General features: G+C 37.9%; 5 protein-coding genes across 10 annotated transcripts; 3 read left to right on the top strand and 2 right to left on the bottom strand.

Annotated features, from left to right (window-relative positions):
• Positions 1 to 72,281: 72,281 nt before the first annotated feature.
• LMBRD1 (LMBR1 domain containing 1) lies at positions 72,282 to 143,122 on the bottom strand. Of its 2 annotated transcripts, XM_018078240.2 has the most exons (16): positions 142,995 to 143,122; positions 142,334 to 142,510; positions 134,611 to 134,671; positions 127,607 to 127,704; positions 126,549 to 126,616; positions 121,242 to 121,330; positions 117,203 to 117,276; positions 101,483 to 101,608; positions 99,181 to 99,333; positions 93,239 to 93,303; positions 92,365 to 92,467; positions 91,129 to 91,233; positions 88,880 to 89,029; positions 83,492 to 83,567; positions 74,367 to 74,458; positions 72,282 to 74,209 (listed from the first exon to the last, which is right to left on the bottom strand). In XM_018078240.2, exons 1-16 carry the CDS (start codon positions 143,052 to 143,054, stop codon positions 74,090 to 74,092), a joined length of 1,617 nt encoding a protein of 538 aa, XP_017933729.1. In that variant the 5' UTR covers positions 143,055 to 143,122; the 3' UTR covers positions 72,282 to 74,089. The 2 variants fall into 2 exon arrangements, with proteins under 2 accessions (XP_017933729.1, XP_017933731.1); XM_018078242.3 differs by lacking the exons at positions 72,282 to 74,209; positions 74,367 to 74,458 and adding an exon at positions 78,364 to 78,510.
• A 25,271-nt stretch (positions 143,123 to 168,393) lies between these two features.
• On the top strand, positions 168,394 to 353,316 carry COL19A1 (collagen type XIX alpha 1 chain). Its single transcript, XM_018078330.3, has 50 exons — positions 168,394 to 168,481; positions 170,614 to 170,743; positions 179,172 to 179,246; positions 179,731 to 179,830; positions 201,072 to 201,195; positions 201,573 to 201,848; positions 203,583 to 203,663; positions 206,180 to 206,305; positions 206,767 to 206,829; positions 216,014 to 216,067; positions 239,197 to 239,241; positions 260,172 to 260,225; positions 268,111 to 268,164; positions 268,837 to 268,872; positions 279,689 to 279,736; positions 293,150 to 293,203; positions 299,953 to 300,006; positions 304,418 to 304,480; positions 305,264 to 305,308; positions 306,265 to 306,300; positions 307,186 to 307,221; positions 307,330 to 307,383; positions 309,382 to 309,435; positions 312,723 to 312,776; positions 314,012 to 314,101; positions 314,699 to 314,743; positions 314,858 to 314,935; positions 315,800 to 315,835; positions 315,938 to 315,991; positions 316,080 to 316,133; positions 318,367 to 318,408; positions 319,057 to 319,110; positions 319,950 to 320,003; positions 322,786 to 322,839; positions 323,795 to 323,848; positions 325,948 to 325,992; positions 326,606 to 326,656; positions 326,739 to 326,783; positions 327,703 to 327,729; positions 330,648 to 330,701; positions 333,317 to 333,361; positions 335,439 to 335,483; positions 335,590 to 335,652; positions 338,044 to 338,079; positions 338,227 to 338,271; positions 340,698 to 340,868; positions 341,802 to 341,868; positions 343,681 to 343,836; positions 350,433 to 350,510; positions 350,747 to 353,316. Exons 2-50 carry the CDS (start codon positions 170,650 to 170,652, stop codon positions 350,881 to 350,883), a joined length of 3,360 nt encoding a protein of 1,119 aa, XP_017933819.1. The 5' UTR covers positions 168,394 to 168,481; positions 170,614 to 170,649; the 3' UTR covers positions 350,884 to 353,316.
• Positions 353,317 to 358,177: 4,861 nt separating this feature from the next.
• Positions 358,178 to 424,480, bottom strand: COL9A1 (collagen type IX alpha 1 chain). The gene is made up of 38 exons (XM_018077821.2): positions 424,296 to 424,480; positions 423,887 to 423,960; positions 422,447 to 422,524; positions 422,173 to 422,305; positions 414,336 to 414,732; positions 406,872 to 406,949; positions 406,212 to 406,232; positions 405,129 to 405,203; positions 404,562 to 404,597; positions 404,390 to 404,452; positions 402,276 to 402,329; positions 401,648 to 401,683; positions 396,460 to 396,483; positions 396,102 to 396,155; positions 394,386 to 394,439; positions 392,715 to 392,747; positions 392,570 to 392,626; positions 391,788 to 391,841; positions 390,327 to 390,380; positions 388,105 to 388,158; positions 386,667 to 386,720; positions 385,887 to 385,940; positions 385,659 to 385,712; positions 385,490 to 385,543; positions 385,223 to 385,276; positions 384,060 to 384,104; positions 383,192 to 383,245; positions 383,027 to 383,080; positions 374,059 to 374,112; positions 373,229 to 373,300; positions 370,108 to 370,143; positions 369,957 to 370,001; positions 368,179 to 368,211; positions 365,803 to 365,949; positions 364,492 to 364,546; positions 363,084 to 363,272; positions 360,599 to 360,676; positions 358,178 to 359,384 (listed from the first exon to the last, which is right to left on the bottom strand). Exons 1-38 carry the CDS (start codon positions 424,307 to 424,309, stop codon positions 359,200 to 359,202), a joined length of 2,760 nt encoding a protein of 919 aa, XP_017933310.1. The 5' UTR covers positions 424,310 to 424,480; the 3' UTR covers positions 358,178 to 359,199.
• A 56,926-nt stretch (positions 424,481 to 481,406) lies between these two features.
• On the top strand, positions 481,407 to 563,601 carry FAM135A (family with sequence similarity 135 member A). Of its 5 annotated transcripts, none has more exons than XM_029962877.1 (22): positions 481,407 to 481,456; positions 495,620 to 495,705; positions 499,288 to 499,408; positions 521,890 to 521,969; positions 526,045 to 526,184; positions 526,300 to 526,370; positions 526,687 to 526,860; positions 529,472 to 529,598; positions 529,980 to 530,133; positions 532,745 to 532,822; positions 535,018 to 535,067; positions 536,771 to 536,926; positions 541,642 to 541,715; positions 542,005 to 542,159; positions 542,418 to 544,722; positions 546,742 to 546,902; positions 549,000 to 549,091; positions 551,090 to 551,187; positions 556,438 to 556,589; positions 558,689 to 558,799; positions 560,690 to 560,803; positions 561,546 to 563,601. In XM_029962877.1, the coding sequence occupies exons 3-22, from the start codon at positions 499,332 to 499,334 to the stop codon at positions 561,749 to 561,751; spliced, it is 4,575 nt and encodes a 1,524-aa protein (XP_029818737.1). In that variant the 5' UTR covers positions 481,407 to 481,456; positions 495,620 to 495,705; positions 499,288 to 499,331; the 3' UTR covers positions 561,752 to 563,601. The 5 variants fall into 5 exon arrangements, 4 of the variants coding, with proteins under 4 accessions (XP_029818737.1, XP_029818738.1, XP_017933437.1 ...); XM_018077948.3 differs by lacking the exon at positions 481,407 to 481,456 and adding an exon at positions 484,739 to 484,757; XM_018077949.3 differs by lacking the exon at positions 481,407 to 481,456 and adding an exon at positions 487,837 to 487,855.
• Positions 563,602 to 566,498: 2,897 nt separating this feature from the next.
• On the top strand, positions 566,499 to 574,678 carry SDHAF4 (succinate dehydrogenase complex assembly factor 4; the record flags this gene model as incomplete). Its single annotated transcript, XM_018077802.2, has 3 exons — positions 566,499 to 566,613; positions 568,957 to 569,109; positions 574,379 to 574,678. Coding segments are annotated over 3 exons (378 nt in total), but the record flags the coding sequence as incomplete, so codon positions are not given.
• Positions 574,679 to 576,716: the final 2,038 nt, after the last annotated feature.

Here is a 576,716-nt window from a genome sequence, read left to right as displayed (position 1 = left end):
GGTATTCAAATTTGTCTTTTAAGTATATAATTGAATTTTATGCTAGCCACATTTCCAATGGCTTATTGAGTTATTCTGTCAAAATGAGAAGACCAACTTGATCTCTTTTACAAAAAGAACAGTCTCATAGAAGAGGAGATTTATTGTTTATTTATCTTTAGTTGGGAAAACAGGGGTGCATATTCCCATTAGTAGACCCTGAACTAATACAGTAATAATAGAAATACCAATTTCAGTTGTAACTTCTTCCATGTCAGATACCATGATGTGGTCAGATACCTTTGAAATGTTAACTTGCCATCTAATCTTGAGTCTATTAAAATAAGTTCAATTTGTTTGCTGCTTAATGAGAATGCAGCTCTTTTATGCATCCTAGACCTTTTCAGGATCTCTAGAAAGATTTTCAGGGACATTGTAATGGAACAAATGCTATGCTAAACTGTTCTTTAAACCCACACAGCAGAAGAAACTGGTACCTAAGCCCACTTCTTAAAAGCAGCAATTAAATGAGCTCAAACAATACTGGTTTTCAAATAGTATGACAATAACATCAGTTGCTATGGGCTCAGAAAAATATTAATAGATATGTATGGTCACAATGTAGTTTATTTTGCAGCTATTTTCCATACTATAATGTTACAACAAGATTATTTAATTGCAAAATGGTTTAATCTCAGCATGTATTTTGTGATCAAATTTAAGTAAGTATTGGGAAATGGGTGAATATCTCATCCACTTTACTAAAGTGCAAGTCAGTTGTGAACTATTAGCCTGATAATTACTTTTTTGGAATTTTTATGTAAACTAGCACACTTTTAAATTGTTTCTGGATGAAGAATGAGTAGCATTCCCTACTATTGAATGATAGAGGAAGTTTGGGAAACTAGCTATGAGTACCTGTCAATGCTAGGCAAGACTGACTGGCAGTTAAGCCTCACTTAAATGACTGTCTGGAGGAGCTAATGGTCTGAGACAATGTTCATTGCTCACACAGTCATTAAGTATAAGAATCTACCTGACCTGGAGGTCATTACTGCTTACATTAATTACTGCAATGACGAATACTCCATGCGACACTATCACATCTCTCTAAAGTCATTTCTGCATCAAAACCTCCCTCAGATTTCAGATCTATGGTGACATCTGGCAGCCAAGGAACAGCATGTATAAAACATTATTTGACTGAGGACAAAACACCAAATGTTTGAACTGACCAGAACCACCAATTCAGATTAATGATTCAAATCAACAGGTAAATTCAGCCTGTAATTTTGTCATGACCCTAAACATTCCTTCCCACACAGTAAGTTATGATTAGCTACAGATCTTCCATACTTAGATGTTCAAGAATTATTGTGTGTGTCTAAGCCTTTGTACTTGCCCAACCCAAACAGTTTTTTAATCAGATATAGATCTGCTCAGAGCTACATTAAATAAATTAAGGTAAAAAGGCTTGGTGCTTACTTGAAATGAAGTACATCATGAATAACCTGAATTACTATTGTTTGGTCTGACAGTCGAAGCTGCAATTCATCTACCTGCAATAACTGCATCTCATAAGAGGTCTCTGCTCTGAAAAGATTTGAGTTCTCATAGGTATACAAGCAAAGGATAGCAATAAAAAAAAGGTCAGTATTTAAATGCATTTAAGAAATTCGACCTAAAGAGACATGCTCAATATTAATTCTCAGGTAAGAAAGACCTGATACCCATGTAACCTCCAGGGACTTAACTCCTCACACTGCTGTGGCAGTCATAGCAGAGTAAAACCACTCACAAACTTTTTATGAAATACCACAGTAATGGTCAGGAGACTTTCTTTACCACTAGGATTCTTACTAACTGGCCTTTATTAGTAAGTTTGGACTGTATTTTGAATTGTTTACATTGTTATTCCTCAGATGAACTGAAAGATCATGTCCTTAGTTCTAAGTCCTCATGTCCTTAAACACTTGTGGGCACCAGTTATTCACTAAGTACCACTGGTTGAAGTCAGAGTCTACTCTAGAGAGCATTTAGTCCCCAATACACAGAAGGGTTGACAGTCTGGCACTGGCTGGTAGGCACCTGAGCCCTTTGGAACAACTAACTTCTGTTTTACAGTGCATTGCAGAACTACCACATAAAACAAAAATAAGATCTGCTTTCCTTCATATTAGTTAAAACCATTTGTATGTTTGGAGTATGGAACACCAGAACTGAAAGAAGAGTGTAAAGATAACCATTATCAATACATTAATTTTGATAGTTTCCATTTACTTATTTCCAAGACTGTAGATGTCAATGCAAACAAGGTCTCTTTATTGAATATAATAGATCAAGTGGACAGTTTCTGTAAGAAAATATATGGAAGAATGTAAAAACCTCTCTAAGGATCATTAATAAAAGGCTGAACATTCTTTCAATAGATCCATGTTTTTATAGTAGTCTCATGCACTGCTTGCTGCACATACCCTAATGCAAAAATTGTAATGCCAGGTCTCTCTGTTCCTGACATGTTGTATTATAAATTATTATAAACATCTCCAGTGCTGTTGGTAACCATGTGAGCTGCTTTCTTGAGGTATTTACTATAGACTTTCAAAAAGTGCTACATGACTTACGAGTTTGACTTCTTTTTATGGCCATGGTGGCTTTTACAGGAATATAACAGTGTTTTATTAGTGTACTTTTCAAATGTTTAGCAATTCAACAACAGCAGTTTGCACTGACTTGCTGTACAGCCCTAGCAAACTACTGAGGTTTTAAAAGCCACAAAAGGGAACCAAAGCCTAAAGAGAATAGTCTCTCTGCATCAGTAGTAATAGTATCAAATACTTTGCAGGTAAGAGGGCCTAACTGGACCATTAATTATAACTTTTCTCTGGTTCCATGCAAACAAATAAAAAATGCAACACCTTATAGTCTGTCCGCTTTCTCATGCTTTGCCCAAAACCAACAAGTTTAACCAAGAGCAACTTCAAATCTTGGAAAATGTTCAGACTTGTCATTCACAGACAAGATGGGAAGATGAAGACTTTTATCTTGACCTTTCTGCTTTAAAATATGAATGTAAATGACAATGTGCCTTTACATTTTAAATGAAGGAGAAGGTAGGATCCACTTAAGAAATATATGCTCCTGAATCTAAATACTTGGGCACTACTTAAGTGATTTGTTTTTTGATATAAGAAACTCAGCTGTCAGGAAAAAAATGTGTAGCTTCAGTACACATTGCTTTTTTTTATAGGTATAAAGTTAAGGTATGCTAGTATAAACCTCTAGCAGGTAAATCAAAGTGTAAAAATAGAGGCTTCAGGCAGAGAAAGAAGTAATTAGATAAAGTAAGGTGAAAATGAAATGACAGAGCAAGTTATCTAAAACTGCACATTGTTTTTAGAGACTTGAAAGAATGTCATGTCTGATAGCATCAGAAGCCAGACAAAATGCCTGGAGGATGAGAATAAAGGAATCAGGGTCAGACAAGGAAAGATTATCCTTATCAAATTATGTACAAGCCGTAGGTGAACCTAAGCCTGGCTAGAAACTAAAGGGTGAGCTGGAGCAGGGATTATGTGGGTTAACCTGACACTTCTTAAGGATTTGAGTTAGATGCCTGGGTGAGATTACATTGAAGGGAAAAACAAAAGACTGTCTAGAAAGGAATTCCTGAAAGACAGACTGTAGAAAAAAAATTTAAGATCTTCATGGACAGGGCAGAAAAATAAAGCAAGAAGAGTGTTTCAGAGCTTTGACACATAGTTCTACCTCAAACTCAACAACACAATTGAAATAAATCCAACAAGAGGTCCTTTTCTTTTGCTCCACAGAGGTATTTGAAATGGTCACATTTGAAATGTTATTTCACAGTTATGCCGAGTAGTACAGAAATAGTATCTTTTTCTCCATTTTTGTAATGTGGTTCCATGGCATGCTTTTGCACAGAAAAGAGTATTGGGTTTAATGGTACTGCTTACTGGACCACAGGTCAGGCAAAATGCTCTGAGAAGACAGGAAGATTTAGCCTTACTTGTGAGCATCTGAGCAAGAACATCAGGAACACCTTCCGTAACTCAGGAAAAGTGTGAAATCTTGGCAAACAAGGAGCTCGCAAAAGGAGTCAAAACCAGTAGGCTGGTAAGAAAAGCAAAGGGCAAATATACAAACAAATCTCAGAGGAGACTGACATTCAGGATATCATAGAAAGACTCTTGGCCTCAGAGAATGCCCAAAGAAAAAGACCTGACCCTGTCTTCCTGTGGGTAGAGGTCTTCTGACTAAACTCCTTTAATTCTGTTCTTTCATTTTCTCTGGTGTTCACATTTTGAGAAAACTTAGTTTCAGAGATTCAAGTCCTACTGGTGTTCCCAGAGGAAACACATTAAGAAATAAATCTCCCTCGGTACAGTTAGCTAGTTTAGGGTCCATGCTCACAGGTGTGGTTAAAATCCTCTAGTTATATCTGAAGCTCTACAGGAATTATTTTCAAATATAGGTTACCGAGATAAGAAAGACATATTTAATTTCTAGGTACATCTCACATTTCAGAAGAACATTTAGAATCTGAAATAAAATCCTTTTTATCTCATCTGTACATTTCTAAGTTTATCATGTTAGATAAATCCACATGCTTCCATTGTCTCACAGTGGTTCAAGCAACAGACACTTTATATAGGCAAAACCAGGACCAACTCCTGTACCTGACTCCCTGTTATTTGATATTAAAAGAAATTATTATTTTGCAATAAGCATGTCTGAGAGAGGAATTAATCATTATGGATAACTCTTATTCTCTCACATATCCATCACTCTCCCAGTAGACCTTTTTTCTAGTTGCCCACATCCTTCCCTTTACCAGGATGCTACCTAACTCTTACCATAACTGCTCATGCAATTCATTATACATTAAGTGCATCTCTGTTTTTTCTACATTTCATGCTTAACATACCCCACCTCTCAATTCTTAATAAAGTTTTTGGTAAGGTTAATGTGAGCAGTGAGAGCAGAGCTTTCTGGTGAGTCAGGAAGGTATGGCAGATGGTGCACTGATGTGTTAATTAAATGGCTGCTTTGCCTGTGATCTTCCTATTGCTCACCTCCTGATGCTAAGAGCTGAGAAATAATGGAAGGGGTTAATGAGACAGAAATTTATCCAGGTGGTCAAAACTTCACTCCAGCTCCTTAACTCTAAGTACCATCTCAACAGTCCTTCAGCAGAAGGGACAAAAGTGACTGCCACCATTGCATGCCCCCTGACTACAGAACACTGCAGCCTGTTGCAGGAGTCAAGTTTCCTTGCAAATTTTATACAACAGAGGTAACTCAAAATGGCATAGTGTCAGGGAATGAGGAAAAGGCTGAGGTACTTAATGCTCACTTTGCCTCAGTCTTTAACACCAAAACCAGTTATCCTCAGGGTATTCAGCTTCCAGAGTTGGAAGTTAGTGACAGGGAGCTGAGTGAACCCCCATAGTCCAGGAGGAAATGGTTAGTTACCTCGTATGCCAGTTGGACACCCACAGGTCTACAGGCCCAGAATGGATTCATCCGAGAGTAACGAGGAAACTGGTAAAAGAGCTTACCAAGCCACTTCAAGTATTTAGCAGCAGTCCTGGTTAACCAGAGAAGTCCCAACTGACTGGAAATTGGCAAATGTAACACTCATCTACAAGAGGATTAGAAGGAGAATCCAGGGAACTACAGACCTGTCAGTCCCACCTTGGTACCAGGGAAAGTTATGAAGCAGATCATCTTGAGTGCCATCACAGCATTTGCAGGGTAACCAGGGGATCAGGCCCAGCCACCACAGGTTTACGAAAGAAAGGTCCAGCTTAACCAGCCTGATCTCATCTTATGGTAAAGTGATATACTTAGTAGATGAGTCTGTGGATGTTGTCTATCTTGACTTGAGTAAAACATTTGACACTGTCTCCCACAGCATTCTCCTGGAGCAGCTGGCAGCCCATGTCTTGGACAGGTGCACTGTTTGCTGGGTGAAAAACTGGCTGGATGGCCAGGCCCAGAGAGTGGTGGTGAATGGAATTAAATCCTGTTGGCAGCCAGTCGTTAGTGGGGTTCTCCAAGGCTCAGTATTGGGGCCAGTCCAGTTTAATATCTTTATTGATTATTTGGACAAGGGGATTGAACTCACCAAGTTCTCAGACAACACCAGTTGAGCGGGAGTGTTGATCTGCTGGAGAGCAGGAAGACTCTGCAGAGGGATCTCGACAGGCTGAATCAGTGGGCAGAGGCCAACAGTATGAGGTTCAACAAGGCTAAGTGCTGGGTCCTGCACTTGAGTCACAACAGCCCATAAAGTGCGACAGACTGGGAGAAGAAAGGCTGAAATCTGCTCAACAGAAAGAGACCTGAGGGTGCTGTTGACAGCCTGTTGAACATGAGCCAGCAGTGTGCCCAGGTGGCCAAGAAGGCCAGTGACATCCTGGCCTGTACTGAGAACAGTGTGGCCAGCAGGACTAGGAAAGAGATTGCCCCGCTGTACTTGTAAATACAGAGACTGCACTGGGAGTACTATGCTCAGTTTTGGGTCCCTCACTTCAGAAAGGTCACTGAGTTGCTGAAGTGAGTCCAGAGAAAGGCAACAAAGCTGTTGAAGGATCTGGAGCATAATAGGATTGGCTGAGGGAGCTGGGGTTGTTTAACCTGGAGAAGGGGAGGCTCAGGAGGGACTTCATTGCTTTCTGCAACTACCTGAAAGGAGGTTGTAGGGAAGTGGGGTTGTAGGGAAGTGAAAGGACAAGAGGAAATGACCTTAAGCTGTACCAGGGGAGGTTCAGATTAGATATCAGAAAAAAAAATCACTGAAAGAGTGATTAGACATTAGAATAAGTTGTTCAGGGAGGTGGTGGAGTCATCATCTCCAGAAGTGTTCAAGAGGTGTCTGGATGTGGCACTTGGAGATATGCTTTAGGAGTGATAATGGCTGTGCTGTGTTGATGGTTGCACTGGATGATCTTGAAAGTCTCTTCCAACCTTGATGATTCTGTGATTCTGTGGTTCTGTTATGTTGAAGGAGAAACATTGTCAAGTTGATATTGCCAAATACACCAAAGGGGAGAAATTATAGCAATAGCACAGCTGAAAGGACAGGGACAAAACCAGTATTCTACAAAGTAGTTGCTTCATACCCTTTCCTGGGGTACAAAAAAAACTGTCTCAAATTTATTGCTCACACACCTAGTTCTTTCCTATCTACCACAGTTTTAATACATTTACTTTTTCAGAGACAGCAATTATATACAGGTAGCCTGAACTTCCACAGAAGTCCTTGCACCTCCAGCAGCTCTTTAGTCCAGCCAACAGAGAAACTTAAGAGGTAATTTTATGTCCTTTACTGTGTCCTCACTAAAACCCCGCACTGTCACATGGGAGTCCTGTCATCAGTTTATGTTTAACATACGTGATGCAAAGCTATTATTCCTTCTTCTCAGACTGTACTTCAGTCCCATTTTTCTTCCTCAAAGGAGAACCACATTCCTTTTACAATACTGTGATGCCTACAAAAACTCATAGTATCCTTTGGTATCCTGACAGTCCTGCTTATCCTTCTGACCATTGTCATTTTACTTCTTTTGTGCTTATACCCATCTGCTTTCCTCATACTTACACTGAACACTCACTGCAGGAGGGATTATTTCTTTGTCCTGCATTTCTATAGTTTGTGGAGTTGAAGTAGGTCCTCTAGTTAATGATTACAGCTCCCAGATGCAATGGAAATATAAATACATTAAAAAATGTTAATAAACTTAGTCACTTCATTCTAGAAGTTGAATGATATCCAAAGACCATACGCTACCTCTGTGTTATTTCTGGGGACATTTATAGGGATAAAGATCCAAAAATTTAACAACCTGTGTGCAAACCAACAAATATCCAGGCTGAAACAATACTTTTAAGAACAGTAGAAAAAAAATCTCTGGTCGATTCATTAATGATAATACTTGGCAGGTCATCAATCGTTACACACCTTTCCAAACAAACCTTTATAGGTATCCTTGCTTCACACACAACTCCCTAAGCATGATTTTAATCTATATCCACTGACTTTTTGTTTCATAAGCTGTTACAATGGGGCCAAAGCTACATGTTTCACTCTACGATACAAGGGAAAGTCTGCCTGGGAGTCAGTAGGAAGTACGCCAAGATTATACTAGATACTTAGAAAACCTGATAGCTGTTTGGGTAATTTTGAAAATCACTATAATCTCCTATCTATCTCTTTTGGCTTCTAAATTCCTTAGAAAATATTACTAATAATTTTCTTCATTGTCTTTGAGCAGATTACTCAATCTTTGTATTTGGAAAGGAATTTTAAAGATATTAAGGTACAAAAGGGCAGAATAAAGAGGGAGAATCCAATACTGAGAAACTGGAGAGGGTCCAGTATAGGGCTGCTGAGATAGTCAAAGGCTAAGAGCACATGGGCTACAATGACAGGTGGGAGGAGTTGGACTGGTTTAATCTGACAGAAAAGTAGGTAAAAGGTGAGTTAATTACCTTCCTACTACTCTTTAAAACAATTATAGAGCTAAAGTGATATAAAGATTGGCAACCACCACAAATTATGGTTTAGGAAGTTAAATAATAGAGGAAGAAAAAATCATGAGAAGGTCAATTCAGTGTTGACACAGGTTGTCTAGAGAAGTTATGGACTCTCAATGCTTCCAGGTTTTCAGGACTTGGATCTTGTACGAGTCCTGTTTCTGGCAGGGATACGGACTCAAGGCTTTCAGAGGTCCCTTCCAGACAACATTTCTATGGTTCTGCAATACTATGATGTAATTTTTTAAAGAATTGAGACAGTGAACATTTTAGAAATGTCAATGTCTTTAAAAAGCATCCCTTTGTACCTTAGTTGATCATCTGTAAAATGAGTACCATACTTCTCTACATCCTAGTTAGGGGATAGTTCCCAAGGGGACTATCTGCATGAATCAATTAATTATGTGAAGCTGACATCTACTACATTTATGAATGCCAGAGTAAATGAAAAATAAAATCTAAATAAAAATATGTGACAAAAGCCTCAACTGGTCTAAACTGCTGTAACACTAGTGACTGAAACGATATTACAGTAATTTATTCCAGCTGAGCTACTACCCCATGTTGTTTATTCATCCAAATGAGCAATTGTTAAGTTGAATGCTGCTCAGTATGAATTATTAAAGTGAGGAACTTTTGAACTTTAAATATTGGCTCTCTAAAAAGTGATGTTTGCCTCAATTTAGTATCACCATTGGGGAAACTTTAGAGTTGTGAAGGACTCCATAAAGAGCTATGTTTAAAGCACTATACTTACTGAAGGCTAGTTATAGTGATGGACTGCTAAGGACTAAATCGCGGAAGGAGAGACCATTTCTCACATTCTGTTAGAAGTATAGCAAAAATTTATACCTGAAAACTCTAAGCTTTTATATTCCTTAAAATCTATTTCTATTTCAAAACTGCAATTTCTTATGCAAATCTGAAGGACCAAGAAAGGACCCTTACCACACTTAATTGGCCTCTGTGCCTGAAAAAAACTTGCACAGTCCAGCAACGCACCATAAATTGAAACAGTTTTCAAACACACCTCCCAGAAGACGGAAGAAAAGTTCATGAAAAGGTCAAGACTGCAGTCATCAAAGCAGTGGAATCAGTGCTTAAGAAGAGAACCACCATTCGCAGGGAATGGAAGCGTGCCAGATAAAGACACTGGTGCCCAGACTTCTTCTACTCTTCTGTAAGAAGAGGGCTAATTTCTTAAGGAGCTGTTAGAGAATTATGCTGTCTCCTTGAAAATGGGTCAGCACTCAAGAAATCACTTCCAAGGAAAGACGAAATCCTTTCCGAGAAGCCAGGTCAACTTCACAGATAGTCTGGTAAAGAGATTGAATGTGATAAACATTGTAAAAGGGCTTAGATTAAATTAAGTAATTCCTTATTGCTATAGAAAGCCAGCTGAGCTTTGAAGAAAGAGTAGGCGATTAATTTAATAGGGTAAAAGATACTGCTAGGACTGGTCAGTAATTAATTAAATTGGAGACTAGTGCTCAGGTAAAAGAGTGAGCAAAATCCAGTAGACTTGGGAGCATGTACCAGTGAATTAGCCACTGGCAGTTTGAACAAACTTCCATACTGTCATTTATAAACCCCATTTACTAGATGGTCGTTGCATGCTGGTACAGCCCAAGAAACAGGAGGTGACAGTGCTTCTATCCATAAGTACCTGTCATTTGAAATCCCCTGATGAAAAATACTAGAAATAGAGCCTTTTCTTTATTAGTAATAAAATATATTCATAGCGAAAGAAATACAGAGTAATAGTAACATTAACAAAGAAAAAAGAATGCACCTATAACTCTTCTTCATAGCAGACTGTCTAAGGCATGACAGCCTCATTCTTTGCAGGCCACACAACTCTGTACTCTTAGCACCGCAGCAACAAGAAGGGGAAAGCAGAGGGGAGCACAAGGAGAGCACGGCTGTGCTGCTGAACTGACAAGCTCACACTGACAAGACCACACTGACAGCTTCCCTCAGAGCACTGTGAACGTTTCTACAGGGACAGCTACAGCTACAGCTGGCCTCACATTCACATTGCCCTTTTAAGTCAGTGCTGAGCCCAAGTCACAGCTATACTTAGAGTTTACTGTCTAGTGAACACTCTTGCATCCAGGTGGGCTTGCAGCTTCCAGCCCCAACAACTGGCCCAGCTGGTGAACAACTAACTGACTACACTGGTGTCTACCACATGCATATGAATATATTCAGTATAATTCTGGTTGCTCTTTGTTCCCTTAATATAGAATCTCTTCCTCTGTTTGAGTTTTCGTAATTTTGCCTACACAAACCTAACAAAATAATATCCTCAGATGATTTCCAGTACGGTCAGCAAAACCAATTGCTGTGCTTGGACTGTAATAGAAATTATTTACTAGCAGACACTATGATTGAAAAACCAAGGCTATCTACTACATGCATTCAGTGAGGCAAATGTCCTTGGAAAAACAGCATGCAATTATGTGGTTGAAGGTTGTCTTAATGTATATCCATCAGAAGTACGCTGGTATTTCCAAATTTTTTGAAAGCTTGATTTTGCAGTCTTGAAAATACTCCTCTAACATAATTTTTTATCTTTCCTCATGAAGTCTCTTCCGTCATATGAGCCAAGAGAAAAACTATAATGTAGTGGAAAAAACACATGCAATCTGAACTGGACAACTGATTGCAGTAGCAGGTTAGCATAATTTCAGATTTTGTCCATACTAACAAATAGAAGTGTTTCAGGACATAGGCAAAAGTTCTTCATCTGTAATTAGTACTAATAAATTGTTAGATCTGCATCTGACATGTTTTCATTTGGGCCAGCTAGTCTTCTCCCAGATCTCCCATTGAAAAGGGCCACGAGCAACCAGAGATACACAACAATCAAATTGGGTGCAGCCTTTCTGCTCTGGAGCATGAAAGCATGAAATAGCTTAGATGTGGCCAGACAGTATTAGCCATCTTCACAGCCAGAGCTTGGTACTACCTTGTTCAACAGCATAGGAATAGCTTATTAGCTCTTCCTTCACAAGTTGCTTCCACCTGAAGTGACATTTTTCATCACCTTTTTCTTCTTTACTCCAGTTCCCTTAGGTTTCCCAATCCAGTCTCTCAGTTCAGCCTCAATTTCCCCTATCACCCACTCTTACCTCTAAGCTCACCACCAGTTTTCTCTGCAGTGTCAATGTCCCAGTCAGTAACAGCTGACGTGATGTAAGGCTAGTGAGAGTGCTGAATGTATCGAGCACTGCAAGTGCAGGGTCAAAACCTCCAGGAGCCCAGTAAAGAATGCTGCCAATGGCTGATGACACAGTCTGTATCATACACCAGCCCACAGTATTTTCATATACCAGATACCAGCACTAAAAGCAGCTCCTTTGGCAACTGTAGCAGCTGCTGTAGTAAGCATTATCTGCTGCAGAAAACTAGGAATAACTGAACATTTACAAACCTGACTCTTCAGTTCTTGACATTATTAGTTTCCCACAAAGTGGGAAAAATCACAGACTACATAGCAAAAGTTTTCATTGAGGTCTGCTGTAATATTGGGAATATCCTCCTCATTTGTGTTTTCATTAGAAACAGTTAGAGGCATGAAAGGTGCACAGAGCTGTACTTGCTCTGCTGTGGAAGGCATGTTCATATGTGCTCCTGTGCATTACAGTTCTGGCATTAGTAAGTATTTTGTACTAAGTGGTTTGATGAATTTGTACAAAGACTGATGAAAATGTTGTGCATGATAATCTAAAAGTAATGTAAAAATACAAGATCATTTAATTGTGTCTCTCAGTTTTTTACCCAGAATTGAAAAGAGAGATGTGTCCCTACCTATCTGTTTTACAGTGTATTAAACATCTCTTGCCAGGTCTTTTGGGTAAATGTCACTTAATTTATGAATGTTTAGAAAGCTTAGAAAATAGATGAACAGTAAAATAAGAGTTATATTTAATGGCAAAAACAAAAAAAAATTCAGTACAACCATTTCAAGATACTGGGGTATCACTGTCATTTCTTTGGATGAAAGAATTCCTTTCATTTCTGCTTTTGGGTTATCAGATAGATATAACATGTCTCTAAGTACAGAAGGCAGCAGACAAATATCTCAGTCTTCTTCTAGAGGAGTCTGATATGACAAGGAGAGGCTGATGTGTCACAGTGGGGACATAAAACTGTGTATCTATAAATGTAATTTCCAATAAAGACTATACGGAGTACTGTCTTCATCTCAGAAAGATTCATAGGAATAAGTAAGATACCAGCATTCTAAATGCCTCTTTTGGCAACTGCAATAGCTGCTGTAGCTCTGGCAGTAACTTGCAGGAAGTTTTTGACTTTAAAGTCACTTCTGTTGGCAGATGGAGCATAGGCCAGAAAAGCTGTATTTTCTTTCTCTCTCTTCAGAAAGCACTGAGAGATCTTTAAATTTTCACTTAAATAATCACCAGAAATGGATACAAGTTTAGTTTTGGCTTTTTTCTCATGCTTTTTTAAAGTAGGTTATTTTCTCATATAGCTTTTGGAAACTGTTATCTGAAGCATATCCTGATAACACAGTTCATGCCAATTATGCGCTCTCTGCCCTCTCCTAGGCAATTCTGTTCATTTAATAATTTGTTCTGAAGTGGCTAATACATTATGCCCTTAACACCTGAGAGATGCAGCAGTGGTCTGTATTCTGCTGAGTATTATATTCCACTCTATTCAAGATCCCCTTCTTCAGCTGAGGCACCATCTGGGCCACCCACCATATCTGGGTTTGAGAGCTCCCTCAAGACCAAGAATGGAACATTTCTAACAAGGGGGTGACTGCTGGGTAAAAAAACCCAACTACTAAAAAAAAAAAAACAAAAACAAAAACAAACAATGAAACACCTACACAAATCCTTTCATTTCTTTACCTTAAAGATATGTGAGGAACAAACATGGTGCATGCAACAGGCAAAGATGACAGTTCTTGGCACTGACACATCCTAAATAGCTGGAGAGTGTCAGACCGGCACACACAGCAACCCTAGGCTGCAGCAGATTTACACTGTGGCATTCAAAGTGAAGGGCACTGTATTTGGCACTTAAATTAGCGTAGCAAGGGGGAAAGAAGACAGAGAACCAGGAAAGGGAAGGACATACTATTCCCTCATCTCTTCAAAACTGACCAGAAATGCAATAAACTCTGAAATAAAACATTTTAGCTAGCATGAGATGACAGCTGCTATCCTTTAAAAACTGGTAACTGCTAGGTAAAATGACCATAGACATTATGTCACACAAGCTGTTTTTAAGTTAGAGAACAGAAGTTATCCCACAGTACATCATCAATCTCAATGATATGAGCAGTGAAACCAATGCCAGAAGTAGCATACACAAGTAGGAACCAGCCAGGCTTGACACAGCTGAGCTGCCTGCAAGCAGCAGTTGTTGGTTCCACAGAACTGCCCGTCCTGTTCCTGTCATCCCAGCATTTAGTACCAGCCACCAGTGGTGACACAAGTAATGCTGGTCAAGTGTGAAGCTTTTACTTCCTTGACTTCTCTGAAGAGGGAGCCAGGGAACATAGTTTCCCAGACTAAGGGATTTTGGAAGTTGTTTTGTTGAGAAAAATATACATGCCATGTACTTTCTTCAGAAAACCGAGGGCATTAAACTGGTAGGTATAAAAGTGGTTCTCTGTTTCTAATAGATCTTGTTCAAAACAATCTCCAAGAAACCTTCATCTACCAAACAGATGAGATGAACAGATGGGTTACTGAGTTCACTTGTGCCTGAGGAAGGGTACTAATAAGTTGGTTTTCACAGACTCATAGGAGATCTTTTAGACTATGCCCACTTGGAGCAAAGGAGTGAGGTCTCTCCCTGCAGGAGCTGATGTGCATCCATGCCAGTGTATGCACCTATGCTGCTGTCCTGAAATCTGTCATCTTAGACATACTGTCATAATACCACATCTATTTTCCATCCCTCTGCTAGCTTCTTTGGTGCAAGCAGTGGAAACACAGCACTGAGTTCTGCTATGCAATGCTGACACACCCTTAGATCCTCTGTGCTCCCACAAGAAGGGCGGGTAAGTGTAGCACTAAACCTGCATTATATGGGAAAACTGTTGTTTAAACATGTCTTAAAATGGCTTTTTGTGGTCTCTTTGCAAACACATGCTTCTTCATCCCAACACCCCCCACGACAAGTATTATCCCACGCAGGAATGTCCTGAGAAGATATCCTGAGGTGTTCTCATTGGCCCCTTTTAACCCCTTCCTATTGGTTGTTAACCCCTCCCTGCAACCTGTAATTGGTTACTCTGTGAATCTTCCTAACCCTATAAATGTAAACCCCCAACAATAAACTCTCTCTTGCCTCCTCTCCGCACCAGTGTGCTGTCACTGTTACTGCCATGAGACCACATGGGTGGAAGGAGGGGAGAGCACCTCTCCCCTCCAGGCTCAGGACCTGAAGAAACCCCTGGTGCTGGAGTTCCCTTTCCCTATCCACCTCAAGCCGTCGGAAATGGTTCCTCAGATGGAAATGGAACTAGAACTGGGCTGCCCCACGCCATGGGGGGAAAGGGATCCAGAGGTAAGGATCAGCATACTGAACTTGTATTAGAAGTCTCTAGGTCCAACATGGGTTACTGAATACACACACCACGATGTTCTGTGAACACGAGAAGTTCCTAAACACTGGTGTCACATACCTTGTATTACCATAGGTCGCATTCAGTAAATACCAAAAGCATGGTTTCAGAAGGCCTGCTGACTGCAACCCAGGTGGCTCAAGCCACCCAGGCACAGCTGAAAGCATTAATCACAGACGAAAACATCAAGACCAAAGTCTATCAGGAGTGAACACTCAAAGGAAGAAACAAGTGGGCTGTGACATTCAAGTATTATACTCAACACATGATAGAAGAGAAGGAAAACTCAGTGAGGGATCCACTGTTTAACAGTGTCTGTTTAACAGATCTAAGTGTGATTAACTGGCATAGCAATCAAGACCATTTTCTCTCCCTGTTTCTTGAGTCTGGTACTATATGCATTTTCACTTCCTTCACTGTGGATAGTATTCAATAATATCTGTTCATATTTCAAAAAATTGTTAAGAAAGCATCTCTACATCCCATGTACACTAAGATAACTAATGGAACATGGCATTGACCTAGAGGTATTTAGTGATTTTGAATGGAAAATACCTTTTTTTCCACTTTTCACATATTTATGCAGTAGCTAATAACACATGAATGTAAGGAGACCTGGTATTTTCTCTCAAATAGAAAGAAACATATAAATTTATATCAGTACCTAAATAATGAATCATGTCAAAATACTAAATAAATTTCAGTTTTTAAAAGGGATAAAAGATGTTATTTAAAATGTCTCTCCCTTGAACTACTAAAGGTATTGCTATAATTCATCATCTGAAATCAAATACATAATTTGTAAACTTCTTGAATTCACACAACCCAAGCAGTTTTTCTGATTGTCTTCCAAAGGATCATTAGCCTATTTTGAATAGCCACAACGTTTTTGTTAAAGACTTGACACATTTGACTCCAGAGATGATAATCTTCCAGGGGAGAAAGTGAAGCTATTGCTATGTGTTGTGTTCTTTGTTCTTGCACATTAAAAGTTACCAGTGCAGGCAGAGCCACTTACATTCTGCATTCAGACACAGTGGTGTAAATCTGGCACCACCATTAAAATCCACGCAGTTGTTATGAATCGACATTAGGGTAAGCAGAATTGGACACAGTGCATATTCCTTTTCATTAAAACTCTAAAGCATTTTGAAAGGTAAGAAGCACTGAAAGAAATGTATAGCATATTAACAGTTATTGACGTGCACACTTTCACACATAGCAAGTCTGAGTATAAACTCCAAAGGTCTATGGAAAGTGTCATGTACCAATTTAAAGCATGTGATGACTGACTTTTGATCTCAGAGGTGTGCAAATTGACAGCTACTGATTTGGGTTGTTTTCATGTTTATTCAAATGTTAAGAATATTCAAGCATATCAAATGTACAGAGCACAGAGGAACACTTCATACGTTGTTTTACCCCTCCTGTGCTCTTCCCATCTTAAAGCAGTGGACCTGGGATACAGATCACTAAAGCATGTCCAGCTAATGGTTGGAAGTCTGCTCTGCATAGACAGCTCTCACCTCCCTCTCAAGTTCACACAAGTGTGTGAATGAACAAGTCCAGGGATCACTGCTCTTCGAGTTGTGCAAATACACATACCCAAATTTTCCTATTCATGTCACTTTACATTTACCATGCACAATTGTTTCTTGTAATTGCTTAGGGATGAACATTAATCAAATTTTCAGGCCAGAGTAACTGTTTCAATGGAGTGCTAATTATCCTTTTTTTACTCTGCCTTGCTTTCCCCTTCACTTTTGTTTCTTCCATTTTGCTATTTCTTTTCTCTTGTGGCATTCCACCATCCTTCTCATCATGAAGGTCATTCCACCCTCTCTATCTGTATTTTTTGGGGGGTTGTAATCCCTTTTTTACAGCTGCTTACCAGAGCTACCAGCTAGGGTGGCTCCATCACTCATCTGCAGATCCCTTGTCAATTGGAACGGACTCCAACAGTCTCTCCAGTTCTATGCGTCATGTTGCTTAGCAACATGCTTATTGGAAGACTTTTTAGTAGTAGTAGTAGCAGGGTTATTTGAAAAGGTAAAGTTTTTGTTCCATTGTGACCATTTTAAACACACTTTCATGACATAATTTCCTTCAGTTCAAAATAAAGGAAAATGTTGCTCAGGGGAGTGAAGGAGTAAAGCAAATGAATCCTGCTGTGGTACAGAGATAATGTGACATTTGTTTGCATGGGTATCACTATACAGGAAAAAAAATTGACAGGTATAACAACATTGCCTTATGTTTTGTGATTCGGAAAGCCCTGCATACAGAACCTCATCCTGATACTAAGTCTTTACAGTCTCTGCCAAGTGACTGAAGGGAGAAGAATTAAAATTAGTCTTAGAAGCTAAGGAAACAGTGGGAATATTAATGTTCTAATTAAAAGAAAGGAATCTTGTATGCCCAGTGAAGTCTCTCTGTAGACCAAGTCCTTGAAAGTAGAAACAAAGAAAGTTGCAAGAGATGGATACTAAATAGATTTCTTTATTATTATTATTGATTATTTTTCTAATGTTATTAGATCAAAGCAGTTAACTGCATTTTAAAGAAGGTAATTTTACTATAAGCAGTTATTTGTATTGGGGAAGGCTAGCAAGACAAAGGCTTGTGAGTCAGGAGCCTGGTTTTTAATCCTGGTCCTTCAGAGTCTTTCTGTGTAACCTTAGGTAAGTAATTTATCCTCTGTACTTGATTCTCCTGATCTAAATTTTAGGTGTTTCCTTCCTAGCTCATTGGATTCACCATAGCAGAGCCAATTAGCATTTAAAAAAAATATGGAGATCTTTCAGTGGAAGGTGCTACATAAGTATAAATTAATATTTTAAAGGAATAGAAGTTCATACAGAAATATTCTTTGACTCATACAAGGCACTTTTACTCTCCACTTGAGACATTAGTTTTGGTACTATTTCAGACCTCCCCAGGTGTATGACTGAAATATTCAAAATATGTACATGGATTTTATGTTTATGAGAGATGCCAGTTTGAAAGGTACAAAGATGGAAACAATCTAACCACAGAAGAGATCCAAAGTTACTGTTAAAAAGACACAAAGTCAGTGATTATGCCTAACAGAAAATGCCTCTCCTAATCTTGACACAGTAGTTTTTTTCCCAATGTTTGTATAGTTATCTCTCCTAATCCAGACATTTCAACACTTTCCCCATTCAAAAGTAAAGTCTTCTGCATCTCTAAGGGACTGTTTCTCTGTTTAGATTTAGGCATGTAAGAAGGAGAAAGGATGAAGAAGATTACAGTCTGTCAAATAGGATTTATTTCTTCTATGAGTAAAATACACTTCAACAAATACTAAAGGAAGTTCCTTGCTCTAAAAAAGTTAGGGCACCAGGAAAAAAGAGCAATAACAAGGGATGCAGAAAATTTGTTTATATTCTGGGCTTCACTCCTCCCAAAATTAGTTTGCTGAGGCTTAACAAAATGAAATTTAACAATCAGCAGGAAAGTAAGCCAAAAAAAGAGGTTCAATATTTACTAAATCAATGTATTCAATTCAGCAGGGTCTTACGACTTTCACTGCATGCACTACGGAAAAGGAAATAGGACAAACAATTTTCATCCCTTTGGGCTTAAGAACATTGTCAGAAATCTACCAGGTTTCAACCACAGAAGTCCCAAAGGACTAGAAAAGGGAATCTTTCAAAAGGGGAGAGTGGGGGGTGTGGGCAGAGAGGGTAGGGGAAGGATCCAGACAATTACAGAGCACAGTTGACTTCAATTCCCAGAAAGATTCTGGAACAAACTCTTAAACAATCAATTCAAAAGCAGCAGAAGACAGTAAGATGATAAAAGGCAGCCCACTTGAGTGTGTTAAGAACTGATGATGTCAAATCAATCTAATGTCCTTGTCTGCCAATATAATTGGCATAATGGATTAATGGATTAAAAGGAAAGCAGTAGATACAATGCATCTTGCTTTAGCAAGGAATCGGAAACGGTCTTGAGACACATTCTTCTAAAAAGGCTGAAGAAATATGACCTAGATCAATTGTTCCTACACCGTAAATACAAATAGCAGTGCTACATGAACCACTTCAGAGTGATATACAGCAGCTGCTCCTGTGCCAAAAGCAGTAGTTGTGAGATGTGGCACTTCAGACTTAGCTGTGAGAGCAGAGTGAGATAGAAGATGTGGCTGCAGAGGTCAGAGGGGTTTAAGTGAGTGAAAGAAAGGGAAATGGGAAGTATGATGAAAGGAAATGGGCAGTGAAAAATATGAGTAGGATCCCAATTTAAGTACTTAAAGCTCACTTAGATGAGCAGGACAGGTAGGAAACACCAGGCTGGAGAGGCAGAGATGGCAGGTTAGAAATCTGGACTGGTACATTAGAGTGTACCTGAATGCATTTTTCTTTGGGCAACAGACTCATCTTAGTGGACTGTGCATCTATTGTAACATTGATCTGCACCTACATTTTCAAGAGGTTTAGAATTTGGCAGCTGATCTATACTGGAGCTAGTGCACTATTGCTCTGTCACTGCTTGCAGTCCAGAAAATCTGGACAAGTGTATAAAAACCTAAAGTTCAAATGCAAAAAATAGCCCGACTATAAAGATAAACTCTTTAATAGACACAGAAAATGAAATACCACCCAGGAAATTTGTAGAAATGCTTTCTTTCAAGGCTTCTAATGTCTCTGATATTCATCTGTGAATGATTCTTCATGCAGCTTCAGAAGAGAGGATTATGCTGGATAATCCTGTGAGGTCTTCTCCAGTGCTGCATTTCTTGGGGTGGCCTTTTATTGGCAATTAAAGAAGTAGCACTGCACTCTCTGGACAAGGTCCAGTGAAACAAAGCACAATCCTGCCACCAAAGCTCATGCTTGCAGGAGACAAGCAAGCTGAAAAGGCTGACCTCTGTTCCTCAGAGCCTCACCTGAAAAATATGTTAGCAGGAAGTCTGCCTATTATCTGCTCTCCTTTATTATTCTCAAAAATTTTAAGAGCAAAACAAAAAAAGCTATATATGATGAGTTGAGAATTTAGTGCTAAGTTGGGGAGTGCTTTAAGAGTCAAATGAAAATATAACAATTTCAGGAACTTCAATATTCAAGACAAACCTACAAGTCCTAAGAAAAAGAAACAGGGTTCAGGAGACATTGTGGGCTATGAATTCGACACTGAGATAGGAAAAGGGTCCCCTGTGTGGGTCCCCTGAGCCTTCTCTGAACATAGAAATTAAATGGTTCCGAGGCAAAATGGTATAGGATTTCAGCTCTGAAGGACTGATGGCTGAAAGTGAGGTTAAGGGTGATTAGGAGTGACAGAGAAAAGTTCCTTTAGTAACTTGGGATTTATATTTTTAGAAGGGTTTTTTTGAGACATCGCAGTTTTACAGTGAACACTGTGAATTCTTTCTTCAAATATTTCATATATTTGGCATGATAACTTTAATTAGTCAGTCCCTATAGACTGACCAGTACAACCACTTGAAACTGGCACAGCATAGCTTATTTTTTAAAAAAAAATATCTGCTACTAATGCCCATGTACGTTCCTTAAAAGAAGATTAATCCTTCAGAATAGCAATAGTCTATATAATTAGGAGCAATGAAATCCAATTAGGAGGGGAAAAAATCAAGGAATCAGCAAATATCCTTCTCGCTGACATCTATTTGGGTGGGGAATGGCATCTCAAGGTAAATGGTGTGCACTCCATCTTTTGTTCAGTTTGCATTTTAATGCCCAGAACATCAATGACTATTCAGTATAAAGCAACCCTGCACATAGTGTGAATTATAGCCTTACTTCATCTAACTTCTGTTTGTATATCGTATTTCTTGAATTAAAAAAAAGTGAGATTTTCACATAAAGCATACAAGCCATTATTTATTTTCTCAATATAGATTAGACTATAGTCAGAAAGAAATTGTTATAGATATCTACAGCAATTTAGGGCCTTTTTGTGTTGATTTATTGATGTCTACTCAAGATTTCAGCTGCACTAAAAGATGCAAATTTTCACCCGAGGTTGCAGTCATTGCTTTCAAATCACCGGGTATGTTCCATCAATATTTATGGATATTGCCTCCATAAGAATAAAAAAACACAATGTAGGTATTGAATCCAAAGCTGCACTAGAGTATACCTTCCTCTTGGCATACACTGAAATAATCATTCGTTTTTATAAATTAAAGCTGTGTCAGTTAACCAGTTTCTTAAGTGACTGCCTCCAGCTGCTGGCAATTCTTCAGAAAAGGGTGGCTTCAGTCACTCACAAGGGGCAATCTGTGCTCAGTATCTCACCACTTTATTCTCACCCACAGCCAATGAGGCAAATGATTTTTCTGCTGGGTTAATGACCTCTGATTGTACTGTTCCTATAGTTTCACTAGTCTGGCCTCACAACATGGATTAGTCTGATGCAGATGCTGTCAAGTTAAGGAATCCAGGTTAGAGTCAGCAGTTGTTTTGAAAAAATAAACAAGGATATTTAAAGTTGAATAATAGGAACAAACAAACCACTTATAAACTGTTGTTGAAGAACAGAGGGTAATTTTTAAATTATTTTAATAGACAAGATAGTCTTCAGGGGTCAATTCCTTCTGTGCTAACAGAAGCAGACTGGAGTACAGCATTATAGAACACAGTCTATTGTCTCTGCAGGTTAGTGGTGGCTTCCCTCTCCTTGACCCTGCTTTGCTTCTGTTCAGACCTATATATTCTGTTCCCCTTTGTAGGGACAAAGGGAAGACAAAGCAAAGAAAGGTAAGGGAGGGCAAGGGAAGGCAAGGGAAGGGATCTCTATCAACAATCAATTAGTCTGATAAAATTAAATACTGAACTTCAGATTTTATAGCTATTTCACATTTCCCATAGCCTCATCTGAGCAAAGGAAAGCCATTTTGGTTCAAAGCTCATGGAAGAAAACAAAGTCACCTGAAAGTCATTGATTGATCAGCAGTCAAATCCCTTCTTAAGTCTGAAAATGAGGATTTATTTCCAATAAGAATACCCTTAATTTTATGAAGAGATCATTGTGCAGAATCTGGAGCAAATGCAACATGATTCTGCAAGAAAGACCTTGAAATCTAAAGGTACATGTATAAGTCAACAGGCTTCAGTTAGAAATCTGTTATAATTAAGAGCTGGTTGAGGAAGACAGCTCATGTTTATAGGCTGAGGTTTATCTTGAAACACCTTGGAAAATACACCATATGCATCAAATGGCAGTAGAAATAATGGTATGTTTACTTGCAAAAAAGTCCCTGGTTCTCAGGGACTTATTGGGCACTTCAGAAAAACAGAAGAGAACATTTCTATATAACCACAGTAAATTATCATCTTTATTGTTCCACCAGCATTTTTTCCCCACTACCTGGTCTTAATCCAGAGTGTGTATTAATTAATCACCATTATATAAATCTTAAATCACATTGCAGAGTACTTAGGATTCAGCCCATTGGTTAGTAATTAACCTACCTTGCCTTTAGCCATAAACTTTCACATCACAGCCCTGCTTTTGATATATGAATCAACAAGTCTGAAAGTCTTAAACTCTGTTCAGATTAATAGCTGACCAAATATAAGAGATTTTTCCATTTAAAGACACCTCCTACTCTTTGAAACTTACTACTTTCTCAAAGCTAGGTTAACATGACACATAACTGTGACTTAAGGCACCATGGAATTTAAGATTTCACACACAGACGACAGTGATAAAATTCCTATTGATTTGCCATCTCTTGCAAGTTGGTATGTTCTGCATATTCCTGCCAGGAAAGCTCTGCAGGTTTCTGCTGATCTGTAAGGGTAGCTCAAGGCAACCATCTGCATCTCCTTTTTGCTTCTAAAGCTACGACCTGTCAGTTTAAGAAAGAATGGGGTTCTGAGCCTGCGTATCCTTTCAGGTTGTTTACCTGACGTGTCTCAGCCATCCCTCTGGACTCTGAGCACGTTTGGGAACATCTCTGGGCCTGCAGGGGAGAGGTACTAGAGAACTATGCTAAGTAAGGTTCAGATTGGATCATTTTGATTCTACTTTGATATATATCTAGTAACTGCATTTGCACTGTTCCTCCTCCAACTACGGCAGAGCTGGCTGGATGCTCCTACCAGGCTATGGCTTCTTATTTCCTTTCCAGAATCCTCTCACTTATGGTAACACAAGAAGTATTCCTTACTTCCTTCCTTTTCAACGTGATGCTGACCTTCCCCAAAGAGAGGTTGAGCCATTTGTCTTTCATTTATACTCACTCTGTGGACTGGACAGCGAGCAAGCAGCACTTGACTGATTTTTGTAAGGCAGTGATGACAGGAGAAGACAGAGCTGCATATGGAACTACTAGCTACTGATGTCAGGAAGAATCAGACCCATTTATGCAGTAGAGGGGTCAGAACTGAAATGGAATCAATATTTTCTCTAGGCCACATCTTTTTGTTTCCTCCCTTTGCTGCAAAATAGGATTCTAGTTCTGGGAAGCTTTGATTAAACAAAAGAGGGGCAGGACGTAAAGATCCATGGAAAACAGAAGGAGAGAAGGAGGGGGAGAGGGGATTTAGGAAAAGAAATGGAGCTTTAGCTCAAGCCATTTGATAGATGTCACAGTAGCAAGCCTCAAACAAGGCAAAATCAAAGTATAATAACCAGTCTTCTAATTATATTTCTGAAACCAGAAATTTTGGGAACCTAACGATCTGGATGAAATACTCCTCTCTTTCTTTATTAGTCAAATCTCAGAAAGAGATCTGTGGCCCACTTAAATTACTAGTATTTGAATTACATTTAATTCCCAGTTGACTACAAGCAGTTGATTTGGTTTCATGGCAATAAAATTACTAAGATTACTTGGGGAAAAAAAAAAAAAAGATGTATGGAAAGATTTCTTGGCTCCTGCATAGACATTAGGGGGAAATTAAGGGTGTAACAGCATATAAGCACTTACTTTCTTATAAAATCTCTCCTGAAGTGAAATATTTTAAGAACAAAATATCTTCTTGCAGAAGCTATGCATTTCAACAAAATTAGAATTACCTTAAAACAAGATCATGTCTGAGATTGTTTGACTATGTCACTTTAAAAGAAAAAAGTGTAATGCTGTGAAATAGGAGCTCATGAGATCATTGCTTATATCAGCTTTTTTGCACTCTTTATTGATATTTTTCACCTCCCACGGCCTCATTATCAGACTGGCAAGGTTCTTACTTATTTTTCTCATTCCTTGTGGAATACATGGATTTCAGATCATTTTAATCCTGTACTTAACTTACTTTCCATGATGGAATTAATCATTCTTTTCACATATTTCAAAAGCTGGAAAAATGTACCACCTCAGATTTACCCATTTAAAGTAATTACCTTCAGTATGATTAATTAAAGAGTACATTACTGACATGTGGAGGTGGTTTTATTTATTTGATATTCTTTGTCTGACCAGCAGTAGCATAATAGCAAGAATATTAAAAAGGAAGAGGGAACTGGCATCACCCTACTTTTACAGGAAAAAGAGGAAAAAGAGGAAACTTTCACTGGAGGCAAAGCATGTTTTTGGCAAGGCCTTGAGCTGTGACTCAGGGTAGCAAAAGTCATTTCCCTGTTCTACCACAGATTTCCTCTGTTACCCTGTACAAGACTGCTTAAGCTGTGTGCCTGAGCAAAAGTTAAAAATATCTTCCTTCCTTTGACTGCTGTCATGACTATTTATCACATGCTCTTCAAGGGAAAAAATATTTCATCTCTTTGCACATGTCTCTACAGGGTCTCTACTAAGCTGCCAGGCAGGCAGACAGAACCTACAGTTCTCCCCCTGCTTATCACAAGAGGAACACAATGTCCAGAATTCACTGCTCAGCTAAGTCACACTCAGTGAGCACTAGCCACTCTCCCAGGCTTTTGGAACAGACATGTTGGATGCCCACAGTGTACTCACTGCAGAGAGTTATGGTAGATTTTGGAGCTGAGTTCGTACAGATTTCTGCCATTTGGAATACTTAACCAACAAAATGATGAGCCTCATATAGAAGTTATTTTTCTTTATATTGTCACAATTAAGCCTAGTATATTTTTCTAAAATACCACAGGGAAAAATAACAATGATTAATTATTAGGAAACCCTGTATTTTACTATATCTAATTACAAATAGATAAAAATTACTTAGAGATATATGCTTCTCAAATGCAGGCTTATTGTTATTAATTTCACAAGTTGAAATTAATGCTTACTTGCTCTAATAGTTAAGCTTAAATTTAGAATTTTCCAATTTAAGTTACAGTTAAGTTAAAGAACACACACACACACATAAACTTTAAAAATTAGTCAGAAATAGTACTTTGGCTTTGTCTTCTTATGGTGCCCACTAAGAGAGGTGTCTTTACAGATCATATGGAATTTCACAGGACATGGGATATTCTAAACCTGGAACTGAAAAATAAGCTTAGAAAAGTTGTTCTAGCTGAAAAGCCTTTCTTGTTTTTGAAGAGGTCAACCTCTGCTGACTCTATCAACGTCAGAATATGATCCAGAAAGGCAAAGTGTGATCAGACTTCAGACTAAAACACTTACCTTTAGATGTGTACATGAGAGCGTCTAGAAGTATACAAGCTTCCAAGTTCCTACTATGATCGAGGAAGATCTTCCCAGTACAGTCAGTTGTGACTCAGGATTAGTTCAAGTCACTTAGACATCTGAATTTGGTTAGCTAAACTGCATTTTAAACCTTGCTAGGTGTGCTAATTAGGTTTCCAATAATCTGGGCTGAATCCTGCCTTTTTTATCTCTAGACTACTCCCACACAGTTTTTATTCTGTTAGTGAAAACTGATGTCTTGTAATCATCTGGAAACCACCAAACACTTTGGGTAGCCTTGTAATAAGCAGCCCTGCAAGGTTCTACTTCTTGTGTGGGCTGCACCTGTCATCGTTGTTTCTGTTTTGAACAAGTTATACTTGTAGTTACACTGCCAGGGCTAATGAAGCCTTGAAATGGTTGATTCACAGCTCATGGGGGAAGGTCTACACACAGAAAACACTTACAATACTGCCCAGAAAATCCTGCCCAGAATACTGCAAAATGATTATCTAAGAGAAAATAAGGATTCAGTATCACAGCCAGACACAACATCAAATCAAAAGCCTTGATCAGAAGGTGTCAGAAATGTCATCTTAGCCTCTCCTCCCTGACTGATGCTTTCTCCAACTCATTAGCATCAGCACAGTATGGTCCCTGCCTGGCATTTTGTCACATGTACCTTGATTATCCCTGGACGATGGCCTGAGTCTCTTCAGTTGACGTGGTGATAGAAAGCTGTGTGTCGGCTGAACAGCAAAATCATTGCAATCCTTTCCACATTGTTACCCATTCTTGGGGCCCAGTAGAGAAAGGGGATGTTCAGCACACAGTTTAATAGAAGTGGGCAAAGTAAAAATGAAACTGCTGGTGACATTGATAAACTCTACTGTGAGTAAAGTATCGCTAACCATGTAAAATGGTTAATACTGTCAATAATGGTCCATACAATTTGCAACTTCCACATGAAACATCTTCAGCCAATCTACAAATGAGACAACATAAAGTTGACATTATTAAAGGCTATGTAGAAAATTGAGAGCTACTTCTCATTCTGGGATGAGTTTTGCCACTGCTTTTAATAAGGAAAGATCCTGAAGACCCAGTAATCAGGTGGACAGGGGAGAGTGTATCAAACAAAGTTTAAGGACTGAAGAGCCTAGAAGACTACAAGACTAATTATTTTTTACAACTTGATGTTTTCTTTGGCATGCTTACAGAATTACTGTGGTCTCCTACTGAATGTTCAAAGCTTGAGAAGTCCCCATCTGTGGCTGATAGCTGGGGTCCAAACTGTTCGCATTTTCAGGAGTGTGCCAAAGCATTGAGTCACTCATTTATTATCTACAGCATACTGTTTTCAGAAGTGTTTAGGGAGCTCAGTCTCACAAAATCATTGCTGAGGCAAATCCTTTATACTGGTGAAATCTTTAAAAGGGGAGTTTAGATATTCTTTGTGGTTATTTATCTTGGTAGGAGGAGATGGAGCTAAATGTAAGTCAGGTTCACAAAAGTTATGTTTCCATTCTTTGTAATTAATTTATTTAATCTTGCCAAGCAACTAATCAGGACTTTTTCTCATTTTATTCACTTATCCTCAACAAATATTCTTTTAGGACTATCATGGAATATTATTAATTGTAATTTATGCTATTATATGTTTATGATACTGCCAACAGACACAAAGTATAAGACAATGTGGAAATAAATATAAAATGCAATACCAAAGGGTTGCAAACTGAAAAGATCACTAAGTTGCTGTTTATTCTTCAGTATGTTACTCAATCTCTTACAGCATTTTTGCGTCTGTTTATTATAATTCTCCTTAGAGTCTATCTTCTTTAAAACTGGCACTTAGTAACAGATCTCTGACCTAAAGTGTACCTGTCCAAGGTCCAATATCCAATATAGAGATGTATAATCCAAGGAAACACATAAACATATGTTTTTAGTATTAAAATTTAGCCAGTATCCATACATCAAAAATAATTTGAATGAAAGTTACATGTATATGACAGGATAAAACTAGAAGCATCTTTTAGGAATATTTCTTCATTTTAGAAGAGATCAGAATCTATTTCCTTCTAATCCAGGTCAGGCTAACACTACTCAATGCATAGACATTTCACTTGCTTTCATCTGTGAAAGGTGATGCAAAGATCCCTGCACCAAGAAAGAATAAGGCTGTCAGCCTACACAGTACCATTCAGATATAATATGGACATCCAACCAAGGTCTGAAGGCAGAATATGCCATCTGACACTTTATCCAAATGTAAAGGTTGTCTCATCTTGGATGTGCATAGAGATATAGGGTTTCTAGATCCCAGCTGATTTTTTCAGGGCCAATCTGATTTACCTCAACTGCACATCAGAACATTACTGTATACACATAACCTTGAACAGTGCGGTGAGAATACCTGATTTTAAGAATATTTATGTCTCATTACCATATTATGTACAAACTTCAATCTTAATTAAGCTAATACTTTTGTACTTTTCTGTAACTGAAGAACTAAGACACTGAGTGGATCTGTGACGTAGGTACAGAAGGTCTGAAGTTAGTGAGTAATTTCAGCTACAGGCCTATCATATGATACTTCTCCTCCCCTTTACAAGAAAAATTCAAATTTACATGTAGCATTGGCAGCCTGGCAAATGCTATCAAGTACGATTTCATTTACTTATGACTCTTTTCCAATCATTAGAGTCAAAGGAAGTGTTTCATCAATGTAACATGGTCCTCAGACATTGAAGTACTTGCAAATCTACTTATTATTTTACATGAGAATAACAGCATTGTAGCCAAGGAGGTTATCAGAAATACACCAATATGCACATCTGCAGGATTTGTCACAAACTCTACAAGCAATCTTACTCTTCTCCAAAATAATCTATTAGCAATCACAATTGGTGCCCATAGCTTCATATCACAGTCCTTCCTTCCTCCCTTGCCGCAGACACTGTGCCACATGTCCTTGTTTGACATGGTATCTGTCTAAAATTTCATGATTACAGCCTCCCAATTGCATCAAGATACATCTAGCCCATATGATCCATGAGAACACATGCAAGAGAAAAAAAATAATAAACAACAAACCAACAGTCAAAACATTCAGGACTAGAACAGTAAAGCCCAGACAATGTGGTAAGTGTGAAAACAATGGGCATGTACTGTCACAGCATGAAGTGAACAGCATGTGGAACATGCAAAGATTTGGATAAAATTAACACCTATCCCTTAGTGTGGGACTTGGAACTCAAAGGCTGTTTCCACATGTTTCAGGCAAAAGAATAATTTGATTTAGCATCTTGACATTGCCATATTTCTTTCACATCTCTACCCCATCAGCCAAAGTTGAGTGAAAATAACTGATAAAACTACACAAATTAAGCATTAGACTGAATAACATCATAATTTTTGTGCTGTCTGTCATTGCGCAAAGAAAAAAATCAAAAGCCAAAAAAAGTCTGATCAATGTCACCTTAGTTACTTCTGTTACCTTAGTTCCCTATAAAAAATAATAAAGAATATCCCTCTGCAGATTCTTCTCTGCTTCTAGGTAGAGCATATTTCTGTGCATGATTCAAAATTACATGGCAGGAATTTTGCACTACAGTGCCGTGGTCTTTACTCTTTAGTCAAATAGTGACACAGTGTAAATCTTCAGGGTGAGATGCCTTCTTGAGCAAAGAGTGGGAACGGGGCAATGAGGAAACAGGAAAGTCTACCATCCAGCAGTGAGGGATAAAGACTCCCAACCAATAGGACTGTCCATTCCATACCACAGAGGAGTTGTTACCCTGCATATTAGGTAATCAGATACTTTCATTTGCTCATAATCCATCAAGATTTTCAGCTAGTGTGTGAACATAGCACAGCTGGATTCAGAGACAATTTACCCAGTTAAGGATCTAGATTAAATTCAACTAAAGGGGGTTTTAAACATGTTCTCTGATGATATAACTGGATAGTACATGACTAGAATAGTCAAATCCTTTGCTCAAAATTGAAACTGTTCTTCTGTAAAGCGGAGTGAGAACACTGCCTTTGTTTCAGGAAAAATGCAGACCTGGATGCAGAAGATCCCATAAAAGGGCTTGTATTTTCTAGCATTCTAATTCTAACTCGTTTCTAACAAGTTTCTGGGTTTAGAGGTCACAGCTAATTGCCAGCCTCAAGTGTATCTAAGGGAGAGATACTTTAATTATAATTAGCATAAATAATTACAGGTACATAAAAAGGGAAACCCCAACAATATCTCATAAGAAAGCATTCTTTGTGCCATGTGTTCCTGTGCACCAAATTGATTTTCTATTCACACAGCCTCTTTCATTTCTCCAATTATGAACCTCAGCCTAATTTTGAGGAAACATACACAGCAGGTGAAGATGTGAAAAGGGTAGTTGCTTCTGACAAATGTTGTGAATCTCCCTTTTATTTTTAATACTGAACCATAATCTGCACAGATGATAAGGTAATTAAAGCATAATGAATGTAGGGTAAATTATAATGACTGGTATGGCTTAGGAAAAAGATGCTTCAGAGCAGCATATTAATGCCTGAGAACAGGAGACAGTCATTATGTCTTACCAGGCCACTGACAGATGGCTACAAACTATAAACGGGTAAGGAATTTTCAAACCACACTGGGCATAGTGATCTTCATAAAAGAAAGACTAAGAAAATTCTTTATCATAATTAAAAAAAGGACAGACTTGTCCTTAAACTGCAAGATACAACTGTCTGGGCATGGGGAAACATGTATTCATCTTGTCTCAAAACACTGAATCCCTTCCTAAATATGAACCTCTGTATACTCAAGAATATACTCGTTGCTTTAGTTTAATCCCTACCATGGTGGCCATTAAATTTCACATCACTTTTAAACAGTCATCCATTTCCTAAACTCTACAATGATTCAGAGCAAATAGCCTGTGACAAACCAACAGTGCACAAAACAAAACAAGGACAGCCCACATGTGTATGTTGGCACTGCTGTTGCTCTCTCAAGCTCTTGTGCAGACTGAGAGGTAACCATATCCAACTTCGAATCCATCCTCTGAGAGGAGGCTGCAGGATAAGCACAGAAGACTTCAGTTTAGCAACCTTAATGGTGGAATAAAGACTTGGGAAGTGGGCAAGGGAGTTAATGCATCTGTTTGTTCTTACTCATTTAAGAACTATGGCTAAATGAAGAGCTCTAAAAAACGGTTTCAGATATGCATAATTGAGCCTACTAAATGTTTTAGTGTTTTATTAGTAATTCTTAGAGTAGGACTTCACTGTAATGTAATAGTACAGTCTTCATTATATAATCTCTCCTAGTGAAATTTAGCTGACAATCCTATTTCGTTGTCTTCCTTTGGCATCTTGTTTAGATTTCCATTTTAAGTAGGACTTTAAGATACACTTTGGCAGAAAGCTTCCCTGCACAGAACATTCAATTTAAAAATTAATACCTTGCTGGCTCTGCTAATCAAAGCTGGAAGAGTTTACATTAGTGTTTTAAAATCAGAGTGCATAGTTCATTAAAATCCAGCTTCACTGAGCTTAAAAGAGAGGTGAATGCAAATGGGTGCACGGGAGACTGAGCTACTCTTACTTTTATTCCTTTTCTACTCCCACAGTCTGATTCATTTACACTGCAACTTTTAAACGTGACCTTTTTAATTTGGCCACTACACGTAAGAACAAAGTTATCTCTACTGTTATATATTTTATATGTTCCCATGCTAAAGAAGAATACAAGAAATTCAAGGACCATTCTTTTAATTTACTACCATTCTGCTAGACTCTGAACAAGTAAATTCTTAAACCCTAGAGTAAGCAGTGATCCAATTGAAAAACCAGTATAAAACAAGGTTGTAATGCACACAGCCTAAGAGATACAGATTTTATACTACAGAATGTTATGAAGATATGAAATTTGCCTACTTATATTTCAACAGGTCATCCCTAAATTTGGCTTGTGAATCCAGAAGTATCACTCATAATTATAGATTTATGATACTACTTTCATCACTGTAGATTATCATGATGTTTCTTCCACGTATTTCTAATTCACAATGTGAAACTCCAGTCTACATATGCTAAAGTTGAAATAATTATTCTTCGCAAGCATGCTGTTGGCACCAACAAAGGGCTCAGTTAAACTACCTAGAGACATCCTCCGAAAACAAAATCAGCACAAACCATGACTATTTGGACTCTAATTTACCTATGTGAATGGAGTTATTTACTATACAGTCCTCGTCCATCCTGCAAGTATTCCACCCCTCTATTTCCTAAACAAGGATCTTGATTGGATTGAGTTACCTGTACATTGCTCAGCACCTCAGAGCAGCCTCCACATCCAATCTGTCGTCATGCTGTAGCCTCCAGAATAGGAGGAGGCTCCTTCAAGAGTGAGGAGACTCTTTCTCTGCTGTCTTCCAAGTAGAATGAGATTAGACAGGGCTCACGCAACATCAGTTACACCAGAGATATTTGTCACTGACCAGGCAGAATAAACTTACTGCAAACACTGCAGGAATGAAGTACTGAATTTACTGCTCAGTGTCTAGATCTGGCTTCCCAGTTTACCTTGACATACCCTAGCAGAAAGAATTCATGATGTCCAGGAGTACTAGTGAGAGAAAAACTTAAAGATACCTTTTTTTGCATAAGTTTCATTTTAATTTGTCTACTGAACATGTTAATTTAAGAATTTCATGATCAATTATGGAAATTGTCTTCACCAAGCTGGTGTCAACACATAAACTTGTTGCCTTGTCAATATTCCCTTTGCAATTTTTCATATGCAAATAACTCTTACAAAATCAAACACAAATATACTGGTTTTATTTGCCTTTAACTAAAGTTGCCAGCTTATTCAAGAAGACAAGGTGACTTCTGTTTCAGCGTACTTAGTATGCAACTCACACCAGGTGTGTTTCTTAGCTCTACATTTTTCCTGGCTGCATTTCTGTAAAGTTAAGAGTTGACTTTCTCATTTAAGCTCCCTGACTCAATTGGGCAAATTGTTATATAGACTCTTTGCCAGATGAATATTTTCTCTTTTGGTAGCCAACATGAACAGAAACGACTTTATTACTCCAAAGGCAAAACAAATTCTTACCTAAAACTTTCTAAACCTTATATAACTGAAGCTCGAGTGGGATCTATGCCATCCATCTGTGGCTAGTGGAGAGTTCTCTCTCCAGGGAAACCTGCGCACTTTGAATGCTCCAGTAGCTTTGATAAAAGAAGCACCAAAGGTTTGTGCTGCCATCCAGAGCTCAACAGGCTGGAGAAATGGGATGACAGAGCTCACCTCATGAAGAACAAAGGGAAGTACAAGATCCTGCAGCTGGGGAGGCACAACACCAGGTACCTGCTGGAAACCACCAGCAGGAAAGTAATCTTGCAGGAAAGGATCTAGGGGATATGGTGAACACCACATTGAACACAAGCCAGCAATGCAGCAAAGAAGGCTGATGGTATTCTGAGCTACAGAGTGCTACCAGCAGGTTCTTGGAGACGGTCCTTCCCCTCCACTCATTGTTGAGGGCACACCCGAGGTACTGTGTCCGGTTGTGAGCTGCCCAGTACATGAGAGATGTGGACATAATGGAAAGTCCAGTAAAGTGTTGAAAAGATAATGAAGGGACTGTGAGCTCTTCCTCTTCTCTGAGGAAAAGCTGACAAGAGCTGTGCTTGTTCAGCCTGGAGAAGAGAAGCCTCAGGGGGGAATTTCATCAATGTATATAAATGCCCAAAGGGACGGTGTACAGAAGATGGAGCCAGGCTCTTTTCAGTGATGTCCAGTGACATGACCAGAGGCAACAGGCACCAACTGGATCATGGGAGGTACTGTCTGAACATAAGGAAACAATTCTTCTGTGAGAGTGACCAAGCACTGGCACAGGTTCCCCAGTGAGGTTGTGGCATCTCCACATAGTTGGAGATATGGAAAAGCCATCTAGATATAGTCCTGGGCAAGCAGCTCTAGGGCACCCTGCTTGAGCAGAGATGTCAGACCAGATGACCTCCAGAGGTGCCTTCCAACCTTAACCATCCTATGATTCTATGAAAAAAGTCTTGGCAACAGCTTCCCTTGCTCTCAGAATTCAAACTTGATTTCTGTATTCCGTCATGACAAACTGATGTAGAGGTAAGATTAACAAGGCTTTTCCAGAACATCAAGTTCTGACTCTAGCTACTAAAGGTACGAAAGTATTATTAAGGGAATCTATGAGATTAGTCTATGTGGTGGATTAGCCTTGGCTAATAGCCAAACCTCCACACAGCTTCTCACCTTTCCCCTCCTCCTTCCAGTCAGCAGGTTGTGGGGGGGGAGTTGGGAATAATAGGACATTAAAACAACACCCTTCCCCTAGCCTCCACCTCATGTATCTGTCATGCTACCATCTTAAGCTAGGATATACTGTCAGTGTGTAAGCCCAGAGGATCAGCACTGCGAATAGAACAGAACAGAATGCTTTGTGTTGGAAGGGTCCTTAAAGATCATCTCATTCCAACCCCCTGCCATGGGCAGGGACACCTTTCACTAGACCAGGTTGCTCAAAGCTCCATCCAAACTGGCCTTGAACACTTCCAGCAATGGGGCATCCACAACTTCTCTGAGCAACCTGTTTCAGTTCAAATTTGTGATTTCTGATGGTTATCACATATTTCAAATAAGCATACTAAAAATAAAGATCTCTTTACCTGTCCAGAGGTCTCTCTATTAATTTCAAGTGATGAGTGTTTTATAAATGCATTACCCATTCAGGTGCAGAAATCAAAATTAGGCTTTCTCCCACATACAGGGAGCTGTGAAAGCCATGTAGGATACACAATCATGCCACACTGAGAAGCCAAGTAGTCAAGTACTTCATGTCAGCGACAGAACTGCTAGAGCAGAGAAATGAACTCTTTTCTAACCCCCTAACAGTCCAGTGACATTCTCCAAGAAGATGGGACCAAGAAGAGATGGAATTGAAAACGTTTTGGTTGAGAAAGGGGAACTGAGTCTTCTACATCCTGGATAAGTACCTTATATGGAACACTGAACAATATAAAGGAGGAAACCTAGCTAGGTCTTCTGGTGCCATGAAGCAAACAAATTTTTAAATTATCTTATTTTCATTATTTGTAAGAAACTAATTAAGCACCTATCTTCAGGACACAATTTCCAAGTCAGTGAAGTTTCCAGAATAGTCAGTTCAAGATGCATACTGTTGCATCCTGAGGATAGAAGAAAACACACCCTGTGTATGGAACTAAGGATTTCTTCTTAGGCCAGAAAGGGCAAACAAGGAGATAATTTTGAATGTGGTATAAAGGGCTGTGTCAATCCTATTGTAGAAAACAGGTAAAAGGGTGAGGTCAGATGACCATATTTGTTGGTAGGAATGCCTTTGGGCCATCTGATGGTGTCCCTGGAGTTGGACCCTCAGGGCAGCATTGGACAATGCTTCTCATCAGGCCCAGTGCTCTTAGCAGCATCTTAGTATCTCACCTTCCTGCACAGTGACAGTGAAATTCAAAGATAACCAGGGCTTTTCCCCTGTGTGTGACCTGCTGCAAGCACAGGTGAGGCTTCCAGGCTCAACAGGTGTTTCAGTGACCTCCTGTCCAGCCTGACTCCTCATAATGCATCCAGCTGTCAAATGAAAGCTTCCTGAAAGGTTTTGGATTCCACCAAATTTTTCCCTAGAGGAAGGACATCATCATTACCTGTAAGCAACTTTTATTTTGGGAGTGGCAGGAAATAAACTGTTCATGTTTTATGTTATGGATATCACTTGTCATATATTGTGAACACAATAAGCAGTGCTTGTGCTTCCTGAGCAAGTCTCAACAGTATTTAAATCAGATAATGAAATAAACATTGCTGCTGACAAAAAAGAGACTGGCCAGAAGTATAAGCCTAAATCAGCAAAACTTGAATTAATCACAAATCTGTGGCTCAGTACCAACTCTACTAGTGAAAAACTAACTACAGAATAACATAAAATAGAGAGAAAGGAAGAAGGAGAACCTGAGCTGGGTGTCACTGTTCTAAGACCTGTGCTAGTGCCAGTGGTTGCTGCCCCCCTGCTCCAGCTCCAGCCTTAGGGGTGGCCCTGATGGGGAGAGGGTGACACACACACAGGCCCCTGTCCCCCAGTCATTGCCTGACAAACCATAGCCCTTTGTGTATGGCTGGGGGCCACTGCCAGGCTGCAGCTGGCAGCCCAGGAGAAGGAAAACACTGAGAAGAAGGCCCCACCATGAGCATCACTCTTCTCCTGCTGAGGACAGCAGGATGCTGATGCTTCACTGTAACACATTTCTGCCCCTATGCTCCAGGAGGCAGGAAGCTGTCAGCCTGCATTGTCCAAGCTATGTTGTAAGGACAAGCACGATTACCCAATGAAAGGGATCCATATTTGTAGGCTTTTTCATGTAAGGGTATTAAAGAGGCATTTTTTTCCTTTTTTAAATCAGTTGTTATTACCGCAATTGGACTAACAATAAATGCTCGATGTATTTTCCTTAGACTTTTAAAGTATTCACTGCCCTAACAATAAATTCTTAGTTCCATATACATTTATATGCATATATTATGTCTTCCCTCTTTGGCCATAAAAAAGAATTTTTGAGTGCATCATCTGCTGCTTTTTTGCCTAGGGGAGCTTTCTGTTAGCTTTTCGGCCATAAGGGTTCTTATTTCATCTTACTGACTGTTTCTGTGAAGAATACCTTCATGAGAGTAGCAGCCTATTACAGGGACCAGAGGCAAAGAACCTGAGTCTAAATAAATTACCTGTAACTACTTGGGAAGGGTCCAAAATAAGCAGGAATTGAACTGAAATCATGTCTGTGCTCAACATAAATTCACCCTAACTGTCGGAGTAGTACTTCTCCATGGTACTTTTCATCCCTGGGGCTTCCAAGGCACTTTATCTATGAAATCTGTGTGTTAATTATTCATTAAATTCTAGTTTCATCTTCCTGATCTTTGATACATAGTAGTTATTCTACAGGACACTGCAACAGAGAACATGGGTAGAGAAGTAAACTGTTAACTATATTAAAAGTGAATCATAAGGCAGAACATACTTACACAGCTAAATGTATTTTTCAGCTTAAAAAATAGCACCTTCAGCAACATAATGCCTGTGAAATTGTCCCGTATATCAATTTGTTAATAAAAAATGTGTCCTATTGAATCACTGACACTTTCTACAGAACATTATATTTGATGGCCATAAAGCTCTTAAGGGCCATGACCTACCAATAAAACCCTTCAACGAAAATAATCTTTCCCTCAGATTAATTCATAATGAAACTTTTCTGTTTTGATATCTTGAAGTAATTTTGATACCTGGAATTGGGAACTAACTGAAACTTTCTCAGAGGCCACAAATTTCCATTCTAGAGACAAATTTTCAAGAACAGTAATGAGTTCTTGGCATTCAGTACAACAGCATTTTAGTATGATTGGACATGCTCTGGGAGAAGGAAAATATAATTTTCCCCTCCTCAGTTGGAATAAAAATGACAAAGGAGAAAGGTGCAAAAGAAGCCCACAATACCAGCTTTGTCAGAGAAAATTTACATCTCTACAGTTTTAAAGCAAAAGGCTTTCTGCATTCCTCCATTTCAGATTTTGTGTCTGAGCTGGCAATTTGCCTGAAGGACTGATCCTTTGACAGAATTATTGTCAGGGAGGTCAGCTGTAAATTTCAATCAGTTAGTGCAGGGCACAAGGAAAACATTTTCAGGAACATTTTCCTGCAGCTTGGCATCAGATACAAACATTGAATATATGGCTCTAAGCATAAATCTTCAAATCCTAATTCACCCTGGAACTGGATAATTTTTAATTCTCACTACAGTCTGCTACTTAGGTACAAAATCTCCACTAATAGAGCTACTTTTTTGTGCTATGGAGAGAACTTTGGCCAAACTTACTGGAGCCAATGAACTTCTTGGAAAAGAGAAAGCAAACATTATTTTATAACAGATATTAACACCCAGGAATTACTGCGATAATCACTTGCTAAGCACTCAATTAAGAGGAACCATGATTATAGACATAAAGATTATAATGGACATCCATATAAATTATATCTAAAATAAGACTAAATTACAACATTTTAATCCAATTTTTGGTGTTGCCAGCTCATAGATTTTAATCATGGGGCTTTATCTTAAAAACTTTAGATTTGATATTGTCTGAAGACACCAGGACATTACTACAAATTCAAATTAAGGTTAAAAAACAAAGCCAGGAAAAAAGTCAGGGAAAAACCCAAACAAACACACTTTATATTCTTAACCCTTCTGGTTACAGGGAGAAGCTTGAAAATAGGCCATTAAGGCAGAAGGGTCAAAAGGGTATTGACAGAAAGCATGTATCTGAAAGTGTTCTAACACGTCTAAACATATCATGATAAGTAACTCCTATTACCAAACTCATGTCATGATTTTCTAAGTCCTTACTCACATCTTTTAAAGCTTTGAAGCAGCTGTTTGGGAATTTCAGTCCCTACAAGGCTTAGCATTATTCAGCCCTAAAATATTCTTTCAGGCCCATCCTTTCATATCAGCATCCAAATTCCAACCATAGTCAAACTGATATATGTAGGTAAACTAAGAGATGACAGCATTGCCTTTAAGATCCTGCCTTGTTGAAAACATTTTCCCAGAGATCCCACTTTGCTTTGGAGTTGGGGAAGCAGCTTTCAAAATGCAAAAGTGAGATAGTGGCGTGGGAAGTGTGAAATGGAAGAGTGAAGGCCATTGCAAGGGCAGGGGTAGCTGCTGCCATCTCACTGAGCAACACTGAGCAACTGTTGGTGCATCCCAAGACTCATTTTGACAGCAATTCAAGACAAAGCAAGCACTGCTGAACTGATTCCAGTTTATTGATGTCTTTCTTGTACTGGGGTGCTCAAAACTGCCGACAGTATTTCAGATGTGATAAAATAAGGGCTAAATAGAGGGAGACAATCCATTGCTCTGCCTACTGGCTGTGCTTCTACTAATGCAGACCCATAATCTGTTTGCCCTCACTGCTGGCTCACGCTCAGCCCACTGCCCACCAGCACCCCCAGGGCCTTTCCCACACAGCTGCTCTCCAGTCTGGCATCCCCAGTCTGTGCACAGCAAGGACCCCTTCTCAGCACTTGGCATTTGTCCTTACTAAATTTCATTATGTCACTATTTTCCCATTCCTCCAACTATCTACATACCTCTGGATAGCAGCAATGCCTTTGAGCATATCAACTGGTGCCACTCAAGTTTGGTGTCAACTACAAATTTTACGAGCAAGCACTCATAAGCAATCATAGATTCCTCCTCTAGGGTGATAAATAGGGTATTAAACAGGTGAGTCCCATCCTGCCTTCTGCAAGTTTTCAGACACCTTCAGTGCAAAACACTGTGTGTGCTGGCTGAGCTGGGACTTTGGTTCGCCCATATAGGTCATCTGCATGTCCCTTTGGGAAGACACAATCTAAAACAGGGGAAGTGGAATCAAGAACTCTGTGTCAAGTTGGGATAGAATTTGTAACAAAAGTTTCCATGTTGTTCTCTTACGATAGTTACATAAACTAATTAACTGAATTATAATGTTGAGTGAGGAACAAGCCCCTACTACAGGCAGCAGTATATCCCTCTGACCTCTGTAACGTGGAGGGTTCAGCCACCATCTTTTAGCTACTTATGTACATTCTCACTCAAAAACTGAAAGGGCAAGCATTTCAGGCAGAAAGATAAAGGCAGTGTACAGAAGTCCTCACAGGTTCAAACAGCCCTTCCAGTGCAAGGGAGTTCAGAATGAGATTCACACAAGGTCTGGATGTCAGTGTTTGAAAGAAGTTCTCATAGTTCTCACATGGGTTCTCATAGTACTGTACAGTTAACTTCAGTCCTGCTCTGCTGACACAAACCCAAGTCTTATGTTAGCAGGATAAGCAAACTGTTTTCACTTCTACTTACCACTTAAGACAAAAATAACTTATGTGGTTCATTCTGTCCTCTACAGAAACAAAAGTCTTATCTTGCTTGGTGGTTTGAGGATTCAGAAAACACAAACTTAAAGGAAAGGCTGTTGGTATTGAAATGAAGGCTTTTTTACATCCTCTACTGCTCTCTAAAAAATAATCAGCTATTATTGGATATATACAAGAGCTAGGACAAAAGCTCAAGACCCAAGTTTCCCTACACCAACAAAGGATAGGCAGACAGGATGGAAGAAAGGAGAAATGTTTTTTAAAGATCATCTTCCTCCTTCAGGGTTGGGGACACAGGGAGGACTTTGCAGTACTGGGACAGGATCCTCAACTGGCCAAAGCTTTGAAGTGAAATTTGGCCCTTTCTTCCACTGTGTACCTGCTATAAGCGAAAAAAATCTTATTAGGATACAATAAACGTATATAACTATTAATAGTAAAAATTCATCTAGAGAGGAAAAAAGATTTTATTAAGACTGTTAACAAGTACATTCCCTGCTGACAACATATTTCCATGAAGAGCATAAACTGCAGGGTCCTCACATGGGTTGTCACAACATCCTGCCCTACACTCCAGCCTGTTGCGTGGGATCCCGTGGCCCAAGCTGTTCTGGAGAAAGGCACAGTTATCTCTCCCCTTTTTCACCGCATTAATGTCTTTTATTGAATAACTTATTTTGTCACTTTTTTTAAAGATATATATTGCCTAGATCAACATCTTAAAAGGAGGCTACTTACAAATATGAAGAAAGGGTACATCTGCAAATATTTCTTCTCAACCGCACTGATACAGTATTTCATTTGGAATTTGTGAACATCTTATAATCAAATTTTTGTTCATATGAAAGCTTAAGAAAAGTCTTGAAGCATACATTTGCTCATTAAAAGAATAAAAGGAGAAAAGAACAAAGCTATATTAAAAAATCTTATTGTCATGGTAACCAAACACAGGCTAATTTTGTAACCAAATTGTACTGGGAGGACAGAATAGATCATTATCTCTATATCACCTATTCAAAGATTAAGAAACCTCTCAATTAACGATGATTTCTCAATAAATATTGATGACCTGAATACGGGTTATACAAGTAATGAAAAGCCATAATTTCAAACATGTTTATATGATATCATCAAACACTTTCAGACAAGCATCTTTGTTTTAAACATTTCAGAGGCTATTTGCAAAGAAGAAAAAATGTGAAGTTAATGATTACATTACTTTCAAATAACGGTGTAATATCTAAAGGCTAACTACCTGTGCTAGGGAAAACATTCCCCCCAAATTGCTTATAGAGGATCAAAACTGTACACAGTGTTTTGCACTGAAAAAAAAGTAGCAGATGTGTTTGATTGGCAGAACTGTATAATGAGTTATGAGCCACTCACCTTACCTACACATCACCTACCAGTGCTCCAAACATATGAGAACTTACACGGGATGTGAATTTTTTAAAATACCACAGAGTGCAAATGCCTCAGATTAGTAAAGGGGGTAAAAAGATCCATCGGACTAATTACTATCACCAGGCATGAAAGAGACACTAGATTGATTTCTTTGTCCATTTAGGATTTGACCTTTTACCTGAAGTTACCAACAAAGGCTTCCATCTAATGGCAATTTTGGTAGCAGTGTCTGTGACATGCTCATCCATCTATGGCCTTCTACCACTTGCATCTCCCTAGTAACTGAATACCCACTTCATTATTAGGATCTGGATTGCAATGAGCAGCACATTTGCATGAGTTACCACCTATTCAGTCCTCACAGAAAGCCCAGACTTCTCTACTTCAGTATAATATATTGCCTGCTGTCCTGTACTTTATGGAGCAAAATATTAATGTAGAGTATAACAAATTCCCCCCCCAAATAAATTAGTTAAGTGATCATCACTTCATGGCACACTGAAAATGTCATTATTTCTTTTAGAAAAGGTAACAAGGAGGTGTTATTTAATATTAAGAGTCTCTTTTTTTAGTTCTGGTACTGACCAACCTGTTCTGAATGAAAATACACATCTCTCTTTTTTTTTTTAATAATTTTTTGTATGGTCCCATCAGGTCTAATAGAATAGAAATAAGTTATATATCTTACTTCATAACAAACATGCATTATTTCAAATTCCTGATAAAATCCCAGAAAAACTTTTCTCAGTAGCACTGCTGGCAAGTTTTCTTTCAATACTTCCTAACAACCATCTAATTATACATGATGTCAGATGTTGGACCTTTTTTTTTTGCTCAGGCTCTTTATAGGATTGCCTTCATTTTATCTTCAGGCAAGCTAAGATGCTGCTTCTTATGTGGTCAGATACCATTTCCCCTTATCAATGAATATTTCAGTATTTCATATTAAGTATTCATTGGTGCAGGAAATAAAACAACGCTGTTTTGCTTCCCTACCGGGTGCCCTAACTACTAGCCTGTACAGCCCCAGTCTGTTCTGCATTTTGTTTTTCATTTAATGAATATTTAAGTAGTGTGTACAAAGTGGATTTATTACAAGACAATAAAACTTAAGGACTGGTGGAAAAACATTGTACACCCTGATTCTTAAGTCAATGGTCTCTAAAAGAGGAAGGGGAGGGAAGATATACACTTAATCATGTTAATCATCTAAATATGTATTGGAACCTCTGTCCTCTAAAAGTAAATGTGTTTTGTCAATGATGCCAGTACTTTCATATGATAGAAACTAAGTGATCTGAAGCTACCAGAATTTAGGAAATGATGAGTAAAATTTAGTTGCAAAGTCAGCTTCAGTGACTGCAAGTCTAATGGATATTCTGTGAACATTAGCAAGAGCTAAATGCTACACTGAGGCACTTGGAGGAGCATATGAGTACATCTTCTTTTTGATGTATCCACAACAGGGTGTCCAGACTCAACAGGATTTATCTGATTGCTACAGAGACAGCAAATAGTTTTCTGTTTCCTAAAGAACTTCACTATGAAGGTCATCCTTAGGAGCTCTGTGGAATTAATTTTCCACATTTCGCTCATTCTTTTACGGGTGATTTTCAACTGATGATGTAAGTGCAAGTGAATGAGGACTAAGGAAATACTCTGAAAAAGAATCTTCTCTGGTTTAATTATTTCTAATTTTGATGACAAAAATGACGTCAAATGAAGCTTGTTAAGAATTAAAAATCATTTACTGAGAATGTACTATCATAATTCAAATCCATGCTATCCATGAAACAATGCCAGCATCATTTCACACTATAGAAGGAAGTTATTTTAGCACAGCGTTTTGGAGGCTCTATTATAATCTCCAAGAAACAGTAAACATCTTTAAACAAATTGCATGAAGATTTTGTTTTGAAAAAGTGCAAAATGAAATCAAGCTTTGAGAAGACAGGCTCACTGAGGCATCTATAACATCAAGACAAGGATGACATGAATTTGTTCTCTCACCGTCCTCACCTCACTGAATAAGGGTAAAGCCACACAGTCAGAGTAGGAAACACTCCAACTCTCCTTAGTGTACATAGGGCTGTGAGAGAGACTGTCCAGAATCTAACCTACTCTGCATATTGTAAGGGACTGTGTGATAAGGAGACAGTGAGTTGAGTAAAGAAACTTCATTCTACAAACAAAAAAAAAAAGAGGAAACGCCTATGGATTCACCACACAAATCTACTGAAACCTAACACAGGATTGAGTAACTGATAATTATGCCAAAAGCCTACTCAGCTGCCTAACTACCATAAAGAATAACAACAATTGAGAGCTAAAACTTGATGGACAGAGGATCATGGAAAAGCCTTCACATATTTGAAACAACATATCTGTAAGAAGTCAGTCCTGCTCCGTACCAGCTTTACAGTGGGAAATATCTCTATTTATCACCAAGAGGCAGGCCTCTTAAAAAGTGGAAGACAACGAACAACTTATTCTCTACCTCTGCATAAAACCACTCACATGGGAATTGTCTACTCATTACCAGAAAATATGGCACTAGTAATAAAATGGACAAAAGACAGCCTCCAATAGAGTGCACTGAGTAAACAACTTCAATTAAAAATTGACTTTTCCTAATTGAACAACATAGAAAACAACAATATGCATTCCAAATGCAGATATTTGGCATTTAATGTCATTGGTTTTTAAGAGGAAAAGGAAGAAAAGACAACCTGAAGCACATTTTCTCCCCAGGCATCAAAAAGAACTGGGTCTGTAAAGGAAGTTGCAGGCCTAAGCAAGTGTCACAGAAGCAAAAAAAAGATGGCCATCGGGCAGGTTCAGTTCTCAGCTGCTGTGAAGTGGATTAAATGGTGTCTCATAAACTCAGAGTAGCCATGCCTGGAATGCCTGATTCATCATCATCATGGCTAGGTTTCATGAACGAAGACTTGGGAAAGGCACTACGCACGTTTGTTGCAAGCACATTGGTGGCTAAAAAGGCCAATATGAGATAGACACGTCCATTTGCAAAAGGCACAGCAGAAAGGCTCCTTAGGAGGTACATTCTGCAAAGCACGATTCTTTCTGCATTGTCTTTTCTCCTCAAGAGTGATCCTCTGTGCTTTCTCAAAGGCATCAGCAGTGTTACAGATGATGTGTCTCCAGACCTCCTGATTGGAGGCCAGAGTAGACCAGTTATGGTGATCAATATGGCCAAGGCTGAGATGTTGTTTCAGGGAGTCCTTGTATCTTCTCTTTGGGGCTCCTTTCTTGCGGCAGCTGGTGGTAAGTTCACCATAAAGCAAGATCTTAGGGAGGTGGTGGTCCTTTGTCTTTGAGATGTGCCCTGCCCATCGCAGCTGTGTTCTCAGCAACATGGCCTCAATACTTGTGACTGCTGCTTGTTCTAGAACAGATGTATTGGTCACATAATCTGACCAGTGGATGTTTAGGATTGTGCGGAAACAGCGTTGATGGAAGCGTTCCAGTAGACGCAGGTGGTGGCAGCAGATGACCCATGATTCAGATCCGTACAAGAGAGTAGACAGCACAATGGCTCTGTAAACACTGATCTTTGTACTTTTTTTTCAGGTGTTTATTTCGCCAAACTCTTTTATGAAGCTTTCCAAAAGCACTATATGCCTTTGCTAACCTGTTGTCTATCTCTCTGTCAATCTTACCATCCGAGGAGATGAGGCTACCTAGGTAATTAAACTGCTGGACTGATTTGAGCTCTGATTGGCCAATGGTGATATGGGGATGATGGAAGACTTCCTGAGGAACCGGTTGATAGAGAACTTCTGTCTTCTTTAAGCTGACTTCCAGCCCAAAGAGCTCAGCAGTGTCTGCAAAGCAGGATGTTAAACGCTGCAGAGCTGCTTCTGTGTGGGCGACAAGGGCGGCGTCATCAGCATAAAGCAGCTCTTGGACAAGATGGTTAAGGTCTTAGTGTGGGCCTTCAGTCGCCTTAGGTTGAAAAGTACCATCAGTACGGTATTGAATGTAGATACCGTCCTGATCATCCAGGTCTGCAGTGGCCCTTTGGAGCATCATGCTGAAAAAGACTGTGAATAGGGTTGGAGCAAGAACACAGTCTTGTTTCACGCCATTCTTTATTAGAAAGGGCTCAGAAAGTGCATTGCCATATCTGACTTGGCCGTGCTGATCCTCGTGGAGCGAGATGACCATTTTAAGGAACTTGGGGGACAGCCTAAACGTTCCAAGATCTGCCATAGACCTTTTCTGCTCAAAGTATCGAAAGCCTTGGTGAGGTCAACAAAGGTTACATAGAGACCTTTGTTCTGTTCCCTACACTTCTCTTTGTCTGAGAACAAATACCATGTCTGTGGTACTCCTGTTGGCTCTGAAACCACATTCAGGTAGAATTCCTTCTGCTATAGCGGGTCTTAGTCTGTTCAAGAGTATTCTTGCCAGGATTTTTCCAGCAATGGAGAGCAGAGTAATACCACGGTAATTTGAGCAATCAGATTTAATTCCTTTCTTCTTATACAAAGTGATGATGACTGCATCTCGAAGGTCTGATGGTAGTTCACTGAGTTCCCAACAGAGCACCACAAACTCGTGAAATTTAGCATGGAGTGCAAGGCCCCCATGTTTCCAGACTTCGGGTGGAATTCCATCAACCCCAGCTGCCTTGCCAATTTTCACCTGCTGAATGGCCTTGAGGGTTTCTCCTAAAGTGGGGGCAATATCCAATTCGTACTTCACTGGTTGTTGTGTGATGGACTGAATTACTGAGTCTTGGACTACACAGTTGGTACTGAAAAGAGTCTGAAAGTGTTCAGACCATCGATTCAGAATGGAGGTTTTATCTGTTAGAAGTGTTTGACCATCAGCACTGAGTAGGGGGCTTTGGACTTGGTATGTAGGCCTGTGTGCTGTTTTCAGGGCCTCATAGAACCCTCTGTGATCACCCGTATCTGCGCATAACTTAGTTTTTTCAGCTATATCAATCCACCACTTGTTCTGGATGTCACGGAGTTTCTGTTGGAGCTTGCTGCATGCAAGACGAAAGGCTGTTTTCCTTGCGCAACAGGAGGCAGTGCAAGGTGTGCTTGGTGGGCGGTTCTCTTCTTCCTCAACAATTCCTGGATCTCTTGATTGTTTTCATCTAACCAGTCCTTGATCTTCTTGAAGGAGAACCCTAAGGATTCTTCAGAGGATTGCAGGATGCTGTTCTTAATATGGTGTCAAATTGTTTCAGGAGAGGAATCTGTAGAATCTATGGAATGGTTTTCGAGCCTAGTTTGAAGGTTTGCCTGGAATCTGTCTCTCACTGTGGCTGATTGGAGACTGTTAACTTGGAGTCTTCTCCTTGGGATACTGCCCCTTTTAGGTTTGGATTTAAGATTGAAGTTGAGTTTACAGCGCACAAGCCAATGGTCTGTTTGGCATTCTGCGCTGGGTATCACGCGGGTATGGTGGACATCGCAGGCATCTCTCCATTGCACCAAGACATAATCAATGAGGTGTCAATGCTTAGATCTGGGGTGCATCCAGGTTGTCTTCAGACTATTTTTCTGCTGAAAGATAGTGTTAGTGATGGTGAGCTGTTGCTCCGCACAGAATTCTATCAGAAGTCGACCATTATCGTTGCAGTTTCAAACACCATGCTTGCCTAATATACCTTTCCATGCTTCAAAATTCTTACCTACTCTGGTATTGAAATCACCAAGGATAATGATCTTATCATCTGCAGGCACCTTTTGGGTAAGGCAGTGCAGGTCAGTGTAAAATTTATCTTTTTCAGCAGGGTCAGCTTGGAGAGTTGGGGCATATATACTAAAGAGGACAACATGTTGCTTGTTGTGTAGTGGGAGGCGTAGGGAGATAATTCGGTCAGAGTGACCGGTCAACGGATTTTCGAGTTCAGGAACAATAGAATTTTTGATCATGAAGCTGACTCCTGAGAGATGCTTTTCGGTTCTGGGCTTACCTGACCAAAAGAGTGTGTAACCGGCACCATGTTCTCTGAGGCTGCCTTCCTCGTGAAGGCAAACTTTGCTGAGAGCAGCAATGTCGATGTTGAGACGAGCCAGTTCATGGGCAATTAGGGCAGAACGGCGCTCAGGACATCTGCTATTCACAGAATCGAGCATGGTTCTGATGTTCCAGCATGCTAGAGTTAATTTAGGTACACCTTTGGAGGCAGGTGTATATGCCTTTGTCTTTTGATCTTTGTGTGACCGCATTGGAAGAAGATGCCCGTTGGCCTGCGGTTAACCAACCAGGTGAAGGTGGAGATGAGCTTTGTTTAGGCCACCTTTTCTAGGCCCCTCTCCGAGTGGAGCAAGCAGTGCTGTCCTTGGAAAGGCTGCTTGGTCGTTCAGGGAGCTGCCCCAAGAGACTGTCATCTCTGGTCAGTCTCAAATGACCAATATCCTGAACCGCCTGCATGCAGGGTTGGGTCTGAGGCTTCCAGTGCACCTTTCACCTACCATTTCAACCCTCACTCGTCGCTACAGGGTTTTGTGAATGTGGGTAAAGTTTTCAAGCCTGCGCAGTGGATTTTTTAGCTGAGATGCAGTATGTAAGGAACTGAACCCACCCTTTAATCCTAAGGTTCATCTGCCAGGGCCGAGTGAGCTTGGACGGTGGCAGTGAGGTCCTCAGGACATATGTTTAATTAGAATGACCTTCTCTGAGATGGATGGCCTTACAGGGCTAAGCGAGCTCCATCTGCCCCGATTTGGGATTAGAGTTGTCCTTCTCCTAGGATGACTGCCAGAAGGCTAACGAGCTCATCCTGCCCAAGAATGTAGTGTATCTGACCCTACGGATTTGACCTGTCTGGCATGGGTGACCCTACCGAAGGCATGTACCATCACCAGCATAGCTCGCAACCACATAGGGGTACACAGGCTTCATTCCCATTAGAACGATTCAGGCTTTCATTTCCTACTTTACTAACACCTATCTATATACAATTACAAGGAAATACCCAGGAACAACCCTTTGTCCTGACCACCCTTTCAGGATGTAACAAAGCAAAGTAAATATATCTAGAACATGCCAAACCTGGGCAGTAGCCGCAGATGAGCCAAAAACAAACAAACAAACAAACAAACAGTTCTAGCCCCCATACCCATCTAAGGCTGAGGTGCCTTTCAAGGTCCCAGCCTGGCCAGGACCCCCATCACTCTAAAAGAACTCACTATCCACCCTGACCTTATCCGTCCTCCACTGCGTTACCACATATCTTCAGGTGCACTGTTCACCTGCAACATTTCACACAGGATTGCCCCGCTCGCCTTCCTGTGAGTCCAAGGTCCCCCATGGCCCGCTCGACACCCTCCCCCTCCCCCAAACCTGGAACGGCAAACCTCTGTGTGTTCTGAAGCTCTCCTCTACTCTTCCACGGGGGTGCAGTACCCACTGGTGAGGCTCCCCCTCTCTCTCCTTTCTCCCATCGGGGCCAGGGCGGGGGCCACCCATGGCCGCACCCGGGGGCCGGGCTCCCCGGAGCTCCACGGCCGTGGCGCAGGGGTTTCTGGGGTCCCCAGAGCTCCACAGCACATGGGCTTCCGGGGTCCCTCCGTGGCACACGGCATGGGGGCTTCCAGGGTCCCCGGAGCTCCACAGCACATGGCCAATGTCTGATTAACCTGGCTGGAACAAACAGCATCCAGAAAGAAAAGTGATGAAGAAGAAGTTTTGCAGAAAAGAACTAGACACTGTATGCTCTGTTCTTTTTTTTCTTGGACACAGAGGTGAATTTTCCCTGTGAGAAACTAGTCGAAATATAAAGGGCAGTGTCTCAGTTTGAAGAGATTGGAATGTTTGCTAAAGAGAATGAGTTATGAGACAAACCAAAGTCCTCTCTCTCAGTAATTGTAAATTCAAAATTAAGGGGCTTTAATGGAGGAAGTGTGGAAAAAACAGAAGAAATAACAACCCTTTATTAAAAGATATATGTATGTTGGCAAGAACAGTAACAGAACACACAAAAAACTAGACAATAGTCCTGTACCTAAAAGTCCCCTTCAAACAAAACAAAAGGTCTGAATACTTCTCTGGATCGCTGGAGGTGCAGAGCCTGCACCTCTCTGTTGACCTGCAGGGGGCGTTGTCGGGCTCTGGCGGTCACCGCGTGGGAAGGGGGTCTGGGGAGTGGTCTCGGGTCACAGGAGAAGCTGAAAAAAAAATGGGGACCCTTCCCCCAATGGAAGAAGGGGGAAAGGAAAGCAGTCCGCCCCCACAGAACTCACTGTTGTCCTCAGATGACGGTGTCTCGCACAAAAACTCTCCGATGAAAACGCAGCAGGTCCGAGCTGGAGACAAAGACAGCTACCCCGTCTCTGTCCCAGAGAGAGAACCCAGCAAACTGACTTCTCCTTTCTGAGGAGAGCCAGCAACCCCCCCTAAAAACTCCTCCCCTCTCCCTCCAGCCTCTGATGGTCCATCAGTTAGGAATGCAGCTCAGCTGGCTAGACCTTTTGTAAAGCTAATCGCCCCCTTTTCCATTTGGACTCTGTCTTTCTTATAGTAAGAGGCAAGGGAAGGAAAATTTCCCTCCTGGGATTTATAGCCTATAACAGGCAGTCTCTCCATGCTCAGGTAAAAGAAGAAAAAGGTTTAGTGTGACATCGGTTCCTCTACTTCTGGCAGTCAAGATCTATACCAGGCTTCTATTGCCCATTTTGACTAGCTGTAAGAATATGGCCATTCTTTCAGAACACTATACATTTTCATTTTAAAACCTCCACTTATGGATTATTCCTGCTGTATTAGACTGAAGACATTAGTTGAATCATAAAATTTAACACCGCAGTTAATCTATTCCTACAAGTTATTTAAAAAAAGGTGTAGTCATCTTCTAAAATGTTCATCCAAGTAGGGTCCACTACTTACTGCTGTTGGTTTAATTCTACAGTTGGCATTCATAATTAAATTATTCCTTTGTCTAATTTACAGCCTAAAAGCCACTTTAAGTCACATAAAACCTGAAACCTAGGTAAGAATATTAAAAACCTTTCTTATTCCCTTTGCCATTCAGGTATATGCTCTAATTGAGCATTCAAAATGTAATCAAACAACTCTCACAGAAAAAAGTATATAACACAGCTTTCCTTAGATTTCTGTACAGATAGGAAAAACTTATATTTTACTTTTCAAGAATATACTTAATTGAAAGGAACTTTCTTTCTGCTACCTTCCTTATCTGAATTATCCAAGTATTCCCAAAAGTGTTGTGCTGGTTTAAAGGTGAACCAGCAGGAGAAATGAACCCAACTCAAAAGAGACCACAAGTCAGAGTTACAATTTAATAAAAAACAATACAATAATACAGTTATATGGACAAGTAATTGGTTTTAACCAATTAAAAATTTTAACCACAAAACCCAGACATATAACCCAGCACCCTGGGCCATGAACAGAATGGTGTTCATGTTTGTTGGCCCCCGTGCTGACCCCCACATGGTCCCCCTGAGTCCAAAGTAAAAGGGGGGGGAAAACCTGTTGGTGAGAGTGCTGGTCGCAGTCTGGTTGAGAGTGGTGGTTGCAGTCCAGTCAAGGTTCTGGTCCTCCTCTGGATCCAATGAATGGTACCAGAAGTCCCAAAACCTCGAGAGTATACACCCTCAGGTTCAGGCAGGAATGCCCAGTACCTCCCCCAGAGTGAGGAGTTCCACAATGGGTGATTGTGAGTTGTAGGTCTGAGGACAGGAGCATCCTCCTATCTCACAGGCCTCTTAACACTCAGCTTATAGCCTGCGGGGCCAGGTGTGCTCTGGGCAGCAGTTGCAAATGGTCTGTTGTTAACAGTTTCTGGGAAATGTGTATGTAGAATGCACAGTTTGGGTTACACCCACACAGTAATGAACTCGTCCCAGCTGTTCTAACTAGGACAAGTATACACACATAAAGACAAGCAAAGAATTTTTTCTTTTGTATGTCAGTAAATGAAACAGAAGACAGAAAAGGGAGATGAAGGAAGACTTACGATGTTGGATAACAGGATGTGCGAACTCTTCAGATCTTTCTGGTTTTGTACTTGTGAATAGAAATGATTCCTACAAGTGTTGCAGTTAATGCAAGACTTTGTGTAGATGAGATTGGGGGGCAAAGAGAAAACATTTGAAGGTTGATAGAGCTTATAGTGGTGGCAGTACCTATCTCCCTCAGGATAGCTTGGGTTGTGTGCCAGGGTTTGAATCTTCCCTTTAATTACTTACTGACCCAGTGAACAAAACACATTGGTCACACATCCAAGTCTCACACGCTGTGATTTACTCTGCTTTGCAGCACTATGCTGGGCCATTAGACAAATCATCCATAGCACTTTCTAAGACCATGACTCAGTGAAGTTGGATTACTGCCAATTCAGAAAAGTCCTGCTAAAACTAGCTGTTAAAAGTTATTCAGTGGAGCTTCTGAATTTCTAAAATTATCAGGACCACAATTTAAAGGTTCCACATCATTTACAATGGCCTCTGGTATCTTTTTTGAAAGCAACAAAAAAAAATCTCACTTTTTAAGTAACTGATTGCAAAAACACTTATAAGAAATGTTGGCTACATATAAGGTATCTCCCTTTTCATGGACCCTTGTCAGAGACCAGATTTGTATCTTACTGGGTAGTTTGATTGACAGGTCGAATAAACCATGTTGTCTACAACTTCCTCAAGAGGGGAAGAGGAGGGGCAGACACTGATCTCATCTCTGTGGTGAGGAGTGACATGACTTGAGGGAACAGCATGAAGCTGTGTCAGGGGAGGTTTAGGTTGGATATTAGGAAAAGATTTTTCACCCAGAAGGTGGTTCGGCACCAGAACTGGCTCCCCAGGGAAGCAGTCAAGCACCAATCCTGTCAGAGTTCAAGAACTCTTTGGACAACGCTCTCAGGTTGATGGTGTGATTCTCAGGGTTGTCCTGTGCAGGGTCAGGAGTTGGATTTTGATGATCCTTGTGGGTCACTTCCAACTCAGGATATTCTATGATTCTATGATTCATGACCAAAGGTAGCATTTTTACTTGCAAACAAGACCATCTTCAACTCTGGACATTAAGACCAGCCAAAAAATCATAGTTTAGCTCTTTGGAGATGTTACCTTAAAATTTCTTTATATTTTATTTATTTTAATGAGTTTAACTTTTTGTATGTACCCAAATTACAAATCTGATTTCTCAAAGAATATCTTATTGTTCCCACAGGAGCTGGAGGAGCTGATTGGTTTTGCGTACAAATATATGATAGGGATCCCTCACTGTCAGCCAGTCAATTTAAAAATAATCAATCATCAGAAAATGGTAAAATAAAGATACTGAACTGTACTAATGTGTGTCTTAGATGCCACCATGACCCTTTCAGCTGTGACCTCATGCACTGTTAAGATGAACTTTCTAGGTTGTGTTAACCTCATGTATAGGTGGGGTGAGTACACACAGTAGTTGCATTCAGGACACACAAGACTTGCAAAAACTGGTACCTTTAAACAAAACAGAGATTTCTCCAGTATTAAAAATACAAAGAAGATATATATTGTAGAAGAGAATATTACAGAGATTCTTCTTCAGAAAAAATATTTTCCTCAGGGCTCCTAAAAAAAGTGTTACTCAGATTATATTTTGAGAAGGGAACCAAAATGGAAGACTTCTTTTTTTTTTTTTCTGAACAAGTAAACACTTCACCCTACACATTAAACAATAACTTTTAACGTCAAATCTAAGCCAGACAACTGAGTATCAAATAGAGTTAACAAGCATCTTGTGTCCAGAATTGGAACAGATGAACATTAAGCAATTGTCTTTCAAAATTCATAGCTAATTAAATATACAATTTCCAAGTGCAAAAATAGCCAAGTAACTGCTAGAATTGTGAAGAAAAAACATAAACATATTTTCCTGTTTAATCTTCACTTTTTTTGGCCTGTTTCATTGCTATTGGAGCAGGGAAGGAGACATGCCTACATAAACTAGTAAGGTTATAACAGGAAATCTTGGTTCATTTAATGTGGTTTGATCCTTGCAAGTGCTCAAATAGTCTTTTGAAAAGAAAACTGAATCATTTATTGTATACGTATCACTTTTTTCAATTAAAAAAAACCCAAATCCAGAACTCCTGAAGTCTCAAGTGGTATTCACTAAAAAGAAGGATTAATTCCCCAAAGCCAGTACTGTTCTTAACATTCAGAAGTTCTGGTGCAATAATGGAGATATGAAATATGGTTGAAAGCACAAATAGACAAACCTGTGATAGAAAAGCAATTTATTGTTTTTGGTTTTTTGTATAAGTGATGGTTTAGACTGAAACTACACTCTCAATAGAAAAGGAAGTGCTGGGGAGAATTCTTAAATCAGTATTCAGGTAGAGTTTCTCAGCATGACAATAGTCCTCTTACACATGGCTTCTAAGGAGCTGCTACAAATAGATTTTTGCAAAGTACCACATTTTCATATCACTTCTGCTGGAGACCTTAAAAACCCACCTGTATCATTAATACCTTAATCTAAAGCCTATAATAATCCATAACAATGAAAGATGTGAACAAGGTAGGAAAAAAACCATTTAAATAACAAGGATGTCATTTACTCAGTAGTGAGCAAATATATGTGAGCTTCCGCTTAATTTCTACTTAAAAAGAGAAGTCCCTGCACTGTGGGACTCAGCAATATAGGAGCAGAAGCCATTTGTCTGTGCTATAGGAATCCGGAGAGATGTAGATCATGATTGGATTTCATTATTGCTGACATTTCAAAAAGCCATTAAAGGAGTGCACTCTCATTCCCAGCACTTACAGTCAACCATCAAGTAAATCTAGTTATAGGTAGAGATGAGGACAGGAAGGCTGTACAGGCATTTAGGCCAACATGTAAGCATTTATAATGGCTAACATATACAGGAATATATATATATATAAATGTATATACAGGCACACACAAGCATAAAGGCACTTGTCATGAGCACTTGACAGCTAGTCATGGGTTCCTCACATATTTCACCAAGGTCACTAAGGAAAGATTGACATTGAGCATGAAGATATTAGCACCGAAGGAGACCATTTATCTCAAGTAGAGGATAAAACATGAGACTGAACAGATGATGAATCAAGTCCAAAGTGAGAACTGACAGAGAATGCGAGAAGACAAAAGGAGTTTTCAAGAGCCAGTGGGACATGTTAAAAAAAAAAATAGTAACTTTCAGTTTGTACCCATTGCTTTTGGTCTTGTGACTGGGTACTACTGAAAAGAGCCTGGTTCTGTCCTCTTTGCACCCTCTGTTCAGGTATTCCTATACATTGATGTATCCTCCTGAGCCCTCTCTTCTCAATCCTTTCTCACATGAAAGTTGTCTCAGTCCCTTACTCATGTTTGTCGCCCTTCAACCATGTGGGCATTTCAAACATTAGTGTTTGCTTCTAAATTTTCCTGTACTCTTTTGGAAATACTGGGATGTTTTTCTCTCTCCTTTTGAAGACTGAAGCTTTTTGGCCAGTGAAATTGCTATGTTATTTTCCAGTTAGAAGATCAAGGAAAATTATCTTCAATTATAGACATTCTGATCACTTCTTGCTTTGTGATATACAACATCCCTTCTCAAACTGATTTGAAATTGACTACAGAATACAATTATTCCACAGTCTTCTTACTTCAGTGCCTTGTCCAAAACCCAGTGTATACATATGAGGTCAAGTACACTTGATTTCCAAATCCTGTGAGGAGGTGCTGAGGTTTACTTTTGCATCTAAAAACTAGAGCAGAAACAGTTGATGGGAGTTGCATTTAACTTGCAGTAGATTCCTGCATGAGATCTGTGTAGAATAATGCTGCATGACATTTTAAGATCACTGTGAATCTTAGAATCAGAGCCGAGCCTTCAGAAAAAGAACTGATGCTCAGGAGACATAAAAACCAGGCTTATTCTCTCTTTCCATGTGAAAATTTTCTATTGTCATTACACTTTTTAAGAAAAATGAAGCTGGTCTGTTGTCCTTACCCTTCAGATAATATTTTCTGGAATCAAAACATTATCTTGTTTTCTCTTTCAATAAAATGGGATTCCAAGAAGAAATGAAAGGGGTTTAGAATTATAGTCTTCTGCTTTTCATTAATTCCTACAGTAACAGGAACTGAGCACAGTTGACAGTTTTTCAGTATAATGAAAAATCAGTTTGCTCTCTTCACTTAAAAGAGCAAAAATTTTAGCTGTAACACCCATTCAAACAAAGCAAACTAATACTAGCCTTCAGACTAAGTCTTCATAGAGCAATAAGGAAAATGTAATGAGAATGTTATTAGTCATCCTGCACAAATACTTTAAAAGGCTCAAGGAACAGAACTTATAAAGAAAGAGCTGTGTATATGGCATGGCTTTGAAATGAACATTTGGATCTTAATTTGCAGTGGTGAAGTTCCATACAAATAGAAGAAAGTATGTCAACTACTGTTTTTTATCCCTTCTCACTTCAGCAACTCAGAATATACAGTTAAATTGCTCTGAGGCATCCAGCAGCACATGAGACATGGGAATGGCCAGGCTGCCATGGCAAAACAGGCTGTATTTAATTTCTGCATTGTTGGTCCTGATCCTTCAGTAAATGATACTCTGAAATTATTGTGCTGGCAGCTGCAACAAAAGGATGTGGCCACTCATCTGTTTCTTCACAAACTAGTAAAATCCTTAATGGTGCCATCCAGAGATTTAAGTTATTGTATTCAAGCATTCCAGCACCAAGTACAAGGTGTGGATTTACACTGCCTTGAATTACATACTTTAGATCCTTGCAAAGTCAATAGGGATAGTAACTTAAGAACGGAACACACAGCTGCCTGCTTTCCCATTAGGATCAAAACAGGCATCCATAAGAAGTGCCAAACTCAGTCATATACAACGTATCATTTTTTCCTGAAAACTTAGGGTGCCCATGGGAAACAGTTTGAGAACCTGACACACTTTAAGACACATAAAAAGATTTTAGCCATAACAACCTAAGGCAAAAGAGAAAGTATTTGTGTCAGCATCAGAAGGCAATAAATTAATTCAGGCAGGATACAGAGGACAAGGTGTCAGTACTTGCCTCAGACTGAGGGTTTTTCCCACTTCCTCAGCAGTTCTCCAAGCACAGTACAACTGCATATCTGTGGAAGGCTGAAAGGACAAGAATTTTTTGTCCATCCTTTTGACAGGAAGACACCATGCAGCAAAATGTTACATACAGAAAGCTAAAAAAAAAACAGCTAAAGGGTTCTTGTAAGCCTATGGATACATGGAGCCTGATCCCAGAGAGGTTCTGAACAGGTCAAACACAAACTGTTTCACCCTGCGGGTGAAAAGGCCAAGGGATGCTTTAATACCAGCACAAGTTTTATCACACAGTCATTGCACAGTATGTTCTATTGGCAGCCAGGTCAATATGCTTGCACCAACACCAGCCCCTTTAGGTCCTCCATGTGTATCAGACCCCTCAGAAATTAACAACTCATTTTTACCATCAACTGCAAAGATAAATGATGCAAATAAATTACTTTTCCAATTTGGATCTGAAGTACATGATCATTTGGATTTGTAACTAAAAGAGCATTGATTGCACCCCAGTATGTTTGCTATGCTCTGCTACACTTGCACAGCACCAAGGCTATCTCTGCTTCTCATGCTGCTCCTCGGCGAGAGGCTGTAGGTGGGCAGAAATTTGGAGGGGACAGACAGGACAGCTGACTCCAACTGAGCAAAGCGATATCCCATACCATATGACAGTAATGAAAGAGGAGGAGGCAGGACACTCCCAATTATGGCTTTTGTCTTCCCAAATAATGGTTACACATGATGAAGCTCTGCTGACCAGGAAGCAGCTGAACATCTGCCTACTGATAGGAACTAATAAATAAATTCATTATTTTGCTTTGGTGCACAGATATTTTTCACTTATTAAACTATCTTTATCTCAAGCCACAGTTTTCCTGGCTTTGCTTTTCTGATTCTCTCTCCCATCCTGCTACAGAGGGCTGAGGGAAGAAAGTGGGCAACTGGCTGGATGCTGATGCTGGCCATGGTTGGCCCACTGCAGCTAGGCTGGTAAGACAGATATTTACCGCAAGGGGCCACGGACACTACTGAAAGAGGTAACAACTATTTATTCTAATACAGTAGAATAACTTCTACTCAGGTAGCAGAGGCTGAAACTCTGGCTAAGAATGCCACCAGTCCAAAAGACAGAACACAGAAGTGGGATATCTGAGGACAAGGCTATGGTTAAAGTAAAACCAAAGGGAAAGCCAAATCCAAATCTTCCAGGCAAGGACTTCACCTACAGTCATACCCAATCCACATCCCCCTGCATCACTTTCTCTAATTACTATTACTCATGTCTAAACAGAAGATGAGGTTATAACAACACTCCATTTATGCTGTAAACCAACCAAATACCATAGAGGTACATTGGACTGGCATTGTATCCAAGCCAATAAAAATAAGGGACATGAAGGGAAGGGAAGGAAAAGAAAAATCAAAAACCCATGCCCTTCATCATGATGGGGACTTCATCATGAAGGGACCACTTTAGAGCACCATATCAGGAAGATGACACAAGTGTGGGTAATTTGGGTTTTTTTAGGACCTATCGAAAAATTCTGAAGTGCTTGACCTAGTAAAAATTTAGTACCGAGATCTTCATTGTGGAAACAAGTGCAATACAATAAAGAGTCTTCATCAATGTCTTAGAGTAAAAAATACTGGACTACCTCTTCCAAAATGGAGAAAAGAAAAAGGTTTGCATAGCGTTCATTCACATAAATTGGGAAAAAAAAGGTTAATTGAGGATGACGGTAAGAGGTAAACTTGTATGCAAATGGTTATGGAATGATACTACTCATGCATGTTTAGTTAGGCAGTAAAGGAAGAGCACAGATTTTAAGAATGTAGCTTCAAAACAAATTTGCGGGTAAGGATAGTTAGGAGACAAGGATAAGATTTTGGTGGGGCAGGGTGAGATTTTTCCAATTCCTAAAGAATGATAGTAAAACCACCGGGGAAAAAAGAATCCTTTAGCAGATAAAGGACAAGAATTCATGATCTGCTCAGCAGCTTGAAACTTGAAAAAATCAGCACATGGAATAAAAATGGGTTCAAGTTACTAACTGTAGGAGACTCAAATGAGAAAGTCCATCCAGGATAAAGTAAGACAGATGTTGTTCCTTGCTAATAATCACCAAGAACTTTCAATACAGGAAAGTCATAAGAGGAAGAGCAAAGAAAGTGAAGAGACAAAGAAGGCAAGAATTCTGGCTGGAAAAGCAGAGAAAAGGCAAGACCAAATGAACCACTGGATGTTAAGAAGATGTTTCAGAAAACTATACTACACATACACCCCATTTTTATCTCTATCCCTGAGCTTTCAGAATCCTGGATTAGACAAAATGCAACTGATTTGATGACTTACTCTTGCACAGACAGCAAAGATGAATGTTAAACCTGTCAAGAGTAAGTCATCAAATCAGTTGCATTTTCATCTACAGCATTTTTCTATATTTTTCTTCTACACTTGGTTATATGGGTAACATTTTCTTGCTATCTTTAACTGAATAGCTCTTACTATCAATGTTCCAATGTGAAAACTGGAACATGAGTGCTATTAAACAGGGGGATGGGGAGGGAGAGGGAAGGTACATCACTTAAGTGCAGCACATTGTCACATTTTGATTTGGTCTAAATTATTTGCTTAACTTTCAGAAATTCTGCCCCAAACTAGCCTGTTTCCATTAGTGACTTTATGTCACTGAAATTGATTTACAGCTTTTCAAAGATCTATTTTTCGACCCAATTTATCTTCATTGTCTGGCAGTCGCCAGCAGTGGATATTCAGCCCTGTTCTTCCCTCTTAAAGAGATATCAACAGAAGTTAGAGTTGCAATCTTTTTTTCCATCTGCTCCTTGACAATACTTGAAAAAATGTGATTTACTTGTTGTACAAACCACTATAATGGGGAATTAATGTCAAATGGGCCACTTCCTTCTGTAGTGTGAATTCAGCCTCCAAAACACTTATGATCCAGTTATTAAAATTATTAGAGATGCCTCTGCCTGAATTAAGGTGCAAAAAAGACCATATGCCAAAGTCAATAGTATGGATTTTATTTAACAGTAAATGTGAGGCAGAAAGAAATAGAAAAAAGGGAGTGGGGGGAGGGAAGAAAGAGAGGGACAGAGAGAGATTAGATAGAAAATGTATCACCACTCTGTGGAGCCCGGCAGCATCCTGCAGGTCAGTGTCTTCTGGTCTTCTTGGGAGTGAGTGTCACCCAAAACACAGAGTCCAATACTTTCAGGAGATGACCAGGCACCTCCCCTGGTGGGGGTGGGGGAGGAAAGCTTTGCAGTCTCTTGCAACAGGCTCTGGATTTGTTGCCTCACTTGGATCACCTGCAGTCCTCTGGTGGTGGAAGGCCTCAGGAATGAGCCAGGGGGCCCTCTGGGGGTCTTTGATGGTTTATGACCCCTTCTCAGTTGCCTCTCAGCTGAGGGGGGGGGGTAGTTTACTTGGTTTTTGTGTGGAGATTTCACCATCACACATCCAAACTCCTTCTTCTCCTCTACCTGCTGAGCCTTGTTTACTTCTCCCTAGACCTGAGATAATTGGACAATAGTTTTATCTCAAGTTCCCATAACAAATTCCAGTTAGAAGGCACTGGGGAAGGGGGCTGTGCTTCGGTGGCCCCTGACAGGCAGTTGCTTCTTTGCAGTTTGACAAAAGGTTTTTCCATGATTTTGACAATGTTTAAGACATGAACAACATTTCACTCTATCAGAAATACCCATAGTGTGGAACACTTGTAACTACTTTAAACCAACATGGAAATACTACTATGCTACAAAATATAGTCCAACAGTCCTGCCTCTAAACTCCTTCACACTCTCACCTGCAGGAAGCGACAGAGAGACTACCAGAAAATCTTGAACAGCAGGTTAGAAGTATTGCCCATGAACAAGAGACTTTCACATGACACATATTAATTAGAGGCTCTAATGTGTGTTGGTTAGCATGCCTGCAAGACTTTAACAGCTTAAGCATTTGGAAGCATAATGCAGGATCTTGCAGCTCCTTGACACAGACACCTTTCCTTCTAACAAAATGCATAAGAACAAGCTTGACAATGCTAGAAAAAGATCTTCCTTGACAGACTCCATAACTTTCCTAAACAAGTTCCAGAAGTTCACTGTTCTTGCTATTAGAAAGTTATTCCAGAAGTTCAACCAGCCTGTCCCTCTAAGTCACATTTTGACACCTAATCATTCCTGTTACTCTCACAAGAATTTTCTCTGATTTGCTCATGTGCTTCTGAAATGCAGTACCCAGTGCAGCAGGAAGAATTCCAGGTCAAGCCTTAGGATTGTTAAGTGGAACAATGATTTTACAGTTCTTGCAGGTCAGCTACCCATTTATGTGTTTCCATCAATTTGCTGAGGAGTGAAAAAGAAACTGTTCTTGTTTAGCTTGCAATGCACAATAATTTTCAGAGACATTTCTAAGGTAGAAACGGTAGCCACTTATTCTTCATTTGGCTGTCTGATCACATCACCCACTCCCGTCATTTGTCAGAACTTTTTACAATTTATTCTTTTATTCTACAGTGCTTGCACTCCTCCCCAGACTTAAACTATTTGCAAGTTTATTAAATCTACATGCCATTTCATCATCCAATTGTAATGCTATTGTTGCATAACACTGGATCCAGAACAGAGGGAAATACCCAACCCAACACATTTTTCTGAGTTTATTAATGATCTGTTAATCTTCTGAATGCAGTTGTCCAATCACTGCTGCATTCATCCACTAGTAGGTTTCCTGAGAACACTTATCAGAATGCCATCAGGACTGTAAAAATGCATTTCCCTCTCCATAATGCCCATACCTTTCTCAGGGTAGAAAACTGATTTCAGTAAATCTCTATCAATTATTATGTATCTGCTGGCTGTGGGGTGAAGTCACAGCACCACAACTGAAGTTTGAGGAGTTGGGAGTATTGCGGGGTATTGGGTCATTTTCCATGGGAGCAGTGGAGCCGGTTAGATAGTTCCCATGGACACAGCCTTGAGCTGTGTGGCTGAAGTGCAGGTGCGCATTCCTCAGTGTTTTTGTGGAAATATGTTTGTGTTGTGTGTGTGGGAAAGTAGAAGTAGGAGAACCTAATAAAAGGTTGCCTGCTGCGCTGAGCAGGCAGACATCTCTTTGTCTCACCATCCTTGTGTGTGTCGTCTGTCTTTCTTCCCCCTTCAAGCCGAGGCCCTTCGACAGATACCCAGCGACAGCTGGCAAGCTTCCAGGTACTTACCAATTAATTACTCCACTATTTTTTCTTGGAAGCTGACTGGGCTGGCCTTTTCTGACTACTACTTTCAGCTCTACAAGTGAAATAAACACTAGACTTGCTCTTTTTTTCCAGTGTTCTGACACATCATCACTGACTTTTCCAAACTAAATTTTACCACTTCCTCACTGGATTCAGTCACAAGCCCACCAGAGTCCCTCGTGACCCTTTCAGTGAAGACTGGTACAAGAAAAACGTAGTAAATCCTCTGATGGCCTGAACAATGCATGGATGAGACCCCTGAGTCACAGATGAGTCCTTCCTTGTTTTCTGATGTTTACAGGATTACCTTTTACTGTAATTTAGCCCTTCTCTTTCACCTTTGTCTCAAAGATGATTCTGGGCTCCCCCTTAAGGCATGAAATTGAGCCTGACTTACTCCATAGTGAGCTGTGAGCCTCCCTGCTCAAACAGTGCAAATGCACTTATGTTTTAAGAAACAGGCAGGTGATGACAAGTCAGCCAGCTCAACTCTGCCTGATCAGTTCCTTGTGGACCCTCAAGGAGCAAGCGTCCACTCCAATGCTTCAGCACAGTCCAAGAACTGTTTTGTGGTGACCTGTCAAAAAAACCTGGCTTCTTTTCCTGCAGGTGACAACTGTTCCCTAGTCCATGCAAGTCTGTTGCTCTCTGGATACCTGAATCACATGGAAGGGAACTGGGCACTGCCAAGACATTCCAGAGATCTGCTGCATCTTTGTGTGAAAAATGTAGTGTTATCAGCTTGCCACTTAGACTACTTTTATTTCAAGTCATGGTACGGCAAGACACCCCAAAAAGATTTATGGATTCAAAAGAAAAAAGAAGGAAAGAAAAAAAGAGGAAAAAAGGCACTAAATACTACCAGTACAGAAATAAAGATTATGTAAGATTAGGGCATTATGAGAGCCAGAGGTAGAAAAAGAGAAGGTACAAGAAAAAAAGTCTCCAGTGACCAGACTTCCCCCAGACCTAGGTCTCCCTTAGCTAGACAAATGACCTCCAGAGTAGATAAGACAGCATTACACCCACCTTACTATCCAAGTCTGCAGCCTTGATATGGACCTCCCTCTTTCGTGCTAGAGCACCTTAGTTTTTACAGCTGTCTTTCTGGAGTCTTACAAGGATGGACAACCTTTCTTACAGAGACTTCTGATGTGATTGTTTGCTGGCTGTCCTAGGTCAGTCACTATCACTTCCTTGCCTCCAACCACGCAGTATTTCTCCCTCCTTTCCACATCTTAGTTGCTGTTTATTTTGTGCTAATACAGTAGCAAACTGAGTCAGCTCACAAACAGATTAGGCAAGTACTAGATGCTGCAGGAATATGCAGAGAGTATCCCTTTTGGCAGCAAGCTACTAAAGCGTAGTGGGTTGACCCTGGCCAGATGCCAGGTACCCACTAAAGCCACTCTCTCACTCTCCCACTGCAACTCAACAGATGAGAGAGGGGAAAAAACAGCAAAGGATTCATGGGTTGAGATAACAGCTGGGAGACATCACTTACTGATTACCTTCAGAGGCAAAACAGACTCAAAGTGGGGATAGTACTTAAATTTATTACTAACAGGGTAAGAGCCAAAGAGTGAGAAATAAAACAGTCTTAAAAACACCTTCCCCCACCCCTCCTTCCTTCCATGTTCTCCCTCCTCCCCCCCAGTGGTGCAGGGGGACAGGGAATGGGGGTTATGGTCACTTGTTGTTTCTGCTGCTGCTCAGAGAAAGGAGTCCTTGCCCTGCTCCCGTGGGGTCCCTCCCATAGGAGACAGTCCTTGATGGACCTCTCCAGCATGAGTCCATCCCTCAGGCAACAGTTCTTTCCGGACTGCTGTCCCGTGGGTCACTCCTCCATGGGGTGCAGTCCTTCACAGATGAGCTGTACCAGCGTGGGTCCCCCACAGGGGTCACAAGTCCTACCCGGAAAAACCTGCTCCAGTGTGGGCTTCCCTCTCCATGGACTGCAGGTCTCTGGCAGGACCCCGTTCCATCCTGGGCCTCCCACAGGATCACAGCCTCCTTCATGCATCCACCTGCTCCAGCACGGGCTCCTCCATGGGCTGCAGGTGGGTCTCTGCACCCCGATGGTCCTCCATGGGCTGCAGGGGCACAGCTGCTCCACCATGGTCTGCACCACGGGCTGCAGGGCCTCAGCTCTGGCGCCTGGAGCACCTCCTGCCCCTCCTTCTGCACTGACCTTAATGTCTACCTTGTTATTCCCATGTTCTCGCTTCGCTCTTCCCTGGCTGGAATTCTTTCTGTGCAATAACCTTCTGTTCTTAAAAATGTTATCACAGAGGTGTTACTATCACTCCTGATTGGCTTGGCCTTGGCCAGTGGCAAGAAGCCTGTCCTGGAGCCGGCTGGCATTGGCTCCACCAGGTAGAGGAAGCTTCTTGCAGCTTCTAACAGAAGCCACCTCTGTAGCCCCCTCCGCTACCAAAACCCAGCCACAGAAACCCACTACATTAAGCAGTTCAGCATGACTCAGTTTCATCCTCATCCTATTCCTTCCTCACCCAAGGGACAGTGTGCAATTGCTTGTAATTCAAATGGGCACTGCTTCCCTTTTGTAGGTATATGTTTCTGTATTTCACTAGTAAAAAAATAAACTGATACAAGAGTGAGAAGAACTCCCTCTCTGGTTTGATAACTGTCACTTCTGAGAATTCAAAATATATTTAAACGCAAAATAATTTACACTAAACTTTAATAAAATGTATATTGAACTTTCTGAAATCAAACATCATTGCTGTGGAACAGCATTTTTCATAACTAAGAACCAACCACATGAACATATAAGATGCAACCAATATGGCTCATTACTTGCTTTTGGAAGAGACTAACCCTACAGCAGAAAAGCAACTAGAAGTGCTTTAAGGATAGTTAAAAACTGGCTTTGGCTTGCTGGGACTGGACAACTTCAGAGATTTTCTGACAAACTCCTGACTGGAGCACATTGGAGAGTTTTTATTTTTTCCTGCATGTTGATGACTGCCACTGTAGGTGACTACAGAGCAGGGTCCTCTTCAGAACAGCAGGAACAAGAGCAGCCAGCTGAATCCATTCCAGTACGGAGAACAGCTCTCACCCAGAATACAATTTAACCGTCAAGTCCAACATGTAAATTTTATAATTGCAAATGCTCACACAGGAGCATTACAGATTTGGAAGTATTGGCATATTCCAAAAAATAATGATGCTGCAATAATAATGAGCTGTGATAAAATGTAAAGGCAATCAAAAAAAGTACATCTGTCAACTAGCAGCATAATCTCTGCAGTTAGAGTTGAGGATTTGCCAAAGAATCACTGAGAATGGCTTTGGAAAGAGTTCAAACAATACAGCCATGTCAGAGAGCAACCACGGGGCACTAGGTACAGCAAACACATGTAGTTTCTTTTATCCATCAGAGGACCACAACTTAGGAGAATGCAGCTACACAACCAGATTACTTAAATGCAATTCCAACACTACTTGAGAATAGATTTTGCCAGATTGGATTATTATATAACCCAAGTGGATTCCTCAAAGCACTGGGAGATCATTCACCCAAAAGAATGGATGACAGTCTTGAAAAAGCATTTAAAAAAAAACAGGTTGAAAAACAAATGCAAAACCACAAAGCATAAACAATTGTTATTGGAGAAGAGTAAGTTAAGTTCTGTGTTTAACTTAAAATGAGTAGGTGAATCTAAATAAGGCCCTTCAGAAACAGATGGAGTGAGATTAGAAGTAACACTATCAGAAGTGATATGCTAGGTGTTTTATGAGATGAGCTCTTCAATTCAAAACATCCCATCATATCGGACAACTCAGAGTTGCCACTGCAAAGGGTTGTTCAGGCACTAGCCTAAAACAGGACACTAATACGGAAACATTTCTATTTGGAGTACATTCCTTGAGACAGAAATTCACGTACGTGAAGAGCAGCCCTTCTCCACATTATTCATCCAGCCCAACGATAGATTTGCCAAGTCTGAATGACGTACTTATCACTGTGTCTTTGGCAGGGGACCTGGGAGCCTTACTGGGAACTGTGAAGACACATCCAGCAAGCCTGTCAAAACAGGGCCTGTTCACACATCGCTGAGAGAATGGGACAGAACCATCCTCACATGATTTCTGCAGTGGCACCGGAAATCTGTGGAAACAGCTGAAAGGCATTAAAACAGTTCCACTGTAGGAGGATGCCAGCTTGTCAGGAAGCTGATCTTGAGCTTTTTCTAAAACAAAAAGTAGACGTGCTTCATCGCAGCAGGACTCCTGTTGATAGGATGTGGATTTCTACTGTTACCCCTTGGAACTGGCACCATTTGTCTGCTCAGAAAGCCTTGCACATCAGTGCTGGTTCCACACACGTCACATGGTAGCACTGCTTCCACAGCGTGAAAAATCCTTTGTTCAGCAGGACAACATAGCAGGATGAGGGATGAATGAGTACATTTTTGTCAGACTATGCTTCAACACAGCTTTTTTCAAGCCTGTAGGACCAATCTAGCTACTCTTGGAATACCTCCAAGACCAGAAAAATTATAATTTGCTGCCAGCCAGGCACACCACCCTCTGGTCAGAACACCACCACCACCACTCTTGCCTTATGGACACACCACAGAGCAATTTGCTATAGAAGAAGCTGCTGCTTCTGCTTTTCTCTTTGATGTCAGCAGATTTTAGAAGTCTGCATTACATCAAATTCAACAGTAGGGACAGATCTCAAGAGTACGGTTGTAAGGATTCTTTTCCAGGTGTGAAAACAAAAGTTTGTTCCAGTCAAATTCAGGACAGTGTCATGTTCTAGCAGTATTGGGTAGGTAATCACCAGCTGGCAGTCTGCATGAAGAGGGTAGTACGATCTGTATTTCAAACAACAGAAGTCAGATATTATATATATTCTCTGCACATCTGCAGAGAAGGACATCTCTAAACATACAAGGGACCCTAGTTACAGGTATCTAGAAAGTCCAGTAACCCAAACCATGCAATAATAGCTTTAAAAAACCCCTGGAATTAGTCTGATTCAAATTACATGGCTCAGATTCCAGATAGGACTTGCTCAGACTAAATTCTACCCACATCTTTTAATCCACCTTTGCTATGAATACAAAAGAACTTAAGTGCCAGGTCTAATCATCTAGAATAAGAACCCACTCAGCTTCACCATATGTTCCTCTTTGCCACATTCCAAAATAGGCGACAGAGCTCTTGAGACCTAACTCATCAAGAGAATGAATCTATGATTCCATGAAGAGAATCATAGAATGGTTTGGGTTAGAAGGGACACTCAAAGATCATCTAGTCCAATCTTCTCTGCAATGAGCAGGGACAACTTCCATTAGATAAGCTGTCCAGTTATGTAGTAGAAAAATCTGATTCTCTGTCAGCAATGAGTCTCTTTATAGATCAAAACTTAGGAACCTACACACCAGATATAGGTCCTGCACACCTGTAACTGGCAAGCTCCTTTCTCAGCACTCAGCTTTGCATAAACAATCCTGCAGCATAAACTCTCCCCACAATAAGAATTAGCCTAGAGTGAAGCAGCATCTAGCTTTTACAGATCAGATTGTCTGAAATTCAGGTAGCGTTGTCCTCTATGGTGCAAGCTCTAAGTTATTCTGTGGATCTAACACATGTAAGAGTCTTTTCTCTCAACCTTTGTCTTTCCTATGAAAAAGAGCTTCTTCAAACACACGTTTTTCCTAGAGCTGTCAGCATCTTGCAGCATATTGTCAGGTACCATTTGGACAGACTTTGAACAGGCCAGAGCTATGAGTCACAGATTAAAAACAGCTGCTACCAAAAAAACCCATTCTCTATCATTAAGTCTCAACACTATGCTCAAAGCTAGTCAAGAAAGATTACAGGCCATCTTCTGACAGTACCCTTCTGCTCCCTCTCAGAACCAGAGTCATGACTAGGTAAGTCTGAAACCTATTCTATAATAATTGCATTAGTCAAGCATTAATTTTTTAGTAATGTATTTTCAAATACCTAAAACCTGATGGCATGTTCCACTCCACTCATTAAAAGGATGGGCTTTATATATTTAATTCCTTCATAAACTGAAAGGAAAAGAGTTTTATATTTTCCCTAAGCACTTCAAGCATGAAAAACATTCCAAATAACCTAGGATCTGAACTCCCAGAGGTTTTTGGAGGAGCTGCAATCCTCATTCTTAAAAATCTAACCCTAAAATAATCCTGGTATCAGTCTCTGCACAACTTAAAAGGTGTATCTTTCTAGTCAAGGATATTAATAAAAATATTATTTATTTGGGATCAATTTCTGAAAAAATAAAGTACCTGCTTCATAGCCAGGAGAACAAGGATTCTTCAGGAGTTAATATTTTCCAATTATGATTTTTTTTTTCCTCCATGCACTAGAAAGATATGTCCATTGTTAAGAACTTAACTTTCATGTTCAAATAAGAACTGTTCTACGTTCAGGACTTTGCACCTCAAAACACAACAAAACGCTTTTCTTTGCAATAAACTTAACTTTTCTTTATTGGCCCATTCCAAAAGAACATTCTATGCAAATCAGACAAACCTGCCATCAGCATCTTGATCATTTTTATTTGGAAACTATTTAAAGTCAGCAGGCAATAAGGACACAGAGTTGCACTTTTCTAACTTAAATGTTTAGAGAAGAGTTAAGTACAACTCAGAGAAATCAAAGACATGAAGATGTGGTGTTTAGGGACATGGTTTACTGGTGGACTTGGTACAGTTAGGTTTAACACTGGACTCAATCTTAAAAGTCTTTTCCAAGTTTTCTAAACAATTCTATGATTCTAAACTTGAGATGCAAATGGTACCTTTAAATTATATATTAAGTGTCACAATCAAACATTTCTGTCCCAGAGCACTCCTTCAAGTGCTTAATGCAGTAGAAAGCCCATAGGCTGTAAGTCTGGGGAGGGGCATGTGTGTGCATGAGAAATATCATAGACATTCACATTTTAAGTCCTTGCTGTCCTGACTCTGAAGTACTCTCAGGTGAAGTGATACGCTTACTACACGTGGGAGAATTTTCAAACTCTATATAGGATACAGTAACAATGATTAATGTTTAGGCAGCTTAGCAGCAGCAGAAGTACTATTAACTCAATCTATATTTTACTTCCTTGCAGGAGGTTCCATATATTCTGGTGAAAATCACCATATCCAGACTTGAATTTCAGTAGGAACTACACACATATTCAGCTTCACGTTTGCTTTGAGTGTTCTCACAATCTCCACTGTTATGCAAGACACTTGGATTCTCATAGTAAGGATTTTGACATCCCCCTGCAAAAATGCTCAAAACATTTTAAACTTGTTTTGTTTTACAGGCAACCTGCATATTTTCCCTGTGGAAAAACACAGATATAACACACAAAATAAGGACTCAGCATTAATCAGCTGTTATACGGGATGGTCTTACATGTCCTTCTAGGTGATGAACACAAAACTTACCACATCTGTAGCTGACCTCTGTTATCAGCCCTCCAGAACCCAAAATTCTTCTGTCTGACCCTCTATATACATCATACTTCCAGAGGTGAATCTGGAAGCAAGCTACAAATAGGGGTTATTAAGTGTGCTTAAACTGTCTATTTATTTCAAAGAAATAATACTCTTTATAGCTATAAATTTGATTGAAGTGGTATCCCTCATGCAATCTCTCTGAACAAGAGAAAGTTAAAAATAGTCCAACTTCCAGTAATTTCTGTAACAGACTCATCTCACTAAAAGTGATCAAGAACACTAGAATTTATGATTAATGTCATTATCCAGAATTGGCAACTGACTTAATTTGGAAACAGAATTTGTTTTAGAGTATTAACAGAAAATGATATCTTACCACAACCAAAACTTTTGAGAAGTACAGTCAAAATACACATTTGCAGGAAAAGAGAATAATTCTTAGTTTCATTTCTTTGCTTTATCTGCCAGATAAATGACCTTGCAGGTTACAAGAAACAGATCTACACTAATGTAAGAGGATGTATTATCAATATGAACCATAATCCTTAACCTGAGAGGCTGAAAAATGTTACAGTTTGAATATTTCAAATTATTTTTGACAATTTTAGAAAGGGATGAATTTTTTTCCTTTGCTTAGTCTCAGAAGCAGTGCTTTATTTCCCTATCCATACTCAGAACTGTATCAGTGCTGTCATAATAGGTTGAATTTCTACTTACTTACAGGAGAAAAGTTACCTTCCACACTTTATCAGCTACTTAAACACTTCAACGTTACCCCTGCTATGCACACCAGCAATTACCAGTATTTTACACTAAAGCACATAATCGTTTCTACAAGGGGGTAATGCTTTTCAGAATGCTGGGCCACTCTTCAATTCAGAAATTTGTGTTGACAAAGTCAAGTAACAGCTGGAAACCCAAGAAACACAGTTTCTAAGGAGTAGAAGACATGTCAAAGAATCTGCAGAGTTATGTCTACACTGATTATTCAGAAGCAAAACATAAGCATTGAAAAGGTTCATTAGTTTTCAGCTTAGTTAGTCACATTATCTGAGCATGTGATTACCATTCTATGCAGCATGACTCGTACAAGTACATTGTACATAGCAGATTGCAATTTTCAGCGCAAAATCTCAAGTCCACACTGCAATCACTTTTCTGAAGTTCAAGCAGAAAATACAAAGATGTTGCAGATATATCTCTGCACCTTTACTGGGAAAGGCTTTTCACTTGTTTCTGACAATCAGCAGGAAAGCTGCAGGACACTCAGTTTCGGCTAAGGAACAAAACAGACTATTACAGGCTTTACTGGATTTATGACCTGTAACTCTGGATAAACTACCAATCACTGTAGTCCAAGCAGCAAATTGAGGACCAATCTGGCACATGTTGTTGCTGAATTCTATTAAACATTCCTGGTGATCACAGTTTATTTGACATGTCAGTGAGATTTAAGGCTCTCTAGTTTCTAAATGTTCATGAACCTCCAACATGGTAGAAGCTGACTGGAAAAGTACAACAGCAAAGGTAACTGAAGTCAAATCTGGCAATAGCACTACACTTATTCAGAAGTTTTGAAAGCTCACACTATAGAGATGGAATTGAAATATCATTCATTTAAGCAAAGTAGCGAAACAATTCTGATGCCTTTAAGTGACTTCATTCCAGAAAACCGAGATCTTTGAAGACTCAATTGAAGATGTTAGACTTTTGTTTACAAGGTAGAACACTATTGTAACATGACTGTAAAGTTCAAATTTGTTTCAAAACCTGCAGAAAACTGGACTATCATTTCACAGCTAACAGCTAAATGAGAGAGAAGTGTTGCCACAGCATGGATAACTTTGTGGACAGAAAGTAATTAATTGTTTTACTTGCAAGTATTTTATTTAAGACAGCACAAGGGACAACTAGGAAATAATATACTGGAAGTTCTGTTTCTTAAAAGTTCCTGCAAGTATTGATCAAAGCCAATTAAGTCAGGGCTATCTTATATTTCACTGCTAGTTTTCTTCACCGGGTGCTAATGGATGTACAAATCCAGTTGGTGAGTTCACATAGTAAATTTCAAAACCATCTCCAGTTCATTTTAAAGGCGCAGTATAGTTAAAAATGTCAAGTTTCCATCACATGAAGTGCTTAGAGATGAATTCTTGAGTGTATATTCATTACAATTACATTAGTGCATACAAAATCTTTTAAAACCTTGTCAGTCAAATGGTTCATTGAACTCCTGAGAAATTTTAGCAAGGATGTGGCAGGTGAAGAATAATTCCAATTATGAATGCTGACAGTTATTTACTGCTTGTATGACAGAGGGTGACAGCAGATGTCTGAAACAACTTCTGAACTCTCCCATAGAAGCCTGCTTCTTGATAGCTGCAGCTTGCCATGGGCTGCTGTGGTGGGTTGACCTTGGCTGGACACGAGGTGCCCACCCTGCCGCTCTATCACTCCCCTTCCCAGCAGGACAGGGGAGAGAGTAAGGTGGAAAAAAACAACTCATGGGTTGGGATAAGACAGTTTATTTAAAGCAAAAAGTAAAGCAAAGCTTGCATGCGCAGAAGCAAAAGATATAGCAGGGTTTATTCTCTACTTCCCATGAACAGTGCAGGTCGGCCACTCCCAAGAAGCGGGGCTTCGGTACGCCTGTTGGTTTCTCAGCAGGCAGCCTCTAGACAATGAATGCCCCCCTTCCTGCTCCTTGCCTTAGCTTTTATATCATACGGTCTGGAATATCCCTTTGGTCAGTTTGTGTCAGTTGGCCTACTTGGGTCCCCTCCCAGGATCTTGCCCTTGATTGGGGAAGGAATGTTACAGTGTTGGTGCTGTGCTCAGCAGTAGCCAAAACACTGGTCTGTTATCAACACCCTTCTAGCTGCCAATGCAAAGCACAGCACTGTGAGGGCTACTGTGGGGAAATGAACTCAAGCTCAGCCAGACCCAATACAGCTGCTTATTAATCTGATTAACACTCGGATTCAAAAAAGTGGTGAATCCAACCTACTGAATCCAATTAAAGAGACAGTCACCAATTCAAAGGTAGATCATTGTATTTCTGCATATAGACTATTTCAACAGGAAACAGAACTGGATTGGGAAGAACCTGGAAATTACTGAAATCCTAGAAAGAGGAGACACTTACAGCAACATATGCCAGGGCAATGACCAGGTGTCTTGACCAGTGACCCTCTAAGGCCGTGTACAACATGAAGCAGCTACACGGTACAAAACCAACACCTTCCTGCCAATCTTGTCCAGATGAGCAGCTATCTCCCAGTGAGAAGTCAAGGTAGAATGGATATAACTCTGCAAAACTGAGTGTTACAAACAAATCTGTACATGATACAGGCAAAGAAGGAAGTGATAATTACCACAGGTTAAAGCTGAAGATGAAAAATTAACAAAACCCACAAAGAAAGGAGGACATCTGAACAGCTACCTTTATTTAAATTAGCTCATGTAAGTTTTCCATCAGGGCATCCACAAATAAGTATGCTCCAACTTCCTGCTACCCTTTGGATGCAGCTTCCAGACAGCCAAAATCAGGTTCCACCTTTTGTTTGAGTTACTTGAACTTCTTTTAAATAATTCCCTGAAAGTTTCACCAATGGTCATGTTTAAATAGTATTCCACTAATTCTAGTCAAAGGGAGCTCAGACTGACTAGTCAAATTCCAGTACCTACTGTCACTGTTTGAATACATTTGTGTCCTTTTAAATGTCTCATTGGCAGCAAATGGATTGATTGGTATTAGTTGAACAGACCTGACTGCATATTTGTAGCTCATGATAACCTACAACAGACATTCTTCCAGGTTGCCACAAACATTTATGCTACTGGAGTAGCTGGCACAGAAGGCTTGTTAAAAGACTTCAGTTTTGTTTCTTCCTATAAGAGTCCACACATCAGTTCCCTGTGTTCATGCATTAACTAAGCAACTCACCTAAGACTTCCTCAAATACTGAAGCTAAATTAAAATTCAGAAGTTCCCGAGACCCTGCTGTTCTGAAATACTGCAGGAAGAGGCAGACTGTTCTTGAAATAACTTTAGAGTTTGCAAACATGCAAACAGGACATAATTCCCCCACATTTTAATAGCTATTTAACAATTAGTCTTGTAAAAAGACTACGTAAGTTACATTTCCATGGGCTTGCATGGACTATAGTGTCCCTCAGGCAGCACTAGAAGCTTAAACCCTGTATTTGTAATCATTGTCTCTTTCTGAGTCTGTGAAAGGATATCTGAAGATTTTTTCCAGCCTTAGAAATATAGCTCAGTAACTATATAGCTAAAATAGGATTACTTTACAAAGACAACATGAATGACAAAAATATTTATGAACTGTGTTTATATAAACATATTGGCTTGTAAACAAGTTGACAACATTTACATTAAATACTGAGAGAAAACTTCAAACTAGACAATTTGCATTAAAGAGAAAAATATGTTAAAAATTAATTGCATCTCAATTATTCCATTAGTTATGACTAAATCAGGCACCTGGCAGTTTCAGAACTGAACTGTGCTAAAACACTGCAACAGTGCTGAATATTGTAATTTACACTAATGATTTCCTCTGATAGAGTAAAAGCCACCTCATAGTTACCCGAGGATTCCCATGGTAACTCAGTGGGGATAATAGTATGAAAATTACTTATTTTTCATGGACTGGGAACTCACTACCTAAGTGAATGTTTTTGGCATACTTTAGAGGACAGTCTCTTATTAGCTATAGTTTTGTAAGGATATCCCAGAAATGCCAGCAAAACTAATGCAAAAGTCAAACCCTTCTGAAAGTATAAATCTCATCCAAATATTTCCAGCAATATTTGCACTGTTTTGCAAGATTTTAGCTAGTTTATTTATGAATAAAAAAGTCCTACATGTTGAGCATGAAAGTATTTAAGAAAACTTAAGTTAACAGAGAAGCATAATGAATTATGAAATAGTTACAACAGTTCATCAAATTATACATCAGAAATTTACATATATGTTTAATCATAAAACAATATTTTCTATATATTATTCAAACTCAGCTTCAATATTCGTTCTCATTTAACAGTGATACTCAAAAAGTGATATTCAGGTTTTTTACCCCTTTAACTGAGTACAGTTATTTCTTCTATCTTTACAGGTGCAAGGATGCTTATTTGGATACAAATTCCACATGGGTATGACTTTCAACATAACTTTAAATTACACTTTTTTCATCTGGAAGGCAAAAGGATATCAATGGTAATAAACAGACAGTTCATCGTCACTCATGTCTGAATCATCATCATCCACTTCACCTTCAATGACTGATTTCTTGCCTTTGCAGCATGAAACAATTAATCCAATTAAAAAGACCTGCAAATTTTAAGTAGTAAAAGTTACTGTTAATTCAATTAAGGGGAACAGAAGGGCAATATACGTAAAACAAAGCAGCATGGTGGTGATGCAAATGATGCAATGACAACTACTGTAAATTATCCAACTTGATTTAGTGATCTCTAAAAGTACTTACTGCAATGAATGCCCAGTTCCCAAAGTAATAGGCAGCACTGAAGAACCAAAACTTATGAAGAAAGAGGTACGTTCGAGTGACAATACACTGATCTAAAATGAAAGGAAATAGTACTGATTAACATAGAACAAAAAAAAAAAAATCAGCTAACCCAAATATAATAGGATAATAATTTAGCAGTTTTAGAGAATATTCAGATCTGCAGAACAATTACACTCATTAAATCTCATTGACTCTCCTCTCCCACGAAGGTATACAAGACCAACATTTGTTGTTACAAAGAGTGACTGTGACAGGTAACACTAAGTTACAAGTTACACAGGTAACCCCCTTACCACTGGGTACAATTTCTCCTGCAGATGTGTCAATTATTAACTAGAATCTGTCCAAATGGAACTCACTTCCCATTTTAAATAAACCATAGCCATAAAGAGATACAAAGCAGATTTTGGATTAAACATACATTCCAGGACTCTGAAAAAAAGGTGTCTCTACTAGGATTGCATAAGTTTTGTAAATCAATGTCAACTACAATGTTGAGTGACGTAGGCCAAAAAACCCCAATATGTACTGAGACTTTTGTAATCCAGATAGCAGAGGACTTATTTGTAGCTAAGACCTAAAAACATGGTTAAACCTTACTCCTCTAACATGTATTTTTTGATGTGGTTGCATTTTTCCTTTTTAAGAGGTAGATTCTAACAAAATTAAGAATCAAATTGCCAAGGCATTTTCAACACTGCAGACAGGGAGTATAAAGGTTTGCATGGGACACTGAACCTGTGACATTTGAGAGATCAGGTCAGGGTGGCCAGCAGGACACACGAGCCAGTTGAACCTCTCCAGTACAAGGAGTGCACTGAGTTTATGCTAAGGTATAACATGATTTTTTTCTTTATTTACTATGCTTCAAACCCCACCTAAAGCCCATTTCAGAGCAGGAATTCGTGTCTAAACAACTTGAACACTAGTGAAAGTAAGTCACACAAATTGCCTGTTCTTCCCTCAGTTTGGACCATAGGTTTGGAAATATTCCCCAGGTACAGTTGAAGTACAGAACTTCCTGTCTTCTAAACTTCCGAGTGAAAGGCTGCTTATACAGTTATACAGTTTACCTTTCAGCAGCCATCTAAGTAAGAAATGCAGGCAAAGTGGAGATGCTTCATAACTGCAGATAGTATTGTCAATACCATCTGCAGCTCTCCAGCTGGTTACCTGAATTAAAAACAGCTAAAAGACTTTCAGATAACTCTTCACCATAATTGGATTAAGTAGATGACGGTAAATATTTTAGAATAGTTTGACCTTGAGAAAACATTTCTATGCAATATGTCACAAGAGAAGCTAACTAATTTTTACCTATTATTTCTGAACTAATATATTACTAAATTGGTTGACATAACACAACATTCTTAATCAATTTATTCCTCCGTATGACCCAATTTAGCATAAGTTATAATGAACAACCTGAATTAGGATAACTACTTGTTATCCAGAATGATCAGCGAGAATATTACTGGCACATCTTGATCACGTGGAACAGAAATATACATGGAAAGTTACTAAGCCTCCAACAGATTACCTGCCATCACTTTAAAAATACAGCATATTATGTAGTGCTGACCAAGGCACAAAGCCAAGATTCAAGATAAAACAATGTTTTAAACAAAGAATGACAAGTACTAACAGTCATTACTACCTGAAGAGTCAACTGTTTTTGTTTTCAGTCCATTGATGACTCAGTTTATCAACTAGACAATGAAAGAGATAATACCCTCTGTAAATCCACAGATCAAACTGGGAGGAGAACAGAGAACCAACACACTAGATGACCATATTTAGGAGAGACCTATTTTTCAAGTCCTTTGAAACAATCCTCAAAGTTTAACAGAGACAGAAGCCCTGTACTTGGAACAAAGAGACACCATGCAACACTGCAGGCTGGGGGTTGACCAGATACAACTACATAATAGGAGAAGGTTCACCATTGGCATGGGTAAACATTGAAGCTGCTGTCTGTGGAAACATTCGCAGCTGGATGGACCTGAGCAAACTGCTCTCCTTGACCCTGCTGGGGTGTTGGACCAGACTGTCTCTAAAGGTCCTGTGTGTGCCTGGAATCATTACACAAACGTAGATGTAGAGACAACACAGATCTAACTGACAATGGCATTTTGGATGGAAAACCCACAGTGGGAATGTCATCCACAGATAGATGAAGTTTATATACCCAAATTCAAGCAGAAACTAGTTCTGCCTAAAATACACTCAAAACTACTGCCAAAAGAAAACCTGCATCTTTACTGCAGGTAAAACCTGCTAAAACATAAAAGCACTGCATATTCCAAATCCTAAACATATTGAAGACATGGTTTCAGGTATCCAAGAACACTTATTTCATACAGCTCTTGCTGTGAATTACTTAAAAGCTGTGTTGCAAAAAGCAGCTGCCTCTTACAGTTTCTAGGAATGGCTTTGGTCACAGACCAAATTGTTGAGATGGACCAGACAAAGCAAGCTTCAGCAGCCTTCAGATACTAGCAAGTATATAAAAAGTTTTGTAATTTCAAGTTTCCCTTTTTGTCTTGTACCTATGATCTCAACCTATCTTTATCAATATTTCAGTGTTATGGTCACTTAAGGACTTACAGTGTCCACAGAAGTTTATCTTAATGATTCTACTTCACTTATTATTTCCACAGCTTTCTCTGGAAACAGATTCATGGAATAGCAGCAACAGCTGCCTCAGCCACAAATACAGTATTTCTTTGTCTTCTTGTTGACTAAACAGGGAAAAATGACTTTGTTTTTTAGTATCTCTTACTCAGCAGTTTCTACAACAGTGGTTTCTTGCATATTCTATTTGAGCACATCCCCACTTACTCCACATTCTTCTCTGCTGTGAGATATATACATACACACAAAAGTAACAGTAACCTCATTCATCTGTTGAGCCTGCTTCTGCACTTCACAGTCCTGCTCCTCTGCTGCTGCTACTTCACTGGTTTCACAAGTTAAAATTATTCTCCCATACAAAGCTTTTACAATTTTTGGGTTGTGGCATCCTATACCAGTGATCTTTCCCTTAGCTAACTTCTCCCAGAAATTGCTTAAATCTTCAGTTCATCACTCAGCTTTCACAATAATGCAAGTCTTAAAGAGTTCACCATCACTTGCTTCAAGGTTAATTTTGCAAAAAATTTACATCTTTGATCTCTTTTCAGACTGGAAAGTATATGGGAAAACACACTACTCACATATAGCAAGATCTGAAAATATCTCCCAACTGGTTGTATGTAGCTACAATAGCTGTCCACTTAAAGAGATGTGAATCACTAAGCTTCCAACATTTCAAGCTGACAGCACTTTGAAGCACTACAGTACACTAGAAGCATGAGTATCAAACCACTCAGATGTTAAACAACAGTTCATAGTTCTTAAAAGACTGTAGATAGCTATGTCTAACATACATGCACAAAAAAACTGCCTGCTGTTAATTCCCAATTGTTTGGTTTTGGTGTGGGGTTTCTTTGCTCAGTTGGAAGTGGTAGTGAGACGGCACCTAAAACAGACCTGTAGAGACCAAAAGTCTAGGTGGATAAAGCCTAGTCCAGAAAGCTACCTCATTCAACAAAAGCTGCTCAGTAGGTTTGGAATCTAATCCTGACAAAGGAAAAGATTTAGCAGGCTAAGGAGAAGCCAGGAACTTGGAAGACAGGAGTAATGAGGAGCCTGGAAAAGCTATTTGGGACAAGCTATTATTTAGAAGGCAAACTGCTTTTTTCAGCGCTTCAAGCTGCAGGTAATTTGTGTATGAGACTTCACATGGTGTATTTGCAAATCAAGCACAACCTGATATAAAACTAGACAGACAGAAAAGTGATGTAATCAATGTAAATAATCTGGTTTTATAACAAAGAGTCAGATCTGATTTTGTAACAAAGGTTACAAGCCTAGATAACCAGCAGCTATTTGCACTTACTTTACACTACATGAACAATTGCAGCAGCCACACAACTTCTTGATGATAACTACACATTATGAATGTTTACAATAAATGGCTCGAGAATTCGCAAGTCCCATCAGGGCTAGCAGGGCTTTATAGCATAAGGAGGCTTCCAGTAAGATTCTCCAAGATTTTGTGCTGAAAAAAGAAAAAAGTTTCTGAATGCTAAATAACAAGAACCATGTCCTACTGAGAAATCTGGGTCACATAACTATTTTTTCCAACAGTCAGATTTAAACAAAGTGACTTGTACGAACAGGATTTGCATTCTTGTATGAATGCAAGATTTAGTTATAGAAAGAGGGTTCTGGATCTTAGAACCAACAAAGCACAAACAAGCTTTACCTAAATGTAACAAGAGTTTTCACCACTTCCCTCTATACACTCAGAGAGCCCATCAGTCCTCTTTTGGCCATTTTAAATTTGATGTTCATCTTCACACAGTTATGGCATTATAATGCAAAACTGCACCCAGCTATAAGGTTTCTATTTCAGTTTCTTTACAGAGATTCTGTGAGGGTGCCAAGATTTGCATGTATTAACAGACTAGGTGAAAACCATTTAATGAGATTTGAAGAGCTAAACCTGTTAATCTCATTTTTCATAATTTTAAAGGATAAATTGACTTTAATGTTTATTAAATAACTCCAAGTGAAGAAAATACTAATTCTACAAGGCCATGTGTATAGTGCAAAGGTACAGCATTAGCCAATAACTAAGATCTGAAGTCATGTTAATTCCAATGAGATTATACCCATTTTCTACAGAGAAGTAATAAACCCCTAGATCAGCCCGGTGAAGAAAAGTGTTCTCAGTGTTTTTGTTGAAACTAGACACCTTTTGAAACACTGTGTACAATTTAGGTTAATTACAAGTGGCCAGATGTGTTTAAACACAAGCCATAATTGCTACTTCTTGCCTATAAAGTGCTAACTTAAATTTGAACTTCTGCAAGATGCATTTCCTGAGTCTCCTTTCAGTAACTAAAGGCAAATTAGTCTTGTTTTAAAGACCTAGCTAGTGACAAGCATCAAAGTCAATACCCTAGGGATGAACATGGATGCAAAATTCCAGAAAACAAGCAGTGGACAGCATAATCTATCATTTCGATACTAATCAAAACCTTTTCCATTAGCCACCTATAACATTTTGGAGTATCAACTTGGCACAAGCTTAAACTTCCACTAGTTCAGACTTGAAACTACAGTACACCACTTGACCTTCAAGGTTAACTAATTTTGTCATGTCGTTTCTACTTGTCTCATACTGTCTTTATCTGATTACTTAAAGAAGGATGTGTCCTGTGGAAAGAAGGATTCCTTGTTTTTCCCATCCTGAGAGAATACTACACGAAAAAAACTTGGAACATGCTCCTGTTTTGGCACTTGTCTTTGGGGCTCCTTTTCAGCTTGACTAATGTCTACATCTAATCTTTATTCTCACTAAAATAAAGCCTGAGATTCTGAACTTCTTGACTTCTAGTTAACAAAAGTGTCTTGGAAGAAGGCACAGATCTAGTTAACTCAGTAAGACCTTCTCAGTTCAAAGCCTCAGAAACTGAGATAATCTTTCTTCTTTCCCACTTGACATTTAGCTCCAAGTCAGTGCAGGTCTGTGAAAAAGGCCCAGCAGACAGACTGTATCACGCATTTAGCAGGCCTTGGGTAAGGTTCATTTCCCCAGTGAAACAAGTGAGAGAATCCAAGGGGGATTCATAGCATGTTGTGCATTTAAAGTGCATGATGCTTAAAAAAATAATTTAGGGGGTTGTTTTTGTCTAGAAAGCGGTAGAGAGTGTTTATCAGATATCATAACTAAGGTTGGGAAAAGGCTTTTATATAGCCTTGCAGCTGAGTCATTGCTCACTTACATTAATCTCATTAACCTGTTTAGCTAAATCTATACCAAGCTTTCAGTGCATTAGTCCAGGTGAAAGAGTCTTAATCAAATAACAGAACTGTGGGCCCAACAGTTCAGCTGGCATTAGACCTTGAAAACAACAATCAAAGGAGATATTTGCCCAACTGTATCAAACACTGAAAATTAATGTCTTGCCTATAACAAATTTATTAAATTTGCTGCTCCAAAAGACTACTTAAAAAGTTTTTAAAAAGTCTAATTTAACCAGAACACAAAACTTGTGCAAGATGTTTAAATATAACTTAAAACAAGATACTTTGAGTTGTAATATGCACCCTACCCTATTATTTTTTAGCTTCTGTTCTGTTTTATGCAGTTATGCTACTACAGACTTTGGCATTGAGTATAAAACAGATTCACCTCCTGTATATCAGGAGTAGAGACGAGTTTTGCTGCATGAAAGCAGATAATATAATGCTAAAACAGTACAAATTATGTATCTAGCTATAAATACTTGAGAGTACATTTTTATAAGATGGCATTTTAACTGCCTAATTTTCCCTAGGACATGTAATTGTCCTTTTGACCAAGCCAGACACTAGTCTGAAACAAATCTGTAGGAAACACTGCCCATTAAAGACTAAAGTTTTAATGACATCAAAATTTTTGAGAGCATTAACTGTTACAAGAAGATCAGGTCTATTCTACCACCTCAGACAGAAAAAAAAAATCTACTTAGTAACAGCAAGTAGAGATCATATCTACAGCATTTGAGTATTCGATAACACAGCAGATTGCTATAAGCTTATCTATCAGCACAGACAATAAAAGTTTGTTTCATGTTTAAGGAAAAACACCTGTTAGAATTAACTCAGTTTAAATGGAAAAAAATAAAGGGCAGAGAAAAGAAATCAATATTTGTATTTAGTTCCAGTTGGATGGTTTACATAAACCAGAAGTCAATTCAAACTGCAAGTGCTTGCCCAACACCTTTATCTTAACTTAAAGTTATTTGCATCTATTTTTGCCCATGTCTAATATCCTTAAAAACAAGGAAAATTGTATTAAGAGTCTAGTTTCTACTTCTGAAATAAGTTTCACTTGCCAGGATACTGTCTGATCACAGAAAAGAGTAGCATCTAAAACATATCAACACCTTCTCCACCTCTTTCCTATAAAGAAGGGGGAATTTGACTCAAAGATTCCCACTGCAACAGCACATTAACGATGACAAACCAAAGCCATCATTTACACAGACCAAGTCTTGTATTCAGCACAACAGGAGACTAGTTTTAAGCATCAGCTATATTGTCTCCCTTAGTTAAAGTAAATTAGGAAAGAAAATCAAAGTATTAAAAGTATTCAAAAAATCAAGTATGGGTGCAATTTCATATGTTTATAAGGAACTGGGGTTGGACTGAAATAATTAAGCAGCAAAATCTGAGGAAATCAGACTATTTTAATTTCTCTCACAAAAGTCAAGACCAATGAGCTTTATCAATGCCACTGAGTATATTCTCCCAGCAAATAGTAGCCAAGTCAAGAAGTTGTTCACAAGAAATAAAAACCTATACAACTTGGTCAAAGTGATCTCATTTTGAAAGACAACAGATGTTCTTCTAAATTCTGCCAAAAATAGAAGTTTCTATTTTAATCACAAAGATACAGCAGCCTAAATGTGAGTTGAACAACTATATTTGTCAAAATAGAAAAACACTTGAAACTGCATTAAGTCTAAAGATAGCAATCAAAAAAAATGGATGAATGATTTAAGTATGAGGGAAGACAGGAGACAAATTCATTCCCCTTGGGAAATGCTATGAACCACCAGGAATAAGACTAACACATACATACTCAATTTGAAGATATTGTAAATACAAGGGAACCACCTTGCAAAGGAGACCATGGCCTAACAGATTACAAACAAAGAACTAATGGTCCACTAGTACATAATCTTGTCCAATAACAAGTAGGAAAAAAACTGAGGAGCTGTTAAGATCTTCTAGAAGCAGTCAAAACTCAGGACTTACAGAATACTGATAATAAGAGGAGAATATAGGACAACTATTTACCTTTTCTATCAATTAACAAACATTATCAAACATTTTGTAAGTATGTAAATGCACACATAATACAACTGCTCTTCATACAGAGAAGTTGAAAGTTTGCCAGAGTAAGAACAATTGAAAGCTTGGGTCTGAAAAGATCTGGACCATTCTGAAGGTCATAAATCTTTTGCTGAGATCAATTGATTGTGACCTTAAAGAACAGTATCAGTATTGCAATGGCTGGTGCAATTCAAGCTGTTTCAAATTGTGAAAAAACTGTCCATATGCAGAGGGAAAAGAAGGTGAAACATAACACTGCAAAAAACAAATCCAGTATGATTTCAATTAGTTTGTATTTTTTTAAATGAAACCAGGCTAGAATTCATTCACATCTTTACTCAAGTTTCAAAAACAAATAAATACCAAATAAAATGTTACTAGTCTCTCTAAAAACAAATAAATACCAACATTAAGACCTGCGTAGATGTAAAGTCAAGGAACACTTCAGAATTACCTATCTGCTTGATAGTCACTACTCACAGCTCTAGAATATCCATAATATATCTTCTGCCCAAAGGTCAAAAAGGGATGGTTAATAACACAAATGAGCAAGAATTATACTTGATATTATAAGGAACAATAATTAAGAGGATTACACAAAAATAATTTAAGAGGTCTAGTTCCACTGGTAGTGTTGCTCATGGAAGAGCCCATGTTTACCTATTTATCAAAATTTCATAACTCTTATCTGTAAAGTTCCACTAAGAATTTCCAGTTCCACTAATTTCAGATCTTAGTTTTCCTGAGTACATTGAGAAATTTAATAGAATACTTGTCTGGACATTTCTATGGTAAACATATACACTGAAGTGACACTTCCCATGCTAAGCTATTCACCAGCTGGGATTTATTTTCAACATCTTGTACATACACATTAAAGCAAATGAGACATTTTAAAGCAAAGTGGAATGCTTTGTTGGCCAAAGGTTCTACTAAAAATGGTCATTTCTTCAAATGAATCAAGTAAGCTTTAAGGAAGCTATTTTTTGGTCTTAGCTACATATCATAGCTTATTATTATATTTTATTATATATTATTATATATTAGACCAAAGCAAATAAAAGCCATGAAGAGAGCGATTGAGTTGCTTATTACAAACAACCACGCACCTATCACATTAGAAATATAAGAAATAAATATATTAAACTCACCTTCAGGTGCATCTGCATCACAGTCTTTAGATACAAATGTTACATTCCTTGGCTGGCCATCAATTGTCTGATTACTCTGCATTATAAATATGGAAAATTAGTCTATCAGCAATGTTCGTCCAATGATAGTCCCCAGTCCAAATACATTTCCAAAAAAGTTTTTAATTTTATCAAAACTGCGTTGACAAAACTCTCACAATATTTAAACAGATTGATTTTTGAACAGTATACGCAGAGTAAGCTGTAAATGGTAAAACAAACATTTTTAAGTACCCTTTCATTTTAAAAAAATATAGCTTGTGTTCTTTTTGAAGACACAAAAATCAAATTTCACCTCTGAAATTAAACCTTTTAACTGTCCATAAAAGGAATCTGAAACTCAACTTTGGTGCTAAAAACACTATGAAAATATTAGGCTTCCATAATGATACTGAATGCAATTCTCTTCTGGTCTAAAGGCCAGATGGTAATATCCAACACACTTAGACAGCCAAAATGGAAAAAGACAAATTACGCCAAAGTTAACAATTTAAAACCCAAATGTGCCTGCTTAAGTGGCCCAAATCTTTGGAAACCCAATCCTTTCAGAGACTGACATGAACTCTTCATGTACCACATTTTTGAACGGGTGAATAATTTTAGCAGAGTCCTTTGCACTCCATTGATTTCTTCATACATTAATTCACTTTAAAGGGTCTCATACCTACTTTCACCTTCATGATTTCCTAAACAGAAAACCCTCTAAAGAAATCAGTAATGGTCAACACCTTTTCTCCTTCAGACTGAAGAAAATATTCCTTAAAACATACCAGCAATCAGTACAAGTTGGTACAGAAAACTGTCTCTCTGACAGCTTAACTGAGAAAGTTTATCAATATTAAGCAAATACAGCCTTCACTGTGAACATTCAAGAGAAACAACCAAGTGTCTGTCCTAAAGGATCCTTTAGGATAGCAACAGTTTATATGTCCAGTTAATTTTGATTCATGCAAAGACAAGGAAGCGTGGAGACCACTACTGCCTCAAAAAATATGGATCCAAAAGGAATATGATTAGTCACAGGAATCAGTGGAATCAAAAGTAGGAGGACAATAGATAGAAACAATAGGAAAAGAACAGAAGACATGAAACTTCAGTTATTCAGTGTACATTTAGTAGTGGCCCATCTCTGGGATGTATTCCAGCTGGCTGTCACCATTACAGCTTACACTGCTCAGAGAGTGCTTCTTTCAAAGGACAGCATTGTACCTCATACAATTACACAGGGCATACAAAACCCATAGATCAATCAATCACAACATGGTCATTTCAAAAATTTCACCTTCCTTATCTTTATTCACTTTAGTATTTTAATAGTAGGGTTTCTCAAATACAACCTATGGGCTTTCTTTGATAACATCTATGCTTTTTTCTAGGTCTTATATCAGTGTTGTTCTCCATGAACACTCCTGCAATTTAAGATGTTTTTAATACAAGTATTGCTGGAGGAGCAAGGTTGAAAACTGGAAGCATCAAGGACAAGCAAGAGACAAAACCAAGTACAGCACTCAAGCATGTGTGCTGTAAGAGGTGACACATTTTGAATACTTAAGAAAATAGCAAGCTATCATATAACAGGTTAGGTTACAGCCTGTAACACCAACAAAATTTGCTCCTGCTTTATATTCAGGATCAAGAAATTGAAAAGACCTGTTTGCACACTTGGCCATCTAAGGGATACTTCCGGATTCCTACTGCTGACAGAGACACTCAGGGTCCTGCAGTTTAGGTCCACTCCTACAAATTACCTATGTGATGGCTGAGGAAGGAAAGTGATTGTTCCCTGGTTAAGGACCAGAGCAGCAAAGGTATCAGTGTCACTCATGGTATATGCTGGCCTTTTAATTCCTCTCTGTGTCAGTCAAATACTAAAGGTCCACTAGGTACAAACATCAGCAAGCAATGGTCTTTCTTTCAGACAAATGCAAAATAACCTTTGACCTAGCTGAATGGAAAAGCAATTATACTTGAGTATGGGCAAAATTATGATTTCACTAGAAAGTTGAGAAGGTGGCCTGGATGTGGATAGAACTCTGTGAAAGGTTATGAAGAGACTCATGGCTGATTAGCAGATGTTACAAATTGCCTTAAGAGGTGAACCCAAGCTATCCTGGGTGTTTGAAGAGCTATGAAAGTTGACCAAAGCTCTACACAGGGACTCGGTAAGGCCACTATATCCAAAGGAAACTTTCAGAAGTTTCCTACAGACAGCATAGCTGAAAACACTTTTGATGAACTGGGGTCACATGCTTTGAACACACCGGTGGTCAGAATATTAATAAAGCTAGCAGCCCAGGTCTCGCTAATGTTAATTGGCTTATAAGAGCTCCATTTTTCTTTACATACTCAGTTAAAAGGAAAAACCACCAGCACTTCCAAATTAAAAGTTCTTGTCAAGAGTAAAAGTCTCCAAAGGAAACAGTTCAAAATTTAAACAGGAATTTAACCTGTCTAATGCATTACTATAGATTTTGGTTACAAATTAGTTTAACAGGTTAACAGATTGGGAATTACTGTAGAGCAAAGCAAAGGGAGAAGTACTCTTACACAGTCTTTCTGTGAGCCACCAGATTGTAATACACATGTTTATCAGCCCACCCATCCACTAAGCTGACTTGGAATAATCCTCACTTTTTGCTTGTTTTTTTACACAGTGCTGGTTACCAGTGGTGTTACTTTAAATGATCAAATTGACAGTGGTGTGTGAGCACAATGAAAACCTAGACTGTCCAAGTGAACTGGTGCATACAGCTCATCATCAGGAAGCCTGCTATGTATAGTTCACTTGCCCTGCTCCTGTGTATGTTCCTGGCTACTCCTACATCCATAATCATCAATTTATAACTGTTAAGAACCTCTTCATTGCTAACATCCACAGAAAAATCTGTTGCTCCTCTTCATTCCCAGACACCATCTCTCCTCGTTTCTAAATATAAAAATCTGACATGTAGTTGTCAGGGTAGTCAGACAGAAAATGTGTCTGGTACATTCTGAAAGACTCTTTGATAGGATGTTGTCTGAAGACGTAACGAGGAGATAATCTGGTATGCCAGGGAAGTCCAGATGTAGTTTACCAGCATATTCTTTATGCCTCATATTATTTTAACTATAAAAGCAATTTCTACTCAAGTTGTAATATGTACTTTAAGCACAGCTCTTTGAAATGAAACATAAGAAGCTGAAGGCCCAGAATGGCTATCTTGCCCACAACAATTTTAATCCTTTAAATGGAAAGTTATAGCTCTACTCAACCATTTCAACTAATCCTTCTTGCATTGCTGACCAGGATTGTATGTCAATAGCTGTAAGAATGACACAATAGCCTTCCTACTGCTGTGCTCTATTCTCTTGACCCTTCTTGGTTACAAACTATGTATTTATGTTTGGATACTACTTGTCATAAACAGGTAACATGCAAGTGTGTGTTTAGTGTCAATCTTTCTGCCTCCCTCAATATAGGCACATTTTATTTTATTCATAAAGTAAAACAAACTGCTAGCTATAGCTTTTATTATTTGTTTTTCTCTTCAATGTTCCATGTTATCTGCCAGCTTTATCACAAAAGATTCCTTTCTCAGGTCATTGTAAGGCCTAAAGACTAGTTTGGTAGGACCTTTAATGAAATTTTCCGTCCTACCCTTATACCCACAATGGCTCTGCACTGTAATTGGAGATATACAATCATTCTACAACATAAAAAACTGAACTGCCTTTTGCAGGCACTTGAGCTCGTAACTGATACCGATACAGCTATATGATGTTCTAAGTTACATACATAGCACATAATCAGGCCAGGAGTTCTATGTAAACTCACCACATAAGCAAAATGCTTTCCCAAACTTACTTTCAGATTAGCAGTTTTTTGCTGCTACTACTCTAATTCTGACAAGTTCAGCCAATTTACAGATGCCTACGCATGTTTATTTTGTATTAGTTATATCTAGCATAAAATCTAATAAAATGCATTACACTTCTTAAATACCAGATACTCAAATCCCCTACAGTGAATGTATTACTGTGCTTGGATTGACATGAGATGACCAATTGCCCCTTACCAGACAATTGAGATGTAAAGACAGTAGGAAAGTAGCATTTATTGAATCCTCCATTTCCTGCAGTGACAATTCTACCACATCAATTCAACACATTTAAGTTGATCAGATTCCTCATCTCTAGCATGTTTAACACTACTCCAATTTCAATTTCTCCTTGTAATCCTTTTGTACCAAATATTCTGTATCCACCATGTAAACTGAAAGAATTGATAGTGATAAATCACAGAATTTACTAAATAGTCACAGCTAAAGGAGGTCAGTGTGTGTTTTGTTTGGTTTTTTTTTATTTTTAAAGTAGTGTGCTCCCCCAGAGGTACATCCTCCTGAAAAACTAACTGAAGTATTCCAAATGCTCCAAGCAGCATACAGTTACTTCAATTTCATTTAAATCCCTTCTTTTAACTACTCTGGCTCAACTATTTTGTCTGTGAAACTCAAACACCAAACAGCACACCAGGAGATCTTGACTTCATTGTGCCTGAATAAGCAACCAGTTCACAACCTGGTCAGTTGAAGACCAGATCTAACAAAGTCTACACCTATAGGATATCAGACCTCAATAGACAGATGTCCATGAAACCTCTCAAGATTCTTATGATATGTAACACTGAACTTCCCCATAAATATGCAGCCAGCCACTCAAACTAAGATGAAATACAATAATTCAAGTCTTCAGGTACAGAAGATGAAAGACTTAAACCAAAACCTTGAAGTGCATAAAAGTGCAATAACAAAAGCAGAGACTAAATTTTAACTTGTTAATTCTGTAGATTTTAGAGAGCAAGAACTGCATGGAGTTTCATCAAGTTGGACAGTCCAAAGTGTCTTAAGTGTGATTAATCAGCACATACTTTGCTCCAATCTGATGAATTTCTACTGTAATAAGTTATCTTTGTCATTCCTCACAAATATGCACATAAAAACTATCATCTGTGGATAACATTGATTTTATTCTCTACGTAGCCTTACACATTAAAAATAATCCTCACTGCAGTCACTTAGCATACCAGTACAAAATCTAGTGGAAGCTGGCAACTCTTATCAGAAAGAGTAAAGCAAAACTCAGGAGTTTCACACTGTCTGAAGATAATCTAGAAATTAAGTTGTGTAATATGTAGTACAATTGTTTTCTGGCTTGTGTATTACCAACAGACCTACTAGTATTTAAAAAAAAAAACTGGCTACAAAATTCTCTTCAAAATCTGAGAATACGCCTGACTTTAAGAGTTTCTGTAAACAATACATTTTTGGATGAAGAAAATTTAAACATAAAATAAAAAAAATTACATCTCACCTGCACCAGGTATTTCTGGCTTCCATACATTACATATTGTGGAGCAAGACTGTAAATCATGTAACTTGTATGAAGAACTATCAACAGAAGTATCATACAGAGAAATAAGAGTGCTTGAGGTCGAGTTTTTCCTCGTCTGATTTTATAAAGCTGAAACCAGAAAACAAATATTAACATAATAAAATTATTTTTTTTCCTGAAGACATCTAAAAACCTCTTTAATTCAAATAATAGTTTTAATTCTACTGCCAGAAGTGGGAGGTTGCTAAAATGATCCTCTGGCAACTTAATTCCAGTGACTCAAAGCAGGTTTTCAGGGGTATTTACCTAAATTTCAGGGCACAGCTGTTTAAACAAATTAAGTACTGGTTACAAATTAAGTAATGGCCCAAAATATCTACACACCAGTAGCTAGTAGGGAAGATTAAAATGGTGTTGCCTATCACAAACTGTGTATACTTATAACAAACTGAGCCTCGGTTTGTCAAACAATGTTATGCCCTTCAGTCAAGGTGGGGTGTCATCTATCACTACAGCCCCAATCAGATCTAGAAACAGAGGAAGGAGTTATGAGAGAGCATTCCCAGGCTCTGAGGAAACTTGCCCACCATCTGGTGGCTTCTAGTTCATTTAACATTGCAGAGAACAATACAATCCCTCATTGTTATTCTGTAGGTACCACTGTACTCTCTAATCCCTAAGGGCTCAACCTGAAGAAGCTGGCACATGAGGGGTAAATGACAGAAGACCAAAACCAATACTAATCTCACAACTCGTTGCAAAGATTGATGGGTCATTGTTCCAAATCTGGGGTGTCACCACACGAAAAGGTGACAATTTTAAAAGGAGAGTAGGCACATAAGCATGGAAATATTTAACCAAGTATCACAGGCATGATTGTCACACTATGGGACACAAAGTTGCTTTTTCAAATACTTTTTTTTCAAATACATTATTTGCTTAATATTTAGATATGCCATATTACCACTGTACTCTTTTACTTCTTATGAAGCTAAACTTGCTTGTCACACCTGTGAGATACTGGATCCAAACCTCACTGAATTACTGATATAGGTCAAAACCAACTCACAGTGAGTGTGTGTGGGGAAGGGCTGGGCCTAGATCTGCAGGTACATGGTAAGGCTGCCGTATCACATAAGGCTTGCTCAGAGCACACAGCCTGCAGCTAAGAGGGCTGGGTCCCTGAGAGCATATGGCAGAGCTGAAGGCTTTGTAGCCGAGCTGTCAGTCAAGGGAGACCTGCCTGGTAGCCCACCCACAGCACACCCCTGCAGCCTGTGACTGCTACAGCACAACTCACTCTGGCCTGAAGGCACTGACTGGATATCCTGCCCGGGAGAGAAAACTGAACCATATAAATACATGAGACTCCATCTGAGCTCCCTCTCTCTTTTCTCCTGCTGCCTGCACCATGTGAATCACTGAATCTTGTTGGTAACCATTTTTCCTTTCCTTTCTCTCCGTCTCTCTTTCTTCTTTCTTTACTCTTTTAATCTGTTTTCTTCTTTTACTCTTTTTCCTTCTCTTGTGGGTAACTTAAAACCAATGAATTGTGTTGTACTAAAGCTAGTATATTGATTGTTTGTGCTGGTTTTTATTTTTCCTGTAGAATGGGTTTTTGGCTGGATGTTTTAGTGAAATATTCTTGATTGTATTTTACTCCTGTAAACTCTTTTGTCAAAATATCTTATTTTTCTCACTAAATTAAAAGAATTTCTCTTAGAGAAGAGCATGTGACTCTTTCTCTGGATAAAAATTCGAGGTTATAACAAACCAAAAGGCTTTTAAAAAGTCTTAAATAAAATGTAACCACTCTGGGCAGCTTATGGCTTAAAATCTAGAGCGTAACAACATCGATGGCAAATCAAGCCCTTCTGACTGCATGCACATTTCAGATTTTGACCATAAAATTGTCTTAATACTTCCAGTACATCAGAATCATATGTTTTTAACTTAGAAAAGTCAGAAGCCAAAGTGACACTGATTAAATACTTGAAAAAGAGTCAGATGACTGTACTGCTCAAACTGAAACATCAGTTTTGGTCTGATAACTAAGCAAAATGAAGCACCTTCCAAAAGCAGTGCAAATCGTACACTAGGCTTCCACTCACTACACATACAGACAACAGCAACATCCCGTATTTATGATGCAGTACATAAACATATTCAATAGCACATATTTGTTAAATATCTGCATATTAGAAACTACACTCTTAAGTAATATTTACCCTTATCCAGAAGAACCATATACCCATATTTCGAATCCCTGCCATTGAAGTGAAGATAAAGTACATAACAATAGTTGTAATAAGAATATAATCAAGTGGAAAAACCTAGAACAAAAACACAAGCAGTTAAAAACACAAGGAAACAAGCTCTTCTCCCACTTATATCTAAATAAGTAGTTTCTACTTATAGCGTCTGTGGTAGCAAGAGTCCTATTTAAAAGTTTTACATAGCTGGCTCCAAATATAGCTAACATAGCTGGGTGCTAATAGAGCTTAGACAATTAACTTGCCAACTGAGCATTTTTCTTAATTTAAAACTTGCACTAATTTTGAAGCATTATACATTTTTAGGCCAAGAAACACTTAATTCTTTTAAATAGAAAGTCTCAGAATGGAAAGTCCACAGTGACAACAATCATTTTAGGACTACATAGGCATTCTATTTGTGACATTTTTCTGATCATATTTGCATACAAAATTTGATTTTTATATTTACATTAATAACAGCTTGAGAATACTGCTGCTGAACACTACTTTGCACAGTAAGCTGCAAGCTTAGGTGTTCCCCAATTTAAAAACCCTGGGGAAGAATGCATTGTGCTGGCCCACTGTACCAAGAATAAGGAAATAGCTCAAATAGGGGAGAATAAAGCACTAGCTTATATTAAGGTTTTTCTTTTTCTTAGTTTACCCATGAAAAACTAAATTTGTACATGGACTTGTTGCCTTTCAACTCTATGGAAGTTAACAGTTTGTTGGGTTTGTTTCAAAAACTAATGCCTTACTCTAACATACATAACTGCATAGAGGAATATCTCTTTCAATGTGCAACAAATACATTAAAAAGTGGAAAAGTGCATTTACTTCACTGAAGAGGGCTAAACTATCCAGTACACCAAAAACTAGAATGTAGGTAGAGCATGGGAAAAAGTTGCTTTTATTCTGTGCATAGTAAACACAAATGCAGTCATTCTCCATTGCCACTGTGTTCTGATCACATCGAAGTTAAGTTTCAAGCACCACCTTCCTTCCCCTAACTAGCTTCCACCCAAAAAAATTTTCATATCAGTAACTTAAAACTAAAAGTTAGTAAGGAATTTGCCTCGCTTTTACTGAACACACATGTAGACAGTGTTGTTTTAATTAATTACTTGGGGAGAAGTTTGCCTTTTGACAGTTTACCAGAAAACAGAGGAGCATCCTTACATATATATATATCACCAATTTTTTACTTACTCTTTGAAGAACTGGTAATAGCATATTCAATGGATTGGTCAGATTAGTTCCTAAAATTATAAATCCTGAGTCGAAACCAGCCGAATGCAGAGCTTTGTCCAAACTGCAATAATCAGAAAAGCTGGGTAAGTACAACAGTTCTCCCAGACCTTCATCTTCACTTTAATCTAAAAGGGCAACTCAAAAAAAAAAAAAGGCCGAACTAAGCCCAGAGACTGAAAACTTTCTAATATCTATATAGATACACACTTTGCTTTGCCACACTCATTGCACTTGTTCTGTGAAAGTTACATTGACTTCTGCATCTCCTCAGCATTTTAGCTTTTCCCTAGTTTGGGTCATATTTGCCCAGTTTGAAAAATTAAACGTGCCAACATTTGAGACCTCTGGTTAGTATCACTCTTTGTTGAAATCCACCAGATCTGCAGCTGGCCATATTTTTTTCAATGTCATCAAACAATTACTATGAAATGGACATCATAATAAATTAAAATATATCACTTACTGAAAGAATTTAAGCACGTGTTACCCAGCCAAGAAGTACCTATGTGCATCAAGATTCATTCAAGCAAATCATAATACTTTTGCAGTCTGAATTAAACTTTCTTAACATATATGCTCAATTTCTCTGCTGAATCAAAACGGTTTTCAGCAACATACAGTCAAGACAAGCTGACCCATGTTCTTCCTTCAATCTGTTTTAGCACATTCTGCTCAGTTTCACTACATACTATTATAATGAGAAATGCAGCTCTAGGGACAGAAATGTAAGGTAGAAAGCAAACCCCCTCTTGAAGCAAACCACCCCAATTCTGGTGTTAGAGCAGAAACTAGGTAGTTTAAGTGGCTAAGGAAAATGCTGAAATGTACTTACTTTGACAAGAACAGAGAGACAGTGAAGAGCAGTGCCACAATGATGAAGAATACTCCCCACACAATCTAGAGGTAAAAATTAAAAGCAATGTAACTGAAAGTACTTTCAATTGATGCAAGAAGTGAAGAGTTGTCTAGGTTTCAGTAAAGGATGAATGAGCTTGGACACTTCAGAGCTTAAACACATTTGAAACAGTAACTGTTTGGTAAACAATTGAGAGAAGTGCGAACAAAACTTTTACTATGTTAAACACAGTTTATGTCAAGTACATCACATTCTCCAGTGCAATACACAAGTCTACCCCTCAAGTCAAAAGTGTCATTAAGAAAAGAGATGACTCATTACATCAAATGAATGCAGTATTTAGTAGAATGCACAACCTGTACTTACTATATTACCATGGAAAACCTTAACTATATACATGCATATAGCCTTATTTAAGGAAGTTAGAGATTGGTGCCTTGACCACTACACCTGTGTGCTCACCTTCCAACAGGAGGCAACCTGTGCACACCTTACAAGGAACACCTCACCTTTCCCAAGTAAAAGCTCCCTTCTGTAGTGCTACTCCAAAACACAGTGACCAAATCACTGGGAGCTGATTTTTCATAAAACTCAAGTAAACAAGCCCAAATGGCAGGTCTTGATTAAAAACAAAAGGAGAGTGGTTTTATTATGCCTACCAAATATAGCACTTAAGCCAGGGATTCATTCTCTAAGCTGTCCTCAACTAGAGTACCTCCCATTGTTTTTCCTGGGCTACAAGCTAGTTCAGGAAACCATTCTCCACTCTGACAAGTTTTCTCCCTCACAATCTTTTCTTTGGGGAGGTTAGGGGATGGCACACAGAAGTGAGCCTAGACAGTAAACCCATTCAGTTACAGTTCCTAGAAACCCAAGTCATGGAATATGATCAAGTAAGCATGTTGAACTTCCTGAAACAATCATGTTTTCAGACAGTTAGACCTGAGACCTAGACAGACGTATTTCCAAACTGTATATGCAGGAACACAGTGCATGGTCTTCCACATGAATGGGAGAGTTTCACCATTTAAATTATTTTATTAGCCCCAAAACTTGACACACAGCCATCATGAAGAGGTTAAGAACTTTATTACAGCTGCTCATTACAGATACTCAGAGTTACAATGCTATTATTGTTCATTTAATTCTGAAGATAAACTTCAAACAATATTAGAACATCACTTATAAAACCACTCCAACTATGTAGGCCTTATTAGGTATAGATTTAGAAACTAATACCAAGGTAAGCATTAACTTGTGCATTTCCACATAATTAAGTGTACTAAGATTTTACTTCTGCACAGCAAACTCTCACTAGGTATTAGCTGTACAGGGAATAGATGTTTAAACCAACTGAGGCCAAGAGTCTTAATCTTGCTTTACTTCATTACCTTCTGCCAGCTACGGCTACTAAACTGGTATCCATATCCCCTCTGGAATATGCTTGTCTTTTGAAGTGATGTCTAGCACTTAGATAAACCATTGCCAAAAAAAAAATATATCACTCCTTTCCCCATTTTACCCTCTGCTGCAGTCCCATTAAATACAAGATTGAGAGGCTAATACTAAAAAAAAAAAAAAAACCAAAAAACCAACTTCATTCTACTTTAGTTCATCCTGTATGTCCACAGTACTATTAAGACTACTGAACCATAAATTATTTACAGTTTACATCAATCTATACTTACATAACTTCAAAGCATCAGCTGACTTAGGCCTGTCACAGAAGAGATCCTTGTGTTCTTGTCTAGATTTTCCTCATACTTAACTGACTACAGACAAAACGACACCTCATTCCCAGCATATTAACCAACACTCAGACTAACATACTCATGTCAGTTGAGTATCATTTTGTTCTGGTTAAGGGAAAGAGTAAGTATTGCCTTTTCCTTGCCCACCACATAAAGCCTAAGATGGGCTATAAAGAACACTACAGCAGGAGCTATATACTCAGTGTTGCCTTTTACTTGTCACCTATAGCAAAAGACACACAATCTTATCGGGACAATATGGCACTGCTATTTACTAGCTTTAAACCAACTACAGTATCTTCAAATATTCTAGATACACTTCACCATGAAAATTTGCAAAATAATTTTGCTTTGTGTCACAGCATAAATGAGAAGGAGTTCAAGCTCTTGAGAACATGATTACATGTTCAACTTCAAAGAAGAGGACAGCAGTAAATCAAAACCTCTTGCTCTCGCAACAGGACTATTTATCAACTGATGCTGAAAAGCTTTTAGTACTAGAAGATGTGAAAACAAAAGCCTGGCTTTCAGCCAAACACACAGAGGAATTTAGTAAGGTCATTATTTTTTTAAAAAGGAACCTTCAATGTATATTAAGAGAAGTCTAACTTCCAATGCAAGACAAACTTTTTTCCTACTCCCTAGTCCTTTTGAAAGCAGAACCTCAATGCAACCATACATCAAGCTGTGTTACCTCCACCACTACAAGCAGTTTGAACTGCTCCATTGCCAGGTCATTTCTTGATATCCATCAGCTACAAGACCCAGGCCCCATACCCACTAGTACTCAATCATTTGCGCTGTCATTGGACAGCGTTCAGAGCTGCTGCTTGCACTTACATCACTGATCACCTCTAAGTGTCTGCTTGGGTCTTCTAATCTACAATCTGTTGTGCAAGCTAATATGCATACTGCTAACTGCCAACAAAAGAGTGAACTATGCTTTTATGCAATACTGCAAATATTGCAAAAATAATGAGTTGAAGCAGTACTTACTAGGATGACTTACACTGCTGTCTGAAATGAGCTCCTTGAGCATCTTAATAGAAAGCCTCTGCTCAAGCAAGTAATGACACAGCTAAAGCAGAACACAGTAGGAACTGGTTTACTTAAAGCTCTGTCTTACATATGAACCCATGGGATTAAAAGACATGGCTAAGCAAAAGACAAGACAAAAATGTCAATATAGGCATTTCTCAACATTAAAAATGGAAGCACACTTCTCCTAGGTCACAATGGAAAGTTGAATCACATTCCAGTTTAATATGACAGGTCAAATAATTGAGGAATAACTTAGAAATATCAGAAATAATTTAGAACTATCAACTGATTAGTGTATTTTTCCACTGCTACTGCACATAAATAAGCCACAAACTAAGAAGTCTTTTATGACATTTTTCATGCTCTGTTTATATCATTTTCCCTGGTACTCCCTCTGCAAGCTTTTAAACATTCTAACCCTGCATCACTCTTGTTTGAGTTATTCAGAGAACTCTTTGCCTCCTATTGCTGCTCCCAAATCTCAGTCAAGGTAGGCTATTTCAACTATGGATAATTCCAAAGTGTTAAGAAGGAAGTTGCAGCCTACAGAGATCCCACATGCTAGGTGCTTCTGATAGGAACTACAGCCAATGGAACAGACCCACACTGGAACAGAAACAAAGCGTGAAGAGGACACAGCAGCAGAGTAGAAGTATTATGGATTCATGGCAACTCCCTACTGCCCATCACCTCTGTGCCACAGAGTCAGGACAAAAGGAGAGAAGTGGAATCTTGGAAAGAGCGAGTGCAGATCTCTTCACACAGATCTCAAAACAGAGCACTTGATTTACTTATATTACTCAACTAAGGCATCTCTTCAGTTTGTTCACAACTGTTGTGATGTACCCCATGAAAATAATGATGCAATACTCGCAATTTACCATTGTTGAATAGACTTCCATGTTTCACATCCTATAGTCTTGTTCACACACTGAACAAACATAGCTATGTGCTCTGGAGTTTGCTTTCCTAAAAAATTTTTATACTTATCCCTAGAGCAATACCACATTTCTCCTGCTGCTGAGAGTATCAAATAAAAGCATGAGAAACCACGGTAAAGAAAGGAGAAGCAGGAAACAGTACATTTTGTAGAAAGAAATTAGACTAATTCAACGTGACTTGACAACCCCATGCTGGCCAATACTCATTTCCTTGGGATCTTCCAGATCTGCTTCTTTTGACTAAATTGAAAAACTAACTTCATCTTTGTGTAAAACAATCAATCATTCTCAAAACTTAGTTTACGTCAAATAAAGCTTACTCTTCAAAGAAAAAGTTTCGCCTTTGTTTAACAACAAATCACATATATACTTAGATAGATACTTAGCATTAATAAAACAATTAAAGCAAGAACATTAGAGGACACTATGCAAAGACAATCCGATTACAGAAGTCTGAATGGAGACACTAAGTTAAGACTGTAAAAGACCTTGATGACTAAGTACATCTCCTGAACATGTTATTCTGTTCTGTCAGTCCCAGTAAGAGTCTGTAACTCCCATAAACGTGACCATCCCAAACACAAAGCAGAAATAGGGTTCTCTTGCTCCACAAGAAATGGAATTTCTCTTGAAGTCTGAGAAGCAGTCACATTCTTGATCAGTGATATACACGTGGCACTGAAGGTAAAAGTGTTGTAAAACAGTAAACAAAGCCCCAAGATACCTTCTGCACTTCTCCACTGAACAGAAGTATTATCTATGGATATTGAAAAGATTTTTGTCTTTTCTTTAAAGCCACTAACTGAATGATTGATAAGTTAAAACATTTGCAAAGACATCCCAAATGCTCTTAAAGCAACAGTAAAACAGTTCTCCAAGAGTTAAGATGTAATTCAGTGATAGACATTAATCACCTTCACAGGACAGCTCTAGTCAAAGTAAACAAGTTCGCTAACATGCTTCATAGCACAACCCTAGTCTAAGTGAAAAGCTGTCAGGAAAAATTATCCACCTGCAACTCTCCAACTCTCCTTTAGTCTGCGATTCATGAGTCAACAATTCACAGTGACTGTCACAGTTACTGGGAGAATAAAAAGCATTCAAACCACAAAAACAAGGAGGCACATGAATACCATCTTTACTGTAGGTGATAAGCTGTAACTAATGATATTATATACTATCCTACAAGAACACAATGAACAGTTAAAATCTTACAGACAAAAAAGATATGGCAAATACACTTGTCAAATTTTAGCTTAATATGAAAAGTTATAGAAACTACATAACCTATACTGAATATTTTTTGAATCAAAAGGACGCATCCAAACTGTTAAAGTGAATAGTTATGGATATTTGCACTTTCAATTACAGGGCTAAGTCTATGCTTCTAACGTATCACAGCAAGATAACTCTAAGAATTTCACAATGAAAGCTTTTGGTCAACTGCAATTTCAGCCCATTTCCATTGGTACTTAGCATTAACAGTAGCAGTGACAGAGGAAATTGTTTATAGCCTGCTCCCCTCTATTCAGTTTTCCCAAAAGCAGCCTACTGCTAAAGTTTCTTCCTACATCTAGTTGGCAAGAAATATTTTATCTAGCAATACTGTTCATAAAAGTATGAGTTTTTAAAAACCAAGTATCTACTAAAAGTCAAAGTCCTAAGATCAAAGGGAGATCAAGATAAAAGCTTTGCCTAGATAACCATCTCATTTGCACTGGTTAAGTATTACTACATAAATTTCTATGTAGCTAGCTTACTATTGATCAAGTAATTCCTTGGCAAGTCGCTTATTCCAAATGCATATATTCTCAAAGCATCTTTGACTTCTGATGGATACATGTAATTGAAATTAACCTGACAGCTATAGAATTCTTCCTTCTCCCCATTTTCACATTTGATAGAAAAAATAAGATATTCCAATTTTCTATGGCAGTAGCACTACAGTAGACAAGCTAGGATTTGTTCATTTTCAATCTTAATCATAGTTGAGACAAATTAAAAGGTTTTCCAAGAGCTCAAACAGTTTTTGCTATAGGGCTGTCATTGTGTAGTGTAATAGTAAATAAAAAAAAGCTGTTGATATTCAGGGTGGTAATTGATAAACTTGACCTATGATGTATACGGGAAGAAGAAAGCTGGAAGTTATTCAAATTAAGTATCAAAAACTGAGAAAAAGTTTTACCTTTAAAGGTCGGATAGCTTCACAGAACTTTGTCCACCAGCTTTTCTCAATAGATTCCAAATGCCTCTCTCTCCTTCGAAGTGTCCTTAACCTTTCTTCTAGTTGTTTTAGAGTCCGTCTATCCCTCGATGACAGAGGGCGGCCATCTCTGCACTGGTTACCAAAAAACAGTGCAAGAGATCAAGAGTCACCAAATCAAGAAAACAAACTTGATACCTACTTTAACTATTTATAACTCTCAAGAATTTGTAGTATATAATTCATGCATATATAATTTCTATGCATATCAAGAGGATGAAGTGCAAAAAAGTCATAAGCTGCAACCAGAAGAATTCCTATTAGGTGGTAGAAACCATTTTTCACAATGAAGAATTAGTTGAGTGTACCAGACAGTTTGTTAGATAATTATGTTTAAGAATGTACTTTAATTGTGAGCCTTTAAACACTGAGTGGGAACCACTGCATCTTGTAAACTGAGTAGCAAATCCTTAGATCTGTTACATGTTAATAAGCAAAAGCAACAAAACAGGTATTAGACAGCTAAACCAAAACTGTTTGTAACACTGATGCTAGTATATTACAACCTGATACTTAGACAAAGAGATTCTTATATAGTAGGAAATGTACTAAAACTGTATTTTAAAATTTTGAAATTCCTTATTAATTTTCCCCTTATTTTAAAACAGCCTCCCTGCAGACAGTGTAACACTTTACACTCAATGAAGTTAAAAAATATTTTAAATAAATTACTCAAAAAGTTTACAAGACTAAGATGACATTCTAGGCATGCGAACACTTAAATTGGAGACCATAATGCACTTTTAACAGGAATACATTCACCATACCCTGTATAGCACCTCAGTGACAAACTTTTTGACAACAGTCAAGCTCCCAGTCTGCAAGTTCAAGCTTCAATTATTTAAGACTAAGGAAATAAAGATGTCAGATGTACTAGTAGGAGAAGATCATACTACATACTGAATTTTTTCATTAGATTAAATAGCATACTTACATACTTCTAGTTTTTAGTGTATACTACTCTCAGTAACACTCACTTCCTTCACAACTTAATGCAAATGTAACTGAACAATTAAGATTTCAATTACAGAATGAGGTAGAATCCTGACCACAGTGCAAACTAATTTTACTTGTTTTATGGATTAAAGGCCATATTAAAATATAGACATAACTTAGTGACTTTCTACTTTTTAATCCTATGTTAGCTAGACTGATCAACAAGACCAATTGCATGCAAATTCTTGTAGTCCAACAAGATCTTCTATAACAAGTAATGATCCATTTGTCACATGTTTCTAATTTTTCTCATATTAATTTCAGTAATGGATGCCTTTGTTGTTGTACTAGTCTGTACAAACCCAAAACTTCATAATTTAAACTGGGGGAGACTACTTTTTAGATTTCATTATTCAACAAGGTGTCTAGAACACTGGAGGTGCCCACATTGTGTACAGCGGTAAGACAAGTATCAAGGGAAGACTGTTGGAACAGTTTCAACATTGCTGAGGTCTACTATCACAGAGCACAACAACAGCACAGATGGACTGCCAGGATGGAAGTGAGGCATCTTAATATCCCTTCCTCCCAGTCAAGGCTGTGAAAACACTGGTCAACTCACTACCTGAAATGGGTTGAATAAAGGGTGGAAGATTTTCCTTATCTTGTTCGTAAAGCAGAAATCCTACCCTTCTTTGGTTTGCATTGGAGGTTGTTAAAAGTGTCTTGCTTACATTAGGCACAGAATTCCCATTAGCAAAGTCATCAGGGGTTTACATGGGGATGTTTAGGATTTAGAACAGATTTCCATATGTATGCTTTTCATACAGAAATTATTTATAACAGGAAGGTACATTAACTGAGAAGCAAGAATATCTGGGGCTGTTATTTATTCACACAGATGATTCATAGTTTGATGAATCTAGCTCATGACAGCTCTATGTGGCAAGTATCCAGTGTTAACTACACTACATTGAGTAAGTATCAACAAATTGGATGCCATTTCTAGCAGTAAAGTGAGGTTACTATCTACAAAGCATCTCTTCCATCTAAGCAGGACTGGAGAAATTTTACTTGTTAACACTATTATTAGCTAGACAAAAATAACTGCTACTGACAGAGAACCTAATCACCACTACATGTGACCATATTTGTTTCCAAATAAATAACTGCAAGCTATTAACTTCTTACTTGTTAGTCTTTCTGAGACAAACTCTCTACAGCATGAACCATAAGCTAATAAGCAAGCAAAAAATCATTAAGAAAGTGAGAACAGTGAAGACCGTACCTTTGATTTAATCCTTAATAAGTGTTGCTCCACTTCTTCAATACCTTCAGTGTTCTCTAAACGTTCATAAGCTGCACTGGTAGTTCCCTTAATCAAGTTTAGAGGCAAAGCTGACATACCATAAGCCTAAAATGAAAAGGAAACAGACACATTCAAATGTTCTGCCATATATTTCCATCTGATAAGGCTGCTGTGTGTCATAGCTATAAGCTATCAGTACTGGTGTTTTTTTCACCCCTTCTGCATGCTCTAAGAAAATCAACTATTTCCCTTTTTTTTGAGCAAAACATAACAGATATACTATGCAAATTCCAGTATCCCACATTGTTCCAATGGTACTTAAGTGTTTCCTGATTACTTAGGAAACAGCATGTGTTAAGACTTTGTATAAGCATGGTACACTGAAGATTTATCAGACTAGTTCTTGTGTTTTGTCATTTCACATAGCTTCCCAAAACGTTAACTTTCCCACTTCAGATCAAAATCAAAACTTTGTGCAATACAGGAATTCCTAGATATTGAATTTAAGTAGTTTTAGAAGCACAGTATACACCATTTCCTTGCAGAACACGACTACCAGTAGTCTTCAGCCTACTTTAAAAATAAAATTGGGTAGAAAGTACATGATTTACTAAAAAAAAAATAAATAATTTGGAAGCAAAAAGATAGCAGAAGCTAGGTGAACACCTGAACTCTGTTACATTCCAAGACTGTTTAGATACCCATTCGCATTCATAAATTTTGTTGGCATTTACTCCTCATTATAAATTCTAAATCATTCCAAGTGTTTGGCCAGCTTCTACATCAACAGTACACCCATGCAAGGTCTGTAAGATTTGCACTAACATAAGAAGAAACAGATACTTGAGGCAAGATAAAGAAGAAAAAAACCTCTATTTCCTCCCTGCTACCCTATGATTCTTAAAGATCAAGGCCAAGGTCAGAAGTTTCTCCAAGCAGTTTAGAGACATTAGCCATAAGCCTGTCATTTGTTTACAGTGAATGATAGGTTATTCTTGGGGAAGACCTCAGCAGGAAGGTTCTTTTCTCTCTCAATCACAATTAACATATGCAATTTACTAGAGTGCCTGATACATGAACACTTGCCAACTTCTGAAAACAGAATTGTTTATGTTGGAAAAGACCTCTAAGATCATCGAGTCTAACCTAACACTGCCAGGTCCACCACTAAAGTATGTCCCAAAGTGCCACATCTTCAAGTCTGTTAAATACCTCCAGAAATGGTGAAGAGCAGTTTCCTAGATTTTCACAGGAATACCACTCCCTCCTTCAAGCTTTACACTTCATACTGAGAACAAATTTAACACAAATGCTGGTGTGTTAAAAATGCCACCTTACATGCTGTCAGATCACATGAGCTTTGTTTTCACAAGGCATGATTTGACCTGCTTAGAAACCTACTTAGGCATAATGAAGTCTTCACACATGGCACCCAAAGCAAGACCCTGTCCATTTTTTTGTTTTATTTTTGAATGTCATATACCCCACTACCAACACCCATTTCTAGGCCCATTTAATCAAGAGGTCTTATTTATTATTACTGTAGCTCAAACCCACATTAACTCTTTAAATTGGCAACCATTTAAGATCTGACGGAGCCCACAAACTTCAGTTTGACTCTGCAAGCAATAATTTTCCAGAATATCAATAGAAATTCCTCTAAGTATTAGGTTAGAAAAGCATGAAACAGAACTTTAGCAGGTCTGACAGCCTTGCTGATTTACTATGGAATTAGGTTTCTTATTTCTGGAGTAACAATTACCAGTAAATTGTTGGAACAATGTCAGTTAAGTTGAACAGACAGCATGTGTCTCAACAAGCTGCAAACCCAAGGAAAAAACGGTCAATGATAAATCACTTTAAAAAGTTAAATAAGGATGTAAGAGAAAAATATTTTCCTTCAAACATTTCTTGCAGTATACATCAGTAAAGAACTCGTTCAGCTGGAGCTTTGATAACTTGCTCTACTTGACTTTTTTCATAGCTATACAGCATTAGAATTTGGTGGCTCTTAGAGCAAAAAGTAGGCTATTAGCTATCTGCTCAGTGTTTCAGGACTTCACAGCTGATAGTCTCATTTGTAACCGAAAAACGCAGATAAAAAAGGTGCTTGCAGCACTGTTTACAGACCTCCAAATAAAGTTAAACTCCCTTTTTTAAATCTACAAAAGGTAACTGACAATTTCAGTTCTTATGTTAAAGCTTTGTTCTGTAGAAGTGTTATATAGAAAAGACACCTCTTATCACAGGCCAGTGATGAAAACAATTTCATGCTTTCCAAGACTTTCTAGAGATTCTGGTTTGAACACAGCAAGTCAGCCATAGGAAGGCCTACTTACAAGACTGAGTATTTTCAGTAAGGAAAATAACTTCGCTTATGATGGACTTCACAACTCTTCATAAAGGTGTTTCAGTTCTCCCTTTAGAGTATCTTCTTTGAGAGCGTTAAGCTCTTTGCCACCTACATGAGCTAAAAAGCACTCTCCCAATTCTTTTCTCTGGGCCAAAGAAAGAAGTCCTTCAACCTTTATTTATCAGTTGCTCTCTGCAACTCCGTAATCACTCGGACAAGCCTCCCCAGGAGCCTCTACAGTTTTCAACAACTGGGGGACCAAAACAAGACAGTATTCCCATGTTGGCTTTGGAAGAATCAAGTACAATGAAATAATGGCTATGTTCTTCCTGATGCAAGCTCAAGACACTGATTGTCTTTCTGCTGCAAGGAACGCTGCTGGATCATGCTCAGCTTACTGTCACTTCCAGGTCCTTTTCAGCCAAGCCATCCCCCAGCTGTTAGACTCAAGCTGCTCAGAATTAACCCATTCCAAGAGAAGGCCTTAACATCTCCTAAACCTGATGTCATTCTTGTTGGGCCGATCTTCCCTGTCAAGGTCTCTATGGTGGTTTTTCATTCTGTTTTATCTACTTCTCCGAGTTGGAAATCATTCTTGAACTATATGTCTACTCAACGCCATCATCCAGGTAATTTCTAAAGACTGACTAGTACTGGGCCTATATTGAACCTGAAAAGCTCACTCAGATAGTGGATAGAATCTGGGGGAAAGTATAAACACCATCCAATATCATAACTAGAATGCAGGCTACAATTTAACTGAAGTCCCTCTGTGGAACCCAAAACATTTCCAGCCGCAGACAAAAACATTCAGTATGTAGAAATGCATAAGAGATTAATATAACAAGAGGCCTAAAAAAAAATTTTACAAACCTAAGCTTAGAGGCTATTAGATTTCACCACTCAGCAAAGGCTTCCACCTGTTCTTCAAACAGTTACCATCAACTAACAAACACATCAAGTATAGACTCAACAGAAATAGTTAAGAATTAAAATTCAGAGCTTTAAATCTTCTAAGTTTCTACCAAGCAAAATACAACTCTCAAAGAGATGCATTGTGTTGCTGTTTTTGCAGATGTGAATTATATACTTGAACATCAAGCTTGCTCTAGTGATAAAGGCAGTCTAAGTTCCTTCCTTGAATACAAAACATGATAATAGTGAGATGATTATGCAAGTAAGCCTCCCATCATCAGTGTGGGAAAAAGATACATTGGTCCTTCAAGACAACAATATATATATATTGGATGAAGGACAGAGAAATGAGTCATCTCATGTGATGTGTCACAGGTCTGAACAGAAGCTATATTAGCTCATTTTCAGAGCTGCATTTCCCTTCAGGCTGATACAGAAGTTCAATGCTACCTCGGACAAAGTTTTAATCCCCTGGGTTAGTACAAGTCTTAAATTATTCATAGACTATTATTTTGGGCATCTGCAACTTAACAAGGCAAGCAATGTATTGAAGATAGCACAGGAAAACCAAAGCTATAAACACTAAAACCAAGAGAGGGCTAAGTCCTGAAACAAACTGTGGATTGAAAGTTTTGAATATGAATAAAAACAGACCAAAAGAGTCTTTAAAGTAGTTAAGGCAATTTATATACATGAATTTAGATAAAGCATGTAATTAATTCTTAACACACACTACTGAAAGAACAGTTTCCAACTTATTTTTAGACATCCTTTGCCTAGAAGTGTTAAGTTAGGTAAGAAACACTGCACCAAAGAGTAAAAACAGACATGTAAGTGTCTGTACAGGTAATTGCAGTATACACGTTTGTGGGTTTGTTTTTTTTCACTACACAGGTTCTTTAAAATGAAAAAAAGTACTAAATACTAACTGTTCAGGCTGGGTGCTGCAAGCCTCAGGCTGCTTTCTGCTGTTACTGGATGTCTGATCAGCTTCATTGAAACCACATTTTACAATAGAAAAATCTAAATTTATAGCTAAACCAACTTATTTGAGAGAAAATTCCCCTCTCTTGAATCACTACAAGTGATCCACGTAAGAGATCACCCCCTATCAGTTAGCTTAAGGGTTGGAATGCCAAATTCTAAGAGCTTGCTCCCCAGTAAGTACAAGTTAGAGCCATCATCCATAAGCAGCTGTCTCGTTCTCAAATTTGAGTTTCTACCCATGGGCAATACAGTTAATATCTCTAGATGGACAAAGTTCATATTCATACTTCACAGACTTCTTGAAGTAGGTGGCTGCCTACTCTGAAGGAGCAGAGAAAAAAAACAGAACTACTCACAGCAACAGAAACCCCTGCTTTACCAACCCTATCAAAAGAACATTCTAAACAAAACTCTTGAGACTTCTGCCTTATTTGTTATTCACAGAAGTGGTAGCTGGGTTTAAGACAGCAATCAGTCTGTAAAGCAGGAGCCAGTAACTCACATGAACACAACTAGTTCAGCACCATTATGCAGTTTTCAGTAGGCACTGAAGAGGAGCCAGAAGCACTCTCCAGCAGTTCTCTGAACACACCACTGAACCCAAATATACTCCAGGCAGAGCATTAAAATACCTTATGAGAAATTACATGAATACTGCTTATAATTTGCCAAGTCTTCACTTCTCCCATGTACCTTTCCTTCCTGTCCATCTGCAGCAGATTCACCTATTCTGTCATTCCACAGTTAAGATGTAGAAGGAAGAGTGGCTGTTCTGATCCTTAGTCTCTTGCAGACTCAGCATGTTACAACATTTTAGACTTGCCAAACTCACATAACCCATGGCCAGAGAAGGGAATAGTCTTTCCTATTAGCTGCCTGTTATGTTAATAGTCACTCATAAAGAGGAGGCAGAACACAAATGAAGTTGCAACAAGTTGTAGAATCATATGTTACTGAAGTTGCACCAAACAACTACATCAGGGATTAACCCTTTTGTACTTAAAAGATCCAGAAAGCTTTTTCACTGGAAACCATAACCTCTAGTTTAAGATTTCTAAATTGCAGGAGTTATGAAAGACTTTCACCTAAAAGAAAAACATTATTAAGGTGGGAATAACTAATCATCAACCATATCGGCCATAAGCCCAGAAATCAATTATGAGGAACACAGCAAAAACACACTGAAATTAATATAGCAGATTACTTAAGAAAGGAGTTAAATGAATTAAAGCTAATTTTGAACACCTACTGCAAAAAGCCTGAAACCATCAGGCATTATACTTTATGTTAATTATGTTTCATTTTCTATATCTGCTAAGTTCAGCTGATAAGATATGTTCAAATGATTAACTTGTGGCTCAAACAGGATACTTTCTCCTTGTTAGGGATCAAACAGAACAGGTAAGTTGTTTCTGATCAACTTGGTACACAGCTGGAACTGTAAGTGAAGATAGCTTAACAAGTGAAGATAGCTTTTCTGGTTAAATATATTTAAGAATTAAACTTGTGATTTCAATACATTATCAAAAAGTACTTGCATAGCATAACAGAAAGACTTCCCATTCAATTTCTTTTTAGAGGTCTATATGTCATGCATGTGGCTTTAAAGTGGCTATCACTGAGGTGTTTTAAAAGATGTATATCTAATCTTGGGCAAGAAGTGTAGAAATCAATATTGACAAACATTTCTTGCACAGCACTGCCCTCTAGTGAAGTCACATGAAAAAGCCAAATAAAGAATTCTTTTATCACTGTATAAAAGGCATCGAAAGTGTTCACAATTTTAAAGATGCAAATATTCAATGTCCTATTTTCTTACAACAGCTTGTTTCAATACTTCACCTGAAAATGTGACCATGAAAGACAAAACGTTCAGTTCTATCAATTGGACTGTGATAAAAATGTACCTATTCAAGTTAAAAACAGCTAAACAAGTTTAGTGTATGCAGTATTTAAGAAATACAGTCAAGTATGAGTTAATTCGTTTCAATACAAGTGTTCCAGAAAAAAACCCTCTATTTAAAGAATATTTTGGTAGAGAAGAGATTTTTCTATATTTGTAGCCTAATTAGCTTCTTGTTTGCATAATGTTAACCATGAAGGAAGTCACATGACACCTTTTATCCCTCACTGCAATTGACACAGTTCAGCTGATTACACTGAATGCTTTTATATGGATACAATGCACTGTTAGCAGCATTGCTTCTGACAGAGCAGGTAAGTCAGACCAATTAAGTACTCTCAAGTGAGGTGCACTGTCGGGTGTCATACCAATACAGGCAACACTGAGCTTGTGTAAGAGGAACTGGGACTCCACCTTTATTGAAACTGTCCCTTCTCTGGGCAGCTAGACTGGTCAGTTCTCCTGAAAAGTAATCTAACTCCACAAGTAATTGTCGTCTGCTTTCTCACATTAAAGCCACCTGTCTCCGTCTCTGGCTATCTATTCATACTGCCAATCAAAGACAACAATCGGAATCCAAGAATCTTATTTCCAGAACATCATTAAGCATAGCAAATAGGGACAGCAGTTCACATATCCTCAACCTGTGAGGAGTTAAGGAGAAAGTCTCCTGAATGCATCTGAAGATGGCAGACCATCTCATGGACAGTTGCGTATTGGTTTATTTTTAAAAGCTCATGCCATACAGCTTGGAAAATCACTCAATATGTTATCTAGTAAAGTCTCAATTATTTCATGTGAAGTTTTAGCATTCAATCTTCAGCTGCTATGAGATGACAATTTTTTGAATTGCCATCAAATCATTGATTTGAACATCTCGAATCATGAACAGAGTGGGAAACAAAATAGGTATGTTCTGTACGGCACTTCTTGCACAGTCTGTTGTACGCAACATGAACCTTGCATTAACCACTTGTTTATCCATTTCTCTACTATTCATCCCTACGGTCTCTTACTACACACCTTCATTTTACATAATAATCTTTTCTCTCTAACATGCACACTGCGAGACTGTCTCACTTATTTGTCAATGCCTCTACACTACAACTGTTCTACTACACACAGTGCACTTATGCTTGCTGGACAAAACTTCTGCAAAAAAGTTAACCCTGCTTCAGTTGTAATACTAACCATAACTTTTGCCTAGCTGCCACCTTCTATATTGCTCCATTAGGCTTGGAAAAGCATTAACAATCAAAGATTAATCTCCTTTCAAGCTGCAATTCTAAAATCTCAAAGTACAAAACTATCAGCTATCCACCAGTTTAATATCTACAGTTCTCCAAGAGAGTAATAGAAATAAGGCCGTTAAAACAACAGTCAAATTGGTTTGCTCTTATTTACTACTTCATAGAGAAGTGAACATAATGAAACAATTACATTTCTTTTGTATTTCAGAATTGATATTGTAGTGACTAAATGGTAATGACAATGAATGCTACTAACTTATGAATTTCTGAATAGCTGTTTGATGTCTACTTAAAAGAACACCACTAATGAACAAATGCTTCTGGGGTGAGACAGATTATAAAAGCTTTTAAGCTCTTTGGCTGTTAAGTCAACTGCAGAAAAGTAAATCATGCTCTGGACAAAAATTAGGTGTGAAAAGGTCATTACATTTGTGAGTAGACAAACTAAGCTTTCCAACGTTTCCTCTTTCAAGACAGAAGAAAATAAGGATCACTTTATAATTCCATAAAAAAAACCCAAAACCAAATAATACTTACTAAATGTCTGGAGAAATTACAAAGCCAATTATAATCATCCTTCAAGGTCATGCTAAATGAGATGCACAAGATCATTCAAAAATCAATCTGCCTATCATTGTATGAGTAATAGGTTATTCTGCCTTGAATTCAAATAGCAATCTGGAGCCGACAACAACTATTGTATTAACACCTAAGGCAATACAGAACCATTTCAATGCAAAACACATTAATGAAAGAATAGATGCAAACTACATCATCTGCAAAACTGTTACAAACTCTCCCCCGGCCAAAACCAGTACAGCACTGCAGGCCTAATTTATCATTTTCTTGTTGCTATTGTATGTTCATAGACATAAAAAGCTGTCAGTATAAATCATCAAGGTCACAGATTTGCAGGGCGCCCCCCCCCCCCGAAGATCATTTGTTCACATTTGTGTACTTCAATAATACACATTACTTAATACCAAAAAAAACCAGTAAACTTTGTGTTATTAAAGCTTGAAAACAGAAAAGCAAGTACCAATTCAGTATTATGCCAAGAATTGAGACATACCAAAAAAAACCCCCCAAACATAACAGTCTAAGTAATGTTACTCATTTAAACATTGCATATACTTGAGAAAAATTACGTCTCTTTACGCTTGTCAGTAACATTAATATATCATGTGAACATTTGTAGACTTCATCTTATTATTTCCCCCTTGAAAGTTAAAAAAATTTAGAATACACATCTTCCCCAGTTGCATCTTTCTTGTCTCTTCCTGGTCTTCCAAAGTGTCAATTAACATCAAGAAAAGATCATTCTTCAGTGTATTCAGCAAGAAAATGCAACATGAAGTGTGAGTTCTAGTATTATATTCTAGAAGACCACGCTAATAAGGATCAGCTCAAAGTTAGCCAAAAGAAACGTAACTGCAGCTTTTATATTTTTACATCTATTCACAGAAGCAAGTAAGTTTGCTTCTTGTACAACTAAGTTGTAAAGTTACAAAACTATGGAAAAAATAATTTGTATTTCTTAGATTGAGAGTAAGTTTTCGATGTTTGCTCCCCCACCTTGAACAGGCAATCTCCCCACCACTAGCACAATGAGCGTCTAAAAATTGCCACCTATCAAAGTATTTGGAAGTTATTACTATCTTCTGACACACAACAGTCTTGGAAGAGTTACCAGTTATTGAAACATAGAACTAACTTCAGATATCACTGTATACTGTTTTTGAAAGTGCCCACTGCACTTTTCTGAACATTGTACTGAGGTGAATAAATCATAGTAAGAATCTTTAATAAATCTTTTTTTTCCAAAAATTAACAGCTATGATGGAACAAAAAGTTATCCAACATGAATTAAATAAGATTATAACAGTAAAACCAGTATTGTTGAAATAAATTATTCTAATAAAGAACCAATCTTACTGTCAATCCCTGTCTCCTCAAGATTTTCATAAGCTAGAGCCAAGCTTAAACAGAGGACACCTCACACCACGATAAGTGTCACCCATTGGTACCACTGCTAAAACCTGTAGGTCCACACAGAAAGACTGCAGAACCCTTGAGGCTGGGAAAGACCTCCAGAGGCCATCTGGTCCAACACCAGGGTCACCTGAGCTGCTTGCCCAGGACTATGCACATATGGCTTCTAAGTATCTCCAAGGAGGGAGACTTCACAATCTCTCTAAGCAACTTGTGCCAGTGATCAATCACCTTCAGTGTTTCAGCTTGTGCCTTCTGCCTCTCATCCCATTCCTGGGCATCTCTGAAAAGAGCCTGGCTCCATACTCTGCACTCTCCCTTCAGATATTTGTACACATTGACAAGACTTCCTAAGTCTTCCTTTTCTCTTGGTTAAGAGTTCTAGCTCCAAGACTTTACTTGTAACAGGAAGAGCCCAGAACTGCACATGTGGCCTTACCAGGGCTGAGTAAAGGCAAAGAATCACCAACAACCTGCTGGCAATACTCCTCCTAATGCAGCTCAGGATACTACCAGCCTTCTTCACAGCAAGAGTACACTCCTGGCTCGTGGTTCACTTGGTGCCTACCAGAACTCCCAGGTCCTTCTCCTTAAAGCTGCTTTCCTGCTGGGTGATCCCCAGCATATATTTGTGTGAGTTCATTCTGCAGAGCTTAGCACTTTCCATTGCTGAATTTGATAGTGTTCCTGTCAGCCAACTGTCCAATCTAGCAAGGTCTCTCAGGATGGCAGCACAACCCTCTGGGGTATTAGCTCCAGAGGGCATCATCCCAGTTTTGTGCCACCTACAAGCTTGCTGAGGGTACACCCTGCCACATCATCCTGATCATTAATGAACACACTGAACAGAACTGGAACCAGTAGTGATCCCTGGCATATCCCACTAACGACTGGCCTCCAACTAGACTTCATGTCATTGATCACCATCCACTAGGCCCAAACATTCAGCCAATTTTTAATCCACTCCCTGTCTGCTCATCCAACCCATATTTTGTAAGCTTCTCTGTGGGGATCTTATGGGAGATGCTCAGTGTGGGTTAGGTGTGGCTTCTCAATGTTTGGAAAATGCACATCAACAAGAGATGTTGGCATGTTATAACAGCACAGGAGTTGTGAAGAGCTGGAGGCTGACATGAGAAGCATTGTTCTAAGAACAGTTCAGCTCAAAAGTCAAACCTTTTGAAATTTCAAGAGTTAAGTTTGTATATCTGTCCATAAACAGATATAGATATCTGTCCATAAAATTGTTTAAGAAAATTTTGAATTATGTTTTAAAAATGGTACTGTAGCAATATGACTATGGTCTAGAAAGAGTACTCAAACTGTTAGATATGATTTGAAAAAAGTCATGTTGCTAAAAAAACAGTATTCTGCTTGACCACACAATTTCTTTGGGGTTTTTTTGTTTGGTTTTGTTTTGGGGTTTTTTTTTGTCCTAACCTGTATGTTTGCTACACTTTAAGTTTTTGGAAAATTAAGACAACTCAGTTCTCTGCCCACCTCTTAGTAAAATAAGTACCTTAGGAAGAAAAACTGCTAATTGGAATGGCTAGTCAAAAAAACAGAAACAAAGCTAACAAAAGAAAAGATAAGGTAAATGTAAGGAAATAATTTGAGAGTTTACTGTTATGGACTTCTTATAAGGTGAGAAACTTGTCAAATACAGCCAAGATGTCTGCTGTAGCTTATCCTTATACACTACTGTCAAAGTGTTTAGCCTCACGCTAGACACCTGTCATCTTACTTTGCCATCAAGTGTTAGAGAAGCTCTGTTTTTCCTATGGAAGTCCAACACTACTGGAAAAAGGTTCTGACTCCAAAACCACACAGCTCACAGCCGGACACTGTTATAGGCCCAGGGAAGCCGCAGTTGTCACACTCTGCAGGACTGTCCCAAATGTCATCACATAGAAAGCCAAACAGAACAAACCAATTTATTTTCCAATTTATTTTCCATTTAAAGTGTGGAGTTAAAAATACTCTCTAAACACTCCTTTTTTCCCCCTCAATCACCCTCCTTGCATCTCATTTATATTCTCATTTGAATGACATGGTGTTAAGAAATACCATAAAATATTTCATTTGCTCCTTTATTCAAATATTAGCTGTTGACTTCTGAAGATACTTCATAGCAAGCATGAAACTTGAATTAAAATCTAATTATTACAATAATTCTTGCTTTTAACTAAGAGCATCTGCAAAACATACACAATCTTCTGTATCAAGTTATCACTGAAAGCTGTTTTGAGTTTTCTCCCTGACCTCCCCAGGGAGAAGCAGCTTTTACATTAACTCCTTAAGCTGGTAATTTCCATGTTAGTACCCTCCCAGTGATTTACCTTCAGGGATGAGATACTGTCAGGATCCTAATTTATTACTAATCCTCTCCAAATTCTTAACTAGCATTTCACAGAAACTAAGGAGCTCAGGAACTTTTCACACTAAATAAATTTTATTTCTTCAGCAACTTCAGTTTTAACAGTCTATTTCATGCTACGCCATTCAGACGCTGGGGAAAAACTCAAACAAAAAAAGCAAACGCTGCATTTTCCCCCTCAAACTATGACAAAAGTTCCTCTGTATCTATCACTAGATCAAATTTACTGTGATTTTGATGTTTGAAGCCATAATAAAATGGAACACAGAAAGCTAATATAATGACAACCACATCAAACTGCAATGTTATCTACCTTTCTATCACATTCAGTAACACAAGTCCTCAATTGTCAGCAACTTTTGTCCACCACAGAGCTTCAATATGTTGTCTCCCCATCTGTCACCTTCCCCCCCAAAATCCCAACACATCAAATGCTACAATACAGCATGGTCTGATAAGCAGTCTGTTCCTTGTTACATTAATAGCTCACCATGTATTTCAGAGTAATACATTAAATCAACCTGGACCTTCAGAGAGGCCCAGAACACTCAATCGATCCTTAAAAACCAGATTTTTAACTGGATTAGTCATTGGGGCAAGTTTGCTAGTTCCATACTTTAAACTGCAGCCATTTACTATCTAAAGAACACCACCCCACTGCATCCCTCCTCCTGTGCAAGCAGGAGAATATGCTTTCAGAAAGAAAGCCTAAAAGCACACACATGCTGAAGTGAGCTTTTTGTCTCAGTTTCTACTCAAATTCAAGGCTACCTGCTGACAGTGCCAAAGCCTTTTTTTACCCCTCAACTTTTCACAGTATTGTATATTACCACAATGCAGAAATTCAATTTCAGAGCAGCTATAATCTAATTCCTCACACTGAAGGCCACACAAAGCAGTACTGTTAACACACATTTTAACTAATTGTAGAATGGATAAATGGCACTGCCACGGACTTAAATAGAAGCACTTGATTCATCTGTTTCATGGTACGATTAAATCGGTCAACTGCAGTCACTACAGGCACGGTATTCCTACTTATTTTTAGTATTTTGTGTTATAGTAGGCATTCAATGTAAAGCCATGTTTAATTAGGTATGAAAGGATTTGCTAACATATCACTTATTACAATACTACCTTTATTAGACTCTAGTTTAGATTTTTTTCCTTCACTATGAATATGACTATACAGAGGACCAGATACACCTTGCCTTAACCTTCCTTTAACATACAGTTGCAACACTGGCATTGAAAGAGGCTGAAGACATGCACAAGAGATTTTAGTTACGTCTGTACCACAAATCCTCAACTCTTCACTGATATAAACCAAAGATCTGAGATCACCTCTATCCAGAGACGCAGGAACTGAGATACACATTGTGTCCCCATCTATTCTTTTTCCATCATCTGCTAAACATTTGTGGAAAACTTTGAAATAGTTGCTTTTGTTCTTGTGTTCACCTCCATATAATAGTGTTCTCTTCCTATGCTTAAAAAAAAAATAAACCTATGACCGATGATCAAACAGTGGTTTGATGACTAAGCACAAAGACCTCCCACTTTTGGAAACTGGGACAAACAATTTGATAGGCATGCAGAATGCTATCTGAAAAACACAAGAGCCTAACTACTTACTTGTCAGATGTTTAGAGCCAGAGACAAGCATTACAGACAATGCCACACAGGCTTGCCTGTGCACTAATGCCTTTATCTCATCTAGAGGTGAGTTTTATATCAGGTTAACACAGAAAAAAAAAAACCCGTAACACCAAGAAGTGCGAAGCTACCAAGATAACGACAGTTACTCCCTTCCAGAATCATGCATCTCTTCCTCTGAAGTGGAACAATCCAAACTGGTAAAGAAAGACTACACGCTCTGCCAACCTCTCCCTTAGACTTATGTGCCACAGCCTACTAACTTTTCACTACTGAACTAACTTTTGCATTTTGTCATACCACTGGAAAAAGTCCTGCCAGCAATAAAAATTGGAATGCAGGTATATGGCATCCACATGCTGTCAAGGTCACGCTCTATTCACTCTTCAGACCATAATAACAGCATTGCTCATGCTGTTAAGAGGTGGAAATCACTTACATATGGAAGCCCGACCATCACTGATAGTGGGCAAAGTGCTATGAAAGCACTAGAGCATTAAAAAACCTACTCCTGATCCAACTTTGAAAACAGACCTTGTAATAGGTGGTTTTCATTGTCTGCCACATTTGTACAGTCCACCCACATATCAAAATCAACTCACTGTTTAAGCATAAGACTCTACAGTTCCCTGAACGAAAAAACCTCACCGAGGTTGATAACAGCCCCCTCCTGTGTGAGCTCATCCCTAAAACTTCTGTAAAATGGCTTATCCATTTCTCCCGCTTTGCCTTAATGCTTACCTACTCTAAAACAGAAGGGATAGTTTCAGGACAAAATTTCATGCTCCAAGCATTTGCATGGACAGCTCAGTTGAAGTTTCCAAAGGAACAAATAAGCCTGAAATCTTAGTAAACAAGGTATTCAGACAAGACTTGCTCATGCTTGATGTTTACTTCATTTATCACTCAGTATCTGTATAAGTCCTAAATACATTAAGACTAAGTCATCAACATTGAAGACAAAGGTATTGTCTTCATCTGAGAAAACACAGACAACACAGAACACTGAAGTTACTGAACGCTGATGGAAGCCACATATTTCCAAGTTCAGCTAGTGTTGAGGACAAAAGTATATTGTAATACTCAGCTGAATGGTGCCTACAGCCAATCTGTGTTCAAAAATAACAGTGGAAGTAGAAAATATCAGCAATAAATTGAAAAACTTCCAAGAATCATAGAATCATTAAAGTTGTAAAAGACCAATATCATCAAGTCCAACCTTTGGCTGCATACCACCATGCCCACTAAACCATAGCACAAAATGCCACATCCATCCACACCTAGGGTTTTTCTTATAACCCAAATTCACTGCTGACTGAAATGTAAACAATCTCACATTTTAGATCTTTATAGATGTTTGCTAACAGTTATAAAAACAATACTTGGTTGTTTGAACAAAATGCTGATGTTGTCCTTCCAGCTAATGAGTTTGGCCTTAATGTTAGTCTCATGGAGGTTAAAATAACACTACATGTGCTCTTCAGTAATGTAATGCAGTTGAACAATAGATGAATCTTTCCTTCTATACTTCAGGAAAACAAATTTAAAAGCTGACATTATTACAGGCTAAGTGAAGGTCTGGATCTTTTTTGACCATCACATGACATAGATGTCGGCAAGATAGCCTGAATAATTTGATGACCCATGTCATTTTAAAAAAGGCTTAAAGTAATAAAATTTATGGTCTGGGTCAAGTTAAAGTACCTAGTCAATGGGCCTGAGAGCAATTCAGCTCACCTAAGATACCCACTAGCTGATCCACCCAATTGTTCCCCTACCTACTGCACAGACCCTGATGACCACCGAGCTGTCAAGGTTGACACATCTCAAGAACCTGTACTGAATTGCCTCACATAATTCTGCTACAACTTACACCAGCCAGAGAGACAGAAAATCATTAACTATGCTTGTTCCTCAATTAAGAGTTTAAAGATAATATTTAGCTTATCCCTTATCCCCTTACCCAGTTAAGACAAACCCTCTTTCTTATATACTTGTTCTAGGACAATTTCATACACTTATAGCCTGAAACAAAACACCTCCTTGGGTAGCAATGCTTCAAAATAATTTTTCTCATGACCTCTTGCTACAGAGGCATTTCAGAGTTCACAGCAAAGCTACATGGGAACAACTTCACTATGCTAAAGCCAGGATACAATGGAAGATAGTTATATTAGCAAGGACATGAACTTAAAGATTAAAACTTACCAGGAAAATAGAAGATACATCTAAATATCATGAATGAAAAATCTGTATAACAACTTACTGTGTAAGTGATAGCCGCCAGCATTCCAATCACAGTCAAAGAACTAATGGAAAATGAAAGTGCAGTCAAGCCATCTGCAAAAAAAAAAAAAGAAAAAAGCCTTCTGAAAATACTTACAGTAGATGTATAAGAACCCTTCTTCCTGAATTGGTTTATGGATGAGATTTAAGTTCATGAGAATAAAGAAAAAAATTGAGACACAGTTACCAGCCATAACTCAGATGAAATATTTACCTAGCATAGCTTTTTATCCACAATAGATCTTCCTCGCACATTGCGGGAAGTGGGACATACTCACAGAAGTTGCATTCAGTCAAATGGCTGAAGAGCCACTAATGAACTTGGTCCCATAGCTATCTAATGATTCTTCAAGACCTACTGCTGGCTTCCCTAGGGTGCTGTGGTATGCTTGCACAATTTTTACATGCATTCTGGATGGTTAATCTTAATTTTCTTTATTACCTAATTTCTCTTACTAAAGTATTATACAGAATCAGTCAAGTATGGATTCTTCAACCAACCAAAAAAGGCCAGGCTGCAGGACTCAGCTTCACCCAGTGGACAGGCAGACCTACAAACTGAAAGAAGTTCAGGGGACTAAAGAGTTACTGTAGCCTTATTATCATTCTAGAAATTAAAAGGGATAGTGAAAGAGTTACCAAACAAAAAGGTAATAAACTCCCTGAAACCTCTTACATAATGCTTCACAACAGGCCTGTCCCTAACCTCACTGTGCAGGACACATCACAAGTGGTTTTGGTTAAATAGTAACACGGAAACTTATAGTAGATATTACAGAAATTAACCTTCAGCAATCAAATTCATATTTCTGCCTGGTCATAACCAAGCCAGTATTTAGAGTTCTTCCCCATGTTCTCCCCTCTAGTTAATTCAAGAATTTAGAGTACAGTGACCTTTATTCTTACTCACATAGAATTACTAGCCAGTTTCCATTCTTATTTTCTGAACACAGCACCAAGCAGTCATAAACTGAGATCCTCCATGAGAAGCTCCATCTTTCTTCTGACCAACCCTACAGGCCTCCTTCCTAAACTAATAGAAGAGCACAACCAAATCCAACTTCACAGCTCAAATCTCTCTTTTGCTGTTTTTGCCACATAATAGCAAACAACTTTCCCAGAGCTAAAAGCAATATCTCCCTAGATTTCAAATGCTAAAGCTATGTTTAAAACTTATAACCTCCCCCCCCAAAAAAACCCCACAAAACCAAACCCTAGCCTAGCACTATTCTCCCTTCAGTACTTGTGAAAATTTGACTTAGTTTCTGAAGCTCAGGGGAAAAAAAAAAAAAAACAACCAAAGGAGTGACCTCTACTTGCAACATATCACACAATGTACTTACCATATTTGATGTTCCTTCTGTACAAGTATTTGAAACCAACATTTAATATCCATCTTAAAAGTTTGAACTATGCTCAATGGAACATTAAGAAACTAACTAGCTGAAAAACTTATAATTGTATACTAGAAGTATATTATCAGGCTCTGCCTCAGTGGATGAGTTTGTATTCCTTTTATTATGCCACTACCAACTGATGATGTTGGATACTTGTTCTCTGTCTCGAGATCTTTATATTTCTTTGGTCCACTGCAGACAGGCAAAGGAAAAGGGTAAATTAAGATAAAAACAGGACAACAGGCAAGCATTTTGACCTTATTTCTCCAGGAACTGGAACATGAAAGAACCTTCTCCAGGCATTTGCTGAGGCTTCTCGCTGGGGAGCTGCCTCTGGCTCTCCAGTCCGAACGAACACCTGTTTGGTCTCCCACAATTTGCTGTCTGTGGAGTAGCTCTACAAAGCCCATGGTCATCTTGGGAGACAGCAATCTGAAGATAAACCAGCAGTGTGCCCTACCAGTATGGAAGTCCAATGGCATCCTGGGCTGTATCAACTGGAATATGCCCCTCTGTTAAAGGATGGGACCATATAAGGAATGCTGCAGCCACCTTTGAGGCCCCTGCTACAGGTAAGATTGAAAAATCTGAGCAAGTTAAGAGGAGAACTAAATTGGTCAGAAATTGGAGTACATGCTGTGCATCAAAGCTGAGGAGCCAGGCTTGTCCAGCCTGCGGAGACAGCTTTGGAGACACTTAATGCAGTCTGTCTGCTTATCAAAGAGGTGGGGTCCAGGGTCTTCAGTGGTGCATAGTTATCCAGTGTGAGTCAATGGGTGACGGCATTAAACCCACACTGGATAAGAGGAGAGATTCTTTCACAATGAGATAAATGAGTTTCCAAACACAGGGGGTTTTCAAGAGCTAGCTGATAAAGCCCTGAGCAATCTAGTCTGACCTAACAGCTTCCTTCTTGGTGCAGGAGATTTGACTAGATGATCTGAGGTCTCTTCAGCCTGAATTATCCTATGAAATTTCAAGTCATAAGAAAATGCTGATGGAGTCAGAACACAAAACCAGACTTTCACATCCCAACCCAGCATCTTAATCATTATACCTTCCTCAAAATAATTATAAACTATACTATATTTTCACAGCAAAAACAGATACAGAGAGAAATATTTCATTACAGTCATATCAAGGTAGCCTGGAAAAATCATCTTACATCTCAGCTCAACCACTGTCAGTATCTGTATAAACAATCTGAGAAGCATTTATTCCTACACTGTTATAATCTTTGTGAAGCAAGATTAACACAAACAAGCAGACAGCTAAAATGTTCAATAAGCTATGGACTTGTCCTCCCCATCTCCTATGCTTACAAGCACAGTTTATAGCACAGAGTATATTATGATTAAAGAGTCTGCAAGGATGTAAAAGCAAACAAGAAAGGTTGATTATTTAAGTGGCAAGAGGAAGATGAGGCAATATAGGGGCCTGTTGTTGAGTGGGGCAGGGGCCCTGGTGATACAGAACTTCTCCATGAAAAGTCCAAGTTACTCAACACCTTCTTTGCCTCAGTCTTATACTAGCAAGACCAGACTTCAGGAAACTCAGACCTGGGAGCTCAGGGAAAAAGGTTGCAAGAAATACGTACTCTTAGTGGAAGAGGATCAGGTTACAGAATACTTCAGCCAGCTGTACATACAAAGTTGATGGGCCCTGAAGCACTGACAGAGCTGGCTAATGTCATTGCAGGGAACTTACAGTCAGTACAAAATTCCTAGAATAACGCAGAATGTGACTTGACAAAGGCTTGTATCATTATATTCTAAAACATTCACACAGAAGCCAATACTCTGATACATAGAGAATGAGGCTCAAATATTGGAGTACCTATGCATTGGGATTAATGTTTGCTAGACAACTTTTAGTTATCTTCCTTTGGAAAGCAATACGAAATCTGTCTTATCTCACCTACAAAACACTTCCTTCACACTTTTTCCCTGAAAATGGAACACATGAATTGCACTGGCTAAAAACATGAACTGCACAAGCTAAAGGTTAAATATTACTTCATGGAGTTTGGCCTTCACACTAGTTCTTTACAACCCTAGTATAACAAATGCAAACACAAAAATTTTAGAAAAGGTCAGTACTAGGAGAAAAAAGAGAAAAAGTCATAACACCCTTAGGATTTTCCCATCTAAACAGACAAAGCCACTTACTAGTTTCATTCTTCCAGTGAACAGCAGTATTACTTTTCATTAGGTACGATTAAAGACTGTTACACAAGATACACACTCACCATACCCTAAAAGTCAAACTTCAGCGTGCAAATAGCATTTAAGAGTTGCATTAAGTAAAAACTATAGAAGAAAGTACCTTCCCCTCCCCACCACTAATATCGGAGGACACAACATTGGAACCCATGCTGTCAAAGGGGGACTGTACTGAAAGCAGACACTGCCAGTGTCTCCCCTCTGTACTTTAAAGATAGTTCTAAATTTTCTCTGAAGAGGAGGAACAATCTTATTGGAAAGACTTAGTGTAGGTGAGCAGTTAAAGTCAAGTTAGAAAACTGTCACAAAGGAAGTTAATCATCTTGTTCAGTCAATGACAAGTGTGCCAAAACAAGTTAGTAGCAATTTATGCAAAGCTCACAACAAATCTCAAACTTACGACTACTTCCAAATTCCTCAAACAGGAGCTTCACTTTCTCCCACTCTGTGGAATTCTTCTTGTTGGGAATATCCAAAGGAACAAAAGCACTGTAATACAGAAAAAAAAATAATCTTTCTTACCCTAATTACTCAAATATAAAAAAAATTCTACTTCCCAATTAAGAAAATGGAAATCCATTCATTCCTGAAGAATCAAAGTTTTGTGACATTAGGCTTCAAGAATTCTGAAGGCAGTCTTTCATTTTATTTACATTCCCCTAAAAAGCTTTATTTAGACCAACAGAGTACATGTATGAGTGTGCAGAGTCAGGCCTGAGGTCGATGAACAAGTGATTTTCTATTTACCAGTCCTAAAAAAGGTAAGGACCCTACACTCAAGTATCATTAAGATGTATTAATCTGATTTACTATTCTGATTTGATTCATATGCAATGCAGAGGAGCAAATAAACTTTAAGCATCAATTGAGACAAATTCTCCTATAAATACACACTTCTGAAAGCCAAGATAAAACAATTAATGATTTCCAAAACAAGCATTAAAATTTAAAGGGACATGTTTATCTTCCATTATTACAACTAAACTAACACATCTGCTGCATTCCATTCTTTGTTCTGTAGTTGGCCCAGAGAAGTTCATTCAAGGTTTTTGATTTTCCAATAAGCAGAGACTAGCAAAGAACGCTCAGAGAACGATGTCAGGTAGAAGAGTCCTCTAACTGAAAGCTTCATCTTGTCAGTCACACCATCTGAAGTCAAATTATAAGAGTAACTCTTCAGCACCTCTATAGACAAAACAGCTGGTTTTGTAACAGCTGGAAAACCAGTATCTCCATACCAAAAAAACACTGAAATCATCTCTTCGAGATATGAAACAGGATGCCTACAAGTCACAAGGAAGTCAGATTTGAAAGGAAACATTTTAGACAAAGAATGGGAGAACCCAACCCTAAGTCCAACAAGAATGCTCACAAGTATCTTTCACACTTGTGTAAGAAAGAGTACATTAATTAGATCCCCACTTCAAGTCCCAAACAAATACACATATCCAGGAATACGTCTCAAACGTCCAAATACAAAAAAGATGCTTATTTATCAAAAGTTCGGGCTAAACCAACAGTGTGCTCTTATTATCACACTAAAACTAAACTGGTAGTCTGCAAAAAAAAGCTGACATTTTAAAAATTAAAATCTTAATTTCTAAAAAATTCTTGATTTGCAGCTTCTTGACTGCACTAGAGGCAGATAAAGGGCTAGCATTTACTTAATTTGACGCATGCTTGTTGACTTTAGATTTTCTTCTTGTATCTGCCTCTAGTAGTGATTCTTTCTGTAAAACAGTATCCAAGCAACATGAAGACATGGGTATTAAAACCAAGTTAGGCAATATTTCTACTTACAAGAGAGATAGAAACACAAATAACTGCAGGTTTATTTGCTAAAAAGGGTTAAAATAGGAGACAGAACATAAGTAAGCTCAAGTCCTTTTTATTTTAGCATCAGTATGGATCTGGTATCTGCAGACCACAGCAGGGAACAAATGAGATGGAAGAACATCTTAGGATACTTAAAACTTGCTTGCCTTTTTTTCCCCCAAGAGCAATAGGATTCCTTTTTTTTTTTTTTTTCCTGAGACTACCTACAACCAGCATGTCAAAGGACACTAATCAGAACAGGAGTCACTGTATATGTTATACACACTCTTCAATTATTACTCAGATAAATCTCAACTGAAGGAGATGGACATCTGATTCTGCTCCTGCTCAAGTTCCATGCACAAGACAGAGTTAGCACACCCAGCCATCTACAGACCTGCATCCAGTCCACGCTCCCAAAGGATCTCCAAAACACAGCCTATCTATTGCATCAGCACATCACACAGCAGTTTAGGCCTATTCTCCATGCACACTAAGCAAGAAATTTGACAAAAGCCTTGGCTATTTTGCTGGGTCGACTATATGGTCAACGCAGCCTAAGGGCCATAGTAGCCATCAACAGAATGAGAAGTTTCCATGCCAAATAACTCCATTTACCTGTCATCACTGTGATCAATACAGTGCCTGAATAGAGTACAAGGTAATGCAAGCAAACAAAGCAGCTCAGCTGCGATGTGTGACACTTGGAGTTCTGGGCATAAATGAAAGTATTAACCGCAGTAATTTTAAGAGTAGAAGAAAACTGCTATGCTGTTCAAAACACATTCTGGGTATATTATGCTTATGATCTGGATCAATATCTAGGCTACACAACAAGGAAAGTAAATGCAAGATGAGCAGTTTAAAACTATTAACTTTTGGCAGGGCTAATAACACACAGGTGTAGATGGGTAAAGTTTGATCCTTAAATCAAAGAGTGTCACGAACTGTCATCCTGAGGAAATTATTTTCCAACACATTACATTTCAACTCATATCACAGAACTCGCTTTAAGAAAATAATTTGCATAACTATTTATAGGTTAATTAGACATATATTCAAGCTTTTGAAAAACTAATGGTTCCAGAAAATTTAAGGTGATCAGTTTGATTCCAAACACTGACAGTCATGGAAGCATTTCTTTTAGGACCAAACACTGATTAGCTTTAAAAGAAAGCATTTTATTTCACACCAGACTGATGTGCAAATGTGCCTTAATGTAGATTGTAGTATCTCAAGCCCCTTGACAAGCACATGACATTTAGAGAAAAGTTATCTACTTTCCTTGTATTACGAGAAGGGAAAGGTATTACAAGTAAAAACTACTTCTGAGTATGCCAATATAAATTTGTCCTATACTTTGCTCTTAATGGTACTCCACATCAAGTTATTTGTGTGCAGAGGATTTAAGCATTACAGACACGCACATCTTTGCCACAGCAATAGACTAACAGACAACTGAAGTAAGAGGTATAAACACTACTCCTGATAAGAATTCAGACAGTAACATCCTGATAATTGAGTTGTGTTACCAATTTAGAAAAAACCTCCAAGGTCATAGCTGTTTTGTGCCATGTTTCCCACAACAGTCCAAAAGATCTCCAGTGGAGCAAGGTCAACATCACAGTAAGAATGCGAGACTCTTTAACTTTGAACTTAATATAAGTTCCACGATTTCTTTGAGGAATGCTGACCAGGGAAGAGGCAGGAACTTCTTATGCAGACCTTTAAAGCTATTTATTGACCTGGTTTAATTATACAGATGACTAGCTAAATCAATCAGAACAGAGGCTGTCTGGCTATGAGATGCTAGTCATGTAAGCACAGGAAGGTAGACTACTTGCTAAGCACTTAACTGGAAATATTCCAACCCCTCTTGCTCTTGTAAACTGTATGCATGAGTATTCTAGTCCATTAAGCCTAGCCACCTAGAATTATGTCCAGTACATAAAGTCTGTTTTAATGTGGCTTTGATCATGACTGCCAAAGAGAAAATCCCCTCCTACTACCAGTAGGCAGTACTGCAAGACTGGTCTTCACTACCACATTCAGTTGAACCCCTCACATAGAAGCTTCACATAGAACTTATCTCTTTCTTATCACACTGGGACTTCTGAGGGCACTCTTTGCCCTTGCTATGAAAACAGCTGACTAACTCTAAGCCAGAAAACTTCTCCAGAAAAAGCATGTAAATAAACACCAAGACACATGCTATTTAAATACACACACATATATATAACTATACTAGAACTAGAGAGTTCACGTTTTTCTGTACCACAGTCACCTCAGTTGCTTCCAAAAACTGAGCCTTTTTCCCTTCAAGGGAGCCTTACAGGCTCCCTTAAAGGGGAAATACAGGAATTACATTGTTCTGTAGCAGCATCTTAGGTAGCAAGGGTGCTTTATTCTGAGGGCATTCGGATGATGCTACTATTTTATCATTACCACCTTAAGAGTGTGCAGGTAACCTACTATGTATAATAGTAGTAAAACTGTTCCTGTTAGAATGAGAAATACCAAAATCCCTATTGGTACCTAAAGGAGTCCTCCCTCTCTGCAGCAGATACTCCTGCTGTTTATCAGTGTTTATGCTGCTGTCTATGCACCTCTGGAGAAGCAATGTTCAGTAACCTAGTCCAAGACCAAGTACTACAGCTCTGTGGTTTGCAAATCAATCTCACTGTCATATGGCACAGTATCAGAGGGGATGATGTAAGCTGCTGTAATCTACAAGTTTTGTAGACCTTAAAGAATAAGCCTAACTGGACAAAGGACAATTAAGAAGTCAAGAACCAAGTTCTATCTTACTAGGAGAGAAGAGCAAACATGCTTACAACTACTGAGGATTCAGCTGACACCAACTAGAGATAATACTAAATTTTCTAAACTGGATATGTTATACAGTACATATATGTATGTCCACGATGTGAGCCAACAGTCAGAAACAGCTTTTTTCAAAAATTTTAGTAATATTTCTAGACCATGATTAAGCTGACAACTCCTTCAGTCTCTTATAACAGCAAATATGCTGTTATAAGATAATAAGGACAATAGACTTGTTAGAAACATACTTTTAATATTTATCAAAACTAAAACATTATGTCAATAAGATGGCATACAAATAGAAGCATTAATTTCACTCTAGTTTCCACTTCACGCTCCGGTACTTTGACATGGATCATTTTAGCATATATTTTGTAATCTTTACCAACTTTATTGCTGCAGTCAAAATGCTAAAAAGCTTATCACACAGCAGACATTAGAAACATTCCATATTGGTGTCCATGTCATACTTAGTGGTGATCTGAAACTGAATTTGTAATACTGCTTGGAGTTTCAGAATAATGGTACTTGCTGCAAATAAGTTATTCACTTCAGTAACATTTGCCTTTCACATAAATGCCAGCAAATTCTTTATCATACAAGGCAAAATTACATCAAGTATAACTCCACACTATACTTACATTCCTTCAGAGAACACTTCCATTTAAGAAAGTATAAGCACATAACTCCTAATCATATCCTAAAAAACTGTTTTGCCATGAAGCATTTGATAGAGGCAGAAAACAGAACAAGCACAGATTTTTCACTCCCTGTTGTACACCGAGGTAACAATGTAGTGTCATACCCATCACATCCTTGATATACATTTACAGTGCACATACAGTCAACTTGGAAACACAAGTATCTCCACAATTAGTAAACCATTTTAGCTTCCACTTAAACTCTTTCTTTTCAGGTCCCAGTTCTCAGGATATTTAAACACTATTAGTGATTAAGCTACATGGTTCATTATACAGACTGAGTGCATCACAATCTTCCTCTTAGAAGCACACAACAGAACTTTGCTAAATAAATCTTGCATAGAACAGTGTTCAATACAAATACTTACCCAATTAAGAGAAGAACTGCACAAACTGTGATGAATCCCAGAGTGTATTTGAGTGCAGTTTTAACCTGCTGTGTATTAAAGAGAAAGTTAATATATTGACATAAAATAAATCCAAAGGGATTTGTCCAAACTATGAAAAAAAGTATACTTAGCATAACAGGTATTCAAGGAAAAAAAAATCTCCATAAAAACCATGAGTAATTTTAGATATAAGTGAAAAGTACACATTCTTGAAGAGTCTCATAACTTGAGAACTATGAACAATGACATGGAATTATGCTTCCATCATAACCTATGCACTTAAGCAACTGTGGCCAGAAGCCAGACTACATTTGTTCAGTACAGTCTAAAAGAAAATACTTGATACTTTATATTATGGCTATGATTAGAAGTCTTCTCATGTTAAGGTTACAACTGAGTGGAAGGGAAAACAATCACGATCAGTGACTGAAAGGTTCTTCAGAAAAGTATTTTCATTTGAGAAGTTGGCACTTTACTGGCATGCATTTACTGTATACCCTGGAAAGTCAAGCATTTCAAAAACCTTCAGTGCATTACAAATATAACCAAGTGGTTATAGCTTCAGTTAAATTACTACTGCCTACTTCAAGAAAAAATGCAAACACTTTGGTAGAAAGACACTAAATTTGAGTACTTATCTCGCAATCAGTATAATTTTCCTGTCCTCTTCTTTAAAACCTGTCCATATATGTTTCCTATCCTAAAGAAGGGCTCACATAAGAAGCTTTAACTTCCTGTATATGAAATTTGGCTCAAGAGATTTTCTAGAAAGTTTAAAGAATTCATGCAAATACAGATGTTAATTACTTATCTCACTAAAGTTTCATTTCATGCAAGACTACACTGCTTAGAGTAGACAATGCCAAACTAAGTCTTACTAAGAGCTGCTCCAGTATTTTTAAGAAACTGTTACAACAGACTTAGAAATGGTATTAACACTGTAGTACATAAGTTAGACAATCATTCTTGCTTTCATTTTTTTTGGTTGTATTCACTTGTCTTTCCACTGCTCGGTGCATTTGCTAGAGTAAACTTACCAAGCATGTGTTGCCATCATCATCTTCCTTCTCCTCATAATAGAAATAGACAAAGGGAATCCACAGAAAGACGCAGAACAGTATGATCGAGTACAAAGCTAGAAAATAAAATTTAATTAAGTGAAGAGACAAAGTTACATTGGCACTTCATTTACTGCATAGTAATTCAAAGAAAGAATAAAATATTAGTTTCCTCTCATTCTGTTATTAATTTCAAGCACTGAAAAGTTAATGAAATTCACTGGCCAGCATATGAACTATTACTGTTTTGTGAACTCCTAAGGACTTGATAGAGTTAACCCTTTCAGACTAAAGATTTCAGATCCATCTTCAACAGTAATAAACAGACTAAAAGTAATAAACTCCTAGAATCACAGAACATGCCGAGTTCCAAGGGACTCATCAGGATCATTGAGTTCAACTCCTGGCCCTCTGCAGGACACCCGAAAATCACACCACATACGGAGGTGATATGCAGTACTAGCACACTGAGGAAGAGCTAGTGTAGAGGATAGTGAATGAAAGCTATGTACACAGAAAAGATAGATTAAAAAAAACACATTTAAAGCTATTTTGATTACTGGGCTCAATTTCAGGTGATGTTCTACTATTAATGTAAGTACATTATAGATGGAAGATGTGGTTCTGTCACTGATGACCTCAATTCCCAAAACAAAACAAGTTGTAGCAATATAGTATCATCACTTCACATTCCTTTTTTAGGAATGACTTTTTAGAGGAAGGACTAATTGGAAGTTGCAACAGACATTTATCTGAGTAGCCACTAAACCAAAACAGTCCTACTGTCATATTACTTTGATGCACAGATGATCATAAAAGAAAGTTTAAACCAGCTAATTTAACAGACATGAAGACTTTCTCATATGTCTTCACAAATACTAACTGGCAAGTTTTGAAGATATTAGGACAGCTGGTCAAAATCAAATGGCTGATTAGAGAGTGATATGAAAAGGAAAGACCAATTTCAGATACAGAATTTCAAGTTTAAATCTGCAGCTCTCTGTATTATACATTACATATGTTTTAGTACATCATTATTTAGCAAAACCTTTCAATACTTTTAAGTATCTCACATTATAAACACTACAGAAGTCCTTTAAGAAACTAAAAACCATCAAGCAGTATGTTACAGTCTTTGCACCCCACAAGAAAGGTATTCTGGAATAGTTTACCAAGCCTTCAAAATGTTGCAAGTATCACACAACAAAGGCTGCTTGTGCAAGCACAAAAATCACACCATTGAAGGGCTAAGTAAAAATACCCAAGATCTGTGATCTTCGGCTATTTTTCATCTTTGCCATATTTTGCACAACTAATTGGCACCTCCCCACCACTAACTAATATATTCATCCCCAACCTAAGTTTGTGACCTCTTATCTTGGCTAGTGCACTCCTTATCATACTCATGTACGTCAAAGAAATCTACCTCAGCACTTTTACTTAAGGTGGTGTAGGAGGCAAATCAAGTATTGCCACCTAGAACCTAAATATGAATCAGGATTTTCTTTCTAAAATTCATTACTTCAAAAAATATTTCAAAGTGTTAAAGGTACCTACTGTTTAGAGTGCTGATTTAGTATGGCATTGTCAGAAGAGGAACAAGTTCCCTACTTCATAAATTCTCATATTAGCCAAGAGTATAACATTCTGGGCCCCTCAGTTCAGGAAGGACATTGAGGTACTGGAGCAGGTCCAGAGAAGAGCAACAAGACTGGTGAAGGGACTCGAGCACAAGTCCTGTGAGGAGAGGCTGAGGGAGCTGGGGTTGTTCAGCCTGGAGAAGAGGAGGCTCAGGGGAGACCTCCTCACTCTCTACAACTCCCTGAAAGGAGGTTGCAGTCAGGTGGGGGTTGGTCTCCCAGGCAACCAGCAGTAGGACAAGAGGGCACGGTCTTAAGCTCTGCCAGGGGAAGTTTAGGTTGGATATTAGGAAGAAATTCTTTAGAGAGAGGGTAATCAGACATTGGAATGGGCTGCCCAGGGAGGTAATGGATTCACCGTCCCTGGAGGTTTTTAAGATGAGACTGGATGTGGCACTTAGTGTCATGGTCTAGTAACCACAGTGATGTTAGATCAAGGGTTGGACTTAATGATCTCAGAGGTCTTTTCTAACCCAGATGATTCTATGATTCAGGGTTCTAGAACACCTTAAAAATTCAGTCTCTGAAATGTAGCCTTAGCACATTGTAGAGTAGTAGTCATACTCCTTCAATATTGTGAATGCTTTCAGAAATCAAGCCTCTAAAATCTAATATTTTTAGACTAGGCTTAGACCACAATGCATCAGTAAATTAGGCAAGTTAAGTTACATGCACCATTAATGGGGAGAGTGGGTTGAATCAGTTGGATAGAGCACGGTGCTAATAATGTCGAGCTTGTGGGTTCAATCCCCATAAGGGCCATTCACTCAAGATCTGGACTTGATCTTTGTGGGTTCCTTCCAACTCTGAATATTCTGTGAATCAAAGATCAGAATAATCAGCCCACAGAGGTCACCACAAGCACAGAGACATCCTCACTTCCAAGTTATATTGCGTTGAATTCAGCATTCCTTACTCATAAGGTACACACATCCATGTTTCTTCCAAGAGGACAAAGGAGGGAACATAAATTCAAGTGACTATAAACTGTGTGGGTAACTTTATTTACAGAGAATCATTAAGGTAACTCTGTTACCATAGTAATTTTATAGGACTGTAACAGAAAAAAGGCAACTTTGCATTTGCTTTTCCCAAGTAGAATAATTCCAAGACAGACCTTCTTGTTCATACATCATGTGAAATCATAGAACTGCCTGTGAGAATCTTTTAGTTAGAACTGAAAATTAAATTTGTAACTCCCGTAGTTAAAGAAGCAAAATATTGCTCTTGCTATTATACTACAAAGGTAACTTTAAAAAATGTGGCCAAGTTCCTGTCAACAAGACAGGAGACCGATCATCTGGGGTTTTAATTTTAATTTTCAGAATTCATGAAAAAGAAAAAGCAGCATCTTTCATCAGCTCATACAAGTTAGTTACCCAAGGGCAAGCCTTCAATTGCCTGTTGTTCTGCCCAGTAAAAGCACTGTTTATTCCCCGAAAGGCTAACCTTCAAACACCAAGGTCTTGCAGCAGCAAACAGCCAATCAACTGACAAAGTCAGTCAAGTGACAAAGATATTCCCTTCCCCCTAATTCCTCTGTGCCCTGACACACACTCTTGGCTTTCATTATCACATTTCTACGAACTTCAGCTTTAAATCAGGTACTGCTCTTTGCTCTAGTTCAGAGGTTCAGTTTCTTTTACAAAACATTTTTCTGGGTTCTATCAGAAGCTTGAAGCACTACCACTTGCAGGATGCTTTACTGCATAGCCAGTACAACAACAGGTCCTGCCACTCAGTCAAGTAACGTTCCACAAGAATTCCTTGGTAAGGTTTGTCTGTTGTAAAGGTATTCCTCAGACACAATTCTTATCTCAAGTAAAAATTATTCACTGTGCTGATCTGAACCATATCAATACAAAGACATCTGAACTATGAGAAAGTTAGACTCCATAGTAGTCTTCAAGTAATTATAGCAATGTTATTGAGTGTTTTGACTGAGTTTCCTTTTTTCTCCTAGCAGTATGAAGGGCAATTAAGAACACATGGAACAACAAAGAATAGTGAAATATAGTAGGTGAAAGGAACCAAAATATCAAGAACTGGGAAGGTTTCAAGCAGACTATCCAAGACCAATATTCCCTCGAATCCCCTTGAGAGACTCCAGGAGCTTCAAGAATATTATGTGATCAGAAGTATCTTACATCAGACAAAACTTGGTTTTCCAGATATCATATATTAGTGCATTGCATAACATCAAAACTACTAAGTTGCTTAAAACAATTTGTTATATACTCTCTCACTTTTTCTTCTGAGAAGTCACAAGCTGCTTCAGAAAACAGAATCAATCTTTCTTCCCAAATCTATTATTTTTTCATCTCATAAAAAATTCTTCAAACAAGTTTTCATCCAAAGTGGAAGCAGAGATAGCTTGTTTTCTCAAGTGAAAGTTAAGAAACACAAAAAAGTAGTGAAATTAAAATCAGACACTTGTTTGAAGCAGGACAGTTAAAGCAGTTCACCAGTGTTTCAATGCTACGATAGACTTCCATTTTATGTTCTGGCACACTGCTTGTAGAAAGATCACACTTATTAGAAGAATGTTTCTATAGATGTAACTCCACAATATTTGCCAAGTACACCTATGGGGATCTCTCACAGTACTTAGAATGGCTTCTCCTAGGACCAGACCATGAAAACAGTCACATTTGATTTGCACCTATGAACTCCTAGAAGCCCAAGACCTTGTGTCAATGGCTCAGTATCAAATGTTTGCAATAAGCAGACAAAATTCCATCCGAAAAATACCAAGAACCCTTTTGGATAAATTCTAACTTAAACTCAAGAACTTAAACCTAGGAACCACCATACACTAACTATTGCTGATTAGAGACAAAAAGAAATGGAAAATCTCAAGTCTAGCATAGACTTTGAAGCACATGGCAAGAGATCCCATGGAATTTAGCACCCAGTCCTTGCCACGCTATAGTCAGGAGACACTTAACACATGCAGGCCAAGAGATCTCAGTTTATCTCCCAGGAACCAATGGCATCCTTTCACCACTCACAAAACTTGACCAAAGGACACGGAATGCCAACATGACTCCAACAGAAGGATTTACTCACTCAAGAACATGGCTCCAGGTTACTGTCAATTGTTTCAACCCCATTCCTTGTGATACAAAGCAAACAGTGTTGGACTGTTTCCAATTATAACACTTTCTGAAAAGAGTTCTCCTTCCAAACAAATTAACATGCTTTTTTTAGAGCATCTGACAACCATGGATCATTCCTCAATCACTTAAGTACTGTCAGACATGTTCTGTTACAGTTGAGTTTAGGACAATTAACACACTAAGCCACTACGGCTTCAAAGCAATCAGTAGACTGGTTTCTTACGAAAAGCTTTTAGGCTACTGAAATCCCACCTCAAAGTATCGTTATTTCAAGCTTCACTCTGAAAATACCTTCTTTATCATTCTACCACTACAAACTCATTCTACTTTTGTACCAGTCTAGCCAAGAAACCAGGTGGGTATGAAAGACAGAACTTTTTTTGTGGGGGCTAACAACTAAGGAAAAAGTAGAAAGCTCTTCTGCATTTAGTTACAGCTTTATCAGTAAAATGCAATACAAGTAGCAAAGTAATCCTTAATATTCTAAAACATCAGTTAAACCACAGCCTCCAAATTCTTGTAAAAATCAGAAGTGACTTGAATTGAAGGGCAGTGACCGAAGTGCACCAATTATTGATACTATATGTTGCCAATATATAACTGCAGGAGTCAAGTGGTATAGTAACATAGTTATCACTGCATTTTCATGAGACAAAACAAAACACTGGAATTCATGTCCTTAAGTACAAAAGGATACTTCAGTTTTACTCATCCTGTTTGTTAAAAAGAGAAAAAAAACAAAACCAAATACTTTTACAAGAAGATACAAGTAGAAAAAATTGAATAGTACTGCAAGACTGGAAAAATTGTTTAACTTAATCCTTCTCAGTTCTCCTTCTCACTATGCTGTGCAACAGCAGCAGGGAACTAGATTATGTAGGAGAGGTATTAAGTTGTGGTTTATATATTACTAATAGAGACTTCTGAAAATAAGTTACCTATTACTACTCACTTCAGTGTAGCTCTAGTTATAAAAATGTCTATCAACTCCTCAAATTAAGATAACAACAGAAAAATGTTTTTAAAAACATCTTTAAATCTCTACCACCATCTGGAGGATGCTATGAAATAAAACATTCCTCCTACAGTATTTCAAGTAGACCTGTCCAGACAAATCAAAAACAAAAGCAGTTTTCCCAACTGAAGTTCTAATCTATTCCAAAGATTAGTTTGGTCTCACTAATCCACTAATCTATAGAAAATTGTCCACAGAAGAGTTTCTGCTCCACATAAGAAGTTGTGAAATACTTGGGCTGTTAAATAACACCTAAAAAGAGTAGAAAGCAAATACAAAGCAATACCACTATTATATACTAAAGAATCTTTGTGGAAGATAACTAGTTTTTAGAAGTTCCTTTTTGAAAACAGAAGTGTCTTACTACTTTTGACTTTAGGTTTCACTCACCGTGAAACTGCACATTTTAGTTTCAGTCAGTATCACTGGGAGGCAATAAACATTGTGTAACTTAACAAAAAGTCCAGTATTTAGAACCATTTCCTGATCTAAAAGAATATATTCAAAAGAGCCAACCTATAGTCTTCCAAGACTTCCAAACATCAAGTCTTAGGAAATGTTACCAAAAGCAGGCAACTACCTGCTTTGTATCATTGACTAAGGCAGGTATTTCACTCAAACAGTGATATGCACTCTTCTACAGCTGCCCCTTACTACTCATTAATTCCATAAGGACAACTAAAAAACTGATCTACGACTATGCAGAGGTTTGGTGAACAATAAATTTTATTATTACATTTCATTTCAGTCCTTTTTTTTTTAACTTCAGTTCTGTTCAGGGATTATCACTCTTGAATCCACTCCTTTATGCTCCTTCACAGTAGCTGTTACTTTGAACACAGCAGTTGCTGAACCTGAACACTTAAAAGTGTCACACTCATGGTTGCCTGAACTTTATACATGGCAGGCAAGTTTCACACTGCTGCATATATTAAGCATCATGAAAGTTACAGCAAAACCATGTTTCCCTTAAGGGACCACTGAATATACACACAGGAAATATGTTAACCATAGATTATATAACAGAAGCCTTTTCATGGACTGGCCTTCAGTATATTTGCATTTTCAGGGGGCTCTTGAAGGTAAAAACATTCCCTGAAGGGCAGCGAGTACAAGACTAATGTTTAAGGGACAATCCAGTATGATCTCTAAAAACTTCATGCTTTCACTTAAAGGTCCTATTAACTGGAAAAAAATTAAAATACTTACTGTAATATCCATAAAGTACAGTGTCTTCAATTTGTCTTGAAACATTAGCATCAGCCCAGATCTAGCAATAAAGGATAGAAGCATTTATCATCAAATGAAACAAAATAACACTACAAGACAATAACTCATTAAAGAACACATATACATAGATAGATATAAAAAAGCTATGTCTAAAAAAAAAATAGATGCTAGACTGCCAGCAACAGTGAAAATCACTGGGCAAACAGGAATGCAAACAGGAATAAGCATATGACAGCTTCATAAAGGGCAGATTTTAGACCTGAAAGAACACTGAGTAGTTTTGGCAGCTCCCATGTATGTTCTGCTAATTCCCACAGTATCTTTATAAGAGTCTCTTAAGACCATTGCAGAATGGTTTGGGTTGAAAGGGACCTTCAAAGATGATCTAGTCCACCCCTCCTGCCCACGGGCAAGAACACCTTTCACCAGGTCAAGTTGCTCAAAGCCCCATTCAACCCGATCTTGAACACTTCCAGTGATGGGGCATCCACAATCCCTCTGGGCAACCTGTTCTAGAGTCCCACCACTCTCACCACCAAAAATTTCTTCTTCATGTCCAATTTAAACCCACACTCCTTCAGTCTAAAACTGTTGGCTTTTGTTCTGTCTCTACAGGCTTTGGTCAAAAGTGTTTCTCCATCATTTTTATAACCTCTTTGTATATTGAAAGGCTGTAATAACATTTCTCCAGAGTCTCCTCTTCTCTAGGCTGAACAACCCCAACTCTTTCAAACTGTCTTCATAGGGAAGGTGTTCCAGACCATTTCTGTAGCCCTGTTCTAACAGCTTTCGTGTGCTGTGGGTCAAAGAGGTGGACACAGTACACACAATATTTCTATCACAGAATATCTTTGATTAAAACTTACATTTACAGATTAAACAGTACTTAGACATAAGAATAACAAATTACTTTTTATTATGCTCAGTTACAGCTCAGCAACTTCTGTTTTTCTAGTTATTCACCCAGTTTCATCTATCATCTCCCTTTTGAGAAGTATGAGACTTCACTTCTTTGTTTGAGCAAGACTTGAATTACATGAATATTGAATTTAGCAACTTAGTTACTTTTGCTCTTGTTCATATAAGGGCTATCAGTGCTGCTGGGTTTGGAGTTGTAGGATCTATGTTACTCAGTCCTGGGGAATGGTTCAGTGTGGAAGCAATGAAAGTGAAAATACAAATCTATGTTGGAAACAGCAGTCAGCCAGATGGCTGACGTCAAGCTCTTGCACCCATTCCCTTTTTCTCCTCCTAGAGAGGAACTATTGGTTTAAGGAAGCTAAATGTCTTATAACAATGGCTGGCAGCCAAACTCAGGGATTGAATACAAGGTCCAAAGGTCCAAACCTGCCAGTACAGCTTAAACATATCCAGAATTGTTTTAGTCTTGTGGGATTCAATCTATGTGTGGTCAATATCAAGACAGTAGTTACCCAGAAGCAAAACTCTTTAAAAGCAAGAGAACACACGGAAATAACTGAATTGGTGAAGAAAAACAAAAACATCCAGCCCTGCCAAAGCTCCTTTCAATTTCCACGCCCAGGCTTTTTCTAAACTGGTAAGAGCAAGCCCTTTCACTTGTAAAGATGCATGACTAGGACAGAGAGATATGAAAGTGCAATTGAGTATACTCCTTAATGACTGCTACCACAAGACTTAAAGATGTTTGGCACTTGCTTTATTAGTTCTCTCAGTACTCATAAACTCCTATAGAATATGGGCTTGATAATATATCACGAATACTTGATTTTTCTATTATCTCAGAAAGTCAGCACCACCTTCCTTTTTGTTACTGTATTAAGACTTCCAGTAGGTCACTTTACATTAAGCTTTTAAAATTTACTGTCTGAACTAAATTAGATTATCATCCAACTGGAATTTGAGTAGAAAAGTACACATGCATTTTGACATGTAATCAGCAAAAAGGAAGGATGAAAAATATTTTCACAGAAGGGGACAGAAGCAACACCTGAAGTGTCTGCCAGGTGCACAATAAGCTAAATCTTTGAAGACTGTCAGGCTCACGCCCGACAGCATTTCAACTAAGAAATTTCTAGGCATTTGCATTAAAATACACCACAAAAGAATCTGATTGTAATAAGTTAATACTATGTAACACTAAAGCATTTAAATTGCCTAATGTTAAAAATTAAGAGACTGCATTGCTTTAATTATGCCTAAGGGAAAAATCAAGCCTGAACTGGACAGTTTGCATTATTTGCTTCCAAGTAAGTATTGGAACAAGGTCTCTCCTCTAAATGATGGAGACATTCAAATGCACACCAACCAAGGTTAAGCAAGAAAAACAGCATTAAGACCTGATGTTTAAGTGGCACAGTCATTGTACAGGAAGAAGTAGCTAGTAATGGAAATACCAACAGAGCTTAGCTGCCAAAGAGTTGCTTCTCCCTCAACTACAGAAAAGCATTAACAACATTTATAACACAATACAGATGTAGAACTTGAAAACATTGTAACTGCTCTTCATTTTATTTCTCAAATTAAGTTGCATACAGGACCAGATTAATGTTCTAGGAAACATACACTACACTACACTAAAATAGTGAGATGTTATCTTAAATAAACATGTCAAGATGCAAAGATGTGTGCATTTCACCATCATTTCGATCTGCCCCAATATAGAAACTTCACACTACTCTGCACAGAAAGAAACTGTAATGCAAGCCAATTTAATATTTATTACGTCAGCTTTCAGTCTGCTGAAGTCCCACATTTACATAAAGAGGCAAAAAACCTTATTCTGACAAATGCACACACCATCAGTAACTCAAAAGCAGTAAGCAGTTCATCTGAGCTGTTTCAAAAGCTAGTGACAGCAGCACTGTCTTGTCAGAAGCAAGAAACAGTGCTACCTAGTGAGTGTCAAGAGCTCTGACATTCTCAGCATCACCGGTGACATATCAAGCAGCTAGGTATATGAATTTACTGAACTAGCACACCCACAACTCAGCTGAGAACTCATCTGGACAGCCTGTAGATCTAGTCTGTTTTTCTTCTCCATCCATTACAATCTAAGCTTCCAATATATACAGCAAATACCTTAGAAGTACAATAGATTAGGAAGGTTAGAATTCAGTACCGCCTTCAGTTTAAGGTTGAAAATGTGACCACAAATTCTCTTAAGATCTGCAAAATTCAGGCACTCTGCACTGTTCTGCTGTATTTCATTCTGTTCCATGTAGTTTGGCAAGCATATAACACACCACCTTTAAAATACCCATAACAATGCATTGCATTGATAGATAAGGGAAGTCACAAATTGCAAGGGTATGCTAAATGAGTATGATTACCCATATTAAGCTATTATGCTTAAGTATTCCTTAATATAGGTCATGTTAAATGCACTTACAAGTGTAAAAAGTAAATATATTAGTAAAATGTTGCTGTGTAAGTAAGGATATAAAAGAGGCAGTTTAAGACACTTCCAGTTTACCTAAATGCTAAAACCAAAGCAAAGCTCCCTCAGAAGATTCATTTAGCAATTATATTCATATAAAATTAGTTATGAAGAACATTTGCTCCCCCAGTAATCATTGAGCTGAGTCTTTTCCAGAAACTGTGTCCAGTTAGTAACTCATGTTATGGATTTCAACAGAACACTACTATTCCAACCATACAGATAACTTCCCCAAATGAAAGCAGTACAAGTTAATCTGACAGTTTTGACCTTCCCCACTTTTTAATGGGGGAGCAGCCATGAATTTCATTCCTTTGTCCCCATTAAATGTGCTATTTCTACTGTCACTGCTGGACCCTGCAAGAGTTTCATGAGTACCACATTACAGGTTACAGTATTTGTGATGTTTCATCAAATGTAGATGAAGCAGTCATTCTGCTGATTAGCCTCTCCAAACCTCAGTCAATAAAAGGAAGATACAGTATGAAAGACTGGAGAGTGGGTCATAGCATGGTTACATAATCAAGAAGTTTCATATCCAGGTCTCAGATCTTCCAGCCTGTTACCTCCAAAATAGGACAGGGCCAGAATTTTGACTGCCAGATGGAGAGTAACACACAGAAACATGCATATCTCAGGCACATCTGGCTACTGTGAATGTTTTGGCCAAGTATTATTACTTCAAAAGTAGTAATTCTTACTCAGGACAAGAAGCATGGTCTCAGACAATAATGATTTCTCAACTAGCACCTTTCTAAAAATAAAATCCCCTGACATTTCTAGTGGTTTGTATTCTGAACATCTACATAATGAGTTGCTCCCCCACCACCACCCTTGCAAGATGCAAAAAAAAACCTTTTTACAGACCATTCTATTAAGTATCTCCCACTAAACAGATGCTACTTCTTGAACCATTCAGAAGACAACTGGCTTTTAACAGCTCAGGCTGTTGTGATACATTCTGTCTAATCAGACAAAGAACATGCCACCAGCTTTTAACTTCATACAGCAGCAAGAATCCATACATTTCAAAGTGAAAACAACAGTGTGGTGATGGGAGTATCCTTGTTTCCTGCTGCAAGAATGCATCAGTTACATTTTAAATATTTGAAACCTGTAGGTCAGACCCAGAGGGCTTGGGTTCCAGCACCAATTTTAAGTCTTTAAGCTATGGTGAGGTTTTCTGTTCCTAAGTGCTTGTTAAAAATCAAACAAGCTTTCAGATCAAACAGATCAGATAAAAGTGGATGTATTTGAAGCCCATTGAAACAAACTATAGCATTGTAAACGCAAACAGACAAAACCTTGAGCTCAAAGTGGTGCTGGTGAATATTACCATAACATCACTTACAAGGTAATACTCCGTTCTTTTACTAGTACTAAAACCAAAAGCCTTCTTTCCTACTTAATCAGCACTATGAATCAAAGCAATCCCAGCCTCCAGGAAAGGTGTTGCAGTGACTTCTACTACACAGCGTGCAAAACTTTCTAATAACAAACCCGCTCAGTTCACTCACTAAAAAACCTTTAAGATAATATCTGGTAAGTCTCTCAAAATATGATGGGAGACACCATTATGTAACAAATGCTTCAAGCCACTTGTTCACAGTAAAGAATAGTTTGTCTTAATTAAAAGATGTATAAATAGTACCTTAACAGTCCTGTTGAAATGGACAAAACCTCAAGGTAAACAACCAAGGCAGACCAAGGTACAGCACATAGCCCTTGTCAAGGAAGTCACCACAGAACACATGATGGAAAAAGGCTACACAACACCTCAAAGTGAATTCCTCCAGAAAGCAGCATAATTTTCATAGCCTTCAGAAGGGTGCTCTGCTTGTGTAATGCAGTTCAGACCATCAAGCCAAGACATATACCCTCTCCATTTGTCACCGATCCCACACACAATGAGAACTTTGAACCATCAGACCATGCGTTCAATTTAACCTGTGCTATCGACATAATGTGCTTCTCCCTAAGTTTGCTACAAGCCTGTTCAAAGCAAAGCCTCAAGAATATCCACAAGTTGGTAGAAGGGCAAGATTCATTAAAAATTAACAGAAAGTCCACATATAGTACCTCTTCCTCCTAAGTTGAGGATCTTTGTCTTTCTCATCACTCTAACACTGACAGCAGAAATTACACTTGGGAGGCACAGAAAAAGACTACATAATGAAAAGAATTGTTGACCTAGAATCTTGGTAACTGCCACTACTCTTGCGGCATGAGCCCTGAAATCATCCAGTTGGAAGGTCTTTTGATGAAATAACTAATTTATCTACAGAGAATATTATTCATATTTGCTACTTGGATCTACCTCAAAAAGTCACTGAGAAGACTATAGTAAAGACTTAACTCCCTCTGGCCATCCACAGCAACAGAGGGCTCTTGCCAGAGTCATAAAGAGAGGGTCTTGAAGTGTTGGATTTGAAAGAATAGTCCAGAGAAAGTCCAGTCTCCTGGAAATATTCTGAACCCCATCAAGTCTGTCCTACTTGTGAAGCAGTAGCAGGAAAGAAGCATGTGTTACCCTAGACAGTGTTAAAAGCTTTAACAATTAATAAAGATCTAACAGTAAGATGTTGTCAGCCTCCTACCTCAAAGTTAATTCTAAACTGAAATTACCAAATCAGTAAAGTTGTGTTTACCTACAGGTTTGTATGTTCTGACTGATTTATTTCAACACCTGTGTTGGAAAAAATGCATTTATATCAAAAGATCTCATGTTACTGCTGCAAAGCTAGAAACTCAATTCAACTGAGACTTAAGACACAGAAGAATTCTTCTGCAAAGCACTATGGAGCAATTTTATTTCAACAGGCCATCAGAAGTATCTACAAACGTTAGGAATTAAGCAGGACCAAGAAGCTTCAGAAGCACAGGCAAAAAGATACATTACAGAAGAATGCATACATTAGCAAAATAGGCCTCCTTCGCAACAGAACATTCTGCTTAGTCCCCATCAGATGTGCACTTTTCAGCTGGACCTAGTTACATCATGGTTATTACTCTAGATTGTCAGGCTCAATTTATTTCTTAATACTGAGTATCATTGAATTGCTGGAATCCTGACACGTGAAAGATCTCTTCTGTCTTCTATATCCACTTTAATTCTGAACAAAAAAAGTCTGAAGACACAAACTTTTAACAGTAACACTGAGTAATGCCTTCATTTATTCTATAATACCATTAAGCAATAGAGATGACAACATTCCCATCATGACTCAATTCTAAAGGCTTCTTATGACTTGCATTCATATAATCACCAGCAAGCTAGTTTTGAAGCATTATCACAGATCCAGAAAGACCTACATTTTCCTTTGTGAGTAGGGTTGAAAGGGAACAGTTTTTCAGCTGCAAGCATTTACCATGTTCCCACTCTATCATTTGTTTCAGGATCATAACCTTTACTATAGATCCAGGTAGGCTCCAAACCAAACTAAGTAGTTATTCAAGTTACCAATATGTTCCAGTCCAACTTCTTATTATAGTGTCCTCACAAAGACACTGTGTCTCTACCTTCAAGAACTCCCCTTGAAAATTAAAAATGCCTATACTTGAAGCATTGGGAAGAACCCCTACTTACAGCAATGCTTAGAGCAGATGACAACAATTACTCATCTCATTAAGAACTCATTTTGCACAGCAACCTCCTACAGTTTATAAATACAGTAGGTTCAGCTACGGCTCTATCAGCCAAGAGGAGATATTACTGTATTTCCCTCCCTAAAGGGTTTTCGCAGCTTTCCCTCTTTCAAAAGGGTGCTTATTAATTCAGGTTTTAAATTATAGGTAGATTAACACAGTAAATCTTTATAAAGTCTTTATGTTTCCATACCAAACTTTTTGCTGGCAAATAAGACAAAAAATAACCTAAATTACAAATAGGCAATACAGTTTGGTTTTGATCAAAGGTGCAACAAATTTTATTCCACTATGTTCTGTTATAATGTACTAAAAATCCAACACTTAAGCAACTTGTTGATCTTTTCCAGATGGTACACTCACTCTTGCACAGCAGAAGGAATGAGCATTTGGAAAGGAGTAGAATATTTAAGATAAATAAAAAAATCTGAAAAAACTGAAATCTAGTTTAAATAACAGATCTCAGTGTTGTATGCACAGCACTAATACCCAGCTTCAAAAAAAACTCACCACTAAACAGTTTAGTGTTACTATGCAGGTATTAGTATTGATTTTAAACACTCTGACAACCTAAGAACATCCTGTTGCAACACAAGTGCTTCTTCTGAAGAGGCAATTAACATTTTTACAAGTCCATACCTTAAATGTACCATTTTGGTTTTTCATATACGAAACCAAAAAGATGTCCACTGGCAGTAGTGCTGATGTGATAAGAGCAACGGCCAATGCAAATATTGCTGTTATGGTAGAAATCACTTCACTTTCCCGCCGACTCTGGTACTTGCGCACGTAAACCCAGCAGAAAATTAAAATGGCCTGAAATACACAGCAGAAAAGGCTTACGAGTTGTATAATAAGAATGTCAGCAAATAGGTACTGATGTTAGACCCTGTACTGACAACTAGCAGAGCATCAACACGCGTTTTACTCGAACACTGAACATCAGCGTCACATTCACCACACACAAAGTCACCCTTTTCCTTATCAACAGCGTGAGCAACATCAGCGCTCACGCACGGAACGGGCGAAAACACAAACAAGCAGCGCGGACTGCGCAGGCAGGAGGGCAAGGCACCCCCGCCCGCAGCCCCGGGCTCTGCGGTGCCCGCCGGCACCCCGGCCGAGGCACCCGCGGGAGCGCAGGGCAGCACCCGCTGCCGGGGCAAGCTGGGGGGCACTGCCGAGAGGATCCGGCGGGGAGTCCAGCTCTGGAACAGCGAGGGGCCGAGCGAAGAGGGGCGGCCGGCCCAGGAAGGGACGTACAGAGGGGCCGCCGCAGGGCAGGGGAGCCGCCTCTCACCAGCAGAGCCAGGCCGAAGAGGCACCATCCCGTCAGCAGGTCGGAGGCGGCCGCCGCCATCTTCGCTCCCGTCAGCAGCGGGGCGGCCGCCCGCAGGGCGGTGCTTATGGAGGGGCGGGAATGGCGTCACCGCGGGACGCCCGACACCGGCCGTGACGTCAGGGGCTGCGGGCGTGACGTCACGTGCCCGCTCTCGCTGTGGTCAGGGAGGGCAGAGAGGCGGTATGGGGAAAGATGAAAAGTGCGCTGAGAGGTTTCGGGCACTTTTCAATCCCTTTGTTGTTGCTTCTCTCCGTAAAAGTACCTAAACCATCTCCGTACGCCGCCTGCAGCCGCCCACAGGCGCCGCGCAGCTGTGGGGGCGGTGCCGCCGTGTCGGACCCGCGGATGTGGGAGATTCCACGGGAAAGTGTGCCGGCAGCCCCGCACCCCGGTGCCTTTGCCTCGGGCTCACTTCACCACGATGGGGCGCCATCGTGGTCTGGCGGGAAGCCCCAGCTCGGGACGGCGTTCCCGATTTGAGGGTGGCCGTGGGTGTGGGGTTAGGAGGTGCTCTGGGGAGCTCGCGTCCCTGAGAGTGCATTTGCTGGCTCGGCGAGTGGGAGAGGCTCACCTGAAAGGTGCTGGCGCCTTAGTTTCTTAGTTTCTTAGTATCATCGAGGTTGGAAGAGACCTTTAAGGTCATCAAGTCCAACCATCCATCCACTGTAACCCCTAAACCACTAAAGCACATCACCCAGCGCCAGATCCAGATGCCTCTTTAACACCTACAGGAATGGTGACTCTGACACCTCCCTGGGCAACGTATTCCAATGCCTGACCACACTAATTGTGAAAAAAAATTTTCGACTATCCAATCTGAAACTCCCCAGTCTCAGCTTACGGCCATGAGGTTGGGTGCAAAGGGGTCTGTCTGCAGGAGTGCCCGGGGGTAGCCTGGGGCCCTGTCCAGAGCACAAGCTACTGTTCCAGGGGTCTACAGGAGGCTCAGGGGTGAAAATGTACACGAGCCTTGCTGGTTCCTCAGCTTCGGGAGAAGGGGCTCCCAGACCTGCCAGCATGCAGGGGTGGCCTGTTCTCATCCTGAAGCAGTTGATACCTTTGCTGTTTCCATTTGTTGTGAGAGCAGAGGTACTCATGATCCAAGTTAGAGGAGGCTGAAATTCAGACTCTTGTTTGTAGCCTTGGGAGAGGAGACTGTTTGAGGCAGGGGGAGCTTGGCCCTGAAGGGTTGAGCTTCCAGGTGCTCTGAGGCCAGTGGGAGTGGTGGGAGCTTGTGGTATCAACAGTGCTCATGAGCTAAGTTTGAGGTCAGATGAGTGGCAGGACTTCTTGTGGGCTCATAGCCTTGAGAGAAGGCATCTGTTAGTGAAGGGGTTGTGAGAGCTTCACCTCAGGCTGTTTTCTGCCTCTGCTGAGCCTTAATTTATTACAAGACCTATACATGAGACAGCAGTGTGTCATGGTGCTCATGAGCTATATCCAGGGCATCAGAGGTGTGTGCTCAGGTGAACTAGTTCTATCTGGAAATCATATTGGGTGATGTGTGTGGTGGAATAGCTTTGCCAGACAGTGGCTGATATCTTTGCTGGGCTTCAGTTTTCTGTGAAAGTGTTGTGACAGCACTCACAAGCTGTGCCAGGGGTGGCTGGGAGCAGCAGGAGTTCAGATGAGTTTGCAGCTTTGCAAGAAGGGACCTCTGTTTGGGGGGACAGGAGCTTACCCTCAGATTGGAACCTTACCCTCAGAGCATGCTGTACTTCTCTGTGTGTTGTCAGGGTACTATAAAGGACACTGGTGTGTGGCACCATTCATGAACTAAGTGATAATGGAGCTGAGGAGGGTTCTGGAGAGCTTGTAAACCTTGCATGAAGGTACCTGCAGGGGCTTTGTTGACTCGTGGAGGGAAATGTTGCTTGCAGGGGCAAATACATGTGCCACGTGTTAAGTTACTGTAAGAACAGTGAAGGTGAAAGCAAAATGTAGTGAATATTCACAAGATACTTGAATGGTTGGCCATGGGTGCAGTTTTTAGGTGAGCTTGTAGCATTTCAAGAAAGGCCCTGCTGGTGGAGAAGTGGTGTTGTTTGGGAGGCTGATTCTGGAGGGGCAGATGATTGTGCTGGGTTTCCATTTGATGTGAGAGCATGGGCAGCAGGCAGGTGATATTGCAGTGACTGTGGTGTTCATGAGCTGAGTTCATGACAATCCAGGGGGGTTCATAGTCTGATGAGAAAAGCAGCAGATACTATATGACTATAATTAGTTTTATGACAGGAAGCAGACTGCGTATGTCCTCTTAGTTTTTTTTTGTTGTTGTTGTTGTTGCTGTTGTATATTTTACTATTAATGTGTATGTATTATATTCACCATAGAAAATATTTCCCTGGATGTGATTACTATTAAATATGTATGTAATTCAAAATTGCCCTAGAACCCATGAAGAATTAAAAACCTTAAAGAACTGCATTAAAAATAAACTATTCCCAAGAGGGAAAGGAAGTAATTTGCCCTTAGAGTATATAAAGTTTTTATGTTTTGTACAGCACACCTTTATCAATAAAATATTGATATACCAAACATTAGGGACCTGTAACTGGGTAAGGATTAACCCTGCTGTTAAAATAATAAAAAAACCCCTGTAACTATAGCTACCACAATTCTTTTTGGTTTGACTCAAATGGTAGTATAAATATTTAACTTGTTATAGTAAATAAGCCTTAAGTCTAACTTCAGCATGATCAAAAAATCTTTTCTATTCTAAACAGTTGAGTTCATGTAGTTTAACAAACATGAAAAAATATCCAATCAAAACCCCCAAACTGTATATTTTTCTCTAACAGAAAAATCCAATCTCTGAGTATTTTGTTAAAATCTTCCTGTATTTTTGCAGTAATTGCCATTTCTCTATCAGATCCATTCTTGTTTGGTAAATATGGTTGATAACCTAGTTTTAATTGGGTAACAGACAAGGTTTTCAACATTTCAGTAAAAAATATCATATCCTTGCATGTAAAATGATTACTGTAATTCATAGTTTAAAGGAAGAACTTCAGGTTTTGTTGGAATGGAAGTAATGGTTTTATGTACAGTGCAGGCAAAATAGAAGGGTTTTTTATGTTACCATTACACTATGTGAATATGGTTTTTTAGTGCCATGTTACCACTAGCTTTCTGAGTCTTTTTTCTTTATTCCCTAAAATTCAGAGTTTATAAATTCAAAGCATTTTCTCTCTTACTTTAGTAAAATCTTTATCTGAGGAATTATCTACAAGCAGACTTCAGAGAATCAATTTAATTTTTTTTATTTACCATTTCGTAGGACACTGCACATGTCAAGTACACATAAAAATGTAAAATACAGTTTAATAGCAAAGCTAGTATTTTTTTAGATATTCAAATAGTGACCTTTGTCTATACCTTGTGCCAACAAAAGTCCTATAAACATAAGTCTTAAAAATGGTATTCAATTCATGTGTTGAGTTTTGTGATGCAGAGAGAAATATCATTCCTTGTTTACAATTCTGGGGAACCTAAGACTAACATTTTTCATGACTGTATTCACAGCTCTGTCTGTAAGAGGGGTCTCATGGGTAAATTTGAGGTCATACTTCTGTGTATTCACAATGTCTATTGACAGCGTATCTTGAGGATACGTTGGTGTCATGGTTTAGGAATGGTATTCTCTAATTTAGTTCTCCCAGTAAAACATGCCACTCCTCCTGCCCCCTCCAATCAGAGGCACAAAAGCCAAAGATCTCAGTTGGAGATTAGAAAAATTTACTGGAAACCACAATGAGATAAGAAAATGAACAGTAACAGCAACAATATTAATAACAAAAGTGTATAAAGGAGAGAGTAATTCACATGCCAGAATGCTCACCACGGAGCTCACAACCCAACTGCAGTCCCACCGCCCTGACACGAGAGAGCCCTTCCATCCTTCTGTCCAGAAAGACTCCCTTCCCCACCCTCAGCAATGATGTGAGGTGGTACAGAATAACCTTTGGGTCCTGGCCATGCCCCCTCCTGGCTACTGCAAGAAATCAAGCCTATCCTGGCCAGAACAGGACAGCTGGTTAGATGTTTCTTCACATACCAGGGCTATGTTTGTGTTTCTCAATCACTGTAGACAGCTTCTGGGATGGCTGCTGTTTGTAGTGCCCCAAGCCTACCTGTGCTTTACTCAAGTGTAGTGTTATCGGGTGAAGATGAGCAACCACAGAACAAAACTATGTCAGGCACGTGGGTCATTAAGATTAATCAATGAGAGATCATAGGTCAAAAAATAAGAGATGAGGCAACTGGTCACCACCACAGAAGAAACATTTCCACTCTGCAGAAATAGGACAGGAAGCGAGAGGAACAAATGTACTTTTTTTTGCAGAGCGTTATTGCTTGAGAGAAGGTAGAGGGCTGTGCTATGAGCCAGCCAGTGAAGTGCTATCATTCATACCAAAGTTGTTGATCACCTCCAAGCTGAAAGACAGTGTGGTGCCACACTGAGCGCTTGTGATCCTCATGATCAGTAGTTCTAGTCTTGGCTGCAGTGGTGTACAGCAGTGCTATGTTTCCAACAGCCAGGTTAAGCTAGCATGGCTTACAGGATGAGGTCAGTAGTTGTCCCTGTGGTGCTGGTCTCTCCAACACTCCAGTAACAAATGTGGCTCTTTTTTTGCCTAGACACAGAGATTTGTCTTGTCCTCTTTCATGCTTCTTTGCTCTTGCTAGTAAAAGCTTGTCATTGAGATGTCAAAACGTGCAGCAAGATCAGTGAATGCACTTAAGAGTGGTAGTGGATAGAAGTACTTGTGTAGGGCATCGTGTATGGGGTCACGGGTGAGAAGAGTACAAAAGTTGATATGATTCCTTTAAAGGTTTTGTTGGGCATGTTTGTAGCTAGGGTTGATAACTGCAAGCTAATAATTAACTATCTCTTTAAAAATTCTCATTGCACATACAAAAAAAAATGGGGGGGATTTTTGCAAGTCACTGAGATAATGTGTGAATGAAAATACGAGTGAGTCTGAAGAGAGTGCTGTTACAGTAATCCTCAATAAAACCTGATAGGCATTGTGGCAGTAGCAGCCACAGTGTAAAAAATAAAAAATTATATTGGTGGACTTCCCTAAATGTCATGCTCTTTTGCCAGGCAAGACAGCTGCACAATGCCAAAAAAAGACTACAAAAACTTTGTGTTATACAGAAAATAAATTATTTTAAAATAAGCGTTTTATTTGTATTGCTTACAAAATAAAACCTTTTTCTAAAAAGAACCATTATAGTAATTCTTATGTATAGTGAGAAATAAGTCCAAACAATGCAAAATGTCTTAGATGCCACTTAATAACAAACTTGGGGAATTTACTTTTCTTGAAGTATTCATGTGGTAAAAAGATAGAAAAAGAGGAGTGATATTATAGAAATTAAAGTATATGAAACAAGATACAGTCTTCATTTTGACCAGGACGAGGGATTAGAATTGTACTTGAACTAGATAGTGTACATACCAAAGGGGAGCAGGTGTTCCTTCTCACTTGACTGAGCTGCTCTTGTCACCACTTGATAATCCGCCCAGTTTCAAGGGGGCTGAAAGCCTGTGGGCTAATGGCAATGCCGTATTTTAAAGTTTTCTGATCAACTCTGCTTGTTCTATATTTTTTTCTCATGTTAGAAGAGAAGGTGTTGAAACCGAGTTTAGCATTATTTGACAAAACACGTCATGATCTTATACTTGAAGGTGTAATTATTCTTTGTGTTATGTGGCTTAGAATCCACTTAAACCTGTAAACCCAATGGCACAGAATATATTGGACCTGGTACTCTGCAAGTACACACAATTAACCATTGGCTCTGATAACTTTTTTTTTAAAGTCCCTAAACTTGTGTAAAGAAAATTGACTGTAACTTCTTGAAATGCCTTTTGTTTGATTTGATGCTCTAGTTCATTTACCACTGCTGCAGACCAAGCTAGATTTCTGAGTTTGGTGTGTCATACTCTACTATGTCAATACTTGCATCTTCCTTCTGTCACCGTACTTCGTACTTATTTCATCTTATTTAACCAGTAGCATAGCTTTGGGTTTCTTCTTAAACTCTATTTGTAGTTAATTTTCATTCTGTGAATTAGATTTTCTGCTGTATCCACAAACTTTACTTGGATGTCATTTATCACTAGGTTAATATCAACAGAGCATCATGATGTGTCCTTTCCATCTTTGCTCTTTGTATTGTTTCCTTATCCTAAAACATTACCTTGTTTTAAGATCTTCAGTCATGATGATCTCTTCAGAGAGCTTGGATTTAGGGCATTCTATCATTCCTTTTTACTGAGATTTCCCCTTTAAGCCTTATTCAATATCAGTAGTTTGTACTGTTGTATCAGTGGCTCAACATTTATATGAAAAATACGGACAAGGCATAGTTTCATGAACCTCATGAAAATTTCAGTTTTACCTTAAATTGGTTTAAATCAGCTCAATTTTCATTTTGGGTAAATGTAGGGAAGAGAACAGTTTTCAGAAGTAGTGGTGTCATACTGAGAAGAAAGAAGTTGTCCCATTGGATTGGGAAAAAGGCTTTTCTCTATATTAATTGCCAGGTAATCATATAGCGGTGTTCCTTGCAGCATACCCATCAGCAGTGGCACACTGTTCCTCAGGTAGCCCAAACTGAAGACTGAATCATCATTTTTGGAGGCTACAGATATCTGTGCCATCAATTCACTTTTTGTGTCTATTTATCATCATTTATTATCTTAACAAGATTTTTATAATAAATTCCACAAAATAGTTTATATAAATAAATTTGTATAATTGATATACATAATAATTGATGTATTTAAATTGGCTCATTGTCCTAGGGAAAGCATAGTCCCTTGAGCACAGGAGTTTCTAACATGCAAAGAAAAACCTAGCATAGTTTGGGACTAGTAAACTCTGTGAAAGCATAGAACTGTCACAAGGTGAAGAGAAATAGCTAATCTGTGCATTAAGATGTGTGTGTCTTCTCCTGCTGTGGTAGTATTGAAGTAGGGGAAAAGTGGAGGTTGAGAGTTTGGTGTTTTTTTAATTTTGGAGCAGAGATAATATTCTAAATGCTTGTGACTTGCAAATAAAAATAAGTAGTTGAGTTAGAAATGTAGAAGTAATCTATAGAATAATTTAGAGTGGTTATTCTTTTCATAAATTACTAACAAGTGCATAGTAATGTTTATGGAGGTTCTTTACTATTCTGTTCCTTGGTTTGTTTACTTGAATAAAACTGGAATATTAAAAAAGGAGTCTGAGGGCAGAAGAGGTAATTAATTTCTCCAGGAGAGAGTGAGTGTAGATCAGTAACATTTTCTTGAAGGAGGGCTGTAAAAACAATTAGAGCCTTCAAGATCAATTTATTTCTAATTTTATTCTTAAAAAAAAAATAATGAAATGCTTTTTTGTATGTAAATTATAGTTCTGTATGAGCCGATAAGAAAGAAAGCAACGTGAACTTCGACAACAGAGATGTGTGAACATTCCCACAACAAAAATGAGTGTTAATGATGTATTACCATAAAACTCCCTGCCTGATATTTTCAGTCAGAGTAAAAAGACATTTCCCCAGTATTTTTCTCATGCTACTAGTCAAATAATGAACTGGCTGCTTGATCATATTAGATCATCCAAAGAACTGTTTTCTGCATGTTTGTCCTAAATTATTAGAAATACCACTGGTCTTTTGTACGTGGGAAAACTGCAACTAAGGCATAAACTTGGAAGGAAAAGGTCTGGAGATTTTCCCAGGATGGATGAAGAAAGAAGATGGATGACCATCTGAATTTAATGGCAAAATTGCCAGTAAGTTTAGCTTTTGACAAAATTAATATTCAGAGGTAGTCAAAAAGGCAAGTAATGATAGTAATAGGAAGGGCATAGTGTAATTGTCATTACACTTCACGAACAGTGAGCTGTTTTGATGTCCGTATCAAAAAGTTATATGGCATTTTAGGTAGTTTAGGGGAGGATAATCATGAACAAAATGAAGAATAGCTTTTTTGCACAGAAAAAAAGTAAGTAATTTGGAATTGCCATCTTGGAAAAGATGCTACTCAAGGAGAAGTAATAGAATTTTAAGGGCTCTGACTGACACAAGTAACAAAGAATAAAGAACAATTAGTCCTGTTCATATAAAAAAAAAAAATTGGGCACAAAATAGACTAACAAGCAGGAGATTTATACTGCTTCCTAAAATTTAAACAAAAAGATACCCCTACCATAGGATGATCTGAATACCAACTATGCATAGGTTAAAAATTAATAGAGAAATTCATGGATGAGAGGTCTGTCAAGCAGTATTAAGCACTCTTGCAGAGAAGCAGCCTCCAGCTCAGAAGGTCCCTAAGTATGGGAGTGCCAGAAACGGACAGGATTTGCAAGAGAAGCTTGTTCAGCTTTCCCTATTTTCCAAAGGGTTTGCTGTTGGCATCCAAAGGTCAATATAGAAAATTGCACAGCCTTTCAATCATTCTAGTTACCATCTTTCAAATAGTACACCTCAGTATGCCTGTTCTTAAAACATCAACAAAGGCTGGTGGTTTTGTTGATTTGATAGAGTTAGAGGGTAGTCTTCATGGTAAAGGTGAATTTCTTCTGGCTCAGAAGACTGATTCAAAGCCATCTACATTATTTAAACCTACCATATGGACTGCATAAAGAATCCTGAACATTAAGGGCTGTCTAGCAGCACAGGAGAGGTTATTTTTATATTATAAAGAACAGTATGAACAGTTGAACCTCATCTCTAGCCAACAAAATAGGCCTTAAACACATACCCAGGAGCACAAAAAGTTGCCTTTATTCAGTTCAAGAGCTAGACTGATAAACTGGAGTGAGTTCAGGGAAAGGTCACCAGGGTAGCTGGGTCTGGTCCACTTTTTTTGTGTGGAGAGGTGAGGGAACTGGGCTTGTTCAGCCTGGGGAAGAGATGGCTGTGGGGCCCCAACAGCAGGCTGGTTGTCTAGACAATGGAGTCAAACGGGGCACAGTAGGAGAAGAGATAAAGAAGACATAAATTAAAATAGGAGGATCTGACTGGTTATATGGAACAAAAAAAGTTTGAGGACAATTAATCAGTGGAGCAAATAGCCCAGATAGATTTTGTAATGCCCATTTTTGGAGGTTTACAGGACTTGACTGATAAAACCTTGAGCAAGCTGGTCTGGATTCACTGAGACCCTGCTTTGAGCAGGAGATTAGACAAGAAAGGTTCCAAGAGTCACTTCCTACCTGAACAAGTCAGTGATTAACACCACTGACATGGCAACTGTATGTAGATAGAAGATAACATTTTGGAGAATGCAAAGGAAATCATTATTCTCAGCAATTGCAGCAGGAATTGAACAGTAGGACAGTAGCACAAAGTAAGGTCCCAGAGAGGAGGAATACCATGAGATTACAGCTGCTGACTGTGAAGTTTTATCATTTTGGTCTTTTTGGTCAGTAGTGGCATAGCAGTAGTTACCTCTATAGTTTTGACTTCACACAAGAACAAATTATTTTACTTTTTGCTAATTCTGTCCTATCCAAAATGTGGATATCCTATCCATATGTGGATCATGTGATGGTTGTCAGTGCGTATGGATACAACCAAATACTGCTCTGTACATGCCTGTATCCTGAGACAAAAAAATTTTAAGCATGTAGAGTCAAAAGACGCTGATTCTGGCACTGGAACAGGGTGTCCAGAGAAGTGGATGCTCCAACCCTGGCAGTGTTCAAGGCCATGTTGGATGGGGCTTAGAGCAACCTGGTCAAGGGGGGTTGGAACTAGATGATCTTTAAGGTCCCTTCCAAACCAAACCATTCTATGATTCTACACAAACCAGGCAGAGCCAGGCCTGTGCATGTACACAGTGAGGATCAATCTCTGAGTCTTGATTCAGTAGTGAAAGTTCTGGCATTTATAATGTTTATTTTACAAAACCCAAAGAAATGCTAGGGTTTCAAGCTACTACCAAGACTTAATATTCCCTGTTCCGAGTAATAGAAACAGCATAGAAGGATATATGATACAGTAGTACTTTTTCTTCTGTGTCCTTGACAAGGATGTAGTTTAATGTTTCATTTATTTCCTGCAAGTGAACTGCTTTTCTCTGTGGGTTGCAGCTGAATAATCATTCAGTAGTGGGGGGGAAAACACAGTGGTACTTATAGAGGAGGTGTGACGTCAAAACTCCCCGTTTTTTAATATATAAAACAAATAAATTTAAATTAATTAATAATTTCAAACCACTGCAACCTTAGATGTAAAAATCCTGTTTGAGTGGCAGGAGCCTTCTTGCTTGGCGTTTCGGGGCATTTTCCCCTGTCCCCCAGCAGAGGGCTCCCGCGGTGCAGTTCTCCAGAGCCGTTTCCGTGACCAGTGCAGTCAGCGGGAGGTTTGCCAGAGATCTCAGGAGAGCTACATCTTGCAGCTCCTTACATGGAGAAATTTCCCATTTCTCCAGAAGTTTTAGCATAGCAAGAATTTAAGGAGTTGGTGTGTAATATATGAGTGATTTATATTTTTCAAGTTATGTATGTATCAACTTTAAATCCAGTTTTTCAAAACTAAAACGGTTTGTTCCAAATCTTACTTTGTCTGGTACACTCTGTCACTATTGATGGCACCATTGCTTTCTAAAGCATTCAAGTCTATAATTCAGTGCCATCATAAGAATTTCCATTTCTGTAGATATGCACAACTAGAGAATACCTAAACTCTGCTATTTCTTCACTATTATATATTCAAGAAAGAATCCTTTTCTATTATTGTATGACTGACTTATCTAAAACATTCTTTCCCGTATTTGCAACCATAGTGTTTCCATTCTGAACTCTGATGAACTCAGTAATTCAAAAAGAGATGGAAAATCATAATAAATCTGGTCATGTTGATCTTTTCACCTTCATCTTCCAGTCTCTGTTGATCTCTTATTTGTTGAACAACAGACATGCTAAGAGGAGTTTGTACACTCCTGTGTACTCTTGTATATTGACAGACCTCAGTGACTGTTCTCATTCCTTTATTCCAGCAACTAGTTTGTTTTGTCCTTGAAGTGCTCAATTCATTTGCCAGAATCTGTCCCCCTTTTTGGCACAACCTATTAAAATACAGAATATCCTTCATAAGCCAGTCCACAGACCCTTAAAATACCTCTTACTACTAATTTTTGATTTAATACCTAAAGTGCCATGCAACCAGTTAATGGTTATCAAAGTGATGATTTCTGATTTTTTTTCTACGTCTTATTTATATCTCCTTTTTATAGAAACATTTAGTACGTATTTGTATTAGTGTAATTCTCATTGCTTTAATTATTTCATATATTTTACATCATGTTTTAATTTTTTAAAAATGAAACAGGCTACCCAGAAAAGTGGTTGAGTCACCTTCCCTGGAGGTATTTAAAAGACGTGTAGATCTTGCACTTAGGGACTTGGTTTAGTGGTGGACTTGGCAGTGCTGGATTTGTGGTTGGACTTGATGATCTGAAAGGTCTTTACCAATCTAAAAAATTCTATGAAACTGGGTTTTTTCTTCTTACCATACAAAGTCTTCAACATAGTAATACAGTAGATGCTGGTAATTTAATATTTTATCTAATAAGGAAATGCAAACCAAGTTCTACTGTTCTGAATTATTAAATTTTGAGATTCCTCCTAACATTTACTAAAAAGTGATACAGAAATGTACAGATTTTATGCAAAATTATGCATGGCAGGTATTCACTTCAATAATTATGCATTTTTATTTGTTTTGTGTGTATATTTGTTTCGATATAAAAAATAAACTTTCCCCTTCTGTTTCTTCACTGTCTTACCATTTGCTTTCTTATAGTCACCAAAGAAAAAAAGATCGTGAGAAATGTTACTCTTTGAGGTAACTGTTGGCTATAAGGTCTCCGAAGTTTTAACCAGAGGAAAGAAGCAATGCACAAAAGAACCAGGTGCACAGGCCATACCTTTTTGTAGAGGCAAAGGACATCAAGATATCCCACAAAGCACATTTTCAGTCACTCTGAGAAGAAAAACTCTGGTGAGAATCTAGTATGAAGAAGAGTTGAAAATATGAAGAGGAGTTGAACCCAGACGAGTTGATAGCCAAATTATTGTGTGTTCCATGTTGACTGCATCAAAGATGTAGAGCAAATACACTCTGCAAAGAATTTGTTTTCTGTGTTAGCATACTTGATATTACAGGAGGGTATTTAATGGCATGGGATTGGTCTTTGATTAGCATGGAAAAGAGAAGTCTTCAGGACATCTGATAGCAGCCGTCCAAGACATAGGGGCAGTCATTGAGAAAGATGGAGCTGAAGCTGTTCAGAAGCACACAATGGGAGAATGACAGGTGGGCACAAGTGGAAATGAGAGAGGTTCCAACTGGATATGAAGAGAAACCTCTTCACCATGAGGACAGTCAAGGAAAGGAGCAGGTTGTCTGCAAAAGTTGCAGCATCCCTCCTAGGAGGCTTTCAAGACCTGGCTTGCTTCACTACCTGCTGCTGACTACTATTTTTGTAGCATACCATACCAGTACTCTTATGCTGGTAAAGATATTCTGTTGTAGATGTTGCTTAAATTTCTGCCTCCCTTATCTGGTTTCATCAGTGTATTTTCAGTTTGTTTCTTATATTAGGTATCAGTTCAGCTTTGCCATGTTTGGGCATAGTCTCCACTGTGTGGACTCTATAATATTACAGGTCATTTAGCAGGTACCTATGTTTTACCTTGTTTTCTACAGCATCAACTTACACTTGTTGATCTTACATAAATAAGTTCTGTTTTAATTTTATGCATATTTAAATAGCACACTCAATGTGTGATATTTTCTAGAATTTTACACGTTGTTTTAAAACATTTTCCAATGTATGACCATTTGTATAATGCTTGTTATTACATTCACCATCGTCTTTGCTCTTGTGTGGTTTTATGTTGGTCACCTTTGAAGCCTTAACCATTGCAGATGTTATTAGGTTTTATTGCATTTGTGTTTTAGTTGTGCTGACTTTTGGTAACTTTCAAACAAATAACACACTACACCAGTGTGTTGAAAATATGAGCACTTTCTTTAAACACACCTGACACATCTATAGGATAGACCTCTAAATAAATCTAAAGCATTTTTGTTGTTACTAGCTATTTTCTCCTTCTCAACAGGAGCTCTCTAGGTATATCTGTACTGTTTTTTGAGAGTGTTCCTGTGACCATCACTGAATTGGACTGCTTCTATACATAAAAGAGGTCTGCAAGCACTATTTTGGTTCACAGTTTTGGATGAGAGAGAGCAGCTTTGAATGATGCTAGTGACTAATCAAGTATTTTTGAAAAATAAGCAGTTACAAATTAGATGAGGCATTGCTAAGCAACTTAAAACACTTGTTTCAGTCCTAGTTTTCCCATTCTATTTTTCCAGTTTTTAAAAAAAATAATGTTCTCACGTGTACTTAGAACATTCTCTTAAATTTTGGAGATTGCTCAGCTGGCTTGTTGCAAAACTATCACATTACTGCTAGATAAACATCATTAAATTGAGCGCAAGGCTTTGCTTTCCTTGGCTAGAAAACATTGTGAATAGCTTGCTGTTGACATGAAAATGATTAAGTAGGAAATAATTGCATGTCCATTTTTGTAAGGTGATTTAGATGGCCCAGGAAAAAGGTGATACAGTGAAATCAAATATAAGATTTCACTTACAGGACCAAGTACTGCAGGACTAAGCTCACTGAGCAGTATACATCCTTTTGGAAAATGGGAACTCTTTAAGAGAGGTAACAATAGCTTTGTGCACTCTGTGATGGCTTAAAAAAAGATGGGTTTTAATAGGAAGAAACACTAAGTAGCAGTAGTGTAGCTGTGTTACTGCTTTATATGGTATTGATGGCATAACTATGCCATTGTGTTAGCTTCTACTGTCCAAGCAATCTGCTTTCTAATTGATGTTAATGAGCAGGAATGGTTCCAGAAACAAACCCCAAACCAACCAACCAAAATAACCCAGCTACCACAAAACCACAGTGCATTATAGTGATAAACAGGTGAAATGAAACAACAGCTCGACAATCCATCTTTGTTATTCAGAAAAAGAGAATAGCCTAACTTTGTACATGGAAATAAGACTTCTGGTCTTATTAACTAGCCATAAGGCTAGTTTATACCATAAGGCTAGTTAATAGATAACAGATAAGGCATATCATAATCCAGAGGCTGAAACCTAAAGCTAGAAAAACTGAGAAAAACAAGTCACTTGGAAAATAAAATCACATAAATATTGCTACAAATGCAACTATTAGCCTAGATATGTGGTAGAATCTTTATAATTCCATATATTTAAAACTAGATTATATATTTTTTTCAAAAAGAAGAGGTATAACTTGCCTATAAATTAGGAATTTTTCAGGAATGACTGAATATCATTTTATGGTCTAGATTATGAAGGAAATCGTAACCTTCTCTGGAAGTAATGTAGTGTGCCTAGATGGAAAATGTCTTCTCTGGACATGGTCCTGGGCAACTGACTCTAAGTGGCCCTGTTTGAGCAGAGAGGTTTGACCCAACAATGTCCAGTGGTCCCTTCTAACCTTGGCTCTTCTGTGAGAAGTGTCAACAGTATCAGACTGGTACAGAGAGAGAAAGCCAAGCAAGAGCCATGAAGCCAAGGAAGTTAAAGGAAGGCTTCTTGCAGTAAAGGTAAGATCCTAGCCCAAGTCTCAGTGATGACAGTTAGGAGAAGAGTTTTTGAGAGACCAGGTGAGCTCTGAAATGTAAGTAGCAACTGAAAGCTGCAAGATTTCAGGATGGGAAGATTTATCTGCAAAGATACAGCGGATGGTGAGTAGATATGTTTTCAAACCTTTTTATTTAAACTGTTTCACCTAGTACACTAAGCTACTTCTATTTAAAGAGTTACTTTGTTAAAGCTTTAATAAAGTCCACTTTTAGATATGAGAAATATTTTAATTTGATAAATTACAAAGTTACACACACATAGCTCCATTTCAAGAACTTTTTCAACATGTAGTCAGGTGCAGAGATCATGGCCTGGAAAACACAGTGGCCTCATTCAAACACACATGGCCTCATTCAAAACATACAGGAAAAAAAGGGCAAGCCTTTCATCTTGTTAATTTGGTTTTGGTGTTGGGTTTTTTTTATCATGTTATTTAGCTATCTTTCTGTTATAACTGGAAAAAGATGTAATTTAATCCATAGGTAACTGACAAGAACACCAGTGGTCTGTCTGGATATCCAAGATCAGAAATTCCAGCAACCAATTCCAGCAGGAGAGGAAAATAAAGAGTCTACACGCAATGAGGTCTGGAAAGGGATGAGAAAGCAAAAGAGAGGGAAGAACCTCGACCATACTAAACAAAAAACAAAGAAACAAAAACACACCACAAACACCCCCCCCCCCCCGTGTTAACTGCAGCATACCATTATGGAGGCTGTTCTAATCCAGATGAGAAACTAGTGGAATCTTGGCTTCTAAATATTTTTTTTTCCAGTGTCTGGGTCAAAAAATTTTGTTGTCTTTGTTGTTCAAGTTGCACTGTTACCACTAAATGCAGCACAGCCTAGGTAGGATCCACAAATGTCTTTCTGGCAAGCAGTCTCTGTCTGGTATATTTATTTCTTAATTGCCCTCTCTCTAAGGATGACAGAAAGCATGGGTAATACTTTCTGTTTAGAGTGAAATCCTGGCTTGACTGAAATCTCTGATACTCCTAGCTCACAACAACAGCAGCTAAAGAAAGGTCATAGAAAGCAGGTGTGACATCCTGGCGCAGCTGAAGTTTATACCAAAGCATACACTGACTTAGTGAAGCCAAAATTTCACTCTAAATAAAAAAACTTACCAACAACCTTATTGTCCACGGCCTGAGTGTTTTACTTGCACTAACTTTCTAGTTCTCTTCCATTATTCTTCACAGTGGGATCCTAGAGTGGAGTTATATAGCAGTGGTCTCCCACAAGAAACAGAGGAGAGAACAACCCTGTGCTAAGAAAGCAAATCTGAAAGCAGAAGGCAATGTCATTAATGGAACTGGGATCAGTCCTGTGGGAGCAAGTTTATCTCAGGGAAAACAATAAAAAAAGGAATGACAAAAATTTATTTCTAGATAAGGGGTTTTAACATGTTTAAAAATGTTTCAGTTTTTAAGTGAACCATAGTGACATCTTTCTGTTTTCAGTGTTACTTAAGCAGAAATTAAGTCAATGAAGCTATTTTCAGGGAGTTTTCACATTGTATTACTTTAATAGGGAAGAGTATTCCTTTAATTTTTCCTGTCTTGTGGTGTTCTTGTTCTTAATGCTGATAGGTTTTCAGTAAATCATTGTCAAAGGCAACGCTCAATGCTCTCAAATTATGAAGACATTTTAATATGTATTTTAATTTCAGAGAAAAGAAGGTAAATACTACTGAAATATGGGGAGAGATGGGGAAATTATGGTTTGATTATATATTTCTTAGGCATCAAAAGACCTTAGCTACATCACAAAAGTCAAATACAGTCCTTAATTCAGTCTGATATATAGTCTTTCTTTTGTCCATGCCCACTTACACATGTGGAATGAACCATACAATGATATTTCACTGTTGTCTCCATTTATTGTTAAAGGGAAAAACTTACAGGACTCCAAAATTGATTAACATTTAAAAAAAGAACTGTTTTGCATAGTATTCTACACTGAAAGATATTAAGTGAATCTGATTGCATCAAGATTAGTTTGTGTTTCATTAACAAAGAAAAAAGGATTCTAGCTCAATCCATTGGGCTACACTATGTCAAATGATATTCTAGTATCCTAATTTTTGCTTCTGCTTCCTTCTTTTTGTTTCACTGCCTCAGCTCCTGACTGTCATACTGGTAAATAATTCAAAGATAGAGTAGAAATAAATCACTAAATTAATTTGATGTTTTATTTTTTAGATATTTTAGCTCATGTAGGTGAGCAGTGATGGCCTCCCATTGGCTAAATATCATCCTGTCTCCCACTCCTTTTCCTTGTCTGGTTTTCCTTGCCTTGTCTGTCCCATCTAGAGGCCAGCTGTCATCATGCAGGCAAGGCAAAAGACTGGGGAGTTTGGTGGGACAGTGTATTTGAACTCAACGTAAGGGCAATGGCATAGGCTGGGAAGTACTTAAGACTTCTGGACCGACTTATGAAAAGAGAAAATATAATAAGGTGGGGATCTGAGCAGTTACAACCTGTCTGTACTGCCTGAGACCATCTAGAATACAAATTGTAGTATTTATCTTGAATCGTCCAATAAAATCACAGGAGTGGAAGTTTTCCACTGAAAATACTACCTAAATTTTTACCTTATCTGACAATAAAATTATATGATATTTAAAAAGGATATGCACACCTTTACTGTAGTCCAAGGTAAGTTTGTGTTAATGAAACTGTTGAGGAGAACTGCTCTGAATGTAAATTGAAGGGCCTTATGTAGATGTAACTGAAAATTCGTATTTTATCATGTCTGGTACAGGCAATGCTTGTGGAATATTAATTTAAGTCCTCTGGACATGGAATTTGACTCAGTTTATTGGTTTCAGTCCAATTTACTCTGTGAACAACTTACATCATTATAAAAATGTGTTGTAGTAGTGTAGGTCATTTTTGTAGTTAATTTTTATCCATAAAAAGAATATAAATATTTTTAAGTATATTAGACTACCTTATCTAAAAATGTCTAAAAGCCAAGCTTGTTGAATGCCTACAGATTCTACAAAACCTTTAACCGAGCACAAATTCAGTTCAGAAACTTAGCTGTCAGGTTGAAGTTAGGAACACTGTCACTCTAAAATCAAGACAGACACTTGCAAAGGAAGTTAATTCCAAATCTGTATTTCCCAAGGGAAATTACATCCTTCATTGAGACACCTCAGGTGCCTCACACGACTTGCGTTCAGATTTCACTCTTGCTGTTTGCTTACATGTGTAGACAGGAACATAACTCACTTCCATGATTGGCCTAAACTGAGAATGCTTAAAGCTGGATTTAAACTTGTGATTAAATTACTTTTAGCTTATTAACTCTGTGGTCTTTGCACCACAGGAACACAATCATTCAAGTAAATATGTGTAGTCCTTTGTCTTGCTGTAACTGCAGAAGTGTGCTTGGATGTAGACAGCTTCTTTCTCGGTGCACTGGGAACATTTCTCCAGCGGTTTGCTCTGTGGTACCACAGGCAGGCATGGGATACACTCAGACCTCCTACTGATTTATGTAGTAAAGCTCAGTACTAGGGAGGACTCAGAAGAAGGCTTGCCAGCTTCGTGATTTGGAACTAGGCTAGTCTAACTTGGCATTCAAACCTAGCTTCTGATGGCAAGAAACACTTCTGTGGGGATGTAAAGACAAATGTGTGCCTGGTGCAAGCTCTTGTTTTCAGTTATGTATTCTTCTGCTTACAGGCCTTCTGTGGATAGTCTTTTTTTTTTTTTTTTTACTCCTGTCAACAGGCTTAGCTTATTCAGTTTCAACCTTTTTTTCCTAATTTTATTCTCTAGGAGTCAAATCCTCTGTTGAAGCAAATTTTAAAGTTCCCTAAATATCAGTGAAGTATCTGTAACCTATGAACACTTCCTTAAAGAAATAACCTCTATTCTAAATCCTGGGAAACTGAACAATATTGCAGTAGGACAGACAATCTCAATGTTGCTGATGAATGTTTGAGCAACTCAATCCTCCAACGGTTTGTGAGGTTTTTTTTTTAAACAATTTGACCTTGTAGTTTTAACACATGAACCAACTTCTTCCCAAATAAGTTTGAAAGTATACTAATTATTCATGCTAAAAAAATTTTGGATAAACCAATTTTATTATGAAAAATTTTGTTTCTCTGTGAAAAGTATCTTCCCCCTGTAGAAGTCTAGAAGATAAGAGGCTAATACATATGTCTCAAGTACTGATAGCGGTGGAGCCAATCAAAGATTGTTGGTAATAACAACTGAGGGTTGTTGGTAATAATACACTGTTAGAAAGAACAAGATGTGGATGGAGAAGGGGACCATATGGAAGTAGGGCAGCACTTTTCTGGGACACATGTCCTTGTTCTGGGTCCTGGAAATAAGCACAACACAGTACTGCACAGACACAGGAATGAGGTCAAGAAGCAGACCGCAGGGGAGGATCAAACACACCCAAGATCCCTGAAGCCCTCCAACTTATTTCTAGAAAGGTCCAGAAGAACAAACTGAGTATGAAAACTAATCTGCTTAGAAAGTGAGAAACTTCTCTCCAGGGTAGGGGAACTTATCTACAAAGAAGCACCTCCACAAAGCCTGGGTGCGTGTGCACCCCAGGACCCCAGACACCCCATCAGCTGCATCAGTGCTGAAGCCAAGACTGGTTATCTCTCTTTCTTCTGTTCTTTCTCTCTCCTTCCCCCTCTTTAATTCATTTCTCTCTCTCTTCCCTTTCATCCTACCCCTTTTATCTAAAACCCACTGCCACATGCTTATACTAGGAGGTCAGGGTGGGAAATTTTTTTCACGTGAAAATACAGCTTCACTAACTAGTTGCAGGATGCCACTTTCACCTATTGGAACACAGCTGGTTCCAGCATTAATAATTGGTTCCAACAAAATTAGTCAATGGCTAATTGGCGAGATCAAGTACTCAGTTAAAATAAGCAACCAGATATGTCTGGATTACACTTAGCAGGAAAGGGAAGAAACCAAAGCAGTTCCTAGCAACTCCAGGCTTCATCAAAATGGCATGTTCATGCTAAATCACACGGCCTTGCTCCAAACTTAAATTTCTCCATTGTGTACAAACCAGATTTGACATGCCAAAAAAAAACAATTTAGAGACTGATACAAATGTTACACTTGATACACTACATAGCTACATTTGTTTTAGGAATCTTCCATTTATTTAAGTAGTGGCCTTTCTAGGAGCTAGTATTGGATTTTGCATTCCTCGTAAACAGTAAAATTTATTTGAATCGCCATGCATAAACATACAGTCATGCAAACATGGTCTGATAGGTTCATCCTTTTGACTGTCGTTTTCTATTAGTACTCAAATCATCAGCTCCCAAAAATACATATAAACACAGGGTGACGTAGGATGTTGAGTTGCGATATGTAGAGGCCAGTAGGCTGGTTTAGAAAGCATGTGGCAGCCAGGGTTGGTTTTTTTCTTTATTTTGTATGTACTTCTGTCTCACTATGAACTGCAGCCTTTTAGATGCTATTGAATTCATAGTTCTTTCACATCTGAGATCATAACTAGATAGCTCTAGGCAGACATCAAGCTTACATAAATCTGTAAAACTACTTACTTAAAAGTATAATAGTTAAATCCTGAGAATATTTACTCCTAGATGAGAGGCAAATAAAGTATGTGGATGCAGAGATACAGATTAACTACGGACTTTAATATGACTTTCCTGATTATTGTGCCTATTTATTCATCAATAAATATTAATAAAATACTTGTCATTTTATTATTTCATTTTTATGTTGTTTGACAGTATTGAAATTGAGCATGAAAATAGCATAATGGTAAATAGCTCTGCATGAACTCAGGGTTCTGGATGTGTTAATATAATTGTAGCTACTATGTTGATAAAACTGATGGTCATATGTATCAGTTAGTCTTGCACAGGCAAATTTCTAGAAGTTATTTTCTGAAAATTTTAAACTATTCATAACTAGATGTATAAGTGGGTTATTTATCATTGTAGTATTCCGTTTGTAAATAACATTTGGGGAAATTAGCTGGCTAGAAAGGACAGAGCAGTAGGAGACAGACAGAAAACAGGCATAGAATATTCAGCCTTCTAATCTGAAATAAAGTTGGCCATTAAGCCTGTAGGGCTTATACAGCCTAGTCTTTTTATAGGATCTTAAATTTTGATGATACCTTTCCTTTGCTCTTCACCTTCCTTTTCCTAATATTTGCATCATATAAATTCTAAATATATTGCACTGATTTAAAGATGTTTTCAGACTGTGTGTAGGATTTTAACATATTCATACAGAAGTATTGGGCAAGCACCTGTACATCCCAGCAAAGCCTAAAACCTGGCTTTGATCTTTTCATTATGTGTAATGACTTTTAAAGACATATAGATACTTTAGTCTAAAACAAGCCAGAAGTTGTGCTTTGACTTGTTTTGGAAAATCGCCTTTCAGCTTTTCTCTCCCCTAATCAGCTGTTTGACCACTTACTTTTTTTCTTGTACAGTAGGAAAGCCATCAAAAGGCACATATTTCTTGTGTTACAGTTAGGATGGATTCCATACGAAAGCAGGAAAAGAAAGAACAACAGTGGTAAATGTTATTTTTCAATTATTTAATTGTCTATGTCTTTGTGTGGTTCATGAAGCAATAGAACTTGTGGCAAGCTGTTTGTAATGTGGCTCTCTCTGTATATGAATTTATTCATAGGAAGACAAAGTAAAGCATGCCTTTTAATATATTAAGGACATACATATTTTGACACTATTAATCTTAGCATTGTTTCTCTAAGCCCGGACTGATGTTTTACCAAATTCTACAAATCCAGTTGTATTTCAGGTTTGAATAACTTAACTGAATTTTTGAACACTTAAAGAGTAGTATATGCAGAGAAATGTATTTTTCTGGAATGGTAAGGAATACTTTACAAAGCATATGATAACAACTGTTGGCATGTTTGCAACTGGTAAATATAGGCAATATATCAAAAGGTTGATTTATTTACTTTGAAATTTATATATTTTGAATTAAAATGTCACTATTAAAAATATGAAACATATTAGGACCAGATGCAACTAAACATTGTGAATGATACAATGCCACATTATTTTTTTTTGAGATGGGGTTTATCAGTGACATTGGAATTGAAGATAAAGAACATACTTTTTTTTTTTGGTAGCCATACCATTACACTTATTAGCAATTGCTGATTTTAAGACATGTTGTAAAGTGCCAAAGAGTGGAGAAAATACTTGAGCCAAGACAACAAATACCACCAAAGTATAGTGATAAGTATTCTCTCTGTTTTGGTTTTTTTTTTTTTTTGAGTAATTTTTGGCCCCTTTACTCAAAAACTGAGTGCTTCCTAAGTATGCAGGAAAAGAAGTTACAGTTCGGGTTTTTTCCTCTTTTCATCTCCTATAGAAGAAATGAAGTGACATCCAGTTTTTCTGTTGGCTTTGCTGCTTAGCAGTGCTCAGTACATGTGCACATGCTTATAAATAATTCCTTTTTGATGTAATTTTTGCCAAAGTGCCCTCATTTGAGTGACATTTTTGCTCCATTTACATCAATGTTAAAATTTCCATTAGCTTCCCCAGGGCTGGGATTCCACCTGTTTTGTCTAAGTTCACTATAGTTCAGTCTCGTGTATTTAAAAGCATTTATATTTTAATTGCTTCAATGGAATGCAGTTGTCGTGACCGACAAATCTTGCAGAGGGCAGAAAGGATCATCTGGCGAGGAACAACGCCACATAAGGGCTTATACAACAGAACAGAAATACTAAGCTCCACATTCAGTGAGAAATAGCATGGTAAGGGGCGTTTCAAATTGATCTCCTTTTACAAAATTCTTTTCAAGTAGGATACTGCTGCTCTTAGAGAGTTTTTTCCAAGTTTACAGCTTCATTCCTGCACATGCATTGTCGTAAGCAACACAAGTTTAAGATGTGGATCTAATGAGATGGAGACAAATCTGTTAGCACTGCACAGACAGAGCGAATATGCTGCTTGGCTGGTTTGGATATTCTAATCGTGACGAAAGAGTGAAAATGAGTGTTAGCAATAAAGAAAAATTTTCTACAAAGTAAGTCAGTACCTTTGCCAGAGATTCTCTCACCTTTTCCCCCTGAATCCTGCCTGCAACTGCAGTCGTAGTAAAAGCTGTTCAGTGGAGCAGTTCCCCCTTGGTGCAGGAGATGGAACATTCTCTGCATGTCTGTGCTAAGTATGGCTTCAAACCTAAATTTCTCTTCTTCCTGTTTCTTGGTGTATTTGCCTTGGCTCTTGCCTGGATCCAGGTCTAATCCTGTCTTCTGTGTCTTTTAGCTAAACTCTGAGATAGCTGAAAAACCATGTTACCGCAAAGATAACATGGGATGTCATCCATTGTCTTCAGGTGCTTCAGCTCCCCCGACACAAAGAAAAGAAGACGATCTATAGAAAATGTTTTCTCTGGAGCGCATCAGTAACTTCAGGTGAACAAGCGTACAGGTGCTTGGAATTTTTAAGCTGTTTATGGTAACAAGAGATGTTTTGCCAGTTGTGGCTTTGCTTATTATTTTTTGGGGGTCATGACAGGGGTTTTTAAAGAGTAAGGTTTTTCTTGTTCCCAAGTTTCACATGACTAGTCATTCAAGCTGTATTTATTAACATGAACAGTGTTGTCCATAAATATGTATGGTGGCACTCCCTAACATTGACTTCCTCAACTAGTATAAATCACTGTAATTCCTTTGATTTGTGTGAACTAGAATAATCCTGTTTAGTTGAAGATCTGGCCCAGCGTACAGGAAGTGTATATGTTAGTCAGGGAAGGTTGTAGCAGTTTCTAATTCTTCTACTTACTACTTTCATGCAGATGTGGAGTGTTCTTTAAAGTTGACACGGCCCAAATAAGGTATTTAATTTTCTATTTGTAGTGTCAATATCTTGGTAAGTGAAGCAACACCCTTGGCTTAGGAATTGTGTTTCATTATTGCTTCATAGGAAAAGAAGACCTCATTTGGATCTGGACCTTCAAGCAATACTGAAATTTTGACAGACAGAAATATTTCTTTAAAGGATGAACTGATTGTATGTGCAACTGTTATGCAATTAAAATGTTTACCTAATTCAGAATTTACAGTGACTGAAATTAATGAGACCATTTATATTCATGTAACACAGATGAATCCAGGTAATTAGGACATGTAAATTAAGTAAAAAAAAATATTTTTTAGAATTTTGTAGCTTGAAAGAGCAATGAGAAATACAGTTCCTTTCAAATCAAAAATGATTATGCCTTTCACTAGGGGCAGAGCTTTTACAAAAGGTCTTTCAACTGAGGATCTCACAACTCTGCTTGAAACAGAATTAGGGCTCAACACTGAAGCCTTTATCAAGTGAACAGTCTGAAGGGGAAGGAAAGTGCTCTGATGATTTTTCAGCTGCGGGATTGGGCTCTTGCCCCTCACTCTGTGAGGTAAGACAGCTTTACTTTCTATAATTTACAGAATGAGCAAGCAAGAAGTGTGACTTGCCTAAAGTTACACCACAAGTCTGTGGCAAAGCTGTGGAATAAAGCACCCCAGCAGATGTGTATGTAAGCTGCAATTTCATCTTTCTCTTGTGATTCTAAGTTGGGAAGAACAACAACTGTTTTGAAATTCAAACCAGAAAGATAATTATGTCTTTCCATGTGATTTGTTGGTTATCCTGGCTAGCTATCTCAATTGAAATGAGGAAACACTTTCCAAAATCTGGTGGGTGTGTGGGAGGGTTTGGGATAAGGGGATTGGGAGTGGAAAAAAGTTTATCCTATGAATTTTCTGACCTGAAGACCATTTGGCTAAATTGATGTTAAGCTGATAAATTCTCATATGACCATCTTCAGGTTTTTTCCCCTGTCAGAACGATTCTACTAGAAAAAGCTAAAATATGTCTTGGATATGCATAAATGAGGTATGTTTACTTAAAGCCCTACTCTCTGTCTTCTGTGTATCTATTTCTAGTCATTCCAGTCCTCTCCATCCTTCTATCTGGTTTACATCTTTAAAATGCAATTCAGAAAACTGCCACAAGCACACTCGGAGAACCTGACAAAAGTGCAGTTTGGCACATTCAGATAAGACCCAGTGGCAGCACTCAGTCTCACTGTTTCATCACAGACAGACAATATTACAAGTGTAAGAACATTCAGGTTTGTAAATTATAGATTTTAAAAGGCAAAGCAAATGTCAGTAATTCGCTGAGCATTGCAGCATCAGTGCCATAAACAGGTGTACTCTCTTGGTTTCTTAAATGGCTGATTTTTAAATTTATGATCAAGTATATAAAATTAATGGCGTATGCTTACACTTAAAGGATAAAAGCTAGTTTCTTCCAGTGTGCTAATGTACGTAATTGATTCTTTACAACTAGAAACCAGATACTCTTTCATTCATGCATTCATCCCATGGCAGTCTAATTTATGGAACTGTGGTGCACTGTTTTTTTGGGGGGAGGTAGTAGGAAGAATTAAAAAAAAACATTTCTTACATTGTTACCTGTCTTGGGATATACACATATGATTATGTAGAATCTGTGTCTGGGTGTCTGTTTGTCCTTTCTTGCAGAGTATTCTTGCTCACTGAGTGGGAGGGTCACACTGTATGAGACTAATAAGGACAGAGCTGCATCCCCCTCTACCACTCTTTGGAGTCTTACTCCAGCAACTCCTCAGCACTACAGCAGCTCTGTACAGGCATTTTCAGTGCTTCCGGGGGACAGAATAATATAAACATTAAAGGTAAGCAACTCATTATTTGTAGTCAATTCTCTAAACATATCACATGTGCACACATACACACATACTACACTACTCCTGGCTTGTTTTGTGGTGGTTTTGTTGGTGGGTTTTTGTTTTCCAAAATAACCATTTAAGTTTATCACTGCTAATATTAACTATGTTTTGTATAAACATGATGTACACTGTAAGTTTTTAATGCACTGCAATCAGCCTATGCTATAGTATGCTTCTCATGACTCTGTAAATACATTGTATATGTTAGTGGGTGACTATAGGTATATGCAAAGATATGCTAATAGAAACAGCCCTATTAAATTAGCAGTAATTTACAAAACTGATTAAACTGTTGCAAATTGCCACAATTCTGACTGTGCATGTATTTACATTTAAAAACCTACCTATTAGTGTATGCTCTTGTAATTAGCTCGCGTACCGGGTGGCCTGCACGCAGTTAGTCGAACACGCCGGTGAGTGAGCTGCGGCAGCGAGTGCCCTCCGAGGAGCAGCAGCTGCGGGGCAGAGCCGGGGATGCCGAGGGGCGCGTCCCGCCGGGCTGGCACCAGCGCTGCCGACCCCGGCCCGCTCCCGCCGGCGGCGGCCCCTCACCTGCGGCCCGTGCAGGTGCCGGCGCGGCCCCGCGGCAGCGGCCCCGGCGGCACCGGCGGGCTCCCCGCCCCGCCGGCGCCGCGCCGGCCGAGCGGGATCCTGGCTCCGCTCCGCCCCGGGGCCCGCAGGAAGCGGCGGCGGGCGCTGCCCCTCGCTCGGCATCGCCGGGCCGGCCGTCCCGGCGCGCAGGAGGGTCCGGGGAGACGGGGGCGGGGGGCGGCGGGAGGGCCCGACAGCGGGGCCGGGGGGCGCGGAGCCGATGAGCTCAGAGAGAGAGGCGAGCGTCCGGCTGCGGGCGGGGGCGCTGCTCGGCTGCTCGCCCAGCCCGCCGCCCAAGCTGTCCGCTTGCCTTTCCGCCTGGAGTGCTGGACCTTCCCTCCGGCAAACCCGGCTCGATCCGAGAGAAATGAAGCTGCCGGCACTGCCGAGTTAAAATCTGAGCGGCCGAGGGCTCGGGTCGCTCCGCAGGCGCCCCGTGGGCTCCGGAGCGCCGGCTGAGCGAGGGAGCGGAACCTCCCGGAGCCCCCGGCGGGAGGGGACCAAGCCTGGAGGTGCGGCGGCAGCGAGGGGGTGGTGATGCTGGTTGTTAGAGCCCTTCAAAAAACGAGTCCTCTGAGGCGGCAGCTCTAGTGAATTCCCGATGCCTGCTTGCAAAGCAGGTGCAGGAAATTAAATGATAATGTTATTTGAACATATATTGGCTTCACTGCTGGTGGGGAGGCTGGAAAAGTTAATGATGGTGTAGTTGCTGTCAGTGCATGTGACTGACAGAATAGCTCTGATGATGAATAAGGTGCCCTGTGAAAATAATTATAAAAATTGCATCTTAGTTATGTGTTTTGCTTTTCTTACAGAAAGTGATTAGATTAGAGTTAGATTGGAATAATATTTGCTATTTTCTGTGTGTCATTAAATCTGCGTGTATCTATGCGTCGCAGTTGACTTAGAAGAAAAGCTGAACAATAAAAGCTATGTTCTTGAAGCCAGACTGTACATTTGTGAGATTTTAAGTGGCAATTAAATATAGGCTGCTTGCATATTTTGCAAGGTAAAGAAACAGCATATTTTGGTTTCTGTTGTGCTTAAACTGAAACAACTGCACGTTGCTCTTTGTTCAATTTGAAGACTACTTCAGCAGTAGTAGTCTTCAAAGTCACTGGAAGTGTTGTGACACCAAATAGTTTAGCTAATATATTGAAAATTGAAAAATAATTTGGGGAGAAATATAAAATTATTAATCACTAATTAAATGGAAAATCAGGGCCTTTACAACTAATATATCTGAGTTAGTTTTTCTAAGGTGTTACTTTGAAGTTCAATAAAGAACTAAAAAGGAGTATATTTGTCATTTATTTCTAAATTGACGTAAGACTTTTTGTAGCTCCTTAAGCAGATAAATTATACACTTGAATGTTGCTAGCAACTTTCTCTTCACAGTTAAGAAATTTTTGTTTGCAGTTTTCTGATGGAGTAAGGCGAAAAGAATAAGATGAAACTGTTCTAAAAATGCTTATTTTCTGTTTCAGATTCGTAGCTGATTGTTCATATGTGTTCAGGGGGAGATGAACTACATTGGATCCTGCATAATTTGGCTTTGTATGGCAGTCTTCCTCCTCCTTCCTGTTTCTACTTCCGTGGCTGTGAGTGACCAGACAGGTACTTCTACTTTTCTTGCCCATCACAGACCAAAGGCATAAATCTCAGTACTGAAAAATTTCTAGCAGATAGCAACAGCACATGGAAAATAAACAGTATGAGGAGATAAAATTATACAAGATCATGTAAATCTTTTTTTGTAGAATGTCCTAGGTTAGAAGCAGTTTCAAAATAGCCTTCCTGTGCTTGGAAGAATTGTGCTTGGAAGAATCGTGCTTGGAGGCAGTTGTAGATCCTAGGAGTTTTGTTTTGTCCTTTTTTTCCGTACCATACAAACCAAGATTATAAATCAAAGTTTGCGAAACTTTTGTGAACAAAGTCACATGGCTTTATTATAGCAGACTAGTTATCACACTGACCTAAACAATACTTCAAAGATCTGTATCTATCTGTATCTATCTTAGACAAAACCTTATGCCTAGTGGGGAAAAGGAATATAGTGATATTTTCTAACTTAAAAGCTGTTACCCATATTCTGCAAATTTTCTCATACTTCTTTGTTTTCTTCTTTCTCTGTCCACGTGTTATCTAGAATTCTCACTTAAACTCTACAGTAACTCTCCAGGGTGTGGTAAATTCTGTCTTAAAGGCACATCATGTGTGCTTCTCACATGAGGAATGTCAGTTTTCTGGAATTGCTCAGCCTCCACACATACCTCAACTTTCTATAAATTTCTTACATTTACTGGCAAGAAGAACATGCTTATTGTTATTTAAATGAAGTACTTTTTTTTTCAAAAATTAACTTAACTTTTAGTAATGCTGTTTTTTCCAGAAATCTGATGAAAGATAATAGAAGCTATACATACACAAAAACTTTGAATTTCAATAGCACATTCGAAACTCAGGCCCAAGAAATTAAAAAATCAGTGACTAGGATAATGATCCTTTTACTACTCCTGGAAACTATAAGTAGTAATATTGAATAAATAATAAGTGTAATGTGTGGGCTCTCAGGTAAGAGTAATGCATTGTGAAGAGTCTGAATTTAAGTCAAAGATTTCTTTCCCTTATATTTTTAGGGCAGCAAGGCTAAGTGCTCTACTGATGAATTATTCTTAATCCCTGTGAGAGAACAAACCTACATCATAGCTGTAAAATCATTCTATTCAACTGTCTGAAAAAAGCAAAATAGGTTGTATTTTCTGTCACTGCTAGCTGGTTAGTTGCAGAAGGGAAGTTTTTAAAAGTACTAAAATCTTGTGAGTGCAGAAGGTTCCCTAACAACATAAATGAATAAATGGAAACTTGAAAAATGTTAAAACAAAATTCCAGGAAGAATTTTCTCTTTTCTTCTATATTCTTTTTTTCCCCATAAAGAAAATATGTCTTAGTAAATGTTGGACATATGTGACAGGTACATTGAACTGCTAATATACAGTGTATCTGAACTCTGCATTACATTCTGTTAGAAGTTAGTGGCTAGGCAGCCAGCAGTGAAGTTGCTGTTTTCCTTAACCTGATTGTCACAAATGGAGCAAATATGGGTCCAATTGAACCACTAGGAAGAAGAAGAGAGATTGAACATATCCTGTGAATAGCTGATGGTGTGCAATTGAGAGATGCTTCTGCAGTTTGTGGAGATACAGGCAGATGGTGAGGAATAACAAGTAGATAGCTGCCAGCTTGAGCAGCTCTGCCAACAGCAGGGAATAGGCTCAGAGTGAAGCCTTAAGTTGATAATGGGAAAGAGACTCTTCTAGAGTCTGTAGGTATGGTTACTGTCCAAAAAAGAAATACAACTTGTAGACCAGTAAGCAGGAGTTGAGAAAGAACGAACCCCGTAATGGAGCAGCAGTAAAACGAATACAGATCTTTCTGCAAACCTTTTGTTAATCTGCCCTGCTCAGCTGACACGAATACTCTGTGTTGCAAAGTAGTCTTGCTACAGTTTGATAATTTATATGCAGATGAATCTGTTACAAATTGGAAATATGCTCACTTCAAGAAGAGAGGAATAGCTAACCTCTTTTTTTTTTTTCCTCCTCCTATCTTGCATTAAGACACTCTAAGTCATTCTTTCTTTTGTCTTTGTTCTCTCCAATGCACCGATTCTGTTTGGATCAGCATCTGTCCCTCAGTATCTGCCTAGACAATCCTTCAACAACATATGCATAGCATTTATTTCTCACTGTGCTAATATGAAAACCTTTCCAGTAAAGCAAATTTAGAGACAATCTGGGATTATTGTATTTACATCCTAAAATTTATCACCTGATCTATTAATTCTAAAGGAATGGCTTTGAAATTCATGAAAAAGTGTGAATTAGAGTTAATTTAAGGGTGATGAGGGAAAGAAGTATGTTAGAGAAAGGATTAACTTGTGTGTATATGTAGGGGAGAGCTTTCTGAGCTGGCATGCCAAATATACTTATTCTTTGGGTCAATATTGTAATAAATAACTACCAGTATTGAAAAAAAGGTCAGTGTGACAGAGTATGCTGGATCATCTTGGAGCAGTCCTCCTTAGGCTCTGAGTGTCCCAGTAACCGTTAGATTCACGGGAAGGATTTCTTTCAGTTCTTGCCTATCCAGAAGCTTTGCTATGCTGAATGTTCATCAGAAGGAAACACTCACTTCTCATGACAGAATATAGCAACTCTGAGGGAGAGGGTTCAAGAGTTTTCCACAATCCTGTTTTTGATCTGACTTCAAGAATATTTTGTTCATGTTGTCAACTTATTGGGAATATTTGGGTTTTGAGAGTGGATATGAGCTGTAGTGACACATGAAGTTCTAATTTAGTCATTCCAGAATGCTCTATATTAAGAATATTAATACTCTGTCTCATTCCCAGATCATTGCTTCTTTTTCAACTTTGTTTTACAATTACTGTTTTTAAAGTCACTTGCTAACCCATGAAAAATGTAGTATAAGCAAAGTCCTGGGACTGTCAGGCATGGTGAATTTCCATTGCCTTTTGACATGGAATCCGTTGTGAAAAGTATAGGCTCTAGATTATAATTTTGGATAGGCACTTTAGCCAAATACAGAGTGGTTTCAAGTATGCAAATCTGTTCAGCTTTTTTGGTTTTAATGTTTTCAGTATGACTAGATACTTCTCAAAATCAAGATAATGACTCTACAGTACTGCTCATATATTCATATTTCTGATATTCCCATCCACCCTGACCTTGAATATTTCCAGGGATGGAGCATTTACTACCTCTCTGGGCAACCTATTCTAGTGTTTCACCACCCTTATCATGAAGTCTAGTCTAAGTCTAACCTCTTTTAGTTTAAAACTATTACCCTTTATCCTGTCACAACAGACCCTGATAGAAAGTCTGTCCCCATCTTTCTTACAAACCCCCTTTAAGTACTGAAAGGCTGCAGTAAGGTCACCCTGGAGCCTTCTCTTCTCAAGGCTGAATGACCCCAACTCTCTTGGCCTATCTTCACAGGAGAGGTGCTCCAGCCCTCTGATCATTTCTGTGGCCTTCCTTTGCATCTGCTCCAGCAGGTCCATGTCGCTCTTATGGTGGGGCCACAGAACTGAATGCAGTCCTCCAGGTGGGAGGGTCTCATGAGAGCTGAGGGGCAGAATCGTCTCCTTCGACCTGCTGGCCATGCTTCTTTGATGCAGCCCAGAATACAATTGGCTTTCTTAACTATGAGCACACACTGTCAGTTCATCTTCAGCTTTTCATTCACAAGTATTCTCAAAGCCTCCCTGTCATGACTGCTCTTAATTGCTTCATCCCACAGCCTGTTTTGATACTGGGCATTGCCCTGACCCATTGTGCAGCACCTTGCACTTGACCTTGTTGAACCTCCTGAGATTCCCAAGGGCCCACTTGTTGAGCTTCTCCAAGTCCCTCTGGATGACATCCTGTCCTTCAGGTGTGTCAACTGCACCACTCAGCTTGGTGTAATCTGCAAATTTGATGAGCATGCACTGGATCCCACTATGTCATTGATGAAGACATTAAATAACACTAGTCCCAGTACAGACCCCTGAGGGACACCATTTGTTACTGATGTCCATCTGGACATTGAGCAGTTGACCACTATCCTCTGAATGTGACTGTCCAACCAGTTCTTCATCCACCAAGCAGCCCACAAATCAAATCCCTATCTCTCCAACTTAGAGATGTTGTAGGGACTGTGTCAAAGGCCCTGCAGAAGTCCAGATAACATCCATAGTTCTTCCCTTGTCCACAGATGTAGTCACTCTATTGTAGAAAGGTTGGTCATGAAGACTAGCCCTTGTTGAAGCCATGCTGGCTGTCTCAAATAATATGAAGTCCTGTTTTTCACTACCTACTCTTCCTTATGGGAGAATAGAGTTTCCCAGGGTCTAGTATGAGTATCCTAACCCTTGAACTCCATTAGTTGGGATTTCTTAATTCTGTCTGCCAAAGCTGTTTGTTACTTTCATAACCATATAAATAGTCACCAGACTTAAGTTGACTTCTTTACTTTATCATGTCTCCGTCATGCTTTTTCCCACCCTTGTCTTAATTAACACATATGTTGTAATGTAACATGATCTGGTTTACAGAGTAAAAAAGGAGTAAAAAAAAAAATTCACATCTCATTTCCCGGTGCCTCTATACTTGAGGCTACACTGAATTCTTGACCTTATTTGAAAGCAGGTCAGCTGAGTCTGCTTAACTTTAGTACAAATACCTTTGTGGTGGACTCATTGGATGTTGTTGCTGATATTTGCATATGTGTTACAAACTCTGAAGATGTTCTTTATGTCTATATATTTATGAAGCTTTATCGAGTAAGTGTGAGACAAATCTTGGCTAATATGTGTTTGTGTCTGAAGCTTGAGTCGACATAGGATGATGGCATATTAGGGCTTTGCTGTTTGACCACATTCATTAGGCTGGTCATGCTTACTGGTGGAAACTTCAGTGCCTGCCCTTGCAATGTGCATTTCTGTGGTGTTAGATGGCAGCTGAAAACTTCAGCTGAACATAAAGTCTAATTGTAAAGTAACATGTAGGTACTTGCAAAGTGAATCTAGCCAGTACAGGTTACATTTGATGTGGAGAAGCGAAGAGTGCTTATTGGAAGTTACGGTTCATAATCAGGAAGTGCACACAAGAGATGTCTTTAAGAGAGACTGAAGCATGCTCCAGAGTTCCTCTGTCCTCGTTTGCTTGGAATGGAAAGCTGAGCGTGGTGCTTAGATGGAAGTTACGCTGTCCTTCAACAGGTGTCCTGATTATTCCAGGAATTAGGAATATGTCATTGCATGTTGCAGCAGATATGTTTAGATGCAATGCCCTTTTTTTTTGTTTTTCATAATTCAATTAGAAAACAAACAAAAAATTCTTACTATTGTTTTACTGGAAAGACAGAAGATCAGTGGTCTGTGATGTATCTGCTTGGTCCGCATAAATACATATTTTCAAAATGATGAGGTTGATTTTATATTAATAGGCTGATATGTAAAACTCATTGATTTATAAATATCAAGGTCTAATTTGTCTTATGGATAGGTGAACTCGTTAATTTATAGATATGTTACCTTGACCTTTGATATCACTGTTGTAATATGAAATTTTTAGTTCAGTCCACACAGATGCAGTTTTACCATGTGCCAAGTAATCTAGTGTATAAATGTAAGCTCGTTCTTTTTACTATTTCATTAATTTTATAATAATGTATTCTAACAGGGCAGATAGGTTCATGGTTTCCATATCTGGCTTAGCAGTAAGGGTTTGCCTGTTTCTTTTCCTTTCCTGAGTATCTTCACATAGACATTCTTATTCAGCTACCCACAGGTTGAATGGGCAAACTGTCTGTTTTGTCTTGGGCTAAAGAAAATATAAGGACCTTCCAGCAGTACTAAAAATTGTGGAAGAGGTTAACTGTACAAGCTGTAACTTAGAAAGAATTTTCATCAATCTATAGCAACGAAAGTCATCAGTCTTGGTATGGAGAGGGTTTGGTCTTATTATTTGAGAGTTTTACCTTAGCTCTCTGGTAAAAAGAACAGCATTGGACTAAAGGAGTACATCAACAGTATGAGATAGAAGATTCATGGTAACCCTTTCAGTTCTTTGGGGGATATGGAATATAACCAAATATCTAACACTCAAATGGCCTGTCTATGCTGTGACTATTATGCCACTGATAAAAATAGGTCCACAGTCTGTGGCATGTGAGGAATCATTGCTATCATCTGAAGAACATAAAAATTAAGGCTTGAGTCTATATTTGGACTTGGAAGAAAGTGGCTGTGGGGAATAAGCTAAAAATTCCTAGTCTTTCACACTAAATCCTCATGTAAGTCAATGCTGAAAAAAAACAAAGCACACTTGTGTCCCAGGTTCTCTAGAGATTACTACATCAGTTTAGGGTAAAATCAGCAGTAAGTAATATCTGTCTGCTCTTATTTTAAGTACTGTTAAGAATTTAACCAAAAAGGGAATTTGCCCTGTAGTCTTTATCTATATATTGAAAAAAAACATGGTTAGAAAACATGCAGATATAAGAAAAATTTCTGTCAATGTATGTCTGACGTGCTATTGTGGCTTCAGTTAAAAATGGCTTCCTTTACACCAACATATTTGTTTGAGCTATACTTACATAAATCTACCATAACTACATTCCCTGTTTTAGAGTGGCAGTATATAGAAGTCTGTAGTTTAATAATCTTTATATCTGATTGACAATTGAGGTTTGTAGACTAAAGGGTATCTAAGGTGAACCTGTTTCTGTCCCATACTGTGTGTATATATCAAATGGTGTATTGAAACTGCTATGTTACTATGTAAATCCAGTGAATGCTTTTCACACTACATAAAATTCCCTGCAAACCAAGAATGGTGAAAGATTTAATTTCGGAGATTTCAACATGAATATTCATTACAATTCTGCATCCTTTATAGGGAAAGGGAATTTATGTTTTTTAATTCATATGCTTTATATAATTCATCGTGAAACTATATCCATCAGTATAGGAAAAATCATGTACATACCTGTATTTGAAGGAAAGAAAGAATTTATTCCCTAGAAGTAAACTAATTTATCTGTGATGTTATTTGTAATTGTAGATTGTTACTTGTAATTGTAGATGTGAAGGACATGGAACTTAATGAATCTTACAAAAAAAAAAGTGTCACCCAGTTCGTTCTTTAAATAATGACATAGCTTTCATTAACCATATAATCAGGAGGTGTCCTTATGTCTGTATTATATAATCTAGTTTCACTTTTACTAGTTATTTCCAATTAACTCTTCTTAATGCAGACCAAATAATGAAATATATTTAATAGCACTCAAGAGTTTTGAAGGATACTATGCTTTCTACATAACTACAGAATGAATGACAAATATCATGCTTTAAGATTACAAATACAGCTATTTTGAATGCCAATGGTTGTCTGGATGCTGTTATGAAACACTTAAATATAGATAATTTTCAGGTTAATGGTAGGGCACTCCTTACTCTTTTCGTTGAACTGACACTTGAGAAAGCCTCTCGACCTTCGCTGTTCAGCAACTTCAGATGTACCTTGGACATCTTTTTAGTTTCATTAGCTCACAGAGCTCTGTGCTTGATAAGCTCATAGGCCAAATATCATTACTTGTCATCGTTCATTTGCTGGTTTTATTAGGATTTAGCAGGGCTCTTTGCAAAACTTGTTAAAGAGCAAGCCCTATTTATTACCTGTGCACCAAAACCTGACATTTTTCTGTATTTGCTTCTTAAAAGTGGGCATTCTTATGTGTCTGTTAAAAAAAGTAAAGAACTAAGATATTGTATATTAATAATACAGTTTTCAATCTAAGCGTTCCATTAGATTTAACCTCAGAGTTTACCATGTTCCACAATTTAGAATATTCTACTTGTTTACCAAAATACTTTGGTTCAGATTTACTCCCCTACTTAATTTTCAACCATTTTTTTAAAATATAAGTATTGTTGGCATTGTTTGTTACAGGATATGATTATAGCCTTGTTAATCCACATTTTGAAATTGCCTACTGTTCCCTGAATTAACAATAGATTATTTTCATAGTAGTCAAGCATCTATGCTTTTTTTTTTCATATTCATTAATAGGGAAAAAAAATTTTCTAACAATATAGTCAGAAATTCAAAAAGAACTTAGAACAAATGTTGTTGCTTTATAGAGTGTTGTAGATGGAAACGGTGTGGTAACAGTTTAGTGTTTTTCTTCTGGTTGTATAGTTCATATGAACTTTAACAAGAAGCAGCTGAATTAAAATGAGGTAAAACTTGTATCTGCTCATATTCTTGTAAGTGTAGTATAGAATCTGAAATATCATTGCTCTCCTATTTAGATGTTGTAATTTGTTTTATAGCTGCTTTTCATATCCTAAAGAAACAAAAAGAAACATTCCTGTTAATATTAATATCACTATCATGATAGTTTTTTATGATTAATTTTAGTTTGATAGCATTTTATGATGTGTTCTGTTTTAAACTGTGTTCTCTTGAAGGTGCTGTGTGTCCTTTAATGAAAACAGCTGTCCGCCATCTCAAACAAATCAACAGAGACAGTCGTGGTGTTTCAGGTAAATGACTGAGCTAGTGTCTATATTAATTGGCTAGTAGTGGATGTAATCATAGTCTGACTTAAACTGGCTTTAAAATTGAAAAGACAGAACAGAATGCCACCCCCAAGCTCCAAAAGCTGCTGCTGTTGTTAGGAAAGTGGGATTAAAATCAAAATGTGTTGTTCTTGGGAAGTATTGCTTCACGTTCGGCAGCCACACTGATTTCCATAGTTTTTCCCAATGATCCCGCATTCTTATCAGTTCAGATGATAAAAGGAAATAACAAATGCATTTCTCAGGTAGCAAAGTCATCTATCAACTGAATTTTGCATGAATAGTTTTGTTAAAATGAATATTGAAATTTTTTCTGTCCTCAAGTATTGATTTTTGAAATAGCTTGTCAGTCTGTATTTCAGAAAATCACCAAGCATGCTAAGAGTCAGTATTTACTTCTGGTTTTTAAATCCCATTAAATTGTATCATATTGTGTCATATTTTATAGGATTTGATCTGGCAGAAAGCTTTTCTTTGAGGCAAACACCTTGTGGAGGGGAAAAGATCTGTTTTAAACTGGGAAGTGCACCTCTCATTAGAGATACAAGGTAAGTAAGATACTACTTTAATCCTTAGTGATAGAATTCAGACCCAATGCTACTAATTAACTGAATTAACTAATTAACTGAATAACTTAGCAGTGTATTCAAAGGACACAACAGAAAGCAGTACATCTTGTTTTCAGGCATTTTGATCTGTAACAGTTTTTTTTTTCTGTGGGAAGCATTTTGATTTTGGTGTGTTTTTCTTTTGGAATCTGGAAGTATCTAGGTAGTAAGTTAATTGTGAATATCACTTTCTCAAATCATGATTTTGATACTGAAAACTCTATTGTTAATACATAAATGTTTATAAAACAAAGGAAACAAATAACTTTCATGGTATGACAAGAAGTATTATGCTAATCTTCCCTCAGTGAAGTTGGCTGTCCTCTCTCTCATTACTGCTGGCAGGATTAAAAAGACAGTGTCACCATTTCTTTGAATGTTATTTTTTTTTCCTGGAATTGACATATTACTTTTGAGCAGCAACAGGATGGTGGGTATTCACTGTAGAGGAGAAAGTAGGCAATATCCTATTCTGACATAGGGTGGGATGAAAGGCAGACTGCATAAAAAATCAAAAGGAAGGTGAAAGAGAGTAAGGCATAATGGGACTGAATGGATTTAAGTTTGCTCCTGGACAAGGAAGTGCCAAGAAGCAGTTAGGAATGCAGTTTCAGGTTCCCTGTACTCAGTGGAGCTCATCTCAGAGCTTCTTGGTTGTGTTGTGCTCTGAGTCATGGGACTGTGGTTTCTGTACAGCGTGTTCCTGCGATGATGAGGGAAGCAACTGTATTCCCATGTCTTCAGGTTGGGTATTTTCTGTTGCAAGAGGTCTGGCTCCAGCTTGCCTAGTTAAAAAATACACCTGGCTCTCGGGTTTCCCCTTTACTTGGATCCTGGGCGTGGCAAAGATGGACTGTGGGTAGCATGAGGCCAGGAAGGAGAAGGAAGAGAGGAATTGGAGGCACCCAGACAAAAAACAAAATGATCTTTGGGAGAGGAGCATGATGAAAGAAAGAGAAGCTAAATATCCTAAATTGCTAGATAGATTCCAAGTTTTTCTGACTTACTAGGTACTGTAAGTGCTAAGTGGTTATGCTTTTGTAGTTTTGCAAAGTTAAACTAATCATTGTCTTTTTTAAATACCACGGACATTAGCTATTAAAGAAAAAATTACTAGATAAAATTCCTTGACATAGGGAGTGCTCTTCTTTTATTAGGACCTTACCAATATTATCCATATTGCCTTTAGAAGAGGAGCAGGAGAAATTAGGTACCACCCATAAAATCTTTACTAAAAATGTAAGTTTGTTAGTAAGAAAAATTTCTTTTGAAAACCCATTCTTAATTTTTCTGATTTTTACAGATTTTTTTTTTCAGTAAATGAGATTTTGAGGGAAACATGAGACTACATAAGAGTAGAAAATCAAGGCAGTAACAAAAACTGTGGAGCAGTTTTCCGTTATGAATAAGAAGCTAAGTAGTGCTAAGAAATGTGTGTTGCAAGCTGACTTTATTTTGAAACAGTAAACAAATCAGTGGCAAAAATGGAGCAGACAGGAGCTATAAATTACAAAAGGGTGGATTATTTAAAATTCATATTACTTTGAGGTAAAATTAATGATTTGAAGTATTGATTTCTAAGAATTTCTAAGTGTTTTTGGAAGTAGTCTGAGAGGTGATGTTGAGGATAAAAAAATGTAAGATTTTTTTTCCCAGCTTCTATTAGTAGGCCTGAATACTAATGTCTGTGTTTTCTTTTCCTCTTTTAAAAGCAGTTTATTAGTGAAGGTAATGAAAATGGGGAATTCACACCATGGCTGATAGCTGTGACTTCAAGAATGTTAACTCTTAGGGAAGTTAATACTTTGCTGAGTATTAAGTTAATACTTGAGAAAGTTGCAATTTTTTTTTTTAATTTTTTTTTTAAACTTTATGGAAGAGGAGAGAAATCTAAGTTCTTTCCTCATGTATTTTATCTCTTCTCTTTATCTCTTTCCTGTATTTTATAAGCTTTTTGAAAGGAGTCAAAAATTGCTAGTTTTATTTCATTGTCAGTGTAACGGGCAGAGGCTAAAGAATTTCGGTGAAGGGTGAACCTGGATGGCAGGTGGTTTGGCTTTAATTGTCTCGGTTCTCCTGTTCCTCTCCTTCCCTGTTGTTGTCTTCCATGTGTCCTCATTAAGGAAAAGCTAAAGGGAAAATCTTTCCCGTTTCCCCTAAAAATATGCATATCTAATGGATAAAAAGTTTAGGTGGATGAGGCAACTGAGATGATTATTAATAAAATAAGCATATCCATGCTAATGTATAAATATAGTTAGGCTGAAAATTAATATCTCATTATTGATGAGAATAAGGTACAAGATAAGATTTTCAGTCCACTTGTTGTCGAATTAAGTAGTGCCTCTTACATATATCTTCCTGAACCATAGAAGGGTTCAAAGTATTTTCAATAACATTCAAGCACTGAAAAATTTCCATTAAATCCTAATACTTCATGGCAATAGTCTCGCTCATGCTTTTTTAACCTTTCTTCACAGAAATGCATGTAATTAAAAGTAAATTCTATTCCTAATTATATATGTTAAATATTTAATGACTTTCTGTTGTTGCGGTTACACTGTGGTTCCAGACATCGCGTGTTATTAGACGCACACAAGTTTTCAGGATCGTTCTCCCTCAGAAAATATTTTAGTAGACGTGGTGAGCAGTAAGAAGCAGAACAGTGTTTGTTATCCATCCTGCAGGAAATTGAGAGTATCTGATTAAGCTGACTAGCAAGTATCAAGTAACTTGGCACATCTCCTCTTGCATTTCATTCGTTCAGTCGTAGTGTGGGTAATAGAAAGCTATGCTGTGCCATTTTTCTTCTGTGATGCCATTTTGGTTTTTTTCAATGGACCTGGAATAGTGTTGCACCTATTTATATGTTGTAAATAATTTACAATGCTCTGTCAGCTTGGGAAATTGATTACATTTATTTATGCTGGATTTTAGTTATAGGTCTTTGTCTCTTTCTGTGATAGAGTTCTGTACATATTTTGTTTTGTGATAGGAGATGGATAGCTTTTATTATGTTCCACGTAATTTACTGTTAAATATTAATGTAATTCCAGTAATATTTTCTGGATTAAAGTGTGATTTTAAAAGTAAAATACTGTGACTTAATTATTGCAGTGCTTACGTGAACTTTAATAGAAGTTCTCCCTGAGGAAAATAGTGTAACTGAGCCTTTGAATCATAAAGAAATTCACCGGAAAAGACTGTTATGCAGACAGTCTAATTATATAGTCATAATCACACCATAGAATTATAGAATAATCATAATTGTGTAATGTTTTACTTTTATTTCAACAAATAAATTGTAGAGTCATATTTTTTTCTCCACAGTTTAACATGTACTGTCTATGTAGTATATTCCAGTGTGGTATAGATTTTTCTGACAAAAGCAACACAGGGCTCTGTGCTGATAGCAGCTCCATTAGGTCTGCCAGCAGTATTCAGTACTTCTGGACATGAAGCCTTTTAGGCTCATCTTTGTTATTCACTTGCCTTAGAGTAGATAGCACTATGAAGAATTAATTTCACTGTCTTTCCCTGGAGATGCATGAGATGTCAACTGTTCCTCATTCTCACTTTTCTGGGTTGCTGGTGGACCATTTTTTTCCTCTTCTGAAAGCACTAATAAAGGAGATAATAAGCTGATTTCGTCTGAGGTTCTGAAGTTTTGGAAATGGATGTTGATTATTAGCAAATCTTCATGGCACTGTCACAGCTTTCTTATTTTGTAGTTTGTTTGGCTTGACAAACCATATTAATTTACTGAGGAGATTATCATAGCTGGCTGTTAAATGATCTGAGTTACGGCACTTGGGATCACTCTCACGACTCTTTTAGGAATTCTTCCCTTTCATTCTAAGATACTACAAAAGAGCTTGGATTTTGACTGTATTTGGACTACTGAGCTCCACTAGCAATGTTGTCACTCACTGCTGCCAGAAGAGCTGTGGTCTGGCCCATATTTCAGGGAAAGTGTTTCACCTCTTTGTGATGTCTAGTTACTGGAGGCAGAAATACTGTTCCCACTTGTCTCAGTAAATTCCAGGCTGGAGGATTCTTTCTGCTAAGAACAGAAATTCATGATGAAAGAATATTTATGTGGGGGTTTCTGTTCATTTTTAGTGCTAACCTTTTTAATTGCAAAAAAATGTGGAGGGAATTCCATTTTGTAAAGCACAGCTGGCATGAAGTGAGGCAGTTTCTGTGCTCACTGTTAGAAGCCTTTTCATTATTAGCAGTATGCTTTCCCAAAGGCACCTATCTCTAGGTGGCTTTGCAACTATTTACTTTGCTGTATGTTCTCTGGCTGTATCTGCTGAGACCTCCCTCTTCACCAAACTAAAAAACCAAGTTCCTTTCATATGACTTCAGCTGTCAGTGAAGGTCCTCATGGGCACGATTTTTTATTAATTTTGCACATGGCATGTGTTTTGGGCAGCAAAGTCAGGTTTAACAGTCTTCTTGAAAAATATTTTTAAGATATATTTTTCTTAAATATAGTATAGAATAGATAGATGTGAAAATCACCAGTTTCCAAAAGATTTCATCAAAAACTTCTAAAACATTGGCCAAACATGGCAATGGGTTGTTACCCCTATTTGGAGGCAGTAGTTGAAATTATTCAAACCAACTTTTATCTGTGCTTACACAAAGTCTTGCTAGCCTTTGCCCTGTTAAAATATTAGATGGTTATGTAAGAAACCACCTTTCCTTTACTGTATCATGTATTTATTTAAGATCTTTTGAGCAGTTGGAGCCAACACTGCCAAGACTGAAATGTCTGGTATTTTGGTTGCAGGGTATTTTCAAGAAAAGGGCCTTGTTTTTGGAATTTGCTTCCTGAGTGTGGGAGCCTGAATGTAGTAAAAATCTTGATTGTTTTTTTCAGGTCTTTCACATCAGTGGATCAGAAGCTGTAGTGATTTAGTCTTTTTTTCCAATTCTTTTTGAAAGGTACTGAAATAGTGTACTTTGTGTTTATTTCCAGAAACTTGAAAACTTACTGTATTTTATAAATTGAAAAGAAGGAAAATACAGTGGTTACTGTTGAAAGAGCAAATTGGTGCTGTACCTACCATTTCAATACCAATTATTTAATTTCATAACTAAGGAGAAAACTGTGGCCTCTTACCATGAAAAATGACAGAACAATGCTTCTTTTAAAGAATAAACACATGTGAATGTTTTTGTGCATATTTGGGCTTATTTCTACCTATAATTTCAAAAGAAATATGCTAAGTTCTTTTCATAAGATTCAAAATTAAGGTATTAATGGATTATAGTTTCTATAATGAGCTTGAATCATCCTATAATTTAATATGCAATTTACTGCGCAGAAATAATTGGGAAAGCAAAGGTAAAGACAGACAGATGGCAGAGGGGAAGAGTACGTGTGCAAAAAAGTCTGGTATTTACATTAAAAGCAGGCTGTGAGGGAACAGAGAGTTAGAAAATCTATTTTAATTATACCACTGCCTGTAACAAATTGGAATTCTTTGATCTGTAGTGTGTTCCCCCAACAGTGCAGTGCTTAGTGGGGCAGTGTTGTACCAGTTGAATTGGTAAGACAGTGCTGGATGAAGCAGATTGTTTCTTTTCCTTTTTTCCCCAGTGATGATGTTCTTGTTGTAAAGCACTTGCAGATAAAGGGAAGGGGCTTTTGGGAGATGTGTATTTTAAGGACACTTGTACACAGCAAGAGTGTGGAGGAGACCAGCAGTGTTTCTGTGGATACCCATGTGCCTCATAGTTCAAGATGAAACTTAAGGCAGCATTAAGCAAATCACAGAAGCACCAAAAGAAAAACTAGTAAAGGCAGTTTACTTTTCTAACATAAAGAACTTTCCTTAATTTGGAAAACATGTATTTCATTGTTATTTTTGTCATTCTGCCTTTGTTTTAAGGGAAAAGTCTGTCTAGTCTGAATTATTATTTGGAAGAAAATAAAATTAGTTCGCTTTCACAACACTCGGCTCCAGCTCTCAGCCTCATCTCACTTTCTCCACATAAGCATCAGCCTCTGTGGTCACTGAGGCTGGTGGCTGATCCCTGTGGCTGTGTGATCTCCAGCAATCACAGCTGATAAGGAGAAAGATAACGCTGCCAGGGCTGGGACCAGCCTGACCTTAGCTTAAACAAACCCTGAAATTGTACCTTCAGTTTTTAATGTTTTAACCTGCCCTGTGGAAAACATTTCCAGTGTTCTGATTAAAACAACAGCATCTGCAGTATCTAAGCAATTTCACTTCTGCTATATATTCCTGTAGGGAATTCCTTTCTATTTTTATCTGATATGGATGCCAAAACTATTTTTCAGTTTTCTTATTGGATAAGATAACAAAATCTAAAACATATACTGTCATAGATATTGAAGTTGCTAGACAAAGTTATTGTGTTATTAGATTTCTAGATTCAGCAGAAGCGATTTACCTGGATACTTCTCAATGACCTTTGAAAAAAATTGGACACAAATTCTGCCATAGGTTGTTCAATTTACCAGCCGAAGAGAGCCTTAAGTAATTCTAGCCTTTGTGGAACTTTCAGCAAAGTTTACATGTCTCTTACTCCCTGCCAAACATGCTGACTTCTAAAATCTTTGCAATGTTGTCTTGGTTTATCTTGGCCACTTTTTTTGAAGCAAAAGTCTCTTAAAAGTGAGTACAAGGAGGACGCAGATATAAGTCCATATGAGATCTGCATTTGATAGTCTTAGAACAAAAGTACAGTTGCAAAATCAGTACAGTTGAAGATACTTGGAAAACCAGAATAGCTATGGGTATATACAGCCATGATATATGCAACTAGAATTCAATGATATGTACTGGGCATAATGCATGCAGCTGAGGATAGACTGTAGCCCTATTATCTTGCAGGATAAAGTTAGAGACTGAAAGATCATTTATCAGTTTTGCTGATTGAGCTGAGAGAATTCAAGTGTCTTTATAAAATGCATATAATTTCTCTAGCTGAAGCAATGGTACCATGTGCTTCAAAAGTCATTTATCAGCAGACTGTGAAAAAAATCCCAAACAACCCTGTAATAAATCATGTCTTTCTTTTTCTGGCTTTTGTGATTTAACACTCTGTGAAAGCTAGTTTGCTTTAACTATGCTGTCAGGCATTTCTCCTCTTAACTAAAGTTGTACCTACAAAAAGATTGTTTGTGCTGATACATCTGTGTTTATACTGGAGCTTTGTTGTTTAAACATGTCATAGAGATATCGTGCCCTTCCTCCACCTTGCCTCTGAGTTTTTATATTTTATGTCTAAAAATAGTTCATGATCTGTCTCACAGTGAAACCGTCTGGTGTTTTTTCTTCATTACACTGATTTTCATTTATTTTCAGTTGGGTCTGAGAGATTTTTGGCCTCTAGCATTTCTATGTGAGTCACTCTGCAGTTTTTATCATCATGCTGTGAAATATTTTTTACTTAACGGTGATAAAGTGACAAATTTTTTAAAATACTTCTTTAGTTTTGCTGGAACAGTACAGGCCATGCTATGGGTTTTTCTCTTGGATGTCTGTATATCAACTTGAGTTCAGTCATAACTGTATACAGTTTGCTGATTGCAGTCTTGTCTGTCTCAAGTCAATATTTTTTATGCCACAAACTCATTTATAAACTTGGAGTGATGAAATAAACTTCAACTTGTAGAATGATCTGTAATTTCTAGAAACAAGTCTTGATGTACAGCTATTGGTGTATTAACAGAACCATGTGCAAGAGATAATGTTATTTTTGGATTTAGTCAGTGTGACTAGTTGCAGTATCTTAGAATTCTATTTTGAAATAATAAATCCTAAAAATACTCTGGGATTGGGCATGACAATACAGGCCTCGAATAACTTGTTGATAGTTCCTAATATGGCATTATGCTTTTAATGTTCATGCAAAAATGAATGTATCTTTTATTTTGGGGATTAGACAGCTAATTATTAATACACCTGTAGTAGTAATGTTAATGTTAAAGTCCTTGATGAACTTCGATTTACCTTTTTTACTCAGTTTTCTTTGTGAACTCTGCTGAGAGTTCTGCTTAGAAAATTTTTTTCACTGAAATGTTTGTAAAGCACTAGAACAGACTGCTCAAGGGTGTGGTGGAATCACCATCCCTGGAAGTTTGCAAAAAATTATGGATATGGCACTTGAGGACGTGTTTTGTTGGTGAACATGGTGCTGGTGCTAGGTTGATGGTTGGACTTGATGATCTTAAAGGTCTTTTCCAGTCTTAATAATTCTGTGAACATTTAGTAAGAAATGTGCATGCTCATAATGTATGGTGAACAGTGTTGATTTACTCGAATACTTTTGAATGCATATTTTGCTTTAGACCACTTCTGAGAAGTAACAATACAGACAGTGTCATCAAGGTGCTGTAACTCCATGCACACTTTTTTCCCCCTCTTATTGGATCTGTCTCTTAAGCAAGTGGTTCAGAATTCTAGATGACTGCCAGTTTAAATTAATCTATGAAACTAAACAAAAAGTATAATAGTCACTCAGGACCCTTCATGGTGGATGCACTTACCTTGTAGTATAGTACATACAATTGCAGCATTAAATTATCTCTCTTGCTCAGGACTGATATTTAGCAGCAACTTGTACAGAGTGAGTAGATAATGCTCATTCATTTTACAGATAAAGGTGCTATTTGGAAACAAGGAGTTTTGGGAACTGAGTCTTCTATTGCAGTAGTTTGGGGTTTTTTTGGTTTGGGGTTTTTTTGTTGGCTTTTTGTTGTTGTTGTTGTTTTGGGCTGGGGGGGTTGTTGTTTTTGGGGGTTTTTTTGGTTTTTTTGTTTGTTTTTTTGTGGTTTTTTTTTTTGTTTGCTTTTTTGATTTTTTTTTGTTTTTTTTTTTTTTCAATATCTCCTGTGAAATTAAGTCACTGAGAATTGAGAATGTTTAACATATGACATTATATTCCTTGCTGAACTGTGGACAATATGTGATAAAGACAGTAACTCGCAAGAATAATCATATGGACAGAGGCACTGGAAGAAAATGTGCTACAACAGGACCAAACATAAAAGCTAAGTTGTAGCAGTAGTTTAGTAATGAAACTGTATGAGATGACTTGAATGTCTGAAAAGGAAATGCTGTCAGATATGTGTTAACTCAAAAAGACTTTGAAATGATTTCTTATTTGGATAGGTTACTTTCCTTTCCACACAACTTTCTTTAAATTTAGAAAGTGATAAATAATTGTATTACTGTTAGTATGTGGGGACAGATATGCTATGTTACCAGGAAATTACGTAAGCTTAAGATTGTGAAAGTGTTAGGAGCACTAAAAAAACACTTTGTGATTCAAGATAGCTGATATGATTTCATGGAAAGGAAAGTCACGAGTCATTAACTGATTAAGAGTTCTTGAAAGATCAAAGTTATAACACAGCCTTGCTTCTCTTTTCTCCTTTAAAATGAGTTAGCACTACTCATATGAACTCGTATTGTGCCTAAGAGTACATTTTTTACAGCATCCTAATTTTTGTAATCAGAATTAACATATCATTTTAAACAGCTCATGTTGGATTGATTTTGTTCTCATACACAAGTAAATGTGTACTCCTATCCAGCTGGCTCTAGATGGTCCTGCCTGAGCAGAGGGGTTGGATCAGATGACCTCCAGAGGTTCCTTCCAGCTTCAACCATTCTAGGACTCTACGATTCTATTATAGACTATACTGTTAACAGATTTTCTTCCTTAAGAATATAGTTTCCATGATGTAGGGTCTTAATTCCATTGTCAACCATATAATTTATAGGGTAAGAGCGAATTCATCAAAATGCTGGTTTTGTCATAGCATGGTGAGGGAACTAAGTATTTCCTTTTTAAAACTTCCAAAATATTTTTTCTCATCTCATTGCATGCTTATATATTACAATTTTATGTAATGCAAAATATTGGTGATAATAGTGGTATTTTCTTTACTGTCATAACTTTTCCATATTTTATCTACTAGTCGGACGTGCAGTAAGAAATATGATGTTCTTAGAACTTTTGTCAGCAGTACAGGTTTCAGTCTCATCCTTACTGTTGAAAAAGAATATAATTCATTCTAGTTGTGTTACTTTTGTATGGAATTTACATAGATGATTTAACCTCAAATTAAGTTATAGCTGATGCATTGTTTTAATGCAAAGTTTTTCTAATGTGGAGTTTTCACTGTTTTGAAGAAAATTTGTGAATTCCTAGCTTCCTTGTTTGGATATAAGGCATCAGGCCTGCTTCCCCGGTCTGAGAAAGACTCCCGGTCATGTTCAGTGTTCCTTCAGGTTGGGGTTGGGGTGTTCTTTTGATGTGAAGCTTAGGAAAAATCTAAGTAAAATGTTCATTGACTTATCACTGCTTGAAGTCTCCTTTCAACACCTCTGTCTTGGCTTTAATGCAAGACCCCAACTCTCTTAACATGCTTTTTTTCATTTCTCTCCTAACACTTTAAGGGGGATACCTGGACATTTCCCAGCTGGGTCTGATGGTAACAGGGTTAGTGAGTCTCAGGTCTTTGGCCCATCCTGTTAAATATAGTTATGACTCAGCAGATAGCAATGCAATGTTGGTATTTTTGAACTTGATTTATTTTTAACTTCATTTAATCTGTAACTTACCAAAAATCTCATTATTACAGAAACCGTGAGAGTCGAAGGCTAAGCTGTATGTATCTTTTTTTTAACTTGACTTTAATTAGACAATTCATTTCTAACTCCAAGACTTCAGAAAAGTGATCATTTCCAGTTTCTGAAGATGTTATTAAGTCTTCCCAATGTGATGCAAATTAGTTTTTTGATCTTCCATTTTCCATATTCATTCACTTAAAATCCGTGAATGTGAACAATTTTTACAAACTGTAAAGGAGCACATTATTTATTTAATTATCCTTCTAATTGTAAGCAGAACACCAGGCTTAAATATTCATAGACTAGTCATGCTGTGTGTAGGGGGTGTTAAAGCAAAAGCATGTTCTCTCTCTAGCTTCACTCTTGCAGCTGACAGAGCTACTTGTTTCAGGTCAGACCCTGGTATCTGGTGTCATTAACCTTCTTTCCTACTCCGGTCTCTTCTGTTGGTAACTTAATCTTCACCACTTACACCTTCTTTTTTTGGGGAGATAACTGGAACGAAGATGGGTTGATCTATCCATCTACAACAGTCTTGTGGGCTGTAGTGCCTTAGGTCTCGTGTGTGCCTTCTTACTTGAGCACATCTTAGCATGACCTGCTTGTGACTTTAGCCTGGAATGAGTTTATTTATAGGCAGTCCTGTGTGCTGAAGAGGAGAGGGCTAGTTATCCAGGCAATTATTTGAGGTTAGAAAAAAAAACATCCCATGGTTTTGTTCAGCATCACTCCATACAGCAGTCCTAGCTCTCCCTTTCCACTGCCAACCACGCTATTATGTTCACTGGGAGTGCTCAGCATTTTCATAAGAGACATGCTGGCCTGTGAGATACTTTGCCTTTTACCATCAGCCAGGCTTGTCTAGGGCCTGGCAAAATGAACCCAGGAAGGAAAGGGAGAGCCTGTTCTAAGTGTAATCGCTTTGCTGGTACTTGTTCCATTGATTCAGTGTAAAAAGCTACCAAAAGTTTGGAATGGGGATGAGGGGAGACTAAACAGGAAGAAATTGAGTGTTCTATGGAAACAAGGTTTTTAGGTTGGGTAGCATGATGTCATGCAGAAATACACGAGGTAGCTCTCAAAACACCAGCATGAGAAGTAGGAGGGTGCGAGTCTCTCAGCATGCAGCTCTGCTGGAGCTGACTAGCCCTCCTGTGTACCAAACTAAAAAGACTGTTCTGTTTCTGGAATCAGCTGGCATCTCTAGGTACCTGTGCAAATGTCAGAGCAGAAATGGATGCTTAGATTTCTTCCTCCTCTATAGAAGATTATATGGATATATAGGCCAAGTAATTCCTGATGGCCTCCTTCATTTCCAAAGCATGAAGTGCATTTTCTGTCTGTCTTCTGACTGAATGATCATGGCATTTTCTTTGTTTTTCCAGACAACAGAAACCACTGAGATATACAAATAATTAATACTGTACCATAGGTCTTGCTTCAGGGTAGGAAGCATGTAAAAATGTGTACAGAGCAACTTTCAGTGCCAGTTGGCTGTCAGAGGTTACGCTGATTATTTTTTTCATTAACATCTTCAGAAGGTTTCTTGATCAGCCTAATAATTTCATTCCACTGTAGATAATCGTGTTTAGCATAAGAACTTAATATCTCATTGACTTCAGAGTCTGTCAAATAACAGACTATACTAACTAGACCTGTTGTCTTTGTTCGATTTCTGGGAGATAGCTAGAAGGACCACATGAGTTACAAAACAGCTCATAAAATATCTAAATAAAAGCATGGGTAGATGTCGAAAGAAACACCTAAAGTTCCTTTAGAAGTACTTAAGTTCACATCCTCTTGATGGTTGCAATTTATGAAAAAGTACCACAATTGGATTTTACGATATTTAGGACAGCAAAGGGGCATTTTTACATAATCTCTCAAGACCAAAAAGCTTGACGCAATTCTTGAATGAGCTGAAGACAACTTAAATCTCTGCCATTCTTTTAGGCACATCTTAGTTTTAAATTTTGAACAAAAGCTGTGTCTTAGGAGAGAATTGCAAACCCACCAAAGTTTTGTTTTGTTTTTTGGGGTTTTTTTGGTGGATTGCTTGTGAGCAATGTGACAGACTCTGAGTAAGTTTCTTTATAGAGGCAATCAATTTACTAGTGTGGTTCTGAGTAAGCCTGGGGCGTTCATGCTGGGCAATAAGACATGTGTACAGGCCAGTTTCAGTCCCTACAGTGAATCACGGAAGTAGAAACCTGTTAGAAAAATGGGAATGGGGGACATGCCCATTCATCTGAAGTTCTACATGTCAGTACAGAACAGAAAGTAGAATGAGGTATATATCTAGGAAGGGCATGATTCCCAGCAGGAGATGCTGGAGTTCAAGAGAGATGGTTTTCTTTTGAGTTATTTTTATATTTTCAGTGTAGATGGATGCTGGTACTGGAAGGAGATACTGCTAACTGGCATTTTTAAATTTTGATGCATGAGCAGATTTAGCATCCATGGAATGTGGAGAAATGCTCAGTTAAAGAGCACATTTTATGAGAAACATCCCCGTATTTACAGAACTCTAAAAACAGTAGACTGAAAGTGATTTCTTATCGTATGTCCGTGTGAGGAGGGGCAGATGGAATTGAAGGTATCAATTACTGATCCATCAGTATCTGCTACAGAGGTATTACCTGACTGCCACAGTTACTGAAAATATGCATTACAAGGAGCAGACTGGGGCAACAGAAGCTGGTTTTGGTCACTTTGTTCCAGTAGCATTAGAAAATCTTTGCATGATTCTCAGTCAGTAAGTAACACCAACACATGGAAAACCAATCTGGTTTGAGCAGCATGAGGCAGAGGGACACCCTAAAGTGTTGTGCAATTGCATGATTCGGAGAAAGCAGATGAAGAGGAAATGTTTTTCTCCTTTGTGAAAGAGCTAGAGTTCCACCTTTTTCTTATGTGTTCCCTGTCTCTCAACTTGTTTGTTCCCTGGTCACCTCCTGAGGAAAAGAAACAGCCTTATTGCAAGACTTGTTCAGCGTAAGGCCGGAGTGAATCACTCAGATTGACTTCAGTCTTTCTGAATGACAGGTAACCAGGCATTAGATGTTGAACTCAAAAGCATCTGAAGGAACATCTCAATGCCTGTACACTGCAGAGACCACCCAAATCTTTCTAGTACCTTATACATTTCCTTTACTAGCTTTGTACATAAAAAGGCAGCTTACTCTACTATATCTGTTGTTTGTATACCCTCTGTTTCATTATGTTTTCATAAATCTATACTAGTGCAGGTATGGAAAAAGATCATTTGGAGTATGAGATTACTTTGAGTAAAGTTTTAGCTTGCTGAAGTAGTAAGTCTCTGACCCTCCTCGTCCCTGACTAGTCTTCCTTCAAAACGTCCTCTGGTGGTGTGGCTGTCATTCTTTGCCACCCCATGTGCCTCTGTGTGGAAAGATGATTAATTTACTGTGCAACATTCATACTACGATGTTTTGGAAGGGGAAACATGCTGTTTGAATACAGTGCTTTCTAATGTGGTACACTTGCTAATTTCTGAACCCATTTTGACATATTTTATGTTTTAAAATACATTCATTATTAAAAGAGAGAGATGAAGAGTGAGCGACTGTGTGCTGAAATCACACATTTGTGGTTTTGGGAGCCTTTGGTCTTCGCTGGGGCTGTTTTTATTTTCCAGGTAGTAAAGTTCACTGATTGTTCTGAGACCTGTTTGGTTCATAAAACAAATATCCAAACTGAGCAAGGCAAGTGTGTATCTTTATTAAAAGCACTGAAAGCTACCTTCCACCAGATAAGACTCCAAAATTCTTAATGTTGATTACCTGATTTTTTTTTTCCCCCAGAAAAGTTAAAATGCACAGAAATTGGCTAAACTTGAAAAGCAGACAGTTTTGTTAGTCTGACATCTTTAACAGCAATGAAAGGCTGGCCTTTGACTTCATTAGGGCCAGGAATTCACTATTAATACCTTTAAATAAGGAAACAGAATACTGCTGGAAACCTTGGGGTAAAGGTACTCTGCACGGCATAACAGTTTTGGTATTTCTACTCCTCTTTCAAACCAATCTTTTTACAAATGCCCTTTAAAATTTTGATAGCAATAACATTGACTTTCACCCCCCAAAAATTCATGAACAACCTGTATATTGTGAGCTTCAACTAATCTATACTTGCTCAGTAAATGAAAGCAGAGGCATGCCGAAGTGTATGAAATATTAAGTAAATCCCTCTTCTCAATGTTAAAATAATCTGCAGCTTTGCTTTCAGCAGAACATTTCATGAGTGGGTTGAGCTCTCCCTAAGTAATTAATAACTCTTAAGCTGTCTGAATAGTTTCCCTTGAGTTGCATCATATAATGTGTCGTATGAAAACAACTTGAGGCCTAATGTAACATGAAACTGTATAATGCATCTTAACGTGATTTGAGGAAGATGGATGGGAAGGAAATTATTTCTTATCCTGACAGAACAGACAGCTGCTCTTAACTTTTATTTGAAAAGAATTTAAAAAACCCTTTCTGCCCACAGATTGGTAAATTGTTCTAGTTAGTTATTTCCCCTTCTCCTGTTGTACCAGTCAAGTTAGGTAAAAACTGAGAATCAAAAATCTAGTAATTTAATGTAGAAATATTGAGAATAATGTGGAGATTTTTTTTATTTGGTCACCCGAGCTTTACTTTTTTATTCGTGATAGATCTGAGTTTAAATCCCTTTGCAAGCACAAAAAGGTTAGCATGTCAATGCCTCTATCAATGTAGTACTAAAGAAATTATTACCCAACATGGGAAAGTTGTTTAAACTAACTCCTTGAGCTCTGGTCACCAAATGATTGTAGCATTGTCATGTTACAAGTGACATATACCAGGTAATGGTATATGTCAGCTGGAAAAGATGTATCTTGCCATAAACTCTAAACATCTCTCGTTTCACTCTCAGGAAATGTAAGTTGGCTCATCTTTCTCTTCTTGGAAGACATACAGCAAGTTGGAGGCTTCATTGATACTTGTAAATACGGAAGTTTATCATATACTGTAGTGTATTCTCATTCGATATGGAACAATTAGAGTTCATAAGATTTAAAAATAGATGCTGCTTTCCCATTAGTGCTTTTTTTAAAAATAAAAACAAAAGGTAAATAAAGGATTGCCTTACTAAATTTGATACGGGTAACTCAATGCTGCTTTACAAAGATAGAACTAAAACTGTTTATAGCACAGTGAATACATAGTTAATTCATTCATAATTACTTCTTTTAGTATGGTAGCACTAGCAGTTCCATCTGGTATCTGCATTTCAGAAATTTTCCGAACTTTTGAGGAAACAAATGAATAATCAAATATTTTGCCAAAAATTATTCTATACTTGATCATTATAAACAGTGGAAAGTGTGCACAAATATAATGGTAAAGTTCATGCAAAATTCCTGTCACTGCTCTTCTAGGAACCTCATAATGTACACCTGTTTTTAGGAAAAATTATGGCTACATTTAATCCAGTAAAAAAGAGGAGAACGCAACAAAAGACTTTGCAATTCTGTGTATACATATACTTTCACAGAGTGACACACAGTTGTTACGGGAGCATCAGTGTGTATTTATTACCATTCTGGCTCCATCTGCCTCATGTTTCAACCAGTGAAACATTAAGAGATACTTGAATGTATGGATTTCTAACATATCTTTGTAAAATCTAAAACCTTGTATTGCTAGGAATCTTCCTGCTGGTTATCAGTAGTGTCCTCAATTTGCCAGCTGCGGCCTCTGTAATTTACAGTACACCTCAACCCAGCTGGCCAGGGTGGTGTAAATTTAAACCTCCATATATTCAGTTTATGTGCTTTAATTCCTGCTATTGTTTTGAGCAGTTTCCACCAAGGGTGTGCTTTGCTTTGAGAACACAGTGCTCCATTCATCAACTTTAATTTTTTTATATATACTAGTAACAATATGGACAGAGGGAAAAAATCAAACTGTTTAAATTCCACCTAAAGTATAATTTAGTCAGACTTTGGACTCCTCAGTCTGAGAATTATTCTAATTGCCCACTCTCAAGCACCATCTATCCCCTAGTGGCACCTAAAATGAATAATTTTGGGCAACTAATTTCTGGGTATAAATTCTGCGGAAGCCTAGAAGCACCATGGCTTAAGCAGACAGGCATGTAACTCCCACTCAAGTTTCATTGTGACTTCAAGATGTGTGTAGAGGTGTCTGAACATTGTCCATGTTCCTGGAGGTGCCTAAGCCATAGACTGTGCTTAAATCACACATAGTAAGCTTGGACAGCATTGAAGCCGACACAAACCACAGTAGTCATGAGTGTTTTGAGTGCAGAAGAGGAAGAGAGAATATTTTTAATAACCTTAAAGGTTTGTTTGAGCAGTCATCTGGGAAGGCTGTCTGATTTGGATTGTCCTAATCTAAGGAAATTTAACAAGAATGAGAGAACTTGACTATTGTACCACTGAAAAGGGTATTTCCTTTTCACAAAAATCTCAGAGCTGTGTTTTTGCTCCCCAGTCTGATTATGTAATTTGGTTCAGATACTGTTGTCCAAAAAAGTCCAAAAAGGCATCTAGTGGAGGGATCAGATGCCCAGGATATCCTGGGCATCTGCTTTTCTGTGTTAATTTGTAAATTCTTTCTTCTTGTCTTTATGGATGAATTTGCACACTTACTAGTTGCTACCCGCATTTCTGTAACATTAGAACTTGCTTAAGACCTGTCATCTCTCTTACTTCTTTTGGTGTAGACACCATGATGTGCTACCTGAAGTTTTTGTTCTGTTTGTGCTGTGTGTACATCTGTAGGCTTCAAAATGAGCTTGGTATAGGTTTCCTTCACCCTTTTTCTCTCTCCTTTTCCTGTTGTTCTTTCCTTGTGCCACGTGGAAAGGGTAAATACTTATCAATGGAGTATTTGTTCAGCTGTAGACGTGTGGACCAACTTGCTTTTGTATTTTTCATTAACACTTACTGCTGTTTATTTATTGTTTTCATCCTGTACATAACATCTCATTAGTTTTCTGAAGTTTTAAACATTGGTAGATGTGATCAGGTGAAACAGTATACTAAACATTCAAAGGTCTTCTGAATTTCAAATTCAGTCATCATTGCTGGGCTTCAAGAACAAAGATTCAGGAAAGGGCTCTACCCACGTTTGTCACAAGCACGTTGGTGGCTAAAAAGGCCAATACGAGACAGGCATGTCCGATTGCAAAAGGCACAGCAGAAAGACTCCTTAGGTGGTAAATTCTGCAAGGCATGATTCTTTCTGCATTGTCTTTTCTCCTCAAGGGTGATCCTGCGTGCGTTCTCAAAGGCATCAGCAGCGTTATAGATGGTGTGTCTCCAGACCTCCCGATTGGAGGCCAGACTAGACCAGTTATGATCAATATGGTCAAGGCTGAGATGTTGTTTCAGACAGTCCTTGTATCTCCTCTTTGGGGCTCCTCTCATGCGGCAGCCGGTGGCAATTGAATACTGAATTTCAAATTCAGTATTCCGTAAACTTTTGGCTTGACTTTTCTCATGTTGCAATATGAGGGTTTATGTTCATGTTTCTGTTCCCGTTCATTTCTTTTTCCCTTCAGATGTCATTGTATACCTGTTGTTTAAAACACGGACATACTTTGCCTATCTTTGAGGAACTTTTAAATTAGCTTTACAGATTAGAAGATACCATGGCAGTAATACTTAAATATCACTACAGTATCTTACTAATCATCTGTACCCAAGTCACTTCAATGCTTGATGCATGCTTTTTTATTCTATTACAGTCACTTTAAGCCATTCAGGGAGCAGGAGCATAGGGGAAATTGTGTATGGTAGTAGATAGTGTGCTAGTTTTCTGAATATTTCATCCCATCATTTTGTTCCTTTTCATGCTCACCATCTGCCTGGAAGGGTTGAAAGTTAAGTGTATACTTTAAAGCATCTTTTAATGACTTTTTGGTCACCAAGGAATGTTCATATAGGTAACAATGATAACTCTTCTCAAAATAAAGATACTGTTTCTATTATGTTTCTGGTATACAGCACTTGTATATCAAATTTGTGCTGCTTGTTGGCCAGACACTGGTAAAGGTTTTCCAAGGCGTTGTGGAATACTCTCCATTCTTGAGACTTCCAAAACTCAGCTGGACAGGACTTACAGTAGTTGGATATAATTTTCAGGTTGGCCTGCTTTGAGCAGGGGGTTAGATCCATTGGCCTTCAGAGATACTTTCCTACCTAAGTTGCCTTGTGAATCTAACTGAATTGATCCTTGGTCCAATTCTACTGAAATTTTCCCTCCTTTGTTGACTTCACTGAAATCAGTGTAATGCCATTAGGAATTAATTTGATCTCGTGTGCTTTTCTCATTACTCCCAATATGGTTTTCTTTGTCAGTTCAAAGCTAAGAGAAGTTAGAGTGAACTCCTCCCCTTTTTCATAATGCTGGCCCATATCTTAACATTTTGTTTCCTGAATGATTTGATAAACACTTAAGGAAAGTAATTTTATACCGTGTGTACTCACACAATCAAACTTATTTGAAAAAATTCTGAAACAAACACATTCAGAAGACTTAATAGTCATACATCTAGATGGCTCTGAAAGTGTTAGAAAGGCTTACAGTAAAAAACAGTGAAGTGGTGGGGGTGGGGTTGCATGTGTGTGTGAGTGTGTGTGTAGAAAAGAGTGCTACTATGTCCAAAAACTACTTCCATTTGTTTTCTAGATTTATCATACTCATCATGGTTTCCCCTCCTTTCATTTGAAGACTTCTTATCATTTCTCTTCCACGATTGTCTGTCCTTTGCCTATTAATGTGAACTCCCCTCTGTCTCCCAATGTGGAACTTAGCTGGGAAAGTTAACTGATTTTTTGAAAGCTAATCAGATGCTCCTGCTGTCAGATGTCCTGTCTAGTTTACAGCTGTAAACCTGAGATACCATCACCTTAGCTTGCCTGGGGTGCAATAAATCATAGGGCTGATCCACATCCAGATAGTTTATTGTTCTGCAGAGACACATTCATGTATTAGTGAAGGTATTTTTTTATAAATCATAGAACATATTCTTTATGCTATATTTAAAATACATAGTACAAAATAAAGATCTAAGTCTTGCCAAGCCTATTCACTTTTGCCTTGCCTTTTGACATTCAAACATCTAAAGCTGTACAACATCATATGGGTCTACTAACAATGTGGGAGAGCAGCCAATTTGATCCTGGGATAAAAAAGGAATCAGCTGTGGGAAATAAGCCGAAGAAGTGTGATTCCCACGTAAGGGACTTAAATAGGTGTTAGTCCATAAAGAAGCTCTTAAGCAGGATTTAGAGCAGGCTTCTTTGCACAGGAGGCATTTTTCCTAAGATCCTAAGTTAAGTACAACAATTTTCAGGAGGGTTGTGGGGTTATTGTCTTGTTGGCTGTAATGCTGTGCTCTTTCTTTCCCCCTGCATTTGCTATTGTTTTGTTTTGTTTTTAATAAAACTTTATAGCACATTACTGTGTAATTATATGCCCATTTACAGTTTTTTAGAACTAAGCCATTTGCTTTGTGTGACCATGGGAAACAAATTTGAAGAAATTTTTCTGCTGCATGGGGTCCTCAGGTTTCTTGAACTCTGCTCCAGGGAATGGTTTTTGCAGTATGGCTAGCTGGGCAATCCTGAAGTTTTCAGCAAATGACAATGTGAACACTTAAGCTACTCCAGTGTATAGAATTTGCATCTGTCGTTTTCATTTGTCTCACCTCTGTCTTAGAAAAGAAATAATTTGAAATGCAGAAGCTTCAAATGAAAAAAGCTGATTGCACCATCCTAACTTATTTAGTACAGAATTAGTGTATGTTTAATGGTTACCAAAGTCTGTAGAGTTCCATTTTTTGAGAAATACAAACTTTTCAAATAGTTTATAGAAGTGGTGTTACAGTGCATTCTGTGATATAGGTCAGACAATTTTTTTTAGAGGCATTGGTGTATCTTAGGTAAGAAAGGAATAACAAAATCAAACAACAGCAAGTTATTCAGTCTAAAATGCATTCCTTATTCTTTTTCGAGCTTGCTGAAGTCCAGCTGTTCTGATACTCATGATGTCCGAGTCATTGCCCATGGAGGTCACTGGATCAAATCCCTGCTCAAAGCAGGACCAACTTGGAAGCTAGATCAGGTTATTATGAGCCCTGTCCAGCTGTGTTTTGAAAGTCTCCAAGGATGAGGATTATTGCACAAATCCTCTACAAAACTTGTTCAAATATCCCAAGAAATAAATTGGGAAAACCAGTATTTTAAAATATGTTTATGTGTGGCATTCATTTTGCAGCAGTTCTTTTAAGACTCCTATTTATATTAATCACAGATGTTAGAACAAAAATTAATGAACAAAATATTCAGTCATTTACTCTTATAAATAGACTGAATTGTACTTTGAGGAGAAGCACTTCTGATTGCTGAGGCCCGTGAATTTATATGAGTGTGAGCAAGTGTTTGGCTTCTTGTTTTCACCAAGTATTATTTCTATTCATTCTTTTTAAGCAGTGTTTGTTTGTATAAGAATATCAAGAAGTCTTTTTCCTCCCTCCTGTTGCAGGCAAGTGTTTCCAAATGGGCTTCCTGAAGAATACTCTCTAGTTGCTGCATTCCGTGTACGGCGAAATACCAAGAAAGAACGTTGGTATATATGGCAAGTTTTAAATCAGTATGACACACCTGAGGTTAGAGTCATTTTTTATTTTTTTTTTTCAATAAATTTCTTTTTTTTCCCCCATATAATATGACACATTTAATAGTGGATGTTTCACTACTGGATTTAGCTTCAGTTTATAAGGAACAGATTGCTCTGAAGTAATTGATGACTTCTTCTAGGAATGGCAGAAATTTATCAAAATCTATTCAGTTAAGACTGAAAAGTAGGATAAAATGCATGTTATGATTTATAGCTGATAAGTACTCACCAAGTTACATAGAAAAATGCTTCATAATTCTTGCCCAGTCTATATAGTTGAAGTATTTTTATTATATATAGTTTATGTATGTGCTTGTTTCTTATAAATTTTTAATGACCACTTCTTTTATTTTATTTTACTTTCAGATCTCTGTCCTTCTGGATGGTACAAAAAAGGTGGTGGAGTATATGACCAAATCCGCTCAGGGAAATATACTGCACTACACTTTTAAGAGTCGAGAAATTTACCCGTTGTTTGATCGGCAGTGGCATAAGCTTGGTATTAGTGTGCAGTCAGGGATCATTTCGCTCTATTTGGATTGTAATTTAATTGAGAGAAAGCAGACTGATGAAAAATTCACCATTGACTTGCAGGGAAGGACACTGATTGCTTCTCGTACTGCAGATGATAAGCCTGTAGATGTGAGTAGTATGAAAAAAAAAGCGATAACTTGAAATCGTGTTTTAACCATGCTTCTACTAGCACAGTTGTAAAGAATCATGTAGATAAAAGGTTCAAAACCAGTCATTACTTTTGAATGTGTATTTTTAATTTGAGGTCCTCAAGTATTTTCCTCAAAATAGTATTCAGTGCTGTAGCATCTGCTTAGGCAAACCTGTTGCCTAAGTAACTACATAAAACTCAGTCCTGGTTTAAGGAGTCTGTTTTTCTGTATTTACTTTGCAGAATGAGCCCCCTAGGTACCGTGGATATATTATTACTATGTTTAAAGATAACTTACAGTGGTAATCTTTTTCTTTCATTTTTGTGAGATTAATTTGTAAGTTTGTATCAGTCATCCGTTACATGCTGTTTCTTTGACAGAGGGGAGACACAAAATAATTAAGGATTACCTCAGTATCAAGGTGTTTCGGGTTAATTCACCTATGTAGAAATAGGGGCATATTGTTCATGGTTGTCACTCCCCTATCCAAATGAGAGGGATTACGAAGTGGCTGGAGGTGTGTTTCCTGCAGCCTTAGGTGCAAGAATTACCCAAGGCAACCCCATAATATTCTGGGCTGTGTTCTGTCCCAGAGATGCTCTCTTCTGTTTCCTCATGCAGAGACTTCACAGCAAATAATTTCTAATCTTCAGGAAATGTCAGTTTGTTTTAAGTACACTGACATCCAACTACCAGGTTTAAAACATCTGCCTTAGAGTTTATAGTGACCATCTGAAAACTTCAGCAATACTATGTACACTGTAGGGTTCCAGATGAAAAGAGCACATTGTAACTGCAAGCTAACATTGCAGGAGGAGTCATTCTTGTGAGTCTCTAAGCAATTTGACCTGGACTTGGAGCTCGTATTTCATGGGGCCAAGCTCATGTTTAGTTTTATTTTCTACGGCTTGAGTTTAATGTTGTTTGAAATGTGTGTACAATCTCCTCATTTCCAAATAGCATGAAGAAAGAGCAGATCTTTTTTTTTGATTGCGTGGACAAGCTGGATAATTCTGAGTGGAAGTTGTCTATTGGGACTTACACATTTGCAGGAAAACATTATGGGCTTAAAGCTGATGAAGGCAGCAGAGTGGATCCTATATCAACAGTCACTCTTCTCAATACCAAGTGCAAGAGGGAAATGAAGAGGATGTAAAACCAAAGCAGAAAGAGGCATATGAAGACAAGATTAGCTAGTTAAATTTAGATGCTTTTCATCTCACCAATCCACCCAAAATCTCTGAAGTAAAGCTTTACGTACAGAATTTGTGATCTTTTGCTCTTTGGGTGATTTAGTGGCAATGTCCAGGCAAAGATCTGTCCAAAGCAGAAGATGATGTGTGCAATAGAGAGCTTATCAAACCTTTACTCCAGTTCCCTGCAGAGGAAAATTACATTCCTGAAAAGAATGTTTACAGAGGATGTCTAGAGGGGTAAAATGCCTGTGTAACATAGCAAGATCGATACAGATGAATGCAACTTACATGAAAATAAATAAAATCTAAAATGTGGTTTTCATCAAGGTAATAGACTGCATAATTTGCTCCTTGAATGGGGAGCTGTGTAATTGTTTTGGATTTGTCTCTTTCTAGCATTTCAGAAATATGCAGTGTTTCAAAGAGAAAGTTTATTATGCCAAGATAAGAAAAAGCATACTGTAACACAGATTTTTTTTACATCTCATATTAATTTCTTTTGTATTTCTTAATAGATTGAACTTCACCACATAGCAGTTTATTGTAATCCAAAACTTGCAACAGAAGATACATGTTGTGAAATATCTGCAGACTTGGTAAGTTGTCTGTTAAAATTAAAATGTTAATACAAAAGAAATTACTTTGTTGTTTCTTGCTAAAAAGTTGTAAATAACTTTCAATAGAGGTGTTAGTTAAATTACCTTCTAAAAATGAATCCCATATCTAGAGCCATGGTACATAGTTTCTTGCTGCCTAACTAAATATCACAGTGAGACATCAGTAAAAGGCGCTAGGGGCTGCTAGTGCTTTTAAAATTAATTTCTTAACGTTGATTTAATATCTAATTAGTAACTGAGGAAGCCTCAGACAGTAGGAAACAAATCACTGAGGTGACTTGAGGATGGTTTCAAACAACAGAGGCCATTTCAGTAAGGTTGCATCTTGTGAAGCATTACGGATGTAAGTGTAGAAGACCCTTCTGGAAGATGTTACTGCAAGGAGATTATGGTTTTTTGCTTAAGGAAGCTTTCCTGTCTGGGAGAAGGCATGTTTCCCAGAGACAATTTTAGATGTTTTCTCCTCCTGCATTCTGGAGGAGCTGACTCCTGGGCATAAGAGAAGTTCTTGCAGATGTGTCTCAAGGCCCTGCAGCGGGCAGGAGTGAGGGGAGGGGGGCAAGGATGATAAAAGCCCTGAGAAGAAAGGGGGGGGATGTCTTTCTTAAGCCTGTTGCAGATTTGCTGTGTTCTCACCTTTGGAAATAAATTCTCCTAAATCCTTCCACTGCTTGGTATTTGGGGGTACTTGTGTGCATTTGACCTTTACACAGATGATATAAACAAAGCCCATGGAGGAGTCTGCATGACAGTAGGAGGAAAATAGGAAGGCGTTGGGCATTTTCCTTATTTCAATACACTAAGATGGAGGAATGGGTGTTTCATAACTGGCAATTTATAGTGCTAGATTGATGGTTGGACTTCATGGTCTTAGAGTTCTCTTCCAACCTTGATAATTTTAAGAAATACTTTCTTCTTTGCAACACACGTGCTGAGATGTATATGTTGTTTAAGGGAAAGCAATAATTTAGTTTAAATGGTTCACTTTTCCCTCTCGTTTTGATAGACAAAATCGGTGTAAACTGGAAGACACCAGAATTATAGAAATGCTTGACGTTGAGCAAAACAGTTACACCTGCAATCTAGCCCATTTGAAAAAGAAAACAAAACCACAAAAAAACTCAAAAAGGATAAATATTGGTTAAAATATTGGTTGTACTAATTGTAAGTAGTTGGTAAGATCAGGCTCATCTGAGACAGTGCGAAGTACCATCACCAGTGAGCCTGTAGTCAGCAAAAATCCCCCAGATGACACAGAAGGACTGATTGATTCCATTCAAAAAAGAGATAGGAGAAAAGCATACCTGGAAAGGAGAGAAAAAGCTGCTCAAGAACAGAGGAGCAGAACACTGTGGGAACTGACCACTGATGGGTGCTCAGAAGCACGGAAGGGACTGGATCTAATTTCTGGGGGAAATTTTAATTTTAAATAGTAATTTTTTGTTCAAATATATTTCTAAATATGTTCCTGGTAATAGTGCAGGCTTTCTCTTGAATGTATAAGCTCATGGAAAAGTGAAATGAATGAAATTTCTGTAGATTCCACTTTGTGCGTGGAAATACAATTTATTTATCAGTTATGAAACAGCAAAAAAGCACGAGCAAAACAAACCCTCATATGAACATAAAAAGCTCAACAATTAATAACATCTTAAACAATGATTCAGCTATATAGCTAAAAACACCATCAGTTTCATTTCTATGTCTTATGTTTAAGATGTAAAAGATGGTGGGCTACTTGTTAATGACTTCCATATTGAAAATAGCATTACGATTTCTGATTTATTGTTTCATGACTTCCTTACCAGTTATAAGGGCTACATTTTCAGTAATAGAAGGGAAGGAATTTATACTTAGATACAAATTTCTAAGTAGTAAATCCTATGGGAATTTTTTTGACAGAAGGCTTGAAGGAAACCTCATTACATCTTAATGAGAGCTTCTGAAATTTATCAGGTTCTGTTGGCTTGTCCTGTAGTATATCTTGAGGTTGGCTCAGTTCTCAGGAGTTAAAGACAGGTGAACATTGGCTTCAGGGCTCTTATGGTTTCTTTCCAAACTATGTATGCCTGAAGTATTTCATTAAAAAAAATTATGGAATTTTCCTTTGCATTCACTCTTATATTTTGCATTTTGGGGTGGGGGGAAGGACAAGATGAGACTGAGAGGTACTGTCTTTTTTTTTTTTCCCTGTGGGCGTTTTCTGTTTCACTACTTCTCATTTTGGGACATTTTATTGCTCTCTCTGGGCTCTTTTGGAAGAAATTGGGACAGGTTTATCAGTTTTAACTGGCATCGACTTCAGAACAGAAGGATCAGAATATCTAGAATTCATTTTATTACAGTTCTTTTCTCTATTTGGCAATTGTTGTGGCTTTTCATAATATGGTGTGTACAGGAGTATTAAGACAGGAGGTTTTAATAAAACTAGTGTTTTGATCCTATTTATCTATTAACTAAAGTGGACCAAAAACCAGAAAATCTTTTTATTTTAGTGTCCACGTGAGGAAAGGTTATTTGCTACAACATTGTCACCAGCAACTGCTCATGCCAGCAAAATATACACGCTTCCAGGAATGCAGCAAGAATCTAGAGAGAGATGCCACTGCTTTCCAAACAAAGTATGAAGTTTCCTATTGCTTTTTGGTGCATGATGCTGTTTAATCCTGCTAGGTATAAAGAATAGTGGCCTTTTTTTTTTTTTAGTTATGAAAAAATCTTACAGGTTTGTAGGATTGTAATGTACTTACGTTATATTTCCCAGTTAAAAAGCAGTAAATTTTAGATTTAGTTAATTTAAACTTAGAGATGTCTATATGGTTTGGCTGTTTGAATATACACCCAAAAAGTACCATGGTAAAAATGAGAATTATATTTAGGCATTATATTTAGTGTAAATGTTTTGATTTGAGAATAAATTATATTCTACATAATGTTTGTTTTCTTTTAATCCTTCTCCTGGGTGTTGCACTGTATTTATTGAGTCATTTGCTTTTGTTAGGCTTTTGTGACAAAGACAGGAAACTGAACCAAATATATTTTAGATCTGCTTTATTGCTTTTTTTATTTCTTTAAAAATAAGGGAGAAGCCGGATTGCCAGGAGTATCTGGTTTGCCAGGCCAGAAAGGAGAAAAAGGAGAAAAGGTAAAATATCAGTTGAATTCTTTCTTTCAAATCTTCGTTATTTGATTATCTTTCTTAAATAGTACTATATGTATTATGTTAATCCTTAAAAGGAATTTCCCTATGCATAGTGCTTGGTTCTGCATGTGGGCTTCCTGCCAGGCAGCTTACAGCTGTCTCACTTTGGGGTCACCTCATCAACTCTATGGAACACAGTTTACCGGTCTGGGAAGCACATGCCTACTCAACCCTGCTAGCATTCCATATTGCCTGTTCCCCTTATCAAAAAATAAAAGAAGTCATGTATGTAGTCTGACAAGGATTTTTCTGTTCATGTGTGTACGTCACTGCTGATGGACAGAATCCTGTGTGGTGGATTCATCCTTGCAGTCATCAGTAGGAGGGTATGAATTCACCAATATGCTGTCACTGTATTCTTTGACAACAGTCATACCTGAAACTTTGTTAATTGTGAAGAGAGAGGCACCTGACATTGGCGAGTCCCTAGGAGAGGCCAGTCAGTGCTCTTTCCTTTGGACCTGTTCTGAATTTTTCTCTAATGCTTACCGTGACATTATTGGTTGTGTAGGTTGGGGATTTCCTAATAATAAAAGTCAGCATATCAGATATTTTCCCTTCACACTCCATTCCCTAAATTTTTTTTGAGGATGCTGAATTAGGACATGTCTAGGAATGTGTTTTCCTTGTGCTAATAGAGGGGGCAACTTGAATAAACTATTGCAAATTGCCCAGAAAGACAGGGGGATAGGAAATGAGTTCAGGGAATGCAGTGTGAGAGGAAGATACTTAGAATCCACAGGTTAGGATGGAAGCATCCTAACCCAGCATCCTACCTCACTGCACACTGTTAAATATGTGATCTGAAACAGTTTGTTAAGACAGGCAGCACTGTTCCTAGGACTGCAGTACCTGGCTGAAAAGGGTTCAGTTCTGGGAGGGCTTATCTACACAGTTGGTTGAAATTAAGTAAATTCCTTGACAGTATATTGCTCCCCTCCGGTGCGTATTTCACTTTTGATACAAGCTATATCTTTAGGTGGAAAAAAAAGTTAAGTCACGTTAGTTTCTATAGTCCAGGTGAGCCTAGAAGGATGGCTGTCAGTGTTCAGAATTAATCACAAATTTTTGCTGATCCTATACACTTGCTGAGTATATGGAACAATTGTCAAGTTTTAGTGTTAGCCTATGTTACCAATGTAGAGAGTTTTATAGCATTTGTTTGGAAAACTGCTCTTCTGTTCCTGACTTGATGCATTTAGGCTATTATTGCTACTAAGATGGGAAAGGAGACTTCTCAAGTCTGATTTCTTTACCATTTAGTCTCCCAGCCAATTAGCAGTATTTATCATGCTAAGCATAGTACCTCTAAATAAAGCATGTATGTGCCTGTGATCACCTCTGGTTCTGTTCTCCCATTCATTTTACAAAGAAATCCTCATTGCGTGGATTCAAAACCACCCAAGAGTCAATGAACCCTGCTGCATTCAGCAGTTTGGCCTAAAGGTGGTACATTGACATTTATCAATGTAATTTCAAAAAATTGAATGAACCAGCAGGTTAAAGTCTGGAATAGTACAGCAAACAGGTAGAAAGCTGCTTAATTTGAACCTTCCTTATAATTAACCAGTACTTGTTAGTTCCTAACTTTGCAGTGGGGTGTTCTGTGTTAAGAGGGGAAGGATGTGGGGTGTGGATGGAGGGCTGTGATCTGATTACTGCTGTGATCAATAAGATTGGCTCATTGTTGACATCTGGGAGCAAACAAATCCTTTGTTGAGTAGTGCCGACCATGATGGAGCTGACTGCAATATTCTCTGAGGTTTTAGTACCATTTTTGTTCCCCTCTGCATTTCTGCAGTTTTCAGTAACACTCACTCTCAATGATGGCCGTGTTACATCAATAATTAGACCTGGAAAGGCAGACTCCAGAACATTCCAGACATGCAGGATACATGATTTTTTTTTCAGATTATGCAAAGGAAACTAACGAACTCTGGTTGGATGTTTTGTAATATGTTATACATTAAAAAGGCAGCTTCTTGGTGACTTTTCCCAGTCACAAAAAAATGGGATTTCTGTAGGTTGTGTGTGGTTCTTAAACCCATGTTTCCCCCTTTCCTTGTGTTCAACTTCTTATTTTATTTTCTTTTGCGTCCAAATCATATTACTATAGGTATCCAACTAACTACATATGTAAATTTATATTTACATATATTTATATGTCCTCGCAGTGGCAGCATCCCAGTGAAAATAGAAATTTTTACCTTCTTTTCTAGGAAATTTCTGTATCTATTGATATTATCTTTTTCAGCACAATAATCCCTATCCCTTTATTTTACTTTATCTCGTTCCAAATTTTTATCCACTGTAATTAACTGCATGACTGAATTTATGTGTCCTTTTTTGTTGCTATGAGATTGGCAAGAAAGTCTCTATATATACAAGTTAGTGTTAGGTTATATTCAAACCCCTCAAAATTGCCTTTCTCTTCAGTCTAACACAGCTTTTCCCTAAGGTCAGACTGTTCAGGAATATCTCAGCTATCACCAGGTACAAAGTATGATACCCGATAATCCTTTTTCAGGCATTTTAAATATAATTATTAACCTGTTTCCACTTTCTTCCTGTACTCTTGGCTCATCTTAGTGCCTCTGAACCTGGCCTTACATTATGGCTTCATGAGGACAGTTCTTCACTCAAAAATATTAACTCCAGTGCTTCATGAGTAAAGTAGTCGGTTTGCTCTGTAGGATTTTATTAGCTGGGAGATAAGCTTCTGCAGCAAAGGACCACCTCCTGTTCCTTAATTTCTGAATAATTAAAACCGAAAAAGTCATCTGGACCGACTTTGCTGATCTCTGCCCTTGAAACACAAGTTTGGACTGCTTGACAGCTTTTTCTCATGGGATGAAAGCTGAGAGGCAACAGCAGTCAAGAGTACAATTCGGGCTATCCTGGAATAATAGCCTGTTATTCTCACGGCAGCTTGCTTCTTAGCACAGTGTATTTCACAAGTTGCAAGTGGACACAAATCAGGTGGAAGTCTCCTATGATTTAACACATTTTCATATCTGAGCTGTGGAACTGAGTTTCCTCTTCTGCTGGGATGAGTGAGAAATTTACCATGTTTTCTGTTTTAGAAGCAATTTCTACTACTTCAGCATGGTATATAGCTACTCAGGGTCTTACAAATATATTAGTTGTTAGCAAATGTATTTTGATAAAGATATGAAGATTCTGTTTTGTCCTCAATATATAGAAATTCCTCAGAAAGACAGAATATGGATCACTGTAATTCGGAATGATTGCATATATATTGAATATATAAACTGATTTCTCTCTCTGAAGAGGCTAAAAAAGTAACTATGTTTTCTATTTTTATTTCTTTTAAGCAAACTTAGTACTCACGAAAGATTTTAAGCTGAAATCTGAACAGAATGAAATATTTTGATATAACATTAAGCCATTCCAAGCTCTGTTAATAGGTCATTGGTTAATACTGTAAGTACTGTAGGGAACAAAAAGCCAGAGGCAGAGAGGTTTCAAATATTAAAATGGCTGTTGATGCATACAATAGAGAAGTTTATTGATGTTCAACTTCACTAATTTAAATTTTACTCAAGGAAAAAGACATTTAAAAGGCTATTGTAGGATTGGTAGAGGTAAGTTTATGCAATATATTATTGCACTAGTAAAATATTTTTAATAGAACAATAAGCAAAAAGAACTCCTGGAGAACTCCTTTCCTGCTCCTCTGACTTTCCTCTTAAAACCCAATCCACCTGATTCTGCATATCTGTTGTATTAGGTTGAGCATGGTTCCTTTCTGGTCCAGTTTTTGTTGCAGAGGTCCCTGATAGGGACTTAAAAGCTAAAATGCATGAAAAAGAAAAAAATGAGGCAAAATATGGCTGGCTGTCAGTGATGACAAAGTCAGGAGCTGCCAGTGCACTTGGTAGACTAAAATTTAGAGTGAGCAGATGAAAATGCTTCATGCTTATAAAGTAAGAATTTATGGATAGTCCTACTTATGTTTTACCATCTAACAGTCCAAGTTATCAAAGTATAAGGAAAAGTACCATTATTAATGCAGGTTAATTTTTTCTTATAAAAAATTCTGAAATGTATACTTTGTTTCCATGTTGTTATATATGCTATTCCAGTATTCATCTGAGTCCTGAGGATTGCAGTTTAAGTATTCCAGGGGGAGGAGTGGAAATGGTGGCACCTCTTCGAGGTGCTCAGACTATTAGGGGGAATGTCATGCTTCCTCAGTGGGGCCACTCCAGAGCTGAAGGTGGAGCAGGAGAGGCAGCAGCCACTGGCCCTGGCACAGGGGTTTAACCAGCAATACCCAGCTCAGGTCATGGCAAGGCTGAGCCCCTGCATTAACATCAGTACACATCTGGGGGCTCTTGCTGGGAGTAATGGGGATGGTACTTCCTCATCTTTATACTCCTTGCTGCTCCCACAGTACCAAAGGAACTCTGGCATGATGCTTCCTTTGGGATGAGTTTTCTTTCTCTTGGCATATTCTCTGGATGTGAATTTATTTATTCTTGCTTGATAATATTACACTTTTTTTTTACCTGGACATTTCTGATTATGTTGTGTACTGGTTTTGACTGGGGCAGAGTTGATTTTCTTCATAGCAGCTAGTATGGGGCTGTGTTTGGGTTTGTGCTAGAAATAGGATTGATAACACAGGGATGTTTTTATTACTGCTGATCAGTGCTTGCACAGCATCAAGTTCTTCTCTGCTCCTCACCCCAGCCCACCAGCAAGGAGGCTGAGGGTGCACAAGGCTTTGGGAGGGAATACAGCTGGGACAGCTGACCCCAAGTGACCAAAGGGATACCCCAAACCATATGGTGTCATGCTCAGCATATAAAGCTGGGAAAAGAAGGAGTGTTGGATGTTTGGAGTGATGGTATTTGTCTTCCCAAGTCACCATTATGCATGATGGAGCCCTGTTGTCATAGAGATGGCTGAACACCTCCCTGTCCAGGGAAATGGTGAATGATTTTCTTGCTTTGCTTTGCTTGTGTGTGCGGCTTTTACTTTACCTGTTCAACTGTCTTTATCTCAACCCACAAATTTCCTCATTTTCACTTTTCCGATTCTTTCCCCCATTGCACCGAGGGGTGGAAATGAGCGAGTGGCTGCGTGGGCTGAGTTGGTGGCCGAGGTTAAACCACAACATTATGGCACACATAACTATGGTGACAACTGGGAAAGCTGATTTACTTAATCAAATCTCATCAAACCAAACCTGATTAAGGTCGAGTGTTTTGACAACTGATGTATGTTACTCATTTTATCTGAACTAATAGGTCCCCGTTGTAGACAAGAGCAATGTTGTAATGCAATGCTCTAGCGGTGTGTGCTCTAGGCCATGTTAATGTTACTCTCTTTACTAAGTGCATTTGCTTTTATCTTCTTATTAAAGTCATCATCTGTACCTGGTTAGTACTGAATCCTGCTGAGAACATTTTCCTCCTCCAAAATTCCTTGTAGACTGTGTTTTCTAGATTAAATATTACTATGGCAAGTTAATCCTACAGCATATTACAATGTAAATATATCGTAAATAGACATGAGACAAAATAACATGTTTAAATAAAATATATTCTTAAGAGTGGTTTTTGGTTTTATATGAGAAAGGACTGTAATTTGTTAACTAGTTATCACTTTGTCATTCTTTCTATCGCATTGGGCTTTAGGTTTTCAAAGTGTAATATTGCAGGCAATCTCAGATGTGCAAAATTGTTTCCACTTCAGATAGGAGGCTGATTGGTGACTTTGAAAAGAAGCATGTTTGCTGTCTGCAAACTCTTTTTTAGAATTTAGATTGGCTTAGCTTTAGGGAAAGTTGACAGACAGAAGCATTTTTTTTTCTTTTTAATTTCAGCATGCTGAATTTCCACGCTGTCTGTTTATGTGTTTACCAAAACAAACATCGTCAAAAAGATAATAGCCATCCTATTGCTTGCAATAGATCACAATATGAAAAAATGTACCGTGGTTTAAGTATTTTACTCAATAAATATTTTGTGCTCAATTGAAAAAGATTTTCACTGGTACTCTTAGTAAATCCTAACAGTAGACTCACGATTCTACCTTTGAATGTTGTTACACAATGAGTGTACCTCATTGTACTACTAGTGTTCACCACCTTACGAAGTTGTTCTTCTGACATCATATACTTCATATACTTCACTTTCCTGAAGGACTTTGAGATTTGCAGAAGGAAAACAAAATGTCATTAAGAAAAAAAAAGTTAAAAATGCATTCACTCTGTTTTTGGTTTTAGTCTGTCATGCTGCCTACATGAATTCTGTTAGGGGTCATACAACCAATAGTTCTGACCTTTATACTCATAGATGCATGAAAAACTATAACGTTTCAGCCTGTGGTTAATAAAATCACAACTAGAAGACAGAAGAATAACTTGCAGATCTAATTTGCAGTGGAAAATAATTGTCTTCAAGGTGGGGAGTCTGTCTGCAGTAAGTGGAACAGAAGAGTAAACATACCTTGGTTAATTGGCTAGTAAGGCTAAAGGCTTCCTGGAGTGTAGCAGGCTATGTAATTGTAGACTATACAGTGTATAAAAATACACTGCTGAATGTAATGAAGGTCTGCTCTATCAAAATACTGGCAAGTGGCATAAGGAAACAGCATGCATAGATAAGAGAGTCACTCTGTGAGTGATTAGATAAGGTAACCAGGGCCCAGTCCTACTTTATTTATTGTAGTGGCAGTGGATTGATGTTCACAAACACAGGATTTTGGTCTACTTTTGAGACAGAGCTGTCTGTGTCTTTATTGATGATCTGGATGAGGGGACTGAGTGCATGCTCAGTAAGTTCACAGATGACACTAAGCTGGGCAGGAATGTTGATCTGCTGGAATGTAGGAAGGCTTTGCAGAGAGATCTAGACAAACTGGATCCATGGATTGAGGCCAATCGTATGAGGTTCAATAAGGCCAAGGGCCAGGTCCTGCACTTCGGCAGAACAACCCCATGCAGCACTGCAGGTTGGGACAGAGTGGCTGGAAAGTGCCTGGCGGAAAAAGCCTGGGAGTGCTGGTTGACAGCCACTGAGCATGAGACAGCAGTGTGCCCACGTGGCCAAGAAGGCCAATGACATCAAAAATAATGGGGCCAACAGGACCAGAGATCTGTACTTGATGCTGGTGAGGCCTAACCTTGAGTACTGTGTCCAGTTTTGGGTCCTTCACTGCAAGAAGGACATTGAGGTTCTGGAGCATTTCCAGAGAAGGGCAACAAAGCTGGTGAAAAGTCTGGAGCACAAGTCTTATAAGAAGTGGCTGAGGGAACTGGGGTTGTTTAGCGTGGAGAAAAGGAGGCTCAGGGGTGACCTTATCACTCTACACAATCACCTGAAAGGAAGTTGTAGCCAGGTGGGGCTCAGGAAGAATTTCCTCACTGAAAATATGGTCAGTCATTGGAACGGGCTGCCCAGAGGAGTCATGGAGTCACCATCCCTGGAAGTGTCCAACAAACAAATGGACTTGGCACTTGGTGCTATGGTTTAATTGACATGATGGCGTTCGGTCAAAGGTTGGACTTGATCTTGGAGGTCTTTTCTGACCTTTATGATTCTTGGATATAAAAAATACTGGGTTTATGTACTTGACAATCTTACTACTCTTTTCTTAACTTCAGAAAGGTTAACTTAATTTCAGAACAGAGTTATTGTGTTTGCTCTGAAAAGATAAAGCTACTACAATATTCTGTCTGTGAAGCTCTTTCAGATTTTTGGGGGGGGGGGGTTATGTGTTTCTCTTTTTTCCTTTTTTTTGTTTTTTTTTTTTTTTTTTTAAAGCTTTAGAACTGTGTTTGTATTCTGATACTGAGTTCTGAGATACCTAGCTGATGTTATAGTACCATAACTGCATTAATTAAAATCTCTTTAAACCTGATAGAGAGACTTAGGTTGTAATTTAAGAAATGGTTATGCACTTTATGTGGGGACAGTCTCATGCAAAATGCAGAAACAGTCATCCAGATAGGAAACCATTCTGCTTGTTCTTGGGGAAGACACGGAACTACTGGAATGGGGTAGAGTTGTGCAGTTTCTAATGTTTCTCTTGTGAACTTTGGAACTATTACCAGTAGGATCTTGCTATTTAAAAAGTTATGCACTTTATGAGTTTAGAGATCTTGGGCACTAACTCCTCAGCAGCGACTTTTGGGTGTACAATTTTAGATTTGAGCTCCAAACCTAGATTTGCAACCTATTTTAGGAACCATTTATTTGTGTAAATGTGTTTCTTCTGCTTCTTTGTGCAACCCTTTCTCTCAAACAACTACTTGATAGTTATTTCTTTTCAAACAAGTGATGTTTTCTTTATAAAAAATTGGATTACTCCAGGAAAGGCTGCAGCATTTTGTTTGCTAGAGAATGTTCTCTTCTTGGTACAAGTAGACACACCTACTGTTATAGTTTTGTTTTTAAATTAAGACTATGTGATTTCAGTTTTTTAATTGTATTCCTTTAGCATCCAAACAATTTTTATTTTAAATTTTATAAACCTTATACTTGACATTTTAAAACAAAATTTCTGTGTTTGATGTTTTCTTATGTAATTTTTAGTTCTTATGGTCCTATTTGCAGCTGCTGGGATCTTCCATAACTGTCCTGATCAGATGGTCATTTGTCTCTTAAAACTAAAATATTTTTATGGATTGCTTATGGTTTGGGGTAAGGTTTCTCTGAGGGGTAAAACGGAGGGAGAGAGGAACTGAGTTTAAATAGCGTCTTTTAAAAATATTGTGGGCATGTGACTTTAGACAAACCTGTATTACTTGTTGAGGTTTCTCAGTGTAGAACACAGTCTACCTATTGAAATTGGACCCTCTTAGTTTCACTATGCTGTTGCAATGAATTCCTTTAAAATCAGTGGACCTGCTTTTATGGAAATGTGGATGTACAATTTGTCAGATGAAGGTCTGAATTGACATTACAGGTGTATTAAAATACATTTATTTTGTCTGATTTTAGTGTTACATGTAAGGCATCCTCCTCCACAGTGACTACATTACTAAGCAAAAAAGCAGGTAGAAGATGCTTTTCTGTTGAGTCTGATATGACCTGAGTAGTTGTGTTAACCTCAGAGGTCTGTAGAACTTCTAACTGATCCATTTGTTTTGTAGGGTGAAATGGGCGTGAAAGGACAGGATGGAGCTGCTGGTCTGCCTGGCGAAAAGGTATGTTTGTCTATGTTGATATGTAATTTAACTCATGAGAAGTGTTCATTATGTCAGTGGATTATCTGTAATCATGTACAGAAATGGGAGGATAGAACACTTCTATTAGAAAATTGACTTCTTACCTGCACTGCCATGTTTTTGTAGCACACTGAAATGCCACGCAGATCAATAGTATTCTCTGCAGATGTGCTCATTTGGTCCCTTTAGTGAGGGAACTAAAGGGAATACTTATTCCACTGCCCATTTGTGGTCTGCAAGCCTAAATAAGAGCTCTTGTGCACTCAACAGTCTGCTTGGTAAAGCTTGGGACAAACACCACTAACTTCTTAAGCAAAGACTTGGAATAACTGAGGAGGCATGACAGCCTAGACTGTGTATTCGAGAGGATAGGTTTCATTTCAGAATGTTAGTGTACAGATTAAGACAGTTGTACGCATTTATTGGGTTCAGTGCTAATTACCCGTATTAGAGGAATTCTATAAGTCTAACATCCAGCAACTTCAGTATAGAAGACAGCTCTCATAGCACTGAGGAAACAGGTTGTTGCTGGAGTTTCTAATCATTTGATATCTTGTGATTTCATTGTTTTTCTTTTCCATAGAAACAGTTGAAATAATAGTAGATTTTCAGCATATACATGGAAGCCAGTTAATATATAATGAATGAAACTCTCCAAGTACATATGTTAGTGCCGATTTTTTAAAAATGTTTTGAAATTTAATTCAGTGGTATCTTCAGCATCATGATGTAAGTTCTCAACCCTCAATTCTCTCAATTTAGATTCTTTTGCATCATGTACTTCCAGTTACTGTTCTTTCAGTGCCGTAAACCTTTATGTCTTTTAAAGGCAACTGTTGCTGTGGAAGGCTCAGAATTTCGATATTGAGCTTTATTGTTTGACATGATGGTCTCGTGTATGCAGTGTTTTAGTAATGGCAAAGGGTTTGGTTTATTTTGTAGTTATCCAGATTTCTAAGTAATGAGAGAAGCAGAGTTTCACATCATCAACTTTGAAATCTGTGATTTACTGGACATAAAATTACGAAACTGTCTTTTATGTTTACTTACTATTTATGTTTCAAATTGTGTTTTGTTGAAAGTGGGCAGTAGATACATATTATTACTAAAGATTTGAGTTTAAAATCAAGGTATTTGCTGCTGATGTTAAGTAATATGTGGTAGAAAAATGGAGAGCAGGCTGCAAAGATGTTCAAAGGACATTGCAATATTGAGGAACTGAATTCTAAAATGATATGTAAAACTCAGAGAAAGTAATAGCCAAGTGATGCAGATGAAGAGGAAAACAAAGGAAATATTATGCATTTTATGTAAGACTCTGGAATAGCTATTATTGTTCAGGAAAGTGATCTTTGAATTACAGATCAGTGAAAAAATGGACTCGCTGTTTAGTTCCAGTCAAATAAACAAACAGAATTTAGAAATTATTAGGAAGAGAATAGGTAACAAAGCAAAAACATCTTAATATCACCATTATTGATGAATCCGTATTGTGCTGCAACTTGAATGATGTATACAGTTCTGATTCTCACATCTCAGTGTGGATCTAATATTACCAGAAAAGATTCAAGTGAGGTGTCAAGAGTGATCAAGAGCATTGGGCATCTTCCAGTTAAGGTGTGACAATGTGGACTTCAGTCTGAAAAAGACACAACTAAGATAAGAGGTGTCCTGTTCTGTGCTCTATACAGTAATGAATGGAGCAGAAAAGATTAATAGGGATTTATTTATTTATTCTAGTCTTCAGTGTGTGAACTAGAGCATCAAACCTATCTGATAGCAAGTTCAAAAAGGAGAGAAAGGGCTCATTCTTTCTGTTACATTATTACAGTTTGAACACTGCCACAAAACTTAAAAAGTCTGCAAATGTATTAGAAAACTGATGGAGTAAAATCCACAAAGTGTGTCAGGCTGCTTGTCTGAGCTCCAAGACACTGAAGTCTGGGAAACCCACTAGAGAAGTTTTTATGGCTACACTGTTGTTTTTCTGTAGACACCTGTTCTTGCCACAGTTGTAGTCATAAAGTTGATTATAGAAACCTTTGATTTGATCCAGCTAAACAGTGTTTTGATCTACTGTGCTCCTAGTTGTGAATTAATGGGAAGAGTTATTGTAAAGCATTGTACATTGATTGAGATTGATCTAGAATGTAGCTGTGTTTTCCCTTGGCTCTTGCTGTAGCTCCTACTCTGATGTTATCTTGCTTTTAAAATTACCAGGCTATGTTGCTTTTCCACTACCAGTTATTATTACAGTTTCCATGGTTAATACTGTTTGGGTTTTCTTTTTGCTAAGTGCCTTGCAGATTCATTGTCAGGCCAAATCCCAAAGCTCCTGTTAGTTTACATAAGGCTCAACAGTTAGATCATATTTAATATCAAGACATTGTACTTTGTCTGAACATTATAACTCTTTTAATTCAGACTACGTAAAAACCATACCATTTTTGCAAATTAAAAATGAACTACCGTGAAGTCTGAAACTGTCAAAACTGAAAACTTTTAAAATAAAAAAGGCAATCAAAATATTTTTTACATGCGTAGCTAGATGAAGAAACTGAGATCCAGCTACCCAGCTTCTGCTAGCTGGAGTTGTCATGTCTATGCAGAGTAGTACAGTGCTCTGTTCAATTATCAACTTCTTTCTGGAGGCAGAATCACTATTTTCCTTGTGTTGTGAAAGGTGTTAACGTGCTCTGCCTCTCAGCTGATGCCTCAAGAACTATATAAATTTGTGGAGTCTTTTACTTTTTTGCTCCTTCAAGTGTGGTGTTCTGGATGCTAACACTGTACATGATCAAAGACAACTAAACGAAGTAGAGGAACAGCACCAAGCCTGTCTGAGTTCAATAAGCATTTGGAGAATGTTCTCAGGCACACAAGGTGATTCTTGGGGTGTCCTGTGCCAGGCCAGTTGGAATCAATGATCCTGATGAGTCCCTTCCAACTCAGCATATTCTATGATTCTATGATAAAATACTCTAAGCACTGTTGTATACAAGGATATCTGTTACATTTCAGGACACTGAGGTGCAGACTGTGCAGTGCTGGGAGAGCATTCTCAGGAGCTAGTGCTGTTTGTTTATCCTCTTAAAACCTTCAACATGCTTTATCTTTTGTTGGAGATGTTATAATTAGTTAGAAACAGGAAGAAGAAAAAAGAAATTATATAATATTTTTTAATGTAAATGCAGTTTGAGGCTTCAAAGAACAGAGGGCTTTTTGTAATACACCCCAAAACTATCTGCTGCAGTACTCCATTTCTCATACTTCTTTCCCTGGAGAAAGGGAAATAAATAAGCAACAGATTTTACTCATGATGTTATGTGTAAGCAACAATATCAATTCATTTGACCTATTTTGGATGTTTACATTAGTATGAGATAAACTTGGCTATTGGAAGTCTTGTTTCTTTAGATTATCTCAAACATAACTGACATTGTAGTGAAAAACTGAAATTATAGTAATACTATGCAATAGACTCTAGTATTTGAGAGAATCTCAACAGGAGAGTCTTCCAGAACAGTGCTCAATGCTTGTATACTTGATTTTCAAGATCTGCATAAATGGTGAAACTTCTGTAAGCTTCATATGTGACCTTGACTTTCAAGGATCTTAAGATGTGAAAATTGTTCAGTCTGTGTTCAAATGTGACACTTGGACTTCTGTCACTTTTCAGACATACTATCACTGACAACATAATTTCCCATTCACTAAATGCTACAGTGGTTTTGCAACAGTTGACTGGATAATAGGTGCATAAGCAAGTTGTGTAGATTTCTAGGAGGTTCTTGCCATTTTAGAGATTGGATCTGCTAAGGACTAATACAGTGAACAGCATTTAATTCTTGGCTCTAGGATGACATAAGAATAGCCTTAACACTCTAAAGAAAACAGAGGAGTGTTCAGGCCGTAGTTCTACCATTTTACTGTTTTTTCTAATGCAGTTCTTGTAAGCTGCCAAAGTAAAAAATGAGATTTCTATTGACTGCCAATACACCACAAGGTGCCTGTTGTCTCATCTGCCTTTAGGTCAAAAGCAGTCAGTGTGATGGTGCTGATAAACAATCTAGAGAGTCAAGAGTCTAATGCAGTCCCTGGGAGCTCTATGTCAGGCCCCCAAAGTCACAGCATAGTAGATAGTGGGCACCATTGCATATGTGACTGTCTATTTGTTGCCCACCTACCTATTTCCTTCTCCCTGTCCTTTTTCAGGGAACTGTCTTAAGAGATTTTTCTTTTAAATGGTAAAACCTACTTAGGGCAACAGAACAAATCCTTGAGAGTATCAGAGGAGATTGTTATGAGCTGTTAATTTATAGTTCTAAAAAATAAGAGTGTAGTAGTCTTCCCTTGGAAGGAAACTTGCTTGCTTTGTAGGCTACCAGAAGAGATGGAATGATCCCTTTCCTGCAATTAGGACTGATTTGTAGCTCAGCCTTCTGGGAACACTTCAAGATAGCTGTCAAATCATAATACAAGAAGAACTGGAATGTTGTGATAAATCAGAATCCCTATGCACGTGAGACCCTATGCCTTGGCCTTCTGGAGTTGTTCAGCGAAGTGTGTGAAAACAGCCTACTTTTTGGCAATTAGCAAGTGAAATGGACTCTGGATACACTTTTGAAACTATTTAATATAATTAGATTGCAGACAGAGTGCTGGTTATGGCCTGAGAAATTAAATCTGTCCTGAAGTGTAGGTTTGAGGTGACTGGAGTACTTTAAGGTGTATGACAGTCACCTATCTGTTGCAGATCAGGCTTCACAAATTAAGCAACACTAATCTAGCAATTAGACTAACCTCATTACGGCAACAAGAACTGATTGCTCTGCCATTAAGAATGATCTTCATCTACTACTGCTGTGTGCAGGGTCACATCACAGGCAAGATTGGTAAGCAAGATTGGTACACTGCTGTAAAGTATTCCTATTAAAAAAGTTTAATTATTTTCCTAGTGTTCTTGTCATACTGAAATGGTGAGAGGAGTTTCCTGTTGGTGAGACCCACAGGCTTCTCCCTGCTGAAGTCATACTGCCATATTACTTCCACGCAGGCTGCATATGTGCAGGTCCTTTCCTTGGCACCCACTGGGGAATTGATACGGATGGTCTACTTCCTTGATAAGTATTGGGACTTGTTTTGGGACTCTGCACGAAGCAGAATGGTTTTAAGGGGAATGGTTTTAAGCTGAAATACGAGACTTTTAAGTTACATACTAGGAAGAAAGTCTTTACTCAGAGGGTGGTGAGGCACTGGAATAGGTTGCCCAAAGAAGTTACAGATGCCCCATCCCTGGAATTGTTCAAGGTCAGGTTCGATGAGGCCCTGAGCAACCTGGTGTAGTGGGTGGCATCCCTGCCCATGGCAGAGGGGTAGGAACTAGATGATCTTTAATATCCGTTCCAACTCAAGCCTTTATATGATTCCGTGATCCTCCTTTTATAATATACTTCTAAGTGTTTCGAATAGTCTAGCTTAAGGAGGTATACACTTTGAACCATAATTAGGATCAAGTAGTCAAGCCTTAAAAATGTGTTCTTAGTCATTTTCTGAGGATGGGGGGTTGACATCGACCAACCACCAGATCTCTCTGTTCTCATTTACAGGGAGCTCATTCTGTGCTTTTCTTTCTGAGCTTTTTGTAAACTTGAACAAGTTGGTTTTGATTTGCCTCTGTATAGTTGAGAATTTTCTTTTTCCTGCCCTTCACTCACTTAAATAACTCAAGTCCTTTCCTTCTCTTTGCTTCTGGGTCTATAACGCCATGGTAATGAAGCTCCAAATTAAATGTTTATTTATGTCCTAGGTGCTAGGTGATGAAGTCCTGTTCGGGTTATGGGGTTAATTTTAGCTGACCTTTGATGACTTGACAGTCAACATGAACCTCTCAACTGTTTTGGCATATACATTTTAGTGGGTGGACCATCTCTGTGTACTTGAAAAGTTTAGCGGGAGAGTTCCTGCTTCTGAGACACAGGTTGCCACCCTGGGGAGTTGTCAACCTTATTGGTCTCTCCGAGTACCTGAAAGGAGGTTGTAGCAAAAGGTCCCAGGTAACAAGAGGAAATGGCCTCAAGTTGCACCAGGGAAGGTTTAGATTGGATACTAGGAAAAATTTCTTCATCAAAAAGGATGGTCAGGCATTGGAATATGCTGCCCAGGGAAGTGGCTGAGTCACTATCCCTTGAAGTGTTCAAAAAATGTGGCATTTGGGTACATGGTTTAGTGGTGAAGATGTCAATGTTAGGTTAAAGGTTGGACTTGATCCTAGAGGTCTTTTCCAACCTTAACAATTCTGTATCTTATGTGTTATGAATCCTGCTAACCAAAAAGATCTTATGCCTCTGAGAATGTTCTGATGGCAGTAAGGCTCAAAGGACTCAAGCTGCTGAAGGTGTTATTTGCTCTGTTCTTGGCCTTTCCATATTTGTCTATTTTTTTTTTATTATGAAAATATTTTTTCTACTTTATTGGTGACTATGTTCTGAAAAATAAAATCGATGTAGGCAGAACTATAAATCACAACATTCAGAAGACTTACCAAATTAAACTGGTTTTGTCCTTTCCCCTTTATCCAAACCTCCATAGTAATTCCTTTCTTATGATTCATAGTATACAATTCAGAGCAATGGAGATGATGTATCTATGTTTCCTAAACTACATTTTGTGAAATATTGTGACAACGTTCACTTTGAATACTTGACTTTCAAATGCCTTATTTTGCAATCTCGATTATGAACAGACAACATAAAATATTAAATATATTGATTAAGCTTTTCAAAATAGCTGGTTTTGCACAGTGAATATCTCACTGAAGCAGTGAGATATTCAGTATGCTGTACCAAATGTATGAGTGCTATTTGTACTTTGAGTCATGAAAATGAGATTGGGTTTACATGAAACTATGCAGTAGGTATCTGTAAAAGGATTATTCCTTCTTTTTTTCAAATGCATGTATTTGTGATGATGATGGCCCAACAAAATGTACATGAACTCATATATTTTGTGAACTAGAAGATAACAGAAGTAGAGTAAATAATGCTGTTTGTGGTGGCCTTTTTTTCTCATTTAACTGTGTGCTATCGTTATCTGTAACTTCAGTTTTCTCAAGTTCAATATCAGTGTGCTGTCTTCAGTTTTAACTGATTTTGAAACCCAACACTGATTATTTTATTCTTGATAAATTTGATTATCTTTTTGTTATAGGATTCTCTCTGTATTTGGTACAGGTAAGGAAATGATTAGTAAAAGGCTTCCCAAAATGTGATATAGATTCCATTTGTGGTATGAATGCTGCATCAAAACATTCTACTTTGTATTGCCTGGTGGGAAGAGCTCTCCTTTCCTGGTGGTACCTGAGAAAATGAGTTTGAAGTCTGCTGCATTGTAAGATTATTTTTTAAGAATTAATTTAATTCAGAAGCTCAGTATAAAACATGTCTTTGAAACATCCAGTGCTATCTTTTACAAGATAATTTAAATATTACTACATGAATTTAAAATTTTGGAAGCCCCCAAACAACATGCTAGTGTAGCATCTGACTTCAAATTGCTTTCAGAGATGCTTTTAATACCCATCTCCATACCGAGTTACTCCAGGGTTGGGTCTTCAAGGCCAGCTATTTAATGAAATCCAGAACCTGAAACTTGTAAAGTGTACATTTGAATTAAAATATGATTGTGAAGATCCTTGCGACCATTGACCTGCTTTCCCCATTGCTGCAGTTAGACCATGGGCACTCTGTCTAGAATTTTCCAAGGTATATTTGACTTGGCCATGGATATATGACCTGATATGCCAGTTCAGCATATGCTTCTGGAGCATTAATCACTCATGTAAATATGCAAATCTGAGGAGACATTGGTATTGAGCAGTCTTGGTAATGCATGGTAATGCAATCTTTTCCTTGCAGCTGCCTTGAAAAACCTCTGGATTTGCCTTCCACATTTCATGTGCTGTAGAGGTCCTTGACAGGTGTCAGGATATTTCCAAGGTAGCTCATCAGCATCTTTGAGAAAACTTCCAAAAATGCGTTTGGAGCACTGGATAGGTACTGCTTAAAGCCATCATACTCAGTCTGTCTTTTATTCAGTGCCATCCAGTTTCTGAGCTCCTGTCATTGCTAATCAGTTATATTTTAAAATCTTTAGATAAGGTATCGACATATATTGTTCTAGTTATGCAACTTTTGAAAAATCTTTGTGCTGCTTTACTTTGGAGTTAAAAGAGTATAATCAGAATTATAGAAAAAGTATTTGACATCAGAAAGCTTTCCAAAATACTCCTGCTCTTACAGTTGTGAACTGTAAGAATGTAAAGACAAAACAAAAATTTAATAGGAAATACAATGCAAATTTTTAAAAACCAGGTTTTTTATGGGTAAACAATGAAATAGATTAGCCTCAAAAAGAGAAAGACGGTGGTTTTCCAATTGGAATCTTTCTTACCACCAAGTTTAAAACCTTGAGGTTGAGAATTGCTGGACATTGGAGATCAGGTGGTTGGACACCATGTATTTCAGTAACAAATTTGCTATGAGTTTTGTATTCTTTTTGTGTTTTCAGTAATATCTTTGTGTATAATTAATATACATCTGATTTAAAGAGATGGATGAATATGAAAATAGTAGGTCTCAGCAGATTTCTGATTATAAATTTGCTTTCTAAAATACCTTACTGGGAAAATACACTTTAAACCACTATGTTTTCTACAGCTTGTTTCATCACTTCAGCATGTATAGTTCTTGCTTGCTTGCTCTCTCCTTAGCATTACAGGGAAGTGTTTTGAATAGCCTTTGATCATAAATTTGATTCCAGAGAGCTGTCTGCTGTGCTGACTTATTTTTGCCTTATTAGGTGATTTTTGCAGTTCACAACTCCAGGAACTGTTGAGCTCCTTGGTTTTTCAATTCCTAAAGTTAAATGACAGCAGTTCAGTTCAGTTCTTGATGGAAAGCTCCATGGAATCAAATTACCTTACGTGGCATTGCTTGAGTGTTATTTCCATTCTGGGGGGAATGGTGTTACTGACTGCTGTAGGTGTTGGTGAGCAGAGACTTCATTTAAGGAATCATTGTTTTTGAGGAAAAACAAATTATACTTCAGTCCCATCTGAGGAAAGAAATGGCATTGTCTTCTGTCCTCCTGTGGCTTCGCTAAAAATCAGATTAGTATGTCTCCGTAGAACAAAAGCGCAAATGTATTTTGGAAGCCAGACATCAATTCTTGTGTTGCTTGGCATAAAAGCCGTGGGCTCCTTCAGGCGAAGTGACACTGGTGAGATAAGAGTGGGAGTGGAAGGGTATATATACCCTCTGGTATTTGCATTGGAACTGTAATAACCAGTAGAATGTGGCTGGTCACGGGGGCCTGGAGTGCAGCAGCAACCTTTGTGATGTGAGGTGTGGCCACGGCAATCATAGGTCACCATCCATTTTACAGGGGTCTGGGATGCTGGGAGCAAAACGAAGCATGGCATGCTGCCACACAGGGCAGGCTTTTGTTAGCATGTTATGTAATGTGGAAGTAAAATATAATGCAGATGTTAAATAATGCAGTCATTAAATGCAGCTCTTTGTTCCTTAATCAGAGATTCATGAATACTCTAGCTGTGAGCCTGCCCAGCTCTGGGATTCTTAACTATGTTTGAAAAGCCTCAGTTGGGACCTTACAGAGTTTGAAAGGGCAGGGGGAGGCTTGAGGATTCTTCTTCAATTGTTCATAGTGTATTGGAGCCTTTCTGGAAGGTTTCTGTGGTACATAGATTTTAGTTTTGTATGTTTTTTTCTCCTTCAGTTTTGAGAGTTAGAGACTGTATGTTTTGAAACTGATATTCTGAACTTTCCACATCTCATCAGAAAACCGAGCTTTAAGAGAAAAACTTGTTATTACAAGATTTAACATTGTAAAAGCTGGCAGCAGCACATTGCAGGAAATGAACTAATGGGGGAGGAAGGATCTTTCTTACTGTACTGCCACATTGTACAGCTTGTCTGACACATTTTGGTTAGTTTGTTTGTCTTCTTTTGAGGCATTAAGTATTGGACCTCACAGAATACTAGATTTTGGGCCTGATGAATCATATTAGGATAATTATGTGTAACTTATGTTATTGTACTTTATTTAAATTATATATAAGAGTATTTTCTCACTGGATAATAACTGCTATTACAAGTAGCACATTAGATTTCTTTAAAAATTGTCAGTGTCATACAGTAGAAAATTCATACATAGTACAAATTATACAAAGTTTATAGATAATACTGTTGGCTGTGACTTGTGACCTTTTAACTCTCCTTTACTCTTTTTTTGTGGGTGAGTTGTATTAATATTTAAACTAATGCAGCTCAGATGTCCATTTTTAATGTCAATGAATATACTTCTTCACCAAAAAAACCCTTAAAATTATAACATAGGTTTTGTATTCCAAATTCCATGTAAATTGCTTTTTTAAATGCATAGATACTGAGTTGTTGGAAATAAAAACTGCATTTTAATACTATAGTAAAATCATTCATAGGTATTGCAAACTAGAATGTATTTTATTTTCTAATTCCCACTGCTAACCAGTATTTATAAACACCTAAAATCCATACTGCATGTTTCAAGTCTGAACTGATTAAATCAATGTGACATGCTGAGGCTGGGCCAAGTCTTGTCTAATCAGCAGTCAGCACTGTTGCTCTGGCATGAGGCTCCCAAAAATAGAAACACAAGAAGTCAAACAAGTAAGTGGAAGGGCACTAAAAGAAAAAGTGCTGCTAATTCCACTGTTGACTTTCTGTCTAATGGATTCTTGTTCCCAGGCCACACTAAGTAAAGCAACTGGCGCAGGCTGTGTTCCTGCAGATGGCTCAGCAGTGACACACGTGGCCCAGCTGGTTGACAGGTGTTTGATTTGTGTTTAACAAGTACCTCTTACGAGCCAGATTTTTTTTCTTTTTACAGATACCGAGAAGCTAGTCAGCTGATGCTTTTCTTCAGAATTAACACCCCTTTCACTATTCTCCCTTTCTGTCGTGAATGACAGTTCTTCGATTTGTCCCATACAGATGAAGATAACATGATTTTAGTTTGTAATAAGAAAGACACTAAATAGGAAAAATTAATTCATAGTTTAATAGTTGTAACCTGTTACCTTTACACATGGAAGATGCTATATTATTTATAGGTATTGACAGTATTATCTCAGGAAATATTTATTTAGCTGTCCACTTTGCAGAATGAAAATTCACTTAAAAAGTATGCACGGAAGGAAAATGCCAGACTTCTGAGGTGTTATACTCCTCAGAACTTCTGCTGTAATACTCCATGTTAGTCTGTCTTCCTATAAGAAGGTCTTAAGACTTTCTTGTACAGTGTAGCACAAACATGAAGGAAAAGAAATTCCCTGTCCAGTGGAGCATACGGTATTGATAGAGGTGCACCAAAGGCCATGAGGGAAGAGCAAAGGCGGGAAACTATTTAGCAGACAAGAATTATGTACAATGTGTGCAATGCTATTCCTTAATGAATTTTTGAAGCTTTTTTTGTAAGCTACTCGACAACACCCTGCATAACGGGAGAGGTTGTCTCAATCGGAGTTTGGGGGGGAGGTGGGTGGGAGTTGTGTTTTAATTAGTAGAAGATACCTTTGCAGCACTTGTTAGTCAGTGCCATGATAGCAACTCTCCTGGGAAAGACAACAATGAAAATAGTAGGGCATCAGGATGCTTTTACTAGTCGTCTTTGATTAATGAGAACCTTAGCCAGTAGGATGTGTACTGTAACAGTGGCTGTGGCGAGTTTGTCTTCCCCACCCCATTTCCCCATACTTTGACCTGAGAATTTTTATTTTCTGATATTGAATCCATGAGGTAAGACTTCAGGAAGTGTTAACAGAAATGTGTGTGTCTTTGCAGGCACAGGGTTGTGATGTCAGTGTTGTCAAATAGCCAGAGGAAATACCACCCTGTAGAATACACTGTACTGGCAGTATTTCTGCTGAACCGCAGAAAAATGAGAAAGGAATGCAACTGGAGAAATGGGTGTCAGAGTAGTGTTGATTCTCTAAATAAACATTGGGCTTTAGTGAGAGGATGATTAAAACTCACACAAAGAGCCTTGTCCCTCAGATAAAGGAGTAGCTCCTTTCTGTCGTGCATCCCAGATGTGGTATACAGAGTAGGCTAATAAGCCTCAAAGAAGTTAAGAAAAGGCCTGAAAGGGAAAAGTACAACCCTACTGGGCTGAGATGTCAAGGTGCTCAGAATTTATAGAAATTGAACCTTATCTTCAGGGAGTAGTTCCAGGGCTCCTATGCTGACAGGAGATCCACTGAGTCTAGGTGGTCGGTATATCCTCTTAATCTGTCTCCAAAATAAATATCAAAGGGGACCATTCTTGAAGTGAGGAGATACATTTCTTGGGAAAGTCTTAAACATCCATGTGTAAATGGAGACATGGAAACTGTATCTTTAACTGCTTTATTTATCAGTAGCTGATAAATTTGCAGCTACACAAACACATCAACAACATGGTATTTCAGAAAAAGTACTGATATGAGTTAGTTCCTAGATTAGAAGTTCAAGTCTATGTGCAGTCTGATTCACCTTAAATGCTTATGTTTTTTTACTGCTTTTTTCTTTTGCATTTCATATCTGTGTGGTTAGATATTATATAGTTAACAGTATTTCATAGTCCGTGGGGCAGATATTATTTTAGTGTAAACTCACGTTTGTACCTGCTGAGAACCTGCCTCCTGAACCTTCAGTCTATGGAAATGGATAATGATGATGATGATAATAATAATAATGGTTCTCTAGTAAAGAATAGCCTCTGAAATCTAAGGGTTTGACCAATGCTGTTTACATTCCTAATATAAACTTGGAGTTCCAAGTATTATGATGAGTATAATGGTCATAATATATTATATTATTTTTTAAAGATCTTAGCAATAAATTCATATTGAATAATGTTTTTTAACATATGTTTAACATTATTGCATTTCAAATATTGTTTGAGCAAGGCCAATTAGATTAATTTCCAATTCTGTTGAAACTTTAATAGGATTTAGGTTTGCTTTAACACCACGTTATGGCTGGATTAGCAATAAATCAATACATGATGTGTAAGTTTGGTCATTTTCCTTTTGACATATTTAAGGTAAGGGAAAAAACATAGTTGTAATGAACTATCAGTTGTCTGTGACCATAAGATCAAATTTTTTTCTACTGTCCTGCTTCAGATGATAGAAATATCCAACTGGCTAGACTTAATTTTCTAAACTGTTCATCTAGAAAACATTATGAATCTTTCGGCCAGAAGCCTATTTGCCTATTCTCAGTACTCTACAAGAAGTGTACTCATGGATTTTGTTTGCATTTTCTTTATGCTCTGCATCTGATGTTGTAGGTCAACTGAACTGGATTGTTATCGAGCCCATGTCCAATTTGTGTCTGCACTGCACTTTTGAGTTGTCACCTCTCCAAGGACATGCAGTAGTAGTGAATAGCTCTTGCATTTGCCAAACACAGAAGGAAGACTTACTGATAGCAGAGGCTCTGCTTCTGCTGATAATTTTTTGATGGCACAGAAACCAGTCCTTGACACAAAGACTTCAGTCAGTTTATTTTCAAAGAAAAAGGGGGGGGAGGGGAAAGGCAATATATCGGCCTGTAGTTATGCATGAAAATAGATGGAGTGATCCTTTCATCTTTAGTTTTTCAGAACAACTTCTCTGACTTCTTATGTTGGGTGAAGATAATTTGTGGGAGGAAAATATAGGAAAAAAGTCTTGACTTATGTACTTTATTTGTGAAATATATGTGATTTCTATATTTGAATATAGAAATTATGTGAGTTGCATGTTTCTAAGACATGCTAATAGCAAAAATGGGAAACAATGCCAACTAAAGAGAGTGCAATCTGGAGTAAGGAGCCCTGTGGCCATGTTCTTTGATGTCCTGAGCTGCCTCTGGCCACTGATTGCATGCAAAGCACCAAAACCTAGATTTTCAAGTGTCATTTAATTTGGGGTGTATTTAACATCTAATTGCCTGAATGGATAGGCAAGTCAGTCTTGTCCCAAAGATGGGTAATGGGAAGGGATGGGAATGAGGAAAGATTGATGCTTCCTGAACTCAGTCTATGTTATAATATGCAAATGAGTTCAATAGGGTAACAGTCATTTGCCTTTTTCTTGAGCAGCTACTTAAAAAAGCCACAGAAACCCTGATCATTAGGACATGAGTCCTCTGACCAGCCTACCTTGATCCTCTTGGCCAAACTATGGTGTATCTGCTCTGCTGGGGCTGCTGTGGAAGCAGGACAGAGCAAAGGAAACAAACTGCCTATCACAAGCTCTTCTTCATCAGGTGATTTTAAAGGAGGATCTTATTCTTACTCACATGGATCAAGTTTCTATCAAGGATAGCACTGAGCAAGTACTCAGCAAGTGCTGGTAGTTCAGCAGTAACCAAGAGGGAATGAAAAGATTGGGTAGATGCAGTGAAACCAAAATGTGATATTGTTTAGCAGAAACTTTCTGACATGACTAATCCAGGAAATTCATGAATCGAGTTTTAATAAATATAATCTGATTATATTTTTATGTAACTCATATTCTACCAGATGATCCTAACCATTAACAGGAGCCTGTTTAAAAAAAACCAAGGAAATATTCCAGTAGGCTAAGGAAGGTGTCATCTAATGGACTATAATTGGTGTGGGATTTTTATTTGTTAAAGGCAAAGCTCTGACCCTGCTGATGGCTCTGGAGTAGCTTGGTGCGTGCTCCACAGGGGAAGATGATGCTTGAACCCTCTGACAGTACGTTGTTGAACATTCCGCTCCATTTCTGCAATGCTAAAAATAGTTGTCCTCATTTTAAAACACCGGCCTATTAGATTATTCCAAGGGTCTGGCATACTTAGGCTAATGGAGGGCACATATCCATAAATTATCAAAACAGTAAGTAGTGTTTGACCATGCTGATTTTACTTCTATTAAGACGAGTTTCCTTGCTAGTAACCCTGGAGTACCAAGCCTGTTCTGTAAATCAAGCTCCTGGCAGTGCCCCAGTAAATTTAAAAATAAAAGGAGAAATGTTTGGTTTTCATATTGAGAATAGAGAAGCATCTCACTGCTTCTTGGTGGCTTTGTTTTTTTAATTTTGAAGAATCATGTCTGAAAAATGCTTAAAGTATTTTACAGTAATTGTTTCTCTTTCCCAGCCTTGAAAAGCATTTCATGAAGTTCCAGCATGTTTGCCTTTATAAATCTTGTTAATACTTAAAATAATCCAAATAGCAAAAAATACATTCCAGATGATTGAAACAAGTTTCTTTCAAGTCTTGTTTTTGTTTTCTTGGGTTGTTGTTTTTTGTTTGGTTGGTTTTTTTTCTGTGATTAGATAACGTGATTCCTAATTCATTTTTTGGCACCATATTGTTTAGCAGTACAAGTAACCAATGCTCTTGGTAAAGTTTGTGTACTTGTATGTTAAGATAGCCTCTCCTTTTATCTTTTAAAAATCTTTTTAATGTGGAAATCTTTTATTTGGGCAGACCTACGGATTTTTTTGATTTTTAACTTTTTGTAGATTTTAGAAGTAGCTGTATTATATCCATTGCTCTTAGCACAGTAGTTTACACATTTACCCAACCCTGTTTTCCCATTCCATATCAATTCCTCTAAATTCCATTAGCCTGTTTAGACTTCCCTCAAGGTAGGCCTTCATTCTGTTTAAGAACATTTGCACCCTGGCTTGAACAACAAGATACCACGCGGGCACAGCGACCTTCAAGCCCAGGACTTTGGAGGAACTCCAAGGACTGGACATGCTGCGAGGAAGACGAAGATGGGGAATAGGGGGTCCCAGAGCCCCCTGCCTCAATTTCCAGAGGGGTGTGCCGAGGGGAGGATCTGGGGGGCAGATAAATCTGGGATTGGTTGGGATAATACCTTAAATTGTGGAACCCCGTGGACACAGCAGGTGTGTCATATGTATTCCTGTGGGCCTCAGGCCTGAAATTAAAGGACCTACGCTCTTTATCTTATCTCCTACACTAATTTGACCTGGAGTCTCTTTTTCTGCGGTCTCTTAAGGCAACAGGGGGAATAGCTAAATATTGAAGTCAAGGTATAAAAGTTAATGAAAATGTGTTCTAAGAAGGTTGTTAAGTACACACATACAAAGCATCTTACTCTACCTTCAGAACCTTTAGGTGTAAACTGAGTCTCTAATTTTATAGGGTGTTGCCGTGCAATTACAACCTGCAAAATCAATAAATGATAAATATATTAAGGACCATGATTACAAATACACTGCATATTTCCAAAATAATTAAAGCAACCACAGCATCAATAATTTTTGTATTTTTGCATTGTTGTGTTGAAGGAATGATTTATGAAACAGTGATTAAACAATGCAAAAGAAAACACCTATGGCTTTTCTCCACAGAAAAGCCCTGTGAATGTGTTCTGAGTTTTTTTCTAGTTTACAGTCATCCAATACAGTGGGGAATATGAAATATTATTGTCTGGTAACAGACTGTGAAGAATTTTTCACAAGCCATGCTGTAAATTTGGAGAAAATGAAGGGCTAAGGATTACTTTTAATGATTGATTAGAATTTTTCCCCAGCATGCTAATATGTATTGTTACAGAGGGGAGCTGGAAGGAAGATGTTGGAAACTGTGCCATGAGTGGAGTTAGAAAAATGCCATTTTAACAAGCTCCTTTTAGCTGTATTTTATTTGTTGTATGTCATGAGGGCTTTGTGTTTATTTGCTTAATTATTTATATAATTTTGATGAACAATTTTTGTTTTATGGCACTTTTTTTTTTTTAAGAGAGACTGGAATTTTTCCTTTGTCTCTGTTCTTTTTGCATCCGAGAGGCATTTATCTCCTTCTTGGCTTGGAATCAAATTTTTTTCAAAATTTTCTTTTGTTGCTGATTTCTGGCTTGGACAGAAAACTCAGTTGGGTGGTGTGCAAGTTACTACGGCAAACTTCTGTCAAGGACATAAGATCCATGAATGGAATGGAGAAAGCATTTCATTTTAGATTCTTTTAATGAGTCTTCTTAAGCTCCCATTTGAAATCGTATGAGCACAGATGAATCCTGACAGAATTAATTCAGTAACTGTAGTTTTATTATGAAAATAATTAATGTACTTCATGGTGGCATATTTCATGAATCTTTAAATGGAGGGTGGCTCTTAGCTTTGAGTGTCAGAACTGGGTTCTCACTAGGCCTGTAATTGTTTAACATGCTTTGCTAAGAAGGAATGGAAAAGAAAACTGCTGCAGTGTTTTATATTTTAATTCTAGATGAGATACTACTAGGTTTTTAACTATACCTTTTCCTTGCAAAGCCATGTATTAAATGCAGAATTGAATTGCCTGTAGCTCTCAGCTCAGAGCTGTTGGTTAATTTTTTCTTTTGTTCAAATACTCCTTATTCAGATACTGAATATGAAGTTTACTATGTTTCTCAGCTTGAATAGTAACCTTTTAGAAACCAATCACCTTGTTTTACTTATATGCAGTTTCTGAGTATAAATTTTAAGCATCTGGTTTCCTGAATGGAATTTACAAACTCAAGTTAGATTCTTAATTTTCATGGGCAGTGCAAGGAGAAAGTCATTTGCGAGCTGGGGGATGACAGTCAACTGTACAGATGACTTACTTTGCTCTTTTAAAAGACACAGTAATTTAACAGCATATACAGAACGTTCCCTTAGTAAGTAGGACAAACTTGTCTGATTGCAGAGGATCAAGGTTTGAATTTCTTCCTCCTGAGTAGGCTGGGCACTCCTCTAGAGATGAGGAAAAGATCTGAAAAACCCCTTTGAGCAGAGCTAGAAGCCAGCAGTCAGCTTTGTATGTACAGCTTCCTGTGGGACCCAACTGTGGATCCGTGTGCCCTCAAGCATCTGATAGGTATTAGGGAGAGAGTGGAAGCTGTGGTACTCTTGTTGGGATTTTAGTTACTTGGTTAGTATGAGAGTGTCTTCTGGAGTATTTTTTTCTGAATCAGAGACTGAAATAAACCTTAAGAAAGCTTGTCATGTGATCCAAATTCTCTCTTTTGTTGTTGTTGTTGTCCATTTGTCTGAAGCAACCTACAGCTGTATCTGCTGCAGAATTAGATAACCTGTAATTTTTTAGTGGCCTAACATTTTGAAAGTGAAAAGTATTCTAATGAAATACAAATTAACAAACATAAATAACCCTTGGAATAAATTCAACTGTTCCGTAGAAAAGGAATGAGAAGCAATGCATGTCCAGATGCCTTTTCCCCTTAATTTAGCCCAGTTGTGAGTTGGGTTTGTAAAATGATGGCTGTGTACATTTTTGAGATGAGAGATGGCACTCCTTCTTCCACTCTTCCATTTTAATCTTTTTGCTCCTTTCCAGGGGTGGAATATTGTAAGAAGGCCAGAACTTGCAAAAAGAGACATCTGTATTGTAGATCTTGCTGATAATATTTGTTAAAGTTGCCTCTTTTCATGGTCAGATTTTGTTTTCTGTTGATTGCAGCTGTTTTTAACAGCAATTATTTGGAATGAAATCTAAATGTCTGTCCAGCTAATTCCTTTTAGAAAATTATAGAGGAAATAGTTCTGCTGCTTCAACAAGTTAAGAGACTACACAAAACCCCCCATTATTTTGTTATTATTAAAATTTCTAGAAAGTGTTCTGCAGCATGACCTGGATGCAATTTGTGTGTCTTTAGGGCATATAGTTCCTGTAATATTGCACAAAGGAAAGGAAGGAACTTATTTTCTGCAGATGAGGTACCCAGCATTTTGTTCAGAAACAAGCTTAAAACAGTCTATCAATTTGTTGATAGATCCTGCAGTACAAGGATCTCATTGACTTGTACTGCAGGCATATTTAAATCAGACCAGCAATCCTGCAGTGAGTATCAAGATGAGCAGTCAGTGATTGTCCATGAAAAAACTTGTGTGAAATGTTTTGCCTAACTTAATGAGAATTTTACCATAGAAAGGAGAACTTAAATCAGTCATAAATGTTTTATTTTTCAACTTTCACATTTTTATTTCTGCAGCGTTTGAATTCTTTGAAGTAAATTACCAGTGGCTAATATTGTTGTATTTTTTATGCTGTCAAGTGGAAATTACCTAAGCTTCTTTATCTATGCTTTGTATTTCTTATTTTCTCTAGTTGGTAATATTTTTTTTTCTAAATTGAAATATGTGCAAAGAAATCTGGAATGTATTTCTGAAACATAAGGAATTAGTTAATCACTAACATTGACACAGGCAGAGAACTGACTGGTTGAGCAGCAGCATTGCTGAAAATGACGTGGAGGTAGACATGAGACTGAATTATGAGCTAACAAGTGTTCTCCAGTTGGAATAAAGTAAACCACATACAGGCCTATGTTAGTAAAACTGCAGCTAGCAGGTGCTTGGTGGTGCTGCATCTGATGTGCTGGGTCAGGTTTGGGACCTTCTCCACTCTCATTTCTACAGGAGAGGTGGAGAAACCAGAGAGGGTTCAACAAGGAATTAATTTATGTTCAGGGGCCTAGAAAACAAGACCTTTGAGGAGAGTTTCAAGGAGCGAAGTTTGTTGAGTCTGGCATAGAGGAAGTCAAGGAGCGATTGAAACTGTCCTGCGAACCTTAGGAGCCCAGCTGGTTAATCTTCAAGGACAGCTTCCTAAAACCACAAGAACTGTTCATGCTGTTATGCGGAGAGTTGAGTGAGAGTATGGCAGAAGGCCAGCATGGATAAACAAGATGCTTCTGACTGACCTCAGACACAAAAACAAAGTAAACCATGGAAGCAGGGGTGAGCTACTCAGTAGGAACATAGTAACATTGCCAGAGCATGTGGTGATGGAGTTAGGAAAGCAGAAACTCATCTGGAATTAGAACTATTGAGAAAGTTTAAGGGCAGCATGAAGGGCTTCTGTTAAGTGCATCCATGGCAAAAACAAGGGTGAAGAAAATGTTGACTTCCTGCTTAATAAGGGACATGAAAAAGGCTAAGAGTACCCAATTCTTTTTTTTTTACCTTGTTTTTTCTCTAATAAAGCTTACCCTCAGGCCTTCCAGGTTAGTTAAACCTCCTAGCAGAGAGTGTGATAATGAACCATTGCCCACTGAAGTGGAAGGGAATGCTAAGGAGCACTTAAGCTACTTGGACATTTTCAAGATGCTAACCAGTATGTATCCAGGGGTGCTGAGGGAGCTGGCTGTCACTGAAGGGCTGTCATTATCAAAAAATAATGATGGCTAGGGGAGGTCACTGATGACTGGAAACAAGCAAACATCACATTCATCTTCAAGAAGGGTCCAGCGAACTGCAGGCTAGTCACCCTCACCCCTGTCCTTGTAAAAATTATGTAGCAAATCCTGGAAGGCATTTCTAAAGACATGAAGAACTAGAAGGTGACTGTGAACAGCCTGTGTGTATTTACCAAGGACAAATCATGCTGACCAACCTGATTGCCTACTGTCATAAAATGACCATCACTGTGGATTAGGGGAGAGCAGTGGATGTTGTATACCTTGATTTCAGCCAGGCTTTTGGCACAGTCTCCAGATGTATAATTATACTAGAATCTGTGAGGTTCTGACTGGATAAATGGACAACAGGGTGGATGGAAGATTGGTTTGATTGTTGGTGTCAAAGGTGGAATAACTGCTCTGCAGTCCAACTGCAACTTAGTATCTAGTGTGCATCTTAGTATCACTTCATGGGGTGATACTGGGGACAATATTTTTTAACGTCTTTATTAATAACCTGGATGATGGGAGTCTCAGCAAGTTCATGGATGTTATCAAATGTGAGTACACTGGAAGGTAGGGCAAGAACAATATTCAGTGTGACCTCAACATGCTGGAGAAATGAGGTAATGCAGAACTCAATAAGTTAAGCAAAGGGAAATGCAGGGTCCTGCCTCTTAGAAGGAGTAGCCTCATGCAGTAGTACAAAATGGGTTAGGTGCCAAATTTCTAGAAAGCAACTGTACAGAAAAAGAGTTGGGAGTCCTGCTGGATGCCCTTGTTTTGGTTAAGGCCAAAGGCATCTCGGGTTGCGTTAGCAAGTGCATGGCGAGCAGATCAGGAGGACTGATTGGTGCTTATGAGACCACATCTGGAGTTCTGTGTCCAGTTTGGAGCTTCCCAGGAGAGGATAGACAGCACCTCATTAGGTATTAATGTATGTATTAATAAAGTGTAGGCCCACCAAGATGGCCAGGGGCTTGGAGCCCATGATGTACAAGGGGAGGGTGAGGGAGGTGGGCTTGTTCAACTTTGAGATGTTTTGAAAAGTGGGAGGGTGGGGTGTGATGTGCAGACTAGTTGCTCTCTGTAACTACTGGTAGGATGTGGAGAAGCCAGAGCCAGACTAGGCCAGGTACACAGTGAAAGAATGAGAGGCATTGAACACAAGCTACAGTCAGAGAAACTTTGACTCTATCTAAGAATAATTTTTATATAATGAACTTGGGATTGAGTAAATACAGGATATATGCAGTCTCACAAATGGGAAAGCTAAATGAAGAAAACATTCCAGGAATTTGGCAAAAGCGAGTAAGTGTTAGCTGTGTTATATGTCCAACAGCTGGAGAAGAATGGGAATCACAGAATTATCCAGGTTGGAAGGGACTTTGAAAGAACATCTGGTCCAACCTTTCAAAAGAAAAGGAAACTAGAAGAACAGAACAGAAGTTGTATATATTTGAAAATTATTTCAGTTATTAGACTCTCATTTTTAGGTGAGGACATGTGGAAGTTTATTTCACTAAATACCATTTTGCTTGCTTGGTCTCAGGAATGCTTCTAAAATTGATTGTATGAGCCATTTCCGCCAAAAGAAACAAACAAAAAGCAACCACTACAGGTAGTTGATGAAAGGTCCAGAACTATTTGATAATCTATACATCTGCACACCTCCAAAGCTTTGAATTTAATTCCCATATGTTTAGTACATGATGCTATATCAGTTGAAAGATTTGACAAATTGCTACAAGAAATTTTGCAAGCTGTTCCAGTTAAATTCACTTAAACCTCAGACTTCTATTTAAGGAAGGGTGAAAGAATGTTTAGACATTGCTCTTTCTAATTTTTTAAAAGAATTTTAAAAAACACCATTAGCTTTTACTTTGGAAATTTTCCACTCTTTTCATCTATAGACCTGTAAAAACCATTTATGTTGCACTGAGACAATGAGACTGAATTCTAAGGAATTGCAAAACCATGAAAACCATGTCCTGCTAGATGATTTGAGGGAGAAAGATTGTTTGGATTTTTTTAATTAGGTAGTTTTTGTGCTGCCTGTATGTAATTTTACTTGTCTGTTTTCTGTATGTCTCACAAAATATGCAAGTATATATTAATAAAAACCTAAAGCATGTGTTATTCTTGTATAATATAGACAGACAGCAGATTATTTGATGAAGACATTAACATAGTAAGATTCTACATTATGATTCTTTTCTGAGCTGAAAGTTAGGAAATTGGAGTTGGACGGAGCATTACAACAGGTCTTTTTATTGAAATATTATCAAACAAAGAACTCAACCTGCTGAAATAAGCTAAGCTTGAATTAATATTTTAAAACTCACTCCTTCTGTGGGTTTTTTTGGGGATTTTGTTTGTTTTGGTTTTAATATATGGGTAGGTGGATGTGGTTTTCCAAGGGAAAGAAGTTAGTTTTCTTTTCATGAATTGTATCTTTATATTGATCTGGGCTGGAGGCCTTCACAGCTGACTAGTTATATTTAAAAATTAAAATTAAGACATTAATAGGAATAAATGTATTAAAATCGGTTCTACAGAAGAACAGAAGGACTATAATGAGCAGGTTTAGAATCAGTTAATAGTTCAGAATTTTTAAATCTGACAAGATCCCTTAGGCTAAGTGGAAAAATCAATGACTGCTCTTAATTGACAAAACTATGAAAAGCCATGTCATTTTTTTGTAGAGGTTTCACACCTTTTTGAATGAGATACAACCAGCATCCAAATTATTTCTTTTATCTTGTAGTAAATGTTCAGTGCAATAGTTATTTTAAAGAATACAATTAATTCAACAATGTTTATGTTTGAGAATTGTATTTTATCCTTCTGTGTTCCAGGGTGAACGTGGCTTTGCAGGTAGCAAAGGCGAAGAAGGTGAAAAGGTAAATTATTCTGTCCATAGTTTTCATTTATTTTTTTGGTTTGACAATTTGATATATGGCCAACCAAGTAGAGCTTTGTGCTGAAGATCTTCCCTACCTCTTTAATTAATAAAATTCTTATTTTTTTCCTATGTAATTGCTTCAGAACAAGTTTTTATGTGTGTTACTGAGTGCCATCAGTGCTTCTTTTAGAATTTTTTTTTCCCTTAAGAGAAGATTTACTGTTGAAGCCCAACAGAACAATAGCCACTGGACTTCAATAGTGTTTGCTGCTATGTTATTTTTATGGCAACTACTAGTAAATATCTGTTTATATAGTATGAAATGTATGATGAGATGATGTGTAGGTATTTATAGTACTTAATTATTGCTTTTTCTACGTTACAATTACTTTTATGGGAACTTATTATGTTGATTGTAAGTACTAAATATTCTACATGCTTTTTTCCTAAGAACCTAAATTTACTGTAATAGCAAAATATAACAATTGCTACAGCGTAACTGACTGCTAAAATTAATTTAAAAATTAATTTTGATTTACATAGTTCTGTGTACTGACACAGTAATCAGTATGAGTTCTGTCTCCTGTACACATTTGACTTGGAGCAAATTGACTTGACTGCCAAGGCCTGAGTCGAATGCAGGTCCATTTACCTCTAGCAGTTCAGTCCCTTTGCTTGATGTACTGGTGTGTTGCCCTGAGGACAGTCTTAATCTCCTGACAGCCATAAAATATTTCTGAGACTAAATTCCAGGATAAGCCTTTCCTTGTTCTTCGCCAGTGAGTATCAGAAATGGAGCTTGAAGTAATTTATCTGAATTGCGTATTTTCTGCAGTGGCCAGAAATAGTTCAACAGCTTATGCATTAAAATGGGAGTTAAACTGGCATTGTACAAGGCTGTCGTGGCTCACAGAATGCCAGCATCGGGTGGCTCTCGATGATGCAACCTAATCTTCTTGTGTGACTTCAGAAAAGCAGGTCTGCACAGGTCATCAAAGGCAAGTAAGCCTGTGTTGAGGGACAAGTGGAAGGAGTTTGCCTAACAGGAATTAAAGTAACAGTGGTGATAGTTCACGGTTGTAACTTCAGTTCTTGACCAGGTTAGCCTGGTAACTGCTTTTTCACTGGTTTTGGCTGATTTGGATTAGGCAACCTCAAATATGCGTCTTTTCTTGGGTCATAGGTAGTTTCTCTGTGCTTCAGCCTATTGTCTGAAAAAGGTGCAGAAAAGCATTTCTGCTGAATTTATATATCATAAAGATGAAGAATGAGAGAGACTGCTATTCTGGCAATATTCAGACTGATGAAAATAGAGAGTAGGTGACAGCTTCTGAATTTAAAGAAGCGTAATATATTTGTGATTTAGGCTACTTTGGACATCAATGTATTCACTCACTCACCATACCTCTTCATAAGTGTCAGACATCTTTCCAGTGTTCATATTTTAAAGAAAGATTTAAAATGTGGAGTTTTTTAAAGGAGGAAGTATTCCAGTAGCCAGGATAGAAGAAGTATCAGAATTAAAACCCAGCATCCATAGCAACTAACATTTATAATGTGAGAATTCAGCCTCTGAAAAACACACTTGTTAAGCTTGAGTGTTTCTAACTGCACTGACAGATCTTATTTCCTTGGTGGTATCATTATTCATCAGTTCTGATGGGCTTGTGGATTTTTCTTTATCTTTTTTTTTCCTCCTCCCCATAATTGCTCTGCAGCTGTGCTGTACTCTCCTCAAGTTTTATGAATAAATTGTGTTTGCGCACAGGCACATGGTTCCAGCTGTTGCTGCCACTCTCTTTGCTTGATTTTCCCTGATTTTGAAGCAGAGATAAAATGACCCAACCACTGGCAGTTTCCTTTTTCTTATGTGGAAGCTGAATCAGCATGTTTAGACCATTTTTTTTGGTTTTGTCTTGTAAATTCAGAAGATAATTAAAAGATCCCATTTAAAAATACTTCCAGTGTAACTATTAATGTTGAATTTAACTGTCCTTCAGATAAGGGAAATGTAAGAGTGGAAGAATCTTTATTAACCAGCAATCACTTGAAAATAATTTGGGTCAGTCTCATCAGAAGCTACACATATTTGTGAGAAAGAGTACGTTTTTCAGGTTATGGGAAGTGGGTCTTTAGCAGTTAACCAATTCAGCTTTAATTCAAATAATTATTTAAGAATAACACTGTTGAGTTTCTAGTTACTAAACTCCAGTATAAAAAAATGTATCAACACATTTACATTTTAACATAACATCACAAAATATAATAGTTATACATACTACTTTCTGTGTAACGTGATTACAAAGCCTGAAGTGGAAAATTTTCCTATTACCAAAAAATTCTGCCTCATCTTGCAGATTAAGGAACAAGATTCTTGCATATCACCTAGGGTGGGACACAGCTGCCTAAACATGGGATATTTGCCATTCCAAACTCTGCACAAAAGTGCATGAAAATGTCACATTTTTGGTTTAGTGACCCTATAATTCCATAGGACTGAAAACTTGAAACCAGCTCAGCCTTATACCTCTTGGTTCACTAAATAAAACTTAGTTGATTTATTGTATCATGTTCTGCTTTGGCAGAGCAAGCCTTGGGGACATCAGAGAGATGTAGACAACTGAGGCGACAGTGAGTGATCATTCGTACACTACAGTTATGGGAAACATCCATAATTTAAATATTGAGGGAGATTCTTTCAGCCTGTTTAAAGGCTTCTTTGCGACACTTGGTTCTTCTTGAGGAATCCAAAAGTCTTTTTCTGCCTTCAGCCTTTTTTTTGGCCATGGTTGAACTTGGTTCTCCCTTGCAGAACCCAGTAATCGTAAGGGAAGCTACAGACTGCATGTGCAGGTGTTATGCTGCAAGTTTTCCCTCCAAGGGAAATACACTCTAACTGTGAATTTATTTTAATTCTACTTTGTATTCTGCTTTCCTTGTGTTACTTAGATAATGACAGTCTTATATGGTGGTCTTATAACTGCAACGAAAACTTTGGTTTACCCTTATATAGCATGACTGAAAAAGTATAGCTGAAAGCAGTTTTGATTAGTATGCTGCCAAGGCAGACTGTCCTCTTTGTAATACTGTGGATCTGTCTTCCTTGTAATACTGTTTAGAGCTGTAATTTTACAGTATGGTATAGAAAATATGACTATTACATTTCATGATGATAGGAAGTCAGGAGGGAAGTCAGGAGGGACTGATAATAACTAGAAGAAATACAGAATGTTCTTGGTATATCCGAGATGTAGTTGAAAAAAAGTAGGATCAAACACAGAAAGAATAAGTTCAAGGAACTATTTGTAGGGGAGAATAAATCTGAGCTGCAAAAATCCCAAATCAAGTAATATCTACTCAGAAATTAAAATCTGAGGGTAGATCAAAAGCTGAACACAGGTAAATGAAGTTGCAACTGAAAGACTTCTACTAGGATGTTCCAAAGTAGAGTATTGTCTGCAACAGTAATTAAAAAGTCCTGTGCTGTTTGGTATTGATATAGCTTCAGTTTAACAGATTTTGAAAGGCGAGCACTGAGAATGACTGAGTGCTCAGGAGCACAGAACCTTTGAGGCAGGGTTGCATGATTGGAGATTACTTAGTGTGGAGTCAGCTGAAAAGAAATATGTTAACAGTCTTCAAATACATAACATTGCTGCAGAGAGGAGAGAAATGGTCTATTGGTGTGACTGTAGTGTATGCAGAACAATGGGCTGGAAGTGCAGCAAGGAAGATGCTGTGCAACCAATAGGAAAGGCTTTATAATTTTAACACTGTTATTTATTATGGAAGTAATTTCCTCTTCCAGTGGTGTCACTTTTTATCCTGGTGGCACTTTTCATTCTGGTAACTCGAAAGGGAATTAAACTAAAGAAATACTTGCTTCATGAGATTATCTTAAATGATTTTTCCTTTTTCTGTTAATAGCATCAAAATTATGCAAGACATCACTTATTTCTAATTGGATAAGCACAGATAAGCAAGAGAGTTTCTTTTTAAACTTTTTTGGTTTTAATGGCCAGTTAATAGTTTTCTGTGATAGGACAGTAAAGCTCTGGAACAGGTTGCCCAAAGTGGTTTTGCATCATCTTTTCATTGAGATTTTCAAGACCAGCCCTGAGCAACCTGGCCTGATTAACTAACAGGCTCTGGGCCTGGATTTCAGCCTCTGTAGGTTTCAATATCTCAGACCTATCTTAAAACCTGCAGAGGTTGAAATCTGGTTTATTATAATTTATTTTGATACTAAAGTATGTGCATCCCTTGGGAATTGGAATTGTCCCAAAGCCTGTTAGTTAATCAGACAAATAATCTCTAAGATGCTTTTTTCCTTTGTTAAATCTGTAATTAATTCTCTTTTAATCTCCTGGTTATTGCTTCCTTTGGTCACTCTAGCTAAGTACTCTTTACCCAGGTCGCCCGTTTTTTCTGTCATCTTGTTTACCTTTTTGGATAGAATATGTATTTTCTTTAGTGTACTTCAGATATGATTCTTTCTGTAACTGAGCTAGAAAACGGAGAATTCAGTTTTGTGGGATACATGGAACATGAACACTACATAAATTTCATTACCATTTGGCAGCATGTGTGGAACAAATCTGAATTTTATTTGAAATAGTGGTGATAGAAAAGCCAACACATTTACATCTTAACTATAGCTGAGCGAACATGACTTAATTGTCACGAACATATAATAGTGATTTCATGGAGCTGGGAATCCCAAATTCCTTGCCTTCCTTAGCTACTTCAAAATGTTAGCATAAAATCTCTGTTTCTCCTTTAACTCAGGGAGGCAAGTAAGGTTCACTGCTATATAACTAAATCATAGTACTGGTTGATATCTTAGGGGACTTGGAAGTTGTGGGTGGCTGAGTAGGAGGATAGCTGTGCTCTGGAGAAGGGCTCTTCAATTGCAGTTTTCCTGGGCTGGCTACTTTGCTTTATAAAGCATATTCCCCTCCCTACTCACACTTGAAATAGAGGATTTTAAAACTGGATGTCATTGCAGCTGAGCTATGTAGCAGTTGATGCGCCGTGATATGCACTTGTAAACACTTGATCTTTAAGTTATTTTACTGTATTTCTTTGATTGATACTTCTCAGTAAAATGCTATAAATAAAAAAGTTACATGTATTGTACTAAAGGAAACTTTGAGAATAAGACCATAATGATAGTAATTTATTATTTTCAGAGTTTCATCCTTTTATCTTTACTTTTTGCATGTTTTAATTTTGCTTTTGCCTGTGTATACATGTGAGAAGAGAGGAGGAGTCTGGGATTTGTCCAGCATGGATGTAGAAAAAATTTTCATCTGCTTAATTTTCTTCTAAATGCAGGATGTTCTTTGTATATATTTACTATTTTCTGGAGTACAATTTGAATTACCCCAGGAAGTAGGGCTTCCTTTATTTCCTTTAGGAGACAATTCCTAATAGATCTTAGTGTCAAGAAGATTTCCTGGAGGTTCAACATTTTCTACTTTCACACCTAATAAAATACTTCTCTGTCTATCTTGCATCCATTCCGAATACACAAGGCTATAAACTTCCAGTGTGTCCCCAGGTGTAGTCTTTTATTTCAGTCTTCAATATGCTTTTCTTAAATACACATAAGTAAATGAAGAAGGAATCATCTTTCCTAGGTCTAACACACTGGCTGAAGTTAGTCCTTATTTAGTCTTTCTAATATTTTAATGTCTGTGTCACAAATCTCAGTGATGAAACCAAATAACTCAAGTTACTTGAAATCTACTTGATTTCAAGTTACTTCCAATCTACTTGAAAAATGGATGCTACTGTACATGGATAGAAGACAGTCATGAACCTCAAAGGTTCAATAATTAAAAATGCTAAAAAATTAAAGTTAAGAGAAGCAGTTAGCAAACCTTTAGTGTATTAGTAGAGTGCTTCTGTTTGTGAGCTGTATATTCTGTAGAAACACTTCAGTCTGAGTAAAAGATTAGAAGACTAAATTCCATAAAATGCAAATCTTGATATAACCATGGACACTCCATATCCTGTTGGTCTTAATGTTTTTGGAGTAATGGAAGAATGTGCATTATAGACTAAAAGTCCAGTTCCCTAGTTTGTTTGGATGGGAGTGGAGTTGGTGCTACTGTGCTGAAAATGTGGCTCTTCGCTTTGCTAAACATCAATGCAGATACTTTATTTGGGCAGGGAGAAGAATTTTTGAAGTCCTTTAAATCCTATTTCATGCAGGCAATAGGGTGCTTTACTACCTGGATTTAAAAATGAACTGAGTTTTTTCAGCCTTTTTTCTAATGCTATATAGGCAAGTATTAAAGTTTTCTCTTTCTCATCTTGTAACTATTTAGTCATCTCTTTGAACCTTTTTTTGTAGCATTTTAGATTTTTTTCATGAAGTCCTCTGAGGTTAAATATTGTTTACAAGTTTTTATTTGAGATTTCTTTTTGTTACCAAGCAGATCACATATAATCACAGAGATACAATAATCTGTACACAGATATTCTGGGGGAAAAGGAAAAGCATATTAATTGTGCGGGAAATCTCTCCCTGAAATAAAAGCAGTCACGTTGGCATTTATCCTAATAAGATAAATGTTACCAGGGCTTATCAAGTAGTTCTATGGTATTTGGCTTGATCTGGTCCTCTTCCTACTGTTTAACGTTCTTGCCCTTTTAAACAGGCTTAATCAGAAGTGCCTGTTGGGAATAGTCCCTAGGCTATGCTACCTTCTGAGCTGTGCCTGGGAATTATATGGGGAAATGCTAATTAAACTCATTGAAATGTCTGCAAAAGACCTTCACAGCTGGGGTCTATCAATTAAATTATATAGATGACCAATTTCCAGGTCCCAAGCTCTATCACTCTTTAATTTACTTACACATACCCATTTGGTCAGATTAAAGGTTCATCAGGCTCAGCATCCTGCTTCTAATGATAACCAGAAGTGGTGCCCCAGGGAAAAGCAAGAGGACAAAGTAACAAGTACAGTGCTTTTCCCCATGTACTCTTACAGCCTCCAATTTTTTGAGATTGCATCTCAGCCAGATGTGTTTTCGGTGAATTTAGTAGTCTTCAATGGACTTTTGTCCCATTAGCAAGTGCAGTTTTCTCTTGAATTCATGTAAAGTTTGAACATCTGCAATATCCTGTGGTGAGGAATTACACCATTTATTTTTTGTGGTTGAAGAACTACTTCCTTTTGTTTATTCGGAACCTGCTTCCTCTTAATTTGATTTGGCATCCCCTACTTCTTTTGGAAGATCTCTGTTTTCCTTTTCAGTATCAATCAAGAATCAATTAGTATCTATTATGCATTCCTGAGCTGTCTCTTTCAAATTTAAGAATATCAGCTTACTTAGTATCTCATGCTATGAAGACTGTTCTATATTTGATCATCCTTAGTAGCTGCCTCTGGATCTTAGTGAGTTCTGTTGCAGTGTTTAAAGATGGAAGAGACAAGAACTTTGTTTCATTCTCTGTGCCTTTGTAATGTCTCCCCTCAGAGACTTTTCTATCATCTCTTTAGCCTTGAGTGTGACCTAAAGATCTCACTCTTGATCATTTTGAACTGCCCATTACAGTCATTGCATTTAGGAAGCTGTGTTTTTGTTCACAGGTGTTATGGCTACATAGAGCACGTAAGGATATTACAATCTTCATAACTTTATGTATAACTACACTGAACTGTATTTGTCCTTTTGCCATGTCATTTCACCTCATCATGCCTGTATTGAGTTTGTCACAGTTCATCCTCATCTGTTTTATCCTGTATAATTTGGTATCTTCACCAGATTGTTGTGTACTTCAAAGTGGTTTTCACTGAGGGTTGAATGTAAAGACTTCACATCTTGCTGAGAACAAGATTGATGGAAAAATTGACTTTTTCAATACCTTTATGCTGGTGTGAACTCTCAAGCTCTTTCTGCCTTGGATTAGAAATGTAATATTTGACAGGTGCAAAGTTTTTTTGGCATTAGAAAGGTATCTGTATCTTAATCTCTGAAAATGGCCTTTTGCACGTATTGAGTACAATTGTTCAAACGCTTCTTGAGACTGGCAAGAGTCCAAGAAGTGTTTGGACAACGCTCTCAGGCACATGGTGTGATTCTTGGGGCTGTCCTGTGCAGGGCCAGGAGTTGGACTTTGATGATCCTTGTGGATCCCTCCCAACTCAGAATATTCTCTGATTCTGTAATTTACTTCAGACAGCAAAGCTCTTCAAATTCCAGTTGCTCCCACAATGTAGGAAGCTTCTTGCATAGGAGGCCCAGATGTGGAGCTCTGGGAAAGAAAGCACACACAGCGCTCTGTAGAAATACCCAGGCTGGTTCTGAACAAGCTATCTGGGGTGTCAGAAGCATTGCAATTTCCTTAGCAGGCACTCTGTTGAGATGTAAGGCTTAATAGTGTAAACAGAGTGACAAGTCATTTGGATGTACTGCTTCCAGTAACAGTTACTTCTGTGCCACATGGGATATTTCTGTGAAGACATATCCAGACTGGATGTCATTACAGCTATAGGTGCCTAGAAGGTATGTACTAGTTTGGAAACAGCTAAGGCTGCAAGTCTTTTGATTCATAATTTTAATAAATGGTAATTAATTTAAAATTAATTTAGAAATTTTTATATGTATGAAACTATGCATATTTAGCAGCTGAGGAGAAATGTCCATTGGCAGTTGCAGAGAGCACAACATCATCCTCTCTCTTAGTAGACATATTGAGGTCTCCATTACCATTTACAGCTCTGAGGGTTGTTGACCAGTAGGGTCAACGCTGGGGCTTGGGTAAGGGCACCTGTGTACAGTAGGTAGGGTAGAGATGGGCATGGACCTGGAGTGGCCTACTTGTGGAAAACTGGAAAAATGGGTGGCATATGTGTGTGTATTTTTGATAGAGATGGAAGAGACTGAGATTATTCTGAAGCCAGAGTGGGGTACATCAGTACTAAGGTGGGAATAAAGCTAAGATTTCTAATGTGCCCTAGTTCTTCCATTTGACTGCACTGCGTCCAGGAGACATTTGGTCTGGATGTCATCTGTAAGTAGAAAATCTTACTCCTTTTCAGACTCAAAAGTAGAACACAAAATTGCTGTTTTCCTTGCTTTTTGTCAGCTTGGTTAGTGAATTCTTTCGATTCTGTGATGAGTGGAGGGTGTCCTGTGCTTAACCTGTGCTTTTGGCTCAACTAAGGAGGGGGGTCAACATCTACTGCGGGAACCTAATGTTTTAGCTCAAGTGATAAAGTTTGTTGCTATGAATTACTCTATCTTCTGACTCCACAGATCAACTTTGGTGAAAGGCCTTATTCTTTATGACATATTATTTTTGTTGTTCGCTATTTATTAATCTGAACAGACTTAATTTAAAAAAGATGATTGCTGAGTCAAGAGATAAGAAGTGCCAGAATATAAGTAATTTACAAACTAAATGTGACCTCAATTGGATTAGAGAGAAGCCTGGAAATAGCCCATCATATGTGTTCCCACAAGATAGTGTCAGAGAAATAGGTCTGACTGAAGTTTAACATTCAGTCATTTTTATTCAAACTTATTTTCTTATTACTGCTTCTGTATTTAGTTTTTTATCTACTTGGTATATTGTTACATATTCTGGATTATCTGTTCTTTCTTTCTTCCTTTTTCCTGGGTCATAAATTACCTTTCCTTTTGAACAGACATCCACCCATATACATATTTGTCCATTCTACTTGCTTATTTTAATTTTTCAAGAGCTGCTTAGATGTCACCAATACCTTTAAATAATATGTTAAAGAATAATAATGTAAATAATGTAAAGCAAGTAAATTTGCAGATGAAATCACAGAATCATGGAATTGTTTGAGTTGGAAGGAAACCTAAAGCTTTAGTTTCAATCCTCCTACCACGAGCAGGGACACCTTCCACCAGATCAGATTTCTCAAAGCCACATCCAACCTGGCCTTGAACACATGGGGCATCCACAACTTCTCTGGGCAACCTCTTTCAGTGCCCTGCTACCCAAATAGAAAAAAAAATTTCTTTCTTTCACGTAGTCTAAATCTATCCTCTTTTGCTTAAAGATGTTTAAGTAAATGAATTCTGTATATGGGCTCTTGCAATTCTGAGTGAGAGTTGTTTGCAATGAGGAAAAGGATCAGAATTCATTAACAGAGTTTGATGAAAGAAGAAACAACATAATGGCTACTCACATTGCTCACTGTAGAAGAGGAGATGACCAAACTGTGTTTGTTAACATTCTAAAATTAGAACTCAGTGTGTGCATGTGAGCAGGGAAGGCTTTCCACAGCCTGCAAAGACAGATGTGGATGTTACTACTGAACAGTCAGCAATATACATCTTTAAGTATATTTAAGTCTCCAAAGCACTTTTTTTTTTTTTTCTCCACTTAGCAGTAGTTGATTTGTTAAGGTAATACTGTCAATGATAAAAACAGTCTTTCCAATCTCATCCTTTCCAGTGCTTCTTCCTATCCTCAGTGCCCCTGTGCATTACTGTTGCAACTGTTTGTGCAATTCCTAGTAAAATAAATACGTTGGGGAACTGTTTAGACCAAAAAAACCCCACCTCTATTTACTGGGTTTATGTCCCAGCACATTCTGTTTCTCCAGACTAGTGTCTGGCTATTCTTCAGCAACCAATGTATTTCAGAAGAATAGGCATACATATTTTAGTGACAAGAAGGTGCTGCAGTCCTATACACATGACTTTTGAGGTTGGAGAAGAATAGCATCACAGAATCACAGAATATGCTGAGCTGGAAGGGACCTACAAGGATCGAGTCCAACTCCTGACGCTGCACATGAATCATGAATATGTGGTTCATCCCCATGTATCACACCATGTGTCTGAGAGTATCATCCAAACACTTCTTGAACTCTGTCTGGCTTGGTGCTGTGACTGCTTCCCTAGGGAGGCTGTGCCAGCACCCAACCACCCTCTAGATGAAGAGCCTTTTCTTAATATCTAACCTAGACCTCCCCTGACACAACTTCAGGCCATTCCCTTGGGTTCTGTCACTAGCCACCACAGAGAAGAAATCAGTGTCTGCCCCCTTCTTCCCCTCACAAGTAAATCGTAGACTGCAATGTTTCCTTTTGGATGAAGCTAAACTAAAAGGTGTACTCTGGAAACAAGCCTGAGGTACTTCAGTTGCTAATTGCTCTTGAGTTCATGGAGCCAGACTAAAGCTATTTCAGTGGAGGTTTAGAATAGCTCCAACAAAATACATACAGTGTTAATATCTAGTATTCTCCACCATTTGTTCCATAAATCCTCTGCTCTTGTGCCACACTGTATGCTCATCAAGACATACCTAGAAAATACTTTGGAAAAGACCTGACATAACATGGCATGTTAAGTCAAGGATATTAAGGCTGTTATAAAAGATCTGCACAAAAGTTCGAGAATGTATATGCTAATGTAGCTAACCCAATCAGCAGCTCTGTGATGCTCCTTTCTACAGTATGCTCATTCATCATCTTTGTATATTGTCAAATTTCAGTTTAAGAAACCAAAGAAGCTAGCTTAGAAGAGCAGCTAATTTGCAACAGACGTTCAGAGTTTCTGTGACAGTAGGTGAAGACTGAGTTGTCTTAGATGTCTATAGGGAGCATATCATTGATCCTCCTGCTATAGTGAGGCCAGTACATCCTGTGCACAGATAAAGAAAAAGGCTTTGCCCTGGTACCCTTTCAAGTTTTATGTGCTTACTGAAGGCTAGGATTAAGTTAAACTTCCTTCTGCTGTCAGTAGCTGGCCAGTTCAGATTTCCCAGAATGACCTTTCTAAAGATACTTCCTCCCCTTCAGTAGGCTGCAGATCATTCTCTCGCCTATTTATTCTAGGCCCATTGATTTTTCACACTTCACTGCACAGTGGTCCAGCTAGAACAGAAATATAACAGAAATATACTGTTCCTATAGACAGTACCCTATGGGCTAATTGAATGGACATTTGCAAGGAGAGTGGGAGCTGTTGATTGTGATCTTCTCTAAAAGAGAGAAAACTTCCTGCATTAAATCTCTAATTATAAAGTTTTATGCAAAAGGCAGCGATTTCCTGCTTTTTTATCAGTGTTTTGAACTGACTTTAGTGAAGTCTGACTGAACAAGATGTGCATATTTTGAACACAGATCAAGCCTCCTCCTCAGATAAATATCCATCAGAAGACTGAACATATCACACCTTTAGACTGTACCAGGGTCCACGAGAGCTTTATTGAAACACCAGTTTCCTGGTCTAAAGAATGCATTTCTATGATCTTATTAAACTACTTACTGTAGTCTGAGAAAATAGAGATAACTGATACTGCTGTCTGTGGGCCTTACAAACATGGTTAATAGTCACAGCTACATAAATACTATTATTTTCGTTGTCATGTGACAGAAATAAAGCTAGAGGTGCAACCTTTGCAGAAAAGACATAGCAGTCCATCAGCTTGTGCAAACACTTGACATTGCTTTAACCATCTGCAGAACATCTTTTAGAGTATAAATAACAATAGCAATACCCTGCCAAAACCATGAAAACATGAGTGTCTAAAAAATAGTATGTTCTGTGAAAGCAACACTATTTGTCAACTGCTGACAAGAAGAGATTGGCTTTAGGTTTCCTTAGGAGACAAGCCTTGAAAAGAAACTAGTTTATTCCTCCTACGGAAAAATCTTCATTCAACACTAACACTAACCCACTATAAACAGAAACCTCCCCACTAAAAGGCAGATAGAATTTTAAACAATTGTAGCTGAAAGTCAAACCCGTTTCTAGTATTTGTTTAAGAAATGGAAAAATAATGTGCTCATTAAGTGAGACAGTTTTTTTCTTTTAAGGTTTTAAATTATCGATAGATAAACAAGATAGTTCAGTTTAAAATTACTGTGGAGTTCAGTGAGGAAAACTTAAAGCCAAATTCAGCTATTAGTTTTGTTCATGAATGATGTAAGAACAAAATTCTGTAAAAGCTCAGGTATTTGAGCAAGTGAGAACAAGTATTATGATTACCTTGTATGAGGCACGGTACGAAGACAGAGTGGACCATTTATTTGATCCCAAAGGTATTATAATTAAATTGTAAGCATTTAGACAAAAGATGGATACCTACAGAACAACCAGACTTGGTTGGTTAATTAAAAAATAAATAATATGACAATTGATGCTTCACCTATTGCACAGATTTTGCATTCATCACACTAGAGAAGAATTGGGCTGAAGGGAATGGTTATTGAATGGGGATAAATGGAATTGTCCTCATGTAAGCCTTGCAGTGCTGACTTGTACACAGAGTTTTGCACTTAGATGTCCCTATATTTAAGTGTGTGCATGAGAACCAGCAAAGCAGAAGATAAATAATGAAGAGAGTTTTAGCAATGACATTCCTGATAGGTGGGTGAGAGCAGGTTGAGGGAGTATTTGTGAAAATAGTGTGATCAAGCCTGCATGAAAGTAGGAGCTCTGTAGATGAAAAGGGTTTAGTCTGTGGTCTGGATGTGGTTTGTATCTGAGAGGCTTCTTCAAGATTATTCCTGTTTTTGCTGACCAACAGAGTCAGTGTTTTTTCAGTGTCAAAAAGAGGAAGCTTTCTCAAGTTAAAAGTGTTGAAAGAAACATTTAAACCTAGTTCAAACTTAGATTAGATATGAGGTACTGGAAAGTTAAGACATGCACTTGGCCAGGAGTCAAGTCTGGATGTAACTGATGACTCATAGAAATGATTGTTGATTTTCTATTTCAGATGAGATTAGCCAGAGACACTGTAGAAAGAGAGGAAACCTGGACCATGAATGTACCCTGTGTAGCCTCTTCATGGAAAGTTGCATGTCCGAGTTGTCTGACTGGATTCATGAGCATTTATACTTTGGAAAGCCTTTTCCTTTTGGCTTATGAGGAAAGGTATAGCACAATAAATGATATGCAGTACACCAATTTTTAAACTAGTATGATATTCTGTCAGTAGAATGTATTGCAGAACTCAGCCAGATGTAGTGATTAAACAATAGGATATCCATTACTACTTACATGTGGTTTTTTTCAAGTTTTTAAAATATATTCTGTTTCTTTATGTAGATTTAAATTCTTGAAATAAACATCATACTGATTTTTTTGGGGGAAGCTTTGAGTTATTTTAGAAGGCCGTTTACACCCACTAAAGCCTCAGCACAGAAATATTACATGGAGAATACCATGAAAAAGTTTAGTGACTTTTCCTTATAAACACATTTATTTGACCGATGATACTTTCTGAAGAGAGTATCAATGTATTCAAGTGGATGTTAAGAATACATATTATCTAGAAGACTGAAACTCTGCTTTCAGATAGCTCATGCTTTAGATTGTATGATTTTTCTTACCTTTATGAATAAAACTTTAATCTTGGGTTAAGAATTTTTCTTTCTTTCAAGTTAGGTCTGGGAATATATGCTCAAATAATTTCCATAAAGAGTGGAGTTTTGGTTGTTGATTTTGTTAGTATTGTTCTCCTTGACATTGAAATGTTTAAAGGAAAAGAAAAAAAACCTGAAATGGTCATGACAGGATGAGCCATAACAGGATAGCATACAAAATGAAGTTTGCAAAACATAGCATCTAAATTTCACATGGCAGAAAGAAAAGCCAGCGCGAGCATCATAAGCATGATTACTTTCAGTTGGGAGATTTATTATTGAAAAACAAACTATTAGATTGTGATTAGTCTTGAACACAGTTCAGTAAGTTAGATTTAGCCAAAACCTCAGTATTTTTTCTTCTTGTGCTGGCTAATGTCTATGACCCAAAAGAATGAAGTTGTGTTTTATATTTCTTTTGACCTAAGAAGTCTCATAGATTAAATAATAGTCTGTGTATCTTATTTTTTCTACTTATCACAGAATAACTTAATCCCTTTTAGTATTTGTTTCATTAATGGTCTTTAATAGCTCTAGGCAGCACTAGGAAATGTTGGGCAGTCTTTTAGATTTCCACAGGATAGGGTTACATTGAAGATAAGAACCAAGGTGAGATTCAGAGGTCTGTAAGGAACACCTTAAGAGATCATAGCATTGTTCACTTGTGTTTTCAGTAAGGCATTGGTGATAGCCTTGCTGTGACATTTTCTACGTGTGAAAGAATAGAATTTGAGGTTTCTTAAGGTTTAGTTCTCAAGTATATCATAGTTCTATAGGCTATGTAAGAAAAGTTTTCAATAAGGCAATAACTGAGGACACTATTGCCCATCAGGGTGCCATGGAATTAGTAGACTTGTTTAGAAATCGTTGTTTGTGGATGTTGCAGTGTGAAAGTTGAGCTTTCATGAAGAATGTAAAAGCCTGCCTAAGCTACTTGAATGAATGTGGATACAGTCCTTCAGTCTAAAGAGGTTGCTAGCTCTTCAGAATATGTTTACTGGTCCCCTACTTTTTCATCTGTGTTATTTGGTTTAATTTTTATTTTGCTGTTCTTTGTCTTTGAACTTGTACTGTTCAATCACTGTGCTTGGCAATAATGGCATGAGAACAGAGCAAACATCTCAGTCATTTTGTTATTCTGTATGTTGTTGACATTTGTATTAATGCTTGTCTGTCTTTCAATACCTTCATGAAAAAAAGAATTTATTTATTAAATGAGAGAATTTTGACTCCTTGAGACATGTGCCTCCTGCAAAAACTGTAATCATTACTTACCAAGAACATGATCCTAAGACAAGCTAAACCTATTTTGATCTGTGACTTCGAGACATTTTTTCAAGAGAGGGCAATCATAACAGAACCAAGGAACAGTCTAGAGAAAATGTTATCATAGAAAAGTGTTCAGGGTTATATCTGTCTCTTCCTCATGAAGACACACATACAATGAAGTATCATCAAGTCTGTTTAGAGCATTCTCAAGCAAAATCTACAGTTAAGGCAAATTGACTGTAATCTTAGATTGTTACAGTACTTCTCTGCCTTTTTAACCCAAATTTCATCCCCCACCTCCCAAAAATCCTTTTGACCACAAATGAAGCCCATTATTTTTAATATCATTATGGAAAACTTGATGTCCTATTTATAATCTTCTTTCCCATATTTGAGATCCATCAGCATGTCCTACGTTCATTCTTTACTCCTAACTTTTTTGCAACCTTTCTATCATTCTGATTTGGAGAAGAGCGGGTACTTAAAGTTAACAAAAGTCCATGAAAAAGATAATACCCTAAACTAGATGTTGTTTCTCGCTGTTCTCGTTAGTGGTGAGTAATCCAGAATAACTGGGTTTTTTTCAGCTTGCGTTTGGCAAATGGAGAATGGAGTTTAGCCTTTTAAAAACAACTTTGTGTTACAGATTCCCATGCATCATATGATCTATGATAGTCCCCAAATACTTTTCTGCGACAGTGCTGCATGGGTTATTCTCATTGTTAGTGCATTGGATTTCTCCATTTGGAGAGCACTACACTGAAACTTTTATTGGACTTGGTTTTTTCATTTGGTTTGGGGTTTGTTTTTTTGGGTTTTTTTGTTTGTTTGTTTGTTTGGGTTTTTTTAATTGTTACTTTTAGTGATCAAAATGATTTTGCATTTTAAGGTTTTTCTACAAAGAATGAAAATGAATGGATGCCTTATTCCTGCTGACAGGAGGCAGTTCATCAGTGCAGCTTTGGAGCCTCAGGCTGGCGTAGCTTCAGATTGTTCTGTGCCTAAGGTTTTGGCCTCAGCTGAGGTGGTAGTTTGCCTTTATATCGCCTCTCTGGTTAGAAATGCTTAGAGCTTTCTTAGAAATGTGACTAAGCAGTAATTAGCTATCATGAACATCTTCAGTATTGCTCAGTCTGTGTAAGCAAAGCAGGAAGGAAAGACACGTTATCCACTATGTTCAGGCATAACATTTGTTTAGGGCTCTTTCATAAGACGGCAACTGCGCAGTTTGGAATTAGAAGGTCTTTGGTCTTTGTTTCTTGGTAAGTGTATCTACTGAGCCCTCTGAATTCCTGATCCCTATGAAGCTTTTTGATCATCAGATTTCTTGTTGTGTCTGAGTATCCTAAATAGGTGGGTTTGGGAAGACACAGGCTTCATGGTGGCATCCTTCCAAATCATCACTGTTGATTTTAGTTTACTAGAAATAGAAGTGTATTTCTGCAATGTATTATGCTGTCTTTCTCTGACCCTGCTTAGGAAATACTCTTATGTTCCAGCCTACTTGGAAATGAGCTTCTCGCATCCCTGTTGCATCCCTCTTACGTTTCCTTGCATAGTTCCTCCTAGTCTGAACTGAAATAAAGTCATTAGTCTTCCTTGCTTTCCACTCCTTTTAAATGTACAGTGTCTCAGCAGTCTTGAGGTGCTTCACCCTGTGTATTGCCACTTTCCTAGAGTGTACTATTTCACATTCCGCAGAAGGTTTAAAGGTCAGGCAATAAGAATATTATTGAGGTCTAGCTCTTCATAATACCAGCTCTCCAGACTATCAGCAAAATCAGAAAGAAACGTAGGGTTTGTTTGGGTTTTTTTAACTGGAGGTGGGGATTTTTTTAATTTCCTAGCTTACTCAAGAAAAACCAATGAGCATTACTAAAAGCTGAGATCAGTTTAAAAGTCATGGAGAAATGGTCATGAGAAAATAAAATTCACGTAGAGCATTCCGCTGAGACGGAGCTGTAGCATAACACAGAAAAGTATTTAAAAAAAAATAAGTCATAACTAGTCTTAAACATATGTTGGTGAAATCATGGAGTTTCAGAGGTTAAAAATTACAAGGCAATTACACTGCTGAGTTAGTGATACTGTATAGCATGCATACTTTGGAAAGTAATTCAGCTAGTGTTAACAATGACACTCCAATTCTTCAAACAAATTATAACAGGAATTCCTGATTTGTATCATTAACAGAGCAGCGTTGCAGAAAAAGCTTTACCTTTTTAGGGCAATTTTTAGGTATGAATGTATTTTATTTCCAAATAAATTACTTCGCCTTTATAATAAGGGGGAAACAGTGTGCAAGGAAAATGAGGCGACCTTAAAGTGGATGAGTGGGTTGGAGGCTGGTACTGTCATCTTGCAGAGGCCGTGCAGGAACCCCTGGCTCTAATTAAAGAATACTACCACTGAATTCAGTGTATCTACTATTACACACAGCAGACTGAATCCCTCCCAGCAGTTGTTTTGGAGCAACCCCATCGGCTTGTTCCGTCAGGGTAGTGGAATGCAGAGTTCACCCAAAGAAATACAAATAATTCTGTGCTACGTTGGGTTAGTTTTGGTTAACTAATAAACAAGGCTTGACACTTTCAGAGTTTTGTCACCCTGTTTATGCAATAAATAGTCTTTAATTGTGTCATCTGAATAAAGTATAAGCAGGCACGAACATTAGATATAAAATGGCATTAAAGCATTTTTCTCTCTTTTTTGTTAATCTATGAGGTAAGCCACAATGTTGATTATTAACAGCCTCCTCTACACTGCAGAGTGGCTTCAGCAACTCTGCAAATTGGCTAGATTTGAAGCTGTTAATTATGCAGTATAGTGTGCTCCATAAAGACAAAAATGAGCATGACTTGGCTCATTTCTCCTGAGAATAAATTGTAAAAATTGGACCTCTCTTTGGTTTGAATTCTGTCTTCACAGAGAACACAGACATTCCATACAACAGGCTTGGCAAGGACAAATCATGTACTCCATTAAAAAATCAGAATATGTTCATAGTAAAATCACATACTGGCAGAAAGCCAGGGACTCTGCAGAGGTCCAAGGCTCATAAACAGGGGGTGCTTTTTATCATTTTGTCAAAGAAATTGATAAACATCTTAAATCCAAATATCTTGGAAATCATAAGGAAGGGGTTTTTTCCTTCCCTGCATTCACCAGCCACACTTGTATCTGTCTAGAACTACCTGATGGCATTTTGAGGTTACCATCTACCTACTGTAGAAGGCAAAGGCACATTCTCCAACACACACTGCTCCTCTAACATCAAGGCACATGATAAGTGAGGGTGAGGGGATGGTTTTCTTTTGGCTTAGGCTCTCTGTTTAGCTTTTTATGTAAATGTAGATGTTGCATAACAAAATTTGACATGGTACTTTTACCTTAGGCGTCCAACTATACATCAGGGAATTTATAGAATGCTACTACTACTGAAGCAAATCTGTACATATTTGTATCATTTTCTCTTAAAGTGTGAAAGCAGATACACAAGCCATAGAAGAAAAAACAGCTCCATAAATAGCAATGATTTTTTAAATCTTCTAGAAATATATTCTCATAAGATATTATGTCAAATATATGAATGCATCTTTATAGCTGTTGCAAGATTGTAGCAGTGTAACTGATACTAGTTGAAATATCCTGAAAGGAGTATTAAATGTTCAGTATGTCACAGTGATGAAAAGTAAAATGTCATTTTTGCAGTTTGTTCTAAAAGTTTAAGTGAGCTAAAAAAGAATAGTACCCTTGGGACTTCAACTGTTTTTTTTTAAACTGACAGTGAAAGTGCCCTAATCCATAGAACGAAGAGGACTTTTTAGTTTAAACATAGTAAAATAATAAGTGTTAAATTCCTATCACTGTTTGGTGTCATTTAAATTTCTGCAATAAATGCACAAATTTATCTGGTGGGTTTTTCTGGGGGAGTTTTGACAAACAAGAAAGGGAATACTTGAAGAAAAACCTTAACAGTATGATTCAGGCTAATGTGTAGCATTAAATTTGTTATCAACAAGATGTATTAAAATGGAAACACTGAACCAGCAAAGCCATCTTTTGAGTGGGATTATTAAATTCATGGTTAGTCGCTGCTAATTTGTTAGTAGCCTTCAGTTGTTTGACAAAGCTCATACAAACTCATTTTGCAAAACCGATTATTAGATGAAATGCCCTCTGTCATTGCCACTGGAGGAATTGCTCTGAATCAGGGCTGTGTCACAAATGGAGTTAGCTGAATGATCTCAGTTCAATGCCATTTACCTAACAGAATTATGAAGATGATGCTGATGTAATGAATAGATTCTGCTCAGACAAATGTAGTCCCCTGGAGATAATGGAAATTCAGTGCAGGGCTGTTTGTTTTCTTTGGTTTATATGAAGAGCTTGGACTCTAATGAAGTCAGTCCTTGCACTTCTATCAGAATTATAGAATCCTGTTACTTTATGATTAATTATTGTTATTTGACAAAGTTCAGTTGAGTGAAAGAGATGCAATTATAGAACTGCTTAAGCTTGTTGGTTCTTGAAGACATTTTCTTTTAAATTATGCTTCTTTAGCAGGTGTATTTTGTTCACTGTGATAAAATATGTGTTAGCTAGAATAGCATAGTAGTTAGAATTAATACAGAACTGAATTCTGTCATGTATCCTACAAGAATACTCTGTTTTGTAGTCAGTATTTCATGAGCAAACACATTAACCAGCTATAGTCTATTCTGGAGGATCCTTCCCATCATTTTTTAAATTTTGATTAATAATTTTGGTAATTTTCATGCTTGTGAGAAAATTTTCAGAACAAAAGTTGTTTACATTTTTCCAAGTCAAAGAAAATGATAATACTGAGGACATGATTTTTATCAGATACTTAAAACAAGAATTTTTTATTAAAAAGGAGTCTCAGAGTTAAAAAAATAATGTAATATTAATATTAAGATTTTCAAAAATAAAACTGTTCCCTGTTTTTATGTTCTGTTTCATCACCATGTTCTTGAAATACAGCAAGAATCAAGAATGTTTTTCTGTCGTGAGTCTTTATGGGTGTTCAATAGCACTATGAAGTATAGAAAACTGTAGCTATCAGAGTGTTAGACATTTTTCAGAGGCATTTATTTAAAAAGAATTTCTGTTGGAATTTAAGAAATAATTTTGCCTATGCATCCAGCAATGCATATATAGCACTTCATGTAGAACAGAAAAAAAGGTAAAATATTTTTCCTGTTAAAAAGCATCATGAATTAGTATTTGTCTTGTGTATATATAACAAAATAACTATTCATTCTTTTAGGGTGAAAAAGGAGATAAAGGAGAACCAGGACCAGAAGGCATGCATGGAACAGAGGTAAATCGTATGATAATGAAACAGTCAAGTTACAAACTTTTGGGTGGACAGTTAAGCAATGTAATTCAGAATTTATGTAAGGAGAAGGATTTAGAAATTATGTACCTGGAGATTTAACATCCACAAGATAATAGGGAAAGAAGAAGAGATACATTCATGTGAGATAGCAGTTCTTAGGGCTTAATGTTGGACAGGAGAGCTGTGGGCAAGGATCTGGTATATTCCATTATATTTCTGCTGAGGGCTCAGGAAATAAATTGAAACAAGTGTGGGGATTAAAGCAATATAATATAAATGAGAATCATTACTGGTTAGATAATGTGTTGGAAAAGAGGGTACTTTGGGAGGCAGGGTAAAGCTAGACCTGTAACTTTGCTTTCTGTAAAGGAAAATAGACAAGCTGTTAGCTGTTCATGGGTGAGAGCCTTGAGTCACTCACTGTGGCTTGTGTCTTGTGTGCTAGAGTCAAAATTTCACTTTTAATTTTCACTGCCACATTTTGCTACCTACTTAGTTAACTGGACTGGTCCATATTTAAGTTAAAGCTTGAGTCTGTGTCTAAAAACCCTGGATAATCCTGATCACTGAGTTCACACTCAAGCTTGAACATGAGCTTACATGAGCTTAGATATGCCCACTAGGAAACCTTACTTTTGCCTATTTTATTTTTAATTTTTCATTTATTTTTGTATATATGAAACCAAGATGAGAGGCCAGAAAATCAGAGGTTTTTTTCAATACAATACTAAAATGGTCAATTAGCATGATTTCAAAAGAAGATTTTTTTAAAAACATAACAATAAAGTCAAGCAAGCTGGGTTTTTTAATCCCCTCTTCCCCTCCAGTCTCCCTCTTGACTTTCCTGGAGGTCACCCTGGCTTTAAGTTTCAATGAAGGATACTGTTTGCTGTCCAGTTGCAAACCATTGCAATTGAAGGCAGAGAGCATCTCACAGGTGGGGAATGACTCACATTAGGATTAGAATCCAGACACAGGATTTGGAAAAATTATTCAGCAGTACCTTTTAAAGCAACTTTAGCAAAAGGGTGAAAGGGACAGCATCTGACACAAAAATACTACAACAATTTAGCCAGGTCTACTGAAAATGCCGTAAAACAGACTATGTAATTATGAAATTTTACATCACCTGGCTTTTAATTCACCCTGTAGCCATAAAAATATTTTTCCTATTTTTGCTTTATTATAATGTAGTACTAGATAAATTGGTCTATTTTTAAGTAATAGTGTATGTCTTTCATATGAAAATTTATACTATGTACTAAGCTGAAACTACATTTAGATATTCAAAGTGATGTTCTCTTGTAGCCTGCCTGTCTGTAAAGGTGAACCATATACTTCTGTCAAGCATACATATATGCTGACAGCATGGAAAAAACACATCTGTGTTTCTTTCCATAGCCCTGGTGACATTTCTGTGTTGGTCTTACATGATCTCCTTTACTACATGGGATCTTATTCCATCAACCTTTTAGAAAGAGTAAGGTATACTAAGTATCTGATGAACTCCAGGACATATTTAACATAGTGGCACTGTGAAAGTGAAAAATACTGAACATTTATAATTTTAAATATTTATTGAATTATTGCAATGTGTCAAGAAACAGTACATTATCATTGTGGGAACTGTCATTAAAACAGTTTGGAAGTAAAATTGCACAAGGCAATATAACATTGTATTTGAATCCACACATAATTCCTTTTTAACAACACTTACATAAAATGTTTTGGATTCAGTTATCACTGTGCATGGAGATGCCAGTCATTAAATTTAAAGGACTATGCATCATTCACTCTTTGTTGCTATCAATGTGTCTCTAACTCATTCTGTATATAGAAATGTAACATCTGATATTTCTTAAATAATCAAGTTAATCTACTTACATTGGTTTAATCTTCAGTGATGTATAAAGAAAACCTGAAAACACTTAAAAGTCTACTGGCAGCTGTTGTCTCTTCCTGGGGAGTGAGGATTTCCATCCTCACGAGTGAAGAACTTTAAGATGATGACAGAACATTTTATCTTGCACAAATGGTAGAAACATATTTGAATGTATTTTTACCAAAATCAGGAAAGTAGGTGTCACAGACAGTTTTGCTTGCTGTTGCTACTCATGTTTTCCTAGCTGTACAGAAAGTTCTTTCTAGAATGAAGTAGCATGGCAGAGGGAAGCCAGACCTGATTTGGAGACTAGGCTTTTTGTAATGATGATTCTATACCTAGAAAGTTTTAATTCTCTCATCCCTCACTGGTCGTGCTAACTGGGTCAATCTCACTGAGAGTCAGGTTTTGAGGCAGGAACTGTGAATATATTTAACTGTTCTGCACATCTCCCAGTTCATCACGCCAGGAATCTGAGCCAAAATTTAGAGTACCGTGTCCCAGTCTGGGACATCATTCAAAATCCATCTGACAACATGAGTGCTTACTGTAAATACTACTCATGTGGTTGCCATTGTTTTTAGTTTCTTAAGGAGTAGTCATAAATAACATATTACTAATATATTCCTCCTGTGCTACATGTTCACATTATACCTGTAAGCAGGTATTTGCCTGTATAGGATGAGCAGCCAGTTTAAGTAGTATGTCTCATTTATCCCTTGAGACTATTTTAGCCACTTAACATTACACTCAGGTGACACATTGCTGCCACTAAAATCCTGTAATTTTTTTATATGTTGCTTCCCTCCACCACTCTTTCAGATATCTTTTCATACATTTGGATGTGAGACTTGCCTGCTTTTGTAATTGAGGAGTTATGAATTCTTTGGTCTAGCTGACAAGATGGTGATAAGTCAAAGGTTGGACTCGATGGTCTTGGAGTTCTTTTCCAACCCTAATGATTCTGTGATTCTGTAATAATGCTGTCATTTGTATCACTGTAGCAAGTGGAGCCTCATAGAGACGCTGTCTGAAAGAAACTGATAAATACATTCATATCCCATGTGGAATAAGGACAAATTTGCAATATAAATATCCATGAAACTATATATGGAGTAAGATCTATGTTATATTCATATTCTTACCAGTTGAACTGAAATGAAAAGAAAATCTTTATTGCTGAAACTTTTGGATGCTTTTTTGAGTCGTAATTTTCTTCATCAGTGGTGCTGGTAGGAATGAATAACATGGGATACTGCCAATTACTATTTGCCGACATAAATTCAGTCCTTCAGCAAAAGTAAAAGAAAACATCAAGTTTTATCATGCATGTGTCATGCATAGATAGTGGAAGATTAGTGTCTTTCTTGTAAATTGGAAAAAAAAATAGCCACAACCAAAAAAACCAAAGCTGAAATTAAAATCTAGTATATACATTAAACCAAGTGTTTAACTAGTTATTTTTATTTCTTCTGATGGAGAAGGTAATACCATAAGTGACTTTTCTAAAATTTTCCTACATAAAATGTTCTTATTCCTTATGAACCTGATGTCAAAGGATGGATCTCTAAAGTTCAGTAAGCAATGAAGACAATCCCAGGTTTTCAATCAAAGATGGAAAACATATCAGACCTTTTTATTTTTATACATGCAGGAAAAGGTAAACAGAAGTATGAACATTTTTAAAGGGATACAGTGTCTTGATATGATAGTAACAGTTATTTACCTTCACACCCTCAAGGCCTGTCTGTCTAATCTTGAACTCTTTTAGCATTAGCATTGCAAGGAAACACATGGATAGGAAGGGAAGAATCCTATTGCTTGAAAGGATGAAGTTGGTGATGATATTTGTTCTTTCTAGAGTCTGAGAATTCTGTTAGGAACTAAAGTATAAGGAGATAGTAGACATTGCTCAGGGGACAGTAAATTCTAGTAGTGTACCAATTTGAAGTTTTTGAATTACATTAATGAGAAAAGAGCAATGACAATGTTTTAAAGTACATGAAAGATAAACTGAAAAAGTTTTGAGCTTTGAAAATACTTCGCTAAATTAGAAAAGTTATTGCAACTTATACAACTTGGTGTTGTACAGCTGACTCTGAAGCTGTGGTTAGTGTAGAATTCTATATTATCTTTAGATTTTAAGGCTGCCCTGCGAAGAAAATGTAGTTCTGTTCTTAGTCATTAGAGTATTTCCAAGTTCCACTACTCAGTAAACTGATTTGATCTATAACAATGTATAACCATAATTGTTTAGGGTGTTGGATTGTGTACTGTATTTCCAGTACATTAGATAATATGTATTGTTCTAGGAGATTTTAACCTGATGTGAAATTGAACCACATTACTCTTAATGCAGGCCAGTGAATTGTAAACAACAAATTATGTTTTCCCCAACAGATATCTTTTAGAGTGAAAAATCAGTTCTCCTAAAAATATTATGGCAATCTTACAGCATTGTCACATATGTGCAGCATGGCATATGCTGTACAAATAGACGGAGTTCCAGTGGGCAACACTTGGCTCATGTGGAACTGCTGAAGTCCTCTGGTTGAGGTCCAGCTGATTTTTGCTTTTTTTTCACTGAGAAGAATGCCTGATGTCAGCTGATGGTACATTTTACCTGTTTTATCTATTTTTCCTTCATTCCATGAGAAGTAATACCATTGTCATGGCCTCCAAAAAAACTGCCTCTAGTTTAATCTTTCCCCCACTGGACCCAATATTTCTGACTTCATATCCTTATTGACATTTGCAATATAATTGTGTTACAGTTACCTGTCTTATTTTATTTATATATAGAACATTTTTCACTTCTGCTATTTCCAGTGTTGTTATCTTGTTAGCTTTGAATCGGCCTTATACATATATATTCTAATGTTCACTTCGCATTTTGGCATCCATAGAGGAACCATAATGTAACTTTATTGTGACCGATAAAACGACCAAGCTGTAGTCCTTACAGAGGAGAAAACATAGCAGCTGAAGACTGTTCATCAACTCAAAAATGCATATTATTATATTGGTCTCAAAAAGGTAGAATTAGATTGGTATAGAATTCAGTAGCTCGTTTACTCTCTGTTAATGAGAGCTGCTGGAATTTTTAGGCAGTTCTTGAATTCCTGGCAAATCTGATAACAGACTCAGACTGACAGAAACTTGTTAGTTTTCAAAACTGACCTTGTTCTTGTAAAATATTGCAGAAAACAAGCTTTTCTAATTTAAGCTTTAATCTAAAATCATAATTATATCTGTTTAGATAACCACATTCATTTTACTGAAGCATTCTGTTCTGGTGTCTGCCAAAGACAGGATACCATACTGTACTGCGCTAGAAGGGGCTACACATTTGACTTAGCACAGGAATTCTTATGACATTTTGGAGAGTGAGCAGCAGCTAAACCTCTCAGCACCTTCAAAAGGGTCACTCTAAGGAAGAATAGGCATAGTGCAGTCCCAGATGTGTTTTTTTCAAGCATTCAGTATGTCTGGAATTTATTAAGATTATAATATTTTTAAATGTATATGTAATGTGTAGGAGAACCAGAAATACTTCTAATGGGATAGCATTCTAAGAAAATTTTTTTTTCTGATACTACTTTTCTTTCTTGGGGTTTTAAACTGCAAATAAAAGCTAATTCAAGTATTTTAGAATAAATACGTTATATATAAATCTTCCTGGGTCCTTAAAAATCCACCTTCAAACACTGCAAGGCTTGTTGTCAAACATGTACTTTCCCCTTGTTCTTTTTATTTGAGGTCAGTTTCTGTGGTCATCATCTCTGCAGTAGCTGTCAGACTACACACCTCACCGAGGTGCTCTGCAGGAACACTACTAAAAGCTTTAAACACAGCAATTAGGAAAAATGAGGTTCATAGTTTGACAGTGCATGGCTCAGGCTCAGTATCTTTCATTTGCAGTTGCCTTTTCTATTCAGTAGAGACTCACAGATATATATCACTGCCTGTGAGTTGCAGATTTTTTTAGTGGTATCTTTTCTCTTCTGTAAACATACAGCCTGAGAACTAATTCTTAAACTCATGCATATTGTTCCACTGCTGATTTGCTAGTATCGATTTTGAATCAAATCCATACAGTTTGCATACCTGAAAAATCCCTAAAATGGCTTTTAGAATATGGAGTGACTGTGTTTTATGCAGTCTTTGAGAAGGAGGTGGAAAGTAAAATGTAGTAAATGGAGACAATATTAAGGCTATGTCATAAATATGCAGATTGTAAAAAGAAAGCAATTTTTTGGCTTGGTTTTTGAATCCATCTGCCTATCACATTTTTTAAGTTCAAACAGCAAAACTACTTCTGATTTAACTATTACGTATTTGGCAAGCTTAATAAAGGACAAATCAAAGCTAAATCAGGGGTATTTACAACAACCACAAATTTAATCCAAAGTGGGTACTTAAATGCTCATATAGTTCTAAATGATGTTCCTTCCAGATGGTGAATTAATGTAATTTTAGCAGGAAGTGAAGTTGCACAAATACGCAGTATTTAGAACACTCACTGATTTAATGTTTCTGTACCCACCAAGGCACAGATGTTAGTTACCATTTTTGTGCCAGTTGTCTCTATCTTTCCAATAATTGCAAACTGAGGAAGAGAGTTTGCAAGGACAAAAAGGGAGCCAAGAACAACTTTAGTTTGTAAACCGTAATTCAGATGTAGATTAATCTTTTCTATCCTTGTCCTATTTAACCTCCAGAATAATAATGATGGTGACCTAGTTGTGCGGTATCTCATTATGATTCTGTCCTGTATTGCCTACATTGTTGCCATTTCATTTCTAAGTGAAATCTTTGAACTTGTACATGGTCTCCTGTCCCTTGCTGCTAAAGCAGTGATCAGAGGGAAGACACAAGCAAAGCTCTTGGCTTACGCAAAAATGAGTTCCTGGTAGGTTTGTCCAGCACAAGAATTAAGTTCAATTGTTGCTGCAGAATGGGTTGAAATTGCTGGGCATATTTCAAAACCTCTTGCTTTTCCATTTTTATTTCTTTTTTACTGCAAGAAGACCACAAAGATTATGTGCTGGATGCTAAAGATTTTTTTTTTTGAGTGCTTCTGGTGAGAACTTGTTAGCAGAAGAGCTGTATAATAGATATTGTAGGGGGTAGATTCAGAATAGGTATAAGTAGGAAATACTTTACAATAAAAATGGTGAAAACTGGAACAGTTTGCTCAGAGAGGTTGTAGATGCCCCATCCCTGGAAATGTTCAAGGTTGGATTGGATGGGGGTCTGAGCAACTTGATCCAGTTGATGATGTCCCTGTTGGTTATAGGGGAGGTTGGACTAGGTGACCTTTAAGTGTCTCTTCCAACCCAAACTGCTCTGCCCCTGCAATAGTGAAGTTGCTGCATGTGTAATGTGTAAGGCTAGGCAAATAGTATTTGCTTCTCCAGCTGAAGGCAGAAGTAAGGAAGGAAGTATGAAAGAATCAATTATTTCTCTAATTGCCTTTTCAAACACTGGTGAAGATGAGAGTGTTGGAAGATATGCAGCAGCTCTGAGCTGTACCTTCCTGTAGCTCACCAGCTCAGCATTGCTACTTGAAACATGGACTTTGCAGTTCTCTGTCCATCTCTGCCTCTTTCCCAATTTTAGAGATGTTTAAATGAATGTACTAGTACTGTCTAGTATTATATTTTATCTTTGTTGACCATGCAAGACACAGACCTACTGGGACTTCAAAGGAACTTTGCATTTCTACTTGCCACTTGCCATAATGGGGCACAATAAAGTAGACTGGCTTTATATGTTTAATTATGTGTTGAAGACACATGTGGTCTTCGATAGATTTCTGTCTGTTCACAAAATAATGAAAATGAAGGATTTTGAGATAGTGCTAATAATGGGATAGAATTTTAAGGCTTAACTGTTTAGTATATAGTAATTCAAAGCACTGTAGGATTTAGTCCAACATTTTTCACAGATGACAACAAATAAGTATTTCTTTTCTTTGCCCAGGGACTAAAAGGTGACCCTGGCAGACCTGGTGTGGCTGGTCCGAAAGGAGAAAAGGTACTTTTTAAATCTATTAAGTTGTATGTATATGTGAGTATGCATGACATTCTTCAGTTGTGAACACATTGCCATAACTATGTGTGACAAACACCCACTGCTGCCATTTGTGTAACTTAAGGATTGAAGAATATGAATACAGGCTGACTAAATTCAGAAGACGAGTATTCTTTATCACAACAAATTTTAAAAGGAGTTCTGAACAGGAGAATTACTCTGTGGATGTTCTTGTTTGCTCCCATGAACTAAACCTGAAGGTCTCAAATGTGATTCATACCTTAGCAACCTAATTCTGTGAATGTTTTACACAGTCAGATGTCTTTAAATATGTGAGCTGTCACACTGACTTCAGCAGCCACCTTGTGCATGTAAGCTGCAGCTTGTAACTTAACATATGCAAATGTGTTTTGAAGGATTGCTTTTTTTTTTGTAGCTGTGAGTCATTTATGCAGAGGCTTGGCAATTTTTTTCCTTTTAACCTGTGGTAAACTGTGTATATGTCTGCCATTACTGGAGAAGAATATCCCTTTACTCACACATTTTCATAATGAACATGTTTGATGATTATACTGAAATTACTTCTGCAGTGGTGCATATTCTCTAAAATGACTAGAGGTCAAATATATTTAACTAAAGAGATTGCTGATTTATTTACTCTCCTGTTTTAACTAGGGAGATGCAGGACCTCCAGGACCAGCTGCCTTGAGTGTGAGTACATTTAAAACAAAAACAAACAAAAGAAAATCCCTAAAAAATGCTGCACATTTTTCACTTATTTGCAGTGTAAATACTTTCCCTGATAAACATAAGAGCCAAGTCCCTCTCTTTAGAGTGCCTCAGCATTTTCTATATGGCTTGTGAAAGGAATTCTGCAAATATAAAAAAAAGCACATTTAAAACATCTTGTTTCCCACCAAATGCTAACAAGAATATTATGTTCTTTATTCTGTGTATAAATAGTATAGGCTTGTTGAAATGAAAGAATTCCCTTGTTATTTTTAGTGAAAAACATTTTTCAGTAAAGCTTGCAAAAATTACTAATGCTTTTAAGATACAGTATCAGGCTGTATTCTGGCTAGATAGTGCTATATAGATGGTGGAAGATGTTCTTAATTTTCTTGCAATGATCCTTGCCCCAAGCATGTATAAAGCCTGAAGAAAAGTGTCCCCAAAATTCTCCAGGACAAGTTTTACTTTGTAAAAGTAATAAATTCTGCTTGAATTCTAGTGGTTGTGTTCATGAAATGAAAGGAGAAGCCCTCCTATAAAGGATAGTCTATTTGGATAAAACCAATTCAGAATGGTGCAAAAGAGCACAGGAAAAATGAAAAAAAAAAGAAATAGATAGAAGCTCCCAAATTCCCAGACTGTAGTTTCACAATATCAGTAGCTCTTCCCCCATAACTCAGTGTTATGAACTACTTCTACACTATTCATATTACCCATGTAATCCTAAATAAACTTCATAAGGGCTGTCATTCATAATGTAAATTATTATATATTGTCTTTTCACTCTTTTAATTTCCAAGACCATAGCAGCTTCTCCATTAGATCTTACAAACATGGAAGGATATAACCAGAACTCCATATGATAAAGATAAATTCTATTCTTAAGGCTTCAAAATTAAGTTGCCATGTTTTATGCTACTTGTTTTTTGGATGATGAAATCTAAATATTCTGTATCTTGATTTCCTGGGGATAAGTTAGTACTGTGTCCCAAATCAGTGACTCTTTGCTGTAGTTCATGTCTTGCTAGAGGTAAACAGGTCCATTTATGTCCTTCAGCTCTTGAGTATACAGTCAAAAGATGTGTTGGAAGAGTTAATATTGAAATATTAGTAGTAAACTGCAATAGGATTGTTACTGCAGTGGATGGATTGGATAGGTTTTGTTTTAGATAGATTCTTACAGGCCTTGAAGGGATCATTGAAACAGGAATAAGACATGTCTGAAGATAAGATAGGAAAAAGAACTGAGGATATCTATTTTGTGTGCGCTATAAGAGCATTTTTTATGTAAATTGTGGAAAAATTATGACATCCATTCTGATAGAAGCACTTGGATATGTTCCTCTTCTGAATGGGTTCATTGTGTTAAGCTGCAGTTGTGGACACTTATCTTTCCAAAGAATTGTACTTGGAGGTCAGTAGTACAATATCGAAAATCAAAAGCTGCTTTCAAATTGACTGAACTTACGCTTTCTGTGATGTGATGTGATTCACTTTCATAAAATGGACTATTAAAAAATTGCATTTCTTTGATTATGGAATGCTGTGCAAATGTTTTAGTTCAGTCAATACAGGCACAGCAAGATGTCTCTGTGTTGATACATTCACTGATGGTTGTCTTCACAGTTTTTAAAAGAAAATATTTAAATTTTCGGAAAGCAGAGGGATGTTAGTAACTGACATACTGAAATGTGGTTTTTGTGTAGCTGCTGAGAGAAGAGATAAGGGTTTAGCAGTTTGAAGACAGATTACAACAGTGTGGGAATATGTGGCCCAGCAGGAAGGCTTTCTCTCCCTGCCACTGTAAATAGTCACGCGTTTCTGCTGGCAAGAGCTGAAAGAAGATGAATGACATGAATGATGGTGGCTAGGGGAAAATCTAGTCCTCAGAGTTGTTTTATTTGTGTGACTTCTGTGTGGCCATGACTCCTACAATATATAATCATGAAAGGAAGATGTCATATCTCGCTGTGAATAAGAAGTAGGTCAGATAATGTCAAGATCCATGTGTCACTTAATGAGAACGTATTATGTCAGGACCATTCATGCTGTTATACCCAAAATATGGCATAAGTGTTTCAGTTAAAGCTAAGTTTTAAAATGTTCCATTCATTTAAAACTCAGGCATAGTGTCATAAATTCATCCTCTGCTTATAGTCCTATTTATGTTTTCCTAATTTGAAAATTATTTATTTTTATGCAAAAGATAAATAAATTATTGTGCTGAGGGGCAAGGAGGGAAGAGGAGTGAAAATTATGACACACTGTTAGAGCTAAGTCCAAAATGTGACTTTTGGGCAGGGAGAAAGGGAATATTAAAAGGGACTTGGTTTTGCTCCAACTGGGCCTGGATCACTGATCTTCTGCCTCAGTTCAATTGCACAGTGAAACAGGCAGAAAATGATGGTGTTGTACAGAACTCTGCTGCCCTATGCAGCTTTTCCATTCCTAGAAATTTCCATAGAAATCATACATCAGTGGAAAAAGCTGAGGAGATCTATAGTATATTCTAGAATATTCTAGTATATTCTAGACCATCAGCAGTGTTGTTCAGGGTCAGAACATTCTCCCCATACACAGACCTGTACCATGGTCCTGTCCTCAGCATGGGGAGTGTGAAGGTGGCAAGAGACTGAGACTGCTTCACTGCAGTCATTTCCAAACATGGTTCATGGTCCTTTGGTCCAGGGAGAGTTGTCTGTAGGTAATTTACAGGGGTATGTAAGAGCAAATAGTAGAAACTCTTGTTTTTTCATTTTTCTGTGCTATTGGTACGTGCAAAAGTCTAAAATATGTCAGTGACTCTGTGTCTAAAAGTGTTCAGGCATCCCTGATGAGTAGGAAATCCCCCACTACTCAGAACCATGAGAAGCATGGAAACATGAGAAAATATAGAAGAGAGTAAAGTTGCCAGTACTTGGAGGAAAAACCTGTATTTTTAAGTGTTCAGCTGACAGATATAGCCGTTATCGTATGGAATGAGGGATACTTTGAGGTAGTATGTATGGCAGAATTCATAAATACCCAACAGCTGTAACAACCTATTAGGTACATGAGGATATGCCAAACTGCAAAACAGAGGAAACAATACCACTGGTTTTTAAGTTGCAAAAATTATTTTATGAGTTTGAAATGGAAATTTCATAGCTCATAAAGTGCATTGATCTAAAAAAATAGTAGAGCTCTGGATCATTCTGTTTGATGTCCTTAACAGAAATTTCATACTGAAATTCTAACACATGCACACTTAACAAAATTTCTTACTTGCAGCAATAGTAGAGAATTCAGAAAGAGATGGGATTAGAGTTGAATATGTTTCTGTACATTTCTTTAAGTCACATATGGAAGTCTTGTTAATATGATTTCATCAATCATGCATAAAGAATTAGAGAAAAAAACCAGCATTGTAGCACAAAATATTCTAAGCTGTAAAAAGAAATATATGAAAAAGTTTATAGGCTTTATGTAAAATCCTAATGAAATTAGTAATTTCAATAGTTTTAAGTATATTTGTTTGATTGAGGCATTTTTCACACAAATGCATTTTATTGTAAATGTGACATATATATGTGCATATTTGAGCCCTTTTAGTAAAGATGTAAAGTTTTCCTATGTTTCTATGGAGTCAATTAACACTACACAAGCCCAGATATACATATTTATTTTGTCTCCTCATCTATGATGGTTGTTTCATGGGAGTAGTCCAAAGTCATGATTGGTTCTTTATGCAGCCTTTAATTTCTCTGCTATGTTCTGAATTTCTCTGTAAGTACTAGGTGTGTCTTTTCTTTAGTACTTTTCAGGTGACTTATGAATAAATGCTGCAAATATATTTTGAATTTTTCTCCTTTATTATGTCCACTTTATGCAGCAATCTGTGGGGTTTTTTTTAAAGTTTAAGTTCCCTGATCAATTGTACTGTAGCTAAGGAACCTTCAGAGAAGAAACGGGAGGGATTTTACTGCTCTGTTGTGTGGCTTTGTCAAAATATGGGATTTAGTGGCAGAAGCTGGGGACTGTTTTCTGCAGGGTCACAGCTGGCTCTGCAGCTTGCCCTCTCTGGTATCCCCAGCTTAAGCCTGTGCGTGCCGTGTCAGAAGAGTGACAGGTGAGGGAAGGTAGCGTAGCCATCTCTTGTAAAATATATGATAACTATTCCTCTTGACACTCGATACGCTGCTTTTGGTTCCTGAGGAAAACGAGCGTCCATCCATACGTTCCTGCGGACCTATCCCTTTCAGGAGTTATAAAATAGTCACTCAGATGGCACCAAGTGTTTACTCAGAAGCTGAGGCTTAAGTCGGTCACAGACAGAAGTCCCCAAGACTTGCTTACTAAACAGATAGTTGGAATGTTGGCTCCTAAGTCTGGTTAAATGGAGCCAAAGGAAGCTGACACACTAGTGTGCCGTGTAGGCGGCTGTGGGAGGAAGTTGCAGATTCAGGTCCGGGCAAGCTTCACTTGTAACTTTTGGCTCTCCCCTTCGTAAAGAAATATCAGCAACAGATTACACAGCTTTTTCCTCAGTTATTCATGTGAAGCTAAAGAAGGAGACACACACCCTCCATTAGTAAGCAACTCAACTAATATTGCCCTCACTTTCTTTTCATGGAATGACATAAAGGAAAGCAATTCTACTTAAGAAAGAAAGTATAGAGAGAAAATTACATTTTCATTCTAAATCTCTTCTTTTCTTGCACATACTCAAAGAAAAATCTGAATTTTTTCTATTCGAGCTTTTTTAATTGTGGTATATTAATTTCATGACAATACTAAAGTGTTCAGTTGTTTTGCATAAAATATAGTGATCTTTAGCTCTCACAAATATGCTCTTTTTCAAAAGACACTTTTTAAGTATGGGAGTAGATCCTATTAAGATTACCTCTTTATTAATATAGAAAATGTTTTAGCAGTTACAGTCCAGTTTTTATCTTCTTTGTGCAGTAATACTGATACTGAAGGCACAAGTGAAGATTGATATCTTAGCTTCATATAAAACTTGTTTTTCAAAAATTCTCATTCTGCTAAATTGGCATGAATGCAATTTATATGTCCTCCGTTAGAAGAATGATTTGAGAATAGTCCCATATGCAGTAGACATCAATGTAATAAATCATTTCAAATTACTCTGCAGGATTTTAAATAATGCTTTTTTTTACTCACAAATAAGCCTATGTTTATTAAAAGTACTATGTTCATGAAGTGTGAACTTTTGTGAAATTGCTCTTCCAATTTCCCTTTGAAATGATTGTCTCTCTAGAAACGTAGATTTCGAGTTAAGTTACCAGAGAGAGCTAAAGAAATAGCCAAACCCAAAGCATAATGAGATCAGTGAGGAACATATTTTCTGTTTGCTCCAGTAATAAATTATCATGAAAATGTGGCTGATCATGTATTCTGGCAGACTGAAATACTTCTGCTAAATGCTGTCTCCTTTCTCAAAGAAGTAAATGGGTTGGCCGCAGTTTTGAAAGAAAAATGGCCTAGTAGCAAAACAGAATGGTAACACTGAGATCAACATGTTGTACAATGGATGTACTTCAGTAAGGATGTGATGTCCTGCACAATAGAATTTGTTCTCTGCAAACACCTCCTGATGAGTAGATGCATTTAAGACCTGATTAAAATGCATCTTGTTGCATGCTGTCTGGAATGCTGTGACATTCTTGCATCAGTGCGTCCACAGCAGTACCATCCATCCCACAAGCAGTATTTGAGTGGCTGGAGAAGGCTCTTCATGTTAGTCAGGATGCAGTTATTCACTGTGACCACAAGTCGTGCTTTGTCAGGAATCTGGGAATCTGTGATCACCTGTTGAGTTGTGTAATTTTGTACTGCTCTGCTTGAGGAGCTTACAGAGGGATCATTGTATATATAATTCAACAGTATGATGGCTTTTCCTTATCCTGACAAGGATTGTGCTTTAAAAAACTAGGTCAAACCCCTGCAGTGGGAATTGCCCACCAGTTTGCTTTTAAAAGTGGTTTAATGTTGATGTTGTTGCAGCAGAGCTATACCTTTCTGTTAATCAATAAAATGTTCTCAGATTCCTTAGCCAAATCATGTCTATTATAGCTAGGTGTTTTTGAAGTGGCAAGTTTTAGCACTGTAAAAGCTTGCATATTCTAATGGTTAAAAAAAGACCTATTCTTGCATTAGCACAAGATGTTTCTGCAAACCTAATTTAGGCTATCTCTGTCTTTGCTTGACTTATCTCACTAAACTACATACACTTTCTCCCCATCTAGTAGCATTTATTTTGTAAAAATTGAGGTCTTATGTTTGCTGGAATTCAGTGAGGAAAAACTGGATGAGAGTAGTTTGTGTATAGTACACACAAACCAATCTATAAGGGACTACAAGGAAATAATTTTTGTGCTTTAATTAGACCTGCCTTGTTATTTTTAGCATTTGCATTATATTTAATCTGTTTTGAGAAGGAAACGTATTTCAGCTTGGAATGTATTTCAGCAACACTACCTACAAGTACATAAGGCAGCTATGTAGCCTTCTGCTTCAAAAACTATCAACTGTGTTTTGAAGCAACTTTCAGAATACCAAAATATACATTCTTGTGTAATATTTTACTGTCTTGGTATCCACCATAAGCTTCCGTAGTAAGTAATAAGAATAAAAAGTTTAAGTAACCTCACTCTTCTACTTCAGCGGGGATTTTTTTTTTAACTTTGTTTTATTTACTGAGAGGTCACAATAAAAACTTTGCTTTTTGACAGTATGTGTTTAGGCAGTTACTCTGAGTAATTAAATTTATGAACCAGGTCTCCACCACGTCTCTGCAGATGCTCGTCGTGATGTGTCAGGTATTTACAAACATTTTTTTATCTGCAGAGTCACGTGACAGGATTTTAGCCCTTCTATAGTAAGGAGCTTCTGATAGCTACATGCTGGCCCATAATTAAATTAATAGCTTCTGAAACTTAAAACAACTTAACAGGCTGAACTGGTAGCTACTCGTACTGCCACTTCCTAACACATTTTTCTTTTACTATCTCAAGTTAAATAATTCTTGTTATCTTTTATCTCTCGATACTTGCAAAAAATATTAGCTGTTAAGTATTAAAATGTTAATTTCTACTGGTACTTCCACTGACAAGCAAGTTATTTTAAAAGCTCACTTATTCTACTGCAGAATTTTTTAAATCTGTTGTTTTTCCTGGATTCCCTTAAGTAAAGCTTAGACTAAACTTTGATGATATTTTGTTTAAATATCTGTCAGCACACACTTCATAGTGTGTTTGCTTTTTCTATTTTATATTCTAATCAGCACCTTTTCCCTTGTCAGCGCTTCTCTTTATGATTTACCTCTTATAAAGGAATTCGCAAGTTTCTGCTCTCCTTATTCAAGATTTTGTACAACCCTCTTGTGCATCATGCTTCATCTCTTTTCATAGCCATCCTTATTCCCTGTGACAGAATTTCTAAGTTTCAGATGCCCTTAACCACATCCCCTGTTTACTGATTTTTTTTTTCCCAAGCTACATGGTAACGTTCAAGACATTTACACTTCATGTTCCTCAAGCTCTTTCAGGTACCTAACTCCAAGGGGCTTGCCTGGTCCATGACAGGAACAGGCTTTATAGACTGTGTTTGTTATTTTAGTTCACTTCTCTGTGGAGTAGGTAGAAGGCTACCACCTTCCAACCTCAAAGGTGGCCTTGCAGCGTCAGAAAAATCCTATACATATTAGGCCACCTCTAAGGATGCATCATATTTTCCTGCCAGTCTGATGTCACAGGAATAGGCTGGTTTTATATCTCACTTTGCCTTGTGCTATTCCTAGACATTCTTTTGCTCATCAGCATACCCATCCTCTGGCCAGTTCAAGAGTATCAGAGTGACACACAGTGAATTATTTCAATTACCTTTCATTACCTGAAGGGGGCCTATAGAAAAGATGGAGACAGACTTCTTAGTTGAGCCTGTTACAATAGGTCAAGGCATAATGGTATTAAACTGAGGGAGGGTCAATTTAGATTAGTTATAATAATGAAGTTTTTTACAATGAAGCTGGTAAAAGATTGGAACAGGTTACCCAGAGAGGTGGTAGATGCCCCATCCCTGGACACATTCAAGTCCAGGTTGGAGGGGCTCTGAGCAACCTGATCTAGTTTAAGATGTCCATGCTCATTGCAGGAGGGTCAGACTAGACAACCTTTAAAAGGTCCCTTCCAACCAAAACCATTTTATGACGCTATGATTTTAATTACTTTGGATGTTGTTTAACTGGGGAGATGGTACATGTACAATAGATTCCCTTCTGACAAAAATGTTTTCAACACAATTTACAGCTGATCCTTGATCTCCAAACAAAGATCTCCAGAAGTTAAATAGGAATAAGACCTAAGAAATACTTTGATTTACCTTCCTACAAATACATATTTCTATTCATTGATAAGTTTTATAGGAGTTCAAGTTTTATTCATCCCTTCAGACAGAATTCTCTGTAGAAAAGGGTTCTTTTATATTTCTCCTGCAGGTTTCTTCTGCAGTTATTTTTCCAGGATACCTTTCAGTGAATGTTGAGCAGGGATAGCAGTGCTAGGTCATTACTTTGGCCAAGTTACTACAGTTTCACAGCTGTGTTAGTTAACATGCCCCTTGTTGTTCTATCACTTTTTAAACCGAAGATCCCACTGAAGTTGATGTGAACTTTTACCTCTGTTTCAATATCAGGATATGGCTCCTTGTACAGGGGAGTCCTCCCTGCCTAGTTACCAATTGTACGCAGCTCTCCTCCCTTTCCTTGAAGATAAATCTCCTTATCTGGTTCCTTTTTCTAGACAATAATATTGTAGAGAGAAGAAAAAGAATAAAAGTAGTTCTTGGACAAAAATGTTGGCTATTAATTATCATTATTGTGCAGTTACATTCTTGTGTAATTCTTGTCCCCTTGGAGCCTTATTGTGCAGATATGTGAGGCTAAGTATTTCCTCCGCCATAAAACAGACATCGCAGGTTTTCGTCTCATTCCCCTGCGTAAGTTGTCACTACAAATGAAAGATTAACAAAACAAAATTCCACCTCTTCCTGAATTCTGAGAATTTCTTTACAGAATTAGAATATTGCTAACAGTCAGACAGACAGAATTCTCTGCAAGTTCTGTGTTAACCTGAGGAAAAACTAAAGAAGGTTTACAGAGGTCACATTGACATACTACTTTATGGTTTTGTGCATGTGTAAGCTACATATTTTGCACTGTAATGAACTTACCATGATTTATTTGTTGGACACAGCATTGTCATGTATATTCTAGTTCCATAAACTTATGGTGAAAGATGAAAATGGTGTGCATCAACTTTGTAAAAGATCCTAAACCTTTTCCTGTTTACACTATAAAATGAAATAGAAGAAGAAATATCCTGTAGTGAAATACTCTCTGAGGTACATTTTTAGCTTCAGTGTTTGAAAGTGGAGAAAAGATAGGAATGGAAAAGCTCTTGAAGTGACTACTTTTATTTGAAATTGAAGTCAGACTTCATTCTAATCAACTTAAAACATTACTTGAAGATCTATGAGCTAGTAGCTTTGAAATGTCTACTTACTCTCTCAAGTTTATCTTGGGAATTAGAGATCATAAATGAACTTTTTAAAATATTTTTTGGAAATCTGGGTTCCTTTTAAAATCATGATTCTCAGGGGGCCTAAGTTCACCCTTATTGGGGCAATAAATATGGGTAGCTGATTCTAAATTAGGAGTTTGAATCTGACCAAAAAATAATTCAAGCTGAAGCAATGCCCCAGTCTGAGTCATTTAAATGGCTAAGAATTTAATATTTTAATATTTTGAACTCTTTTATAAACTAAAGGTAAGTTCTTTAATTTTATTACACCCTGTAACAATATGCAATATAACATACAAGACTTTTTTTTTCATTATACAAAGTAGAATTGTTCCATACTCTTTGCTTGTTGCACTGAAACTGATTTCATGTTTCTTGTTACTATAATGGAAATTGAATTGCTTCCTCAAAGTAACATGTTCCATGGTGACTCATAAAATAAAGGGGGAGTGGAAGGAAGAATGACTGCTTTGAGTTGTTCTGAGTTGTTATTTGAAGGCTTTATGATTACATTGTACATTAATCAGATATAAAATTAAAGCCCTAAAGTGTCAGAACTGGTCTGTGATTCCATCTGTGATTGAAAAAGGCAGATTCTTGCACTAAGTTCAGAGAGAAAACTCACAAGTCAAGGGTATATTCAAAACACCCAGAGTTCCTGTGCCTGGTCAGAGGAGAGAGTGAGAAAAAAGTGGCACAGAAGTGTTTTGAAAAGCTGAGCCAGACACACAGAGGAAACAGCACAGGCCAGTTCTCACAATGCAGCAAACATAAGGTCTTCTGCTATATTTAGTTCCCTTTCCCTGCCTTCCCTTCCCCCTTCAGTGCCTATATTTGAATTTGAGTTGTAGAGTAAGTTGTCTTTCATTTAATATAATTTTTTTCTCCTTTTTTCATGTGGTATCCTAACTTAATAGAATATTCACTTTTCATATAATATTGTAGTTAAATATAACTATGCTTAATTAGTGCTGACTTACCTTTTCTTTTCCAAAGCCTTTATATGGTGGAATGTGAGTCATAACTGTTGTTTGCATTTTTTTTTTGAACCTTAATATAACATTGAAAGAATTGTTATGAATAACCAATTTTTATTATTAGAAATAAAGGCCTTGTCTTGACATCTGGCTCTTTGGACTAGTCTTACTTCTATAGAATAATAGAAGATGAAAATAACACTGAATGTTTTATTTGTCTAATGTTCGTATTTTCAGGGTTTGCTGGAGGGTCCCCAAGGTCCACCTGGCAAAGAAGGTCAAAGGGTGAGTAAACTCAGTGAACAACTGGTGAGTGTGCTGACTGACCTTGATGTGCAACTTCTGTCTAAGCACTAATAAAAAATGGTAAGGTAGCAGCTGAGTATGAAGCATGCTGAAAACAAACTGAGCTTTGACACTTGAGTTCTCTCCAGTTGAGGGAGATTTAACAATTTCAACCATCTAAAGTGTTTTAATGACTGGCAGCACAGATGTAGATATTGTATTTTGTGCAATGTGTTTCTGCTATAATTTTAAGTTTAATAATATTAAAACTTTTCATTTGATTGCAGGGGTGAACCATACCTTACAACATCTAAGATATATGAAAATATGAATTTAGGGTCATTATCTAAAATATTAACAGAAACCAGTACTGTTGACCCAGGCCTTGTAGATGCCATTACACAAGTGTCAGAGCCTAAAACACATATACAAAAAAGAAGATACAGTAAAGGGTGGTGGGGAAGGGTGGGTAGATTATGAAAAATACATGAAATAAACCTTTGGTTTTTCAGAATTTTAATATAATGAAGTAACTGACTGACTGGTTTCTCCATGTTCTGTTTTTGTTTCCCCTGACTTATTGTAGTTCAGTAGAAACGATAACAAATATTTATGATTGTGTACAAGAAATAATTCAGTTTTATAAGTTTATAATCTAGTGTGTTCCTAAAAGTTTGGAAAGTTATTAAGACTCAAACATTTTAATATTTTTGTAAATTAAGTTGTGCCCAATTTATGGTTTTGAAGTTTGATCTCAACTCTTCTTGTTTGATTTAGGCATCTTGCTTTTAATATCTGAGTTAAAATATCTGAAGTGAAAAGATTTAGTATTTCTCATCGTTGATCTTAATAGACTATACTGAATTATTAAAGGCTAGTTTAATGATTACAGTAATAGTAATTATACTGACAGGGAACTAGTTCTTGAACAAAATGAACCCCAAAGCTATGTTTTATGTTGGTTTTTAAGTTGTAAAAATAGTACTAAATTTCATTTAAGTTGAACACAAAGATATGAAAGTTGAGTTTAAGTTTCACACATAAGGATTAAGAACCCATTCAGAAAAAGTCAATGTAGTAAAGGAGATTTCAAAGTTATGCGATGAATATGTTGTTAAAACATATTTACTAACATATGAACATGCTTATTAAGGATTTTAAAATTACCATGACTCTTACTGTTATGCTGTTAAATATCCAGGATACTGTGAAAAGCTATAGATATCCAGTTTTAGCATATTTAAAGTTTTCTGTGGAGTATTGAATCTGCGGAAAGACACAGTTTATTAGTTCTCCTTTAGGAACAGTTGTAAATATGGTTGTGTTTTTAGAAACATTGCTCCTGTAATTTCTTACTTTTTTAATACAAAAATTCAGAGCTAACACACTGTATCATATTTAATGGTGGATAAATGAATTTGAAAATACTTTTTTTATTTTATTCCATTTTGCAGTGGGAATTGGGGTGTTGATTCCTCATGGACGTTTTCCTACTCACATATAAAATAGAACTGCTGTCTCACTCCAACATCTATGAAAACAGGAGCACTGATTGTTTTGTAATCTTGCCATGCACACAGCTGCCTTGAGCCAAACAATGGGAACAGCAAACTGTAGAGCCTTGGCATCTGTCTTTATCTTTCTACCAGTAAGATGCTCACAACAATACCCTTCGTGGTGGCCACTCCTGCCCAAGCACTAACAACATTGTTTGCAGTCTTAATTCAACTCCCATGTGCTTTCACATTTGCAATACATTTAATTACACAATAACATACCATTTGTAACAAGATCTCTGCTCTGTTTAATGACAAACAGGACAGTGCACATCTAATGGCTATTAAATGTTCCTTTTTATTCAATTACAGATGTCATGTTCCTCTGTTCTACTTCCAGCAGATCCTCCAAATCTTTCACATTATGTGAAGTTATTGCTTTTGTCATGGGCTGTCTTCTGAAGATTAAAGCATATTATTGAGTGTGTAACTAGCTAAGAATTTTTTCTTCAACATATTGTTCAGACCTAAAAGTGATATTGTGTCCATTTTGCAGAGTTGAACTGTAACATATTAGTGACAACTAAAGTCACTTCAAAAACACCTAAATGTGTCTATTCAATTTGGATGCCACACTTTGAGAGCATGAAATTTTTTTTAAAACTTTCCATGTATACTGTACTTGTTATATTCAAAATTTTAATTTCCACTTACATCAGGAGCACTTCTAAGTGCTCAACTCCTTTAAAAATTTGCCTTAGATTAATAAGGAGCTGAGACGAGAATCATTAAGTGTATAACTTACAGACCTCTCAATACACATTGAAGCAAGATAAAAGGAACTGAGGAGAATTAACTGTTAATGGTGATATTGAAGAAACATGCAGAAGACTCACGTTAGAGCTAGTCACTTAGGTAAGTGACAATACAAAATGAGATAGAAAGGCCAAAGTACCCACTTTCATTCACATCTGTTAGCCAATGTTGTGTTTTCCTGTGGGCTCAAGTAGTCCTCACACATTTGCCATTCTTACAAAAGGCCGGCATTTCCTCTCACTCTCCCATTAGTGACTTTGTACAGTTTTTTAGGTTTTTTATCTTTAGTGAAGTGTTTTATCTTAGACATGAGACCTTGCTCAGTAATAGCTTTAGGTTTTAGTTTTGGTCACTGAAAGAAGTGAGCCAGCAGAAACAGCTACTCATTCCCTTTTCCTCATTCCTTTGTAAGAAACATTAGACCATTCTGTGGGCAGGCACTACGTTCATCTGCAATTTTTCAGCATCCAGCATGTTGGCTTCAGGCATGTTACTGCTGCAGCAACTTGATACTATTACACAAGTGCTCAGAATGGCATCAGGAGTTACAGAAGGTAACTTGACGTTACTCAGAAAAGTCCCTAGTCGATATTACTGGCCTACAAATAATAGAGAGATTGGGTGCTAAGCTAACATTGCATGGAATTTAAACCACAGTGGACAACTACTCCATCTTCCTGTCTCTATGTTATGCAGAACTTCATTATTTTTCTCAGTATGCCTGCACTTTTTAGTTATGTATATCTTTCACAGAAGTACAGTTTCCTGTTGAAAGACGAGACTTCACAAATCTCCCTGATTTCCTTCTTCCAGTGTTTCTTGTCAATCACATATTTCAAAATATATATTTTATTTTACACTTTGGCATGTAGCTAATCCTCCAATGGCCTTCAACAACTCTTTTATTTACGTCTGTTTTATATTAAAGAGGTATTTAGAGTTTTTTTCTCTATAATCAAATCACCATTCCATTAATTTCTGAAAAAAATTCAACTAAGGTCCATCAGCTCCCCACGTAAAGAATTTTCTGAAGTCTTCAAATAATTTTGTCATGTTCTACTTTCTTAAAAATTTCTACTACCTATAATTTACAGAATGAATGGAGTTTTCCAGATTCTGCCTTTACTGTGTTAAACGCAGTGAAGTTAAATGCATTGAAATTTATATTTCCAAAATAAAATTCAAAATGTTTTGAAAATTAATGCTTAATTTCAGTTGGATATCTTTGTAGCATGAATTTTTCCCTGAACTTTATGCATTTTTATAAATACTATTTTTTAGTATTTAGAAAAGTATTATTTTTATAAATACTATTTGTTAGGCAGCTATACTGTGAAATCTAGAAAGGGACATTTTTCATTCTCAGTTAGCCTGTAGAAGACCCAGGCCCAGCATGCAGCTAAAATACACAGCAGTTTGTACCAGAGTTTTGGCTTTTTTAAGGTTGTCTTGATAACTTGAGATTCTGGGCACTTTTTCTGAGATTTGGGAAACTTATGAGGATACTGAGGATACCTGTTGTTTCCAGGTAAGGGTAACTCTATCAGCTGTCCCTGACCAGCAGGTGCCTGCAGCCTTTTTTCCAGCTGACCCCTGAGTAGGGACAGTCAAGCACCCTTTTATCCCAGGCCAGGACAAGGACTATGTAATAGCAGTTTGTGCAGCAATAGCAGAAGTAACCAGTAGATGTACAGCAGGTTGCACAGCAGGTCATGCAGAAGGGCACAAGGCACAGGACCAAGTGCTACTGAAGTAGTGCTGACAGCTCTTTGCTTTCAGACTTTTGTACCCAGGCAGCTTCAAATGGAGTCCACAGCTCTGTAAGTCCATGGGGCCTCACACATTGCATCCACAAGTGCAGAGGGACCTGTCTGATGTCATTGCAAGGCCTCTCTTGATTATTTTGAGTGGTCATGATGACTGGGAGAGGTTCCTGAAGACTGGAAGAGAGCAAATATCACTTATGTCTTCACAAAGAAAGGTCCAGGGAACTAAAGGCCAATAGCCTTCACCTCAGTCCCTGGGAATGTGAGAGATGAAATCCTCCTGGAAACCATTTCCACACACATGAAGGACAAGCAAGTGATTGGGATAGTCTGCATGGATTTATGAAAGAGAAATTATGCTTGACTAAATGCTTCACTTTCTATTATGATTTGACTAGCTTGGTGGACGAGAGCTGAGCACTGGATGTTGTTGACCTCAGGTTTTGCAAAGCCTTTGACATTATCTCCCATAATTTCATCTTGTCAACTTAACAGACAAACTGACAAAGTACAGGTTAGATGGGTGGATGGTGAAGTGGATTGAAAACCACTAGGTCCAGAGATTTATCATCAGCGGCACAAAGTCCAGTTGGAGATGCATCAGTAGTGACTACTACCCCAGGGCTACTACTAGAGCCAGTACTGTTCAACATCCTCATTAACAGCATGGACAATAAGGCAGAATGTAGCAGAGGACTGGTGTAAGGGAACTCACATGAAGTTCAACAAGGGGAAATGCAAAATCCTGCATCTAGAGAGGGACAACCTCAGATATCAGTATACACTGGGAACAAACTCTCTGGGAAAAATTTTTGTGGAGAAGAACCTTCTGGATAATAAGCAGACCATAAGCCAGCAGTGCATCCTCAGGGCCAAAAAAAAAGGAGGCCCAGAATATCCTGGGTTGCATTCAAAAGAGCAGCCAGCAGGTGTGGGGAGGTATCCGTCCCGTTTGCTCAGCACTGGTGAGACCATGTTAAGAAAGATGTAGACATACTAAAGTGGGTCTAGCACAGGGCCACAAAGCACATTAAAGGAACTGGAGCAACTTTCATAGGCTGGATAAACTTTCATTGGCTTGGAGAGCTGGGGCTCTTCAGACTGAGAGGGCTCAGGGGAATCTTATCAGTGTATATAAATACCTGATGGGAGGGAACAAAGAAGAGGGAGGCAGATTCTCCTCTGCAGTAGCCAGTGACAGGACAAGAAGCAATAGGTACAAATTAAAAACAAAAAAATTGCATCTAAACACAAGAAAGCACTTTCTTATTGTGAAGGTGGTCAAATACTGATACAGGTTGCCCAGAGAGGTTGTGGAGTGTCCACCTGTGGAGATATTCAAAGCTTATATAGATACAGTTCTGAACAACTGATCCTGCTTGAGAAGAAGGATTATACTAAATGTTCTCAAGAGTTCCCTCCAACGCAAACAATTCTGTGACTTTTAATTAATTAGCTCTAGCTTATTCTCAGCATAGCTGCCAACAACTTCTTTATGGATTAGTAGTATTTTTTAAAAATATTTTATATGTATTTAAACAAACTGATTCTCTGTCTTGGTGGTTTCCCTGGTTCCAGTGATTAATTGAGTTCAAGCATTTACAAATCTTTCTATGATATCACAGCCTGTGATATTCTTGATCCTCTATTCATTGGGATGTTGCAGGTGTCTTGAAGTAAATATTTTTGAAAGAACTTCCTTATTTCCAATTGTTTTGTTTATAATACCAAATACTTCACTTAAGGGGAAGTTATTTTAGCATTATCTTAATAATAAATTAAATACCTCATAAAACTGAGAATCCGTTGTAATATCTAGTGTTTCAGCACTGATTTCACTAAAATTACAAATTTGTAGAGATCTCATGGAATTACAGTACTTGTTTTATGCTAATAAAGTTTATTCTTTGAGATTATAAATTTTTCTAATCAAGCATGAATAAAATTATTATGACATAGCGGAAAATCTTCCTAAATAAATAAATGGATGGGGAGCTGTTAGATTTTCTTAACATAATTATTTAGAGTGACATCAAAATGAATTTAAATTCAGATTACATTTATCTGCTTTATAGAACTTAAATATTTCTTTGACATAATTTGTTTTCTAGTTCAGTGAGTAAATGTCGTACTTAACCAATTGTAAAACAAGCTTTACAGAACAATGATAATTACTGCACAGTAGGTCAGGCTCCTGGCACACTGCAAACAATTTTCTTCACAGCTAAAGCTCTAGAGTTTTGGAATCTCTTTTTATCTTCTCAGTCCTTCTTGACTTTGATGTAAGTTGTTTTTAAGTATGAAAAGCTCTAATCTAATTTTATCTTTAAGTTGGAGTGCTGTATGTTCCTTCACTCTGATATTTTATAGTCCAAAAATGCTGAATGTAAAACAGGGAAATAATTTTCAGTTTTTCTACCAGAATATCTCTAGCTTAAAGTACAAAACTAGTAAAATAGGATACAGGAAAAAAAAAGAAAAAAAAAAATCCCACTTTGGCATTTAAAAATTATGAAACCATTGTAATTTAGAATGCTAAAGAAAGCTTTATCAATTAGAAGAGTTCTATTTTTAATTTAATTCCCTTGTTAAATTCCATTGAAGAAATTAAAATCTAACTTTTAATGGAATAGCAGTAATTAATTAACTTTTAAGAACTCATTTAGAGTTTTCAGACTCTCTTCCAAATACTCTATTATTAATATTTCTTTTATTCTTTCAGCAAAAGGAATAAAAACATGAGAGAATAAGAAATTTTTTTCTCAAAAGTAAAAATTAAGGTATAAACTATCTAAATGTAGTTGAAAACTATTTCTGCAAATGATTTTGGATTTCAATTGAACATCGGTGGATACATTTGAAAAATTTTTTGTAGTGATTTTTTGTAGTGATTTGTTGGCAAAATAGGTTGTCACATTTGACTTCTCAGCACTGCTAGGCTTATTTGAGGACTTTCTTTTTATGTTTGTTAAATGCATTTGAATTTTATGTAGTGTGGTTAGGCTTTCCCTTTTAGCATTTTATTAATACCACAATAGAGAAATTAAAGATATTGGAAATCATTCCTAAAATTGGAAACCCAAGATTGAGCGCAAGAATGCTTCTGCATTAGTGAGGAGCTCCCTACTGACTTTTCTTCGAAAACAGAGCATTAGGGTCTGTGTGCTCTCTGTATTCTTCTGTGAGCTGTGTGTCTGAAAGGCTTTAGTGGGACATGAGGGACAGACTTGCACTTGTTTTCTGCAAACGCCTTAATTTCTTGCCTTCTGGCCTTATTTCCTGTGAGTTTATTCAGGTTTAACATTTAATACAGAGGTTAATCTGTAATACACTGGATACCATAATACATCCTAGAGACCAAAGTTAATAGGATTGAAGAAGGAATTGTACACTGAAGTCCTAACGCTGTATTATTGAAGTTAAAAAGGTTTTATTATCTGTGACATAGATTTCCAATTTAGGAAAGAGAGTATCCAAACTACAAGATTTCTAAGGATAAAAAAGCCTCCCATAGTTATGCAGTTGTGCCACTACCAGAGTTAATGACAAAATTCTTATTTATCTGCAGCTGTGCAGTCAGGTGGTTAAATGTCAAAGTCCTCTTGAAAAATTACCAAATTTTTTGCTAAATGTGTAGATACAAATAATGACTCAGTTCAGGCTGTGCATTTGTTGTAGATTTGTAATTTTCAGTTTCTGATCTGTCATAGTTGATTGGGATTCTGGAGAACATTCTTCTATCCTACAACTGGTCATTAGATGTGCACAGCTAAGCAACTGGGTTTGATGGGTGATTGATCTGATTTTTGTGATTAATTCTAATCTTCTGTTTCCTATTTGCTCTTGAGCTGACTTTCTTACTGATACTGCCATATGACATCTGCCTTCATTCCCCTGAAATGTCAGTCTGCCAAGGTTTTTACCATAAAACAGAGCAGGGCACTGTCACTGGCTTTGGTCTGGGCTGGGTTTTCCCTGGGTTAGAGTTGGTTGCAGCTTTGCAAGCTTCAGGTGAACTACCAGGCATGCTGGATTCCAAACAGAGGGGGAAAGCTGTGAAGCTTAGAGGACTGAGACAAAGGAAAGCCTCTTTGCTGTACTCTGAATTAGTGTGGACACTAGGACTTGTCTGGCTGCTTAGTGGCAACTTTGGGCATCTGGAGTAACAGCCTTTCAGCTGCCCAGAGCCCCACTCACATAGCTGTGTTTAGGCAGCCAAGGCACTGGTGGGGCATCTGTGGGTTGGGCATTTGAAATGGAGGTCTTTACTTTCCACCTGCCTCCTGTTTTGATTCTATCTGTTCCTTTGTCAGTCTGGTTTTGAGGATTATCCAAGAGAATCTTAGTTTACCTTGGCAAATGAACTACATAAGCCTCATTAATCTTGCATAACAACTGTAGTAGATAAGACTTTAAAGCCCAGATTTCTACATTCCCTAGAACTAGTTCCTGTTTTGAAATGTGATGTGTTTCAAGAACCATTAATTAGCAGTTTTCCTTGAAAATGCACACGGGCTTATTCTAAGAACTTCTGCCTTCGTATTCAAGTATGGGTGTTCTTTAAATTATTAATTCCATAAATAATGTCGGTATTCCTACATAACTCTACTCAATTTTATTCTTAAATAATCCATACCTTTTTTTAAACACTAGGATTAGATATTTCACTCTTCTAAAGTTAGATATATGCAAATAGATGGATGCAATATGATACAGCAGGGGGTTACAAAATAGGCTTTGAATTCTTGCACTGTACATCGGACCTGCAGCAATTCCCAGGGCCAGCAGTCAGAATCAGAGCACAAGCCCATGGAAGGATGGACAGATCTCCTCTTCTGAACAGCTTTTCTTCTTATGTAAAGCAAAACTCATCAAGTAATTTCAATTCATAGAAGGGGCAAAGGAAGAGAGAAATAAAGAATGCAGCTGACCATGTACTTCAGCTGGGCACTCAGCTGGGTTTCCTGAAGCACAAAATTTCTCATTTATTTTATTTGTAGTATTTTGTCTTTGTTTGCCCCTAACCAAGCAGTTGTTATTTGCATAATTTGTGTGTGTATCTTAGCTGAAGTCTGTCCCATGGAAAAGAGGAAAGTAGCCAACTGTCCAAATTAGTTGGGGGCAGGCTCTTGATGAGTGAAGGGGATAGGATACAATATCAGTAACATGTAGAAAACTTCCTATCACATTAATTGCCATCAAAAAATATATGCAACACAAGGGAAATAACCAGCAACTGTTTAGGTCTTCTTCAGATATGCTCAGTAGCATTAGATAACTTTGACACTACGTATCCTTTTTAAGTTAGTGTAGGTGGTATTGCATTTTTTGTTTAGTTAAAGGAAGAATGTGATGCCTAGGGCTTTTATTTATATTTTGAGTGGGTTTATAACCTCAGTATTTGCTCAGTGAACTCAACTAAATAAAGGTAATGGGCCTCCTGTGCTGGCTGTCAGCCCTATGCACAGCAGTATGGCAGTAAGTACGGCTGTTATGGGGCTGCCAAGACCTGCTGCCGAGCAGGAGATGGGAACTGTGGCTCTCTGCTAAGCCTGCTCTACAAACTGGAGAGGACATTGAGATGTTTTTCACTTCTTTCTTGCCAGAAGGATGACTCAAAATCAAATTGTAAATATTTAGTCACAGCCTGGCTCATGGCCTGCTCAAGGCAAGATCATATTTGGCTTGTCAAAAACATTCTTCTAATTGTTTTAATTATCCTGAACAAAAACATAAACTGATTTTCTCTACTTACACTGTTACCGTAGTATAAATTTTATCTATTCCATGCTGATGCTGAGGAGTCATAGAGAAGGAATGCTGACAAGTAGGTAGAGCTTTGTGTATTCCTAACACTAAAGTCTCCGTATCTATCTGAAAGGCATTGATGGAAGGTAGTGGCTTGTTACCCATTTCTGTGTTAAAATTAAAATATCAGTTTATAAAGGTGCTTGGAGAAAAAAAAAAAAAAGGACTTCTATTACTCTAGAAAAAGCTTATGCTTCATACTGATCCCTGTGGTTGCTTTACATGGAACATAGCATAATGACTAATAATGATTAGATAAAAGGTTGGGCAAGTGTTTCTTCTGTGTTTCACTGGGTAGGTGTTCTACTAATTAAAAAATGACAGTTAAAAATAACTACCCACAATTTTTATTTTTTTTATATCTGATTTTTCAGAAAGTTCACCAAGTTTTGTCTTTGCTATGTCATAAATCAAATTTTAGCTCATCTTGTAAACAGAGATAAAATTGCCTTCCCAACATATTCCATGTTTTCCTGTGTAATTAACACCTCGTTCACAGTTGTGTCTGCCAGTCAAAGCCCTGTCTTCTTCTTCCTGACACTTCCTTGATACTTTGTTTAGACTGCTGAGATTTTAAGTGTCATCCTCAGGATACTTTAAAGAAGTCCAAACAGGAAAAGGAAGGTGCTTCAAGAAGTCAACACTGTAGATCATTATAACTCAGAGGGACTATTTTAAAAGTAAGGAGCAATTTATCTTTGTTTATTCCTTACATTGTTACCTCTCAGTCTGTTTTTCATACTTTCTAAGGGAAGTTTAGTGAGTTTTTTAAAGAAAGTCAGGGAATATTAGTTTCCAAATGTATTTCTGTAGTAGATATCAGTCCAAAAGTACAGATCTAGCTAACTACAGCCCCCTTTCCTTGTGCATGTGTGTCTTTCCTGGCACTGTGCCTTCTGTCAGGCCAGACAAGGTTCTCAGTTGCTCAGTGAACTGCATCGGTCAACTGACCAGTCAAAGAGTACTCCACTTTTTTTGTAGGCCATCCTTAGCCCAGATGAGTTTCCATCTCTGGCTTTTCCCAGGGCTGTATGGACTGTGTTAGCAGCACAGCAGAGGACATGCTGGGGGTGCGTAATAAGGGCAGTATAGCCATAATCCCAGTTTACACACCTACTACTGTATTTTGGTTCTAAAAATTTATCCTGAACTGCCCCAGTTAAACCCCTGCATGTGCAAGTACTGGTGAGATTAAACAGCTCAGCGCATAGTGTATGTCTCAGCTAGTTAAGACCCAGGAATTTGGCACTCCAAATATGCTGAGGTATTTTTTTTTTCCACACTGCCCTTAAAACACAGTGACTGATGGAGGACCTTTATAAAACCGTGGTGGTAGTGTACATGCTATGTGGCTATTTGTTCATTCTTCAACTTGAAGGGCTTCAAATTCCTCAGGAGAGTCCCTGGCTTCTAGGCAAGAGGTTACCCTGGTGACCTGCAGGTGTGAGGAAGACAGGGTTTTCTGACCAGGGGAGAGCCATAACCCCTCCTTGTGCAAGACCCAGAAGGATCACTCTGCATGTAGTCATGGTGTGACACAAAATGGACTTTTATTAAACATGGATGCCGGCTTATAAAGGGAGAGCAGGGACCTTTCTGGAAAGAAGGGTGAAGACTGGGAGGACAGGAGTGGCCAATCACAGCAACAAGGGGTGGAATTATTTAAACATGAACAAATGGGAAACTGTCTCTGGGGAGAACTGCTGAAGCAGGGTAGAATGAATAAGGAAAGGGCTTAGAGGGAACCAATAGGAGAAAGGGTAACAGGGGTACAGTGAAGGAAATTGTACACCTTATAATAAGGCATATTATATTAACAATAAAACAATTACACAACTGAGTAAAGACACTGGGGAACAGATACTCTCGTAGTCATGATAGTCACATTCAGCGCATTACAGCGTAAGTACACTCCGATATATTTTCATCCTCTTCTGATCTCTCTTCACTAAGTTTCCTCCACCACTCATAGGATTCTCTTGGGGCACCTTCAACAGTTTTCCACTCTTACTGTCATCATCTTGTTCCCCTTAGCATCAAGATTAATGAAAGGCAGAGCATGAGAGTGGTTTCTTACAGATCAGGGATCTCACCTGGAAAAAGTGAAACTGGATTTTACTTTCTGTTCCTGAGATTACTTCTGCAGTTTGTGCGAGATCATTATTTAATAAAATACAGAAGCAGGCTTAGAAATAGGGACCACAGCTTACAGAAATACCCCTATGTGTAAATTGGGAACTGTCAGCAAGCATTTCAATTTTTTCACTTTTTAAGCCAAGTTTTCACCAGAACAACCCCCTAGAGCTTTACATTAATTTACACTTGCCATATACAAGGGAAAAATTTAGTCTTAATGGATATAATGCTTCTTTCTTTTCTTAGCCATCACACCTAGATATTAGTTGTTCTCACCTGTTGCTACTAAAAATGTGCATCAGATTTTGACTTGGCAATAAAGATGTAAATTCCTGTAAATTACTTCCATTTTTATGTTGATCTTCCTAAAAAAAAGCACGTGTGAAAACAGCAGTTGTTCAAGTAAACTCTGTACTAAAAAATTATAGTAGTTACATATGCATGTTTTTTTTAGAATCTTAGTGGAAAGTCTCCCTTAAGTAGACTTTTATGGACCTTACATTTTAGTGCAAAGGATTTGCATGTGCATTATATATACACAGATGGTAGTAATTGCACGAAGAAGGTGAATTGTTTTTGCAAATAAATCTCTGACTAGTGTGCTTGTTATCACATCCCAGGGAAGAAGGATATGGGTGTTTCTTAATTAGGTTATATTGTGTGAGGGAACACAATTCAGGATGGAACAGTTCCGGGCGTGGAGAGAAGTGTGCAGCGATTGGCAGGACTTTGTCGTGTGGACTTTGCTGTTATTATGTGGTTTCATTGTATTCACACTGCACAGTGCGCAGCCTGGACAAGCCCAGGCTTGTCATGAGTTTGCCCCCACTTCTCCCCCTTTTGCCGGTGTCCCTATGCTGGTTTGTCCCTCTGCTTGTTGGTCTCATGCTCCGCCCTATGTTCTGGCCCGTTCCGCTCCCGAGTGGATAAAAAGAGAGTGGGCACGCCTGAATAGAGAACTCTGCTTGCATCCTTCCTCGTGTCCCGTCCCCTCTTCAGACCACGACAATATTGCACATATGTACTTACTGTGCAGGTCAGACTGCTGGAGCACAGTGTAACATTCCAAGCTCTGGTATATTCAGACAAAATATAATTTCTTTACACCTCATCAAGGTGCTTTGTTAATATCCTTGTCAATGTGTACTCATATTTGAGACAAAGTTTTAAAATGTGACAGTAGATGTTACAGGGATGCAAATAGTTTGTCATAACTATTAAAAGCAATCCTAGAAGCAGTGACTGATACAGAGTATTCATTTTGGATGAGTTTTGATTTTTATGGGTTTTTCATATCAAGCAAGGCAATAAATGTTTTCTTAACATTCTTGTTCCGGATCAGTCCCTAGCCACAATATTTATAAATGTCTGTTCTAATTTTTTATTTCTAGGGAAGACGAGGCAAACCAGGTCTCCCAGGAAAACCGGGGCCACCAGGACCTCCTGTGAGTAACTAGTGAGAGGAATGGGAAATTTTCACTCTGTCCTCAGACTTTGTTAGCATTTTTGTAGCGGGTTCCTGAATATAACTATAATTGAAAATAATTGATCTATGTGTACTCTGCTCTACCTATCAAACAGCTACTATTGCTAGCCTTTTGATACAGCAAGTATAAAAGGACTGGGTCCACAATATGAGGGACTACCCAGGAGGAAAAAGAACAAGATGCAAACTTCAGCAGGGGAAGCAGAAATTGACATTTCAAAGAAAGACTGGCCATATATGCTAAATATGAATACTGTGCATTCATTTTCTTAGCAAAATGTGTGATGCTCTGTAGAAGAAGGGATAATTTCTGTCTCAGAGGGGTAATTTGAAAGATGAAGGACTGTGTGAAGCATGTGCCAATTGTCTGAATGGTGGGGAGGATTATACCCAGCGCTGGAATGAGCACTCAGCTGTAGTTCAAATTAGTTGACTGAAGAATTAAAAAGATTAAGAAATACATGGCTCTATTAAAGGATTTGCAATATGAAGAACTTAAAGGTTTAGCTCAGATCTAAGAGGTTTGGGATTTTATTTTTCTCCTTTACTTTTTTTTAAAGATAAATGATTTAAAATTCAAGTCATGCGTGGATGTATACTAGTCTTCAATAAATGCAGCTTTCCTTGGCTAGAGAAAGATTCGGTCATATTAATAAAATTCCCTGTATATTGTATTGTAAAAATGCTGTTGTACACAAATACAAAACAGCTGTTCATGGATTAAACTTCTGCTGCTTTACATTCTTAATATAAAACAAAGATTTCATAATTCCTTCTTCTACTTACCTAAAATAGGTAAAGGCTAGTAGTTTATGCATCTAAACATTTCATTCATATGCTTCAACCTCATCTTATTTCTAGAGAAGAGAATAATGCACTGCTGTGTGAGATGCAATGACTAAAATAAAATAGGTTTCATCCAACCTCATCTAAAACAAAAAGTGCATACATTTTATAAATACTCTTTCCTTGCAAAATGTGTTCAGAATGAGGAGTTGATGATGAAATTCGTTTATCCTGCATAAAACTACATAGATAAAAATTAGTCTCTTGCACGGTTGGGACTTCAGAATGCTGAAATGTTCCTGCAGACTGCAGGAGGCCGAACAGGAGAAAAGGAGTGATGCAGAATCTTTCTTAATACAAATGCCAAAAATAACCTTTAAAGGATAAAAAAGCAAACCATAGCAGAGGTCAATGTTAGACCTAATCTACTTAGCTTTTCATGAGCTGGTGAAAAGGTTTTTCTCCATTACAGATTTCTGCCATCATAGATTTGCTGGCAGGTCAGGCTTGTGAAGATTTATGATCCTTGACAGATATACTAAAAATCTTGAGTGGAAGCTAAATTGCGCTTCTATAACTGAGATATACTTCAGATTTTCTTACAGCAAATAGGAAACTCAACTTTGTCAGCATGGCAACATCCATACAAGGAACTCCGTATGAGTACTGTAGCCTAGTACTATGCACCAGAAAAGCATTCCTCAAGCAGTCATGGCCTAAATATTGGTTAAAAGTACTTGTTTCTGGTATAACTATCTTGATGCACTCCTTGCTTTGGGTACACCTATATCATCATCTTGTGTTCTTCTTCCAAGACTGAGAATACAGAGCATAGAAAAGGCATACTCTAAAAGCAGGAATGCCCACTAATGTGCATTGGCAGTATTGCCATGTTTGAAGTGCCACAGCTTGTACATACCAAAAAAACCTTCAACACAATCCATCATTCCCCCTCTCTTCTTGAAGGCTCAAACCATATTCAATTGTGCTATATTGTGCTTCCCTTTACCCCTTTTCTACTAATAGTAAACGACTTCTTCATGCACATGGATGTGCCTTTACTTTGGCCTTTCCAAAGCGCAACAGAACTGTCATACCTGCAGGATGCTGGTTGTCATAAGTTTGGCATACACAGGATACAAAATGGTTAACAGATTGACTGAACATGTGAAAATTAGACTCTCCAGGATAAACAAGTTTGGGGTTTGGTTGATGCTTCAAAAGCATATGAAATTTGTATTTGAGAAAAAGGAGATTCGGTCATTAATTATCAGGGTAGCTAAAGCACACACTGTGTGCTTGAAATTAATAAATTTACCTAATTTATTTATCAGTTTATGCCATGATGTTAAATATTTAATTTAGATATTAAAACATCCAGGTGCTTAGTAATGACCAAAACAAACAAAAAAAAAAGAAAACCAAAACCTGTGAGAAGGAAAGTTCTGCCTCTTTCAGGAAGAAGTTGGACAGGATACAATACTCAGGGGATTTATTTTAAAGGACAGTCCTAATAACAGTGTGTGCAGATAGGGATTTGTGTGGAAAAGATTGGTAGTAAAATTAAAGAAATCTGAAAGTTACAAAAATTGCAGTCAGCATACATGCTGTGCTTCACATGACAGCGTTATAAGGACACATTCTAACAGTCAAAAATCTACTTGTCGCATAGCAGAATTGAAGACTTTTCTAACCTTTTCTAAGTATCTCATCTTTTTGCTTTTTTTTTTCCTAACCTAATTGCTGGGGATTTTTTTTTTTTCAGTAAAATTGGTGCTTATAGTGAATTTCTAGTCCCTTAACATCATCTGCACATCTTTGGTTAAAAACCTGTGTTGGTGTCAGAAACGTAGATTGATTGGCAACTGGTAATTAAACTACTCAGTTAAAATGGGACTTCCTATGCAATTTCTTCCAGGTATCCTTTCTTTTGTGTCGTTTTCCCCTTATCCTCTCTTTTATGTATTTTTTTCCCCTTTGGAGCAAATCCTGTGCTCACAAAAGCCAAGGAGTCAATGAGGAGTTTTATTGATCAGTTATAAAAATATTTTTGTAAACCTACCCAGGTCTGTTCCCCTTTTGAGTATTTGTTTAAAGTCTATTAAATATTATAGACTTTTAAAGTGTTCTTTTATTCCCCTTCCTTTTCAGAATTCCTGGTATGCATCCTTGCTGTCTGATGTACTGTTCTGTTATTTCGGTACAGGAGAGCTGAGATGTGTGCTCACATAACTCTCACTCCAGCAGGTAGCAATTTGTGCTGAAGTCAGAAATCCAGACGGTTTAAGTTAAGCAGCAGCTCCCTCTAGTGCTTTTTGGCCCTTTCTCCACTTTGAAAGAGCCTGGATAGCAGTTTAAACCTTCTGTCTAATACACTGTTTGCTTCAGTCTCGGAAACATTGTGAAAATTGTGATTGTGAAATCAAAACCTCTGTACCCTTCAAATGTATTTTATATATTTGCTTGCTTCCATTTTCTTCTAGAGTCTTCTGAAAAAGAGTCTTTCACGTGCTGTTATCCTGCTCAACATGGCTCTTCACTGAAACTGAAATGCTGATTTTACGAAACAAAAAGAAATAATAATAGGATGCTGTGAGGTTTTAAGTACAGCATTTTGATCAGATTGCAGAACTGCACTGATTGCTCTCTTCTGCCATAGCTGCTAATAAAAAGACTACAGGACTTATAAACACAGAAAGGGTTCCCAACAGACTGTAGCTTGTTTTGAATTATGTATAATGGTTCTCTAGTTACCACACTTCTTTTCTTTTTTTTCTCACTACTTAAAAGCAAATGACAGAATCACAGAATGAGCAGGATTAGAAGGGACCACTGTGGGTTATGTGACAACCTCCCTGCTCGAGCAGAGTGTTCTTAGAGCATTTTGCACAGGATTGAGTCCAGATGGTTCTTGCATGTCTCCAGTGAGGGAAACTCCACAACATCTCTTAGCAATCTGTTCCAGTGCTCAGTCACCTGCACAGTAACGTGTGGAATGTATTTGAACTTAGTATTTATGCATTCTCAGCCTCAGGGTGGAAAGGCCAAATTTTGCAGTCTTCATTTAGGCAAAGTGCTTTTCTGGTCTTGGGTTGTAGAATTACTATCTGCCTCATTTTGTGTAGAGTTTTATTAAGAGGAGATAATTTATTTTTCTGTTCTACGTAGAAGATAGCTGCCTGATGTTAGGCACTGTTTTACATATTATGGTCAGTTGTGGGAGGTTTTGAAGTTGGATTTTTTTTGGAGGTTGGGATTTTATTTATTTATTTTTACTTTTCAGTGAATCAGCAGGTATTTCTATTTACATAGATGGGAGAGAGGACAGAAAAAGGAGTTTTACTTGTTTTCCCATAAAGGGCTAACTTTATCTTCTCTGCCCTAATTTTCTCTGTCTCTACTGGAACTGTTATGACTGGAGGAATTCCATTTCTCAAGAGCTCCCATTTTAGTGGGACATCAGCTTGTTTTTAAAATAAAAAGAGTGCTAAGCTAGAGTTGTGCTACAGACTTCCACCAGTATAACACCATTCTTTGAGGTGAGTCTGAGTATGATTTCTGCCCAGTGTTGTTGTTTGGCAGAAGTGAAGTGTTATCAGCACTAGTTTTTAAAGGTAGGAAACATGAGGACTACCTGTTTTGGCTAGGTGCCATCTTGTCAAAGCTATCTGTTGCAGAGGTGGAAAAGAATCACAGGCTAGTAAACTATAATCACATTTATTCATTCTCTTAAACCAACACGTCCAGAGCTATTGTTTCCAATCAATAGATTTAATAGATTTATTTCATGATTGCCATTAGCCCTTGAAGCTCATCATTCAGTTCATCATACTTTTTCAAGGGGCTGAATTTCATAACTTTTGTCTTCTCAAGTATTTTTCCTTGGAAGATTAGCTTTGTGTTAAAGTCTTAAATTAAAATTTTATTTGCGTGATTCGGTAGAAAATTTCACTTGAATTTCTTCATTTAATTACATATGCTTTTGGTCTCATGATTCAATACGTATGTCATTGCCACAAAATTAGTTATCTTAACTAGCCAGCAGTTCGCCTTGGAAATTTCATTTCCTCTGCCTCAGGAAATACTGTCATTCCTCTACCAATGTTTTGAAAGGGAGTGAATGTTATCATTTAATTACAATAAGCAGAAAATCAAAACAATGGTAAGTGAAAATTGTCAGTAGCATTTCTGGTTTTCCTGGACTTTCAGCTTCTTTTTAGAAGAGTATTGGAAATGCTTACATGGTAGGATGGGAATGGCTGGCAAGGATTGGTCATATTACTTGTTTCTGTGCATTAAGTTTTTACATCCATATCAAAATATAATTTATTTCATCTATGCTATTGTGGCAGACATCATGCCTTCATCATTCTTTCCATTTGCTCTTGGAAATAACTTGGAAAAGTTATACAATACTGCACATCTGCACTGATGAGTTTCACAATGTTTTGCATTGTAATAATCAGAAAAACAGTATCTTATTTTAAGGGTCAGGCACCAATGTGAAATAAAAGGACAAAGTGATTACACTGAGTCACTTGCAGGCTGTGTTCTCCAAAATGGCCTATTTTTGAAATGCAACTGATGCAATTTACTTGTTACACATTTTACTGCATGGACTGTGAGATTGGGTAGACTTTTTCGGCAGTCTCATCTATAGAGAAATGCAGATGAACTATAAAAGTAAAGGGAGGGAAATATATTGTAAACCCCTGTAATTTCACAGTTTGGAGCTATTTCCCTGTAAGCACCAGTGTTTCTATTCCTGCCTTGTCTATAGAAATAACATCTGAAACCTGTTCGTAATTTCAGAAAACAATCAGGACACTTTTTCAGTTCTTTTCTTATTCATACAACTGTGCTCTCTGTGAGCTTCACTTCTCTCAATTACACGACTTGATATTAAAAAAGAGAAAGGAAATCCTGCTCAAGTGAGCTTCAAAGTGGCAGATGTGCAAAATTCTCAAGCGAAAGCTAGAAACTGCTTGTACAATAATTTTTCAATTGCTGTTAATTTGATTGCTTCTTCACTTGCAAACCAATGCTACTGTTTTGGGGTTTTTTGTCTGTAGAGACTTCAGAGTGGATTGTGCAACTATATTAAAGGAGTGGAACAGTGCGGAAGGAATGAAAGAGACTACAGTTTAGGAAAAAAGTCTAGAATAAAAATATTTTCTGTTGTACACTTGTTTAAATATGGTGTTATAGTTTTATTATAGAAAGAATGATGGAAAGATAAAATTATTAAATATATGTCAATTTTTGAAAACATAAATACTAAAACCAGAGGTTGTTTATCTCTGGTAACACAAAAGCTGTGGCATAGTCAGGAATACAATTCAAATGCCTGAAGTTCTCCTTGACTGTCTTAGTCATGAGGCAGTTCGGGGATGGGGATGTTCGAGGTTATGTCTGGTTTTCAAAACTGTGACGTACAATGGCTTTTCATTTCGTCAAGAATTATTTTAGGTACAAATAATATCTAACATGTTGAGGTTGGTGGCAGGTACAGATTTAAAATTCTTCCTGGATTGTGTGGCAGAAGCACTAGGAGCTGCTTCTACATCAGACCCTATTCTTTGACTTAACGGAAAGAGTTTTAAAATGCTGCAGAACAAAGATGTTGCTCATACCAGAAGGGATTTGTATTAAAATCAATATGAATGTCACTACTGCCTTCTCTGACAGACCAATTCACTTCAAAATAAGTTGCTAGTTTCCAAATTTCAGAGATTTAGAAACTGACTTTCCTTCTCCCCTATGCCTGATAAAAAGATATAATGAAGTTACAGAAAATAATTTACTATATGACCAAACAAAAGTATAAACTCTTTTACGTCCTCACTGCTCTTAGAATAAAGATATGCAAACATAAACTTAGTTCAATTAAAATGACCTTTTGATACATATTTTTCCATATAGGGTCCTTCTGGACTAGAAGGAATTCTGGATTCATTGAACAAACATTATAATGAGGTATGGAGATTTGATATAGTATCTGTGTGGGTTTATGACTAAGAAGTATCTAAGGTAGAAATGACTATAGTTTTGATCCCTGCAAACCACATTCCAAATTAATCCAAAAGGTAGTTCCTTCTGTCTTCTCTCTGCATCCCTTTACAAGCTCAGGCCACACTCCAGTCGCATACCTACTGTGTCATCTGTCTTACTGTCTTGCCTCCCATCCATCTTCTACTCACTGATTTTTTGACTGGTGTAACTCAAAAAGCAGGTGGGTGGACCGTGGAACTGTTAGCGGGAAGCACCAGCTCCCCACTTCTAAAACTAATTGCTCTAAGTTGTACTTGACATTACTTTCTTGACCTGCTCTGTCATGATTCTAAAAGTAAAACAGAAAGACAAGGCATAATTTTTAAAAGATCTGCTAGCAATCCATGAGAACTGTCCTTATGTTTGTATTATAGACTCATAAAAATAGTCTTAATTACAAAACCACCTGCAGCTAAAACCACTTAATAGAAAAAAAAAGTTAAAATTGGATAGGATGGTGTTCCACATGACAGAGCTTTGAAATACATACTACAGAAATTTCAAAGTTGTAGTGTCTGCCGTTGTAAGAAACCATCATTGAGAGATCACAGAAGTTTGCTTAATTGATGCTAGAGTAGTTAACTTATCTGATCAGAAAATTCTATTTAATTCAAAGACTTATGAAACACTACTACAGCAATATTTGTTCAATATAAAGGCTAATGTGTGTATCACACCTTAAGTCATGAAGGTCAAGCCTGGAAGACATCCATCTAATATTTCTTTAAATATTAGAATGTATAACTATGAAGAGCAGGTGAATTCAGGATATTCTCCTATACAACATTTCTAGACAAGTACTGAAATCTTTTCTTGAATAGATATTTTGGAGCTAAGTTCATGTCAAATATATCTTTTCAGTTGTTTTTATCGCTGAAGTGATTTCTCTGTTATTTCTGATATTTAATTCATTTCAAATCAGTTATCACCTTAGAAACATGCATTAGGAATTAAACATGGGGCATTTTCATGCCTGGAGACTTAGTTTCTGGTTTTGGTTTGCCATTTCAAATGTATGTGTTGAAGTTTTCTATATTTTCATTTTACACCTTTGGTTTTCTTACCAGTTAATTTTTTCCACCAAAGAGCTTTTGCTGATACCAGCCCTGTTTCCTCTATCAGTACCATATTTATTGTAACTCATTCCCGACCTCTGCACTATGAATTTGTTTTATCCTGATAGTACCTTTAAGGTAATTTTGCAAGAGGAAATACAAGCAGTGGCGACCTTCTGGAACTGATAAGCAGATGTCTCAAAAAAAAAATAATTTTTTTTCTTATCACTGTAAGGCTCTAAGTGTTTGTAAGGTGGCTTATATTTCCTAATTAACAATATTCTGGAAAAAAAGCTAGACCAGCTGCTAGGTGTCTATAAGTTAATTGTCTTTTAAATCCTGTACACCTTAACAACTTTTCTTCCTTCAGCTGTCTAGTTTGAAGACTTTAATGACTCTATCACAAGCAATTAACTGTTCAACAAGGAAATGCTGTTTGATTCCTGGTGAAAGAGGAGATGGCTTTCTGATTCAAGCAACAGGTTCTAAATAGGCAACATTTCTGTAACTATGTGTTCAGAACCTCCTAGAGTCAAAATAAGTCTCTAACTGCTTCAGCAAACATATTAGTTCCTATACATTTTATGATGGGAGTAGGATGTTTCCATCAAGGACAAGACAAAAAGTCATCAAAGACAAGGACAGCTTCTCTGCTTTGCCATTGATTCAAGCAGATGTATGCACCAGTAACTTCCCTTTCTCCCCCCACACTATTATATAGTATGTCAAGAGCTGATTTTGTCCACTGCACCTTGGAGGCACCAAACAATTTTTTGCATTTCCAGTATATAATTCCAGTATATAATTACCTCAGTAATTTGCATTGGTAAAATGATATTTGAGTGATACCCTGAGATTTTTGAGATTCCTCACAGCACAGGAAATGATCTTGTCATTTTCCATCACTTTATGAATGTTCTTAAGGATCTCATAAGGTCTTCTTTCAGTTTGGTATTTAAAAGTGTTCATATTGTGACCACATTTTGGTTGCTATAGATATCTTAATACCTTTTTTTTCCCTCTCAGGATGTTATTTGGCTTCTTTGTGTTGATATTTTCAGGAAGCATGAGAAACTTCTACCAAGAAATGTGGTGACTCTTAAGACCCATCATATTTAATAATGTCTCTTTTTTTTTCTCTAATTTCTCTGTTTCTTAGCAGATTATTTGCTGTTCTTCTGAGTTCTGTATGATATCAAGAAGTAGTTGGTTTTGCATAATGTAATTAAATAATCTGTTGCAACCAAGGTTCTTCTAGCTCAGTATCAATCACTTTATTGTGCTAGGAGGCTGGAGTGCAAGTCTTTAAAAGCATAATATACTTGATCCATGTATACAGTGAAAGAGAGCACTATAAATACAATTGCTGATCGCAGCAGCAAATTGTGATGAACAGCAAACCAAGATCAGCAATCTTTCTTTAATGAAGGTGAGGGGAACCTGCTGAGGATAAGTAGTAGCATTGATCCTTAATGGGTTGGGAGACAGTGCCGGAGCCTTTCTTCCCTCATTCCTCCTTTGTGCCTGTTCTTGCAAGGCATGTGACTATTTTTATGTTCCTTCTTGGTATGTCTTTTGTGCTTTCAGTGTAAACAAGGTGCTTTGCATGTATTCAATACATGCATTTGTTTTCTCTTCTTTTTGCCAAGAAACTAGTTCTATCCTGTACTGCAGGTTACATTCCTTCAGCGATTGGTAAACAATGCCTCATGATTTGAGTTTGTTTACTCTCAGGCCTCTGTTATCATCCTTTGCCTGGGTTTCAGGGCCTCTGTCATCTTTTTTACTTACCAGTTTCCCACACATAAATAGAAGGTCACTTTAGTCAAACTTGCTTCTAAACATCAGTTGAATCTAAAATGTTCTACAACACATAAAAATGAAACCAAAACACAAAGGAATTGAAACTGTATCACAGTCTTTCCAATAAATGTTTTAGAATAATTATAGTTCACAGTAATTTTAGATTATTCTGGAATAATTAATTATTAATTTTCTAAAATTTTTTTTGCTTTATTGTATTTTACTTAAATTTTGTTGTAAGGAGCAAATTACCTATAAACATGCAAAGACCATAGAAGCAGTTATTTAGTCTAATAGCCTCTTTTTTTTTTCCTCCATGTATGCATAAGAAATGCACAACTAAGTATAAATCATAATTTATAGTGTACTCATTATAACAGGCACCTGATTGTGCTCAGTCCAATGGTAGTCAACTACTTATCAGCAATACTCAGGTTCCTTTATCTGGGTATCTGCCTCTGGCTCTGAAGCTGATTTTGATAATTAGTGTACCAACAGTGTTTACAAACCCTAAATACCTAAGAAAATCCACCATAACACTAGCATTTCTAAAATAATAATGATTTTATTAAACTGATTTTATTCAGTTTATATTCAGTTACCTACTTCTGAAAATATTAGCAGAGTGCAAATGGCACTTTTATTCATCATAATGTTTCTCTATTTTAGCAGTATGGAAACTGGAATATGGCCTGCTAAGGGTGATACATGTTCTAGGGCTTAGATTCCTTGGGTCTAGATGGGTGCTCATTTTTCAGGGTCTTTTTTGTTGTTGTTGTTGTTGTTTCTTTTCCCACTGTCATTAAAAGAAAACACATTCCCCATAGGTAGTCTGAGTCTGGCTTTGTGAAAAGGAAATAATTTGCTTTGTATTTTATTATGTCTTTACCTTGTAGAGAAGAGTAAATAAATGCAGTGCAGTAAACACCTGAGCACATATACAACCTGAACCTCTGGTCCTTAAATCTGTCTATTTTCTTTGAGGAGCAATGTGAGGAGCCTGTTGACCATGTTTATTCCCACTCCTTCTGGCTCACTACTGTAGTAGACTTAAATTAGTTCTACATTCTTTTGCATTTCATGCTGCTCAAAAGTAAAAAGCTTGTGGTTTTTTCATAGGAGAGAAGTGGGTTTTATTCTTTTTTAACATACTTGAGGAATGTACCGTAACAATGAGCATAAAAATATGCACTTTGCATTGAGTTTTTTTAAAAAAGTCACATATTTGCGCAGCAATGTTCTACAAAGACATTTCCCTTTTATGCTTTTGTTCCTGTTCTGCTAGTCTGGCTGGTTGCTCAAATACATTACCTAGCTGTACTGCATAGGCATTTGTTATCCCTTTCTAGTAATACATTAGGACTTCTGAATTTACATACTGGTAAATTACAAGAAATTGTTATGGTAAATAAATTGTTACTGTAAGTGAATGGTGACATTTTCTGGTTTTTGATCTTTGTAATAATATTTCTTTCCAGAGTGATACAAGACTACTAGAAGTACTTGGGACCCCTGGACTTAAAGGCCAGAAGGGAGATGTTGTAAGCATTTGGCATGAACTTGGAGAAATTTCACAGTGCCTGTCTAACCTGTCTCTACCACACTTAACATAGTATCTTTTATTTGATTTATCACAACAGGCTTTGAAGGAATAGATTTTAGAGATGATTGGCACTTTGAACTGTGTAGTCCAATATCCAGCTCATCGTGCTATCCTGCAGGAGCAGCACGTGATCCTTTGTCCTCTAGTATAAACAGAAAGGAAAAATGCTGAAAGGACTGTGTGTGGTTTCCATAATGCTGTCTGAGAAGTCAAATGAGCTGACCTGCCTGCTATGTGGAAAAGACTCTGAAAAAGTTGAAATTTGAAAAATATTTTGAATAGTAAATCACAAATATTTAAAACAGTTTCTCTGTAACAATAGGACTTTCTATACCAAGAATACTTACAGACAGTCTCTAAATATTGCATGGAAGTCAAATTCTGAATCCACACCATATGACAGTATGTTGTTTATAGTCATCTGTCCTGTGTAAACAGTGGAATGATTTTTAACAATTGCGTGTGTTCCAAACTTGTAAGAGAAGGGACAAGTGCTCTGGATATGTCACAGAATTAACAACATTTTTTAGGGAGAAGCCTGCAGATCTGCTATAGAATACAGTCATTTAAATTCATTTGCACATGTTTAAAGCTTGATTTCCATTGCAATAATGGTTAAGATGTGGCTTACATAGAACAAAGTACAGGTAAAGAAGGGGAGAGGTTTATCTGCATTTGTCAGAATATAAAAGATTTTAAAATTAATTAATTTTGTTAAAAGGGTCAGAAAGGAGAATTGGGAATGACAGGCGCGAAAGGAGAAAAGGTAAGTTAATTCCTTACTTCTGTGCTCGTGTGTTATGCTAGAAGTTAACTAAATATACTGATTATTAGTGAAATCTTGGAAAATATACAAGAGATCAAGAAAATGTATTTGGGCATAGGAAAAGTTGTCATTATTCAAGCACCTTCTTGTGTGGGTATTTATATATGCAAGTAAATTTCCCTGTTCTAGCAGTTCACAAAGTCCTTAGTTTTAAACACATTCAGACTTTCACTGAATACTAGTTTAAAATTGTTTATATAAGTTTATGACCAGAGACTGACTCATGAATTAGGCACCATTCACATTTTTTCAGGTTATGAATGTGATCTTCAATATCTTTATGAGAAAACAGAAGTCTTTAAATTATTAAAATTTAGAAATAAACCTTCTAATTTAGTGTCTTTTAGTTTGAGAATAAATTTTCCAGAATGACTGGGGGGGAAAGTGGAGCATTACTGGGGAACAGGTGTATATTTTGCTTTTCTAGGAATGTGTTCTTCATCTGTATACCCAGTTCTTCATCTACTGATTATTAGGCATTTTGCTATTCAGCTGTTAGGCTTCCAGTTGGTTTCTTTGGTCATATCTTTCTATACAAATAGTTTTCATACAAACAGAAACATTTTTTTACTCTGTTGATATCACAGATTTATGATTTTGTGTGCTATAGAGCACTTGTGTTTGGGAATTTTTCAGTTTTGGATGCATTATCACTGTCTTTAGTTCACGTTCCTGACCCTCCCTTGTACTCCTGCTTGAAAGGACAACACCTGCCATGGTCTTGGCATTAAATCAACATCATCCTTCAAGTAAACTTTTGTAGTCCATATATTTGTACTGTATATAAGTTTAAAAAAATGCAACATTTTTCAAGGACTCTTCAACAAAACCAGGCATATGAACTATTTACTATTTAAAAAAAAAACTGTGTTAACCTCTTCCCTGTGTTTCCTTAGGGAGAGCCTTCTGAAAAAGGGGACAAGGGAGATCCAGTAAGTATAGCATGTTTTGAACTGATGTGAATAATTTACATTCAAGATTATTTCCATACTATATTCATGCTGTAATTCCTCGTCTTTGTACATGTTCATTAGATTCAGGGATTATGTGGGATAGCATATATTTTGTCTCCTGTCTTACACAGGTTATAAATAAAAACCAGAGATGCCCAGTTCTTCACCATTTCTGTTGTTGGTACAGTCCATGAACTGAGTTTAAAGCACACACCTTTTTTTATTGTATGCAGAGGTTCTTTCTTTCAGTTATTTCACAAATTTTTTTGTGGCCTGAACTGTATTATTTTTATGCCCTTAGTGTGGCATTTAACATCAGGCAGATTTGATATAGTCATTTTATGTGTGCATAACTTCTTTGTTATTTTGGGGCGTATTTTTAGAACCCTCATTCTGTTTACCTATGTTACTTATTTTTAAGTAATTATTGTCCCCTCTTATGACATTTGACAAAAGCTAGTTATGTTTTTTAGTACACAACTCAAGGTTGCTTAGATTTTTGTGATTTACATGTTATAATAACCAAAATAAGCCTTACTGCAATAATGTGTGGGTTTGGAGATGAATATTGTGTACCAGAAGAAATTTTATTGTGAAGAATAGGCTTTTGTCTGGAAAAGCTCTTATGCAAATGTAGTATTTTCAAACATGTTTTTCTTTAAAACATTAGGAAAACCTGAAAAAAAAATTAGTTTGAAAGAGGAATGCCTTTCAGAGTTTGCAGAAAAAAAATCAGAAATTCTTTAATGCTTTCTCAATATTTAAGTTTGCAAACTGTGTTACAATATTTTAAGTAGCATATTAAACTCTTAGCTGATCTTAGTTTAAGTTTTAACTTCTTATGGTTTTATCTAATGTTTTCAGGGAGAGACTGGAATGCAGGGATCGAAAGGAAATAAGGTATTTTCTGACTTGTGCACACTACATACATTGCTGATACACATAGCTGATACTGGAAGATATAACAGTAACCTTGGATTTTTTTGTTTTCTCAAACAATGTCATTAGGGTGAAGTGGGAGACCCTGGACCACCTGGTCTTATCGGAAATCCAGGATCAAAGGTAGGTGAGAGGTATTTTTGTGTTATTAACAGCAAGTGCGTTCTATGCTGTTTTATAAGAGGACTGAATGCTATCAACTCCTTAGCTAGTATTAAAGGACAGAGAATGCAAATAGTTTATGTCAAAAGTTTGTGCTTGGATTATGGCTATTTTACATAAGATTTGCATTTTACATAAAGTTATGTTGATCTCAGCATCATTCAGGAATATTTAAGCAAAGCTCAAATGTTATTTGGTCACTCGAGATTATGAGCACCCATTTTGCAATTACAAATCCACTGGTAGCTGGGTGTATTCTCTTTATCCATCAGTGAGGCAAGGAGTAACCACTGCCACTACTACTGTTCCTCTGTTTAATCTTATGAGACTGTAGGTGATGTCAAACCAGTCATTGCCTTGCTTTGAGTCTATCCTCATAGGCAAACTCCAGAACTGTGTGCTGGACAGTGAGGTGGATTGAGAGCTGGCTGAACAGCAGATCCCAGAAGGTCATGATCAGTAGCACAGGGTGTAGTTGGAGGCCTCTCACTAGTGGTGTCTCCCAAGGTTCAATACTGGGCCCAGTATTGTTTAACTTATTCATCAATGACTTTGATGAAGGGGTAGCTGCCTCCTCAGCAAGTTTGCTGATGACACGAAGCTGGGAGGAGCAGTTGATGCCCCAAGGTGCTGTGCAGCTCTTCACAAGGATCTCAAAAGGTTGGAGAGGTGGGTAGAGAAGAACTGTCTGATACTCAACAAAGGCGAAGTCAGGGTCCTGCACCTAGGGAAGGAAGAACCCCATGTACAGATACAGGCTGGAGGCTGACCTGCAGGAAAGCAGCTCTGCAGAGAAGGACCTGGGGGTCCTCCTGGCAGACAACAAGCTGTCCATGATCCAGCAGTGTGCCCTTGTGGCCAAGAAGGACAATGGTATCCTGGGGTGCATTAGGAACAGCCTTGTCAACAGGTCAAGGGAGGTAATCCTGCCCCTCTACTCAGCCACAGTGAGGCAAATCTGGAGTGCTGTGCCCAGTTCTGGGCTAGTCAGTCTCTCTACAAGAGAGACATGGAGCTCCTGGAATGCGTCCAGTGGAGGGCAACAAAGATGAATAAGAGACTGGAGCATCTTTCTTACAAGGAAAGGCTAAGGGAGCTGGGCCTGTTTGGCCTCGAGAAGAGATGACTGAGAGGGGACTTCATCAATTTGTATAAGTATCTGAAGGGAGGGTGTCAAAAGGATATATCCAGGCTCTTCTTGGTGGTGCCAACCAACAGGACAAGAGGCAATGGGCAGGAACTGATGCACAGGAAGCTCCACCTGAGTATGAGAAAGAATTTCTTTACTATGTGGGTGACCAAGGACTGGAACAAGATTGCCAGAGAGGTTGTGGGGTGTCCCTCTCTGGAGATACTCAAGAAAGTGTGCCATGTGCTCTAGGATGACCCTGCTTGAGCAGGGAGGTTGGACCAGATGACCCACTGTGATGCCTTCCAATCTTACTCATTCTGTGATTGTGTGATTCTGTGAGGAAAGTAGCTGAAGCACAAATGTTCTTGAGAGTCTCTCATGATGCCTTGTATCAAAGAAAGGTAGAATTGGAAACTGTTAAAATGTAACCTCCACCTAACACTATTCATGTTATATATGATAATACTCAAATTTTAGAACATCAAAAGAAAGCCCAATGATAATGGATGTAGTTATAGAATCCACAAAGCTGTTGTCTTAAAAATGATTCTTGAAATCTTGATTTATTCTTTTATTCTGTCTGACCCTTTAGGTATTGCCTTGGTATTGATTTGCATTTGCTTTGTATAAATACTTTGGGTTTTGTACATATCAGTCCCCAAGATTTATTGAACATTAGAGTAAGGGAGAACGAGCAAACTCTACTTCTTACTTCATGTGGAAGATAATTCTTAATGCCAGATGTTTTAATCTATTTATATATAAGTATGCTTTACACCAAATTACAGTAGTGTATTGACTTTTCCCTGTATTATATCATTTCACAGGGACTGCAAGGCCCTCCAGGACCTGTCGGACCCAGGGGACTGCCAGGAGAAGTTGTATGTATTGTGCAGTTTCACCAAGCTGTAGCAGTGTGGTGTGTGAACAGTTAGCCAGTGGAACAGTACCACAGAAGTTATAATAGGTGCTCCTTTCGTGGGTGGTACTATAGCAATGATGGGTTGAAGCACAATCAGATGGAATGCCTCCCTCAACAGGCCTTTAATCTCGAGTTTCAATAAACCATCTATATCCTGCTTCTGACACCATTTGACAGCCTGAAGTGGATCTGGATATTGGGGTTTATTTAAGAACCACTGAATTGAGGTCTTTTACCCTTCCTGATTATCTCTTGCTCATTCCCATGTTAGCATTATATCCTGACCTCCATTTTCAGCAGGGAGATTGTTGCTTGGCCAGGACAGTTGGGCAGCAAGTTGTCTTGGTTTGTGTTGTGCAGCTTCTCACAGTTACCAGCCACAGGTACAACTGGCTAAGGCTCACCAGAGATTCAGTGTGCCCTTAACCTTTATGTCTGAGTGCAAAACTGGTGGGTTGGGAATGTCAAACAGTGATATGGCTCAGCAGAATCTCAATGTTCCTGTAGTTATTATGCTTTTGAGTGTCCCACATTCAGGTCTGCCAATGGATTGGGGTTTGTCAAGGTGATAAGGGTATCCTTCATGGGCATTTTAGTGTAACTATAACCATTATGCCACTGGGCAACAGGCTGGTGGGTCTGCTGGCTGGTTGAGATTTCTTAAACTGGTAGGCACCTCCCTGAAGATCCAGAACACCTGTAACACTTGTGCCTCTGGGCAGGAAGAGCATGGGTGAAATGTTAATCCAGTCTGGAGTCTCTAGGAAATGTCTTGAACTATTAAGCACCATTACACAAGACTTGAAAGTTCCCTGGGCATTTGACTGAACACTGTAATATAGCAGAAGCCTCTTCTGGGGAGGTGGCTGCCTGTCTCACTTCCAAATTATAGCACAATCCCTCTTTAGGTGTGCAGGCACCTATGTTCTGCCTAATCCCCCATATAAACTGAAATTAGGTTTCAGTCCACAACACCTGTGGTGTCACATAACCTAACAAGTGGCACCTACCCCGTCTTCTTGGTTCTTGCACCTGCCTTCCTCCATAAACCATAAAATGGCTTTTAAGTAGCATTTTGGAGATTTGAGTGGTTATATCCAAGAACTGGATCAAAAAAAGCAGGCAATGGAGAGCTTAAGTTTAGCGTAGCAGAACAGAAGCTACCAACAGAAGCACCTAGGTGCTGGTGTTGCATTTTGTCTTTGGCCTTTCCAAGCATGCTTTGAGACTACTTTGTTGAAGAGAACTCTTGTTTTGAACAGACTTTTATGTCATATGCTTTTTTAATATTAGAATACCATTCTAAGTGATACACAGCTGGCAGACTTTTTTATTTTTGACCTGTAAAAAGTCTAAGGTATGTAAGCAAAGTGACAACTGGAGTACAACATCTTCAGCTCGTGGCAGAGGATTGAAATACTAGTATTCAAATCTTCAGTTAGTTATTTTTTACTGGCTTACTTACTGACCATTTCTTTATACCTGATTTTCCTACTCAGTTTAGGCACACATTTTTTTAATTGTGTCTAATGTACGTATCATCTATACAGTAGTTTGTAAGCCTCATCTGGTGTGCTTCTATTTATGTATAGATCTCCAATCCTACTGGGAAAAATAACTACATACTGCATTTCTCTCTTGCTTGTGTTACCACCATCCCACTTGAGTTCATAATTGCTGCTTTTGAAACTGCTGTTCTGATAGATCTTTGATCAAGTGGCATTTTGAACAGATAAATACTGGATATAATGTATGTAGATCATAGATACAGATGATCTTGAAGATTCATATTTGTACATACAATTCTAATATGTGAAAACATATTTAAATATATTATAGAGACGTGTTTATCTCTAGTCTTGTTGTTTTGTTTTGTCTTCTAAAGATTAAACATTATGGATTAACAAATATATGCAACAATTTTATGTGGTATAATGAAAATTGTGAAAGGTTGAAAATTGTTTTACTTTCACTTACATCATCAATGAGTCATCCAGCATGTAAGACTTACGTCTTTTCCTAAGAAATCTCTCAAGCTTTGTCCAACAAAAAAAGAAAAAAAAGAATTGTAGAAGAGTTGGGGATAGAGTAGGCCATGGTGTCTAATCCATAATCAGTAAATTTAAAATTCCATATATTTTTATACTGATTTGGTCTTGGTATAAGCAGAATGTCCTTCATAAGGTTACCTTTTTTTCTTTCTTATGCTTTTAATTTGGATGGTTGGGTGAAACAAGTAGCTGTCTGTATTAAGCAGAGAAAGGAAACACACAGCTCTTGCACCTTCACTACTGGCATGAAAATGTTGTCATCCTTCATATGTCAGTGTTCAAAAAGCTGTGTTTTACACTCTGAAGAAAAATTAAAACAATATGAGTTTCTTTGTCTTTTTCTTAGAAAGTTCATTTTCTAGTCCAGCTTAAGTTTCAGACTTGGATTTTACTTTTCAGATTGGGCAATTTTATCTCTTACTGTGAAAATTACTGGTATTAATAAAACACTTGACTAAACGATTGAATAACATTGAAGGGTCATGGAAAAAGTTTTCTGTATTTGTTACAGCATAATAAGAGAACCCAATTAAGCCTTCCTTATTATTTGAATAGTTTCTATTTAGGTTTTAATCTTTTTTATTTCTCTGCATTTATAAAAATTCTCAATGAAAAAGAAAAGGAAAAATACTGAAGTTAAAATCAAAATGTAAAAGATGAAAATACTTAGGAAAAAGAAAGGGTGGAACATATTTTATTTGCTGAAAATTTTTGACTGTCCATTAAATATCTAAAGCATTTTAAAGGAATTTTTTGGATTAAATAATGTGCAGGGGTGGGAATTCATTGAAGTTTTTAAGATACCAATTTGAATAATTAACTGGTGTAGGGAATCATGCAGACCTTTATGGGGAGAAAAGATGAGACACTTATCTAAAACTCAAGTTTTATGTGCTACTGCCCTCTTTGAAAAAATTATTGATTTTTCAAGACTTTTGAAATAGAAGAAATAAACCTTTCAGTCTCTGCCACTCTGCCCTGAGAGGGTCCAGAAAATAATCTTGATTATTACATTTCAATTAAAAGAAAAATTATTCATATATTTAATTAAAAAAGCATTCATTAACTTATACTCTTTAACATTTGGTGTCAATACTAATGCATAACTAGCGTAAACTAGTTTTTGTCTGTAATTTTAAATAACCTTTAAGGGAATAGCTATAAAAATGTACAGTTATGTTTTTATTAATTCCAGGGCTTACCAGGAGAGCATGGGGTACCAGGAAACCCAGGAGTTAAAGGAGACAAGGTATTTTTTTAAGTGTTTTTAATTAAACTTGATATGTTAGAGCATATTAAATTAAAACCTCAGAAGTAACCTTCCATCCTTTTGTGGTGCATCTGTGTGGCTGCTGTATGAATTGATTTTGAAATGTACCAGCAGCAACCTCCTGCCTGCTTCTTGAAGATGCTGCAGGCCAGTTTGGCAACCCAGTTTCTCTTCAGATTTATAATTTAAGTAATATTTCAAGAAGGTTGCACTGCACCCTTACATTGAATCTGTGCAGTGCAGAAATGTCAGTGCAGGTCCTGACTACAGAAACCCATTTCAATGTAGTGCCCTACCTGGACTAATGTGTAAAATCCCACTTCACAGTCAGACATATTCATCTTGGCAGAGCACTGGGGCAACTACACTGTCTCAGATGTAAACCAAGGCTGTGTCTCTTTATGACATTGTATTTTACTGTGTACAAATCCCTTAGTCAGAATTCAGATACATCAGCAATAGCTAAAAATTGTATGTGTGTATGTATTGAATGTAGAGAAGGGGAGAAAAGAGGATACACAGGTGTGCTCTGAGCTATGTGATGTGTTATGGTATTTATACATTGTGGAGTACAAGAGAAACTAATAAAATCCATTAATAGTTTGAAAAATTGAGCTAGAAGACAGACAGAAGAAAATAACTGGAACAAAAATCTACTCACCTCATAAAATGAGAAGTAGTGGATTCAGAAAAAATCACAGAAATGTTGCAAGAGCATGCAAAAGACAAAAGGACAGCATAATATAAAGCCCGAGTAAGCAGCAGGAGTTAGAGGTGTGGAACAAGAGGCACTGCATGCACTGATGTAAGAAGTAGAAGTGTAAACAGGAGTACAGTGAGGACCCTGGGTTTAGCACTAGTGGTAGATAGCTGGGGAGAGATTGCAGTTGGTGGAAATAGGTGGAAACCTGTTGCTGTGAATTAATTGTCAGGGTTTAATGAAAACCTGTGTATGAGGGGCCTGGGGACCACAAAATGTAGATCAGTTGCATTGTAAGCATGGAAAATCAAGACAATGCTAGTTACAATTGATGGTTGTGTAGTCCATGCCTCCTCTTCTTCTGTAACTTCTTGAAGGAAAATATCAGTGCTTTTTTTTCTTCTCTATTTATTCTCAAATACTGATACATTCAATAATAAACTTGATAATATTTACAGTTTTTTTATAGGAGAAATTCTCACATTTCAATTAGCAATTCAAATTTATTTTGTAGGGTGACCCTGGTGGGATTATGGGACCACCTGGACATCCAGGTCCAAAAGGTGATATGGGGCCTCCTGGACCAAGTCTGCCTGGAACACCAGTAAGCTCATAATCTGAAAAAGCTTTTCCGACTTTATTTCTTGGGGGCAACTGTTAAAGAATTGTCACTGTGTGATGAAAGAAACCATAGAATCATAGAATGGTTTGGGTTGGAAGGGACCTTAAAGATCATCTGGTCCCAACCCACTATCATCAGTAGGGACACCTTCCTCTAGACCAGATTTCTCAAAGTCCCATCCAACCTGGGCTTGAACACTTCCAGGAATGGGGTAACCACAGCTTCTGTGGGCAACCTGTTCCAGTGCCTCATCATCCTCATAGTAAAGAATTTCTTTCTAATATCTCATCTACTCTCAGTTTAAAGCCACAAAGCAAGTGTTTTTTTAATGTAATTTCAAAATGGAAATATATATTACAGTGCATACATATTATAAGTGCACTAAAATATAGTCTGAAAATAGCACAAGACTCACACATACTCCTAATGACAGTGGTATTAACAAGGAAGACATGGAAATTTTTCACACTTTATTTCTGAAGGATAACTAATTTTGGCAATAAAATTCATCTAGTCTCTTGGATTTTAAAACATAATTTGTTTTTTTTCCTGTTTTCTGTTTTGTTTTGGTCTTTTTAGGGTCCCACTGGTGTTCCTGGAAACCCAGGTCCACGGGGACCAAAGGTATACAAAATAGATTATTTCTGTTTCAAAAAAGTAAAAAATAAAAAAAAAAATTTAAAATGGTAGTTTACATTTTCAGACCTATTGTAATGGAAAGCCTTATACCTTTCACAGGGAGAAAGAGGACTACCTGGTGTACAGGGAGCACCTGGGGAGATGGGGCCCCCTGGAATAGGCATTCAGGGATCACCAGTAAGTATACCAATGCCCAGACTTTGGGCTTCTCGCTGTGCATCTCTGTGAAACTGCAGTAAGCAAACTAAGTGTAGTAAACAGCCATGCTGTGAACTCCCTTCTGACTTGACTCCCAACTCCCAGCTTGTTTCACATGTTGCTGTGTGGTTTAAGTTCAAGCATGAAGCAAGTTAATACAGCCTATCTAAAGCATTCATACTAAATAACTTGTAGAGCAATAATTGTTTCAGTTATTCAGCTTGTTTCCCAAGTTTCTTTCTTTCTATTGCCTTTAAATAAAGCCCTCTGCAGTGTCTTCAGTAAAAAAATTTACTGATACTGATGGTGTAGATGTTGGGTGGTACATGAGTTCTACTCCAGTGAATAAGACAATCTCTCTTCAGTCCAGACTGAAGAACTGTATCAGCTGATACATTCCAGTTTATGGACAGAGAGAAAATGTTTGTGAAAGATAAATAGAGATTCACAGTGAGTTCTTCATCTAAAATAATCCTTAAAAATATCTTTTCAGTTAAAATATTTTCAAATCTGAATTTTAAAAATTATCCATTTATATCTAAATAATCTAATTTGGTTTTATTCAACTGCTCATTAGCTTTTCTTAGGAATCTCCTGGCTAAATAACAAGTTTCACCACAAATCATTAATTTTTTGAGTTGCTTGCCCTTAAAAATGGGCCTTAGCAAAGTCTTGAATTCTGTAATTTTGACAAAATTACATTTGGATTTAAAGCCAAACCTTAGAGCGAGTCTTTCTCACAATGAAAACTGCAGCTATATCCCACATTCAATATTTTTTAATGAAGTTCATCTCCCTTATCCTAGAAAGTGTAACTACTGATTATTTGGAGTTTTCTTGCAGGGTCCTATAGGTCCAACTGGATCAGCAGGTGTGCAGGTAGGGTATAAGTTTTGTCTTTAATATAAAAAACATTAATTTAATTTAAGAATTTTACAGGAAAAGTATTTTTATACCCTAAATTACCTTTCCTGCTCTTAGGGCCCTAGGGGACCGCCAGGGTTACCAGGAACTCCAGGTACTCCTGGTATTAATGTAAGTGACAGTTTTCTATATATGCAACAAAAAGTAATGTGTGCCTCATCAATGATTAAAGGCCATCAATTTTTACATTTGCTTCTAGGGCACTCCAGGAAGAGATGGAAAGCCAGGACTACCAGGCCCTCCAGGTGATCCTGTATGTATAGAGAGAAAGTTTGTGCATTTGTTTTGGTGCAAGTATTTTAAATTTAAAGAAGGTGAATACCATAATAAGTCTAGAAGAACTGGTGATATGAATGACAAAGTGGAAATACTTTCTTGGGAAAGACAGGAAAACAGTCATGTTACATACCTTTGCCTCAATAAAACTTTGAGACTGTCTTCATGATGTTTTTGTAAGCAAGCAAAAAATGCTTAGAATTACTTGCCATGTAGTTGATGCTTATCAAAAATTATGGGTCAGAATATCTATCAGCAGAACTGTCAAACTTGGAAAGAGAGGTCTTTCCCATGCTCAGTTCTTGTCAGTGATTTAATTTTATTAGGGTAAGTAGATAAAAACTCTGAAATTGGACTGGGAAAGATTGCTTACTTTTTGAAGATATAATCAAAATTCAAAGGCCATCTGAAGTCAACAAGATTTAACTTGACACAGATGAGTATGAAGTGCTTAATAAGGAAAAACAAAATCCATAAGTAGAATACATCTAGAGGTACAGTGCCTTGTAAACTAAATGTAATTAAAATATTTGATACTGCTATTAAATAGACAGGTCTAAATTATAAAACTTACTAACAGGAGCATTATTGCCTTTTGCTGTCTTGAAATACTCTTCTCTTTGGAAGGAACATTTTTTAAAGGAAGATGTAGCAAGCAAGAGTGATTCTGGAGAATTAAGGCCATTTTAACATTTTCAAAATCCTGCTGTATATCATGCACTTAGAGTTTGACACACAGAGTTATGACTCTTAAGTGTGTGTGCAGTTGGACTGGACTTGCCATACATAGAGAGCAGAGGAGCTGTATGGCACAAACATGGTAGGCTTACTCTTGTACCTCATGTGCTCTTGCAGCTGGATATTGGCACCTTCCACACTAAGGCTTTGGGGTTCTGTACCATAAAATGATATAACAGCTAAAATAAGAATGCTAGAAAAGAGGAGAGCCTGAGGAAATTACAATTCTCTAGTCCAGCAGGGAGACCAAGTAACATTGTAATAGCCCGACTAGCTGTAAAATTTCATCATAAGGGGAAGGAAGAAAAGCATGTGGTAGTTGTTTTAAAGTCTTGTTACAGGTTTTTAAGAGCAGGTGATACTGTCTATATGCAGTTTACCTCTGTGCAGAGGATGAACTTCACACCTTACCTAGTTATGTCCTTAGGTTGTGTTAGGTGGCGATGTCTCACCCTAGAAAACTCATCAGCCTGCTTTCAAAGTTTGGGGTGCTACCCTCTTAGTGGTGTACTCTTAACTATGTTTATGGTTAAGTATGTTCAGCAGTGTGTCTCCTGAGTTGATGTTTTAAACCCATTACTATTAACTGGCAGTTTTTCTAATATGCTACAAAAGTGCTTACGTTTTGTTTTTCAAGATGGAAATTATTGAAACAGACTGAACAAAACCAGTTAACATATTTTGAACATGCCTAATTTTATAGTATGTCCAGGGCAATTTTTTATTTTGCAATTGCCAGAAGAAATGAGCATTGGTAATTGGAGACTCTGTTTGTGAGTGAAGCTGATGATAACAAGGGCAATGAGTTTTTTCAGGGAATCTTTAAATATGAGTTTAATGGCAGGTCTTGAAAATCTGAGACATGCTGCAGTAAGTGTAGTCTTATTGATTGATCTTTAAATGGGTTAGCTTTAGTAGCCAATTTAGCGCTGGCACCACAAAGTTACGCACTAATTCTTAATGTTTAAAGACAGGAAAAATGCTCTTGTTGCTGTAGCTGGATTATTTTCGGTTTCTGAACTAATTTATGGAAGTTATCTTTGGCATCTCCAGAATTTGTGCTGCAGCTGATGGTAGAGTCAAAGCCTAGGAGAAAGGGGAAGGAAAACAATTGAAGATAATCAAGTGAGAATAGTCTGTGACACGTTTCAGTTGCGTTAAGTAGTTGCTGATATGCAACAAAACTAACAATATTAGTATGTTCTGGAGTTGTGCTGTTGTCATGCTTTAAGAAAGTTCTTTAAAATATAACAAAAAATTATAATTGTGAGGTTGGATAGGCAGCGATATTTAACTATATTTGAAACCCTTGTTTTAATTTTGAGTTTTCATTTAAAAGATAGCTTCAACCAATATATATATATATATAGTCAGCTCTCTTTGTAACAATATAAACTTTAGAAATAATGAGAACACATCATAATTAGTAATGTTGTGTAAAATACTAACTGCATCTCCTTTTTTAATGTCAGATTGCACTGCCACTTGTGGGAGACATGGGTGCCATACTGAAGGTAAATATTTTTAGAGGTTAGATATAGTTCTTTGTTATAAACGTACTTTTTAAACCAAAATATGCATTTAAAAGTTTCTGTAGGTTCAATTCTGACCCACAGGGCTAGCCTAAAATAATTTTGTGATTTTTGTAGATTTTTGATTTGTTTTCTAAAAATAAGCGAGGTTTGTATTCTATAGGAATTTTGCCAAATAGCGTGTGAGGTAGTAGCCAGCAAGTGCCTGTCCAACACATCCAATACACAGAATGAATTGCAACAAATATGCCTCGTTCTCTACTTTTGCTTTTTAGCATTAATTTCAGTAATATACCAAATAGGGAAAATAGTCTAGAATTTCTAAGATATTATTTTGAAAAGTAATGAAATTTGGAGCACTCAAACTTAAACACAGGTGTGCCTGGGACTATCTAAAATGAAGTAAAAAATGTGTCAACAGGGTTTGAGAGATGGGGGAGAAACAAGGAAGACTCTCTGAACAAGTATATTGCTTAGAAGAGAGCAAGGACTGAAGAGAAGGCTTTGGGGTAAAATGAAGGGATGGCCAGAAAGGCAGGAAGGAAGCAGTCTCTATAAATTGGTCTGTATGGATCAGATCTATGTAACAAAAATGGTTATTTGTCACTTGGTTTTCCGTCTGTTCCGCAGGGTGATCCTGGCACAAGAGGACCTCCAGGCATCCCTGGTAGAGAAGGGCCAAAGGTAAGTTTTGAAGAGAGTACTTTTCATTGCTTTGGCTCCTGTTAGAAGTAAAAGGCCAGATTCTTATCTCTTCCAGTCTTGACTTTCTTGTCTGATCCCTATCCATGTGACATCTGAGCAGCCTAAAAGTTCAAATGATTTTTCTGGTTCAGCCCTCATCATGAGTCAGTTTGCCTTCTCTCTAAGAGAGCAAATTAGCCTAATTTGAATCCCACACCGGGATAGCTCTTCTGTGTCTTGCCACCTTTAAAGCTAGCTCAGATTTGACTGTCAAGTAGTGCATTGTTACCTATAGACTTCTTTTAGGTGAGTCGGTCACGCAAGAATCCTGTGGTGAAGGAAACTTCCCATGTCTCCCTGAAGCATGCAACAGCTGGACCACCCTGTGCCTTTGCATTCTGTTTCCATGGGAATAACACAGCTATTTCACTGGGACTTGAAGTTTCACTGGCATCCATCAAAATCCTGCTTCACTGTAATCAGATCAAATGCCACATGCTTTGGCATATAGATATCTTCTATCATTGAGTCTAATTCCATGAAAAGTGAACTTTCTCCATTTCAGCAAGCGTTTTGAGCTCATTGGTGTTAATGTCTCCATCAGGCCTTTTGTCTAGTTTGCCTGCTAGGTACAAACCACTCATTTCCTTTCACCTCAATTGGAGTGATATTTTAAAGCTTTTAGGTTGTTTTGAACCTTTTTTTTTTCTGCTCTAGGCTCTATGGCTGTTAGGGCTTCATAGTAATATATATTAAATGTGGGTCATAAAATGCCCTACAGAACATGAAATTCATTGTTCTCTAACGAAAATATTTGTTTGAATGTTATGTTTTTATAGGGAAGCAAAGGTGAACGTGGATTTCCTGGGCTTGCAGGAGAGAAGGGTGATGAGGTACAAGTACTTCATTTCTACAGCAGCTACATTCCTATCTGAACCTGAGTAAAGACCTAGACTGAGAATGAAATGCACAGGATGTTTTTTAGTTCTTTAAAACTGCTGAGATAGTCATGTATTGCTATAAGTAGCTCTCAATTCTGAATTTTCAATAAGATTAACTGTTATTATTCAATTAAATAACATCTATTTCATTGTTGTTTATGAATTTTTACTCATTTATATATTTTAAAGCCGCATATACTTTTACATGCTAATTCTTAAGAGTATGGTATAGAGCAATAAATAGGCAAATGCCAAATATTTTTAGAAAATACTTCATGTTTATAACGTATATGCTTTCATTTTATTAGATCCCCTTTAGAATTTATTTTCAAAAACATTCCATTAGGCAAATACTCTGATGGGAATGGTCATAGCAGCAATTACTATTAAGTGGAAACTGGAAAATGTTTGAAGAGGCTGAATTCAAAGTATTTCCAGTATTTTGCATCATATACTGCATTCGTAGAGTTATTTCTGTGTCTTTATGGAGAAGGAAAAAATTCTCTTATAATCAGGGAGTGCTGGCTACAAGACACAGCACCAGGAGAATATGAAACACATTTAGAGTGTATTGATGGAGGGGTTTGCAATTCTTTATGATCATTTTACATTTCTTTGGCACTAAGGCCATGTAGACTAGTAGAATGAGAATAATTTTTGAAAAAAATCTGTGTTCATCAGTATCCTTAGCTTCCAAATGTAAACAGTTATATGAGGAAAAAAAAGATGCAGCAGAAGCATTAAATATGTATTCCTGCTACTGTTTTGCCCCAGAGTTTAGCATGTTGTCAGCCTGAAGTATCATGCTTATTTTTCCTTTTGTTTTACACAGTATATAGATCTCATTAATTCCTTGCTTCTTATCAAAGCAAGAGCTTCCTGAGGTTGAATTCAGAACATATTCCCTGAAAGGGTGGGCAGCCATAAACAAATTTCATGCAGAATTTTACTAAAAAATAAAAGGGGAAAGTAACACATCCTTTGTGTGTCCTACAGGATATCTCTGCAATTCAGTCCTAGCAGGCTGAGGCATTAGTGAAACCTTTTCAACAATTCAAATACTATTTAACTTCTGAAAACCAAGTGAGATGTTTCAGGCAATTAAGAGGGTAATAATAGAACAGCAAGTTTATAACTGGCAGTTAGGGTTTTTTTAAAGGACTCTAGGGTAAATTCATAGTAAATTTTTCATTAACTCGGTGGGGTGTTGTGCTGTATTAATAATTTAACTACTCACATGCTTCTTCACTGTTTGAGAACTCATTGCCTGCCTTAGCTCTGATATTTTCATTGTTTGGCAGTAACTTTTGATTATGACATTGTGAGGGTGCAAGTGAATCTTTTTGTCAGAGGCACATATGAAAAAGCTTACTAAATTTAAAAGTAACTTTTTTTTACAAATTCTTTAAAAAAATGCATTTATTTTCAGTGTTATGATTTGGTTAGCATGAAAATAGGAAGAAAGTTTGAGAAGCCCACCTTAAACTCTTTGAAATGCACTCATCAACTTCCATATGCTTTTAATATATGACCTTTAATCTTCATTGAAGCTTAGTTCTCTTCCTTTAAAAAACATGCCTTTTTTTCAGGGGAGGGTTTTCTTAACATCAGTAACAAGAACTGCAGAAAAGATTCCTTTGGCTTCATATTAATTTTCCATATCACTGTACCATCAGAGTAAAGTAATTAGAAATGAACAGAGCACATCCTGCCACTATGAAAAGCTGCAGAGGTGGATCAATGTCCTCTGTGTGTAGAAGCAAGAAAGGGAAATCAATGTCTCTCCCCAACTCCACATTTTTCCTGATTTATTTCTGTCTGAAGTTTTTCCCTCAGTCTCTCCCTCAGAGAACCTATTTCAGGGCTCCTGACCTCTGTAGCTTTCTAGACTACCTCCTTAGCCATTCCTTCTCAAACACAGCATTTAACAGGAGAAATACACCTTCTTCTTGTCAGCAGATAGACAGATAAAATCAATCTCTGCTGGGAGGTATCTATTTTCCTTCGTGGACTATAGGCAGAACCAAGAGCACTTGGCTCTCATTAGTACATGTCTTTTACATGTCTAAAATTGCACCTAAGCCTGGTGTGGCAGAGGAAAGACTTTCAGTGGCATCCAGGCTTATCTCAAATCCCATCTATATTTACTGTAGTAAGTTGCAACACGTGTATGTTTAGTAAGTGGATACCAGAGTCAATCAATTTTACAGTCAATAAAATCGAATAAAAGCAGGAAAGTGGATCATTAAATACTGTGTAAAATATCATGTTCCATTATCAAAAAAGCAAAATCTATAAATCAGGCAGAAAGCAGTATTGCATTTAGACAGCATCAGGAAACACTGAAAAGTCTGAGTAAATGTCTTCTCACCAAAAGAAGAGCCTTTTAGTGATAGAAAATAGAAAATTAATCTCTAAGGAAAAGCCAGCTGTCCTGTTCTTATCTACACAACTAAAGACAAAAAGATTTACGAGACATAAGATAACAATGTGAAAGGTTGAAGGACAAGTGATGTTTATCACTCAAGCAAGAAGTTACCTCTGACCTTGTCCAATGATAATCTCTTCCCTGCATGTCAAGGTGTTGTTTTTTTTCATTACTAAAAATAATGCACCAACCTTTTAGAAGAAAATGCATTTTTATATAGTTGTAATACTGCTGGACATGCTGAATATAAGTATTTTTTATGTAAAAGTGAGAGAGGAACTAGATGTGTGCTCTTTTAATTTCCAGGGTCTTCAAGGTGCTCCTGGACTGCCAGGCATACCAGGACCCAGTGGACCATCTGTAAGTGTTTGGTATCACCTGTGATCTGATTTACCTCTGGAGAGGTTGCTGTAGCTGTCTAGTTTCTTATTCTTTCTTTTATCTTTTAGGACAGTAATAATAAAACCTTACCCATACTGGCTCTAATAAAGTAAACTATGTTGGTGTTGATGTTACTGAAAATACTGTCATTTTCTGGGCTCAAAGTTTATGTAACTTAAATAGGTTTCAAGTTTTAGCGTTACTAGAGGATCTGTGAGGTTCCATGACTTACGGTGTGCGCACTTGCAGTGAATTATGTATTTGTACTCAAGTTATACTTGTTAGTAATAAAAATCTAAAAATAATTCCAGCTAGTAATTCTGAAAAAATTCAGTGCTGAAACCAAGTAATTACTTGCATTCTGTTTTTTGTTCTGTAATTACTTGGTTTCACAAGTAAAAAACAAAGTATGAGAATAATCTGACAATATTTAAAGGCACTGAAATATATCATTAGAATTTTTGGTATTATTGGCAAAAGTCCTCTTCAAAATTTTTTCAAATTTTATTTTCTACATATTGGGTGGAATCATGTTAGTTACTATGATCATTATTCATTCCTAGGTTTCATGGCAGTACTAATGCTTCTCTCCAAAACTGTAGCACATGTAGGAAGTTTAATGTGGAATATATAAACTGGCATTTTAGCAGTAATGCGTGATTCTTAGCAGTATCAAGATGTGCCAATTAGAGTCAGTGCATTTAGTTTGCCAAGGTGAAAATGCAACTGCAAACACAAGTTTTACCCTTCAAAGGACTTATCTGAAGGACACAGCTGTTGTATCAGACAGAAGAGAAATATTTAAACCTGAAGCAGCAACATAATTAGGTTTAAATGACCTTCAAAAAGCAAAAGTTTTAAAAACTTAGAGACAATTTAAGAATACTGTGTTTCATTTTTTCATAACTAATATAAAGAATTCTGTGTTGTGCAGGGAGTCACAGGAAGACCTGGACATCCTGGTCCAGCAGGGGCAAAAGGCGAAAAGGTATTCCTTCTCTTTAGTCTTGGTAAAGATCTGTGAAGGTTTTGCAGTCCCATTACACTCTTCTGTTTGGGGGCTTTTTTAAACAAGTGCAAGAGTGCAAACAAGAACGTGACATACATTTCAAATTTTTATTTGTGTCTTAATACAAGTACTTTCCCCAAGCAATGCTGTGCATATAGGCTTATATTTTGAATTGCAGTCCTTGTGGTGTATGTAAGTTGCAGAGAATGTTCTCTAGGTGTAAGGTATATTAAGTTTAGGAAAGTGAAAATGTGTTTGTGACATAGTATATGACTGGTGACTGCTTGGTCTGCTACTCATTCTTTTACCAGTATTAAAAGTATTTGCATACTTTCAAAGTGCTTCACAAGTACTGAAAGTTATTATTAGTCATTCTGAAAAAAATGCATATGCTTCCTTTATACTTAATTTACACTTAATTTTATACTTAATTTACACTCTTGTAGCACTACTTTTTATCAAACTTATGTGCTCTTTTATCAGGCGCTCAATATTATCCATTGTAACTAAGAGGTCAAATTCATTTCTCGGGTTCCTCAGATCAGAGAAATACAGCAGAGACAAACTTAGTTTGCTGCAAAATACTTTCTGGTACAAGTTCTCCGTTTTGTATATGAATACAGCTTTTTTTATTTTTTTCTCTATTACCTTGGAGTTTTTCGGGCATAACACTGCCACATCAATGTGTGGGATTCTACTAATACTCTGCAAAACTTTGACTCTGTGTGAGTAAGAAAGGAAACTATTTTGTAAAGCTCTGAGATTATTTCAGTATAAAATTTGAATGACAGTTTTCTCCTTGCAGACTACAATAAGAAAAATTTACCCCAGTTATTTCATTTTTATGTAACTGAATGCAAAACCCAAGTCTTTGTTAGTTCCTTGTTCACAATTGACACAGAAGTGAGAATGAGAAGCCACTGCTCTGTAACTTGTTCCTCATTCAAAAAGGGCAAAAAGATGACTGAAGAGTGATGAAGTAAATGAACTACAGGCCCAGTAATTTTCTCCTCCCTCCTTTATCTGGGGGACATGTTTGAGAAAAGATCACATAATATGCTTTCTAAAATAATAGTATTTTAATACCCCAGGAAGTATTCCAAACCACACTTTGGAGGCTTAGTTTCTATCAATTAGCAGGACCCTTTGAAAATTATTCTAGTATAAGCATTTAACTACAATTATATTTTTTTGGTGGCGTTGAACACTTAGCTTGACTTTTACCACCTTAGTAATTTTAAATATGTGACCTAAGGGTCTCACTGAGACGTGTTTAATAGGATTCAACAAAGTTAGTGAAAAATTCTGACAGACTTTTTTCAAATAGTGTACTTTACTGAATTGTAAGGATAAGATTTTGAAAAGATTTTTTGGGAAATTTTGTATTGAAACCTTTGTAACTCTATACTAGTCAGAGACCCCACCATTCTGCTGGGGAAAAATCTCAGCAGCTATATTTTTTTTTTAATATAAGCAATTCAGTACACATCAGCAGAACAGATTACAGATACAGATAACAGCAGATTAATATTCTATAATAAAAACCAAAAATATTTTCATTATGTCTCTTAATAAAGAAGATTTTTTTTAAAAATCCCAATTTTTATTCAGTGCATATCTATGTAAACCGAACTTCTCAAACTGTAGCTCTTCTTTATTTACATATGAATGATCAGCTGAGGACTGGCTTTTACAAAATAACATACAAAGTTAACAATGAATGTTAACTTTTATCTGCCAGTTGCTTAGAAATTCATATTAACAAATCTTTTTTTTTTTTAATCTTCCTCTCTCTCCTGGTACTTATGAAATGTCTCACAACCCAGGTTACCACTACTATTTTGCCATAAGGAAGTTACTACGCATAAAGCAGCAAGCAACTAACAAAATAAAAACTAGTACAAAGTAATGATTCATAACTTGCCTAAAACTTAAGCAGGAACTGGGCAGGAGAATTTATTCTTGATATTACCTGCTTGTATCTCTTGTTTATTGTCATTATGGTCATCATAGCTTGAGTATGGAATAAATCTGGCCAGTTACAGTAAATAAGTCTTATGAATCTCTTGCTCTACTAGGGTAGTGAAGGCTCTCCTGGGAAACCTGGACCACCTGGGCCTCCGGTGAGACATTTTGGTTTATATTTTGAATGTTATACTAAGAACAATATACCTGTGAGTAAAATGTAAAGTAATAAAAGGAACTAACATTCAGTCTAATACGTTAGTATTGCAGGATGGAAAAAATGTCTTTTTTCAAAATATTTCTGTATTCCTTTTTTTTTTCTTTTTTTGCAATTCATCGCTGAGTAAGTTCAGGTCACTCAAGCCATTCTAGAAAGCTGGTCAAATTAGTTAACCTTGGTGTCCAGTGTTACTAGAGTAATTTGAGAGCCTGGGTACATGAGATCAGAGAACTCAGGGAACCTAGGGAAAGACTGTGAACTCCGAATTAAGTGGCATAGTACCTAACACAAAATTTATTCTGCAGAATTGTAATAATAAATATCAAAATATAACATACACTGAGATTTAGAGGTTTCTGGTTTTATCATTCAAAAAAAAGTCCCAAGCTGCATTGGTATGTATCTTGTGTTCTTTTGAAATGTCTGGAATCTTGGACAAATTGAGAACAAAAGGTATACCACAGGTTTGCCAGGCTACAGCACTTGAACAGAACAATAATTCTGCCTTTATAATTCATAAATGACACTTACTTGGTTTTTATGCTTTAAAGGGTATGCCTTACAATGAAAGAAATGGAATGAGCAGCTTATATAAACTGCAGGTATTTTTCTTTAATGTTAATTGTTTTTTTTCAATCCACACCTAATTTCGGCCCAACTCAACTTTTAAACTTGCTGTTACAGGGAGGTGCGAGTGTCGCTAGTTATCCAGGTCCACCAGGACCTCCGGTAAGTATTATCAGAAATCTAAGTTCTAAGAGCTAATTGACATAGTAATAGGGAGATTGGTTGGTGTGGAATTTGATTTTATATTGAAAGATTGAAAAAATAAGTGTATGATTGGTATGTAGAAAATTATATAGAGTCTGTGAATTTATGCTTATTAAGTATTTTAGCACATTTTGGAGAGTAATTTATTTTGATTTAAGTATTTTGTCCTAGCAAGTAAAGGCTGCAGAAGTGGTACAGAATTTTGCATTGGACTCCTTAGTGAAAGTATTCTAATATCTAAAAACATGTAATATTGTATTTACAGTTTGTGATGGCATAGCTTCATAGTGGATTAAATTTGGTGCCAGAAATGAGAAGCTCGTGAAGTCTGATCTGAGTTCTGTCACTGATTCACTGTTTCTAGCTACAGTGAAGAAAAATGTGCAAACCCAGGAATTATATTGTGGCAGTAATACAGGGCTGGTGTCTGCCATGCTGTAGAGTGCAAATGCACCACTTTGCAGCTGGACACTGCTGCTTTGGTTCTTTGGAGTCAGAGATACTGTACATTTATTTTACATCCTCCTCCTTGTTAGCATCATAGGCAGGTTCTACTGTTTTGAGATGATTGTCATTTTGTAACCACATAAATATGTTGTAGCCATCAGTGAGGACTTTGTCCTTACATTATGTGCCATTTATGGTTGTGGCCTGGCACCAAAGTACAGAGCTGTCTTTCTCTGTATTCTGGAACAGCAAAACAAAACCCAATATATTAAGATTTTATGCTAAATTAGTCAACTGAGAGGGCTGGAATTAATGCTGATTCTAAATGCACTGCATTAGCAAAGTATACTCATAATGCCATCATTAAAAATATCATCTTATTGTGTAAGACATTCTTTAAATGTGTTTCCACTTTGGTTTGTTTCTGCAGGGTCCAAAAGGAGATCCTGGAACAGTGGTATGTATGTCTTTTTTGGTCTTAATAGAAAATTCCCAAAGTAGTTTGACACATGATAGTAATTACAAGGGTAGAAGAGTCTATTTGTATTCTTTAGCAGGTAGCTTACCTCCTGAAGAATCAGTACGCCTGAAAAAGCCTTTTTAATTGCCAGGCTTGTGAATTTTGCAATTTTGGTAAATTTTCTAAGTGAAAATGTAATGAAGGACTGAACATAGTATTAACAGCTTATGGATTCATCTCTGCTGAGCTGTTTCTGGATATATCCAAGACCAAAGAAGGTGAAATAAAGGCAGAAAATACCTTCAGAGCTATTAGATTGTTCTCAGTATTAAATTTGAAAGTGATAATGGTCAAGGTACAGTGTGTGCTACATCATGCCAGCTAGTAACAACTAGAAGTTGATATTTTCTTCAAAAATGGCATGATGGCTACTTACAGTAAGATCACATTGCTTCTTGTGAGCAAGAGGATGATGACCATAGGAGCCACTATACCTTTCAACTATGCAGTTTGACATTCAAAAGCACATCTATTTAACTTTTTGATTTATTTTTTTCGCATTAAACAGTGTTATGTCCTTTTTATGTGATTGTTCTTTAAACATTATGAGGAGGGGAAAGACAAGTAAGGGAAGAATCTTGAACAGTTGCATAGCACTATCTGCCAGCAGAATGTAGATCCAAACCCTGAATGGGCGTACATTTTCCAAAGTCCTTGCCTTTATAATAGAGAAACTGTATTTGTGATCATCTTGCAGTGTGTTGCTACAGTTCCTAGACTTGAAGGTGGAAAAGTTGAAACTCACAGGTATTGTGTCTTGATGGCTGGACATCAGTGCAAATACCCAGAAGATAATAGTAACACTTGAGTGTTGATGGTTGAGCCCAAAAAGTATAATAGTATCAAATATCATTTTAAATTAATATTGTTTTTAAAATTGGGTAAATACTTCCACAACAGTTAAAATTCTAATAAATTTTGTACTAATTTTTTGAGTCTAAAGAATGTCACATAACTGCAGAATTATTGTTACAGCACTATAACACTGCAAAGCAATGAAACAGATGCTGTTCCTTCGTGATTAGTGTGGTAGAACTGTGTCCAGCAGGCCTCTTTTGAACTTCAGGCAATATGACTGAAATGGGATGAGTACTATATGTCAGATAATGGAAACTGATGCAAAAAATTTACCGATAAAATCAGTAGAAGCCGAGGTGGTTAGGAAAGGAAACTGTCCCCAGTCATGCTGTGTTCCCCATGGTCTGCTGGTAAATTGTCTACTTGATAAAGATCAGGAAACCCTGAAAAAATATTGGAGATCATTTTTGAAACAAAATCATGTCCCTTCCAGCAAAGCAAATAACATCTCTGCCTCCTACTAGTGAATCAAATTACTGCAGGGTTCCATTCAGGAGTTCATTCAACCACCAAGAAGCTGACATTTGACCTCTTCAACTGCTGTCCTGTCTTCAAATTGTTAGTCTTAGGCATAATAAATAAGGAGATGGTTCAGCCAACATCTTGAATGCATGATAATAAAGAATCAGGGTCAGAGGAGAACACACGGATTGTTTATATGTCACTGGAGACTGGCCTTGTCTGAACACATCAGGCCACAATACTTGGGAGATGATGATGTGTCTTGTTGAAGGGTTCTTGTCTTCTAACTTGGGTCCATATTATGGAATCTTTGTCTTCAGTATCAGTGTGAAATTACTGAGGAATGTCTCTACTCATGAAAATAGCATGCCAGTACCACTTAGATGTACCTTTTTTCCTACAAGTGAAGGCACAATATCTACACAAATATAGTAGCAGAATTAAGTGCAGCCAGCTCACACTGACCCAACCAAGATCAAAGTGGTATAGGAAGGTTATATCTTTAAGAGCTGGCTTGGACTTCATCTGTTATGAAGGTGCATAATCTCCACTCAGCCAGCTCATGCAGGGTTTAGGAATATGTTTGATTCCTTGCCAAGTGTTAATGGAAAGTCAGCTACATGAAAAAGTATATTTTGATTTATGAACCAAAGTGATAACTATGCTTGTCAAGGACAAGAAACCCAAATGAAAACCCCTCAGCAGTGACAGCAAAACATGGAGTTGTGAGATAGTTTCCTAAAACAGTTGAATAATCTGTTTTCAAAAGAACTCACAAACCTCTTCTTTTTCACCATAATGCCCAGAAGCTGAATACATCTTTCTGTATCAGTGTCCACTTCCTACTCAGGAAACACCAGCTACCAAGCAGAGTTTAGGTGTGGGAAGAGAGATCTGTCAGAGACTTCAAGAAATCCAGCCAGCAATTTGCCATGGCTTTTGATTTAACTGACAATTGCTGAAATACTGGAGTTGTTTGCTGTAGTTTAAATCTCCATGATAAATTATCAATTTTCCTTCAAAAAACAATTAATAGGGCTTCCCCTCTCTACATGTTAACCTGATTTCTCTAGTGGAGCATGTTTCTGGTTTTCTTTCAAAACTTGAAAACCTACCCAGGGATCCAGTCTGTGCATCCCTTGTTGCAGAGTGACCTTTGTTCAGGGAGCAGAGCACGGAATTGCTTGGAGTTTGGTTCTCTGATTGACAGTGTATGCTTACATCCCAAGGCTCTGCTGCCTGGAGATGCTTTAGAGGTGACCTTGACTTGCAAGAGCACTGAAGTGGAGTCTTCTGGATTACATTCTTCATCAAAATTAAACCATTGATCCAAATATTCAGACAATGCCTCTGAGAAAAATTTAATTTACAGATCAGTAAAATAGAGTATAACAAAATCTGTTCACCTAATAACTGGTTAGCTGTTTTACTAATCTCAGGTTAAATAATCTGCTGTTGCTTGCTGTTCAACATTTCTCAAGTAGAGTACTGAAATTCTAATGTATACAATCTATTTTAATTTTTAAAAAAATCAGGGAGACCCAGGACCAATGGGCTTACCAGGACTGGAAGGACTCCCAGGGGAAAAGGTAGGACTCTTAAAAAGAAGTAATGGTGGCTTCTTCTTAGTGGACATTACCTGCAACTAAATGTCTTCTGAAACTATGTTTGAATTTTTTTTGTGTATTAACGATTCTGTGTGAAAAAATCTTGGCATATTTATCTATACTTTTTTGCTTTATTGTGAATCTAAATCATAGACTCATCCAACATAACATTTCATTTTCTGCAAATGGAAAAGTCTGTGTGGGAGGTCTTGTAATATTTTGTTGTCTTAACTTGGTAGAACACTTCTGTACTTGATAGTAATATAGTTAACATGTTTCTCTGTATGGTCGCTAATTCCTGTTCTCTATCGAACATTGTCTTATGCTTGCATTCCATCTGTCTTGTTCTCAGCCTTTTGCTTGCTAGTTGTGGAGGCCGATTATGAATTTAGCTTGTCATGAAATGCTAAAAATGTCAGTATTTTGATATTCATTTCTAAATATGGCAAAGTACAAAACATCAGAGAAATGAAAAAATCCATAAATATGCTTTCTGTCAGCAAAACCAATTTGATTTTGCCCATCAATTTAAGAAGAAAAATGAGTAAATTCTTTTGCAAATGAAGTATTTGTTCAGCTTTTTTAATTACATTATTCAATGACTTCATACAAAAATAGTTTACTGAAACTTTTTTCACCAAAAAGCAATGTAAATTAAAGTTTCTCTCTTGATATCACTGTGCATTACTGCTACTTGTGCAGAGTGGGGAGTGACACGATCTAAGGTAGATGTTTAAATTACGTGAGATGATTCTTGCTCTGTAATACTTCAATTTACAAGCAAATAAGAACTAGTCTGATTTCAAAATGAACAAACACAGGGAGATATTACAGGCCTAACTTAGACAAAGTGGGGACAGGAATTAAATAAAGGGAATAAGCAATGGATCAAATTGTATAAACCAGCTAAGTGAGTGTTTGGCCCTTTCCCAGAGGAAAAATATCTTTTCCTTAACTAAATTTGGTCAAAATTCCACATTTCTGGTGCAAATAAATGAACAGAATCTTGGAGCCTGCCAGTCCCAACAGTATAATGCATACTGGTTTTTAATATAGAGCTATTATGCACCTCTGTGCAGCAGAATTTCATCTTCCACAGACAAATGTTTGCTATAATTTCATGATAATTTCATGAACTGGTTTAAGAACTTTATGTCCTCTGGATAAAATGTCCCTTCCCTCAGCTGTGCTGACACAGTGTTTTGTGCAGCCATGCTGCAAACCACATTGCTGAAAGCATCACAATAACCCTGAAAAAAAAAAAAGAAAAGAAAAAGTTGCAAGGGCAATGTTAGGAATTTTCAGTTTTGTCATCAGGGCCACCATACAGGGGAAACACCGCAAGTTCTGGGTCTAGAATAACCACTGGGACAGTGTGAAGTGGTCCAGACAACATGCCCTGCCTGATGCAGATAGTGCTCACTGTTCCAGAGGTGCATGTTGTGTCCCTCACTGAGGGACAAACATGCATTAAGGAACTTCTCTCAGCCTCCACAGCAGGAGAGGTTGAACTGTGGCCTGTAAGCAAGTTGCTTCCTCTGGACATGAGGTCAGACACTTAACTTGTCATCTGTCTACACTTCGTGTAACAGAGTTGTCTTTTTAATTAGCAGCATTGCCATTGTGCACCTGAGCAAAATTATGAGAATGAGACAAAACAGCATTAGTTACAAGAACAGAAACCAGAAATACCAACACTCCCTGAGGCTCTTCTGCACAGCAGAACATGTGTGTAGCTGTGCTGGCAGAGCTTTAGCAAATCTGCTTCAGGTAATATAAACTCATCTCAGAAAAATATTGGCCTGTTAGTATGGCTTTAACAGTACCAGGACTTTTCTGACATGAATATAGAAGCTAGGACCCTAATGTTTTCTTACATTTTTAACCAGTATTACAGTAGCAAAGCGTAGTGCTGCAGACCAACACACGTCAGCAGTGGGTTAGAGCAAATACTGCTGTGTAGAGTTTTACCACTGTTGACCTCTGTCTGCTTTGGTTTATAGACCTCTCAAGAAAGATGAATTTATGCACATAACTCATCACCTCCAGCAAAAAAATACCCCATTGTCTTAGCTTAAAGCATAGATGAAGATGGGTGTATGCTAAAATGAGGACCTTTGCCCAGAAAGGGCCATGGCACAAGCGAATTGAGGATGCTGACTTTTAGTAAATGAATGAGCGGGTTGCAGGAAGGCAAAATCTTCTTTGAAAGACACATCTTAAACATGGGATTGTTGACATGAAAGTGAATTACCCTGTGTGAATTTTGGTCATTGTCATGACTACAAATTGTAATTATTTGGACAACTTCAGATAAATCAGGGACTTTCCATCCCTTTTCAAGGGAGGCCTGAAGCAGAATCAAAGGGATAGCATAGAAACATAATATAAGAGAACCTAAACAAAGGATTTTGGTTACTTGCTCAGGTCTGTAAAATGAGCCACTGGCAGAGATAAATATTAGCATTTAGCAGAGCCTGGCTCTTGTCCCCATTTTCAGTTCACTGAATAATTCTTCCTCAGGTTTTAATGGGAATACACAAACAAACTTCTGTTTTGATTGTTGCCATTTAAGTATAGATTTATCTTTTCTTCAGGGTGACCGTGGACCAGCCGGCACACCGGGAGTAGCAGGGACACCGGTATGTATGTTCATTAAGGAAAACTCAGGTTTTTAGAAGCTGAAAAAGCAGGTCAAGCAAGATGCTGAGCTGTAATCTCTACCACTGTGGGACATGAGTACTTGGCTTATACTTTATAGGCAGGTAGGAAGATTCTGTTTTTCCTAAAGAAATTAGATTTTTAATAGCATTGAGGGTTCATATTATTATTAAAATGACAGGAGGGAGTGGTGTGAATACATGATAAAGCTGGAATTTGAAGCTGCATATGCTTAGCTAAGAAAGAATATGAGATTCTTCTCATTGCCTCTATTTAATATAGATAAAGACTTTTTCTGTGTTCATGGGCATGCACAAATTTCTGAGCATCTTTCTATCACAAAGAAAAGTTATGAACACTAGTTATTGCAATCCACAAGGATCTGCATATCAAGTCAATCAAACATTTGCTTTAGGGAAATGCTTTGTCAGCTATTTACATGTGGTATTCAGAGAGATTTCTGAAAGTCATCCAGAAACTTTGTTGTAGGTGAAAGTAAATGTAACTAATGATAAATTGAAATTATAATTATTCATTTGTGTTCCTAAAGGAAATGAATACATTATATTGCATTCACAGTTTAATAAAAAAGTTTATCCATATTTCAGGAGGCAATATGGAGTTATTTATATGCAAATAGATTTATTATTAAATTTGGGCAGCTACCAATCCATTTAGGAGCTGTTTAAATTATAAATATGTGTTTCATGAAATAAAAAGAATTTTGTGTCTATGCACTGTCATTTCCATTAGCCACTGATTTAGTCTATTTACTGTGAGTTCTAAGAGAGAACATGATCTTAAACAGCTTAATTTCATTAGGTTCTCCTAAAGCAAATTGCACACAAAGGAAAAAGAGAAGTATTTCTCTGAGTTTTGTAGCAGATGTAAGAGTTTCAAAGTTTGTTACTCTGAAATATATTTCACACTGTGAATAATAATGCAGTAGCTGGTTAGGATTATCACAGTTGTTCATTCCCTGTGTATTTCCAAGTCATTGGATGTTGTCTATTCAAGTTGGATATGAAATATTTAATGAGGTCCCTTCATCACTGATGGAGTTGCATTCTGTTGATTATATTTAATTCTAATAAAATCCACCGAAATAAATTATTTCCTCCTGAAATTAATTGTTTCCTTTTATATTTTATGCTAAGAAGTTTTAATTAACAAATTAATAGACATATGAAAAACAACCTTTTCAGTAACCTAGGAAGAGTGTGAAACATATCCACATATCCTACTGGAAAATAATTTGTGTTCCTTCCCTGTCATTATTCCCTAGATTGAATAGTGGACTCTTTTTCCCATCTGAGAATATAAACCTGTTATTTACACTTTGGCACTTTGCTGAGATTGCTGGGATTATGAGGGAAGCTTGGGCTGAGATTCTGCAAGCATTGCCATCAATGCCTATTTCCTCAGCACTTATCCTCAGTCCTGTTGTTCCCAAAGTTGTCACTGATGTTGATGTGTTTGATTCCTCACTTGTACAAGTCAGCTGAGGATCTGGTCTGATGCTATTTCTGGGAAATGTAGATTGAAGTTGTTAAAAGAAAACCTATATATATATATAAAGAGAGAAAAAAAGAGACATTTAAAATTAGCATCTAAATGATGAGATGAGAGAGGATTGTGAGTTCTGACAGGCTGAACATAAAAGAACAATAAAAGAGGCCAAAAAACAGAATGAAGAAATTTTGCAAAAGACATTAAGTCAGTAATAAAGTCACACACACACAAAAAAGTTAGGACTAGGAAGGACCTTAATCTTGATTTTACATATACCGTGATAAACTTTGATCTGCCTATGACTTCTCCTTGTGGAAATCGTGGTGTTGTAAAAGAAAACCTCATGAAAACATTATCTCAGTATTCAGAAAGTGTAAAGAAAACCCAGGGATTGAGTAACGTTGTACAAAAGAGCAAGATTTTTCATTTAATAATGAACAAGAACATGAATATTTCATTCACATATATATTTTCTCTTATTTTTTACCTGGAGAAAAATTCTATTTTGCTTCCTAGTAACTTGAATCTGTAATATTCTGTTTGCAGGGAAAGCCAGGATCTCCTGGGTCCCCAGGGATGCCAGGGGAACCTGTAAGTACAGATTTTAGTTCTGGACTCTTATGATAATACACAAATATTTCAAACACCTAATGCAAGATTTTACTGACAGATTTATATGCATTTTCTTCTTTCTTAGGGTGAAAGAGGACCTATAGGAGATATAGGCTTCCCTGGTCCAGAAGGGCCACAAGGAAAACCAGTAAGGAATTTTATACTGAATATATACAAAAGGATGTTTTAGTTTATCAGAAGTTACACAAGAAATGACATTACATGTTGCTTTGTGTTAGGTAATATCTGAAGAACACATTGAGCTGTAGGGCTCAGTATTAACCATCCAGAAAAGAATTCCTGGTATTGTGGTGTTTTAATAGTTAATTTTACTGAGATGTTGCCTTTAAAGGTCTTATGAAGGTCATTTGGATTTTGTTGAGATAAAGGTTCCTCTAGTAGTTTTTCCAGGGGGGGAATATGAACCCAGAAATTTAACACAGTCTATAAAGGATGGGGTGACAGAATACATTCTCAGTTTCAGTTTAGATAGAGAAGCATGTGCTTCATGACTCTGAATAAACTTTTGGCTCTTCTTTATACAGGTGATTCAACACTGCAACTGAGGCATTTACTATTCACTTAAGATGTGTCTAATCTGACCTGTTTATTTAATGAAAGTGTGACAGCAGTGTGGTCCACACTGTCCAAGATGGTTTAAAACAACCTATTTTATATTCTATAAGGGTTTAGCTAGAATAGCACATAATTCATTTTCTCCCCAGAAGCCTGGTGTTTTGGGGATGAGCATGAGAAGGAGACCATTGCAGCTTGTCAGCACAACCACACATTACACTTCTGCCTTGAAAGAAGAGACAATTTCTGTAGCTTCAGCAGCAAATTAGCCCAAGGTGCCTAATCTGTATAAAACTCCACTTTGCAGTTTAAGAGGGAAAGAAATATTCCTGATGTCCTCATGCAAGTCCTTTTTTCCTCACTCAGTGAAACAGCAGTGAGTTTGCTGCATGTGCAAATACATATACATCCTACTAAATTAAGCAGTGCCAGAGCATTTATCTTGAAATTATCTGGCATTGTGCAATTGTTAATATACTCTCTGACATTATTTTGGCCCATACCAATTAGGACTCTTAGATGGACCCAGTTCTATTTAATATCTTTATTGATGATCTGGATGAGGGGATTGAGTGTACCATTAGCAAATTTGAAGATGACACCAAGTTGGGGGGGGAGGGGCACGTTGATCTGCTGGAAGGCAGGAAGGCTCTTCAGAGGGACCTGGACAAGCTGGAGAGATGGTCTGATTCCAACAGGATGATGTTCAACAAGGCCAAGTGCCTGGTCCTGCACTTTGACCACAACAACCCCTTGCAGCGCTACAGGCTGGGGACAGAGTGGCTGGAGAGCAGCCAGGCAGAAAGGGACCTGGGAGTTTGGATTGACAGGAAGCTGAACATGAGCCAGCAGTGTGCCCAGGTGGCCAAGAAGGCCAATGGCATCCTGGCCTGGATCAGGAGCAGTGTGGCCAACAGATCCAGGGAAGTGATTCTTCCCCTGTACTCAGCACTGGTGAGGCCACTCCTGGAGTCCTGTGTCCAGTTCTGGGCCCCTCAGTTCAGAAAGGATATTGAGGTGCTGGAGCAGGTCCAAAGAGCAATAAGGCTGGTGAAGGGACTCGAGCACAAGTCCTATGAGGAGAGACTGAGGGAGCTGGAGTTTTTTAGTCTGGAGAAGAGGAAGCTCAGGAGAGACCTTATTGCTCTCTATAACTCCCTGAAGTGAGGTTGTAGCCAGGTGGGCGTCGGTCTCTTCTCCCAGGCAACCAGCAGTAGGACAAGAAGGCATGGTCTTAAGCTCTGCCAGGCAAGGTTTAGGTTGGATATTAGGAAGAAATTTGTATGAAGAGAGTAATCAGACATTGGAATGGGCTGCCCAGGGAGGTGGTGGATTCACCGTCGCTGAGGGTTTTTAAGATGAGACTGGATGTGGCACTTAGTGCCATGGTCTAGTAACCACAACAGTGTTGGATCAAGGTCTTTTCCAACCTGGTTGATTCTATGATTCTATGATAATGCCACACTCCAGTTTGGAGGATAACATAGGCCTGGAACAGTTTCCAGCAAGACGCATGAATGAGAGCACCCTCTTTTGGGAAGGAAATAGGTTTAGCCCAGGAGACCAAAACTGTGCTGTGCTAGAAGTCCTAAGAACCAGGGAGTGGAGCTAGCCACTTAATATTAAGGCATAATCTCTGCAGCAGCAGAGGGGTAATAGGGGATCAGGGCTAATATCTAGAATAAGAGAAATCTCTTCTATGGTTATATAATGACTACCTGGTACTGAAAAAGTGCATGTACATTTCCATATAACACATCATTTAAAGTTGAATGCTCATAAAATTTGATGCACATCTTGATGGGGTTTGTATTTCTATATTATAACCACACACACTTCTGCCTCTGCAAACTTTAGAATATTTACTGATGTGGCACCAAATATTGAGCTTTAGCCCTTATATTTTTAAAATACTTAAGACTATTTATTTTAAAATTGTTGTGTTTTGTCTTTTTTTTTCTAGGGAATCAATGGAAAAGATGGATTGCCAGGTCCTCCGGTAGGAAAACAAGTTTTTTTGTATTTTATTCTTTACAGATACCATAGCTGTTAATTCTAGGCAGTTGCTTTCAGTTCTGCTAACAAATGAATATACAACAAAGCCTTTAATTGATAGGTTTATCTTTTTTCGAAAACCATTTTTCAGGGTGCTGTGGGGAGACCAGGAGACAGAGGACCCAAAGGAGAACGTGTAAGTCCCCTATTATGATAACTTTTTCTCTTTTTACTGAGCATTTAAGCACCTCATCATCACATATTTTATAGGCAAAACCAAAAACTTAATTCTTTGTATACATCAAGCAGTCTCTTAACACCTAATATGTTTAGTCCTAGATACAACTTTAAGGAATTAGAGTTGAATTGTCTTCTGCATTTGGAGGAAAAACACATTTTATAGACTTTCTAACACAGTTGGCCTGAAAAGTGTAAATTGATGAATCAGTTGAAAAATTGAAATGCAGCTGATCTTGTGGTGTTGTCAGACTTTGCAAAAGCTGTGAACTTGCCCTATTGTCATCCTTGGGATGTCATAAACACAAATCATGTTTTATATAAAACAAGCTTGTCACACTTAGGCAGCAGAAATGCCAATGCTGTGCCTTACTGCTTCCCAAACTCTTTAGACAGTTCTGTTTATGGTAACAAGATTGTGGTGGACAGGAATGATTACAGGAGTTGAGAGATGAGTTATTTTATGTGTGTGTGTGTGTGTATATATATATACACACACACACACATATATATGAGATGCTCTTATTATAATGTTGCTAAAGCCCTGATGTCCTAATCCAATGGATAGCACATTTGTCTGATGAATCAGAAAAGCATCTCCCTGTGTAATGTGGAAAAGGAAGTGCTGCTTTATGACACTGAAGAGACATGAGGTTTTAACCATTATTACAGTTTTCAGTGTTCTGGGTTTTGCCTTTAAGGACACAGGCCTGCATCTGTGAGAGATTGAAGTGAATACAGAAAATAAAGTCAAGGTTTTCTTGCAGCCACTATTATTACTGCTGTGCACCATACTCCTTCAGTTTGAGATCAGCTGTTACTGTTACGGAAAAGAGAAGCAAAAAAAATTCAAATGACAGAATAAAATTCTTGAGGTTTTCATGTCTAATAAAAGTATGTCCTCATGGAGTCCATTTTAAGAAGGGATAAGCCACCTGGGCTGAAATAATCTTATATACCCTTGGAGTGACTAAACACTGCTGTTCTTATTACTTTATAAACTGAGTGACAAAGTAGTTGAAAATATGTGATTTATACCAATCAGAAATGCAGTTTTCAAGTCATTTCAACAGATAAAAGTACTAGTGGCTGGCTCATTTATTGCTATTGTCTGCATACCTTGATCACAGACTGTGAGCCTGCTGGACAAGAGCATGTAGAAATCCAGGAAAAACAGTAGTTCCTTCTGCATAGAACTTAGTAGAAGATAAAATGTAAGAATTGGGAGAACACTAGAAGGGAGGAGGACTGAATAAATCAGCACCTTATGCAGAGATCATAAAACACAAAAGTCCTGAGTTTTGTACAATTCACCGTGGAGCATTTAAAAAGGAATCTGGAGGAAGATATGACCTAGTTTTCTGTATTTTTACAAGGACCTTCTTCAAAACACAAAGAAAACACTGAAGGCAGTTAGAAACGCTTGTTTGAAAAGTTGCTGTAGTATTTGATTTACTTCCTACACATTGGCAGCCTGTAAAATGTGAATTGTTTAGAAGAAGAGGATCAACTTCAAACTGCCATAGCACCGTGGTCCAAGAGAAACCTGCCTTTTTCTTTATCTCTACTAGAAAAGCTATCTATACCTTCTCTGCAGGGTTATAAACCTGAGAAATGTATATCATAGAATCACAGAATGGCCTGGGTTGTAAGGAACCTTAAATAATATCTAGTTCCAACCCCCCTGCCATGGGCAGGGGCACCTTTCACAAGATCAGGTTGTCCCAAGCCCCATCCAGCCTGGCCTTGAACACTGACAGGAGTGAAGTACCCACAACTTCTCTTACAACCTGTTACAATACCTCACCACCCTCACAGTAAAACATTTCTTCCTAATATCGCATCTAAACATTATTTCTTTCAATTTAAAGCCAGAACACTTGTCCTATCACTACATGCCCTTGTAAAAAGTCCCTCTCCAGCTTCCTTGTAGGCCCCCTTTAGGTACTAAAAGTAACTTGTGTGCTAGTTGTCTCTTTGATTAACTAAAGTTTTGTGTAAATGAAGGCATAAAATATTAGGCTTCTATGGAAAGTTACAGGGAAAATCCTGGTGCCCTGTGCCTGTGTGAATTTGAGCACCTAAATTTTACTATGCCATAACTGACATTTCTAGATCCTTGTAAGGGCTAAAACTTTCTGTACCCAAGTCCTGTCCCTGAAAAGTGGGTTACAGAGTCAAGCTATTCTTTCTGTCATTGACTTCAACATCAAAAACGTAAGAAAACATTTTCAGAGACAAGGTTTAACCTATAAAATCAGCTTCCCCTCATGACTCAGTCTATTTCTGAACAGGCGAGAATTTTCTCTTCAGAATTCTTGGCTGACTTTTCCAGGTTTGTTCCACTAGATGCAATTATTTTCTTTCCACTTTTGTTTTACATAGGGAGATCAGGGTATTCCAGGGGACAGAGGTCCACAGGGTGAACGAGGGAAACCTGGCCCTACAGGAGAAAAGGGAGATGTGGGTCCTGTTGGCCCACCAGGAGACAGAGGCTATCCAGGATCACCAGGTCATCAAGGTCCCCCAGGTTCACCAGGACCCCCAGGGTTTCCAGTAAGTAAATAGAAGTTTACTTTGGTTGCTTGGGAGTTCATGCAACGTGAAGGTAGCATGTGCTGAGCAGTGCAAATTTAACTGAGCAATACTACAGTCTTAGAAAAACTGAGGCTTTCTCTCAGATAATTTCAGTCTTCAGGTAAGGGGTGGAAAAATATATCCAGATGATCTGGCAGTTATTTTTAATAATTATTTTAAAATGTCTGCTATGAGTGAACTTTAATTATTTACTTGTTTAGTTCCTTCATATCAATATGGCTACTCAGTACAGTTAATTTTCACATTTTCTGTAAGCTTAAGAGCTAGAGTGTAAGTCTTTGCAAATGGGAAAAAAAAGGAGGCAGACAAAATTTATTCTCAGTTGAAGGGAAATCAGAATTAAAAAGACAGTGAAATGCTGCTTGTCAGTTGCAGATATCTTAGTTTGTCTCCATGTGCACATAGGCACACATCCATGTTATGGATACTTTTTAACCTCAATTAGATAAAGTAAAGCTAAAAAACTTTTCCAGTGATGTTATTGGTGCTGTGGTTCTGTTCTTGTTGGCTGTGCATCAAAGCAGTTAGTCCCTAGAGGGGGTGAGAAGTTGGCAGGTGCTATGCAAAAGGCAAGTGAAGCATAGTTGTGTCACTGGACAACCTTACTGTCTTGTGCAGGTTAATTTCCATACACGTAACATGCTGGTCATCTTGACAGCTGGGTGTGCCTCTTCCACTTCATGGCATTAGTATCTTTATAATATTATAATGTATTTGCAGTAAAGTGGCCTTTGCAGTTAAGTAAATAACACAAATATATTAAAACACTTATTTGTTGATGAAAGGTTTATATTTTTAATGCTAATTTCAGCATTTTTTATTTTTGTAGCATCATAAAGTTCACTCTGTATGTTCTTTCTGATACATATCACCTTTCTTTTTCCTCATCAGGCTGATGCAGTTTCACTTGAAGAAATAAAAAAATATATCAAACAAGAGGTTCTTAAGGTTTTTGAAGGTGAGAAAATGAAGTATTATACAACTAAATATAAATCTTAAATTGTGCTTGAAATTTCTTTAGATGTCATCTAACTTAAGCAGCTGCCTTGTTGCTGTAGCTATGTTGAACGAGTCTACATAATTCTGTTTAAACAATTAGAAGCTATAGTATCTGTTAACCAGAGTATTTCCTTATGTAAAAGATTAACATTAAAAGGTAGTCTGCTCCAAATCATAATACCAAGCATAGGTATGTATCACTGTAGTTAATATATGTATCATATTTTATTGCAGATACATATGTATCTACAACATATCATTAAGACACTGAAGAGTTACTAAAGCAGAGACAATAGAAATATCTAATTTTTTTGCCCTCTTAGTGAGTGACTATTTAAATGAAAGGAAGGCTTGATAGCTTTCAGTCATCCTGGTTTAAACTGCTGTGCGGTTTGCTCAGCAAATATCCCTGCTGAGTTCCACAGCTCCCTTGCAAGATCAACATCTTCTGGCCCAGTTTCAGGCTAATACCAGATTCAGCCACGGCCTTTGTATTATGTAAGATTTCTTAGATGTCTGAGTCCATACTCTGAAAAGGAAATATTTTTCTTCCCCAGCATTTCCTTAGTCATGGTTGCAAAGCTGTGACTCAGGTAGGTGTTTGAAACAAGATTCTGCTTGAACACCCCTTAACAGTAGCTTCTCTTCCATTGCAAAACACATTTCTTATGTCTTCAACTTCTCTATTTTGTCATTAATATTTGTGGATAAAACCCATTTTATCTTTTAGGGATAAAAGAAATAATATGAAGCTTGGGGCTTTTTAACCTGTTCAGGCAGTTTTTCACTTTATAACAAGGCTATCATTTTGTGTATTTTCACCCTTCCCCAGATTGCTATCCCTCAGGAGTTCAACTTGCTATGTATTTCAAGAATAGTTTGTTGGCTGAAGTCACCTCCTTCTCCCATTTAAATAGTATTTAGTCTATTCACAGAAAGAAGGTGCCCTGCCTACAGGGAATAATGGAGTTTTGTCTTTGTAGCCATTGCATTTTCTACACCTCAGCAGTGTTCCCACAGATCTTCCATTTTTTGACATTGTTTCACTTTGCCTGCTTTCTGTCACCTTGCTTCTTTTTTGTTTGATGTCCACTCTATTCTGATTTTTTTCTTGAATCTTAAAACTCCACCACAGAAAATACATACTATGTTATATAATGTTTAGGTTTTTAATCTGTTTTTTAAAAGAGACAGAGTCAAGATTAATACCTATTTTTTCTGTCTCTAATGAACACTAAAATGTTACCAAGTGCACTTTATTCCACCAGCGTGAACAGTTCATCCTGAAATATCTGCAATTAATAATCTTTGCTGAGAACTTTGAGGTTTTTTCGCAACTGTTTTCAGGGTTTCAGTACATTCCAAGAACCTTTCTTGGTATTTAACCTCTGCTTTGCAACTTAATATGAGTTATGAACATATGAGGTAGCCCTTCGTAGGTGTACTAAGTAATAATTATTCTGTGTTTATGTATTTTAAGTACTTCCATGAACAGGAGTCAGAAGTCATTTGAAAAGTTGAAACATTAGTAATAGAGATTAGTAATAGAAACTTTAATACAAATTCATTCTGATTATTTCAAAGGGTAAAGACTCAGACATGAGTCTGAGTTGGAACTGAAGGTCTCAGTGGTATTGGAGTATTCAATACCTTGACGTTAAGAAGGACTGAACACCTTACTTCCAGAAAATTTAGCTGGTACTTTGGGATTTACCTGTCATTTGCTAGCAGATTTCTTACTCACTTTTCCTTGTGTCTTTTATTAATGAAGAAAGGATGGCTCAATTTGTATCCCAGCTGAAGCTGCCTGCTGCGATGCTTGCCTCCCAAGCTCATGGTAAACCAGGGCCCCCAGGAAAAGATGGGTCACCAGGGCCACCAGGAAATGATGGTTTACCAGGGCCACCAGGAGAACGTGGAATTCAAGGTAGGAATTCCAAAAAATGTTCCCATAAATTCTATCTAAAAATCCATGTACACTTGCTAATGATTAAGTAAGCCAGGACTACCTATCTAGCTTCCTAATGATTAACTTTTAAACTTATGTACTTACATTTTTCCAGACTAGATCTAAATATTAACCCATAGTAAATGTGTGGATTTTACTGATTAAAAACTCCTAATCAGTGCATTTTATTCTAATAAGTGATAAAGTTAATTATTGACAGATATCTAAAGCTGACGGAACTACTCTAGCACTTATTTTTTTCCTCCAAAATATGTTAATAAGGAAGAAAAACTGTGCCAGCACTCTAACTGTTTAGATCTTGCTCCATATTGACAGACAATCTTATTTATGAAAGAAAATTTGATCATCCAGTCTGAGTGCTATCAGCTTTGATCCTGAGACAACACAGGGGAGGAAAAACTCTTTTAGTTAGAAGCAAATACTCTTTTAGAAGTAAAACTGAAGTATTACCACATGAGTTCTTCTTACCATGAATAAATCTATTTTCACAAAAAAATGCAGTGTAATCAGCTTTTTGCTATCCCCCAAAGGGTAATTTGTGCATTGCAATGCATTGGGATAGTACAGGACTTCCATTTCACTGAACTGTCTTTTACTGCAAAATTGGCTTTGAGGGATCCATTTTCATTGTAGTTGTGCTCTGTTGTAGAGTCAGCCTCTCAGAGATTAAAAGGTAGTGGACAACAGGCTAAAAGGAAAAAAAGAATTTATCAATGAATAGTATTTTTGCGTGTGTAATATGTAATTTGCAGTTTATCTGTAGGTAGTTCTTTATTATCTTTTGTTAGTTTGGTCTGCTCTGAAGTCAGACCAAGTCAGACTGGAATGAAGAAAATGAGTGCAAAACTGAAGATGTGTGGATCCTAAAGCTATCAGAAGAACAAAGACTTACTAACATTGATAAGCACAAACCCCTGACAGAAGCTTGAAAAATGTCATGAGATCAGAATGAGAAGAACAAGAATAAAGGATCAAGGAAACCAATAAAAGGCTTAGAATCTTACAACACTGACTTCATCGTTACCCAAATATTCAGATTGCCATAAATAATCCATTTCACTGTCAGTGCCAGATTGTTCAATGATGATGTATGTGGTGAATAGTCTCAGATGCTTCTGGGAAGTGAAACGTTGTACTAGATTTCCTTTCCACCTAGTCAGCATAAAGAGTAAAAGATGACAGCTATGTTTTTTTTGGGGGGGGGCAGGCAGGGAGTAAAAAAAGAAGAAAAAAAAAGCAGCCTTTTTATGCCTTATGCTTCAGTAAAAGTAGTGCCCTGTATACACAGGATTTCCATTTGTTTTACCATTATGCTCAATACTATTTTTTGGTTTGTAAAAGGTAAGCTAAGTGAGAAGCATTTAATTCTCTGGTACTTCAAGATATATGAAAATACACTTCCAAGGAAAGAAAACAAAATGTTTACCTCACCTTTTTTACACTCTGAGTAAGAAATAGTCCTGTAAGAGAAGCACACTTGCAAATACCCTTCATGCCTTACTCAGTTGTGCCTGTGCATGATATTGCTTTGTACCAAGAGTAAAAAGAAATTCAAATCTCTGAGCAGATTGAAAATTATCCTTCTATATTCCAGCTTGTTTTCAGCCATAAAATACATAGCAAGCAAAACTTCTTGGAGAAGTACATTATGTGCATATGTGGCTGAGACCATCAAGGTAGCATGTTGTGTGCACAAGTCCTAATACACATTTGGTATTGACTGACAGATACTCCTTATTATATTTCTCTCTTGGGTGTAGGCCAGATTGCCAACTCCAGAGATTTGTTGTCTGCAGTAATATGTGTCTGGGCTGACAGAGTGAGTCACTTGTCCCAGCAGACAGTGGGAAGAAGTAGATGCTTCCAGTGAGCAATTAACAGGACCTGTCCTGTTTGTGATGCTGCGTGCTGAGCAGAGAGCCTACTAGAACCAGCCAGCAGGAAAGGCAGGTGTATCAGACACTGCGTGTCCAAGGAGGTGTTTAAATTTACTTATGGATTCATAGGGGCCCCTCTATACACCCTGAGTGTCGTGCCAGTTTCCCAGGGAAATTGTCAGGAATGACTTGGCTGGATTCCAGCAGAACCTCCTTCTGCACAGCAAATCAATATATTGGGGGTTAGTCCCAGAAGGAGAAAACATAGATACTAACTTTTAGAAATGTAGGCATGGTTTTCAAAAATTGTATTTAAAGAATAGCTAGACTCCTGTGCATAGAGTCATCCCCTTCTAAAGAAGTCCAGAATTCTTACCTCCTGGCCTTCAGCAAGGTTGTTCATAGTGTTCCTCAGATACTTCCCAATGGTTCGGGTACAAATAATTTATAGGATGGTCTCAGTAAAAATACAGCATGCAAGCAAAATATAATGAAGAATTGCAACTTCAATTATGAAACACATAAATGGTATTCACATAATGATTGGAAGATTTTTATACTTATATGTATTTCTTCATTTAAAAAAATAACCTATGGCATATGCATCAGCAAGCTGATACCCTGAGGCAGCGCTACTGGTGAAATGTACATTTGCTTAAGGGGGAACAGAGGAACTTGACTCTGTATGAGTTTTAAAATATGTTAATATCTCATAGAGAATTAGAAAGTTTATTTCAAGACTTTACAGACAAGCTATAGCAATGTCATGCATTTGCAAACAGTCAGCTTGTCATGTGTTAGAGGATCTAGCTCAATTGACTTCAGTGACTTAATTGGATTTTTAAAACTGTGATAGTAAGTGACTTTTGGTCCATTAGATGAAATGCACCTTGGGATAATTCTGCAAGACAGATATCCTTTATGTTACTATGACTATTGATTTTTTTCTCACTAGAGAAAAGATTTCGTCTCAGTTAAAATTCACTCTTTCTATCAAATTAAGGAAATTAGTTTGTTATAGGTCCTCGTAACTCATGGTAACCTCAAGGAATCAAGCATCACAGTTCAGAAAATAAAAATACCATGCAATGAATAGTGAAAGCTCCTTATCTTCATTGGCAATCTCTATTGTAAAATTTATGTCTCTTATCATTTATAATTTCTAGAGTGGAAGCATGTAGAAACCTTGGCTGGCATCAGGAACCCATTGTAGTGGATGTTGTTCAGACAAAGTCACTATTCTGAAATAGCTGTACTGGTTTCAACAGTTACCATCTTGTAAAATGTTCTCTGCTGCAGAAGTTGAAGTAAACCTGTTTTACTTTGATTTGAACCCCAGCTCCAACCTCTCCACTGGGAGGGCTGTAACACACAGAAGGAATTCGGGAATATGTACTGAAGGCTGGATGAGAGGATGCTCTTAGCACCCTCTCTGTTGCTTTGCAGTCTTTTCTTTTTAAGAACACAGAGTATTTACATGGTAAAACACAGTGGGTACTTTGGTCTCGTTGTTCCCTGATGTGATTATCTGTTTGCCTCGTATTTGTATTAAAGAATGTCAAATTTCTCTAGATAAGTACTTGACATACTACTTTCACATGCTGTGTTGTCCATACTGATGGAAGAGGGTCTCTGTGATAGAGGTGGAATACCTTCTGGAGCAGTTTAAATACCTTTTACCTCCAAGTTCCTAGACATGAACTTGGGTCATTTCTGTGTGGAGCTGAGGGTGTTGTGGTAGTGACACTTCTGACTACGATGTCTGTGGGAAGCATCAAGTGGAGAGCTGTATGTCAGCTGTCACTACTCACCTGTGAGCAGAACCTTATCCATTTGAACACCTACCTGGTACATATTGCTACCAAGTGGTTAGCATACTACCCATGGTTGGGTACGTGTTTATAATACCAAAACTTTTGAGTTGCAGAAATCACAACAAAACTTCTGGAAGCTGAGTGAAAGGCTTTGCTAAAACAATTGCCTTTTGGATTAAGCAGGTGCCTCTTACTGGAATTGTAATTCCACCAGTAAAAGTAGATAGCATCTTATATGTGCCTTTACACCAAAAACAATAAATCAAAATCTGATTTATGTGTATGGTAATACTTTCCTTTGACTGTGTATGAATTTGTCACTTTAAGCTCAGAAAGAAGGTGATAAAAGTGCAATCATGACCCTGCTTATGAGCAAAATATACCTCATTAAAATCAAAGATTTTTCTGCCAAAATTACACATTACATTGTTCAGATTGTTTACATATAGGTCTGTTTACTAATATGCTGGCATCCTATTAAATAAATCCTTGCTGTCAGAAAAGATATCTGGAAATTTTTGTATCAAACTTCAGTGTCAGCAGAACTTTCCTGCCACTGTGTACAAATTACACCTTTGCATATGTATTTGGATACAGCCAGTAATGGTTTACACTACCCTGGATCATGTATTTGTATTGGCAGGCTGATCTTTGTCCAGTAGTGATTTTGTGGTTTTTTCCTTATTGTCTTGAATTCCAGTGATGTTTACAGAATCATTCAGTCTATCTTAGTGCCTTTCAATTATGGTGTGTCAGAGACCTATAGTAACAGTTATCATGGAAATTGTAAATGTGGTATATGTTATCTGTGATTTCTCTCTCTTCTCCATAACTAAAGAAACAGAAAAGCAACTTATTAGTGGCAGCACTGCTTTGTAAAATTACAGTTTAACTCTGTGTGTAGTGGGAAATGAACTGTAACTATTGACTGTAAATTAAAAAACATAGAGAAATATATAATAAATAGGACACTTAATGGTTGTGTGAATCCTATGGTTCTATGATTAAGCTTTTCAAACAGTAGCCAAAACAGCATTGCACAAGATGATTCAGAGCAAAACAACTTGATGTAGTTATAAATACTACTGTGGTCATTAAAAAGCAAAACCAGTATTCAAAATTAAGTACAAGCACCTGCATATTCCTTTTTCTCAGTCATTATAGCTTGAGTGCATATATGCCTTGTACAATTCTGCTTAACACAACTCAGTGACCAGAATGCATGATTAATGTTGTTTGTTTTTCTGTGAGCTTTTAAACTGTTGATTTCCTTTAGTTATGTTATGTATGTCACCCTGCATGCATTTTCTAATGTTTTTGCCTCCCTGTAATTTCCTTATTGCAGTGCTGAGGGAAGATTGATGCTCTGTTTTGAAACCTAGAATGCTAGCAATAGATAATAGACTCTACTGAAGTGTATAATGAGCTTTTGTGTAACAGAAAGCTTGAATGCTCTGAATTGAATACCATTCCTACTGCATTGTGTCTGTTGTAACAACCCTGAATTGGTACCCACAGTACCCACAGTAGTCTCTTTCTGGAATATCCTGTAAGGTACCACTGTTGCCATAGACCACAGCACACTGACAAGACAACCTTTGCCATTCACCTTCCAGTGCCTGTTAAGCTTCATGAGACATCAGGTGGATTGACACCACCATGTTGGCTGGTCAGCTGTGACTCTTCTCTTTGAATTCAAACCGAGTTACACTTTTTCACAAGAGGAATTTTATTGTATGGCTTAGACAATGCTAGAAATATACTGGTCCCTTATGCAGGACAAATTTCATTCCAAATGTGACCAGAAATTGGCAAATTAATCTTCAGTATTTGTCACCTTACACGTCTGAGGTGCTGGGGAAGGAAGAAGCTTTCCTTGGAAGGAAGATGGTTTCCTTATAATCTCTTGTAAAGTAATGGGTTGTGGCAGGTGTCACACTTGTTCCTTTAAAAATGCCTTCATCCCCTCTCCTGCATAATTTACATGATCTGAGCAGAAAAGGTACATTAGTAGATGGATTCTTAACTTCAAATATTAAGGAAAATGCTTTACCAATAGCCACGAGTCCTCTGCTCTGAAGCAGCCAGAGTGTTTCCAACTAATAAGACACTTTAAAAACAGTTCAAGGAAAAATAAACAGGCATTGGTCATGAGTTGCAGCACCTGAAAAGGTGGAGGCTATTTAGATAAATACAAAGCAATGACCTGTGAAGAAAATGAACTACATTATTCAAAGTATAATTAGTAATCACACTAATCAAGTAGGCCTTGAACCAGAAATCTGCACAAGCTCTAAAGATGCCTCATTCCACATGAGGGCTACTAGGTAACGCTGACAGGGGAGTGGGTCTTGTCTCACATACAGGGGAATGTCTAAGCATAAAACTGCCAGTTTATGGTCTAAAAAGTGCAAATGTAAGGATTTGTGTAGAACAGAGAGGGTGAAGTCTTGCTCAGTTTGTGGGCTACGAGAGAAGGACTGGTCAGACTGCAGATGTCCTTTGGTTTGCTGCCTTACGTCACTTGATTGAACAGGGAACACCAGAGCAGAATATGCATTTGGGTCTTTATTAGAGGAGCTTCAGAAAGGTAACTTAAAATCTTGGAGAAAAGTCCAACTAGTGAACAAAGCAAGAGTCCTTTGGCAGAGGATGCAACAGTTACTACTAGAAATCCTCATATTTTCCAGAAGGAACTTAACTTGAAAGCTGTCTTAGGAAAAAATACCACTCTCTGAAAAAGAAGTGAGCATGTGCTTTTCCAATTGCATTTGTGTTGGTAATTTCCTGTTACAAAGATATATAGAAGATCACTGTTTATAATAAGAGGGTGCTCTTATTTTCATATCTGTATTCTGTGTAGGTTATAGAGGACAGAAAGGGGAAAGAGGCGAGCCTGGAATTGGACTGCCCGGTAACCCCGGACCACCTGGCCCTGCAGGTACAAGTCTCCAGATTTATTTCTGTTATTGTTATTTATGAACTAATGAACCTTTCTCCATTTTTCACATTGGTTTTACACCCCTGCCTTTCCTCCCAAGCTGAGTCATAGCATGAGGTCAGACCCACCTGCCTTCTTGTGGATGAGCTGGTGTGCAGCTGACTGTCAGTGATAAAATGCAGGACACTACGCGTGCTTTGCTGAGGATTCTACTAATTCTAACTTTGTTTTACCAGCTGCCGGCCTGCCAGGCCCACCAGGAGCACCAGGCTCACCCGGACCGCAGGGGCCACCTGGACCCAGTGGGAGATGCAATCCTGCAGATTGCTATTACCACATATCACAGACTCGGTCACACACCAGCAGAAAATAAAAACCCTCTCCCCCAGACACTTGGGTTCATAATCACTTTTCACTCCTCCTGATAAGTTAATTTAATTTTTTAAATATTTGGTGCATTTTTATTTTTTTTTTCCTCGACACTGCATGGTATATAGATAATTTGTAAGGCACAAAATTGAGCGTTTTTCTATGTTTTTTGCAGTGTCGTAATTATGAAATGATGATGTATATTTTCCGGAGTGCATTCCATGTGTTGTTTCTCATATTTATTTTGCTTAGAACAGAAAATAGGCACAAATAATTTTCATCACCTTCTTTCTTCAAACAAAAAATATTTTGTTATTACTTAAGACATTATGTATGCCCCAGTAAGTAAGCTGGCTTTATTTTTCTTGCTGGTGGTGAATTTTAAATCAAAAATATACATTTCTGAAGTTTCAAAGCATACTTGTTCGTGGCGAACGCAGGACCTGAGCCGGAGCACTGGGAACTCTGTTCAGACTAAACATTCATGTCCCTCGAGGAGGCTCTGGCACACCTTCTGAAAAGGGTCTTTGTTGTGCATCACAAAGGCTGCCCACCATTTCAGTCACGTCCAAGATGCTGAAGAAGGAGACGAAGATGTGTTTATGATCTCCCTAATCCCATCCAATGCTGAGCTTCACACTGACTGAAAAATCACCAGGTGTAGCCTCAGGAAATGTCTCTCCTGAGTGGATGTTGTCCCAGCTAGGGGGCTTGTATGTTCATTTAGTCATGGCTACATGCAGTCCAGATATTTAACTGCAAAGGGCTGGTGTTGATGTTCGTGACTGAGAACTGGCATGTATTCTGACCATCACATGGACTAAGTGTACCACTGTTGCCTGTAATCAAGCTACTCTGCCACTAGGTCTGCCTACAGCAAAGGTGACCCCCTTTAGAGCAGAGAGTGGTGGGTACGCAGTCCAAGATGGGAACTTCACAAGCCTCTGATCTTGGCAGTGGTACCGTTTTCCTCTTCCTCCTGCAATAATCACGTGCTGAAATAAGCTTGAGAAGAACATGGAAACTGTAGAATGTAAAATTCACAGGTCCTAGTAAATCACAAAAAAGTCACTTGAGTGCAAGAAAGATTTGGAAAAAAGTACAAAACCCTCCTTGAAAGGTGTAATACCAAGAGCACAACTGCAGACAGTTTTCAGGCAATGAGTACATCCTACAGGACCAGACAACGTCAGCCAGATAGAATGAAATGTACATCCTGTAGCGCTCAAAGAGCTGAGCAATAGAAAATCTGGAGAAAATTAATCACACAGAGGCTGGTTGTGAAAAGGAGGGAGGAGACATGGCCAAAGTTTCACTTCTGATTATTAGGAAACAGATCATCCTAGGTTAGTCCTGTGGAATTTTCTGCAGTGCAATAGAAAGTGAAGGTGCTATGGGAAGAACGAACACAGATAGCTATAACCCAAAACCTCAAAATACATCTGTAGTGCAAAGCCATACTGAGGGCTCTCACTCTGTCATTAGGAAGCCGGGCACTCTCCCACATCAGGCAGAAAAATGGTTTTGATGACTTTGTGCTTCAGCACTATGGAGCTGCCAGGGAAGCATTCTCACACTGGAAGTGCTGGCTTCCAGAGAAGCTGTTGTGAAACATGAATCTGGATGAATTCTTGATTTTGCTGAAAAACAGTTAAGGAATGACCAGTGTGAGTCTTTAAAAGCAGAAAAACACTGGCATTTGTTCTGAATAGAGTTCCTAACACTTGCATCCAGAGTGAGATGAAAGCAAGAGGTAAAAGACTTAACCCAGGCAGCTGGGGAGCTCAGGCACATATTATGAGGGGGAAAGCACACATCCCTGACATATTCATCAATTAGATGTTTGGATGAAAGAGGGTGCTTGCTACAAAGAGATGTTAAAGGAAACATAAGGATGAAAAGCTGAGAGTAAACAACCAGGACAGATGAGGGCAGCAGGAAAGAGGAGGATGCTACCTAAAGGAAGTGTAATACACCCTACAGCTGGGGACTCCCTGTGGGGTCAGGGTGGTTTGTATGTCCCTCACGAGGTTGGGAACAGATAGATCAAAGCCCACCAGCGAACTCCAATCCTCACACCTCCTTTTCTGCTCATCCCTCCCATCCCTTGGGAGGCAATAGCTGCCCCTTCTTTAGGCCAGCACATCCTCCGCTCTACGGGCAGTGGGTACCTGTCCCACCAGGGTGAAGGTGCAGGACAAGTGGTCCTACCTGTGCTTATTTCAACTCACCCCACTCCTCTTCCAGACCTCCTGTGCCCATGGAGTGTGTTTTGGTTTGCTCTGTGGAACTGATCATCTTTCCAGATCTGGTCCTTAGAGTGCCAAGGCTGTGAGAGCACTGGGAACTGGTGAGGCAGCTTGAAACCAAGCAATTGTCTGTCCTGAGGCACCTCCTGCAGTGTGGCCCCTGGGTCTGCCCAGCCCAGCAAGTACAGCCTTGCTCAGTGTCTGTACATGTACACCAGTGGAGGAACAGCCCTACATACTGGTTTCCATTCTCTGAAAGGAACTGCTGGTCAGGTATCTTGCATAAGCATTTTCCCTCTTTTTTTTTATTTTTGTTGTTACTTCTCTAGTAATTCCAATATGTGTAATAGTCTAAACATTTTTTACTTCATAAGTTAATTTTTGACTTCATTTTCTGTGATAATATTGAAAAGGGTGCTGTCTTGTGAATAATATTCATGCAACTTAGAGGTTCACGAGCAGCCCTATCTGGAAGGCTGTACATAGACTATTGTGCTGCATTAATGGTATCTGTATATTTTGGGGCCTTTAGGTAGCTGAAACCCAGCATCTGTCATCTGTCAGATGCAATTGCTGTATGTTAATTTACTTGAACTTATTGGAAAGCAAAACACTTTTTATATTTGAAAAAGTTTTATTTTTTCATCTATGTTTCCTACAGATGCCTTTTTCTTTGTATAGGCTCAAACATAAAGGTCTTTTTAAAATGCATTTGAATGCTTCCAGTTGATTTACAGGTAACTTTGGTAACTATCTTGTTGCATTATTTTTATTTTGCTAAAAGCCCACTTTAATTTTCTCATGTGAGAAAACGGGTATTTTTTTATATGGGCTATCTCGATATCTTTTTTAAGATGCCACGTTCTTCACTGAGGTGGAACAGTGTTAATCCCATCTTAACTTTACTTCACACTGGCTTGCTCGTACTCTGTATTTTTAGAATCAAAAATGGAATGTAGCTGGAAACATGTTTCTGCATGGTTTTCAGGTTTAGCCCTTGAAATTTCTTTGCAGTTTCGGACTGATGTTGTTGTAGTTTTTGGGGAGGGGTTGCTAATCTATTTTGCAATTTGCTTTATCAGTTTTGTATCTGTTTTGAGCAGTTCATGCTGCAGTAAGCACTACAAGGAACTAAACACAGGGATTATTTTTTCCAGTAACATGAGGTCTTTGATTTGGGCTTGTTTACGTGCAACAAGACTCAGAAGTGAAATAACTTTGACAAAATATTTTAAACCTTTCTTAAAAGCTCTCTAAGCTTTATCCTACTTCAGGGTCAGACTATTATATTTTATGGCAAGTTGCCCTGTCACCTTTTAAGAACATGTTGAGATTTTCTTGAAATTGCTATGTACAGAACTACTCAGTTTGCCTAAAGAAAGAAAAAACTTGGTAAGAGAGAAACTTTACCAGAGCTGCAGTAGACCTCGTGTTGTCCACATGGTGGAGTCTAAAACATCCTTTCAGTACAAAGGGTACAGCCCAGGCCTAACTTGCCCAGCAGTGCAAGAGCTGACCCAGTGATGCGTATTCTCACAGCATAAGTCAGTGTTTCTCATTTTGTTCTTGAGCCTGACTTTTTTTTTTTTTTTAAATCTATTTAGTTTTGCATGGCAGTATTTGCAGAAATACTGCCTTTCTTGGATAATTATTGTTATGTAATATTGCTTAGACTTTATTTGTGTTTATTATTATATTTTGTTTTGTGTATGTTAAAAAGAATATGTATTAGTGGGACATCCCACTTTCAGGCATCATTTATGTCCCCTAAAATGACGTTTGTCTCCAGGGGAAGAGGGGCTTACCTATGGTTAATAAAAATTACAACAGCATCCTTCATACAAGCTGTAGGAACAGCAGTGCAGCCTGATAATATTTGGAAAACCAATATTCTTGTCTTAAACTGGACTTGGTTGCAATCCTAAAAGAGCACTATGATACAGGAACAGGATTGATTGTATCGTCCATCCTTTGTTTTATGATTTTGGGTTATGATAGATGTTAGATATGCACATCTTTGTTAAATAATTGTATTTTTAAAATTAATGGAAAATCACACAAAATATCTTGGAGCTTCTTCTTTTTCACAAGGATGAAATACTATTTTTCATGTCAGTGTTCACTCAGTTTTTTTCTTCTTTTTCTGAAATGTTTACATAAAATTCTTGTAAAAATCCCACTGGCTAAACTAGCATTTTTTAAACTTGTTTCTCCAAATATACTACTTAAAACCAGTCCCTAACATTGCATTTTATGAATGCAGTAGAATTGCTGCTCTAATGTGACATGTTAGAATAAGAAAAGTATCTCAGAAATCAAAACATTGTTGGTTTAGTGTGGGCTTTTATTGAGTTTTTGTTAGTTTCTGGACGTACCAAATCATACAAATTTTCTCTGAAATCTGATATGTCCACTACAACTAGATTGTATTGGAAGGATGTTGAAATCCACCTCTAAACACACAGGCAGGTGTAGGCCATAGAGAACAAGTTTAACCCTGACCTTGTCATCGTTGGTGTTTAAGTGGAAAACTTTAGCTTCACAATACCTTAATGAAATGTTGTTTTCAAATATTAATTGCTAAAAAACATTATCGATTCTAGACCAAAATAAATTTGTAGCTAGAAAGATTGGAGTCTACATGTCTTTTAGTTTTCTTTCTGAGTCTTCGGTTCTATAAACACAAATGCATTTAATTATTTACTGCAGTTTTAATGTAAATATATTGTCTCCAGTCAGTATGTTTGAAGGATTCTCAATTACATACCTTGGTTTTTTGTATTCTTTCATTTCTGAATGATATGCAGCTGTCACTGAATGAATCATAGTACATGCCGACTGGTTGCTTCCTTCCTTCCTTCTATTTTTGGTTTGCAACATTTAGGGTTCTGTTCAGTGGAAATGTATTAAGTGGATGGAAAATTGCTTTTGATATTATGATGTGGCCATTTACATCTGAAACAGTATTCCAGATGGAAATGGAAATGTTTCACATACTTTCTCTTTGTGCCTCTGTCAGAAATGTTAACTTTTCCTTCTGTGTCAAATCAGGTACCTTTTTTGCACTCTTGTGCAAGATTTGAAATTGGTAAGTACTTAGATTAACCAATACATCCCATAATGACTTACAATGGGCCTGAGGATTTATTCTTCAGTTCTGTATTTTAAGTTAAAACTTGTGAGTCACCTTGAAGGCAGAAAATCTGTCAGAATCTTAAGCTGTCCACTTATATAGATTCTGCATTGAATTGACCCTCAGTGTTGAATTTGATTGTAATAATTCTTATTTGTTTTTTACATATTAATGTTTTTGCTTCTACATGAGTTTCCTTCCATAGTGGAATTTTATGCATTTTTCAGATTATATTTTCTAAAGCACTTCACATTTGTATGTAAATGTTGGGGTTTTTGCTTCTTTTGATTCATATGTGTATGTATTACATATGGAAAACAATATTTTCATTCTGTTATCAGATGGGTTTCTTTCTTTTCAACAGTTTTACACACTTTATAGTCAAAATAAAAGTTTGCTGGTGAAACTACAGTTTGTCATTACCACTAGTTTTTTATTTGTTGCACTATGTAAGTAGTACTTTTGAGGATTATGCCCTAAATCAGTAAAATCTGACCTAATTCTAAAACAGCTTTATGTGTGCCCAAGCCACTCACCTCATGTGGAATCTTCTGGATATGTTCCTGCAGAATTAAATTCTTTGCACTTATCTATTTTGGCAACTTCTTGTAGTATTAATGCAGGGGATGTTGGCTATGAGTTTGGCCAAACTGGGGGTGCATGAAAACCGTTCTGTCCCAAGCTTTGCCTTGAGTCTCGGGGCAGGATGGCATGTTTCTTTATGCCTGTTTTCTTCCCCCATCTTTTCCCTGAAATCTCACCCAGTGCTGCTTTTGTGGAACTAAATAGAGCACAGTAGCCAGGTGTAGATAAGACTTGTAAAGATTTGACCTCTTTTATATTTATTGTCTAAAATACTGGGCTATGCAAGGGACAGAAAGACATTGATGCCTTAGGGGTTTTAGGATTTTTAGCTTTTTGTAGATTTTAATGTAGCTGTCACACTTGAGAATAGTAAACACTCACCAAACCCTATTCCCCTATTTCATATTGGATTTCTGAAATTCTTTAGGCTTGTTAAAGCTCCTTTCAAAGTAGGACTATAGTAAACACATTCTGTTTAAGAACAGTCACACCCCAGGCCTGAACAACAAGATACCATCACAGTCAGAGCAACATTCAAGCCAGGAACTTTGGAGAAGCTCCAAAGACAGTACGTGACGTGAAGAAGAGGAAGGTGAGGAAGAAAGGTGTCTTGGAACCCCCGACTCAATTCCAGAGAGGCATGCCAGGGGGCACATATGGGGGCAGGTAGTTCTCAGATCAGACAATAAATTGTGGAAGCCCTGGACACAGTGCATGCACCATTTCATACTCTTTGCACCAGAAGGCATTCATTAGAGACCTACTCTATAGGTTATCTCTGCTAAACTTGCCTGGAGTTTTTTTTGCTCCCAATCTTTAGGCAACAGCATTATCAGAATTAATCCCATTTAACTAATTCTAAAAAGTCTCAAGTATACTTTATTTTAGTAGGCAGCTGAATCAGACATTTTTGTCTCAAGTGATCTCTGTTCAGGCACTTTCTGTCAACACATGAGGTGCCAGAAAAATGGCTTCTAGATGCAGCCAGAGCATCAGGTTTGGTCTGAGGAAGGTTTAACTACTCATTTTTTAATAATTCCTTTTGCTGTATATATTATACCAGTACCTTTACCCTTATGTTACATGCAAAATGCAGAGCTCCATGGATTGTGTTCTTTCTCTCTGTTGTCACATGGCAAACAAGTCAACTGTCTGGAACATAACCAGATAGCTAAGGGCTAGGAAAAAAAATCAGTGCTTAAAGCAAATGTGCCAAAGTTTATATTTGAAAATTTGGATGGCTAATAATGAAATTAAAGGAAACATCGTAGGATGGTTTCATTGTTATCTTGGAGAGAAAATAAACTTCAGAGAGGTAAAATCAAAACCACAAATAGTTTAATTTATACAGAGAGCAACAGAATATCTACATTGCACATTTTCCTCTAAAAACTGAGTATCTTCAAAAAAGGCAACTTGGGACATCTAATTGCTGCCTTCTGGTTGTTCTGTTAATCAGTACTGAATGTAACCATACATAAAAAAAAGATATAGGAGATTAAAATATCATTTATTTGGGGGTTTGTACAACCACAGATGTTACTTCAAAATCTGTAATCTTTACTATAAAACATATATTTCTGGGACTTAAAATTCCCTTGACAGTGGCTACTAGCCTTTTATTTAATTCACATAGAAGAAGGCAAACTGAAATAGGCTTCCTATGAAATTACAAATGCAACACAAATTTGAGTCAAAAACGAAGAGGTTATTCCACATGGGTTATTCATGAGAACCCAGTGATCGTACCTTTACAGAGATTGACAGCATAAAAGGTGCCAGGGGTGGCAGGTTTTCACAAGAAAAGTCTCTCAACTCTGTTTCTGCAATTGAATGGAAGAGCTGAAGGAGGTTTAGCATATCCTGGACAACACATACATACAATGAAGTGACTGTGCATGAAGGGTGTGTGCTAGAATTTATTTTATAAGTATAAAAGAATAGCTACAACTGCAGGAAATAAACTGTCCTTTTTTTATTTGATGGCTGAAGTCATGTTATTTCACTGTACATCATACATAGGAATTAAGTATGGGAGGAGGAAAAATCACAGAAACCCTTTATTAAAAAAAAATCAAAAATAAAAATAGACAATTGCCTTTTATCCTCCCCAAAAGGAGAAAGAACCAGAAGGCATCACCTGTGTATTTCTGTAAGCACCATTGTTGCAGTTTGTGTTGCTAAGTAAACCTTTTGAAAAAATGTACAACCACTGTGTTAAAAATACCTTACTGAAACCTTGGTTGAAAGGTTTGTCCATGTTTGCATTTCTCCTTCATTCCTTGTTTTTTTCTCAGCTGTCTGTGCAAGAAGTAAATTGATGCTGACACGCGGTGGCACTTGCGTTGCCCACTCAGGGCCCTTTCATGTTCTTACCCACTCTCTGTCCAGCCTGCACTCTGCAGGATGCTGGCTCACAGTACCCAGGAGGGCCAGGAGGGCCAGGGGGACCAGGAACCCCAGGCTGACCGGCCACCCCAGGGGGACCTCTCTCACCATCACGGCCTTCCCTGCCGTAGCTGGCTTTGCCTGGTTCACCTGGAAAAGCAGATGCAGATCTAAACATTGGCAGCAAACAACATGCTTACTGTACATGTAGCTTTACTGAACATCCCGTTCTCAAAAGCTGTATGAAGACAGCTTTTCACTGCTCTCAGGGAGGGGTGCCAACTTGGAGGGACAGTTTTTCTCTGACACCCAGGCTGCAATTACCCTGCTACAGCAATGGAATTTCAGTCCCAGTGCTCTCCAGTTTTACTGGTGCAGTTGTCCTGCTATACGAAGCTCTGCAGTATAACTGATTGCAGCACTGCAGCCACCCCTGCTGCTGATGCCTATGACAGAGTAGATGCTACTTCCTACTACACTTTTGTTAGTGCTCTGGAAAAAGACATACCAAGAATTTATTTTTTTTCTCCACCGAGATGGTTGGGGAAATGGATGTATAGTTTGGAACTGCTAAGAACTAGTCGTGTTTTACTTCTAAATCTTCAATGGAGAAATGAAATGCAGTAATTTCAGTAAGCCTCTTTTAGTGATAGATTTCTACAGAAGACAACTCTGACTTACATAGATATCCTTGGGATCAGAATATAGTAACCTTCTATTTTTTTTTCCTTTTTTCAGGAAGAGAAGAAATTTAGGTTGTTTCTGTCTATATATAAAGACAGAAATATGCTATAGAGATACCGATGGAAATAACGTTTATGTTCATTCCCAGGCCACTAGAGTGCAGCTGTGCTGCATCCATCAGCAAGAATCTCCCATGGAGCCCTATTATATAATATTGCAATTAATTACCACAGAAATCAAAGAATATACTAGATTATGAGTGGAGATTTTGAAGACTGCTATGCCTGTCAGTGAGATAATCTGAGGGTTGTGGCTTTTTTTCATTTATTTTTTATATATAATTATATGTGTATATAATCTATATGAAATATATATTTATATTAGAAGAGGCAATTTTCATTTATTTGTGTGTAATTGCCCCTTTTTTTTTAAGTATTTGTTTACATCTTCCCTAACCTTTCTACAGTGAGATAAATGAGGTGGTGGCATTTTAGTAAAAAAGGTTTTAATTCTGATTTTTTCTGAATCCTTACCTATAATGTAAAAATTATTAAGCACTGTAATTTGAAGGCTTATTGTTTAATGGACACCTTTTATCTTTTCAAAGCATCTTGAAGTATCAGCTCTGACTAAATTATTACTACATCTCTTCCTCTTTACCCTAACCCTCTTATATTTACCTGGCAGACCTCTTGGTCCAGGATAACCTTTCAGTCCTCTGCCTGGAAATCCTCTTTCTCCTCTTTCTCCTGGTTCACCTAAAGCAAATTCATGAAATATTAGTTATAGCCTGCCTGAACTATCATTTTCAGTAAATTCCCTTTCAGAGGTGAACAGTTAATAAGCAGAGAATTCAGCTGGCTATATATATTCTTAGCAGATTTGAATGATGTCCTGACACAGATCCTTGTAGAATGTTTGGGATTTGACTGGGGTTTTTCTCCCATTTGAGTCATACTCAGAAGCAGACATCTTGGAGGGGAAAAAAAACACATGGAGCTGGAGAGTAAGTACCACATGAGATAAGTCACAGCCTATGTAACAGGAATAAACCAAAGTCACAGGACTACACAGGTTCTTTGGAATATAGAGAGTGAGGTTATTGGCTTCTGCAAGGCCATGTGAACTCAGCTAAGAAGTGAATTCTCAAGCGCTGGTCCTCAAGATGGCCAGTGAAGAGAAGAAAAGGGAAGCTGGCTGCACAGATTACAGTATTCTGTTGACATCTACGTAAGACATTGTTTTACCTTTATGAAAGAAATTTGTTCTTGTCTAATAGTATCTGTTGTCATACAACAATATTATTTTCTTTGGTGGGCACTCAGCTTTTCTTCAAACCCACATCTTGCTCCAAACCACAACCAACAGTAAGAGGAAGTTTTTTTGTTGTTTGTGTCGTAAACTCAAAATTCTGTTCAATATATCTATTCCATAAAATTATGTATATATTCCCAATTGTGAATACCCTACATTGACATTTATTTTTTTTTTCTGCAAGTCAAAAGTCGCAAGTTTACGCCTAATAATATTTGCCTGAGCTTTATTTTGTGCTTCCATACCATCTGGTACTGCAGGGAGGAAAGACAGAATAGACTGCTGAGTTCATGGCTTGCCTAGACTCTTGACTCGTTAAAATCAGTGTACCTTTGTATCTTCTGTTGTGTCTTATGGTTACACTTTGCTGTGTTTCTATCTCCTTTTTATTGTGACCTTCTAAATCATTCTCAACATTCTTCTTTTCCCTTTTATCACATGTCCAACATACCCTTTTCCCCTCACTCCAATCTCAGACAACTTCCCAAATGGATGGGGAAAGTCAGTTCATCTCTGTGACCTCTGTGGAACTCTGGTAACTACCAGGAACCTGGAGTGAAGCACTGAGAGTTTTCATGTTGGCTGCCATGTACCATTATAATAGCTTTTGCACATGAAGGCATTCACTTCTCATGTATCTGTGATTGTATTTCAGTGTTTACTGAAAGGGAACTTTGGAATTTTATGACAATTATGATAGAAAACAAAGTATTTTGCTTGTTTGGATTTTTTTTTATGTTCTGTAGATTTATTTTTTTCAATATTAACACAGCACAGCCTGCTGTGTGTTGAATAAAATACAGTATACCCCATCACCTTTTTATCTCTATTTTGTTTCTTCTGCAGATGACATTACATTAAATGAAAACTAACAAAGCTCCAGTAATGATGTCATTAAAATTTGCTTCTTTTGTATTCTCTTCTTTCTCTCAAAGGTTTTCCCAATTTTACTTTCAAATAAATCTTGAATCAAAAGTAAACACTCTAATCCAGCAACACACTAGCTTTGTGCAGAAATGTAATTTTTAAATAAAACTTCCTTCAAGAAACAGATTGAAATTGCTGCTGAATAGAAACTAATACATTTATAGTGGTCATAAGAATGCAGAAAATTCTACTGTATAATCCTTCAGAGGAGAACAGAACCTCTCAGTCATGAACAGAAGAGATTAACTTTGATCAAAGATTTTTTTATAAAGTGTAAGGTAATTTTATTATGGATTTGTCCTTTCCAAAGAATGAATAGATTCTGGTACCTGGTGCAATGATGCTAAATGGCTCAAGGCTTAAACCCAAATAAAAGGCAGATAGTTATCAGTCACTTTTAATATGATAAACTGGGTGCACCTAGAAAAGTAGAATAATTCATTTAGTGATTGAATCTGACCTCTTACATGGGCTTTTGGGACCACAAGTCCTGCAGAAGTGAGGTCAACCACCAGGCCAAGTAGAGGAGAGAATCACTGCTGGAGTCACATCTGGTTTTTGTCATCAAATCACTTATACAATGTGAGAAAGGACAAGCATCTGCCCTGAACTAGAAGTAAGATGCTGAGTCAGAGTCCTAATATCAATTCTCTCTCTTATGGACTTTTGAAGTTTATGTTTTTCATCTGCTAAAAACCAGATTTCTAAACAAGTCTTGCTAAATCCAAGAGAATGGATTTAATCTCTGTGGTAACTGACACAACAATTACAGCAAACAGTTTACGTTCCTAATCCAGGGTTTTTTTGGACTTCACATGTGTATAATCTACATCCACAACCTGTAGTCCAAGGAAAGGGGGGAAAGAAATCAACACAAAAAACTGAAGCAGTTAACAAGTGAAGACCAGTTACAGAATTTCTTACCTTTAGGACCTTTACGACCAATCTCACCAGGGGGACCTTTAAGGCCAGGCAAGCCACGGGGGCCAAGCTGTCCTGGGAAGCCGTTTTCACCAGCAGGCCCTGGAGCACCTGGTGGCCCCGGTCTGCCAGGAAGACCTGGAGCACCAAATTCTGGCCTCCTAAGACTGGCTGCCAGCTGAGCTAGTTGTTCTGCAATGAACAGGGAGACAGAGTTAAAGAGTAAGTGGATTTGAATGAAGAGATTCCCACGATCACTGAAGAAGACCGTAGGTCCTCTGCTATGCAAACTGACAGACTACACTCCAGCACCTTCCTTTTGTGCTATGCTATTAACAAAGTTTAGTACATATAGGGTATTATCCTAGGACTATGCAAACTGCATAGGCACACTGTGCAGAAAAAACTGCGATTTTTTCTGAAAAGAAATTTAATGTTTGCAGACTCGAATTACTTAGATATTTATAGTTTATTTAGAAATGTCCTTATAATTTCTACATCATTTACATTTCAATCATCTAGTAAGAAACTTCTAATTCTGATGGTTTAGAAATAAATTCAAGCACGAAATGTGATTTCACTATAATCCTCCTCAATATTACTCTGTCTTTCAAGAGACCACTTTAAAAGGCCTCTTTAACCTATTTATAGAATTTTTTTTTAAAAATACCCTGTTGGGCAGTATCAAGAACAGTAATGACTACTGAGAATTTTGAAATCATGAGCAGCAATGTCATTCTAGTAAACTCTTAACATTACAGTAGCGTAATATCCCAAAGGGCATCTTCAATAGCAAGTACTGAAAAGTTTCTTTTGTGCTTACAGGGCAGCATAAATTTTTAAACACAGTAAATCCCATGCACCAACCATATTAGAAAAGCTTCAAATTTCTCTATGTGTCACGCACTCAGCAGTATAATTAGGGTTTTGAGAATCTGCCTGTTGCTTTAATTTTACTGTTGCTTTAATGTTATCTCCAGAAAGCCTCTCTCTGCACTCCACTTTTTTTGCCTATTTTTCACATAGTTTGTTTGCTGCAATCGAGTAGTGTATGAGTACAAAATGCTAAAAAGCTTTCAATGAAGCTGTGTACTTTTATGTATACAAATGTAGCAAGTGATTTGAATACAAAATGCATGTATTTCATAAAAATACTCTGGTCTGTGGCCTGCTTACTACAGCAATAGTATGGAATCTACAGGTAGTTCAATGAGGCTACAAAGTATATATAAATAAAGGACTTTATAATACTGTGCCTACATTCACACCTGGAAAGATTTTCAGCTAAGTCCCCTGCTGAGGCCATGCAATTTGTTCTGGATAAGAGTGGGAAAATCCTGGTTGCCTCCATAGCAACAGATTGTCCCAATTAAATGAACCAGAAACATGAAATACTTTTTAGCATATTTACCTTGCATGACTCTCATGCAAACCTGCTTAATGTGCTGATCAGTGGGCTCTTTTCCCTAGAATTAAAAAAGGAATGAATTTAAAAGAAACAGTTGATGTCACAGTACAATTTATAAGTGTGCCTGATGCAAAAAAAGGTGGTCAATTGTCACGGTTTAAGCCCAGTCAGCAACTAAGAATCACGAAGTCATTCACACACTCCTCCCATACCAGTGGGATGGGGGAGAGAACTGGTAGGGTAAAAGTGAGAAAACTCATGTGGTGAGAAGAAAAGGTATAATAAACAGAAAGTAAGATGAAGGAGAAGGCATTGGAAGAAGAAGGGAATAAAGAAGAAGAAGAAGAAGAAAATAAAACCTAAGAAAGACAAGTGATACAAATTAAAGCAATTGCTCATCACCCCCCACAAACTTTCCCCTGATTTTATTGTTGAGCATGATGCCATAAGATAGGGGATAACCCTTTGGTCAGTTGGGGTCAGCTGTCCTGGCTGTGTGCCCTCCCAATTTTTTGTGCACTTCCAACCTTCTCATTGGTGGGACAGTGTAAGGAACAGAAAAGGCTTTGATGCCATGTAAACATTGCTTAGGAGTAACTAAAACATTGTAGAATGGTTTGGGTTGGAAGGAACCTTCGAAATCATCTCGTTCCAACCCCTCCAACCCCATCTGCTCAGGGCCCCATTCAACCTGGCCTTGAACACTTGCAAGGATGGGGCATCCACAACTTCTCTGGGCAACCTGTTAGTTAGTACCTCACCATTCTTACAATGAAAAATTTCTTCCTAATATCTAACCTAAATCTATGCTTTAACTTTGAAGCCATGACTCCTTGTCCTATTCCCTTCAGTGTGCTGTAAAGACTATTTTCAGTACAATTCCAAAGCATAAGCCATATAAGCCACTATGAAGAAATTTAACTCTGTGCCAAATGAAATCAATCCACCTGTCACTAAAAGATGTTCCAGTTCCTGCAAGTGCAACTATTCCAGCTGATGTCAATTTGACCAGCACGGTAAATACTGTGAGTGAGGTGCCTTTTTGTCAAACATTGTTTCATGCATGCTACAGGGGTAGGGCAGGCATAAGAAAACAGAGCTGAACTGAAAACTGAGGACCCAAGGACCCATCTGTCTACAACCCTAAGCTTTCTCTGGTGTACAGATGTGTTTGATGAGAGGTACAGTGTACTTCGAACTGCACTGTGGCACTTCAGTTTTGCACGTGTACACGTCTCCTGACGCAAAACAGGGAGTGATGTGAGTAACAGGTAAGTGTTCAAAAGATACCAATTACATGAAAACAGTACTTACAGCTGGACCTTCACTGCCAGGCAGACCTGGGGCACCCTGTTCACCCTGCAAGCCTCGTGGTCCAGGGGAGCCTCGGGGCCCTTCCATGCCAGGCAGTCCACGACTTCCCTCAGGCCCACGGGAGCCAGGGTCTCCAGGATTACCAATCTGATAATGAAAGAGTGGAATTTCAATGGACTGCTATACTGGTGTTAGAATTATTCTGACATATCAAAATTGTGACAGGAGCTATTCACAAATGTAAAGCAATGAGTGCTGGAATGTACAGTTGTTGAACAACTTCTTTTTAGATAAGTTACTGGAGTCAGAGGTTGGGTGATTTGTAAGAGGTCTGTATTCATCAGCATTAACAATGACACGGTCAAGATGGATTTTTTGTCAAAGGACAGAACTCTAGTACTTGTTTCTACTTCTGCCCTCATGCATGTCAACATGCAACATTTCTACACATTAAGTGCTGCTTAAGTTACAAAAATTCCAGCTCCCTGCTTGCTCCAAATGCCTTTGATGGCCTTTTGTATAGAGTACCACAGTATGAACCTCTACCATCTAGCCCCAGGCTATTTGGGAACACACGTGTTTGCTTTGTTTAATTTGTCAGAGCCAGAGTTAGTTCAGTGCCTACACTTGAGTTTGCTGGCAGAGGGGAAGGAACATCCTCACACAAACTGATGTTGAGAAACTGCCTGAATGAATGCAATGACCCTTTACTTCAGGAATAAATTTAAGCCTGGGAAGGAGGAAGGGGTGGGCAGAATGTGTTTTTAAGATTTGTTTTGCTTCCCATTATCCTACTCTGATTTTGATTTGAAATAAATTCATTTAATTTCCCCAGGTCAACTCTTTTTTGCCCATGACAATAACTGGTGAGTGACCTCTCCTTGCCATTACCTCAACCTACGAGCCTTTTGCTATATTTTCTCTCCCCTGACAAATTGAGGGAGGGGGTGATACAGCAGCCGTGGTGGGCAGCCAGTGTCCAGCCAGGGTCAAGCCACCACACTTACTTTCAATATAAGTTAATTTACTACTAGTAATCAATAGTAGTACTAACTGGGAAAAGTTAGTAGTACTTAGTTAGTAGTACTAACTAAGGGGAAAAAAACCTGACACCCCCCAAAAAAAACCAAACAAAATCAAAACAAACAAATAAACAAACAAACAAAAAGACTCCAAACATGCAAAACAAGCAGGAAAAAAATCCTACACACTCACGACTTCCAAAATCTCCGGGGAAAAAAAAAGAGCAATATCCTCTGAAAGAGATGCTAAAGAGCAAATTAAATCACTCAACTGTGGTATCAGCTAAATCCACAAGATGGAGCCATTTCGGTTCCATCTGTGCTGCATCTCAGACAACCGATAGCTGTCTCTGTTAGAAGGAAACCCGACAAACATGCTTCAAAAGATGTATCAAGAAGACAGGAAAATTGCCTTTATGGACTATGCAACCAGGAGACCATCATTCTTTTCTTCCCCAACCTGGTGAATTATTAGGTTGCCTGATGCATTACTCATTCCTGTGTAGGTACTCACTAGGATAAGCACTCTAGGGTATCATCCAGACAAGATTTTAAAATCTAGGTGGATAAAATTATGGATTTCTTCTCTATCTCTTCCTCATGTCCTTCTTGTAGGATCTTGATAGGCAGTAAACACTCTTTAGCTTTCACTTGCTTAACCCCAAAGTTACCCAGACCACTAAGAACACAAGCAGAGTTTTTTCGTTATGATCAGCCTCAGTTCCCTGTGGGCAGAACTGTTGGTGTTTTAGTATCACAGCCATACTGTCAGATGCTCTAACAATCCCATTCTTTAGTGATCCTGAAATAAAAGAATGACTTCAACTCCCAAATTATTTTTCTTATGTGACATACAAGCTTCTGCTCACCTTTCACATCAAAGTTATCATTCTGCTATTAAAAAAAATGAAATAAAACAAGAGGAATCTGGGCCACAAATACTTCTCATTTCACAGACCTCACAATCCTTCTGCCAGCTTTTTTACAGTGTAAATATTACAGCCTGCATGCAGTCACTGTACTGAGCCTCCTTTCTATACAACACCTACTGTAAAAAGAGTGCATTTGTTTTCTTAAAAAAAACCATATTTGTTGGCCAGAAAACTGCTGATGAATGATGTTTCTCTTTTTTTGATTTGGAATTCAGGAAATTAATTCCTTTCCAAAGCGAATTTATTTTAATACTGACTGTATTCAAAATTTAAATAGAAGAAAAGCAGTTCAAACTCATTCAATTTAATTGTGATAAAGAGCTCAGCTTGTTATATGCATTGTTTTTTCTTAAATCAGAAAACCATCTATCTGATCTACTAGTTCTCTGTATTTCTGTAACAGTGCTATCCATTATACTTACAGCTCCCTTTGCTCCCGGTAATCCCATGTCACCCTAAGCAAAAATAAGACAAACTATATTAGAAGAGAGTCTCCATTACCACAGACATTACAAATGTAGTAAATTTGATGTGATTTTTTTTCACTATAAAAAATGTTCACATATTTAGTTTATTTATGCAAAATTGCACCACAAATTAATTACAATTCCTTTAAAAACAAAACTTGAATTTCAGGGATTTTTTGCAAAATGTCTTTCTCACAAACATTTCATTAGGGTGCAAATGAGAAAGCATGTTTGATATAATTGGTTTTGTATTGCTTATCTTGGACTTAGATATATGGCTCTAACCTCCCAAACCACAGCTACAGCACAGGACAATCTTAGACAGAATATTGCTTGTAAACCTTTAGAGGAAACATTATTTAGTCAGGATTTTCTAGTTTGATAGAACTATGGATATTGGTGTTGTGTTAGCCCTGATAAAACTGCAACAGAAACCTGGCAAGTGTCTACCTAGTGTGCTGTGAAGAAACCAAATCCCTAGAAGCTGCTATTCCCAGCAACTTTTCTCCTCTCTTGAACAACACCGAGATCCCTCTATCACTGACTGAGAATAGCAGTCCCACTGTTCTGGAGTTTTTAGTTTCCCCTCTGAATTAGAAAAGAAAAAGTTTCAAAATATTGTAATCACTTACGAAATTGATTAGTATAAAAACACCAAAGAAAAGGAATTACTCTGGGAGAGATTCCCAAAAACTGTATTTTCCCTCTTCCTAAATGCCATTGGTGAAATAATTGTTTTCTAGAGGTTACAAAGGCCACTTTATCTGTTAATGAATATGACATAAATGAAATAGAAATAACAACTGTTATCCAGACTAGCTAGTAGCACATTTAGACAACCCATAGCATTGCTTCCTGTGAATCTGTATAGTGATTGTAAAGCTCAATTACTAGCTTACCTATGACATCTAGCTAACTAGGGCTGTTAATTAAAAGCCTTTCAGAATTGCAAAGTTTGAGGAAAAAAATGCTCATTTCCAACACATAATCTGGCTACCATTTTTTAAATAGGGAGCAGTTTACTTCCTTTAGAAAGATCAAGTTCTGGCTTTGCTGGATGCGGCACCACAGGAGCCACTGGACTAGTGCGTTTCTCTTTATGGAGGAAAACAAATCCTCTTTACCCAAGGGCACTACCCATGTGAATTCACAACATGCCATTTTAATATGGTATATACACACACACACATATATATCCCTCCAGCAATATAACAGCGCAACAGCCTCTTCCCAGACCTTTCTCCCTTTCCCTTACAGCCAGTTGCAAATCTTATTTCTAAAGTCACTACAAAATATTTCCATCAAGTCTGAGTTATTAGGGATATTTATTAACTCTGCTCCTGTTTCACGAGAATTAAACTACCTCCTCATCCTCACTGCTTCAACACCAAGAATTTATCTGTCTGTGTATGCACATATATTCATATATAAACTCTTAATCTGTCTCTACAAGCTTATCTATATTTATATATACACACACACATATACCCTTCCTGCAAGGCAGTCTGTACTATATTATACACCTAATAGAACACATATATTTTAGAGTGCTTTTCAAACAGCAAGAATAGAGAGACTAGACCAACAGAACTGCTATGCTCTGCAATGCCCAGTTGGTATAAAACTGAAATGTGACTTTCAATGATGAAACCATATGCTTGAAGCACTCCAACAAAGTCTTAATTTACAACAACAAAATATTATATCAGGTAAAGAAAAAAATAACGCCTTACTAAGTCACCCTTTTCTCCTCCATCTCCTTCTGCTCCAGGTGCACCCTATATCAAAGAAAGACACACTGTCAGCCTTCAGATTAGTCAACATAACGTACTGTGGCATTTAGTACAGTGACTTTTAAGTTCCATGATTTCTAACATGACTTACTTGTTCACCCTTAGGTCCTGGCTCACCCACTGAACCCTAGAAGGTTAAAGATTGAAAAAAAAAAAAAGCATTCAGAATTTCAAACTGCAGGTTCAAAAGTGTACTAAATGTTCTTCAATCCCCCCTATGATCTAGCATTAATGCAAGAGACCTTTAAAGCTGCGAATTTTTGAGAACGACAATGAAAGCACTTAAATCTTACTGTGTAATTTAGGTGACAGACTAAAGACAAGTACTAGTATGGAACATATAATCCACTGCCACACTGGACAGTACAGATTCTGACTGTCAAACTCCTTTCTGACTGTGAATCTCCCCTCTACATGACAGATGCTCTTGGTAGCTGCTACACGTCTGCTCTGCAAATTGGTTAGAAGCTACAGGTAAAGAGTGCTGCAAGTGTATCACTTTTTCTAGCATTGTTATGTGTTCCATTTCGCTGTAGGCTATACTAGCCCATCTAATGGGGATAAGCAGAGACATCCACAAATGCAGTCACAATCTTATCTTGCTTGCTGTTTAATTCTCAATGTTTTTTAGCAAAACTGTGTCTAGAAGTTTGATCATTGCAATCAAAGCTGAAGGGCTTGTATCTTAAAGTTGATGTTCCATTTTTTTAAAAATAATAACATTACTATGTTTCATTCTGCAACAAAATGTACCTGTGTGGACAGACAGGAACCAAAGAGGAATAAATTAATGACCTGATTCATTTCAAACATACATAATTTGTTTCTATGATAAAATTATTTCTTTTGTAGAACGTTGTATTGTTTAAGAAAAACTTAGTATTTGTGTTCTGTTAGAAAACCGTTCACATCACCCTTAATGGTCTTTGAATTCTGTGCACATTCAAACATATGCATTCTGAAAGAACTGTAACTGTGCATGACAGTGAGGTTTTTTTCTAAAACAGAGATACAGCATTTTCTCTCCCATTTGAGAGAGCCATTTAATTCACATAACATACAGGCACACAGACCAGTCTAACATTTAAAATTTAATGAATTCAGACTTGTTCTCATGTTCTTGAGAATGAAGAGCCAACACTAAATTATTCACAAAGCTTAACAGCACAAATCGCAGAACTATTTAACATTCCGACTTTGTCAAACAACATTGAAACTATTTTACCTGAAGTGTTCTCAACATTGTGCCTCACTAAGGTTTTCCAATTACTCACACAAAAAAGACATTGATTTTCAACCTAACATCATTTGGAAGATTCTTTTTCTCCACTTAATCTTCTTTAGAGCAATAAAACTGCCAATAGATAAGGCTGACATACGAGAATCTATTGCTTTTGGAAACCTTGGCCTGTAATATTTGTATTAGCAAACATAAAAATCACAGCTGAAACTATCTGAATCTATTCTATATTGACTCCCAAAATTTCTAAGGAGACAATAAGGCAAGATGTCAAACTATGACTCACTTTTCTTGACATACTGCTTATCTAATTGCAAAAATCCCTCTCAAATCATAACCAAGAATTGTTTGCAAACGGTCAGCATCATCCAAAACTCTACCAGGGCTACTTTAACGATTTAGCAGCATAAAGGATTGTGTTCCAGTGCTAAGGTCTGGCACTTGGCTTGGTGCCAAGCCAAAGTTTAGCTTTACTAAAATAGACAGAACCAGAGTGTCTGAAACCAATTCAAAATATGTGTATCAGAAATAGAGTGAACCTGCATTCAGATTTTGTCAAGTCTTTTACATTTTACTTCAATAAAAACACTTCTGATGATGATTTCTTTGGTGGTGTTTCATTCTTCAAGTAGTCATCACCTGCATGTTGACAAGGTGCCAGTGGATAGTACCCAATATTTAACAGATTTGGGACCAAAAACAACTACTGAAATATCCAATTTGTGAATTCTACTGGCTTCTGACTGCTATTTACATGGGTTCTTATCATGCACATATAACTCACAACAGAACTTTATAGGATTGATCCCAGTGTAGAAAACCATGACATTTTTAAATCAGAAAGGGAAAAAAAGGTTGCTTCAGTCAGGAACTTACTCCTAGTAGGGGTTGACCCAAAGAGTAGGGTTAACAAGCTACAGAGATACCAAAACCTTTCCAAACCCTGACAAGGTTGTTTGCCTCTGTATAAGACTGATGCAGTTGCAAAAGTTGAAGGCAAGAGAAAGGATAAAGTGGCACAATGCTCTCCAGGCTTGTGACTTGGAATACATACTGAAGATCAGTGCTGCTTGCAAAGCTGCAGCCATGCTAAGCCTGACCCAGAAAATTCATTCCAGCCTCCGTGCAATTGAAGAAAAAAAAAATATGAATCAAGGATACAAATACCTCGACAACATCAAAGACTTAGAAACTTATTTTTCAGTACCTCAGTAGCTTTTAAAAACTGCTGAAAACCAATGTGAGCCCTATCTAGCAGCCCTGTGATGTACACTGGGAGCACACCAGGGGCAGGATTACTCTGTTCAACTAAGACATCCACAGCAGTGATACCTATAGGACCAGTAGTCCTATACTTTCTTGATCTTCAGTGGAAAGTAAGAGGCACTTCACAAGTGTAATTCATTTAATACCGAAGTAGATCCCTCAAGTAAGAAGGATGAAACAGTATAGAACTGACGATTTCTATAACCAATACATCTGAATTTTGGTGAGTGAATTCCATTCTCTGCAGTCTCCTAAACCAAGATAAAAACATTTTTGGGTTTATGTACCGTCTTCATTGACATTTGTTGAGTAAAGCAAGATATCTTCTGCAGTTATGTGAGACCCCTAGGGCCAAGTTCTTTCCTCCTAACAAAATATTGGATGAAGTACTTATACAGATATTATTTCTACTGCAGACCAGGTCTGAAGTTCCAAAGCTCTATAGTGACCACAAACCCTGACTTACAATTTCAGATGTGGCTGTCAATTATTTGCAATAAGATTTAGGTCTTTAAATGATTCAAACACTTTATAAGCTACAAGTAGTTGATGTGTACCTAGAGCATCACTTTCAAGCAGTTAATACATGTACATTCAAAGGAAGAAAACAGACATTAATTCATATAAAAAATGAAAACAGTGCTCAAACTATTGTGTTTACTGCTGGTATCAACCTGCAATGTGTCTGTATGTGTGCATTTCTTACCCGGTCACCCTTACTACCAGGTAGGCCTGGAGGACCAGGCAGTCCAGGAAGTCCAATATTACCCTGGGGACCCTGTGAAAATAAGTCAAGGATGTAAACTTAGCCAATCTGGTTTGGAATGAACAACTAAAGGTCATACCCTGACAAGCAGATGGGGCAAAAGCTCATTCCCAGAACAGACTTAGTTTGATGAAAGAGGATTATCTGATGCAAATAGAGTTGATCCAAAGTACAGCACTTAAAACAGCATCTTATTATGAATTCATTGCTGATAATCAGAATACAAATGGCTTACAGGGTTTTCCACCCTCCAGTCCCTCAGTGACAGTCTGGTTCTCTTAAAAATACTTCCCAAGACCTTGCAGTCTGCGATTTGTGCATTCCTCTGTAACAGTAGGCTCTTTCAGCCAAGATCTCCTCAGCTATGCTTCTGATTGATACTGTGTAAACACTGCTGGAGCTCTGGTAAAAGGTGGCATTCATAATCTGCTCCATTCGTTATTTTCACGTAGCTGTTAGCATAAGGCCAGTCTTTCACTGCTCCAGTTCCCAAGTATATGCAGCCCACACAGGACTGTGCAACTCAGCTTTTCATATCATATGATTTATGGGTATTTTTAAGAAGATGTCACACACATCTCCATATACTTTAAAACACCTTTTTCTAATATTAGCACAGTCACAGAGGACTGAAAAAGAAACTCAACCGTCAATGGTTTCAATGCTGTTTCCAGTTCCCTACATGGATAAATGGGTAAGTGTAGTTCCAGATGATACCATAGTTCCTTGAAAGTAAACATGAGCAGTGAATACAGAAAAAAACTGCTTACCAATTTCCCTGGTAAACCTGGAGGACCCACAGGACCTGGCTCCCCTCTGCTACCCTGATGGGAAATAGGAGAACATTACTTTCTGAAACATTTTCTGTGAACAAGGAATAAAGTATCATTTTTTTCTTCTTGTTTAGTGAATTACACTACCTAGGAGTTGGCTTTAAACTTCTGTTTACTAGTGCAAAAATATCACATGCATTATAAACAGTGAAAACATTTTAATTTATAGTGGTACGTAATATTTAGCTGACGTTAAATGATTCAACTAATTCATTCTGCTGAGTGATTATGCCCAATGAAGTTCCCTTCATGGAACTGCAGCTGAGAGTTAGCTGTTGCAAACATATGTACCTCACTAAGACAACTGGTGCACACACTCAGCTTCAGGCTTTTGCCCAGCTTCATCAACTGAACTCCTACATGACCACATACTTGAAAGCTTGAGATCCCACATGAACAATGGACAAATGTGAAAAGTGTATGCAAAAGTCATTGTTAAAAAACTCATTTAGGTTCAAAAAAAAGTCTAGACTGTTACAGGGAAGGTTTACCTTTAAAAATCTCCCTTCATATTAGTGATAAGCATAAATACACATTTCACTGGATCTTTATATCTTCACTTGAGACATGTTTATCCATTCATCTTTAAAAATCTCCCTTCATATTAGTGATAAGCATAAATACACATTTCACTGGATCTTTATATCTTCACTTGAGACATGTTTATCCATTCATCATCATATTCACATTAGTGGAACAAATCCACCTCTTCATGCATGCATTTGAATATATACGCTGGCTAAACTTGATATTAAGTCAAATTTTCAAAGATTTTAAATGTTTTTTGAACTAAGGTACCTTTTTCAAATGGTTTTGTCTCTTATGATTAAACCTTTCAGAACACCTCAGTAAGTTTTATACCTTTACTCTCACCTGTACAGATATATTCCTGACCCAACACAAGCCTAAGTGTCACTTGAGATAGTTTTCTTACCTCCACTGTGTGAATACATAAGAGGTATTTGCTATAAAAGCATGATACAGCATGTAAGATAATAAAATAGATATGTAAGTAGATAAACACTTATATATATAGCTGTTTCTAAGTTATATATCTATAAATAACTTATAGAAAACGTGAATAAACTCAGACCTAAGCATTCTAATGCTGTATACAACAGAAAATTTAAAATATAGATTTTTTTCATAATAACTATTGTGATGTACTGAACAATAAAAGGAGATGGCAGACATGGCCTTTTACACCAGGTCATAAATGCAATGACAGATTCGCACACAAGCTTAGGAAAACTAACTCTACAGATCAAGAAATAATTAGGTATCCTGGAGAGATCACAGAAGAAAATATAAATAGACTTTTCAATTAATTTCCTTCAAAATTTTCTATGGTGTTAAAATAACTATTTTTTAAAGCACTTTGAAAAATTTCTAGGAGCTTTCTTATGTTAAAAAAGACAAGAAAAAAGCCCCAAAAATCACCTTTATCTTACAAACCAGAAGATGCATTAAACTTTTATTTAGTCAAATAATTCTGTGCTGTGCCTCTGATCTGAACTACTAATACATTTATAATGCAAAAAAGAGGATTAAAATTATGATCAGCATTAGAAACTTGTTTTTTCATATATGTCATCACAGTCATTGCTGTACAGCGATAAAACAAAAGAAATATCACCTTCCACAGAGTTAAAATAATATAATAAACCTCTGGTTCTGCTGGTCATACAAAAGTCAAGAAAAATCTTCCATTGTATTTTAAATGCAAAAAAATAAAAAATCTATTGTCAAATATATAACACAGGTATTTGTCAAACACATTGCTTTTCTAGATGGTTTCAAAGGTTAGTAGCAGAAGACTGGAATAAAAATGCAGAGAATTTCCAGTAAACATTGGCATTATGTCTGTCAGTACAGGTTACCTCAAACTAAGGGCCACTACTGCAACATGTGCAGTTTTTTTCAGCATGTAATAGAGAAACTGTAATCCAAAGAACAACCAGGAATCCTGGTGGCCCATGGCACAACTTGAAAGACTGCAAAGCTTCCTACAAGTTTTACCTGACTGAAATGGCCCTAGGATAGGATTCACATTGAGCTAGTTACTTGTGATTCTCTTCATAGTGGATGAAGAAAAAAGGCATCTTAAGATGTCCTCATGTAAACATTTAAAATACTTCACAAGTCCTGTTCCTAGAAGTGTCTAAGTTTTCTTCACGGACTATAGGAGGGTTTCTGCAATAACTGGTTCAGCTGTTGACATCTGTACTTGGTCAGAGGAAATGTTCCTCTGTGCTGTCACTCATAGGCAGTTTTGCCATGTCCTCATCCCACCTTTCTTATCAGCAACCCTCTGTACAACAGTGCATAGTTTCAGGCCACCCACAAATCAATGGGCATCAGGCACTGGCTTTAACAATAAGACAATCAGAATCTGTATCATTTTATGCAATTTTGACACTAGTTTAGAGTGAGCTGGGACAGACTGACTTTCAAACATATTGGTAAATGTTCCATGCCTTTAATACCTGCAGACTATCACCACAAATAGCCCCTGAAACACTGCAAAGCTTGGTCACTGCCTAGAGGTTGTTTCAGTCCATGATGTTAGACTGAGTAGACACCAAGCATGTTCCAGGACTGCTCTGGTACTTTAACAGAGTAGACAATTGATTTCTGTTAAGTATACTATCACTTAGCATGTGAGTACTGCTGAGGATAGGGTCATTCTCCTGGTAAGGCACATGCAGAGTGGTAAGTAACAAAATCCACCTTCCCTTTATTCCAAGGCAGGACTGCTGGATCAATGAAAGATTTAATGTCTCTCACAGTTCTATTAGATCTATATTTGGCCTTTGAATGTAACATATGTAAAAGGACATTACAGGATTTACAGTAGACCATCCTTTAGTTTGTCTGGAATGGTTTTCATCCAGACACTTTGAAGATAATGCTTTTGTAGAATTCTCACAAGCAGTTACAGAATGCCTTCTCATAGTAAAACAATGCCACCTGTTTATTGACTTCCTGTTCATCAGCTGAGCAGAACAAGAATATACCTGAGGTAATTTGCATCTCACTTAGCTGCACAGATAATTGAAATACTAATCAGAACCCCTAGACAGGTAATCCACAGTGTATATTGTGATAAACTCTTCTCTACTTAAAAAATTGTTTAATAGTATATGTCATAGCAATTTTAGTATATTCAATAGCAGAGCCATAGAGAATTACATTTGTGCAGAGTAAAAAAATAATAAACAAAGTACATTTTGGACTTTTTAAAACTCATATTCAAAGTCTTTCAAAAAATGTAACCCATTTATCAATTATATGCTTGTGAGACTTTAACTTATCAAATTTTTTATACAAAAATCTCAGAGGGGTTATTCATTTCACTTCAAGGATTTATCCATGAAAGTATCAATAGGACTCTTCTTTGACCCTCAGTACAGTATTGAAAAGCATCCAAGAATATAAACCACTATTCGATAGAAGAGTAAATAGACAACTAACTTTGAGATTTTAAATGTACCATTTCAGCTTTCTCAAAGTATTAACTAAAGTGCACTGCCCTGGATTCTGGTAAAAGCATGTCATGTTTGCCATACTTTGGGCACAAGCAACAACCTACTAGCTGCCATTCTCTTCAAAGGTGGTACTGTGGCCAAGTATAGAGGACAGAGACCTTTCATTCTGTGTCTACAGTGTTAACTGAAGTCTAGGTTGGTTTTAGTACACTAACTCCATAACAAATCCAATTTTTACCTAAATTACTGTTCAGACTGCTTAGAAGAAGCCAACACTGTGATATCTGCTGATCTCCAGAGGTCTAGCATGCCCAGAAGTCAAAGAAAGTTGTTGTTGGAGGTGGAGGGGTAAACAGACGTAGCAGACAAGAATATGGTCATGTTGTTTGGCAGGACAGGGTGGATAGTGTGAGAACTGGAGAGACTTGGACCTTATCAGGTTTGGCTGGGATATGTAGTCTGCAAGTGAGGGAGGAAAAGTGCTACCCTGTACAAACCACGCTGTGGAACTGGGCAAGGTCAGAAAGTTTAGTCACATTCAGCTAAAGGCTTAGGTTTACTGGACAAAAAGTGTACCTGGCAAGATGGAAATGCAATTTTTCCTTTTGAGTCTGCCATAAACTGTGTAATGCTAGCTAACCCTCCAGCTGTACCTTAAATGTAAACTATGACACCACCTGTGGAGCACCTCCGAAATTATAGATACTAAACATGTCCACTAATACCTAAACCTAGCCTATAAACTCAGACAAGGACATTTCATCCTACCACACTACTGATACCAACAGTATCACAGAAAGTGATCCATTATTTCAGTTGCAGTCATGTAAAAAGAATATGATAGAAAAACTACATTTTAGTTATACTGTTACAGTAACCAAAGTTACATTTCAGCGTAGGTAAGACAAAAATATCATTAAAGACCAGAAAATTAATTTAGCTGAAAGTAACTTAAGATGCTGGAAACAGCATTCTCTTCTAATTTAGATTGTTCAACACTTGAATATTAAATCCAAGGTACTCACCAGGCATGAGACAAAGGCACTTCCAAAGAGTAGAGAGAGCAAGTCAGCCCAGCTGACCAGGGTCCCTCAGAAGTTTCTCAGAGGGGTTATGGTATCAAATCTTAGGCAGCTGAATATTTAACCTCTGTTGCTAATGTGGGGAAAACATGTACTACATCCTATTTACAAAACGACATATATGTGCTGGCCTGCATACACATCAAATTTGCTCAATTCGCTAGACAAGTATGAACTTTAAAGTGGTTACTTAAATGTTACAAGCTCTCTGAAAAACCACTGGGTGGGATACACATTCTCCAAATGTTTACAATTGAAATATGGAATAGCTGAAGAAAAGCAAAGGATGAAAAAGCAGAGGCAGGGGTCAGTATTTTTGGCAGACATATTATGAACAATTAAATCTTACTAAATCTCAGCAAATATGAAAGAAATTGGTTAAGCAGCTTAGGGAGCATAGTTAAATTCCACTGATTAGGAATGACACCCCCGCATTTGAGAATTCCTTCCTTTGGGCCACCTGCCATTATGATTGATTTAGAAAGATTGAAATCAGAAGAGAGTTTGGTAATTACTTGGATTGGTTAGACTAATGTGAAGCAAACATAAGGTTAACCAAGAAAACAATTAGAGTGGAATGCAGAATATGTTTCATTTAGAAAGAAAAGGCAAAATTTCCATGTTGTTCCAGTTGTTTTTCTCATTTACCGAACAGATGAATAGCAATTTTTCCCCCCTCCTCACCTGCTAGTTGAAATTTTTTAAGTAAAACAATAATAGACTAAAATGATACTTTTTAAAGTAATTTTCTCCTAGAGATAGATAGTGAGGCAAGAGTGTCCCAACACATGATTTTGCCTAGTTTTAAGAAGAGCTAGTAATTTTGTTTTCAAACATTTAATATCTGTAAAAGTTTACAGACTCACAAAAGGAAAAAATTTGAATCTGTTTAGTAAAAATACCTTCCCAGCTACATTCCAACATAGTTTAACAATGGAAATAAGGTTGAAATAACATTATTTATGCCAGAGGACTCTGGAGATTATTTCAAAAACAGTACAGTGGCATTAATTTGTCCCACAGAGTCACTGTTGATAGTGCTTTGTCGTGTAACTTTTCAAAAAACTACACACTAGTTGAAGGTGTCTCAAAAAGGTGTCTTTTGCAAGTATATAGACCCGAAAAGCCAGGTGATTTTTAAATATAACAGAAATGTAGGTATGTTGGTTTTCCCTAGTATAGATACCAGCCTGCTGTCCCTATTAGCACAGTCAGCCGTGTTATCCCTCTACAGACCTTCACCAGAGGTCCTTTCCTCTACAGTTCTGGCCCTCCTGGAGATACCAGTCAGGCTGTCTTGCCCCAGTTGCAACATGAAGAACATGGGTAAGTGAAATGGGAAAGTGAAGAAGATCTCATGTCGCTGTTGCTGTGCAGCAAATACATTAAGGGACTGAAATTCCCCATATCCTGCAAAACATCAAGTTTTTGTCCTACTCCAAGGAAAAAGCCCAGCCCCTCTTGACCTCTACCTGAGTCTTTTATACCAAGAGTGAAATGGAACAAAGGGGTAAAGGAGAAAAAAAAAGAACTGAAGTGAGTGCTAAAGTGGATAATTCAAAATAAGCAGGAAAAGGGCAAGAAAAATACATGAATAGTAATAATAAAATCCTCAGGCTTTGAAAGTGGTTATACAACTTTGGTCAAAAACTATTGAGTGTTAAATTTGTGAGAAAATTCAAAAATCTGAAAAAAATTCAAGAAAAATTCTCCTTAGATTAATTATAAGAGCTTATTTTCAAATTTTCTAGTTTTAGAAGTTTGAAAATCATGGCATGTAGAATTATTTAACCAGTGGGCTATTTTTTTCCTAGAAATGTAAGCACAGAATTCTTAAAGCTGAGGCTCAAATGTATCTGCCACATGGACGTGCTGCAGAAAACACTCTTTATTCTGTCCTGAAAATAAACATTGACTCAGCTTAGACCAAAGCTCTATGAATTTCAATAGTTCAACCCTGTGTCCTTCCTAAACAAAAAAACACCCTGATCATTCCCATTTCTTGTGTTTACTTGTAGTAAAGTGTTCCCAAAAAACAGAAAGTTTTTCCAGTCACATGCTGCCTGTAGTCTTAAGCTTACGTATTCAAGGTTCTTTAGAGCTTTAAAGGAACTATGGATGAGAAGTAGACTACTGTTTGATGTTCCACTTACTTTACTTTATAATCAATAACTTACTTCCTTTCTCCATTTTGTGTTGACCAAAAGTTTTTTTCTTTCTATGCTTTTGTTCTAATGTTTATGTGTTTTCCATAATGAGTGCACTTTGTAAATACAGAGAAAATAAAGGCAAGATACTCGGATGTCTTGCAGGTCTCTAGAGTGATAAATGGAAAAATCATTGTGTTTGATCTGCATTAAGTATTTCTTTCCATCTACAGGGTTACTAATAATTAACCTTGTGTGTCAACCCCTGTTCTACGGACTGCTGATTTTGTAAATTCATGTTCAAATTGAAAGGATTAAAAGCATAGTTTAGCAGATTACAGTGCATTATCAAGAGTGGGCAATTAGTTTGGTCTGATTCAATTATAATTCTTGTTCCTGTCACAAGTATACAGTATCAGCCTAAGAAGAACAGGGCTGAAAACTTTTTCTAGTTTATCCAACACTTTTAACCACAAAGAACAAAAATAATTGTTTGCAAGTTGGGTATTTGGGAGGCTGAAGATAGCTTAGTCCATCCTAGTAAGTATATGCTCATATAGTCCCATTTTTATATTATCCTTAAGAAGCTCTGGACACAGCACTCATACAAAGACTCGGTTCAAAAGAAATGTGATCTCACGCATCTAGCACATGAAGAAAACAGAAGAAAACGAAATCTATTACTTGGCTGACTGTTGGTGTATGTTTAGGAGGTAATTCAGAGAAGACTGTCTGACCTTACAAATATATCACAGACAGTAGCTCACCAAGCCCTGTATGAGAATTACCCTGCAATTGTACGAGTAAAACTTATGTCATGGTATGATAGCAGAAGCTCAGAAAATTCCAGGAAACTATCCCTAGGGCATCAGTGACAAAAGAGAAGCTCAAAAAAGCAATTGCTTATAGAGCCTGGAGCTTTGTTAAAGTCATCAGAGTGAATTTTGGTACATGAAAATTTTCTTCAAATCACTGACCCTCTCATCCCTCACAGAAGGATTAACAGCAAAGGGAAATTATATCAGCCTTATGCAGCTTCAAACCATATTAGGTCTGCTCTAGAGGGAACCAGAAAGCAGTATCCAACAGACTCTCCAGTAACCAGTTGTCCTCTGTCTTCAAAACTGAGACTTAGCAAATGCCATCAGTTCATTTCCTTAGCAGATTTATGTCCTGCAGCAGGCTACCTGCCCAGCAGCAGTTTCTCCAGTCTTTCAAATCTTTCTAGTGTTGAGGAAAATCTCCAGGGAAAGAATTACACCACCAGTGTTTCCAATGAGAGATAGCTGCTATACTTCACACTACTACAGCTACATTCATAATGCCAACCAGAAAGGGCCAAGGCGCAGGCACAGCATCATCCCACCATCATTCATGGTATGCTTTTGTCACAGGCAAACTGGACTTTCCTAGATAATTCCCAAGAACAGTTTTGGGAACACAAGTAAGAGACAGTTCCTCATGAGCAATCAGATTGTGCCCAGTCTGTTCTTAGGCATTAGGGGTGTTAAGGGAGTTTAGCAGCATCAAGACAAACCACAACAGGCCAGCTGACCAAGTGTACTGAGGACAGTCTCTGGCCATTTCCTTTACAAGACAGGACAAACAGCTACCTTTCCCTCATATCTTGCCTCGCTGTTCACACTGCGTGCATTAGAAATAGGTTCTATCAAAAAAAACAGTCATGTTCTGAATACTTAGTCCAAAGTTCAAAATCCCATAATACATAGCTGAGCATTGTAATATAAAGCACAAGCTTCTTCAAGAGGCTAGAACAGTTAAAGAAAAGAGCACATGATCTACTGACAGTGAATTTAAGCTTTTCAATGCCAGCAATGAAAGAAGGGAAGTTTGGTTACAGCTTTTAGTCACAAACCACCCTCATTCCCTCTGCTTGGGCTTTTACATGGCATATATAAAAACAAAGACAAGAAGAATATAAACAAAGGTTTAAAATCTAACTTTTCATCAAAGCCAGAAGCAATCATAGGATATGTGCTTCTGTATTTCTCTATGTGATGATGCACATCCTCCTGGTACAGAAGGGGGATAAAGAACAATTAGTATTTACCTCAAAAATTATCACTTGTGTTGAATAATAATTTTACCTCATGGATAGCTTCAGCAACCCTAACTTGAGACACTGCAATATTGCATACTCTCAATTAGAAATTTAATCCATACTTACTGGTGGTCCCCGGGGTCCCGTTGGACCTGCTTCTCCCTCTGGGCCCCGTTGACCCTGTTTTGGGGAACAAATTTGAAATGCAACAAATTTGAAAAGTAATTTTTTTGCACAATGTAAAAAAAATTTCATTTTTCTAGATCTTTTGAATAAGATTAACAATTTTACCTGTTTACCTGAATTTCCCATCAACCCTGGCACCCCAGGAGGACCTCTATTACCCTGTTGGACAGAAGATGAAAAATATTAGAAAGCCAATGTTTTGCTGTTCCATTTTAAAATAAAAAATTAAAATAAGCAAAGCAATAACATCTAAAAAAAAAAAAATCAGCCTGTATTAATTTTTTAACTTCCACTTCTATTTTGGTTTTCTTTCAACTTTCACCTCACTCCTTCGATCTAATTTTTCAAAAGTCACATTTCAGTTCCTTTGTTGTTTACATGCTGACGAATCCCAAACAGATTTGATTGCTGCTCTCAAATCACAGAAGGCAATATTATTCTATGTAATTTCAGACAAAATTCATGTCTCAATCTAGTTTTCTTTTTCTATTACTTACAACTAAACTCAAACACTGTTGTCTGAAACATTCCATAGTCTCATTCATACAACACCTTTTTAAGTTTAATTGGAATTGATGCTGCAGTTTGGTGGTACCTAAATAGAGATAACAACCTCTGTGATTTAATCAACTTAGGGCAGCTATAAATATTATTTTTATTACAAGATCCGTCATTTCAACTGTAGTGAGGTAGCCATGTCACAGGCCTCCTCTAGCAATGACTTCCACAAATTAAAAAGGAAATGGCCTTGTTTAGGTATTATTTCATGTCTGGAATCATGAAAACCACACCAATTATCACAAGAATCATGAAAATGCACAGGACTAGAGTTGATTTAAAAATATATTTAATTCCTTCAGCAAAGGCTTGTCTCTTACCACAAGAGGAAGTTCATACAATCTCACTGAATACTTTAGAACTTGATAAGCACAAATACAGTATTATAAGAAAGTCAATACTCAAGATGTTTTACCTTTGGGCCAGCAATACCTTTCACACCTGGAGACCCTGGTAAACCCTGAAAGAAATAGCATTTATATTTATTTGTTTTTAAGGGGGTTGGAAATGGTGTTAAATAACATCTTTCTCATGCCTGAGTATTTCTAATCCTTTCACTTGATATTGAAGCTTTTTTATCCAATAACAGACCAAGCTTGAATTCTTTCTGTTTACAAAGTAACAGATAAGGAGTATTATTCTGTCTTCAAAAATTGCAAAAGGAGCATGGAAAAGTGAGGAATTGTGACTTTTGCTGGCTTAGACTGGAAATAGATTGTTGGTCCCCATATGCTGAGGCTGGAGGTACAGTTTAACAGATACTTTAGTACGCATTTAATTCCCTCCTCATTTCTGTGCAACAGTTCATAGCAGGTATGCTGTTATCAAATTTTCTTTCAAGCTGAAGAGTTCACTTAGTATTAAAAACTTACTTCCAGTTCTGTTTTAATACAGCTCCTTCACTACATCCTCACAGCAATTACTCCGACAGGATAGTGTTTTAAACAGATTTCTATATAGCTTTTGACAGTTGGCACTGTTTTCAAACTCAGTTAATGCACAAGGATTACCTTCTAAAAGAGTACATAAAGCACTACTGATTCCCTGTAAGTTCACCACAGGGGATATACAAGAAAATGCCAGTGCCTGTCCCTTGTGTTCCCCCTCCCTTCCCCGAAAGTATGTGTGTGATGCATTCCAGATGTTCTGAGCCAGCAGAATATCAAAAGATGATTGTTCACCTCAGGTGTGTTAGACTAGCAGGTCAGCTTTTCCTGCTTGGTCTGGAAAGGGGTTTGGCCCCAGGCAATACAACGAGACCAGCTCTAATTGTGGGGTCACACCATAATACCCACAGGGTCTCAGATATGAGAAACGCGAGAAGAGTTGCATAGTGGCCACAAATGTTTGGTGAGATGAAGTCCCTCATAGTGGCACCACAAGGAGGTCTAGGCTTTTGTGCAAAAGTTTTGAATACATATAGCAGAATTTCCCCTTGCATTACACATACTCTCCCTGGGTCTTTTGCTTAGATTTTCACTTAAATCACTCCAATATCAGCATCAAATTAACCTATACATGGCCTTTCTGTGGTTTAAACTGAACCTCCCTTGCAAAGGTAAAATACCTGATACTTACTGGCAGTCCCTGAAGCCCTGTATCACCTGGAGCTCCAGGTTTTCCTGGTTCACCCTGTAAAACATTTTAAGTTGTCATTTATGCAAATCAAACATAAGGGAAAATTTGATTTCTGGAACACAAAGTTGGAATACTTTTGGATCTGTAGTATGGGAAACTTCATTCAATTACCCTAATAACATGCATAAAGCCACGGTCAGCAGCCACTAGGGAATGAACAAATCTAGGGCACTACCAAAGCTCTGACATATGCCAGCTGTGCCTTACTTTTGCTCCAGGCATTCCAGGGATCCCTTCTCGGCCATCAACTCCTGGTAAGCCCTTGAAAGAAGAAAAAAAGAAAAAAAAATTGATGTATTTTTGGAGAGATTTTGCCCAAGCACCAATATTCAAATTAGCATCACATGAAGCAAATGAAGAAATTAAATATACATACAGACTCTCCTTTCGGCCCAGGGAGACCATTTATTCCTCTTGTACCTTGAGGGCCCTAATAATAATAATAAAAATTTTTAAAAATTAAACACATTGAAATTACAGATGAAAATAATGTCAACATTCAGTTACATATTACTTTGAGACTACCAAATATACTCTAAGTTTATATGCTATTAAGTAACCAATGTTTGCAAGTCAACATGAGTCAAAATTTGTCTGTGCTCACCCTTTCTCCCTTCGGACCCATCTCTCCTAGGGGACCTCTCTGTCCTTGATCTCCCTACAGAAAAAAACTTGTTTTAGAAATAAAACCATAATACATTTCCATGTAATTATTAGCTAAGACTCTCAGAAAATCAACACGTACAATTCAGGCTCAGTTAAAGCAGACATCTCAAATTCATATTACATTTAAAAATGCAGTTTCTTAAAACTGCAGCTGACAGAAAAATTTAAAAAAAACACAGCTCAAGCCATCCCTTGGGATTTCAGGAGTGTCTAAGCAAAGGATGTTGCACTTGCTTATTTAACTCATAGAGTTACTGGCTATTCCAAGCCTAAATTCCAGCTATGGAAGCAGAGAAGAATTTAGAAACAACAAACAAGCAAAAACACCCCACTCGAAATAAACCCCAAGCCCAAACAAAACACACACACGCAAAAAAAACCTTCCAACAAAACACCAAAGGGCACAAATTGCCCTTTTACAACTTTATACCTTGTTCCAGCTTTATACCTGGAAAATTCCAAGTCAGCCTAATAGACAGTAAAACTCAGAAGGAAGAGGTAACCATAACATACTAAGAAGTTAAAATGGGTTCATCTACCTCAGAATTCTTTGGGGATATTAAGAGATTATTGACTTGATATCACTGTAATAACATTTATTCACCTATGGGAAATCAATAGAATTGGATTAATCAGAGGCTTTTTTGATTCACAGCCACAAAGTTTCAGGACTTAGTGTCTAACTGGGGAGCGTTTGGCTAACATACACTCTACTTACAGGTGCACCAGGAAGACCTTGGGGACCAGGATCACCATCAAGCCCACGAGCTCCCTACAAAACAAGTAGATAACACAAGACATTAAAATGAACTGCTGGAACACAAACAACTTAAGCATCCATCTGGTTTGCTGGGAGCTACAAATTCTCTACAGCTGAGGGGGTTTATAGTTCCAATAAAAAAAAAAAAAAGAAAAGGTAAATTTTTTTCTTAATCTATCTTGTTTTTTATGGAGTTATGCAAGCAAATATTTTTTAAATAAAGAAAAATATCAGTCAAAAAATTACATTCAGATCATTCTCTAAAAAATCATATTGGAACTGAGGAGTAGATCTTCACACACTACTTCAGAAAATGTCTGTGTTTTCCCTAATAATACTACATCTTTCACCACATAATAGAATATCATCAAAATGTGAAAAGAAAGCATCAAGTGCAGTGCAGCTATTTTTATCTCATATGTTTCAAGGAAACAATGCAATCACTACCCTGTGAGTAAATTTAAATGGAGAGAAAAAATATTTTAAAGAAGATTTAGAGAAAAGTGGAACTCCTTTGTCAAACAGATGTAGTAAATATTTTGAATAGACAAAGCAGCACAAAAATGTAGGTAAATAACTATGAAGAATGAAAAGACAAAAAAGCAAAGTAAGATAGTAATAGCTTAGCAAATCTGTCCAAGAGGTTAGGAAGGATCACTCATGAAAAGATTCATAATCAGGAGAAATTTGATGTATCTGAGGACAGACAATCACAAGATAAGGTTTCTATGATTTCAGTTCTGGAAATGGAGACAATGGCAGAATCGTCTCCATTCTACTCCTTCCAGAAATTTTTACCATGGAGATTTAGCAATATCACAAGACTAGAAAGGTAACAGTCAATTTTGAAATAGCAGTTAGAAATACTTTGATGAACAGGGGAAAAATTACCCAGCAAAGTCATGACATTACAAAAACATTAATTCCCTGGTAGGAATTTAAGACACAGATATGTTAAAGACAGAAAGAATGGAAAAAGAACGAACTCTCAACAAAAAATCCTGGAAAAAAATGGGACGATAGAAGCAAAAGGCTTTAAGAAGATGCAAATCAAGGAGGCACTACTTAATAAATTTGAGCTTTAAATCAAACATGCTGTAGTTTATAACTGCTGTAACTTGCTATCTTGCTTACTACATACTTGCACACATGCATAAGTACTATAAATCCAAGGGTAAAGAGGGGAAGGTGTGAAAAGTACACGTCCTCTTACTAAGCAGAACAACCAAGCTGCCTTTCTTCCTAACAAGAAGTACAGTAGCTATGGAAATACAGTTGGTAGGAGTGAGAAAATGAAGGGGGGAAAAAGGAGAAGCTTAAATAAGCTTTAAAACCATTCAGGGGTGTACATTTTTTTAATATAGGTCATTTTATGCAAAGAAAGGTTAATACTCACTTTGGTACCTTTAGGTCCCATTATACCAGTTATACCTCTGATACCTAGGATACCCTGAGAAAGAAAAGTACATTCAAGTTATGCTTAAATGTTTTCGTCAGAACTGCCCTAGTTTTCAGACAGAAGACTCAAGAGTTCTACATGCTTGCTTTATGCTTATTTTACTATTTTCCTGGTATAAAAGGAGAAATCCAGCTGTTGCTGTTATTAGAATACTTAATTTACAGGTAATGTGATATTTTACTAATTTATAATTTAAAAAATAATAAAAAACTATCTGGCTGAATTATAAAACCACAAATAAAAAATATAGATATAAAATAAATATAAAAGATAAATATAAAACCATAAGGGCTGGAAAAAACCACTAATTTCTTTTCTTGGTTACCACAGAGTTGAAGCACTCTTGCCATGCAACTTGTGTGAGAGGAACACATGAAGGCCAGATTTGCAAAAGTGCTAAGTTGTCTTAATGGGGTATAGGACAGATTCAGGAGAAAGGTACCTTCAGACTCTATAGAACTCTAGAGGCAAACAAAACAGGGCAAGGTTTTTGAGACTACAAGTGCTAAGTTTATATGCCCACCATACCTGAGAGACTGAACTCAGTAGACATCCTGGTGCAGCAGGATGTACCATAACAATCATCACTTCCCTTCCAAATACAGTCTCATGGGAAATTTGGCTTCAATTTCTTCCTTTTCCTGAGAGACTGAAACTACATGAGATGTCTCCTCCCTGCAGAGACCAAACCCTCAGCCATAATATGTTTGTTCTGCAACAAGAAGAACCCACTACAACTGTGTTAATGAAATAGCTACAGGCACTTCAGCGCAGCGTAGGCAAACCTACTCCTTGAACCAGACTCTACACTGGCAGCCTTTACTTGCTACTAACAAAGTTACATGGAGTCTTGCACAGAATAGTTAATGCCTTCTCAACCCAAAACATGAGAAAAATCATGATAACTCAATGACAACAGCAGCCCAACAAGGATTCCATTCATTCAGGTAAAAAACATAAAAGAAAACAGAATGGAATATACAGCCTCTCCATCTGTGCCTCTAAAGCATCCTCTTTTCCATAGGTTTTCTGTCTGACACCGCTTTCTGCATATTATGAATCCTATGTTTTAATAAAAAACAATTATTTTAAAGCTTGTTTTTAAGGTCAACAACTGGTGATACAGTGAAATGTTGTGAGTAATGCTTTAAAAAAAAAAAAAGAAGAAAAGTCAATCTTAAATTGGTTTTTAATTCCACAGTGTTATTTCATGGTGATTGAAGAACTTTACCAAACTGAGTTAAATTAACTGGTCCCTACAAGCCTTTAAGACAGCAGAAGCTGGCTCTTATGCAAGTGCTATGTCTGCACCTCAGTCCCAGGGATAGTTTTTCAGGATCAAACATAAGAAGGAATGCACACTTTCCTTTACTTAGCCTGTTCCTTCTTTATCTTTCTCTAGTCATAATCCAGAGATTTATGTTGTTTTATGTTTATGTTCATAGAGAATTTTGTAATTTAGGATTTGGATGTCACATGCATCAAGGTAAGCTGCTGTATAATATCACATGTGGCCATCAATGGCATTAAGTAGTTTCACATCTAAGAAAAAATCATAAGACCCAATCAGAAAATAGACCATAGAAATTAAAGGTGGTTATGCCTGTACCTCTTACTTGGAACGACCCATTTATTATTTTCGCTAGCCCTTTTCAGCTGCGGAAACCATAACAGCTTCTCAGAAGGAACAAGCTGAGGAGGTATGTGCCAGAACTGAGCACAGTAAAACAGGACAAGAAAATAACTCCTCATCCTCAAGGCTACTTCATTCTCTTAGCTAAGTCTGAATTTTACAATTGATCGTATTTCAAATAAACGTTAGGTTTGCAAGGCTGAAGTCAGAGTTATCAAAATTATGCAAAGAAAGGCCAAGAAAAAAAATCCAATTATTTTCACCATCTAAGCACAACACAAAATTCAGGACATGAAATAGTTTTTAAAATTAGCCTTTCCATAGAACTATATGGAGCTTTGTGCCGAGCGATGATGTAGCTTTTTGGAGAGACTTAAATAATTCTACTTTTATTCATAGAAAACATGGCACAATAAAGTGAAAGATGTATGGAGATTTTATAATATCTGTTTCTTACAATAGTAAGGAATAAGGATATGACATACTGAAGCAAATAGGTAACACTATTTAAGAGGAAATACTTTACTGGAGGGCCTTGAGCTCCCACTTCACCGATGGGTCCTTGATCCCCTTCTTCACCCTGGGAAAGCCAAAGGAATACATCTGTAGGTAACCCATACCATGCATATTGCTCTCTCACCATACAAGGTGCATCTGCTCCTTAGAGTTTTCTGTCACCATGTCCTGCTTGAAAGAAATCCAAACGAAGTCACACTACTTCCTCAGACAGATACTTGTTCAGGTTCACATGCCATTCAACTATTAGTCAACAGGGTAATTTCAAAGAAACCTCAATATAAAGAATAATTATATTTTACTCTTAATCTGTTATTCCATATTTTCTTGACATTAGTCTCTTTAGGTTTTCTTGTTCTTTTAGATTCAAAGTGCAGTGAAGGTATTTTCATGCACGTGAATGTACAGAATATGCTAGTAGATCTGCATCACAATACCACATTGCACTTCAGAATTTTTTGAAAATTAAAGTGGAAAAATGCCTTATCTGGTAAACCCCCTCTTTGATTAGATAGTGATCTCTTTCATACAATGATAGTGCACAGTAATGGAACAACAGTACATATTGCAGTTTAATTTGTAAAAAGGGATAAGACAACTGCTCAACATCCTCCCCCACCCAAAAAAAAGGCAAGCTGTTTATAATAAATCAGTAATCTTTTTAATAGGTTTAGGAATAGAGTGCAGGGTTTTTTTAAAAAACTTTTCTCTGATGCTTTTTCCACCAGCATTGAAGCATGGACCAAGGCAGTGCAAATCTTCTGAATTTTTCATACAAATATTTCCCAGAGAAGTTGTGGATGTCCCATCCCTGGAAGTGTTCAAGGGCAGAGGAACCTGGTCTAGTGGAAGGTGTCCCTGCCCAGAGCAGGGAGGTTGGAACTAGATGACCTTCAAGGTCCCCTTCCAAACCATTCTATGATTCTATGAAGGTTATATAACAAGGTTAATTCAAATGAAACACCTTGAAAGTTCACTTTTCAGTTTTCAAGCTGAATTGGACTTGGCCTCTCTAGTTACCATCATTCTTTTCTTGTGAACTTACACTGTGTCCTTTCCCTCTCTAATGTATTTTTCTCTCTTATTCTTCACAGAACTACTCCTCTGTGCCATAGAACTATTAACTTGGTAAGTCCACAGAATTTTTGTGCATTTAAATGTTTGAAAGTTGTCAATTAATAAATTTAACTTCAGTTATTGCCATGATTTCCATAACAATTAAATTAAATGATCAAAGTAAAAATCAAGATGAGTATGACTTCTGCATCATAATAAATACAGAGTACAAGTGAATAAAGAATAGAGATGTGCCTTCGGTTACTCTGGAGCATTATGATGTATAGTATCACTTCATGCATTCTATTAAAAAAATTAATAGTTCTAACAAAGTGTAATATGTTTTTTGAAGAAGATGCTAAACTACCATTAGTCTGCTAAAAAAACCAGCAGTTTTTCATCTTTTTATTTTTACCTTATAACCTTGTTTTCCTGGTTCACCAGACTCTCCTTTTGAACCCTTTTGTCCCTAAAATAAATGTAAAAAACCCTAAATAAATAAATAAATAAATAAATAAATAAATATTATTCGAAATTAAAATACAGGTTTATAAAACAGACCCAGACTGCTGAGAACTATCCTGCTGTTCCCTCTCAAACCCCATTCACCACCTTCTTCAGCTGTCTAGGAAACAGCACATACTAAGTACCTGCTCAAAAATATCTGCTTCTGGATCTAACAAGGCTGCATTTCTAGGCAAGTTAGTACTTCTTACGTTACCCCATAAAAATTTCCTCAGACCAACAGTATTCCTAAAAGCCAGTAAAGAATGCATTAAAAAAAAAAAAATCTTACTTAAAATGAGACTCAAAACTTGTTCATTTCAATTTAGTATGTTATAGGTCTCCCAGGAAGAGAGAAAAAAGTTAAAAATACTAAGGATTTGGGGGAATATTTAGAGTTTCTGGAGTCAGACTACAAATGGTCCAGAAAGTGAATGAAGCAATCCTCCCCATACTCTAATCCTTTTAAGACCACACATAAATTTTACCCTGAAGATTAAAGCAGCAGCAAGAGATTTCAACAGAAGAGGTTATTTTAGCAGTCAGGAGTTGAATAACCCTAAGCAACTACACTGATGTAACCTTTTTGGAAATTACCAGTGAAGTGCCCTTCTGTCAAGTCTGCAATTACCACCCCCAGTGCATTGAGACAGCATCTCCATAAGGAATGCTTGAACAAACAAGTTCTCTTACCTTCATTCCCATTAAGCCAGCGTGGCCTGGGCGGCCAGGTGGACAAGCATTGGGACACTGGAAAAGCAATCACATAGTTACTACCACATAGGTTAAATAATGCTGTCTGAAATTATTTATAAAAACACATGGAAAACAATCTTACCAACAGGTCACCATCTCGCAGGCCAATTGTTCCCTAAATTAAATTATATTAATCAAAGTCAGTAAAAGAGAAATAATCAGTCCTGACTCATTAGGCAATACAGGTACTAGACAAAAGAGAAAATACTACTATCTAAAGACAGAATTAGAAGTATAATCAACCAAAGGATCTCTGACACAAAAAGCATCTAAACTGTAGGATTTTATTGAAGGATAGCAGGTACCTGCAAAGTCCTGTCCTCTAACTTTTATCAACTTTTACAAAAAAACCAACCAAACAAAAAAAAACCCTGAAATATTTTTTTTTGCTTTTTAAGCTACCTCAATCATATTTTCTATTAAATATAGATCAAATAGAACCAAACCCCATACATTTCCAACTGAATCCAAGACAATTTCTATAACAGCAGTACCTTACTACCACTCAGCAAAAGATTCAGATCTTTTCAGAGAAAATAATCTTCCCACAACACAAGTACTGTTAGATGACAGTTGCAATAAACCAGACATCAGGGTACAATGAGATGGACTCAGTGAAGGGAAGGCCATTCCTCATATTAAATCAAATACTTGATGGAAGCTAACGGGAGGCTTATGAGGCACAACAGGGAGAAACATGATTTCACAGCAGCAGCTGTGTTCTCTAAAGCCCAGTGGGAGGGAGCACACCATTTCAGATAGAAGTGTAGGGAAGTTTAAGGAATGAGCTGCTCTCGATTTATAACAGAATGATTTTAAAAAAGGCGAGAGTATTTGGGTCCACAATGTCTTTAGTTGAAGAGGGACTGTGGCACTTCAGAAACACAAAAAGGACAAAACATCAAGGAATAGAAGCAGCCATATTGGGAATTTGTTTCTGCTTGTTTCCTAATTACTGTTCTACACTTGCGGTTTTTTACAATGCCTCTGTCAATTCTCTGGCAACTTCCACGAAAACAAGAAACATGACATAGGTAAACATGACATATGAACTTAGGGTCTGTTCCTAAAGAGTGGGGAGGAGGAGGTTCCCAGCAGAGGAACAGTACAGCTTTTAAAAGGCGTTAGTACACCACGTTTCCCAGCAGTTTGCCTTTCACAGCACCCAGAATCCAGTGTGTTTGCCAAACTGTTTTATCTCTCTAGGCGGGCAAATCGTCACAACAAAAAGGCATAACACACATCCCTACTCCCAAGAGGTTCAAAAAAGATAACTATTCTCCTTGAGCAGCAAAGCACTGCTGCAAAGCATTCTTCTGTTCCTTGCAAGTAGCAAGCCCGATTGCAAGAAAGGCGTAAGAACTCAACCCACCTAGAAGCATATATTTGTCTCATGAGACAAACATTAAATTTTTCTTCTCCTAACACAGAAAAGTCTACCTTTGCTGAAGTAATACCAGTGAGACCTGACAAAGACTATATTTACATCAATATTATTATTCACAGGGAAGTTTAAAATCTGTGTATTTACAGTCTGCAGAAATGCAAAGGCATCATGACAGAAGTTACAGTTTGCATTTCAAACTACCTTTTTATAACCACAGAGATTAGAAACTTACTTTCTAAATGTAAGATCAAAAGCCTGCTGAAATCCTAAACTCAGTATTCAGCTGTAGGACTTGAAGAGAAGTTTTGTTCAAGCAGCAACAACACAAAATTCAGATGTTAGCACGTATAAAACATAATCACTTACTGGAGGACCTGGTGGTCCTGGTGGCCCTGGTGGCCCTCTTTTTCCTGGATCTCCCTTAAAAAGGGTAAAACATTTTTATATATTGATAGTAATAATGACAACCAGTAGTTATATATTCAGACCATATGACAACAGTGAGAAATTAAGTGGTTATGGAAGGACAAACTAGATAGCCAATTAAAACATCAACCTACAACATGACTCACATGGTAGAATGGGAAAATAGTTTTTTGAGTAGAATGGCAGTCGTGTTGTGAAATATGAGCCACAAAAAAACCAACAAATTTTCAGCTGTTTTAGAACACTAAAACACCTGACCACAAGATCATCTATGCACTCTTCTGTCTTATAACTGCTGCTTCAGTTCTGAAGGAAAAGAATCCTAATAATTGGCAGAAGTGCCCAAAGTAGAGAGAGGAGAAAATCCCCTTTTTCAGAGCCTAAGATGAATTTAACAATTTAGGATCTTCTCCTGTTTGTGAAGTTTTGATGTCTAGTGCTCGCATAAGTAAAGAAAATGTAGAACCTCTGCAAATTATTTTTTCTGAATGCTTTGAATTAAAATATATATAATATTTGGGTCATGACCAACTTTTAACTTATGTCATTTTAATAATATTTTTTATATCTAATTAAATAATAAGAGCAATTAACAAGATGAATATAGAGGAATTATTCACTAATTCTCACAATGCATGAGCTATAGAGTCATTCTTTTCTATATAATGTATAATTATGCTGTGCAACTCATTATTACAGTGTGTTGTGGAGGCCTAGCATACAAATGGATTCACTAGCAGAGGACAGGCTCACGTGCAGCTTTGGAAAAAGGCAATTTCTGATTCTGGTAGCCTTTGAACCACCAACTGCCAGAATGTGCAATGATATGACAGAAAAATTCCATTCTACAAATAGCCTGTACACTTCCATAAGTATCCGTTCCTGCCCTTGCTACAGGTAACACAGAGAGCTAAGATGGATCATCTTCTGAAATAGACTGGCAGCCTTTAATATTCTTTTTTTAATTCATTTATATGATTGAGCACAACACATGTATTAAAAAGTAGGCTTTATTAAACAAAATTTTTATGCTGCTTCAGATTTCAAGTAAGAAAATAACAACTGGTTTCAACTTGCACTTTGACGGTAAAGTACGGAGTCAAAATGGGACAGTGTGATGAAACTGAGTGCACAGCTTAGCAGTAAGGTCAGTAGATGGAATTACACATAAATGAGACTAAGAAGAAATGCTGAATTGCCATGCTCACTGATATGCAAATGAAAATCAGAAATTGTATGTGATCATGTACCATAATGTATATGGGAAATGATAGGAGAAAAGTTAAAGGTCTACATGTAATGTTAAGTTTTACATTTCCTGTATTTCTGGCAGGTATGCTTTTTGATTTTAGCTTTCCTTTAATGAGGCAAAGTAGAGTATAGGACACTCCATGAATCATTTCATCCTAATCTAACAGGTGGCCCTAACTTTGGTCTATTCATTGTTCCTTATTTCTGACAAGCTCCAAACACAATCTTTCTTCTAGCAGTCAGTAGGTCAGTGGCCCTGGCCTGATCATGAAAAAAAAATACATTTGAAAGTGCTGTTAATAGCCCAAATAGTGTTCACATGGCCCAGTAATTATTCCTTTTTTCTTTAAATAACTTCTAGCAATTGAATAAATCTATATTTTCAGCAAACATAGGAGTACTTACAGGTGGACCAGCACGACCTACTTCCCCAGGAAGTCCCGCTGCACCAGCTGGACCCTAAAACAACCAAAGTAAATAGTATTTTTAAATAATACAATACCTATGTAACAAGCATCCAAGGAGTGAGAACGTATCGTTCTCTCAACAAACTATGCCTTCAGACCCCAATATTCTTGCCCCATATATGACAGACCAGTGCAACCTTAGTGGTAGCTGAAGAAAACATACATAACAGACACAGAACATCTGGATTAAAAGAAGTCTCTATTTTCACTGAATTACTTTTTATTACAGTCTAATAGCTTTATTGAATATTTAAGTAGTTGAACAGTATATTTATTAATTGCAAGAATGAACTTACAGGTGGTCCAAGAAGCCCCTTGCCCTGTGAAATATGAAAAAAGGTCAGAAATGTGGAGAGGATTCGAAACCTATTCAAGATTTTGGTAAGCACAGAATACTTGGGATTAAAAGATATAAAACCTCTCTGTTGTTTGATTCTGCAAAATCATTTTCAAAACTTATTCAACTAATGCTAAATATAATTTTTTTAATTAAGTAACCAATATCAGGTGAAAAATTAAATTACTGATTAAGTTGCCTTACAGTAGCATTTAATTACACATATACTCCAACAAAGGAATAAAGACATTAAAGCCTTTGGGTTTAGCTGAACATTTAGCTGGGTTTAGATGAACATATCTATGCTACAATCATTTACTTCTAACAATGTATTTAAATTGATAATAACAGAGAACTTTTTTAGCCCAGTGCTTCCCTGAGGTCTAAATCCACTAAACTAGTGCTTTTTGGTAATCAGAAAGAACACCAAACTGCTCCTGTTTACATTTTCCATCAGTATTGATCTGAATCGCTTTAGTGAGAAGCGTCCAAGATACTTCTGCCTATTTGGACAATACACTCCCTCTAAGAAAACTGATCCCTCAGTCTTGCATTATTAAAGCAAACATAAAATTTTATGGAGAACAGTGTCAACGATACATGTGAAACACTAACATAAAAAATCCTAAACACACTGAAATCTTGAGATTTGATGTAATAAAGCACCTGGACTAAATGCAACTTTAAAACCCACTGAATATCAAGCCAGGATTGTATTCGTAAAGCTGCCTTTACAAAACTTGGTACAATGCAGGGAATATTTCAAGCATTTATCAGGGTCATTCCATTTTAACCATTTAATACACAGCAGAAAGTAAGTTTGCATAACCTCCATAATCCCTTTGCTATTACTTTACACTTCCTTGCTGCAATTCGTTATAGTATACACGTCTATATTTGACTATACAAATCAGACTTTCACTGCATCACATATCCAATATTATAATATCACCTGCCTCTGAAAGAAGGAAATCAACTACTTGCAGGTTCTCACCGGAGTACCCTTTCCTAACATGCCCCTAAACAGTGGCAGAGAAGGCCAACTATACCAAAAGAAGCAGCTAGAGCTATTGTGTCCAGCCCACATAGCAGCCCAGGAGAAGCCTGTCCCCTCCTCTGCCCACTCCACTGCATCTCTTCAGCTTACTAATTAGGACTCCAAGAAGCAGGGGCTCTCCCTCAGCAACCCATGCCTCCCCCTCACGCAGCTACTCCACCCTTCTTGCCATGAAGTAGACCCAGTTGCAAAGCTTAGAGCTGCAGTGCAATCAGTCAGTAAGGACATACACAAAGCAGTTAATGATCCCAACCAGCTGCCCACGTTCCTGCCTTTGTCTGTGTCCTAAAGGGAAAGCTTCTCCACAGAACCTGGGACTGCAGCCTTACATCCCCAGATCCTTGCTGCCTACTTTGGAAATGCTCATCTGACCCACGGAGCACATGGAGTGCAGGGACATGGGTAGTAATCCAAAGTCTGCAATCACCTGCTCAGAGACACTTACCCTGCAGATCTGCTAAATACCACTGCCATTCACCACAAAGAGTCAAATATCAGTATTTGTATGTGTACCCTGTGCTGGATACTGTGTTTTAGTAGACCTTAAAATATTTTCAAATTCTCTGTCACTAAATACACACAATCCTATCCATATTCCAGATGAGTAAACCACTAGAAATTTATCAGCTCATAGAAAAGTTTGAGGGAACTTAACAGAGAGAATGGACTGAAGAGTGCAATACATGCACTCAATGTAGCAGGTCCATTTACCAGGATTAGATCAGAGATATCAGCATATTTAAATTACTTCTGAAAAAAAATTGCTTGAATTAATCAGAAGTATTCTACGAATTTTGTAAACCTATCATTTGAAACATTATCTGCCCAACAGATGAGACAAAGAATAAATTAAAACTAAATGATCAAAGTTGTGGGTTCGATCCCTATATGGGCCATTCACTTAAGAGTTGGACTCAATGATCCTTGTGGGTCCCTTCCAACCCAGAATATTCTGTGAAATATTTAACACAGTTACCTGAGAAATGAAGTAGGAAAAAAAAACAGAGGAAAGGGAAAGTAAAAGATGGTAACTGAAGATTGCCAGGATACATTCTGGGGAAGAAAAAGTGACAAAAGCAGAAAAGCAAATGCTGCGTATAAAACATTACATCCTTAATATTCTTTCTAGAAGTTAACCTGAAGTCCTAACTTGGCTAATAAATTCCAGTGGATGAGCTTGAAAACACTGATAATAATTTAAAACTAAATAATGTTGCAGCCAAGGCTTCTGGTTTTCTGTTTGCACTAAGCATTTTAACAACTCAAGCAAGGGGATTTTGTGAGAAATGAACTCTTTGGATAACCATCCAGGGACTACTCCATTTGCAAAAGGCCACTGGCTGAATTCAAAGCAGTGCATAATTACACCTAAACACTCAGCTAATCATGCAGTTAATATGCAGATTCATAAGTGTGCTCAATATGTTTCTAGTAAATGAGGTCTCATGGATCAAACAAAAGACCTCCAAAGGTTAAACAACCCCATTGCTTCACGTCTGTAGTAAAAGCTTCTCTAAATTTTCTCTGAAAATTAGAACCATCACACTCCAGCACTACCACTTCTACCTTTTTGGGGGGTTGGGGTTTTTTGTTTTGGTTTGGTTTTGTTGTTGTTGTTGTTATTAGGTTTAATCTCACTAAAGGTGAGATGACAAGTGCTGGCCATTTTGAGAATCTTCCATAACTGTGTGATTTCTTCAGTACCTTACAGTCATTCATCAAAGGGAAAATTGCATTTATACAAGCTTTCCTAAGAGATTTATTTTGAGCATTAATCTTTCCACATGGATTCAGCATGCATATGTTAACAATCATGGAGCTACAAAATCAAACACTAGGCTTCTTCCTAACATGTGCGGTCTAAGGATTAATCTTAACTTTAGTAAGTACAAGAGTACTTATTAGTATTTATTAACAGTACTTAGTCATGAAGTGACTAAGTATATCCAACTTTTTTTTCTTTAAATAAATAAGACTTCTCACTTCCTCATTATAAATATTCCTGCACATTCACCTTAAAATACAAGCTGCTTATTAAGCAGAAGTAGGACAACTCCAAAAGCAATCCCTACTGAGGTTCATTGAAGCATTATCATCTTAAGGTTGAGATTCTCAGGGCAAACAAAAATCACTCAGCTTTGAACAATGGTCCAAAATCTTAGCATATTTATTGCTTTTATAGTCTCCAAATATCACGTGACAAAAGAACTGCTGCTCTGAACAGAATCAACATTCTATCTGGACAAACTGGTCCATTTTTCTGCTTTCCCAAAGTAGCATCTCTTCCTCAAAATTGAAATTATACATATTTTATATACATACTTTTCCTGGAGGCTCTAAAATTATTCATTCTTATGTTACTCTGTTAATGGGGAGCTAAAATCATGTATGTTTTCCCCAAGTCAGTTTTTATTTCAGCTGACAGGCTAAAGTACTACAGTATTTTAACCAAGTGTTTCTGTAATTGAGTTTTATTTCCCTATTTTTTCCAGTCATAGAATCATAGAATGGCTTGGTTTGGAAGGGACCTTGAAGACCATCTAGTTCCAATGCCATGGGCAGGGACACCTTTCACTAGACAAGGCTGCTCAGTGCCCCATCCAACTTGGCCTTGTACACTTCCAGGGAGGGGGCATCCACAACTTGTCTGGGCAACCAGTTCCAGTGCCTCACCACTCTCACAATAAAGAATTTCTTCTGATATCTAATCCTAATCTACTCTCTTTCAGTTTAAAGCCATTTCCCCTCTGTCCTATCACTACATGCCCTTGTAAAAAGTCCCTCTCCATCTTTCTTGAAGGCTCTCTTTAGGTACTGGAAGGTTGCAATTAGGTCAATCCAAAGCCTTCTCTTTTCCAGGCTAGACAATCCCAATGTGCTCCATCTCTCTATTCATTTTTTCCCATAACATACCTGACAGAGTTAAACTACCTCTTCATTGTAGCTTCACATTTTATAATGCATTGCATACAACCCAGAAATTATTTCCAGTAATATGTGACAGCAAAAAAATTAGAATAAACAAACTGAAAACCTCAATCCCCTAACAGAAAAATGTAAAGGTTTCAGTCTACCTAGAAGCTACCTCAGTTCTGCTATTTTCTGTGACTAAATTTCACTCATATATTGAGTCTATATATTTACAAACCATTATAAAAGTATTACCTATGTTCTAGATTTTCAGGTAAGAAACTCCATCCATGAAAATTAAAGTAAAATGTCCACAGAGTGATTAATCTTAAATTTTAACATGTCTATAATGTAACAACTTGAAGAATAACTTTATCGTTTTCTCTCTGGCCAAATATCGAAATGATTGTTTATCATAAATGTAATGAGTGTTAATAGGATAGGGTCAAAAACTCAAATATACAAGGAGTGGTATACTGGAATACAATGCCTCTTCTATTTAATTTAAATCATTTTTCCAATATGAATCTAATTTTTAATCACATTATGTGCAGCCCTATTACAATTTATGCCAGTCGTCTTGTTCCATTACTCATATTCCTTGAGGTTTTTACCTAGTCTAAATTTCTACATGCTATTCATCACTCACTTCTTCAACCTGTAAAATTCCTAAAGTTCACAATTATTTTCAACCTCAAAAGTGGATGTTAAACCCATCTGCACCCAACTGGCACAGTATTCTTTGTGTGTCCTTTCTCATATCTTGTCTTGTTTTCAGAACGGCCGAGGGCATCTTATACAGTATTTAGATTTCAGTGATCCCATTTAAACACATGGCAAGGAGCTGAAAACAGGAATAACTGTAGACTATGTAAATGAAACATGGGCTTTCTTGTCTCTATAGCATTTTCACAATGAAATGGAAAATAATGGTGTAAGTCTAAAACTTGGGACCACATCACACGCACTCTTTTCTATAGCATACAAACCAAACATAATATTTGCACACTTAGATATAAAGACAAAAAGGTTCCTTGAAGTACTACTTTAATAACTTATGAGTTTTTTGAAACCTCAGAAATAGTTTTTGACTTTTCTTCACTACATTTAGTGGTAAGAATCCTTCATATTAATATTTAAGGTGTAAAAATCTTTTTCATATACTAAACATATTACTTACTGGAAGTCCACGAGCACCTGGCAGTCCTGGCTCACCCTTTAAAAGACAAAAAAAATCAGTTTTTCAAGAGTCATTAGCCATAAAGTTTTGTAAAAAACATACAGGAAAATGTTGTTATCTTTTGGGGATTTTTTCTATATTTAGTGGGCATAGTCTGCCAGTATTATTCACTTCATTAATGTTATGTTGGTTTCAGTAAGACTTGATACAAAGGAAATACTTTTTCAGTATTAAAAAGATACAGCCTCAGGGCTTTTGTTTCCCCTGCCCCAAAAAAATTCAAACATGCTGGTTTCTGATCACTCTGACTTCTGATCTATATTTCATTTGTATGATTGCTGATGAAGTCAGGTTTCACTGCATATTACAGTTACATAATTACAATACAAGACTAAAAGAGCCTCACTACTACCAAAAATGCTCAGCCTTAATGTCACCAATGTAATATCACCATTCCTTGCTGCTGACTGGGGGAATGGAAGCTGCTTTGTACTGTGTGAAAAGGGCCTGTACTCTATAGATATTTTAATATTGTCAGAAAGACTGCAGCATATTATCAGTTGCATAGAAACAAACAGAAATCCTGCTTTAAAAAAATCCATAATTTCATGCATAATTTTGTTCTTACCTTCTGTCCTTTTGGTCCTGGGGCTCCACGTGAGCCATCAGGTCCTGTGAATCCCTTTGGAAGTAGTGCATACAGTGTTAATGCAAGGGTTATGTGGTTTTCTTAATTACAACAGAAAACATTCTAAAACATAGAATAATGAAGCTATTAAATGAAATAAGGAACTGCAGGAGACTTACAATTCAAATATCTACATGTACAGATAGAATTGCACAAGTTCAAAATACTAGCTTCTGGTGACAAACATTAATGCCAGTGACATGTGTCTTCAAAAATGATTCAGTTAAATCATTATTAAATAAAACATGATCTCACACAGTCTTATTTCCTCTCAATGGGAGATTGGTGAATTCAGTTCATGGTTCAGCTTAAAAACCAAAACCTGTGTTTTCCATTTCAAGTAAACTGTTCATTAACAAAACACACACATAAAAAAAAAAGTCAACAAAGCTGCCAGGCCAGATTTAAAGCTGGTCCTTGAACCCACTTGTCTTTCTGGATAAAATCAAAAAGCAACCATGGTATTATAACTCCAAATTCATTTAGAGTTCTTTTGTTTGTTTTTGTTTCCAATTTTATAGCCAGTTTATATGGCTTAGGAACTTCCAGATATCCATAAGAGTTTTTCTTCTATGTTTGTCTGATACTTTTCCATTTTGCTACACTTCCACTTTTTTTGGTACACTTCCAGCAGTTCAGTGTTCACACAATTGTTCTGACAATTTGCTTTTGAAAGCTTACATGATCATTACAGGCAATTACTGTACAGTATCTTTTCACAGCCTATTAAACTTGACACTGAAATAACTCATGAAATAAAATGAGATTTAAAAAGTCAGAACTGCCTCACCAATTAAATACAAAAGGTACTATAAATCTAAAATCCCAATTAAAAGTTAAATGCATGGTAGGAGTACAGTAAGGTCGCATGTTTTGTCTTCAAGTGAACATAAAAAAGGTTCAACATTTCAGAAGACTGTATTCTAGTATTACATTTTCATTCATCTACTAATACAAGGGAATATGCAAGTGTGAACAAATATCAAAAGCTGAGCTAAGTTTAGTGTGTTCTGTTTCATCTGATTGTGTTCCCATGAATTTTGGCAAGGAATATAAAACTATGCCTAAAGCGAATATTATAAGAGGCAATGATTTCTAAAGATCTGCTTATGGGTTTTTGTAACCAGCTACAAATGGCTTATGGGCCTGTATTGTTTTCAGGAAAAAATGAAGTGGTATGAGATCCCACTCACAAAGCCCATTTTCTCTTACAGATTTGAAATCTGTACAGTTTAATTAAAGACTGTTCCAGATCCATGTCCACTAAATCTCTTCTCAAAAACAAATTAAATTTCAGCTCTAACAGCACTGTAACTTTAAATAGATATTAGGCTTTTTCATTTTTACAATTTGTAATACTCTCTAATATGCTAGTTTATTGTATATAATCTATATTTTTGATGTGTTAAATGTTAAAAGCATACTTCCACATGTGTAAATTAAACATAAGCTTGCCCACTTCCTGGCAGAAGATCTAAGTACTAATGCAACAATCTCATTTCATAGCTTTCCAATACTGCTCTCAAGAGAGAGAAATACAAAGAGTTTCCCAAATCTGTTTGAAAGTTTTTTATTGCCACAAATTTATTCAAGAGATACGACCTAACAGGCCACCAACACTAGATGATGTTGAAACTTTGATCCATATTATTTTCCACAGAGACAGGAAGATGTATCAGCAGATCCTCCTCATGCCCTTGCTGCTCTGCCCTGGTACCAGAGGCAGCTTCCAGAGGCAGCAGGATGTTTCCCCACCACAGCACTGCTGCCCAGTGCCCTCTCCAGAGCAGAGTGGCATCACCGACAGCCCTTGTGTTGCTTCTCAGCTGCTGTCCTGGCAGTGCTCAGCCCAGCTGTGCTCCTCTGAAAGGGCATCTTTAGCTTGGGGAAAAGCTCCTCTCCCACCACAAGCACCTCTCGCAGTCAGTAGCAGCTATGAGGAAGACAGAGAACTCAAAAGGAAATCATACTTCTCCGGAAATAGACTAAACTCAAGTATTTTTCCTTAAAAAAAAAAAATAAAGACAAATTTCCAGAAAATCAAGTTTACTCACATCAGCTCCCGGCTCTCCAGGCAACCCAGGGGATCCTGGTTTGCCTGCATCCCCATCTGGACCCTTCAGGATTTAAATGAACAGTTAAGCATGTTTCAGAGAGGGAAACACAAACAAAACTCAAAACCTCTTCTCCCAAAGGAGTAAATGCAAAGTAGCTGAAATCACTTACCGGTGGACCAGGGGGGCCACTTGGACCTCTCTCTCCCTAATAAGATATGAAAAGGAAGGTATTAGCCAGAACTACAGCAAGCTTTTATGGTCCTTCAGGAAAAACACCAATTTACAGATTATCAGAAATAATCCTGAACTGATTCTTATTGTAGAAAATTAATATTAAATCCACATGACCTCCATTACAATCCAACAGAAACTTCTGGCAGGACTCAAGAGAAAATGCATAACAGTGCCTATCAGGAATAATGCCACGAATCCTTATCATGATACAGCATGAGTGATTCTACATAATCCCTTTTGAGATTAGATTTATAAAACTCCTACACCCCATCCAAGGCAGATAATCACAGCATATGATGTTGATTACTTAAAATAAATAATCCTGAATTTTTCACATAATCTCAAAGGCCACTTCCTCCCCTACTCCAGTCGACTACAGAATATGAAACCCATCAATTCTTATGTGTACGTGCAGCCAAATTCATGCTTCTTGGGGTCAAATGCTGACAGACAACAGAGGTACAACTCGAGGCATTTCCTATTTCTAAGGCAGGACACTTACATCAATGCCATCAATACCAGGAACTCCTGGTGGGCCTGGTGGACCTGGGGGGCCTGGTGGACCAGGGGGGCCTCTCTGACAAAGAGTAAAAAAAAAGAGAAATTAGAGCCTGGCAAACCACGGAGCCAGTCTGGGGAGACTGGCATAATGAGAGGCTACAGGTTAGTCAGGGGCTTACAGCTGTGATGAGGAGCTGTGTCCTCACTCCATGTATATCACAGGCCCTATATCCCATTTTGGCTGCCGCTGCCATGACTAGGAACACTTCCCCCAGGAGTGGAACAGGGAAGGTACTAAACCCCACTCCCTGGGCCCAGCCACCCTCCTGTGCCCCACGATGCTGGCAGGACCAGGGCAAGGCGAGGAGGGCTCAGCTCCCCACCAAGCAGGATCTGAATGCCACATGGCAATGACAGGGTGACAGAAATAAAAGTGATCTTTGCCAATCAAACACCAAAATTCACTATGCTACTCGAATTACTCATTCAGCCAACACAAAGGAGACAGTCTTCCTGAGAGTTCGTGCTAGCAAAGAAAATTTAGAAAAACCTTTTCCCTATTTCACTGAGAGGCTCAACAGCTTCCCCTGGTTCCTGAGGATTACATTAGCATCTACAGAGGCGCTTTCTCAAAGACCCAGGCTCCCGAGGGGAGGCGGCAGGCGCCACCAACTTGCGGAAACCCAGGGAAAGGCTTTTTACACGTCTCCGTGCGTATAATGGGGGACTCTGTTTTCTTTGGAGCGAGCTCTGCCCGCGGCCCCACAACGGGGCTCTGTGAGCAGGAGGCTGGCCCGAGCCCTGAGCGTGGCCCCTTGCTCCCCCCAGCGCTACTGCTCTGGACACCTTTCCTCCGCACACCAGTCTTCCCAGAAATTATCCGTCCAGCGGTAGTTTTACGTGGAGCTCAAGCCCCGCCATGCCACCAAGCACCTGCCCGATGCCCACCAGGTAGCACACACACACACACACACACACACACACACACACACACACACCCGCGGGTCGGCAGTAGGGTATGGCAGAGTGGCCTGCAGTCCCTCCGCGTCTGAACCCTGAGCGCCGCCCTTTACCTCCCACTTACCTCGATTACCGTCTGGCTTATCTGCAAGGGAGAAGAACAAAAGTCAAAGTCGGAATGAACTTACTTGAGCCAGGCAGAGGCAAAGACCCTGCAGGTAGAGCCCCAGGGGCAGGATGCGCCGCAGAGCCCGGGCCATGGATGGAGGGAGCAGCCTGTGGCTGCCGGGACGGGCGAAAGGTGAACCAGCTGCAGCCCCTCCCGGCTGCTGCCCGGCCCTGGGGAGGGTCGCGGGGATTGGAGGAACGCTGGCGGCCGGGAAGTGGAGGACTGAGTCCCAGCGGCGCTTTAACCCTTTGCCCTGCCGCTGTTGCTTGGGGATCGACCCTCGCCGTCCCCCGCGGGTTCCCCGGGAACGGGGGCAGCTGCGGAGACCGGCCGCGACAGTCCCCCCGCCTGCGAGGCACAGAGCCCAGCGGTGTCCCAGCCAAGCAGTAGGTGAGGGGCGGGGAAGGAAGCAAGTCACGGAAGGGTTAAAATGAGGCCGCTGTTGCTGCTCTGGGGGGTTGGATTTCTAAAGGCACCAAATTCCAGGCAGGTATGGCAAAAAAGAGCATCTCCGGCCAGGAAGCATGACAAAGAGCGAGGCTCCTGTGGGCTGCAGCGGCGGACAGGGAAGGACAAGACAGGACAGAACAGGGCAAGGCAGGACAGGTCTCTCACCCGGGCTGGCAGCTCTCCGCAGCCTTCGCGCTGGGGCCGCAAGGGGTCGCAGTGAATCACCATCCACTGGATTTCGAACTGGCAAAGGAGATAAAGATCATGTTAATTCGGGTCAGAGGGTCACGCTGGCGGAGGGTGTAAGGGGAGGAATACTGGCACACCACGGCGAGTTTCAAACGGTGGGTATTCAATGACAATAGCTGCAGGTGTGTACGGGAGAGCTGGGCCCGAAGCAGTGCATTACCGAACCCCTAGCTGCACAGGTCTTTTAAACAGCAGCCGAGGGATTTAAGGAGAAGGGAAGATTCATCAGGTGTAATTTTTTACATATTCCTTATAAACACTGGCATTTTTCCTCACTCTGCATGGTCACAGAATAACAGAATACTCTGAGTTGGAAGTCCAAGTTTTCCTCTAAGTGGATAGTTGTGCCCATGGAGAATGGTAGGTCCAAGGATGGAAATATGGTCCAAGTGTGAGAAGTTCAAAAAGCAGGTTTATAGGCACACTGGCGACAGACTGCAATTGAGTAATATACTTGTGTAAAAATTCATGTCTTCTTTGAATACTTGTATTTGCTGCTGGAAAACAACACAGGATTAAGCCAAACCTCTTCTCAGAAGCTGCAACTGAAATTCACTTGATGTGCTGTATAGATTAAAAAACAAACCCTGTGCTAAAAGTTATGGAATCACTCAAACATAAAACTTCAAAAGTATATCCATTGATATATAATGCATCACATGGAATCTTAAGTACCAGAAGCATATTAAATGGTGCATATTCATTGTATCTAAGTTTTTAAGTCTTGCGTTGTTTTCCCTTCACATCACACATAGTATCAGCCTGGCTTATGAACACTGAGTGGTTTATCCAGAGATTTTTCAGTCTGAGGATAACACTTCGAGGCTTCTGTTCCTTTCTTTTTATTATGGAGGGCTGAGGAGTTGGGGAGAAAGAGATGTTTTGGTTTTGTTTTTACTTTGTACAACATAAATCAGAGTCTTTTTCATGCGAGTGTTCTATTTTCTCTGAGAAGCAGAAAATAGAAGTGAGTGTCCAGGGGCTTTCAGTTCTCATTTCTTTTCCTCTCTAGGTCTTTCTTCCTATTCCACGAGCTAAAGTAGCTCCCCACTGTCACTAGCACAATATTATGTCTTCATGCTTCCTGGCTGCATTCTGTGGTCCCTGTGGGATATCTAATTGCACTCTTCAGTCCCAACCCATAAATGATGCAGAAGGCAGACTGGCCACCATCCTTACATTGACTTAGTTGCTTACTGACTGCTAGAGCCAGTAAATGCTCTGAGTCTGAAGTCCTTTAAAATCTCTGCAAGACACCACATATCCAAAAATTGAAAAGTTGCCGCTTTTCTTTTTTTTTGGCTTTCACCTTCATCACTTCAGTACTGCCACTCCTGAAATCCTCTTTATCACATCTCTAGTGTTCTGTTTACTTGGCAGTCATCACAGTTTCCAGAGTGCTGAGACTAGAGCACAATGGAAGCAGTTGTTTCTTTTACCTATTATCTGACACGACCATCTCTGAGTCAATTCTCTCCCTCCTTTATGCACTTCTCATTTTCAAACTTTTCTTAGTTCTTAATAATAGCCAATTGAGTATCATAATATACATATAAAAGAACTGAATATATACTAATACTAATTAATACTACAAGGCGGCCATACAATAATAAAAATAAGAGAGTATCTGGAGTCTGAGGACAAGGACTCATAAAAAGACATCAAAATGGGATCAAATGATACCTACATGTACATCTGGATTCTGAGTCCTGAGTCTCTACATTATTCACCTCGAAAGCTTACTTGAAGAGGGAAAGAGTTCTATAACTGGCTCTAAAGCAGTTTATAAACTATTTATGATTAAACTAATAATCTATTTCTTATTTAAATTAAGTTATACATGGTTTTAAATGACAGAATTTCTAATTTTTCTATTTGACTGTTTAATATCAAATTAAAGTTATAATAAATAATATTAATATTGATAAATCATCCGCTCTGTGAATGTAATGTGAAATTTTGTCATTCTACACTTCTTTTCTTAGAATGCTTCCCTCATTCATGAGAGCAAATGAGCAGGGCTGTGGAAATGGTTCCCTTTCTGCAGAAACCATAAGTTTGGCAGTAAATGGAGTGAAAAGTGGTAAAAAAAGAAAGGACAGCTTTTGGAAAAGACAGACAAATGTCACTGAATGAGCCTGGTTTTGCTTCATGATTCTTATATAGTGCTGACAAATTATTTAAATCAAAATAGCCTTATTAGGTAACATTCTGCATGGGCCAGGAGGAGGGAATTGGACATCTGAAAGGAAGCATTGGATACAGTTTTGCAAAAAAGCTGGTCAGTAGCAACTGTTACTGAAATCAATGGTCTGGAGTTGTGCTTTCAACTTATAAAACAGTACAAAATCTGTAAACACCGAAAAAAATTATTTAAGACATACCACCAGCAGCCAATATACGCATCAGCACATTCTGCAGGGTTTTTTTTGGTGAAGATAATCTTCATAAAAGGGAGGGGGAGGTACTTTGATGGTGTTTGTCTTCCCAAGTCACCGTTATGGGCAATGAAGCCCTGCTTTCCTGGGGATGGCTGAAAACCTGCCTGCCCACGGAAATGGTGAATTAATTCCTTGGTTTACTTTGTATGCATGGCTTTAGCTTTACCTATTATGCTGTCTTTATCTCAACCCATGAGTTTTCTCACTTTTATAATTCTCTCCCCAACCTCACCATGGGGTTGAGGGAGCAAGCGGCTCTGTTGGGCTGAGTTGCTATCTGAGGTTAAACCACAACAGATGTTTAAGACTCATGGGTCAATATTGCTGACATATTTTCCGGGTTTCCTACAGGATTTCTGTTTCATCTTAATTTCTTGGTCAGCACAGATATAATTAAATTAGCTGTGTCTGTCTGTTCACTCTTTTGTCCTCTTAAATTCTATGGAAATGCCTGCAAATGCCCACAGCTTTTCACATCTCAGTATCAACTACATAATTCAGTTGTCTTATTAGTGCTTTAGGTGAGAGATGTGAAAGTTAAGTAAGATGTAAATGAGACCTAAATATATAGAGTAGTATTTTCAGTATAGCATTAGTCACAGGGATGCATTTAGCAGTACCGTAGGCTTTAAGGAAAACCATGACTCTCAGAGCACAGTTTTAGGTCTCTTGTGGGAGAACTGGCTCCTTGTACCCCACTGGGCTACTGTTGGCTTGGTGATGATTCAGGGGAAGACATCCCTTCAGGGGAAATACAACTCAGCTAAGCAATTTTCAGGTGGAAGTTTTCTACAATGTATGTATTTAAACACATCTCATTCTAGAGCTATTTTAAATGAGTTTTATCCATTTTTCTACATCTCTATAATAGGTTTTAGAGTTTCATTTTCCTTGCATCTTTTTTCAAAACCTTCGAACAGTACAGCCAATTCTGCCATTGTTTGACTTTCCACTGCCAAGGGTTCAGCCTTATGGATGTGAGATTTCACAAGGTGAAAAGAAAACAAACTGAGACGTGACTTTTTACAGTTCATGAACACAATCTGTTCTGTGGTGTAAATTAATCTCTGTTCAGCAAATATTGATAAGCAACTTCCTCTTAGACAATACAAGTCATGTAGCTGCCCTTAACTTTTCAATGCCCTAGAAGCATTAAATGTTGATCAAATAATGACCAAGGGTCACTTCTAGCAAAGTGTTTAGTGTCTATTACAACATAATCATGTTAATGCCTCTGAAATCACAGAAACTAAGGCAATTATATCATCTCACAGCAATTATACTTTGAGCAGTAAGAAATTAATTCTCCTACCTTCCTATAAAAAACATGTGATTTAGGAAGTAAGTTCCTTTCAGTTTTAAATTGATGCTATATCTCACATTGCTCAGAGTTTATAGTGGATTATTTGAATTACTTTTATATAAAAAGAGCTATTTTCTTTTTTTATCAAAAAAAAAAAAAGGATAAAAGGCATCTGTAAACCTGTATAAAAATTTGCCCTCCGTAAAATGTGCCAGAAATCCTGGAGTAAATCTTTGTAAAGGCTCAAAGTTAAGATGCAGTTTCTAATGGAACTATATCTAGTGCTCTCCCAGGCAGTCATGGCAACAAGAAGCAATAAAGAATCTCTTTTAAAATTATATGTATTACAGTGAACCTATAAGAAGTAGACCTCTTCTGCAAGATAAAGAGAGTACTCACGGAATGCTGGGAAAAAAAGAATAAGAAACGCACAATTTATGTCTGTGTAATATCATCAGAAGTAATATAGTTTAACAATGTCTGGAAGTAAATTAGAAATTGTACCTGGAGCATATTAAATACTCAAGACTGTTGAGATGTTTAAACTGACTGTAGTCAAGCAAGTTAAAGGATAAGCCTAGAATATCCCCAAGCACAGATTCATTTAGTCAATTTAAAGAAAAATAAAGTGCACAGGCGAAAGCAAAACTTTCTGCAATATAAACAGACATTTTAAAATCAGTAGTCCATCAGATTATGTAATTTCTTTATCATAATTTCAAAGCATATGGTCTTCCTAAATCTACATTTTTATAATATCAGATTGGACCACTACCATTGTCATTTCTGGCTTCACAGTACAGGCCATGCAATTCAATCTAGTGAGTCTAATGTCAAACCCACAGTTCTGTCTGAAATAAAGTATATTTTTAGACATCCAGACTCAGTTTAAGAATATAGCTTGACTCTAACTTTCTTCCCTGACAATTTGTTTCAGTACTTCATTATTCTTTTTGTAGAAAAGTGTGCATCATAATCCTGTTTTAAGGCTTTAACATTTTATTTTTTTCATAAAATACACCACATATGACTGAGTCTTCCCAGAAACATGCTAAAAGTATAAATAAATATTTTCTGCAAGAAGTGGTGAATTGTAAAATTTAGTTAATTCCATTTTGTTCTTTCACTCTTGAAGATGTCCTGTAGTTAACATAGCTTCACACAAGTGCCTAATTATGTACATTCTTAAACACAGACATAGCAGAACTTAATGCTCAACACATTTCCCCATGAGATGCCTGAAGAGCTTTGGGTAATCAGTGTTCCTCATTTGTATACCTTGCTGTAAAGAGCAAGTCTCTGCAAAACACAGGCTGGAGAGGAAAGGGGATCAAATTTAAAATTCCTCTCCTGTTTTTCCTGAAGTCTTTAATCATAGCCAAAAGTCACCCAGAGCACCAACAGGGAAGGGAGAAAAGCCCAGTTCTTGACAAGGTGACCTTAATATCTCATCTCTCATTCCATTTGTAAGCTGCCATTTCTAATTACTACTTCAATCAGGCAAAAGGAATCCTCCTCATTTTTAAAGGGATGACTCTTTTCTAACTTGAGGGCCTGGTTTGCTGTAGCATTGTATACTAGCTGTTGTAAAACTATTACATTAATACCTATTGCTTTCTGGGCATTTAATCTAAATATATTTCCAAAGAAGAAAACAATATTGACATAGATTTTTTTTCATCCTAGTAACATACATAGAATATGCGTAATGTTTTCATCATCCTACACATCCATTCATCCACCAGTATCACAGAGCAGTTAGCAAAGCTAAGATACAGATGCAGCTAATGAGCACATTATCAGCTCCAGCTCATTACTTTTGAATGATATTTTCAAAGACTTTTTGTTTTCAGCAGAATTAGTATAACCTTTCAGCTATTGATATTTGCTAATCCACATTTATAGCAACATCCTAAATAGCTCCTTTCAGACACCTGGAGAAGATTTCTGTCAGCAATCTTCAAGTAAAACTGGTTTCAGTGCAATGCAGTACAGTAATTGTACACACAGAGGTGATGAGACATGAGATGCCTCTCTTGTTGCAATGTTTTCCCTTTCAGGTTTACACAATGCTGATTAACCTGTATCCACGTTTTTTTGCAAACAGCATGAAATATAGTTTAAAATTATGTCTCACTTCACTCTTGTTATTTCAAAGTTGTTGCAAAACTTAAGTATAGGGATGTGGAAAATGGTTACAATTTAAGTATCTGGTTCTTTTTTACCATTCAACTTGTTTTGAAATGAGTACTCTATTGATATAAAAGGAATCTTGGAGAATGAAGAGGGTAATATACAGAACTTTGCGAAATTTTGTGGGTTTTTTTTTTCAACTGTGTTTTGAAACTATTTTCTTCTAAACTAAAAGTGAATCCAGAAATAGCCTTCCCAAAGTCCTAAATGTCATTTAGTGCCACAGTAGGAGAAACTTGTCACATCATTCAGCATGAAGTGCAGTACAATTCATCGGCTGAAAAAACACTAGCTGAGAAAACACTTTCATGCATGTCTGAAAGGCAAAATTCAGATTCTACAAATATCTTTCTGTCAGAAATTACAGACATGTCATTTTTATGTGTTTTATATTAATTGTTTATCTCAGAAACTAAATCAGATAATCAAATAAAAAAATCCTGAGGCTTTCATATTGAGTTTTCTTTGCTGAAGAGCACAAATATTTCCACAATTAGACTGAGCTTAAGTGTCTACTACAATGCACAGGGAAAGGTAAATATCTAACAAAGGGATTCACAGCAGCCATGATATGGGAATGGAATGCCCTGAGCTAGCCAGGAGAAGGTATTGGAAATGGGTAGGCATTATGTCTAAGCTATTCTGGGCCCTTTGCTTGGATTGGATCTAGTCCCTAATGCTACCCTTATCCCTCATAGGATTTATAAACAAAAACCTTCTTTGAGAGTGCACCATCTACACCAGGTCAGTCTTTTTCAAAAAACTCGAGCTACTTAAATATTAGAAGCAACCATTAACACAGTCATACTAGGAAGGACAATGATTACAGCAGTCTCCTGAAGTGTAAGGTACTCATTATAATCTCTGATTTAGGACTGAGGTTTAAACATAGGTCTCTTATTTCCTTCTAAGTGGCTCAAAAAGGATCTCCATCAATCTCCCTTACAGGAGCTAATCCCTTTGCATTAATGATCTAAAATATTTATTCTGCCAGAGACACATTTAATTGTCTCTAGCTGATGGTTGCTGCATGCATATGAGAGGGGTCCCAGTTCTTGCTCAATAAATGTTTTACTCTCTTTGGTGTGAGGTACAGCCCACAAATCCATGTCCCTAAACTTCCTTCTAGATCACACTCCACACTTGAATGCCCAGCTGGTACATCCAGACAGAGTATAATCCATTGGAAGAAGTGTGGATGTCTGAGAATTTTCATTATTGAGACATAGACATAATCTGGGTCATCTCTTAATTTACACAGTATAAATATATGCGTGAAAAATTCAAAAAGCTAAGATAGTACTTACCTGCCAAGGAGTTGTTATTTTCTGCCATTTCTGCTTTCAGAAATCATTTGAAGATGCATTCCACACAAAAAAAAATAAAACAAAAACATTTGATGCAAAACACTTTTTTGCAGTAATAGAAGGTTTTGGAACTTACCGGCACTGAAATTTCAGGATTATTTTTAAGTTTTCCAAGCACAGCAAAGCCATCAATGCTGATTTTCCCTTTTGGTTTTATGCTTAAGGATTCTATTTTAACACAGTCAATAAAGAGTGTGACACTGTTTGCTTCCACAATTATCATCAGCTTGTGCCATTGGGAGTCAAACAAGAAAGGCAAATGCAAAAATGACGCCGTTTGTAGTCTTCCATCTGCTCCTTTATAAGAAAACTCAACACTTTTCATTTGACCATTAAGATTCACTCCAACTTGTTCTTTTCCTGAAAAGTCCTGAATCTGCCAAATAGTCCAGTATTTCTGAAGTGTGGCCCCAGTCATCCGAAAAGTAGTCAGAAAGGAATATTCGTCAGGCAATCCGTTGGAATATATAGCACTGTGTAGGATAAAAATACAGTAGAATTGTTGTGTATTTGTTCTGAAAAGCTCCACATATCACCACAGAGTAATGAGAAACCATTACTCAATGAAGCCATATTTCAACCATGCTTGTATCAATGTTCTTCTGCATGCAGAGTCTCAAAACAGGGTGTCTTTTTGAGTCGTTAGTGTTACTAATTGTAGCAGGAACTGATTCAGAAATGCAGATTCTTCCAACGTTGCACAATGTTTATGGTAACCCTTCTAAGTTTAATGGATGGACTCCTACTTCAGATTTAGAAAGTATATCCTACAATTATCCTATTTCCCGCTATTAGACGTATTAAATCAGTCAATACAGTGTGACTTTATAATTGCCCAGGTAGATAGTCAGTGCAGATCTGATTTGATTTTGATAAGAATGTCTTTTGCAAATGTATTTTCTTGTTCAGCCTGCCAATAACCCTTTGTTATTGTATTAGCTATCTCTTCAACAGAAATCATTCAACAAATCATTCATTGACAAATATAGGCATGTGAGAACCCACACTAAAATGTATTATGTCCTGTGACATTCAACCAGACTACAAGTAGAAGGGACAGATTTGCCACATATAAAACATCTCATTTTTTTGCAATTCCTATAATGTGAGATTTGGAAACACAGGTAGGCCTGGCTGTGTCACTGTGCAAAATAACATCATTTTTTATCTCACATATATCACTGAATCTAGTAGAATATTTAAGAAATATGCCTTTTCCTATTCCATGGATCATAAAACTGTAGTGTCATATCCTGTTGATATCAATACAGTATTTGCCATCTATCCACATTTAAGAAGTTGTATTTGAATAAGTTTCTTAAGTATGAAGATATGTAGAGCTATTTTGTCCCAACATTCATTAGAACAACTTCTCAGACAAGTAGGCATTTTGAATAAAGATAATATTTGACTGGCAGATCAATCCTGTCTTAGCAGCTATTTAGAGAGCATTAGTGAACCTTGGAATTTAGGGTAAGAGGGAAAAAAGCAGGAAAATGGAATACATTAATTCTCTTTCTGTATGCTTGATGACTACTGATTTAGAAAGAATACTTCCAGAGGCAATCTCCCTAATTTGTAGTTAATGTCCCAAGCTGTAGTACAGCTTTATTCCAGCAGACAGCGGCACAGCCTCAGCAGATTTCAGCGAGGACAGGGTGAGCCTGGCAGCAGCAGCAGTGGCTTCACCTTAGGAATAAACTACCCACACTGCTGATGTTTCTCCTTTTTCCCTCGAGCCTTTACATACACATGAAAGCTAGTAGATAAGAAAGTGGAATGTTTAGCTGGAAAATTAGCTCATTGTACAAGGTGTGGAGATATGCAAAGTTGAAGAGGGGTCTCATTGCCCATACCTTTAATCTGTGGTTTGCTCTGAATTGTGTCTCTGTTGACTGTGGATGAAGTAGTCGATCTCAGCTGGTTTTGTTTGATACGATTTTACCTACTTTATTGGCTCTTGCCATCTCAAATGCAAATGTCAATGTGTGGACATTGTACCTTTCCCCCTGTTCTGAGCACTTTGCAGTGTTTACTACTGTCCCCTATCCCTCCCTGTGTTAGGCTTCTAGCTTATGCAACATGCTTATTTATTCTTTCTACTCTAAGATACTTCCTATCCCTATCCAGACACACATTCACTCTTACTAAGCTGCTGATCCAGTTCGACATGTCTTTTACAGCCCTTTGTGTCCTTCCTCTGTAATATCTCTTAAACAAGTATTTCAATCTCCTCTACTGCTAAAACCTTAGCTCAGCTGAGTCATTTATCTCTTCAGTTGCTGAATCCCCTGTTTGTTCTACAGAAGAGCTGATTTTACTACTACCACACTGAAGGCAATATTGTTAGGTAATTTTTAAATAGCCTTGGTGTGACATTCCACTTTCTCTATTAAGTTCAGTGACTTCTGGGAATCTGATACACAGAGCTCCACAGCTAAAAGAAGCAGTACTAGTTCCAGACCCACTGTGGAGAGGTTTTCATTCTTCCACTGCACTGATAAGTTTTGCTTTCATGACAATACTGGTTAAACTATCACACACATTTTCATCCCACCTCAGCTGATAAAACTATACTATCAAAAAAAAAAAAAACCTAACAAAACAAAACAACCAAAGAAACCAAAAAAAAGTAAGTAAACATACTTTTTGATTTGAAGATTGTTTATACCAGATTGGCAAATGAATTTTTTGCACCATATTTGGCTATAGAGTTTGTACTTTCCAAGATATTATTCTTTTTTTGGACATTAAAATAAAAAAGAAATATGTTAACTTTTTCAAGAAATATACAAAGAAGAGAAGTTGTGTAAGAGCTTCTGACAGTGGTAAGAAAAAGTTAAATTATAAGAAATTTGTATATAGAAATAAAGATAAAAACTCAGTGCACAAACATGGATAATTATTTACATTTTAAAAACCTTTTAATAATCAACCAGAAGAACTGCTGCCTTTAAAGACTCAGTAACATGACTCAACATAATGAAGCATGACCCATCACCAGAAAGGTACTCTGCAGGGGACTGCTACTGTGTAAGATTTATACCTATAATTCTACAAGCAAAGCAGAGGCAGATTCTCATCTCAGTTACTCCAATGGTAATGATCCTTTCATGGTTTCAGTGTATTTCAGAATGCAGTTCTTCTCAAACCCTGTAATCCTTATACAGGCAAAACCCTTCTGAAGACAGCATTTTAAAATAGTAAATATTTGTAGTCCATGGCAAATTTAGCATGATACTTAAATAAACAGTTGTAGACAAGTTATGTCTCCATCTCACTGCAAAGTGAAGAGTAGTGGGCTCTGTAATCTTATCAAACAGCTGATAGCTGTATAAGCACTCAAATTATTTTGGTAAATTATTTTTAATATACATGTTTCCAATTTCACTAATTTATGGGGGTATTTAGCAAATATAAATTTAGATTCAAGTAAATGAGCAAAGGAAGAATTAATATAGAAAAATATTTCAAGCACAAAGGCCAGCTTCATTCCTGACCCATTTCCTATCCAGTTAAAATTGCCAGGGATATAAACCATCAGAACCTTTTTTTTTATTTATTTAGTTTTGTATCTTAAGTTTGTAAGAAATCATTCTAGTCCTGCTTTCCTTGTGTACTCAGACTATTATTAACTTCTTTAAACATATACAAAGTCAAATCAATTTTTTTATCAGATATTTGAATATTTGCTGGGGTTTTTTTAAATACCTGGGAGTGGGAAGTTTGAAACATTTGTAATTCATCTAGGGGAACTTCTGAAACACTATTATTTTCTTTTAATCTTTTTCATAAATAGCTAAGACTTTTATAAATCCTGCAGTTCGAGTGCTTACAGGGAAGATTTCCTTGAGATTTCAAAGCTAAGTCTACCGAGGCATCAATACAACCAAGGTAAGTCATCTGGCTAGGTGATGGAAACCCTGAGCCATCCCTCTGACTTCAAGATTCACCAGGAGCAGAGTACATTAAAAGGTTAACTATGTACCTATATAAATTCTATGAAGTAACTGCTTATTTTATTACATTTGCTTCTTTCAGAGTTAATTCCTTGGGTGAGCTCCGTTGCCCACTGAGTTAACTTACTCCTTGCTAAAATTTTGGAATTTTAGAAATGTTAGCACAACTCACTGGAGGTGGTTGTAGGAATTGCTCTGGCCAACCTCATGATGATGCAGTACCATGTACCCTGGGTTGGGGGTTCCTTTGCTCAATCTGGAGACACTTGTGTCTGCATCTCCTCATTCTGCCTGGTATCACAGCTGACCTGGCAGGCACTCCCTGGCAGCCATTGAACAAGCAATAAAAATGAAACTTAACTCAGCACTTTTAAAAAGCATCTGTCCTAAATCATTTGCCAGAAGTCATTTGTTAGGGCTCATTACTCTCAGCTGAACTTTATTCTTCAGAAACATCCAGTTCTGAGCTAATTATTTCTTTTATGAGCTAATTAGCTTCTTAGCTGCATTTTGTCTTTTCCTTTTCAATGTCATCATCAATATCTGTGTTGGATACCTTGTAATGTAAAGTGAAAAGAACCTGAAGAACTTCGGTGGCTGAATGAAGTAAAGCCAGACCTTCAGGCATATGCATTTGAGGAGTATTACTTCACAGAGAAGCATTGTTCCCAAAGGGAAAAAAATGTGAGAAAATCAGCCTACCAAATTCTCTGGATGTTCCAAACTTACTGATACAGTTTTATAAAATTCCAATTTTCACTGTATAATTTCTTATCATAATGTGTTTGTCATCTCACCTGTCAAAGTTGCCTACAGTACACCACTACCTCAAATATAAACACTGCTGAGAAAGCAGCTTCAATTTTTATGTTGCTCTGCTTTCTAGTGAGATGAGGACTCAGGCAAAGAGGTATAATTTCTGGATTTGTAGGCTACCTTCATGTAAATAAATTCACTAGGCCTAGGACTTTTCTCTGATATTAAGTTCAGATGGCATGAAAAAGTTTAAACCTGCTTACTTCCAAAATATATTGACTACATGCAACCTGTGCGTTGGGAATGATCTGTGGCCTATACTAGCCATCAAGCTGTGCCCAGGAATTGTTTAAGAAGTGCTTATCAGTCTACACCCAAACCATGCCATGGTCTTTTATTTTAACAGTGTAGATGATCAAGGAGGGACCTTGTGATGCCACAGTTGCATTTGTGAAGTTGAAGGTTTAAGATTTCTTCCAATGCATAAAGAAAACAAGCCCTTTTCCCACACATAGAAATGTATCATGAACATATTTTTTAAGTTTTCAATTAAAGATAAACACAATTATTATCCAAATAACCAGTCTTAATTTTGTGCTTACTAACTGGTGGACACTTATAACATGTGCACAGATCAAGTTGAAAAATGATGAGTTCACCAAGTCCAGAGACAAAAGGTATGAGTAATGGCAGTTCCACACTAAGTTATTACACACACTTATTACACAAACAACACTGTATTGATTCTTCAGTAGATTTTATGCTAGAAGAAACACTGACCAATAGAATTTCTTTGGATGATGGGAGAAGCCAAGACTTGTATGCAATCATTTCTGTTCATTGTGTGATATACTTCTGCACCTTGGCAAAAGTGCTGAGCAGCAAAAGTACCAAGCTACAAATCAGTAGCATTTTAAGAGAGCTCTGTGAGCTTTTCAAGGCATGAGCTGTTGTTTCAGCAAAGGCTGAATCAATATACAGAGCCATGCCCATTCAATTGACCTTTCATTCCCACGCCACTGTAACATGGGCTTATCTGCCTCAGTATAATCATCATGTGTTAGTCTAAAAAGTTATTTTACAATTGCCAACCTGTTTATTGAGGGTCCCTCCCCAGTGCTCCTACAGCACTTAGGCTGTATCAGCCATCCAGCTCGGGAAAACCATGCTGGCCATTTTTTCAAAACTGACTCTAGTTTTGCCTCCCGCACCCCTTGGCTCAGCAGGAGCAGAGGAGGAGGCAGGGACCGAAGGATGACACTCTCCGTGTGAGCGCCCGGACACAGCTATGGTGGCTTTAGCACCGCGGATACGGACAGCTCCGCAGGGGTGCGGGCGGCTCTGCCCTGCCCCGTCCTGCCCTGTCCTGCCCTTCCGTTCCCTCCCCTCCTCTCCCTTTCTCCTCCTCTCCCCTCTCCTCCCCTTTCCTTCCTTTACCCTCTCGTCCTCTCCCTTCCCTCCCCGGCCCCGTGGGGTGCAGCTGCTGCCCGCTGGTACCCCGGGAAATATCTATTTTATCGTTAAATAATCTAGTTGTGAATAAAGGGCAGAGAGGGGTGGCTGGAGGGAAATGCAGGAGTTCAGGGCTGCTGTGATGCCTGGGTTGAGAAAACCAGAGATATGCCCATGCCGTTAAAGAGGCTCAACCCTTCTTGACATGTTCTATATAATTTGCTAACCCCTATAATGCTGCTCAGGGTTATATCCCAAATTCACACGAAAAAAAACCCATCCACATTATAAAGACTGTGTGGAGGGCTCTGGTCTTAAAAAAAATTGCTTGAAACAACTAAGGTGTACCTCTCCTGTGCTGTTAGCCTCAGCTGCTTACTGCCAAGTTCACTTACTTCTGAGTCAGCTTACTGAGAGGGGCACACTGTAAATAACTGGAGCAGTGCAGCAAGCTCGGGCTCAGTGACAGAGGAACAGCAGACTGATGCACTAGAGCACAGTCAGGACTCAAGCCTTAATCCATTCCCTGGCCCAACGAGTCCAGTGGCAGGAGTCAGCTCAGATGCCATAGTGTATCAACAGAACTGGTATAGGCTTGGTCATGGATAACTTTTTATATCAAGCACACATCTCACTAGAGCCATCTATCACAATAAGTCTAACCTTTCTTAAAAATGAAACATTACTGCTTTGATACCTCAATTTGTTTCTGAGCTAAGAAACATGAGTTGAAAATCTGAGAATCTCCACCGTTTAGTGAAATGATGATCCCACTTGCTATCTGTGTTTGAATTCACATTCATACACTAGCAGCCTTGATTTGTGTCTGGGATTGAAAGCAGTCGTGAGTAAAATGTAACTAATCACTTAAGCTCTAAATTAGCTTAACCTGATGGCTACGAAGGTAGAAACCAGGAGGACTGCAGCAAGCAGAAGTTGTCAGTGATAGCTGGAGTAAGACAGAAACACTTCACACTCCAATTATTCCTAGCTGAAACGGTAGTCACATTAACGGTCTTGCCAGTTAATTGCTAAGTTAAGGCATTCTTAATTACATAAGGTGCTGGAGCAGAATCCAGACTTGCCTAAATTTGGCAAAGACAACTCTACCCTGCTGTACTGTCTCTATTCCTTCACCAGCAGCAAGTCTAGCCTGTAAAGCACAAACACAATTAGATTCCTAAATCCTGGTTCCTATCACCACTTGACTGTGACATGCTAAATAATAATTTTCAACTTTTATAGATAAGGTGACCATAAATTGGTTATTTACCAGTTATCCAAACAAACAAAAACATCTTGCCAGAGAATCAGTCAGCTGTTATCCTACCTCATCTCTGCAATCCTTGCATGATCAGATTGATCCTTTGTGTCAATGTTTTGAGAAAACTTTTCTCCCTATCCTCCTGTTATTTTTTCTTTGCCTCCATTTCGCTTTTCGAGTCATCAGCAACTTTGACATTACTTCCTAGAGGTGAATCCCTTACTATCAGCAAATCTGGAGGCACTCTGAGCACTGTCATTGGTCAGAGGAAAGTGGAAGTCCCTGAAATCATTGCTACATATTCAGTCTGGTCTGGTGGCGGATATGAAAAAAAAAAAAGTAGAATTTCTCTTTCCCCTTTCAAAAGCTTTTCAAATTAGGTGATCTAGTGGGAGGGATCTAGGTCTGGTGGGAGGTTCTACCCCTTAAACAATAAGATTGCAAAATATATGTATTTTAAAGCCAAACAACAAAGGCATTACCTGGTTGGTATCCTGAAGTCTACATTGGGTCCTAATTTATAGGCCACTTGTAGAGAAGTGGAGCCCACTACTCTCTCGATAACTCCTTGGGAAGCAGCTTTTTCTATTTGGAACTGAGAAATCAGGTCAAAGCCTACAAGAAAAAACATGCATATCCAAAATGTAACTTTCATTTTAATTTAATTAGAGAATTGTGCAGTCACAGGGCTGAATATAACCTGCTAAAGCTTTCTGAACAGCAGCTTTTTCCTGAAAAAGTCAGGATGCTACTTGCCTGGTAAGTCATCTTGACCAATCCTGATTGTTGGGCAGAGCTCAATTCTGTGACTGGCACCCAGAATGACTGGCAGTCCTGCAAAACAAGATGAATTTATTAACCATGTGCCTGCACATTTCCTCAGAACATCTTAGAAAATTAAGTGAAGTAACTGTATGATTATTATTAATTAAATAAATATCTAAATAATAATGTTTACAAGTATATAATAATTTAAACTGTACTCAGTGAAGTGAGAGGTCTAAGAAAATAAGCATCTGGTTTTAGAGAGCTCCATATTTTACTTGATTGATTATTTGATTTATTTTTTTAAGCCTTTAAATGAGAATGTTATAATAATTCTTCTCTTGCAGAACTGTGGAGAAATAGTAGTAGTAACATAAGAAGTCCTGCTGTGTAAGGAGTTTTGGTTTGGAACTTTTGGTGGTTTAAGCAAAAAAAATGCCGGTTACCTAAGTCAACACTCTCCTAGTCCCAAGGAAACTTAAACAAAGTTTATGCCAACTACAGATGTTGTTGAGAAACAGTTGGCAACTTTTCCAGCCTCTCTAGTATTCCAGGTCTTCCCACCTTTCTTTGTGCCACATTTGATCACTCATGAAATACAAGGTGGAGGCAAGAAGAACTTACAGACCTTTTTCGTTTACCCAAAAAAGAACATAGAAGAAATTTGTTTGAGGAAACTAAATTTAAACATCTAATTTTTCAGAATATTATTTGTCAAAAAGCCTTGTAATGAGCATAAGACCTGCTTGATTCCCCTAATTTAAGGAAGGAGAAAGGAAAAATAAACATTTATTTGAAGAGTTTAAGAGCCATGTACAAGTCCAGTATCAAGTCAATCTGGAAAATGTTAGTAAAGTGGATAGGGAAGAATGAAGAGTAGGAGTTGGAAGGAGATGCATTTCTAACCTACAGAGAGCCTCTTGTGTGCTGCAAAGGCTCAACCCTAAATGTGGGTTTCCTTCTGACAACACAGGCTTAAAGAGAACATTCAGGTTGACATGTTACACCATAGAAAAGACCTCATTCTATATTATTTGATGAACATATGGCTGACATCCAGCCGTTTACATTTTATGCCCAACAAATAAAGTATAACCAGTTTATTGACACGTGTAGCAGAAGAATATCTAACTAGAAGCACTGAAAGACAGGGGAAGGTTTGTGTCCTGTATCTACCACCTATATCCAGATTTTAATCCATACCTTAAAAATACATCTTATAGCAAGTTTAAAACCAAACACATAGCTCTCGCTTTTCCCCCTCTTTTTCATATGCATCCTTCCATACATACATCCATACATAGACATAGACAGTTCTCCCTTTGTGTGACGGCTAGCAAGAGAGGATTTTAATTTTGAATAAACACAGAACATTCTTCTGACATTCAAAATTACAGAAAGATGAAATGTGGATAAATTCTGTCTCCTTACTTGATTGGTGCTGGATGGTTGCTGAGATGAAAGACCACAAAAAACTACACACGTAAAAGAAAGCTGTAATTTTCCTGTGAACAGAAAGAAAACTCAAGTATGAATCTATAGTTTCTGACAGATTCTGTTATTAAATTTCTCCTCCAAGCCATGCACAATAAATGTATAAAAAAAAAGTTAAGGATTTACTAACAGATTTGACAATTTCTTTGACAAGAAGATTTCTTTACATGAGAACTTTTTATTTTTGCCTTATAATAAAACATGTCAATAAAGTTCTTTCTATTGGCAGTTCCTTCATATAATGCTTTCATAAAACCAAACAACAAAGACAGCAGCTGGCAAGGACAGCTTTAACTGTTCTAATCTCTTATTTACAGATGTCTCTAAATCCCACTTGTTCTCTTACCAGTGTCTTTTCATCTTCACTGCTGGCTTTGTTCACTTCTCTCATGTGAATACACGGTGTATATCGTCACACTCCCTGCTTCCCTCTCATTAGTCCCACAGAGGAGTGCAGCAGTGGGTGCAGACAGCTCCTCCTGTCCCTCGCAGAACCCAGCAGAGAGGGAGGTCCAGGCTGCTGGGGCGGTTTTAATCTTGCCAAGGGAAGGAGGTGGAGGCTGGACAGACATGTGTCCTGGTGGGCTCTGAAGGCAGATCTCTGGAGGCAGTTGAATATAAAGAAGCCAAAAGAGCAAATGAAAGTCTGCTGCTTTCACCAGCGTTAGAGCAGGGAGATTAGGAAAATGTGAATTCTGCAATGCCATTCTCTGAATGGTGGGGTCTGCTGTTCAGACAGGCAGAGGAACGAATATGTACCAGGAGGTTTGAGGAAGCTGGTGGCCCTGATGTGAGCTTTGAGAACAAGGAGATTCTGTCCTGTAAGGAAGGAATTTCCATTCCTCACTGATTTATTCATCAGGTAGTCTCAGAAGAAGTCTCTCTGGTGAGGTCTCAGTTGGTTCTTGTGAATAAAATAGATTATTTAAAAGTGTTTTCATGGCTTAAACTCAAACCTTTCCAAAGAATACACATAGGCATTACAAAGCAGACTCCTTCTGTTGTCATAGGTAAAGCACTCCCTTTCCATAGACTATTACATATGTTTGGATACACAAAGACATTTACTTATATTTGTTCACATGGATGTAAAAACAGAGAGAGAGTCTAAAATCTGTATGCATGAAAAGACCAAGGAAAATAGACTAAACAGCCAGAAGGTTCTGATAGTTATCACAGTCACAATTTATATATGTATAGAAAAGTATGCTTTTCAGGTTGTGCTTACATATCACACTTTTAGGTTTCATCTTCTCTAGATTATTAACATTATAGTTGATAATAGTTTCAATTTCCAGATTTTTTTTTAGGTGTTGGATATAGCAAACGCAGTAATTTCTGCTGCAATAGGCTCTCTGCTGCTGTCTGCTGAGAGTCTGGAGAAATAGCTGAGTAATGAACTACCCCATTCATCCCAATTTTCTGTAGGTCGCATTTCCAGTATTGGTAATTCCAGCGTTAGTGTTGTTTACACTTTCATATCTATTGTTAGAAAAGGAGGGACTGGATCACAAACATGAACAGTTTGCTATGAGTAATGTCTCATTTTGGTGCCTACACAAGCACATCTTACATGATACCATTTTTTCCCCCTTCAAGAGAAAGGTACACCCTCACAGTCCAGCTCGATTGTGAGCATGTTGGATCAGCACCAGAATTGTCACATGAAACCACTGTCAATAAAAAACAAATTAAAAATGGGAGAAATATTAATTTGATTTCACAATAAGTGTGCCTAAGTCACCACACACCTGAGTCCATTATCCCTCATGCAGATATTTCCATTGTGGCATGCAGTGGTATATGTAGGGTACAAAAGGAGTCTATAACAAGTCACCTGAAGCTGTAATGAAGGGGAACAGCATAGGATTGTGACATGGGATGGAACAAGTGAGAGCACCCAGGGCTTAGAAAGAATACCAGGAGGTTTGTGAAGGAATGGAAAAGAGCCAGGTGCCAAACCATCTCTTTTGTTGTATGTAAGCTGTGGCATTAAGTTTGCCTTTGAGACTGCTTAGTATTGCCAATTTATTTGAGGCAACATCAATGAAGAAAAGGCCATTCCAGTAGCTGCATATGGAACTAAGTGGTACCATCTTTCTGTAAGTTAGCAATATATTTTGGCACATGACATGAAGATGTCTGCCATCAGTTTTGTCTGGGGTTATTGACACACACATCATCCTCTTCAAAGAGGGGAAGCTTTGTTCAGAGAAGTTCAGAGAAGATATACTCTGCTTCTGAACAATCTATAATCTAATTTTACTTGCATTTCATTGCAGCAATTCTCAGGGGTGGAACTTCTTTTATGCCTGGAGTATTTTCCCGATCCAGGATCTTCAAAACCTATTGTTACTGAAATAAAACATGGGAGACACTATGTAACTAAAGCTTGGAAAACACGTTTACTATTCTGTTTGTGGACAAAGAAAAGATTCTTTAGAAGACTGACTCTGGTTGTTCTGTGTGCATTTTGATGTCTTCATCTTGAAAGAAAACTCACAATCTATGATGAAAATCCTGATTAGATGTTCTACTAATAATTATCACATCACCTTTGAAGGAGCCAGAAAAGTATTAACTGACAAACTAAGTGGTAGTGGATTTAATAGCCCCATGGCCTAGCCAATATTATTGCCATTTCAAGAAGATACAAACTGAGACAGGTGGAGCAGGTTTTTTCCACATCTGGCTGAAGGACACAGAGACAGTCCCCATCCAACTAACAGTCATGTTTAGCTGATCTGACTATTTTAATGTGTCTCTAGGTCACTTCGTAATTTTCCCTTTTTATGAACTGGGCCACTACAGACTTTTTTCAGAAACTTTCAGTGATTGCAGTTTAACCATTTTCTCAGGGATTCATTGTCTAAACACTAACTGCTCAGCTTTTGAAAAGCAGATTGATTAAAACAGTGGTGACTTTGTTCAAATAAGCTATGTATGAATGTCATCACCTCGCTAGTATTTGGAAGTGTGCTTGCCTATCTCACTTCACATTCCACTTCTCGAATATCTGATTCCATATTCCTGTCCTGTGTAGCTTGAGTTGGAGAACATGTATCAGAACAGTTATCTGCTAAGAATGCATCTGGATTGGAGGGAAATACCAAATAAATCAGGTGGACCCAGCTTCTCCTGTGGATATAAAGCTTGGTCTCTGTGATGAAAAGGGTTGCAGTGAGATGGCTGCAGTTAGGCTTTCAGAGGGTGCAATCCAGCAAAACCACAGAAACCAATGTGTGGCTCAGAAGGAGCTGCTAAATGTGGCAGAGAAGAAGGTTCCTCAGTTCAGGCTTGGGTTGGCATCAATTTAAGATGGCTAAATTAAGTCCTCTCCCTATACTTGTCATCTGACTGAGCTCAAAGGAGTTCAATGTCACTGGCTTGTACTTTTGAGCAGGATTTTTAGGGGGTACTAACCAAGTTTGTTCTTCCTCTGAAAACTATTTGTGACATATGTGCAGACACTGGGGTCTCAAGAACATGCCTTGGGACTGGAGGAACAAAAGTCCTATTTACACTGTTAAAGTGGGGCCTCTACCTGTGTGAATGATCTCACAAAGGGGCAAGGGTTGGTGCTCCCAACCCTACACTGCTCTTCCACACACATCTGGAGGGGAGAGGAGCAGCAGGGAAGACATTACTTCTTGTTTATCTTCTATCTCCTGGAAAGTAACTTCTGTCCCGTGTGGTCTTCTATAATTGTGCCTTTAGTCTTTTAATGTTCTGAGCAGGAATTCATTGAGACAAAACTAAGAACTACAAAAATTTATTAACATTATTCCTTCTCTTTTCTCTCAGTGAACCCATCATTATGCCACAACTAGAGGCTTCCGAGCAGTGTGCTGCCAAAATGACAACCATGGAGTCAAAAAAAAAGAGCAAATTTCAGAATAATTTTGAAAGCAGAAGGCAACTTATTAATTAAGTCTTGCAGAGACTTGTACAAAAGCCTGTGCTATTCAAAATATTCACAACTGTGATGTGGGAGGAGGGTGTATAACGGCGAGGTAACTTCTGCAATTATAACAATGTTACCTGAAAAATAAAAATGAAAATTTGAAATTTACCTGAGCAATAAATGAGCTGGTAGTGTGCCTTTGTGGCCAGAAGGGTCACTGGTACTCTGGGGAGTATCAGGAAAAGTGTGGTCAACAGGCTGAGGGGGGTGACCTCCCCCTCCACTCTGCCCTAGTGTGACCACAACACTGTGTTCAGTTCTGGTCTCCGCAGTTCAAGCAAGACAAGGAGCTACTGGAGAGGGTCCAGTGGAGTGCCACAGAGATGATTGGGGATCTGGAGAGTCTCTCCTAGAGGAGAGACTGTGGGAGCTGGTCCTGTTTAGCTTAGAGAACACTTGGAGGGGATCTCATCAATGCATGTACATATTTCAAAGGCAGGTGTCAAGAGGATGGTGTCAGACTCTTTTCAGCAGTCCCCGGTGACAGGATAAGGAACAAGGGCCATAAACTAAAACTCAAGAAGTTCCACCTCAATATGAGGAAGAATTTCTTTACATTGAAGGTGGCAGAGCACTGGAATAGGCTGCCCAGGGAGATCATGGATTCTCCCTCTCTGGAGACATTCAAAACCCACTGGGACACGTTCCTGTGTAACCTGCGCTAGGTGACCCTTGCTTGGACTAGGTGATCTTCAGAGGTCCCTTCCAACTATTCTGTGATTCTGTGAAAGCTGAGGGAAAGCTTGCGGGAAATTCTCAAAACACCTAGTAGGCATTTCATAAAGTAGCAAGTGAAATTCCATATAAATAAGAGGAAATAACTGGCAGTGAACAAGCAGTTCTAAATTTCTGATAGCTTCTACCATTCTAGAAAGGTATGTGTCAGCTGTCATAGGCAGAGCTATGAAAACATACTTTGGCACTCAGTAGTAGGCAAAAAGCAAACTTCATGCTAGAAGAAATTAGGAAAACAATATTGAACAAATCAGAATCCATCAAGCTATTGCTATATAAACTGTGATCAGAAGGGATGATCAAAGGTTTGAACTGGTTTCAGTATGGAAAAGAATTAACTGAATGAGGTTTCTTCAACCCTAAAAAAAATTATATTTAATGAAGTCTAAGCAGCATGGGAAAAGTGAGTAAAAACAGTTGTCACTCTCCTGCACAAGAAACACTAAGTTTATCAACTGAATCTGGAAGCCAGAAGATTCAAAACAAGCAACAGATACAGCACTTCCCCATATAATTCATAGGCAAGCGGTGGGATTCTTTTCTACCGTTTCTAGCATTCACCATTCCAAATGCTAAAATTTGTATGGGGTCAAAAAGAGACATGACAGATTAATGGAGGAAAAATCCACCAGGGACCACCTCCAGCTCAAAAAGTCCCCAGGCCACAAATTCCTGCAGACTAGGAAAATACCAAGGAGAACTGTTCCTGTGTACTTGTTCTACACCTTCATGCTTAATGCCTAATAGGCATCCACTATTAATACCTTGACCAGAGAAAGTATGCTGTACCAGATGGACCTTTGATCTGACCTGATACAGCTGTTCTTATCTTTTAATATTTGAAAGATTTGGAATACTGAAAATTCAAAAAGGAAAGACTGCCCTTGTAATGCCAGAACAAATTTTAGAGGACTTGGACCTAACAGTACTCTTAAAAACAAAGCCAGACATGGTCTGAGAAGGAGGTGAATTTTTTTCTGATGTTTCCTAATATTTTCAGAGTGTAAGATATGGGGACAGAAGTTTTGTTCTTGTACATGGAGAGGACTTTCAAATATCACTTTACAGACTGGGTGTTAGAAAAGAATCCAAAAAGCATAGAAGCATAGAAAAATTTAGTCCAGAAAGGACCCAGGGAGATCACCTGGTCAAGAACTGCATGAACTCAAAAAAAAAAAAAAAAGCTTACAGTGATATCTGGAGAATATTTCTTCTGGAAAACTACATTAAGAACTTTCCTTAAGAAACAAAAAAAAAAAAAAGAAAGAAAGAAAAGAGGCTGAGCAGAAAACTGTTTATCATCTTTTAATGGTTGGCTTTATAAAAGATTAGAAAATCTTTTACTGCACTCACTTAAGGCATGTAGCATGCCTATAAATAAATCCATGTTGATTATGTAGTGGTATAAGCTTCTGTGTCTCCTATATTACTGATGTAATGTTCTGAAGTGTATCTCATTAGATATGATTAGATATTTCCTGTTATCACATGTAAATGAGTCACTTACTCCTGAAAATGTCACAGAACCTGTTTTGCTGCTTTCTTATTTATTTCTTTATGTCCTATAGTTGGAATTCCCAAGACAACTGCTGTTACTACCCTTTTTTTTGTGCTATTTTTTGCCACCATTGGGTTTCATGTACAAAGATGTTATACTTTCTGGATCTCTTTTGGTTAAATTTTTGTATGTAGGGTTGAAGAAGGTATTTTTAACAATAAAACTTCTTGTAATATACCTCAAGATTTCTCACCTTTGCTTGCAGTTGATATGGTACCTGTATTCATATGCTTCCCTGAAACTAAGTATCACTTGAAAAAAATAAATCTCCTGCAAATGTATTAGGAAGGTGAATATGGAAATTTAGCTGATATTGTGACTGACAAATCAAGAGTCAAGTGCCTCCCCATGAAAACCAAGTAGAAGTACCTCTTGTGTATGGGATTTCTCATCTCCATCCACAGAAACTATGTAGAAGAAAAAAAAAAAAAAAGGAATAAAAATAACTTAGCTACAGTGCTCTGAAATGTAAAACCCATTTATTCCCAAAATTTGTGATCTTGCCTGGGTCACGTGGACTGTGTTGCGTGCTGCAGCCACTCTGGAAAGCTACCAGTTGCTGCAAAGATTTACAGAATACTTTAAATAGTTGAAAGGGAAAGAAACGTTCAACGAGGAGGCAGCAGCACAGAGGATTAGCAGTGGGAGAGAACTTCTGCCTCTTCTAGGTCTGTGCTCAGCCTTAATGCTGAACAAGAGTTGTTACTATTTCATGTCTGCTAGTTCAAGTGAAATGAGTTAATGATCACAGGTCAACCCCTAGCAGAAAAAAATCACCCACAAAATCACCCTCCCTTCCAAAAGCCTTGTAAGAAAACTCAAGATCTAATTGGGCATTGAAAACAAACTACCTTGTCTCCTCTAACCAAGATCTTTCCAGGCTGAGGATGAAACCAGGTGGTGGGAAAGGGTGAGCAAGCAGCTGATTGCCTGGAACCAGCAATTTTGAGGATAACCTGATGACTTTACAGGAGGCTAAACCAGCATCTCTCAAGCCCTTTTAAATCTGTCTGAAAAACACAGGTACGCATGAGCAGCACTGTGTTCGGTACTGTACTCAGTATTTGAGACAGATCGTCATGTTGGAATTGTTAAGACTATTTAGATTTGGTTTAAAATTTGAAGGATCATTTTAGGTCTGAGTTTTCTTGAGCCAAATCTTTAGAAAATTAAAGTACTGGACAGAAGAGTACAAACATCCTGCTTGTGTTGGGGTGTAGTGAGTTTATCAAAAGTGTGACAGAGACTCATATACTAGTTCAGCTTTGTAGGGGTTTCTGGAGGTCCTTCAGTCCAATCCCCTTCCCAGAACAGGACTAACCTCAGGTGCTGAAGACCCATCAAGTTTGGATTACCTCCAAGGATAAACAACTTGTTCCACCATTCAATTCCTGTTCACATGGACACTTGGTAAAAATTCTTATTTCCAGCATTCGAGCTAAACTAGTTAGCAGAACTGGAGCACAGAAGTGCCAGCAAAACCTCTTGACACAATCAGCATATAAATATGAGAGAGAACTACACTTGCTGTCAGTCAGGCTGTCTCCTGTACCTCCAGGACATTTCTCAGAGTATTGCAGATGCTTTGATGTAATTGCGAATAATACTCCAGGGTACTGAACACAATTTTCAGGGTAATGCAGCTCAAATTTGACACACAGTGTCCTCTGGTTCAATAGGTTTTTTCAGGAAATTTCCTATTTTCAAGCTATCTGTGTCTTTAAGCCTTCTTCATAATCCCATTTAATGTCGCCTGTGGAAAACTTTTTTTAGGATGAGTTCAGGTTTATATTGGAGAAGCCTTTCCTGGCATAATAATGACAGAGTGCGGGATTTCTTGTGTCATTTTTATACTGGAAAAGTGATAGTGTGTATATATATATATACACACACACACATACATAATTACACCAGATAAATGGGCTTTCGTCAGCATACTGTGTTTCACTTGCTGAACAGGCAAAGTAAGTCCAAAAAAAGCAGAGCTTCACTGCAAGAAAATCATCTAAATTGAAAAATCTTTTTCCAGTGTGAAGAGGGCACAAACAACCTGCCTGTGGCAACCTGATTAGTGAACTGACTTTTCTGTCCAACAGATGGAGTTTTACAATCACCAATGCTTAGATTCTCCTGCTATGCTACACCATTAATTCATTATAAATTAAATTAGTCCTAAACATGTATTACTACTGCTTAATATTGATAATTCCAGATGAATATATGCATAAATTAAATAATTATTGGCCTTTTCCATCTTTATGGAGTAGTCAGGTTGTTAGGACACCCAAAGGCAGCAGTACCGTTTCTATCTTTAGTTATATTGCTGAGATATTCAAGAAATGGGATTTTTTAAATTTTTGCTTTCAAGTACGCTGATATTACCTACAAGACACGTTTCTTAAAAAGCAATTTTGCTGCAAAAATGTCAGAACATTTTTTTCTATCAAATACCAATAAGCTCTACGTTCTTGTCTTATGTTGCCTGCTATTCATCTGATATAACTGACCTTCCAGTCCTTTCTCCATTCTCTGCATCTTTGGAAGAAACAGCAAAACACATGATGATGATTGTCCAGCTTTTAATTACATAAAGACATTTTGTTAACTTCTCCTTTGTGATCCCATATTTTCTATAAACTGACATCTCATTTGTGCATTGGCTTACCACTGCAGATTTTGCAGAGTTTTAATTTGCTTTGCAACACAGCAGTCCTCTTATTATAACTGAAAAACTATAAAAACCAAATGCAACTGCAACAGCCAGGAGAATGTTCATGGACTGACCAGGGATGGCTGGATGAAGAGCTATGGACTGATGGCTGTTCCCAGCCTTACCAGAAACAAGATCCACTCCTTTGGGGTTTAATTCCAAATACTCATGTTTAAGTCATGCTCCTTTATTGTATCCTTGTCTTCTGCCCTGATGAATCTTGCATCACTCTGCACATGCTGTAGACAGAAGCACCCCTGGAACAGCTGGACTTCAGTCAGTACCAACAGATGGAAGAAGAAATTGAAACTTCATCTCGCATATGCTGGAGGTCTGTGCAAGCTGGTGTGTTATTACATACAAAAGAGGTGTGGTGGTACCACAGCTTGTAACCACCTTGATGATTTGAAAAGATTGAGCCCTGATTATTCTTCCCAATATGGCATACAAAGACCTGATCCCTGAGGAGAACTCCATCTTCTGGATTCCAAAGGCAGGAACGAAACCTTCTGTAGTCTTGAGTCAGGTACTTGGGCTCTAGGTAAGGATTTTAAGCATGTTTCTGTACCTGCCATTTCCTGTTAGTTCCCCAACAGTCCTTAAGGTATGTCTGTCTCTCTCTATGCTCACTATAATTCTACAACCTGGATTCTTTTTGAGGAGGAGAGACCTAAAATTAAAATTTTGGATGTGCACGCAGTTAAATCTCATCTTTGGTCTCTATTTCTCTTTTAAAAACTCATGGGGCATTCCAGTTGTTGCATAATCTTAACATTTACTCGGGGAATTTCCTGGGAGAGTTACCTTCTGCTACATTTTGTACAAATACTTTAAACTGGTATGGAGAAAAGGAAACACGCTGAGATGGGCTTGACTGAATACATCAGCTGGGTGAGAGTCTCCAGAGTTTCCTGATGCTGTCTATTGAATTAATTCTAAAAATTTATTCAACCAGCTATTACAAACTGCTAAAAAAGCTAAAGAAAATAATTAATTGACTGGCATAGCCCATTACTGGCCACATGTTTTCCTTTTGCAGCCAAAGTTGAGACATTGCAGCTTTAGCAGGGTTTTTCTTTTTGTGTGTTCTCTTAAAACAGGTATATTGAAATGGACAGAAGCCAAAGACAGAAATGTCTGTAAATTATCACATGTTCCAGAGCAGTAATAATCTCGGAGTCTCTCTGACATTCAGATGGAGAAAAATATTACTTGGATAGAAATGTGTATCTCAGAGAAAAGAGACCAAGAAAATACTGTAAATGCTGCGGATGTAAGCAAATGAGTAAGTACATACCATGCTGAATGCACATTCAAATGCTATGGTTTGGCATGTACTTACAAGTAGTAAAAAGGAGATAGATTTAGGTTTTCTTCACTAAATTATGACTACATTTACTAATATTTATATAATCTCTCAAAAAAAAATTGCCAGGGGTGCTGAATTAATCATAACTTACTCAGTGAAATAGTATGTTGATAGCTGAGGTACATCCAGCATTCTGAAATGGTGATCCATAATATTTTTCTTGCAGAGTAAATGGAGTATTATACTGTGAAAAAATACACACTCAGAACTAGTGTGGATATGAGTTTTCTCCAGCAGTTCCTGAAATTCACTTTTCCACATTGTGAAATGTGATGGAGGTCTGCACAAAGTGGACAGCTGGCACATAGGATTAGATATGAGTTTGTGTTCACACTACACAATGTAAGTATACCATGTGAATCCCCTGAGCACTGGTACACCTCCATCTTTTACTGTGTAACCATACAAAAACATTGAACAGCTGTACAAATTCAATGGACATTCTCCCTTAAAATATTATCAGCCATTTTAAAATAGATGTTCTAAAAAACACACACAGCATTCATTACATGATCCAGCTGAGATTTCCATTTCTCTGGACACACTTCTGGAAGTGAAGTGAAACTGCTACATGCTAAATGTCAGATCATGACCTCGAGTTGCAGTTCTCAGTCCAGAGCATTGAGTGCCAGATGCAGGTGGAAGGGTCCAGAGAGAACAGTGCCCCTTCCTTTGAGGAATCTGCCCATCTCTGTACCAGCAGGAATGAGGAAAGTTGTATCTTCTCTTATTCTTTCTCCTATTCTTTCTCTTGTTCTTATTCTTTCTCTTATTCTTCTTTATTCTCAGGGCTAGAATTTATCATTTAAAATAAGTGCTTTGTAGAATAAAATGTGACTCCTATTCCCAAAGGCTGAGATTAAAATGGAAGAAAAAGATTGATGGTGACAAGTGTTTAATGGGTTGCAACTTAAGAGGGCTGATTTGGAAAGGATAGACACTTGAAATTATTGTACAGGGAGCATGGCCTCTGAAGGAGTCTGTCTGGAGAAGCAAGGGCTGATGACTCACTGGGGGACCCCCAGGGCAGACCTGGCACTGCTGTGGCATAACTGGGGCAGGGACCAAAGGCCCCAGGGGTCTGACATGGGGGTCTGGGCATGGGCAGGGTGGGAGAGGCCAGACAGGAACAGTATCAAAAGAGGCTTGAACATCAGGTCGAGGAATGTGATTCTCCCTCTCTTCTTTGCTCTGCTGAGGCACCTGCCATGCTGTGTCCAGTTCTGTGGCCTCCAACATAAGAAGGATGTGCACCTGTGTGAAGGATGGGAAAATTCCAGAGCAGGACCCTGAAGATTATGTGTCTCCTACGAAGACACATTGAGAGGGCTGGGGTTGTTGAGCCTGGAGAAGAGAAAGGTCCAGGGAGACCCTAGACCTGCCTTTCAGTACCTAAAGGGGGCTTATAGGAAGCCTGGCAGATAGTGATAGGATGAGAGGAAACAGTTTTAAAATGAAAGAGGGGAGAGAGTGTAATGAGGCACCGGAGCAGGTTGCCCATAGTTGTGGATGTCACATCCCTGGAAGTGTTCAAGGCCAAGCTGGATGGAGCTTTGACCAATCTGGTCTAGTGGAAGGTGTTGGCAGGGGATTGGAACTACATGATCTTTTGGGTCCCTTCCAACCCAAAACATTCAATTAGGATAATGATGAAGATGATGATGAAGCCTCACATTTTCAAGTGACACAACTGGAGTCACCAGATTTCCTTGAAAACCTTTGTGCTGAAACCTAAATGACAATTGTAACATGGAAAGGAAGCTTCTATACTCACAGGGAATGGCCTGTCCAGGAGGGAATTTGGCTGCAGATATGGTGACTCATTTAATAATCGATTCATCTGAGAGTCTACAGTCTTTTTGCTATTTAAAACCTGGACAACAGGGAGATTTAAGTCAACATGTAGTTCAATAAGTAGCCATGTGAAGTAACTCAACAAAGAGCTGGTGTTCTTGAAGCAAAGCACACAGCTTCAGGATCTGAGATGGATGGTGGAGACGGGTAATTTTTAGTATCAAAAGGATTAGGAGATTGAAACAGTGGAATCACAAGAGTAGCCAGCTCAGGGGATGGTAGATTTAAAAGAAACACTTCTTTCTTTTCTAGAGAAAAAACTAGATTCCTGTCAGAGCACAAATATGAGAGAAGTAAAACAGAGGGGAAATTTAGATGATTCCTAGGATGTGATTCATGCTAGGGAACAGAGCCCTGCAAAAAGGGCATTTTCACTCTAAGGGGAACCTTGAGTCTAAGAAGTTTATGTACTACCCAGTCTGTAATGGAGATTTCCCCTCTATATATTTTGGGGTCACTGCCTTAGAAGAGCATCTGCACTAACGTGGTAGAACACTACTGTCCATGATTTGCCTACAAAACAATTGGGACAAAAATGAAGCTCTGAGGGATGCCAAGAAAGATTGAAAGAATAGCTGGGGGATGGAAGGAGACCCAGGTGAACAGCCTGGAAAACACTGGAAAACAGGACATCAAGGAACAGAAAACCACCCAGAATACAATACATCCAGTATGAAAGGAAAAGAACATAAAGCACTTGAAGCCCTGCCAGCAAAATGAGTGTTCAGACTCTTTGCACTGTTTCTACAGCAGTTGTTCTGTGAATAAATACCAGAGTTTGGCAAAACCAAGCATGTTTACAACATTTATACAGATTTACACATTTCAAAGAATACAGCTAGACATTTCACTAGTGCTCTCTTTTGTTCTCTTCCCAAGTTAGTTCCCATGATGTCTGCAGAAATCAATGAAAGTATTCTCAATTTTCAAAGATGTAGACAAGGCTGGGATCTGGCCCAGGAACATTTACTTCAAAATAGCTGATTGACATCAGATATGAAAGCCCCCTGAATAAGTAATGGTCTCTCTCAGTGTGCCTGCTTGGTCTCTGTGTGTCCTGCCTGCTGCTTGCACAGCAGATGCAGTAAGAGCTGCTGGAGGGAAGACAGAGACAGCAGACAACCAGGCTAAGCATTGCAGTGATGTTAACAGGGCTTGGGCAGCACCTATTCAGTGAGCCCATTAGCTGCAAAAGGCACTCCGCTGTGAGATAAAATTATGTCTGCCCGAATTTTTTCTCACTGAACACAGAGATAATTTAGAAGTTTTTACAGTGTTCCCATGGAAACTTTGCCTATATCACTTATGTTTTTCTTGCTACAGGTCACATCCTATTTCATCTTCAGTCATCATTATTAATGTGGATGGCAGTTTCTCTATGACTGCCTTGCAGCTCTATAGCTTACATACTGCTAAGATCACTCTTTAAGATAAAGATTTAATTGCCCTAATTTTTAGGATTTTGTCTGTCATTTCCTTCTTGTATACAATATGGCAAGGAAAAGACCCTCATGGGCTTGCTTTGCTAAAACAAGCAAGTTGTTTCAATTAAAAAAAAAAAATTATCATCTGATGCGGTTGCATAGGATATTTTCACTCCAATGGCTGTAATGTTCTGAAACCCTACACAATTAGTGAAGGGTCATTAATTCTGTAGCTCAATAGTTGGGCAAAATCCACAAGTCAATTTGCTGTTTAGTGTTGTAAAAACCTGTATTTGGGGAAAAATGGCCACTTGTGCTTTTCTTCATTTTGACTAGAAACATTCAGGCTGTAAACATTTTCAGACAGATGCTGTAATGCTCCCATTATGTTCTTTTTTTTCCATATATTCCTTCCAAAAATTTTTACCTGTTGGACCCAGGTCACTATTGTCTAAGATAAAACAATATGGGGTCTTCTATATCTCTACATATATTATGTGTGTATCTGTGTGTATGTACATACATATGCTTTTAAATAGCTGCAGTTCTGCAGTTGCTTGGCTAGAAAACTGGTTTTTAGCAAAATAGCCCTCAAAGCGGAAAGCTATATGAATATGCTGATGGAAATCAGTTTAGATTTGGCCAAGTTACCGCTTGCTGAAAATAACACTTTGTGCAAAAGCAATCTTTTTACTTAGAATGAGCACTTAAAATTGAAAAATACTGCACATGAATGCACAGCTAATACAATCACATATTTTTTTCAATAACAACTGTTTCTCAGACAATCCATTGTTACACACAGTTTTTTGCTGCAGTTCTTTCCAGTTCTTTCTCATAAATCGAATTCTGTGTTTCCATATATCCAGTATGTAATAAGATAGAAGAGAACACTATACATTTATATTTAAGATATAGATACAGCGTGTCAGTGTGTATCTGTGCAATTCTAATAGATCAGACAGTGATTTGGTCAGGACTCATCCCCTCTTTCCTCCTGTTTCTACAGAAAGGTTTACCCTGGCTCCTTTATAACTTTAAGAAAATAGAAAACTCTACCTCCCCCTATTAACAGTGCACTATTGTCAAGAGTTTGCCTGGCTACAATCCCTTATCACACACAACAGAGCATGAGACACTGACAGGCAAGAAGTTAGGCAGCAACTCCCACAAAGCTGCTTTTCCTGTGGTGAACTGGAAGGGGGTAAATTAAATAGTGAATTGTCTTCTTGTTCTTTCACTATCTTGTAGCAAGATAGCGACACAACTCCCTTTTACATGCACTTTTAAGATATTTTTTATCATGTATCCTTGTTTTCTTGCTAAAACATGTGGTGCCAGTGTTTTCAGTTTCTGTTCAGTGCAGAGACATTGCTGCACATTAATAATTTTTGTCATTTTATTTCTGAGCTTATATAAGGTACAGTCTCTCTGAGTTAGATCAATCTGCATCATACAGCATAGGCAGGTGAAGCTGCAACAATGATTTGGCTAATAGCTGCCTTCTCTTCTTATTTGTGTGTTTTTCTTCCTGCATCTTTACATGGTCTTGCTTTTCAGTGCGTAGCTGCTTGTGAGTGTTATACAGCTCTCGCTACAATTTGCTCTTTTCACATGAGATGTTGGGCTCTTTTATTGGGTTGATAGGAAACAGTAGGCAAGTGTGTGACTACAGGACACTTTTTAATATCCAGCCACAGAAGAGAGCATCCATATTGTCCCCTTAATTCTAGGTGGCTTTGTTGTCAATTGTATTTTTCTAGTGTTCACTGAATGTATTTTTGAAGCAATACAGAAGTTATCACAGCGGAAGAAAAAAACTTTTTTGAGAGAACTCTGCTTTTTTGGAAAAGGAAAAGGTATTCAGAAATAAACTGGGATGCTTTAAGAACAATTTAACTTAATGAAAACCAAAAGGTTCCTGAGCTGTTTAATTTCCATTAACTCTAATTAATAAGAATTAATTTTTCCTCATTCTCTAATGCATTTAAAAGTTAGGATTTCTTTTTAAATGTATTTTAAATACCAATCCATTTATCTCAGATGCCCAGTCTGCCAGCTCTCTGTGATCACTCCAGATCTCCTGTGGCTCAATCCATTGACAGATACCATATACCGGGTTTAGATTGTAACATCCTCCACTAAATTTCACAGAAACAATTTGCACAAACTCACATAGCCCAAGGCCCTTATCATCTATGCATGACCATCTAAGCTAATTTTAACTTGCAGAGTTTCTTGAATACTCTGCAAACCTCTAGTTGCCATGGAAACCTCAGTGTGCACATATAAAACTTCAACAAGGAAATCCGCACAGGGAAATAGTGCCTGTTTTCAGGTTAGAGATTACAAATATTACAGATCTCTAAATTATCAGTATCTAAGCATTTCAGAAAATAATGGGGTTTCATCCACAACAGAATGTGTGAAATAGTGCTGGGAAAATGTCACACAAAATAGAAACAAAATCATGTTTTTATATTGTTGGCCTGGACAACACAATAAAAACTGTGCAAAATTTTCATTAAAAAGATGACCATTTCTTGTCATTTTGTCCAAGCATAAGCATTAAAAACAAAATTGATGTTTTCACTTGTCCTTGTAAGACGTGACTTCTCCCAGGAAAACAGGCAGCTGGAATTTTGAAATGATATCTTAATAATAAATGCTTCAATAAACTTTTTAACATTGATATGAACAAAAATCATCAGCTGAAATAAACAATGCAAAAAGAACCACATTAAAGCATCAGTGGTGGTTTTTTTTAGCCAGGGCAAACTAGCAATAGTCAAGAAAGACATACCACAGAAAAAGGAGAGAGAGAAGGAATGTGATGCAACTAAAATGTTCTTTCAGACGTAGATTATAATGGGGCACCATTTTAGTGCATGTTTATTCTTTCTGTATAGATTGTTTCAAATTATTAGGTCTGTGTTTTCATACCTTCCCTTGATATTGGAAAATATAAAAAATATATTCTAAAATATATTATAAGCAGAAAAAAATTAGTTAACCAATGTAAAGGTCACAAGGACTATCCTATATGTTTCCACTCCACTGATTATAGATAATGTTCACTAAACTATTTTGCCTTTTACAATCCCTCTGGACTTGGCTATTGTTGTAATGGGTTAAATCTAGATTAGAACTGAGGCATGCCTGACTTTTGTTCCTGGTACCTCCTGACTGTTTCAGAGGGTTCATTTTATTCCTCTCTCTTTGATTTCCACATTTTTACAATGGGAGGTCACATTATCTATGTCCAGTGGGTACTTTAGGTTTAAATTAATTATATAGCATTGCAAAGAGATAAAACAATGCCTATAATAAACATTATTGCTATGCATATAAATATTGTGACGAGACAAAAAATGAAGAATTTTGTTGTTTGTTTTTATGGTTCTGATCCTAGCTTCTATTACTTGGTAAGCTAATGTATGAATTTTAATCAGAACGGTTATAATCTTTTTTATATAAAATAATGAAAGAAATATCTGTGGTGCAGAGCTCATTAAAGTCCATTAAGAAATAACACAACAGATAATCTCCTATCAATTTCAGTAGATTATATCTTCCTGATAAGATACTTCTTTATTGATTTCTTGTTTACTGAACTCCCCAGGGTCTTTCCAGAAAGAATGCTTACCAGCTTTTAACTAATGGCATTAGAACATCACTTCCACCTTCCCTAACAATAATAAAATGTAACAAACCAAACCATGTGCAGGGGAACATCTGCTACAGAACATGAAACTGCTCTGTTCACCTTTACATTAATGGGCAAAGATCATGAAAAACAGAAAACTAATCCAAAGTCTTGAGCAACTTTCATATACACGAACCCCACACACTCCTTCCTCCCCCCTCCCCCCCCAATTTCTAAAAACATTTTGTATCCTGCATACAGGATGTGTTTATACTGTTTATACTGTTTTCCAGTCCATTGGCTGATGATGATACCAAATGCAGTAAAAACAGACCACACTACCGATATCATCATCAGTCTCTTTCTTTTAATTAAAAACATTGTAATTCCATTCTGTATGCCAAACAGGGATGTAAGAGGAGCATTTTGAGATGCTGAGCATAATATGTGTTCTTTCAGAATTTAGACTTGATTAAGAGTCCTTATTCAGGTCAGGTGCCCTCTTCACCATATGCTATGGTGCTACAAATATAATGCTACAAATTTAATCATCCCACTGAAAAAGCACAATAGAGAGTAAATGCATAAAGGCACAATGTGTAATAAATGCATAAACTTTATAAAGTTCTTTTTTCTTTTTTAAGTAAGGGGGATTAATATGCAGGTGCCTTAATCCTGACTTGACAAGGGTTACACCTGATTTCTTTGCTATTAACTTTCAAATGAAAGATGGTGACTCAGTAAGTCCTTTGACAATCCAAGAGTACAGAAAGCAACAATGTCTAACATGATTCCAACAGATTCCATCCAAGACCCTGAAGGGATTTTACAAGCAATAACAAACCACAACAGTACAATAATATGTCAGAGAGGTGTATTTTATTTTGGTTTTAGAGATGGAAAAACTTAGGGAAACTAACGTACCAAAGATCAGACAATGCATCAACACTAAAACCAATACAGAAGCCCAGAGTCACAAAAACTGCAATTAAGAGAAATGTAATTTGCAAATTGATAGCATGACCATGTAGGTTGAGAAGAAATTTACTTGTTGAATAATGCCATAAATACATGGTATGTGATAAGATGGTAGTTTAATATATGTTGTTGCTTTTTATAATATCTGATCGAGTAATTCAGACTATGCAAGCAGATGTTGAAAAGATCAAAGAAAATGTGGATATTGACACTGCATACCTGTACATTGTTATACACTAACATTGCTATGTTAATTGGTGAATGTAGAGTTTCCAACAGCTTTCATTAGAAGTGTTTCTCCAAGCTATTTTGTTGCTTTCCTTCTTATTTCAGCTTCTGTGAAGCTCAGGGAGAAAGGATTATCCATCAACAGCAATAAATTAAACAAAACCATAAGAACGGGTAAGAGCTTTCCTTATGTGAACAGATGATCATCAGAGCCTTTAGTGAAAGGGTATCTACTGTGAGAACTCCAAATCTGTCCACCTCCTCCAGGGCTGAGCTCAGTTTTGCAATATAGCCACTTTTTGTCTTCCATCTCCACTCCGCACACTGTCTCATATACAACACAACAGCCACGCTCCTGGTGGGTTTCAAATTGCTCATTGGGAACAGATTTATAGGATAAAAAGCAGGGGAAAAAAGCACTGTGACCACGGGGTGTAGAATATACAGCACAGATACAGATGGGTATTTTAAGGGACACCATAGTGCAAAAGCCAGCTGCTCTATGATGCAGATGGCAAAGCCCAAGCCAGAGTTCAGGTTGCCCTTGTGGCAGCTGTCACACAATACTCTGCAGCTGCTTCCTACTCCAGCTTCTAGGATTATCACTGATTGCATAGCCCAGTTGATAAATATCTTTAATACTGAGGAGAAAAATAATTATATGTTTACAAGTTAAGGCATACTTATAAAGTTCATATTTGGTCAATTATGAAGTCTGTTTTTTCATACTCTGGTGGTGTGGTTAGGAAGTAAGTTTTGGTAGCTATAAGTGTTATAAAACACCCCTATTAAGCAATCATGGATTCAGATGACTGTACAGAGACAGACCAATTCCTGTTTAGTTTTAGATAAGTACATACAGTGAAAGAATACCATTAGTGTAAATTTTCATGGTTTTGTTGCTATAGTAATGTCATAACTTCAGCCTGCGGGAAAAATGGGTCACCACTACCGTGTCAAGAAAACATGGCAAATAAGTAGTTCATACAGGGCTCACTGGTTGTTTTATGAAATAATTTCATGCTCAGATCTGGTATAGGATCAGAAATACGAGCCTATATTAACTGGCTGGCTGATATAGCACATACTCTGACCTAATATGTTGACGTTCCTCTTACACACAGGACCAGCATGTTTAGCTCCCACTCCTTCTTTTCTGCCTGCAGCTTTTGGTGAGGTCATTTTAGGGAAAAGGGAGGTAAGCGGTGCACCTCAAGGTGCTAGTTCCTAGATTGTTCAGATCAAGGACCTTACTTGGGAATGTCATTGCTCCCTTCTAGATCTTATTGCTGAGTTTCCTCATGAAAAGTGAGGTTTTCTATGGGAAAATAAGGAATGGGTGAGATGAGGTAAGGTATGGTGAATATCATTCTGATATGCAGATAACCCATGAAGAATCAGGTGATGTGGCTGGAGTTAGAAGGCTGGAAATATTCCCAAGTTCCCCAGGACAGGCATAACCCTGTTCTTAGGATTTTAGTTTATCCCAGGGCTGGGACCATCCTGTTTTCAGTACTGTAATAGTCCTTTGGATAAAATCCTGGCTTTACTGCAATCTGTTAACTCCTCTAGTCCTCATCAGGGCTACAGTTTTAGCCTTTACTATTTTTCCCCCTAAATACATATACATACGTAAAAAAGAAAGAAATCAGAGATGTTGCTGTTCTATATCCATCATCTCACTGAACACATTTAAGAGATTTGCTTCCTTCTACTCAAACCAAGAATTCAACTCGATTGTTCATTTTTATTTAAACTGAATATTGTGATTATTAAAGGAGAATCAAAAGGTGGGTTTTTTCATAATAAATTGGTATTAAATTTTTGAAAAATACATTTGACAATCAGAACTTTTTATTCAGAATTATTTACAGTTATTAGTTTCTGAATGTCAGTATTTTGTCTCAACTGCGGAGGAGAACCATCACAGAAGCAAATAGAAAATCTAATATGAGTAGTACATTTGCTGTGACAACTGTGCTTGCAATCTTTTGCCATGAGTAGATGTATAACTGTGTTTGGAGATGGACCTCACCACCTGAACGTGGCATACATTCACTAATTATAAATGTCTATTACTAGACTCCTAAATATCCGAGTTTCTCACCCCTTTTTTCCTAACACTCCCAGTATCCTTTGTACTTATTCTGAATGGGAAGGTGAATATACTACTGTTTTCACAGATGGCAATAGCAAAAAATATTTGTTATTCTCATCTTTATTTCCAGAGACTTGCCCCTTTAATTACCCAGATGAAATTACACCTGATATCAGTTCAGAAAATCTAAAAAGTCTTCATTAACTTTATTTTTTTAAACATAAACACAAGTCTATTGTGAAAAATATATTACGAATAGACTTTTGAAAGTAGTTTCTTTCCATTTTTAAATAAATACTGAATTAATTTTAAAACCTTAAATCATAAATTATAAAAAAATATTAAGAAATATATCACATTTTAATAGTCTTGATTCTCACTTCTGATTTCCTTGCATTAATTTTAAATCTTATGAAATATTGAAATTTTTTCAAAGTCAAACTCTACATTTACATAGTAAGGAAATAGTGTATCAATATTTCAAAATCCATACACTGCATTCCTCTGAAGGCAACATGTCTTTGCAGTACTTGTTTTCCTATGCACGCATGTACATAGCATTCTAATGCCAGGAAATATCAACATGATAATAACTGCAAGTATGTAATAAAATTTAGACTGTAGAATATGTCTATGTATTCCAGAATCACATACACAGAATATTCTGAGATGGAAGGGAGCCATAGGCATCATCAAGTCCAACTCTTATGTGAATGGGGTAGCATCAGACTGGCGACTGGGGTTGTGCAGGGCTCCATTTTATTCCCTGCGCTCTTCAACATCTTCATAAATGACTTGGATGCGGGACTGGAGGGGGTACTAAGCAAGTATGCAGATGACACAAATTGGGAGGAGCTGTTGACTCCCTTGAAGGCAGGGAGGCCCTGCAGAGAGACCTCAACAAATTAAAGGACTGAGCAATCACCAACCATAGGAAGTTCAACAAGGGGAAGGGCCGGATTCTGCACCTGAGATGGGGCAATCCAAGGTGTACAGACAGACTGGGAATGAGGGTCTGGAAAGCAGTGCCATGGAAAGGGACCTAGGGGTCCTGGTCAACAGCAAGTTGAATCTGAGTCAGAAGTGCCCTGGCAGCCAAGGAGGGCCAACCGTGTCCTGAGGGGCATCAGGCAAAGCATCGCCAGCCTGTTGAGGGAGGGGATTGTCCTGCTCTGCTCTGCACTGGTGCAGCCTCACCTTGAATATTGTGTGCAGTTTTGGGCACCACAATATAAGAAAGATATTAAGCTCTTAGAGAGTGTCCAGAGGAGGACAACGAAGGTGGTGAAGGGCCTTGAGGGGAAGGCGTGTGAGGAGCGACTGAAGTCACTTGTTGTGTTCAGCCTGGAGAAGAGGAGACTGAGATGAGACCTCATTGCAGTCTACAACTTCCTCATGAACGGAAGAGGAGGGACAGGCACTGATTTCTCTGTAGTGACCAGTGACAGGAGGTTTAGATTGGATATCAGAAAGAGGTTCTTCACCCAGAGGGTGGTTGGGCACTGGAACAGGCTCCCCAGGGAAGTGGTCACAGCACCAAGCCTGACAGAGTTCAAGAAGCGGTTGGATGATACTCTCAGACACATGATGTAATTCTTGGGGATGGTCCTGTGCAGGGCTAAGGACTGGACTTGATGATCCTTGTGGGTCTCTTAGCACATTCTGTGAATCTGTGAATGCCCATACAGGGATCAAACATATTACTAAAAAAGTTAACAAAAAAATCCGATACATCCATCCATTGTAAGGTATTAAACAATATGATGGTGGCTACACTTATTCTGCAGGCTATCAGACAGTGACATTTAATGCTTTTACTAGTTCAAGTAGAGCTTGATATCTGTTCAATCCAGTTTGCCTTTCAGGCATTTCTAGAGATACTTAAGGTCTCTGCACATATAATGCTTTCTGTCTGACAGTGAAACCCTTATCACATTGAATTTTCAAAACTGCTGAAGTCTTAGGTATTTGTGCAGCCTGCAGTATTTTGAGGAAAAGTCATCCTAGTTTAGGAGTTGTGAACAGTTTAACAGGTTTTTTGTGAACAGTGAGATCCATAAAAGATACACATGTGATACTCAGAGCATGGAAGTATATGGAAGGCAGACCAAAGTACATATGCTACTTTCTTTTTGTTTATATGGGATAGAATTGTACTTAGGATTTTTTTGTTAGTAGCACTGCATTCAACTTATAAAGTCTTTAAATCAATGAGATGAGATAGCGCAGACTTACTCTGTGTGTGGTAACCTCACACACACACACAAACACACACACACACACTGAGCCTCATATTCTGCTACTTTATTGGAGGCATAAAGGAATCAAACTGTTAAATTGACAATGTAAAAAGAAATTCTTCAGAGTATGTCAGATATCCTGATTTTTATGGTTTCCTGAAAACCACCTGTCAAAACTTAGAATGATCTATTGATATTGCTGTTACGTTGTATTCTTTCTGCATTATCATAACCATAGGTCTGCCATAAAAACTACTTTTGTCCCATTAAGTACAACATTATTCTTGTAAGGCCATAACTGATGGGGTTTTAGATCCACATCTCCTTTTTGCACAGTGTAATAGTCACACATACAGGATCTATCCTAAAGATTGCCAACCAGCTACTCTTGCCAGATCCTCCTTTAACCTTGCAATTCAGTTACACCCTAAAGCCTCCTTTATTATACTGATATTTTACATGCACAACTCATGGCACTGATATTTTTCTCCTTTCCTTTAAGATGGGATATCCCATTATGCTATTGATATACCATAGTAGTCATCCATCAGAGCTGTACTCGCCTTATCTTTGGTAGAATATTTCTACCCATGTTTAGAATTGAGATTTGGTTAGCACTCCAAATCCCATATAATATCTTTTAGAAAATTATGTGACCGGTCAGGGAAAGCTTATATCAAGCTGCAATCCATACTAATTTTTGACAAGCCTAACCTTTTATCTGCCAGCTCATTGCATGTCCTGGGAATTCTATACAAAGACAGAGCCACTGTTGACTGGGGACTTGAGCTTTGGAGTCTGTGCAAAGTGTAAAGGGACATATTTGTTTTCATACTGAGAGGGATGGTTATGCTAATCACATGGTAAACAGAGAAAAACTGAAAAATGGCTGGTTTACTGGAAGAGACTTGGAGTGATTTTCCACTATTACCAAACTTGTTCTCTGTGAAGCTGGCATTTATAATCTTGATGCTGGCACTCATATCAGACTCTTAAGGAGTTTGAAAGATCTGTTGTCATGTTTGCTCACATTCCATAATATGCTTTGGATAGATGATTCTCACAGGTCTAATTCATTTTTCTTGCTCAAAAAAAAAGGATGGGATTACTTGCTTGAGCCAAAAAGGATACTCAGCATAAAGATGTTAGAAAACAAGTGATTATGGAGCTGATGATCTTGTTACTACTGTAATGAACTTAGCGTTACTGTTTTTACCTAAGCCAAGAAGTTGAGATTGTTTTCTGCAAACTGAGATGAGAAAATTCACAGCCTACATTTATGTTCCAAAAAAGAGACTTTTTTCCAAGTTTGCTTTGTAAGTGTGCCTTTTCTAAGTTCATCCATAATAAACAGAAATAGGTTAATTTGAATAATAAACACTGAGAGAGCAGGTCTGGGAGTTAGATTTCTTAAAATTGCTGACCAAATTATTATAGAATTTGTAGATTAAATATTTAGAATGTCTTCTGCAGTGGTGAATTACAATTTTACTCAGCGGTGTATTGAAATTAAACTGCTACACAGAGAAGCCTGTCTTCTCATTTAAATAACTATTGAACTGCTTTTTTTTTCTTTTTAGTGAACCTGATGGCAACAACTGTACATTGTCAGTAACACAAGGTTATCTTTCTGCATAAAATGACTGGCTTCATTTTAATCAAGCAGAAATGAAAAGAATTCAGAAGTAAGTGAAAAAAAATAATTGGACTCAAGGAAAAACTTTCATATGAATAAGAATTGAAAAGTTTAAGTTACAAAGGACATGAATAAGAAGAGACATGAAGAAGTAAACTGTTAAGGACTGTTATATTTGCCAATTGCAAGCTGTGGGGATTCTCCCACTTTCTTCCTCTTGAGAATCTTTGTGGAAATCCAGAAGCTGAAAAAATGTTCAGTCACTTGCCTAACTTTGCTGTGTCAGTCCAAAACTTGCATAAGTCCCCCTTAATTTAGAATGCATACACATGCTGCACCTTTTACGCCACAAAATCTGGAAGCACCTTATTACCCACCTCATAAACATTTCCCATGAACATTTTAAATGTTCATCATTATAGTTAGTCAGGGAATGAATGAGACCCCTCAGAAGTGTTTGGCAGAGACTTCAACTAAAAACTTAGAGATGGTGCCATTGAGAAAACAGAAGCAGGGAAAGGGAGAAGTAAGCTCCAACTTATCCAGTTTGGAATGAGCCCAAGGTCTCTTCTTCCTGACATGTGGGCATGGCCACTGCTTCCTCTGCCAGGAAAAATTCTCCATTGTTAGTCTCTGAAAGCTAAGGAGAAGTATCACATTGCTGGTAGATACGTGGGTAGGCATATTGACCTTTCTTCTCACAAGGGTTGCACAGTGTACATGGCATAGGATGACTGACGCTGTATGCACCTGAGCTAAGGCTTTCTGCATCACATGTGTCAAGTATATCACTCTCCTTAAGAGACAATATGGACATAGCCCTTATCTATTTTTATTGTCATTTTGACACTTGCATGCAGTCAGTTGTTATTTTTTGAACACTGTTGCATAAGTTTCCTTTCACTTGGAGTATATGTATGATATTTAAGGACATATTTCATATGAAAAACGGAGGCAATAACACACTAGAAAACTGCTCCAATGTACAGTGAAAGTCAGAAAATGAGCTTTGTCTCACCAAGTTAAAAGACCTTTCTGGCCTGAGCTGTTCCTTCTAGGACCACCTCAATGTGGATATTCCTGCGCCTTGGTACAAAGAAAGTACAGGAACCTCTTTATATCACCATTTTTCTTATCTCTTTAAAACACCATGTTCTGTGCAAGAGACTGTTTAAGAAAAGCCACACAGAAAAGCAGGTGTGCAAATATAAGTGTATGAAGGAGGTGAGTATAGCTCCTCATCTTTATACTGTCAGCATTCTCAGTTCTTCCATGATCTCTATACCTCCTCTGTCTCTTATCAGGCTGCCCCACTGCACTGTGCATATATGTATACACATGAATAGGTGTGCCTGTGTGGGTGTGCAGGAAACAACAATTGTGAAGTAGGACAGTTGTGTTGATCGTAATGGCAGGTTTGTGTGGGTGAAGGTAGATGGACTGTGTAATATAAACCTAGGACAACAGGAAACAATGGCTCATTAAAGCCATATGTAAGAAACAGACAACTCATCTATTAAGTCATGATTGATTCATGTGACAAAGCCCCATATCAAAATTCAGAGTAATTACTGTTGAGTCATGCAGACAAGAAGACGAATCAGAGCTGGTGCAGGTATTGCCAAGATGTGATCCAACAGCAATTACCTAGGGTGGGGAGAAGGGAGGTGCCACTTCAAAATCTTGGGCAAGGCCTAGGGCCATAGGATGAGATCAAAGTATCAGTTTTTAGTTTTATAGAAAACATTTCCCCTTCTGTCTGGATATGAAGAAAACCTTAAAAATATAACAGGCTACCTGCTGTTTAGTGTACAGCCTGAAATATTAGCTTCATTAGGAGTAAACTGTCATGCTGTGCCTCTTTCTGAAACCTGTTGCCAGCTAAAGGAGGAACATGTTTTGTGGGGAAAGGCAGGAGGAGAAGTGAGAAGGTCAGACTGTGCAGTTTTATGCAAACCTTGGCCTTCGTTTGCCTCTGGAAGGGCCCTGTCCATCCTGGGTGTGATAATCCTCATGGAAAAAACTATCTGCTCACATTTTCTTTCTTCCCTTTGCATGGTGACTTTGCAGAACTGTGAAAAGATGATTTATGCGTGACGTGCAAGAGGGCTATGAGTCACAGTCGAGCAGTACAAGCTCTTTCAATGAAATGTACCACACTAGACCAGCTACTATTTGAATTCATTGCCTTGGCTGAGGATTCCTTTACTGCTTTGCACAGCAAACAAATAAAGCACAGAGTTAACCAACCTACCTACTGGGAACACAGCCACACGTCTCTAGGAGACTTGCCCTGACCCAGTGAGGGATGAAATTAAGTGCACTTTGGGGAGCTGGTAGCCCTCAGGAGGGTTCAAAGTGTCAAAGTGTTCTGTCAGTACTGCCTAATGAATCAGGTATTTCCCTGTGTCTAATCACTGTGCAGCAGAGGCACAAAGTTCACATAGTTGCAAGGGAGTGAAGTGTCACTCCCAAACTGGGAAGTACTGCACCTCTTTCTTGGCCTGTTGCCGCTCCTGTGTCCATGTGTGCCAGGACGGAGTCTGTCACTGCAGACCAAGTTTTTGTGGGTCTTCAGCACCTGTTCTTTTCTCTATCAGAAGTTTGACAGTCCTGTTGGCTAATTAAACTAGAATTGACAGACAGCCAGGCTTGTCCTATATGTGTTTATAGTGGTAGCTCCTCATTTTCTAATTTAAAATTTATGGAAATGTATAGAAATACATACACCTTGGCACAATAATGTAAATTTAAAAATCATAATAAATATGCAACATATTGGAAATAAAACAGGTTTAGTAGGATTTTTGTCTTGTTAATATCTAAGAGATTAAATGCATCTTTGGCTAGTAGATTTCCATTATTTTTTTGAAAGAAAAGTTAATTTGAAAGAAAAGTTAATTCTTTCAGTCATCATCTAAAATAAAATGGTATTGTTATTTCATTAGTACTCTGACTTCACAATCTTTGCTTAGGCAGTATTGATTTGAGATTTTGAGAACCTGGAATTGAAAAGATTTAAAAATAAAACAATTCATTGACAAATGCTTATGATTAGCTTCCCTTTAGTTAGCATAAAAATAAATATAAACACAATAGTAACATTGTTAACTTAATATCTGCACTGGGTATCATTTCGTGCATATTGCCTTTTTGGATGTATATGAATATAGGAATAATGATCACTGATGGTTTTCAAGAGTAAAAATTACCTAAAAAGAGCTAAAAATATACAGTGTGTAGTAACAAAAGCAATAGGACAAATTAGAATAGCTGTTGCCTTGCAGGTTGTTATCTTGAGCTAGAGAGACTGGTTAGGACATGTTGGTCTGCTTGTTGGACATTAGGAATTACCATATCTGGAATCAAGCAAGCTGATCACCATTACTAATAATGACTAATTTATTCTTAGCAAAAGGAAAGGATAATTCAGGAGAAATAGCAGTGCAAGGAACAGATAGATCCTTCTTTTTCTTACTCCTCTGTAGAAAGTTTATGCTGCTGCTGGTAGCCTTGCGAGTGAGCCTGTTCTTGGCGAGCCTAACAAATCTTGGTCTCACAAGGAGACAGGGAGATAAAAGCTGTAAAGCGGAGGGTGGGACAGAAATTCAATTACTGGTTACCCTAGGGGACACTTCTAGTCTCTTTGTTCCCTCAATAAAAAGAAAAGTCTAATTTTAACATATCACAAATACCTGAAACAATGTGTAGAAGAACTGATAATTTTTTTCTGTGAAAAGATAGACCCTGTTTGCTATGTTACAGATAATTAATGCAGTTTATTACCCTTATACTGTTTATTAACTTATTAAATTATCTATGAAATTGCTAACTGAGAGAAATCATGAGGATCGACTTTTCAATAAGCCTCCTCCATTTAAACTATATTCAAGGGAGCAACTTTTTATATTGTCAAAGTTGGAAATCTGGTTTCAATAAATCCAAATAACATTGCTTATGCAAATCTTTGATGTCACTAAATTAATGAAGGGTTTCTGACTTTTAAGTAGCTATTCAAGAATGCATTATCTTGTTTTCAGAATCTTTTTTCTGTTAGAAGAGTGGGTGTCATGTGAATCATTTCTTTTTGAGTTGCATAAGCCAAAGGCTTGTATATGACAGTTGGCCAAATTAACTTCCCAATTAATATCAATATTCTAACATAAATAGCTACTTTTCTCAGTAAAAAGAAAAGCACCTTGCTATCCTGGACATAATATGAACTCGGACAATAAGGGCAACACAAAATTACTACATGGCATGTGTTGATATACACCATTTGCATCTGTAATCTGAAAAGAGATATACTGTCTCAAACATTTAAATAAAGAAGGTTTTCATCCAAGAAAGAGAAGACAAATTATACAAACAACCTTGACAGAAATTTTGAATGGTCAAGGTTTGTTTTGAGATGAAAGCATTCAAAATGTTCTCAGCAGAAAAAGTTTCCACTAAGAAAAACTTCAGCATCTTTTGAGTAAATGGAAAATTGGTGCCATGAAAGAGTCATGGCCCTGGGAGCAGTAACAGGCCTGACTGTCCCTGCCCACCTCCCTGGGGCTCCCCCCACCTGGACCAGGACCCCATGTCAGCCCCCTGAAGCCATCAGTCCCTGCCCCAGTGATGCTGTGGCAGGGAGGGTCTCCAGCCCTCCTCAGCCCTGCCCTGCCCGGCCATGGGCCTTGCTGGCCCCACATTCTGGCCCAGCCACAGCCCATCCCTGGATGCCACAGTGGCCCTCAGCTGCTCTGCTCCTGGCTGGCACAGCGGGATGGGCCCTGGTTGCCAGGACCTTCCCGGGCCCCTGGGGACCCTGGGCTGTTCCCAGCTGTAGAGAGCTGCCCTGGGAGCCAGAATAGGATGGCTGCATCACAGAGCTGCTTTTGGTTCTGCAAAAACATACACCTACAATCCTCAGCCAGATTTCTTCACAGTGTTCTTTTTAATCAACAAATTCATGTTTAAAGCATAAATGCATTAGAAAGCCTGCCTTCCTGAGATAAAGAGCATATGCATGCCAAAGCTGGAAAGGCAGAGATTTCCCATCCTTCCCCTCAATCAGAGGAACAGTAGCTGTCAGATTCTATGGACTATATTTTGAGCAAACAACAGGTACCTTCAAAATCTGTTTTTTTAATAATTTTTAACTTCCAAAAGAAAACTTCCAGAAGGTATGTCAAATGAATCACAATGCCCAAGGTTTGCCTAGTACTTCTAATGCAGATTAGAGAGAATGATAGGGAAAGCTGAAGCAAATTAAAACTGCAAAATACAACGACACACAGTACCCCAAATGCAGCCTCAGAAGCACCGAGTGGAAGGATGCCCTCCCACAGCCGCTATCTGTGCCCTGGCCAGTGCCACACAGTGCATGATGGGTCTTAATCCCAGGGGTTACTTTCTGACTCCAGCTCAACTTCTTGTCAGTGAGGCCCCCTTCTGCAAACTTGCCTTCTATCCAGTCAGTACCCCAGCTTCATGGTTGCACAATATATTTACATCTCAGCTGCAAGGCCCTGCATTTTTCTTTGATGAACTTTGTGAGGTTTCTGTTTATGAGGTTTTCTCCAGCCCATCAAAGTCCCTTTCAAAGACAACCCTGTCCTCCAGCACACTGGCTGTTCCTTCCACTTGGAGTTATGTGCCAGCCTGCTGAGGGTGTGTTCCACCCTATCATCCATGTCATCAATAGACATGTTAAACAGTTTTGGCTCCAGCATCACTCCCTGGGGAACACCATTTATAATTAGACACCAGCTGTACTACAAACCCCATGAGCTCATTTCTTCGTTCATGTTACATCTACCCATCTGGAACAAACTTCCTCAGTTCGGCTATAGGAGATGTTGCAAAAATCTTGCTAAAGTCAAGGTCAGTAACATTTGCTGCTCTCCCAGTACTCACAAGCCATTACAGCCATTTCATTACAGCAGACAGTTGTGTGGACCAGGCATGATTTTTTCTTCATAAATCCATGATGGCCATTCACAGTCCCTTTCTGGGCCTTCATGCACTTGGAAACGGCTTCCAAGGAAATTTGCTTCATAACTTTCCCAGAAACTAACTTGGGGTTGTGTCCTATAGTTGTCCCCTAGATAGAGTTTGCTTTCTGAGCTTTTGAAAGTGCCTTTTTCTGGTGACTGGGGAACTCCCCTGACCATCATGGCCTTTCAAGGGTGATAGAGCTTGGTTTCACAATAAAGTTGGCCAGTTCCCTCAGCATGCTGCCTGGACCCATGGATATCTTTATATCCAAAGTGATTAAGTAGTCCACAACTTGATCCTCTTTTAGAATGGTAGTATGTCTGTCTCTGAAAATGATTCAGCCAGCAGAGACCTAGAGAAGCCTGAGGAAATACCTACTCAGTAAAGACTGAGGCAAAGGTACTCATTTGTGTTTCCCAATTTTTTTTTCAACCACTCCATTCAGCAACCAGTCACATTTCTGCTGATCTTCATTTTGCTGACAAGGTACCCATAGAAGACTTTTCTACCTTTTATATTTCTCAGCAGGTTCAAATCCAGCTGAGCTTTGGCTTTTCCCTGCATGCCTGGGCATTGCCTCTGCACTCCTCCCAGGTAACCTGGCCCCACACTTCTGTACACACATGCTGGCTAGATTCCCTGCTTAAACCTATTCAGGATTTTTGAAAAAAACAAACTATAAATTTGTTACATACTTCAAGCTTCTTGGTTATAAAATGTGTAGGTATTATCAAGAGTTATTTTGAATAGCTTTGATGTGCATGAGTAAAGAATATATTGTTTGACTTCCAGACTCATCAATAAAAATAATTCTAAAAAAAACCTATAAAAAATCTGTCTTCTTCCAAGATTTCTTATACTTATTTCTTACAACCAACTCTCTAAGATTCTCTCCTGATTCCCTTGTGTACAGATACATAGATAAATTAACATGCCATCAGCCTGTGTAAGAGAACATAGTTACTCATCCAATAAGTAACACTCTTTAATAATAGTAATCCTAATTATTTTGTTGACTATTAGAAATTCAAATTGCTTAATTTTTTTATCTTCATTATTCATCTATTTAATTTTATTCTAATATGTCTTTTATTCTGATACATCTTGTATTCTGATACACTTAATGTGTTTTAATATATCTAATACAGTCTAATACACCTTAGTACAGATACAAGAGTTGTGATCATAAAAACAATTCAATCACCAAATGGTAGAATCATGCACATTTTTATGCTTTGTTACAACCATCATAAGTCATACACAAATTATCTCTTCTCATTTACTGCTTTGACTACCATGTAAAATGGAAAAAAAATCCTGAATAAAGTTACAGAAAAAAATAAAAAAGGAAATTGCACAGCATTTTCTTATAAGTGCTGAAAAAATCCATAGAAACCAAATTATATGAATCATGACATAACACATTTTCAGCTCTGTTATTGTCTGCATTTATGGCATGAACATTATTTACCCTATGAACTGTAAAACTCTTTAACCATGCATTCTGCCTTCCATCACCTCCTCACATCTCACAGGCTGAGCAGGAGAAGGATGTGTCACTGTGGAAGCTTTACAGGTAGTACCTAGGTAAGGACAGCAACTGGGAGGAATAATTATTCATACGCAATGTGTGGTGACTCAGTGCTTCTGTTTGGAACTATTGCACCTCTGAGAGGAGAGAATGAGAGAGAAACTGCCTCTCCCATCTGAGTGCCTATGGGAAGTAGCTCTGTAACCATGGTCAGACTTGCATCCTTCTTTTGGTTCTGCTGTGTTGCACTGACCCCTAATCCTGACAGTCCTGGAGGAGCTAAGAAAGCTATTTAGCCTAATCTCCCTATTCCCAAGACTGACAGCAATTTATTAATGTGACATATGGAATTTCTTTAGAAGGTATTTAGGGTATGTGGGTTGCAAAATGTTACAAAATCCAGATACTTTCACATGGTAAGCTTGTAGCTGCAAGTCAAGACAGAGTGTGAGCTAAAAGACATATGATGTAGAGTCAGCCTTCTGAATCCCCTCTGCTTATATCAAGGGAGGGCCACTGCCAGTCAGCCTGCAGATGCCTCATAAGGATTCCCATTGTAGATCTTGGGGCATTAATGTAAACTGTTTAGTAAATGAACATTGGTAGATCCATTCTTTCACTCTGTGCTTTAGTAAAGGTCAAAGATGTGTAAAACAGAGAGACAGAAATGGATTATCATCAGATGTATTAATGGCTGACCCTTTGAAATGAAAATCTAAAAAATGAAAAAAGGAAATGTATGTGTTTGTCAGCTGCAGCAGGTATCTGCAGCAGATCCACCACTAAGGACAAGATAATTCACATGCACTCTGCAGAAATGTATGAAGCAACTATTTCTGGAGTGTTAGACACATATTGTATTTATGATTATTGAGGCCACCAAAACTGTAGGCTATTTTCACCCGCATCTTTCTCTACTTCCTCACAGCAATGCATCCCAGATTTCATTGCTCACTATGTACACAGCTGGGGGTCATCAGCCCAAGCTGTGGATTCTCCTGGAGAGTCAAGGACATGAAGGTTCAGTGTTGCAATTATTTTTCAGAAATCATGATCCACGATCAGTGCCAAAGTGCATGTATTGATTTTGCAAGCAGAGGGTTGATCTGTATTCATGTTATGAAATTCAGGAAGAATATCCATATATATGTGCTTCAGCAGAAATCTGGATTTCCTGAAGATGTGTGAGTCAGAAGTACAGCGGATTTCTAGCCTCCTTCTACTAATCCTGAAGGATTAGTACTCCATTTCTTCTTCAAGGTATTGAAATAGAAAAAAATGTTGACAGAAGAGAAAATTACCAAAATCTTGAACCTTTTATCTATTACTTACCAGGGTTTGATCAACAGAGCTTATGCTGGTGTAGCTCATTACAGGTTGACAATAGGACATTGACACCTATTCTGTGTCACCTGGGAAGGAGTTGGTGCAGATGGGAAGCAGATGCCATGATGCCACATGGAGCTCAAATGCCTGGAGCCTCAACTTGCACCAGCACTTGCTGGGCATTTGCTTCTGCTGCTGAAGTGGGACAACCCTTGCTTCCTAAAACTGTCATCTGATTTTCACCCTGGACTCAGTGGTGCTTCACATTGCTCAGAGAGCTTGGCACTTCCAGGGAGGGCTGATCCCGCTGTGTCTGTGCAGGACCAAGAACATGCATGAACAGTAAAGTTGCTGATCCCAGAAAGTGCCAGAATGATGGCTCATCCAGTTGAAAGAGTGAGGATGGTGTGAAGCATCTTGGCTGAGATGGTACTATGCCCTCAAGCAGTAGGGCCAAGGGCCAAGTTTACTTTGCAGACTGACTTTCAGAGCGGCTGAATGCCCCCAGACATATAACCTTTACACTCATCAATTATTTATCAGGAAATACATTTATAAAGAATTCCATAAAATTATACGCTTCAGTACACAAGTCATTATTAAACAAAATAAGAAAATAAGAGTAATCCCTGGTATTGGTGTTAAGGTGCTGCATAAAGCATTTAAAATTCTGCTGTATTTTTGGTGAGTACAATTTGCTAATATTGTTGAGGTACAGAGGAGGAAGGAACCAGAGTCTGAACCCAGTGCTGGGTGCAAATAGCAATATTTTTATAATTCAGACTGTTTAAGCAAGTTATGGGCTCAAAATCTGCTCAAAGTCTACTGAAAGATTTTCTTCGTTAGGGTATCTTAAATTTCCAGTAGTGCCAGCTTGTCTGTGCTAACTGGCTGTACACATCGTTCTTAAGAGTCCATTTTTCCATTTTCTTTCATGAGAGAGTTCCACTGACCTGACACTTCCAAACCAGTTTGTCATCTCTCTCAATTCCAGTACTAACTTAGTTCTAAGGGTAAGTCCTGTGCAAATAAAAACATTACCTTGCAGAAACAGAGAAAACACAAAGTTGCTGATACAGTGCCATCGTTTTCTAGGATTATCGTTGCTTTTGGCCTGTCCTACTGGATGAGTCCCTTTTGTTAAGTGTTCATACATTTATACTCCAATCCAACACTCCTTGTGCTTATCTCATGCTTGTGGTAGTTGTTTCTATCTATGTCACACTTTCAGAGATTACTGGGGTTTCATTTGACTGTTCAGATGTGGTTAATAATGATAAACAGCATATGGTAACCTGAGAAAGTTATCTAAATACTCCTTGGTGCCTGAAGAAAATACTTTAGAGAGCTCTGCTTTTCCCCAGAAATTCTACGTATTTCTTCCACTGGACCATGAAAGTCTTCATGACAAATGCAGATGGATGTTACAAGAACTCCTTTAAAAGAAACTGAACACGTGATTTCCAAGAAGAAAACAAAACTAGACCCATCATCTTTGGTAATCAGAATGAAAATTTTAAGCTGATAAATTAAAAAAGGGCACAAGTGACCTTGAAAATTTTACACATGGTTGTTGTGTACTATGCCAGATTTCTGACTGTGATCAAGATGAGCGAAAGAAGTCTTCTCTTTTTTTTGCATTTACTTCAAAGCAGTTGACAGCATTTAGCTGACTTCTTTTCCCTAGTGAGGCCAGATCAAACTGATACCTGTTTAATTTTAAGACACGAGTAACTAACTCCATTTGCTTCAGCACCACCAGGCATTACAAAATCAGGTTCTCACCAGCTTGTGGATGATAACATGAATCACCTTTGTAGCAGGTCCCAAATGACAGTATAAAATCAAAGAACTGCTAAAGCAGACAGCATGTTTTTTTCATGCCAGTTTAACTGACCATCAGCCTTGGCCGCTTGGGGCTTTCCTTCGAGCCCACACACCCTCCACTGCACTGGCAAACCACTTACTGGACATGGGCAGTTTGCAAAAAGAACCAGTAAAAAACTATTTGCTTTATATTTAGTAAAAGCCATTCTCTGATCATGTATTTCTTGGGGTGAGCCACACATGGAAGCAGAAGAAGCCAGCACTGTGGATGGTGTGGGGTGAGGGCTATTCAAGGCTTTGGGAGAGAAGAGTAGGAATGTAACAGCCCAAACCTGATGTCAATTGAAGTTGCTGTAGTACCACACTCAATAGGCAAAATGTTACCCGAAATTACTTGCAACTGCTACTAAACTTTTTGACTTTCATACTGATTTCTCTAAACACCAGCTAGGCTGCTTTTTTTCTTCCCCCCCCCCCCCATTTCTATAGAAATTATTCTGAGAAGTTAATACAATGAAACAAAACAGGGTGAGGGGAACATTAATGGGCTCATGAATATAAAAAAAAACCCAACTCCTGTCTTAAAAGCTCCAGGCTGTTCTAGTGGTAGTGCAGAAGCGGTTTGGGGTTTGGTTTGTTGTTTTTGCAAGGCAGCCTACAATATTAAAACAAACAGATCCATCAGGGCATATGTGTTATAATGTATCTCTGCAGTATGGAAACAAGTACAGCAGTTTCTTGACCTAACAGTGTTCTTTCGATTTTATACTAATTTTGATTTACAAGAACCAGCTGTTTTGGCTCCAAGGCACTGCTAGAAATTATTAAGCCATTTAGAAAACTTGAAACGACTACATGAAGCACAGAGCAGTAAAGGAACAGAGGTTTGGATCTGAAACATGAAGGGATTTTAGATAGCTTAAATGAAAGCTCATTCAATAGTACCCTCTGAACCCCTACTTTGCTTCAGGAGGTTTTTCTTTTCTGCCCAAAAGACTAATTATTCTGTTAGAATCCATAGGTGCCTAGATTTCTGTCCTAAAGGACTTCATACAACCCCCTGTGTTCCTTCACACCCAGAACTCAATAAGACTCACTAAAGAGTCTGTCCTCTACCTGCCTTAATGCATGACCAACCCAAAAGTCATTCCCAAAGCAGTGTCAGTATTTTTTTCTGAAGTCTTAATACCTGTGCTGCCTGCTCTAGATGGCCTCTTCCTTAGCTTGCTGGGTTCTTTCAATCCTGTTTCTAGGATCTACATAAGCACCTAGAGGCTGAAAGTGGGGCTAATGCAGAGTTTGGAGAATTGAGATCAAGGAGCAGGTAATTCCCACCAATCCTTTTATTTGTTCTAAAGTCTTTTGGCATGCCTATTTTTACCAGAACAGTTCCTGAGGCATCTATAATTGTTATTTTTTTGTGGATTAAACTGGGCTTTTCATTACCTAAAACTGTTTGGATCCACCTGCTATTATTCTTTCCATCAAAGTCCCCATCCAGTGTACAGGTACAGAAGATGTTTGCTAGAATCATGTCTTTATCTTACATCAAACATTATTATAAGTTGCATTATGAAAAGTCCTTCTGTGGCTCTGGCCTCTGATTTCTCAGACATCAATAGTGTTCACATCCAGACTATGCTTTTTAATTATTATTATTGTATTAAAAATGTGTGGGTTTTTCATGTTCTTAGTCTCGATTTTCTTGCATCATTTGACTTCCAGAGAACAATTGGTAGCTAGAAGACAGTGTTTCCAGTATAAGTATTTCTCATAAAGTTATGTCCTTTCTTCACTGTTTCATTTCCCTATTATACCCTTCAGATTCATTATTTTCCCCCCTTCTTGATTTTCCTTTAAATACATCTTCCAGAAAACATGGCAATACTGCCAAGACTCGGGGATCCCTTGCTTTTCTTCATATTGCATTGCACCTATGATTTTAGGTATTCTCATAAAACAGATAGAGTATTTGTGCTGAAGAGCAGAAACAAACAGAAATATGGATATCAGAATTGAGTACAGAAGTATAATCTGAAATCAAATCTTCCTTTAAATGCTGTCAGTATGAGGTACAACACACTGCATGAAGGGGATTCCTGTTGTCTAACCATGCTGTAGTCTTTCATGAAGGCTTTAATAAGTCTATTTTTACCCCCAAATCCAAGATGTTTCAGTTCAGCTTTAAAAACTGCATGTGGTTTCTCATATACTTATGTGACTGCAGTGCTCAGTTTAGGTCTCAGCTGCAGGCAGATGAGCAATTCTAATGCTACAAGGACAAAAAACATGTATGCAGGGAGAGAAGGTTAAAATTAGATGGGCTGTTTGTTACTTGTCACATGCTGTTGTGGATTGCATCAGTGGCTCCATGTATGTTATACTATAAAAAGATTAAAAGCCCATGAAAGGAAAACAATGAAACTCTAACACACTAGAAAGGAAATAGAAAAATGACTGTACCATTAACAGTCCAAGCCTTTACCCTCAAACACATTTTTTTTTAATCTTTTTACTGGTGTTTTGCCAACTTTGTAAATAAAGCTAGAGCATGTCTTCAGGGAAAGGAACTAGTTTACAAGATTACAGCTTTTAATTATAGGCCAAAAAAAAAAATTGTGAATATAGTAGAGCACAATGCTCTATTAAATTGTGAATATAGTAGAGCACAAGGATAAATGGTTAAAATTAGTGTACATGATCACCCATGGAAACGTATGTTTGAATCACTGATTCTAATAAAAGGGATGTGTACAGTCAGACCAAACCACGGTGACGTGATTACATTAAACAGATACAGTAAATCTTTCACAGCGGCGGCAGGTTATAACACTTGGAAGAAGTAAGAAGCTTTTTAGTAAAGACATTTCAGGTGACAACTTCATCTTTCTCTGTTGCCCTTTATATAGCTAATGAGCGAAATTGCAGCAAAAGAATCCTGAATAAATCCGTGATTAAGTACCAGACCCAGCTTTCCTCAGAGAATTAGGAGGGATTGGGGCAGAATCTTGACTTGGCAGAATTCTAGCTGCTTGATAAGGTTGATTTAGTTAGAAAATAATTTTGAACATTAGGGAAAATATTTCACATTCCAATCTTATGTGTAAAAAAAAAAGCAAACCAAAAAGTGCTTTGAAATGATAGTTTCATCTAATTTTCCATCTCTCCTGGATTAAAAATACTAACATTATATTTTACCCTTACTCACGTGGACTCTTCCGAGGCTCAGGAGGAAGGTAGGGTCTAAAGATGAGTAATGCTATCTAACATAGACTTCAAACTGAACTCCTTACATGCTGACTGGTTACCACAACTTATATGGGTAATGAAAATAGCGTGAAAATATGCTTTTACCATAAATACATACAGCATTTTTTAAATTGAAAATTGTAAACTGTTACAGGGATTAGATCAATAAACTGAGGAAAATTTAGTGTCCTTTATGAGGGTACAGTACACTCTTTCTAAAATATTCTGTCTTGAATAGCAAACAGTTTCAGAAGATTTAAAAATGTTTAAATGAGAAATTGGAAATCTCAGAGATTTATTAAAGCAAAATGGCAAGAAATTACTTAAATATTTATTGGTCAATGAACTGATAACAAAGTCTTCAACTGAATATATCATGCTCCCTATTTACAATTCCATTATATAATTAAATCAACATATCTTAAAATACGTGCATGGTCAAAATTAGCAGATGGCCATCTTTCTCTGCTCAAAAATCCCTTAAAAAGCTGGTCTCTGAATAGCAGTTGGCAGGAAAAATATGCAGATGGCTGAAGTAACTTTAATATACATCCATTACTGATGCTAAATTAAATGGAATAGGTAATTACACATCATAATCACTGATGATTAATTACAAACAGACAAAATATATAGATATTTCATATGTTAGTTCTTAAAGTAGACTGCTAAGGCAGCTACACATTGAATAAAAAGATTAAAACCCAGATTAGATACGCTGTTGGCAAAAACAAAACCAAGGAAAAAATCCATAACCAGTCAATCAGCTGTGCAATAGGCATCTCTTGCACTGTGCCCTGAAGGTCAGTCGCCTATGACTCTGATGGCATGTCAAGAGGAGTGATTTGCTTTAGCTGAAAAGAAGTCTACCCATCACTGAAGTATAGCCAGTCTGTTTTCAATTTAGATCCTTCTTTTTCCCTCAGACAAGCAGGAGATAATCCGTATTGTGTACCCACAGGCATAATAAAGAATTTGGCAACTGAGCACACATCAGTGGGCTGAAATAGCTTTAGGCTACCTATGCTTGGGCTAAAAAGGTACAGTAGTGATTCATAACACCATTCAAAATGGTCAAAGAGACCACTAAATTACAAGTTGCATTCTGGACTGTTGTATCACCTATAGCACTGTGTCAGCACTGTAGAGTAAACAGACTTCTATTCTTTTACCTCAACTTACTGGCCTCCACAGCAATGCTACCTCATGCCAAAATCACACACCCCTTTAGGATCTTCAGCATCCTCCTCCATGCTGCTATCAGTTTGTGTATTCCTTTAGTGTAATGGAGTTCTTTCCTAAAATTGCTGAATCTACACATAGATCAAACACAGCATAAGCATCTAGATGATGCTCCAGGTAAAATAATTTCCTTTTCTGATGAGAGACTTATGCTGTATTATCTACATCCTTATTAAAATACATCTTAATAGAGAACAAAGGAAAACATGGAGGGGGGAAAAACGATGTCTTTCACTAAACTTTTATTAGAGAAAGGTTCAAAACAATATGCCATGTTTCCTTTTTCAGTAAGGATGTTCCCCTTTCCCTTTAACAAGCAAATGTCAACTATACTCATTGAAAAGGGACCTAATGTATCTTCACCACTTTGTTTATTCTATCAAGCAACTTATCTGTGGCATAGTAATTACTGTAGCACCTTAGCACAGCATAAGCAATGGCAACTTCAGCCCAGTGTGATGAACAGCACATTGATCAGTGGCAGGTACTTCAGCCCAAGTCCATTTCAAATGTTTACTCACATCTTCTTGGTCATCGGCCTCAATTATTAATTCTGTTGTTGTAACTACAGAAGTGACATACTGCAGACACTGGACATTTATCAAAACTCCTATCCTGGTCCCATAGGAGTCGTGAGTCTGAGTTTAGGATTCTTCTTTCAGATAAAACTCTAAAAAGGCAGAGGTGTGCATGAAGACAGTGCATCTTCCTCCTATGGGAAAATCAGGTTTCAGTCATTGTAATACTATCAAACCTTTCTAAAAGTAATGAAGGTAAAGACACGATTGACCCTGCTTCAGGTTTAATGATGTTTTGGTTTTGTTTAATTGTAGTTTCTAGGCCTACCTATTTTGAAATAATGGCTTTTTTAAGGATTTAGAAAACAGTGAAATAACTTCACTTTCTCAGATTATCATGTCTCACAGCCTTTTTTTTTTTCTATTATTGCTTTCCATCCCCCATCAGTCTACTCAGATTTACAACAAAATTTCCTTGAGAAACTTCACTTGAGAAACATCAGGAAGATTGAATGTACCTAGACTACTCAAGAGAATAAGATTAAACCGTCTCCACAAGTTTGGCAGGACTCTAATTTTGAAAGAAGATACCAACTCATAATTTCAAAACCAGATGTCTTATTGAACAATTTTATTCCAAAATGCTGGATTAACAAATTTGATACATGATTTCAGTGGACTTCACCTGATCAACTGGACCTGTGGCTTATAGCAGTACTGCATAAGAGTAATTCTACATAAATGACATATTTTTCTGATGTACTTTTGTAGTGCACCACTTTGTTCAATGCCAGATGATAGGGAAAAAAAAACCTAGGGATATGGAAAGGAGAAACTGAAATGGGTATTTAAATTCCTTGGACTGTATTATCTTTCTGACATTTTAAGACAATGTATTACTGTTAAATCTGAATTTCATGAAAGTTACAGGAGCTTTGCAATTTAATTTAATTGCTATGATTGGTAAAGGCAATGCATGTTACCAAACACATTTATTTCTCAAGCAGTGATTTGTATTTCTTGACTTCTCTACACAAGGAGAGATAAAAGTAGAGATACAAATTGTGCTTACAGACCTGAAAAAAATTCCTATGTTTGTCTTGAGAATAAAATATACTTGAGGCTATTTAACATCTAGACTTATGTAAAATGGCTCTCTGTATTATCTCTAGGACACCTTTATATCATTTTTGCATCTGAAATTTATAATACATACAAATTTCCATGAAAAGTTTTTTTTAATAAGACAGGACAATCTTTGTGATAAATAGCCAGTTTCACCGAAGAGCATTACTGATGATTTTCCGCAGAAACAGACAGTAGTGACCGAGTATAATTTAAAAAATTCTGAATTAAATCATTATGAGTTAACGTTAGCCATCCAGAATTTTGAAGCAAGAACTCTATTAGGGAAGTGCATTGATTTAATTGCACTTTCTATACTTCTAGTCAAAATGTCAAAGGTATGCTCTGAATTGCATATTATCTGAGGGCTTGATTACTTGCTTATTAATAATTGTATCGTTCATCTGGAAATAAACTCTTCTGACATTTAGCTTTACTTTGTTTGCTTTTTAAAGTGACACATGATTTAGCTAAGGCAAAGAAAAGAACATGAAATAGGAAGCATATGGAATTAATTATTTACTGTGTAAAACTACATTTACATTCAACTGTGTCAGACCAGATCAGCTGGGGTTTTTAAACTCTTAGTGGTTATGGATGCAGATGATGCCCTTTTTGGATTCATCTGTCCTGTGCCTGCCCTCTGCACTTGCTCCCACTGCTGCCCAGCTGCCAAGAGTCCCCTCACATTTCTCTCAGAAGTTCCAGTTCAGCAATGACTGTTTGAATAGTTAGGCTAACAGTTTAAGTCACTGCATTCTCTGGACTAATAAAATAATGCAGTACTGATAAAACATTACTTAAGCTAATACATGTCACTGCAGATGAAATGAATTGAGAAGTCCTCATGTGAGCTATTGCTGCTGAGCATAGCAACATCTTATGCAGAGAGGTTTTGGAAAGGATATGTACCCACAGCTAAGCTTTTATATAGTCTTCAGGGTTCAGTGTGGGTAGGTCATACCCTGGGTGAATCACATCTTTCAGTGATGATGTTCCCATCCAAACATAAAATGCTTTGATCATACAAACCCTGACAACATTGTGTAAGAGTTAGGTGGGAGCAGGGTCCCAATATACAGCGCAGAGCACAAATCCTAACACGCTCTGAGTTGTTCTGTACTGGATGCTGGATTCAAATTAGTTTCATCTCCTTTGACCTGTCTAGGCTTGTTCAGCAAATGGAGAAACTGGGCTGCAGGTCTGCTGACAGCACAGATAAAATTTCAATGCTGGATTTGGTTGCAACAAATACTTTGTTTGGGGTATTATCTTCATCATGATAATCAGCCTGGAGAAGACAGGGCTCCGGGAGATCTTATAGCAGCCTTCCGGTACCTAAAAGGGGCCTACAAAAGATCTGGAGAGGGACTTTTCACAAGGGCTTGTAGTGGTAGGACAAAGGGGAATGGCTTTAAACTGAAAGAGGGTAGATTTAGGTTAGATATTGGGAAGAAATTCTTTACTGTGAGAGTGGTGGGGCATTGGAACTGGTTGCCCAGCTGAGGATGCTCCATTCCTGAAAGTGTTCAAGGCCAGGTTGGATGGGGCTTTGAGTAACCTGGTCTAATGGAAAGTGTCTCTGCCCACAGGAGGGGGGTTGGAACTAGATTGTCTTTAATGTCCCTTCCAACCCAAAGCATTCTATGATTCTATAATAATACAATTCCATCTTGTACTACAGAGTGGATTGTCAGTAGTTATCATTGGGCCCGGACAGACAATTTTTCGAAATAATTCCCTATCAGATTACAAACAGACTGTATTCTATTAATTTCACTATTTACTGGTTAATATTAGCAAATAGTTTCTATTTCTTGGGTAATTAGGGGGGGGGAAAGTGATCGTAACACTATTTTTCCTGTCACTGTAACTTGTTCCTGCATGGATGGACATGATAGAGGAGAAACATTGAACTCATGTCCTTAAAAATACTACTACTAATATTTTATGTAGCAAATTATAAAAATTAATAAATTGTCTTGAGTAATTAATTGAGTGTCTTCCAACTCTTTAAGTCATGCCTCACTTCCCACAAGATCTCACTAGATAAAGTATCTTCAGGTTTCAAGGTGATGCGTGACATCCAAGTCCGAGGTGGAGAATGCCTCACACCTGATTGCCAGAGCTGAGCTCCTCACTACATCACCTCACAGTCTGAGAGGTGCAGAACTAATGAGCTATTTTCCAGTAAGATTCAACACATCATAGTAAATTATTGCAATTTAAATATTTCCTATTGTTATGCTGAACATTATGGATGTGTAGACTGTCATACAGACAAAGGATGTGCTGATTCTCTTGCTCCAAAGTGCTGATCCCACATTCACCCCTCTCAGTGAGGGGCTGGTGCTGCACTGCTGCAGCGTATTTGAACACTGTCAATAGTTTAAACGTAGTCAGACCCCAAATAAGATAAGAAAATGAGTAGAGTCATGTTTCCAGTTGCTGCTTTCAAAATTATAACGCAGAAGCTCTTGTTCAAAAGGGGGGGAAAAAAAGAAAAACAATCCACAACCCCCCTCAAAAAACCAATAAAGCAACTAAAATGAAAAATTAGAATGGATGCTGCTAGGTCCCAGAATTGATTACTGTGTTTGTCTGAGCTCAAATGTCAAACTTGCTACTTGGATGTGGTCTCAAAGGTGCTGTACATAACCTAGAAATTTCTGCACTGCTTCCTCCTACTGCCATTTACCTTCTACCAAGACCATGTGTGTCGGAAAATTAGGCCCAATCTTTTACTTAGACAAATACAGGAGGACATATATTAGAATAGACCGATGATAGACATCATTGAATATGTTGCTCTGCTTTTTTCATCTGTACTTAATGCAACAAAGCTATCTTGAGAGAACTTGGATTAAACTTATCCAACATGGGTAAAATTTGTTGCTGGTACTGCGAAGTTTGGGAATTTTAAAACATATTTTATTACCTGAAAATCTATGTACTTTTTGTATTCATAAAATAAACTTTTCCTGTTAATGGAGACCAAGCTCCATAGCAGAAGTGATTAAAAAAATACACTGTGTTCATGATCCATAAGAAAACAAAACACAATAATTAAAATAACCCATAAAAAGTGAGAAGAGAAATGTAGTGGATACAGTAATCCCTGTAATCCCTGTTTTATATAAGAGTTTAACGTAGCCTTCTGTAAGTAATAATAGAAAACGTTCAGAAGAGCTTTATCATGTATTAAAAACCAACTATAAAACCAGAAAATAACATCCAATAAAATAGAGAACCATAGAATCATAGAATGGTTTGGTTTGGAAGGACCTTAAATATTGTCTAGTTCCAACCCCTCTGCTGTGGGCAGGGACATCTTCCCCTATCCAGGTTGCTCAAAGCCCCATCCAACCTGGCCTTGAACACTTTCAGGGATGGGGCATCTACAACTCCTATGGCCACAATACGACTTCTGGATCTTAAGCGAGCAAGAAAAACATAATTTATAATGAAAAAGCTTATTATTCCCAAAAGTTTGGGTTTATCATTAGGAGCTGTCAAATGGGTAGCCCAGCAGAGGCAACACTGTCTCAGTCCCACCTCCCTGGGGGCTGCCAATACTGGAGCTGAGCACATACACCCAAATGGCTCATGTCAGGGCACTAAGGGGCCTCACTGTCCCTGCCCAGCCCCCTGGGGTGCCCCCCTGCTACTCATGGTCCAAGACCTTATGACAGCCCAGGGAGGTGCCCAATGCCCAGGGCTACCCCGGTGCCCCCCAGCTGTCCTGCTCCTGTCTGGGGCAGTGGGACAGCTCTGGCTGCCAGGCCCTGCCCTGACAGACCCTGCAGGAATGCCCCACTGCTCCTGAGAGGGGCCCTCATGGGGACAGGAGCCAGGGTGGGAGCCACATTTCCATTACTAGATTACAGCCCTCACCTACCACAGTTCCTCTGTGCCTCACTTTGTCCAGTGAACCCCAAACAGCAGGAGTGGCACTCAGTGAGATGTGACCTCATTCATACCTTCATGGGACTATATGCAGATTACATCATATTACCTGCAGCGTGGTCTTCTTTCCTTTCGCCAGTGAGCATTAAACCTTGAGCCTTCTACAGTTCAAAGGCCAATTTTTGTAAAAGGTCACTGAAACCCTTGCTGCATGATGTAGGTATGCATGCACACTTATACATGACTATATAGTATCAGAGGTGAAGAATTAAGTAACTGGTATTTGTGTGTGTATTTCATTAACTTCGTTCTTCTAAGGGAAATGCCAGTTATAGCTGGTACTACTGCCATTTTCATATTCACCTTTCCTGGTACCTTTTCTGATCTTTTTTCATGTCTTACATGGTGTTTTTGCTCATGAAGTCATGACAATTCCACCTTCTACGTGCAGTACAGAATTTTTGTGGCTTTGGCATTACAGATGCAAGCTGGAAGCAGTGATTCCTGAAGGTTCAAAACCTGGGGGAAAAGGTTTATTTTAGCACACAATAGTTTATTTTGTTAAAACATCTGGATTTTTTAGAGGTTAGTACTGGTGATTTAAAGAACATGTATTTCAGGAGGAAAACAAGGGTTTTCTGCTTTCCTTCCTAAACTTTTCCATATATAATGGCCAATAAAGAGGCTGAGAGGTATAGGATATATCAGGTAAATGTTTCATAGACATGGAAGAAACCATAGCATTTGATCCACTTACAAGGAGCAGATACCAAAAGATTAATTGAGCAGGAAACAGAGACAGGATAAAGGAAACGCCTTACAGAAGAAAATCTCTGTTCCCCAAATGACTGCTGGTCTCATATATTTGGGTCTATGTTCTCCTTTGATTTGTAAACCTTGTGTTCTTGATTACCTCACTCCAAAGTGAAGAGGACCTTACACAGTAGGGCTAGAGGGAGCACCAGCTTTGAAGAGAAAGTAACTGAAAATCTTCTCCTATTCCCTCTCTCTCCTTCCTTGCTTAGAGGACATTCTTGTGCTGTATCTGAGTGAGGTTCTGATAATTGGCCTCCCCCTTGGAGTTTAACTGAAAATGCATGCTAAGAGTCATTTAATACTAATTGCAGATTATTTAAAGGAATAGAGGCCTGATCCACTGCAGAAGGATCACATCATTCATGTAAGTGCAGTGATCAATATCAGCACTCTGTATCTGAATTTGGCTGTAACAAGCAATTCCACTAAGGGAGTGCATGTTCTCTAACCCTTGGTATCATCACTCATTGCCTCGTTGTGTGGAATGCTCTCAGCCAATGTATAGAGAGCATTAAAATATGAAACAGTCTAAGACTTGGAAACATTTCCCAGAACAACTCAAGCTGACATGGCAGGCAAGGTACACCAAAGGCCTTTCCCTCCTTTCTTTTGGAAATATCACAGTGAAAATAGGATCCAAGCAGCAGTGGGGGCTTAAAATTTCTGCAGTGCTGAAACTTTCGGGGAGTTTAACCATTGTGCCACCACTGCTCAGAAATGCGTGGTTTTCACTCTGGAGCCTGGCAAAACAGAATGAAGTGAATTGGCCACAAATTGAGTGCTGGCAATTCAATCGTTGGCCCAGCAGTCACAGATGTTTTCAAGGCAGCTCATGCTGTGCTGTTCATCAGCATAGTCAAAACTTGAAATATTCCCCAAACAGTTGTCTTTAACTGGGTTTAAATGGATGGATTATGCACTGAATGCATATGTATCACCAGACATGAAACAAGCAAGCACATTAATAGAAAAAACCTCCAGAAACTTGGGGGCTACTATTCTGTGGGGAGGGATTTATGGAATACAGGATGCCTTCAGTACCCAGAGATCTGTTATGATGTTTATGCCAATATTTCATTCTCTCTTAGCAGTGTCACAGACGATGTGTCCATGACAGCCCTGATTTTAGGCAACCCAAAGAACCATCTGCTGCCTTGATTGCAGATGCCTTGTCCTGCCATGTGCCAACAGGACAAGCGGCAGCATAATGGTGCCCAGAGTACCGTGCTGGAACGTGATCCTGGCCAACTGACAACAAAATGGGGCTGTTTGCTTTCTTGTTTGGATACTGGACATGTTCTCTTCTTCACAGTATCTTTGCATACAAAGAAAACAGCTTTGCAGCCACCAAATACTTAAGGCTGTCAAAGGTGCATTGTCTGTCTCAGCAAAGACGATAAGGAACACTTGTATGTATTTAAATTCCCAGTCTTATCAGTAACATGTTGAAACTCAGTCAATGAGACTATATTTCACCGGTGCACTTGCCTTGTATTTGAATTCAGCATTTTTGCAGGCATTCAATTTGGGTGAAATAGCTGTCTGACTGTGATGAAAAATTATGGAAACATTGTGTATAATTTTGTGACATCCTGGTTTTACGTTATTCTTTGAAGAATATCACTAACATTGAAGGAATTGATTCTGTTGCACATGAACCTGATAGGGGAAAATACAGTTTTGTAAGGTATAATGTAATTCCCTGCTTGCAGTACACAGCCATAAGTGAGAAGTAATGACTTTTATCTAAAAAAAGAATCGATTGTGCTAGCTGAAGCCCTGCGACAGTAAATTTCTGCATATTGTGAAACTTTGTAACATAATTGTTTTCCTCAGGAAAGCAACTGGAAAGTTTTTTATTAATTATCTGTAAATTTCAAAAAATCTAAATTAATGTAATGACAGGGTCTAAATCTCAACAAGAGCAGTAAGGGTTTTAAATTCTTTTCAGTATGCTGCAACTTCATAAATACAGTGCTGTTCAGATATAGGCATGGAGAAAAGATCTTCCTGAAGAAAGGAAGCCACACACCTGTGCAGGCCAAATCTTTCCATCTCTTGTCATATAACTAGATATCGAGTTGCAGTGATATTAGGACACTTTCTGTATCAAAGAAACACAGAAATGTGTTGGGATTTTTAATGACCCAAGATCTATAATTTATTAATTTCCAGGAACAGGATGAGTAAGAACAGCAGTTGAGGGATAATGTCTTAATATTTCAAGTCTGAAAATGTGTCTAAGGATCATTACACTAAGTCATGTTTTTCTGGGGTATTTCTATGAGGCTTTCTATTTTTGCATTAATGCTTTCTGTTAAAAGTTACCATTGCATTCAAGCAACTGTCTGCTGCCAGGTTGCAGGAAGGTTTTTCCCATCACCACTCTAAGCAGAATAATAGCACGAGCAAGGAATAAAAGCTGAGTATAGCTGGATGGAAGCATAGGAAAAACATCCTTTGAGCACTGCTGCATAAGCAAGGGACTGTATGACAAAATCCATCCACAAATTTCACATGCTTTGAACAAATGAAATATAGGTAAACCTATCATACCCCATAGTGATTATCACTCTCTCCTCCCCTCTTCTCCCTCTCTTCCCTTCCCTTTCTCCCTCAAGCTCACTTACATTCTTCCTCGTCCAAATTAGGAAAAGCTAATTTGAACCAAGAGTGATCCAATAAGCCTTTATGGGGGGCTGCATGGAATGAGAGATTGGGGCCTATCTTTGCTGACATTCCAGTTTTGAATACGTACCCTTCATTAAATGAGGCTCATTGCTCACAGCACTGTCCAAGTTGCTGAAGCTGTCTTGGGTGTCTAAAGATTGTATCTATTGGCAGCAGTTCTGAGGGTGACACATGTGCGTTTACTCAGAGCACACCCCAGCAAATTAGTCCCACCAGTAGTAGGTCACAGTTCTCTGCACCACACATCAGTAAGTAGTCTAGCTGTATCTGTGTAACTATTGATCTTCTAATACTTTGCATTCTCTTCACCCAATTCTTGCAGCCATCTCTAGTTATCTTGACACCATGCTGAGCCCCTAAGTTTGTAGACTTAATACTAGACAATTCAATGTTGCACTTTGAAGAACTGAAAACATGTTTTGTTTCTCCCTTCTGGTTCATTTATCTCCTTCTACATATTCTCTGAGACGTTAATGGCAGCTTGCTTTGGATTTGTACAAGCAGTAAAGACAGACACCTGCTTCTGTCTCTGTTGTTCTGGTTAGGGAGTGGGATAGGGAGAGCCAAGGTATTGTCCATTTCAACTCCACCCGATATGATGAAAATATAGAGAGATGCTTAGACCCAATGTCTGGGCAACCACAAACAGGCAGAAAAACAATTACTATCTTGACCAGATAGTAGTAAAACCCATAATCTTTACTAGAATTCTTTTGTTTACCTGAAAAAACATATTATTTTTTTCCACAGTACCACTTCAATCATCCAAAAGATCAAAATCATGGATAAGTTTCATTTGCTTTGTAGCTTTCTTAGCATTTGGGGCTCATGTTTTCCAACCTATTTTTATAAGTCCAAGAGCAGCAATGCAGCATTTCAAATCCCAGACAACATGAGACTTATAATAAAATAATAAGGAAAAATATTTTATTGCAGACATGGTAAATTACAAGAACCTTTCCTTCATTTTATTAGTTAGTTGCAAAATTATTTTTGTGTCAGAACTGGTTGAAGTAATATAGTAGCATAAATTTGAACAATAACCTGAAAAGTATCTTTTTTCTGTATTTTTAAGTGGCAGTATTTGTATGACTTTTGGTTGTGAGTAGAATTTGTGACCTTTTTGCTCATCCTTCTTTATGAAATGAGTCTTACAGCTTTCCACTTCAGCAGATACCTGAACGAGCTCATATGTGAGGTAGCTGTAGAGAAAAGTGAATAAATGTTCTTCTGTTGGAAAGACAAGATAGCCTACTCCAACCCACCATCATCTTTTTTCAGAAAACTTATACTCACTTTTCTCCAGGGCAATTGAAACCTAAACCACTTTCAGATTCACAGTGGAAATGAGATGACTTCAACAGTTAGAGAAATTTGGAAGCAGACCATCTGTATTAATAATGAAAGTATAGGCCCTCAGAAGCAACTTCCTTTTCACCTTGGAATGACATTTAATGCTATACAAAGGCCAGTGAGCTTCAGAATATTATTTCTCATATATTAACATTGAAAAATACAATATTTTATTGAAAAAGTTCTTTATTTCCACTGAGTCTGTTCAAATGCTTGTCTGATATTAGAAAAATAGGATGTCTCTTTGGACTTTGTTGTTTCAGGATGGCATTTCACCTGTGTATTTCCATTTTCATACCTTTCAAATTGTTATGGTTACTAGGATCTTAAAATCTCATCATTTCAGAAGTTCCTATTTAGCAACACTATTATTTTATTCCAAAATATAGGTATAGCTATGGTAGATTTAAACAAATCACCTGACAGTCCTGAAATTGCGCAAAATGTTTTAAATTCTGCAAGGATGCGTTTTTTTAACAGTTGGCAGAAGCTATGCAAAAAATCAATGACAGACCATCAGGATGTCTTACTGAATTCATATTCTAACTAAATAGAAAATGTGACAATTTAAATAAAAAACAACCCACAGCTCTTTATAATAAAACCCCCTATTAACACATTTTAAAAAGAACAATACTATAGATTATATTATATACAAACTATTTTTCTACTCCCATGCTTTAGAAACTTCACTGATGACTGAAAGAAGATAGACACCAAAAAAGGTACGCAAAGCTCTTAAAACATTTTCCCTAACAGAGATGCATTTTCAGGAAATCAAATAATTAACTAAGGCCTATGCTTAACTTCACCTTCAAATCTCAACAAAGTCTTTTTCTTTTTTTTTCCTTTTCTTCGTGATTACAATCACCATGGTGGGGATCTCTTGGACCAGTCCTATAACAAACAAATGAGTATAGGACTCATGTTCTTTAAGCTCTGGCCTCAAGGCATACATGACTGTTTACGTCCTTGACAAACACAAAAGAGCAAAGGACTGAGAAAAACATGGTTGAATCCCAAAAGGTTTTTCTTCTCTGTTCTTCAGTCTTGTTACACCACACTTCTCTCTCTCCTCTCTTTTCAAGCTTATTATGAGAGCTGAAAGCTCATTTCAATCATCATTCCCATGCTGTAGAATAAATCCATATGGATTTATTGTATCACTGGGCTCCTCAGCTCTCAGAAGTATATACTTTCATTTAAAAAAGAACAACAGTAAATCTATATTACAGAATCAAATGGAAGATTGGGAAAGATACTGTACACAAAAAACAATGATAAATACCAACATAGAAAGTTGAGGTAAAGCATCTAGTTGAATGTTTTAACTGTTGTTTTTAGGTTTGGTCCTAAAATTTTCATTGTATTCCAGAAGCAAAATCAAACAATGCAATAAATAATTTTAGAAATTATAGTCAACTTGTGGAAAACAATCAGCAGAAAGCAAGCATGGTTCCAGAGAAACTAGGCATATGACTGGCATAAATCAACTAACAGTGACCTCAGAAAAATGCAAGTAAATAAAACGAGAGAGAAAATACTACAAAATATCCTGGAGTTGGCATTTCACTTGGATACTCAGACTGATGCATCAGTACATACAGTGGTTTCTCTCCATCTGGCACCAGCCAGATTATACTTTGAATACGTGTTTTCCTCTATACGAATTCTACAGAATATTGAAATGAATTCAGAAACCATCAGTAACTGAGTGAATTTAACTTATAGGAAGACTTGGTAGTCCTAAACTTGTGAAGCTCAATGCGATACACAGAGATTTCTGGTGGGAACATCAGTCTGTGGTGCTATCCAGGGAAGCAGGTTGCACAGCAAAGTGGTGGAACCACCATTCCTGGAAGTGTTCAAAAGACATGTAGATGTGGCACTTGGGGACATGGTTTAGTAGTGAACATGGTTAACGGTTGGACCTGATGCTTTTAGAAGCCTTTCCCAACCTTAACAATGCTATAATTATATGGTGTATGGTACTCAAAACAGAGTGTAACAAGAAAACTGTTACTGCTAAGTGCAATATAAAATAAAGTTAAAATGTGATTTGAGTAAAAGGAAATTAAGGTTGGACCCTCTAGGCCATGGAATATCCTTCCAACAGCCAAGTCAGCAGGTTCCAAGGCAGAAATCACTTGACATATGACCTGACCACAGCTGAGAGTGCTTCCTGCATGGCTGTGTGTTACCAGGACCAGGCCCTGGGTGTCACAGAGATGGAGGGAGCAGTTTCAATATGGGTACAGCTGGAGGCAGAGACACAAGGCCCCATCACTCCTACAGGGTGACGGAAAAACCTGGAGAAAACTATTTTCAGAGACCCCAAGGAAGAGAGTACCCACACCCTGCAAACAGGGCACTTACGCTCTCATCACTGTCTAGGAGAACGTGCTGAGAAAGTACTGCTGTTGCACTGGGGAAGGTGTAATTAGTTCCTATTGCTGCCTTCCCCAAAAGGGGAAGAATTGAAATTGTTAATGTTGATATGATTATTAAGTGTTACTGCATGGAGATATTTAGCTTTGATACATCGTAACTTGCTAAACAGCAATGACAGTTAATGAAAAATTATCTTCTGTAGCCTCTCTTGGCTCTAGAGTTTTTAAACAAATCTTCAAGTAAATTACTTTCTTAAGGTCTAGCTAAGAGACTCAGAATTACCTTTTTACATCTCCTTCCCTCATTGTCTTTTATTTGATAAGCACTATGTAACATATGCTGTGCCCTTGACTCCTGCAGTTCTTTCTTATTACACGTGTAAAGAAAAGCAAAACCAAATGCAGTTTTCCTTGTAGAATCTGCCTTTCCCAGCATTTCTAACTGGCTATAAGTGTTTTGTTCTAATATCTTATGGACCGTCTTTTTTCCATATCTTTGTTTCTTCTGTTTTTGAAGGGTAATTACCATGTTGTATTTTAAATATTTTATTTTTTTCTGCAAGCCTTACATTGCAAACTTCTAGTGGCTTATCTGCTTCCCCTTTCCCTTTTGAGTGTACTTCCACATTTGGATCATTTCCTCTCCCTCTATAACTTCAAAGTCTCAATAATTGATCTCCTTGCATTAATTCTTTACTTGTTCCAATCTTTACTTGCACACTTTCAACACCTAACCTGTGTCTGTTCATTTAATCCTGTCTCTAGCCACTTTGACACTTCCTGAAGGTCCCTTAGTTAGGGTATCTAAACCCAAATTCCTGTTGCTGTCTATGAAACCATGGACTACAGCAGTGATCTGAAGGGTTCCCTAAATTACTGTTAGCATGCTGCGTGTTAAAAAATGCAGTTCCTTATTTTTGCATCAACCTAACACCATGCAAGCTGAAGGTAGCAACAGCACTGAGTTCCCCATTTTGAGCAGCCTTTAGAGAGCCTCTGTTGACAAGTGGAGGCTGACCCTTTAAATTCTGTTGCCACATTTCTATATCACTAGTTTGTTCTCTGTATGTGATTCATGATTCTTCACGTCTTTTGCTGTGCAATCCCCAAATGACAAAAAAATCCTACCATTATTTGTCATAGTAGGAAACAATCACAACTGTTAAAAAGTAGCTTTTAACCAATCTGTTCTGAATCCTACAAATATTGCATCTATTTATTATGTAATAAAGTTTAAAACCTACTTTATATTGTATTGATCGTATTATTTAAAGTAAAAAATAACATTGCAATTGTAACACTTTCTACTTTAGTAGCATACTAGTTTAATTATGATTTTGTAATTATATATTCTAATGAAAACTTTGCAATCCCTTGCTGTACACAGAGGCATCTTTTCATTCACTGTTTTCAACACACAGTTATCAAACTGTTCTCAAAATGTAATTAGTTTCTATGTTTTCTTATGATTAAAGCCATTGCAGAGGATGTTTCACACAAATCTGTTATCCAAAAATGAACATGCTTAGTGCTGTGTATCCTATATCTGGATATTCATTGGGGCACAGAGCCAAATGTGGCAGTTGTCTAGAATTTTATTTTCATTGAGCAATCAGTTGAACGTTCATTCAGCATTTTTCCATATTTTGACAGTAAACAAGCACAATCAACAGCTGCTTTTCTGACCGAAATCATTCTTCCACTTATACTTGAAACTCAATTTTAAACCCTGGACACAGTAATTCATGAACCATCCCTGTGATATAATGTTCACTCCAAACCTGGCAATCTTTATCATCCTATTCTATGTCTAATTTTTCCTGCTCTTGTAATTTTTCTGAGAGTCAACCTTTCTTTTTGTCCACCTTTACAGATTTTGCAGAAAAACTGTTTATTTACACACATTCATCTTGAATGGCCTCCTGATAGACCAACCACTTGTGCATACTCTTACCAAGCTTCCTTGTCAGAATATCCATTGTGTATTCTCCTCCCAGGAACCAAGATTAAGCTTCACCCAATTTTCCAAGACTTATATGGCTCCACTCTACTTCACTGGCTCTTTAACACATTATTCTCCCGCACTGTGCTTGCTATATTACACACAGGAGCAGTGCAGAAAGAGCCCCAGGTTACCACTGGTTAGGGCTGCTCTGAAACTGGAAGCAGTACTATTGCTTTCATGGGGCTTTACATCTGGGTTCCCAGTCCTGCTTCTCAGTTCAGGTATTGGTGGCTACGCGGCTTTTGTTTTGTATCCTGTGAGTTTGGTGCTAGCTAGAGGGCCAGTATTAGTGCTGTATTGAGTCATGCAGACATATCCATATTTTTTAACAAAATCCTGGACTAGTAAAAATGCTCAGTTCAGCAACACGAGCTAAGGATTTAATTTCTTTTCACATGGAAAAGAGCTTCAGCAGAACTTGAATTGCAGAAGTGAGTTTCTATTGTCTCTTACATCATATCTAAGCAATTAATTATTTCCAGGCATCCATATGTTAGTTATTAGTGAGGATAATCCATAATTCATAATTAGGTATCTCTAATAAGTAATGCTTATCAGTGCATCCAGTCTTAAACAGGGTACCCTTTTTGTGGCAACTGTTTTATGTACAGCACCCAAACTTTAAAAATCTGGAAACCAGGGCAGCTTTGCACAGAGACTGAAGAAGCTGCTGTTCCCCAAGGTTCCTTCATTCAGAAGGGCTGTCACACCATCCCTCTTTACATGAACAAACAGGGAGGCACCAGAAAGCCATGTGCGGTGTGCAGTAGGTGTCAGTGGACCCCACTCCCGTACTCACTGCCACATGCAAAAGAAGGGCATAGTCGGCAGCTTGGCTGATTGATGATACATCTTCACAAGTGGATTTTGGTGAAGGAAGAAATTCAATTTCTCTAATGGGAGTTCTGCCATTTATGGGAACAAGCTTCCAGTTTTCTGCTCATATCAGGCGACAAGAAAGGCTTCCTCCATTTAACAGGAAAGAAGCCTTCAAGACAAATTCTCCCACTAGCAAAAGTCCAGTCAAGGTTAAGAAGAGTTAAAGTAACGAAAATTACGAGCCAAACAAGTATTTATCTGTACAAATATATAAAGCCCATCCAAACTATCAGGCTGGCTTCTGGACTATTCAGCAACCCGAACATAAACAAAATCTGTCTCTAATGAGACCCACAGGCACTGGTGCTGAGCATCTTTTAGTACAAAGCTGCTGTATTTCTGACATAGGTTTGAGGTGTGTTGTATTTAGGCCTGGTGGGTCCTTTTGTCAGCCACACACAAACCGCTCCAGTGTTTTTTCTGTTGTCAGATCTGACTCTGCAGGACCATGAAGCAGTTACTCAAGCCTATCCCAAAATAACCAAGAGTAAAAAAGCAAAACAGCAGCCACTGATGCTTTCAAAACTGCCTTTTTAAAAAGCCTTGAGACACTCACATGGCCCTGATAAATCAGATGCAAGTTTCATTTAAATCATTAATCTCCCATGAACTGACATCTCTGTCACGAAAATTAAATTTCTAAATAACTGTGCGTTTAGCCTGCAGTAAGCTTCTGCCAGCAGTGATCAGTACAAACAGATTTTACAGAAGCAAACAGATGCTGAGAATTCACAAGGATGTCTCACAAAGCTGGTTTTGGTACTCCACGGCCATCAGCTTCTCATCCCTCTGTTGTTTTTCCCAACCCAGCATCAATCAGGCTCACTACTTCGACACTCAATTTTCTGCCTGCATGTCTGGATGCTAAATCAATTGGTGACAAAATTATTGAAAAAATTCTATTCAAAGACTACCAGATAAAATTTCTGCACTGACTGACCTGACTGGCCTGAAAGACCCCCTCAACTAAAAGCAAATCCTCTGCTTTGTAATTCCTCTCTGCAAAACAGCTATAGAGTTAGGTTTGGCTTTCAGATGGGAAGCCCACACTGGGAGTCTGGAAAACTATCTTTACACAAGTTTTCTTCACATTCAAGATTTATTTTTTTCGATGAAGGTAAGCAGATAGAAGAGGAAGAATAAGATTTTTCTTCAGACACAGGATCATTTTGCTTGTTAGTTCTGTGAACGAATGAATTTTCAAGCTACATGTCACAGTTGTTAATGAAACCGCAGTACCCAGCACCCCTTCTCCTCAGTGTTGAAGACCATCAGTTTTATTAGTACCGCTTACAGTCAATTTACTTCCATTTTGGTACCACGTACTGCTAAAAGGTCTTACTCCAGGAATGAGAACTTTTTCCCCACGAGGGCTCATTATCCCCAGCCCTGCAGCCTGGCAGGTGCCCCACGGCTCAGGGTGTCCCTGCGCTGCCCCACCACGCTGGGGAGCCTTTCCCCCGCGGGCTGCTCCCTGCACGGCCCCGCGCCCAAGCCGGGACGCGGGTGCCGGGCAGGCAGCGCTGGCGGCCGCTGCAGGAAGGGAGGCCTCCCCCGCCTTCCAGCGTGCGCCACGAAGGGGACTCTCGGGGAGCGGCCGCGGGAGGAAAGCACCCCGGGGCAAGCCCGAGTGGGTCAGTTCCTCCCGCCCCCGGGGGTCTCCCGGCCTTTCGGGGCCGCCCCAGCCCGGCCCGAGGAGCGGCGGGAGGAGCCCGGCCCGGCGGGGCGGCAGGGGGAGCACGAGCACGCCGCGGCTCCGGCTATGTGCAGTGAGCTCGGGCGCGACAGAGCCGCAACAGGGCGACTTTCCTTCGGATCCGGAAGGAGGCGGGCGCGGAAACCCGGCGAGGATGCCAGGATGCGGCCGTTTGGCCGCCGGCCTCTGCTTTAGCGGCGAGCGCGGCCCCCGGCGGCGGCTTCCACCCACCCGGCCGCCCCTCGGCGCCCGGAGCGCAGGAAAGCGGTGGCCCGGCTCCCAGGGGGGGGGGGGCCCCCCCCCCTCCCCCTTTTTCCCTTTTTTTTTCTTTTTTCCTTTTTTTTGTTTTTTTTCCTCTCCCCTCCCCGGCCCAAGCGCGCAGGCGCGCGGAGGCTTCGGGCCGCCCGCTCGGCCGAGCAGCGACGGCGCTGGCATCGGATGCCTGGCGCTACGACCATTCCGGTGCCTGCCGCGGCCTGACTCCGCGTGGGAGCGCGGCGATCGGCGGGCCGGTCCTTTGTGTCCCAGGTCGGTTGCGGGGGAGCGGCGAGGGGGGGCGGGGCGTGGGGCAGAGCGGGCAATGACCGCTATGTCCCGACCCCTACCGCAGGACTTGGAACCAGGCGGCATGCTCGCCGGCATGGCGGCCGCGGCACTTGTTCTTGTGTCGGGCTGGACCCCCCCTCTCCCCGCACCTGGCAGAAAACCTCGGGAGGGCCTCCCCCAGCCGGCTACGAGTGGTCGTCGGCCCACAGCGGGCTGCGGCCCCCTCCAACCGCGCGGGACAGAGGGACCGGTCCCCCCGAGCCCTCGCCGGGGCTGCTTGTTGCCCCGCGAGCGGCTCGTGGCTGGGGAAGTTCCTGCCTGGGCAGCGTTTCGCCACCGCTCTTTGATTTTTATCGCTCCGAGGCGACGCCGAAAATAGGTCAGAAAAAATGTCCAGCTCGTCCCCGCCGCGAAGTGCCCGAGTGCCGGGCGCGGTACTGGGACAGCCGGAGGCGGTGCTGCCTTTCCCCTCCTTCCCTTCCTGAGAAATACTGGATCCTCACAGCGTTTGAAACGGAGGTGGGGGGCGTTATATATATATGTATATATTATATATATATATATATATATATATATATATATATATGGTTGGTTGGTTGGTTTTTAATATCGCTTTTTGCGTGCGGTGTGGAAAGTTGCTGACCGAGCGTTAGGAGTAACTGTTAGGAATAACTATTTCCTGGTGCGCCAAGGGCGGCACTGGCGGCTCTCGCCCCGCACCGGTCGCGAGCGGCACGGCCCGTGTCCTGCGAAGCGCGGCGGTGCGGGGCACGGTGCGGGCAGGGCGCTGCGGTCCAGCCGGGCCCTGCCTTCAGCAGATGCTCGTAACCCCTGTTACCGCCCGTGGGATCTCGGCAGGGCTTAGTTAACGACCAGAGTGCTAACAGCAGGATTTGCGTGATCAGTAACCGCTCTGGTGGAAATACTCTTTCCTTCTTGTATTATTTTAAGCAAAATTTCCAGCAGAACTTATTTGAAAGGTTTATTTGATGATTATGTGTTAAACATATCACTTGGAAGAGCAGCTGCATAGCATAACAGATCTTAAAAAATTGTAATTGAGGGATTTACAGTCATGTTGATGTTATAACTGAAGAGGTATTTGCTGAATTGTTTAAGCCCACTTCCCCTTTCTCCTGCTTGCAGTGGATTTTGCTGACTGAAAGGTAACAAGCTACTGTTTGAGATCTTACATTTATCATGTAAATGGGCATAAATGTCTATTTTGTGTTACTAGGATTTGCTTTGTTTTTTAAGCAATTAATTCTGTTAGCTTAATGTTGTCTTACACATAGGCAAAGCCTGAGCTAAAATCCATATGCACCACTTTTTAGTTTGCTGGACCAATAACAAGTAGTGAATGCTACTGCATCTATTACTCTGGAAGGGAATGTATTACATTTTCATCCATTAAGTAGTTCCTACTTAGCATTTTGATTGTGAAGATAAAACTACTGGGCCCCTGCTAAGGGATAAATGGCACAGCCACAACCTGGTTCAGTAAAGCTCTGCTTTGCTGGAACATTACAGCTTTTTTACAATGAAAAAGTTTTGGATTTATGGAGGAGCAAATTAGATATTTCAGCATAGTTTTTATTATTTCATTCAACATTAGAACTGAAAACACTGTTTTGTAGGAAGTGAACAATAATCTAGGCTCTGGCTGTATCTTTGCAAATACTTTAAATGAATGAAGCACAGAATTGTCATCTTGCTCTGTTTCTTCCATATGACTGTGCCAGTAGCCACAGTCTGAATACCTGCATTTGGTATGTCAGAGCACAGCTATAAATCTTAGTCTGCATTTTCCTTGGATGGACCAATTTGCTTCCCTTTTCCCACCTCTCATTTTTCCTGTAGGTAGCATAAGTCCAATCTTCAGCTTTGCTTTGGTAACCAATAAAAGTCAGAGAATATGAATTCAAACTCATTATTTGGAGGGGTTTGGGTTCCTTATGTGAAATATGATCCTACAAAGCTGGTAAGAGTTGACTGGTATAATATGTGAAAATACTATTTTTGTTCTTAAATTAACACTGTATTAATAAAATTGATTTGTTATCTTCAGTTCAGATTATGGTCAGTACTACTGGCCTGGGTAAGGTTTGGCATGAATCAGTAATATAGTAATCAGCTGCACACAGCAGCCGAAATCTGTCTTCAAAACTGTGGTTTTGAAAATGTGCCAGACAACCCAGCACATTTGTTGATTCAATTTAATACCATTGCAATAGAATTTACTTCTGTTTTGAGTTCAGCAAAACTGCAAAAATAACACCTTGGGCTCAGTTCAGATTTCAGAAGACCCCTTGCGTCTCTTCTGAAGCCCTGCTGATGGATATGACGGTATTACCCGACATTCCAGTTTTGTGGTTTTAACATTTCACTTGGAAGTACCTGGATTTCAGAGCTCAGTTCCAGGATTGTCTCTGTCATTTTCTTCTCACATAGAAGAATTAGTGAATACAGTTCCCAAGCAGGGAGAGACATGAAAACTGAGATCCATTGCTCTCTCTAGCATTCCCTGTTGACCTCGCTAATCAGTTCTGTGCTGAGAAAGACTCTGTCACGTTCTGGTGGACTTGGTTGTGGTTTTCAGACATAAACACTCTCTGACAGGATGTTTCTATCAGTATCTCATGCTCACTGGCTTACAATCTGGTGGTTTGGTGTGAGCTTCTCTTGCTGGAAGTGATTAGGTTGAAATATGAATGCCACAGTCTAGCTGGGAAGGTGCACAGGAAAGTAAACCCTCGCAGAGGGGTGAGGCAGATTATTGTGAATGGTAAGGTTTTGAACTACTGTAGGTGAAGATATGGGAGTCCTGTCTGAACTCTGACTCTTGTACATTTTTTTCCTTTGAAGAGAACCTAGCTATCTATACCAACCTAGGAGGCAGATACCTAAATATTTATTAATGTGATGCTAAGAGTACTGGTGTCTCTTTCCTGGCTTGGGTGCTGTCCTGAACATCTATGAAAAGTTCAGCCTGTACCAAAGATGGATCTCAGTGTGAGAATTATAATCAACGGTTGTGAATTTTTGTTACTGTTGACCTTGTTTCAGTGTTAGAAGTTGTTATTGATAAAGGCCAGTACTTCTCATGCTTGCTTGCTGAATGTTTCATCCTATACTTTGTGTGTCCCCTTTTCCTCTGTATGAAAAATATAGTCTCACTACAGCTTTAATTGCTTTCATAACAGGAAGATGAGTAGCACCTGTGTGTTGACCAGCAGTTGTTCCTGATGGATATTTGTATTGCCAGCCTGCTGTTGTATATCAGGTACTTCTGACAGGCCATTGGCTCAGAGAGCTTGTAGACAAAATAAGTATTCCTGGGTCAAGTAACAGCACATAAATGCTTTTGGTTAACTATGAGCAGAACTTAGAGTTTCTCGAATTATGAATTATTTAATCTTGCCTTTGTTTTCCCTCCTAATGAAAAAGTTTGAAAAATGCGATTTTTTTGGTTGCTTGTGAGCTTGCTATAATCAGACTATGCTTCTGAATAAATGCTACTTCCATATTTTTCTGCCACAGCTAGGCAAAACAGAGTATCCTTACGTTCTGTTGACGTTAATGCACCACGTGTTTTCTCTGTGGCAAGACACGTGATTTTATGTTCATTATGCATCTGCTGATTTTGGCCTTCTCTAGCATTTTACTAAGCACCTTTTGAACACATTCATTCATGGGATACATCTCATTAAGTATTGTGTATAGACAATTCAGTCACTGCAGAAGTATTAACATAGCGGTTAAAAGTATTTATGCATTCATTTCTAGCAAAGGTGGTTGGTATGTTGGTAATGTAGTATTGCTGATATTTGTAGAAGTCTGTTGTACAAATTGTCTTCCTTGAAGAACAATTCATGGAACCTTTGTGGTAACAAGAATATACAACAAAGAGTATACATGAAAAAAAAACCTGAAAGGGAGGAAATAAGTTTGCCATGGTTTGAGGTCAGGAAGAAGTCAGGTGAGCAAATTGTGTTTACTTCAAGCAGGACAGCACTATTCTTGGAAAGAAGAGGCAGAGAAATAAGGAACAGAATCAAACCTCGCAGAGCTCAACTTACAAGAAGAACATAAGTTGAAAACGCTAAAGCAAATTGAAATGACATCAATTCTATTTTTTGCTAAATGGTTTCAGTACTATTTTTCTCTGAGTGGATTTTCTGTAGATATTTTGGAATTGGGAACATTATCATTGCAAAAAATCTTGAGCTTTATATTGTGCGAACAGTTTTGTTGGAAACAAGATACAAAATCTCACCAATATTTCTTACTAAAAATAAATAAAACATGTCCACATTTCTGAATTGCATGTCTTGTCTCAGAAAAAAGCAATACATTCATATTTTGCTATTTTTAATTTTCAAATGAAAAGTTAAAAAATTGTTACCTCTAGTACTATGTAATTATAAATATTTATACATATGTATGTATGAATATGGTTTTTTGAATCTCATTTATAAAATAAATCACAAACCTGTGCACAGCACACCCTCAAATTCTTAGAATTAAGAAGAAATCTACAGCATTCGTCAGTTAGTTGTGCAGGAAGCCTTACACTTGACTTCTGATATCTGAAATAATAAACTTGTTTGTTTTCCAGATGTAAGTCTGCCCACTATAATCACAACCTTGTTCACGTGCTGTGACCTCATGAATTAATCCCTGTTACTGATCATGCCATAAAGCACTCATTACCTGTTGCATAAAGGATGTCAAGAGAGATAAGCTTGTAGGGCTTTCTAGCTATAAAATAAACTGAATTCTCTTTATGCTTTAGGTGATTTTCTAAATAAATGAGGTTTCCCTTTAAATTTTCATATCAGAATGGCTTGCAGTATATCTTTTGTCTTCTTTCTATTGAAATTTACAACAGAAATGTAGTAGTATCTGCGCTTCTGCTGAAGAAGCTGTACTTTCTTCCTAGGCTGTCAGTTCAGTTATCACTTGCTGATTTTTCTGCATAATGATTGTGTATTTCCATGTAAAAAACCGTGTAATTAATGCTGCTGGGTTTTAGTAGTAGAGGTAGTAGTATTTGTGTATCTAGTGCTTTTAAACTAAATTAAAATTGCTTGCCTGCCTATTTATATGTGGCCCATCTAGCTTTCTGTAAATGCACATATATATTTTTAAAAGATTTTCTGAATTTTTGGGGTTATACCAGCTATCAGTTAATTCTGGGGGCCTATGATTTCATGCACCTCTGACCTTCAGTCCCTCACCTTGATGAAATAATCAGACCGAATTGTGTGAAGGTACTGAGGATATTTGAAGTACTGAGACAGTGAGGCATAGTAGAAAACATATGTTTCACTGCTTTACGTGTAAAATAGCTTAGAGGAAAAAACCTTGTAAGGATGAGGTCAATACTAGACCTTAGAGTGGAAGTCAAGACTTAGATCTCCAAGTTTGCAGCCATTCTATTGTGCTGGACTTCTTTTTGTAATGAAAGCCCTTTCTAACGAAAGCTGTTGCTGAGGCAGAAGCTCTGAGCCATAGGGTTTTACCTGCTGTTAATCTTACTTTGCATATTCTTAAGAGACAGCCTCTTCTATGGAAAGTGCATTGTATGTCTCTGAAATTGGATTGAATGCCAGCTAATGCTACAGATGTTTGGGCTGAATTTGGATTGGTGACTAGAAGCTCAAACAGATGTGTTACCTGCCTTTTGATTCAAACGTGTAAAAGCTGTTGGTGTTTAGCTAAAAAGATGAATTTTCATGGCGAGTCAGTATGGTGAGCTGTCAGTTTGTCCTTCTCAGATAGGACAGGAAGGAACAATAAGCTGTTTGAAAACCAATCAGCCATGCTGTCGGCGGGGGGGGGAAAGCCTCTGATGACTTTGGTTCCTGGTTGGTGGGCCTTTTTCCCCTGGATGTGTTATACTGTATTTAATACGTGGTTTTGCTTATTCTACTTGTAGCAAATATTAAAGCAGCATATAAGGGATTTAATGGTTACAAAATGTTAGTACATGAATTTCTGACTAAACATGACAAGTAAATGGTAGGAGAAAAGGAGCGAACAAAAACTGTTCCATGTGAAACATTGTCAAAAATTGTTTAAATAGCATTGGTGATAGTTCAAGCTAATTCAGAAATCAGTTTGCTGATTTGTTTTGATGTAACCCTTCAAATCTACCCATTGAAGTTACTGAAGGAGATCATTAGATTTGTTTTGTTTCCAGTATGTTATTTTGGAAACAGAGCTGTGCCATTTTAGGTTTGTGTCAGTGTTTTTAGCAGCTTCTCACACATCAGCGTTGTTCTGTTAGTGAAATGCTACACAGGGAGCAGAAGGTGAGAGGGGCATGAAACCTTCAAGCTGCAAAATAAACAAAGGCAAAACTTGAATTTGGATTTGGTAAGGCTGGTATATTTGTCTTTTAATAGGGACTCTTTAAGCAAGGTATTCTGGCACTGTAGTGAGAAGGGAGCAATGCCAGTGCCATGAGGGAGGGTTACGGCCTGTGGAGCTCAGGTAGAGCAGGCTGTGGTAACTAAGGTGGCCCTGTCTCTCTCCTCCGTGACAGGGAGCGGAAGAGCCCTTCTACAGCAAAAATTGTTCCTGTCTCCCGATGCCAGCTGTCAGTTGGTAACTGCAGGCAGAGAGTGTATCTGGGCCTGTTGGGACGAAGCTGCTGAAAGCTGCTCTGCTTTCCACCCTTCTGTGCTTCCTTCATGAGAGAAATGGTCTGGGTTGCCAGGCAGGGTTCCCAGGTGAGAGGTTTCCTCTCTGGGAAGCCAGGCCTGTGAGTAGGGAGCAGGAAATGCCCTATGGAACAGGGTAGAGGTTAGACTGGGCTGTCGCTTGGGCTCTAGGGTTGTGTCCTTCCATGGAGGAAGGGGGGTGGGAGGGGATTACTGTTCAAATTTGGGGCGAATTAAAGGAAAGAATGGAGGATAAAAATACTGACTCGGGAATGGCTGTGAGAAGGGGCAGTTTCTCTCACCTTGCCGCTCTTTGCTTTGCTGTGCCAGGGCTGTGGCTTATGGAGGCAGGCAGGGTGAGGGTACAACTGGCCAGGGAACTGCTGTGCTGTGCTACCGCTTGCTTCCCTTCCCCGCGCTGCGATGGCACAGCTATTTGTGGAGCTGTGCTTTGAAACCGGATAAGGAAGTGATCTGATCAAGCCCTGCAAAAATAGATTATTCTAAAACGGTAACTAATTAATTTTAAAATGCTGTCCCACAAGCACTGTGTTGGCAGTGTTGTGGGGGCGATATACTGCTGCTATGAAGATGTGAATGAGCACCTGGGATAGAAACTTCTGAAGCTGTTGCTGGTGTGGAAGATTTCATTTAGTTTCACAGGCAAAGTTGGCTTAAATTCTTGCTTTGCCCTTCCTCACTTCTTCAGGGTTAGTTGTTATTGTAGGTGTACTCTTTCAGGTAGATCAGTGCAGCTGTTTGTGGAGCTGTATTTAAATCAGTGGAATGTTGCTGTTAAAATTATTAAAAAAACCAAAACAACAACCTCACAAAATTTACGAAGTAACCTCCAAAATAGCTGTAAAGGTTTTTTTTTTTAGTGCTGGTGGGCTTTTTGCCCCCCACGACTGCCAGTACAATTGCAGAGATGGCTGTTTGTGGCATACGTGCGAGCAAGTCTGCGAGGGTAACAGAGAGAAATAACTTAAAAGACTTTACTGCTCGTGATATGTAATGTGCTGTTTTCTCGTGGTGCTTACTGACATCCAGTCTTCCTTGTATGCTGAACTCTGCTCAGTTTGTTCAAGCTACCATGACAATTATCTTTGATCAGTGTTGTCTTTACTTGACATTTGTTTCTTCAGAAACTTCTTTTCCTGAGTATTTGTCAATAAAAAAAGCACTGTATGTACTGTGTTTATTCTCTTCTCTTCTAAAACAGCTAAAGGAAAGAAGGGAGTGATTTAATTTTATTGTGTTTTTTTCTTGGAGGGGGGAGTGCGTGTTACTTGTTTGGTTTGGTTGTTGGGGTATTTTTTGCTGTTGGGTCAGATCTGTTTTGCTCCAGGCTTCAGTAGTAGAAAAGAGAGTGGGGGACATCGAGGATAGAGCATTAAAATCTTGTGCTTGACTTGTTGTAGTAATAGCCATGTGAACTTTGAAGTTTAGGTATGTTTCGACTTAATGCTCTTAGATTTGGAAGTGAGCAGCACGTAAGTTGCTGGAGATGCTACCTGGGGTTGCAGAGAGATATATGGCTCTTCCTCACCTGGTCAGTATTAAGATAAGCATGCATCGAGAGAGCTTAAAATCTTTGGCCAAATTGACATACCAGTGTTTGTTTGCTACAGTATGTTTTTGAAAAGCTTTAATGCACATTCTGAAATACTTTTCTATGACATCATTAGGTCATTGCTTGCAGTGGTAGTCTGCCTAATTGTCCTTCAACTTTACAGTTGTATCATTCAACCATAACTAAATTGCACTTTATACTAGAACAATATGGATTTGACTATAAAATTAATGCATGTTTTGTGTAACAGAAGAGTTGTAGAGAGGGTCTTAGAAGACTTATGGTCAGAAAATCATCAACAAAGAAAGAACAAAATAAAAATCTGTGACTTTTCTATGATGAGTATTGAATAAAGACGGGACAGATATAAGAAGCTAAAACCAGTGTTTTGAATTTCTAGAATTTTTAGGTTTGGGGTGTTTTTTGCATTGAAAAATCAAAGAATCAAACTTTTAACTCAGATTTATGTGCTGTAATGCTTACCTCAATTAATTTTGTTAAAGTGGTAGGAAACTGGAAGCCAGGCTACAAGGAAATTGGAAATAGTGTGGCCAGCGGGGCCAGGCCAGTGATCATCCCTCTGTACTTGGCACTGGTGAAGCCACATCTCAAATAAATACTGGGTTCAGTTTTGGGCCCTCGCTACAAGAAAGACATTGAGGTGCTGGAGTGTGACCAGAGAAGCACAACAAGCTGGTGAAGGGTCTGGAGACCAAGTCTTACTAAGGAGCAGCTGAGGGAGCTGTGGTTGTTTAGCCTGGAGAATAGGAGACTCAAGGGAGACTCTGTCACTCTCTACAACTACCTGAAAGGAGCTTGTAGCCTGGTGGGGGTTGGTTTCTTCTCCCAAGTAGTAACAACTGACAGTGTGAGAGGAAATGGCCTCATATTGTGCCAAGTAATGTTTAGACAGGAAAAATTTCTTCACTGAAATGTGGTCAGGCATTGGAACAAGCTGCCTAGGGCAGTGGTGGTATCACAGTCCCTGGAATTGTTAAAAAAAATGTGTGGAATTGGCACTTGAGGACATGGTTTAGTGGTGAAGATGACTGTGTTTGGTTAAGGGTTTGGATTTGATGATCTTAGAGGTCTTTTCTAACTGTAATGATACTGTGATTCCATGAAAAAAAATGATATCAAGGATTATATTTTTAAAGATGTAGTAGCCAGCCCCAAATCAGCTGACTTTTTAGTGGGTTATTAACATTAGGTGTTGAAAAATAAAATAGCTTTTGATAGAGTATTCCTGCATATTTCTGAAAGAACTTACATTTGTAAGAAAATCCTGGCAGTCACTGTTTTTCTGTGTTGACCCATCCAGCCTATCACCACAGATGCTATTACTGTAGGAACTACCAAGGAAGTGGGTTTGTGACCACTGATCCTGGATCAGATTTACTATCAGATTATCCCCTAATGTAACTTTGATCAGGCAGCCAGGCTATCACATTTCTTAAGTTAATAAGAGTGTGCAATATATCATTTGTGCTGACTTAATGCCTACTGTGGGAGGAAATACAGTAACTATTTGGCATAAAGCCTTCCAATACAAAATCAGCCCATCAAATCTAAACTGTATTTATTGTCTTGTCAAAGCATGACCTAACAGCAGGTATCGGAACAATGACTCAACTCTGTAAAATGGTTTTTTTTTATTCAAAGGATTCTGTATCAAAGGATACAGAATTATTACCTATTAAAAATAATTTACTGATCATATACAGTTAGATTTATTTTTCATTTCTCTTGAAATAAAGCTTTATTTTTTTGACAGTAGGTTTGCTTGGGGTGGGACAGAAATTGCAACTTTCTTTTGGAGACTCTTTTGATTCATAAAATATGGCAGAGTAAGGACATTAATAGCATTGCAGGCATTTTAATGCCACATTCATTCACCCATGTAAAATTATTTTTCATTTAATAACATTGCTTAGGACATGGGATTCAAAGAGAGGGAGCTTTCTTCCTTTGTATAAATGGGAAAATGAAGTATATTTTATGTACACTTAGACAGACCCTTAATGTTTTATGAAGAACGTATTCAGTTGGGCAGAATCAAATTAGTTTAGTAAGCTTCCCTCTCCTACTTTATTAATTCTTACCTGGTGAATCCTTCATAAATTTTTGAGATTATGAGAAGGTGAATGTATTAAGCTATGGAGTTTGGTTTTTTAAGTGAAAATACTACAGCCTGCAATTTGTTTGTTTTTTTAAATTTACTGTAAGATCCTTATATGCTTTTTATATAAAGTTCCAAAAGACTTTTATTTGATTATTTAGAGTAAGCACTTCATTTTGCTTTTCCCCCTCTATTGCTCTTTGAGTGGATTGTTAGGAAAAGACAGGTTGTGAGTTCACTCATGGAAGATGATAAGTGAAACAAGGAATTAATTTACAGATTTATTTCTACATTTGCAGATGTATTTCTAGATACATTACTTTTGCTGTAGTTAGATGTAGTTATTTTCTTCACTGTTTTTGAGGTAGCTCAGCTTTACTGCTGATTTACGTTGTCCACTCTCCTTGGTTCTTAGTATGAGTGTGTGGTAGTATTTGGTTCATTTTTCTCACTCAGCCAGTGCATGGGACCAAAGTGGGACAAAGTGGCTGACATAATGTGGTAGCACATATCCTGAACTGCTACTGCTTTTCGTCAAAGTGCTCCATTTTAGCAGTTTCTGACTCAAAAGCAGTCACATTTGTGCCAGTTATTTCATTGTCTTTTAATCATAACTTTTAAAATGTGGATTTTGTTTTTAGGGTAGGTCTTTGTAAAAGGCAAGTAAAACATTTAGTTTGGTTTGCTCATGTTCCGTTTCCATTTTCTTTGCAAATTACTGTTGAAACCATTGCTCAGTTCTGCCCAGTGTGAAAGAGGAGAAGGGATCTCACAGATGATGCAGTTTTTGTTTAGTGTAAATTGTTGGCTGAAGAGAGAAGACACTGAAGTTAGTGCCTGTACTGGGAGGAAAAATTCAGAAATCTGCAAACATTGGGTCTGTTTTGCAGCAGGGGTTGTGGTGGAGGGGGGAGGACACATTGATAAGACAGTGAGCTTTTAACTGTACTACTCACAGAACTTTTCATGTTATATTTTTTAATGAGGAAGCTTAGAAATAACATGTCATTTGTCAGACAGACAAAGCCCAATGTTAGCATAGAAGGGAATAAGCCTAATAAATGTTCAAGATGAATTATTGTATCATGGGTATGATCTATTAATAGGGGAGAAAAAAAGAAATAAATGCAACATCTTAATGACTTCTGTGCTCAGTGGGAATAATCAAGTTGTCAGCTCAAAGTAGTGAGTGTGTTGTTTTTATCAGTGTGCTGCATAGAGGATGAGATATTGGTGCTAAATTTAAAGCAAAAAGTATGAAAAATTGAATTTTAATGCCTGATTAAGTTGATTGTTTATATAGCCCATTTAAGTGCCATAGATATCTTGCATTAGCTTTATTAGAATCAAACCTTGTGGTTGGTTGGGAAGTAGTTTGGGCTTAGAGAAACAGGCATGGTAAAGACTTTAATAGTTGAGTTTTTGCCCTGAACCCATGAAATTAGGTCATTGTTCAACTATATTTACATGTGGTTATTTACTTCACATAATTATTTATACCTGTGAAGCTTCAAAAAAAGTAAATGAATAAATCCTGATAAAAAGCAGTCTGTTCTGAAGTATTTTTCTAGTGATGGTCTTGTTGTCTTTTTAAAATTGGGTAATGAATTTAATAAGGTCTCTTAGATATTTCCACTTAAGGGATTTGTTTGTTTGTTTGCTTCCTTGTTTTACAACATGATGATTATGCAATTCAAAATTCAATTACCAGTTCTTTTCTACCCCTCACCTTTTTAATTATGGAAAAGCAAGGTTTATTTGTAGTGCTGGGAAGCTCTAGTCTCAACCAGAACGCTGTGATACCATGTGCTGCACAGCTGCAAAAGGATTTCAAAGGACAGGAGGAGTTATGCTTGATGCAGTAGTCCAGGCTCTCTCTGCAGGGGATGCAGAGGGAGCTGAAATGATCAAAATAACAGGCTGTTTCTTTGCAGCACCATGCTGGACTAGTACATACAGTGAATTATGCTTTTTCAGCCTCACAGTAATTAAAATAAAAGAGGATATTAGCTTGGATGAGTTTTGGCTGTATGGATAGATGGGACATATTTCTAATCACATGCAGAAAAAGTTGGCAGGTCTTCTGCATAGTCTTGCCAAAGTCTATGAGCACCTAGAGAAAACTAAATGAAAAATATTGTCTAGCAACAGATTGTTGCTAGTATGCACACTCAGAAATTGGACATTAGGAATAGCCTTGCTGGTCAGGTCAAGAACTTTGTTTTTGCCTCACTAAGTTTCAGCTGCAAAAAGTGTCCAAGAAACAACTAAAATTGGAATTGAAGGCAGTTCTCAGGTGGGGGGACAAACCTGTGAGTCATCAGCACAGAGATAAATGGCGGCTGAATTTCTGTTGGCAGGTGCTGGGTCTCTGAGCATAAAGGGGAAGAAGACGGGTAAAAAAAGGTCAGGGATGGAAGTGTACAAAGCTCCTACGGCAACTTAGAGGGAAAATATTACTTGAAGAATGTTAAATGAGCAGCTAAAAGAAGGCAACGAAAGTGAACACTTTGCTGTATTTTCATGTCCAGATTCTCTAGTTTTGCTTTTGATTTCCACTGGATATAAAATACTAAATCTAAGATTAGAAAAGATTGTGTGTTCTCTTTCTCTCTCTCTTAAAAAGGAGCTTAGTCCTCTTTAAAAGGGAACTGGTATGACATAGGCTGTAATGCATTGTTAAACAGATAGAATAAATGTTGGTGCCATTTCTATGCGGTATTATAGTATCAGGATTTTACTCGGTCATTATTGGTAATTTATGGTATCAAAGATAGAATACCACACATGACATGCACAAGCGAATTCTGTTTTAGAAAATTCCAGATAATGTATTTTTTTATGTTCTGCTTTCGTCTGTTTTCTTTGCTCTGAAGCTGAGACAAAACCAGTTAAGTTTCACAGCTTGCCTGCACAAGCTGTGATAGATTTTGTGTTTGTATTTCTTTGAAACATACATACAGAAAGGATGCAAAGTTCCTCTAGGAGGGGAGAGCTAAGCATTCTCTTTTCTATGTGTTTGGAATCTAAAGGTCATCAGATAAAAGTGAGATTTTTGATTTTTTATTATGTTTTTTCAAATAAACAGTTTTAAGGTAGTGCTTGATCAGGACAGGGACTTACCTGTGGTGTTGACTTACCTGTAATGTTTTCTCTAAGAAAGTGAGTTCTTGGTCTTAAGGCTCTCCTCCTTGTCCCCTGAATTTTGTTTCCTGTGGAGAAGGGACATAAGATTTACCAGGAGAATCTCATCAGACCTTTTTCTATAAATTGTCTCCTCCCTGGTAGCTATGTAAGACTGCGTGGGGGCATGAGCTGTATTTGATGACTCAGGCCAGAATATCTTCCTACCTCTTCATTGCTGTGTTGCTGCTGGAGAGCTTAGAGCCTTTCTGAAGACTGGGGAGACTGTGGGGTGGCTGGGGAGGTACCAGAGTCCTCTGGGAGCTGGATTTTAGAATTCCTAGGTGAAGACAGGGATAGTTTGACAAGACATGGCAGAGTCAGCTTTGCCAGAGCACTGGCTTCACGAGAGGTACTGTTTTTTTACTTTATTTTGTAAAAATAGTTATCAGACTGCTACACTTGCAAAGAGCTGAAAATTACACTGCAGGACCCAAGGGCAGATTGGAGAATGCTCATAGGCAGTACATGTATGACTGCTGGAGAGGTCATGATAAAGGTTGTTCTTAGGATGCAAGAAAAGGGAACAAATAACATGAGTACTGAAAAGTTCTAGAGATACTGCTGTTAGTAAAACATTTGTTTGCTTGTTTGTTTTTTAGTTGGAGCAATATGTTTCCGACAGCAGTAGTGAAGAACTGGAAGACTGGTTGATTAACATACTAAAATGGAGTATTTACCAATGCAGGTAAGACATTCTTTGAACATCTTTTTGCAGTTTTGTTTCTTAGTGTTGTCTTGCATTTCCCAATACAAGTAACTAGATTAATGGCAGCGTTACACAAGCATTTCTCTGAAAACAAAGCTGGTTTAGAAGGATTCTGTCTTTTTAGTGCATTCTCAAATGCTCTGATGTGGCTGCTGTAAAGTAGCACTGATATGCTCAATTTAGAAAAAAATATAGACTTGGGAAACATTTTTTCCTTCAGATGGACCTTTAAAATCTGATATCTTGTGATCTATTTTGTATTGTGGCCTCAGGAAAGATTAGCTTGGATAACTAAAGAAGTGGTGAGCGAATGTGGGGAGAGCATGGACTGGCCACAATATGTAGGAAATTTTTCAGCTTAGGAAAATAAATAAACCCCCAGAAGTGTGAAAGAAAGGTTTGGTCCTCAACTTAGGATCAAGTGGCCTTAACTGATATTTTAACTATTGGAGATGTTTACTCTCAGTTCTGTAAATACTTTTGAATAGTGAAATGTTTTGATTACAAGTGTTAAGTAGCTACCAAAAGTTTAGAAACCTTCTGTTCTGTGTATTAGGGTGTTCTCATTTATTATCAGACCTTCTGAAATGGCTTTATGTGCTGCATTAAACTCTGTCATATGTGGAGAGCTCCTACTGAAGGATTCTTTTGCTTCTTACAGGCAGACAGAACAAATGTGCAGTGTAATAGCTTCGTTTCTGAATGCTAATGATGTGCTTTAAAATACCACAATAAACTCTTTAAGTATTAAAATGAGTTGTGGAATTTTGATATAATTAAAGTTTGTGAAATTTTAGCTGTAAATTTGAAAGGAATCTATATAAGTACATACTTCTACATGAGTTTTTTCTTGGCTTTTGTATGATTAGCGTACAAAATTTAAGACTTTGTCCAAGTTGAGTTTCTCCTTTAAAATATTTAATCACTGCATAACATTTTCTATTTTATAGTTCACAGAACACTGTTTTCTTTTGCACTGATATGAAAGGCTTGCAGAAAAGTCTGTGGTTTGTGTCAGCCTAGGGCAGTGAATGTTCTCCTTCTCCCAGTTTAAGGTGCACGTGGAACAAGCTGATGCTCTACAAAGAAAAAGCCATTCTCAGTAGTCAGGTGATAGACTGCAGCCCCAGTTGCCTGCAGCAGTGCTTGCTGGGTGTGCCATTCTGTGAACTGGGCCTCACATTTCTAATTGGTTTTGCAGTTGATCCTGGAGTGTGGCATGGATGCTGCTTTTCCGGATACTGTTGATAGCAAGGGCTGTGTTACTGGACTAAAATATATGGTGGTGTGTCATGCAGTCCTGTGTTTGCTGGACCCTGTGCTTGGTCTGCAGGGAAAAATTGCCAGCCCAGGTGATTTTTAGTGGGCTGGTTGGGGGTGCTAAGTAAGCTTGATAGAGGAGGGAGGGAATGGCCCCAGTTAGAGCTGTATTAGACACAGTAGGAATACCACAAGTTCACTGGGCAACCCTTTTGGCAGTTATGCAAGATATAGCTCTCTTAGCTTTTTTTGTTTAATTAACTCATTCATAAAATGGACCTTTGAACTTGTCTAATTGGACTAGTTCTGGATTGTTCTGAGTCTTCCTGCTGGGGTCTGGAGGGACAACTCTTGCAGGAACAGTCTTCCCTTTTCTTAGTGGAGACAAACTGTTCAGGGATGTAGCACCACTCATTGTGCCAGGAAGTCAGAGCCATGTGATGTCTTCTTCACACGAGAATGTAGTTTCATTAAAATGCAAACTGGATGAGACTGCCCCATGGCATCCTTACTTTAAGTCCTTTTGCTTTTTCCTGAGTGTTTTAAAGTGGGTTCCTTTTTGATATATTGGACAGTTTCATGCACAGCCCACAGGATTTGTTGCTTGGCAGCCCAGGGTCACAGTGGGATTAGGAGCTCTGGAGCTCTGCTGTGCAGCAGCTCAAGTTCCATTTACAGAACATATACTTGGACTTTGGTAGGTGGTGCCCATGTGACAATGTGATATGGCAACCCCAGAGAATTAGAGTGCAGAACATCTTGATTATAGCTTTTAAGACCACTGAGGACATCCCTACTCAATCCTATAGACAAAGCAGTGGAAGAGGGAGTTGCTACAGAGCCCTGTATGTTATCAGTGCCAGTCCTAACATTGCAGTCTGTAGCAAAACTGTGACATCATTCAGTTAATCTCTTGACTTTCGGATTGAAATTTGAATGATGACAGGATTTGTAGGCAAGCTGGGTTAATAGCGTGATCTAGATGCTGTAGTAGGGGCCCTTGATCTGAGTTCATGTTGTCCTAATAGCTTCAGCAGCAAAATTCGTTTTCCCCTGTCCACTGTTACTTCAGTAACATACTGTTTCTGTGTTTTTGTAAAGTCCTTGCAGGGTCCCTGTATTGGCTCTTAAACCAAGGTCAGAATTAGCCTCTTGTTTGTAGTTAAAAATCTAGACCTGTGCTGTGGGGGCTGAAGCCTTCCAGCTCCTCTAGAGTGAGTACAGAGAGGTAAATCTTACCTTGAGTCATATGCTAAGATAACTTAGCTGATAGGCTAGAGTTTGCCCCTAAAGGTAACTTGCTTTCAGGTGTTGTGGTGATGACATTTTTTACCAGCTGTTCTGTTTCAGTCTCAGTAGTACTGCTTGCTACTTCACAAACACCCAAATGCATGTTGAAAATTTTAGAAACAAAACCCCCCATAATCCATTCAGGGTCCAGACAGGTAAGTTTTTTCAATGTTTACTGCTTCTGCATTAAACCCAGCAAAAATGTACTAATATGCATAAAAGATAGTCTAATCTAGTTTTTTTCGTTAACTTAGTCCCCAGAACAGACAGTAGTTTCAGGAACTGTTAAGTTTGAAGACAGGTGTTCACAGGAAGTGTAGTCTGTTTTATTAATCTAGTTGATATTGTTGAAGGAAAACCAACAGAACTTGGTAAAGTCTATAGGATTTTAATTTAGGTATCAGCAGGCAGTTGTAAATTAGCAGGAACTTGCCAGTCTGTGAAGATGAGAGTGAGTATTAACACCTTACTCCTAAGAAAAAATTGACTATAAATAGGCATGTTTCCCTCCTTAATTCCTACCTTCCCTCTAGAATCTCTCCATCCTAAACCCTATGTGACCTGGTCAGACACTTTCTCTTTACTGTTTGGCTATGCTGTTTTTCAGCTCTCCCTGTCTTCATGCCAGCATTGAGACACTGCTGCCTGCATGGTCATTCTGCATCAACAAGGGCTGGAAGCAGCCTATCCTCTCTCTGTCTCCTTGATGGCAGTATTTTTCCCTATCCAGCCAAGTACCAGAGCAGACTTGCAGTATGTAGATATCAGTAAATGCCAGAATTGTATTATGCTGACAATGTGTTGTGATGGTTCTGTGATAACAATTCCTTCACAACAAAGATAGAAGTTACTGTGGACTGGATTTGGTACAGCCTATATTATTGTTTACCTCAGGGTCTGCATGTTTAAGAAAGCTGTGCAAAATTGTATATAAGCATTGTCCTTTGTAGGACCCGATAGACATTATCTCCGGCTTGTGTTCTAAATAGTGTGTTTTCTGTTTGTTTTCAGTAACTGAGGTGCTGACAAGTTTTAACTTCTTCATCCTTATAAACATGAGTGAAGTTCAAGCTATGGTAGAATTCTCCGTGGAGCTCCACAAATTCTTCAATGTTGATTTGTTTCAAAGAGGGTAGGTAGTGTGTTCTTTCAAACTTTACTGCAGTGCATGGCTCATGTTGGAAAGACCTTGATGGGTACTCTGTCATGAAGTGTTGCTTCATGTGTTACTGCTTTTATAGTGATTTGAAGTTTTTTTATTCCTTACGACCCACCCCTGAAGGCACAAGTAAGTTGGGTTCTTGCCAGTAGATCCCTTGGGGTGAATTAGAGTGAAAGACACTGTATGACTGGTGTTTGTATATATATATACATGTAGGGTTTATTTTAGAATAATTTGGTTGCAATTGAAAGCAGGTATGTGGCTGTTTTGGTTATTATTATCTACAGTAATATGGCAATATGAAAGCACTTAAGAAAATATGTAAGTGAAAAGAAAGAAAGGATAATAGTAAGAATGTATCACCACCCATAGACTTTATTGTTGCGGTTTAGTTGTCCATTGGTCTAAGTGGTTATTTGAAGTCTTGATCTATCTTGTTCTGTTGGGCATGGGGGAAGAAGGCCATGAAAACAAAGTCTGATGGATTAATATATGTTCAGGCCAGGTGGGAATGCCTGGTACCTCCCCTGGGTGGGGGCAGTTTTCAGTCCTCTGGTGAAAGGCCTCAGAAAATGATTCTGGGGGTGCTTTGGGGATCTTTGATGGTTTATGACCCCTTCGAAGACATGGCAGCTGCCTCTCATGTCAGTGCAGTTGAGCCAGTTATGCTCCATCAGACCTTCCCCAAGGAAGGGGAGGAAGTTTTAAAACTGAGCAGAGTTGGGTAAGGGGCAACAATTACCATGATAAAAGGCACCATCTCACCCAGCTTTGGCACACTGATGCTTCCACAATTGTTTTAAGTCATTAACCATTAACAGTCCAGTCTCTCATGACTGGAAAGTCATATTCTTTCTAGGAATTAAAAGTAAGTACTCAAGTATTCTGGCTTAAAACTTTGGTTGTAATACGGTATGTTTGTCTAATTGGAGAAGAGGGGAAAACTGTAGATATGGAGAGTACATTATATTCTTATCCAGGCTTTTACCCTTTTGTATCTTAATTTCTGTAATCCCTTTTGTTTGAAATATGATAGATGTTTCTCTTGAATCTTTTAAAAATGTTATTGCCCCAATTAACTTACTCATTTATCAGTTTGGGACTGAGAACTTCACCTACTTCTCTCTTCGTACTATGCTGTGCCTCCACAGTTACACAGGACTCCATCCTGCCTCATTAGACTCTCTTCTGACTCCACCTGGACTCTGTAGAAGTCTTTTTCACATTCTTTTCATTTAATATTACCTGACTGTCCCAGATTACTTTCTAAGGTCCTTGTTTCCCATGGCTGTGCAGGAAATAATGCTTTGTAGCTTATTTTCAAGTTATTAGAGGTTTTGGTCATCTCGTGTTGTGGTACATTGCCTTTCTGTCAACCTTCCAACAGACTACAGTAAAAATACTTGTTAGTTCTTACGATGTTTATATTAGATAAGTCCAATTGAGGCTGTGTCGGTGCTTACGGAGAGGGAACAGTATATATCAGTGTGGATTTATGGTAGCTCCTTTTTCCAAAACATTGTAGAATAATTTTCCTTAGGAACATTTTAGTAATAGAAAAATACGGGCTTGTTTTTAGTCTTGTCATAATTCAAGGCGTGTGTGTGTGTGTGTGTGTGTGGCAGGGTATTGTTTTTCTTGGGGTTTTGATTTTTTTCTTTTTTTTCTGACGTGGTGAGTTGATGAAAGTTAACAGGATAGTTTTATTGCTTTGGGATGCACATAGTTCTTTCACCTTGTATTAGCCCTCTGAGATGGAGATTTTGGGCAAGAGTGATATAAAAAAAGGTAACGTTGGAAAGGAGCTTAGGAGAAAGAGGCATAAAATAGTTATGAATCATGTCTTGGCTAGCTAGCCTCCATCTTTGCCATTTAACTGTTAGTTCTCATCTATATTTTATTAAAGCTAATTTTTCTCTAAATTTGACATACAACTGGTACTGACAGAAGTTATGACCCATTATGCTTGCTACTATTTGCAGTCAAAGTATATGCAAACAAACATCTATGTCCCCTTTTTAGGAAAAATCGTAATTTCACTGTTCATTTGAAGAGGAGGATTAAGGAAGGCCTAAGAGGTCTGGGAATATTCTGAGAATATTCTAATTACTTCAACAAAAAAGCACTGTCTGTTGAACTGTAGCCTTTTTTAATCTCTTGAATTAGTGGGGAAGGAGAGGGTAGAACATGGCAGCATGTTTACACTCCAGTAGAGAACCTGAACAGAAGAAAGTGTTTTGGTTGTCTTAACCTTACAATTCAAATGATTCCTCAGTAAGGTAACTGAGAAGCAAAGCACAGCAATATAATTACCAGTGCTTTACTTGGCATGTTTCTTTTTAGCTTACTCTTGAAAAAGCAATAAATTCACAGGGCAAGTTCGGAGGGTGGAATGCTGACATAATGAGAAACATGACATGAGGAGATACTGCCTCTCTGGTTCAAGCTGAATCTTTAACTCTGGGCATGTTCCCTTAGAAATTAATGTCAGGAAGAAGAGAGAGTTTCCAGAATAATTTGAAAGACCAAGAAATGAGAGTATTGCAATAAATTCAATTTGGGTAAATTCTAGTATTTTTCTAGGGAAATGTCTTTGTTTGAGACAGGATGTAATACTTACACTGCTGGAGGAGCTCTGGGATAATAGATTGAATGAGCAGAAAAGGAAATCTTTAGTTTCATTATTGGCTTCCTATTTTTGAGCTGCCACTGTGTTTCTCTCACCAAAAATCAAGTACAGAATTGATTGTATTCTGTGTTTGTTTTGGGTTGTGTTCATTCAAGCCTACCGAGCTTAGCATGCCTGTCTGATGTGTTAGAAGCATCATGACCTTCTGAATTGTATGGGATAAAATGTCTGCTGTTGTAATTAATCACATTGAGTTCATCAAGCTCCTTCTTAAAACTTAGTCGATTTTTATCCACACTGTTCTCTTGGCAAGTGAATCCAGATTCTCACTTGTTTGATTATTGGAGACGTCATAATTTCCAGCCTAAGTTTCTGTCTGATCAGTTTTGGTTTTTCTTAACAGCTTTGTCATGTGCTTTGAATTAATCTATCAGTCTGAAAGTTCACCCTGAACTATTTTTAGATGTTAGTCTTTCGTCCCTTTTATTAATTATGAACTGACTGAGTTTGGTCATTGGAATTCGTGGTACATTCCCTACTACCTTCCCTGTAGGGTCCACATACCCCAGTATCCAATAAAACCCATTTTTCTCTCTTCCTGCTTTTATAACTGTTTGAAGAAACGTGCCAACTGTATCATATTTTCTTGGATCTATATCTGCAGTGACACTACAGTTGCCAGAAGCACTTATGACTGTTTTTACACTTAACGATTAAATTTGGTACTTAAGGAATGAATGACTAGAAGCAGTGTTGATGTCTCTATATCTGTGTGGTCCCAAGGTTACTTCAGAGTAATTTTCGACTCGTTCTCTGAACCAGATGTTTTATGTCATGAGTGTATTTTGAAGTTGTGCATATCAGTAGTTGGTTCAGACCTCTTTGTCCCCCCAGGGCTTGAGGTGCATTTTGTGACAGGTAAATCAGAGTAGTTCAGCTTCCTTCAGGAGTCATCCAGGTTCTCTGAGTGGAAAGCTCTCAGGGAGCTGAACCAGCTTGCAGCAAACCAGAGTCATTGGGGAAAGTGCCTCAAAACCACTCTGCTAATCTAAACCAATTAGTAGTGCAGACTGAGCCAAAATTTCTCATAGTATTTAACTCAAGATCAGATTTATCTGAAGGGTTATAACCATATTATTCTCCTAAGTAACCTTTTGAAGCAGACTATTTGCTTTACTTTTAGGTAGTTGTTATTATTCCAAGGAGGGGAAATAGTGCAGACACTTAATTCTAGTAACACTATTTGTCTGGATGCATGGCTCCCTCCTTCTTACCTAGTTCAAGAAAGGTTGTCCCTATGTCTGTGGTTCTAGTGTGTCCCTGTATTCTGGTGGTTAACTTCTGAAGGTGGCACCGTAGCTGTAAGTTGAAAAAGTATGTGGTAATAATAGTTAAGTAGCATCCTTATCTAATACAGCTCTTTCATTGTGTTTTCTTGTAACTCTGTGTCGCTTGCTTAAAACCCAACTTGCTCCAGATAGTTCCCTTGGTTTATTTTTATCTGTTGTTACAATCAAATAAGGCTTCACACAATTTTTATTTTGAACTAGTGGGATGTGATGATAGGAATATTTGCCCAAATAGTGATTGATATGTGCGTTTGTGTGACAAAATGAATAAAAGAAATGTAATTTTTTGGGACCTTTGAGATGGTTTGAGATAGTGAGGCTTCAGGCTATTTTGTCATCTTAGCTCATAAAAGCTCCAGTAAGGTTTGGGCTCTGTAGTACTGACCTTTTATAAATACAAAGGAAACATAACATAGCTTTGCTGTACAAGAGGAGAATGAGTTTAATAGAAAACTGGTTGGATGATTGAGCTCAAAGAGTTTTGGTCAGTGGTGCAAAGTGCAACTTCCAGCTGATGACCAGTGGTATGTCTTGTGGATTGATGCTGACTTGGTAGTCTCAGCAAGTTTTTCATAGAATCATAGGGTGGTTTGGGTTGGAAGGGACCTTAAAGATCATTTAGTTCTAACCCCCCTGTTTTGGGCAGGGACAACTTTTACTAGATTGCTGAGGGCCCCATCCAACCTGACCTTGAAAACTCCCAGGGATGAGGCATCACAACTCCTGTGGGCAATCTATGCCAGTGCCTCGCTACCCTCTGAGGTAAAAGAATTTCTTCCTAATATTTCATAAATGACTTGGACTCAGTACTGGAAGGGATACTAAGCAAGTTTGCAGATGACACGAAATTGGGAGGAGCTATTGAATCCCTTGAAGGCAGGGAGGCCCTGCAAGAGAGACCTTGACAAATTTGAGGACTGGGCAATCACCAACCACAGGAAGTTCAACAAGGGGAAGGGCCGGATTCTGAACCTGAGATGGGGCAATCCAAGGTGTACAGACAGACTGGGAATGAGGGTCTGGAAAGCAGTGCCATGGAAAGGGACCTAGGGGTCCTGGTCAACAGCAAGTTGAATCTGAGTCAGAAGTGCCCTGGCAGCCAAGGAGGGCCAACTGTGTCCTGAGGGGCATCAGGCAAAAGCATCGCCAGCCTGTTTGAGGGAGGGGATTGTCCTGCTCTGCTCTGCACTGGTGCAGCCTCACCTTGAATATTGTGTGCAGTTTTGGGCACCACAATATAAGAAAGATATTAAGCTCTTAGAGAGTGTTCAAAGGAGGGCAACGAAGGTGGTAAAGGGCCTTGAGGGGAAACCGTGTGAGGAGCGACTGAGGTCACTTGCTGTGTTCAGCCTGGAGAAGAGGAGACTGAGGTGAGACCTCATTGCAGTCTACAACTTCCTCATGAAGGGAAGAGGAGGGACAGGCACTGATCTCTTCTCTGTAGTGACCAGTGACAGGACCCAAGGGAATGGTCTGAAGTTGTGTCCGAGGAGGTTTGGGTTGGCTATTAGAAAGGGGTTCTTCACCCAGAAGGTGGTTGGGCACTGGAACAGGCTCCCCAGGGAAGTGGTCGCAGCACCAAGCCTGACAGAGTTCAAGAAGCGGTTGGATGATACTCCCATGCACATGGTGTGGTCTTGGGGATGGTCCTGTGCAGGGCTACGGACTGGACTCAATGATCCTTGTGGGTCCCTTCCAACTCAGTATATTCTGTGATTCTGTGATCTAACCCTACTCTTCTTTCAGTTTAAAGCTTTGTACTTCAAAGATATTGTAACTGTAAGAACAAGTTGTCACTCAGATTTCTCCTGTGGACACTTAACCCTCTTCATTTACATACATGTTTTGTATGTGTCAGCACTCTGAACTGAGATACAGATGTGCTGAGCATTTCTGATTCCAAAGAACTGGTTATTGAAACTACCACAGTACTTTGTAGTGCTCAGTTGAAGTTCCTGTGTTCCACCACAGGATGATGGATCCTGATGCCTAACTTCGAACAGTTACACCTTTCCTGTGGGTAGTGAGAGAAATTTCCTGATAACCCTCAACTGTGAGAAGATGAGGTTTTCATTTCTCTGGAGCTGTGTTTTGCTTTTTTACCTGTGAAATGGCAAATATAATGAGCTAAAGAAACTTAGCTAGTAGTCTGTAGTTTAGCATAGCGCACATCGCTGCTAGATCTGCTTTGAAAACAACTTTAATCTGCATTTTCCCTATCTCTGTGCACTCTTACAATCCCAGTGTTAAATTCTTACTTTGTCACTAATCTTTTGTTACTTTGTCAGTAATGCATGTGTGCACACAACTGGGCAAAGCTGTATTTAGAAAACTTTTAATAGTAATGTTTCTATGTGTTTTCTCTTTTTTTTTTTGGTAGCATTTTTCTTTGGAAGGTTCAATACCTGCTGTTTCACTGTGGGTTTCAGAAAAAGAACTTCCTAATGGTTATTTTGGCTAAGTGTGAATTTGTTGTTAATTCGAGTAGACTACGAAGAGAGGAAGTAAAATAAAGTGTTAACAGGAGCTCTTTACTACAGATTTACTTCTCAGTGCATGTTAATTATCTATTATTTGACTTTTGGGGGGGGGCTAAAGATTCTTATAAAACTCCAGATCAGGAGTTTACATTTTTAATGTAAGTTTACCACACTTTTTTAAAGTGTTTTTGCTTTTAAATCCTGAGTAATGGAAGGCTAATATTAAATGCCTTCCACAGGGGAGACTTCAACATATTCTAACGTAAAATACAGTTTTGGATATGTATCATATCTGAAATTAGGTTATTGGTAAGATTGCAGTAGCATAAGTTGCTTGTGAACCTAAGTCCTATTGAAAGTCAAAAGAATTTAAGCTTCATAGACTACTGAAAATTTAGCCTGATGATATTCTTCTGTTCCAGAGACTTTTGTTTTTCTGTGTGCAGCATTGACATTTTATGCTTGCATGCATGTGATTGCGTTAATGTAGCATAAAAGAAAATACACTGAATCAGAGTATGACATCTAATGAATTGTATTATGATAACACAGTAATTTCATGAGAAATAATGCAGTATATGAAAAGTTGTATTTTTTTCTGGATCCAGTGAGTTTCTACATTAGTTTTATAATTTTTAGCAGGAAATTAAAATTCGAAACTCACTTCTAGTAGGACCACTTTTCTTTCTCCTGGCTTTATCAGGAATGAAAAGATTTTGTCCTTAAATAAAGAAGTAGCCCTTGCTAATGGTTTATGTTGCTAGTGTATGATGAAATAACAAACAAACTCTGGATGGACAAGGAACATTCAGGCTCAACTGTTTGATTTTCTTTTTAATTCATACAGCTCAGTCATACTTTCAAACTACATTTTTTTGTATGACATACCTTTCTGGAAATAAGTGTTGTGAATTGCCTTCTGACATGATAGCTTATCTTTTGAAGTATTGTACTGTGATCTTTGCTTAATGTAATGCAGTCTTTACAAAGGGAGAAGAAAGCTGTCAGATTTGTCTAACAGTTGTAAGATGAGCTCTGTTCTTCAGCTTATGGTTTTACACTAATACAAATACGTGTTTAAGATTTGTAGGCTCTGTAAACTCAACGGAATAGTTTGTCTTGGAAAAATAATACAAATACTTTTGATCTTGTTTTGTTGTTGTTGTTAAAGTGGATCAGTTTTGGATTCTAGTTCAATAGTGGATACAAATACAAAGGGCTTGCTTGCTTTGAGGCAAGAATGGGTAAGACTGGGAATGAGCAGTTGGGAAGTCCTTTTTTAAGTTGACATTGCTTTAGAAGTTGAAAGTTAGTATCATCACATATCCATTAGCCCTTCTGATGCAGAATGTCTCAGAGACCAATGACGTGGTCTGGTCCCAAGGAGGAGTAACCATTTAAAAGACTGAATCTTATTTTTTAAAATAAAAAGCCTTGTATTTGTTGAAAATAGGAGTTGGAAAGGTAAGTGGAAACCTGAGTACTGTTTGCTTTGAGTTAGGTGAGAAATTAACGTTTTTGAAGTACACTAATGAGTGAAACTGAAGACACAGGGAGGTTGTACAACTTGTCTTCTTCAGATATCTGAGTACAATGCTAATATTAGGAGACTTGTAGCCACCCAGGGAGGTTTGTCTAGGGGTCACCTAGAGCCATTGTAAATTGGGCTTATACTTTGAAGCCTAAAGAATCCTCCTCCCTCCATCCCCCATGTTAATTCCTAGAAGACTAGCCTCCAATTTAAGAAACTGAATGAGATTCTGAATCTGCCTCTTTGAGCTACATATTCCCATGTGTAAAGATGACTGTTCAGGTGCTTATTTCTTCAATTGTTATTGATAGAGGTATAGCTAACAGTTGGTAGTTGTAGTTGTCCTGGAGGTGTCTTTTTTTCTGCATCTCCCCTATATTAAAAAAATATTTCTTCAGTTTTTTGAAATTCTGATGGATACTCATTGCATATTCTAGACTTGTCAGATATGGGGTACAAATTTCAAATCGCTTAAAGTTTGTTCACATTTTACGCTCATTTAGTATTTTTGGAATTTTTAAGCATAATAAATTTTGCAATTGAAAACATTCAACTCAGAATTAAAGCTGTCTAATGGCATCCCATTCCCTTCAGGCATTCTATTTGGCAAATTTCATTTTCTAAGAACAAAACAGAAAGAGCTCAGATGCCTACTTATGCCATCTTACCATCTTGCTGGACCTGGCAGTGCTGTGATAGGTACAACTCTTTCATGTGACAACAAGGTTATATGTAACTGTGTAAATGATGCCTTACATCATTTGTCCTCCTTTCAGGATTGTATTTGGAGGAGGTCTGTGTAATTCTTTCTTTATGCAGTTGAAGAAAGAGGGCTCTTGTCTCTGTAAGACCAGGTGCCATTTCGCGCTGCACAGTAAAAATTGTATATGAGCATGCCTTGCCATGAAGACTGTCAGCAGAAACATGATCAGTGAGTTGAGTTTAGTGAGGGAGTAAATGACAGTGTAAGACAGTATTGAGTATAAAAGGATTTTGTCTGGAGAAGGCACATTTTTTTATTCTGTAGAACAATACAGCTAGCTTCTTTGTATAGTATGAAGGTAGAATGGGCGTAGGTGCTAGTTGAAGGCATCACAATTATGATTTCTTGACTATGAAGCTTCTGTTTCTAAATGTGAATTTTAGTGAATTCAGTATTCTGGAATAGCACGTGACAGCAGTAAGAGTTTTAACTGTGCATTGAATATATTTTTTGTCACTAAACTCCTACTTTTTGAGCCACTTTCATGTGTTAGCTCTTTTGTGCAGAAGCACATAGCTTGTGCATAGGCTTACAGTTCAGACTGTTGCTGTGAAAAATCTGTCGTTCCTGAATGTTTTGTCCTGTTTATGTGTGCTTGGTTAATACAGTACAGTTACAGAAGAAATTTGATTGTATTTGGTCTTTAAGTTAGTTTACCATCCATAGCTATCTGAGGGAAGGGAGAGAGTAAGATGCTCATCCTGTGTTTTAAAGTCTTGACTGCCTCACGACATGACAGAGGTTTCCGATATGGTGTCTTTTTGTCTCTTTTGCTGCACATGCAGCCTAATAATACCTTTATGTATACCTCTCCTCTGCTTGTGATCACAAACAGCACTTGACTGGATCATCATATGCTGCAGAGAGCATACGGCTTTATCAGAACATGGAACCAGGCTCAGTCCCACCACCAAACTCAGACTTGCTGTCTCTGCTTCATCAGGTGCTTGCTACAAAATATCTTCCTCTTTGATGTCTTACATCTCCTGCCAATTACTGTACCCCATATAAAGTAACTAATCAGAATTCTTAATATTTTTTAACCTTATTTCGCCCCCTCCACCTTGTTCTCCCTTTCCCAGATTCTGACTTATGTTTGCCATGGCAGAAGGTTAAAAAACCTCCAGAGACTGAGAGGCCCTCCAGACTTGACCATCATATTGATGCTTATGCATAAATAACTTCAGTTGTTGATTTGAAGACTTCTAAAATTGCTTTAAAAATGTGTCTTTTTTCTCCAGAAAGGTGACAGATACCTTATATCAAGTGATCAAGATCTCTGCTGCTAATCATTTTGTATTATTATATGTTTTAATGCAAGAAGTAGTTTTGAGGCTATTGGAGATGATTGTGAGACTAGGAAGAAAAAAAAAAAAAAAGATGTATTTTTCACTTGTGCCTGAGCACTGATTCTGGTGGAGGGAGAGAGGGTAAGAGAGCCCACTAATGGGCTCTCTGTTGTGAAACAGCATTCTCATCTATGCATTTATAGTTGGCTTGAGCCAGTACAACTGCATGTGTCTGCCAAAAGGTGTGATATGCATGGTTGTCTGCTTTGTTTGCTCTTGCAGTCAGGCAGTTCCGTGGTCAGTAAGACAGGTTTGCTTTTGGCAGCAGTTATAGAGTCGGTTAAAGCCGGCAGGAACACCGGGCCAAAGGAGTAGGTGTTATAGGTGGGGGTGATCTGTTGGATAGCAGCTGCCTGAACAGGGTGGTCCTGCTTGTGGTGCTTCCAGTGTGCCTGCAGCAATGCTCTTTTACCTTGCGGTTGGTCAGCTCAAAATGGTAAGGCAGCAGAAAAAAACTGGCAGAACCAGAATTATATTCTGGTTTATATTTTTTCCATCTCCCTGACTCACATCAGTATCTGATATTCTGTCAGTGGAGATATAGAAGGAGTATAAAATACACAGGAGGAATGGGATCCCTGCTTCTGTTGCCAACTAACTTTTGGGTTGATTTAACTGTAATCCTGGACTGCATCCTGAGAGAAATGTCTGTAAAGTTCCAGCCTCCGTATTAGGAAGACATCTCTGAAACGGGAGAGGCTGTTATGTCAGTATGATCTGCTGAGTGACAGCAGCCCAGAGATTAGTATGTTTTGAAACAAAACCTCTGTTTGAACTTGTACATTCATCTTAGTTGGCATCCATGCCCGTAGGATACAGAGTTATGACAGACGTCAGGTATGTCAATTCTAATTTCCCTAAGCCCTCTGTAGAGATACAGAGCTTGCTTGCGATGCCAGTTTGCAGAGTTTCCGCCTCCCTTGCTGCTGGCAGCTTCATCCCACTGTGGTGCACTGCCCTGTGTGTTGTGCTGGCTGGGCTTCTGGAGCAGCCTGCTGTAAAGGGAGCTGCTGGACTGGACCTGCTCTGCGAGTAGTGCATTGCTGTAATTGAGGAAAGTGTCAAATGTATTGTAGCTGAGGGGCAAGAGTGAGTGCCTGGGAGGACAGGACAGAGGAAGAGAGGGAAACAGAACTCCTTAAACTTAATTTCTTGCAAAACTTTTCTTATATTGTAAAAGTAAAGTCTAATTTTCAATACATTACTCTTGACATTTCCTTACTATGAGGAAGGATATGATTTCCCAGATGCCAGCTTACATGAGTGATAAAGAGAAGGACTCAGATAATTGCAGAAGACAGAGAGATCCAGCTCTGTACTTGCTGGACAAAGGGCCCTAATCACCCCCAGCATGCCAATTCCATTTCCGTAGGTCAGCTCTCCAAGGGAGAAGGAGGAAATGATAGAAAGGTGAGTCTGCAGTCATCCAGAGCAGCAGAAACCCTCAGCTTCCAAATCCCAAGCACAAACTAGGATTCTTCTTCAGTGGATTTTGCAGATCACAGCTTACAGGGAGCAATTGTCAGAGGTCAGCCTCATAAGGGGAACAAAAGGATTTGGATACCCAGGCCTATGGAAAGTTTGAGTCTCCTCAGTGTAGGTAGACAGCAAATCATACGATCACCTTGATGATCATCTCTGCACTTCAGTCATATTACTGTGGTTAGTGCTGCTTCATTGGAGTTTCTCTCTTTTCCCAATCATATTGTTCTCAGTTTTTCATCTCATAGTATTTTTGCATGCCTTCCCTTCAGCAATTTGTTTCCTACCTTTCCTGAATACATTCCTACATACCATTTATTTCAAAATATTTTGGATACCGTCTAAGGTTTTCTGCAGTGCTTGTTACAGTTTTCTCAAAACAAAAGCCTTTGAAAAAAATGTAGACTTTGAAAAACAATATTTTTTTTTGTTTTGCTTGCTTGTTTAATTTTTTTTAACTTGTCGAACAGGTTCACTGTGCACTGTGTGTCTTCAGGGTATCCAGCTCGTGGAACCTGTCATGAGAAGAAGGGATTTGGCTACTTAGTCTGTTTGTGCCCATGTGATTTGTTTCATTTATTTAAACTGGCATCAGAAGTATAACTTTTGTGAGTTTGGATTTTTAGCTTTGTTCTTCTAAGGGTATATTTGCTGCCCTGTACTAGATAGAGTAGTTTTTGGGAGATCAAAGATATTTTTGCTGTAGGAGGTGGCTCTGTTGTGGCAAAAATAAAAGTCTGATCAATATCAGCAACTTTTTCAATTTTTCTGAAGGGATAAGAAGTGGAGTTTTTTGCTTTCTAGCCTTGAATGCTCACTTTACTCTTTGACATTTATGAACTTTTAGGATCATCTTAATTTAGAGAAACAGATCTTGACTTATGCTGTTAACTCTTCATAGCTTGCTTGTGACATTATTCTGGTAATATTCCCTGAGATTATTTCTTAAGAATTATTTTAATAATGAATGCATAAATATAGTGCACAGTCAGCAGATCTGCTTCTCAATCTTTTTGAAGTTGAAACTCTTGAAGTTGAGGAAAAAAATAATTTACAGGAAGTGACAGTACAGTTTCATGTTGTTTCTGAGCATGGAGCCCCACCACTCAACCTGACCTAAGCACACGTCCTGCCACTGAAGGGAACACTTTCTCCCTGTGTGATCCTGCCCTCTTTAATAGCCCCTACTGGATTCTTTTTTTCCGTTTTCAGATGGATGAGCATGTTGGTTTGTTTTACCACGCGGTTGGTGGAACATCAAAACTTATTTGAGGAGAGGCAAAAACATGTAAAAGAGGTTTTGGTCTGCAAAACACTTCTACTTGCAGTGTTGGCTTAAGCTGCCTTAAATGAATCATGAAAATATGCCTTGCTTGAAGGAAAAAAGATAGATGCTTCTGAGAGATTACTTTTCTTTCTTAGTGTCCTCATAACATCACAGAGCAGTATGTTATATTTGAAACTATGGTGTTTCGGTTTAAAAGATTGAACTAGAGGAGCTAATGTCACTTCCATCAATGACATGGCTTTCTGCAGGGGAAAAGACAGAGATGTTGGTAAGGGATAAGAGTGACGACCTTTATTTGATGCGTCTTGCATAAGACACAACAGTTCATGTGGGTTCTTTTGTCATGATTTTTTGCAACAGTTTTCTTGGTGGAACCTGAATTTTCAGCTCTGGTTAAATGTACGATGTATTTGCTATTAAAACAGAGATTGCCCTTAATTAAAATAAGACACCAAGTGAATTGTAAGGCTTGTATACTTGTTTACCGACAGATGAGAGGAGCAGAATTGCACAGCTGCAAAACTCATAAAATTTGAAAGACCAGTGAATGCCAGAAAATGAGTTGTCTTCTGGTCTCCCATCTGTTGTATTTGCTAAACCTTGATTTCAAAATTAAAATATTATGATGTGTCTCACTAAAAACTGATGCCTGTTTGCAAGGGGTGATGGTTTGTAAAACTGTGAATCTGGATACCAGGAAAACCTCACACCCCATACCTTTTTCTGCAAAAAACTAAAAAGTTCCAAGCCACACAGTGGTTAAACACATTTGTGAGGCTAGTATGGTGAATCAAAAAGTCAAATAAAAATGCTTTCCAAGCTAAATAAACAGAGTTGAAAAGTTTTTATAAGAGAAAATGGCAAGTCATTATTCCTGAAGAGGAGCTTTATGAACCTGTTGTACTTTAAAGATGCGAGAAAATTTAGTATGATTTCTTTCCTGTTCCCTTCAGTGAAAACAGGAAATAAAAGAGGAACTAAAATTATAAACATAGACTAATATAAGATTTATTTGATTAAATAAGAACTCATCTAGTATTGCATGTTTCTGTGCCTCTTTAAAAAAGCAATAGTTGTTTGAGACTATTCCCTTTTCAAATGTTTAAATATATGTTCATAATGATTGCAGGAATTCTGCCTCAGTGTGTGCCTTGTGGTAAGAATGTGGAAAAAAGGCTTTTGTAGTAATAAGGCAAAATCCCCAGCTGCATTTACTTTTCCCTCTCTTCTGTTTTATGTACTTAATCCTGTTTCATAACAAGATGTTGTGACTTAGTTGAAGTGTTAGTCTCCCAAATAACTCATCAAACTTTTGATCTAATAACTGTTTTGTTTATGTATACCTTTAGTTGTCAGAAGTAATGAGGTACTTCAAAAAAGTAATTCACTTTCAAGGAAACTTGCTTTCAAGTAAATGGGAACCTTTTATCTATTTCCTGTAAGTTTGCCCATTGTATTATTCAACTTAATAAAAACATCTTAGTCAGCTGAGAAATACCTGAATTTTTCATAGATGGGATGGATAAAAGATTTTAAACATAGTCTTTTGGGCATGATAATTTTCCTGCTGCTCAAGCATATGAATTAGAATTTCCTAGATAAATCCCGCAATTACAGCAGAGTGTAATCTCATATTGGTCCATATTAGAAGTACTTACTACAAAATGATTGCAAGATAAGAATATTTTTGTGTATTCTATACTTGTACTAAATAATTCCCTGTCTGTATAAGCCCTCTATCTACTTTGGTGTCCAATTCGGTATTCTGTGGGCCCCGACTGTGTTTGGTAGGATTAAATTTTTAGAGATGACTTTGCATGTCTCCTGGGGGGAGAGGAATTAAGGAACAACTTAACCAATTATTTTTATTTTGGCACTTTGAGAATCAGCATTTCACTGCCTTGCTTTATTCTGTGTTGATTTATATTCTCTTATTTCTGTTCCCTGGCACCTTTCTGATTTTCCTCTCTGCCCCTTGTTTGTGTGCCTTTGCCTGGATTGTGTTTTTGCAGAATGCTTATGAGGTTACAAAAAACATCTGGCAAATTTGTGGTAATGTTTAAGATAAAGTATTTGTGTTTCACGATCATGTGAAATGCTTTAAACATTACAAGGGTACACAGATTGCCTAGAAAAGTATGCTGTCATTTATCAGTACCAGCTTGTGACTGTGTGAGAAGCTAAATGTCTTTACTGCTTTTAAGATGGATTTTTATAAATCCATTAAAGAATTAGTAATGTAGTGTCTCTGTAGTAGCAAGGGCCTTAGCTTGTAGGACAGAGGGGTGTTGAACAGAAGTAAAGGAATGTTTTCTCTCATTGTTAGAGCCTTTCAGTATTTTGCTGACTCAGCCTCTCACCAGAGCAGGAGTTTCTGTTAGTCTAAGTTTGCTTCTGTGGAAAGAGGTGTGGTCTGTAGAAGACACAGCTCTGCCGGGGTCAGTCTGATGCTGCCTCCATGGAATCGCTGCCCCCAGACCTGCCTGTTCCTCTGGAGACTCACTCCTGTGTCTGTTTTCCTTGCAGTTCCTCATTTCAGAGTCACATTCCATATTTGCAAATCAGTGCTTCATCTCCTGCTTTGTTTCCTCATGCACCAAAAGAATCGTGCTTGCCTGAAACACACATCACCTTGGAAAAAGAAGTCTTAGTGGTGGTCTGCAGCAGAGGGTGTGTTTTCGAGAGAGCCCTGCATTCAGTAGATACCAAGACCTCTCCCGAGGTTTTGCATATGCAGAGTCGCAGCTGTTCCTCCCTTTGGTGAACTGATAAACTTAGAATCTGCCCTGCAGGTGACCCAATGTGCATGTGAGTTTTGCAGTCCACAGTGTTCAGTGCTTGCTCTTGTTAATGTAACTGAGAGCATTTAAGTGTGCAGTGAGTGCACTGGGATTTAGGGAAGAGGAAAGTCAGACTCTGCCATACATGCTTCTGCCTTTCCTCTTCCTGGTGAGAGGTACTGCAAAAAAGTTTTGCCTCAACGATGAAGTGTTTTATGAAGCCTTTTTAGAACGCACACTTCCCTTTGAATGTTCTTTAGCTGGAAAAGTAAGTGGTTTTTCAAGTAATTGCTTGTGGGGCTAATGCTGTAAATGCTTATATGCTTTTTTAATGCATGAGATTTTTTTAAAATAATGATTGTCCTTTATGACTGCATTTGCACACATTACTTCCTGTGGTTCAATGTGGGAGCATTAAAAAGTCAAATCACCATTGCTTCCTATGTTTCCTTTTTTGTCAGTAGCAAGATACATTCCAGTTATTAATAAACTAAACCTATTTCCTGGTCAGATTATAAATTGTCATTTTCCACAAAACTGGTGAAAAATAGTTACTTATGCTTACCCGAATGATGATCTCAGTGGGGGAAAAAAAAAAAAAAAGTCAATTTTCCTGTGCGGGAAAGTATTTTCTGGCACATGTCAGATCTTAAATTTTCAAGATTTTAATGCAGCTTGATGAAAAAGATTTAATCCTTCATACAAAAGGGACAGTAAGGGTGCCTACAGGAGAGGAGTAATTCTAACTACTTTTTTCAGAAGACCTTTTCCTACAAGGTCTGTAGTAAGGACACTAAGCTCCAGATATGTTTGAACCTTTTAATATCGTGATTATGTATTTGCCAGTGATTACATTAAGGACCAAATGGCATTAATGGTCACGAGCAGGTACACACGTATATTTACTGAAGAAAGACTACATACACTGTGCTTGACAGAAATTACCTGGATATTTAGAAGCTTTCCACTGGTGACCTTGGCTTTGCTTGATGTGCTGTCTCAGTAGACATCTGAAATACTTAGACTCTCTCCCACACTATGAAGCAAAAGCAAAGGTACCTTTTGGGGGATGGATGTGGAGCTGTTTCAGGACAAATCTTTTAATCAGTATAACCAGAGCAAGAGATCTGATATTCATCCTAGAGCTCATGTCTGTGGTTAAGCTAAGTAAAGGTAAGCACTGTAAGCATTTAGAGAAGGAGGGGTTGGCAGATTTTCAGAGGTGGTGGTGTAGATTGTCCTTTTTTATTATTTTTTCCTAAATCTGTGGCATTGGAAATTTTTTAGGAAGTAAAAGATGCTGCCTTTCAGAGAAGTAAGTAAATCATCTAAGTAAATCAACTGTTGAGAAGTATTTTGCCTGTGTAGACTCAGGAAAGCCAGGAGCTGGAATATGCTCTCTTCACAGATGTGTCTGCAACTTGTTTTGTATACCAGCTTCCAACCATATGGACTTTTTGCTGTTTTGCCTTTCAGTTGTCATGTTGTAAATTGCTGAACCCTGTTTTTTAGGTTTCCTTTAACCTCTGGGGTCACAGACTGATTCAGGGTGGCAGGGATAGTAGTTATATCATATGGTCCACCCTCATGCTGAAAGGAGGGTCGGCACTTCATCCATGTTGCCTGGAGCTCTATCCCCTCAGGTCTTGAAAGCTTCCATGAGTGGAGATTTCACAGCTTATCTAGACAACCTGTTCCAATGCTTCAGTATCCTTAAGACTGTTTCAGGTCTCAGTTTGCTCAGTCTCCCTGTGGAGCCTGTCCTTCAAATAACATCAGCAACATAACGCTACGCAGTGGCAACCTGCTCGTTGTCTTGACAAAATGGTTCTAAACATTCATTCCAAATCTGTTCTTTGTGTGGTGTCAGACCTTCATCGAACTGTCAGTCTGATGTTCATCCCAAATGTGTTTCCTGTACTGCAGTAACTCAGGTTAAGCTGCCATTTTAGTTCAGGCTTTTCAAGTGCCAAACCCTAGTTGTATCATCCAAGATCATCCAACTGTATCTTGCTGAATTATTAGGTGGTGATTCTAAACAACACAGCATAATCTGTCAGGGTAATTTAGCAACTAATGCATATCAGGCTCTTGTTTATGATTCATTTTTAGAGCATTTTTCCATCATACTGTAAAGTAAGGTTCTCGGTGGTATTTCTGTTGTTTTATTCTCCATTTAGTGAAATATGCAGTTATCCTGCTTGAGCTAATGGAGCAGATTATAGCAAAAGGTGTGATGGATGTTGCTTTTGTTACGAGTGATTAACGTGTGTTCTTACAGTATACCACCTTTCTGAATGCCATTTATTCTTTTCTTCAAAACAGGGAGAGTGGCTTTAAAACATCCTCAAAATATTTCTGATTTCTTTGTTATCTGAAAAATGTCAACCCTTAATAATCCAAAAATGACGTTTTTCTCGTATGATGCAGTCAAAACAGAGATTAAGGGAGAGGTTGTAATAGATTTTTTTCTAATTATTCTCCAAAAATCATCCCAGAAAAATCACTACTAGTCTAAGCTTTAAGAAGTTCAACACTTTTCTGGAATCTTAATGCTGACTGCAAAGCTCGAACTGTTTCCTTTTTCTGGAGAACAGTTTTAAATAAACCTTGAAATGAACCTGTAGCCCCTGTCTGTTATCACTAAAGCATTTTTCCAGGTTGCTGTCAGAGTCAGGACTTGGCAAGGAACCAGATTAGTGCAGGTCAGTTTGATTATTCCTCTGCCATGTTCCTGGGGCTTACAGGTGGGTGTTAGAGAAAGTGTGTACTGAGGCTGGGCATCCAAAAGGTTTGTATTGGGTTCTCTGTTCCAATGGGCTTCAGGAAGGCATTTTAGTATAGACAGACTGATGGACCCTGACTGGAAAAGTTCTAGTACTAAGCCTGCAACTACATGAGTAGGTCTGCATGTGCCACCTCTTGGAAGATGCTGGACTGGGTCTTGAAAGCATTGGTAGGCTGAAGTTGCTTCATCAATTTGGCCACATTTGCTGTACCATCAGTTGTGTGATCTGTAGCATTGTTATCATCTGGCATTTTCCACTACACAGGATACCTTCATTCTCTTGTTACATAAGGTAATGGAGAGCTGATACATGAGACAATGAATTCGGATTGTGTTCGGATATTATTTATGGAGTATTTTAAGGATATTTGGGACAGGTGAATGTGATAGGTGATTCACAAGTCCTTGATACTGAATGTTATGTGGAGGCCCAAGCAGATACAATAGATCAGGTTTCTGAATCAGTCTGTATGAGAACTAAACAGTGTTTATGGTACAGCTGGGAAATAGTTGAAAGTGACTTGGTTTTGTTTTTTAATAGAAATGGAAACATTACAGCACAAATTGACTAGTGGGTTGAACAAAAGATGGAAAGAAGATGAGGAAGGCAGGGCTTAGGGAAAAAAATAATGAGGCTTGATGCATTTTTTCGACATTACTTTTAAAATTTTCTGTGAAATGAGAAAGGTATATCATGACTTTAGAAAGCATTTCCTTATGTATTGCAAATATAATTATTTCTTGAGTCAAGTTCTCTGTTTCAGTATAATAGTATAATAGCTCTTCATTGGCAGATAGATCCTTAATATATATGGCATTTAAAAATGAGAGACAGTGAATAGTTTGGGTAAATACTGTGTAGGAGGCTGTTTTTCTTATTTAAATATCTTGATGCAGTTAAGTAATTGTTTCATATATCTAGGCACAAGATTTGAGTTAATGTTTACATATTTGCCCTGAGCTGAACTCCTACAGGATTTTATTACTCAGATTAACAGGTGAATGTTATATACTATAAACTGCCTAAAGTATAAATCTGCTGAAAGTCCATGCCACCTGTCTGAAACAAGCAAACAATACACCTTCATCTCCTCATTAAACCAGATAAAAATATTGGGCACGTAAAGGGTTTACTAAAGAAAAAAGATAGAATGGTCTGCTTTTGATTAATCACAAGCAAATAATAATTGGGAAAAGCAAGATGTTCTAATAGCCTTTTGATTTCACAAATAACATTTTAAGCACGAACAATTCTATTGATTGTTCACTTTGAGGCACGCATTGTAAACAGTCACTTAATAGTATCTTTAGGGCAAATGAGTCTTATTGCATTAAGTAATGGGAATATCACATTGCACCTTTTTTCTGTTTGATGCTCAGTTTTTATTTTGCCTTTGCCTTTCATTTTACCTTGTTACAGTTCTAATTCATTAACCTATCCACAGTTGATGAAGTTGTTAAGCCTTAGTTAAATTTATGCTCTGTAGAGCTGTCACATGCTTCTAAACATCAACTGAGAACGATGCAGATTTTGGATATTTTAAAGTCTAATAGAATGACTCAGTTTGGTAGGTTAGGGTGAGATGAGTTAAAATATGTGACATGTCTCTGACATGTCTCTGAACTTACTGAGGTGTAATGTTTGATAAAAAACATACTGAGACATAATATTTCATGTAAACCATATGAACAGTTTTGCATTCTTTCCTTACTGCCTGAAGTAACAAGCAGTATGCTTTGCCATGATGGGCTAGTCATTTGGATCATGGGAAGATGCAGCTTGTAGTGGTAGGGCATCAGGCTCTTGGTGAATGTTTACAGCAGATCCAGAAATGACATTGTGAAGCTGGTGGAAAGTATCTCCTTGTTGAGGCTATTGTACATTACATTGTATCACATTTCTTCAGTAGAGGTGAAATGAGTAACTAATGGAATGGTGGAAGTCACATCTGATCCAGAGAAAAGGAGTACATCAGTGCACTACATTGAATCCTCCTGGATTAATGTTGAGTGGGGACTCTTACCTGCTCAATTCCTTACACTGTTGGAGATTACAGTGAATGCTTAGTGTTAGTTTTTATTTCTTTAACCTAATACAAAATGAATTAATGTCCTATTATTCCTATCCTATTATTAATTTCCTGTTATTCTTATCCTGCTATTAATTTCCTAATCACTTAAGGAGTGTGTATGGAATCATGTTTGACCTGTTTCCAAAACCAAAGTATATAGCTGGTAGTTTGCAATAGGTTATGTTTTAGTCTTTTTTTAAAAGGTAGGAATCACTTCATCTCTTATGTCTAGCAATGTTACTGGTTCACTATAAAGCATTCTTTGATATAGTTCTAATCACACTAAAGTTGACTTTTAAATTTTGTGAAAGGATTAAATTAAAAATTTTTCACTGGTTGATTATTAGGCCTAGTACACAGTCTCATCAGTTGCTAGTGCAGTCCCGGATGGTCAGCTTTAGCTGAAGTGTCAGAAGCCAAAATCGGAAAACCACAGTAGATTGGTTTGGATTTGGATAGTGGGGATGATGAAACCATTGTACTGTAATTGGCTGTACTCTGTGAGCAGAATACAAAGGGTAAATGTATACTTGTGGGCATTTAGGACCATGGTTCTGCCTAAAAAGTGTAAGGGTCTATGAAACTAGACAATTCCAGACATGGGGGAAGAAACTGGAATAATTTATTGAACACACGAGTGCAATTTAAGGGTCTTGGGGCCTGAACATGTTAATGAGGAGGACGGGTTATGATAATAGGGAAATTACACAAGTTTTTACTACAGTTACCCAATTGATTAGTATTTCCCTCAGCCAGGATTACATGGGGGGAAGAGGATAAAGGGGTTTAAACATGGTTCGATAACATCATCTCAAAGTCCTTCCTTATTTTGCTGCAGGAGCCAGGCTAATCCACATGGTTGCATATCTACAGGTCTTGTGAGGAAGGTCTAGTCCCTCAGGTTACAGGATTTCTTTCAGTCCCTGTTGCCCAAGGTTTACTGCATAGACCCACCAAGCTCCTTTCTGCTGACAGCTGGGTTTTGGCTCCTACAAAAAAGGCAGCTTTGTCTTCCCCTCTCTGCTTGTGAATATTCTTGCTCCCTCCCTTTTGGTGGTGTTAGTGTTTCTGGAGCTGTGTGTAGATCACATCAGCTCACTGAGGAGCTGAAGCTAACTCCTGCAAACAAAAATAAGTTATCTGAAATGGGATGAGATGGTCAGAATGTGTCGTCTAAGTGTATTTGTGGGTGCTTGTTATGTAGAGGCTTCCATAAAATCAGTCTGGTGACAGTTACAGATTGCATACATGAAAATAAAAGTTGGAAGCAGTATAGAGCTTAATAAGATGAAAGACTGTTTAGAGATAGAGCAGAGACCCAACACTATTGTGTTGGGTTTTTTTTAATTTTAGGCAAGAAGCCTGCAGTTCCTGCCATTGATAGCATAAAGGTACTGTCACATTTTGCCTAATATGACCCTTTATTTACACTTTTTAATAGCTGGTGGCCACAAACAATGTAGAGAGTGTGTGATAAGTGGTGTGCTTTCTGGGGATCCTGGAGGGGGAGTCTTACGAACTGCAGTTTCACAAATAGCTCCTTCAGTGTCAGAACTGATTGTAGCAGCCCTATAGATGTGCTACATGGTAGATCCTTCCCATACGGTTGTAGCGTAGCTGACACTCCTGATTTTTCATTCACACCAGTGTAGTTTACCATGTATCTCTACAAATATTTGCTCCAACTCTGCGGGGTGTGGAAAGGCTGGCGCTGTGTTGGGACTTCTTTTTATTCATGCATTTGGCTGTCACTCTGGTTAATGATTAACAAAAAACCATAACAGGATAAAGAGTCAAAGTAGGACTGTTTTAGACTTGGAAGACTTCCTTGCTGTGTTCTTCTTTCCCACTCTCCATTCCTACCTCTGTCAATGTATCTGTATATGATAAATGAGTTGTACTGTAATGCATGTGTTGCAAATCACTGTCTTTTGCTTTAGCTTTTACCAGATTCGTGCATCTATGAAAATTCCTCCAAGAATTCCACACAAATTAGAAGCTAGTTTGTTACATGGAACTGGTAAGTGCCAAAACTTTTAGTAAATGAGGTAATTATCTTGCCTTGCTAATTAAGGATCACGCTTTTTGTCTTATGTTGTTGTAACTAATATGTACGTGCTTTTAATTTTGTTACTAACACAATAAAAATATACCTTGTTCTTAGCAGTGAGACTTGAAAGTTGGTTACAGAATTCGTGTAACTGTTTTTCCTCTGTTGATTGTCTTTGCTGGTAGCAAAACATGATGATTCCTTTATATTAGTGCCTTCAGCTTTTTCCACTGATCTGCTCAGTCTTCTCCATGTTCCAGGGTAAGATGACCAAGATCTCATTTAAGTAGATACCTCAAAATAGTGGAGAACTTCAGATACAGGCTCTTATCCAGATTGATAAGCCCATTTTTTCCTGAAAAGAACACTTTGAAAGGATCCAGCTTTCAATCTTGTTCTATTGTTGCCTGGTAATAAAGTTGAAAATTTATTTAACCTCCAGAACAGAATTACCCACTCCCTCATCTTTTTGCTTTTTTAACCTGACATTCACTTTTGGTTTCTTTGTCCAGGCAAACTGAACCCAGGGAAAGCTGTTAGTGCTCTCCTAATTCTGTGTAGCCCACACCTCAGTGTGCTGTGAAAATGTGAAAAGCAAAAAATTAATCAAGTTTTTAAATGTCGAGTGGAATTATTGGAATTGCAAGGGAGAAAAACCTGCTGTAGTCTGAGAAAATGCGATGTGATATTACTGAAACCTGAATTTTTGAGGCTATTTTTAAAGTAACTGAGTAGAGCAACAGTTTAGATACAGAATTTTGGTCAAGATTCCTGAATATTTCTTGGATTTTTGTGAGGTAAATAAGTAATTCTTATGAACCAAGATTGCTCCCCTTCAAAGGCAAGGTTTAATGTAGTTTGGAGAATTTGACTCTGGTAGATATCCTTTACTAAAAAATATTGTTTGAACAGTGACACTTATTAATATGTTTTATATTGCTGGAAAAAAAATTTCCATTTCAAGGTATATTTTAGAATGGTCCTAGGTTATTTTTTCAGAAAGTTTCAATCCTGTTATTAATTGTGACATATATGTTAGGTTTTCTGTCTCCTGTTACTAGGCATAAAGGATAAGACTACAGTGTGGTGTGAGTTTAGATCAGCAGTGCTGTCAAAGAAAAAAATTCTGCCCTTGTTTCCCCTTGGCTGCTTTTTCTTGCCTTCATACTGCTCTGTGTGCCGTGACACAGGTGCCTGTTTCGGTCGGGGTGCTCAACAGGGGAGCTCATTCAGCTGACCAGCAGCCATTTCACAAAAAACCAAACCCCTTCAAAGCCAAAAACTTGGAGCCCTTTTTAGATCAGTCTCTCAGGTTTTTTTTTCAGGTAGTTACTGGTAATGTTTGTCCCACAACAAAGCAAAAGAAAGGGTACAAGCTGGTCAATGAAAGGGCGTTGTTTTGTCCCTGTGGACACGATAGTGCTCCGCCTTGCTGAGGATCCCTGCTTTCCGTTCACTTCAGCTGCTCGCTTATTTTAGCAGAGCTGGATGCTGTAACTCAGACTTGCAGCTCTCCTGCTGAAGGTGGAGGAGTAGCTGATACTAGTTCCTGAGACTGCTGTTATGTGTATAAAATAGCTGCTGTTAGGGTATGTGTGGAGTAGCACTAAGAGTGTTGACCTGTGTGGAAGTGTTGCGTGTTGACCATAGAGGAGACTGGTCAGGAGGCCACTACTCCCACTCTTGAGAATGATGTCCTGTGTTGATCAGGTACTTCTTCCTATACTTTTCTATCTCTTCTCTCTTTCTCATACTTACCTATTCTAAATCCTGTCACTTTGATGTGTCATGGTTTTCCCACTCCAGTTCAAGTCTTTTTGCCTACTTCTAGCTCTCCCTAGCCTCTGCACAAGTCACCTCAGTTTCCTTACCTTCGTGTTTTCCCCTCTCCTGCAGACAGTTTGACCTCTCTCCTCCTTTTATTTCCCCAAGTCAAATATAAAGTCTTAGTTTTTCCTCTTCTTTCTGTTCCTTTGCATCTCCTTCCATCCCTTGCCCAGCCCTTGCCAGCTCTTAATGAGGTCCTTTGTTAATAGAAATGGAAAACAGTTTATTTAAATTTCCCACATCAAGCTAGTGCACTGGAATTGCTTGCTGCCCAGCATGAGTGTCATTACAGATATCATAGGGTGATTCACTTGCTTTAGCTCTAGCCTTGTGAAGGTCTCCTTTTATTCTTGTCATTTGAAGGAAGATGTCATGCTCCAGAAAGTTATAAGGAAGACCTATGTGTTTCTAGCCTGTATGAGGTTGTTTCAGATGTTAGGGTATCCTGAATTCCTCCTTCTCTCAAAAATTTGTGGCTGGTTTTCAGAGGAAAAAAAGTTGGGAGGGACAACAAAAGCAGGTTAGGAAGGAATGAGATTCATCTGTTTTTATGATGCAAGAGTAAATTAATTCCCCGCTATTTTTTCCCCTTCATTGAGGAAAAGGCTTTTTGTGTGGTTAGAAGCTTAGAAAGAGTCTTGACCAGTGAAGTCAGTGCACTGTTAATTTAAAAAATAGTAGTTCTGTCTTATTGACTTCATGTTTGTGAGACCTTGCTCCCTGTGTGGAAGTGGCTCAACCTGTTCCTGACATCAGGTTTTCCTCTGCAGTTCCCCTCTCTCTTTTGAGGGTGTGGATTCACATTACACTGGAGTCAGCAGAACTGAGGGCTGTAACTCAGGGCTGGACGGTGCACAGGAAGTGAGACCTTGGCTGTTTGTCTCCAGCTCTTCTTTTGTATCAAACAGGAGCAGGATCCCTTTTGCTGATGCTGTGCAGTTATATCAGATTATGTGCCATGTGAAACCATACCTGCTCTGCCCTTCACCTGTAACAGATGACACAGGTGGACATAAGCTGAAAGTGGCATTATACACAGGGGAATTACACTGTAGTGATTCAGCCTTTGTAAGCATTTTGTCCAGGACACCTAAACGAAAGATATGTATGAAAGCACTTCAGCAAAACCCAGTATTAGTACTTGTTTCTAGTTTCTGAAAGGAAGTTGAACTAAGATGTTACTAAGATTATAGAGTGGGAATGTTTGCCAAGGGTAGTGATATTCTATCAGAGCCCCCAGATCTGTAGAGTGCAAACTGCAGATTCTTTGCCCCTGTGGATTCCACTGAAATAATTTATTAAGAAGAATCGAAAGAATTTTAAAAATGTTTTTCGTCCCCATTTACACAATTTCTAAGACTTTGTGTTCCGGATAGAAGTTGAAGTTATTGAGCTTTTTTCTAAGAGGAGTGATAAGAAAGTATCAGTATTTCTGTTAATTCTGTTCTTCCAAGTTACATCATCTTTTATCTATTTTTCTTCAGAGGATAGTACCTATCACAATACTTCCTGTGTGAAAACCCCTTGTTATTATGATAAATACTTCCTCAGTAACTGATTTTAAATATTCTCTTTCTTGTTTCTTCTGCAAGTCTTTTAACATTTTTTTTTTTGGCAAAAGATTCCCCAATAATTTATCACAGTTTTCTGAACTCTTTTTGATGAGTAGCCTCTGGATTTAAAGCATAAGTGTCATACTGCATGAGAAATATAAGGTTTGGTTGATAAACTTGGAACTGGTCTGGCCAGAGTAGGATGCAAAGATATGGAAGGCAAGAATGAGCCACCTCTGTTCTTGATTAATTCAGTGGAGTGGTATATGTCATTCAACCTCTTTGTCTCATCTGTAGGTAATTAAGAGTCTCCAGTGTGGTTAAACCCTGCAAATCAACATGAATGCTGGATGAAACAAGACAGATTTCAGGACTTTTATTAGAATTTTTAATGCCTAGAATGTCTTACTTCCATTAGTAACAAAGAAAAAATTCTTCAGTTCAGAACTTATATTAAATGCAAATTAAATTAAAAATATTTATACAGTGTTTCTTTGAAACAAAATGTACTCCTTCAAACTCCAGCAGTTGCTGACTGAAAACTGCTGGTATTATTTATTAGTGTTACAGTTTTAATAGTGGTCATGAAACTGCTGGAAATGATAGTTCCACTTACTTGCGGCTCTGAGTTTTCTAGTTATGTTAATACTTGTTTCTCTCTCCAGGTACAGATCTTGCCTTTCCTGCTTCAGTCCATGACAATATAGTTTGCAGTAAAACATTTCAGATTCTTTACAAAAATGAGGAGGTTTCTGTGAACGATGTGATGATTTTCAAAATAAAAATGCTCTTGGATGAGAGGAAGGTAATCTGTCATTCAACTTTACTATATTCAGATAATTCAGTCTTCATTATGTACAATTTGAATTGGTACAAATAAGGGACCTGAAAGATTTCATGCTTCTACAATTTCTTTGTAGATTGAGGAGTCACTTAATGAAATGAATTTTCTACTAACATTAGATCTACACTTCACGGATACAGACTATTCGTAAGTTTAACTATGAAGGTTTTTATTAAAGCGACAATATATGTTAACTTTTTAAACTGATTAGATCTGTATTATTTGTAGGTGTAGTGTGTTCATATTAGACATAAATGATGGTTAAAAAGAAATCCACTGCTCAAGTCCGTAAAGATTTCATAACTGGTTTGTCTCATTCTGATAAATTTTTTTTCTTGGGGGAGATGCCTTTGCATTCCAAAGTATAGACCTGTGCTAAATTGCCAGCTGTGTCAGTTATTAATAACTTGCATTTTAAGTATAGTTGTTCTAATTGTATGTTGGTTTCTTAATTTCTTTTTAGACCAGATGACCTGAGCACACTACAGCCAATTAGTAGCCGAACTTTAAAGTTGCACTTTAACTTACACCAGGGCCTTCATCATTACGTCAACGTTATGTTTGATTACTTCCACCTTTCTGTCATATCGGTTATAGTCCATGCTTCTTTGGTTGCTCTGCATCAGCCATTGATAAGGTAATCTCTCATTAATAAATTGCAAATACATTATTGAGTGTTCAAATGGAAAGGCTATAAAAACAGAATAATTAAGAAGGAATAAAATCTATGGCCAATATTGTTTTCTGTATGGTGATTTTAGAATACTGGACCCAGAGGGATGAGAAACTTCTTGTTTTCAAAGTTACCTGAAAAAAATTTGGGTGTTTTTTTTTTTGTTAGAAATAAGAGCATGTAATGTAGAAGAGAGATAATACCCAAGACCGGAGAAGTGGAGGAATGTATAAATATCTGTATTTATACATGTATATTTGTATGTATAAATATTTATGAATTTTCCTAATCAGGCAGGTCTGCTGCTCACTCTAGTTAGTGACTGAAATAGCTGCCATTAATACAAATAGGGCACCGTCTGTTAGCTATCTTATCTGCACAGTTTTCAGTTACTGCTTGAATGGCAGTGATGTCTGCAAATGATGCATTTACTATTTTCTTAAAGTAAATGGAACTGGAGAATTTACTTTTCTCTTTAAAAAAGATTTTGCCTCATTTTTACTGGAGCCTTTTTTATATCATTTACTTGTGTCACCCTTTGCAATCTGTTTACTTCTCTGTCAAAATTAAGTGTGAAAAAGGGCTGTACAGTCAGACACAGTCACACATATGAAGTGTTCTTTAAACAGCTTTTTCTTTAGCATATCTATCTTTTCCTTCTTTCATTATCTTCACATATACAATGATACTGCCCCTAAGTTTGTTCATATTCAAGTTCAGTCTGTGCTGTAAATGCCCAAACCTTTAGCTTAAGGTATTGACTGCTTGTGCCTGTCTTCACATCATCAGAGCTATATCTCTGTGTATGTTAGACAGCTGTTCTGTGCAATAGGGCTGTGCTGGTGTGGAGGATTCAACTGGATTATGTGCTTTTTTGTTCTTTTTTCCCCTCTCCAAGTGGTTTGAGTTGTTTTGATGATGTGTTTTAGGCATGGTTATATAGAGTAGATGAGCTGACACGTCTGAAGGGATAGTGCAGAATTATATGGTATAGAAACAAGTACTGAGGAGGTGGGAATTGTTGGAAACTTCATCTGTTAAATGCACTTAAATGCACTTTTTAATGCACTTAAAGTAGCATCGTGTATGTAAAGTGTGCATTGCCACACTGTACTGCAACTGAAACTGAGGCGTTAAACCTGTATGTATCCTACAGCTGTAGGGCTGAACTTAACTTCATTGTCAGAAATTGAAAAATAGATTTTGTTACTAATTTACAGTTAGAAACGAATTTGTCCCTGCTGACCTTTTAAAAAGCTCTGGTTTTGGCTTTTCAAGTGATGATACAATAATGCGAATTAATTTCAAACCTCAACTTGATACAGCTTGTGTAAAGAGATATTGGAACAAAACAGCAACTTCTATGCTGCTTCCATTATCTTTAGAGTAGATTGTTGCTGGTGTCCACAAAAGGATTCACATTGTCCCTTAAATCAGCTTAGGATGGGGAGAGGAAGAAACTTTCAAATTTACAGTGTTTTGTTTCTGCTGGGCTCCCCCATATTTAGTACATAGCAAATACTTGATAGTTGCACTATCCACATCTGGCTCACTTTTCTGGAGCACTTCTTTCTGAAAAACCTGCAAATTGCAGGCATCACTCCTCTTCATCCTTTGGGCTTTCATGGGTGACAGTTTTCCTCCTCTGTTTGTATCATGCTTACATTATTGACACCTCTTCCTTTCGTATGGGGGGGTTTACTTTTTGAGTGTTTTGTTCTTCAGAGTAGCATCCAGGTTCACTTTCTCTGTGAACAACCAGTATTAACACTTCCATTGAAAGAGAGGAGCTAATTTTACTTGGCTACAGCCCTGGAGGCCTGTGCAATCTACTCTTTTTTATTAACCTGTCATTGCTTATTTCTGCCCGTTACTTAATAGTCCTCACTTTCTGCATTCATTTATTTTTCATTCATTTTTTCTAGTTCTTTGTTCTCACAAGGCTACTGTTGCAGTTTGCTCTGTTCCCCCAGGGGTTCAGGATGGGATCTCCTCCTCAGTAGGCAGAGGTCAGGCATCCCTTAGGAAAACAGCAATGGCAGTTTGTGTGACAGCTTTTCACCTTCTTGCTACTGCTTCATTTTTAAGAGGTAAAGTCCCCACAGCGAAGTTGGCAGAAAAAGAACACTTCTTACCTGTTATAGTTCAGAATTTATCTCTCTGGCTTAAACTTTCAGGAATATTGTTTAAATTAATTGAGAATTGCCTTAGAAATAATGAGGAAGAGGTTCCACAATCTCCTGGCCTAGTCTGCTGACCTTCATGGTGAGAGATGGCCACAGAACAGCTGAGAGTAATAATTTGTTAAATTTCTCCAACTAGTTGGAGACCTGTTTTGAAGAGAACTACTTTAGAAGCACTGCTCCCCTGGCACAGCATCAGAGACTTAATTGAGGTATCTGGGTCATTGTGAAGGGTTCTGTAAGGGCAGACCACCATGCTAGGAACTTACAGGATCTTACTGAGGGTCCTTGTTTCTACTACTTTTCAAGAAAAATCAAGGATTTGTTTTAACTGTGATAGCTTGGTGACACGTAGTATGTTCAAATTATCAATTCACTTGTGCTTTTTGCAGTTTTCCTCGCCCAGTGAAGAATACATGGTTGAACAGGAATGCACCAGCACAAAACAGGGACTCTGTGATTCCTTCTCTTGAAAGTGTGGTCTTTGGCAATAACTACACAAAACAGTTATCAGCAGACGTAAGAATATATCAGTTTAAGATTTTATTTGTATTCTGTTGGGAGGTGAGAATATCTTTTCTGCAGGAATATTACTTAATAAAGAATGAATTTTGTTGGAGTTACTTTGGGATGCCATGTGATAAGGGAAATGAGAAAAATTGTTCCAAAAGGCTGTATTCCATGCTTCAGGAACATACAGGTGGAAAGCTTACAATATTAAGTGTTTAAACTTCTTACAATATTAAGTGTTTAAACTTCTTTTTTAATGTCTTGCAATCCATTGAAAATCACAAAAATGACAAGTTTGTGAAAAGAGGCAATTGTTTATCTTTTTTAGTCATTCTCCTAACACTTCATTTATTGTACAAAATTAACGTGTGCCGTTTTTCTTTATTTTAGGGTTGCAGCTTTGTTGTTTCAGAATCTTTCCTCAGCCATGCTTATAATTTCCACTATACACTTTGTGCCAGTTTACTGCTTGCTTTCAAAGGGTTACACAGCTATTTCATTATGATAACAAAGGAGCTCCCCTCTTCTCACCGAATTGAACTGGGTACGTTCAGTTTAATAAAATGCATCACTTTCTTGTCAATGTTCATTAAGAATACACTCTTCTAGACTAAACTGTCACTGATCTCATACACCTGGTATATCTAAAATATTTTTGCTTGAAGAAAAAATAAAGTAGAAAGAAGTACTGTCACCTTACTAATAAAATAAGGAGATAAGAGCCTAAGTCTATGCAAGTATATCTTTTCTTGTTGGTCTTGATTTGTGCAGTTATTTCAGATCACTGTGTTTAGTGGTGAGAAAGTTAGAGCTCTTAATCCAAAGTAGCACACTGCACTTCTTTGTTTGTTATATGGAAACTTTGCATATTTGTACAAAAATTTGTAACTCTGTAAGCTTTTGATTTGAGAAGAATATTTTAATGGAAACTTATCTGAAAAAAGACCTACAAGAAAAAATTGCTGCTGGCTCAATTTGTATTGTAACTTTTAAAACAGATTTAGGTACCACGAAGACTTTTAGTTAACCACATTTGATGAAAATAACTGCAAAAGCATTAAATGAAATGTATGGAAATGCACATGTACATTACATTTCTGTAGAATGCAGATACATTAGAGAACCAACCCTCAATTTGTAAAGTAGAAGAGCAGTGCAAGTAAAAAAGAAAAATACATTGACATTGGAAAGAATGATTTAGACTTTTTTCTCAGCAAGCATATACCTTTTTTAGTCATGTTCTGACTTTTGGAATTTACATGTAGACAGCATTCATTGATTTTTGTATTGTTTAACTTTACCATTGTCAAAACTAAGCATAGTGAAACAGTAAGGTTGGCAGTTGAGATATGAAAGCTATTTTAAAAACGTATATGGTCAATTAATGATTCAAACAGAGAATGTTTCACTTGTGTATTACAAAATACGAAACTGTTTTTAGGGGAAGAAATTTTTTTGAGGGAATATATCAGAAATCTGTAGAAAAATACTAGAAGCAAAAGTACTGCAACACGCTGCAAAGAACGTCTGTGTCAGTTATCTTAATATGGAGGGAAACACCTTATTAAAGGAATAACTCAGCTCTTAGTCTTCCTTTTAAGGTCCAGATGTGGTTTTTTCGAAATCATAGAACCATAGGATCATTTAGGTTGGAAAAGACCTCTAAAGATCATGGAGTCCAAGCATTAACCCGGCACCACCATGTTCACCACTAAACCATATCCCCAGGTGCCACATCCACATGCCTTTTGAACACCTCGAGGGATGGTGACTCCACCACTTCCCTGGGCAGCTTGTTCCAATGCCTGATCACCCTTCCAGTGAAGAAATTTTTCATAATATGCAATCTAAACCTTTCCTGGTACAGCTTGAGACCATTTCCTTTTGACCTGTCACTAGTTTCCTGGGAGAAGAGGCTGAGCCCCACCTGGATACAACCTCCTTTCAGGTAGTTGCAGAGCAATAAGGTCTCCCCAGAGCCTCCTTTTCTCCCTGCTAAAGAACCTCAGCTTCCTTGGCCGCTCCTCATAGGACTTGTACTCCCTTCACCACCTCCACTGCCCTCCTGGACACACTCCATCAGCTCAATAGAGTCTGATGGCACTATTGTTATTATAAGGATAGGCTTAGACTAAATCTTGATGCTTAAGTGTTTGAGGACCTTCAATTCCCCTAAAACATTCCTTCACAATATATATAAATAATAGAAAAAAGCCAGCCACCAAGTTGCATACTTGGGTTGTATCTTTCAATTTAGCTTACCTTTGGGAATGAAAGTTTGAACAGAAATACTCAAAATAAATATCTGAATAGAATATTACAGCTTACATTTAACATTCATTGTATGTGTTGTGCTGAGAGTTTGTTTCCTGTGGGTTTGATTTTTTATTTTTATTATGTCTCTGCTAGAATTACTTTGGTTTTTTGTATTTGTAAATATCTTTTTCATTTATTTCAGTTTTTTTATATATATACTGATTGGGACAATTGATGTAATAAAAAGTACTAATAATGTAAATACTAATTCTTACTTTTTGCTCATGAAAAATAACTAATGCCTACCATTAACACTAATTTTTCTAACAGTAAAAAAAAAAGCTGTGTTTCTGAAATGTCTGTAAAGAAATTGAAGCTCACTGAACCTCACAAAGTACACAACTGTCATTCGCAATTTTTTTTAATTTTTAAATTAACTATTTTATAGTGGATATTTTATTTGTGAAGTTTAAATGGGCATTGCAGAAGAGAATATCTAATCCTGTTTAAACTCCAGAATCATCACTTTTTTGTTTTAGATTAAATTATTATCTCTCTAATTTTGTTTCTTCTGTTTGCTTTGCTGTTGCTCTGTCATATAATTTTAACACAAGAGAGTGATTTTGCAGAAGCATGTGCAGACAACTGTTGGACTTGATAAGTGTAATTGAGCATTTAAGTATTACTTGTTTCAGGAAATAAAAAAATGCTACCTTAATGTGTATCACAAATGACACTCTAGAAACTACACTAAAATGGTATATTTTCATGTACTGGTCTAACTGCACTAATTGCTAGGCTAGCAATAAGCTCTTTTACTAACTTTAAGGCAAATAATAAATCACAGATGAAAACCAGAGTGTAGTAACTAGTCATGTGTGTGCAATCCCTGTAACTAGCCAAGGCCAGCATGCAGGTCCTTTATGAACGCCTTCTCAGAAGAAAATATCCACGAACCCAGAGAGACGCCTACCTAGGTATGTTTTCAAAGCAGGTGATATAACCCCTCAGATTTTTATTGATACTATAAAATATTATATTATTAATAATGATATAAAATATTACATTCTTTTATAGACAGGAACACTATTTCAGTATTCAGCCATTTTGAACATATGATAAACTCTGAAGTCTGCAGAATTGAGCTACTTACTGCTAGGCTGAATATAGATAATAAAATGAGACATTATTGCTGTTCTTTGGTTTAGCATTGTTCTTCTTTAAAATGACTGAAGAGTTCAGTCAGTCATCAACATTAAAAAATATTGCTAAAAATTGTAGTTTAATTTAATTCAACACAGTCTTTTATTTTTATTTTTTTTTAGATAATTAAAGACTAATACATTTTCTTTCTGAGAAATCTTTCACGTTACTTCTAGTATCTCAAGATTTGATTCTTCCAGACACTACACAAGACATTATCAGAGCTTAGGGTGCATTTGTCCATATCTACATGGCCAGTTCTCCCTTTGGAGAGTGTCAGTGTTGGCCTGATGCTGAACAAAGGATGACATGCTGTTTAAGCACAAGGAAGTTTCTGATGGGAAAAGGATATAATGGCATTTCAGTCTCATAGGAGGTCACCAGCTTAATCATCATCAGCTGCATTTTGGTTTTGTTGTAAAAAGAAAACAAAACTATTTTTTAGCAGAGTCAGCAAAATTGCATCAGATGGTTGCTGGGTGAACATTACATTTTAGTGCTTGAGTTCCTTTTGTCTTGTATTATCACAGTTCCTTTTTTTTTTCTTAATATAGCATTGTAGTTTGGGGTTTTCTGTAATGATTTTAGATTTCAGAGTTTTAAATCTTGTTCAACAAGCCTATTCTCAATTGAAGTGTGACAAACAAGATAAATAATCAGTATTGTGTCATAAATAAACCATTTAATTTTTCACTAATGACAAAATTTGGCCACACCAAAAGTAGTATCATATTTTAAGCTGTTTTCACATATTTTCGGAATAATTGTCTTCAAGTGCTCTTTAGCAAATACAGGTATGTGTAGTTTCTTTCGACAGCTTTTGTTTAAATTTGTTTCTGAGAACTTCATGCATTCCTTCAATTTGCATATTTTCTCAGAACTTTGAGTTGTATGAGTTAATTTGTGTGGCATTAAGTTTAAACCTAAGTATGTTGGATGCAATTACTTGAAAATCCATGTATACTTACAAATCTAGGTTGTATAATTCAAAGATAAGTCGAGTAAACACATTGTTGCTGTTCTGTAAACCTGTGTTGATTATCTATATCCTAAGCTTATTATTGTGGGTTTCAAGGAATGTTTTGTTGGTGTGTGTTTTCAAGAAAAATTGTAGTATTTTTCCTTAATACTGTGTTTCAAAAATGAAAAAGAAATACTCGTTACAGACCATTTTGGGGTTTATAAATTATTCCCTTGTTACTGGTACCTCAGATGTAGAAGGAAATTAAACTTAGTACAAAATTATTTTTTAATTTATCAGATTCCCTTAAGTCAACAGGAATGATAAACAAGGAAAAGCATCTACATGAAGGAATAAATCTGTTTTCTTCATAAACGAGTCATTCAAGGTTCAGATGCAGTTTAAGCTGCCGTACTGTGGAAGACAAATTTGCTCTTAACATTGAGATATTGAGAGAAAGATCACTTAAAGAACAGTTTTATTTGACTAAAATATGATTCCTCAGACAATTAAAGAATTTTATTTGTATTCATGTATCTTGCAAATCAGATAAATAATATACCTGTAGAATAATGATATTAGAATAAGGTTTCTCTGGAACATCTGGTAGGAGAGGAATTGTATTACCTTGGTTGTGAATGATGACATTGCTGCTGAATAGCTGAGCAGCTCTAAATGAATAATCTGCAAAGTGTATCATCTAAATTACACTATTTTCAAATTTAATTTTTAAATGGAAAATTGGTGTCCTTGACAGCGTATCATGATAAGTGATCTTGATAATTGCAAACTTTTTTTATTAACTGTGTTCTGTCCTCAGTCTCAGAAACTGCTATGAAAATGTTTTAGTGGGAGTTTACAGTTTACTTGACTGTGGCACTTACTATGACTTCAAGTTTTATTTGATGGGTTCTTTTTAATGTTTTAAAATTGTTTGGTGATATAATTGTTTTCACTTTGCAACTTGGAAAGTGCGTTACTCATAGATGTGTCCTCTCATCTTTCCAGAAAACATAGATGTAGAAGTTCGTCTGACAGAATTGTGTGAGGAAGTAAAGGTACCATTTTTTAATGTATTAAGTATGTGAAATAACTAGAAAAGTAGAGGGTGGTGATTTCATATGCTTGGGAATAAACTGTTTCAGGGATAACAGCAAACACTTATTTAAATTCTTCCCCCAAAGAGAAACTGCTCAACTGACACCAAAACTTAACTGAGTTAGTGTGTCAGTAGTAGCCATGGTAACTTCTGCATATCACGCAAATGTAAGTTATAGAAAGGTGGATTACTTGTAAGAAAATCACATTTTGAACTTTCTACGTTTAGAATTTGAATTCTTTGGGTTTGATGGTATCAGATAACAGTGTTACAAGATCAAGCAGTAGTAGTAGTAGGTTGTACAACAGCAGATTCTGCAAATGATCCCCTCATCTGGAAGGACTTGTTCTGTTATTGTCTCCTTTTCCTGTTTTCTCAACATTCTCAAGGATACACTGTACTTCAGATGACTTAAATTTGTCTCCCCAACTCTTTCCATACTCAGAACTAGCCCCAGTTGAATAGCTAATTTCCTTGTCACAACAAAGTTTAAATAACAGGTTTTAAAACTTTTTCAAAAGATTATCCCTGCTTTGCTGCTGAGTGGGCCATCTGCCCGGCTTTGGAAGAGCAGTGGGCTTACCTTTTGTTACAGTAGCAGTAGAATAACTGCAAGAAAATGCCTTTAAAAGGATGTAATTTGTATAATTGGACACAAAGCCAGCGCTGTTCTCTCTCTATGGGCAACTAATAACCTTACTCTATGTATTAAAATATTTTTTACATTTACATAGCTTCCCTGAATTCTTTAATTTCTCCCTTGGCTTGCTAAAGTATGTTTATGTTTTTTCTGTTATCTCTTTTCTGTTCTTTTGTGTGGTTCACATCAAAAGTTTCTCTTATTTCTACTCTTACTTGTTAAGTTGGTATTTTAATATTTTCAGTCCTTTTTTCTACTTACTTTTTAATATTGCTTGAGTTGGGTCTTTACTATCTTTTCTTTTTAAATCTTTTGCCTCAATGCCTTATGTGCCTGCAATGAATTTCTGAAAAACTGTATTTTTTTCTAAAATGGCAGGGACCATAAGCCTAGCAGTGTACAATTGACTGGTGTGGGACCATGTCACAGGATTACAGTGCATTGTTAAGAAAGAAAAACTTGTTTCACACTGAATTTGTCTTGGTGTGCTCTGATTCTAGGAAACCTGTGCTATAACACTGCTTCCTGACTATGCTTAAAGTGTACATGGGTATATAGCATCTTACAAAGGTTATTGTGAGTTGTGACTGTTCTAAAATGGAGATGTCTTTATTAAATTTTTACTTTGATAAAAAAGTTGGACGAACATAGCAAGTATTGATTTTTGGTTTCCTGATTCCGGTTCCTTTCAGGCACACTGTATGTTAGAAAACTGCATGTTAGAAAATACAGCAGTTGAACTCAGTTATCTTTGCCATAAATGGAATTGTTGCTTTAGTTTATGCTCAGGAGTCCTAATTCTAAAAAGCAACTGGATAATATTTAATACAACATAAAATAATCTGTTACTGTTGTAACATGAACTGATTCAGTTCTGATACTTAGTCAAAACAGTTCTCATTTGGAAGTTGGTTTTAAATGAAAATTCTCACTAAGATAAAGGACACTTCTTTTTTCTTAGTTCTTGTCTGTACATTATGGTTTTATCAGTGAATCATGAAACTATTTTTTTCTGACTTCAGAAAATGGAAAATCCTGATGAACTGGCAGAACTTATAAATATGAATCTTGCTCAGCTTTGCTCACTTCTCATGGCTCTCTGGGGGCAATTTCTGGAGGTCATTACCTTACAAGAGGAGGTCACAGCTTTACTAGCACAAGAGCATCACACATTAAGAGTAAGTATTGACTTAGGCATATTCATAGGCTACTAGGACACATTGTTACAGAAATGTGTATCAAAATGAGACTCTAGATTATAATTTTTCTAGTTATAGTTGTAAAAGTTGGTTGGAATCATAAAGGGAGCTGTTGTATTGCATTTGTTACCTTGTGTATAATTATAATATTCTTAGAATATAATACCTAAAATGCATTTTCTTCTGCACTAAGAATTTATAACATTCACAGGCTTTGAAAAGTCTGTTAAGTTGGATTTTAGAAAAGAAGAGATGTCCATGGTCTGGCATGTGAGTACATGTCTATATATGTAAAACCATCTATAGTGAGGACATGTGCACACAGTTGGGGTGTGTGTGTGTGTGTGTGTGTGTGTGTGTGTGTGTGTGTGCACAGTTGCTGTGGGCTCTATGCACACAAAACTGCTGCAAGTGCTGGTTCCCATAGTGAAATATATTCAGGTATGAACTAAAGCATTACTCTTACTTGATAAATCACATTGTTTAATGAGGGAGTCAAGGTTGTGGAAATGGCCTATTCTGGAAATAAATGGAACCTTTCAGAAAAAAATGCAAGGCTTATTTGTTAGACGTGCTACCCATAGGAAAGTGATCATTTTACTGTCTATGAATCTTACATACCTTTCTGTACATTTCCTATAAATTCTGAAATCCTTCAAATTAACTGGTGGAAGGTATGAAACAAGAAAACTGTTTCACTTAATCTGCACTTGCATTAAGCTGCTTATATATTACTGTTTGTAGGAGTTTATAATTAATAAAAGGAAGAATGAATATTTTAATTTTTACTGCTCCAGAAAAGATACTGCTAATGATTATGTATTCAGCTTCTTATATGTGGTTCTTTTTAAAATCTGTGATGTAAGTCATCTTCCCTAACTCATAAATACCTTAATTATTGAATTTTACTGCAATTATTGTAGGGAGTATAAACCGAAGTATTTAATTATCCTGTGTGAACTGGGATATTGCACATATTAAAAGTATTTCTGTGATGCTTTCCAGTTTGCAAAAAATTTGAATAGGAGTTCCCTTCCTCCCTTTTTTTTAAAAAAAAAACCTATAATTTGATTTCATGAACTATGAAATGGTTGCATGACCTATGTCCTTTTGAGTTGCTGTTACACTCACTTGTTTTGTTATCTGTCACTATACTTTTATGGATACCTTATGATTCTCCTGAGAATTTATATTCTGAGAGTTTGTATAACCTTACTTTGGGAAATGTACAATGATCATGTTTCACTAGAGCCCTTATCTGCACATTCCAAATGATGCAGGTTTTATGGGTATTGAATTTAGTTGAGATTGGAAAGATGACCTACTAGTTCTTCTCTTGAGAGATTCTATGTTCATATTTAGAATCATAGAATTTTTAAAGCTGGAAAATGCGTTTAAGGTCATCAGATCCAACTGTCAACCCAGCACCACCATGTTCACCAGTAAACTATGTTGCCAAGTGCCACATCCACACGTTTTTTGAACGCTTCCAGGGATGGTGATTCCACCACTTCTCTGGGCAGTCTGTTCCAATGCTTTACAACCCCTTCTGTGAAAAAAATTTTCCTATTATCCAGTCTAAACCTCCCCTGGTGCAACTTAAGGCCATTTGCAGAAGAAACTGACTCCCAGTTTGCTACAACCTTCTTTCAGGTGGTTGCAGAGAGCGATAAGGTCTCCTCTGAGCCTTTTCTCCAGGCTAAAGATGACCTAATACTTCTCATCTTAAGAGTCTTATCTGTCCTTTTGGTAATAAAGTTTTGTTGTATACAAAATTCTGTTCCTCTGATTAAACCTTTTTATTTTGGAAACAGATAATCTGATGTCTTTGCTACTGGATGCTAAATCTCATTTTATTTTATCTTTTCTTCTTCCAATATTTCCAGACTGTACTTCCGCAGGAAATTTCTCCCTGGGAAAGTTTTTATTTTTAATCTAAGATGAATGAACCCTTTTAGAGAGTGATTAATCTGATTGGTTTTGTGTTATTTGTGGTATTTTTTGTTATTTTGTGGTGGTGGTGTTAAAATACCCCCTGGAAATACCTGCCACCTGTATTTGGTCAAATGGCTTTCACCGTCTGTGTGTACAAGCTTATAAAACACGTATTTCTGCTTAAGTGTTGTTTAAGTATTTAAATTATTATTTTAATAATTTTACTCATGTTTACTTAAATGTTTTAATGTTTAACTATTTTCAAATACTCGGAATAGTAAGCACTACATTAAAAAGTCAGGAACACTTTAGGTGTACTAGAACTGTCAACTACATTATCATGCTGATAAGGTTTACAACTGTGTTTTATTGAAAAAACTGCCCAGAGTATGTTACTTTATATTACCAAATGTTTGAACACTAAGGTGGTTCATCTCTGTTCCCTAGTGACATCTTCTGGTAGGTCTGAACGTACTCTTCCAGAATTATTTCTTTCAGTTTCACTAGTCCTAAAATAGGAGTAAAACTAAGATTTCTGACTGCTAGTAATAAATGTGCAGAGACACAATGTATATTCCACAGCAGTTTTTATATAAAAGTCTTCTGTTTACATTGAGAGGACCTTAAAAACCATGCTTTTGGTCTCCATATAACTCCAGTTACTTTATGTGGTAAAGTGCTCACATCTAAACTCAAAACTACCTTGCTTACTTCCTGGGAAACAGCTGTGTGCTCTTTTCATGACATATACCACAGAAATCTACTAATTTGGCAACGTTCCTGTAACTATTACCTGACTGATTAGGATCTTAAATTCATTTTTAAATTGCTTAGTTTAGAATAATAACGTCCACCCTTCATGATCAATTATTCTAAAATTTAGGATTTATGCTGTAAAATCTATTAAGTCTGTTGTATAAGTCTTCTCCCTTTCTGGGGGAAGGATTGAGGATTAGCTCTGACAAAATCATGTATTTGCAATGTAAATGTCTATTTAGAAAAGCCAGCTGGGAAAACACAGTAGAATACTTAGGAACACTAGTTCTAATCCCACATGTGTACACATAAACTCCTAACAACAAATTCTGAAGAAAAGCAGATTGAGTTCCTTGTCACTGCTGAGAGTGGAAGTTGCATTTACCAGGAAGTATCGAATTTAGTGTTTTCTTTTTACTTCAAAACATTTTCCATGACTATTTAGAGGTGATATTATGACTGAGTTTAATTTCATGTAATACAGCTAAATAAATTCTGGGAGGTTGGGAGAGGACTTTTCAGCTTCTAGAGCAGGTTGGAGATTGGGGGTTTAATGTTTGTGGTTTGGGGTTGGTTTTTTTCTTAAGCACCTCGGAACAATTTTTTTCCTCAGATTTTCTTGTGTTAAGAAAACAAAAAAAGGAAGGTGTAGAAGCTGCAGAATATAAACTTCATGCAAACAGTACTCTCTGAAAGTATGCTGGGCAGTGTATCAGGAGGGAAAATGAACTCCCCTGCAAGTGCTTGTCTCTGACCAAAGTTGATGTGGTCCTGCATGCCTGATGTTTGCCAGTTAATGCACAAGGTTTTCCTAGTGCCATGTTTGTGCTCAGGGTGGATGCAGATGCTGGCCACAGCTCTGAGTGAAAGTGCTGAGAGAATTAAACTAGGTCTGATGCTTCACCATATACACTGAAAACTCCCACAGTCTGGGAAATTCCATAACTTAAAGAGGAAAACACCGAGTATATTGAAGATAGAAAGGGATATGAGGCCAGGAAGTGGTTGGTAAATAAATTATTTTTTCAGTAGACTAACATATGTGATTCTCTAAGTGGGCTAGAAATTTTTTTTTAATTGATACAAACAAATTGATGTTAATGCACAAGCAGTGCCAACAACCACTGCATAGCACATTCTCTTTGATTTTTTGATGCACGTGATTGGGCAGTTTTAAAAATAAAATGCATATAGAATGAATTAGTATTTATATAAAATACTGGAAATGTGAGAAGTCTCATTTTGCAAAACCTTAACTTTGAGATTTCTAGATACTGCATTTTTAGTACACTGATTGTGGTTTTATTCGTAGTAAGTTGCTGTACAATTCACACTCTATTTTAACACTACATATTGGATGGTAAAAAAATATGCTCTCCTATGTTATTAGTAGTACTCTTTAAATATCATATTGTTTATTGACCTCAGCCAATTAAGTCTTGAATACAGTGCTTATAATTAACATACATTCTGTTACTGTCTTCATCATTTGCAGACAAAATATTTACCAACAAAAGATTTTTTTGCTCAGTAGTTTACTGTGGGCTAGAGACTCTGTGGAAAGTTTGAAACATTTCTCTGTATTTTGAGACTGCAGAATATCTAATAGGTTTCTGCTTCTGAAGGTAATCCTCAGGTTCATTCAGAAGCATCCATCAAACAGTCATTTCCTTTCTTCTCATTGGAATATCTCACAATATTTTTGTGTGTTTTTGTTTCGGGTGAGCCTGATTTGGATGATTGATTGATTGGCAATCAAGTTTTCAGCAGGCAGTTAAATCTAATGTAATTCCAGGTTATCCAGTGCACAAATTCTTGTTTCAGTCTTTAGTCTTGTCTGTGGCATCACCTTCCCTCCCACACAGATAGAACGCTTCAAAAAAAAAAGGGAACTGTCTATATTATACATACAAATGAATAACATTGATGTGCAGGAATGCTGGTGGATTTTTTTAAATTATATGTAATGTAAAATAAGCTCTAACTTCATTTGGATCTTGCAGGTGCGCAGATTTGCAGAAGCATTCTTCTGTTTTGAGCATCCTAGGCAAGCTGCTCTTGCCTATCAAGAACTACAGTGAGTAGCCTTTGGAAGTGCACAGTATGTAGATGTAGAACTGTTATCCTGTAGCTTTTGTTGAGTAGAATGTGTCTTGCAAAAATACATAAATTGAAGAGAAACTTACGTTCTCACTACAGATTTAAAGTAATGAAAGTTATGTAAGAAGTTATTAAATATTAACGTTATTAATAGCTAATTAGTAGAAAAGTTTCTATTAAAGTAAATTAAACTGTTGCTAATTTCTGTCAGTGTAAAAATAAAAGAGTTCTGTTTTTTTCATGGAGGACTGTTTCCTTTTTTTCAGTGCTCAAAGTCATCTACAGATGTGTGCAGCTATCAAAAATACTTCCTTCTGCAGTTCTCTTCCACCTCTCCCTGTTGAATGCAGTGAACTAGATGGGGATATGAACTCTTTGCCTATTATCTTTGAAGATCGATATTTAGATTCAATTACTGAAGGTAAACACGCCTCACAGTAGTTTCCTTTTGGAAGAAATAAGCAAAAAATTATGTAAAACCTGAGTATTTTTCTTTAAATTTCTTGCTGGCTTTAAAGGAGTAATTTATTTGCTTGGATATGGCTTTTTAGCTTGAGTTTTGAGGATGTGTAACATTCTATAATTGCTAGTGTTTTATAGCATCAGTTATCTGCATAATATTGATAAACAATCTTTTTCTCTCTTTGTTTTCCCCACGCACACACTTTTTTGGTGAAAGATCTGGATGTACCCTGGTTGGTAGTTCAGAGTCTTCCAAGGGCAGAGTCCAATAAACTGGATAAATTTGAAGCTGAAGAAAGTTTTGTTGCTGGTTTTACTAGCCCAGAACTGAAAATAAGACCTGCCGGTGCCTCCATCTTTTGGCATTCAGAAACTGAAAAGATGCTAACAAAAGCTTTGAAAGGGAAAAATGAAGATGCAAATAAATCCAAAGTTAAGGTTACTAAGCTCATGAAAACAATGAAACCTGAGAACACAAAAAAAGTCATAAAACAGAACTCAAAGGACTCTGTGGTCTTAGTAGGCTACAAATGTTTGAAAAGTGCAGCACTGGAAGATGCCTCTAGAAGCTCAGAAGGCAAGCCTTCATACAATGCTAACGAAGGGCTGGACCCTACATTAGGTGGATTTCCTTGTGATACAAAGACCTGCACCAGGCAGATAAATCAAAGAGAACTTCCATTTTTACCATCTGGAACTGAGGAAAAGGCTGCCAAGATTGAAGGTGACCAACCGGGTCCAAGTAGTCCTGTGCACTGTGAAAATGAGGCTATTTTTGATAGACTGACTATCTCCCAGACAGGTTCTGGAACTACTCAAGCAGATAGTGCTTTACAGCAGAGAGGTACACTTGAAGGTTGTCATGGAGGTCAACCAGCTTCCTCAGGAGTCAGGACAATCGAGGTCAAACCAAGTAGTAAGAATCCTTATGAAGGGGGGAAAGTAGTGGTTCACATTGGATCATGGGCTGAGTTTCCACAAAGTGGAGTGCACGGAGAGAATTTGCAGACACTCAGTTTTCATCCTTCAGAATCTGGAAATAAGTTTAATTCAGGAGAACCGGAGCCAGTCCTTGAAAAGGAAGATGCTCATGAGAGAAACTGTCATCATACCAGTGACACCTTAACAAAAATGAAAAATAATCCGCCTACTCTTTCTACGAAAGAAAGTCAACTTTCTGCAAGTGGAGACATGACTAAATTACCAGATGTTAGTGTGACATGTGCCTCTTCTAGGTTTTCAGATTCAGGTGTAGAAAGTGAACCAAGTTCTTTTGCAACTCACCCCAACCCTGATCATGTCTTTGAAAATATTCAAGGGCAAAGCACATACAATGGTGAGAGAGTATTTCCTCAGCCTTTACTAAAAGCGGACTGTGCTGTAAAATATGCAGTAGAAAGCCATTGCACTGAGAGTACGAGTGCTGTAAGTGAAATACAGTCATCCCTGACGTCCATAAATTCACTGCCTTCAGATGATGATGAGCTGTCACCTGATGAGAATTCAAAGATATCTGTTGTACCTGAATGCCAGCTAAGTGACAGCAGAACGGTATTGGATCTAGGAGCGATTGACTTGACAAAATGTGATGACAGTAAAACATCAAATCAACAGTGTGTTGTATTTTCAGGGCACTTGGATAACAAAACTCTGTCTATACATTCCTCGCTCTCAGGAACAAAAGATCGATTACAGTTAGACGTGTCCTCATCTGAAACAACTACTGATGTGAAAAATTATAGCCCACAGGCAGACCCTGGCACAACCTGCAAGGATTCTCAGGACCTTGAAAGGCATCCTAATGCTGCAGAAGAAGCAGTTAAATTGCATTTGGAAATTACTTGTATGGGTGAGCCATCTATTGTTTCAGGTTCTTCATCTGTAAATGCAGTGTATGAGGTTGAAAAAACAAATGAAGGAAAACATAACAAGCCTTTAGAACTAAAGGAGACAACTGAAGAACTGTCAATAGCTAAAAGTGAAACTGGTACAGATAATCCTTCTCCAACCGGTAGTGCTGACATGGTAAAACAAGGGCTTGTTGAAAACTATTTTGGCTCTCGAAGCAGCACAGATATTTCAGATATTTGGCCTGTGGACAACAGCAGTCCTGTTAGCCCTCAAAAGGAGGCATATGAAAAACAAATTATTTGTTCTTCCCAACAAGACGAGGAAGAAGAGGAGGATCAAGAAATGATTGAAAATGGGTATTATGAAGAAACAGACTATAGTATATTAGATGGAGCTTCCAGTGCTGACCAGGATCATGGCTTAGCAGAAGACAGAGCTCTGAGATCTGAAAGGATTGATAGTGGACACCTGCAAGATGTAATGACTGTGCCTCCTGTCTGTACTCCTGGTTGTCTGTCTTTTCCATCTTCCCTGAGAGACTCTCCTTGCAACGTTATCTGTTCTTCAAAGAATAAATCTGATGCAATTACACAACAGCCAGGCAGCACATCCTACAGCTCAGCATCAGCTGTTTCCTGGTATGAAAGCTCCCCAAAACCTCAAGTCTTAGCGTAAGTGATTGCTTTAAAACAAAGTTTTTTACTTTTAGAAATTAAGTTAGTATAGTATAGAAGGGGGAAAAAAGCATGGTTGGGCTGTAGGGTGTCCCCAGGACTGTGCCTTGGGTTCTGCATGCTCAGGTAACAGTGTGTTTTAGATGTTCACTTAACAGTATGCTAGCACTGAATTCCTTCTGTCAGTTATCTTGTAATTTCATGTGCTTTGGCAAACTTCAAGCAGAATACAATTTTTTTTGTTTCTCTAATATGTTACTTTAAAAAAAAAATAATTCATCTGAAAAGTCATGTTGTAATGGATACTGAGCATAAAAATAGCTTTTAATGAAATGGAAACTGTTAAAATAGCAAGCTTGGGAAAATATGCTTTTTGTTTAAAGACAAACCCAAAAACATTCTGTAACTGGTTGTCCATCTGATTAGTTAAGTGAAGCATGTGCAGTGCAAACCATGGTGATGGCTGTATTTTTAAATCTTAACTTCAGATATCAAAAATTTAACACCTTGGAGATCACAGTTACACTGCAGTTCAGATACCAGGAAAGCCAAATTTAGAGGAACATCAGAGATCCCAGGGATCCTCTTGCTGTAAACATAGGAGTTTCCCTGATAACCCCCACCTGCTAACTGAACGTGGGAAGCAGCAGCTAATGTGTTGTAATGGAAATAAAATGTTGCTATCAGAGAAAAGAAAATTTAGAAGACAGGTAGAAACAAGGAGAATGCTTTGGAGGCAGAAAAGACCAGATAGTTTGTGAAAAGCAGCTGAGAACAGGAGGGAGGGTTGTGTAGTCAGTGGTTGAGGAAAACAGGTTCAAAGTGGAAAAGTAGCTTCTGAAATAGTGGAGAGTGTGTACTGGTGTGGACAGGGAGAGATGAAAAGCAGAGACTACTCAGGTTGTTCCGTAACAATAAAAGAGTGAATTCAGAATAAAATCAAGGACTTGGCCTTGGGAGAAAGCAGTGTCTTCTGGAGCATGAGATAACTGTGAATCCAGAAGGCATGATCTGCTCAATAGAGAACCAGCCTTGGTTTGTTCAGTTCAGAAAATGTGCCTTATGAACTCAGGCAACTTCTGCTGCAGTGTTAAGACCAGCTGCCAGCAGTGGTTTCTGTTTAGGCTGACTTCATTAAGGCCCGTGCCTGCCAATTAGTGAGGAATGAGCTAAAGATAAAGCTGGGAAAACAGAGGACAGAAAGTAGAATTGGAGGGAAACAGCAGGCAAAACAGGATAGGATACAGCATGACACTGTGAGGGATTGTGCAGAACAGAAGGATTAAGGAGGGAAAGAAGCATAGGAAAGCATAAAGCTTGAAGGGCTGCAGGAAACCGATACACAATTAATTAGGTAGGAAGGTCATACACAAAATACACAGAGAAAGGGAGGAACACAAGGAGCTCCCAGCACATGGGGAGCTCGGCTGTTAAAAACCTTCTAGTTTTTGCCTTCATATAATATGTAAAAGATCAGAAATCTGGATCTGGCTGCTTCTGAAGCAAGTATCAGCTATTCAGCCTACCAGAGGGACCTTATGGTCAGTGATTACAGAACTGACTCCAGATCTCTGTTTACCTAGGAAATAAGTTTGGCAAGAGTTATCAAAAGTCAGTGGAAATCTTTACCTTGAGTTCTGATTGGTTATAATTCCTGTAATTTTGTTACTGCATGTAAACAAAACTGTTGCTTGGTCAAGACCAGAACTAACCCAGAGTCTTCAGTGGTTTCAGAAATACTTCGGAGTTTGCAGAGATGTTCTAAGGAGAGAAAAGAGTAGAGCTTCAGATACAATTTCTGTTGCAGAGGAAAAGGGGCTGTAGGAATCTGCAATAAAAAAGGTTTTGAGGAAATAGCTTGTTTTCTGAAGGTAGTAATTTGATAAATATCTTTTCCTTTGTATCAATTACATAGAATACCTAGCAAAAAGGCAGTAGAAGACAGTTTCATAGAAGACCCCACATTTGTCTAGCAATAGTAAAAGTTATTTTATCATAAATATGGTTTTGTTCCAGTTTCCTACAGGCCAAAGAAGAATTGAGGCAACTTAAACTTCCTGGATTTATGTATAGTGATGTTTTCAAACTGGCTTCTTCGGTACCATATTTCAGCATGGAAGAGGATGATTGTTCAGAAGAAGGAATACATCTTATAGTCTGTGTCCATGGCCTAGATGGTATGCTGGGAAATGTGATACTGAATGAGATAGTAGTTCATATTACCAGTGAGGTTTAGCTTGTGTCATTCAAACTCTGAACTGAACCCTTCTGAAATAGGTTCACTGGAGGGAAATGAGAATCTGACATTGAACTGCTATATTTGACAGTGTGTTCCATAAAATCTTTTAAATTAAGAATTCTCTGCAATATTTGTCTTTAGTAAAACTTCCATGCATATAAGACTATTTTATGCCATAGTTGACATTAAGTGCATCTTTTATGTCATAAAAGCATTTATCCATGTTGTGGTAATAGAATGGAGTTACTGACAAAACTGTTTTGTTTAGAATTGTCAGTTGTCAAGGAAAATGAAATAAGTGTATCTTGTTAGGAAAGAGAATAGTACAATAGTAAAATGCAGTCAGGTGTCTGTAAAGTTTCAAAAGATTAGGTCACTGAATCACAGAGTGGTTGATGCTGAAAGGGGTCTCTGTAGGTTGTCTAGTCCAACTCCCTGCTCAAAGCAGGGTCACCTACAACAGGTTGCCCAGGACCCAGCCCAGTTGGGCTTTTGAATATTTCCAAGGACAGAGACTCTATTGTGGTAGAAATGAGAAAATCTCTTGCTAATTGAAAGGGTTGGAAAGTTCAAATAGCTTGAATATATTCACCTGCTTTTAGTTCAAAGTGTACATGCATGTTAAGAAATAATATCCCCTCTAGTTAAGGTATTTCTGCCATCAGTGTTTTTATGGGGTTTTGAGATGATGCTTAAATTAACAATGTAACAAAACACAAGAGGGCAGTAGAATAGAGTATTGGACTGGACTGACACTGCAGAGGCACCTTTTTCATTTTTCAAATTCCTAAGTTTAAAAAAATAAAATAGCAGCGTAATTTTTCTCCTTTGGGCAGAAAGCAGCCTTTGCTAAGCACTTTTAAAAAAGGACTCAGAAGTATTCCTTACTAGCATAGATATTCAAGTGCTGTTGTGAGCCTAGAATTGGCACAAAAGTTAATTTGACCAAAAAGCCCGTTGTTGAAAAAAAATATGTTTGAAGCCTTAAAAAAAGTCCGTATAGTTGGAATTTTCTTATGAAATGGTGAGTTCATAGAATTTCCTGTAAGTGTAGGGTTTGTAACCCTCCCTGGGAGGGAAACAGAGCTAGGATAGGTTACCTGATGTATATTTCACCAGTAAGGTGTTCCATACCATGTTACATCAGCCCAGATATAAAGAGACGAAAAGGAAGCAACTCCTTCCTTCTCTTCCGGGACAGTTGCATGGGATAGACAGCTGTTTTTTGGAGGAGGAAAACACCTTTTGTGGGGAAGTAGTCTTTATTGTCAGTCTTCCCTGTGTGCATAGTGCTTATAGTTCTCTTTCTCTTCTCTGTGTAAATATAAAACTGCCTTCTCAGCAGTCTTGGTTTTGCAAGTTTTTTTCTTTCCCCCTCTTCCTTCCTCCTTTTCCCTCTGGAGGGGGGGAGTTGGGCAGAGTCTCAGTGGACACAGGGCATTCAGCCGAGGTAAACGATAACAATAAGTGACATATTTAAATAAAAAACTTGTTTTCTGTTTAAGGCAGAAAAGGTACTCTTTCTTCAAAAGCATCCATGATTATTGACATAGAAAAGTCTTCAGGATGCTAGTTAAACTAGCATTTGTTGTCTGGGGTACTAGTCTAAAAGTATCTTTATCTGCTGACAGTCCAATCTGCCTTTTTATTCTATGAAAATGTTCCTTCACTGAATTCTTTAGGCTAGCTTTGGGTCCTTTAATTGACTTTTATCAAAATTAATTAGATTTCCAAGAATGTAATGTTCACAGTGCTACATATCTGTTGGATGCTAAGACAAAATCAAACATGACTTCCTGCATCCTGGCTTTTTTAAGAGTGTTTGCATTGAATGGCATTTTTATAGACTGTTCTGTCACTTAATTTGACATTGCAGTTTATCCTGTGAAGTCTTAATGAATTTTAATTAGGGCTGAGAATATAATTAGCTGTGTTTAAATATAAATTTGTACCATAGATTCATTTCAGTATTCTGGGTGCTTTTATTGCAAGTTAACTTCGGAGGATCTAACTTTTGATTATTTTTTCTTTTAAGGTAACAGTGCAGATCTAAGATTAGTGAAGACTTACATTGAGCTAGGCCTGCCTGGAGGAAGAATCGATTTTCTTATGTCTGAAAGGAATCAGGTATTTGCCAACTAAAAAAGAATTTTTGTAAAGCGATAAACAGCATGCACCTTCAGACATGGCACTGTTGTGTTACAGCGTGCCACATTTTATGTATTTTGATTGTATTCATGGAATCCATGATTTGATCTGTGGCTTACCTCAAAGTAATTACAAACCCTTGTATGTTATTGAACGTAAATATTTAAGGGTTGCTGCCGTTTTGTTGTGTGTACTGTGTTTCTTGAGTTCTTAGTGTAAACTATTTGGATTGTGGGTAAAATGTGCTCAGTATTAATGGTAAAGATAGTGATAGTGAAAACTGGTGTAGTAAGAAGGGAGATGTGTTATTTCAGAGGATCTGATAAATAAAAAAGTAGCTCTCTCTTGTTCTTTCGTCAGTGAACTGTGAGATCCACATCATAACACTGAACCAATATCAAACTGTCTCTTGTGTTAACTTTTTGGGAATTTTATTATTTTCAGGTGAAGTAAACTTGACAAAGCACAGAAGACCAATTTTTACTTTTTGTTTGTGTGTGTGTGTTATATTGTATTAGATGTACTTCAGGAATGAATTAGAACAAAGTCTCTTCAATGACTCAAACAAAAGGTTCAATCAGTGCAGTAACATTTTTCTGGTGGCAGCTCCTGGGATGCTTTGTGACATGTGCCAAGCCATGCTTTCTCTTCTCTAGCCCTATAGGTTTTGTCAGTCAGCAGTTGTGAGACTTTCTGATTTGTGAGCTCCACTGAGACCATTGAGCCTAGTAACTACTGACAGACTTTTCTCCTTAATGTTAGCTGACTCTTTTTGAATGTTTTTACTTCCAGTTTCCACAGCATACAGTTGAGATTAATTCTGTGGTCCATATACATTAGTAATTCAGTTGCAAAAAAGGAAATTGAAATAATTTCTCCTACAGCTTGTTTTGGAAAAAATACTCAATAATCATTCCTCATTCTCTGCTTTAGTTAATCAAGTATTTTATAAACAAGTATAATTTCTCACTCAGGAGGCAACTGAAGGGACCTAGCCCATTCAGTATTTCTTAGAATCAGATGTGAAACGGTTTCTGTTCATCCATGATATCCTTCCCTGCCTGCTTGAAAGGTCTTGTCATTTAAAATTGGATGATCAGAACTAGAAAGGGCATTTAAGATGGTTGTGCACTATGGACTGACAAAATGCTATACTGATATTTTCTTTCCTTGCTTTCCTAATGTAGCTGATTATATGCAACACAGAGTATTGTTTGCATATACAGTTAGGGCTGGTTTTCCCTGTGTAACATTGGTTTGTATTCCTCACCATTTTATCATCCAGGTATCCAGTACAATAAGATTCTTCTGAAATTCTGGTTGGTTCTGGATTTGATTATTCTGGATATTTGGTTTTGTTTACAAACTGACATCTCATCTCCTTCTTCCCTTTCCCAGATCATTTACCAATATGTTGAACACAAAAGATTTTAGCACAGATCCTTTGGAACTTCTGTTGAAAAGTTTTAGGCAGCCTTTGCCTATATCTTTTAATTCCTTACTGCTAATCATTGTGGAGAATCAGCTATGAATGGGGGATAAGGCTATAAGGACTTTGTTTATTTTTTCATTTTGAATAAACAGTGCTAATGTAGACTCTTTCTGCTGTTGCCATAATTGTCTCACTTCTGTTTCATGGGCAGTGTGATTTAGTTCTGAATACGCAGCTTGGTCTTCTGTCTCACTACAGATAATCTTACGTGTAGAGGAAGGCTTAGAAGTCAGGCTGGCTGTGAGTTAATGTTAAGATTTGTTTGGATAGTCTTAGAGTAAAATGTGTATCACTATCATGTTAAAAGAAGACGACTTGAAAAAGTTATAACTAGCTGTAGAGTTTGTATTCAGAGTTAATATGGATGTTTTTATTTGTGTGCTGTTGATTAAAACACTGGGGTATAAGAATTCAGACTGAATGCAGAATGTATATTGCTGCATTAGAAAATACAGTTATTATTTTTTATTTCTTTTATTTTACAGAATGATACCTTTGCTGATTTTGATTCCATGACAGATCGTCTTTTAGATGAAATTATACAGTATATACAAATTTATAATCTAACTCTTTCAAAAATCAGGTAATATCTGTTCTATACTATTTATAGAAATAAACTTAAAACTAGAGCCCTGGGTTGTTCTGAACTGTGATGCTCAGGAGCAGACCATAAGAGAGTTGGGAAAAAAAAATTGGGATGGGGGAGGAGTAGGGGAAAAGGAGGACAGTGGAGAGAGAGGGAATTCTGAGTTGAAAGAAGACTGAACAATGTTGTAAGCTCACCCAGTCCTGTTGGTAGTTTTAGGTCAGAGTTAAGCATTACATTTAAGGAATTGCTGTCCTGTGTTTCTACAGATCCTGCATGATAGGGTTCTGCAGAGAAACAGATAATATTTTGAGAAAGTTGAAGGAAACTGTAATAGCATTATGCCAGCTTCCTTCTGATTTTATAATCTCTTCACCAAGTATGACATAGCAGACTGTTTGTCTTGTCATTCTTACAGGGTAATTTCATCTTGTGACATTTAAGGGCAGCTGCATGAAAATATATTTCATCATTTTTTATGTTTTCTGATTATTTCATCTGCTGAAGAGCATGTTTTACATCTTATTAGAAGACTCACCACAGTCTATGCACTCCTGTTTTGTTTTTCATTTACTTTCAGGGAATGTCCATTTATTTACTCAAAATAGGGTGCACATTTGGGCAGACTACCTTTTTAACTCAACTGTGTTGCTGGAATTAGTTCATCGATAGATGAAAGGAGCTAATTCAAGCCTGACTTCATCCATTTGTTTAGACACCCTCAAATTACGCATCTGGAAGGTATTTTGGCTTGCCAGTCACATACATTTGCTACAAGACGTGTTTGGTAGGCCTTACTCAGCTGGAGAAAACATCTGACATGCTTGAACATAATCTCACTGTTTAAACAAATTTTTCTGCCTCAAAATAGGCAAGATTTGACATGGTTAACTTTGTCTAAACTGTTGATCTAAAACTTAACAAAGCACTCTGAGCATACTTGTGTTACACAGACTACACACTAGCACCCTTGGTACAGGATAGTTCTGTAAGCCACCAGCACACACCAGTGCCTTCTTTCCCATGGTGTGGTCTGAAGGCTGTAGTGAGCAAATCCACCCACTTACCTTCTCCTTGTTCATACCTGAGAACTGAACCCTTGTTTGCTTTTGGTTTGCTTCTCTCCTAAGACTTTCAGTTTGTAAATATTTTTTTTCACTTTTATTTGTTACTTGTCACTTGAAAGAAAATGAAATTATGAATTTTTATTTTAGTTTCCTTTTCAAGGTATATACTTGTCTTGGGCCCAGCTAAAGCAGAAGTTTTCATTTCTCAAGTTTAGCTTTTTTTATGAGAAAGTTTAATCTGTCAGGAAATCTTGCAGCTGTTCCCTGGTAGCTACATGAGAGTGTTGGCAGAAAGGCATGTGCTTCTATGCAGTTCCTTGAAGGGATGACCTAGAAAGCCCAGAAAAGTACCATTAAGAAATCCTCTGTTCAAGTAGCTGATGCTTTCCTCTCTCATTCTGGATATGCCACTGCAGAAAGCAGACTTTGTGGTAGTTATGCATGTTCTCCTGAATGATGCTGGTTTCTCCTCATACAATCTCGGTCTCCTAAAGGAAGTGTTCTCCCTACGAGTGCTGCTCAGTAACTCAGTCAAATCAGACATCAGTTTCCAGATCTGTGATGATTTTGTATGGCAAAAAAAGCTGACATCCTAAGATTGGTGGATTCTGTCTTGCTTAAATAGTGGGATGTCAGCATCCTGGAGCTTCAGTGTAAGGAGAATGATGTTCACAGTGGGAGTTTTGGCTTCCTTGGCCTTGGGTCTGGATGGATTTATTTTCATACTTCTGTATTTCCAGTTTGTCCATATGCTTTTGTTTCTCATTTACTCTTTTTTTCTTCCCATTCTCTGTTACTCCTAACACTGGCTTTCTCTCCTGAGTTATAAAGATTGTGCTTCTGCAGTGACCATTAATAGACCATTGGGGACCTCTGCCATATGGTACCTGTGTCTGCACCCTGCCACACTACACTTTATTCTGGTGATACAGTTCAAGCTGCACAGAATAACTACTTGTTATTAATAGAAACAGTAGTGAAACTAAAGCAGCTGTAGACCTGACTTGTTCCTTCACTGCCAGATGATTGTTGTCAGATAAAATGAAATCAGCTCCAGTCAAGACAAGTCTAGGGACATTCTGAGATTCTGCACTGTCAGGTAGATGCGAAGTCTTGTGCCTTCAAGTAATGGCAAAATCCCATTTCTTGTGCTACATTGTTGTACTGGGAAAAGAGAACGCACTCCCTGTACCATTATAACACAGAGACATATTATAGTGTCAGCTTCAGTAAACACTCTTGGTACGGCCAGAACTAATACCAGTTATTGCAGCACTTCACTATCTAACACATGTGTTCCTCTCTGAATAAAATCTTCGTGCTCACTACAATCATGTAGCAAGCGTGAGCTGGAAGCTTGATTCAAGCCAACTAAAATTTGTCTTATAAAAGAACTGTTTGGTAAAGAATCACAGGAATCTTTAGGTTGAGGGGATGTCTGGAGGTCACTGGGACCAGTTACCCCCTCATACCAATGCCACCTTCAAAGTTAATGCAACTTCAAAGCATGTCAAATTGCTCAGTTAGACTCATTCAAGTTTTGAGTGTCTGCAAGGATGGAAGCCCTCCTAGGTAATCACATAGCTAGAAAATAAACCACATGGTCTTACAATGTAGTTTCAGAAACCATTTTGCTCATATCAGGTCTTACATGAATTTCTGATGACCTGTATTGGACTTTGACCTCAGGTGGATTATTCAGCTTGCCATCCTCTTCCCTAAGTAACATTGGCTCACAAAAAAAGAAGGCAATTTTTTAATGCTAGGTATATATTAAAATATCTGTTCATTATTTCAGCACATTGATTATGGGTTTTGATTGATTTTTTCTTTGTTCCATGAATTTTTATAGTTGGACAGGATTTCTGTTTGTTAGCACAGAATAATGAGGGTTTGCTGTGTCTAATTTTCTAGAATGATCTGAATTGGTAAGACTTGTGTCTACCATATAAAACCTGTAATTCTGTAAACTTCAGTGTGTTAATGGTATCATATATTCAGAAGATGGTAATATTGCCACCTGGTGTTCAGAAATGCATTGCTTTTGCAGAGCATCCCATGAGTAGGATGGATTACATTTTTGTCCTACACTTTCAAGATGCTTTTTGAACGGTTTTCCTTTTCCTTTCCTTTTTGATTTGAGCAAATTCTTAAACCTTTCTTTATTAGAAAACAATATCCATGTATTACATGTTCACCTAAACATCTGAATTTGACCACAACATATTATTGTAACCTTTTTTATTTAAAGTCTTTTCAAATTAAGTACAGATGTTTAATCTTTGAGGTACATTCACATTAGCTAATTGTGAGCACCCTTTTTTCCACAAGTGGATCTTTCATGTTTCTGAAGTTTTGGTTTAGGAATGTCCATATTCTTGAGGGTGATAGGATTGATTGATGGATTGCTGCTTTTTTTCCCAGAAATTGCCATTTGTTATGATACAATATAAGAGTTTCTTATCCCTTTATGACCTTCAGTAAATACTGTCTGAACTGTTATAGAACTGTCAAGAGAACATCTCTGCTAATGTTCAGATCTTCTTTAGAAAACAATCTCTTTTATTCAGGAGCAGTTACGTCATGCAGATCATCTTCAGGATAAACTCAATTTCTGTGGCATTTGTTTTTAAATCTGTGGGTTTGTTGCTCTTGTGTGGACTTTATGATGTACTGTGAGAAAAGTTTTAAATTTTAGCATTCAAGAAAACAGCTCAGTGTTTTGTTTTGCAAATGCACTGCTGTTGTGCTGACACCACAGAGAATACATAATCTTTCATTTCAGAATTAGGCAAACATAGCAAGCTGAGGCTAAGAATTTCTCATATTGAAGCAATTTTGAAGATCTAGTAGTAAAAGCAAATGGGAAGAATATACTCATATGCTTAAGCTGTGTATTGGTGATGAACAAAAAGTCTGTTCTGTCATTGAAATGCGTAATTATTTCAGAGTTTAGGAGTTCAGGGGTGGTTCTGCCATTCTGTAACCATATGTTTGAAATTTTTCATTTACCTTTAAATTAGAATTTTCCAAGTCAGTGATTCTTGCTTGGGAAGCATTCAAACAGTCAAGTAATCTTTTAGCACTGTATTTTTTACAGATATTACAGGAAGCTTTGTTTTAGCTATTTTTGTTGATCAATGCCATGATACAGAACAAACAGGAAGGATGATCTTACAGGTATAATGTTGTGGCACATATGTGATCCAGCCATGATAGTTCTACTATATGGATGGTTTTCTGTTTTCTACATGTCCTGAGATTACATCTGTGACACAGGAAGGCACATTTTCCTTCTGATTTTGTGAGTCTGGTCTCTAGCATATAGTCTTTAAGTCACTGCCTAGTGTGGTGTGGTCCTTATCTCAGCAGAGATCTGTAAGCACGATAACTAGAATTGCTTTATTTGTAGTGTCCGTTTTAAAGAAATGCTTTATATAGACTTGTGGATATGACAGTAGGCACCTCAGATTAAGTAATATTTATTCCTAGATACATGAAGCTAAAGAGTCCCATCTATCTTTCCCTTACATTGCTTAACCAGGGAAACAACCAAAAGTAATATTCTCCTGGCAAAATATTCATATTCTTCAATTGCTCGCTCAAGCTGATAATCGCTTCTTTTGGTCCAGCTGCTGAGAAGATCTAAAGATGTTGTTTCTACTTTTAAATAACAAGGTTCAATTAAGTAATGGGGTTCTCCCTTATAGGAGTACTTTTGGAATCTGTCTCCACTAGATTGTTTCAGTAATGCTCCTACATTTATCATACTGAATGCCATCACATGCCAAAGCAGTGGTTTGTTCAGTCATGCACAGCTCATAAAATATTTTCTGAATACTTGGTGCTAAGAGAAATGAACCCAGAAATAATCTTGGGTTTGGGTGGGAGATGCTGGTGGAAGGATAGTTTGCTTCTGCTAGGTTTTCAAAAATGCTGTATAAAGTAATTCTGGAGGAGCTCAGAACATGTTTGTAATGAGTTTGTGCAGCTTGAGCGATATGGACAAGCTGTGCTTTCTTGTGACCTAAAATACAGGTTCCGAATGGCAGATTTTCATTATTTTTTTCCTGTGCTCTTTCAGCATTTCATGACACCAGTTTTCTTTTTCTCAGTCTAAAAGAAAAAAAAAAAGATTGCCATAAATATCTGTGTTATACTGTTTTTTATTTTTAAACAGCTTTATTGGACACTCACTGGGTAATTTAATAATCCGTTCAGTGCTTACAAGACCTCGATTTAAGTATTACCTCAACAAACTTCATACCTTCCTGTCTCTGTCTGGACCACATCTTGGTACCCTTTACAACAGCAGTGCTCTTGTTAATACAGGTGAAGTATTATGTTCAGTACTATAACTTTAGGGGAAAATATGTCTTTGAAATACATTTAGCAATTTCGTGTGAGGTGCCCATTTGTGCATTACTGTGATAAAGAGAGAGTGCATGTTTCACTGTCATAAGAAGAAAGAATCAACAGAAGGATGTGGCAACCATGCAAGAGATGGTTGACCTAAGGGTTTTCCAGTATGTTTGGTTCAGGTTTTCTGTTACACCATAATTACTCCAGCTTTAATCTGTTGAGCTTGATTTATTATAAACTGAATTTTAGTATATTTAATTTGCCAAACAAGTAGGTAAGATGCATTGAAGTGATTTTGAATTACTAGTGTCTTTTCTCTCTGAAAAATGCCTTACAACCTGCAGATGTGTTTCTGCAGATGTGTTTGTACCTTATGAATGTCTCTTTTTCTAAAGATTAAGTATAGTTCTAGAACTTGTAGAAACTGATGACTTTTGAAATAAATGTTATAAAATGCTTTCGGGTAGCATCAAATTTTTGTATGAAAACATCTACCTTGGAGAGCCCAGCCCCAAAACAAGTAACACCTTTTTCACTGAATAGAAACATGCTCATTAAACTCTTTAAAAACACTCTAAAAAGCATTACTTGGTTTAGTGCCAGTTTATTTATTGATTATTATTTTGTTACAAGTAAAAATGAGGAGGAAAAAATTAACTTGTGTTGAGCTTAAGAGAAGTGGACAGGCATTGGTGGCTACCTGGAGTTACTGTTTGAGTTTATAGAAGGAGGGAGAACGAGAGCTTTTTTAGTTTGGTTGAAATGGTTTCTAGCCCTAACTACACTACCAGAGAGGTTCACTTCAGGATTAAGACATCTACAGTTTAATTCCCTATGGGCAGCTACTGAGCATTGAATCCTGGTGTATCTGTGGACAGTGTCTCTGAAGTACTCTAGTCTGTAACTGAATCTCACCCAAATCACCCAGAAGTGTTAGCATTACTTTGCTTTTAGAAATTGTTGTTTTGTAGGATACAAAGGTAGGGCCGTTTGCTTGTTTATATAGTCACTGGCAACTGACTTTCAGTCAGCTCAGGTTAAAGCTATCAAAGTATAATCCAGAATATATTCACTGAAAAAATAAAGATTTCTGGAGAATTTTATCTCTTTCATAGTTGAGGAACGTCCAAAATGTAATGTAATAGTCATGTAGTAGTCTTCCTTTACATTTTAGACTCTTTTTAAGGTTGTGGAAAACACCAAGATAATAATAAGTAATGGTTATTGAACTCTAAATAACTATACTGCATGTATACATTAATAACTACCAATAAATTTACTGGAAAAGGTTGCCCAGAGAAGTCATGGATGTTCAGTACCAGGTTGGATGGGGCCCTGAGCAGCCTACTTGGTCTAGTCAGTGGCATCCCTGCCCATGGCTAGATGATCTTTGAAGTCCCTTACAACCTAACAATTCTATGATTCTATTCCATGAAATTTCTATTTAAAAGATAACTACTTCTCTGAGAGTTGAATCAATGCATAAAAGCATTCTTGAGGCAGTAAGGGCTTGGTTGCCTGCTTGCTTTTGCATGGAGAGTGAGGTGGATTTTCTGGAAAGCCAGTTAGCCACCTGGGTCATTGACTAATAAAGAGAATGCAGCACCATAGAAAATACTATATTATCGTATTCCTCAGAGAAAATTCTGCTTCCTTTTTTCAAGCTGTATGTAATGAGTTCAGTTTAGAAATCTGAGAAGTAATGGCTGTTGTTTAGTGCTACGTATTTGAACATCAAAATGTTCTAATATTCTAAGATTATTGAAATAGAATGTGTACAGTGCCTTATGGCTAACATTAGTAAGGATTTTCACTTTTTGCAAGTGTAGTTAATCTTTATAGGCAGGCATGTACATCAGTGGAAATAAAGGCCTTCATGTTTCATTATATAAATAAACAGGAAAGAATAATGAAAAAAAATTAAGTGGTTTCTGGACTTGACAATGCTTATGAAAAGTAGAATTTACATCTGAGAGCCTAAATTATGGATTTTACATATTGTACTCATGTTTAATTAGCTTTCATGTTTTATTGTGGATCTGTACTCATGTTGTAACCTAACAATGCAGGACTGTGGTTTATGCAGAAATGGAAGAAGTCTGGTTCTTTGTTGCAATTAACATGTCGAGACCATTCGGATCCACGACAGACATTCTTATATAAACTTAGTAAAAAAGCAGGTAAGCTTTGTTAATACTTCCTATCTTTTAACAGCCACTTTGTATAAATGTGAATAGGAAACCTAAAAAAAAAAATTGTTTCCAACAAGCTCCTGTTTCAGTTTATTTAAGAGTTACTTGGGCTTTAATCCCATATTCTTCAAGTTAAATAAACAGTAAACCATTTTTGTTGCAGAGGTGTGGACTATTAGTTTAAAAATTTTCTTCCTGACTAATGAGCAAAAGTTCTGAGTGCAGTCACTATACTGAGAGACAGATATGAGGTTTTTTATCTGTCTATCTGTCTGTGAGTCACTGTGTGAGTCAAGTAAATATACATACATTTAGGATTACCTGTTTCTGTATCTGCCTTTCTTATCTATGTTTTGTTGGGGGTTTTTTGCATGTGTTACATCACATGTGAGGATGAAGAGAGTATATTTAAATGTTGATAGACATAGACTGATGTTCCTCTAGACATTCCCCAGGATATCTCTTCCTTCTTCAGATTTATTGAAAGATCTAGGCAGTTCACTTAGAATCACAGAATAGTTTGGGTTGGAAGGGACCTTGAAAGGTCATTAAGTCTTCCTTGTACATTTTACAAATGCTAATGGATATTTCACTAGATAAAGCACATATTAAAAAACCCTCAATACAAGATAAGTAGACTCCCAAGGAATTTGCAAAACTATTGCAGATTAGCCTGCAGAGAATTCCTATCCTTGGTCTATTTATTCCAAATTCATTCTTTTCAACTCAGTACAAAGTTTTGGAACTGGCAACTGCATCTTCGTATAAGATTTGCTGCAGTTATTTTTCATCAGATGTCAAATAAAAAACTCCAGTGATTTGGCTGATCTTTTGCAGCAGTGTTGTTTTTTTCCTGTTTGAAGAGAACTGGAACCAGGATCTAGTTTGGATACATCTTGCCTATGTTTTTATATACTTACAAATTACTTTTTTTCCCCATTTTCTGTGAAATCTAGGAAGATACATCTACTCTTTGACATACTAAAGTTCTTTAGCATTGTTTCTATAACTCACTTGATTTGGAGATCTAGTCTTCATCACTTGCAGTGTTAAAAATATTGAAAACTAGGAAACAACCTTTGTATTTAACTGTAGGTGGCTGTGATATTCAGAAGGGGCTGTTCTAAGGCAAAGGCAACCTATTTTCCTAAAGTGCTCCATTGTATTTGGCCTAAAGCAGATGGGCAGCACCTGAAATCTGCTGAACCTTTTTAGAGAAAACATAACAATTAAATGTCTTAAGGACTGTAACTGTGTCATTACTGGGGGTTCCTACCTTTGCATCATCTTACTATTAGCATGTTTGTCCAAGAAGTAGGAAGTCTGAGTTTAGTTGTAAAGGTTTCATTGTACTGGGGGGTTGTGTTGGGTTGACCCTGCACCTCTGCTGGAGCTGGTTAAACCTTACAGTGAGACAGTGCCTAACAGAGGCACCTGCACTATGTGGGCTGTATCGTGTATGTGTAGATGCTAGGCATGAATTCTGATGTAGCCGTTGACTGAAACATCAGTGAAGGCAAGGCACTATCCATCATTAGGTTTCTTTAAGCCATGTGAAGGCTTGACTCCCTTCTATCACCCAGGAACCAAACACTGTATTCCTAAGAAGCAAGATGGGTGTTCGAACCCTACTTGATTTAGATGGGAAACATTACAATTGGGTCATGCCCACGTGTATTAAATATGTACAGAGGAAAGGCTGGTACCCAACATCTTGTTATTTTATTATTGTTCTACCTATTGTAATTGATTTTTCTGCCTTTTTTGGCAAGATCTTGTAATGAAATGGTACCAGATTTTGTTGTAAAATGCTTAATTATTCTGTCATAATTGTGGAGGGATTAACTGTAATAGAAACGTTTTTCTCTTTTCTTGTAGGTCTTCATTACTTCAAAAACATTGTGTTAGTAGGATCTCTGCAGGATCGTTATGTTCCTTATCACTCCGCTCGCATTGAGATGTGTAAAACAGCTTTAAAAGATAAACAATCAGGTAATAAATATCCTGCAAAAGAAACAAACCACTCAGGTTAAAACCTCACAGTTATCAGTCTCATCCCATTTAATTTTGGGTGGTTAACTGAGGCACCTCTATTATGTGTTTAGACACTCTGGACTTACTTTGTAGTAATGGAGAAAGAAAATCCATGTCGGAGCTGAGTTGCTTTCTGGATCTGTCCTGTTCTATTACATGCAGAAGGAGATGAGACTGAATAAATTTCTAGCTTACAGACTTTGCTTAAAGTTAGGTGGGATGGACACAGCCTCCCTCCATGAACAGGGAGGACAAACAGCTTTGATTTTTGAGGATATTAAGTTGTAGTGTCAAGCCCTGGACTGTAGTTACTCGAGGCTTAATAGTAACACAAAAAGAAAAGGTAGTTTTCCCATTTTCAGTGAGGGTCAGTAGTTATATTTACTGTTGAGACATCCTAGCACAATTGTATTCTAACATTATATATTGGCAAATAAATAACTTTTACATAGTGTAATAAATACTGATGAGCACATTCTCACTTTAAATGTACAAATACTAAAACACATAGCTTAAAATTATTTGTCCAACATTTCTGGAGGAAATTAAACTTCCTGTATATTCTACCTTAACAGAACCACAGCATAACACATTTCGTTACCTCTCTTACTATGGAATGTTTTTTTTTTTGAGTTCAAGGTCAAAGAATTGTTAGTGTTTCCGGTGATTCACACAGTACAACTTTTTTTTTCCTCTACAGGACCAATTTATGCTGAAATGATCCAGAACCTGCTTCTGCCAGTTCTTCAAAATAAGGAATGTAATTTGGTTCGTTATAATGTAATTAATGCATTACCCAATACAGCAGATTCTCTCATAGGGAGAGCTGCACACATTGCTGTTCTTGATTCAGAAATATTTTTAGAAAAATTCTTTCTTGTTGCTGCCCTAAAATATTTTCAGTAAGAAGAGCGTTGTAAGAGACTTGGTTATTACCTCATTAACAGACGAATTCAAATAATGCGTGGTGTTAAAGTATAGCCTAAGCTGTATTTTCAGAGATATTTATACTTTTTATATGGAAGATAATTTATATCATCCACACTTAGGGCTTTTTAACATCAACTTTACTTTCTAGGTAATGTGGCTGTGCAATATTTTTTTATTTTGTTCTTTTTACTTTTCTATTACTTTTTCTTAATTTTGGGTACCTAATTATTTGGAGATTAAAGCACAGTGTGTACTTTGGTTGGTTTGTTATTGGCTCTCAGACTACAAAAGTCAATGTTACTTGGCTACATTTTACCAGAGGCTTTAGATGCCAAAAATAAATTGGATTTTAAAACTCTAATAAGGTCTTCTTACATGTTCAGTTGTCGTATTTTAGCACCGTAGGAAGTTTAACTGGAAACACAATGAGCTGCTAAAATACTGGATATTTGAAAATGACAATACTGCGAGTCTCGCTACAGCTTAACAGTTTTCTACAAAAGCATTATCTTCATTGTTAAATATATTATGCCTGTGGGAATACATTTTCTACTGATCTCAAAAACATGTTAGTTTACATACACAAATTTTATTACTGGAACTTTTGTTTTCAGAAGCAAATGGCAACTAAGGATTTTGGAATGTTCAGCAATAGCTGCCTTCAAATAATTGGGGTTTTGCAAACTATTAAAATGGCTCCCTACTCTGTCAGTTCTTCAGATGAACATGGACAATTTTACATGGACTTCCTTGTATGTAATTAAAATAAGTAAACATTATAAGTTTCTGCAATACTTTTGTGAATTTAAGCAATTTTTAAATATTGTCAAAACATTTTATTGACTACAAAGTATTGTAAATATAAATCAGTACATCGTCAAATGGGACAACATTGTAAACTTTACCTGTTTGGTGACACAGATAAAATGTTTTTTGATATACAGGAATGTTAAAGGTCTATTGACTTTCTACTGGTGCTGAATAGCATTGTTTGGTTTCTCCTTCCTTCTCTTTTCTCTGTTTCAGACAATAATTCACTACAGGTTGGGGGAAAAGAGTTACATGTGCATTCACTAATTGTACACTAATTGTAATGAACATTTTTTGAAAAACATAAATTTGTTGTAAAATGCATGTTTATTTTTAGCATTGTGTTATTGCATCTGGTGTTAATAAAATGAACAAATTACTCTAATGGAAGCAATTAAAGAAACTGAAATGTTATGCTAATTACCAAAATTCTGGGGAGGCTTTTTTGTATATAATTAATAATTTTGTACTTTTGAAATGAATATAGCAATAATAGTTTATAATGAAGTGATTTTGCATTTGATATGGTTTGTTGTATAATAGTCTTTGTAATATATGGGGGGTTTTTTTGCCTGTAGCATACAGGATGCTCAAATGAGTATCTACAGTTCAGCAATGTACACGCTGTAAAGAGTACTTTATTAGAGTTGTGTTAGGCAACTCCTTCTGACACAAAGATGTCTTAAATACATTCTCACTATAAAAATGTCTATTTTTATTAATAATTTTGTATTATAATGGTACTACTAGTTCTAAATGTTTAAATTATGTTCTGGTATCTCAACTGTCTTTTATTTAAGAGTATTATAGTAGTTGGCTAGTGGCTAAACTTTGAATATCCATTTAAGGGCACTAAAGCTACAAAATATTCCTTATTTACAATGAGGAGGTTAAACTGCTCTTAGTACACAAGTATTTAGATGGTTCTGTCACTGTTGAAAAATGTCTATCTTCCTTTCTGTCTCTGGAAATCTGAAAATATAAAGCATGCTTTTGTGATCAGCAAAGCAGAAATATCCTGGCAGAAACAGTCTTTTTTTTTTCTTTAATAGTAGATCCCATCCACTTATGGAAGCTTGAATTAGGTTTGTTCTTTGAGGAGAACAGACGGTGCAGGAAATCATATGATATTCGCATGTAAGTTTATCAAGGAACAGGGCAAATTAAGAGAACACTAAATTCATTTTTTCTCCCCTCACTTGTATTGCCCAGTGCAGTCCATATGTGGTCTGGTAGCCCAGCACGTCCTCGAAGCATATGAAGTTCATATTTGCTCTTACAGACTGTATGGTACACTTGGTCTCTGAGCAACACATGCACTCTTGGATGTTTTGGACAATTGTGCATGTGTTGTGTGGCATGTTCCCCCTACTCCTGCATATTTCTGCCTTCTTCCTTGACAGAAATACAGACTCATATATACCTAATTGTGTCATCTGATGCAGCAGCAGCTATAAAGTGCTCCATCTCATCAGTCTTCTCTTTGAATCAGGGCTTCATCTTCCCGTAGTGATAGTGACCTCACCTTATGCAGGTATCCTACAGGTCCTTGAAGAATTATTCTGTTTACAGAATGAGAGGTAAGAATTGAGGTCGACCTGGCTTTAGAAAACTGCCAGTCTCTTGTTCCATGAAGGCAGTAGGCTGCTACTGTTATTTCACAGAGCTCTCTGTGATATTATTAGGAGGTCACTACATAAAATGAGATAGTGTCTGAACTTCGGTTTGCATGTAGTATATATAAATTACTTCCTTTGTTTGTGTTTGAATCTTCCATCAGAATTAATCTTTCTGGTCCTGTAGATCTAGCAATTGCTACTGCTTTGGAAAAAGAGCTCATGTTATAAAGGAAATCACCAGGCTTTACAGCATACCCAAGAGATTTCACATTCACAGAAAACTTACTCTGTAACCACAAAACCCCTTGATTCCAAGCCAGTTTTATTTGCCCAGCCCTGACCAGGTGTGGTGTTCAGATAATCAAGCTTCTTGACGGGGTCTGAGAGGAAGAGTGGGCATATAGGCAGTATCAGAACACTTGCTGCCTGGGGCAGTGCTGGTTGTGGTGGATTCCAGATAGCCCTGTGGCCATTACATTTGGCTCATCTGAATTGACCTGCTGCAGGGCTTGTGGTACCTATACATCTTTTACTTCCCACTTTTTAGAAAAGCAAAGCAAAATACAGCATTGTTTGTGTCGTCCTCAAGAGGCAAACTCCAGTGCAAGAGATAAATGATCAGTAAACAGAGGAACAAAAAAAAACCAACATTGAATTCAATCACAAAGTAGAATATTCCTGTGGCATATGCTACATGTGTTTTTTCCAATGTTCAGATTTATTGCCTCCTCAACCACAGGATCTAGAAATGCATAATTCAGGAGTTAAAAGTGAATTTTGCATTTTTACAGCAATACAATATATGAAGACTAAGAAAAAAAATGTTTTGAAGACCTCAAGTTATTTTTGGGTGGATAAACAGTAACTCATTAATCCTTCACTGCTGTTTCATCCTTACCATTTGAAATTGCACATGTATGCATGTGCATATGATGGATGCATGTGTGTATGATTTTTCATGGATTGTGTTAAGCTGTTTAGGAGCAGAGCTTACTATTACTTGGTATCTGCAGACAGCTTGGTATGAGTTTTTTCTGTATTGAACACCTAAATTATAAGTTCTTGAACTTCAAAGAGATCTTTTGGGTTGTTTTTTTCTTGTTCCTTTTGGGCAGAAGAGCATTTTTTTCTGCATTCTTTATTCTCTCTCATCTAGAGGCCCAGCATCTTGCTGTTAGAATAAAGGAAAGGATTTCTCATTATTTTCAGTCTCTAAAGTCTAATTAATTATGTTATAAAAAGCTGATTGAGAAAATGTCACTCATAAAGCAGTCAGTTATATTTAATCACTTCCAGTGTGTAGTCATTGCCAGATGTAGTGCAATAAACTCAAGGGAGCATTGTTGTTTTTACATTACCAAGGAGATTTACTTTCTTAAACTCTTCAGATGTGAACACAAAATACTATTTTAGACTCAGATCTCCAGGTTATTTTCTGCAGTTTAGTACCTGTGGACAGAGGGGTTCGATTTCTGTTTTACAGAAGGAAAAGGTTACCTGGAGAAGTTTGAACAGTGACAAAAAGCAATATTCATTGTTGCCATATTCATATCATTAAATGTGGCTAATTGGCTGGACCTCCACTCCATGAGCACGGGTGTTACTTGTCCCAGGGTTAGGGTTATACTGAAATAGAGTGTTAAAAGCACCTTCCCTGGTTAAACTGGAAAACTGAAAAGGTGCCATCCAAAGTCCTCTGGTCCGGCAGGGGTTGGTGGCTCAACTTCTTACTACTTTCTTGCTGGAAGGGTGAATATTGCCTGTTTGAGTGCAGAAAATGAATCAGCTGGTATACTGGACAGAGGGAGATAAAGTTTATGTGTTGAGTTAATAAAGCATTTAATATTTAAATAATTTTTGTAACCTTGAAGTTATACGGCCTTTAATTTGTAAGGACGAACACTGGGTCCATGTGTCACTATGGAATCAGCCAAAATTCCTTCACGTCTTAGGCTGCCTTTTTCAGCAATGTGTTTGTACTATTAAAACAAAACCAAACCAAAACTAGCAGGATTGTACTACACATGGGGGTTGGGAGGGAAGAGGGGAAATGGGTCCTTTCAGCGCTAAAACTCTTTCATTGCAGAGGAGAGAGAGGATGCCAAAGGTTTGCGGGGGAGGGCGGGGAGAGAGGAGTTACAGCTGATTTCCCGAGCACCTTCATGAGTCCGAAGCTGCCTTCTTCGGGGCCGTGCCTCCCCAGGCGCCGTTCGTCGAAGCCCAGGAGCGGGGTGGTTGGCGAGGCCGGTGCGGCTCCGCTGCCCGGACCCTCCTCCCTCTCGGCAGCCGCACTTCTCGCCTGGGGCCGCCGCCTCCGGCGCCTGCGCGGCCGCCTGCCTCCCCGGCCCGCCCCGCTCCCGGCCCGGCCATGGCTCTGCGGCTGCTGCGCGGAGCGCCCCAGCGCAGCGAGTAAGAGGGCGGAGGGCGAGGGCCCGCCGTGCCGAAGGGGCTTCTCGCTCCCTTCAGCCCTTTCCTCCCGCAGGAGGGGCGGTTGAGGGGAGAGGACGGCGCCGCCCGGAGCTGCCGGCGCTGGGGGCTGGGAGGCGCCCAAGATGGCGGCGGGGGGGCAGCTGTGACACCCCTGCCTCGTCAGCCCGGGAGGTCTCAGAGGGTCTCTGTGAGGTCCCACAGCTTTCCCCGCACCCTCCATTTCCCCACAGCTCGTCTGCTGTCCTCCTACCCCACCCCCCGGATATTAATTAATTAATATTCTCCCCTGTATCGCAAGCCTGCTATCGGGTATATCTGTTATTACGCAGGTTTTCTTGCTCTGTCGTTGCTCCGAACTTTTTAACGGTAGTGAAATGTTAAACAGTGGGTTAATGTTTGTAGAATAGCTGGAGGGAACTTACTGTGGCCTTGGAAGTTACTGGTTCGTGCCCTTCACCTGAGGAGGTTCGTGTGGTTTGTTTGTAGAGAAATAAGGCAGCCTGGATAACAGAGCCTGTCCCACAGGCCTCAGCTGTGGAGCTGCTGGTCGGGCTGCTTCCCTCTCTAGCAAAAGCTGTGGTTCTGTGATGCTGCTGTTACAATACTTATGAAACAAATCAGTACACTATATGTTAATGGAAGAACTGGGAAAAAACGTTGTTAGGTATTTGTGCTCTGTTGGGTTCATGGCAAGATTTGGCTGATGCTCTAATGTCCTGAGCATCCTGATGTGTGCCCAGCTTCCACTCCACGGATGGCTTTGTTATGATAAATCATGGTCTGTAGACCACTTCAAAAGACAGGATATTGCAGACGCTGGCAGTGCAGCAGCTTTAAAGACTTGGAATTTTCAAATTCAGCTATATCATTGTGTAACTTGTATATACACTTAATAAATGGGAGGGCTTTGTGGCAGCCTGTAAGGGAATCAAAGATCAAAGAATGTGGTATCAACTGATGATAGTTCATCCCATCTTTTTCAGAGGTATTTAATGTTGAACTTCTGTTGCTTCTCTGTCAAGAAGAGTGTATTTTGGTCAAGAATATAAAGTATTGCAAATAGGAAAATTGATTTTGCCTCTTCTCTGGTGATTGAGATAATTGATTTCATACCAGTATCTTAATCTGACTTTTGTTTGAATTTGGACTAAAATACCAGCTATAATTTAATTTTCTAGCAAGCTGCTTTTTCAGCTTGCTGAAGAATGACAGGAGTAGAAAAATCCAGTGTTTGCAACAGATTAGATACTTTACTGTTGATAGTTTGTTATGTCATTCTTAAACTAAAAAAAATAATACTCCTTTGGGGCATTGGCAGCAGTTGGTAGACATAATACAGTTTACGTGGCTCTAGGGTCTAATGTTAAAGCCGTGGTATTTTAAAATGAGTGAATGAGTGTGCTGATTCTGGGAATACAGGTGGGTTGTTGGTTGGTGTATATTTAGGTGAGTCAAATTCATGCTGCTTGAGAAGGTTTCCTGATTAAATCTCCTCAGCAAGATGGAATAATATTTATTTCAGGTACTTTGCACCCAGCTGGTACAGGGAGGATTTCTGTTTGAATGTTCCTTCTTAAGTCAGAGTTGCTTTAGGTATCTGTCCATAACCAAAATATTTTTAGAGGATTGTTTATGCTCACTGTGGACACTTGGCTTTTTAACCAAAATGTTAGTAGGACTTTAAGGAAAAAAGTTTATGCTTCTAATTAAAGCATTTGCATGCAGTTATACAATTGAACTTTAATGTGCTCAAAGTTTGTCCTGCTTTTGACTACCAGCTGAATTATTTTACCATCCTAAGGGAAGCCCAGCTATCCTCTGCCGACATTCTGGAAAACCTGTTACTAAGGGAACAACGTTTATTTTACTTTCCTTTGAGAAAGCAGAAGCCTTTTCTGACTAAAAAGCTGCTGGAAAAGAGCCAAGATGTGGAAATCAGCAGGTTTCTTGGGGGAGGTTAAGACTTTTCCCAGAAAGCAGAATGTACTGGTCTATGGTAGCATAATTATTATTTAGAGTCTAAAATACAAGAAGGTAACAGCGAAGGTAAGTTCAAGCAGTTTAAAATACACTGTTTATGTGAACTAAGTTATGCAACTAACACAGTTTTGCCTACATATGTTTCTAGGACCAAAAATAATTATCTGTGCTGATTTCTTAGGTCATCATGAGTTGAATGTTAAATAAATTTTAGGGTTTGTTTTCCTGTCCTCCACTCCCTAGTTTCTGAAGTAGGGTTTTTTCAGAGGTGCTTTGAACAGTCATAGAGTTACTTGGTGTTAAACTCTCACATTTATGACACATGTTCCATTTGCTTGATAGAGCCATCACTTCTTTACAACTTGTGGAGCAGCTCCAGCTCTAAGCCAGAAGGAAGATCTGAACCTACTAAGCAACCACTTAAGAAACCGAAGTTACCAGTAGGCCGATTTGATGAACCGGAAGAATCCAGTATAGAGAGGGAACCCCTGGAAAGTAAGTCATTGATATGGTTTGAAGCTGGCTCCCTGCCAAGTCTCTAAACCTCACCACAAAAACTCCCCCTGCCTCCCAAACCAAGGGAAAAGAAAAAAAACCAAGAGAACTGAAATGAGAGAGAGACAGCTAAAGCAATATATATAAATATATTTACACTTATATTACAGTTATATACAATTGAAATATATATACAATTTCAGAAGGAAAAGGGAAAGGGAAGGGGGAGGGGGAAGGAAAAAAAGGAACAAAACCAAAATAAAATATACACGATCAATAGCCCAATATCTAGCAACTAAAAGAATTAGCAAAGGGATATCTTACTACTCCCCTTGGGACAACAGAAAGTTGCGCTGGAACGATCACCGGCAACCTCCGTCTCCCAAGGTCGGCAGGGCCTTACCAGGCCTCACTCCCCAACATGACAGACTCAACAGCAGGGAACCTGCACCTCTGAAGCTGCTGGAAGGAAAGAGGGGCGAAGGCCTCTCCTCCTTTCTTCTTATATCCTGGCTTACGTAAAAATCGTAGGGAATACCAGGTAAATCTGGGCACTTCCTTGGTTACAAACTGGTCACCAAGGAAGGCCTAGACTAAACTACTACAGTCATGTTTTACAAAATTGAAAGCTGTTTTAAAGGCAAGACTGTGAGGTGCTGTGCTGATGTCAGTTGAAGAAAATGACTGGAATTCAGTACTCCTCAGAAACACTTTCTAACCTTAATGGTTCTGCAAAAAAACAGGACAATGGGAGAGAGTAACAAGTTGCAGGAAATGGAGTATGAGAGAAAAAATCTTCAGAGCAAAGGTGGTCAAACATTGTAACAAGTCACCCAGGGAACCTATGATTCCTCTCCTCTTGGAGATATTCAGATTTGCTTGGGTTCTTATGCAGGGTTGGGGCCAAGTGCCTGCAAAAGGTGCCTTCCACCATAAACCATTGCATGATTCTGAGAAATGTAGTTGGTATTGGTCTGTAATAGTACAGCTGTAAATAGTGGCAGTAAACTCACGAGGGCACTGGCTACTTTTTATTATTCAAAAAGCCTATTCTATTTCTTAGTCCACAAAATATTTCTTATTCATTCTGCATTTTGTGGCCCGACTTTCTGTTAGTCTTGCAGACAGTGTTTTGAAAAGCAACAACAGATAGTGAGTTTACTAAGCTGCTCACTGGGGTCTGGGAAGACCTAACAAAGTGCTATTTGTGTTGCATTCCAGTGACCTCAGTGGGACTGCATGTAGAGAACCTGACAAGATTGAGGCAGAGATGCATCACTGCTGAATTCACTAGGAGCATGCACTTTTTAGTCAGATGGAAGAACAACAGAATCTCTTTCTCCCTTCTTTTTAATTAGTCATCTTCTCTTAATCAAAAGCACTCATGCTTTATCTAATTCACTGTAGTGTGATGTTCTGCTACTCTTCATCAGTAGTGATAACCCATGTTTATCTATTTTGAGGTCTCTAGAACAAGATTTTTAATATATCAGTATCCAGATGACAAAATTACTAAAGAGTCACAGAATGGTTTGGGTTGGAAGGGACCTTAAAGATCATCAAGTTCCAAGCCCTTGTCATGGGCAGGGACACCTTTCACTAGACCAGATTGCTCAGAGCCTCAGTCAACTTGGCCTTGAGCGCTTCCAGAGATGGAGCATCCCCAGCCTCTCTGCACAACCTGTTCCAGTGCCTCACCAGTCTCACAGTAAAAAAATTCTACATAATATCTAAACCTGCCCTCTCTCAGTTTAAAGCCATTCCCCCCTGTCCTTGTAAAAAGTCACTCTCCAGCTGTTTTTTATAGGTCCTCTGTAGGTACTGAAAGGCTGCAATAAGGTCTGCCCAAAGCTGCCTCTTCCCCAGGCTGAACAGCTCCAGCTCTCTCAGCCTGTCTGCACAGGGAAGGTGTTCCAGCCCTCTGATCATCTTGGTGGCCTTTTCTGGACTGGTTCCAACAGGTCCACATCTTCCTTGTGTTGGAGGCCCCAGAGCTGGACACAGTGCTCTGTGTGGGGTTTGTTTTTCACTGTTTTTATTTAAAAAAAAAGTATTTCTTATGCAAGAACTTAAAAAGATACAGTGCAAAGAATAACTTGCAACTATTTGCAACAAATTAAACACAAGTTTCTTCTGCCCAACATAAATCTTCTTGAATTAGACGTTAACAGGTTGATGAAATATCTTCTCATTCTTCTATATTCACAGCATATTGTGCCTTTATATGTAAACAGAAAGCCAGGTCTGAAAGCACTGACATCCTGGGGAAAAGAAATACAGACTGATTCATAATCTCCAAAAGGAAGCAGCAGAGTGCCTGTTGGAAGCAGAATTTCCTTCTGCTGTAGACATTCCTTCGGTAAATACTTCAAACGCATTAAAGGGCACTTCTGTACAGAGCTGGTAATTGCTTCAGTTCTTGGGATGTAGTCTGCTTGGATAAATAACATCATTTTCCAGAACTGAATGTGACACTGTTTCACGAGCACATTGCCACACGCTTCCAGAAAATTAGCTGTACAGATGTGTAGCTGTCACGTCTGTCTGGGACTCCATATTCAATATCTGAGTGAGCCAGTGCCATCCACAGTTCAGTCCCTGAGGATGTGCCCCTTGTTTGTTTCCATAAGGCCAGCAGAGTTGAACGATAGCAGCATAAAGATGAATCATTCCTGACATTCATTTAAGAAACTGTTCTTATTTTTCCACCTTCAAATCTTTAATTTCATATCCAAAATCCTCAGATACTCTTCCACAGAATTACCCTTTCTCCATGCAGGGTAAAATGGCACAGAATAGGGGCAGTTTTTGTGCAGATGTACTAAAAAGAGATCTCCAATTCAAGGGTGTATTTCCCAGATTCCTGAGGCCTCCACAGCACTTGGGGAAGCTGCATCATGGTGAAAAGCTACTTGTACTTCTTGTTTCATAAATTTCTCTGCAAGTTTGCAGTTATATTATTGTATTATAGTATCATCATTATTGTATTATGGAATCATCTCCAAAAGGGTTGCACTCAGTTTCAGATTGTGACTCACTTGAGAACTGAGTCAGAGGTGGAGTTACTATGTAAGCAGCTATTTAATTCTTGTCTTTTTTTTCCCAAGAAAATAAATACCATCACTGCTTCATTTAAAACAAATGCGTAATCAATATCTTTTGCTTTTTGCTTAGGTGTTCTAGGCTTAGAGCAAGACTCAAGGTCTCTTTTGCCTTTAAATTGAGTTGTACCTGTGTATTTTTTACATATAACACTGGCAATAGTTTGCAAATTGCCTATTGTATTATTAGGAAAAAACTAAGAGTTTAGGCTGCCTGTTCGAATTCCTACTGCTGTGTAGCTCTCATGGAGAAATCTTTTGAGCATCTGTATCCGCTGTCAGCACATCAGTAGTACTTGGGTATTGGGATGATGACATCTACAAAATAAGTTTACATGCATTTGTGTTCCTTGTACTGCTAGAGGTGTTCCAATACTGACATTTCCTATCCTGATGTGCATCAGTTTTTAAACAGGCGTCCCAGTATGTCATCCTGTGTAGCCTCTAGCTCCATGAGTCTCCCTCCGTCACTGTTCTTTTTCTCTGCTCTTCGGGATTTCTGTTGTCTTTTCTGATTTTCCACCCTGCTTCTCATTAGTTGTGTTGTCCACGGGGGCTGAGTTAGGGGTATGACTGAGGGAGTCCCAAGCTACATATATATGTGGGAGGCTCTGGAAAATCAGCATGGCAAGGGACATGTGGGGTACCGTGAGCTTCATGGAGCCCTGCAATCTAGTGCAGGATGAGAAAACACTCAGCCTGGGATGGTGCTGTGCCAACAAGTACTTTGTGGATTTGTGGCCCAAGTTAACTATTTTTAAGAGACAACCCTGAGTAAGGGAGCACTGAGTCGTGTAAGCACATTGACCAATGTGCAGAAAGCTCTGTGGTGTTTGAGAAAGTGGCGTAAGCTAGCAGAATACTTTTCTTTTGTAGCAGGATAGGGGGTTCTGATGGATGAAAAGCTGGAATGGGCAGCCCATAGCCTGGGCTGCATCAGAAGCAGCGCGGCCAGCAGGTCGAAGGAGGTGGTTCTCCCCCTCTACTTTGCCCTTGTGAGACCCCACCTGGAGTGCTGCGTACAGCTCTGAGGTCCTCAGCATAGGAAGGACATGGACCTGATTGTGTGGGTCCAGAGGAGGGACACAAAGATGACTGGAGGGCTGGAGCACTTCTTCTATGAAGACAGGCTGAGAGAGTTGGGGTTGTTCAGCATGGAGAAGAGAAGGCTTTTCAGGAGACCTCACTGTGGCCTTCCAGTACCTGAAGGGGGCTTATAACACAGAGGGAGAGGAACTCTTCATACAAGCAGATAGTGACAGGATAAGGGATTCTAAACTGAAAGAGGGCAAGTTTAGATTACATGTTAGGAAGAAATTCTTTACTCAGAGAGTGGTGAAGCACAGCAGGTTGCCCAGAGAAGTTGTGTGTGAGCTATACTTGGAAGTGTTCAAGCCCAGGCTGGATAGGGCCCTGAGCAACATGACCTAGTGGGTGGCATCCCTGTCCATGGCAGGGGAGTTGGAACTAGGTGGCCTTAAATGTCCCTTTCCAACCCATTCTATGAAGAAGCACTGGTCATGTGTAAACTTGGCATGTCACTTACCAGAGAGAGATGAAAGTCCCTTTGTACCCCACTGAAAAAGAGTCTCCCTCTCCTGAGAGGACATCACAGTGACTTAGTGAGCTTAAGTTAAGTTTTAGAAGGTAAAAAAGGTCCAGTTTCTAGCCTGATGTTGATGAATATCAAAACGCCATTTCTTGAAAAACATACCAGCATCCGGGAAAGACAGGTTTAAATACAAGAATAATAGAATCTTGACTAAAATTCAAGTGAAATTTAAAACAAATGCTTAAAATTAGAGACCTAAACAAACAGAAGGTGGCCTGAGGTCTTAGATGTAGTGAACCTCTGTGCAGTATGCCTGAATGATACAAATTCTGATCATGAACTCATGAGAAATTGTTTTGCTTTAATGCCTCTGGACATTGAGTTGCTTTTTTATTTCCATAACTGAATATGATCATACATATTGCTGACTGTAGTAAAAAAAAATGAAATTACTTTTGTAGTACTGGGAAATGCTTAACTCAAGGTTGCCTTTAAAAATGAAAGAGAATTGATTTTGTATTTGAAAATGAAACTAAGAGCCAGACGTCATAAATGGTGACATCTTTATATTTGTCAACATTATAGGAATTTTAATGAACTTTCCTTGTTATTTTAGAATTCCCTGATGGAATCAATCCTACTACAAAAGAGAGGGGTGGACCTAGAGGCCCTGAACCTACACGTTTCGGAGACTGGGAGAGAAAAGGACGTTGTATAGATTTTTAATATTTAAATGTGTCCGTATTGCTAATAAAATATTTCTCGTTGTTGAAAAATATAATGTACAGAAAAAAATCTCAGCTGGATTTGTTGTGAAGCTTCTTGATTCTGTCATGCTTGTGGTGGAATTTTCTGAGTGATATAATGTAAATAAACACTATGCTGCAACTCAGATTATGGAGCTGTTACTTCTCAATGTCTGTGTGATTTTTAATGATATTTACACTGTGCAAGTATAAATGCAGGTATAGTGATGTGAAATTGGTATTCAGGATCTTACTGGGGTTTAGAAGGGCTTGGACTTCTGTATAAATGTAAACATTTATGTAGTGTTGTAAAAGTGTTGAAAGAGCTTTGCAGCTCATGAACCTGGACACCATTCATCAAAAGAGAGCCATCTCTGAGGAGATCAGTAGGTCACTGGTTGCACACAGTGGTTCACTGGTAATAGCCCCTTTACTCAAGAACCATCCCCTCTGTCCCTTTTACAATGCACTGGGCATTTTTTCCTGTGTGTTGAGACGGGATGGTCTTGTCTCAGACTGAGGACTGTAACCAGCACAGTGGAAATGGAGGCTTAATTCCCAGAGGTCAGCTCATGATGGCAAGTACTACAGGGGTGATCTATATGCAGTTGTAGAACACTGTTCTTTATAACCTGGCTACTTCCATGCTATTTGCATTGTCTTTTCCTTTGTAAGTGGAGATGCCCATTTGCAAACAGGCTGCTTGGGGAAAATATGACATGACTTTCTGACACCTTATGGTCAAAGGGGACTAATTCCATTAGATGATCTAATATTACAGGTCTTAAAACTAAGTTATCTAGCATCACACTAAATATCTTTCAGTCAGCCTGAGCTCAGTTCTTCGTTCAAGAGTTTGCCTAGTTGTAAACATAGTAGTAGAGTGCAAATCTACCGCTTGTATGGGTACTTATTAATCATAATAAGCTGTCATTATTGAAATGTGTGAACATGTGCTCTATTTCTGTGCAAGTACTTTTTGATAGCCTAAACAAATGGATCCTCTCTAGTCACAGATGCAGAGAATGGTTTGAGTTTTGCATTACTCTGGCTCTGTGTGGGCTTTGCCCAGCTTCGTGTTTGCATGGTTTTATTAGAGCATCAAAGCATGTTGGTCCTATCGCAAATCTCTGCAGCCTCCCTAAAACTCACTTGACTGGCAGCCGGGGGGGGAGCTTCTTGTTGAACGTTGCCAGTTTGTGTACCTGGTGTGTGCGTTATGGACATAGGATCACGCTAAGTATGAGTTCAGATGTTTGTCTCACTGGGATGACGTCCTACAAAAGTACTAAAGCTGTTTCTCATTAAGTATGTTGATTGGTGGTAATTACATGTTGAACCTTTAAATTCTGCAGCATAGTTTGGATACTGGGAAATTGGTCTGTATTTATATCTAATTCATTCTAGTTTCCCTTCTGTAGTGTGAGAGTTAGATCTTCCCAAAATCTATTGGCATTTCCAGTTACGTAAAGATATCCTGGGTCAGCTATCTTTAAATTAAATATATGCTGTTTATTAACAGTTATTTCTAGTAATGCTTTGCCTTTTCAGTTGCTCTTGGGTTGGAAAAGACTTCCTCACACAATACACCTTTTCAGCTGGGAAGTAGAAATTTTAGTTGGAAGCTTCTGCCTTTTCTGCATTATTATTAAGAGGCTTAACATCTTAATTTGCAAATAGGCAGTAACACTACTGCAGTTATTTTATTTTTGAATTCTAAATCTTCTTCTCATGAATTGTTGCACGACTTCATTATCTTCTCATACCAGGTTTTACCCTTTCCAGCACACATTCCATGAATGTTTACGTATTTCTTGGCATTCTTAATTTTCAAATCAGTTGCTTCCTTCAGCACAGACCAGCGTCACTCCTCCCTGGATGTAGAATTACATCTTTTTGATTGAGCATACAAGGAACTGGTCTCACTTTTCTGTCCTTTTCTTTATGTTTCAGTTGGTTATCTTCAGTCTCTCTCAGCTTTATGAGTAAGGGCTGACCTGAGTGCTGTCCAGGCCCCTGCTTGTCTTCCTTCATGCAAGTAAAGGTACTGGGTACTCACTGCCACCATCCATGGAATACCTGGATTTGGAAGATAATTCTGAGAGCAGTGTCTGTACCAACAAGATAGAGTGCCTCATAAAGGCAGCTATTTTGCTTTCTTTCATAGACTCAGAGAATCATTTATGTTGAAAAAAAAAACCACTAAAC

The sequence above is a fragment of the Manacus vitellinus genome, unplaced genomic scaffold (genome assembly GCF_001715985.3).
Source record: "Manacus vitellinus isolate BGI_N305 unplaced genomic scaffold, ASM171598v3 scaffold_4_pilon, whole genome shotgun sequence".
Taxonomy (NCBI): domain Eukaryota; kingdom Metazoa; phylum Chordata; class Aves; order Passeriformes; family Pipridae; genus Manacus; species Manacus vitellinus.
This window is presented reverse-complemented; position numbering and strand designations above follow the sequence as displayed.

What these genes read in the sequence shown, in the direction of transcription:
- COL9A1 (XM_018077821.2), bottom strand. An exon ending in AAGGTATTGCTGGCCCAAAG is followed by an intron (nt 383,246 to 384,059) that starts GTAAAACATCTT and finishes TCTGTCCAACAG; the next exon opens with GGTAATAGAGGTCCTCCTGG. An exon ending in GAGGAGAAAAGGGTGACTTA is followed by an intron (nt 368,212 to 369,956) that starts GTAAGGCGTTAT and finishes ATTTTTGCTTAG; the next exon opens with GGTGACATGGGATTACCGGG.
- COL19A1 (XM_018078330.3), top strand. Translation starts at nt 170,650, where the DNA reads ATGAACTACATTGGATCCTGCATAATTTGGCTTTGTATGGCAGTCTTC. An exon ending in CAGGACCCAGTGGACCATCT is followed by an intron (nt 322,840 to 323,794) that starts GTAAGTGTTTGG and finishes TGTGTTGTGCAG; the next exon opens with GGAGTCACAGGAAGACCTGG. An exon ending in ATGGATTGCCAGGTCCTCCG is followed by an intron (nt 338,080 to 338,226) that starts GTAGGAAAACAA and finishes ACCATTTTTCAG; the next exon opens with GGTGCTGTGGGGAGACCAGG.
- FAM135A (XM_029962877.1), top strand. Translation starts at nt 499,332, where the DNA reads ATGAGTGAAGTTCAAGCTATGGTAGAATTCTCCGTGGAGCTCCACAAA. An exon ending in CTGCATCAGCCATTGATAAG is followed by an intron (nt 526,861 to 529,471) that starts GTAATCTCTCAT and finishes TGCTTTTTGCAG; the next exon opens with TTTTCCTCGCCCAGTGAAGA. An exon ending in TTATGTCTGAAAGGAATCAG is followed by an intron (nt 549,092 to 551,089) that starts GTATTTGCCAAC and finishes TTTATTTTACAG; the next exon opens with AATGATACCTTTGCTGATTT.
- LMBRD1 (XM_018078240.2), bottom strand. Translation starts at nt 143,054, where the DNA reads ATGGCGGCGGCCGCCTCCGACCTGCTGACGGGATGGTGCCTCTTCGGC. An exon ending in ACCAAAATGGTACATTTAAG is followed by an intron (nt 134,672 to 142,333) that starts GTATGGACTTGT and finishes CTTTATTGCTAG; the next exon opens with ATCTGGGCTGATGCTAATGT. An exon ending in TATGGTTCTTCTGGATAAGG is followed by an intron (nt 89,030 to 91,128) that starts GTAAATATTACT and finishes TTCTGGTTTCAG; the next exon opens with CTTTATAAAATCAGACGAGG.